The sequence below is a fragment of the Chiloscyllium punctatum genome, chromosome 3 (genome assembly GCF_047496795.1).
Source record: "Chiloscyllium punctatum isolate Juve2018m chromosome 3, sChiPun1.3, whole genome shotgun sequence".
In the NCBI taxonomy this organism is placed as follows: domain Eukaryota; kingdom Metazoa; phylum Chordata; class Chondrichthyes; order Orectolobiformes; family Hemiscylliidae; genus Chiloscyllium; species Chiloscyllium punctatum.
In genome coordinates, this window is record NC_092741.1 from 81,719,079 (window position 1) to 82,232,137 (window position 513,059).

General features: G+C 40.6%; 4 protein-coding genes, 1 long non-coding RNA gene and 1 other non-coding gene across 9 annotated transcripts; 3 read left to right on the forward strand and 3 right to left on the reverse strand.

Moving 5' to 3' along the window:
* Positions 1 to 11,180: 11,180 nt before the first annotated feature.
* gopc (golgi-associated PDZ and coiled-coil motif containing) lies at positions 11,181 to 38,800 on the reverse strand. Of its 2 annotated transcripts, XM_072555836.1 has the most exons (9): positions 38,298 to 38,800; positions 26,464 to 26,628; positions 23,820 to 23,843; positions 22,773 to 22,948; positions 21,571 to 21,736; positions 20,310 to 20,405; positions 17,925 to 18,089; positions 16,537 to 16,717; positions 11,181 to 15,420 (listed from the first exon to the last, which is right to left on the reverse strand). In XM_072555836.1, the coding sequence occupies exons 1-9, from the start codon at positions 38,787 to 38,789 to the stop codon at positions 15,302 to 15,304; spliced, it is 1,584 nt and encodes a 527-aa protein (XP_072411937.1). In that variant the 5' UTR covers positions 38,790 to 38,800; the 3' UTR covers positions 11,181 to 15,301. The 2 variants fall into 2 exon arrangements, with proteins under 2 accessions (XP_072411937.1, XP_072411944.1); XM_072555843.1 differs by lacking the exon at positions 23,820 to 23,843.
* Positions 38,801 to 44,297: 5,497 nt separating this feature from the next.
* Positions 44,298 to 44,369, reverse strand: trnac-gca (transfer RNA cysteine (anticodon GCA)). Its single transcript has one exon. It is a non-coding gene; the product is annotated as a tRNA-Cys (tRNA).
* A 10,982-nt stretch (positions 44,370 to 55,351) lies between these two features.
* On the forward strand, positions 55,352 to 65,830 carry LOC140461067 (nephrocan-like). Of its 2 annotated transcripts, XM_072555859.1 has the most exons (4): positions 55,352 to 55,394; positions 55,804 to 55,938; positions 60,656 to 61,557; positions 65,323 to 65,830. In XM_072555859.1, exons 3-4 carry the CDS (start codon positions 60,713 to 60,715, stop codon positions 65,783 to 65,785), a joined length of 1,308 nt encoding a protein of 435 aa, XP_072411960.1. In that variant the 5' UTR covers positions 55,352 to 55,394; positions 55,804 to 55,938; positions 60,656 to 60,712; the 3' UTR covers positions 65,786 to 65,830. The 2 variants fall into 2 exon arrangements, with proteins under 2 accessions (XP_072411960.1, XP_072411955.1); XM_072555854.1 differs by lacking the exon at positions 55,352 to 55,394 and having other exon boundaries at positions 55,648 to 55,938.
* Positions 65,831 to 66,439: 609 nt separating this feature from the next.
* LOC140461102 (uncharacterized) lies at positions 66,440 to 76,351 on the reverse strand. Its single transcript, XR_011954459.1, has 3 exons — positions 75,698 to 76,351; positions 75,030 to 75,087; positions 66,440 to 67,040 (listed from the first exon to the last, which is right to left on the reverse strand). It is a non-coding gene; the product is annotated as an uncharacterized lncRNA (long non-coding RNA).
* A 27-nt stretch (positions 76,352 to 76,378) lies between these two features.
* On the forward strand, positions 76,379 to 107,145 carry nus1 (NUS1 dehydrodolichyl diphosphate synthase subunit). Of its 2 annotated transcripts, none has more exons than XM_072555868.1 (5): positions 76,379 to 76,927; positions 93,306 to 93,431; positions 94,554 to 94,706; positions 96,023 to 96,125; positions 100,602 to 100,807. In XM_072555868.1, exons 1-5 carry the CDS (start codon positions 76,606 to 76,608, stop codon positions 100,606 to 100,608), a joined length of 711 nt encoding a protein of 236 aa, XP_072411969.1. In that variant the 5' UTR covers positions 76,379 to 76,605; the 3' UTR covers positions 100,609 to 100,807. The 2 variants fall into 2 exon arrangements, with proteins under 2 accessions (XP_072411969.1, XP_072411965.1); XM_072555864.1 differs by lacking the exon at positions 100,602 to 100,807 and adding an exon at positions 104,889 to 107,145 and having other exon boundaries at positions 76,383 to 76,927.
* A 63,041-nt stretch (positions 107,146 to 170,186) lies between these two features.
* Positions 170,187 to 459,207, forward strand: slc35f1 (solute carrier family 35 member F1). Its single transcript, XM_072555876.1, has 8 exons — positions 170,187 to 170,387; positions 278,860 to 279,035; positions 349,546 to 349,673; positions 393,890 to 394,049; positions 397,063 to 397,219; positions 414,492 to 414,544; positions 425,040 to 425,194; positions 458,157 to 459,207. Exons 1-8 carry the CDS (start codon positions 170,281 to 170,283, stop codon positions 458,379 to 458,381), a joined length of 1,161 nt encoding a protein of 386 aa, XP_072411977.1. The 5' UTR covers positions 170,187 to 170,280; the 3' UTR covers positions 458,382 to 459,207.
* The last annotated feature ends 53,852 nt before the right edge of the window (positions 459,208 to 513,059 follow it).

A 513,059-nucleotide genomic window follows, 5' to 3' on the forward strand; every position in this document is an offset into this window, starting at 1 on the left:
AAGTCACACCTTGCCACCATCCTGTTCACACCTCGCCACCATCCCACCCACACCTTGCCACCATCCTACTCACACCTCGCCACCATCCCGCCCACACCTGACGACCATCCTGCCCACACACCACCACCATCCTGATGGCTTCTAGTGACATAGAGTGTTCACTGAACCTTAATTGCCTCAAGGTCTCCACAATATGTATCTATGAGGAGATGCTCCCTGATAAGACTGTGTTCAGTGGGACGGTCCAGGAGTTACTAGGTCACAAACACATGCATCTTTGAGTTTGAAACAGCAACTCAACTTGAAAAACTTTAAATTAGTTCCAGAGATGGCTGAAGGCTGAGGCCCAGCAAAACAAATCCTCTGACGAAATGATGGATGGAGAGAGCACAGAAGATGCAGTGGTTAGCTGGTAGCCATGATGTGCCTGATACTTTTAGCATAATGAAGACTATATGATCCATACACCCAAGCCCAACTCCATGCTGGCCAAGTCTCTGAGGCATAGGTAGACAGCCTGTCAGCACTTGCTGGAAGGAGCATGTTGAAAATCTCTTTGAGAGAGACTGTCTTTAACACAGATATCCTTACTTCATCTTACCACCATTTCAACACAACCGCAACCTGGAGATAGAAAAGGCCATTTGACAGCTAAAGAACAACAAGGCATCAGGGGCAAGTAGGATCCCCAGTAAAGTGCTAAAATACGGTAGAGAAGCACTATTAATATTATTACATGAGCTCATTTCCTACATCAGAGGGAAGGCAATTATGCCAGGAGATGTCAGAAATGCCGTAATTGTGACTTCCTTCAAGAAAAGTGATAGGCCTAACAGCAGTAGCTACACCGTAATTGCCCTGTTATCAGCCACAGGGAAAGTTATTACAAGCATCCTCCTCAGTCACCTTCTCCCTGTGACTGAAGAGCTCCTTCCAGGGTCTGCATTAGAGTCTGCCCTGTGAGGGGCACAGTGAACGTGAGAATTATATTGATATTTTGATTTATACACTTGTTTTAATACCTGGCATTAAAAAATTACAATGTCTTTATAATTCCAGCTTAACTAAACTCTGTATAACTTAAAATGGTGGGTCATGCTCAGATAAAGGTCCACTATAAACTGTTTGATAGCAACAGTTAATTAAGGAAGCTGATTTTAAATGTTTGTTTTTTTTAACTGGGGACTCAGAAAATTCTTCAGTTCAAAACATAGTGTCCCAGTGCAATTTAACATGGAGGGTGACTTGAACAGAGTGCCAAGAGATGGGTGAGATGAGGGAGTTAAAAGAGAATTGGAAGGAGGTGCTGCTTTATTTTTAAAACCATTTTTGTCCCGTAGGAATTGGTTCTTGCCCTTACCCTTAAGTATCCGATTTATAGGTCCAAGGGGAGTTGTTTGGGGAGTAATTCTGCTTTCTACTCTTTAATCATTAGTCCAAGGGGAGTTGTTTGGGGAGTAATTCTGCTTTCTACTCTTTAATCATTAGTTTATAATAATAGTCTAAAAGTACAACTTAAAGCATAGCAGCTCAGGCATGGGGAATGTTGGTGAGGGATTCATGAACATTTCAGGTAACTCAAATTAGCATGTTCAGCCAGTATCACCATCTGCAGATATATGAGCTCCAGGTTGGAGTCTCTGTGCTGCATCTGCAAAGCAAAGAATTGCATTGGATAGAGCATAGGTGAGCAGAGAACCAGGGAAAAGGCACATGCTACTGTGGCTCCAGACATGACTTCAGAATGCTATGTTGTCTCCTAGTGCCAGGCTCAAGAATGTCACAGCAGCAACAGGACACATAATTTGGGGAGGGTGATCAACCAGAGGTCGTGGTCCATATTGTTACCAGTGTGGATAGGAAGGAAATGTACTGCTTCAGTCAGAAGTTAGGTAGCTAGCATGAAAATTAGTTGTTAAAATCTCACTAGTAAATAATATCCAGATTACTCCTCATGCCATATAAAAATGAGTACATAAATGGGAAGATAAGACAAATGAATGTGGCTGGAAAGCTGTTGCAGGAGGCAGGGCTTGAGATTTCAGCGACACTGGGAGAGGCTCTAGCGAAAATGTACCCGAACAGAACTGGGATTGAGTTCCTTGTGCAGCATTTTTCTAATGCTGTTGTGGAGGGATTAAACTAACTCAGCGGTATGGGAGCAAGGAGAAAGAATATCAGAGAGGAATACCAGGGCGCATAAAATACTGCGGGAGACAGATAACACTACAATAGAGAATAGTAAGTTAATAGGTAAAGTTGAAATAAGGATTGAAATATTCTGCATAGTGATAACTGTGAATACACCAAATATAGACAATTAGACTAGTGAGTTACAGGCACAGATGACATGGATTGCTGATGATGTGGCTGTAATAGAGACTAAGAAGAGCAGGACTGAGTGTTAAATATTCCTAGATACATGATGTTCATGAAAACTAGGAAAGAGAAGGAGGAGTGGCAGTTTTAGTTAAGCAGAGTATTACATTGCTGGAGAAAGAGAATGGTTTTGTTCTTGAACCCTGAGAGACAATCTGGCCAGAACTAATGAACAAAACAGGTACAACTGCATTGCTCAGATTAGACCACCAATTAATGGGCATATAGGAACAAATTTGGGGCTTTTGTGGTGCAGTGATAGTGTCCTTCCCTCTAAGCCAGGAGGCCCAGGATCAAGTCGTACCTGCTCCAGAGGTGTGAAATAACATCTCTGAACAGGTTGATTTAGAAAATATCTTCACACTTGCATTCTGACATTTCTCTGGCTCTGCATTCCCAGAAAGCTTAGGGTGGGCCTATGACCTTTCAGTCAGTTACACCCGTGCAGCCAAAATAAATAGGCCATCAATTAGTGGGAAAGACATAGAGGAACAAATTTGGCGTTCATGGTACAGTATCCCACCTCTGAACCAGAAGTTCAAGTTTCACCCACTCCAGAGGTGTGTCATACAATATTAATAGGTTGATCACACAATATTAAAAATCAAAGGAAAAAATCTGCAAGGAAGTCACAGTTAGCAAACATTATATGTCTAAAGGGAGACTTTACCACTATTCTAGACTATATTCAAATAATTAATGTAAAATGGAAGAGGATGCAACTGTTATAAATTGTGTTCAGGAAAATTTCCTACAGCAATGTTTGACCAGTCCAATGAGAAAGGACACATTGCTAGACCTGGTTCTTGGGAATGAGACAGGCCAAGTAAATGAAATGTCACTTGGGATCATTTAATAGACTGTGATCGTTGAATCATAAGGTTTTGCATGATGGTGCAAATGAACAATGAGCAATCCAGAGTAAGAATAATGAACTGGAAGAAAGGTAACCTCAATGGGTCATGAACAAATTGAGCGACATAGATAGAGCCAAAGGTTGGTGGGACAAACTGTAACTAAACAATGGGCTATCTACAAAGAAGAGGAGCAAAGTCAGATAATGAATGAAGACTGGCAGCTAATGAGAAAGGGAATCTCAATCTTCTATAAGCCGTAAATAGTAAAAGGAGAAATTAGGCTATTGAGGCATTAAATATCTTTACCGAGCAAACCAATGCTACCCAGGCCAAGGCAACAGAGAAAGAAATTCAGGCACTAGAAATATTGAATAAATTGTTAGTACCTAAAGTTGTCGAGGCAATAGGACCAGATGGGATGCATCCAAGGGTACTGAGAAAATGAAAGTGGAAAGTGCAGAGGGAGTGGCCATGGTTTTTCAGAGATTCTTAGTCTTGGAAGTGGCCTTGGGGGACCACAGAATTACAAGCATCAGACCCTTGTTCAAAAGAAGGTGTAAAGATAAGCCCAGCAATTACAGATCAGTCAGTTTAAATTCAGGGGTGCAGAAACTTCTGGAAACAATAATTTGGAATTGAATTTTTAGTCACATGGTTAATTAAGGAGAGCCTGCAAGGAATTCATAAGGAAAAATCATGTTTAAATATCTTTACACTCTTTGGAGATAACTAGAAGATTGATGAGGGTAGTATTGTTAATGTATTTCATACAATGTTGTACAACAGATTTATGAGAAAAGTTAGAGCTCATGGAATAAAAGGAACAGTAGATGTGGTACAAAATAGCTGAGTGATAGGAAACAGAGTACCGGTTAAATATTATTTTTCAGGCTGGAGGAAGATTTGTAGTGAGGTACATAGGTTTCAATATTGGGAACTTTGCTTTGCCCAATGCCTGTCACAGAGGATAATTTCAAAGTTTGCAGATTAAAGAAACCTTCAAAAGAACATTGAACTTTATCTGCCACCTATCTGCCCAAATTATCAACTTGCTAATGTGAAGAAGTGAGAAGTGATACCTTTTGGTAGAAATAATTTGCACAGTGTCAAGGAAAGGTGTTACTCTAAATACTGTGCAGGAGCAGAGTGACCTGCACAGACGTGTGCATAAATCATGAAAGGTAGATGGAGAGAGCATCCTAGGCTTTATTATGAGAATATAGAATGTAAGCGAAAGGAGCTGAAGATGAATTTATGTAAAACTTTCATTAGACCTCAGATGGAGTATTGTGCACATTTTGGGATGTCACACTTTGAAAATAATGTGAACACATCAGGGATGCAGAAGAGGTTTGAGAATAGTTATAAGAAGAATAATATTAAATGAAGAGGGTTCAGAAAAGACTTACCAGGATGTTGCTAGAATAGAGGTGTAGCATAGAGTTATAAAAATTGGCTGGATAGTCTGGGACTTTTTTTGCTGGAGTGTAGGTGGTTGAGGGGTGACCTGCTCCTGTAGCCATTGTGTTTATGTGATGAGTCCAGTTGATTTCTGGTCAACGGTAATCCCAAGGATGTTGATGGTGGGCGATTCAGTAATGGTAACAACATTGGATATCAAGGGCAGTAGTTAGATTATCTCTTATTGCAGACGGTCTTTGCCTGGCATCTGTGTGCTGCGAATGTCATATGCCACTTGTCAGCCCAAACCTGAATATTGGCCAGGTTTTGTTACATTTGAGCATGGACTGCTTCATCTGAGGGTTCGCAAATGGTGCTGAACATTGCACAATCATTGGAGAATATCCCCACTTCTGACCTTATGATGGAGGGAAGGTCATTGCTGAAGCATCTGAAGATTGTTGGGCCTAGGATACTACCTTGATGAACTTCTGCAGAGATGTTCTGCAGCTGATATGACTGACTAACAACCACAATAATGTACCTGGCATGACTCCAACCAGTGGAGAGTTTGCTCCCCGATACCAGTTTTGCGTATGTTCCTTGACACCAATAGATGCTGATATTTGAAAAATGTCCATATTACAGAGGAGGAACTGCTGGATGTTTTGAAACACATAAAAATGAATAAGTCCCCAGGACCTGATCAGGTGTACCCTAAAGCTCTGTGGGAAGCTAGGAAAATGATTGCATCATCGATAGTCACAGGTAAGGTGCAGGAAGACTGGAGATAGGCTAACTTGGTGTCACTGTTTAAGAAAGGTGGTAAGGACAAGCCAGGGAACTATAGATCAGTGACCCTGACGTCAGTGGTGGGCAAGTTGTTGGAGGGAATCCTGAGAGACAGGATGTACATGTATTTGGAAAAGCAAGGACTGATTAGGGATAGTCAACCTGGCTTTGTGCATGGGAAGTCATGTCTCACAAATTTGATTGAATTTTTTGAAGAAGTAACAAAGAGGATTGATGAGGGCAGAGTGGTGGACGTGATCCAAATGGACTTCAGTAAGGCATTTGACTAGGTTTCCCATAGGTTAGCAAGGTTAGATCTCATGGAATACAGGGAGAACTGGCCCTTTGGATACAGAACTGGCTCAAAGGTCAAAGACAGAGGGTGATGATAGATGGTTGTTTTTCCAGACTGGAGGCCTGTGACCAGTGGAGTGCCACAAGGATCGATGCTGGGTCCACTACTTTTCATCATTTATATAAATGATTTGGATGTAAGCATAAGATTGCAGATGACACCAAAATTGGAGGTGTAGAGGCCAGGGAAGAAGGTTACCTCAGATTACAACAGGATTTTGATCAGATGAACCAATGGGCTGAGAAGTGGCAGAAGAAGTTTAATTTAGATAAATGTGAGGTGCTGCATTTTGGGAAAGCAAATCTTAGCATGACTTGTACAATTAATGGTAAGGTCCTAGGGAATGTTGCTGAACAAAGAGACCTTGAGTGCAGGTTCATAGCTCCTTGAAAGTGGAGTCACAGGTAGATAGGATAGTGAAGGTGTTTGGTATGCTTTCCTTTATTGGTCAGAGGATTGAGTACAGGAGTTGGAAGGTTATGTTGCAGCTGTACAGAACATTGGTTAGGCCACCGTTGGAATATTGCATGCAATTCTGGTCTCCTTCCTATCAGAAAGATGTTGTGAAACTTGAAAGGGCTCAGAAAAGATTTACAAGGATGTTGCCAGGGTTGTAGGAGTTGAGCTATAAGGAGGTTGAATAAGCTAGGGCCTATTTCCCTGGACTGTCGGAGGCTGAGGGATGACCTTATAGAGGTTTATAAAATCATGAGGGGCTTAGATAGGATACATAGACAAAGTGTCTTCCCTGGAGTGGGAGAATCCAGAACTAGAGGGCATAGGTTTAGGGTGAGAGGGGAAAGATAATAAAGGAGACCTAAGAGACAACTTCTTCACTCAGAGGATGGTATGTGTACGGAATGAGCTGCCAGATGAAGTGGTGGAGGCTAGTACAATTGCAATATTTAAAAGGCATCTGGATGGGTAAATGAATAGGAGGGTTTGGAGGGATATGGGCTGGGTGCTGGCAGGTGGGACTAGATTGGTTGGGATATCTGGTCGGCATGGACGGGTTACCGAAGGGTCTGTTTCCGTGTTGTACATCTCTATGACCACACTCGGTCAAATGTGGCCTGAATGTCCAAGGCTGTCACTTTCTCCTCACCTCTGGAATTCTGCTCTTTTGTCCATGTTTCAAGCGGGTCAGGAGCTGAGTGACCCTGGCAGAATCTAAACTGGATGTTACTGATGCTATTGCTAAATGGGTGCTGCTTAAAGCACTGAATTATTGAATCCCAACAGTGTGGAAGCAGGCCATTCAGCCCATTGAGTCCACACTGACCCTCCAAAGACCACCCCACCAAGACCCATCCCCTCACCTATTCCCATAACCCTGCATTCCCCATGGCTCATCCACCTAACTTGCACATCTTTCGACATTGGGAGGAAACTAGAATGCTTAGAAGAAACCCACACAGACATGGGGTGAATGTACAAACTCCACTCATCAGTCCCTGGTGCTGTGAGGCTGACTACTGAGCCATTATATCATCCCATGGTTGATGATAGCTTCCACCACTTTATTGATGATCAAGAATAGATTAATAGGGCAGTAATTGGCCAGGTTGGATTTGTCTTTTTTGTTTATAGGACACACCTAGAAAATTGTCCAAATTGCCAAGGAAATTCCTGTCTTGTAACAGAGACTAGTTAGGGGGAGTGGACAGTAAGGAGCACAAGTCTTCATAACTATTGCCAGAATGTTGCCAGGGCCCATAGTCTTTTGGAGAATCGCTTGCCTCCAAACACTTCTTAATATCATGTGGAATGAATTGAAATGGCTTAGGACCACTGGAGGAGGCCAAGATGGATCATCCATATCTGGCTAAAAATTGCTGCAAATGCTTCAGCCTTATCTTTTACATTAATATTTAGTTTCTTCCATCATTGAGGATGGGGATATTCATGCAGCCTCCTCATTCTGTGAATTATTTAATTGTCCCCATTATTTATGAATGGCTGTGGCAGGACTGCAGATTTTAGATTTAATTCTTTGATTGTGGAATCACCTAGCTCTGTCTAGATTAGATTAGATTCCCTACAGTGTGGAAACAGGCCCTTCAAACAAGTCCACACCAACCTTCTGAAGAGTAACCCACCCCTCTGACTAATGCACCTAACACTATGGGCAATTTAGCTTGGCCAATTCTCCTGACCTACACATCTTTGGACTGTGGGAGGAAACCCACACAGACGTAGGGAGAATGTGCAAACTCCACACAGTCACCCGAGGCTGGAATCGAACCTGGGACCCTGGTACTCTGGTACTGACAGGCAGCAGTGCTAACCACTGAGTCACCATGTGTTGCTTATGCTGTTTGACATGCAAGATCATCTATTTGGGTGCTTCATCAGGTTGATACCTCATTTTTGCATATGCCTAGTACTGCTCTTAGCATGCCTTCCTGTAATCTCCATGAACCATAGTTGATCCCATGACGTAATGCTAATGGTTGAATGGGGGAATATACTAGGCCTTGAGGCTACAGGTTGTGTCAGAGTACAATTCTGCTGCTAATGATGATCCATAGGGTTTCATGGATGCCTAGTCCTGAGTTGCTAGATCTGTTTGAGGTCTGTTCCATTTATCATGGTGACTGCATGGGTTTCCTCCCACAATCCAAAGATGTGCAGTTTAGGTGAATTGGCCGTGCTAAATTGTCCATAGAGTTCAGGTATGTATAGATTAGGTGTATGAGTCAGAGGTAAGTGTCGGGAAATGGATCTAGGTGGGATATTCTTTGGAAGGTCAGTGTGGACTTGTTGTGGCAAAGAGCCTGTTTCCACACACTAGGGATCCTAAATATACCTAAATATATCCTCAGGATCCCCAAAAACTCCATAACCAATGTAGTACTTTCGCCAAACGATATAACACAAATCAAACTTATTTAATGGATTATTTTTCTTGCAGTGTTGTGATGCTGTTTTAAACCTCAAGAGAAATCTGCTACTGTTCAGAAAATGCCACAGCATTCTCTTTTCTCTATAGGAGATATAGATAGCCTCAGTTCAACGTTTGATATGTCAGATAGTACCTCAGTATTGCAGTGAAGTGAAGCTACACTGAAATCTTGCATAGGATGACTTTTTTTGATTCAGAGATAAAATTACTATCACTAAGTCAGGCACTATCTGGTAAACAGTAAGCAGCTGTCAGTGTTTTAGGTTGATTGAAAACATCAGTCAACCACCTCAGAAACAGGTGAGACATGAACCTAAGCTCTCAGGTACGGAGGTAGGGATACTATGAAAGTATCACGAGAGCCCTTCTGCTTGTGTTCTTTTCAATCTTTGTTACTTAACAGAAATTACAGGTAGTTAAGAAGTCTGAGGCTATATGAATGAGAAGTATTTGTTTTTCCTTCAAATTATTTTGTATCTAATATTTCCCACTTCTCTTGAACTTTAAATAGTTATACCATTTCCACTTGCCCAAACAGGAGAGCTGTTTTTTTCACTTGCTGTAGCTGAATAGGTAAAGAATCCAATGGCATGTGGGCCTTCTGAGCAAGGGAATTCAAATACAAGAGCAGAGATTCTTGCTGCAACTGCACAGAACCTTGATGGGCTCATACCTAGAGTATTGGGCACAGTTTTTGATCTAGGAGAAAGTGAGGACTGCAGATGCTGGAGATCAGAGTAGAGAGTGTGGTGTTGGAAAAGCACAAATTCTCCTGCTCCTCGGATGCTACCTGATTTGCTGTGCTTTTCCAGCACTACACTCTCGCAAGTTTTTGGTCTCCTTATCAGTGGAAGGATGTTCTGGCTGTTGAGGGAGTGCAATGAAGACTTGCAATCTGAGGAATCCGTCTGGTAAGACTGATATATAAAAATCCTGGATTGGTTTGACTACATTCAATGGAGTTTAGAAGAACAATGGGAAAGATCTCATAGAAACCTATAAAATTCTAACAAGACTAGACAAGGAAAACTCAGGAAAGATCTTTCTGATGACTAGGAAAGTCCAGAACCAGGGTCACAATCTAAGGATATGACTTAGTTATTTCTCCTTATCTCCATCGTAAATGGCCTTCAAACAAAGTGGTGAGTCTGAAGAATCATCTGCCACAGACAGCGATTGAGGTTAAAACATTGAACTGTTTTCAAGAAGTTAATAGTTACTGGGACTAAGGGGACTTAAAAAGGGATAAACGTATATGGGGAGAAAACAGGTACAGAGCACTGAGTTGGTGAATCATCCATGATCATACTGAATGGCTGTTCAGGTCTTGAAGGGCCAAATAGCCCACTCCTATCCCCATTTTCAATGATCACCTGTTATAATAGCTGTATAAATTAAAGTTGTTTTCAGTCATTGAAACAGGTTATTTGGACCTACTAACTCAATCAGGTTTGATTACTAAATGCAGTAAAGGTTTGACATGCTCTAAATCAGAATTCTGACAGTTTTGGTTTGAGGTTTGTCAATAAAAATGAAGGGATACAAATTGTTCTAAACTACTGCTTACCCACTTCATTCTCTAAGATTACCTAGTGTCTACTCTTTTGCCACTGACTGAATCCACGTCCACAAAAGCAGGTACACAGAAATTACATGAATGACAGCTATTGCATTCTTTTAGGTCTTTGGGCCATCTGAACATTGGTCACTAGGGTTAACAGTTAAATGTAAGATATTCAGAATTGAAGAATGATTGGAAAGAACAAAAAGTTAGCCATAGCTGTGAAAATGTCTTGAATGTTGCCTTGTATGCACCCCGAAGAAAAAAAAACTCAGTTTTGATGTATTTTACTAGCAATTCAACCTGCCAACATCTAAACTAGAACTTAGTATAAGAAAAACAAAACTCAAACCTTACTTCGGTAGAAGGCCCCAGGCCAAGTTCAGATAGAAGTCCTTGCCCATTCAGCCAAATTAAGAAAATCCATGCTCACGACACTAAAAAATTTTTATTCAGCCTATTTTTCTAATCAACCTGTTCAGGGAGATGTTATTACGCACCTTGAACCCACCGCCCGCTCACAACTCTAAAATAGCACCAAGAAAAAGCGAAATCTGCTGATAATAGCTCTGAACTGAAACTCCTAATTGTCATACTGTTTCTCAATAATTCAAGAAAGCAAAAGGTTATCATAATGCATTAAAAATTAAAATAGAAGGTAAACCCTACAAACAATACAGTGCTAATAGCAGACATCTTATTATATGTTGATTCTCTTTTTAGAAATACCTTTCAATGTCAAATGATTTGTAACCTTAATGCCTCCTCTGATGAATTTTAGATGTGGTTAACAGGACAGAAAGACAGAAAATGCCTCTAGTTTAGGATCAATTGGTTGATACATAAACTGGAAAACAAGTCCATAATCAATTAAGTAACAAGTATAAACTTCCCTCTTCTAGATGAGCAAAATTAAACTGTTAACACAAATAATTTCAATGCTCCTGCTTTTTATCTTCCAATGAACCTTTATGGACAAAACCTGCTTCACATTTAAAGAAAAAAAATCTTTCATAAAAAGGCATTTTTTAAAAAAATACATTTGCCATTACATAACTAATTTTACTAGCTGCTGTTTTTGAGTATAAGGAAACGTGTTATGTACCAATATTCATAAACAATATTTCATCTCATTATACAGATGCATATATTATGTATTATATTCATAAACATCAATAATTTAACCATCCCCTCGGGAACAAAAAAGGAATATTGAGGGAGAAAGCAATATTACAAGATGTCCCTGAAATTCATTCTGCCACTAAAGGTCAAATATAGTTGAGAACTGACCATAGTATTTGGCCAGCACATCAATTAGGCTGACCTTTTTTTGTATTGTAATTTTATGTACTCAATAATAAATGAGAGAAGATTCATTTTGAACTTTCAGGATGAAACACTTAAGGAATATTTTCATATATATGACACTGGAAATCAAGCCACTTGAAGTAGAATGATGTACAGTCATCTGTCCTTCATTCTCCAGTGACATTTGAACTGGAATACAAATGTCTACAAATTATTTTGTACAAGTCTCAAGTACATCCATAATATCATTAAATTAGAATCCACACTTCAGATACTTTTGCCATGGTTTTCACGGCGTGCAGTAGTTTATCTGCACCATCACTGTTATAAATGTAGATTTTGCTTTGATTCATTAACAAAATATCAGACATCAACTGCTGGGAATATGACAAGGAGAACACATTTCACCTCAGTTCTTTTATACGTTAGTTATGTTGCACCTTCGTATTGATACAAATCACTTTCAGCTTTGGTTCCACAGAAAATTTGTACAGCAACTCCAATGTGAAGCTGCTTAATTGAATGTAGACTTTCCAGCAGATAGCTTCACTTCAACCAGTGCAAGTTAAATAACCTGGGAGTTTTTCTTTAAATATAACTAGAGTAGTGGCAATTTTGCCAGCTTTGTGTCAACATTAAAATTCAACTTGCCTTTCAACACAACTGTACAGAGAGTGTTGCTAATGCTGATCACAGAATGAACAGAGAATGTTGATGTAATTCTAGTCCACCAGCTCTACACTACTGTATACAGGTACTGCACTTGAAATACAATAAACACTCCTAAAACAATATAACATTATTGGACACATTACTGATCAGAAATCTCCAGAAATGGAAGAATGGAATACTTAGCATGACCAGTGTTACATTTAAATTTGCTCCAAGTTCTATGGTTTTGTTTTCTTCTTCAAAACATTGAATGGACATCATAAAGAAAATTATTTAAGAAGTAAATGGTTTCCAGTTGATTAAATAAATGAATCAGAGGCTAAAAAAAAGTGTTTAAAAATAGAAACATTGGAAATGAAAATATTCCCATATGCCATAAATTTTGCACTTGTGTAATTGGATGCTTCCTGTACAAATTCACATTTGCAGTTAACTTTCAGCCTCTAATCCTCCCACATCCCTTGCTTCCCAGCATGGTATGAAAGATTTAATTCATTTTTAAAATCTTAAGAAAATCACTTTTCCCATTTAGTCTATTTTTGGTTTTCTGTAATTATATCTGGATGTAAAACTATAAAAATTATATTCTCATCCAAATTAAGACTTCCCAATTCAAAAGGAAATGAATATAAGCCATAAATATATTGGAGTGTTAAACTAATGTAAACAGTACATTAAACACTTTATAACAAGTGAATACGAAATAAATTACACAGAGCTTTTCCATTTTCTCCACTGTTTCGCTAAAAAAGCCAGAATTTTATGCTGAGGCAAGAAGCAAAGATCACTCAATGAACGAAATTCACTGCCAGTATTACTGGTGTTAAAGAATATTAAAATGAGTTGTTATGTAAAAGAATATTCCAGTACATTCTGTAACGAAACACTGAGATGAGACATTTTCCAGCTCAGTAAGGATGCCACTACCACGTGTGTTATCATGAACCTTGTGAAGTCAGAAGTATAAGATCTTGGTACATCAAAGGTTCCTATGCATTCCATTTGGCCACTTGTAACAGGAAATGAAATTGCAAGAAACAAAATCTACATTCCCACAGATGCACAACAAATTTATTATATCTCAAATTATGTGCACCTAGCTAATGGTGACTCATTGTCATCAATTGACAAAAGACAGCAAGCTTAGAAATGGTATTGCTATTTCGGTTGAGGCTTCAGAAGCAGTGGAGAATGAATTTGGTATTTAAAAGTCAAATCATCATGGGAAATAAGTGGATGATATAATATGGAAGAAATTTCAAGCTGCTTCAGCAAGCAACTAAACCCAAATGTCAGTGTGTAATAGCAGTCAACAGTCACTTACAGTACAGTTTTAAAGTAATGAAAGGGGTTGGGTAGGGACATAAAAATAAGCATAAACTGTAACTTTATAAATAGTTAAAAATCCAATAAAGATGTATGTACAATAGAGTTGCTTATACAAGAAAGGTGAGGAAATCGCTGCTGAGAATGAACTTACACTATAAAAGTTCACTATTTTCATTACAATATATAAATAGAAAGAGTGTGAACTCTAGTGTGTAAATATAGATAAAACAGGAGAAGCAAGGATTTTTTTGTGAGTTTTTTGTTCAGAAAGTAAGTTTTTTCATCTAACAAAAAAATAATATGACTGAAATGCAAAGCTTGTTGCACCCCCACCCCTGCACCACCACCACCTCCTCTCAAATGCTGCCTAACCAAAACATTTAATGCATTTTCTGATTTTATTTTATGTTTCCAACAGCTACTATATTGTGGTTTTAAAAACCATTTTTTCCACCTAAATAGCTACCGGTTATAGTACTGTGAGCTTTCCCCAGCCTAAATTCTTGTTATTAACTATCCTTAAGCATTTCTGCACACATGGGAAATTGTTTTGAATTTCAAAAAATGCAATATGGACTTCATCCTGCACCTGCACTACTTGAAAACCAAATTCATAAGTCATATTAACTAATTGCAAGAGATCAATGAACAGAGGCTAGTTCATACAACATGCGTCTCTTCCAAGGATGCAATGCACCTGAAGAAATGACCCTATATCAAATATGTCAAGGTCACCTTAACTTTACTCGATGTTCTATTTTATGTCCTTAAAAAGGATAACCTGATCATTATAAATAGTGCATTTCAATTCTGGATTGAAGATACATAAGAATTGAGTACTTACAACAAAGTAACTGTCAAGGTATCATTAAATAATTCTTCCTGCTGAATTAAGGAATGTACTTCAAGAAATTAGTCTTTCAATGAGATTCAGTTATACAACCTAATAATCTATATCTCACTGACTCATTATTTCTGTATCGTAAAGTTTAAACACAAGATATCACACTTTTACTATTTGTAGATATTAACTATTTGTTAACTGTGAATTTCTATCTACATTAATAGCAACATTTAGTACAATGTAACTACATTCTTTATGGAGAAGGCCAAGGGTGAGGACAGTTCTATTGTACCTTTAGGAAAACCAATTAACAGTTCTGCATATATTTCAAGAAAAAAAATAGATTTTCCAATTAATCACATATGAAAAACAAGGAGCAAATGCAATATCAAATTTTCCCCAAAGGCCTATGGTTTAATTTATAAGCAACATCACTGAATAGATTGATAGAACATAACTATAACAGGATGAAAGTGCTTTTTTTTGTGCAAATATTGTGCACAAAAAAACCCCCAAGGAGAAAGTGCAACTGGCAGTTTGAAAATACCCCAAAAGACACCAACTAGTAAGTTAGCATCTAGTACATGCTAAATCTCCCACTAATTTCAAAACTTAAGTTAGCTGTAACATCAGAACATACAGACCCAACAATTTACTTGTGTTGGTTAATTAACACAACATCAAAATATTTTCATACATGCAGAACCATTAATAATGCAACTCTATGGTGTAGAATATTTGGAACTCCTTAGGCACAGAAGATAATCATGGTGATCCCTTATAGACATTATTTTCAAATATAGGTATACACAGTTGATCACATTCACACAATGTTCCTTCGGTATTGCCAGTCAAGTGCAGAAATATCACTTTAATGTTCAAGTAACATAGGGACAATTTAAGATGAGCATTCTGCACACTCTTTTTGTTTCGGTGTTGCATCTTCTGAAGCAGTTTCACTGCTTGTTCCTGCATCCCCATTTAAGATGGCATCTAGAACTGGTTTCTGTTCTGTCACTATTACAAAAAGAAGTCAGTGTTAATATCTTATGCAAAAATGCATGAAACTGGTAAAGACATTTTAGAATTTATATTAGGTGACATTTTTCACTCTGCAAAAAAATGTAATTATGTTATATAAATTATAAAATAAATTTTCAGGAATACTGAAGTGGTTAAGTTGGCACACTGACTACCTGCGAGCATCTGGCAACAATCAAAAATACAGAGCTGCCCTGTCACATGGGAAATACGCAGTCATTTAGCTGGGAGAAACAGAAACTAATTTCCAAAACAGAACCTCTAGTGAGAAAGAAGAAATAATATTCACCCAACAATTTGGCTGTTAATGGCAGCATTAAATTCAGTTCACAGATCAAAAAAACTTGATCGTTGTTGAAGTGCATACCAACTGCATAATAAATGCCCATAATGGCCTCAATGCACCAGAATACAAAGGAAAAAAATCAACCAGATTTTTTTTTGTGCACATAGAAACAATATTTTAAAAAAGGGGGTAAAATATAGCTTGATTGTTGATAGATACAATAACTCTGCTGGTACTCAAGTCTGGCTTCACTTGAAGATTACCCAATTTGGCAAGGTACTGAAATGCAGCAAGTTCCACAACAACCATATTATAATTTCTATTCAATCCAAAAGCATAGTCATCAGCATTGACTCAGTGATAGAACTCATGTCCCTGAACCCAGAAAGTCATGGATTTGGGTTCAAGTTCCAATTCAGAGTCTGGAGCATACAATTCAGTTTAAAACTTGTGATGGTACACCAAGAATTCCGCCAGCTTTCAGGCAGAAATGGCCCTACTTGAAACAAAAGCAAGGCATTCTCTCAGTCTCTTGGCCAAAATACATTCCAACCAACATGACTCAAACAGATCAACTGGTTATTATCACAATGTTGTTTATGCGTCCTTGCTGAACACAAATTGGTGTTACATTTCCCTACATTACAACCAATGCTGTAATAAGTGTTGTAAAGTGTTTGAAAAGTCTTTAGGCTGTGAAAAATTCTGTGCAAATGTGCAAGCTCATTCTCTCTGTAGTATTTAAAATGGTTTTGAAACACCTTAAGATGTTTAGTCACTCATGGTGAACATTTTGAAATGTCTACCTGCTAGGGGTTTGGCGTCACCACTGCCATCATTTCTGCCAACAGCTGCATTTCTGCTTTCTTCCAGCTCATCAAGATATAAGCGATATCGGTGCCCAGTCTCATCTTCGTAATCCACATTTTCATCATCAGAGTCTATCTCTGGAGCAACATACACCACTTCAAACTCAATCTCTCCTCTCTTTAAAACAAAAAGTTGTTTTTGTTTTAGTCCTGAACGAAGTAATTCTACAAATTTAAAAAAAAATTACTGGCATTGCTGGAAATCTAAAATAAAAACACAAAACATTGAAAAAATTCAGCAAGTCAAATAGAAGTAATAGTCAGGAAGGTAGGAATTACATATCCGGTGTTGGACTGGGGTGTACAAAGTTGTGTGATTTTTAACTTAACTCATTGAAAGTAGCAATGTAATTCACTTTCAGGAAAAAAAAATCACAGGTTCACTTCTAATGGAACAGCAATGAAGGGCAGCTAGGTTATGCTGAACTTGAATTACGCTTTTTAAAACATTTATTCATGGGATGCAGGTGTTGCTGGTTGAGCCAACATATTTTTTACTGAATGACAATTCTGTATCGAACCTTGATTGGATCAAAAAAGGGGCCTGTGAATAGTTATAAAAAGGACAAAGAGGCATGGAAGGGAGATGTAAAACAACTCACTAGAGTTTTGGAATTGTAAGGAAACATTCCACAAGCTGAGACCATTTTTCATAAAAAATGTTATGGTTTGACCTAATACAGGTTTTTAATATTATGAAAGGGTTTGACAGCGTGGACATATAGATAAAGCATTTCCACTGCAGTTGAAAATCAGTGGTAGGGATCATAAAGTAGATATTACTAAATAAATTGGGAAATTCAGAAGAAACCACTTCAAACATTGGTTAGAATATGGAACTGCCAAGGAAAAATGAACAGCTGAGGTGAATAGCACAAAGACGCATTCAAGGGGGACCTTGATAAGCAGACAAGGGATGAAGGAATAGAAGGATATGTTGATCTTAAACAAGGTGGTCTGTATGGAGCAGCAACATTAACAGATATATTAGGTTGAATTGCATGTTTTTGTGCTGTTGGTAATTTGAAATGTTTCATTTATGCTTTCAGAAAACACTTAAATATTCCACAGTTGAACACTGAAGAAAGGTTATTGTAACCTTCTGTTGCTAATAAAGCAAAATTATTGAATTATATTAAAAAGCAGAGCATTCTTAGATTTGCAAGATGGTACAAATGGACTATAAAAGTTCCTTATTTGAGATCTTAAATATCTTTTTGGCAAGATAAGTGCAAGTCAAAATGCAGGAAATGCATGGTGGCAAATGTCCAGCAAGAAAACATTAAAATTACACATGTAACTTAACAGGTGGTCAGTTTAATTACCTGCTGAGAGAGAATTGTAACAGCTTCTTTGTGTTTGGCATCTCTCAGATCGATTCCATTAACAGCTAGTATGGCATCTCCAACATGCAGGCCATCACATCGCTCAGCAGGTTGACCTGGATGGATTTCTGATATTAGAATTGGAACTCCATGCTCCTTGCCACCCTGTTTTGTATTTAAAACACATTTAGTTAACATCTAAATAATGCATTTTTATTTTCTTTTTAATCCTGTAAAATTATCCCATTACATGTATGCTACGAAATGTTACAACAGCTCCCAGAGTAGTAGCATTCAAATAAGCTAAACTCTAAAATTTGCTGTAGAGTTTTTATTGATTTACAAGTTTAATGTAACTTCGCTTATTAAAATTTTTTTTTAAAAACTGACATCGTGACTCGATGTTGTTATAGGAATTTTCTTAACATGCATATAAAAATATCAATGCATGCCCAATATGAGGAAATAGAATATAGATCAGAAGGAATACTACACTTGTAAAAAATCTCATTCTCACATTTGAGCTACATTTTGCACTTTTGACTGAAGATGGGATTATAGACTGCATGTTAATATTCTCAGGCAGCATTAAAGCTCCTTTACGGAGGTGCAATTTCCTCCAGACAAGTATTTGTAAATTTGTCACTATGGTCTTTGGCTCCCAGTCACACCCCATTGCCATTGCCCAAGATTTAAATAATCTCCCAAATTGATACTTTGAAACTAGACTAGGAGCTGCAAACATCAGGCGTCCTATTTAAACCCAAGCTGAGATTCATTTATCATTGCCAACATTTATCAAGCTCAGAATTTTCCTTGCCTTTGTTCCTAAATTTATGCTGCTGCCAAGTCCCTGTTTTGTCACTCCAAGATTCAATTTCTTGAATACCTTGAGGTGACCTCCTTTTCCTTTCAAACTACTTATCTAGATTGCATGATTTGGAGGTGCCGGTGTTGGACTGGGGTGTACAAAGTTAAAAATCACAACATCAGGTTATAGTCCACCAGGTTTAATTGGAAGCACTAGCTTTCGGAGTGCTGCTCCTTCATCAGGTGGTTGTGCCTGATGAAGGAGCAGCACTCCAAAAGCTAGTGCTTCCAGTTAAACCTGTTGGACTATAACCTGGTGTTGTGTGATTTGTAACTATCTAGATTGCAAACCACAACTTGCTTGTTTTCTCCTTCACTGCCCAACAATTTCATCCTCTGCAAACTTCAACTTATCATACCCAAGTGGATCTACTCATCCTTGTTTAAGTCCCTCATGTGTTCACCTACTCTACCTCATCAGTATTTTCTGCTGCATATCTGCATGCACCACCCATTCTCCAAACATTGAGTCCAAGAAAATGAGAAATTAATCATTACCTGTTTATTCAGCTACAACGAAATTCTGGGTTCCATGTCAAAGCTCCTTCAATTCATCACCAGCCTACTTCCAAAAACTTAATTTCAACATTCTTCTTAAAACTTAACTTTGCCTTATCACTATAGTCTCTGATGTTGCTTTTTATTTAGTGTACACTTTACAAATTGCTGATATTTTGTTCTCTACTCTTGTATTTAATGGATGTAAATTCTTGTTATATTAGCTGGGAAATCATTACATCAGTTGTTTCAATGCAACCTTTTGCAACTTTACTTCATAACTAGACAATATCAGTTATTAGCTTGAATGAGATGAAAAGTCAGATTACATTCACAAATTCAATCATGATTCATTCATTTTAATATACATTACAACAGGAGGGTCTAATCTGTTTAACTTTGTACGCCTCATGGAACATTATAAAACTCAAATGTTTAAGTAAATATTGTCATTGATTTGCTTATACCTCAATCAATAGGCAACAGACATGGTATCCATCAATCAACAAAGCAACAAGTACAAAATAGTCATTTACAAACTTGCTGCCATAGCGATTTCAAAAAGTCAAATCAGAGAGCCCTCAGGAAACCAAGTAGCCTACTTTCTGTGACACAGAACCTAGAGTTTCTTGAGCTCATTTGTCCCATTGCAGTGAGACTTTGTATTAGAGGTGGTTAACTGACATCTCCTACATTACTTACCACACAATCAATACAGACCCACGATGGAAAACACTTGGCACAAAAAAAAGAGTAAATCTTGAGACACTAGGTGCTACTGCTCATAGAGCTACAGTATATTGCAAGATCGAAGATAAGTGGTATATCATTTTCAGATCATAGAAATCAATGAAAAATTTGTCCTTTACAAGATCTACCATTTAAGCCTCCTAAATAGAGACAAAAGTGAAGCTCCTGCATCTGGTCTTCAGCATCCCTTGGTTCTGTCCAAACTTAGGTTTTCCTGTTCTAGATAGTTGTGTAAATCTCAGTAAGTAGATATGAAAGCAGACTTACTGTAATTGATATGCCAAGACCTTCATGATCCTCTTTTACTAACAGGATTTTCCGAATTGGCCCAACACCTTGGGACTTCCTTATAACATTTGGATCCTATTTTAGGAAGAAAAAAATGGTGACTAATTCCAACAAATGAAAATAATGACAAACTTAACGAGCCCAAAAAAGTATAAATTGGAGAAAATAAAATTCCATGATTTGCTGAAGCATTGAAAACAAAGCCCTAGTGAAACCTAATCTTGGGAACCAATGATAAATTAAAACTCTAATCAATATTCTGCTCAATTATTAAGAGAATATGAAATTCAATTTAAAAGACAAAACATGTCATACTTTCAGGATTTTTATTATTCAAAAATTCCAGCATTGGGAGAACTGTGTACAGAGATGATGCATATAATGATAATGTCTGGTACCATTCCAAAAAATCCTTTCTGCTCTCTCTTGAAGGCCTTGATATCTATCTTAAAATGTGGTGCTCAGAATTGAAACAACGGTATTTTTGTGTAAATTATTTTTAAATATGCATGTCAATATTTGAGGAGAAGGGATTCCTCAGAGATGAGAATTTGTAGGCAACCATGGCCAACTTGCAAAACTGACCAATCACCAATGCTTTATCAAATGCCTACTGGAAATATATTTAGGCCACATTAACTACATCATCCATAAGAATTCTTTTGCTACTTCATTGAAAAACACAAAATGTTTAATGTACATAATTCATTTTCCTTAATTTTGTTAATTTTCTCCCCAGTTTATTGTTTCTGAAAGCTTTCCCACCACCGAGTTAAGCTAACTGATGTACAGTTGCTGGGCTTATCCTTACACACCTATTCAAAAAAAATGTGTAACATTTAGAATTCTCCTGTTCTCTGGTATCAATTCTGTATCCAAGAAGGATTTGAAGGTTACAGGCAGTGCCTTTTCTACTCTGACACTGACTTCCTTCTGTATCCGTGGGTGCAGCTGATCAAGTGCTGGTGACATGTCAACAAGTATATCCAGACAATCTAATACTTTCTTTCAACCAAAGTTTAGCCCATCGAATGGCTCTATGACTAAGACTTTCTCAGCATGTGCCTTGGTTAAAAAAGTAGTTGTAAAATAGTCATTTAGCATCACGTCCTCTGGGTCCATACACAAAATCTCAAACTGCAGAACTCCTGGGGATTTTCAGCCTTTGGAAGGTTTTTAAATTTACATCCAAGTAAATATCGTCTTTTATTGAAAAAGTGAAAACTTAAATTTTACATACGTGTCCAGGTGGCATGGGCAGAGGTCGTTTTGGGTCATTGCGCCCTCGACATGCCCTAATAACAGTTTTATGTCTGTGAAGATGTATTTCTGCTTCCAACTGGTTCCAGAGTTTGTCATGAGCAGGTCCTTTCATGTCTCGACCCAACAGCTGGATTTGTTGCACTCTGCACAAAGTATTAAATATTAGAAAGATTGATGTTTCTGCCCTGAAATGTGTCAACAAAAACAAAATAGAGGCTGCTTGCTTGCTAAACCAATGTGTGACCCAGCTGAAGTTCCTGTTCACCTAAATGGGTGACAGGAAATAAAAATAAAAGGTACAGAGTATGTACAGTGGACATCTAAGGGAGAGAAACTGGCAAGTACCTCGGGTGCAACCATTTCGCCTTTAGAAACTAAATATTGTCTTAGGCAACATTTTCAGCACAATGAGTGTATCTAAATTTCATGGATTGTTGTGGTTACAGAGGGTGAATAATTTCCTGGGAAAATTAGGGATATCAAATGAATGCTGGCCTTAGGGTGTTTCTCCTTGTAAGACAGGCTAGGGCTAGAGGGCATAATCTCAGAAGAAAAGGTTTTCTCTCAGTGGATAGTGAATTTGTGGAATTCTTTACTAGAGCTGTAGAATCTGGGTCATTAAGCATATTCAAAGCTGTGATAGATTTTTAATTGGTAAGGGAATCAAGGGTTAAGGGGAAAAAGGCAGGAAAGTGAAGCTGAGGACGAAGAGATCATCCATGATCCTATTGACTAACAGAGCAGACTAGATGGGCTGCAGTGCCTGCTTCTGCTCCTTTGTCTTATTGTGTAACATTTCTCATACCCAGAATTCATGGTGAAGTCTGCATAAAATCTAACACATGAATTAAAGGTGTTTTATATAGAATATGCTAATTGAGATAACCTGAAACTCTACATAAGATAAAGATTATGCTCATCAAATGCACCACTGTAAAGTGTATGAATTCCAATTTCCTTTGACTCAGGTTGTGACAACTTAATTTTGTTTTAACACCTTAAAATGCTACCTTACAGGTGCATCACTATTGCAAATGGTAAAGAAAGGTGATTTTATTTATTGGTGTCATAAGTTATCACAACTGAGATATTAAAGGAAGATAAATAATTTATGTTTGCAAAGTCCTGGCTTGCTTTCTGTTAGAGACAGAATAACATACATTATGAGCGACTCCTCACCTGCCTGCCAGCTCTTTATCAAGGTACTTAGCAGCCAGCCTTGCACCATATACCTCAGCTTGCAGAACAGCTATATGGCGACGCAAGGCTTCATTCTCTTTTCTCAGCAGTTTCACATCAGCTTCTAGCTTTGCTTCCTTCACTTTTTCTTTTTTATTGGATTCTAGTTCTTTCTCCTTTCCAGAAAAATAGACACATTGGTTACCAATATATGTAATTTCCCTCATTAGTATATATATTGCCCTTTGAAGTTGCAAGCATTGCCAAGATTGTGTTGTCTTCACACTTAATATCAAAGTCAAATCCTAAAGGATGAGAACAACTTTGGCTCAAATGCAATAAGACAGTCCAACATAGTGTTCTAATAAACTACTCAAATGACAAGAAAAATATTTCATGAGATTGCAATACTTTCGGTAAAGTAGGAAATAATAAACATTTAGCTATCTTAATTTTTAATCTTCAACTGTATAGAAACTGAAAAAATATTATATGAATTAATAGCAGAGATGCGGGAAGTGGTAAAATACATACGTTTAACATCACTAATTATCTTAAGCATCAAATCTACTGGTTGTTATGGCTCATAAGATGAAGAATATTCACTGCACTTAGAATAATTTATAAAGACTAGTTTTATTGTGATAAATGACAAACTAATAATTAGTTTCTAGCAGATCTATTACACCTAGGTTAAAAACCTTCTGAAAAATGTATGAAACTATGCTTTTATTAAAATACTCAAAATTAAAAATCTTCAACTAACTGAAGTTAGCACAAATGGTCAATTTACATAGCTTCAGTAAATCATTCTTAAAATATTTTTAAAATTATCATTGTTGCTCACAGCAGTAAAAATAGTCAAAGTTTTACATTTATGAAAGGACACATTAAGTATTGTACTCTGTGACAACCATTAATCCAGCACCTCTCGTTCAAAAATCTATTACCCTGCGTGACTTATAATGAAAGAGTAAGATCGATGGAAGGCAGTGACAGTTGCCAGTGAATCCACAGAAAAGTAGTCACAATAGTGCACTCACTTACCAGCTCATCCACTGAAAGGACAGACTTAGGGCAGGAAAGAAAATGGTATTAGGAAGATAGCAGACATTTTAATACATTTTAAATAGTTAAAACTTATTCACAGGAAAACAAAGGAATAATCAGTGAATTTTGTCCAATATCAAAGCAGAGATTACATTTCAATGTTAACACAAACTTACAAACTAGAAGGTGATCATTCGTACCTTCAGCCTGCTCCATCATCTAACAAGACCATGGCCTCCGCCTTCCCCTATAAATTTTCACTCCCGTCAGTCAATAATCTAACTAGGCTTTATCTAACTTTATAGGTTCCACTACGCTCTGGGCTAATTCCACAGGTTAACAATCCTCCCCTATCCTCAATGAAAGACCCCTTATTTTAAAAACTATGTAGCCTAGTTCTACTGTCTCCCAAAAGAGAACACATTTTCAATACCTGTCTTGTAAAGACCCTCAGCTCTTAAGATTGCCTTTCATTCTTTGAAAGTCCAATGTATGCACGCATAATCTGTAGAAACTTTGCTTATAAAGCAATTACTTCTTCCCTGGCAGTCAAGAGAACCTCATCTGCTCTGCTTCTAATACAATTATATTTTATTTTAAAATAGGTGATGCAAACCGTACACAATGTGTGAGATGTGATCTTATCCTTACTCTTACATTCCACATCCTTTGCAATAAATAACAATATCCCATTTGCTTTCCTAATCACTTGCTGTACCTCCATACATTGTGATTCCTGTACCAAGACAGTCAAATCTCTTTGTCCCTCAGAGTTCAGCAGCTCACCTTCTTGAAGGCAACTAGGGATGAACAATAAAGCGATGCCCACATCATGAATTAATTTTAGTAATCCTCTCTCCATTTAATTAATAAGGGTGCTTTTGTAGTCTGTGTACTAAGGGGAAAGGTTCCCAATTTCTTACATTATGCATAACCTCCCAAAGTTTTGCCAATTCTCTGAATCCATCTACTTTTGCTTTATGGTCTTTTCACAATTTACTCTCCTTTGTGTCATCAAGTTTAGCAACTGGTGATGTGGCAGTGCCCTACCTCCGGGCCAGAAGGCCTAAGTTGAAGTCCTTCCAGCTCCTACCTACCTATCATAACATGACTGAAAAGACTATTTAAATATATTTCCAGCATTTCATGCAAGTCATCAAAGGCTGTATGATTAAGCTGTGTGATTACATTAGTGAATAGAGCAACACTTCCAATAAAACATCAAAAATAAACCCTGCTTACGGCAACATAAAGTGAAGAAAGATAACCATTTCCATGGGCCACTGCTTAGAGAAAACCTGAAAGACTACAAAATCGCAGTCCACCTCCAGTTTGCACTATGAGGCAGGCCACCATACAAAAACTTAAATATTATTGACCTGTGTTTGAAGCCTCAGAAAACCCAGCTGATGAATTAGGACTGCTTCTTGGTACAACTGTGACGAGGAGAGGCAGGAGTGTTTCACTCCAGTCTACCAAGTTTACCTACCCCAGCTTACCATCAGAACAAGCTGAAGACCACCCATCCATTCCTATACCTCCGCCCAGGATTGGGAATCAGAACCTCCTCAACCGATTAGTGACCATCCACTAAGTCCAGATTTCAACCCATACTCTGATGAATGCAACTGCAATCTCATGGTCTATTCCTGAAGTTAAGGTCTCTTTATCTACATTCTCAGCTCAGAGAAACAAGCCTGCCAATCAGGCTAGTTTGCAGGAAAGAAACCTGCCTGAAATTAAAAGATGCACAATGTGGAGTTAAAACCCTGCATTATGTGAACAGCCTAGATTCCAGAAGAAAGCTACTACTCATCCCATTTACTCCCATCACAAAATTCTCCTCTATCAATAACAAGGTCACTGACAGTGTTTCCAGAGGCAGCCTGTACAATATCTAGTATATCCATTTGACTGCATTTTAAAATTCAGTAGGAATGGACTCCAATTTTATTACATTAATGTTAATGGATGGAAAATCACAGCAAATTTCAAGCGGTTGCATCTGATTTCAGAATCATCCTTCAGGACTCTCAGCTGAGAACGGTTTTAAGAAGAAGATTCAGCAGATTAGTGTTTCAGTCCACATTGGAGTTATTCATCCAACATAAAACAGCTTTGTGAAGTTGCAAGGCTTTACTGAGTAATATACAACATGACATAAGACTAAACTGTGCCAATGAAAAAGTGTCTCAGGTTTACTGATTGAGTTGTCCCAAATTAGCTGATCTCAGCAAGCAGCAGTAAAGAATAGTAACTGACCTCAATGTATCTAAGCTACCTGGAAATGCAGGCTAGAGTTGGAGGTACAGCAACAAAATTTTCATTTTTGACTATCATTCATCAGTCTCTCACTGAATATATGCATGCTCCAGTTTCCATGAGAGCTTCAAGATGTCATTACTGTCTATGGTTAAAAATTTGATGAGAATAAAATATCACAAAATGGAATAAACCATGAAAAACCCAGCCTACAGAAGTAGTAAATGTCTCTGGGGAAGCAGACTTTTTTGTTAGTCTTTTGAATATTGAACTGTGGCTTGATAGGCGAAAGGAAAATTGATCTGAAAAAATAAACCCTTGAAACAATTCATCCTAAATAAGGCTGAACAAAACAATTTTCATTGTTGCTAGGACATACTAGTTTAGCCTTGATTGAGCTGGAGTCAACATTCTGCCCAGTCTTAGCATGCAGCTGCAGTTGGACAGCATGAAGCTGGAGAAGTTGATCATGTACTTCTTTCTCTAACACAGCCTTCTCAGCCTGGGTGTCGATTAGCTCCGATTTCAAATCCAGTAACTGAGCCTACAGAGGAAAATGAAAAGCAGATGGTTAACAGCTGAAAACATTGTACAAAATGAAAATGTGATCATTACAAATCTCAAAGGTTTTATTTTATTTGTTTACAATGAATATCTACAGAATATATATCAGGTTCCCTCATCAATTATATAAAACTACATATATCTAAGTCTTGCCTTCAGAAGTAAACTTTCTATAGTCCATCAGGAATTCAACCAATTCAAACAAAGCAAACTTTTCAGAAAAAAAACACATTGTACTCAATTTGCTAATGTTGCAGTTCAGCAGCAAAAAGATACTCAATATACGAAGTTCACTTCATGGTTTAGTTTAATTGAATGTCTATATGTAGCTTACAGCATTATTTTATCATTGAATCAAAGATTTTAAAAAAGAAAATTAATGTTCTAAAACAGTGGTTCTCATTTGGTACGTCATAGCAATCAAAAGGTGAGAAGTATGCTATGAAAAGTTCTTGAGAAGCAGCATTGCTTTAACTGAAGGTCAAGGCTGTATGTGCGCTTCCAAACAACTCTGGAGTCTCAGTGCCGATTATTAAAGGCAGTACTTGCTGACACCAGCCACCACTATTTACAGTGTATGTGCAAGTGTCTAGAGCCCTGTATATGTAGACTTCCCCATAGCACACATGAAGTGTGAGAAAAGTGAGTGTGCTGGGGAATGGTTTGTCTTATTGGAATGTGTCTTGATACAGAAAAAGTTGCGAATCACTTCTAAGTTCTAGGCAATTTCATCACAATAGCAGCAAGCATACAAAACAATCATGAGAAGAAATTACATGCCCCAAAATATTTTCCTTATAGCTTAAAACAGTAACCGGAAAAAAGTAATTTCTCCAATGTGCAGTACCACACTATACGATACAAGTAGAACCTGTAACACACCCATGTTTGACATTCTGGGAGCTTGCCAAACAAGTCACCACCATACCTGATTCTCAGCATTAACTGTACTACCACGTCCTGCAGATGCTCACAAGTTGTGTTAGCAATTTAACCCTTGTGCCAATGTGTATATTTGAACATGTTTCTTAACATCACGTAATCATTAATTTTTAAACTCTTCTTCCACCTATTTCCAGCATGATGATTTGCTACACTACATGCATTGACTTTCAGCTTGGTATTAAATGTATAAAGGCTGCGACAAACCCTAATACTGCCATCAAAAGATTAAATACTTAACACAGAGACTGAAGAAACATCAATAAACATCTTAAATAATAACATTAACTGAAAAAGAGGAAGCATGAAATCTTCTTTTGTCTCAAAATACTTATCAATTTACTCACAAAGATGCAATGCTCTCTGCCTCAACCTTGTGGCGAAGTATTCCATGCTCCAGCAACTTCGTGAACAAAGATTTCTCAACCATTGCTCAATTAGATTTAAATCAATCACATCACTGGTGCACTAACCAAAGGAAACAGGTCTATAAATTTATCCATACAGCTAGATAAGAAACCACTTTGACTACAATCAGATAGCCAAGTGTGGAATCAAACTAGGGCAGGACCACGAAGATGTTCAAAATAGAAGAGGATTTTGAGGAGGATGGCCTGCTCAATTGTGTCAAAGGCTACAAGGGTAACATACTGTACACATCGAGGCTCTGTCTTTGATTGGGAAGCTTCCACTGCTCTGCAGAGGCAGAAACTGGACTCAAATTATTTGAGCATTTTATGGAAAAACCAGAGGAAACATCTAACATGGAGTCCTTAAAAATAAACAGATATTTTTTGATGGAAAAATCAATCTTGGATGGTGTGCAGATGTCTTACATATAACAAAAAAAAAGCATAGCTGATCATCTTATGTATTTCCCCAAGATATAGGTGGCCAACAAATTATTTTTAAAATTTATTTTCCAGGCATTGATAATATTGACAAAGCCTCCTTCTTGGAGTCTGATGTTTTTTACTTTAAAATCAGTTCTGTCGGGGTCAGTTTTTGAGATTTTTGAGAAGATTTGTAGCTCAGGTTGATGATATGTACATTAGTTCGCTGAGCTAGAAGGAAGGTTTGTTTTCAGACATTTCGTCACCATACTAGGTAACATCACCAGGGGGTGTCCCTGGTGAAGTACTGGTGGTATGTCCAGTCTCTCTATTTATAGGTCTTGGTTTCTTAAAGGTGGGTGATGTCATTTCCGGTTCTCTTTTTCAAGGGAAGGTAGGTGGGATATAAGTCAATCCTAAGGACTTCTGGTTAGAATGCCATGCCTCAAAGACACGCACGAGAATTCTTAGGAGGCATGGCATTCTGACCAGATCTCCATCAATAAACACATAGATTTAGATCCCATCTACCTTCCCTTTAAAAAGAGAACCGGAAATGACATCACACCTTTAAGAAACCAAGACCTATAAATAGAGAGGCAGGATATACCACCAGTGCTTCACCGGAGACTCTCACTGAAAATGTTCCCTAGTATAGCGACGAAACATCTGAAAACAAACCTTCTAGCTTAGTGAGCTAACTTACATACAGGCCACTATTTATTTCCAATTCCCAATTAACACAAGGAAAGTGATGGAGAAACACCTCTTTGGCCGGCACGGTGGCTCAATGGTTAGCACTGCTGCATCACAGCACCAAAGTCCCAGGTTCGATTCCAGCTTTAGGCGACTGTCTGTGTGGAGTTTGCACATTCTCCCAGCGTCTGTGTGGGTTTCCTCCGGGTGCTCTGGTTTCCTCCCACAGTCCAAAAAAAATGTGCAGGGCAGGTGAATTGGCCATGCTAAGTTGCCCATAGTGTTAGGTGCATTAGTCAGAGGGAAATGGGTCTGGATGGGTTACTCTTCAGAGGGTCAGTGTAGACTGGTTGGGTCGAAGGGCCTGTTTCAACACTATAGGGATTCTAATCTAATCTTTATACTGTGCTGCAGCCAGTGTTGTACATGTACACCATATGCTGTTAAGTAGGAATCCCAGAATTTTGATCCTACAATAATGAAAGAACAACAATACATTTCCAAGTCAGGACAATTACTTGGAGGACAGCTTGCAGACGGCGATGTTATGATCACCTTGCTCCCTTTTATTTTGCAAATGATAGAGGTCACAGGTTTGATGGTGCTATTTAAGAAGCCTTAGAAATATACTGCAATACATCTTGTAGCTGGTGCACACAGTAGCCATGATGCACAGTGGTGGAGGGAGTGAATATTTAAGCTTGAGGAAGGGACCACAAATTAAGCAATCTGCTTTGTGGTGCTTGGTGTACGTTGTTGGCGTTGTGTAGGAGAATAGTTCTGAAGGGTTAATGTTTTGTCACACTGTCTCAGTCCACTCTACTAATGTCACAGTCTGCTACTGAAGAAAAAGAGTCCTACTCACTTCAGAGGGAGCAGAGATCTCCCTGAAGATTAATAATTACGCTTCAAACATAGGGTGCACTTATTAATATCAACCAATTAACTTCCTTGCTACTTCAGAACAGTGTCTGCTGTCTAGAAGCTCTGTCTATCACTAAAGCACTCAATAGGCTCAAGACAAAATGAAGACAAAGGTAAGTTGGTGACAACCATTACCCTAGATCGATGATCATCTCAAAAGACAAAGAGAACAGATACATGGGATCACCACCAACAGCAAGTTTTACACAAAGCCACTCACCACCCAGGCTTTGAAACATATCACTAATTCTTCAGTGTCATGGAGTCAAAGGCCTGGAAGTACCTTCCTAAATGTATTTTAGGTCTACCGACACCAAACAGACTGCAGCAGTTCAAAAAGGCAACTCACCACTACCTTCCCAAGTATAACTTCAGTTGGGCAATAAATGCTGGCCCAGACAGTAATGCCCAAATCCCATGAGTGAAAAAATTAAAACATATGGCTGTGCCAGTTAGCTTCCTAGTTAATGGTGGCTCCAGAATCTATGAAGGATTAAGCAATAGTAATCCCACGGAATGTCAAAACGACATAGTCACACTCACTTTTTCTGGAGATGGTCATTATTTTGTATTTGTGTAAGAAAGGTATAGCTTGCCCCTTTACAGCCCAACCCTGCAGGTTGTTCCAAATCTGCTGCACGGAAGTCTGAGGATTTGTGAATGAAATTGAAAATTGCATTATTATTACCAACCATCTCTACTATTTATCTTAAGGCAGACAGAAGATTCTTGATTGAGTTCATGAAGATGGCTGGGCCTGGGACACTACCCTGAGAAATGCCTTCCATGATGTCTTGGTGATTAGACGGTTATCTTCCAATTAGCATTGCATCCTGAACTGACAATAAGTCAATGGACTCAAAGTGTTAACTCCACTTTTCTCTCCACAATACAGAAACAGGAGAAATTAAAGGTCCAAATGCGTGCTCAGAGATAGTTTAGACTGAGAGGCCAATGTACAGGTTTTGTGAGAAAATGTTTTTTAAAAAATGTAGGATGAGCATGTCACTGGCTAAGCAGCATTTATTGTCCATTCCTAAATGCCCAGTGGACAGTCAATAGTCACCTACATTGCTATGGGTCTGGAGTCACATGTAGGCCAGACTAGATAAGAAAGGCAGTTTCCTTCCCTAAAGGATATTAGTGAACCAGATGGGGTTTTCTGACAATCAACAATGGTTTCATGATCATCATTAGACTCTTAATTCCAGATTTTTTTTAAATTCAAAATTCCACCATCTGTCATGGTGGGTTTCAAACCCAGGACCCTAGAACCTTATCTGGCTCTCTGGATCAACAGTCCAGCAATAATACCATTAGGCCATTACCTCCCCTCTAAGACAGGGAGTGAAGGAGACACATCCACACAGAGAAACAGACACACACAGTGAGACACACACAATGTTGACAAAGAGAGAGATTGTGGGTTATGAAGAAGTATTAAATCTGAAACCGTACACTTGAGAATGTTGATTATCTAATGCTTAGAAAGTAGTATGCCAATTAGCTTACTAACATTTTTGGTTATCTGTCAAATACCACTGCAATGACTCTTTTAAGACACAACATAAACAAAATACCTTCTACTTAGGAATGCAGAATCAGATACTTTGTTTCTAATTATTAAGTGCAATGTGAGAAATAGACACTTGTTGATGTGATTGGCAATAGACATACATCATTTTACATTTTCCACATTTGTTAGTAAAATTGAAAGGCTGGAGACAGACTATATAACTACTGTTTCAAACTTTGTCCTTACTTTCTTGACTTTTGCATGGCAGTTGAGGTTTATTTAGTAGATATGTACACATGGTGCTTGTATTGTAAAAGATAACTTACACGGACAAAAACTACTGTATGTGGCTTAAACAGTGTCATAACACCTCACATCAGTAGGAGATCTCTCCAGTAATCTCATTGGTTTTGCAACTTAGCTCTGGGTAAGAGTATGGTGGAGTCATTTTCAATTTAAACCTTCCAAAGGGAACTATACAATTCTCTTAAGTGAAAAAAAATGGAGGCTATGGGTGAAGGACAGGGTAATGGAGCTAGGTGAATTGTTCTTCCAAAGAGCCACCACAAACATAATGGGCTGATTGGCCTTGTCTTTGTCGTAACCACTCTATGACTACTCATTTAGAAATAAAGCCACACTTAAAATATGGCAAACATGCCTGACTGAAGTAACTTTGCAAAGAAGAGGCAATTGTAGCTATGCTTTGAAGAAGACTGCATTGCACCACCCTTAAAAAGAGCCAAAACGAGGTGACAATCAGTTAGGCATGAATTTCAAGCAGAGAAAATACAATCTTAATCAGTTACTACACGGAATATGGCTGAGGATGTCAGTTTGGATTTTGAAGGAAAGGCATGTAGAAGATTTGCCTTAGATTAGGTTAGATTACTTACAGTGTGGAAACAGGCCCTTCGGCCCAACAATTCCACACCGACCCTCCAGACAGCAACCCACCCAGACCCATTCCCCTACATTTACCCCTTCACCTAACACTATGGGCAATTTAGCATGGCCAATTCACCTAACCTGCACATCTTTAGACTGTGGGAGGAAATGCCATTAGAAGATGAAATTTGTGTGGTTCGCATATGGCTTTGTGGCAGAAAGTAGAATTAGCTTAGAAAGCTGTGGTAAGGCTATTAGATATCCATTAGCAACCTTTACAAGGGGCAGAGGCATCCACACAGTTGTAAAAAAGGTGGAAAGTCACATAGCCAAAAGCCAATGGAAGGATCTCCACAGAATCATAGAAGAATCGCTTTACTAACAAGAATTAAAGCAAAACAGAGAGGATTATGGGATATTTTTGGAGTAATCCCAGAAGCCTCCAAAAGCTATAATGTTAATTTCATAGTGCTTATTTTGTTTAGCTCTTTTTGAGGCATGAAAACATGCTATTGTTTAAAAACATGAAATCTTGTGCTGCGGTTCTATTGATTAATTTCAGGGTATTCTGATTTCTGTCCTAAATGCTAGTGGTCCTGAACATGATTGCAACAATTGCAAATCAGCTCAGTTTGGATAGCATTACAGATTACACATACACATGCAAGCTATCATGGCATTATTTTCTTGGTGCAAGCACAGGTCTACAGAATGGTAGATTTAATCTTTTTTCAACTACTTATACCTCTCTGTGACAATCTACTTGCTGCAGTCATTACCAAATTATCATTTAAGCATTTCAGTCTGACAATAAATGTTAACAGAACGATAACAGGAAGTTAAACAAAATATATTATGATTGATCTCAAGTACAATGTCAGAGGAATGTAAATTTAACAAATATAAATTTGTGCAATAAAGCAGCACAGATCAAAGGATGGTCCTCCACATTCTTTAAACAGACAGGAGGGTTCCCTCCCATTTGGGGAACACTTCAGTGGTCCAGGACATTCAGCCTCAGACCTTCGGGTGACCATCCTCCAAGGTGGACTTTGGGACAGGCAGCAGAGAAAAGTGGCCAAGCAGAGGCTGATAGCTAAGTTCGGTACCCATAGGGAGGGCCTCAACCGGGACCTTGGGTTCATGTCACATTACAGGTGACCACCATTGCACTATACACACACACACACACACAGGCACTCCTATACACAAGGATACACATACACACAGATGCGCACGCAGACACCCACACACACCCTTACGGACACACACACTCCCACACTCACACCTGCACCCCCTCACAGACTTAAGACACTCTGCACTCACTACCCACACACACACACACACACTTTCTCACACTCACAACCCCCACACACAGACAGACAAAGACGCACATGCACACATATATTTTGTGGGGTGAATTTGTACTCGCAGGGTTACATTGTACTTTGCTCAAAAACTGCATGAATTTATGTAAACTCCATTATCTCACTTTTTAGATTAGAATCAATCGAAACATCATGGCATAGACAGAGAACACAGGGGGCCAACACCTTCAACATATTAGGTAAAAACAATGACTGCAGATGCTGGAAACCAGATTCTGGATTAGTGGTGCTGGAAGAGCACAGCAGTTCAGGCAGCATCCAAGTAGCTTCGAAATCGACGTTTCGGGCAAAAGCCCTTCATCAGGAATAAGAAGGGCTTTTGCCCGAAACGTCGATTTCAAAGCTACTTGGATGCTGCCTGAACTGCTGTGCTCTTCCAGCACCACTAATCCAGAACCTTCAACATATTGCCTAGCTATCACCATTGTTAACAGCTAACCCGAGAATGCAACTTTAAAAAAAAGGTTTTGTGATTTACACATGAAAGAAGTGAAACTATCACTGTATTCTGACAGATGAAAGGCTTAACAGACAATCAATTTCTCAATGTATAATTTCAGTTACATCACACTGTAAATTTTTGCTATAAATTCTGTGTTACGATCGAGCCCTCCATTATCACCTGATGAAGGAGCGTCACTCCGAAAGCTAGTGTGCTTCCAATTAAACCAGTTGAACTATAACCTGGTGTTGTGTGATTTTTAAAGTTATACACATTCTTTAAAGGTAGACTGGCCAGCTTTACAGGTTCCACTGGCTGTTAAAATAACATTTACCACATTTCCTGCTTATATCCATTTTGGTAAACTGACAGCAATTTTAGTGAACTCTCAGTATCCGCATCTTCAAAACAATTTTATTTATTTTCTTACCACATTTCTCTTCCTGACAACACAAAGTTTCCAGCAGCATGTTTACATCATCATGAGGCATCTAAAGTGGCCATGATTGATCATCAACCTCTCTGTTACTGAAGGTTATTTAATCCTGTCCTCATCCAACATTCATTTCCAATACAACTTGCAGGTAAAATTCACACATAGGCAATTTTCCCATGTGCAACGGAGGGCCAGGTAAGAATAGAAATTCAACTCAGGTCTGGAATCACATCTGCAACTTTCTTAGTTATTGCGCGACTCACTAGAAAAGCATGTTTCATTAGAAGTGAAGCATACCTCACCACAGGAAATTCCAAACCTATTTAATATGTTTGATCAAAACTCCCTGCTAGAATGGAGTTTTGTTTTCCTTTTTGTTTCACATGGAGGGGAAAGAAAAGTCTGTAGTTTTCAGGTCAGAGAGACATATAGCACCTGGCCCACATCCCTCCAAATCCTTCCTATTGATATACCCAGCCTGATGCCTTTTCAATGTTGCAATTATACTAGCCTCCACCACTTCCTCTGGCAGCTCATTCCATACACATACCACCCTCCGTGAAAAAGTTGCCCCTTAGGTCTCTTTTATATCTTTCCCCTCTCACACTAAACCTATGCCCTCCAGTTTTGGACTCCCACACACCAGGAAAGAGACTTTGTCTATTTATCCTATACGTGCCCCTCACGATTTTATAAAACTCTATAAGTTCACCCCTCAGCCTCTGATGCTCCAGGGAAAACAGTCCCAGCCTATTCAACCTCTCCCTATAGTTCAAATCCTCCAACCCTGGCAACATTCTTGTAAATCTTTTCTGAACTCTTTCAAGTTTCACAACATCCTTCCAAAAGGAAGAAGACAAGAACTGCATGCAATATTCTAAAAGTGGCTGAACCAATGTCCTGTACAGCCACAACATGACCTCCCAACTCCTGTACTGAAACGCCTTCTTCACTATCCTATCTACCTGCAACTCCACTTTCAAGGAGTTATGAACTGCACTCCAAGGTCTCTTTGTTTAGCAACATTCCCTAGGACCTTACCATTACGTGTATAAGTCTTGCTAAGATTTGCTTTCCCAAAATGCAGCACCTCGCATTTATCTAAATTAAACTTCATCTGCCACTTCTCAGCCCATTGGACCATCTGATCAAGATCCCGTTGTAAACCGAGATAATCTTCTCCGCTGCTGAAGCCCGAAACGTCGATTCTCCTGCTCCTTGGATGCTGCCTGACCTGCTGCGCTTTTCCAGCAACACATTTTCAGCTCTAATCTTCTCCGCTGTCCACTACACCTCCAATTTTGGTGTCATCTGCAAACTTATTAACTATACCTCTTATACTCACATCCAAATCAATTATATACCTATGATGAAAACTAGTGGACCCAGCATCAATCTTTGCAGCACTCCACTGGTCACAGGCTTCCTGTCCGAAAAAACAATTCTACCACCACCCTCTGTCTTCTACCTTTGATGAAGAACCATCAGGAATGAAGGGCTCCTGCCTGAAATGTCAGTTTTTTGCTCCTCGGATGCTGTCTGACATCCTGTGCTTTTCCAGCACCACTCTAATCGTGACTCTAACCTTCTTCACAGTCTCCTACACCGCCAATTTTGGTATCACCTGTAAACTTACTAACCATATCTCCAACGTTCACATTGAAATCACTTATATAAATGATGAAAAGCAGTGGACCCAGCACTGATTCTTGTGGCACAATGCTGGTCACAGGCCTCCAGTTTGAAAAGCAACCCTCCACCATCTCTCAATGCTTCCTACCTTTGAGCCAGTTCTGTATCCAAATGGCTAGCCCTCCCTGTATTGCATGTCATCGATCATTTCTAAGCACTCTGCCATGAGGCACCTTGTCAAATGCCTTACTGAAGTCAATTTTGATCAAGTCCACTTCTCTGCCCTCATCAATCCTCATTACTTCTTCAAATATAAACACCAATAGGTTCAGACATGTTATGAATTTCCTCTAGAGTAGGTGAGATATGAACCCAGGCCTCCTGGCTCAGAGATAGGGACACTACCATAACAGCTCTTATGTTACTCTTTCAAAGACCTCCAATAAATTGGTTAAACATGATTTTTGTTTTTAAACATCTATAAGAAACTTTTCCTATTTGGTTTTACATAATCACATTAACATATTGTCACCCTCAGAAAGGGGTTGATCTAACCAGGTATCTCTACTGAGATAGCAGCATTAATGTTTTTACCATCGGTAAAAGATTGATTCCCATGGCAGTGGGTATTGAGATACGATCATTAATATACTGATCATCAGTATATCAAATATGTACTATACACAGGCTGCTTCAATGATTTGGGCAGAATTTTTTTGTTGAGATACTGACATTAAGGCATTGATCCTCCATAAAATCCCTATAGTTGGGCCAAATGGCCTGTTTCCACACAAGTCCACACCAAACCTCCAAAGAACATCACACACGGATCCATCCCCCTCCCACTACCCTGTATTTCCCATAGCTAACACATCTAATCAACATTTCCCTGGACACAACAGTACAATTTAGCATGGCCAATCCACCAAGCTCACATATCTTCGGACTGTGGGAGGAAACTAGAGCACCCAGAGGAAAACCATGCAGACATGGGGAGAATGTGCAAATTCTGCATAGACAGTTGCCCGAGAATGGAATTGAAACTGGGGCCTGGCTGTGAGGCAGCAGTGCTAACCACTGAGCCACTGTGCCTATCCAGTGCCAACAACCATCAGTAAGAACAGAATTCAACATGTGGTCTCTCATGAGATATTAGCATATGGACCTTCAGTAAGTGGCATGATCCAGTTTGGAGAGAGTTTTTTTTTAAATTCGTTCACTAAATGCAGACGACATCTCTGGCTAGGCCAGTTTTTATAGCCCTCTGGACCATCAGGGATAGGCTAAGTGTCAACCACAATGCTGTGGGTCTGGAGTCACATGTAGGCAAGACCAGGTAAAAATAGCAGTTTCCTTCCATAAAAGATATTAGTGAACCAGATGAGTTTTTTTCAACAATTGACAATGATTTCATGCTCATCTTAAGACCTTTAATTCCAGGTATTTTGTTTCTCCCTGTTGCAATATTCACAGTAATATATTGACCTTGAGTAAAAAATTGACCTAATGTGAGAGGTTTTCTGAAATCTTCACACCAACTTATGGACCCTCAGTAACGGTCTGATCCAATGAAAAACCTCTCAGACATGTTATGAATTTCCTCTAGAGTAGGTGAGATATGAACCCAGGCCTCCTGGCTCAGAGATAGGGACATTACCACAACAGCGCTTGGTGTATATATAGACACCAAGGAAGATTCTGGACAATGGAAGGGGGCCTCTTATTGATATATCAACATAATTACATTGATCCTCAGACAGGGGCTGACCTAATGGAAAAGACTATATTGAGGTACAGAGTTAACATGAATGTATGACCCTCAGTAAGGGGCTGATCCAGTGTGGTGGATGGGATGTCTGCTGAGATACTCGCAGTAATCTGCAGATCCTCAGGAAGGGAGAAGGGGTGGAGGATTCTCTATTCCCACAGTCACATTAAACCACTGGTCTGACCTCCAGTTTATGGTTGATCTGGAAGACGGTCTGCGCCTTGTGACAAAGCTGCGCGAAGCAGGAGCTAAGCGCCGTCATTTTCTGGCGGCCCTCGTAGGTAATCTCGGACTGGTCGGGGTCGATCTCCCCCAGGAGCAGGTCCACATCCACGAAGGCCTTGTCAAACTCCTTCTCCAGCACCTCCAGCCAGCGGAACATGGAGGGGCCGGTTACCGCTGCCGGCGCAGCCCCGGCTGAGGAGGCCATAGCCGATGGAGTGGGACGGGAGAGAAAGAGGCAGGTGGCGGTTGGTGATTGCGACCCCACAGCCTGAGCCCTGCCCCGGAGTTTCCTCTCGCCTCCTCCCTGGGGCCGGCACCGCCTCCGGTTCTGGTTGTCAAGGAACCGACTATCGATTGCTCGCGCCTGCCACAACAGAAGCAGGCCGAATGAGTGGCGCGTGAAACCGTCGTTCGAGCCGTCACCATGGAGAAAGGGGCGGGGCAAGAACATGCGTTAGAAACATCGCCCACGCGCTGTGGCTCAACGGGCCACCACACTGCAACAACAACTACATTAACTTACATTTATATAGCGCCTCTCAGCAATAACTATTTACATGGCTCCTTGCTGCAACAACCATAACTTGCATTTATATAGCGCCTCCCTCATAACTAATGTCTTCTTGGAGGTACAACACAAAATATGACGCTGTACTCCGCCCAGAAGCTGCACAGCCCTTTGAACCAAAACTTTACAATGAACCAAAAACGCCATGGATGCTGAATATCTGAATTGAAAGGAGAGATTACTGAAGAAACTCAGAAGGGCTGGCAGCATCCACGGAGGGATAATCCTATTGTTGGGTTTCTCCAGGAATTTCCTGTTTTTGAACCAAAACATTGGAGGTCAGACATAGCCCCTAAGGAGTGTTGCGAAGAAGAAAAGTGAGGTGGTGGGGCAAAGAATTTTATGGAGTAATTTCAGAAATTAGGGACAAAACCGCGAACATGGCCACTGGTAGTAGAGTGTTTAATGTGCAGGAACCCGAATTAGAGCAACTCAGGTGATCAGAGGGTTGTGAAGAATATAGGGAGAAAAAGGGACATGAATAGAACTTGATGTAAATAAGTACACTTCAGTGAAGGGTTGGATAACTTCAGGTTCACAAAGGTTGGAAAACTCTTTGAGAGCAGAACAAGGAGAGCTTTGGAATAGAATGTGTGTTTGCTCACTGAACTGGAAGGTTCATGGTTTCTGGGGCCTCTGAGAAAAAGAACAGGAACCGACATCCCCACAGGAAGTGACATCACAAACCCAAGGAAACCTAAACACATACATAGAAAGTGGGTCACTAACACCAATGCTTCACCAGAGCCTCACAGATTATGTTACCTAGTATGGTAATTAAACATCTGAAAATGAACCTTCCAGCTCAGCGAGCAAACTCACATCCAGAACCTCAACCTAACCTTCTCAAAACTCGCTAGCTCTGAAATAGTCAAATCTGGAGGAGAGGTTGTATAGGATGTTGGTGAGGCATCTTCTGGAGTACTGTGTCCTGTTCTGGACACCCTGTTACAGGAAGGATATTATTAAGCTGGAGAGGGTTCAGAATGTTTTACCAAGATGTTGCTAGGAGTGGAGGATACTCTTTAAACTGGCAAATGTGAGGATCGCAGATGGTGGAGATCAGAGTCGAAAAGTGTGCTGCTGGAACCATTACCTATGACAATGACCTGCTGTGCTTTTCCAGTGGCACACTTTTGACTCTTCACTAGAGCAAAGGAGGTTGAGAGATGCTCTTACAGAGGTTTATAAAATCATGAGGGATATAGATAAGGTGTTTGTTTTTCACTAAAGTGGGGGATTTCAAGACTAAGGGGCATACTTCTTAGGTGAAAGGAGAAAGATTTTAAAAATGCATGAAGGACAATTTTTTTACACTGTGGTTCATGTGTGAAGTGAACTTTTAGAGAAAGTGGTGCATGCAGGTACAATTACAACATTTAAAAAACATATGGATAAGTACATGAATAAGAAATTTTTGGAGGGATTTGGGCCAAGTGCAGGCAGGTGGGACTAATTTAGTTTGAGATTATGGTCAGAACAGACTGGTTGGAAGGGTCTGTTTCTGTGCTGTATGACTCTATAACCTATAACGATAGCTCAAGTGAGAGTATCAAAAGCACAATGGCTGAAACAGTGTTAGAACTGTATGATGTTATCAAGGTTGATATTGGCTGTGTTAATGATGACATGAATATATGGTTGGAAGCTCATCGTGGGATCAAATATAACACTAAGTTTCAGTACAGTCTGATGTAGTCTCAAAACAGTTGCCAGGAGAGGGATGTCATTGGCAGTTAGGGATCAGATTGGAGTCTAGGTTGAAACTTACAATCTTCCCAATATTTATTTGGAGGAACTTTCTGCTCATTCAGTGGTGGATATTGGATAAGCAGTCTGCTAACATCAGAGAATATTCAGAAGCCCTTGTTTAATAATATCCAGTCACATAAAGAAGTGCAGTTTATAGGAACAGCCTCAAGTCTATACTGCCATTCAATGAGATCATGGCTGATTTGTGGCCAAATTCCATAAACCTGACTTTGGTATTGTATCCCTTAGTACCTTTGTTTAATGAAAAACGTATCTCAAATTTAAAAGGAACAATTGACCTAGCATCAACTGTCATTTGTGGAAGAGCATCTACCAGTCTTTGTGTAAGGAAGTGCTTCCTAACATCTTTCTCAATGGTCTAGCCTTAATTTTTATACTATATCCCCTAGTCCTGGAATCCCCAACCAATGGAAATAGCGTATCTTTATCTACACTGTTTTTTCCTGTTAGTATCTCAAAAACGCTGATCAGATCACCCCTTAGCCTTCTAATTCTAGAGAAAACAGGCCTAATCTGTATGGTAATTTAACCGCTGAAGTCCAAGTATCATTCTTGAAAATTTTTGTTGTACTCCCTTCAAGATTAATATTTCCTTCCCAAGGTGGATTGCACAGGTCTATCCACAGTACTCCAAGTGGTGTCTAATCAGAGTTTTATATACCTGCAACAAAATGTCTGTGTCCTTATACTCAAGTTCTCCAGATAATTAAAGACCAGTATTCTATTAATCTTCTTGGTTACTTTCTCCATCTGTTTGTGGCATTTAAAAGATCTGTACACCTGAATCCTGGGTCTCCTTAGTCATCTCTTCAAAAGTTCAATAAGGTTTGTCAGGCATGACCTACCTGTCACAAATTCATGCGGACTCTCCTTGATTAACAAAAAACCCTTGAGGTATTCAGTCATCCTATCCTTGACTATAGACTCCAACAATTTCCCCACACAGATGTTAGACTCACTGGTCTGCAATTCCTGAGTTTCCTCTTTCACCCTTCTGAAAAAGCAGAGTGATATGCAATTTTCCAATCCAGAGAGACAACACTTCTATCTAGGGAACTCTGAAAGTTTGACTATCTCTCTTGTGTCAGTGATGGGTCTTAATTTAAATGTCATATTTTATACCAAGGAGAGGATGAAAGGAAGATTTTGAACAGAAAGCCCATTTAGCTATGAGGTGCTTCACCAAATGGCTATTGATGGAGTGCTTTGAATGTCATTGAAAAGGATATTGAATCACTATTGAAAAGGTAGAATAGGACACAGTCTGGGAAGACTGGGTTTATAGAAAAGGGTACAAACATTGAGGGTCAAATTATTTTAATCATTCTCCAAAAGCTTTCCTCACTATAGAGTCCAGATTTACAGTGGTTAACAAATATTGGTTCTGTAAGAGGTTTCCCACACACTGAGTTCATGTCCTTTTTGTAGCCTATTGATTCAACCCAGATTAGTTGTTCCCAAATGGTTTTGATATGTCAAGTCCAAGTACATATAGGGTATGATTGATGCTCCCAGGTCAAATTTGTCACACTTACAGAGAGTATCAGTGCAACACATGTGCAAAGGATAGGGAGATAAGTCAATATACATTCCTGCAGAATTGACAGATATTTAACTTTTAACTATATTTAAACCATGAATCTGTTGTTGATTGTTGGAAAAATCCACCTGATTCACTTAAGGAGGAAAACGGCCATCCTTACCCGGTCTGGCCTTTATGTGACTCCAGACCCACAATGTGGTTGATTCAACTGCCTTCTTGGGGATTAGGGATGGGCAATAAATGCTGGCCCAGCCAGCAACAACCTAATCATGTGAATGAATAAACTGTATTAAAATATTTAGTTTTAAAATGTGAAACACATTTTTGATTGTATGACATTATTTTTGAGGAAAGTAATAATAACAATGTAAATCTTTCATTTTAATTGAAGTGTTTCTCTCAATGGCTTCACATATCTCGATGTTGCTTTCTCTGGTATGGAAACTTTTTTCAGCAAGCTCACCTTAGTGAGATGGTGTTACTAACAATCATTCTACTTTCATTATCCTGTTTACTGGATGGATTACATGTTCTTTTGCACAGAATTAGCAGGAACCTACTTTAGAATAAAGGGTATTAAGCTCAAACTAGCCTGACATAGTGAATAATTTTATGTACAAGTAAAACAAAAAACTTGAAGCACAATACTACAGCAGATCATAAAAGGTGAAAATATATAGGGACAAGAAAGCTTTTAATTAGGTACATAACTTTAACCATAAAAACAATCCATTGGGCCCAGATTTGGCCACCAACCCTGTTCGAATTTATATGGCATTAAGCCAAGATGTTCAGGACAGAGAATGAAAGATCTACATATGTCATTCTCTTCAGAAATAAACTTTCAAAGGTATTTGCAAATTGTAATTTATTTAGGATTCTTTGTGTTTTGAATTATTAATATAATCAGATCTTTTGATCTAGTGCGATATAAATTCAAACAAAGCTAACTCCATTTCAAAATCAATGGTTATTTTATTTCTTATTTTACAATGGACAGCAGCACCGCATCAAATTTCTATTTCATTGTAAATAAACATTAGCTACTTGAGGCAGGTTTGAGATTAATATCGGCATACCTTATAATTTACTCTTTCAACCTGTCCTGCCACCTCTAGTTACTCCTGCACATATCCACACAGGTCTCTTTGCTCCTGCATCCTATTTAGATTTGTACCTTTATCTTTAACTTTGTCCCCCATGCTGTTCCTACCAAAATGAATCATGATAATGTTCTTTTTGCATGTATATCCTGGATTACTGAAAGAAAGCACACTTATATCAGGAGTTCAGGAAGCCTCCTTGGTTTATTTGCGTGATAACGTGTTGCAAGGAACAGCTGCAATTATGAATTTATTTTATTAATCCTGGATCAGTCGCTGAATGAACTGACTTCCAGGTAGTGCTGCACTGCGGTGCTTCCACCATTCCAGTTCGGAGTAAAAGTCCACCTTTTGCCATCTTTGGGCAGTTTAATTCAAGGTATAGATTATTTATTTGATGATATTGATCGAGCAGCTTTTTAATCTTTAATCGCAGCTATATAGAAACATGAACCAACACCGTGAATAAGGAACAAGGGACATATTTTTCGAAACTCCTTTATTTTTTGCTTTGTTTTAATTTCCTTGCTCCCCTCCTGTCCTTTCCACGGCCATTCTCTGCAATAATTCAAAGCTAAAATTGCAAAATGTGAACCAGGTGAAGAAGCCCTTTTTCAGCAAGGTCGGAATTTAGTTTATTGTAGCGCCTCCTTGCAGCTTTGTGGAAAATTTCTCATTTCTCATTTGCCCATATAACGAAAATTGTTCGACATTTGGTAGCTGCCTGAGTGAGCATTTTAGGATTTTTGACAGATCGACTGGATTGGACTTCGTTTAGTTTTAATGGACGAGGGCTGGGGGGGGGGGGAACCAAAAAAGGTGAAAACCGGTATTTATTTTCCCAGCTTCGTCATATTCCATACCTTAACTCCACGAAAGCAAATGATTTAATGGTATTCCCCACGCGGGTAAAACAAAAGTATTTTAATTATTTGGGTTGCTTCCCCTCAAGTTTGAGGAAAAGTAGTCGGAAGGGGGCACCCGGATTTGAACCGGGGACCTCTTGATCTGCAGTCAAATGCTCTGCCACTGAGCTATACCCCCTCTCGGAAAGCACCGTCCGGAATGGCCCTGATGACTGTGTAAGGAAGGGGAGGGGAGCATTGTTGTTGGTTCTGAGGTTGAATGAGCGCATCCCACTCGCTGACGGTCACGCGCCGCTGGTGTGACCCAACTGGAGCGACCCCAGGTACAATTGGTTCTTACAGCCGGCAGCGTTTCCTACCTCTTCGAAAAGTTTCGTTTGGACTTTGTACTGAATTTCGGCTAATATTTCAAATAAAAACATTGCCCTTACTGACGCTGGGAAATGCTATCATTTTATTTTAGCCGTGATAAAAAAATGACCTTCTGTACTGATCTCGTTATTGATTGGAGACCAGCTTTCTGCAGAGTGCAACTATACCAATTTGGGGTCTTGCACAGCCTCTTCCAATTATAATTGTATCTAAAAATGCCGATGGCATGAATGTGCTACACTCACGGAACTGTAGCGGAGCTACAGCCTCATAAATCTTGTCTGGCTGTAGTTTCAGAAGGATTTGTTTGCATTGACGTGGCAAGCCCTGGTGTCTCTTCTACTTGATTTTCCATCAGGTTGACTTTCAATCAATCGAAAACTAATTAGCAAAAGGGTTCTCTTTTAAAGGGACTCAGACTATAAAATTTCAATGGTAACTATGTTTTTAAAATGAAGCGTAAAATGATAATACTATTTTGTGCTAAACTGAGCACCCTGATTCACCTGGTCAGGAAAGATCTCAAAAAGTCATGATTTGGAGACGCTGGTGTTGGACTGGGGTATACAAAGTTAAAAATCATCACAACACCAGGTTATCTTCCAACAGGTTTATTTGGAGGCACTAGCTTTCCGAGCGCTGCTCCTTCATTAGGTGATTCATCAGGCAACCACCTGATGAAGGAGCAGCGCCAGAAAGTTAGTGCCTCCAAATAAACCTATTGGACTATAACCTGGTGTTGTGTGATTTTTAACTCAAAACATCAAGTCCCCACTCCTACCAAAACTCAGAAATAACTGCAGAAAAGAGATAGTCAGTCAAAGTGAATAATTTCATGGACTGGGTACTGTCTGGACCTGTGAATGTAAATATTGGCCAGGAGCACAGAAGAGTCCTCAGGCTCAATACCTCTCTGTTCAGTAATCAAAAAGGAACAGTAGAGAGATCTCCACTGGGGATGGAGGGGTTCCAACACCATGAACATCAAAAATATAGTGTTGATACAAAGCGTTTTTTCTTCCAATTGATTCTGTAATTATAGTGTAAATCTGGAGTTATCACAGAGTTAAGGCCCAATGTGACTTGAAGGAAGAACTCTCACTCTGGTTTGCATGTAGCAATGTAAGAAAAGGTAAAAGTCCCTCCAGTCTGTTCTACCACTCAATGAGCATGTTCATCTATACCCTGATTCCAGGAGGAGGGGCCAGGTGGGAGTGGACTCAAACATACATTCAGCATATTGCAAATTGCTGCAAATGATGCCACATAGAAGGAGCTTGCAGTCCATGGACAATGGGCAAGGAACTCTTTTGCCAAGTGTAGAAATGCAGTTTCAAATTATCCTCCTGATAGGTGTTTCTGTAGCCATCATCATAGTCCCACATGCTATGTTCTCTCCCTGGGCTTCATGGATATCGTGCTGGAGAATATATGAATATTCTGCAGGAGAAAGTGATTGAGCCAGATGTCACAGCATATGTTAGTACCAATGATTTACAGAGGGTAGATATTGAGGTCAGGTTGTCAGATTTTCAGGAAGTAGGGCAAAAGTTAAAATGTAGGATCTGGAAGGTAGTAATCTCTGGATTATACTCACTTTTACATGATGTGAGATTAGAAATAGGAAACTGGGGGGAATCAATGTGTGGTTTTGAATTGTGGACGGTTTTAGGCTCTTGGAGCACTGGGATCAGTTCTGGAACAAAAGATACATGTTTGAAAGGGACAGATTGCACCTTAACAGAACTGGGACCAATATCCCTGTCAGGAGATCTGCTATGTATGGGAATGGGCACCAACATAAATAAGGAGAAGAGAGGAAATGGGTGAATAAAATGAGATTGCTGAGCAATTTGAGGAAAGGTTTTTCATACAGACAATGGTAATGACTTGGAACTCACTGTCAATGATGGAGTGAAAGTGAAATCAATCAATGATTTCAAAAGGAAGATTGTTCCTAAGACATGTGCAGTTTCCTCAATTTTTCTAGAATGCAAATTATCAGGTTCTGAGGATGTCCCAGTCTTTAGTATCATTATTTTTTGAATACATTATTTTGCTTACTAGTAATTTTCAATCTTTGAGTCATAATTCATTTTCCTAGACTGCTTTGTAAAATGATATCATGCCCTATATGCAATGATATCTGTGTCTGTTGAGACCCATGGCTGGCACAAATCTTTTTTTCAGTCATTCATGGGTGCTTTAGGAGGAACCTAGTGAATTGTTACAGTGCATCAAGGAGCTGGTGTACATTGCTGGTTAGTGGTTTACCATATACAGTGATACCACCAACATGAATTCAATTCCTGCAGTGGCTGAGGTTACTATGAAGGACACTCCTTCTCACACCTCTGCCCTCCCCTGACCTGATCGGCGGTAGCCCTTGGGTTAAACGACCAACAGTTGTCTGTATCTAATGAGAGAGTGGCCTGTAACTATGTTGACTTTATCTTACACACTCCTGTCAGTGAATGTGTCAAGCTGTTTACTGAGGTTTCAATCAAGCAGGCTGTTTTGTCATAGAGTAATAAGGCATAGAAACTGACCCTTCAGTCTAACCTGTCCACGCTGACCAGACATCCAAATCTGATTTAATCCCATTTGCCAGCATTTGGACCATATCCCCCTCAACCCTTCTTATTCATATATACATCCAATTGCCTTTTAAATGTTGTAATTGTACCCACTTCAACCACTTCCTCTAGCAGCTTCTTCCATACATGCACTACACTCTGCGTGAAAAAGTTACCTCTCCAGTCCTTTTTAAGTCTCTCTCCTCTCACTTGAACCTATACCCTCTAGTTCTGGACTCCCCTGCCCTGGGAAAAATACCTTGGCTATTCATCCTATCCATACCCCTCATGATTTTATAAACCTCTATAAGGTCACCCCTTGGTCTTCCACTCTCCAGGGAAAATAGTCCGAGCTTATTCAGCCTGTCCCTATAGCTTGAACCCTCCAGTCCCAGCAATATACTTGTAAATCCTTTCTGCACCCTCTCAAGTTTAAAAACATCCTTCCTATAGAAGGGCAACCAGAACTGTGTGCAGTATTCTATTAGTAGCCTCACCAATGTCCTGCTCAGCCACAACATAATGTCCCAACTCTTACACTCAATTTCTGACCAGTGAAAGTAAACACGTTCTCCACCACCCTGGTTATTTGTGACTCTACTTTCAAGGAAATATGAACCTGCATCTCCTTATTCGGCAACAGTCCCCTGGGGCCTACCATTAATTGTAAAAGCCCTGCCCTACCAAAATTTATCTAAATTGAACTCCATCTGGCATTCCTCAGCCCATTTGCCCATCTGATCTTCTTTATTGTCCACATATCACCTATTTTGGTATCATCTCCAAACTTACTAACCAAATCTCCTATATTCACATCCAAACCATTTATGAAAATGACAAAAAGCTGTGAACCCTGCACTGATCCTTGTGGCACACTACTGGTCACAGAACTCTAGTTCAAAAACCAACCACCCACCACCACCCTCTGTCTCCTAGCTTCAAGTTAATTTTGTATCTAATTGGCTAGCTCCCCTTGGATCCCATGTGATCTAACCTTACTAACCAGTCCAAAATGCAGAACCTTGTTGAATGCTTTGCTGAAGTCCATATAGACAATGGATTAGTGGTACTGGAAGAGCACAGCAGTTCAGGCAGCATCCAAGTAGCTTCGAAATCGACGTTTCGGGCAAAAGCCCTACCTCCATATAGACAATGCCTCCTGTTCTGCCTTCATTAATAACCTTTGTCACCTCTTCAAAAATCTCAATCAAGTTAGTGAGACATGATTTCTCACATACAAAGCCATGTTGTCGATCCCAAATCGTTCCTTGCCTTTCCAATGCATGTAAATCCTGTCCGTTGGAATCCCCTCCAGTAACTTACCAACCACTGACATAAGGCTTATCAGTCTTTAGTTCTCTGGCTTATACTCACAGCCTTTCTTAAATAATGGCACCACATTAGCCAACCTCCAGTCTTCTGGCACCTCACCCATTCTGCAGGGAATTCATCAACATTCCTTGAACAGCATCTCAGAATAAGAAATTGTCCCTTTCAGATTAGGATGAGGAGAAATTAAATACCTCAGAAGAGAGTGAATTTGTGAATTCTTTACCATTCAGGACAGTTGAGGCTGTGTCATTTAAGTATATTCAATGCTGAGATAAACAGATTTTTAATCAGTAATGGAATCACCAGCTGGAATGAAAGGTCTTGGTGAGGGTGCTGGGCTGAGTCCTGTGAATCACAGTTGTCAAGAGGCAATTTTGCATGGGGTTGGGGCTGAGGTTGTGTTGATAGTAGTTTCCCCGCACAGATTACCAAAGGTCAGGAGCATATCAGTCTTGTGCCAGAACTCCTGCTTCATGAAGATCATACCCATAATCTCCCAGAGTATTTAAGCACCCACTTGTACCCATCTCCAGTACTTTCATCCCAGGATCCCTTTTCTCAGCACCTAGCCACACCAAAGGAGCCACGCACCTCACAGGTCATAACTGTGGTTACTGCTGTCCAGTCATCTGCTACCACATGGAACCCTAGTCAAGAAAACACTGTGCAGGGCCTCCTGGGGTTCTGACACTGTCAGCTGTCATCTGTCAAACAGCGAGGATGGCCAAAGTTGGCACACATGCCATGTGAGCAATGGGAGCTGAGGTGGTAAACAAGAAGAAACAATGAGCACTTCCTCAGGGCAGTGTAAACAGAAATGCTATTGCTGACCACCACCATTGCTGGTGTGCCACTCACTCATACTATTCTCTTGCTTTGGGCTGTAGTTCTGCAGCATCTCCTAGTGGTCACTCTTCCTCAGTATGTGCAGCACCTGGCCCCTTTCTATTTTTATGATGTTTTGCTCCTGCTGCACTTAAGCAGTAGTGCTGAAAGGGAAGATGCCAAAGCCCATACTGTGGAAGATTGGTCAAATGCAACTTCCAGCAGGGTGGCCAAGTAAGATGCTTGGGTCAACTGACAGAAGGAGGAAGAAGTGAGAAGAAGGCATTGGTGCACCAAGGGTAAGGTTGATGTTAAAGGAGGGGCAAGGATGAGGCAAACATCAAGGGATGAGCAATGGTATGTTCACTGGGGAAAAGGAAGGATGCAGGCATTGAGAAAGTGCTCATGTAGTCTAGTAGTAGTGACCTTACCTCTCAGCTAATTGCTGGCAAATGGGACTAGATTAGGTTAGGATATCTGGTTGGCATGGACAATTTGGACCAAGGGGCCTGTTTCCATGCTGTACATCTCTATGACTCTATGACAATCTGACATACTGAGGATCAGGAAATTCTTTTGTGTCAGATTGTATGACATGCAGTCCACAGACAGCGTAGCCACCCAGCATCCTGTCCTCTATCATGGAGGTCTTAGATGGCAGTCCATGGGAGAGACTGGACCATCAATTGTCTCTGAATGAGCTGGCCAAAGCCATCAAATGCTTTGAAATGAAGATAGCTCCTGGAAGCAACACCTTACCAGCCAAGTTATGCTCTGTGGGACTTGATTGTCCAGGACCTGCTGGAAGTGTAAGATCATATGCTTCTGTCAGGTGGCATGTGTAAATCCATGAGAAAGGTATCAATGCACTCATCTGCAAGCTTAAAGGGGAGAAGGAGGAAATTAGAAATTACCAATTAGTCTTACTATTGCGTGCAGGTTACAAAACTCTGTCTAAGTTCAAGTGGGTCAGGTCTGCTGTGGGATTGGTGATTCATCTGACAGCCTTGTGTTCCTCAGGGACACAATGGCCTACATGCAGGAAAGGGGCTGGATGCATGCCTCATTAAACTGGACCAGGAGAAGGCCTTTGACAGGATATCACATGCATACATGTGGTACATGGTCTCCAAAATGGGCTTTGAGCAGGGACTCCTCAATTGAATCAGACTGCTCTACACTCACATCGTTAGTGCAGACTCAACCAAAAGAATCAGAAAACTTCCCAATCAGATCCGGGGTCAGGCAAGGCTGCCCAGTCTCAGTTGCCTTGTTTCTATGCCTTCCTGAGTCCGTCAGGAATGATACAAACCTGGGAGGGGCGACTATTCTGCAGATCAAAGTTTACCTGTGCATAGTTGACATCACCATTTTCTGCTTGGATCCACTGTCAGTGCGCAGACTCTGCATCTGTGAAAAGTTCAAACTGGCCTTGGGAGCCAAGGTAAATCAAGGCAAGAGTGATGCCATGTTCTTTGGGAACTGGGCTGACCAATCCATTATCCGTTTCACCATCAAGACAAATTATCTGAAGGTACTTTGGAGGTTAGAGGGCATTTGCAAAATCTTGGGAGGAGCCAAGGTGAGGCAGAAATTAGGATTATGGGAGCATCACTCCCTCTCCATTGCAGGTAAAAACATGGTCATTGGTGTTGTTGTATGTGGGGCAGGTCTGGCCTATTCCCCAAGTCTGCCCTATTGCAGTCCCCGAGCCATCTGGAGGGAAAAGACTGTCACACATCTCCTTCTGGAATGTCACTTTGCAAAGAAGATCAAGAAAGAGATGCAGTGGTACTTGTTGAGGTTTTTCCCAAGCAGCTCCATGACAGAGGACTCTGTGCTCTCGAGGCTGGTCCCCAGGACATTCACTGAAACAAACATTGACTGCACCTGGAGGACCATTAACTCAGTAAAAGATGCTCTTTGGTCTGCCTGAACATGTTGGTATTCCAGCGTAAAGAGATGGGCTCGACCGAGTTTTGCAAACTGGCACATTCCAAAGCCCCGAACTACATATTGAGGGATACGTAGTTAAAGCTTAAGGCAGCTGTCATGAAGGTGCAGTGGGGAAAGGCCACTGTCTAAGGTCTTTCTGCTGATATATAATGAGGGTTTGTTGAGCTATAAGACTCTCTCTTTGTCTCATGTATGTAAATAATGTTCTGCATGAGTGAGAAATGCCTTTGGTTTTTGCAACTGCAGGAATGTCAAATTTGAATATTTGTTTTTCTTGATATACAACTTTTGTACAGAATCACTTTAGCATCTGTGAATGTCAATAAACTTTTTTTATGAATAAAGTATATTTTTGCAATTTAAAAGTCAGATGAGAATTCCTGTATCTATCTACCCACAACACAAAAAATGTAAAACGTTCTTTATACCTATTGAAATCTATTTTTAAGTCTCTTTGTCCCCACTTATAAAAGTAGATTAGAATTTATTACAGTGTATATCAAATAATGGCCTTCATGGTTGTGGAGGTAAAAGCTTCTTTGATAAAGGGAACAGTTCAGTTGATGATTCATTGCAAAGGGAATAACCCAGATATTATAGTGGTGATAATAATGAAACTCAGCGTTCACTGACATTATAATTTGAAACTCCACTAAAGTCCACATCTGTTAACACTGTCAGTGATTCTACTCTTCTCCGTGTGGTGCACTGTTTAAGTTCCCACAGACTGTAATCAATTGGCAAACAGTGAACTGATAAAACCTGCTCTTTCACGCTGTCTTTCTATAAAAACCCTTGATAAACTTAATTTGTTTTCTCAGATGTGACTGTGCTTGAAACAGCACTGAGTTCATAATTATTGCTAAATAGCATTTTCTCAAATTCTGAAAAACAAATCTATAAGAATAGAATTTAAGATAAAATGTTGTTTCTAACCTAACCACCCAGTTACAACAATGTATTTGGCTCTGTGATATTAAGAAGTGAAGAAAATCAGTGCATTTTACTTCCTGATTTGCAATCTGTGAAATTACTTCAACATGGCTCCTTACCCAGCTTAATGGTGTCACTACTGCTGGATACCTCAAGATCCTCTTGATTTGACTTCAGATTCAAACTTTATCTTGGTTAAATGCAAATCCTGCAAAATGCTAGATTTTAAGAAGAAGTTGGCTTGATGTGAGTAATGAATGCTATCACATTGCAACTCAAAATCTGGACCATGAATATACTGAATGAAAATTGCAAAGGTCAGAAACAAAGTTATGAGCAACTTGAAGGAGATGTTTTCCACTGAAGAAAGTAGTGTTTGAAAGAAGTAGGGAAACAAAATGAAGGAAACGAAATAGTGAATATATAGGCCTTCTCCAAAGCCTGGGAGTAGACAGCCATGTGGGACAGGGAGAAAGTGATGGTGGAGATCAGAATCAAAGAGTATGGTGCTGAAAAAGGAAGATTGAAAGTCAAGAGGGTGGTGCCAAGTTGGAAGTTAGCATGTAGAGGTCAGTGTGCCAAACTACCACCAGTGCCTCCCCCCCGCCTACCCCCCCCCACCACCACCACCACCACTTGTCTGCTGATTTGATGGTGAGGTTGCAGTTGAAACGGATGGAGTGGAGGGTTGCATGTTGTGAAGGTGAGAGGTTACAGTGGTGAAGGGGGTGGACAGGTTGAGGCAGTCAATGTCAAACGGTGTAGAGTTCAGTGCACCAAACTACCACTATGGCCTCCATGTCTGCTGGTTTAGCAGTGGAGAGGTCAGCACTCAACACCGCCCTCTTGACTTGTCCTACCTGTCCATCTTTCTTCCCACCTATCCACTCCATCCTCCTCTCCAACCTATCACCCTCACCCCCACCTCCATCTACTTATCACATTCTCAGCTACATTTCCCCCAGCCCTACCTCCTTTCCATTTATTTCTCAGCCCCCTTGGGTCACCCCCTGATTCCTGATGAAGAGCTTATGCTCAAAACATCAACTCTCCTGCTCCTCAGATGCTGCCTGACCGGCTGTGCTTTTCCAGCGCCACACTCATCAAGCCACACGGGACAGCAAATTTAAGGGATATCTGTAAATATAGTTGACAGAATTTATATCCAGAAGTAGGTTTAGTGTATATTATGTCATAAAGATATGCTTTACATCAAAAATGATTGTGTATATTTACTGACTGCAATCTACTTAAGTTTTAATACAGAATTTTAATGAGTTAAAACAGAGAAACAGAGTTATGTTTTGAGTCCTAATTGACTCTATTTCAAAAAGGAGTAAATCTATTTCTGTCACCACAGATGTTACCAGACCTGTCAAGTTTCTCTCGCATTTTCTATTTGTACCTCAGACAATGTACTCTAGCTAAGAAAGGAATTCGTAATTTGTCCAGCATAATCTAACTATGTAAGCCATAAGCCTTGAATCCAGTAGCCATGATCCAAAATTTGGTGAACAAGTCAGTTGGAGAGAGAAGTTTATATGATAAGTCATGTAAATCTTTTTTGTGATTAAGAACTTGCTTTATTTCAGGCCACAGAACAGATGCGGAAGAGATGCTGAAGAGGTTGAATCCTGAGTGGGCCATTGGCTCTTTTATTCTCTTCACCCCAAGAATTCTCCCAAACTGTAGCTTGCTGGTATATGTGAATATTGGTGTGTGTGTGTGTGTGTGTGAGAGAGAGAGAGAGAGAGAGAGAGAGAGAAAATCAGAACCTTTTTAAAAAAATTATTTTGATGAAACTGGGTTAAGTACAATAAATCATATTAGTGCTAATGTAATTGGCCAAGTCTTCAAGTAGTGAAACTTTCTGCTCTGGGACATGGGTTCAATCTAACCACAGCACCTGGTGGAATTAATAAAATCTTAAATTAAAAGCTAGTTGCAGTAATGGTGACCATGAAACTAGCATTAATTACTGCAAAACCTGTCTTGTTCACTAATGTCATCCACGAAGGAAATTTGCTGACTTCCCCTGGTCTGGCCCCAGATCAACAGCAATGTGGTTGATTCTTAACTGGCCTCTGAAATTCTATGGACAAGAAAAGGCTGAGAACCCTATTAACTTCAAGGGTGTTTAAGGTTGGGCATTAAATACTGGCCTTGCTCATCATGCCCACATCAGATGCAAAAAAATTAAAATATTTGGATGAGATATGAGTGCAAGGCTAACTGCTGATCTTCAAAATGAAGGTAAGCATTATTCTCATCCTCCTCAATTCACATTTCTAGGACAGACTGCTAACAGATAATGAGGTAAAAACAATGACTGCAGATGCTGAAAATCAAATACTGGATTAGTGGTGCTGGAAGAGCGCAGCAGTTCAGGCAGCATCCAACGAGCAGCGAAATCAACGTTTCCTGATGAAGGGCTTTTGCCCGAAACGTTGATTTCGCTGCTCGTTGGATGCTGCCTGAACTGCTGTGCTCTTCCAGCACCACTAATCCAGTGCTAACAGATAATACTTGGACACTGTACACATAACAGAAAAGTAGTTTCAATTTGCATATGTGAATTTAGAGTCAGCACCATGCTTGATATTTCCACTAACTTGGTTTGATTTCAGTGAAATTAGGCTCAATATGTAGAATGAAAAATATATTTCATACAGATGTAACTGTAATTATTGTATAGATTCCGAATTATCCGTTGGGTTCACGGGTATGATTATGATAGAATTTAGAATCGATGAGAATGTAATGAGCCGGTAATTCACCGTGATATCTAACACATGAAATTGCAACGATCACAAATATTCAGTATCCAGATTCTTTCCTCTCATTCCCAGCTAGAGATGCTAAAACTGCGCCTTGCAGTTCAGATGGCTAGAATTCCGGATTCTTTTAAATGCAGCGAGGGTTAATGACGAGGTGTACTTTTCCCTTTAAATTGTAAGGGACTCAAATTCATTCCCTCTAATCTTAAAGCTCACCTGTAGACCCCAGCCACCTGTGGCAACAAATGTTATTGGGCTTTTGTTTACCTCTGCAGGTTAGAAAGCACAGCGAGGTGCTGGAATGTAATATGATTGTAACTATACAAAGTGGTGTTATCTCAACGTTACAGCAGAAACAGGTCAGAATCGAAAAAGAAAACCAAACGGAATGTTCCTGTTTGCAGATGGACATCCCACACAATAGACAATTGAGTAATATGGCCACAACGTTTCTGTTAGCACTACGCTTCTTTGCAAATATCAGGGCAATATACCATTCTCTGGTATTGGCTTTTCCGTTTGTAACAAAACGTTTGCTTACTTTTTAAGCCAGATAACATAGTTTTCAGGTATTCTTTTGATCGATGTTTTCTATCAAGCAGACACGCTCATTCTATGAGCGTCTGATGTTTAAAAAGGGGGGAGATACAAAGACACTTTTTTCCTCTCGAAGTTGAAACTGAGATTCTTTCCAGGGAAAGTAGAACTCCTTCCGCATTAATATCGGTTTCTCTGCTTGGTAGACTGGGCCACCAATAGATAATATTGGGAGCTCTTGAATGAAAAAAAAATGTTGTTAATTTATTTGCTTTCAATTTTGCCTTTTCTGATGTTCTGCCAGAGCGACTGCCCCACGAGATGTGTCTGCGACCCCTCCAAGTCGGTGCAATGCTACAGAGTTACAACAGTGCCCAAAGCCATCCCATCCGATACTAGGAAACTGCACCTCGGGCACAACAACATCAAGCAGCTGCGGGTGAGAGAAAGACCCTCACTGAGTTTGTCAGCATCATTTTACACAGGTTTTGAAAAGCAGGATTTTGGTTTTGCTCATAATCATGATATCGATGTGAGTTTAGTGTCATCCATTTGAATTGATTTATTTCGTTTTCCTACATTAAATTGTGAGCGGTTTTGTGCTTCGGTGCGTTGGAATGAATTACAATTTCCATTTCTGAGGTAAATGCTCTTTAATGCTTAGGACTTGCTAAATTCAATTTGCAGGATGAATTAAAAGTGTTAATGTTTTTGTGAGTACTGTAGAAAGTCTGAATGCAGCAAATGAGATGAAGTTTTGAAACAAATGTGTAAGATGTAAAAAAAAACTCATTAAATGACTTTCCCTGGAGCAATAAAGTCACAAAAAAGTGCTGCTTTTAGGTATCAGAATCTGTCTGTAAATGCAGAGCAGATGGGTTGGAGTTTAAACTTTATAAAATTGAGTTAGATTTTTTGCTCCTAGATTTTCGATTTTTATGCAAGGAGCAAATATTTTTTGAGCCAGGATTATGTTCTCACTTTATACAAAAACTTTTACAACAGTGGTATTTAGTGCAGACACATTGATAATTTCTCTCATTATCCTCATGAAAAAGCTCTTGATCAGTGACAGATTAAAGTGCTTATCTGAATATTCTTATTCACTTCTAGCGTGCTTTTTGAAGATGATTAAATATAGGGAAATCAAATTTATATTAAAATATATCCAAGGAAGATGACTATTAGGGTCTTGATGTATATTCTGGCTTTTGGAAGGATCTAGTAATTGCCATGCTGTTTGCTCTCTGTCTCTTTCCAATTAACTTCTACCCTTTACAAAGTTATCCACATTCTCTGAAAAAGAACTACCGATTTTGCCTCAACTATTCCCTTTAGCACTTTACACCTCAACAATTCATAACCTCCCTGCTCACTCTTTATTGCAATTTTAAATCTATTATTGTTGTCGATCTAATGAAAGAAAATAGACTTTTCCTAGTAACTCTTACAAAGCCTTTCCTTTTATTAAAAAGATCAATTAAGTCTCCTTAGTACATAAAACATTCAAATTAGGAGCAATATTCAGGCCCTCCTGTCTGCTCCACCATTCAATAAGTTCATGGCTGATCTGATTATAACCTCAAGTATACATTCCGTCTTACCTCTGATTAACTATTTATCTCCTTGGTTAACAAAAATCTGTCTACCTCTGCCAGATAGAGTAATAGAGTCATACAGCGCATAACCAAGTCCTTTGGTTCAACTCACCCGTACCAACCAGACATCCGAATCTGACCTCATCCATTTGTCAGCATTTGGCCCATATCCCTCCAAACCCTTTCTATTAATATATGCATCCAAATGCTTTTTAAATGTTGCAATTTTACCTGCTTCCACCACTTTCTCTGGCTGCTCAATCCATACACACACAATTCCCTTTCCGTTCAACCAATACATGCCAGCAGTGTTCCCAAACTAAACTAGTCCCTCCTGCCTGTGCTTGGCCCACATCCCTCCAAACTCTTCCTCTTTATGTACTTATTCAAATGCCTTTTAGATGTTGTAACTGTACTAGCTACCACCACTTCCTCTGGATGTTCATTCATACACCAACCACTCTCTGTGTAAAATGTTCCCTCATGTACTTTTCAAATCTTTCTCATCTCACCTTAAAAATATGCCCCTGATTTTGCACTCCCCCACCCCATGGGAAAGACCTTTGTTATTCACCTTATCTATGCCTCTCATTATAAACCTCAGTAAGGTCACCACTCAACCTTCTACACTCTAGTGAAAAATTCTCTGCCTTTCCAGACTATTTTTATATCTCAAACACTCCATTCCTGGCAACATCCTGGTAAATCTTTTCTGAACCTTCTCCAGTTTAATAATATCTTTCCTATAACACCATGTTCATTATTAAATTAAAATTTAAATCATCGATATACTCAGAGAGAAAAGCTGAAGCTATCACTTACAAGTCTCTTTAAACCAAGCAGGATCCATTTATTATAATCATTTTGTCATCATGTAATCTGTCTCATAATTTCTTATTTATGCAATTACATTTTCCTATACCATGCACTTGACTTATTGCAATGACAAATGCTTGAAGTACACCTATTGCCTTCCCAACATGTATACAGACTGATAAAATCATGGAACTTTCAGCACAGCAGGATATCTTGCCGCCTAATGTTTCTTTGCTGCCTTTCATTGAAAAGAGTTGTCAAATTGAACTCACTCACTTGGTCTTTTTGACAATTTTCTCCTCAAGTATATATTCAATTCTGTTTTGCAAGCTACTACTGAATATATTCTAGGTTTTTCTATGTTCAGGCATTATATAAAAAAGTAAGCTAATGGTGAGAATGAAGTTCAGTGGTTGCACATGAGCATAAACCTACACCAGAAGTAGGATGGGAGAAAGATGTGCTGAGATTTGTAAACAAAACTGCTGAATTATACACATCAAAAGACTGGTTGGTAAAGGGTATAGTGCTACCATAGTGGAAGTCAATGAGAATGGGTTAATAGTCAAATGACTGGTGACATTTTAAATGCATTGTGAAATAGCTATGGACAAGCAAAACACTGATTCATGAGGTTAAGGGTATGCCAAAAAAAAATTGTAAAATCTGCAACTTAGGACCCAGATTAAGTTTAGTGATTCCAGTGTCACCCCATTCATTTTGTTTTTTTGGAGTATTTTCTTGTTAACCAATAGAAATTGTCCTTTCTCAAGAACTGTACTTTCAGGTAATGCATTTCTGTCTTTTCCAGAGAACTCCCAAAATTCAGCGAATGCAGTTATTGATCTGCCAAAAATATCAAGTGACTATACAGTTAAATGAATTCAGGAAAAAAACTTGCATGATGAAATGCTTGGAGTAGGCATAATATATTATGCAGGTCAAATAAACTTAAAAGCACAGCATATTTAAGTGGAAAGTTATCTTTTGTTCCAAATTTCTTGTTTGTTCACTTTCTCTGGTTTTATTCCTATATCCCTTTACACCTTTCAGTCATTTTGTCCACAAGATCTACCTCTTGCTCACTCAACTCTGCTTCCATGAAACTGCTGTGATTTCTGGAGAAAGGGTTGGGGATGTTGGGTTTATTTTAGTTTTTCATCATTTGTACTTTTCTTTATCCTAATGTTATATTAATGTGATTAGAATTAACCAAGATTAACTCTTGGTACAAGGTAATCTCTGCTGACTAAAATTACATGTCAGTGTCTATCTTCACACAACACCAGGTTATAGTCCAACAGATTTAATTGGAAGCACACTAGCTTTCAGAGCGACGCTCCTTCATCAGGTGATAGTGGAGGGTTCAATCCTAACTCAGAATTTATAGCAAAAATTTACAGTGTGATGTAACTGAAATTATACATTGAAAAATTGGTTGTGTTAAGCCTTTCATCTGTTCGAATACAGTGATAGTTTCACTTCTTTCATGTGTAAATAACAAAATCTTTTTTTTAAAAGTTGCATTCTTGGGTTAGTTGTTAACAATGGTGATAGCTAGACAATATGTTGAAGGTGTTGGGCCCCTGTGTTCTCTGTCTATGCCATGATGTTTAGATTGATTCTAATTTAAAAAGTGAGATAATGGAGTTTTACATAACTTCATGCAGTTTTTAAGCTCAGAGTTCTACATGAATGCATGCAGTTTTTGAGCAAAGTACAATGTAACCCTGCAAGTACAAATTCACCCCACAAAATATATGTGTGCATGTGGGTCTTTGTCTGTCTGTGTGTGTGTGTGTCTGTCTGGGTTGGGGATTGTGAGTGTGAGAAAGTGTATGTGTGTGTGTGTAGTGAGTGCAGAGTGTCTTAAGTCTGTGAGGGGGTGCAGGTGTGAGTGTGGGAGTGTGTGTGTCCATAAGGGTGTGTGTGGGTGTCTGTGTGCGCATCTGTGTGTATGTGTGTTCGTGTGTATGTGTGTATAGGAGTGCCTGTGTGTGTGTGAGAGAGTGTGTGTGTGTATGGGAGTATCTGTGTGTGTGTATAGTGCAATGGTGGTCACCTATAATGTGACATGAACCCAAGGTCCTGGTTGAGGTCCTCCCTATGGGTACCGAACTTAGCTATCAGCCTCTGCCCTGTCCCGAAATCCACCTTGGAGGATGGTCACCCGAAGGTCCAAGGCTGAATGTCCTAGACCACTGAAGTGTTCCCCAACTGGGAGGGAACCCTCCTGTCTGTTGATTGTTGTGCAGTGCCCATTCATCCGTTGTCGTAGCCTTTGCTCGATTACCCCAATGTACCATATCTCCGGGCATTCTTGCCTGCAACATATAAGATAGACAATGTTGGCTGAGTCACATGAGTACCTGCCATGTACAAGGTGTGAGGTGTCCCCACGCGTAATGGTGGTATCTATGTCCACACTCTGACACGTCTTGCAGCGTATACCGTGACGGGGTTGTATGGAGTTTTCCTGAGAGCCGGGCAGCCTGCTACGAACAACGATCTGTTTGAAGTTTGGCAGTTGTTTAAAGGTAAGTAGTGGAGGTGTGGGGAAGGTCTGGGTGAGGTGCTCTTGGTGAGGAGCCCTCCACTATCACTGATGAAGGTGCTTCGCTCCGAAAGCTAGTGTGATTCCAATTAAACCTGTTGGACCTGGTGTGTAATTTTTAACTTTGTACACCCCAGTCCAACACCGGCATCGCCAAATAGTGTCTATCTTGTATTCATTTTTTGCAGGCATCAGATTTTGGTGGACTTTATGGCATTGAAGAGCTTGCATTATCTTCATGTGGAATGGAAGCAACGGAGGCACACACATTTTCAACCCTGACAAATCTGAGGACTTTAGAACTGTGGAAGAATAAGTTAAGGAGTGTTCCTAGTAAGCTTCCCTCCAATGTGGAAGTGTTGAAACTGGGTAATAATCGGATTCAGGCATTATGTGAGACTGACTTTGAAGGTTTGGCAAAACTGAAAATCCTTGACCTGCAAAATAATAAGATCTCCAAAATATATTCTCGTGTTTTGTCATCTGCTCTAAAACTTGAAAGTCTCATTTTGGATAGTAATAGTCTTGAGCTACTGTCAGGACCCTTAAAACTTCCTTATTTGAAACGTTTAAGCATGCAAAATAACAGGCTTTCTTCCCTACCTTCAAATTTTTTCAGTTTTTTACCATCCCTGCGCTTTCTCAGTTTGTCAGGAAATATGTTTTGTAAAATCCCACAAAAAATGCCACCTTTATTGCGGTCCTTAAAGATGGACAAAAATTTGATCGATGAATTGCAGCTACAAGACTTAGACTATCTCAGTTATCTCTTTGAACTCTCCCTGTCTGAAAATCAACTTTCAACAGTGAATGATGCACTGGCTTTGACCAACTTATCCATAGTGGATCTGTCTAAAAATCAACTAAAAGCAGTTCCTTCTAGACTGCCAGCACAACTACGAATGTTGGATTGCAGTCACAACTTCATACAAAAAATTTCACTGCAAGAATTCTCCGGATTGTGTGAACTGAAACATTTGTTTCTGGAGTATAACAACATTACAGTTATTGGCATAGATGCATGGCAGCACTGTTTGCAACTTTCGGATCTTGCACTGGAGCAAAACCAATTGTCATCCTTCCCAAAAGGGTATGTTTGTAGTATTAGGATAGGAGAAGGACAATATTAATGTTCTTAAAGGGTGGAGAGGAATGTTTCTCAATATTAAGTATTTTACCAATGCATTATCAAGCAGAAAATCACCTTGGAATTAAGTATTTTTCTCAGTTTTACGACCAATTATGATTTCAAACGAGGGTTTATAATTGCACCAAATTGTCTCAAGAAGTGGATGTCCCCACCCCTGTAAGAGGACAATCATATCTAGCAAATTTGATTCGATTATTCAAGAAGGAGGCTAATTGTGTAGATAAAAGTCATGTTGATGCAGTTTACAAGATCTTTCATTGCAGACTAGTTAAGAAACTAAGAACACCTGGGAACCAAGCAAATTTGGCAAATTGGATCCAAAATTGGCAAGAGACAGGAAGCAGAAGGTGATATTTGAAGAGTGTTTTTAATGACTGTAAACCTGTGTCCAATGACGTACCTTAGGTTTTGATGCTGGTTCCTTTGCTACTTGTTATGTAAATTTAATTATCTAGACATGAATGTGGGAGATATAATCAGTAAGTTTGCAGATGACACAAAAATTGGTGTTGGAAATAATGAGGAGCAATATCTTGGATCACAGCAGAGTTTGTCAAATGGGCTCATCAGATGAACTGAACAGTGGTAAATGGAATGTAATCCTGAGAAGTGTCAAGTAATGCATCTTGGGAGGTCTACCATCGAGTAATATATTTTGAATGGTAGAATATTATGAAGTACAAAAATCAGAGGGTCCTTGATATACCTGTCCATGAGTTCTTGAAAGCAGCAAGGCAGGTAGATCAGCTGGTTAAGAAGGTATGTAGGATACTTGCCTTTATTGGTCAAGGCATTGAATGTAAGAGCAAAGAGGCTATGATGGAGTTATGCATAATATTAGTTAAGCTACAGTAGGAGTATTTTGTACACCTTTGGGTGTCATAGTATAGGAAGAATGGTATTGACAGGGTTCAGAAGAGATTCATCAGGATGTTATCTGGGCTAGAGTGTATCAGCTATGAAAAGAGACTAAATAGGCTGGGGTTGTGCCAAGGAGTATCTGATGAAGGTGTACAAAATTCTGAGGGACATAGATAGGGTAGGTAGGGAAAATTTATTGCCCTTAGTAGTGGGGACAAAACCTGGGGGACAACGGTAAAGAGCAAGTGATTTAGAAGGACTTGAGGAAAAGAATTTCACCCAAAGAATTGTGGGTGTCTGGATCTCACTGCCTATAAGTGTGGTATGGACCGAAACAGTCAAGACATTTATGAAGTATTTAAATGACCATTTGATATGCCATTGGCATACAAGGCTATATATCAAGTGCTAGAAAATTGGTTTAGAATAGATAGATGTTAAATGACTAGTACAGATACAATAGGCTGAAGGGCGTAATTCCATGCTATTTAAAAAAAACTCTATGATTCTATTAGAAAATAAGGAGGTGTGGGTTTGATGGAGAACAATGAAAGAGAAACAGAAATATAAGTCAACTGAAGTTCTTCAATCTTGCTTCTTCCACACAATGTAAGACTCAGACAAAATAGTGCTCAAGAGGGCAGAGAACTCCTCTAATGCATCACATTCATAAGGAACTGAAAAGAAACAGGTTTTCTTTGGCTACAAATCAATTCTCAGTACAATTAGTTCAATTCATAATTTTGGGATAGAGGAGGGGAGGGGATAAAGGATGCTGAGAGTTAGGTAGTCACTGATGTTATTTCATAAATTGTGCAAAGAAATGTACTATCAGAAAATCACAGGTGTTTATCATCTCACAAAACATGTTATTTTAGAAAATTATAGCAATGTTGAAGGAGGAGAGCTGAAAACACTTTTTAAGGTATTGAATTGTGAGAAGTTATCTTGACACAGACATAAATTCACACAATGGGGGTTGTTTGGGATCTAGGAAAAGCTTACAACAAAAGATGAATCAGAGAGTTTTGATTTGTCACCAGGGAGGAGTGAGGAGGGCAGGCTGGTAAAATGAACAGGTCAGATTCGCACCAGTGGATGTGATCTGGAAAATGTGTGATGCAAAAAGGGCCACTGAACAGGGAAAAAAATGACACTACATGTTTTAATTACCAAAAACAAATTGTGTTCTTCTCTTTATTGTATTCATTTACAAATCTCCTAAAAGGTGGAAAATTTTGAATGGAATTAATGTTGCTACAGAACTGTCTAACAGTAAATGGGGCTTCCATGTATTTTTTAAATTATTTTAAACATGATTTGATAAGCATACATGAAGTTTCTCCATGGTGGATTTTGCTCATCAGAAAATATGGCACCACAGCACCACCTCCAGACATAATTCTAAAGCAATATTAATAATTTTATACAATTTCATGATACATTCAAAAATTTCAATATTGAAATGTTGCAGATAAGCTTGATGAACTTCCTTGAAATGTGTTTGCTGTTTGTGAACAGTGAAAAGAAATTTAAGCTTCTTAATCACGTTACCTTTCCTTTACCTTTTATCACGAGTTATGTCAACTTCTTTATACCGACTAGCTCAATTGTATGTGTGAAATCTGACTAGTTTCAACTGAGATCTGACTGGATTACTTACCCTCTGACAATGGTGAGTATAAACTTGCTGATGAAATGTGATATGTTTCTTTCCATTGCCTGATGACTTAGCAATCTCGTGGAATAAGTTACCCGTTCTATCTCCAGTTAATGTATTTTTTATTATTCGTTCATGGATATAGGGGTTGCAGGCAACCCTAATTGTCCTTGAGAAGCCGGTGCTGCTCCATGTTCCTGAATTGCTGTAGGCTATCTGGTGTGAGTACACACACACACACACACAGAGTAGTTTAGGTGGGTGTTAATTGATTCCAGCAAGGGTGATGATATGATTCCTGAAGCTGTCCTCTAGTCCCTCAATTTTCTTTAGAAGACGATAACACATATTGCATTAACTTTTAATGTGGAGAATTACTATATACCAAAATTAATACTTGCAATAGCATGTCTTCAATTTTCTTTTTCAAAGCACTCAAGATTTTTCAGTTTGCTTTATGGAATCTGTAGCATCTACAAATAAAGAAACATTCCTTAAATTCAGCTTATAAAATGATCAAAATAGTTTTCAGAGGTTACAATGCAAGCACCCTTTCAGTATTCCAGGGAACTGTTTTTGACAGAGGTTATAAGTTGTGGTGTTCATCAACCTCTTTTGTAAAGATAGTTCCATAAATTTTTTAATGAAAACTTTCTCAAGCTTCTTCATACAAAAATGAAAAGGAATCCAGGAATAGCTTGCATAAACAGAATCTCTATCAAAAGCTGATCATCAGGAGTCTCCCTGAAGAAACACCTTTCTTACAGATCTTTCAATGACCTTGCTAAATTTTGAAAAAATTATACTGTCCATATTCTGCCCCACACAAATATCCATTTGCCAATTATCCAAATTACCCTGACTCTGTATTCTATTGTTCATTTATCTCAAAATTCTTGTATCTGTTTACAAATGTCTCTGCCGCAACTTTGAAACCGTTAGGTAATGTTGCAGATGAGACGTATTTTTCTCCCTTTGGTTGATTGTGAAGCCTCCCTTGCCACCAATTTATTGTTGGCAATGTGCTTTTGGATCTGTAGCGTAATGGAGACAGCCTATTTATGCTAAAATTACATCCTTCCATTAGTGTTGGTGCAGTAATAATGTCTGTTTACAACTAATGATTGTATATGTTTATCTCATTCTGGGACAAAATTACTATAATTGTTATGCTTTGTCCTTAGGCTTCCTGATACTCTTGTGAGACTAGATCTGAAAGGAAATAACATTACAGACATTTTCAAAGAGTCAGTTGAAAACTTGAAGCAGCTGCGAGTTTTGAATCTGCGTAATAACAGGTTGTTATCTCTTACCCCTGATGTGTTTGGATATTTACCTCGACTGAGACAGCTTTACCTGGATGGTAACCCCTGGAACTGCACATGTGACCTCATGAAAATCAGAGTCTTATTGACTGCAAGGCAAGTGGAGATCAAAAGTGGCTTCTGTGCAACTCCAGACTATTACCAAGGTGAGACTTGGCTATCTTCCACCAAGATTTTAAACAGCTGTGGATATAATACTCTACATGGTACAAAAGGAAAGGCACTTCTCCAAATTGCTACAAAGACAGCACAGGAAGACGATAGCTCAAATGTTAATGGTCCAGCTGACAATGAAGATTATTATGACTATGATGTAGACTGAAAACCAATAACCATCCTGACTTAAAATCTGATTGTGTGATGTAATCAATGTTGCATTGGAACCAGAATAATATGTTTGCAGTTTCTTAGTGTTCTTGTTGCTTTTAAGTCTGCTATATACTTCTAGAATAGGTAAACATGGTTTGAAGTATCTTCCTTGAATTTGTTATTTGTTGATCTACAATTCAAAAATATTCTGGGTGATTTCCTTTTGTTACTGCATGAATTAGTTATGAGTTGCATCAACATTGATTCAATTCTGCTGAGCAGAAAATGAAGAAGAATCAAAATTATTAGTTTGATATAACTTTTATAATAGGATAATGTTTTGCCTATTTATTTTTTCAAATTTGATGCCAGGCAAATAGTTTTCTTTCATAATTTCAACTGAAATGCCTATTACAATTGCTAATATTGAAGTCAAACAATAGGTATTTTGAATTCAGACCAGAATTTAAATCAATGGCATTACGTCATGCAGAACTGGTTTATAACTAGTGGTACAGTTTAACATACATTACTGTTTTAGTTTGATTTTTTTTAAATTACATTAAATAATATTATTGTTTTTACCCATTATTGGTTTACTAATATAGAACAGAATTACAAAGAGCAAAAGGAAACTGAAATCAGCAATGTTGTATTTACTTTGCACTGACCTTGGAATCAAGATTTTCTTATTAAAACATTTCAAGAAATTATCCATGACTGTTGTATGTAAATTACCACAATCTACCTTTAATTTGGCTACTTTTTAAGCATTCCTACAGACATTCAAATATGGAACTAATTAATTAGAATTTTTATTGTATGTAGCAACCAAAATAAGACCCTTCAAGTAAACAAGTTAAGTCTCACAATCCAACTTAGCTATTACCCAATTAATGATGGGATTTAGCTATGACTCCAAATAACAGCATAGGTCTTTGGATGTCCAGGGTTCAATCCTTGTGCAGTGCTGTTCTCCGGATTCCTGCTGCTGAAGAATCTTCAAGTTGAATTCTGGTTGGATTTTCTATCTTGTTAAGCTTGTGATATGAAATTTGACACTTCTGAAGTCACCAAGTTCTTAGCTTTCTTTCTTATCAGGAGCAGCTTTTCTGTTCTTTGTGACATGTTGCTTTTTCTTTTCCTTGTCCCTTTATCTCAGGAAACAACTAATTCTAGAAAGAGTCATTGCTGATTATTTCAATCCATGAAAGTTACTGAAGTTCTGACTTGTACAGTATCACATGAAAACAAAAGGAGAGCAGAACCTAAAATACAGAAATGTTCAATGTTTAATATTTCACATTTTTTGTTTTAAAAATTCACATCAGTTTTCATATCGGCCAGTTCAGAAGAATGACACTCTATGTTTAGATCAATAGTACCCACTCAATTACTTTTAATAGGTTTATCAGTGTAAATTTCTTCTAACTTGGTCTCTTTTCCAGCTCAATGTCCTGTAGAGGGAACCTCTAGCATTCAGAAGCAACACTAAGGCTCTTCAATGAATCAGTATTAACAGGATCCAAATCAGAAAGTATAAAGTGGGGAATATGAATCAGATTTAATTGATTATGGAAAGCCAAATAATGACTGGGGAACATAGAAAGAGTTAAGGGAAAGAATTAAACATCCAAGTCAAAACAAACATTTAAAATCTAATACATATTTTCTTTTGAGGGAATGTGATTGTACACTTATGAAAGTACTTTTTATCGGCCAGCAAGACTATTCAACAGAAATTATTGCTAATTATTCTGAAATCTCATATTTCTGAATGAACTAGTCCTAACTTTTTCAACACCCTGTGGTGCCCACCTTTCCCTGAAAATCTCCAGAGTGTTGGTGGACACCGCAAGCTCCTTCTCCAGGGACACCTGGGCTCTGACATACCCACAGAAGAGGGGCAGCCAGGGTGTGGAGTGCATTATTTCCTGCTCCAACTCTATTTTGAGTTAATCCCTGCCTTCCCCTTCACTATTTGATCACACAGCATTGCCCTTTGATGAGAAGAGCACTGCTTGTCACTGGCTACTTGGGTGCTTTCTTTGTTCCTGGTTGTGGGAATTGAATAAAGATTTGTACACCTGCTGTCTTTCACTGTGTCTAACACCTGCAAACACACAACATGGGTGCTAGGGTAAATATAAGCTCTACCGCCTAACTGTGGTAGTGTGGGAGTTTCGAAGAAAAAAAATATAACCAGGAGATTTTTTTTTAAATACAAGACTGCCATTCGGCATATCATCAGCCTGTTCAATGTTTCAGCAGGTAATGGAGAACATTTTGAGAGATCTACCTCAGGGTCACCGTTTACCTCAATGACATCCTAATAACAGGGAAAACAAGTAAGGAACACTTAGGGGACTTAAATATAGTCATAAGGCATTTTTCTAACACAGACGTATGCCTAAGGGAAAACTGACTTACTTGGGCTACAGGGTTGATAAGATTGGGTTACATCCGTTAGAAGATAAAGTGAGGGCAATCAAAGGTGCCCTGGCCCCCACATCTGTCCAGGAGCTTAAGTCATTTCTGGATATAGTAAATTATTGTGGAAGGTTCATACACAACCTGACATCCACCATTACATCAACTCCTAGAAAAGGGTCAGCCTTTGGAATTGGTCTCATAGACAAACCCGAGCTTTCAAAGTAGTAAAGAAATGACTATCATCCTCTAATGTGTTGGCACACTATGATCCCAAGAAAGGTCTGTGATGCTTCTCCACGTGGCATTGAGGTGGTATTAGTTCAAACATGGCCCACCGGAGAGGAACACCCAGTAGTTCATGGATCCAGGAAATTGGCTAATGCAAAGTGTAAATGTGTACAAATAGAAAACAAGGATTGGTGATCATATTTGGTGTCAGAAAATTCTAACAATACCAGTATGGAGGAAAATTTGTGATAATCATGGAATACAAACACCTTCTTGGTCTACTTAGAGAGGATAAGGCAGTGCCATCCATCACTTCGGGCCACATTCAGCGGTGGGTTCTAATATTAAGTAAATGTAATTACAAATCAGAACACCATGCAGGCAGCCGAGTAGTGAATGTGGATGCACTAAGCTGCCTTTCACTGGCAGATGCACAGAGGAACCTCGATTCTCCGGCATTCATTTATCCAATGTGACATTATCTGACAAGATTGCAAGGTCCCGATGCTTGGCTAAACTATGTTATCTGGCATTCGATCATCCAGAATTTGATTAACAGAATGAAATATTTGTCTGCATGTCCTTCGGATAATTGAGGTTCCTCTATGTTACCATGGTACCCTCAATGGAAGATGCTATCATAACACTGAATTTTCTGGACACGCTACCAGTCACAGCAAACAATATCAGGCTTTGGACACAGACATATCCAGTCCTTTCCAAACAGAAACAATTGGCATTAATGGGGGAAAGCAAAGTGCTGTCTCAGCTAGAATTAAAACCTTTTTGAACCCAGAGAGTTCACAGTGGAGGACTACATATTCCTGTGGGGAGCAAGAGTGACTGTAGCGAGCAAAGATCACCATCAAATACTTGCTGAACTCTACCAGGGCCATCCAGGGGTATCTAAAATGAAGATGTTGATGATGAGTTATGCTTGGTGGCTGGGTTTGGATGCAGACATAGCTGCTTTGGTGGGACAGTGTCCAGACTGTCAACAAGGACAAAACCTACTGTCAGCAGCTTCCTGGAATGGCCAGGAAAACGATGGATCCAGTTGTATGTCAACTGTGCTGGTCCTTTCAATGTTTTCAGTCGTTGAAGATGCCTACTGGAACTAGTTGAATGTGCATAGAGTCCATTTGTCAAATACTGAAATGACAATAGAAAAGTTGTGCACATCTTTTGTGGCATATGAGTCCCAGAGGTATTGGTCATGGATAACAGGCCATCATTTACCATCAGGGATTTCAGTTGCTTCTTAATGTCAAATGGGATTCAACATATTAAGGCAGTTCCACGTCACCCATCATCTAATGGCCTGACAGGAAGAGTGGTGCAAACTTGGAAGACTGAAGAAACAGTCTATAGCCTCACTAGATACCAAGCTGTCACGGTTCTTATTTGACGAAAGGACCACCCCACAGGCAACTAAAGGGACAGTACTGGCAGAGAGGCTAATGGGTAGAAGATTTCGCACCCTGTTAAGTCTGATCTTCCCAGGCCTGGGAGTGGGTGTTTGTGTGTGTGAAATTGCATCAGAAACTTCAGTGGTGGATTCAAAACTCTGCCAAGTGAGAGACAGTTTGATACAAGGGACAAAATTTGGTGCAAGTATCACGGAAATGGCCTCACATGGATAAGAGCAAGGTCAACACTAGTACAGGACCAGTGACTTACAAAGTTAGGATAGGTATGACTATCCTGAATAAGCATGTTTGAAAGCTGCACATTCACAGATTGTGTGAAAGCAAAACTTACCCTGCTCCTCAATCATCAAAAATACTTCAGAGATCTATTGATTCACCCTCTCCATCAAACGGTGGCACAGTGGTTAGCACTGCTGCCTCACAGCCCCAGAGACCAGGGTTCAATTCCCGCCTTAGGCAACTGTCTGTGTGTTGTTTGCACATTCTCCACGTGTCTGCGGGTTTCCTCCGAGTGCTCCGGTTTCCACCCTCAGTCCAAAGATATGCAAGTTAGGTGAATTGGCCACGCTAAATTGCCCGTAGTGTTAGATGAAGGGGTAAATGTAAGGGAATGGGTCTGGGTGGGTTGCTCTTCAGAGGTTCGGTGTGGACTTGTTGGGCCGACGTGCCTGTTTCCACACTGTAAGTAATCTAAAAACACCATGGCTGAGTCCTCTGATCTAGAAGTATACCTGATGAAAGTGACTGCCTTGACATTACTGTAGTTCGAGTGAGGTCAGAACTAAGGTTTCAAGGTTGCAAGAAGGCACTGGCAAGCAAGAAGTTGGTTTGAAATGTGTCTACTTCAACACCAGGAGTGTCTGGAATACGGTGGGTGAACTTGCAGCATGGGTTGGTACCTGGGATTTTGAGGTTGTGGCTATTTCGAAAACATGGGTAGAGCAGGGCCAGGAATGGTTATTGCAGATTCCAGAATTCAGATGTTTCAGTACGAACAGTGAAAATGGTAAAGGTGGGGGGGTGGAGAGCGGCATTGTTAGTCAAGGACTGTATTATGGTTGCAGAAAGGACGTTTGAGGACTCGCCTACTGAGGTAGTTTAGAATAGATTACTTACAGTGTGGAAACAGGCCCTTCGGCCCAACAAGTCCACACCACCCCGCCAAAGCGCAACCCACCCATACCCCTACATCTATCCCTTACCTAACACTACGGGCAATTTAGCATGGCCAATTCACCTGACCTGCACATCTTTGGAGTGTGGGAGGAAACCGGAGCACCCGGAGGAAACCCACGCAGACACGGGGAGAATGTGCAAACTCCACACAGAGAGTCGCCTGAGGCGGGAATTGAACCCGGGTCTCTGGCGCTGTGAGGCAGCAGTGCTATCCACTGAGATTAGAAATAGGAAAGGAGAGGTCACCCTGTTGGGAGTTATCTATAGGCCTCTGAATATTTCCAGAAATGTAAAGGATAGAATAGCAAAGATGATACTCAACAGGAGCAAGCATGTCAGGGTAGTTGTTATGGGGGACTTTAACTTCCCAAATATTGACTGATTATTATATTTCAGGCACTTTAGATGGGTCAGTTTTTGTACAATGTGTGCAGGAGGGTTTCCTAACACAGTATGTAGACAGGCTAACTGGGGGCAAGGCCACATCAGATTTGATACTGGGTAATGAACCCGGCCAGGTGTTAGATTTGAGGTAGGTGAGCAATTTGGTGATAGTGACCGCAATTCAGTTATGTTTACATTAGTGATGGAAAGGGATAGGTATATACCTCAGGGCAAGAATTATAGCTGGGGGAGAGGTGATTATGATGCAATTAGGCAAGATTTAGGATGCATAGGTTGGGAGGGAACTGTAGGGGATGGGCACAATTGAAACAGCTACTGCAGATCCTTGATAAGTATGTACCGGTCAGGCAGAGAGGAGGTTGTTGAGCACAGGAGCTGTGGTTTACTAAGGAATTTGAATCTCTTGTCAAGATGAAGAAGAAGGCTTATTTTAGGATGAGGTGTGATGGTTTTGTTAGGATGCTTGAGAGTTACAAGTTAGCCAGGAATGACGTAAAGAGAGAGCTAAGAAGAGCCAGGAGGGGACATGAGAAGTCGTTGGCGGATAGGATCAAGGAAAAGCCTAAGGCTTTCTATAGGTGATCAGGAATAAAAGAATGACTAGAGTAGGATTAGGGCCAATCAAGGATAGTAGTGAGAAGTAGTGCATGGAGTCAGAGGAGATGGGGAAGCGCTAAATGAATACTTTTCATGAGTATTCAAACTTGAAAAAGACAATATTGTCGAGGAGAATACTGAGATACAGGCTACTAGACCAGATGGGATTGAGGTTCACTGGGAGGAGGTGTTAGCAATTCTGGAAAGTGTGAAAATAGATAAGTCCCCTTGGCCGGATGGGAATTATCCTAAGATTCTCTGGGAAGCTAGGGAGGAGATTGCAGAGCCTTTGGCTTTGATCTTTATGTTGTCATTGTCTACAGAAATAGTACCAGAAGACTGGAGGATAGCAAATGTTGACCCCTTGCTCAAGAAGGAGAGTAGAGACAATCCTGGTAATTACAGACCAGTAAGACTTACTTCGATTGTGGCTAAAATGTTGGAAAAGGTTATAAAAGATAGAATTTATGATCATCGAGAAAGGAATAATTTGATTAGGAATAGTCAACACGATTTTGTGAAGAGTAAGTCGTGCCTCACAAACCTTATTGAGTTCTTTGAGAAGGTGACCAAACAAGTGGATGAGGATAAAGCAGTTGATATGGTGTATATGGATTGCAGTAAGGCGTTTGATAAGGGTCCCCATGGTAGACTATGGTACAAAATACAGAAGCATGGGATTGAGGGTGATTTAGCGGTTTGGATTTGAAATTGGCTAGCTGAAAGAAGACAGAGGGTGGTGGTTGATGGGAAATATTCATCCTGGTGTTAACAGTGGTGTATTGCAAAGATCTGTTTTGGGTCCGCTGCTGTTTGTCATTTTTATAAATGACCTGAATGAGGACGTAAAGGATGGATTAGTAAATTTGTGGATGACACGAAGGTCGGTACAGTTGTGGATAATGACAGAGGATGTTGTAGTTACAGAGGGTCGTAAATAAGCTGCAGAGTTGGGCTGAGAGATGGCAAATGGAGTTTAAAGCAGAAAAGTGTGAGGTGATTCACTTTGGAAGGAGTAACAGGAATGCAGAATACTGAGTAATGATAAGATTCTTGGTAGTGTAGGTGAGCAAAGAGATCACAGTGTCCAGATATACAGATCCCTGAAAGTTACCACCCAGGTTGATAGGGTTGTTAAGAAGGCATACAGTGTTTTAGCTTTTATTGGCAGAGGGATTGAGTTTTGGAACCATGAGGTCATGCTGCAGCTGTAAAATCCTCTGGTGCAGCCGCACTTGGAGTATTACATACAGTTCTGGTCACCCCATTATAGGAAGGATGTGGAAGCTTTGGAAAGGGTTCAGAGGACATTTACTAGGATGTTGCCTGGTATGGAGGGAAGATCTTATGAGGAAAGACTGAGGGACTTGAGGTTGTTTTTGTTCGAGAGAAGGTTGAGACGTGACTTAATTGAGACATATAAGATAATCAAAGGTTCAGATAGATTGGACAGTGAGAGCCTCTTTCCTCAGATGGTGATGGCTAGCACAAGAGGACATAGCGTTAAATTGAGGGGTGATAGATATACGACAGATGTCAGAGGTAGTTTCTTTACTCAGAGGGTATTAGGGGCGTGGAACGAACTGCCTGCAACAGTAATAGACTCTCCCACTTTCAGGGCATTTAAATGGTTATTGGATCAGCATATAGACGGTAATGGATAGATAGGCTTCAAATTGGTTTCACAGGTCGGCGCAAAATCGAGGGCCAAAGGGCCTGTACTGTGCTGTAATGTTATATGTACTGCCTCTGAAGAAGGGAGTGAAAGTCTACGGAGGTGTTTCTGACAGCAGAGGTGAGCTCTCATTCATTACATGCCTCCTCTGTCGGATTCTGAATTGGAGGAACCTGACCTAGTGCTCAAACACCCCAGGAAGCTCTCAAGGAAATCAGACCACCCTACATCAGTGGACCCACAGTGACTCGGTGATTATAATGAGCTTAGCCAGCTAGATCTCAAAGAATATGAGTTACCTGATTGGGGCTGTTAATCTGGTTCAATGAGGGAGACCTGGCTGACACAAAAGGATAAATGCCAATGGATATTGGGCACTGTTAATGCCTGACTCAGTCAGAGACAGTGACATTGTCAAAGGCTGCATTTTGCAAATAGAAGGTGATTGATCTTGGGATGCCAGCCTCTGAAGAATTATTTTAGCTGGGTGCTCTGGTTTCCTCCCACAGTCCAAAGATGTGAGTACAATTACAATATTTAAAAGGCATTTAGATAAGTACATAAATAGGAAAGGTTTGGAGGAATATAAGTCAGGAGCAGGGCTGTGGGACTAGTTTAGTTTGGGATTATGTTCAGCATGGACTGGTTGGACCGAACAGTCTCTTTCCATGCTTATGACTTTGTGTGCAGGTGAGGTGGATTGGCCACAGTAAATTGCCCCATAGTGTCTAGGCTCATGCAGGCTATGTGGATTAGCCATGGTAAAACTAAGGTTACCAGGATTGGGTGGGATGCTCTATGGACTCAATGGGCCGAATGGCCTCTTTCCACACTGTAGGGTTTCTCAGCTAAAACTGAAGCCACACCTACCTGCTCTGGTGGATATTAAAAATCCCAAAGCACAGAAGAGAAGTAGGGTTTTTTTTTTCGGGTTGTTGCCTCATCAACATCACAATTGGGAAATAGTAACCATCACATTGCTGTGTGTGGGAGAATTCGCTAACGCCCTTTCAATGTTTCAAAAGTTGTTTTGCAAGCAGCTCCACAGATTTATCTATGGTGTGATTTGCTGTGTCCCTTTCAGCATTGCTGATGTTGAAGCTGTGATTTGGAGATGATGGTGTTGGACTGGGGTGTACAAAGTTAAAAATCACACAACACCAGGTTATAGTCCAACAGGTTTAATTGGAAGCACACTAGCTTTCGGAGCGCCGCTCCTTCATCAGGTGATTGTGAGGGCACAAATCTAAGGCACAGAATTTATAGCAAAAATTTACAGTGTGATATAACTGAAATTATACATTGAAAAGTACCTTGATTGTCTGTTGAGTCTTTCATCTGTTCGAATACCATGATAGTTTCGCTTCTTTCCTGTGGTAATCACAAAAGGTTTTTTAAAAGTTGCATTCTCAGCTTAGCTGTAACAATGGGTGTTAGCTAGACAATATGTTGAAGGTGTAAACCCTGTGTTTTATTCCTGAAGGGCTTTTGCCCGAAACGTCGATTTCAAAGCTCCTTGGATGCTACCTGAACTGCTGTGCTCTTCCAGCACCACTAATCCAGAATCCCCTGTGTTCTCTGTCTATGCCATGATGTTTAGATTGAATCTAATCTAAAAAGTGAGATAACAGAGTTTCACATGAATTCATGCAGTTTTTGAGAAAAGTACAATGTAACTCTACAAGTACAAATTCACCCCACAAAATATATGTGTGCATGTGGGTTTTTATCTGTCTGTGTGTGTGTGTAGTGAGAGTGTCTTAAGTCTGTGAGGGGGTGCATGTGTGAGTGTGGGAGTGTGTGCGTGTCTGGGGTGGGTGGGTTGTGAATGTCTATGAGAGAGAGTGTATGTGTGTGCGCATGAGTGTAGAGTGGTCCAAGTCTCTGAGAGGATGCCTGTGTGAGTGTGGGAGTGTGTGTGCCTATAAGGGTGCGTGTGAGTGTCCGTGTGTGTGTGTGTGTATAGTGCAATGGTGGTCACCTGTAATGTGACATGAACCCAAGATCCCGGTTGAGGCCCTCCCTATGGGTACCGAACTTAGCTATCAGCCTCTGCTCGGCCATTTTTTGCTGCTGCCTGTCCCGAAGTCTGCCTTGGAGGATGGCCACCCGAAAGTCCTGGACCACTGAGGTGTTCCCCAACTGGGAGGGAACACTGCTGTCTGTTGATTGTTGTGCAGTACCCATTCATCTGTTGTCGTAGCCTTTGCTGAGTTCCCCAATGTACCATGCCTCTGGGCATCCTTGTCTGCAGTGTATGAGATAGACAACGTTGGCTGAGTCACATGAGTACCTGCCACTTGCAAGGCGGGAGGTGCACCCACGTGTAATGGTGGTATCTATGTCCATACTCTGACAAGTCTTACAGCCCCTACCGTTACAGGGCTGTATGGAGTTATCCTGAGGGCCGGGCAGCTTGCTACGATTTGTTTGAAGTTTGGCGGGTTGTTTAAGCTGGAGATGAATTGAGCTCTGCCGAGTTAGGGGACGCTGCAGCACCAAGCGAGCAGTCTTCAGAGGAGTGCACTCCTCTTGCTGAATTTCAGCCAAGGCCGGCGTGCACCTCCGGGTTGGACTTTGTGAACCAATCCCAGCGCTCCATGTGTTGTTTCTGTCAAAGGTGAAAGTTAACAATTAGAGGGGAGAGGAAAAAAAACCGAGTGAAGATGGCGGCGGGCGTGTTGGGGAGTTGGCACTGACTCGCATTCATTCAAAGACAGATTTTGGCAAAGCTGGCTTTCCTCCTCCTCCTCCCCATGTGAATCTTTACAACGGGGGAGGGGGACCTTTGTTATTTAGCTTTGGTTTCACACGCTCCCGTTTTCCTTCCCACTCCCCCCCCTCCCCTTTCCCAACCCCACCCCCTCTCTGTAATCGCATGGTAAGGTGATGGCACTGTTTGAGTTGCTCTGGAGGGTACTGCACGCGATGCTGTGCCTGCACCGGACGCTGTCGGCCTGGCTGCGCCATGGAATGTGGGCCTGGAGGCGCTGGAACCCCGCGAGCCTGGCGTTCCGGTTCCAGAACGCCAAGAACAAAGGCAAGAGCCGGCGCGCGCGCTGGCGCTCGGACGGCCGCCGCCTGAAGAAGCTGCCGCTGCACTTGGGGCTGGTGGTGACCGAGGACGAGAGCAGCTACACGGACATCGCCAACCTGGTGGTGTGGTGCATGGCTGTTGGCATTTCCTATGTCAGCGTCTATGACAACCAAGGTGAGCCGGGGGGTGGGGTGGGGGAACCGCTGCCCAAATGTAAACGAGCCACCCTCCTTCCAGACACACTCTGCCTGCCCATAAACTCGCGAGGTGTGCTCTGAGCCTTTGTACAAAAAGGATGCTGTACACTCATTGCTACAGCTTTTTTTGTTTGCAAGGGGAGAGAGAGAGCAAACCGCACTCCGCCTTAGAAATCATACGTACATTGCACAGGTGGGCGGGAATTTTCTTCCTTGAATGTTAAAAAACCGGAATATCCGACCCAAGGTTTGTTCCTTTTAACCTTGTCTTTGGATGATTGAGCAACCGTTGCCTTTCCAAATCAGTCGTGGCTTGGTGATTGTTTCTTGGTTGTCCAGGCCAGGTGGGCGTCCGTTTAAAATAAAGGGAAATAAACTTTTTCGTGCGTTTTACAGTTGCAAGCGCTACCCGCGCTAAAGGACTGTAGCTCAGTTCAAATTCTTTCGGTTTAAAACTACTTTTTTTCATGTGCTAAGTGCTTTACTTAATGCCATCAAACTAAATGTGACTACTGTTGAAAAAGATACAGCTGATACAGCTATCGAACAACAATCTAGAATTGTTTAGGTTCACGTCACGTGCTGGTGTTCTCAGAAACCAAGTTGTGTTCAAGCCACAGATTTGAGGGCATAATTCAGACTGACTATAATTTGGTATGGTGTGTGCCTTGTTGCAATAAAATGATATTTTGGAGGAGGATCTTTTAAAATCGGCCTGTTTCATGGGAGGTGGGACAAAAACCCAGACTTTCTACTCTAGCGGTACTGCCCCCTTGGGAGAGGCATCACTTCGCACTCTTCAATGAAGAACTCATCTCCTTGACACTTTTTCTGAAGATTGGAAAAGCCTATCAGTGTCACAGGATATAATGATACATTGCCGTACAAGTAGTTATTAATTAAAGTTTGTGAGAAGATTTGTAGCTTGGGTGCTCGTTGTTGTTCGCCGAGATGGGAATTTGTGTTGCAGACGTTTCGTCCCCTGTCTAGGTGACATCTTAGTGCTTGGGAGCCTCCTGTGAAGCGCTTCTGTGATTTTCCTCCGGCATTTGTAGTGGTTTGAACCTGTCGCTTCCGGTTGTCATTTCCAGCTGTCTGTTGCAGTGGCCGGTATATTGGGTCCAGATCGATGTGCTTATTGATTGAATCTGTGGATGAGTGTCGTGCGTCTAGGAATTCCCTGGCTGTTCTCTGTTTGGCTTGTCCTATAATAGTAGTGTTGTCCCAGTCAAATTCATGTTGCTTGTCATCTGAGTGTGTGGCTACTAAGGATAGCTGGTCGTGTCGTTTTGTGGCTAGTTGGTGTTCATGGATGCGGATCGTTAGCTGTCTTCCTGTTTGTCCTATATAGTATTTTGTGCAGTCCTTGCATGGGATTTGGTACACTACATTGGTTTTGCTCATGCTGGGTATCGGGTCCTTCGTTCTGGTGAGTTGTCTGAGAGTTGGTTTGTGTGCTGTTATGAGTCCTAGTGGTCGCAGTAGTCTGGCTGTCAGTTCGGAAATGCTCCTGATGTATGGTAGTGTGACTAGTCCTTTGGGTTGCGGCATGTCCTCGTTCCATTGTCTTTCCCTTAGACATCTGTTGATGAAATTGCGCAGGTATCCGTTTTTGGCGAATACATTGTATCGGTGTTCTTCTTCCTCTTTTTGCAGTTCTGGTGTACTGCAGTGTGTTGTGGCCCTTTTGAATAGTGTCTTGATGCAACTTCTTTTATGTGTGTTGGGGTGGTTGCTTTCGTCGTTCAGGACTTGGTCTGTGTGTGTGGCTTTCCTGTATACCTTTGTGGTGAATTCTCCGTTCGGTGTTCTCTGTACCATCATGTCTAGGAATGGGAGTTGGTTGTCCTTTTCTTCCTCTCTAGTGAATCGGATTCCTGTGAGTGTGGCGTTGATAACCCGGTGGTGTTCTCTATTTCTGTGTTTTTAATGATTACAAAGGTGTCATCCACATATCAACCCAGAGTTTGGGTTGAATTTGCGGTAAGACTGTTTGTTCTAACCTTTACATTACTGCTTCTGCTATGAGTCCAGAGATGGGTGAGCCCATGGGTGTGCAGTTGATTTGTTCATATATTTGGTTGTTGAATATTAAGTGTGTTGTGAGGCACAGGTACAGTAGTTTGAGTATGCCGTCTTTGTTGATAGGTTCACTGTCCTGTTGTCTGTTCTGTATGTCCAGCAGGTTGGCTATTGTTTCTCTGGCTAGGGTTTTGTCGATAGAGGTGAACAGTGCCGTTACATCGAATGAGACCATGGTTTCTTCCTTGTCTATGTGTATATTTCTGATGATGTCCAAGAATTCCTGTGTTGATTGTATAGAGAGTCTGGATCCGCTGATCAGGCGTTTCAGTTTCTGCTGTAGTTCTTTAGCCAATTTGTGTGATTGTGTCTCTGGTAGTGATACTATGGGTCTGAGTGGGATGTTTGGTTTGTGCACTTTAGGTAGTCCATAGAATCTGGGGGTGTTGTTGCTTTCAGGTTTCATTCTTTGTAGGCCAAACCTGGTTCTCTGTCCATTTTTTTTGTAGGTTCCTCAGTGTTGTTTATCCTATTGGTGAGCTGTGGGGTGGGGTCAAACTCTCACTTTTGGTAGGTGTTGGTATCTGCAAGTAGTTGTTGCACCTTTTGGATGTAGTCTGCTTTGTCCAGGATGACCATCATTCTGCCTTTGTCTGCTGGTAGTATGATTATGTTCTTATCATTTCTTAGTGATTTTAGTGCTTCCCTCTCCTTGGTGTTGAGATTATGTGTTTGTCTTTTCTTTGTTATCAGGGGTACGATACTTTGTCTCACTGTTTGTTGTGTCTCTTCTGTCAGTCCATTGTTCCTGAGTGTGCATTCTAGTGCTGCTAGGAAGTCTGCTGTCTTGGCGTCCCTGTGGTTGTAGTTGAGTCCCTTGGCCAGTATTGTTCTTTCTGTGTCTGTGAGCTGTCTGTGGGGGAGGTTTCTAACCCAGGTGTGTGTTGTGGTGTCCTCTTTGTTGTGTGTTAGTTTGGCCATTTTTTCTTTTAGTGCCATTTTTTTGCGGTGTGTGGTCCTGTTCTGTCCTATGGTGATGGCCTGTTCTATGGTTCGGGTCCATTCCTGATTGGCGGTTTTTGAAATTAACGATTTTTGGTGCTCAATTTCTTGTCTGTCTTTGTGAAGTCTGTTGTGAGCGTCTGTAATCATTACCTGGATCATCCTGAATCCGTTCTGTCTGGCTGTGTCCCTGGCTTCTGGGTTGACTGTGGACTTTGAACAGCTATGGGTGAAAGATGCTAAGACAAGCCAGGAAATTGGAATCCTGTGCCAACCGCCTAAGCACCACGTACAAACAACTCCGGTTCCTGCATGAATGCCAAAAGAATCGAATCCTTCCACCATGTGTCAGATACAGACCACCAGTCAACAACCCACAACACTTCACATTCAACAACCAAATATATGAACAAATCAACGGCACACCCATGGGCTCACCCATCTCTGGACTCGTAGCAGAAGTGGTAATGCAAAGTTTAGAACAAACAGTCTTACCTCAAATTCAGCCCAAACTCTGGGTCAGATACGTGGATGACACCTTTGTAATAATTAAAAACACAGAAATAGAGAACACACACTGGATCATCAACACCACACTCACAGGAATCCGATTCACTTGAGAGGAAGAAAAGGACAACCAACTCCCATTCCTAGACATGATGGTACAGAGAACACCGAACGGAGAATTCACCACAAAGGTTTACAGGAAAGCCACACACACAGACCAAGTCCTGAACTACGAAAGCAACCACCCCAACACACACAAAAGAAGTTGCATCAAGACAGTATTCAAAAGGGCCAGAACACACTGCAGTACACCAGAACTGCAAAAAGAGGTAGAAGAACACCTATACAATGTATTCGCCAAAAATGGATACCCGTGCAATTTCATCATCAGATGCCGAAGGGAAAGACAACGGAACGAGGACATGCCGCAACCCAAAGGACTAGCCACACTACCATACATCAGAAGCATTTCCGAACTGACAGCCAGGCTACTGCAACCACTAGGACTCATAACAGCACACAAACCAACAGCCACTCTCAGACAACAACTCACCAGAATGAAGGACCTGATACCCAGCATGAGCAAAACCAATGTAGTGTACAAAATCCCATGCAAGGACTGCACAAAACACTACATAGGACAAACAGGAAGACGGCTAACGATCCGCATCTATGAATACCAACTAGCCACGAAACGACACGACCAGCTATCCTTAGTAGCCACACACGCAGATGAATTTGACTGGGACAACACTATTATAGGACAAGCCAAACAGAGAACAGCCAGGGAATTCCTAGAGGCATGGCACTCATCCACAGATTCAATCAATAAGTCATCGATCTAGACCCAATGTACCGGCCACTGCAACGGACATCTGGAACTGCCAACCGGAAGCGACAGATTCAAGCCACTACAAATGTTGGAGGAAAGATCACAGAAGCGCTTCACAGGAGGCTCCCAAGCACTGAGGATGTCACCTAGACAGGGGACGAAACGTCTGCAACACAAATTCCCAGCTCGGCGAACAGAACCACAATAGTTATTAATTAATCAGCCTTATTCCTATTTTAAAGTTAACACAACAGCAACCAAGTATAATTATTACTATACTAGTACAACAGTATTCCTGTCTTTGGAACAGTTTGCTTCAGAAAGTCTAGCAATGCAGAGGGTAGATGCATTCATTGCATTGTGAAGCTCAGTCAGTTTGTGCAGTGTTTTCTGTTCTTGTTTGTGACCATTTTATCATCTTCATGCTTTATTTTATCTTCATTTTGTAATCTCTTTTACTCAAACTCATCACAGAAAGGGATGGATTACATGCAAATAACAAACAAAGCTTAATTTAGGCCTGATAAATACATATTCTACTTTTGCATAAGATATTGATCAGTGTCTGCTGCAGGAAGATCCAAGTCTAATTAGAATTAGAGTACATTTAGCTTGTGTCCAAGCACGGGTGCTGTCAAGCTTATAGAATTTGGCATATATTTGGTTTGATGCTGCATGTTTTTATTGGAGGTTTAAAAATGCTCCTAGCTTATTTTTGCTATTTGGATATACTTTGGCTACAAATGTTATTTTCTTTGGGGTTCAAATGTGGTCTGAATATGGTAGTGAGTCTGATTTTTGGCAAACAGCAATCATTGAATCATAAGTAACTACTTCAAAATGTATGAACATGAGTTTTGTTTCTGAGCTGTCCCTGATAGGGAGCCTATCTAAAGATTTGAATGGGCAGTGAGTGCTTAGTTCCCCTGTGGCTGGGAAAAGCAATGCCGTCTGCAGCACAGCATCCTGTCAAGTGAAACATTTGCATTTGAGACTCAACATCTCTGGGATGAAGAAAGAGAAAAGGGGCACATTTCTTGAACTGAGCGTTCATGGAATATCAATGAACTGACCAATGCTGCCTCATTTTTATTGCAGTGCCGTTTTTAAAGCTGATGGTGTCATTAGTGATTATCAGTATAGTGAAAAGAAAACAATTTATTTCTCTCACTGTGTCTGACCTGTTTGTGGATGAGGTCTACAAGCTCCAGTAGGGCTATCTACCCAAGTTTTCTTGATGAAAGTGTTGTTAACAGTATGAAAAAGATAATGTAATAAAAAAAAACCTACATTTTATTTAAATAGAAATTACAGCGAGCTATCAGTTAGATGGCATTATTTTGTTCTTGTCATCAAAGCAAGAGAGGCACTGAAATGATAGCCTACTTTTTTTTAATAAGACCTTTTGGTAATGTTTTCCTGTACTGACGGTACTGGATGATTTTGTTTCAAAAAAATTATTCATTCATAGGATACGTGTCGGTTCGGCCAGCTCTTCTTGCTTGTACGTAATGGCCCTTGTGAAGGTGGTGAGCTACCTTGTTGAACCACTGCAGTCATTAGGATGTAGGGACACCCACAGTGCTATTAGGGTGGGAGATCTACGATTAGACTAAGTGACATTAAGAAATAGTGATCTGCTTTCAAATCAGTGGTTCATGGCTTGGAGGGCACCTTTCTGGTGATACTTTTCCTACGTATCTGCTGACCTTGCCCCTCTAGGTGTTTGAAAGATCCTGTGGAAGGAACCTTGTGAATTGCTGCGGTCTTTATTATCGATGGTGTATACAGCTGCTGGTTTGTATCCGGAGTGAAGGAAGTGAATGGATCAGGTGCCACTCAACTAGGATACGTGTGCATTCTCAATTCTGAACTTGTAGACCGTTAACAGACTTTGCGGAGTCAGGAACTGAAATATTCTCTATAGATTTCCCAGTACTTTTATGACCAGTCTAGTTCTGTAAATGGTAACCCCCCCAGGAGATTGATTGATTGTGTGGGATTCATTGGTAATGGTATTGAATGTCAAGCAAGAATGCTTTGACTGCCTTGGTGGAGATTGTCTGGCACTTTATGGTGCAAATATTACTTGCCACTTATTAGACCAAACAATTGTGTTGCCTAGATTTTTCTTTTTGTGGACATAAGTGACTTTTGTATCTGAAATGTTGCGAATAGCATTGAACACTGTGCCATCAGCAAACATCCCCACTGCTGATCTTGAGGGGAAGTTCATTGGTAAAGTAGCTGAAGATGCTTTATAGCATTATTGTCATCTCTGTTCCATCACATCGCTGAGAGCTGAGCACAGACTGGTAGGATGGTAGTTAACTGAGTTTGATGTATCCTGCTTTTTCTGGTTAGGACATAGCTGGACAATTTTTCACATTTCTGGGTAGCTACTGCTGTTGAAGCTGTGCTGAAACAGCTTGGCTTGGGGCATGACTGGTCTATATATTTCATAATATTGCAGAAATGTGGTGAGAGTCCATAGACTTTGCAGCACCCTGTGCCTTCAACTGTTTCCTGATACCACATGGAGTGAATTGCATTGGTTAGTCTGTCATCAGTGGTGTTGACAACCTTAGGAGGAGACCGAGATGGATATTGGCATTTCTGGCTGAGTGTAGTGATATTTGTGGAGCCTACAGCCCCAGTTGTTCAACTATCCATCACCATTCATGACTGAATGTGACAGGACTACAGAGCTTAAATCTGATCAGTTTCTAATGGGTTCACTTAGACAATAAGACATGGGAGTAGAAGTTTGGCCTTTAAGTCTGCTGTGCCATTCAGTGAAATCATTGCTGATCTGATAGTCCTCAACTGCCCTTTCCTGCCTTTTCCCCAGAACCTTGATTCCTTTATTAAATATCTGCCTATGGGATAGTGTAGGGGGTTGGCTTAGATTAGTTCACAGTTCGGCACAACATCATGGGCTGAAGGGCCTATTCTGCACTGTATTGTTCTATGTTCTATTTCAACCATTGTTTATACTTGCTGAACCAACCTTGATAGCCCTCTGTGGTGAAGAATTCCACTGGTTCATGAGAGAAGAACATAATCCTTTTCATCTGTGTCATAAATGGGTGATCTTTACTTTGAAGTTATGCCCTCTGGTCCTAGGCTCTACCCCTAAGGGAAACAGCCTCTCTATATCTATCCTGTCAAGTCCCTAAAGAATCTTATACATTTCAATAAGTTTCCCTTTTATTCTTTTAAACTCCAATGAGTAATAGTCAAGCATACTCAACTTTTCTTCATAAGATAATTCCTTCATAAATGGGATCAGCCCAATGAACCTTCTGGATTGCTTCCGATGCCAGTACGTTGTTTGTTGTATTACAGGTATGGTCTAGTGTCTTGTGTAGCTTCAAGACTTCCCTATTTTTATGTTCCATTCCCTTTGAAATAAAGACCAATATTCCATTTGCTTTCCCTATTACCTGCTGAATTTGGATGCTGGTTTTTTTGTGATTCATGCTCAAAGGATCCAAAATGCCTCTTTACTGTAACTTACTGCAAAGTTTCTCCTTTCAAATAATATTCAGCTTCTGTATTATTGTCAGTTTGGTGTTTCATTCGTTTGTTTCATACTGCTTTTGCTGTTCGGCATACAGCTTCATCGGGTGGACACCATTTTTTAGGCATACTTGGTGCTGCTCCTGCTGTGATCTCCCATTCAGTTTATACAAGCATGGTTGATCTCCGAGCTTGTTGGTCATGGTAGGATATCCTAGGCTTGTTACAGATTGTGATGTAACACAATTCTGTTACTGGCGATGGCCCATAGTGCATCATGGATGCCTAGTTTTGAATTTCCAAATCCGTTTGAAATCTATCTCATTTAACACGATGATAATGCCACACAGCATGATGTACATTTTTACCTGTTGGTTCCCTCACCAACTGCCTCAGCCCCATTCTATCAACCATGTGTCTTGAGGAACCGGTTAGTTTACTTGGCAGTGGTGCTACCAAACCACTTTCTGTGATGGATGTCCTCCACCCAGAGTACATTCTGTGCACTTGTCAACTTTAGTGGTTCTTTCCAGTGGTCAACATGACGGACTGTTGCTTCATCAGCTGTGAAGGGAAGTGGGAGGGAAGGAGTTGGTAGTTGGTAACCAGCGAGTGTTTCCTTGCTTATGTTTGATCTGATACTATGAAATTTGGTACTTTCAAGAATCTATGTTGAGGACTCCCAGGTGAGCCACCACCTCTGGTGGGTCTATCTTGCTAGTGGATCAAGACATACGCAAGGATGGTGATGATAGTTGCAGACACATAGTCATATCTTCTGGACAATGTCAGACTCTTGCTTTGTAGGGTTGCCAGGACTTGGTGTGCCATTGTTGCTTCTAGTGCCCTGGTCAGTTCTGGGTAATTTGTCCTGCTTTATTTCTTTTATTAGTTTATTTCCATGACTCTAAGACAACACTGTTTAATGGATATGCCTGGTTCATTTTAGAATAGGCCCATCTGGACAGCAGAGGGCCTTCCATGGATCAAGCAATTCAGGTTTGGTGGTATAATGGACAATGAAGAAGGTTATCGAAGAGTATGACAGGATCATGATCAGCTAGCCCAGAGAGTCCGCGAATGGCAGATGGAGTTTAGATTAAATAAATGTGAGCTGTTGCATTTTGGGAAGCCAGGGCAGGACTTGTACAGATTTTGGAATGGCCCTTGAGACTGTTGTTGAACAGAGACACATAGAGGTTCAGGTACATAGCTCCTTGAAAGTGGTGTCAGAGGTAGACAGGATGGTGAAGAAGGCATTTGCCATGATTGCCTTTATTGGTCAGGGTATTGAGTAGAGGATTTGGGATGTCAGGCTGTGGCTGTACAGGACATTGCTGGAGCCATGTTTGGAGTATTCTGTACAGTTCTGGTTACCCTGCTTATCAGAAGGATGTTATTACATTGGAAAGGGTGCAGAAAAGGTTTGCAAGGATGTTACTGGAACTGGAGATTGAGTTGTAGAGAGAAGCTGGATAGGTTGGGATTTCTTTCCCTGGTGCTTAGGAGGTGACCTTATTGAAGTTTATAAAATCATTAGAGGCATAGATAAGATGAATAGCAATGTTTTTTTTTCCCCTGGGGTAGGGGTGTTCAAAACTACAAAGCATAGGTTTCATATGAGAGGGAAAAGATTTAAAAGGGACCTGAGGAGTACCTTTTTCGCACAGAGGGTGGTGCATATGTGGAAGAATTGGCAGAAGAAGTAGTAAATGCAGGTGCAATTAGAACATTTATAAGAAATTTGGACAATATGTTAATAGGACAGGCTTGGGGGTATATGGGCCAAGAACAGACAAATGGGACTAGTTTAGTTTGGGTATATAGTCGGTGTGAACAAGTTGGACAGAAGGGTCTGTGTTTGTGCTGTATGACTCTAATGATTTGTTATAACTGAAAGGCTTGCTTGATTTTCACAGGACATTTAGGTGTCAATCCCATTACAATGAGTCTGGGTCCCATATATGCCAGACGGATGAGGATGGCAAATTGCTGTCTCTGCGGGATATTCGTGAGACATTTAATGACCATTGTCAGTTGTTTTTTTGATCACTATTACGGAGTCTAATTTTTCAAAATTCCACATTAGCTGTATTTAAATTTACCCAGCTTCCATCCCCAGAAAGTTAGTCTGGACCTCTGGATTATTAATGCAATGACATTCCACTGCATCTTGCATTTGTACAACAGATGCATAAAGTTTCATTTATGTTTGACCAGAATGCGCTGTTGATTAATGAAATAGGTATTTTTAAATGTAGCTAAAGCAGACATTCCTGATGAAGGGCTTCTGCTCGAAACATCAATTCTCCTGCTCCTTGATTGCCGCCTGACCTGATGTGCTTTTCTAGTACCACACTTTGACTCTGATCTCCAACATCTGCAGTTGTCACTTTCTCCTAAAGCAATTCTGCCAGCCTGTTTGAATTCAAATTAGTGAACATATTTCACAATGTTACATATGTAAACAAATAATTTGAACCAACAAGTTTGTGCTAGTGTCCATGTGTCCCACAATATTCTCCCAATCCTCTTCATCTAGCTCCATCCTTCTGTTTCTTTCCCCTTTCGTGTGCCTATCCAGCTTCTGCCTGGATGCATTTGATTATTCACCTGTATGATTCTATATGGTCACAATTACCACATTGTAACTATTCCGGGTAAATAAATTTTCCAAATAAAGCATTGTTTTTACAGCTCTTCTATCTTTCCCACTCATAATCTTAAGGACAATTGGTTTCCCTTCAAGATCTTTTTAGGAGAAAGATAGCCTTCTGAACCTTTCCTGAGGTAGAGAGCTTCTCCATTCTTCAGTGTACTGTCCAGTGGTAGAGAGAATCATTTGAGGCAAAATGTACACGTTACCTGACAGCATTAAATTGTGCTGACAAGTGGTTTCCATCAGAGTATAAAAGCTGTTATAAGTGTAGTCTTTTTGATGTCTGATTGACATCTCAAAGTAACCTTGAACAATTATTTCAGCATTTGTCTGACCATTTATAGAATCTCTCAATTGTTACAGCTCAGAAGGAGGCAACTTGGCACATTGTGCTAGCTCACTGAAGGATCCCTTTACCTCTTCCTGTTCCCAACCCTCTTCCATTGTCTCAGCATGTTTTTTGTTTTTGTAAAGTAATTCAATTCCCTCTTTAATGCCTCAGTTGAACCTACCCCCACCACACACTGTGCATTTTAGGTCCTAACTACTCACCTATTTGGGTTATATTTTTTGCCAATTCCCTAAAATCTGTGCCCTCTTGATCTTGGTCTTTCCACCAGTGAGAACAGGTTTCTTTCTATCACAGTGAAAAAAACTTACTACACGTTTTCTTTAAGATCAGCAAACAAATCCTGTGCAGTTCTTAAACCTCTCATTACTGACCTCCACACCCACGGAACATACCTACTTCCAATGAAACAGGCAGCAAAGACTGTAAATCAGACTGGCTGTTTGGTGCAGAACTGGTAAACCACACATCATCCTGATTTGGAACTATATTGCCATCCCTTTTACTGTCCCTGGGTCAAAATCCTGGAACTTCATCCTGACAGCATTGTGGCTGACCCTGTGTCTCTGCACATGTGGACTGCAGTTTTCCAAGCTGTGACTTACCACTGCTTTCCTGAGGATAGTTGGGGATGTGTAATACATTCTGGCCTAGTCATTGATGCCCACATCCCATGCAAGAGCAAAAGACACCATAGACTATGGGGTTAAGGGAAAACTGCGCTTCTGATTTTCCTGATTTATAATTCCTCCCACCAAATTCCAAAATCAGACCAGGGGAAATGTTGTCAGGGCTGGGGAGTTGGGAGCAAGTGTGCGCTGAATAGGAAAACAGTTGCAGAGAGTCGTCTTTGTGTAAATGCAGATGATTGGCTAATAACATGGAACGTCTTGATGGATACTTTACTGGAAATCAGGCTTTGTATGTTTGATTGTGGTGTGTGGTAGCTGTTCCATGTTGAGCTAAAATAGTTGTAACTGTTTCAACCCAGTTTTACAGCTTGGTTCAGGCTGGTGAGAACAATCTGCATTCGCGCTTTGATTTTGCTTAAGGGTTGAGACTGGCTGGTGTAGCATTCAAGTTTGTTAACAAACTTAGACTGTTTTTACCTATCATACTTGACCCATAGATGAGCCTTTGACCACACATCTGCATTATTGGTAAGCTTGCATGCTTGCACCTCCAAAGCCTGACCAAACCCAGGGCAGTCTGTCACATTCTATTCTTTGTAAATTGCTGCTGCATCAACAGTGTGGAGCCATCACTCTGTTTGTTGACTTGTGTTGGCTGCTGGTTAAGGAACATTGTCTTTACAAACTTCCTTGTCTTCCCTTTCGGACTCTTCTGTTGTCTCACTTTCCTTAACTCCCTAAACTTTACCAGCTCCACAAGTCTGATGATATCTGACCCTATCTAATCCTGTACTCTTGAGCATCTGTAAACCTTTCTGCTGCTCTTTCGTCCTTTTAATATGCATTTAACAACCTTAAAATTTGCCTCTTGGAACTAGCTTTTTTTGTCTGATTGAGCTGTATAAGATTGAAGGGCATTAGAGAGGCTGAAGGCACTTTTGCTGTTAGTGGAGGGGTGAAGAATTGGATTCGTGGATGTGAGGTAGAAGTTGAAAGGGAAGAGGAGAGTTGAGGAATTCTTTGTTTCACTCCTTTGGCGTGGGAGCCTTGAACTCTGTCTGAAAGAGTGGTTGAAGTCAGCAACTCGTGCAACGTTTAAACATTATTTATGCAATTGCTTGCTATAACCTCCAGAGCCGTGGACCAAAAGTTAGAAAAAGGCATTAGAGTACTCAATCTTTGTTGACCAGTGTAGACACACAAGTACCTTCTGTGCCACAACCATCTATGATGGAAAAATACAGGTGAACTCATTCTGTGAGGTATTGGTTACTTGCCTCTGACTTATATAGATGTATGTTGCGATTTATTCATTTTGGTGTATTTAAGAGTGAGTTGCAATAGAAGATATATTGTTGAAGTTTGATTATTTGTTTATTGGATTTTATTTTGGTAATTTCCTGTTACCTATAAAATAAAGATTTTGCTTTTGCAGATTGCTTAAAAGCTCTACTTTGTGGGCAACTTATTCATGATTGATCTTTTAGGTCTGGGATACTTAAACATTTTCAAACTATTCTTCTTTAAGTTAAATTTATTTCAAGCTGAGTTTTTTTTAGAAGATTGAGGCTCATCAGATAATGATTTTCTTGATCTCCACTCTATCTCAGATCTTAAAGACCTCAATATTTTAATTTCGTTTTAAAAATACCTTCAGGGCCAAAATTGTAGAGTTGAAATTTTGCTCCAATTGTGCATTGTAATAGAAGAGGCTAATTGAGTCAAGATCTCTTTGTTTAAAACTGTGGTGGAGTATATATTCTGTGGTGGTGACTTGTGACTGTCAGCTGACTGTGCTTTTTTTTGTTTTACACAGCTGTAGGGCATGGACAAAAAGATTTAATTCAGTTTTCTCACTTCTCATGTGAGATACAACACAGAACTGACCAATTAAGGGCTCTGTTAAAATGAGAATTCTGTTTTAGCAGAGTTGATGAAAGTATGAAATCTTCCATTCTGCCACTGAGGTGGTGAGCAAAAAACTTGATATAACGGGAGAAGTTTTAAAGATTATCTCTGGGGGTGGGGGGTGGGATTTGGAGGTGAATGGTGGAGCTTGGTGCCCAAGCTGCTAGTGGTGGAGTGATGGAAATCTGGAATGCAAGAAGTCAACATTGGAAGAATTCAGAGATCTCTCAAGTTGTAGAGCTGACGGCCGTTGGAGATAAAAGGCTGAGATCAGGAGGGATTTTGGAGACAAGGATGAGAACTATCAGATTACAATTTCTTTCTGATTGTACACATGAGATTTGTGTAGGAGTTATATCTCAAAACTGAGTTTATCCTGGATGTAGGTTTGTTCGCTGAGCTGGAAGGTTCATTTTCATGAAAACTAACCTTGCAGCTCAGTGAGCAAACCTACAACCAGAGCCTCAGCCTGAGCTACAAATCTTCTCAAATCTCAGAGTTCATCCTTTCAAGGTACAAAAAAACGTGTAAAGCTTTGCTCAACTGTTCCATTATTGATAAATCTGTCAAGGTGATTTCGGTTATGCTCTGAGGAACTAAACTGTGCAACTACTTCAGAAGCTTTTCTATCATCAGGAAATGTTGTTTTATATTTACCTTTTGGACTTCAAACGGCTGTTGGCCAGCTCATTTGAATCAGGAGTCTGGCTGTCAGTTCAGAAATGCTCCTGATGTATGGTAGTGTGGCTAGTCCTTTGGGTTGCGGCATGTCCTCGTTCCGTTGTCTCTCCCTTAGGCATCTGTTGATGAAATTGCGAGGGTATCCGTTTTTGGCGAATACTTTGTACAGGTGTTCCTCTTCCTCTTTTTGTAGTTCTGGTGTGCTGCGATAGACAGCCAGACTACTGCGACCACTAGAACTCATAACAGCACACAAACCAACAGCCACGCTCAGACAACAACTCACCAGAACTAATGTAGTGTACAAAATCCCATGCAAGGACTGCAGAAAACACTACATCGGACAAACAGGAAGACAGTTAACGATCCGTATACACGAACACCAACTAGCCACAAAACGACACGACCAGCTATCCTTAGTAGCCACACACACAGACGACAAGCAACATGAATTCGACTGGGATAACACTACCATTATAGGGCAAGCCAAACAGAGAACAGCCAGGGAATTCCTAGAGGCATGGCACTCCTCCACAGACTCTATCAACAAACACATCGACCTGGACCCAATATACCGGCCACTACAGTGGACAGCTCGAACTGACAACCGGAAGCGGCAGAGACAGGCCACTATAAATACCGGAGAAAACCGCTCCCAAGCACTGAGCATGTCACATGTCACCTAGACAGGGGACGAAACGTTTGCAAGACAAATTCCCAGCTCGGCGAACAGAACCACAACAACGAGGACCCGAGCTACAAATCTTCTACCAAACTATTATAGTTACTCACGAAGATGCACTCTATTGAAAGTAAAAGCTGGTATTGATGGCGGTAGGTATGGTTTGAATCACTTCATGTGTGGAATTCAGTTTTAAAGTTCTCTTCAGTTTGATGAAATATTTTTAAAGGAAATTTGATATTTCCTTTGCAGTATCGTTATATCTAGTACTTGTTTGTCAGTATCTACTTGGAGGCGAATAGGCGGGTTTAGTCCAAACTTTAGTCCACGTTGGAAGTTATTATGCAAGCACTGCATGTGAAAAGGTTGACTCATCAGGGACTACTGGTTAAAGGTTATGGTCGTGCTGTCTTTTGGTTCTCTGCCCCCACACATGCAAAAGGCTAATGTTGAAATGTAGAATTTTACTTAACCTAATGCTAATATTGGATACGTGACAAGATTGAAAAACATGTTGCTGGATTCTATATTTTTTTCCGACTGCTGGTATACTATGAAGAGTTTTAGTCTGAAGTATGGAATAATCTAAATAGTCGGATTCTGTAAAAGAAGTCAGGGAATTTATCAGGATGGACAATGAGAAGAATAGGCCTCTTCCTAATTCATATTGTGTGATCTTCAACATGGTTTTAAACCCCTGAACCCCAAATTTAGTTTCTAGTGTGTGTGTGTATTTCCAAAGCATTTCATTTCAGCATTGTAATGAGATTGAAGATTACTTGGAGATCTTTCAGGCTGCTATGATATATATTTAATGAAAATGAATGATTAGTAAAAATCTGAACTGGATTTTATGTCTTCTGTTCATCCATTTAACAATCTGATAATTACTCCTGGTACATACACGTAAAGTCCAAATGACATTTCAGGAAGTTTCTAAATGTTACTGCTGACAGAAGCAGCTAGTTCATGCTCAAACAGGAAAATTTGTTTTTAGTTTGTTTCACCCTCCTGTGATTTGTGTTTGATGCAATTTTGACTTTCTACAAATACCATCCAATTGTAACGAGAAAATGTGACTTGAGGTATTTTACAGTCAACTTTTTTTGACTGAGATTGCAATCATTTTTACACAAGGGCAGCAAATAAGTACATCTTGAATGCACTTGAATTTTGTTTACCTGTTTTAATGTACTGTACATTTTATCTGGAACAAAAATATACTTGTGTATGTATTCCTGACACTGAGTTTGTTGCCGCTGCTAAATAAAGGGCTAGAAATGATCGTCAAGAGCAAAGAACGTCAAATGCAAAAATGCAGATGGTTTGTGTTACTGCATCATTTTAATTGATCCTTTTATCCAACTTTGATCTTTGTAACTTTCAATTTGTACTTCACACCAGTTTTCTCAAAGTTAGATGTTGTTGTCACTCATTGATGCCCTTGGTGAGGACGCGAACCAGTCTTGGCTGCTTCAATCATCTTGTCTGACCAGTGTCTGTCTTATTGTAATCACTGTTTTTAGTCATCTCGCTCAAATGACTTTTGTGCCTTTCAGGTATTTTCAAGAGAAATAATTCCAGATTAATGGAGGAAATCTTAAAACAACAGCAAGAATTGTTAGGTCTAGACTCTTCAAAATATTCTACTGAATTTTTAAATAGTAACAAGAAAATTGAACAAGGTGAGTACCTTTACAGAAATTGCACTTCTGTAAGTTGAAAATATATTTTGCCAAAATTAAACTGTGCATAGATCTCTAAGTTCATTGCCAGCTTAACTCCTTGTATAATCCAATCATTGCAGTGTCATGTCATATAATCAAGATAATCAGAGGGTTAGATAGGGTGGACAGGGAGAGCCTTTTTCCAAGTATGGGAACGGCAAACACGAGGAGACACAACTTTAAAGTGAGGGGAGATAGGTATAAGACAGATGTCATAGGTTGTTTCTTTACTCAGAGAGTAGTAAGGGTATGGAATGCTTTGCCTGCAACGGTAGTAGAATCACCAAGTTTAAGTGCATTTAAGTCATCATTGGACAAGCATATGGACGTACGTGGAACAGTGTAGGTGGGATGGGCTTCAGATTAGTATGACAGGGCGGCACAACATCGAGAGCCAAAGGACCTGTACTGCACTGTAATGTTCTATGTTCTATATATCCATTGAAAATATTGTCACGTAAAGAAAAGTATCAACTTTGTCATGGTTTGCAGTGTGTCTTTTGTAACGTTTGCTGAGATGAACTTGCTGACGGAGTATTGATGTAGCTCAGTTTAAAAAGTAAATTCTTCAATGTACAAATTCATGCTTGAAAACATACTGCACTAGTCAAATCTTGAAACTGCCATTAGTAATCTACAGTGCACTTTGATCATTATATAACTGATTCCATTCTTGGATTACTGGCTTGCTTGTGTCACTTGCAATAATTGAAGGAATTTAATTTGCTCAATGGTCCTTTAACTTTCAAATTAAATAACCTATTTTTATCCATAACAACATATATCAATGTTACTTTTATGCCTTAAAAGTACTGTAGCTAAATGTCAGGGTTTTGAGCTGCCCTACTGCTCTATTTGACTATCTGTGTTTGGAGGGTAATATAGAATAAGGGATTTTGGGGTTCCGGGCTATCAACAATTGCAACATCAGATTGTGTGGAATACAGTGGTCAAGATCCTGTGATACTTGTAAAAGCTCTCAAACCCGGTTGAATGTTATTTTCTTTTACAAATTAAGTTTTTGTGCAAATATTATGCTATTGATATTTGGTACAGTATATTTTAACTTGTGTATTTTAGTTCTATCTTGTCCGACTACAGTGAAAGTGCTTTCACCCGATGATGGAAAAGCCGATATAGTGAAAGCTGCTAAAAAGTACTGTCAGTTAGTTGCTCAGCAGCAAAGGAGGTCCACTGATCTGAATGTGAATATTATGGACTGTTTTCTCAGAGGTAAGTGCCATTTGTTAGTCATTGGAAGGAACGCCATGTTTACATGTGCAAGTAAGGTTTGAGAATGGGCACAGAATCACCTCTTCATTTGCATCACAACAGATGCTAATGTGTGTTTCTAAAGCACCCTTTTCTGGTTCTGGCACAAAGATCAATGGCATACAAAAAGACAAATATACTGACCCTCTAAGTGTTGGCCACCTTTATTAACCAATTGTATATGATCACAATGATACTGGTTTCTTAGAAGCTCTGCAAGCTGTTGTGGTCAATCCATTAGCATATCTCCAAACATGTCTTCAGAGCGGCTGTCCAAGCCTGTCACTACCCAATCCTTTCACAGAGCTTTGTTTATATCATATTGCTGTAGAATGGGTTATATTAAGTAACCCTGTTTTTGGTCATCTTGATTCATTTTTAATTACAGCACTTTTATGTTTGAAGCTTGTGTCAAATTTACTTTTTCTGGGTCACATTCTCAGAGCGGTGTATTGGATTTTGCCTGTATCAATCTCTAATGCTAGTGTGAGGGCAACATTTTATGATCACATAGAGACATTTGTTCAGCTCTAGCACATTTTAGTATCAATTTACAGACTCGCTTGCTGATCTTAACAAGTCGCTATCTTTACTAAATTTCTCATTCTGCCTTCCTATTCTCAAACCCACAATGCAGTTCTTCAGCCATAGTCCAGAAAACAGAGTCCAGTGAATAGTCAGGTGCTTGTTTTTGACTAGCACAGACTTGATGGACCAAAGGACCTTTTTCTGTGCAGTAGACCTCCATGGCTGTGACTCCATTTCTCTTTCCATGGTCTATTCCACCAGTGAGGGACAAATTCAGCACGTGACTTGCCAAAACCTGTTGCATTCATTAATATGAAAGAAAACAACAGTTGCAGGTTCAGAGTGATTAATTCAATGCATTAGCTTACATTTCATTTAAAATGTGTTTTAATTTCTTTGAATGGAATTGTAATTTGTCACAATCTTTAGGTTTTAATCGGGCTGTTCTTAATCTAAAATGCACTGGCTAGGCCACTACTGTGTAATATTTAAGTTTGCAGTAGTCTTCAATTGTCTGTGCATGTTAGAAGGTTTTTACAAGTTGCAATATAATTTCATCCTTGTTTGTTTCTTGTAAAATATGAGGCATAACTGTGCTGTTAATAGTTTGATCCTGTGTTGGTGTTTGTTTTTTTTTCAAAGTTCTCTTATTACCAGACTTATTCTTGTGTATATTCAATAATATTTAAATGGTATGATACTTCCATATATTTAAGATGTGCATACTTCTTACTTTTTTCCCTCTTCAGAAAGTGCATTCGGTTTACCTGACCCAGATCTAGTTTTAAAATTTGGTCCTGTGGACAGCACACTTGGCTTTCTGCCGTGGCACATCAGACTTACTGAGATTATGTAAGTAACAAGATGCAGTCTAATTTTAAATGAATATGCAATTATTGCTGAGGACATTTTTGATGGAGGATGGTGCTTAATTGTATGTTTACAAAATGTCAGTGTACTTTGACTGCTTTAACCTTCATTGTGTAGCCTCCATAGAATGGCAACCTTCAGATGCCCAGAAAGTGCTCTTGTTCATCAACCAGATAGAGATAATGAGACACGGATGTGCTTTCAAAGGATTTGGTAACCTTCTTCACTGTTGAGCCTATTGCACAAGGGCAACAGTCAAATTGAAATAAGCTGGTTGGTGTTATGCTCCTTGTGTGATGCAGCTGAGTATCCATTCATATATCTGGTATGGGTATTGCAGACAGTGGAGCAACTTATTGCAAATTCCCCACCTTCTGCCTTGTTCTTGCAACCGTGGTGTTCTTATGACTGATTTGGTTCAACTTCTCATCAGTGTTGATCCTCAGAATGTTAACCTTGTGCACTTGAAAGTTAGTACATGGTTTTCATAGGTAGAGAAGAAGATGAGTTTTTTTCTTTATCTGAAGCCATTTGATCTATTCATGATTAAGTTGATGAAGGAGAGTGGCCAATGTCAGATTTAAGTGGTTTGTTTAGGGTTTTGTTAATTTGTCTACAATCACTAGGTGGCACTGTGTTGCTGTCATATTGGTTGCAGGTGTCCACTTGCTTGACTTAATTTAGGCTGAAAAATACAAGACAATGTAAATTAAAGGCGCACTAATTTCTGGTACTGTCTTGGTGGAAATGTTGCTCATTGGGAAGCATTGATCAATTCCTTGGAGAAATTGGCTAGTTGAAAATAGGGAGCAAACTAGTTATAAAAAGGATGACTTTTTAGAAGTAGAAAAGTCAACTGACCAGAATGAAATTCCTAGGCACTGGGGCTGATCATGGCTGTTCTGTGCCCTACTGTGATCTTTTTGACATATCTCTGAACACCTTTTAATTAACAATCATCTATCAATCTCAGATTGAAAATTATGAATGATCCAGCATCAATTGGCATTTGAGCAAAAGCATTTCCAGATTTCAGCCCCTTTGTGTGTGGAAATGTTTCCTAATTTCACCCTGAAAGGTCTGGTTCTCGTGTTTAGGCTATGCCCTCTAATTTTGCAGCCCTGACTACCTATCTGCCCAATCAGACCCTGATTAACAGCTTAAGCTTGACCAAATTAGAATTTAACCTTCCAGTGAATACAACACTTGTTTTTGCAATCTCTCCTTGTGAGTGTGTATATCACTCTGGTACATCTATACTGCACACCCATCAAGGTTGCTGAGGAAAGGTAGGATGATAGTTGTCCACAAACTGGCTACAATTTTCTAGTATTGCTTTAGTTATGGGAATAGTGCTACAATACTAGAGGATTGCAAACGTTACACCTTTTTTTTTAAAGAAAAGGAACAGGATAAACCCAATAAGCAATTTGGTGAAATGGGCACACTCCTATCAGATGAAGCTTACTGCACAGAAGTAGGTACTGATTTGTTTTTATTATTAGACTGAGAAGTGGCAAGTGGTACAATTTTAAACAATAAACAGGAATGAAGAGATCTGAGAACATATGTTTGAGTTTTTGAAATTGTAAGAACAAGTAAAAACTATGAAAATGATGCATATCCTTGCTTTATAAATGGTATGCAAAAACCTTCTAGACAATACTAGTAAGGTCTGATCTGGAGGATTGTGTTCAACTCTGGGCACCACATTTTAGGGAAGGTATCACAGACCTTGGACAGGTGCTGAGGAGATTTACTGGAATGGTACCAGGGATGAAACACCCATTGAATGGAGAAAGTAGGGAAACTCAGATTGTTCTCCTTAGAGCAGAGAAGGTTAATACGAGGTTGAATAGGAATGTGGTGAAGCTGTTGCTGGCAAAAGCCTCCAATACCAGAGGATACCTTCCCTGGTAAAGGAACTGGTGGTGGGAAGGTGGCATGAAGTGGCAAAGGTTATTCGGCAGAATATGTTGGCTAAAAGGCTGGTGGGAACGGATTCAGTCCTAACTCTTAGAAGTGGATTTGATCAGTTGCTGAAGTGGAATAAGCTTTCTTGGCTACAGAGAAAGAGTAAGGAAGTAGGGCCAATTGAATCGCTGTTTTAATGTACTGTAATGGGCATGATCAGTTGAATGGGACTCTGCATTTTCATTTCAGAATTCTATGATCCAAAATGATCAATGAAAAGCCAGTGAATAAAATCTCTTAAAACTGGATTTACGATAATTAATGTGCTTCGGTAATAGAACGTGCTTTTCCACTTTGTGCATTAATTCCAGCTTTTGGAACAGGAATTTGGTGAATGGACTGGAATTTCACAACAGTCGGATAAGTTTATACTCTGAAAATGGTATGTTTTGTATGACTGCTGCAATACCATAGGACATTGAATTTTTTTTGATGTTCTACAATCTGATCTTCCTGTGGATTGAGCAGGAAACCTGCCAATGTATTTCATCCTCTATAGAGGGCAGTCCGGCTAATTCTTTTATCTTAAAAAAAAATCGATGAACAGTGCAGCCTGAGAACTAAAGGAGTGTTATTTTAAAACAGATGACTGAGTTTGATAACTTTTGTGTTTACTCCAGGAATTGTTATTGATAGTTTCCAAATTGGAGTAGCAAGTTTGGTGATGCTTATTCTTTTCAGAACTTTTTGATAGCATAGAGCCAAAGTTTTGTGACAAAATGCTCCAGTCTTGGAGAATGGAATGTCTTCAATCTGCTAAATAACAGAGGACCAGATTAGCTCATTCCAGGCCACTGAGAAAATTTGGTAACAATCTAGAAAAAGGGATATCACATATGTACATCTGAACAAAGTTTTCAAGAGAAAAAGTATGCGGATAAAAGTGTTGTTTCAAGAGTTTCTTTAGAAGTTCCTTTACCATTGTTTCAGGAAATGCAAACAAATGTCCTTTATATTTGGTAAAATAAAATTCAGCTTTAGTACTTTGATTTCTCTTCAGTTTGTCACTTCTTGCAAATGTTAAAAACTTCTATACTAGTTCCAGTTACAGAATAATTTAACTGCTAATTAGTTAAAATTGTCAGATGATGCATAGCTGGGTGGGACTCTAGAATTGCAGTGGGACTCTAAATTCTAAAACTCAATGGTTGTGTTCTTGAGAAACCCTACATTATAGCAAAATCCTGCTTTACAAGCGGTGCTTGAAGTGTTGGTGATATAATCTCATTAGTCAACACACTTCCTATAAAAGTTCATGTTTTAGAAACAGTGTCCCCAAATCGTCAATCACATTACAGTGAATTCACATTAATGAAGTGCTAATTGTAGCAGAATGACTTGTATTTAGGGTGAATAACACAGAAGGTTGCCATTATGCTGAACCAGTTCATCTGGTTATTATGCTGCATTTCAGCATCCGCCCATGTTTTCTCCTCTACAATGGTTATTACCATGTTATATTTAAACATTTCTTCCTCATGGTGGTTTCGTTTTCCTTTAAGACCTTTCCATGAGGTGGAGAGTTACATGTTGTTATCATTTGGGTAAAGCAGTTATTATTAAATGTCCTATTGGATTACTAGTGATGATATTATTGATAGGTTTACATTGCTGTGGTTACATGCTTCACCACACTATCTCTAATTCCAGAGCTAAATGATCTCACGGTCAGATCAAAGCGCTGAAGTCCTGCTGTGTGCAGTTGTGAATGGTGATGACAATTAAACAACACACTAGAGTAACTCCAAACAATTCTCTATCATCAAAGGTGTGCAGCCCAATCTAGTAGTGCAAACGACATAACATTTGTAACTATTTTCAGATAGAAGTACCAGTTGGATGATTCATGTTTCTTCCAGAGGTCCCCAGACAATTTTCAGCCAATTCAATTCTCTCCATGTGATAGCTGCTGAAAACACTGGATACCACAAAAGCCTTTGTTTTTCGGCAATGGTACTGAAGACCTGTGCTTCTGAACTCTGTGTCCCTGGTTGAGCTTTCCAATATAGCTACAATGCTGATAGCTGCCTGACAATGTGAAAATTTGCTCAGTTATATCCTGTCCACTAAAGGCAGGACAAATCCAATTCAGCTAGTTACTGTCTCATCAGCCTCCTGTTGTTATCTGCATAATGTTAGATGAGGTTTTCAGCAGTGTTATCAAATGACAACTACACATCAGTAATCTGCTCATTGATGCTCAGTTTGAGTTACACCAGGCCTTCTACTTCCTGACTTCATTACAGCCTTGGTCCAAACTGGGACAAAAGTGCTTAATTCTAGAGGTGAGATGACAGTGACTGTCTTTAACTGCAAGGCAGCGTTTGGCTGAGTGTGAAATCAAGGAAGTCCAAAGCTCTTGATGTCATTGGGAATCAGTGTGAGGGAGGGACACGCTGATGGTATTGTTGGACTAATAGCACAAACTAAGATGATCGATGTTGGAAGTTAATCATCTCACTCCAAGACATTGCTACTCCTCAGATGCTGAAGCAGTCTGTGTCCATATGATCAAGACTTTGGCAATATTCAGGCTTGGACTGAGAAGTGGCAAATGATATTTGCATCACACAACTGCGAGGCAGCAATAATCTCCAGTGAGCAAGAGAATGATTGCATGGCAGAAATTAGACATTGCTTAAAGGAGCCAAGGAATTGGAAGTTTTTCATCTTCCCCTGAATAGAATTGAGGTAAGAAACAGATTTGAAAAAGGGACACAAATGTATCTCCACTCCCTCTCCCTCTGTGTGTGCACACACTAGCACCAATATTCCTACATCCATTTGCTACATAATCAGTCTTATTGGCAACTTCATTACTTGGGCCCTCACCATCTGCTCACCAACTAAGCTTGATGCTGAGACCTTATCAAAACTATGCTGTGCAATAACATGTTGTACAAACTCATGAAAGGGCTTACGCCCACCACTTTTGACCCTGATCAGTGCTGAGTCTGAGTCTCTCTATTACCCTGAAAGAGAAAGCAGTCTCCAAAATCTGAACAACAAGTGGAGGTAGATGTCTCATCCTGCTTTTATGAAGCTGAACCACTACTAACTGGGTGTTGCCTTCAAACTAAAGGGACATTTTTGCCTATCTTACAAAAGAGTAATGTGATATGAATTCTAGTATCACTGTGGTATCGGTTATGTAGGTCATTTGTCCAAATAGCTAGTATACTGTATCAAAACAACGCATTCTTTTGGCCATTCACAGCTAGTGTTATGCTCAAACAGCCTTTATTTGTAAGCCTCAGAAAAGTAGATCCATCATGATCTGATTCTGGTATTGGAAACCATTTATTAAATGATCCAGATTGTGCGAAGTGTTACATAGAAACCAGTAGTTTGACTTGAAATATGATGCACTTCTGCATGCTGGGAGCTATGTACAAGTATATATATATATAGGACCATGTTTTATGTAGGCAAAAGGAATTTGTATATTGCTTTTTTTATTGAATAAAAGGGGCCATGGATACTGGTCAAGGTGCTGCCATAGGAATGCAGAGATTGGTGATCAGAATTGACCTGCTTGGTCTGCGAATGAAGTTGACAGTTAACTCTCTTCTGCATCTCCCTGTCACTGGTGGCCAAACCATTCAGCACCCTCCTTTCATGCTGTACAAAAATGTATCCCTTTTTCCAATCTGTTTCTTGCATCATTGTCCTTTTGAACACAACACAATAATCTTTGATTTGTTTCTTTTTAGCAATGGTTGAGAGAGAATCTGAAAATCTCCCATGGCATTGAATAGCATTACCACAGCAATCAATATCCTGAAGTTTTTTTTTTGACCAGCACCTGAACTAGACCAGCTATGTAAATGTGATGAGATATTTAGCATGCTTGCCTTCATTGCTCAGTCCTTAGAGTATAGGAGGTGGGAAGTCATGCTGAGATTGTACAGGACATTGGTGAGGCCTCTTCTGGAATACTGTGTCCATTTCTGGTCACCCAGTTATAGGAAGAGTATTATAAAGCTGGAGAAGGTTCAGAAGAGATTTATCAAGATGTTGGCTGTGGAAGGTTTGAGTTACGCTGGATAGGCTGGGACTTTGTTTTCAGTGAAGCATTGGAGGAGGAGACCTTAGAAGTTTATAGAATAAAATAATGAAGGGGTATAGATAGCGGAACTGGTAGTTGCTTTTTCCCTCAGATGAATTTCAAGACTAAGGGGCACACTTTAAGGTAAGAGGAGAGCAACTATTTTTAAAAAAAGACATGAGGGGCAAATTTGTTTTACACAGGATGGTTTGCATGTATAATTACACCAGTTTAAAAGACATTTTGGTAAGTACATGAATAGGAAAGGTTTGGAGGGATATGGGCCAGAAGCAGGCAGATAGGACTAACTTAGTTTGCGATTATGTTTGGCTTGGAGTGGTTGAACCGAAGGATCTGTTTTGTGCTGTAAGACTCTACGTGCAGGTCAGAGGCTTGGAATCCTGTGGTGAGTAACTCAAATTCCCGAAACCTACCACCTACAAGAGTAATGTAAGGATTTTAATGGAATACGGTCTCTTGCCTGGATAGGTGCAGCTGCAGTAACACTGAAGAAGCTTGTTACCATCCAGGATGAAACTATCTATTTGATTGGCACCTCTTCCACCACTTTAAACCTTCCCTGCCTCCATACCAATGCTCATTGGCTGCAATGTGCACCATCTACAAAATGCACTGTGGCATCTTTCAAATCCACAATCTCTTCCGTCTCGAAGGAAGAGTTCTGCAGGAACAATAGCCTAGTTGTATTATTGCTAGACTGTTAATCCAGGTAGTGATCTGGATTCCAATCCTACCATAGTAGATATTGGAATTCAAATGCAATGTTTTAAAAAGTCTGGATTTGGAGTCTAATGATGACCATAAAACCATTGTTGATTGTCAGGAAAACCACATTGGGTTCACTGATGTCCTCCTCACCTGGTCTGGTTTATGTGTGACTCAGACCCACAGCAATGGGTTGACCCTTAACTGCTCCCTGGAGAATGGGATGAGCAATAAATACTGGCTTTGCCATATCTCATGACTAAATTAAAACATGTATACATCCACACCTGCAAGTTCACTTCTAAGTTTCTGATTGTCCTGACTTTTATATTACCGTTCCCTTTGACGTGGTATCAAAAGTCTGGAGCCTGTGGGGCTAGCTAGGCCACTTGGATTGTAGTGGTTGAAAAAGGCAGCTCAGCACTGCCATCTTGAGGGCTGTTAGGGATATTATAGGTACTCTGTCCATGATGCCCTTCTACAGAGAGCTTTTTAAAAAAACTTTCATAGTTTTAAAGACTAAAACTTCATAGTTTTATTGTCATTAGGTAACACCACAGCATTGATTTTCCTGATAGAACATATCAACCTGTCAATTCTTTCCTGATTTGTATCCCCAAGCATTTCTGGTATCATCCTTGTGACTCTCACCTGCACACCACCAATTCTTCTCCCTCCCCCTCCAATTGTGTCTCTCAGTTTTAATAACTCGTGGCCCAAACCTCTCACAGTACTTAAGTGCAATTTCAACAAAGTTCAATGCCTCGGTAGTATAACTTGTTTACTTTTCAGTTTGGTTCCTGTCTAGAATTAAAACCTCTTGCTATGTTTGTAATTGGAGGTAGCTGAGAACTAAAAGAGAGCTCAGTGTTGTTTCCACCTGAGGTAATGGTAAGAAATGGAACTCTCACTCCTCTTTTTGGAGCAGTCAGTTCTTGCATTTCTGATGAAGTCATATTTGACTTGAATGTTAACTTTTTTTTTCTCTCTCGCTCCATTGATGCTTCCAGACTTGCTGAGCACAGCAAACATTTTATTAACTGGCACCTTTGGGACCAGGACTGTGTGGTTGATCAAATATTCCAGTTGCTTGAATAATCAATGTAAAAACACATACTGATGTAATTCAGGGGGTCTACTTTATTTTCAGCATAAATCACTCAAACAATAATGAAACTTGGTCTTAAATAAAACTTACTGACAGACAGCCTTCTCACTCACCCTCAACTGACTACATGGACATGGACATCATGGATATAGCAATAATACTGTAATACTTTCAGGTATCTAATGTTTGCTGGCTTATCGAGATACTGGTTCATAAGATTCCGGTTAAAACAATGTTTGCTGTATTTCCTGTTTTTCTTTGGATCTCGAGTGCATCAGTATTTTTGAGTTTTGTTTTGTGAATTGTTACAACAGAAAGCAGTGGTGTCAATAGTCTCATCTTCCTGTTCTACCTGATAATACTGTCAGTACCATTGAAAGGTGGCTGCATGGAATACATGCTCCCATCATATCTGTGGGCAAGAAAGCTGAAGAGGCTGAGCTAAGGGGAGTGTGCAATGATGGTGGAAAACCTGAAGTGGCCCACACAGTCCTCTGGGTCATGACCCTGTCCTTGCACCTGTCCTAAAATATTGGTATGTCAATCTCGTGGGTTTCCATTTGATACATGATATTTCAGTAGTCCTATTTAGCTAAAGTTGGGACCTGAAATTGTGTGTGTGTGTGTGTGTGTGTGTGTGTGTGTGTGTGTGTGTGTGTGTGTGTGTGTGTGTGTGTGTGTGTGTGTGTGTGTGTGTGTGTGTGTGTGTGTGTGTGTGTGTGTGTGTGTAAGCAGCTGGCACACTACCAGAATGGCTTACTCAAAAGGCAAAATGGACTCCAATGTGGTTAGCTTAGGCCTGAGTTAACATCTAATAAGTGCCTTTGAATTTCGCTGATATGGTATGTTATATTTTATTAATGTGTTTTCCTCCTCCTTCTACCTCTAGATCATTGTCTTCACACATCAACTTAAGTTATGAAAGATTTATTTCTGCCCTCCAGCAATTTGCAGCCTGTGAACAACGAATGGGAAAATGACCACAAGTTAACATGGAATCACGTCCAGGCTTCAGTCAAAGGGACCCAGAATATCCAATGTTTACACTTACCTGTGAACCATTGAATCCCAATTCAGTGTCTTTCTTTATCAACTGAGGATAAGAATGTGTCTTCTTTGTTCAAATCTTAGTTGCGTAAGTGTCTGTGAGAGGTCAGTATGTTTTTTTAAAGAAACGGTTGAGCTTGACAATAATTCAGGCATTCTGAAATGGGACTTTTTTTTATATACAAATGAACTGTATATTCGAAGGATTACCATCATTGGACTCTTCTTTCTTGGATGATATGGACAAATAATTTATCTGCAATGCCTTGCACTAAATGAGTGTTCAATAAATGTGTAAAGATGATCCTATTCCATTTTAAAGTCCTATTTTAATGCAACACCTAGAATTTCAATGAGTTTTAATTAGCCTTAACCTAAAGAGTACAGCAGGGATGTTTGATCACATACAGCTGAAGGTTTAAAAAGAGCTTTCCCCCCCCCCAAAGCTTTAAAGATATGAATATGGAACTTAAGTAATGTAAAGTAAGAGACTACATTATTCCATTGTATTGATATGATGGACAACCTGGTTTATACTTGGCTGTCTGTGGTGCAGGTGCACAGTCATGGGCTGGCTAGCACTCTTGTGAATGAATTTGTGGGTCAGTATGTGATGCTGTATTAGTTTCCTGATGAAACCAAACTAAGGCATGAATTGCTTTTGTGTGTTGTTGCTGTTTAGTTACTTTTATTAGACCTTTTTCAGTTTCACCAAGGCAGATTTGTTAGCAGTTGACTGATAAAGGGAATCTGTTTAAATGCCATATATCATATAAAATTGGAAACTGAAGAGAAATACAAAGGAATAATATTTTGGGTTTTAATTGTACCATAAACTGCAACAAAGTTCAATAGGTATACAATCCAAGCAAGGAATGTTAATTGTACTTTTTCAATTTTATTTTATATATGATATGGCATATACAAAATATAACTTTTTTGATAAAATTTGAAAATCTGAAGATTTAAGTCCTCACCCTCTGTTTCCTTATGGTGGATGCACTGAAATTCAAATTTCTCCGTTGTAATTAAGTTGATGCATGACACATGACCGTAGATACAGAGTTATGGTTTTCCAGTGTGATTTTGCTCTTGTAAGAATATTGTATCAATGTTAATCTCTTTCAAGCACAAATATGGCATAGATCACAGTGCCAAAGTTGGGAAGCTATATCCTTACATGTCATAGCAGCAGGTATTCCCATTCAGTAACATCGTAACCTTTTATCCCAAGGGAGGAAGAGCATAGAACTCTAATGATGTGTGTCCTTTTGGCTGATGCATACCCGTCCTTTACATTAATAAATCTTGCACCATAATTGAGAGTTGTCCGTAATTATGTAATTTTTGGGAAGAAACGGAAGTGCTCTGTTCCTGTTAGTGCCACTAATTGGAATAGGGCCTGAATAAGAACTGTGATAGGTCTATGACATTTTTTGGCTTGGCTTCTCTAATTAAAATAGTCAAAGCAATTTGTCATTTTTAAATAAATAGCATTGGCAAATCACTTGAAGACAAAGGCCCACCAATGTCAGATGGATACCAGTAAGATGGCAAATGTAATTTCTACTTGATTGTAGATTGTTTTGGATATGTCAGGTTTTATCATAAGCTGCTCTGGTCAAGCAGTGTTGCTTGTACTGAAATATTAGCTGCTTGCAGTTGAAAGACGAGTCCTGAATGTTTCAGATATATGGATGGTTTTTAATTTGAGAACTTTGCAAAGATGATATGTTACAAAGAAAAAAAGTGTTAATCACCCTTGCTTCGCAAATCAACTTCAGTTCTTTTCTGATTATTTTCTGAAATATAATTGTCTACTCTGTATGATTGAGTTTATTTTGTTTTTGGAGATGAAAGATGGGTAAGGACTAACTTTTCTTTATCTAAACTAAGGAAACAGTGCCAACTACACTGAAATCAAATGAAAAATTGTGCTGAATGTATGAGTGACTGAACGCTTGTATACTGGACACAGCAATGTTACAGAGACAGCCAGTGTCACTTCATCAAGTTATAGTCATAGTTGTAATCTTTGGGAATATGTACACTATGTAAAACCAATTTTTACAAATAAAACTTGGATTTTATGAATGGAATATTGTATCATGACAGAGGTGTAGAAGTTCTATGTAAATATTTTTGGAGCACAGTACATAAACTGCAGCTTCACAAATAAGGATTTTTTTTTTCTTAAGTATATGAACAAGACTCAAATACTTCATAAATAATTTTAATCTGAGGTGCCTTAAAGCTGCAGTCCTACAGGGTTTAGCATGGTGGGCACTAGGAAAGGCCAGTAATCTCTAGGGTGGGCAACAAAGTTAACAAGCAACAACAGGACTTTGGCATTCATCTGCATGTGTCGTACTTGGCTGGTTCACCCAGTATGTGTTTTGTAAGTCTGAGGTCAGTGTTTTTTATTTTATTTTTATTTAATATATATTATATAACAATATTCTGTTACTGTTGTCCATAAATGTATATAGTAGTCATTCTTTTTGTACTGTTTTATCACTATTATGGAAACCCAGTGGTTCTCAAGTTATAGTGATTTAGTTATTGCATTGATAATTCAGTATTGAATTATTCCAGAGAATGCAAGTTCGGATCTACATTTTAAGTTTAGTTTGATTTCTAGTTCCAGCTGCTTTCAATCAGTTAAACCAGGCAGCTGCTTGTTCATTTTATCATAAAAATGAATTTATTGTATTGGCTAGCAATGTTTAAGGAGTCTTAGACATTTAAAACGTCTCCCACGTTTTCTTCTAGTGATTCCTAAAAGCATTCAGTTACACAAGATAAAATATGGTGCTGATGTCAACTTATGGAATCCTGTGCTTGCTTTTTGCCCTTTCTCTTTTGCACGGTTTCTCCTGTCAACGTCCTATTCGTTTCCCTGGTTTTTGTTCTCTGTCATTAGGGATACATATGGTTCTTATTAGAAGAATAATTGTCAAGAGCTACCTGCAGTGATGTCCACTTCTCTTTAAGCTATTTCATTTCAAACTGATTTTTGATGTTACATGTGCCACATCTATAATACAAGGACCAATCTACATTTTATAAGATTGGCTACTCAAATTAAATGTTGAACTCCAGTTGCAGTGGTACCAAGACCCATATAGAACAGAGGTGTAACTTCTCACTTAAGAAATATGGAAGTTTACAATCTAAATGGAGGCTGTTTTGTTCACTACAGTTCAGTCCTTTTGAAATAAAGATATTATTCCATTAAACTTTGATTTATTTTGTGCTTCTTCATTGACTTTAATTGATTTATGTACTTGAATTCTCAAATCTCTTTGACCATTATCTTGAGTTTCAATATTTTAGTAAGTGCTAAGAACTGCAGAGGATCAAAGTGAATTACCTCATGCTTTCCCTCATTAAACCTACGTCATAGAAGTCGACATTCACAGAAAAAGGTCATTCAGCCTATCAAATCTGTGTGTCAAAAACAGCTACCTAACTATCCCAATCCCATTCACCAGCTCTTTTTCCATAGTCTTCTATGCCTTTGCATTGCAAGTGTACATCTAAATACTTATTAAATGTTGTGAGGGATTCTGCCTCTACCACTGTTACAGACAGTAAGTTCCAGATTTCCATGATATTCTGGGTGAAAAACATTTTCCTTGCGTTCTCTCTAAACCTCCTGCCCCTTACTTTAAAGCTGGTCATTGATCCTTCCACCAAGGAGAAAGTTTCTTCCCCTCTCCTACCTACGCCTCAATTTTATACATCACACTCCTGTTCCCCCTCAGTCTATCCAATCTCTCTCTCGATAACAAAAACTTTCTGGACTAGGCCGCACCCTGTTAATCATCATTGCACCTTCTCCAATGTAATCGCACCTTCTGCTTTCCAAACATTTGAACCTATTAAAATGTGTTTCAGATGCTGAATAAATTTCCTTTTGAAAGCCAAGAATGAATCTCCTTTTCAAGCGATTCATGACACATTCTAAACTTCTATATACAAAGATGATCCTTTTGCCAATTGTCTTAAATCTCTTCTGATTTTTGACCTTTCAACAGAAACAGTTTCTCTCTATTGCCAGTCAATAATCCTTATGATTAAGCATTCTGTTTAAACTTCTTAAGCCTTCAAGAAGAACCAACCTCATCTTCTGTAATCAAGTTTGACATAAGACTCCAGCTGCGATTGAACTAGAGATTTATAAAAGTTCTTCATAACATCCTTGTTTTATCCCCAACCTGCTTTGCCACCTTAAAAAAAAGCATGCATTCCCTTGCTCTCTATTCTTGTACTCTCTTTAGAATTGTACCTTTTCAGTTTATGTTGACCTGTCATCTTCCTTGTCACTAATGTGTCACTTGTGATTTCCTAAAACATTTTTCATATATTTTTTCACATCGATGTACCTTGGCAGCATTTTGCAGCTGCAATGGTTCACTACTGCACACTATTGCACTGTCTGTATCATCACTCTATTCATTCAGTAAATTTGCAATTCACTCTCCTTAACAATTCAGTTTTTCTCTTGAAGCAACCAATCAATTCATATTCTCCACTCTTGACATTTTTGCAATTGCAATGTTTAAATACAAACAGGTCTATCACGCAATACATTGGGCAGATAATAGACACTCTGCTGAATGATTAAACGTTTGACAATATTTTGCAATTTGTTCAAAATGAGTGGTGAGGGAGAGACAACAGTGAATGCATAACGTAAGTAATGCTGACTTCCTAATTGTGCCAAATAATGGGTGTAGGTTTACAGTGAAATGCTTGAGGATTAGAGATGTTTTAAGGAAACACTTCTCCACCAGAAGGTGCTAAGGTTCTGGAGAGCACTACCTGCAAGGCAAGAAACTTCCCTAAACTTTTTAAAAGTACTTGGATGAGCTCTTGAAATTTTGTAACATTCAAGGCTATGGGCCTAGTGTGGGAAAGTGGAACTTGCATCAGTAGTAATATATTTTTGGTGCTACAGACTTGATGGGCTGAATGACCATTTCTGTGCAGTATGATTGTGATTGTGTTGGCAGTGACTTGCGTGTATGTATGGCAAAACAAAAATTGGCATTTGTATTAAAAACCATTTCATTTTGAACTTATTTTAATATTTCACACATTCCATCTGTGACTGTATTTAACATTATCATGCTTCTAATTAGTGTAGGTTAATTTTTTTCCCTGAACATTGACAAGTGTATCCAGTAGTTATCTCTCAAACTTTATAGTAAAACAAGCCAAAAAAAACCTACTTTGCTTATGGTAGCTCTATTATGGGAATAATTTCTCTTTTGTTACAAAATCACCCAATCTTATTTTTTCTGTTAGTTCCATCAGCTGATTTAATACCTAAAATGCCTTAAAACACCTGAAAATGAACCAGGGCACTTTCTGCTCAAGATCCTGGAACTCCCTCCCTACCAACAATGGGTGTATCAACACTGTATGAGCAGTTGAACAATCTCGCTCACCATCTTTTGAAGGACAACTAGGGTTGGGCAAGGAACCTACATGGTGTGGGGAGAAAAAAACTGTCAATGTCAACTGAATTGCTTTTGCTTCTCTTCAAGGAGCTAAATCAAATAAATATTCAAATTTAATTTTCCAGGATCTTTTAAAATTGTTCAAAAGTATTGTGTAATTGGAACATTACATCCTTTAATTTGTGCAACTGAAATAGGTTATTCATTTCTTTCAGCTTTTGTGTATTGTTATATTGAGTTTTAGATCTGTCATATATAGTTAATCATTTCTGATTCCGTGATACTTGAATGACTTTCTTTTGCTTTAAAACAATTTTTCCTTTTGGTCTATAAGGTTAGGAATAGTGGAGTATTGATCCAAAAAACCTCCACAATTTCAGCCAGTGAATGTGATTTAGTAGAATCATGTCTCCTTATTAGAAACAAGTGAGTCCCAGAGTTATGAAAAAGAAAAGCAAATGCTGAAAGGTCAAGGGATTTAACAACAACAAGAATTTACACAGTACCTTAAATGTCAAAAATATCCCAAGTTACTTGCAGAACAGAAAGGTATGCCCATCAGCACTAGTGTTAAGTTAGAAAGGTGTATCTTATGGAGATTTTTGGCTACTTAGAGAAGTTGTTTCACATAGTTGTTTTGGGAATGTTCCAAACAACAACAGTACTGCCAATAGTGATGGAGTGGATAAAAGCAGTAGACTGAAGATCAATTCTGTAGCGAGGTTGATGGAGACCCCAGAAGAAAGAGACCAGGCTGCAGAGAATTCAGTTTTAAATACGTAAAGGAATAAAAAGCAAGCACATTGGAATAGTGGGGTAAGATTCAGGCTGCAAAATTTAGAGAAAAATGCCTCTACAAACCAGAGTCCATTTGTCCAAGCAATCATCACTCTCGTATAAATGTTATTTTTCCAGTTAATTTTGTATTCTTGTGAATGCTGCATACAACCCCACCATGTGCCAAAAGGTATTAGACAAGGTGAAAATATTTGACAAAATATTTTTTTCTGCAAAGTTGTAGTCATCGACAAGTGAGTGGGCAAAATTGTGACATGGAATTCAGTATTGAGAAAAGTGAAGTTGTTTGAATTTTTATAATTCTTTCATGAGATGGGAGTATTGTTGACAAGGACAGAATTTTGATATCCTCAATGGAACTGAATTTGTAATGAGGTCAGCCAGATGGCCCACAGAGTAGGAATTCCCTGATTGGGGCTGGTAATCTGGTCCAATCAGGGAGCCCTGGCTGACAGTATAAATATTAGTGTCAGAAGTACTGGTCTCTCAGAGCTGGCTCCGAGGGAGTTGCATCAGTGTCGAGGACTCTCCATGTGTAAATAAAGGGTGACTTTGTAACAGGATACCAACCTCTGTGGAGTTATTTCAGTGGCAAGGAGAGAAAAGCATGCTCCTGAAGAAATTCGCTCACAACAGTTGTCTTTGAGTTGGGGTAAGCCTTTATGGCATCATGTCATTATTTAGGAAGCTTGACCCATTTGATCATGCCATTGAAGAATGGGCCCAGTATATGAAAAGAATGCATTATTTTCTCCAGGAAAATGCCTTTGGGGCAGATGAAAAGCAACAAGTAATTCTCCTGACAGCTTGTGGACTTACAGCCTTTTCTGTTATTAGGAGCCTCACCTTTTCCTGAGGCTTCAGATACTAAAACCTTTCAAGAGTTGGCAGAGTCAGTTAAGGAATATGACCCCAAAAACTTCTAATTCTGAGATGCTATTGCTTTTATTCAGCAATTCAAGAACCAGGATAATCTGTGTTGGTACTTTTGACCAGATTAAGACAACAGGCAGAGGCATGTGACTTTGGCCTAACCCTTGATGAACTGCTGAGAGACTATTTAGTATGTGGGATTAATGAGGTAACCATGCAAAAGTGCCTACTAGCTGAAGCCCAACTTGACTTCAAATCAGAACCAATCAAAATAAACATCTGGTTAAATGGTCATCCGGTTCTAATGGAGGTTAATACTGGTGCGGCTGTTTCAGTAGTCACTGAATCAGTCTTTAACAAATTCCGCTCTGGACTCCAATCCTTAAGTTTGCACAAGACCTTGACTAGACTGAGAACCTATACTGGGGAATCTTTACAGATCAGTTCAGGTCTCATGAGAAGCAGCTGCTTCAGTTACCACTGATTGTAATAAAAGATTTGTGCCCAAGCTTGATGGAGTGAAATTCATTGAGGAGAGATTCACGTAGATTGGTTCAACATTGAGTGGAAATGGCTGCCTGAGTGAAGTCCTAATTAAGAACCTGGAAGGTTTTCAGGAAAAACTTATGGGGAAAAGTAGAGGCAGAAATCAAAGCTGGAAAGCAAAGGAATAATCGGACCAGTCCAATTGACATGGGTTGTACTGATTGTGAAGTCTGACAGGTCGGTTTGGTTTTGTGGGATTTTAAGGAATCGATAAATTGCTTTTTATAACTCTATACAGTTCCAACCCCTCACACAGAGGGTTTATATGTGAAACTGGCTGTGGGATGGAGGGCTGTGGCGGGAGAGGAGGGCTGTCCTTCACAAAGTTGGGCATGAGCCATGCATACATGCAATTGCAGTTAAGTGCGGATTCCCAGAAGTACGCTACAATTAATACCCATCAGAGCTTGTACCAATATATGAGACAGCCATTTGGGGTTACATCAACCTGTGCAATTTCGGCAGACAGTGGAGAGCCTTGTACAAGTTCTACCTCAGGTCCCCAATTGTCTAGATGATGAGCTAATAACAGGGAAGATCAATAAGGTGCACTTAAAATAAAAACTTCGACATACTCCTTAGACATTTCTCCCAGGTGGGCATATATCTTAGAAGGGAAAAATGTGTGTTCTACGTAACCCCCGCCAGGAAAAACTTTGGAACATTGAGCAGCCAGTCCTGTCCCTCACTCATCCAAGTGTCAATGATGGCCACAACATCATAGTCCCTTGTACGATCCAGGCTCTAAGCTCATCTGCCTGACCCATAATTCTCCTTGCTTTAAAATAAACACACTTTAGCCCATCAGCCCCATCGTGATCATTTACCTGTCTCTCCTTTAAGACTTACTGGTCCTAACATCTACCCTCCCCTCAATCTCTCCACTTGCTGACCTGCTACTCTGGTTCCCACCCCATGCTACTGTTGTTTAAACCCTCCCAATGAGCATTTGTGAACCTTCCTGCAAAGATATTGGTTCACCTCCAGTTCAGGTGCAACCCATCCCTTTTGTACAGGTCACCCTTCCCCAAGAAGAGGTCCCAATGATTCATGAATCTGAAACCCTGTCCCTTGCTTCTTAACCACACATTCATCTGTCTTATTTTTCTATTCCTTATCTCACTAGCACGTGGCACTTACTACCCCCAAGGCCCTCTCTTTCAGCCTCTTTCCCAACTTTCTATACTCACTCCATACGATCTCATCCCTCTTTTTACCTATGTCATTGGTACCAATGTGCACAACAGCCTCTGGCTGCTCATCCTCCTTGAGAATTTTGTGCAACTGTTTAGAGGTGTCCTTGACCCGGGCACGAGGGAGGCAACACACCTTCCTGGAGTCTTGAATGTAGCCAAGAAATACCTGTCTGTGCTCCTAATTAGCATTTTTCCATACCGCTATTGCTTGCTTGAACTTTGCCTGATCCTGCTGTACAGCAGAGCCATTTGTGGTCCCAGAGGCCTGGTTGCTGCTGTTATAATCCCCTGAGAGGGTATTTCCACCCCCACCCCCACCCGCACCCCCCAAACACACACACACACACACCATCTTCAACAGTACCCAAAACAGTGTACCTGTTTGACAGTAGAGTAACCACAGGAGACTCCTGCACTACCTGCCTGCCTCTCCTCGCAGTTGCCTATCTAACTGACTGAACTTGTGGTGTGACCACCTCCCTGAAACTAGTGTCTTTCACACTGTCTGTCCCCTGTTTGTTCCTTAGTGTGTCCAACTGCTGTATGACTATGACTTTACAGAGGAAAATGGGTTTGAGTGAATACATTCTGCCAACAATTCCAAAATCAATGACTTATAAAAGAAATGGCACAGCCATATTGAACCAATTGCTTCCTTCTGTTTGGCATTATTACATGGTTTGCATTCGATGGTTAGAATGATCAAGGATGGACTTTTTCAGTTGCAGTAATAGCAGTTCAGAAACAGAATAAGTTTGGAGAGTGTGTGCCAGTGAATGTTAAAACATAGATTGATATTTATATGGCCAGAGGTTGAGTGTGAATGCAGTTGAGTGTAAGAGCTGAGTCTTTGTCAGATATTAGTATGCTGAAGAAATGGAATAATGGCAAGGGAATGCAATGGCATTAACATCACAGCAGGTGGCAGTAACTGATGTAAAATTGGAAGGTTGGAATAGCAGAAAACTGTTTAAGTTGATTGTCCTTGTGGTGTTGGAGAAGGTTATTCGTTCTTTCTAAGATAGATTACCTTTGGTTATCAGGATGAGTGAAAGCACAGTATTGCTTGAGATGATAGACTCAGGTCTAGTGATGGACAAAGAAACCATTCCATGTTCTGTGAATCACCACCTTGATGTAATCGAGAGGTTAATCTCTTGAATGAAGCTACGGATAGCTCCTTGTTCCTTGTTGCTGCCAGATAAAATGACTCCAAAAAAGTCCTCAGTGTCAAAAACAAGTAAAAGAATGCTGTGCATCTCATGGACTGCAAAGGCAGAAGAAAGTTGCAGTGTCAAGGTGGTTCCTGTCATTATAGATTGAAATATTACCAAGATCTGACCATTCCCTCATCAAGAATGTTTGGAGGGTGACTGGCTCCTGTGATCTCATATTGTGTTCAAATTTCTAGTAGAGTTATATAGCAGCCCTGCAAAATGTGCTCTTGTGTCAATGCCCTTCAGAGTACACTTGGACCTAAATTTGGGGAACAGCAGGGATGGGAGACTGAGTGAGTGGTGCGATGAAACACATACTTTCAAAAAGCACCTGACTAGGCGGTCTAGCAGTCAGAGAATCAAAAAAGATGGAAATAGAGTTGGAGGGTTTCCTGGTGGGGAAAAATGGGTTTAAAATGTCCAGGATTAAAAAGAGAGATTGGTGAGGTTGGTATTGGAAGGAGATAAACAAGTAAAGTAAGATGATCAATGTCAATTATCAAAGTTCGGGGCAAAATCTTACATAAGCTATGTTTAAAAATTAGTCATTAGTGTAGATGGCTAATGAATTATTGCAATGTATCCTTGCAAATTCAATGCATTATTTTTGGAATAAGTGATCAATAGATAACTAAAGGGGAAAGCAGCTGCATTGCTCTGCTGTGTGACATACGTTTTCTTCATAGTGTAATGGGCCTGGATGAGACCCATATTTTTTAAGATTTGGCTAGAGTCTAGTAACTTCATTTAAATCCTTGGGATCTCAGAATTTGTCTGCTTTATCAAACAAACATTCCCTGAATATTCTACAATTTAAAAAAAAGAGCTGTTACTGAATAGAAATCAGCCAAGCAAACAGCCAATGCCAGCTATTTTATATTCTAGCATCCAGATTTAACGTGGTAAACATGAATTAAGAACTAAGCTGTGATCAACCACAGAACATAAACTGTACACCAAAAGCAGATGTTACCAATTCCATGCATTCAGTCATCTAACCAGAAGTCAGTGATTTCTATGAGTCACAAAAAAAAATCTACAAACCTCTATCTTTCTCACAAGGAATTTCAACTGTCAAGAAGCCTCCCTCACAGCATCAGGGACCTGAGTCTGATTCCAGCCTCAGATGACTGTGCAGAATTTGTACATTTTCTCTTTGTCTGTGGGTTTCCTCCCACAGTCCAAAAATTGATTGGCCATACTAAATTGCCCATAATGTGTCCAGAGATGTGCAGGCTAGGTGGATTAGCAATGGAAAATGCAGGTTTACAGGGTAGTGTGGGTTTGGGGGTGGGGGTGGAGGGTTGGGATGCTTTTTGAGGATTAGTGTGTCTCTGATAGGCCAAATGACCTGCTTTCACACTGTAGGGATTCTATGATAATTCATTGGGTTCATCTGATCTATGGTCACCAGCACCTATGACCCTTACTAAAGATACACTATTTCAGATCTCAATTTGCTCAATTAGTCTGGGCCCCAGTGAGTTTACAAGGCTAGCTTTTAAACTGTGCTAAGTAGCCAGCTTCACTTTAGGGAACAGACAACCACATCAGCTTTTCTGAATGACACTGCTCCCCCCCATTTCTTTGCTCTTCAACTCCCAGCTAAGCTGATGCCAGCAACTGCTAACTTCACAGAGTAACCACTGCTTCAGGGCATCTCCTAGCCTCAACTCCTCAGCAACAAGGAGTTGTTAACTACCACCGGACTCCTGAGCCATGGGCCCCACAGATTTGTCTGAGCCCTCAGCATATAAGTGCAATTACCGTACTTCAGCTGCCAGCTCTTTAACTCCTCACAAATATTGTCATGTGAGCAAGCAATGTCTTGGTTTTGGTTGAATTCAGTTGTGATTGAATTTTAATACCATCTTTCATGATGTACAGTATGACGCTCTCATTTCCCCCACTATCCCTCTGAGCTCTTGCAGCAATGTTAGCCCTCCTCTGTGGACATACACAATGAAAGCAGTAACAACAAGAGCCGCTCTTGCCATCAGTCCTCATTGTACCCTATGCTTATGCACAACTTGCTGGGAAACCTAGTTCTTTTGTTTTGCCTTGAAAACTCACAATACCATCAGTACAGATTCCTTCACAATAGTTGGTCTGATACTAGCACTTTTCCAGAGCTAAGGAACTTAAGAGTATGTTGATTGTTTGATTGTCCACCAGCTTGACATACTATGGCTGTCTACAAGCAGCTGCATTCTGGTGTATAACGGCATAGATTCAGACTATTGTCTTGCCTGGAATCTATACCATAATAAACATCTGAGGCAGTGGAGATTGGAGAGATTACAGGTTTTAGCACACTTTACTAATGCCACATTAGTAACTGTGCTCCCTGGCCTTGCCTTGTCATGCCTTTTTGCATGTTGCCTCCTCAGCCATATATGTTATGCTCTGTCTGCTTCCCTCTTGCTTTGCCCCTTAGCACAGGCAGAAAGCTAGGAAGCTTGCCACTGTTATCAGTTATTAGTAACTCACCCCATTAATATTAAGCTTCCATCATACCAAATGCACCGAACAAGCTCGACATTGAGAAATCTCAATATGGAAGTCAGACTGTTCACTCCAAAGGACCTCCTTGCTCGACACCGAGCACTTACAGTATGCCTTTTCCATTCGATGCTGCACGTTGTGCTGCACCACAACTATTATTGTAATGCTGCTGCAAAGACATTGTGCACTCAGGGACACCCTCCGCTCATAGACTAGACCGGGCTTCATCTCCAGCCTGTTCACTTGCTCCTTCACTCTGAGCCCCCCCAGTACTCCCTTGCCTTGCCTTGTCCTGCCTCTTTGCATTTTGCCTCCTCAGCCATATATGTTATGCTCTGTCTGCTTCCACCTTGCTTTGCCCTTCAGTGCAGGCAGAAAGCCAGGAAGCTTGCCACAGTTATCAGCAGGCCACAGTCAAGTTAAAGGGGATAGCTTTTGTTCAGGGGTGCTGGCGCAATGTCAAATATAGCCTCTGATACCAGTCCAGTGGCATGGACACGGTCAGACAGGCATCCAGGATGGCTAAGAAGCCAAGTCTCAGATAGTCCACCACCTGTAGGTGCCATGGTTGTTGCTCTGCGTGTAGGAGGGAAGATTTCCGTTTGTGTGAGTAGGTAGTGCAGAGGGCATACAGGGTTAGTACTTCTGCTGGCAGGGGAATGAAAGTGAGTGAGAGAGTGGTAGAGCATGAGTCTTGGTGGGAGTGGGCAGAGTAGCAGATAGGCATTGGCACTGAACTTCCTCCTGTGTTGCTGTGCAAACCTCCAGAAAGCTGAGACTGCATTGATTCAGGTGGACCCTGGACCAGGCTGGCATGGTCTGGTGCAATGTCCCCCACATGATGGACTTGGGGGAAGAGAACATCCCACATCTGCACCACTGTGTTTGGCAGGGCCTCCAGTCTCTAAAGCAGGGCACCTGTTTGCTCTTATTTGCCATATATGGGGCAAATATCAGGAGCAGTGCAGGGCAGCTTCACTCTAACTGTGCTTGCCTTTTAAAGATGGCAAGAGCCCAAAGGCTGCCCGAGCTTTTTGTTGATATCTGGTGAGTGGCGAGTTGTTCGGGGGAGCTCCAGCAGTAAAATTGGAATAGAATCAGATTGTAGTTAATAATTTGCTTTTGGTAAGATATAGGAAAAGTGTGGCTGGGCCCCAAAGCAAGGGTCCTTCCAGAAAACATAAAACAACTTGTGCTTAGCTGAAAAAAAACATAAAATTCAGCTCATTTATAATCTGTTATATTCAGAGAATGCCTTGATGGATGTTCTAATATACACATTCTACACCAGTATTGATCTCACTGTTATTCTGCACAAAAACTGTTTTAACTTATTCTGATTCAGTCTAATGGCCTCAGACCACACCTCCCAGATTTGTATTATTAATATCTGTCTCATACTGTCCAGATTCTTAGAGAGTGACAGTCATTAATTCCAAAATCCTTTTCCATCTCAGTGTATCAGTGGAGTTATATACATACTTAACCTTATCTATTCCTCTGTGCAATATTCTACATCTACCTGCAGTAAAGCATTTTTAGATTAGATTACTCACAGTGTGGAAACAGGCCCTTCGGCCCAACAAGTCCACACCGACCTGCTGAAGCGCAACCCACCCAGACCCATTCGCCTACATTTACCCCTTCAACTAACACTATGGGCAATTTAGCATAGCCAATTCACCTGACCTGCACATTTTTGGATTGTGGGAGGAAACCGGAGCACCCGGAGGAATCCCACACAGACACGGGGAGAATGTGCAAACTCCATACAGAGTCGCCTGAGGCGGGAATTGAACCCAGGTCTCAGGCGCTGTGAGGCAGCAGTGCTAACCACTGCCGCAGATCAATCATATCTCAACACTAGCCCTGATATTTCTAATGCTGCTTCAGAGTTAGAACTTAGAACATAGAACATAGAACAGTACAGCACAGAACAGGTCGTACAGCACAGAACAGGTCCTTCAGCCCACGATGTTGTGCCAACCATTGATCCTCATGTATGCATCCTCAAATTTCTGTGACCATATGCATGTCCAGTAGTCTTATAAATGTCCCCAATGGCCTTCCTTCCACAACTGCTGCTGGCAATGCATTCCATGCTCTCTCAACTCTCTGTGTAAAGAACCCACCTCTGACATCCCCTCTATACTTTCCTCCAACCAGCTTAAAACTATGACCCCTCGTGTTAGTCATTTCTGCCCTGGGAAGTAGTCTCTGGCTATCGACTCTATCTATGCCCCTCTTTATCTTGTATACCTCAATTAGGTCCCCTCTCCTCCTTTTCTCCAATGAAAAAAGTCCGAGCTCAGTCAACGTCTCTTCATAAGATAAGCCCTCCAGTTCAGGCAGCATCCTGGTAAACCTCCTCTGAACCCTCTCCAAAGCATCCACATCTTTCCTATAATAGGGCGACCAGAACTGGACGCAGTATTCCAAGTGCAGTCTAACCAAAGTTTTATAGAGCTGCAACAAGATCTCACGACTCTTAAAGTCAATCCCCCTGCAACAAGATCTCACGACTCTTAAAGTCAAAACACCATATGCTTTCTTAACAATCCTGTCCACTTGGGTGGCCATTTTAGGGGATCTATGTACCTGCACACCAAGATTCCTCTGTTCCTCCACACTGCCAAGAATCCTATCCTTAATCCTGTACTCAGCTTTCAAATTCAACCTTCCAAAATGCATCACCTCGCATTTATCCAGGTTGAACTCCGTCTGCCACCCCTCAGCCCATCTCTGCATCCTGTCAATGTCCTGCTGCAGCTTACAACAACCCTCTATACTGTCAACGACACCTCCAACCTTTGCATCGTCTGCAAACTTGCTGACCTATCCTTCAATCCCCTCATCCAAGTCATTAATAAAAATTTCAAACAGTTAATGAATTAAAATAATTCCCACTTGTCTGGACCTGTACATTCATGCCAGTTCTGCTTTAGCATTACACTCTAGTTCAAATTAAGCTCTAACACATACTTGCAACAGTTTTGACTTCTTCCTGGGCCTCTCCTACTATTTCTAAGTATCTTTTATTCACTCATTCACTCAAGCAGCATTCTACAGAATGATGATTTTTGACCTACAAGAGGTGGCACATGTGAACAACTGATGTAGCATGAAATATTATTCTAAGAAATTATGAACAAAATCTATCCAGGCTTATGAGTGATGTGGGCTATGGCAGAATTGTGTGAGAAGGTCAGCTTACCCCATTTTGAGATCAAGATCACCTTGCCACGTCCTGTATACTTTCCACAGGCAGTGTGGTGAGATTCTCACTCAGCAGCACTGAGTTCTCACCTGAGGCTCATTATTGCTTGAAAACAGCCCAACTCACCACAAGTTGCGATTTTACCAAACTCCTCATACACATAGTCATAGGTGGGAACCTATCAGCTCCACACTCCACTCCACCCTATCATCATTACCCCCCCTTCACTTACCTATCGCACTCTCAGCTACCTTTCCCCCTTCCCCCACCCCCCATTTATCTTTCTACCCCCTCAGCTCACAAGCCTCATTCCTGATGAAGGGCTGATGCCCGAAACATTTACTTTCCTGCTCTATGGATGCTGCTTGATCTGCTGTGCTTTTCCAGCACCACACTCTCGAGAGTGAGTAAGCAGGCAACACAGAATTAGTGCTGTCAGGGGTTCAGATGGGTGAGAGGTGGCACAGAAGCAAGGGATGCTGGTGAATTCTGGGATATCTGGTGAATTGGTCTGGGAATGGCATGTGATAAAATGAGCTGTAATTGGATTGATATTTGCCACAAAGACTCAAATGGCAATTAATAAGACCGGTTCGGTAAGATATGGTGAGAAAAATTGCTTAACCTTTAGGCGAGAACCACTCCACCAAACTCAACTTGACTTGGAGTTAGTCAAAAAAACATAGATTCAGATTTGTGTACACGGGCTCACATGGATCCTTTGCATTGTAACAGACTCTGAAAATTGATGGATGGTCAGCCCAGAGCATAATTTCTCATTATTGATTAGTGTACTAGGCTTTTATACCTCTTCGTAGTAATGCATGTAAGCTATAAAATTCTCTGCATTCTCCTGGTCATGTATCATTCTTCAAACAAGCAAATGTGTCAGAGTCTTTGTGGATTTCTGTCAACTGCTCCTAGTCACTCGTTGAGGGAGTATATGATCCTGAAATCCATGTAAGAATGATTAGTTTGATCTAATGGGACTGGATGTAGTAATGCACCAGAAAGATGCCATACATATTTACTGCTACTTCAAATCAGTTTTGAACAGCTGATCAAACAACTAAGGACTTAGTCAGTTTCAACAGAGGCAGATACCAGTCTGGGATATTACAAGTGATCGCACATGTCTGTTCAGACAAAGGTTGAATGCAATGATGGTAGTATCTCAATTTTGCAAATGTTGAATGCCTTATTTCTCATCCAGCAGCGAAACAGTAGAATGAAGGTAATGTTTTAAGGCTTACAATTCATGTTTTTTTTAAAAAGATCATTGTAGTAAAAGTACCACTATAACAACATGAAGCAGTCTTAAATAAATAACAAATTAAAATGCTGACTTCAGACAATCCAAATACCAGTACTATGTAATGCTGAGCAGCTTTTTCAGTGAAAGACAGGTTCAGGCAACTCTGGGACAAATGAAAATAAGTATGTTTAAATTGAAACACCTCCGAATAAAGACCATTGAGTGTACTTAAGTGTACTTAATCTGATGTAATAAATATGTACTGATAAAAGAGAATCTTCTCATAACTCTACAAAAATGTACACAAGGTTAGATTTAGTGTACAATAGTCTGAATTATTAGATAATCTAGCAATGGTGCAGCCAGAGACAATTGTGAAAAGGTCAGATTTTTGTTTTCTAAATATAATACAGGATGTTGATGTTTGTGTATGTGGAGAAATTGTACTGTGGCTAAAATGTCTACTACCTTATTTTATCTCTCTTTTTTTCCTGTAAAACCCAGTATTCCATTAGTTAAATGCTGTTTGTAATAACATGTGAACTTGAACTTCCATTACTCTTTGTTTTTTGATATCAGTCAGTTTCCCCAACCAACATACAATTATTTCTTTTGATCCATATTTAGCAGCCCTTTTCACAAAATATGGTTAATGTTGAAGTAAAACTTCAGCATATCAAGGATAGCATTACAGGAAACAAAATTATTAAGAGCATCCTTATAGTATGTGCTGTACAAATACTATTGAGTGCAAGTGTGGTAATTAGTGTGTTCCAGCATGAACTCAAAGACCTATTTTAAGCATCAGTAACTCCTGTGATACTTCTGTAATTTTGACCTTATGTAGAACCTGCAGGAGTGCAATGCAAAAACAGGCCATTTGGACGCAGACAAGCTCTAGACCTAACCTCATGCCCATTGTGTACTCAATATACCTTTCTTCCTTTTTGTTTTATTGCCTATCTGATCAAATGTTGACATGGTTGTCTGGTAGTACTTCTTTTTTTGTTTTACCTGTTCTCTGTCATGAATATCTTAAATTTATTTTTATACCTATGACCCACTGATCTACACTGTCAATCACTGGGAAAAAAAAATCATTCTTTCTACTTTGACTCACAATTTTCATTATCTCTTTTCAATCATCCCATAATTTGTTGTGCACAAATGAAAATGTTGACATTTTAAGTATTTATTTGTATTTCTATTTCTATTTCCTCACACTAAACAACACCATTGAGACCACTTTTCTAGTCTATAGAGAAGCTCAAAATTGCATATATTAATCTTACTGCAGTCATAGAGATGTACAGCACGGAAACAGACACTTTGGTCCAATTCGTCTATGCCGACCAGATATCCTAACCTAATTTGTAGCTCGGGTGCTCTTTGTTGTGGTTCTGTTCGCCGAGCTGGGAATTTGTCTTGCAAACGTTTCGTCCCCTGTCTAGGTGACATCCTCAGTGCTTGGGAGCCTCCTGTGAAGCACTTCTGTGCTGTTTCCTCCGGCATTTGTAGTAGCCTGTCTGTGCCGCTTCTGGTTGTCAGTTCCAGCTGTCCGCTGTAGTGGCCGGTGTATTGGTCCAGGTTGATGTGTTTGTTGATAGAGTCTGTGGATGAGTGCCATGCCTCTAGGAATTCCCTGGCTGTTCTCTGTTTGGCTTGCCCTATAATGGTAGTGTTGTCCCAGTCGAATTCATGTTGCTTGTCGTCTGTGTGTGTGGCTACTAAGGATAGCTGGTCGTGTCGTTTCGTGGCTAGTTGGTGTTCGTGTATACGGATCGTTAACTGTCTTCCTGTTTGTCCAATGTACATGTCCGACAGTTAACGATCCGTATACACGAACACCAACTAGCCACGAAACGACATGACCAGCTATCCTTAGTAGCCACACACACAGATGACAAGCAACATGAATTTGACTGGGACAACACTACCATTATAGGGCAAGCCAAACAGAGAACAGCCAGGGAATTCCTAGAGGCATGGCACTCATCCACAGACTCTATCAACAAACACATCGACCTGGACCCAATATACCGGCCACTACAGCAGACAGCTCGAACTGACAACCGGAAGTGGCAGAGACAGGCCACTATAAATACCGGAGGAAACAGCACAGAAGCGCTTCACAGGAGGCTCCCAAGCACTGAGGATGTCACCTAGACAGGGGACGAAACGTTTGCAAGACAAATTTCCAGCTCGGCGAACAGAACCTCAACATCCTAACCTAATCTAGTCCCATTTGTCAGCACTTGGTCCATATCCCTCTAAACCTTTCCTATTCATATACCCATTCAGATACCTTTTAAAGAGGGGCAACATTATAGAGGTTTTTAAAATCATGAGGGGCATGGATAGGGTAAATAGACAAGGTCTTTTCCCTGAGATAGGGGAGTCCAGAACTAGAAGGCATAGGTTTAGGATGAGAGTGGAAAGATATAAAAGGGGCAAATTTTTCACGCAGAAGGTGGTGCTTGTGTGGAATGGGCTGCCAGAGGAAGTGATGGAGGCTAGTACAATTGCAACATTTAAAAAGCATGTGGATGGGTATGTGAATAGGCAGGGTTTGAAAGGATATGGGCTGGGTGCTGGCAAGTGGGTCTAGATTGGGTTGGGATATCTGGTCAGCATGGATGAGTTGAACCGAAGGGTCTGTTTCCATGCTGTACATCTCTATGACTTCAAATGCTGTAATTGTACCAGCCTCCACCACTTCCTCTGGCAGCTCATTCCATACATGCACCACCCTCTGTGTTAAAAAGTTATTGTCAGAGATCCAAGATGGCAGCGACCCAGCAAGTCTATAGTGCTCCTCCCAAGACTTGGGCAAAGTGGGCCACCCGCCTCCACCACACCTACTAAATCAGTTAAAATCGTTTTTATTTAATATAATTAGTTGCTCTGTACTAAATTTAAACAGTCTAGTTTCCTGCAAAAATGACTAAAGGGAAGGGAGCCCACAGTTCTCAGCAGGCAGGAGCCCCTCCCCCACCCTCCCCAGCTGCAGCAGAGGCATCCAAAGCCACCCTGGGGGACTTATCTACGGTGGCAAGCCTCGTAGAAGTAATTTCCAATCGATGCCTTCATCGAAGAGTCCCGGAGCAGATGGAATTCACTCTCCGTTGCGCTACAAAAGCATGACTGAGACATCGAGGAAATCGAGCACCAAATCGGAGGGGCGGAGCTAAAGGCCATGACCTCCAAGACTACCGCAGAATCGGCCGTAGGTCGGATCCGGACTCTCAAACCGCGAGTCCGGACCTTAGAAAATCACGAAAAAAAATTTGTTTCCTGGGCCTTCCTGAATGGGAAGAGGAAGGCCAGCTTACAGTGTTCCTCGAGCAGTGGCTTCCACAGCTTTTAAATCTGGAGGCTGGATCAGGCCCAGTAAGGGTGGAATGGGCCTGGCTCGAACCAGCACCCTTGCCCGGTCCTGTTCTGGCTGCAGAGCTACAAGGAGAGGCAGATGCTCTTAGAAGCTTTCAGAAATCTTGGGAAAGATCCCCAAGCCACGATTTACAAAGGATCAAAGATTATGCTATTTCAGGACTTCTCCCCTGCTTTGGTCCAAAAAAGGAAGGCATTTGATGAAGCGAAGAAGCGTTTAAGGGACTTAAACATCCAGTACTCCCTACGCTACCCAGCGACGCTACGTTTTAGCCACGAAGGGTCCGTGTACAATTTTGGATCTCTGGAGAAGGCCAAGGAATTTCTGGACTCTGTTAGATAAATTGTAAGTGTTAATTACTGTGGTGAATGATGTTGTTCTGCCCTCCCCCCCACCCCGGTTCACCCCCTTTTTTTTCCTTTTATTACTTTACTGTTTAATATTATCTCTGGGGGGTGGGGAGAGGGGTTTATTTATTTGTTCTTCACTTAGCGATTTCCCCCCCCCCCGCCTTTCTTTTCTATATATGTATATAGGCCGGGTGGTCTAGTTAATGTAGGTGGGGGGAGGTGGTTACCTTAGCCTATTTTATCTCTGTCTTTAAGAGCGGGGCTGTTTTCCCCTGTTATTTTGTATTACTATATTTAGTTATTATTTGTTGAGACTAATTTTATAGTTATATATGTTCATACATGGTATTAACATTACCAAATATATCTAGGTTTTGGTGTGGGTGGGCGGGGGGAGGTAGGGTACTCACTGTTAACTCTAGCTCTTTAAATTTTCTTTATTCTATTGTGAGGTGCCTGGGTCAAGGGTGGGGCACTGGTTCGGAGAGGATATGATGGGGTTTTGGAAAGGAAGTGATGCCCCCTGGGAACAAGGGGGAAAATCTCCGTTTTAAATATGTTTTATATCTTTTTCTATTTAGAAGTAGTTTTTATTATATTGATGTGAGTGTATTAAAGAACCTGTATTTTTGTGAATTTTATATGTTCTATGCTCAGGATATTCTGGACAGGATTTCTTCTCCCGAGGGGTCTTGGACTTGCCTGGACGATTATGGTTAGTCAGTCATTTTAAATAGTGCACCTGGAATGTCAAGGGGAGTAATTCACCAATCAAAAGGAAGAAAATATTATCAAACCTCAAGAAAGAAAGGGTTGATATAGCTCTCCTACAGGAGGCACATTTATTGGATAAAGAACACTTGAAATTACGCCAGGGTGGATTTGATCAGGCCTTCTTTTCTTCCTTCAGCTCAAAAAGTAGGGGAGTTGTTATCCTTATTCGGAAGAATTTCCCTTTCAAAATCCTAAATCAGATAAAAGACGAATCTGGACGATATATTCTAATTGAATCCCTTATAAATGGAGAGGAATATGGGATCTTAAATCTATATTGTCCCCCGGCACAACCTTTTAAATTTATAATGGAAGCCTTCTCCAAATTGATGGCTCTCGGTGTTCGTCATACAATTATAGGGGGAGACTTTAATTGTATTATGGATCCGGAAATAGATAGGATTCCCAAGAGTACTGCAGAAGTATCTCCCAGATCCAGACAATTGGTGGATTTGAACAAAGAATTAGGATTAGTAGATGTGTGGAGATGCCTTCACCCACAGAGCAGAGATTTTTCTTTTTACTCTAATCCACATAAATGTCACACCAGAATTGATACGTTTTTTGCCCCCTTGATTTTTTTTAAATTCCATATCACCCTGTAACATAGGTAGTATAACAATTTCTGATCATGCTGCTGTATATATGGAAATCAAGGCGAGGAACAATGGGACATCCCCTCGGCATTGGTGTATGGATTCCTTCCTGATGACAGATAGTAAATTTGTAAAGTACTTCTCTCAAGAATTTAAAACATTTTTAGAAATTAATTTAGGTACGACTAGCAAGCCATCAATGACGTGGGAGACCATCAAAGCTTACGCACGAGGTTTGATCATTTCATACTTGGCGACCCAGAAAAAACTAAAGGGAGAACAACAGCGTCTATTTGAAGCTCGCTTAAAAGCAGCTGAAACAGCATATGCTGACAGACGATAAACCTGGTAGATACTTAACATTTCTCGCAAAGATAAATAAAGCCCCTCAAACTATCACGTCTATCAAGGAAGGAGCAGGTATTCTGACTCATGATCACAAAAGGATTAACGCAATCTTTAGAAAATTTTATTCTGATTTATATAAATTACAGGATTGCGAAGACAGGACTAGGAGGATGCAGTCATTTTTTAAAAACTTGACCTTTCCGGACCTAACCCCGGAACAGGTATTGGTCCTGAATGTTCCCCTAACAATCCAAGAAATACTTGACGCAATCAAACAATTTCAGAGTGGTAAGGCACCTGTCCCAGATGGCTTTCAAGCTGAATTCTATAAAGAATTTACAGGAATACTGGCTGGTCCACTTATGGACATGTATAACTACTCACACAGTCAGGGCTGTCTCCCGCCTTCGCTGAAAGAGGCGAATATCTCCCTTATTCTCGAAAAAGGAAAGGACCCAGAAGATTGCGCGTCATACAGACCAATATCCTTGCTAAATGTAGATTTTAAAATCCTTTCTAAAACGTTAGCATTGAGGCTAGAAAGGGTATTGCCATATATCATAAAGGAGGATCAGACGGGGTTTATTAAGGGCTGTAGATCATCCAATAATGTTAGAAGGGTTTTGAATGTGATTCAAGCCTGTCATCAGGGAAAAATAGCGGGAGTGGTAGTCTCATGAGACGCGGAAAAGGCATTCAACAGGGTTGAATGGTCATATCTGTTTTACACATTGGAAAGGTTTGACGTTGGAAAGGCGTTTGCAAGATGGGTCTCAACACTGTATAGTGATCCCAAAGCAGTTGTGATTACCAATGGATTAGGCTCAGATAGCTTCAGTGTGGATAGGGGCTGCCGTCAGGGATGTCCTCTCTCACCATTACTATTTACGTTAATAATCAAGCCACTAGCAGAAGCTACACGGGCTGACCCTAATGTAAGGGCCCTGAGGATTGGCACAGGTAAACATAAAATTACCCTTTATGCAGGTGATGTTCTCCTTTTCCTCAGTAATCCTCTGCTGTCCGTGCCTCGCTTAATCCAAGTTATTAATACATTTAGTGTATTTTCAGGCTATAAAATTAATTTCTCAAAATCGGAGGCTATGCCAATGGGCGGCCTTTGCTAGTATATCCCACCTATTGGATGGATCCCATCTTCCCTTTCGGTGGTCCCTGGAGAGTTTCTTATATTTAGGCATTTTTATTACCCCAGTATTTGGTCAGTTGTATAAGGCTAACTTTGTGCATTTACTGGAAAGGATAAGGCAGGACCTCCAGCGATGGGGAGACCTTCCAATTTCCTGTATAGGCAGATTAGCACTAATTAAAATGAATGTCCTGCCCTGTCTCCTATATCCTATGAGAATGCTTCCGGTGATGCTGCCGAGGCTGGCACTATGTAAATTATATGGCTGGTTGGGTTCCTTCATCTGGAATCCTCATTCCAGATGACCCCTCATTAAGCTGAAGAAGCTACAGCTTCCACAGGCAAGGGGAGGACTGGATTTTCCAGATTTTAGGAAATATCAGTTAAGTTCCCTATTAAGCTACATAGCCGATTGGGTCTTGTCTGACCCACAATCAATCTGGCTGGACATCGAGGCTTCTCAAGTATAATGCCCATTTATTAACCTCTTATTTTCAGACAAGAGGAAAATCATTACGGATCACTGTAAAAACCCTATAATACTAAACACAATTAAAGTTTGGAATATAATGTGGCAAAATGAGGGCAATTCACATAAAACATCCCCCTATACTTCGATAGTGGGGGCAAGGGGATTTCAACCGGGGCTTACAGATGCCACATTCAAACTCTGGAGATCCAGGGTATCTCCTGTTTAGGGAATCTATTTAAGGAAGGGGTCCTGTTGTCTTTTGAACAGCTGCATCAGAAATTTGGATTACCTAATGGCGATCTCTTTCGATACTTCCAAATTTGAGATTACATACAGGAGAAGGCTATGCTTTTAGATAGCCTTTATAAATCAGACAGGGAACGTAGTGTGTTCTGGCCAATGGGGGTACCTTCGATCAGCACTGTTTATCATTTCTTACATGATGAAATATCGGAAGATATGGACAATCTGCTTAAAACATGGGATCAGAATCTGGGACTGGAAATCTCCATAGAAATGTGGAATGACATTTGGGGAAATGCCAGAAAAATCTTCATCTGCAACAGAACCCACGCCATTCAGTTGAAGATACTTCACAGGGCCCTTATAGCACTGGTCCGATTGGTAAAATTTAAGGGAGGACATTTCCAGTGTGTCTCAAATGTAAAACAGAGGTGGGCACTCTTGTACACTGCTTATGGACTTGTCATAAGATCCATAAACATTGGACTAAAGTAGAAAATGCCCTGACAGAAATCTTGGGAATGGATATTAGAGTGCACCCAGTATCTCTCCTTTTGGGCTTTTCGAGCTTACCCTCCCTGGATGTGCACAGGAAGAGATTATTTTCCATTGTTTCTTTCTGTGCAAGAAAAAATATTTTGGTAAACTGGGTGGCTGAGGGCCCTCCTGGACTTTCAAATTGGCACAGATTAATCATGGAATGTATTCCCCTTGACTTCCTTACAAACATGGTGCACCAAAAAACCGAATTATTTTATAAAATATGGCAGCCCTTCTTGAATTACACAGATACAGATATTTCGGCCATCCTAACAAAGGCTTTTATCTAATTGAGACAACGACCCTGGCTGGTCCAGGGCCCCTTGGGAGAGAAATCCCGCATGAATACAGGTTTTGTTACGATCTGATGTTAACACATTGCGAGCATGTACTTTACTACTCAATTTCTGTGTTATCTCTCGCTTTTTTCTTTTCTTGAGTAATGTAAGAGATTTAATCATACACCCTGGTTAGTTGTAGGTTCTCTTCTTTTGTTTGATAGATTTTGGCTATCATTTATTTAAGATTTAATTGTATATCAATGTTTATACTTGGGTTTTTTTATTTGTAAGCTTGTAAAAACATGTTAAATTTTCAATAAAAGATCTATTTTAAAAAAGTTATTGTCAAGTTTTACTGAGATTTGCTATTGTTTTTCTATTTTGCTGTGCCTTTTGCCATAATTGCTAGTAATATGTTATAGCCTTTGCATCACAATGTGCTGTTTTATCTAATTGTGAACTTAAACGCACAATTCCCTCTCCTCTTCTACATCATCCTGCTTGCCACAACCAAAACGTAATGATTACTTTTTGTAGCCAAATATTTTTTACACTTACATTGAATTCCAACTCAGTCTACTTCCTCCATTTACAGTCACATATACTTTTATTTTCATCTTGTTAATTTCAACTCACCTCTAACCTTTTAATAAAGAAAAAGCAAGCAATGTCCAAGTCAGGATGTTGTGTATTTTAACGGGAAACTTGGAGATGATGGTGTTGTCATGAATCTGCTGCTCTTGACAGTCTGGATGCTAAACATTGCAGATTTTAGAGATACCGGACATATTGCTTTGGTGAATTGCCAGTGTTATCCTGTACACAATACAACTCATGCCACTGGCAACTGATAATGTTAATGTCAATCAAAAAGACTACTTTATCCCAGAACTTCTCAGTTTTTTTGCAACTGCAATCATGCAAGTCAATCAAGAACATTGCATTGAATTCCTGACTTATACCTCATAGATGGTGAACTTGCTCTGAGGAATCAGGTGATGAGTAAGCTGGTACAGATTTTGACCTTTTCTCAGAGAAATGGCTGTTACCTGGCCGCTTCAGTTAAGTTTTAAATCTATGACATAGATGGAGGAGAGGGAGAAAAGGAGGCTCAGTGCTAGTTAGACATTTCCTGGTACATTTATCTTGTAACTGTTACATCCTACTCATCACTCAAGCCTGGGTTGTGAATGGGGATTAACACCATGCGATCAACAACAAACAGCTGATAGGAAGTTCTTTGATGAATTTACTAAAGATAATTGAGTTGTCCTCAGGAACTTCCTGGGACTAAATGATTTACCTCTATCAAACACAATTATTTTCCTTTGTTGGATTACAATAGTGCAGTGGTCTTAATAGTAAGGTCTGGATTACTAACTCTGAAAATATATGGGTTCAACTGCTACCATGGCAGTATGAGAAATTCAATTGTTTAAAAGATCTGGAAATAAATGGCTTCTATTTTGGAAACTACTGATCTTTTGGATTGTTGTGAAACCCCAACTGATTCAACATGACCTTCAGAGATGGAAATCTGACATTTATGACTCTAATCCCATAACAATATGAATGACCGTTGACTGCACTCTGAATTTCCTCAGAAGGCATGCACTTCAGTGCAACTAGAATCTGGGCAATAAAGCAAAAACCTGGTGAGTTTACCCCTAAATCCCCATCGAGATTAGTTTAAATGGTGCCATACTAAATAACAAAAATAGTAAAGCATGTTTATCATAAGAAAACATTCTGAGATCTTTCATAGAGGATTACAGAATGAAACTCAGTACTAAGCCACATAATAAGAGTTTGAAAACAAGGAAGAGAATTTTGGAAATCATGAATTGTTACCCTGGTGGTTTGAAATTCAAGCCCAATACTTAATTACTCTTCTTGAACAAGGCTTCACATAGCCCATTGAGTAACTGATCAAAATGTAAACTTTATTTTCCATATTTGCTAATAGTCCCAGTTCTCACAGTACATGTACGTTTTGGAACTTGAAAAAGGAGGGTTATGTCATAAATACACATGCCACAGAATTTTGAATACCAGATATTTGTGAAAGGTGAAATGATTCAGGGAAATAAATAATATGCTTCATCTCACATTCAGAGTGTTATATAAAATATCAACACTTAGTTCATTACACGTGAATGCACTTTTATCAGGGCAAATCATATAGTTTCTGACTCATTCATAAGCAAAACATTTTCATGTTGGTTATACAAGTATGTCACTATGTGCAGTCCACATATGTATGCTATTCATTGGCACATATTACGTATTATTTGTGCAGTGATATCTGTTTTGCATGGGCATAGAATAGCTGGCAAAATTCTATAAATTTTTTTATGGTATCGCTCTCATTTATTTTTATTGTGAACCTGGTGAAGTGTTTACTTTATCATTTCTGGTCTAAAGCTTTCAGAAGTAAAGATGGCATACAACTCAGATTTTTAGGTTTGAGACTAATAGTCCAGGATACTAATCTATGTCATAATCAAAACATTCCAGAGGCAAAGCTGCATTTAGATTTGAGTAAACAAACACCTCTCATACATCACTTCAATTAGCTTAGAACTGTCTGTGTACAAATTAATAGTGAACAGTGTTAATTTAAGTCTCCTAAATATTATAAATTAAACTGTTTAGCATCTGATTTTATTAACACCATTAAACACATTAAAATCACTACACAAGAAACTAATGAGTATATTATCATAGAACATTACAGCGCAGTACAGGTCTTTTGGCCCTCAATGCTGCGTTCACTTATTGTACCAATCTGAAGCCCATTCTAACCTACGCTATTCCATGTACGTCCACATGCTTGTCCAATGACGACTTAAATGTACTTAAAGTTGGCGAATCTACTACCGTTGCAGGAAAAACATTCCATACCCTTACTACTCTCTGAGTCAAGAAACTACCTCTGACATCTATCCTATATCTATCACCCCTCAATTTAAAGCTATGTCCCCTCGTGCTCGCCGTCACCATACTTGGAAAAAGACTTTCCCTGTCCACCCTATCTAACCATCTGATTATCTTATATGTCTCTACTAAGTCACCTCTCAATCTTCTCCTCTCCAACGAAAACAGCCTCAAGTCCCTCAGCCCTTCCTCGTAAGACCCTCCCCCAATACCAGGCAACACCCGAGCAAATCTCCTCTGCATCCTTTCCAAAGCCTCCACACCCTTCTTATAATGCGGTGACCAGAACTTTACACAGTACTCCAAGTGTGAACGCACAAGAGTTTTGTACAGCTGCAGCATAACCTCATTGCTCCAGAACTCGATCCCTTTATCAATAAAAGCCAAAACACCGCATGCCCTCCCAACAACCCCGTCAACCTGGGTGGCAACCTCCAAGGATCCGTGCACCTGGACACCGAGGTCCCCCTGCTCATCCACACTATCAAGAATCCTACCACTGGCCCAGTACTTTGCATTTAGGTTACTCTGACCTTACACCTGCCCGCATCAAACTCCATCTGCCACCCCCCAGCCCAGCTCCGCAGCCTATCCACGTCTCTCGTCACCAACCACAACCCCACCGATATTGTTTTGACATGGAGGTGAACCCCTCTGTTAATTAAGCCAAATTTTATGACATGGAGGTGAACCCCTCTGTTAATTAAACCAAACATTCAGAAAAGCTCACCTCGCCTAGTAACTTATTAAATTATGAGTGACAGAGAACTCCAAAATTCCACGATTTAAAGAAAGTAACATCAATTTACTTTTTTAACTCTAAAAGTGAACATTAAACAACAACTATTCACAACTCTAAGCCCCCCTTTATCTTAACTGCTTACTATCTACCTCCATTTCTATAAAAATATGCTGTTCCAATAAGACACTTAGTAAAATTATGTCCACTTAATTTCAAAACCAGACAGCTACTGTCTTCTTCTGTGTCTTCACTCTTTCAGATGAGGATCTCCTTGAGTCACCTTCTTTCTTTTTACTGCAAGTGTGTTTCAGATGAAAAGGTACCTTTGATAGAGAGTATTTTCTAATTTCTTTAAGAGCAAGCTCTCCATAAGTTTCGTTCTCTACGGCAGTTGATCTTTGACCAATTTTCAAATATCTGCAATTTTTACCACTCCGCCCCCAAACATTAGATTGTCTCATTGGTTTGATGTTAGCAAAATAATAAATTCAAATTCAGTTGGGTTATGATATCCTCAGGCATAATTTAAACTGACTAGTTAAATGTGAATAGTTGTCAAAACAGCAACCAAAACTCAGGTATCAGTTCACAGCCAAATGTTACATATTTTCAATTTTCCAGTACACTCTGGGACTGCCATTTCATCATATACAAAGGTGCTTATCATCTCTGAGTTAAGAACAGCATTCTCTCCCTCTTAAAGGTACAGTGGACACATTCAACTTCATAACGATATGTATTAGCATATTAATATAATGTGAAAGAGCATTTTGCTAAGTGTAATAATGCATTGAATGTACTAAATAAAAGCACATGAGAGTCCAGATCAAGCTGTTCTCATAGCTGGTTTTCTAAGCAATCCAACAATCCTCATAGAGAAAGTTAGATAAAATCTCAAAGCACTATGATAGCTAAAATCCTATAATGCATGTTAAAAAATTTCCATTAAACATACAAGATACTCATATCTATCTACTAACTACTTACAGATTCTAATGGCATGAAATGTTTATGTTATAACAGTAGGTTACCAGGATTCAGTTCTGTCATAACAGGAACAGCTCAGGGCAAGTATTTAGGAACAAGGTTGCTAACAATGTTATTTCTGACACTGGATGAGTGTATTATTGCTCAAGTCCCCTTACATTCAGAAGATAAAAATATTTTGCATTTGCCTAAATGCACAATTAAACATCTTACTCATATAAGATTTTAAATAAAAAGAGCAATTGACCAGAAATTTTTATTTTTAAAAATAAAATCACTCGTGATGTGGACATCACTGACTGGGCCAGTAAGCTAGTTGCTCTTGAGAAGGTGGTGGTGTGCTGCCTTCTTGAACCGCTGTAGTTAATGTGATTTTTAATAAAGACAATGAGTTATTATCAAAATAAAATTTTATTCAATGATGATGCAATAACTGGTTAACATACATGTTGGATCATATGAAAATATGATTGTCTATCCTGCTAACTAACCTAAAACACAAACAAACATGCATGATTCAGAAAAGAAGGAAAAATACTTCTCTCTTCAGGGGTTCACTTTTCTAAAAACAAAAAAACACTTTCTGGGTTATTCTTGAAGGTGAAAATGATAAGGTGTAGAATGTTCTGAAGTCTATTCTTCCGATGTTCTGGCATATATGACCAAGTCACTAATCAAACAAAATTGCACACACAGCTTACTCAAAATATATAACATTGAGACATTCTTTCAATCACACGTTCAAAAGAATGAATAGATTTCACCCTGAATTACATGAGAAGTTTTTTTTTTCCAAAAATAAGAGAGATCATTTGGGCCGACTGACTTTATAGACATCTTGTTGCCCATTAATTCTAGATACCAAAGTAATCTTCATCTTGTAGCTTCAGGATTCTTTTAAAGAAACCACTGCAGGTATTTCTACAAAACTTGGAATAAATTATTTTTTCCACAATTCTTCAAAACCTATGTCCTCCCAGAAACAGTAAGCATGAAGTGTTTTTGAAACAACTTACAATTATTAAATGAATATGTCAGACAAATTCTGCACAGCTCCAGCTCTTAAAGTAGCATCATATAAGGAATATGCCTCTTACATTTCTAACTGGCCCATGAGCTGTTGGACATTGTCACTGGTTGATATACTTTCAAGTGCACATGTTGACTTTCCTGACCTGTTAGTCCCTTTGACAATTAGAACATGGTTCAGCTAATACTTCTTATTAAGTCTTTTTTTTTCAGATTAGGTCCTAATTACTACGTTTGGATGAATAGTCACAGACCTGAAATGTTAACGCTGTCTCTCAGTCCAGGAATGTTGACAAACTTGTTAAATGTTTCCAACATTTTCTGTTTTTATTCCAGTTTTTCAGCATCCACAGTATTTTATTTTAGTCCTAATGTTGTTGGTTTTGACAAAGCTTAACAACTGGATCCTTCCCTCCATTTCCAAATACTTCTTGGCTGATTTGAGATAAACCGCAAGACAGCTTTTCTATAGGAGTCCTAAGACATTCTTCATATTAGCATTTCTTTTTATAAAATCGATCAGACATTTGGTTATTTGCATCTACCCTTTAACCAAGATTTCCTTTCAGTCCAGTATTGATTTAAGCCAGCAAGATCAATCCATAACTTTTACTTCTCATAGACTGGAGATTGTCCTGTATTAAATGATCATCTGTATAATATTCATTGTGCATACCATCTTCAGTATGGACCCTGTATAGAATATCACCAAAATGTTTAACAAACATCCATTGCCTCCATAAAAGCTATTTTCAGTAGCTAAATTATTTTTAACAACCCATTTCTTAGTGTCCTAAGGTAAAGGATATCTACCATTTTTGATAATAAGACACATTATTAATCCAACAGAGTACCTATCAAGGAGATTAATATAAAGCATTATTAAAATGATTAGTTTCAGGTGCTTTGGGTTACCTAAGGACAAGAACTTAGTACACATTTCTTTAGATTTAATGTCTTAATGTTTAATTTGTCCTTAAAGCTTTCTTGACTTGAGGATGGTCGTTTAAGTACTTAAATTAAGTATATCAAAACTAGCATGTGTCCAACTGATTTAATTGATCAACTAGTCTTTACAATGCTGCAGCTCTTCTTTAGATATAAAATCAGCTTTCTGTGAAAACCTGGCATGATTAACTGGAATAGGGCCAACAATCACTAACTCTTGATTTAAACTTATTCCAGGTCGACTGAACTTGAGTATCTATCTATAAACAAGGCTATATTTTCTGCAGCCATAGGGTTGTCAGATAAAGAGGCTCTGCAGTCTCTGCATCATGTAACTTGAAAAGCTAATTACCGGTTTGGGCTGTCACTTCTCCAAGCAAGAATGATGAATTGCACAAATGAGACTGTAACTTAGAGCTTTATTGCACCATGGTCGACTCATCAGCATGAGTGTCAATCACAGTATTTTGTGTCCAGGAACTACTTCATAAAGCAGAGGGCAGCAGGGACTTTATAGCTGCAAATGATCCTGTGTTATCTTCCGAATGCATTTCTCTTTTGCCAGAAAAGTTTCAAAGCTATCCATGGCAGCCCCTTGTGCTATTCATGTATACAAATAAGGGTAAATAGTAAGAGAATAAAAAATGAGAAATATGATATCCACCATTTTATCAATTAATTATGAAGACAAATACATCTAGATTATCATTAGAGGAATAAAGAAGGACATATAGAAAAACAAACATAAGGCACAATTTTGCCCTCCTTATTGAGAAAAATGGTGTGATAACTTAATCAACCAAGAGTCAAAAATCAGATTCTTGCTGTTTAGTTAAACTGCTGCAATGAAGTCCTCTCTCCTTAGATGGCGAGATCTGGTGGTAAGAAGCCTGTTTGCATGTATTTGCATCTGATTGATTGCACATATTAACTTCCCTACCCAATTAACTTCTCCCCTATTCAGAAACTTGATACTTCAAACAAACTCAGCAGTAAAACCAAATAGGTATATACCGAGTTCGACAATATGTATATATTCTTCCTCGAGTCTGGGTGACTTCACAGCTGAGCTTATTTTAAATTTCTGTAGGATTGTTATAACAGTAGCAGGAACTTCTATGGTCAATGGGCACCATGTCTCCTTGGATGCAAAGTTCACAGAACTGGGCGATGACCACACATCAACCTTAGAACATCAAATGGCTTATTGTTGCACAGGCTCAGACTACACTTGTTCTTTCACAGGTAGCTTTTGTGGGAAGGCTCTGGGAACAGCGTCCGACAGAGTGACTGGAAGGGTGGTGCACAGGGACAGTCTGCAGCTTCTGATTCAGAGAGGGAAATTTACTGCACAGAGAGAGACAGGCAGCTTATGGCACTCGGAAAGAATGAAGAAGACATATATCAGAGGACTAGGGATGGGATGGGTGGGAGAGACATGTCAGGGCACAGCACAGTGTCATGGTGCATGTGCCAGTAGCTTATACTGCTCACAGACTGCATGTACTTCAGTGTAATAATCATTTGTGAAAGTCAAAGTGGAAGAACTTTTGGGAAGGTGAGAGTGGAATCCAGTCATTCAGAGGGATATTTTCACAGTCAGGCTGTTAGGCCATTTGTAATCCAGGATGTTTCCACAGACAGTTTCAGCCATTTGGAATTTTTATAAGTGCAAGGATCTGCACTATTGCAGTCTGAGTTAGGGTGTGGTTAGGACTGGCGATCAAATTAAAGCAGCTCTGGCCTTGCAGGTTGTTCACTCTTGGTGCTATTGCAAATACAGCTCTGGGGTCATAAGGGTTACAGGGACTGCAACACAATAGACAATGTGAAGAACGAAAGGCAATTCCTGGGTCACAGCTACATTCTGCAAGTCATTGATGCAAACAAAACATTGTAACTTTACCATATTCGTCTGAAAGTCAACTGTGTAATAAGGTCCCAATGTGGAAAATTACCGCTTTCAAAGTGGGAGGAGTAAATGACAGATATTTCTAAAGTGAAGGAATATAGCACTGGAACGTAAGACCTTCTGAACACCTTCTGCAGTCACTGCAATTGCAGTGATGGAAAAAAAATGCTATTCATCAGCCTTCAATTCACAGGTAACCTAGAAATCAACTATCATCAGGGCATCCACATCAGAAAAGCATGGATGAAGTAATCACCATGACTACATTTTGCCCACCATTTGCTGACTTATGAACTCTGAGGTCAACAAAACTTTTTTGATCGCAACCTCAGTCTCCTAATTGGCCAAGGCACACAATCCAAGGACTGCACGCCAACCTATTACAGCTGCCATATCCTCAGATACAACAGGAAGCCTGCCAGGATGTAAACACTGAGGTAGATTTGAGGAAGCGGGCTGTGTTGCAGGGAGGGGTGATGGTAAAAACATGGCAGCAGCGTAATGCCAAGGGAACAGAAACACATTGTTGGGCAACCTGACATGAGGTAAGGATATGTCACTCTATGTTCTTTTGTGAAATTTGATTCCTTGTATGGGCTATTTGTTACTCTTTGTAAAGACATAATATTCAACTTCTGTGTGAAGGATGTCAGGGCTCAGGTACGTCTTTACCAACACGTGTAACTTTCTCATAGATCAGCTTTGAGCTAAGATAGAAATGCAGGCATTAATCCAACTGTTCTTCTGGTAGTGTTGCTAATGTAAGCAATGGGCATAGAGGAGAGCAGAATGAACATCTTGTGTAGGTCCAACATGAACAGCAGCTACAACTCTGCTACACTTTATCCAGAGGGAGAAGCAGGAGGGCAAGATCCACCAAGGAGGCAGAGACTCCAAAAGTTGAATGTATTGACAGACTGTGAAACAGCTTTCTGCAAACAAGACATTGGACATGGGAACAAACGTAGGCCACTCAGCTCATCAAGTCTGCTCCACCATTCAATGAGGTCTTGTCTGATCTACTAATCCTCAACTCCACTTTGCTGCCTCTTCCGCATAACCCTTGATTTCCTTACTGATTAAAAATCTGAATATACTGAATCACCCAACATAAACAGCCCTCTAAAGTAAAGAATGTACAGATTCAGAACACTCTGAGATAAGAAATTTCTCCTCATCCATGTCTTAAACATGCAACCCCTCATTCTAAGATTACACCCTCTGGTCGTAGACTCTCCCACAAGTTCTCTAAAAATCCTGTGTGTTTCAATAAAGTTGCCTCTCATTTTTCAAAATTTCACTGAACACAAGCCTGATCTGCCCAACCTCTCTTCATAAGACAGTTCCTCCTTACCTGGTATCAGCCAAGAGAACCTTCTTTGGGCTGCCTCCAACACCAGTATATATTTCTTTAGATTAGGGGCCTATAACTTCTTACAGTATTTGAGTTGTGGTCTGACTTGTACCTTGTACATGGTTGAGATCCAATGCTAAAGAAAATTCGGGATGTCCCAAGCCATTATGTCACAGCTATGCCAGCTGCTGACCAAGGGCTTGCACTGGCTAGGTCTAGGTTGCATCCCAACATGGTGACCCTCAAGGTTGCAGCTATCCTTAACTTACTTTTGTAAGAAGGTTGTTTCAGGGAGCTGCCGGGGACCTCTGTGGCTTTTCAGAGTCTTCTACTCAAGTGCATTGGGGCTGCCACTGCTAGAAAGTTCATCAAAGTCCTCCTTTTCATCCCCTTGACTTGGACAATCAAAAAGTGATGGCATCTGGATTCTTAACCAATACTGGCTTCTAGCTGCTGCAGGATGCAGTCGATACTGCCCACACAGCACCTTGTCACCATCCAGCAGTGTTTGTGAATAGAAAGGGATTCGATCCTTAATCTTCAAATCACTTGTGGTTACAGAAGAGAGATTTTGCAGGTCTGCTCCTGGTACCCAGGAGGAGGTGCGACGACTCTTACATCTAAAGGATTCACAAGTACCAGCCTCTGCCTAAGACCAAGGTCTGTGCCAGGAAGGTTGATGGAAACAAGCAGTACCCTCACCAAAAGTGGGTCATGACCACGCTAGAGATCCTCAGACTGTTGCAGTGCAAAGAGACAGTGCTACCTACACTCCGACAAGGGTCATTTTGGAATTGACAATAAATCTCCTGAGGATGAGGTTCCAATGTCTGGACCTGTCAGGCAGTGCCACACAGTGTCATCCAGACAGTGTGTCCTGCATCTTAGTGTTGTGCTGTGCCTCCACAAGCTGAGTTAGCAATTTGGGTTGGTGTTCTATAATGAGGAAATGCAGTAGTAAAAGGAATTTCCTGAGAAGGGTGATGAGGAAGAGGATGTTGTGGTACACCAGGAGCTGTGTCAAAGAGAGGAAGACAGGACAATGTCTGACAAGCCCACAAAACCAGAGAGAACCTTATGGCAACCCACTTCCAAGATGACTGAAATGGGTGGAGACATTTGATTTACTAGTTATAATTTAATTTGAGCAGTTTTTCACATATCTCTCTGCTTAATGTATGACACATTACTAACAGTTTGACTTGCTGATCTTGTTTGTGAATCTATTCAATGAAAAAAGTTCTGTTTTCAAACGTGAATCTGATATCATCACCTGAAGTGCCTGTACAAAACTTACCTTAGCTTGTGTTAGCAATAAAGAAGTTATGACATCCTGACCACTTCCACTACACAGTGCTCTTGAAAGTTTGTGCTAAAATGGTCCTTGAGCCAAAGACATGGGAGTGTCACACCAGTGAGTGAACTCCCGAATGAAGACTATCAAGTCGTTACACAGCCTGTGAAAGTTCATTCTGAGTGTTTCTCCATCATGACCCCTTCAAAGCTTCAGAGTGTTATGAGCTTCCCTCTACCTTGTCATTCCTCAGCAGCCTCTCTACTGGTGCTTACATGCACAGGACTGCCATCTGTGTTGCTTTCTCAAGAGTGTATGCAATGAGGAAAACTGAACATATGACTTCATTGTCCATTTCACAGCCTTTGAGAAGCCCAGATATAGGAAAGACCTTTCCCTTCTGAAAGTGTGTCAGATTCAGTCCCCCATACCCTGAGGTAACTATGAGGGCTGAATGAATCGACAATGTGGGCCCTGGTGGCTTTCAGCCCAGAGGGCTCCCTGCCTGCTGAAGAAGATACAGGCTCAACCTTCTTGGTGTGACCTGCTGCAGACATTGAAGACAATAGGGATGGTGGAGGGAGATGGCATCTTTGGTGAGTCCTGAGTGTCAGGGGGCCTGTCTATCTCTCCTCTGCTCTATGGGTGCCTGTTGGCACCACCCTGTCCCCTTTACAGGGAGGTGCACACAGTGTAATGTTGAATCTGCTAGTTGTCCTTTCATCTTGACATTGCTATTGAGCCCCCATTGCAAGAGCAATGGAGTGCAGGTCCAAACGTGTTTCAACAGACCACTGAGTGTGCTGAACTTGGGTCTGTAAGGGAACTCCCACATTTACATGGAGGCAGCCATATGTTCACATGCTGAAACCACCACAGTAGTGAGAATATGGAAGATCATCTCCACCTTTCATTCCAAGCTACCGGGGGTCTCAGGCCCAGCTTCCTGATGTTAACCTGCCTCTTCTGGTTAAGTACAGGGGCCTGCCTTCTGCTTAGGCCAGAACAGATACCTTGGTCTCCAACAAATTCTCTGGGCATCAGAGGCTTAGACTGTTTCTTTCTCCACTGGTTGCAGACATGTATCAGTGATATGCTCAGATTGTACACTCATGTCTAATTGAGATAGAGTACCCACTGAGATCACAGTGTCTGTGCTGTTGGAGGGCACAGGAGAATATCTTCCAAGTGTAATCTCTGAAGGTTTACAGGCTTCTGTCTCAGAGGGTGGAGCTGGTAAGGAGGGGTTCAGGCTGTAGCTTCTTCCTGGTGAATGGAGTTTGGATGCCACTAGTGTCTGCAGAAAAGAAGGAATTAGCTGCTGAGACTGAGAAAAGCTGATGTTGCACACGAATGTGTTCATGTCAGTGCTCATTCGAGATGACCAGTACACCATGTTTCTCACTGGGTTGGCAGCTCATTTGTGTCTTCCATCATCAGAAGAACAATCCTGGTCTTCTTAGGCCAGTTCCATGATCCTTTCCTCAAAAGGAAGATGTTTCCCCTTGTCAGGGGAGACTGGGATTCGAGGTAGGGGGAATGGTCACTGTTAAACAAATAGGGGTTTCCCATTCAAGATAGAATGAAGAGTTGTTTTTTTTCTCTCAAAAAGGTCTTGAATTGTTGGAACTGTCTTTGCAAAAAGAGTGGTGGAGATGAGCCATTGACTATTTTTAAAACAGGGCTAGATAGATTCTTGATAAACATCGGAGGCAAAGGTTGGCAGGGTAGACAGGAAATTGGAGTTGAAACCACAATCAGATCAGCCAAAACCTTACTAAATGGTGGAACTAGCTTGAGGGGAAAATAGCCTACTCCTGCCCCTAATTCATGTGCTTGTGGCAAATGGTATTGCTCATTCATGATGGAAATGTACTGGTTTCTGTACTGAGCAAAGCTGATCAAAGGCAGGGAATGGCTGTATCTGAAAGAGGAGCTCCAGTATTTTGTAATCATTATCAGAATTCTGATGCTTTTTTTCCTCAGGGTCCTTGAAGAAATTGTTCAGATGGGTTCTCTTAGTACTCAGCAGGCAAACAATACGAGGGGTTGCTGAAGTTATGTACAAAAAGATAAGCCAAATCTTTATTACTTGGTGGTGTTTATTGGCAGGGCTACCAGCAGATGGAGCATGTGACACAGTGTCATGGCTGGGTGCCCTTCACCAGTCCTGTCTGTACATTTGTGGCAGCCGCTTTATCAATCATTACTGTGTCTGAACACGGAGGAAGATCACCCCTTCTTCAACAGCTGCACGGTTTTGGATATTTGAGATCCCCCTTAAACCTATGTTAATTCAGCATTCCATATTTGGTATTTCCTATGTGGCATAAGACCTCATCTAACTTGGTTATATTAGTCACTAGCCTTCTGCCAATGTAAACATAAGATTTATTGGGCACCACACTGCTTCATTATGGGTGGAATATTTTCAAAAATAAGAAGGTTTGGTTCTTAGAAATAAAGAAAACTATCCCTCAAATGGCAATGGGCAAGGGGACAACCACCATCCTAACATTATGAATAACTGTACATGGTTATTGGTTGAGAGGGTTTAGGTAGGTTATTGACACAACATAAATGGCCAGCCCCCAATAGAATGTATATCAGGTCACTGGCCATTTGGGTGTTTTTCCTATCTTCCTGGTGGTGGAAATTGAATAAAGATTCATGCACTTTGTGTCTTTCACTGCGTCTCACAGCTGTACACACACACACCATGGGCGCTGGGGAAAAAATAAGTACTACCGCAGTTAGGCGGTAGTGTGGGGAAACAAAAAAAAGAAAAAAAAATAGAATGTATATCAGTTGGGATAGGTGGGGAGAGAAGGTTTCAAGAAGATCTCGAGAGACAAATCACACCGTATCCTCAGGGGAGAGAGAGAGACAATGAGTTCCCCGACATCAGCCCAAGGGAAGAACACAGACTGTTTGTACCAAATTTTACCAGAGACCACCACAAATGGTTTAGAACCACTGGGACATGGGAGTGTTCTGCCTCTACTCTTGCATTTGACAGCGCAACTCAAGGAATCATAAATATTCTCACCTGTCATGGGATCTCTATTTGTTTTCTTTGTCTAATTAACAAATGTACCAGATCTAAAGTTGTGATTCTCAATAAGCTATCAGAAAATGGCTACAGATCATCGCCTTTCTATAATAGGTAAAAAGAATGACTGCAGATGCTGGAAACCAGATTCTGGATTTGTGGTGCTGGAAGAATACAGCAGTTCAGGCAGCATCTGAGATCTGCCCGAAACATTGTTTTTACTGCTTTGCCCGAAACGTCGATTTTACTGCTTTGCCCGAAACGTTGATTTTACTGTTTGCCTGTATTCCTGATGAAGGGCTTTTGCCCGAAATGTCGATTTTACTGCTCCTCGGATGCTGCCTGAACTGCTGTGTTCTTCCAGCCTTTCTATATTAGGTAATTGTGATCGCGAAAATCCCTTAAAAATCAACAGCAGTGAGTTGACAGTAGTACAGTAAGACCTACACCACCAGGGAGGGAGAGCTCAGCTTCATTTGCTCCATCGCTGCCTCTCCCTCATCCGTCGCCTTCCCCAGTCTCCCTACATGCACATTCAGATACCTGCTGTGGACTGTCACAGCCAGATGATGACATGGACAGCATCTGTATGTATACAGACGCATTTGCGTGATCACCTCTGTTACTATTTTGCTTCTTGGGATTCAGGGGTTCCTGAATGTTGGTCAACAGGTATCCCTTCCCCAAGACCCTGGAAATTCCTGAGGCCTTCAGCCGGTGCTTAAGCAAAGTAGTCTTGCTGCTCACTCTGTGGCATGTGGGAAGCAAACTTGATGCTTTTTCAGATCTCTAGCATGGAGTGTTTCATTACAGAATGTTGCCATTCTAATTTTAATTGCTGGAGATTGATGATTTTGTTCACTGACATTTTCATAAATAATAGTCTTGTACCTAGCAGTGAATTTCTGTTCTTTATTGAATTAAGAAAAACAGCTAGTGTTTGTCCTCCAAGCTATTTATTAATATTCACTCACCCCCTTGCAATGTCCGTGTTCCAGTTTGCAGCCTCTTGGTGTTATTGACTGCTTCTGGTGATGAAGGTTCTCAGAAATATCATTTATTTGTAATCCATCATGTTTTCAAATGCAACTTCCTTGGTTAATTTACATTCATATTTCATAACCAGAACAAATGATCTTATGTTCTTTTTTCATTTGAACTTTGTGAAATCCTTTCTTGTGTGCTTTGCTGTCAACTTCACAGAGAAAGTAAAGATTGGTGTTTGATCTCATCTGATCCTACTGTGTCTTTTGAGCCATTTGGTAAGTCAGTAATATGTAATGCCTTCTATTTTCCCACTCAGCATAAATCTCCATGGATACCACTCAAAATAGTTGAAATATTTCAGCTAACTGAAAATTACTTTTCATCTTTAAATGTATTGAACATCAAACTGTGTTTTGTTTCATCATTAATTTTTAATCTATCTCTCTTGAATCCATCATAAAAAGTCTTTGCTGTGCTAAAAATCCAATCATAAACAATCTAATTTATGTTTACCTGGATATTAAGCAGGAAATAAATGCCCGGGGAATCATCAATCTTTTGTTCTTTGACTGTAATAATTTACTTGTAGTAAATTGCGCGAAAAAATCCTCAAGGGTGATGTTGGAAAGAATTGATTTTAAACATCACTCCATTATTGGTTGTTCTGAAAAAGCAGTAACACATTTATCATGAACTGAAAGTATTTATATTTAATATTTGTTTGAAACAGGAAGTAGATATATGAACTTGGAGAGATTGTTGCTAGAGATTCATATTCCATTGTTCATTTATTTGAAATATCATATACTTCTAAAATGTGAATGCCCTCAAACATGCCAGAAAAAGGCAGTGGCAGAAAGCCATAGATCACCCTTTTGGAACGCAGCTTATAAATCTCTTAGTGTGATCAGAATAAACCTCTGTGGTCTATCAGTGATTCTATCATATTTTATCATCAGAGGATGTTGTCTGTTATATTGTAACAGAAGACAAAAGATATTCTATAATAAATAAGTATGTGCATGAACTACAGCAGCACTGGTGTAAAGTGGTTTGACAGTTATGGAGTTGGTTCTGGCTCCTTGGATGCAGACAGCATGAATTGCACTTTTGTGTGCAACACCCGTGAGTTTTCAATAAACAATGATGGTATGCAGGAAAGATCTGCCCTGCATTGCTAGTTCACCTTAAGTCTGCAATCAATGACTGTGAGCGAATTCAAAATGAGTTGATTTTTAACACATTATTTACTGCGTAGATATGGCATTGGTTCAAATATGTTAGTGCACCCTAATTCTAAAGTTGTATGATGTTTTTCATGCGAAAACACATCTGAGCATTTCATAGCATGAATTATTTTCAGAAGAAGGAAGATTGCATCCCAAGCTCCAAGAATTTTATAGCTAATTTCTACAGCAGATCTGACTAAATTATGTTGACATGAGAGTATATGTTCTGTGGCAAGTAATATGCACATTTGTCTGTTTAAAGAAAGTTTTTAGAGGTTTCCTTTATGCTTTCCCATACTTTTAGTGGAAGCTTGATAGAGAAGTTGTATAAACACTGTTAAATGTTTATTGAAACACAATACTTGGAATACAATTTGACTGTATGTATTTTGGGATATCCTGATTACAACGCCTTTGGAAACCACAGTCCCAACAAGAAAGAAAAAGAGAAAGCCCAGCTGACGCAAAGACTTCAATTGCCAATAACAGATCAAAATGACAAGAGCTGAATATCATAACCACCCTGTGGTCCAATAACTGGGTAAACAATGAAAAAGAATATCAGCAGCTGCTCATATATAGCTAGCAACCCACCTTGCGTAAAGGAAGCATTTTAATTCTATTTTTAAAAAGGAATGAAAGTCTGGTATTTTTATTTGATGGCTTCCAACAGCATTGTACAAGAGACTCAAATAAGAAAATAAAACTGCAGTTCTACAATAGATCCCTCTGTATTTAAATTCTGGAATAATGTTGTAACACAATTCAGTTTCTTTGCTTGTTGGAAAATTAGTTTCTCTGTCATGTTCCATTGCAGACAGTTGCCTTTATGTTTTGGAATAATATCTAGAACAGAGGAGCTCAGCATAAATTTATGACTGATCCAGCAGTACCATTGCAGAAATTGCACAAATCAGCAATTGCTCCACAGGTACAATATAATCAAGTTGGTTCTGTTATCAGAGAACATGCTTGAAGATGAAATTTGCAAAGTAGTTCATGATGACAGCCTGTGAGACATGTTATCAAACTGACTCAATGGTAACACATATAGCGTTGCATGAATTGCCTTCCTTCCTTTTGCAGAAATGCCCCACAGTTTACCAATACCATACGCCATGCCAAAAGATTATTTTACAAAACAGATATTCAGAGACATAGATTTTCTGTTAATTCTTTTCATGCGATTCAAGCACAGCATTTGTTGCTAATCTTATTTGCATTTGAGGAGGCATTGATGAGATGCCTTCTTGAACTACATTGCTGACATACTGGTACACTCAAGTGACTTCAAGGATTTTGACCTGGCAATAAGAGAGAACTGTGATGGTGGAAGGCCTGAATAATGTATGGAATGTGCAGGTGGTGTTGTACCAATGTGCCTGCTCTCCTTGTCCTTCTGGTTAGTAGATGTTAGAGTTTGGAAGGTGCTGTTGAAGGAGGCTTAGAGAGTTGCTGGAATGCATCTGGTACATGGCTGTCACTGGGTGTTGGTGGTGGAAGGAGTGATGGTTTAAGAGATGGGGAGCCAGTCAAGCTGGCTGTTTTGTCCTGGATGGTGTTAAGCTTCTTAGGTGTTTTTTGGAGCCACTCCATCCATGCATTCTATCATATCCCTGACATGCAACATTTAGCTGCTGGAAAGGCTTTGGGGAGTTGGAAGGTGATGCACTTGCCACAAAGTTCCTACGCCCTGACCTGCTATTGTAGTCACTATTTATTTGGCTAGTCCATTTTAGTTTCTAGTCAATGGTAACCCTCGGATGTTGATGGAGAAATGAACAATGGTCATGATATTTAATGTCAAAGTGAAATGGTTACTTTCTCTCTTGTTGGAGAAAGTCATTTCCTGGTCATTGTTGGTGTGAATGTTGCTGGCCATTTAACAGTTCAAGCCTGAGTGTTGTTCCAGATTTAAGACCAAAGACCATAACATTTAACAGCAGAAATAGGACATTCAGCTCATTTAGTCTGCTCGGCCATTCAATGAGGCCTTGCCTGATTGAATAATCCTCAATTCTACTTTCCTCCTATCTCTACAACCGTTCATTTCGTTATTAAGCAAAAATCTGTATATCTCAGCCTTGAATATACTTAACAATCTAATCTTGACAGCCCTTTCTTGCAAATAATTCCACAGATTCACCACCCACTGAGAGGGAAAATAAAATCCTCCTCATTTCTGTCTTAAATGGCCAACCCCTTACTCTGATATTATGCCCTCTGAATGTAGACTCTCCCACAAGGAGATACAGCATCTCCCCTATCAAGCCCCTAAAAATCTTGTATAGTTCAAAAAGATCACCTCACATTTGAGAGTGCAACTAAATTCCCAGAGATGTTAGGGAACTAAGGGTCTAGTGAAAATGTGGAATTGAAGGAAAACAGCATTTGTAAGAAAATCTTTTTGAAGCAAATTAATGCGATTAAAGGCTGACAGATTATCATGGCCTGATGATCAGAGCATACTAAAGGAAGTGACCCAGAGAAAATTGGACACATTGATGGTCGTTTTCCAAAATTCTACAGATGCTGGTGTAGTTCCTACAAATTGGTTGGTTGAAAATGTTTCCCCACTTTTTAAAAAGACAGGGAGGGAATAACATAAAGATTTACAGATCAGTTGGCCGAGCATCAGTAATGGGAAAACTGCTCATAGAGTCTATTATAAAAAACGTGATAACAGATTATTTGGAAATCGTTCATAGAATTCGACAAAGCGGTCATGTCAAAGAGTCATAGAGATATAAACATGGAAATAGACCCTTCGGTCCAACTCATCCATGCTGACCAGATGTCCAAAATAAATCTAGTCCCATTTGCCAGCACTTGACCCATATCCCTCTAAAGCCTTCCTATTCATATACCCATCCAGGTGCCTTTTAAATGGTATAATTGTGCTAGTCTTCACCACTTCCTCTGGCAGCTCATGCCATACATGCACAAGCATGAAAACGTTACCCCTGAGGTTCCTTTTATATCTTTTCCATCTCATCTTAAACCAATGCCCTCTAGTTTTGGACTCCCCCACCCAGGAGAAAAGACCTTGTCAATTTACCCTATCCATGCCCCTCATGATTTTATAAATCTCTATAAGCTCACCCCTCAGCCTCCAGCGCTCCAGGGAAAATAACCCCAGCCTACTCAGTCTCTTGCTATAGCTCAAACCCTCCAACCCTGGCAATGTCCTTGTAAATCTTTTCTGAACCCTTCAGTAACAGGGAGACCAGATTTGCACACAATATTCCAAAAGTGGCCGAACCAATGTCCTGGACAGCCGCAACATGACCTGCCAACTCTTATACTCAATGCACTGACCAATAAAGGAAAGCATACCAAACACCTTCTTCAATATCCTATCTACCCATAACTTCACTTTTAAGGAACTATGAATTTGTACTCCAAGGTGTCTTTGTTCAGTAACACTCCCCAGACAAATCATACTTAACAAATCTACTGGAGTCTATTGAGAATGTAACAAATAAGGAGGAACCAGTGAATGTGATATATTTGGATTTTCAGAAGTCTTTTAATTAGTTCCATCATAAGAGATTCATGGGCAAAATGAAAGCACATGGGATAGGGGTTCATATATTGGCTTGGATGGATGGGCAAGAAACAGAGAGTTGAAATAAATGGGCCTTTTTCCAAGTGGCAGACTAATGGGGTACTGCAAGGAATAGTGCTTGAGCCTCAGATATTAATGATATCTATAAATTACCCTGGTAAGGGAACTGAATTCAACATTTCCAGTTTTGCTGATGACACAAAACTGAGTGGGCTTGTGAATTGTAAAAAGGCTGCAAGGTGTTTTAAGATGGTTTGAGTGAGTAGATGGCAGTTGCATTGCAACATGGATAACTATGAAGTTACACATTTAAGTGTGAAACAAAAGGAAGGAAGGGTATCATTTAAGTGGAAATACTGTGGGAAATGTGAATGTACAAGGGGACCTGGATGTCCTTGTACACCAATGAATGAAAGCTGACAAGGAGATGCAGCAACAACTAGGAAGGCCTTCATTGCAAGAAGACTTAAGTTTAGAAGTAAATATCTTACTCCAGTTATATATGTCCTCGATGATTCCAAACCTGGAGTATTGCATACGTTTTTCATCTCCCCCCTTAATAAAGGATGTTCTTGAGGGAGTGCTGCAGTGAAGGATCATTAGGCTGATACCAGGAATGGTAGGACTATTCTGTGAGGAAGTGGTTGGTTCAACTAGGCCAGTATTCACTAGAATTTAGATGAATGAAAGGAGATCTGATTGAAATGTATATAATTCTAACAGGGCTGCTCTAATTAAACGCAGGGAGGATGTTTTCCCTGGTTGAGCAGTATACAACCAGGAGTCACAGTCTCAGGATATGGGACAGGTAATTTAGGACTGAGATGAGGAAAGGTTTCTTCACTTAAAAGTTAGTGAACCTGTGAAATTGTCTACCAGAGAAAGCTGTGGCTGCCATATTGTTGATCACATTCAAGAAAGAGGTTGATATTTTTTAGATTTTGAAGGCACCAAGGAGTATGAGGAGAAAGCAAGGAAATGGCATTAAGACCATAAGAGGAGGTGAATTAGGTCATTCATCCCATCGAGTCTGCTCCATCATTCAATCATTGCTGATACATTACTCAACCTTATTCTCAATCCTTGTTCCTGTAACTTTTGATCCTGTCACTAATCAAGAGCCTTGTGTGTACAGGTAGCCCTAACTTATGAACATCTGACTTACAAACGTTTGTACTTACGAATGAGCTCCTGAAAGAGACAGGATCTGGCATGTGAATGTTTGTTCATACTGATGAACGGAAGTATGGAAAAGCACTGCAACTATAGTGAATTGTATGGTACTGTTCTGTATACATTTTTATCTTGCTATTATGTACAACAGTTACCATGACGCCCAAACACACATCTCATAGTGCATTAAAGAAAAACAAAGCCATCCCAATAAATGTGAAAGTTGACAAAAAGTCAAGCAAACTGCAAAAGGCAAAATACAGTCAAACATTGAAAAAGAATTAGATCATAGTTCTTCCACAGTTGGAACTATTTTAACCAAGAAGGTATGCATTCCAGAATATGTGAAGAATCTGGCAGTGATGAAAGCAGGAAGTAAAAGAATGGATTAATCATAGAAATGGAAAAAAACCTGTTAGTTGTTTAGCTTGAGGATTAGCATCAGCATTTTATGCCAGTTATCCTAAAGCTTATTCAAGAAGAAGGAAGAAGTTTGTACAAGACTCAAATTCTAAGTGTCGTAGTGAAAGTAATTGTGAAAAATTTTCTAATGACATATATTAAGCTGTTAAACAGGCCTATAGTTATCTGTTTTTTGTCTCCCACCCTTTTTGAATAATGATGTTACAGTAACAGTTTTCCTATCCTCTGGGACTTTTCCAGAAGAGAAGGATAATTGAAAGATTACTAATAGTGCATACATCATCTCCATGGCTACTTCCTTTAGAATGCAGCCTATCACCTCTAGGGGACTTAACAGCCTTTAGCCCCATTTGTTTCCGTGATACTTTTTCTCTTCTGGTAGTTATCGTATTTATTTCCTCCCCATTTCCCTCTACTCAACCCTCACCACCCCTTAGCTCCTTGATTAGTTAGTATTTTTGTAATGCTGTTAGTTTCCTTGACCATGAAGATCGATGAAAAGTGTTTATTCAACCCCTCTGCCATTTCCTAGCTCCCAATATTATTTTCTCGGATCCTAAGGGTTCTATGTTCACTTTGGTCTCTCTTTTCCAATTTATATATTTATGGCTGTCTTACTGTAAGTTTTTTTATATTAATTGAGAGCTTGCACTCATAGTTTGTTTTTTCATTTTCATTATTTTTAGCCATAATTTGTTGTCCTATAAAACTTTCCCAGTGTGTGATTATCACTAATGTTTAACACATTATTTTTCTTTCAATTTGATTCTGTCCTACCTGCCCTGGTTAATAATGATTGTCTCATCCGCTTCCTCAAATCCTCCTGTCTCACTGGGATATAGATCAGAGTGGTGCTGGAAAAGAATAGCCGGTCAGGCAGCATCCGAGGAGCAGGAAAATTGACGTTTCGGGCAAAAGCCCTTCATCAGGACGGAACGCAGGGAGCCTCCAGAGTGGAGAGATAAATGGGAGGGGGGGTGGGTAGGGCTGGGGAGAAGGTAGCAAAGAGTACAATAGGTGGATAGGGGGAGGGATGAAGGTGGTAGGTCAGAGAGGAGGGTGGGTAAGGTAGCAAAGAATACAATGGATGGATGGGGGGTGGGGTTTTCACAACGTGTATTAAATTCATTAATGCGTGGACAGAAGGGGGTAAAGGTAAGGCCTTTGCTGAGGACTGATCATTCATCCTCAGTGAGGGGGAGGTCTGGGAGAATGGTGAAAACTCGGCAGGGCTGGGAGCTAGGACCTGGGGTAGGTGTGGAGCTGGGAGTGGGGGCGGAGCTTGTAACTGGAGTGGGAGCGGTGGTGGGGGGAATGGGGGTGGAGTCATGAGTAAGGGTGATGTTCTCCTCAGGGTTCTGGGGGGTGGAGGTGATGACAGTGGGATCTGTGGGGGCAGTGTCGGCAGTATGCAGGCGATTTATATCTTTGTTGTGAGCCATAATTTATTTTCTTAAACACTTCTCACTGTTCCTTAACCATCACTTCTGCTAAACTTCTTTCTCAGTCCATTCCATCCAACTCTGCACTCAATTCTTTTTTAATTACCCTTATTTATGTTAGTACAGCTGTTTCTGACCCAATTTCTCCCCTTGAAATTGAACAGTAATGACCAACTTGCCTCATTAATGTTCAGCTTCCTATTTTACAAAGCGCATGCAACAAGCTAGAATTCAAGAATGTTTGATGCAGAAATCAGAGTGGATATCTGGGGACTCGCACTTGCCACTTTATCCGAAGGTATTCCATATTGCTTTGGACCAACCAGCTTCTCAGGACATTATCCATGAACACCAGCACTGCACCGGCTTAAAAATAAAACAAATAAATGGCAATTTGATTAGACTGCTTAAATTCTTGAGGGCTAAAATATTCTTAAACGTGAAATAGTGACAAAATTGTTACAATTGGTCCTTGTGCATGGGCCCCAACAGTTATGACTCTCAATGGGATAGCCCAAATGATTATGCTTCCAGGTAAGGAGGGATGAACTGACATCTCCCCCACTTCTTAATTCAACCTCCTCTCCATTGGTTGCAACAAGATTAATTTTTAAAAATGACCTCTTTACTCATGCATACCTTTTTCCATTCCAAATATATTAATGTTTTTAAAAGAGCTGAGTTAACTGAGCTTCCTTGAGTTAAAAAAGGGTGGATTTACTAGCTGGTAAACATGTGGATTAGAAATGTGAATTGAGAAAAAAGGTAATAATTAAAAAGCTATATAAATTAGTTCTCTGTGTTTTGTGCAGATAGATGGGGGAATATTGTGGCAGTTAATATTGTACATGTTACAGGTAACACTAACATTGGTAGTGAAGCAGTTGAATTTGAGAGTTTTGCAAATTTGCTGATAAGTTTTTGTCCTGTTTCCTTTTTGATGGTTACTTCACTGACTTTGTCTGACGTTCAGCACATAGAGTGAGAAAGATCGTTTCTTTACCTATAATGCAAGCGTGTCAAATGGCTGTCCTCAAACCGTGACCTTCACAGCACAGTAGCTTAGACTCAACATCATCCATTTACATACACAGAGAAGGGACTGAAATTGTTTTACCATCCATTTGTTTTTATATTCCATGTAGGGTGAAACACAAATGTGTCAGTAGTTTTGGGCTAAACCACAGGAGATGCAGTTCTGCTGAGAGCAGTAATCAGCGTTTCATTATCTGGAATTCACAGAAAATCACAGTCCAGTTTGGTTTGGGATGCATCCACACCAGCTTTGAATGGTTGTGCTTTGAATTTTCCTTGGTACATTTTCACGTATGCTATTCCAAGGGTCCTTTGCCAGAAAGTCACTGAATTTATGTCTGCAGTCATCCTTTGGCTGTATGTCATCTTTTAAACATATGTTATAATTAAATGTTCAATTTGCACATTAAGTAATCTATGGTTCTGGTCCATTGTCCTTACAATATCAATCTTGCCTCTCGCAAAATATTCACCTCCCTGCAAAATGACAAAACTACAATGGTTCAATTTAGTGATGGAGAATGTGAATGAGAAACAACACATTTTACAGCCAGCAAGGTACTTTTCAAGATTAAGCATTGTTGTGATGCAACTTTTCCATAACAATGTACCATAAACAACAATTTACAAATGAACCAATGATCTACTTTTAGTTGTTGTGGTTCTGTTCGCCGAGCTGGGAATTTGTGTTGCAGACATTTCATCCCCTGTCTAGGTGACATCCTCAGTGCTTGGGAGCCTCCTGTGAAGCGCTTTTGTGATGTTTCCTCCGGCATTTGTAGTGGTTTGTCTCTGCCACTTCCGGTTGTCAGTTCCAGCTGTCCGTTGCAGTGGCCGGTATATTGGGTGCAGGTCGATGTGCTTATTGATTGAATCTGTGGATGAGTGCCATGCCTCTAGGAATTCCCTGGCTGTTCTCTGTTTGGCTTGTCCTATAATAGTAGTGTTGTCCCAGTCGAACTCATGTTGCTTGTCATCTGCGTGTGTGGCTTCTAAAGGATAGCTGGTCGTGTCGTTTCGTGGCTAGTTGGTGTTCATGGATGCGGATCATGAACACCAACTAGCCACGAAATGACACGACCAGCTATCCTTAGTAGCCACACACTCAGATGACAAGCAACATGAGTTCGACTGGGACAACACTACTATTATAGGACAAGCCAAACAGAGAACAGCCAGGGAATTCCTAGAGGCATGGCACTCATCCACAGATTCAGTCAATAAGCACATCGACCTGGACCCAATATACCGGCCACTGCAACGGACAGCTGGAACTGACAACCGGAAGCGGCAGAGACAAACCACTATAAATGCCGGAGGAAACATCACAAAAGCGCTTCACAGGAGGCTCCCAAGCACTGAGGATGTCACCTAGACAGGGGACGAAATGTCTGCAACACAAATTCCCAGCTCGGCGAACAGAACCACAACAACGAACACCCGAGCTACAAATCTTCTCACAAACTTTGATCTACTTTTAGATTTGTTGCTTGGAATAAATAACAGCCAAGACTCATGGAGTATTTCCTTCTTTTACCAAAGTAAAGGAAATGATCTCTTATGTTCCCAGAAAGGGAAGACAGGGCTTCGGTTGAGCATTTCATTTGAAACACATCACCTCTGAGAGTCCCAAAGACCTTTAGGAATGTACTGAAATGACCGTTATGTGCTCAATTCTTTAGTTTGGGATTTGAACAAACAATCTTCAGAATCAGAGGCAACAGTGCTACTGCTGGGCTAACACTGACACTGTATAATTTTATCGTTTTAAGTTGATAAAACAATGGAGTACAAAAAAACTAATAAATAAATGCAAACTTTTTAATTCTGATAATTATCCTTGATTAGAATTTCTTCAGCAAATATATTCACATTTTACTCAGTTCTGTTTTCTCTTAAAATAACTAATGTAACAGTACCTTAACTTGTATTCTATCTTTCAAATAGTGAATTTTGTTTGAAGAGTTTAAAATTAATCTTTCACCTCTGTTTTATTTAAGTCAGGTCTTCAGATCAACGTAATATTATATTCATGCATACAATTTACAGCACAGTCTATGAATGTTTGCAAAAATATACATTAGGTGACTGTGGCGATTATATTATTCATACTATTTACAATAGAAAAATCAATCTTTAGAAAGATCAGGTCATTTCACATTACCAGACAAATACATTTGTCAGCCAAATGAAAAGTGCGAATTTACATAAGACAATCCATTCTTTCAGACTATGGCAAATCATTCTGTTGCATTGATATGTAAATAAGATCAGCAAACCAATCAGATCTAGGATCTACGACTTTACCTGCTCCTTAATTAAATGTAAAAAAAATCTGAAATTCACAACATCACATGTGAGACTACAGAAAACTGCGTGAAATATAGACAGTGAATTGACCTTGATCAAATTCTTACTACTGTACTGATACCTATTATTTGACTAACTTTGTTGTTTGTTCAAAAACATTCCTGAGCTAAATCAGAATAGTGCAGCAGCTATTAATACGTTATAAAATGTTTATGTTCGATTTAGATGCTAATGGTGTTGGAATTGATTTCTTCTCAAAATCAGCTACAGCCATAAGTAATAATGTACAAATGTTTATCTGACACAATATCAGGGCTGATATTTGTTGTTAACGAAACATTGATCCTGCACCAATGCCCATCAAACAGATGATACGTCATAATGTTAGAAAAATTTGAGAACTAATTATCGATTAGTCTTATGAAGAATAATGAAAACTGAATTGACTCACAAACCTGATTTTGGATTATTCCAGACTAATTTGGCATTTACCAAATTTGGCAAATTTTGGACATTTCCTGGTCAATGTTCCTCTCAAATCTGATTTCAAGTAAAGTTAAGGTGGAAAGGGTCAGAAATTCAGACAGATCTGTTCAATGGGCTCTATGTGGTCTGTTGCCACATGTGGGATTTTCTGTTAGAACTGAGGGAAGACATTCTGTGCATTTGCCCAAATAATCAAATGATGAAGCATGGCATATCAGACATTAGAGAAGTAAGGAGCATTGAAGTTTGTTTTTGGTTTTAGTTGAAAATGGGAAATAAGTAATAGATCATCAGAGGATCCTTACAGTGTGGAAACAGGCCTTTTGGTCCAACAAGTCCACACTGACCCTCTGAAAAGTAACCCATCCAGACCCATTCCCCCTACCCTATATTTACCCCTGACTAATGCACCTAACCAACACATCCCAGACCATAATAGGCAATTTAGCATGGCCAATTCACATAACCTGCACATCATTGGATTATGGGAGGAAGCCCACAGAGACATGGGGAGAATGTGCAAACTCCACACAGTCACCCGAGATTGGGATCAAATCCGGCTCTCTGGCACTGTGAGGCAGCAGTGCTAACCACTGAGCCACCATGCTGCCCTGATAAGTCATTCATTTTAAATTGCACCAGGTTACATTCCTAGTTTTCAGCCAATTTTATAAAAAAAGTATTGGACCTGTTCATAGGTAGGTTTTGAATGTGGTAAAATTGCACACAGTGTATCTTGGCTGCCTTGGCCCAGTTCTATCATTTGGTCCTTTTCTTTCACTTTGAACATTTGAAGGGCATCCCAAACAGCAATTCCTAACTTCCTCCAGAAGAGACTTCCTGAGCATGAGGAGAATTAATGTGTACTTCTAATGTGTACTTGTTTTAAATTGACCTTTTTTTAAATCAGAGTCTAGATTAGAGTGCTGCTGGAAAAGCACAGCAGGTCAGGCAGAATCCGAGGAGCAGGAAAATTGACATTTCGGGTAAAAGCCCTTCATCAGGAATGAAGGCGGGGAGCTTGCCTATTTTTCGAATCAACCTGTTCAGAAAAGTTATTACACACCCTTGGAGCAGGTGGGACTTGAATACAGGCTTCCAGGGGTAGGGAGTCAGCATTGTGGTGCTGGAAAAGCATAGCAGGTCAGGCAACATCCGAAGAGCAGGAGATTGGACGTTTCAGGCATAAGCCCTTCATCAGCACCACATTCCCAATTCTGATCTCCAGCATCTGCAGTCCTCACTTTCTCCAAGGGTAGGGAGAGTATCATTGTACCACAAGAGGACCCTTTATTCAAACCTCAGTCACATCACTAGCTAGACTAGTGTTTATTGCCTAACCCTAGTTACCCTTAAAAAGGTGATAGCAAGCTGCCATCTTGAACTGCTGCGTTTCATTTGGCATAGGTACACTCACAATACCGGGGAGTGTTAGAATATTAGAGAGGGGGTTCCAGGATGTTTACACAGCAATATGGAAAGAACGATGATATATTTTTCAGGTCAGGATCGTGAATGTAACAGAGCCTTCAGCAGCAGATAGCAAAAGTGAGGGAAGGCACTAAGCAATGGAGCTCAAGCAGTTGTGTGGATCCTCCCTGGAAGAAAGGGAATCTTGGTGGGGAGACCTTTTGAAAAGAGAAACTGACAAACGTTCTTCTCAAGCAGATGTGAGCCATAGATTTAATTCTGTATAAATACCAGTTTAACCTTGATTTCCATTCATATAGTTAAAGCATGGAAAGTTGCCAGTCGATTAAAGAATCCTTGCTTCTTGATCTTTGGGTCATTTGTGTGTTTAAACATAGTGTTCCATGGGCACTATTTTGTTGCCCTCAAGTGAATGTATATAAATATTTGTTGTCCTCAGGTGAAAGTATATGAACATGTGTGTGATCAGATCCAGGGACTTAGAGACATTGAGTCATAGAGCACAAAAACAGACCTTTAGTCCAACCAGTCCATGCTGACCATAATCCCAAACTAAACTAGTCCCACCTGCCTGCGCTTGGCCCATATCCCTCCAAATATTTCTTATTCATGTACTTATCTAAATGTCTTTTAAATGTTGGAACTGTACCCACATCCATTACTTCCTCTGTGTCTTTTTTAAAATGTTTCTCCTCTCATCTTAAAAATACACCCCCAAGTTTTGAAAACCCCCCACCATAGGGAAAAGACACCTACCATTCACCTTATCTATACTCCTCAAGAATTTATAAATCTCTATAAAGTTACTTCTCAATCTCCTATGCTCTAGTGAAAAAGTCCTAGCCTCTCCTTGTAACTTAAACCCTCTATTCCTGGCAACATCCTAGTAAATCTCTTCTGAACCTTCTCCAGCTTGATTATATCCTTCCTCTAACAGGGAGACCAGAACGGGACACAGTACTCCAGAAGAGGCTCACCAACATTCTGTAAACCTCAACATAATGTCACAATTCCTACACTTAAAGATCTGAGCAATGAAGGCAAACATGCTAAATGCCTTTTTAAGTGCCCTATTTATATATGCTGCAAACTTCAAAGAACAATGTACCTGAAACCCAAAGTCTCTCTGTTATACAACACTGCCCGAGGACCTACTTTTAATTGCATAACTCATGTCTTTATTTGCTTTATCAAAATGCGATACCTCGCATTTATCCAAATTAATGGTAACATCTAGCAGAAAGATTAGATTCCTTCTTTTTGGAGATATTCATTGCCTGACATTTGCGTGTCAAGAATGTTACTTGCTACTTAACCATCCACATCTGAATTTGTTCAGGTCTTGCTGCACTTGGATATGGACTGCTAAAGAACCTGAGCAGTAGTGAGTGATGCACCCATGTGCAATGATCAACAAAGTTTTGATGGAGAAGATGTTATTGATGAAGTTACTGGAGATGGTTAGGCCAAGGTGTCTATCCTTAGAAATTCCTGTAATGATAATTCTCTAGAGTTTACAAGGTTAAATGGTGTTCCGATTGAAGTCTTCAAGCTATTAACAGGAAAGGATAAAGATAAACTATTTCCACTGGTTGTAGATCCTAGATGTAGGGGGCACGGTCTGAGAATTAGAGTTAGACTATTCAGGAGTGATGTCAAATGCACTTCTACACACATGGGCATTAGACATTTGGAACTGTCTTCCACACAGGGCAGTTGATATTAGATCTGTTCTTAATTTTAAATCTGCGAAAGCTTTTTCTTAGAAAGTAAGCTATTAAAAGTAATAGGCCAAAGGCAAGTATGTGGAGTTAGGGCAAAGGTCAATCATGATCTCATTGAATGGTGAAGGATTGAATGACTACTCCTGTAGTTATATTCCTATAACCTGGGACTGAGGTGATTAATGTCTCCAATCACACCTGTCTTCCTTTGTGCTGAGTATGACTATCACTAGTTGAGAGGTTTCTCCTGATTCCCTTTGGCTCCAGTTTTGCTGTGTGCCTTTGATGTCACATTTGGTCAAATGTTGCCTTGATGTCACCTTACCTCTTGAGTTTAGTTTACTGTCCTGTCTGGATCAAGGCTGTAATGAAGTCTAGAGTTCTGTGGCCCTGGCAGACCAAAATTGAGCATCAGTGAACAAGTTATTGTTGAGTGAGCTCGACTGATAGCGTGGTCAATGACCATTCTTTGACCAGGAGTGGAGGACACGCCTCTATCTGTATCAATGGTGCTGAGGTGGAATTGGTTAAGTGCTTCAGGTTCCTAGAAGTGGAAGCTATATTTTCCCTCTTTTGGTTACAGGCAAAAGCTGGGGGTTCGCTTCCTGCTATTGAGATGCCTGTGAGCCAATTTGTTTTCTGAATTTGCCTTTTGCCAAGGGTGTGTTTATGGGATGTTACAGTATTAGAACAGTTAATTAATAAAGTTACTGTATCTATTAATTTGTTAGGTTTTTCAAAAGAGATTTTAGGTGGTACTATGAAATCACTGTGCCATTTTCCATTGCCTTTAAGGTGTTCCAAAAACTCATTCAAAAACAAACTTCAATTTTATGCTCATACAATCCTCTAGGTGTTTACAATGGTAATTCAGTGTAGCTTGGGCAGGCCAGGAGAAAAGAATAGAAAAGAAACCAAAATCACATCAGAACTACAATATACCTGCTCAAATTTATGCACATTTATTATAGGACATAGATGATAGAATGACCTATCACACACGGTATTTCTGTATTCCTGCCACCTAATGCAATCATACCAAAGATGAGGTCATGTTTACATTGTGATTGTTCAATTCAGCAAAACAAATGTGCAAACTGTAATGTTATAGAGTCATAGAGTCATAGAACCTTATAATACAGAGACAGGTCCTTTGGCCCAAGTGGGTCCATGCCGAACAAAATGTCCATCAACACTAACGCCATTTTCCTGTACTTGGCCCATATCCTTCTATACCTTTCACACCCATGTGTTTGTCCAGATGTCTTTTAAATGTTGTTAATGTACTTGCCTCAACCACTTCCACTGGCAGCTCATTCCATATGTGTACCACCCTCTGTGTAAAAAGGTTGCCCCTCAGGTTCCCTTTTATTCTTTCCTCTCTAACCTTGAACTGGGCGGCACGGTGGCACAGTGGTTAGCACTGCTGCCTCACAGCGCCAGAGACCCGGGTTCATTTCCCGCCTCAGGCGACTGACTGTGTGGAGTTTGCACATTCTCCCCGTGTCTGTGTGGGTTTCCTCCGGGTGCTCCGGTTTCCTCCCACACTCCAAAGATGTGCAGGTCAGGTGAATTGGCCATGCTAAGTTGCCCGTAGTGTTAGGTAAGGGGTAGATGTAGGGGTATGGGTGGGTTGTGCTTCGGCGGGGCGGTGTGGACTTGTTGGGCCGAAGGGCCTGTTTCCACACTGTAAGTAATCTAATCTAATCTAATGATATTCTCTACAATTCCCCAATCCTGGGAAAAAGTCTGAGTGCATTCATCCTATCCATTCCTCTCATGATCTTATACACCTCTATAAGACCCTTTCTCAGTCTTCTACGCCCTAAAGAAAAAAGCCCTAGCTGTCCAACCTCTCGCAATAACTCAGACCCTTGAGTCCTGGCAACATCCTTGTAAATTTCTTCTGCATTCTTTCCAGTTTAATAACATCCTTTCTATAACAAGGTGACCAAAACTGAACACGATACTCAAAGTGTGGCCTCACCAATGTCCTGTGCAACTGCAATATAACTTCCCAACTTCTAAACTCAATGCTCTAACTGATTAAGGCCAGTGTGCCAAAAGCCTTCTTCACTGCCCTGTCTACCTGTGACTCCACTTTCAGAGAATCATGCACCTGAACTCCAAAGTCCCTCTTTTACTCTACACTCCTTAAGGCCCTACCATTCACCGTGAAACTCTGACCTCGATTTGACTTTCCAAAATGCAAGACCTCACAGTTATTTATATTAAACTCCATTTGCCATTTCTCAGCACACTTCCCCAGCTGATCAGGGTCCCGCTAATCAGTTACTGCCTTTGCTGTTTGAATTCATGTATCGCTAGACATCAGAGTGCGTCTGGGAAAATTAACAAACAGTGAACTTCACAACTGATTTTGGAGGAACCTGTCTGGGAGCAGTCACAGCACAGAAGCAGATAAGTGGATTTTAAGCACAGCCTTAAAATAAGTGAGCAGTAATGAGTAGAGTGGGTTCTTTCCTGATTAGCTGTTTTATTGAGCTATGTCTCTTGATTAAACTTAAATATAAACAATAAGTATTAATTTAACCTGGAGCAGTGTTTTGTAGAGGAATAAGACAGTGCTATTTTCTGGGTCTGTCGGTTGAAAGATGCAAAGATGGGCCTTAGTAGAGTGATATGCTCTTCTTCTCGGATGTGGGAGTTTAGGGAGAGTTTATGGGTTACTGGGGATTACATCTGCAATAAATACTGTTGTGAATCTTATCAGATCGAATGGACCGGTGGAGAGGCAGTTAAAGGCAATGAGGAATTTCCAAGAACAAGGTGATGTGATGGATGGCAATTATAGGAAGGGGGGAAAGTCTCAGATGTAATCACATAGATGGTTTAACTCCAGAAAAGGTAAGAGAGGTAGGCAGGTAGTGCAGGAGTCTTCTGTGGCTATCCCCATTTCAAACAAGTATGCGGGTTTGAAAAATGGAGGGGGTGATGGAATCTCAGGGGAATGTAGCACGAACAGCCAAGTTTCTGGTATTGAGACTGGCTCTAATGTAATGAGGGGTACGTCTCAGAGAGGGTGCAGAATGTTCTCAAGAGGGAGAGGGGCCAGCAAGAAGTCATTGTACACATTGGAATCAACAACATAGAAAGGGAAAAGGTTGAGATTCTGAAGGGAGATTACAGAGAATTAGGCAGGAATTTAAAAAGGAAGTCCTCGAGAGTAGTAATATCTGGATTACTCCCGGTGCTACAAGCTAGTGAGGGCAGGAATAGGAGCATAGAGCAGATGAATGCATAGCTAAGGAGGTGGTGTATGGGAGAGGGATTCACATTGTTGGATCATCGGAGTCTCTTCTGGGGTAGAAGTAACCTGTACAAGAAGGACGGATTGCACCTAAATTGGAGGGGGACTAATATATTGCAGGGAGATTTGCTCGAGCTGCTCGGGAAGATTTAAATTAGTAAGGTGGGGGGTTGGGACCCTGAGAGCTAGTGAGGAAAGATTTCAATCTGAGACTGGTACAGTTGAGAATAAAGGTGAGTCAAACAGTCAAGGCAGGCAGGGACAAAGCAGAGAACAAGGTAGGACTGATAAATTAAATTGCATTTATTTCAATGCAAGAGGCCTAACAGGGAAGGCAGATGAACTCAGGGCATGGTTAGGAACATGGGACTGGGATATCATAGCAATTACAGAAACATGGCTCAGGGATGGATAGGACTGGCAGCTTAATGTTCCAGGATACAAATGCTACCGGAAGGACAGAAAAGGAGGCAAGAGAGGAGGGGGAGTGGTGTTTTTGATAAGGGATAGCATTACAGCTGTGCTGAGGGAGGATATTCCTGGAAATACATCCAGGGAAGTTATTTTGGTGGAAGTGAGAAATAAGAAAGGGATGATCACCTTATTGGGATTGTATTATTGACCCCTAATAGTCGGAGGGAAATTGAGAAACAGATTTGTAAGGAGATCTCAGTGGTTATGGTAGAGGATTTTAACTTTCCAAACATGGACTGGGACTGCCATAGTGTTAAGGGTTCAGATGGAGAGGAATTTGTTAAATGTGTACAAGAAAATTTTCTGATTCAGTATGTGGGTGTACCTATCAGAGAAGGTGCAAAACTTGACCTACTCTTGGGAATTAAGGTAGGGCAGGTGACTGAGGTGTCAGTGGGGGAGCACTTTGGGGCCAGCGACCATAATTCTATTAGATTTAAAATAGTGATGGAAAAGGATGGACCAGATCTAAAAGTTGAAATTCTAAATTGGAGAAAGGCCAATTTTGATGGTATTAAGCAAGAACTTTCAAAAGCTGATTGGGGGCAGATGTTCGCAGGTAAAGGGATGGCTGGAAAATGGGAAGCCTTCAGAAATGAGATAACAAGAATCCAGAGAAAGTATATTCCTGTCAGGGTGAAAGGAAAGGCTGGTAGGCATAGGAATGTTGGATGACTAAAGAAATTGAACGTTTGATTAAGAAAAAGAAGGAAGCATATGTCAGCTATAGACAGGATAGATCGAGTGAATCCTTAGAAGAGTATAAAGGCAGTAGGAGTATACTTAAGAGGGAAATCAGGGGGGCAAAAAGGGGACATGAGATAGCTTTGGCAAATAGGTTAAAGAGAATCCAAAGGGTTTTTACAAATATATTAAGGACAAAAGGGTAACGAGGGAGAGAATAGGGCCCCTCAAAGATCAGCAAGGCGGCCTTTGTGTGGAGCCGCAGAAAATGGGGGAGATACTAAATGAGTATTTTCCATTAGTATTTACTGTGGAAAAGGACATGGAAGATATAGAATATAGGGAAATAGAAGGTGACATCTTGAAAAATGTCCAGATTACAGAGGAGGAAATGCTGGATGTCTTGAAAACCAAAGAAGTGGATAAATCCCCAGGACCTGTTCAGGCATACCTTAGAACTGTGTGGGAAGGTAGGGAAGTGATTGCTGGGCCTCTTGCTGAGATATTTGTATCATCAATAGTCACACGTGAGGTGGGGAAGACTGGAGGTTGGCTAACGTGGTGCCACTGTTTAAGAAAGATGGTAAGGACAAGCCAGGGAACTATAGACCAGTGAGCCTGACGTTGGTGGTGAGCAAATTGTTGTAGGAAATCCTGAGGGACAGGATGTAGATGTATTTGGAAAGGCCAGGACTCATTAGGGATAGTCAACATGGCTTTGTGTGTGGGAAATCATGTCTCAAACTTGATTGAGTTTTTTGAGGAAGTAACAAAGTGGATTCATGAGGGCAGAGCTGTATTATTCACATCTACAGCTGAAGTCTACGTGGACTCAGTGAGGCGTTCGGCAAGGTTCTCCATGGGAGATTGGTGAGGAAGGTAGATCTAATGAAATACAGGGAGGACATTGGTTAGGCCACTATTGAAATATTGCATGCAATTCTGGTCTCCTTCCTATTGGAAAGATGTTGTGAAACTTGAAAGGGTTCAGAAAAGATTTACAAGGATGTTGCCAGGGTTGGAGGATCTGAGCTACAGGGAGAGGCTGAACAGGCTGGGGCTGTTTTCCCTGGAGCATCGGAGGCTGAGGAGTGACCTTATAGAGGTTTACAAAATTATGAGGGGCATGGATAGGATAAATAGACAAAGTTTTTTCCCTGGGGTCGGGGAGTCCAGAATGAGAGGGCATAGGTTTAGGGTGAGAGAGGAAAGATATAAAAGAGACCTGAGTGGCAACGTTTTCACACAGAGGGTGGTACGTGTAAGGAATGAGCTGCCAGAGGATGTGGTGGAGGCTGGTACAATTGCAACATTTAAGACGCATTTGGATGGGTATATAAATAGGAAGGGTTTAGAGAGATATGGGCCGGGTGCTGGCAGGTGGGACTAGATTGGGTTGGGATATCTGGTCAGCATGGACGGGTTGGACCGAAGGGTCTGTTTCCATGCTGTTCATCTCTATGACTCTATAACTAGTCATTTGGATACAGAACTGGCTCAAAGGTAGAAGACAGAGGGTGGTGGTGGAGGGTTGTTTTCCAGACTGGAGGCCTGTGACCTGTGGAGTGCCACAAGGATTGGTGCTGGGTCCTCTACTTTTTATTATTTATGTAAATGATTTGGATGCGAGTATAAGAGGTATAGTTAGTAAGTTTGCTGATGATACCAAACTTAGAGGTGTAGTCGACAGCGAAGAAGGTTCCCTCAGATTACAACGGGATCTTGATCAGATGGGCCAATGGGCTGAGAATTCCAGGTGGGGTTTAATTTAGAAAATTGGGGGGGGGTTCTATTTTGGGAAAGCAAATCTTTGTAGGACTTATACATTTAATGGTAAGGTCCTAGGGAGTGTTGCTGAACAAAGAGACCTTGGAGTGCAGGTTCATAGCTCCTTGAAAGTGGAATCGCAGGTAGATAGGATGGTAAAGAAGGTGTTTGGTATGCTTTCTTTTATTGGTCAGAGTATTGAGTACAGGAATTGGGAGGTCATGTTGCGGCTGTACGGACATTGGTTAGGCCACTGTTGGAATATTGCGTGCAATTCTGGTCTCCTTCCTATCGGAAAGATTTTATGAAACTTGAAAGTGTTCAGAAAAGATTTACAAGGATGTTGCCAAGGTTGGAGGATTTGAGCTATAGGGAGAGGTTGAATAGGCTAAGTTGTTTTCCTTGGAGGGTCGGAGGCTGAGGGGTGACCTATAGAGGTTTATAAAATGAGGGGCATGGGTAGGAAAAATAGACAAAGTCTTTTCCCGGGGGTGAGGGAGTCCAGAACTGGAGGACATAGGTTTAGGGTGAGGGGGGAAAGATATAAAAGAGACCTAAAGGGCAACTTTTTCACTGAGAGGGTGGTATGTGTATGGAATGAGCTGCCAGAGGAAGAGGTGCAGGCTGGTACAATTGCAACAGTTAAAAGGCATCTGGATGGGTATATGAATAGGAAGGGTTTGGAGGGATATGGGCCGGGTGCTGGCAGGTGGGACTAGATTGGGTTGGGATATCTGGTCGGCATGGACGAGTTGGACCGAAGGGTCTGTTTCCGTGCTGTACATCTCTATGACTCTATGACTCTGATAACCTTCCTCACTGTCCATGAAACTTCCTTTTTTAGTGTTTTTTGCAGAGGTACTAATCATGATTTGTACATTCTTATCCAAATCACAGGTCAAGATAGCAAACAGCAATGTGCCCAGCACTGACCCCTGAGGCACACCACTAGTCACATGCCTCCAGTCCAACAAGCGTCCTTCCATTATTACCCTCTGCTTCCTATCCTATCCATTCCCCTCATGATTTTATAAACCTCTATAGGGTCATCCCTCAACCTCCAACGCTCCAGGGAAAACAGCCCTAGCCTATTCAACCTCTCCCTACAGCACAAATCCTCCAACCCTGGCAACATCCTTGGAAATCTTTTATGAACTCTTTCAAGTTTCACAACATCTTTCCGATAGGAAGGAGACAAGAATTGCACGCAAGAATTGTACAGTGGCCTAACCAATATCCTGTACAGCTGTAACATGACCTCCCAACTCCTGTACTCAGTCCTCTGACCAATAAAGGAAAGCATACCAAACGCCTTCTTCACTATCCTATCTACCTGTGACTCCACTTTCAAGGGGCAATGAACCTGCACTCCAAGGTCTCTTTGTTCAGCAACACTCCCTAGGACCTTACCATTAAGTGTATAAGTGCTGCTAAGATTTACTTTCCCAAAATGCAGCACCTCACATTTATCTCAATTAAACTCCATCTGCCACTTCTCAGCTCATTGGCCCATCTGGTCCAGATCCTGTTGTAATCTGAGATAACCTTCTTCGCTGTCCACTACACCTCCAATTTTGTTGTCATCAGCAAACGCACTAACTGTACCTCTTATACTCACATCCAAATCATTTATATAATTAATGAAAATGAGTGGACCCAGCTCCAATCCTCATGGCACTCCACGTTGCTATTTTGATGTATATGTCCTGCATACATCCTCTATCTGTCACTTATAATTGTTTCCATATTTGATGAGAACCCTGCTGCTAAGCAGGACATTGTTGAGTCCACTTTTGCAATATTGCGTGCAATTCTGGTCTCCTTCCTATTGGAAGGATGTTGTGAAACTTGAAAGAGTTGAGAAAAGATTTGCAAGGATGTTGTCAGGTTTGGTGGATTTGAACTATAGGAAAAGGCTGAACAGGGTGGGGCTGTTTTCCCAGGCGTGTCAGAGGCTGAAGGGTGACCTAAAGAGGTTGATAAAATCATGAAGAGTATGGATAAGATAAATAGACAAAGTCTTTTCCCTGGGGTTGGGGAATCCAGAATGAGAAGGCATAGGTTTAGGGTGAGTGGAGAAAGATATAAAAGGGACCTAAGTGGCAACTTTTTCACACAGAGTATGGTGTGTGTTTGGAATGAGCTGCCAGAGGATGTGGTGGAGGCTGGTACAATTATAGCATTTAAATGACATCTAGATGGATATCTGAATAGGAAGGGTTAGAAGGATATGGGCCAAGTGCTGGAAAAATGGGACTAGATTAGGTTAGGATATCTGGTCAGCATGGACGAGTTGGACCAAATGGTCTGTTTCTGTGCTGTACATCTCTATGACTCTAAGAAAACCCTTCTTAACTTTAATAGCTAGTGCTCCGAAGTGGATGTAACACCCTAATGCAAGAAAGTGTACTTTAAAAGGTCATAACTTTATGAGAGATGTACATTTTTAAAGCTACACAACTCATTCAACAAACCAAAAGGGCCTGTCACAGGACAATATAGGGCAATTAGAGATGGACAATTGATACAATTTTTAAAATTATGTTGCCCCACTTTATTCTCTTCCCTTGAACCAGCAAGGGACGCCGAATTGCAGGAACTAAGTCTCATGAGGTGCACAAAATCTGCAGTATGTGTGGTCAAATTAAGAAGTTGGTCAATTTTCTAATAAATTGCATAACCTGCTCTGAAATAGTTTTGAAATCTGATTTATTGGAGGAAGTCAATGAAAAATAGGAAACATTTTCAGCTTTACACACACAGCAGAAAACTGAAGGTTTTTAAAAACGTCACTGAGGTCCAATTCTCTCATTCCGGAAAGGACTGGTAGCAGTTTAAACAGAGGTCACCACTGGAGAGGTTGAGAAAGAGAGTGCCTCATGATAACCTCAACTGGTGCCAGAATTGGTACTGGCGTCACTTTACACTAGAGAGTTGTCATCAGGCCAACTGAGCTAACCCATTCCTTAAAGAAAAATAACTCAGGGAAAGCAAGAGAGCAATGACGAATGAACAGGACAGTTTAGCAGTCAAAGACTGTTAATTATTAGATCTTGCGTTGCAGAGTTGACAAAGTCAGGACAGCTTTGAAGGAGGGTCGCCGGACCCGACACGTTAACTCTGTTATCGCTCCAAAGGGGCTGTCAGACCTGCTAAAGTCTCCCCCCCCCCCCCCCAGCAGTTTCTGTTTTTGTTTCTGATTTCCAGCATCAGGAATTCTTCAGGTTTTTGTTCTGTAATTAACAAAGTGTTGGATAGTGAATAATAATGAAGAGAAAAAAAGATGCGGGAGTTGGAAGGTTGAGGTGGAGAAAGGAATCTTGGCTTTCCATTTTGCTGGGAGGTGTGTTCTGGTGGGAGGTTGGGGGGGAGATGGGGGGGGGGGGAGAGAGTGGTTGAAAGTGACAGCTCAGCAGAAATTGACTACAAGTCCCAGGGCTCAGCGGAGCAGGCGGATGGAGAGGAGCGCCCTCCCCCTGCCGGAGGGATCTGGAAGTTCAGCTCGCCCAGAGCAGGTGTTCAGTCAGCAGCGCTGAGCCAGCCCCCCCGCTCAGCCCCAGACCGGCTCCGTCTCAGTCCGCTGCGCGAACCCAATCGGGGCAGCAGCTTCGCAAGGTGAGAGCCGGGGGTGGGTGGGGGGGGGTGGGAGGTGGTGGTGGTGGTGGGGCAGGATCCAGGACGCCAGCGGACTGCGTGCGAACCGGCCTGACCAACTCGGTGCCCGCGGTGCAGGATGCTCCCTGCATTTTAATCCAGCAATGATCCCCGAGCAGCGCAATCATGTCGCTACCATCGAGAACATCCCGGCCGAAGCCATCAGCGCATCGCCGACCGTGCTGCAGAGGATAAGGAAAGTCTTCACCAGGTAAGAGCCCGACCCACGCACCCTCCCCTTCCCCGTGAGATCTCAGCGTACAGCCGGAGCGGGGACCTCCCACACCCTGAGAGTGATAGAGACAGAGAGTGCAGGAAACAGTGGAGGTGGTCAGACTGGTTCTGAGCGCTGCTGGGAGGGCTTCTCACCGGCACTGCAAGGAGAAAAAGTTGTCTCCTACTCGTGATCGTCCTTGTTTTTACAGTCGCCCGCGCCTCTCTGTTTTATCTCACCAACTGTACACTTAAAGAGTGGTCGCTTTGTGAAGAGGGGCTGCCCATTTGCTCAGTGCTCCTTGCCCATGTTGCATTTAAACAGCCCCTGATGAGGGGCTTTTGCCCGAAACGTCGATTTCGAAGCTACTTGGATGCTGCCTGAACTGCTGTGCTCTTCCAGCACCACTAATCCAGAACCCGCTAGTTCAAAGCCTTGCAGCAGATTCTGGAACTGCAGCCCATTCCAAACCCGTGGCTGATAGCATTTGCTGAGACTGGGGCTCTGATCTCAGCTTCAGTGAAACGTTTGCGTGTGGCATTGAGTCACATTTAACCTTTCGTTGGGTTGAATGGCAAATTAGTCAGGACTTAATACAGTGGATTTATTTGGGGTTGGAATTCCCCCCCCCCCTCCCCAAACACTCCACCCCTCGACCCCCATCACTCCTCAAGTCTTACGAAGGAGTGAAGCCTAAAGCTGGCAATGATCACTGATGTTCTTTGTGAGCTGGATTCTTATTTCTCTTCTCCTCCGTCTCTTTCATCTCTCGCTCTGTCAGGGCGCACCGAGAGCCGGGATTGGGAAAGCAGGAATGAGGTACTTTCCCTGCCTGAAACAAAAATCTAATCACATTCGACCTGGAGTCCATCAGTTTGTTTCTTGCTATTTCTCACAATGCAACGCTCATAAAACAAAAGATAAATCATATAAAACCCGCTAAAGCAACGAAATAATAGTTGATATTCCTAATACTCCAGCCTATCACAATGCAAACAGGATTTCATTGTAACCGCGAAATCATGGAATAATGTCCAATTCAATTTCCTTAATAGTCTATATCAATGCGATTTTTTTTTGTTGAAAAAAATACATTTGCAAAATTCACTTAAGAAAGAAACCGTTGCGCTTGTCAAAAGGGTTAAATACGAATCACACAGTCCATGATAGATCTCCATTGTTCGTTGTAGTTATTTGTTATGCCCAGTCTTGTTACATTTTGTGGTAACATTTTTTAGAACATTAAAAATGATAGCAGTTATTCCCAATGCACAATTTTTTGATTGTATTCACACCGTTTCCTCAATGGTCTTTTTGCATGTTGGCATCGACCTTTATTTGATTTATTTTTTGATACATTTGAGAACTATCTGATTTCTTTTAATGTACAGTCTCATACTTGATGGTAGATAGCAGACATGGCAAGGCAATAAAATGAGAAATCTATCCAAGTTCTGAACAAATATAAGTATTGGAGAATTAGTTGACAATGAGCTGTGTTCTGAGCTCCCTCCTCATTAAGTTTGAGAAATATAATTCTCTACAAGCTCCTATCTAAATGTCCATTAATAGCAATAACTGGATCTGGTCTGGTATTAGATGGAGTTCAAATTGAAATGCATTTCCCAAAGCTAGCCTGTGAAAAACTGCAGTCTGCTTGTTCAATGACTAGGAAAGAAAACACCATTCCTCCATTTTGAAAATATTAATAAATTCAGGAAATTGGATCAATTCAAATGTTCTATGTTGTCTTTGGAATGGATTGCTGTCAGCAGTGATGTGCAAGATTCTAAGAATCTGAGGTTTTTTAACATCAGATAAAGTGTTTTAAAAGTGGAACTGTAACCTGTTGGCTAGAGTATTTATTATACTGAGGTGCAACAAATATTTGTGAGGCACTTACATTTGCACAGATGTGCTCCAATTCTGCAGATCTTAAAAGGCTGCATTCATAGGTGACAATGAGGTAAAGAGATAATGTGTGGGAGTAAATAGTTACCTATCTTTCCATTTTTCTTTAGATGGTATGCTAACTTGTAATTTATTTGCTAGGTTCCCTCTTCCTTCATCTCTGATAGGTCTCTATATTCACACCAGCTTCTGTGGTTAGAAGAATTTTGCCTGTAAACACATCTGTACAGCCGATACCATACTGTTCCTTGGTTGAGTCTTTAGGAGGCAGACTTGAGTAGTGTGGGTGGACCTCCCCAACAAGAATGGCAAACATGCCTTCCAGATGAACGTTATATATAAATGCCCATCATACCTGGTATGTAAACTTGAGGGTCTTGTTTGAATCATACTGAGGTGCAGTCACTGGTATCAAAATAAGTAAATTACTGATTTATCAACCTGTAATTGAGTAGCGATTATGGCCATGCTTGCTAGTCAAGAATTGTTCTTTCTTTCGGAAATGAATGCTTTGTGAGTTGACCTTATTTTCTCATGTACATTATCATGAAACTCAATGATATGGTTACATTATTTCATGAACATCATAAGTCCATAAAATCAATGGATGGAAAGAAAATATAATTCTTTTAAACATTGAGAACAGTCACATTTGTAGAATCAGTGACGTATGTGAAAAGTTCAATGCACAAATGTGTTTATTAAGTTACTAAATCAAGTCTAGTTTCTTAGCATTAGGTCAGTGAGGAAATGTGTGTGAAAACTGAGGTAATTTGAAAATGCAGAAGTAAACAACATTTGATTTTGATTTTTCTAAGCTTGAATCTTAATATAAAGGATGGATTTCAAAATGATTTATTTGTTTATTCCCATTGTTTCATATACTGTCAGTGCAATAAAATAAAATAAAACTTGCATTTTGTGACTAATAGTGTATTCCCCACAGTGTCAAACAGTTCAAAAAACATCTATATATTCATAATGGAATCCTGCTTTAAGATAACATACAAAATATCTAGGTTCTTAGCTTGCAAGTAGGCTGATCAGCTGAAGGTGTGTAATGAGCATTTTATACGTTGGAAGGAGACAGTTTTTTTGTGTCTTCACAGACTGCAGTTCAGTTCTCTCAAATGCACATGTTTGAAACATCCCTTGTGAATGCAGCCTATTAGAGTTTCCTATGCGGTTAATCTTATACAGTTATTCTGTAGTGGAATATTTCCAATTGTTTCTAAAAATGACAATGATCCTTGGCTGCAAGAGATCTCAGAATCACTGTAATGCCTTTGAGAAAAGTAACCTTTTACAGAGGAATTTGAATCTAATTTGTAGAAGTTTAACTGACAATTGCCACTTTAGATACCACATTCTTAGTATTTGCCTTGTTGAACTACTCTCCGTTAGGTTATTGTGCAATTAATGTATGTGTTGTACCTGGCCATTTTTAAAACTCACTGTAGTATCCCTACTCAATCAGAACACCGATTGTCGAATGTTAGTTACATTTTTTGTGCAAGCTAGTTCACAGTGATTCTGTCAGTGTCAATGTGATAAACTGTCATTTAAAATTGCAGCTCTGTTTAAAAATCCTTCAAGTAGCAGATTCCAAAATTTCAGACTTTTTATTCTAGCTGTTGGAATAGAGTACAGAGTGGAATGACAATAACGAACGAATGTATATGTTAAATAATGCATGCATAGTGGTTTGAGGTGCCACAGGAACTTCTCAAGCATTTGACTTTGCTGCTACTGTTTGTGTGATTATAAATACCAATTTATTTGGGATTTCCTATTTATTATCATCAAGTGTAGTGACATGATAATGGTTGATGTTCAAAATATGTGACATGTATTGCAAGATGCCTGTACCAACAAGGGCTTTATGGTAGAATTGGTCTGCTGACAGTTTCACAATCCTGTTATGCAAGCCATTTCTGACTGCTCCCCGCAATCTGTGGAAGATTCAGTTTATTGAAATGTACTTTATCCTTAAAATTTCTAACAACTTCACTATTGTCTTTCATTTTCTCTGTTAATTTCATCTTGCCTATTCTCTCGCTAACATTGTCTGCTCAGTGATAATGACCAGATAATTCAAAAGTGATCTACAATAGATGTTTGGGAGGTTTGCCGCAGTAGAATTTGGTTAAATCAATAATGTTGAAAGCCCTGAGTAATTCAGAAAGTTGAGTATTGGTTCCGATTCCAAAGAACGGATGTTAGATGAATTCCATTGCATTAAAAAGTAAAAATATTAAATGATGATGCATGGAGTCATAGAGATGTACGGCATGGAAATAAACCTCTCGGTGCAACTCGTCCATGCTGACCAGATACCCTAACCTATTCTAGTCCCATTTGGAGTATTTAGCCCCTATCTCTCTACAACCTTCCTATTCATATACCCATCCAGATGCCTCTTAAATGTTGTAATCGTACCAGCCTCCACCACTTCCTCTGGCAGCTCATTCCATATACACACCACCCTCCTTGTGAAAATGTTGCTCTCTTTCAAATTTTTCCCCTCTCACCCTCGATCTATGCCCTCTTCTGGACTCTCCCACCCCAGAGAAAATACCTTGTCTATTTACCCTATTCATGCCCCTCATGATTTTATAAACTTCTCTAAGATCATCCCTCAGTCTCCGACACTCCAGAGAAAAAAGCCCCAGCCTAAATTGAACTTATTGTTACTTATGATAAGTGAACTTAGCAGAGCATGAAATAAGTGGAAGAATGTTGTAAGTTGCTATAGAAACTGTAAAATGCTTCATATGACAGAAAATTACTTTTCTTTAACTGAAAGTTAAAGCTGTAAAATCCTTATTTATTTTTTACCAGGTAATTTGGAGAAACACAACTTTTTTTAAAAAAGCTTCCTACCTCTCTCTACCAAGCAATTCATTTTTATGATACTGAATTGCTCCCATTTGAAATTTATATCAATAAGGGGTGGATTTGCTGCTGATGTGGCTGTTTATCCTTGGTTCCTAGCTGTGTGCCAGTCAGGAGCACAGGGGGCCAAAAGAGAGACGTAAAATAGATTTAAAAATTGCATGGTTACCAAAATCCAACCTTCTCAAAGCATAAAAATATAACTGCAAGGAGTAAAGCTGATTTAGGGACGCCTGCTTATTTCATATTTAATGGGTGGCAAGATGTAATTATGGGTCACTGCAGCTTTAAAGTCTGGTTCTGATTACAATGTACTGCGTCTGTAATGTGAAAACATGCATCATACTTTATGCTCTTTCTAAGTGGTCATAACTGCGCAAGATTTACACAGTAAAGCAGCTTTAATGAGAGTTTATCATAGTTTCTTTCACAAAATGCTGCCCTGAACTGCACTAAACACATGTAGGATATAAATCTCTTGAAAGACAGGCATTGACATTTAAACGATTAAGGATGGGAACACCATCAAACTGCCACGGCTTCACAATGATAACATATTTAACATATACTATAATGTTTTAATGACTTGCCGAAGTACCATTCTATCGTTCAGTGGCAAAGAAGTGTTGTCCTTGTAAATTACTGAATAAATCCTTGCCTTGGTTTGAGGGAAGTGCTGTTTAATTTTTCTGTTTGATATGGGAGCACAAGACAAAGGCTGGGGGTGGGCCAGATCCTCGTTAGCAAAGCATGTGATGGAAAGCAACAGAGTCAGCCCCCTCGGTTATCAATGTATGCGGGGGATCCCTGCTATGTGATGGTGAGGAATGTGGGTGACTGAAAGGAGCAGTAAACCTGCAGCTGCGGTTGAATGATGCTAGTGCAGCCAGTGCCAGCTGGCGGCCCTGTTTCATGCTGCTTTCTATCGGTTGCAGAGCCATCTGCTGCAGTTTTAATGAATGAACCTTTCTTTGGTGCTGAACAATAGCTCCAAGGATGTGATCTACATTCTAATACGTGGGTGGGAATGGGGGGGGGGGGGGGGGGGGGAAGGTGTACTGTGGGGAGGCAGGGCGTTTCACCTTCCTTGTGAACGGGAAAAGGGAAGGGAGGGATGCTTCTTTCAGCGAAGTTGTTTCAAATTCCAGTCCCCATGTTCCGGATTGACGAGGTCTCTCGGGGTTGCCTGTGGCTTAAACTGCAGTGACATCTTAAGATTTAAGAATAAAATCGCAGATCAGTGATTTTTAATTGGACACTCCCGAACGAGTCACATATCCTGGTTGCAAACTAGTTTCATTCTGATGGAGTACAGCTCTGCTAGGCAACAGTGGAACAATGATTGGGATTTTCTCAATGCATTGACACAAAAAAAGGACACAAGCCTTGGAATTGTGTTACTCCTCCACACTGGTCTATCCAAGGTCATGCAAAAAGATAGCATGCACTGTAGTGATTGTAATGAGATCAGCTAGTAGTCCTCATAGAATATGAGTTCCCTTAATGGGCCTATTAATCTGGTCCAATCAGGGAGCCCTGGCCAGCAGAGAAGAACAGGAGTATCTGATCACACAGCATTGCCCTGTGGTTTGAAGGGCAGTGCTTGTCACTGGCCACTCGGGTGTTTTTCATATCTTCCTGGTGGTGGAAATTGAATAAAGATTTGTGCACTTTGTGTCCTTTCACTGTGTCTCAAAAAAAAATATAACAGGAGACTAAATATATAAATACATGGTTTTGATCACACAGCATTGCCTTTTAAAAAAAAAGAACAGGAGTATCAGACATTCTGTTCACTCTGAGAGCTAGCTCTGAGGGAGCTAGATCAGTGTCAAGGGCTTTCCGCATGTAAATAAAGGGTGACTTGGTGGCAGGATACCAGCCTCTGTGGAGTTATTTCAGTGTTGATGAGAGAAAAGCACACTTCTGAAGAAATTTGCTCGGAGCAGTTGTCTTTGAGTTGGGATCAGCATTTCTGGCATCATGACATTATTTGGGAAGCTTGACTCATTCGATCCTGTCATTGAAGATTGGGCCCAGTATTAGGAAAGAATGCGTTATCTTTTTCCGGAACACTGGGGCAAATGAAAAGCAGCGAGAATTCTCCTGACAGCTTGTGGACCCACAGCTTTTTCAGTTATGAGGAACCTATTTTTCCTTGAGGCACCAGATATTAAAACCTTTCAAGAGTTGTGGATTTAATTAAGATATATTATGACTCCAGGCTTCCTTGAATTCTGAGCAGTTATCTGTTTCACTGGGCAATTTGAGAACCAGGGGAATCCATATTGAGATTTTTGACTAGGTTATGATGACTGGCAGAGGCATATGACTTTGGTTTAACCCTTAATGAGATGCTGAAAGACTATTTGGCAAATGAGATTAATGATGTAACAGTACCTACTACAACTGGATTTACCATTGGAAAGTTTGGCAAGTGGAACATATGAGTTGCAGGCTATTCCGATGGAAGTGGACACCCTTGCCAGTCCGACTGAGCTTGGGGAACATCGCTTGAGTGAAGGCAATTGCACAGCCACATTCAGGACATAATCTAAACAGTGGGGCTCTAGGTCAGCCTATAGCAAACCCCAAAACAAAGTCAAGCTTTGGCCAAATGGTTAAAATTTATTTCAGGATCCATGCTGCCAAGCCATTGTAGTTGCTGCCAGTATGTCAACACAAGATAGCAAAAGAGTCCCACTGTACCTAAATGGAGTAAGAGAACTCATATGCTGGGTCCAGGAGAATGCACACCCAAAAAAATCCACCTGTACGATAGTTAAATTGCTGAGCAGTATCCAAATCAGAAGCAATCAAATGTCTGGTTAAATGGTCTCCATTTCTAATGTAGGTTGATACTGGTGTGGCCATCAGTGATCACAGAACCAAACTTTACCAAAATTCAGCCAGAACTCCAACCCTTAAGTTTGTGCAAGACCTTAGTTAGACTGAGAACCTATACTGGGGAACCTTTACAGGATACAACTTCAATTCTGTCTCTTATGAGAAGCATGTTGGAGGGAGAAATGGCTTCAGGAACATCAATGCTGGACACAAGATTCTGTTAAGAGAGTGAGACAGTTTACTTCAGGGGATGAATTTTGGTGTAGGAACCACAGTAAAATGTGGAACCACAGTAATGGCCTTTATTGGGTAAGAGGCATGGTCAATGCAACGTCAGATCTAGTGATGTATAAAGTTTGGGTAGCTGAGGTCCTGAACAAGCACGTGGACCACATGAAAGCTGAAAACTTGCAAACGGGGCAAAGCAATTCTGGAACCCATGGGTTCTTCCTCTCCATCAAGTGTTGACGAACCTCGGAATTTGAGATGGACAGAGCAGATGTTGCTGCCTCAACACCTTTGCCGCCTAAAGAAGAGAGGGAATTTCTTCAGAGATGCTCTGGGCCCAAGAGATGAGCTACTGTGTATTACACGCCTCCTGTTACATCGGCTGAGATAGAGGAACCTGACCCAGTGTTACAACGTCCCAGGAGGAGCTACACTAAAAAGAACCATCCTGTGTCCTTGGACTCAGCGGGGGAGGGATTGTAACAAAGTCAGCCAGGTGAACCTCTTAGAACAAGAGTTGCCTGATTGAGGCTGTTAATGTGGTCCAGTCAGGGAGTCCTGGCTGACAGATATAAACATGAGTATTGGAAGTTCTGTTTACTCTGAGACCAGGCTCTGAGGGAGCTGGATCAGTGTCAAGGACTCTTCATTTGTGTCGGGACTGACTCTGTGCTGGCTGGCCACACAGTCAGTATATTCTGTTGTTATTGGTTTCTGTGTTTTTTGGGGGAAACCTGATTCCTGAACTGGCTGATCTACACAGCCAGTTTGTTAAGTGGTATTCCTTTTTTTTTTACTGAGAACTGACTTCTAAACTGGCTGATCTACCCAGTTAATGTGTTTCAGGTGTATTTCAGTTCTCATGAGGGAACTGTTTGGCTGGTTACAGCCTATGTGTTACTTTTTTCTTTTCCTTTGAGAAAATGACAATACTGATTTTGAGCTAGGGCCTAGCCCTTTCACTTTTTTTTTGCATGTGTTTTCACTTTTTTTTGGTGTTTGGATGAGCCCCTTTTGAGAAAATGCACTTATCTGGATGAATGTTTCACTGTAGGTAGGTCTGGCTCTTTGTTAGTGACTAGGCCTCTGTAAAGACTGAACACGTGTGTGTGCTGGGAGGTGAACATTCGCTGGGTTCTGGAGATCGTAAGTAGACTCTGCCTTTGGGGGTGGACCAAACTCTGGGCAGGTACTGGGGCAGGCTGTCCTAGGGGTGGCTGGAAGGTGCAAAGGAGGGTTAGGGAAGCTGGAAGGTGGGTAGGCCATTCCTGGGATGCTGGCGAAACAGGACGGGCTGGCCTGGTGATGGCCAGAAGGTGTGTCAGGATAGACCGAGAGCTGGAAGGGACATGGGGTGGACCGAGAGCTGGAAGGGGCGTAGGGGTGGACTGCCATTGAGTAGCCGGAAGGTGGGAAGGGCAGGTGTTTTGCTGGGTTGCCAGGGGTGTTTGTGCTACATGCACTGTTTTATTGTTCGATTTGTCAGACTGTCTGTATGTGATTGTACTTACTGTTTCTTTTTTAATAACGTAGGGTGGGGTTTGAGGTTCGTCCTCATTTCCCTGTGAACTGATTGTTCGGTGGGGTCTGGGGTCTGGCTTTACTGCCTCTTTCCCCTATAAATTGCTGTTTCTTGTATATGGCTGTTAATGTTAACTTTTGTTTGTAACTTGTACTGCTTAGTAAAAAAAAACTGAAAAAAAGAGCATGAGGGTTAAGGGTTCTGTTCACTCTGAGAGCTGCTCTGAGGGAGCTGGATCAGTGTCCAGAACTCTCCACGAGTAAATAAAGGTGACTTGGTGACAGGATATCGGTCTCTCTGTGGGGTTATGTCATACACTTTATAAGACATTTTAACCTTATGTTTAACTTCCTTATGGTAACTGTGCAATAATATGTACAGTTCATAAAAAGCACTGGCTGTGTCGATTGTATTTCAAATGAAGTACTGTGGCTTTCACTGTGTTTTCCACGGTTACAAATTAACAAAATACTTGAAAGTGATAAGGTCCGGTCTTAAGTTTAATGCAAGGCAGAGCCATGGCATAATGGATAGTTATTACATTTTGTTTTATTGCATTGTCCTTTCGGAGAGAGTCATGGTATTTCAATGGACATGGCATTGTATTGTGTCATTCTTTTAATTCCGCAACTTTTGTGGAAGATTTATTTTTCTGTTCAGCTAAACTCATCACCAGTAGTCAGAATCCTCTTTACAGTTTTATTTACTGTGGGATGATTATTATGGTCCAAAAATGTATTTATAAAGAAGTCAGATTAACCAGATTACAGTTCACAATCCTCATGTGAAATTTGTTTCCAGAATTTTGAAGATAATTTCATGTCACATGGTGGTTGTCAAGGGAGTTGCAAAATGTGAACATTTATGTAAGGAAAGTTCCGCCATTAATGTTTCATCTAACAACAAATTTACCTAACCTGGTGACCATGACTACTTGAATTTATATAGTGCCTTTACTGGAAAGAATGTTATAAGTCACTTTCATAATGGAATGCAGTGTCTGGAAGTGTGAGACATGATCATTTTGCTTTATTTTTAAATAAAATTGATCAAGGGATATGGGCCCCTTACTGGTTGGTCATCTATTTATTAGGAGTCAACAACAAGAATCATGGAGACCAGACCAGGTAAGGATGGCAGATTTCCTTTCCTGAAAATATATTTCTGAATCACATGTGTCTTTTACATCAATTGACAGTGGTTATGTGATAGAATTTCTCTAATTTTCTTTCTTCTGCGCAGACATCTAAAGTCCATGTACGGTAGTGACTTCTGAAACTAAAGCTCAATAGGTTAACATGGTGTTTGGCATACACATATTTCTGGAGCAGCTACATGGCCATGCAGCTTTGAGGGAATGGTCACTGTTAGGCTAGCTTTTTATTCTAGCTTCTTACTGAATACAAATGTCACCGTCTGTTGTGGCAGGATTCAAACCCATGACCCCAGAGCATTGGCTTAGTGTTTTGATTGCTAGTTCAGTGACATTACTGCTCCATCAGCACCTTCACTGTCTTCCACTGTCTTTAAGACATTGGATAATTATGTAATTGGAACCAATGTACCGAGTTATGAGGAAAACACAGCAGATTGGTGCCACGTTAATATGTACAGAAAGCCAGTGTAGCAACAATGGATCAAATGGCCTCCTTCTACACTGTAACACTTCTGTGATTCTGTGGTGGTATATAGTTTGAAGTGGGAGTTAACACAGGGCATGCTGACACAGGGCCCACAGATGGCCGCTGAGCCTTAAATTGGTCACATAGCACACAAGATGGCCGCTGAGCCATTACATGGAAAAATACAGCAAAGCATACACAGATCCTGCCCGAGGCTAACACGATACCAGTACAATAGACACAGAGCATGGATGATTAGTTTAAGGTGGGTGGAGGCGAGAATACACATCAATAATGTCTACTGCCCGTTGAAGTGTCTGAGTCCAGCTACCATCTTCAATAGAAATGTTAACTACCTGAGACTGCTTGTATACAAGTGTTAATACTTCAGATCGGCAGTAATAGAAAGTGATCTTCCTTCTCAAGGAGAATGATCATGACCACTGAAACTGACAATGATTTTGTAATGTTTTCTATCAACAAACGATGCTGTACAAACAAAGACTCGATACTTGAACTATTGTACCACAGAATGTATAAAATATCTGACGAATATCTCTCTCTCTCCCCGGAGCTCCGATTTCTTTGTACAATAAACTCTGTTGTTGAATCCTGATTCTGACTCTGAGACTGGTGATTTTCCATACAACAAATTATACAAAGGTAGAGAGCTTGAAGGACTGAGGGGGCTGTGAGAGTTGACCAACAGATGGTCAATGAGTTGGATTTTAAATGACTGAAGGTGTACCCATGAGCAATGAAGTAACAGGAGGTTGCATGAAACCTAGAGCTGGACTAAATCATGAATGTGTTGAGGGGTTGGAGGAAGTTGTGAAAGTTGAAGAAATATGGAAAGGCAAATGGGCTTGAAAACATCAATGAGAACATTGGAAGGCTTGGCCTATTGGGAGCTAAAGGCGATGGAGGTGATGGCTAGGTAGCATTCAATATGGGAAGAGATATGGGAAACAGAGTTTTGAATGAGTTGAAGCTGACAGTGCATGAAGCATTGGAGGCAGGCAAGCTGAAGGCTTTGATGAAACTCCATCAGCACTTGAGCTGAGGCCACTGGTGTAAGTGGGGGAATGCAAATAAGTCTTTGTGGGAGAGTTAATCGTGTAGATGATTCTGTTTTACACTAAATTAGCTTGAATGTTAGTGGCCTATCAGCTGATCTGTATGGAAAAGGAATAAAAATGTTACAACTATAATACGGTTGCTTTCTTTCACTGTAGTGAAATCCAGTAACTTGCATTATACTGAATGTTTATCCACAGAACATTACAGCGCAGTACAGGCTCTTTGGCCCTCAATTTTGCGCCGACCTGTGGAACCAATCTGAAGCCCATCTAACCAACACTGTTCCATCCTCGTCCATATGCCTATCCAATGACCATTTAAATGCCCTTAAAGTCTACCATTGTTGCAGGCAGTGCTTTCCACACCCCTACTACTCTGAGTAAAGAAACTACCTTTGACATCTGTCCTACACCTATCACCCCTCAATTTAAAGCTATGTCCCCACATGCTAGCCATTGCCATCTGAGGAAACATAATTCCAAAAGGCTTTATAGTTTCTGAAAGCACATGAAATGATGAATTATCATTTTGAAGTGGAATGACTGTTACACGAACACATTTTGTCTTGGCAATGTTCGACAAAGTGCAGTCAGGAAACGGATCCGTCAACCTTTATTTAGAGTATTATTTAAGAGTTAACTTCTGGCAAGACATTGGGAAAATTCCTGGCCTTTCTCTGAATGATGAAGTGGAAGCTATTTTTAAAAAAATTCCATCTGATGCAGACAAACAGGTAATTGATTTCTTGTCTCATTTGAAGAATGGCCTCTTAAGGCAATGCAGCATTCCCTCCACACTACATGTACTTTCAATGTCATTTGTGAAGGACGTTAATCTACAGTTTTCTGGCACAAGGACTGTACAGATTGAGTCAAGTTGAAATGAGAGCCCAGATCAATCTCGAGTCTGTGATGAGTAATTGGAACAACTGACTTCAGTGGCGCGGGGTTAGCAAGGGGATATTCACTATCCAATCTGGAAATGTGTTTGTGCCAATATTAGGTAATGAAAAGGCCAAGACCAATTTTAATCCTCAATCCACTGATTTAATAACTACTACCAGTCTCCATGTAACCTGAATCCAGCAAAGAGTCAAAAGCTTTAGTACACAAAAGCATGCAAATTTTATAAAGTTTTTTTAACCAATAAAACACTCAAATTAAAATCCATTTAATATGAAACCATAAGATTTCAGAATAGAAAAAGGAACTGGTAAAGAAATAGGCTGAAAAGTATGAATCAAATTAGTTAGACTGACGGAGCTCGACAGCTTTGCAAGATGGGACTATAGTATTTCTAATTTGTATAAAATACTTGGATGCGTAAGAAAATGAAAGTTTGTTATGTCGGCTGACAATGACATCAACAGCTTGTAATTGCTTAATGCCTTTAATGTAGTGAAATGTTTAAGGCATTTGTCAAGTGTGTTACAAAGCAAAATGTGACTCTGAGCCACTTCAGGAGACGTTAAAGCATATGAACAAAAGCTTAATCAGAAAGTTAGGTTTTAAGGAGTGTCTTACAGGAAGAAAGCAGGTGTATGGAGAGGTTTAGGAAAAGAACTTTGGAGCTTAGGACTTACGCATCTGAAAGTACAGCCAACAGTAGTGGAGTAGTTAAAATCAGAGAAGTGCAACTGATCAAAATTAATGGAGAACAGATATCTCGGAGAGCTGTTATGGTGAAGGATACTATTAGAGAGGCCAGGCCGTGGAGGGATTTTAAAACAAGGATGAAAATTTTAAAATTTACTCTTGCTTTACTGGGATTGAGTGTATGACAGCTGGACAGTTTGTTAATTCAGAAATCACATTGGGATCAAGAGAGAGGCGATGTAAAGCTAGGATTCATCAGTGTACATTTGCAATCTGACATAGTTTTGGATGATGATACTGAAGGGAAACATATAGATGGAAAATAGGAAGGGATTGATACTTGGGGGACACCAGGGATAACTGTAGAACTGGGAAGAGCAGCCATTTATTCTCTGGCCACACTCAGGTAGGTAAGAATGGAATCATGTGAGAGCTGACAAAAGAGAGTCATTGGAGGAAGCTGCTCTGACCACTGCCTATAAGTCACATGATGAATAATTTCCCTTTGTCACAGTCAGATAGGATATTCTTTGTGACTTTCATAATAGCTGTTTTGATACCATGGAAAAGGTAGAAACATAGATTTTGTGTGTTCAAGCATAGATTTCTAGGTGAAGGAGACGTGGATTTGGGAGGCAGCAATACATTCAAAAACATTGGAGAGGAAAGGGAAGATGGGGATAGGGCACATGGTTGCAGAGATGCAGTTTGGAGATAGGCAATATTGGTTAACATAGGGGAAATTGAATGATTAGTATGTTGGTTGAAATAAGTTGAAAGCGCAGAAGGTAGAATTCTGATTGGGTGAACTCAAAGACAGCATTGGAGTCAGACTGGATATGTCAAAACATGAAGAGAATTAATCTGATATTGGTAGAAAAAATGCATTGCAAGTATATAATTAAAGAATATGATTAAATTAGCACTGGTAGATTTAGAGCTGGAAGAAGCAGATCCATTTTTATGGAAAATATGCAAAAACCAATTTAAAACAAAATAATGAAATTATGTCATTATGTATCTCGAACAATAAAACATACATTGATTAAGGTAAGGCTTAATAAATTACAGGTCAGATCACAGAACCAAAGGTGATATAATGAAAAACATTTTACACAGCAAGTGCAATGCACGATTGAGAGGGTGATGGATGTAAATTCAGTTATAGTTTTCTGAAGATAATTGGATAATTTGCCTGAAGTGAGAGATTTTGTAGAACTACAGGGAAGAATGCTGGTGAGTGGGATTTGTTGAGTTGCTTGTGCAGGGAGCTAATATGGTTATGATGGGCCACTAGCCTCTTTCAGTGCTGTAAGCATTTTAGGATTCAGTTGTCCACATTTTGGAATAGTTGTCATTACCATGCTAAACTAAGACCTGCAGGCTTTTGATAGGATGCTCAGAAGAGAAATAAGACTGAATTTGCCATCAAGAAAGTAAACCATCAGTGGAGACTAGAGAAAACCAACTTTGACAGTCTAAGAGATGCTGATGTGATACAGTTATGTTTGTAAGAAACTTATATTTATATAGTGCCTAGAGTCATAGAGTCATAGAGATGTTCAGCATGGAAACGGACCCTTCGGTCCAACCCGTCCATGCTGACCAGATATCCCAACCCAATCTAGTCCCACCTGCCAGCACCCGGCCCATATCCCTCCAAACCCTTCCTATTCATATACCCATCCAAATGCCTTTTAAATGTTTCAATTGGACCAGCCTCCACAACATCCTCTGGCAGCTCATTCCATACACGTACTACCCTCTGCGTGAAAAAGTTGCCCCTCAGGTCTCTTTTATATCTTTCCCCTCTCCCCCTAAACCTATGCCCTCTGGACTTTGTCTATTTATCCTATCCATGCCCCTCATAACTTTGTAAACCTCTATAAGGTCACCCCTCTGACGCTCCAGGGAAAACAGCCCCAGCCTCTTCAGCCTCTCTCTGTAGCTCAAATCCTCCAATCCTCCAACCTGGCAACATCCTTGTAAATCTTTTCTGAACCCTTTCAAGTTTCACAACATCTTTCTGAAAGGAAGGAGACCAGAATTGCACACAATATTTCAACAGTGGCCTAACCAATGTCCTGTACAGCTGCAACATGACCTCCCAACTCCTGTACTCAATACTCTGACCAAGGAAAGCATATCAAATGCCTTCTTCACTATCTTATCTACCTGCACTCCAAGATCTCTTTGTTCAGCAACACTCCCTAGACCTTTACCATTAAGTGTATAAGTCCTGCTAAGATTTGCTTTCCCAAAATGCAGCACCCCGCATTTATCTGAATTAAACTCCATCTGCCACTTCTCAGCCCATTGGCCCATCTGGTCCATATCCTGTTGTAATCTGAGGTAACCCTCTTCGCTGTCCACTACACCTCCAATTTTGGTGTCATCTGCAAACTTACTAACTGTACCTCTTATGCTTGCATCCAAATCATTTATGTAAATGACAAAAAGTGGAGGACCCAGCACTGATCCTTGTGGAACTCCACTGGTCACAGGCCTCCAGTCTGAAAAACAACCCTCCACCACCACCCTCTGTCTTCTACCTTTGAGCCAGTTCTGTATCCAAATGGCTAGTTCTCCCTGTATTCCATGAGATCTAACCTTGCTAATCAGTTTCCCATGGGGAACCTTGTCGAACGCCTTACTGAAGTCCATATAGATCACATCTACTGCTCTGCCCTCATCAATCATCTTTGTTACTTCTTCAAAAAACTCAATCAAGTTTGTGAGACATGATTTCCCACGCACAAGGCCATGTTGACTATCCCGAATCAGTCCTTGCCTTTCCAAATACATGTACATCCTGTCCCTTAGGATTCCCTCCAACAACTTGCCCACCACTGAGGTCAGGCTCACCAGTCTGTAGTTCCATGGCTTGTCTTTACCACCCTTCTTAAACAGTGGCACCACGTTTGCCAACCTCCAGTCTTTCGGCACTTCACCTGTGACTATCGATGATACAAATATCTTAGCAAGAGGCCCAGCAATCACTTCTCTAGCTTCCCACAGAGTTCTCGGGTACACCTAGGACATAGAACATAGAATAATACAGCACAGAACAGGCCCTTCGGCCCATGATGTTGTGCTGAACATTTGTCCTAGCTTAAGCACCCATCCGTGTACCTATCCAATTGCCGCTTAAAGGTCACCAATGATTCTGACTCTACCACTCCCACAGGCAGCGCATCCATGCCCCCATCACTCTCTGGGTAAAGAACCTACCCCTGACATCCCCTCTATACCTTCCACCCTTCACCTTAAATTTATGTCACCTTGTAACACTCAGTTGTGCCCGGGGAAAAAGTCTCTGACTGTCTACTCTATCTATTCCCCTGATCATCTTATAAACCTCTATCAAGTCACCCCTCATCCTTCGCCGTTCCAATGAGAAATGGCCTAGCACTCTCAACCTATCCTCGTATGACCTATTCTCCATAATCAGGCAACATCCTGGTAAATCTCCTCTGCACCCTCTCCAAAGCTTCCACATCTTTCCTAAAGTGAGGCGACCAGAACTGCACACAGTACTCCAAATGTGGCCTTACCAAGGTCCTGTATAGCTGCAACATCACCTCACGACTCTTGAATTCAATCCCTCTGCTAATGAACGCTAATATACCATAGGCCTTCTTACAAGCTCTGTCCACCTGAGTGGCAGCTTTCAAAGAGCTATGAACATCGACCCCAAGATCCCTCTGCTCCTCCACCTTACTAAGAACCCTACCGTTAACCCTGTATTCTGCATTCTTATTTGTCCTTCCAAAATGGACAACCTCACACTTGGCAGGGTTGAACTCCATCTGCCACTCCTCAGCCCAGCTCTGCGTCATATCTAAGTCCCTTTTCAGCCGACAACAGCTCTCCTCACTATCCACAACTCCATCAATCTTCGTATTGTCTGCAAATTTACTGACCCACCCTTCGACTCCCTCTTCCAAGTCATTAATAAAAATTACAAACAGCAGAGGACCCAGAACTGATCCCTGCGGAACTCCACTTGTAACTGGGCTCCAGGCTGAATATTTACCATCTACCACCACTCTCTGACTTCGACCGGTTAGCCAGTTCTCTATCCAACTGGCTAACCAAATTTCCCACTATCCCATGCCTCCTGACTTTCCTGATCAGGTCCTGGGGATTTATCCACTTTTAACTGTTTCAAGACATCCAGCACTTCCTCCTCTGTAATCTGGACATTTTGCAAGATGTCACCATCTATTTCCCTACAGATTATATCTTCCATATCCTTTTCCACAGTAAATACTGATGCAAAATATTCATTTAGTATCTCCTCCATTTTCTGTGGCTCCACACAAAGGCCACTTTGCTGATCTTTGAGGGGCCCTATTCTCTCCCTAGTTACCCTTTGTCCTTAATATATTTGTAAAAACCCTTTGGATTCTTCTTAATTCTATTTGCCAAAGCTATCTCATGTCCCCGTTTTGCCCTCCTGATTTCCCTTTTAAGTATTCTCCTACTTTCTTTATCCTCTTCTAATGGAACATTCCAAGGATATTTGCATGAATGTTATCAAACAAAATGCATAATCAAGTCTCATAAGGGAATCCTATGGCAAATTACCAAATGTTTGGTCAAGAGTTAAGCTTTAAGGAGTGTCTTGAATTAGAAAAGAGTGTTTTCATCAAGGAATTCCAGAGTACCAATACCTGTGCAATAAAAATTAAAGTAGATGCTTATGAAGCCAGAATTAACAGTATGTAGATATGGATGTAGGTTTGCTCACTGAGCTGGAAGGTTCATTTCCAGACATTTTGTCATTCTACTCGGTAACATCTTCAAGTGGGCCTCGCGGTGACGTTTTATTTTGTATGTAGACACATCAGAGAGTTGTGAACTGGGGTGATTATCAAGGTATGGAGGAGCAAGGCCATGGAGGGATGAGAAACAAGGATAAGAACTTCAGAATTGAGGAGCCAGAGTTGATCAACAAGAAGAGCAGATCTGAGGACATCAACTAGGTTAATGTAAAGGACACTTAGGTAGATAGCAGAAGAATATTGAAAAAAAAAATTGAATGGTATTTAAAAACAATGATATCAATATGTTTATATGAAATTCCTTTGCCCATGATTATAGATGATTAGAACTGCTTCAATTTGATTAAAACCGCTGTTAAACAGAGGGATTCTATGTAACATTTTTATTTGCATGTGCTGGATATTACACGGTACAGTTTTAATCTAAAAAAAGAGAGAGAAATGCTTAAACAAAATCTGCTGGAGAGGCAGAACATTTGGTAAAAGCAAAAATACACTGACTGCTTGTATTTCTGAAATAAAAACAGAAAACACTGAAAATATTCAGAAAGCCTGGCAAAAACTATGGAGATACAAAGTTCCACATGGTAAAATTTTACCAGCCTCCAAATGGTACAGAGCTGACTAATAGCTTGTAAGGTTTGTCATAATGCTTCCTACTGCATTCCCACACCCGAACCGACCAGCAAGGGCTATGGTGCCTGCTGACTGAGAGCAGACAGTTAAACTAATAAAAAGGCCTATTTCAGGCACATCTTCCGGGGGAATCCCAGCATTTTGCTGGCAGTGTCCTATCGTATGTCGTTAGATTGCCAGTTGCATAGAGGCCCCCATCCCAGCAGCGTCCTTAGTGGGGTTCATCATTTCCGGAGACACTGGACCAAGGTGAATGCAAAGACTTCCCACTTGGCATTGGCAGATATTGTCCCGTTTCTGTATCAGTCGAAGCAAACACTCAGAGATACAGTATGGCTCTACCTTCTTCATCTTTATTCCAAGCTCTGGAGAGAGAGCGATCGCCCATGTACACAAAGACCTAAGTTCTCGGTCTTAAGATTCTTAAGGAATTATAAATTCACTTACAGGAAGCAGCATCCAAGCAAGGCATTTTCTCTATTGATTGGGTGACCGTTACAATCAGCAAGCATCAACTGTAAAGATGAAGTCATCTAGCATTACACAATAGATGTTCTTCACCTCATTAACTGGCATTACACAATAGCTACTCTTCACCTTGTTAAACCACTACTGTTGCCTCCAGCACCTCATTGTTGACTGCAAGTTCTTATCTGGTCAAAGTCATGCTGGCTGAGCTTTTGTCAAGCAACCCTAAATTTAACTCTTTCCCCACCTGCTCATACCTTATACACTTTCTCACAGAGAAACATTTTTATTAAGTATACTTGTGAAAGTGGCTTGAAATAAAGGTGTCCTCTTGTTCTCCTTGCCATCTCAGCCACAAGCACCACTGTTAGTGGAGCTGATTGGGCCAACAGTATGGCGAGCCAGTCTACTGTCCATAGTTGATGGCAGGCTTGGCAGCAGCCCCTCCATTGACAGCAGTGGATAAACTTGCCACTGTTGTCCCACTGGCTGTCCATGTGAACTTGGGACCTGTGTATGATCGGAGAGTTGGGACTCTCCAAATGCTGGGAAAATTGCAGATGTTAACTATGTTTTCCTCTCCACAGAAGTTTAAACATAGTTGGATGCTGAGAAGGAATGCCTAGCATTCATAAAGAATGAGCTTTGATAGGCTATGTGCCCTTTTCTTGTTTTGACCTTACTTATGTAGGAAAATAGGACTGAGTGCTATGGTGTGTTTCTTGAGGTTCATGGTTTAGTAAGCTAGTTTATTAGTCCAGCCTTACAATGTACTTAACAACCCTAATGATAAAAATACAATGGACAAGTTTTCACATCTTTACATAAAAATTTACTTGAACTTATATCAACCATGAATAAACAGTCAAACTTAATATTCCATCTAATTTACACATGAAATACTACCAATTACAACAAAAATAGATATTACGGGTTCATTGGGCAATGTAGTCAGCATGGATGCTGCCTGACCTGCTGTGCTTTTCCAGCACCTCTCTGATCTAAACTCATGTATGATATCAATTTTAACAAAACATTCTTCAAAACTCTGAGCTTCCTCAGGAAGTACCTTTCTTTGAGGATTTAGCCATAGCTGATCTTCCAACTACAGCTCTCAACCAATCTGACTTCTACTAGCATAGTCTTCACCAAATGGTGCACTCGTGGATTGCAGCAGTTCAAGGAGGCAGTTCACCACCACCTTCTCAATAACAGTTAGAGGCGAGCAATAAATGCTGGCCTAGCCAGTCACGCCCACATTAGTGAATGGAAAGGAAAATTCTGCAGAATGTGCTGAGATCTTCTCATGAGAGTCTTGATGGGGTTGATCAACTAGAATCTTCTTTATCAGCACCCTCAGTATGGCCAGTTCTTGTTAATAATTTCCTTTAAATACAACTGAAAAGAAGCAGAAATCTTGCTTTGCCTCCTCTCTGTTCGCAGATCCAGCTTTCATCTTCACCTTTATCACCTTTTCTTGCAAGACTTGGTCACATGGACCAGTTTTCAAACAAGCTAGGGTCATGTGGGCCAGTGTCTTGTCGTTTTTTTAGGCTGGGCTAATGTTTTGTGTACAGTGTAGCCCAGAATGTTGTTACATGAGAATGATGTGAAAGGATTCCATGGATCTGGTAGTTTCAATCCTGAAGGTATCTGTTTGTGTCGGGCAGCTCTGCCGTCCTGTTAGTCCCTCATTCAATCCATTTCTTACCTGGCCACCATTGCTCTGCATGAACTCCATAACCAGTAGGTCCATCAAATTCTGTCAAAACTGCTAGTGAGCCAGTTGGCAAATGCACAGCAGATGAAGTATAATGTGGATCAATGTAAAGTTATCAGAGAGTGGTGAGTCTATGGTATTCTCTCCTATAGAAAAGCCAAATTATTGAATATTTTCAGGATGAAGATAGACATAATTCTTCAAGCTATAATGATCAAAGGTATGGAACGAAACCAGGAAAAGGATACTGAGCTGGTTGATCAGCCATAATCATATTAGATGGTGGAGCAGGCTCGAAGGGCTAAATGGCCTGCGCTTATTTTCTGTGTCTCTATGTTTCTATGTATGACAGATTCTCTTATTCACATGACTGGCTGTATTGGATTTGCTGTGCACAGTGCATGGAAGAAATCTAGTCAGGCAGTTTCACAAGCACGTAAGGGAGCCTAATTTTCTATTCACTTCATCCAAGCATGTCAGCAGGAAACCTGGCAGAAATTGGTACCAAATTGTAATCTCTTTTACAGTGATCCCATCTGCAAAAGCATATAAAAAGATATATCTTGTATTTAATATACTAGACCTGATCTAGAATTGCTTCTAGTGAAATGGGCAGCGAAGTGTTTATTTCAGCACTACCATCAAATTCCCTTTCCTATAATTTAACGTTGGCCTTGTAGCCAGAAACAAACTTCAGGTAAACAATCTTAGAGTGTATATTATTAGGGTTGAAATTTGATTCTCTGCTGTCATGAATGTAAAATCATGAATCAATCAGTAATTTTGCTCTGACAATAATGGTCTACTCCACAGTGGAAGTGGCTATTTTGTAGATAATTGAACCGCACCATGATTTATGCAATTTATTACATCACCACAATCTGGCAGAACATAATAAAAATAGTGGGACAGCTCCTACTGTTCATTAATCTGCTAAAAATGTTGTCAAACAGAATGCAAAATAGTCAGTTCTCACTATTCTACTAATTTTAGTTGGGGTTGCAGTTTGCCATGTCCAAATATTGCATAAAGCAAAGGATTTTTTTATTAATTTCAAAGACAAAATGCTTTAATAAAATCCACGAAAGTGTTCTTTTTGAGCAGTCCTAATGCACATATTTTTGTATATCACAGGCTAACAAAATAAACGTGTTTGAACAAAAGCTGATTCTTGAATCCATTGGAAATGGTGTATTTCCTCCCAAATTAATTCAGCAACATTTTCCTATTCATTTTCTTTGCTTTCTTCCCACCAATTTGGCCTTTCAGTACACCCTTTGTTTTGTGATGTACGAAACATATCGATATGGAATCACTAGCACCTGAATTGATCAAATAACAAAACAAATGACACCTTTGAAAAATGTATTTGCATTTGGTGATGCAGGAAGAGACTTGGATTGAGATGAGCTTCGAAATTGTTTAGTGGAAATTGGTTCAATGTGCATCTTATTACTAGCATGTGGAAATATGTATTTAGCTATTGTCACTGCAGGCATTGCACAGATAAATGGGGATATGGGTGGAAGCAGATGAAAGAGTGGCTCAGTTGCACTTCCCCCTCTGGCACCTGGACTTGAATTTGATTCAGACAGACATAATAATAGACAGTCTTATTGATCCCAAGTGAAATTGAATGTTGATAGTATTAACTATTTTCCTAAGATGTAGCTCAAAAGAGGTCTTAAGGTTCACATAAAAACAAATAATTTTAAAAAGTGAGCAAAAACATCAAGTATGTTAGGTAGCTCAAAGTACAGAAAAAAGGAAATTATTTCTTATGTTTTTAAGTTTGTAAATATTCGAAGTGGAAATTGTTTCCAGATACTTAATGCCTCACATTATTCCTGGTCACATAATGAACAAAGATTTGTTGGTCTGCATTTCAAGACTGCAGATGACTTCTGTATATCATTCATATGAGCGATATTTCTGCATTATTCATATGAAAAGAAACATTGGCTACTTATTGCACTGAAATCAGCAGAGGCATTTGTTGATGAGAAAGACAATGTCTTCATAATTGACCCAGTTTATTGTATATTGGAGGGTAAGGCTACTTCTTGTTGTGTCTGGTGACACCCTTAGTGCCTAACCATTGCAAAAATCTCATCAATACCAGATCTAGATATGAAATATTTCTCAAGAGTATCTAAACTCAGTCCTACAGATGGTCTTGTCCGAATGGTGCAATTTTCACTGTAAGACATACAGTTGTATTGTTGCTGAAGCCTAAGTAATGCACCATGGTAGGTCTGTGAAGCCTTAGCTCACACTGGAAACTGCTTCCCATAATGTGTTAGTGCTCTGTGTGGTTGTGACACCTTTCTATATTATCTCACTTGATATATATAAAATATCCAATAATACAGAGGGAAGAAAAATCTTCAAGGTACTGACATTATAGTCAAGCATATTCGTTTAATAATGGATTTTCCCAGCAGGCATTGATGAAGTTAATTTGTACAGACACCCTGAAAAATCAAGATTAGTGCTAAAAACAGACTATAAATTTAGTTAGTGAAATTAAACTTCTTCAACTATTCACCATGGGGAAATACGATGGGCTAGCTTAAAATAAGTAAAGGAATTCCTTGGGAAATGTGAACTTATTGGTTTCTATTATCCTGTTTAACTGTGTGTGCAAATCTTGCATCTTGGTTCTTAAAAAGCAATTTTAAAAAAGTCTAATACTACCGTTGTAACAACTACAAATGATCATCGTTCTTGTCATTTCTGTTAATTTTTTATTAGGACAAGACACATGGCATACTTTAATTTATGGGCAGAATGATGTGAACCACAAAGGCTAGCTATTGCATCAAAGAGAAACAGTTCTTGCCATCTATTCAATACATAGTCCATCGCTGTCCATTGTGAATCTGTGATTGAGTACTTAACGCACTACCTCTTCCTCTACAAAAGCCTTCCGTGGATTTAAATCTGCTGGCTGTAAGCTTGAGTGCACTTGATAAGCAAACAGCCTGGCTATTCATCTACAAATTGGGCTCCTCTCCTTCAGTGGAACTTTAGCCTTTCAACATCATTGGTAGGTTTTTTTCATGTGTTCTTCTAAAACACAGTGAACAATTAAGATACTTTACTGACATCAGCACAACTTGCCTTTTAATGTTAAGCAATAGCCCTTTAAGGGTTGTTACCCCGCCAAAACTCTGAGCAAACTTTTCACGTGTTGTAGCCTATTCAAATTAACAGGAAAAACTGGAAGGAAAAGACTTTCAATACAGTGTGAGGTGCATTGACTCCCCTGAACTCCTAAGAGACTAACCCATATTGTATTACAGCTTGATTCTTTTGGCATTTTTGCAAACTTGAGTTCAATGGCCTGACTTGCTTGTATCTAAAATTAGGAGCATTTCTTTTGTCTCCACCTTGCTCTCTTCCTGTCAATACATCACAACTATTATTCCATTGTTTACTCCAAAACTCCTTTCCTTATTATCATTAATGATATCTGATCCATGAAGCTTTCAATTAGTGACCTTGGAACTCACACCCGTGATTCCATGTTAGCTGGTATCATCAAGCTGTCCCTGTCTTCTTGCATAGCCCTAAGTTCTTCAAAATATAATCATCAAACCTGCTTAAAAAAAAAACAATGCTTTCACCATCTATATATTCCAACCATTGTCCCATCTTCAAACTTCCTTTTGAATTCTTGAACTATTTTCATGTCACACATCCCTATTCCCATTCAATCATTTTCCAAGGTCTGCAATCAGATTTTTGCCACTCTCTGGAATAGGAATCATTTTGTGTGACTGCAATTATCATGCATTTTCTCATCGCAGGCTTTCAACTCTCTTTGCAGCCGTTAACTTCTCTACCTTCCACAAAATTGTTTTCCTTACAGTCCCTCCTGTGACAAAGCTAGTTCATGTACTCACTAATAACTGTCAGGGTGCACATTTGCGTCAATCCTAATGGCTTATCCTATGCAGCCCACATTATCATTTGGGATTTATCCTGAGGTTCTGTCCTTGACGTTGCATTTGCCATCATTTACTTTCAGTCTCTTATCATCCAGGATGCATGTAAGCTTTCACAAAGTGACACTTATCTCTCGTCCTCCTTTGTCACTGACTGACATACAAGATTATCAAAGGCATCACCTTTTTTACCTCACTCTGCCTGTATACCCTATACATCCATGCACTTTTCTGCTCTAGCGCACTTGTTCTTGTTTTTCAGCTCCTTTGCTGCACTTTTCACAATATTCCTTCAGTTTTGATGTCTATACCCTAGCTAAATATGTGGGAGTTTTACAATCTGTTTAAACCAAATTATTTAGAGCTTCAAATTAAACTATTCTTCCAAATAGCAAACCTTGGCAGATAATTGTTTTTAATAAATGGACGACTGCTGTAACTCCATAAAACTGCAATTTACTCTTCAAAGGTGACATATTTTATAACTTCAGACATTATAAAGAATTTTAAATATTAAAATAATGCATTTCATGAGAACTAACTACAATATAATGTAATTATATTTAGTGGAGAGCTTCCAACTAAGTTTTAAGAAAATAATTGCTCATGGGATGTAGCGGGCCAACATTTATTGCCGATCCCTAATTGCCCTTGGAGTAGTGAGCTGCCTTCTTGAGCAACTGCTGTCCTTCTGGTTCAGGGACAGCCACAGTAAAGGATTAATGATGTAATTCCAAGTCAGGATAGTGTGTGACTTGGAGGGAAACTTGCAGAATCACAGAATTGTTGCGCACAGAAGGAGGCCACGTGGCCCACCATGCCTGCACCGGTTCTATTATGTAGGGCCAACTTCCTGCCTTTTCCCCATACTTCTGGCAGACATTTCTATCCAAATAATCATCCACTATCTTCTTGAATGCCTCATTTGAAGCTGTCTCCCTAACAATTCCAGGCAGTGCATTCCATACCCAAACTACTCACTGTGTGAATAAGTTTTCTTGCATCATCTTTGGTTCTTTTGCAAATCACTTTAAATCTATGCCTTCTCATTTTAAAATTTTCTTTAATGATTAGGAACAGTTTCTTTCTCCCTGCTTGTTCCATGCAGCCTCCTAATAGTTTTGAAAATCTCTATCATACCTCTCTCAGCCTTCCTCTCTCCAAGGAAAAGAGTCCCAGTTTCTTCAGTCTATTCTCATAACTGAGTTTCTCATTCTTGGAACCTGCTTGTAAATCACTTCTGTACTTTCTCCACCACATTCTCATCTTTCCAATAATGCAGGGCCCACAACATTACACAGTATTCCAGCTTAGGTCTAATCAGTATCTTATACAAGTTCAACATTACCTCCTTATTCCTGTACTCTTAAGACTCTATCAATAAAGCTGAGAACGTTGTATGCTTTGTTAACTCTCTCCCGACCTGTTCTGTCACCTTCAATGATCTGTGCACATATATACCCAGGTTGATCTCTTTTACACCCCTTTTAGAATTGTAATTCTATTTTATATTGTTGTTCAATGTTCTTCTGACCAAAGTGCATTAGTTCACACTTCTATGCATATGGTGGTGTACCCATGCAGCAGGTGCCTTTGTCCTGCCAGGTGGTTATAGGTTTGGAATATGCTTTCGAAAAAGATTTCGTGAGTTACTGCAATCCATCTTCTAGATGATATTTAATGTTGCCACTGTGTGTTGGTAGTGAGGGGAGTAGATGTTGATGGACAGGGTGCCATTCAAGTGGTCTGCATTGTCTTGGATGGTGTCAAGCTTTTGTGTTATTGGACCAGTTCTCATCCAGGCAAATAGGAAGTATTCCAAAGCACTCCTGACTTGTGCCATATAGATCTTGAATAGAAACTGGGGTGTTAAGTGAGTTACTCACTGCTTGACTTACTCTTGTAGCCAAAATATTGACATGGCTGGTCTAATCCAGTTTCTGGTCAATGGTAATCCCCAGGATGTTGATGGTGGGAGATTCATGAATGACCATTGAATATCAATATAACAACACTTTAACTTTAAGAAGTTAACCCATTGCAAATAACTCTTAAGCACATGATTCATTTGTTTGAATATCCCTGAAAAAAATACACACTTTATGGAAGGCTTTTGTCTTAAACTCACCAGGACAACTTGCAAGAATACTAATTCAAGAGGAAAATTAATCATTATACTGCATGGGAAGGAAGTGTTCATTGGCTGGCTGGTGGACTTTGGTTTGTTGAGATCTTGTCGAGGAATGCCCCCATTAATGCTGATAGACAGGTAACAGCAGACTTTGTTTAATTTCCAAACCAGACTGGTTGAGTTGAAAAAGGCACAGTGCATGTAGATGTTCTTTCTGTCTGCAAAGAGCATGGCCCTATGTGATATATATGTGACTTTGAGTATCTGTAAGTGTGCCGCAGTGCAAGCCTGACTAAAAATTCTAATTTTTTTAGCACGTTCCTTGCACATTCAATAAAGTAGATGACAGCCATTCTCATCCTCAGGCTGTGACTTCATGTTCTAGATTCTCCAGTCATGGGAAACTATCTCTGTTACATAGTTCAATAAGATTATCTTTCATTCTTGTAAATCCCTGAGTGTATAAAAGCCAATTGACCCAGTCTCTTGTTCTTGGAGCAAACATTTTCTGCACTTTTTTCTCTTCAGTTAGATTGAAGAGTAGATTGTCATATGATAGACTGGACTTGTTTGCACTGGAGCTCAGAAGAGTCTCGGGTGACTTGATCAAAGTATATAAGCTCCTGAACAAGTGGAAGTGGAAGGATATTTTGTCTTGTGAATCAGCCTAGGAGTAGAAGGAACAACATCTTCTGCCTTGGCACTCAGGACTCAACACTCAGTTTAACAATTTCAGAGCATGAACATTTCCCTCTATATTTGTTACCCACACCCACACCCTCAGGCTCTGTCCTCTATAGGATGCACTCAGCATACCCTACCCATTTTCAAGTACTTATTGTCCCCATTATCACCTATCAGCTTCTCTTCTTCCCTGGTTTACTAACAACAACATCTTTTATCTTCTTACTTTCTTTTTTCCCTCTCTGGGATTCATCTCCTGCTATCTGTCTCACTCCTTCCTCACCACCTGTCCAATCCCATCCGCATTCATCAGCATAAATAGCACCATTTCTGAGCTGCTTTCAGTTCTGATGAAGGGTCATTGGACTCTAAACACGAACTCTTTTTCTGTCCACAGACGCTGCCAGACCTGTTGAGTTCTTCAGCACTTTCTGTTTTTGTTTGTTTCAGAAGTGGGCTGCACTGTTTTAAATTTAGGGGTTGCCTTTTCAGGGCAGTTGAGAAGATTTTGTTTTTCTTGAGGCTTGTGGAACTCTCTGCCTCAAAGTAATGGAGCTGATGTCATTGAATATTTTTAAGATGGAGGTAGGTAGGTTCTTGTTTGGCAGGTTCCAGGCGTTATTGGAGGGGAAATGAGAATGTGAAATTAAAAATAAACAGATCACCCATGATATTATTGAACAGCAGAACAAGCTCAAAGGGTTGAATGGTCTACTCCTGCTGCTATTCCCTGTATTTGTATATGAATTATTCTATAAAATTATAAATTTAAATCAAATACGTTTTTTACCTATTTTAACTCATGTATTTTAAATAGATTACAGTCTCCTTTAAAAAATGTAGACACAGGAATTTCATTTAAAGGTCAGAAATCATACAATATCAGATTATAGTCCTACAGGTTTATTTGAAATCACAAGCTTTCAGAGTTCTGCTCCTTCATCAGATGAAGTGGAGGGAAGTGCACTGGCCAGACTATATAGGTGGTGAGATAATGGCAAGAAAATTGCAGGTAATTAAAAGTGTCAACAGATAATACAAATAATGTTGGGGGAGTGTTGACAGGCCAAATAACAAGTCTTTGCAGGTGATCAAAAGTATCAAATGGTGTGAAGAAACAGCTGAATAGCAAGTGAAGGGATGACCTATGAACTGATTAATTAAAGTAAAGAGATAATTACAATAAATCAAAAATAAGGTGGTGCTGGAGACAAACCAAATGGCTGGAATAACATGGTAGGTATAAGAGTCGCATGACAAGGGTCTAACCAAAATAACAGGTAATCCAAAACTATACAAACTAATTAAGGTAGAGAGATCATAACAAAAACTAATTAAGGTAGAAAGATCATAAGAAGTAATCAAGTTGGTGGTGTCAAAACAGGACAGTAAGGAAGGTTTTACAAGCACAGAACAATATGGTGGGGTTACATATAGATCATGAACCCAAGATCACAGTTGAGGCTCTATTCATGGGTACAGAATTTGTCTAACAGTTTCTGCTTGGTGATTCTGTGTTGGTATGTAACTCAAAGGCAGCCCTGGGGGTGCTTACCCAAAGACTGGAGGCTGAATGTAATTAGGCAGCAATAAATGGATGGATGGACAACGCACAACAATTACCAGATAGGAATATTTCCTCTCAGTCGGGGAACACTTCAGCGATCAAGGACATTCAGCCTTTGACCTTCAGGTGAGTTTCCTCCAAGGCAGTCTTCGAGATGCACAACAATGCAGAATCACTGAGCAGAAACTGAGAGCCAAGTTCTCTACCCATGAGCGCAGCCACAGCCATGATCTCGGATTCATGTTTCGCTACATGTAACCCCATCACACTGCTCAGTATTTGTAAAATCTTCCTTACTGTCCTGCTTTCACACTATCACCTTGATGACTTGTTATGATCTCTCTACCTTAATTAGTTTATATAGTTTAGTTTACATGTTAGTTTCGTTAGACCCTCATCATGCAACTCTCATACTTATCATGTTATTCCAGCCATTTGGTTTGTGTCTAGCACCATCTTATCATTTTTTTTGTAATTATCTCTCAACCTTAATTAATCGGTTCATAGGTCATCCCTTCTCTTGCTATTCAGCTGTATCTTCACACCATTTGCCACTTTTGATCACCTGCAAAGACTTGTTATTCAACCTGTCAACACTCTGCTCACATTATTTGTGCTACAGGTTGTTCTATTATAATGCTTGTTTTGTCAACATGAATTTGCTATAATGTGATTGACAAATTGGGGAAACTGTTCCTAAAGCGCAAACTTTTAATAGGTGTGTTCGCTGTAATGCAATTACATCGCTGACACTTTAAGCATTGTTTCTAAAGAATAATTTTTCTATAACGCAGGGTTGCACAAAAATGCAACTATCACATTATGGAAGAGTTAAAAATCACACAACACCAGGTTATAGTCCAACAGGTTTAATTTGAAGCACACTAGCTTTCAGAGTGCCGCTCCTTCATCACAACCACCTGATGAAGGAGCAGCACTCTGAAAGCTAGTGTGCTTCCAATTAAACTGGTTGGATTATAACCTGGTATTGTGTGATTTTTAACTTTGTACACTCCAGTCCGACACCGGCATCTCCAAATCATTATGGAAGAGCTGATTGTATCTGATGACACTCTTAACTATCTGGAAGTATCTTGCCATTATCCCTCCACCTATCTATTCGGTGTGCTTCCCACCACTTCACCTGACAAAGGTACAGCGCTCCAAAAGCTTGTGATTTGAAATAAACCTGGTCTATAATCTGGTGTCGTGTGACTTCTGACTTTGTCTATCCCAGTTCAACACTGGAACCTCCACATCATTTAAAGGCAGCAACATCTGCTAAGTGTAATTTGCAACTTTGAGTTTTTAATCTAACACTACTCCCATTGAATACATTCTGCAGTTCCCTACAGGCATGGATATTCTGGGGTTGTGTTCTTACCACTTTTGTGGCCACAGACAAGGTAATAGCAATAATCCCTTTGCACTGGCGTCAGGGTTTCATTTGCTGGGGCCATGAAATAAGGCACCAGAGATGAATGAAAGTCTTTGAGTCCATGCAATTTGGTATCTATGGTGCAATTTTGAAACAATATTGAGGTAGGTTTGTGTTGGGCCTTTTCTTCCCAATGGTACATTGCCTTCAGTGGACTGCTGTAGACTTTTGAAAAATATCTTCTAAAAAATGATTGTGAATGACCTTGGTTGGACAGGTGACGTGAATGCTTTTTCAGGTTCCAAAAAGTGACATATTTCCCTGATACCTCATCCTTTGTGGCATTTTGCCCACACAGCTTTCCCTCTTCTTTAACGTAACTGCTCCAGCCAGGCTCCAAGGTGGAACTATGCCTTTTTCTGCCCTGTCTGATTGGTGAGTTGCTGCAAAAACCCAAATGCAATTGTGAGATTATCTTCGAAACCATGACCTTAGATGTAAAACTGATGAGGCATGAAGATGAAAATGATGGCACTCTCAGAATGCCTCATTGTGGGCCAGATCCCTCTGTGCAGCTCCCTCTCCTTGCTCTTGCATGTTTACTGTTCCATTCATGACACCTTCTGTGTTTTGAATCCATTCAGTTTTATTCTCTTTTATCACCAGATTTTCATTGAGCTCCCTTTGGAAAGGACTAAGTGTGAGAACATTTTACTGCTGTAAATGTAATAGTTCCTTTAGATGAGTGACAGACCTGGTGTGCTTATGATGTTCTAATGCATTCTATACAGAATATCACATTAACGCTGGTATAATCCACCTGATTCAGCATGAACTGTGTACCATGATGTACAGGTGCCCTTCAGACTTTACATGTAAAAATTTATCTGAATAACAAACAAGAGCAGATATTGCTTTACATTATGTTGAATCCAGAATACTTTGCTACTTCACTTTGTGGTTCAATGTCGTAAAAACATCCAGCATTTTGCAACGTAATTTAAACTGTTTTATAGATTATCTAGTACAATGATGTTATTTATGCTGAAAATGAACAGAAATAATTTTGCAGTAACCACTACTTCTAATCACACACATTGAAATCTGCATTAATTTCTTCTCTGAATAAATAGAGATTGATGTGCCTGTCATTATGTAATGATTACTGTTTTGCTTAAAGTGGTTAAAGAATCTACAATAATAAGAATTATACTTTTCCTAAGGCATTTAACCTTATATAGCAAACTATAACTGGGAACACATTGTACAGTAGTATTCCACAGTTCTTTACATATAAAAGAGAAGTACTCTCTATTACACAGTGAATGAAAGACAGTAATTGTGCTAAAATGATCTCTGAAATACTACCCTAGTCTCTGACAAGAACAAAGACTGAATTTACTAATGATGTGGTGATCTCACAGCTTTTTGATGCACATTGCGCTCTCTCTTGTCTGCTGCCTGAATTCTTGTTATCACCAATCAACAAACTGCTGCACAAGGAGTTCTTTGCGGAATGCGGGATGTGGAATTAGGGTGATGGTGGAAGGGGTCTTTTGGGTTAAGCTATTGAGAAATTATCATGGTAGGGTACATTCCACTTTGAGATACCCCAGCTAATTTGTAATTTTATTTACTGGCTTCTTGTCGAAAACTAGAGTAGTGGATACAGTCAAGCCTATTGCCTCTTCACAGGCTAGAGAACAAGTAAACACTGGATTGAAAGAAAGTACTGGTGAAGTAAACTGGGTAATCCTTTCACTACTGGTTATCACGTGGGTATTGGATAGAGAATAGTGCCATTATTTTATGGAAAATAATGAGCTTTTGAACACAGTTATTTGTGATAGCAGTTGAAATACTGTCTCTTCCGCAAATGATGAAACTCATCAAGTATGTGATGTGTTGTTTGTTAAACATTTCCACGGTTCTCTGTAACACTATTTCCAAACATATATTGATGAGGGCTTTCTGAAAAAAAAGTTAAATGGCTACAAATGAAAAAAAACCTGTTCGTTCCTGGTTTTGGCTTGAAAAATTCATCGGATTAATTAGATGACAGGAAATGATCATTTCCTTTTTCACAGTTTAAAGAAATGTTGAGGGCTGAATCATCAGAGATTAATGTAAGTATATGTGATCAGAATTCTAATTATGGATTCAGTCAAAGATCTTAGAAGTTACCTGCAAACTGAGCTATCTCTGAGTTTGGGAGCTAAGATTTAACCCAAAGATCCGGAGCTGAAGAGAAAGGAACATTTAATTTACATTTTGAAAGAAGATCAATAGTCCATATTTGCATGTAGATATATATATAACTTGTAAATAAGTAGACTATAGTTAGCTATTCAGATCTTTCACACTTACTCATGAAGCTTCCAGTATGTCAACCAGTAACATTTCCTTTATCCCTGTTTCTAAAGCTCTGGAATTAATTCCCTTTAAATCTTTCCACTCCTGAGCTTTCTTCCCTTTAAGACGCTTTTAAAATCCCTTATATCACTTTAAATACCTCAGTGTCTAATTTTGCTTTATAATACCCAAGTGAATTCCTTTGGGTAAAGGTTATGTCTTTTATTCTTCAATCACTTTTTGTGATGATATTAAATAATTGAATTAGGTCAAATTACAACAAAGAAACTGTCAGGTTTCTGGTAATAAAATGGGACCCGAAACTAGCTTTAGCTAATACACCCAAAAACAAATGTATGATATTCAATCTTATGGCTGTCTGTGGGACATTACCAGTGCAGCCCTTGTCTGCTTAACTACTGGCACTACACTTCAAAATAGTTAATTCTATAAAGAATATTGTGATATTTCAAAGTGAAATGTGCTGCGTTAAGTGCAAGCACTACGTAAAATGACTTAAATAGCATATCGAGTTAAGCCAGTTTGAGGACATTTGCTGTTTCAAGTTCCTTTCTAGACTCCTGAGATGTGCTTAAATTTATCCTAATAAAGTTTCCTGTTCACATTTGTAATCTATTTTCAAATTCATATATAACATCTGTGTTCACAGATAGAGCAAGGGAGAGGAAGCTCCAGTTTATGTTATGTTCATACTGAGACAGAGTCAGTTGGATTTTGTGGAGCACTTACTTTGAGAAAGTTAATCTGTGGGTTTCAATATTATTAAATTAATGTATAAACGCATTGGAGATTCCTTTTGCCCGGTATTTCTTAAGAGGAATTTGGGTCAGATGCAACTTTATGGGAAAATGGACTGTGCCTTCAGGTGTCCACGTGCCATTTCCTTCTCAACTCCTAGCTCTCCACCTTTTGGAGTCCATTAGAATTGGGAGAAAGGTAAAATTGGCTGGAGCTTTGCTGTCTCCCATTTTACACTTTTGTACAAAGTCAAGAGCTATCCTGATATGTCTAGTTGAAGAACAAAATTCTGGTGAGCTTGGTCCAAAGAGGTCAGTGTCTGCTTGTGCTAGGACAGGGGGATTAGGAGAGTATGGTGTTGAGAACATTTTTGAAGAAGTGCTGGTTTAGCTGTGTGTTGAAAATGTAAGCACTATTTTGTGTTTTTAAAATTAAGAGCAGCCACAACATAAAAAGCCTTTAAAATAAACTGTTCACGTGGAAACCTAATATTCCCGAGGCTAATGCTCCTGTCTTCTTGAAACCTTTGGATTTATCTTTCAGCCTTTTATCCTTTTAGCTAGGATTAATTGTAACTTAAATAAAACTAAAGGACTGTGAATATTGGTGATCTGAAACAAAAGTCGAAACTCAACCAGTCTGGCAACATCTGTGCAGAAAAAACAGAGTTAACATTTTGAGTCCAGTGCACTTCTTCAGATTTTAACTTCACTGCATAGCATAAACCAAGATATATTGGTGGATTCACCCAATTCTTTCCCAAACTTTTTTAGATTAGATTCCCTACAGTGCAGAAACAGGCCCTCCAGCCCAACAAATCCACACCGACCCTCCGAAGAGTAACCCACCCACACCCATTCCCCTACTCATGCACCTATCACTATGGGCAATTTAGCATGGCCAATTCACCTGGATTGTACATCTTTGGACTGTGGGAGGAAACCCATGCAGACACAGGAAGAATGTGCAAACTCCACGCGGACAGTCATCCGAGTTTGGAATCGAACCCAGGTCCCTGGCGCTGCGAGGCAGCAGTGCTAACCACTGAGCCAAACTTGTTCACTATAATTTTAAATTACGGACACTATAGATACCTGTACCCAAGTTATTGGGACACTTTTTATACAGTTAAGACTCTGATAATGCCACGAGGACCAGATCTGTCATTTGAATCTATGGGTCTGAATTGGGTGAAATTAGTAAATTCCTCACAAGGCAAAAGCTGTTGGTCAGAACCAGAAGTCAATCTAAGTGATTCCCTGTCTGTGATGAGCTAAAGATAAGAATGAATGATAGTGCAAAAACAATGGGGGAAGATAGTATAGTGAACTGTGTCAAAGGCTGTAACCAGGTCAAGGAGGGAATGTCTATCTTTGCCATAGTCACAAGATGCAACTTGTGACTTTAATAAGAACTGTTTGTGTACAGAGAGGGGTGGAAATTTGCAAGGATTAAAACAGAATTCTGGGAAAAATAGCAAATGACTTTGGAGGCAACAAAAATATTTGCAGAGGAGAGGGAGGATAGAGATGCAACTGGATGGAGGTGTTAAGGGTTGGCTTTTTGAAGACAGGGGTTATGACAGCAATTTGAAATAATATCAGGATAATTCCTGAAGAAAAAGAACTATTTATAATATGAGAAAAAAAATAGGGCCAGGAGGGAAGTGAAGGTAATTAGCAGTTTTATAGGAAGAAGATTGAGGCAACAAAGGACGATTCTCATGGACAAGATGAGCTCAGAGAGGGCCTGGTGGAAGATGAGGAGAAACGATCATTTTATTTAACTCATCTGGATGAAACGTTGAAAGCCTTTAACTAGAGCAGGTCAATTGCCAGGCTTCTGTTCTAAGAGGAGACATGATGGATGTTTTCAAACTCATGAAGGGGCAAGGTAGATGGCACAAAGAGAAATTGTTTCAGCTTGTGAAAGAATCAAGAACTAGAAGGCACATATATAAAGTGATTTGCAAAGGAAGCAAATGGGAGGTGAGGGAAAAAATACTCTTTCACAAAACAAATAATTGGAGTGTGGAATGCCTGGCTGGAGATGTGGTGGAGGCAGGAACAATTGAGGCATTCAAGAGGGTACTGGGTGATTATTTGTGTGGAATTGATGTGCGAGGATATGGGAAAAAAGCAGGAAACTGGCACTATGTCATGATGCTCATTTAATGAGCTGGTGTGGGTACGATGGGCCAAATAACTCTTTCTGTGCCATAATACTTGTGTGATTCTGTGATTATTCAATCCAACATTAACAAAAGTGGGTGGAGCTGGTGCATGAAAATGGGAAAGTCATTGCATATAATTGAATTAAGTATTGAAAAAATAGACCCAGAATAAATATGATAAACAGTGACTGCAAAATATCTCTCTTAATCTGTCTGATTTCCGAGATGATGGTAATACAAAGCAACAAAGGAATTTAATCACAAATTTCACTGATTTAAAGCTAACACATCTTAAACGTTTTATCGAATCGCCCATAACAAACAAATAAAAATTTGCTAACAATGTTTTAATAACCCTTTTTGCCTGTAGATTCTTTAATGTCAGGTATTCTTTATTTAATGCTTCTCACTGAAATGTGAATAGTGATGTAACCAGGCAATAACAACTTAGTGTATTTGACAATTCCCTGAGTCCTTTCTAAAATAATATTTTGAGTATCTTATTGTATTTATTAGATCTTTGAAATTCCAATTTATTTATTCTATAGTGGTGTATGTGTTTTGACTGATGTTTTAGTTCTGTAAAGAATTAGATATCAGGGACAATATGCTCATTAATATGACCTTCAAACATATGATTGCAGCAACACTGTGTGAAGCTTTTGAATAGCTATACTTCATGGTAGGTCTGTTTGAGAATCTTTTGCTCTGGTGGTTTCTAATGATCTCAGTTACTGTAAAATTAACTTTGTAACCTTTTGGCTCTTCCTGGAATTATTTCCAGTAAATTATAAGAGTATTTTCTTTTAGTGCGTTGATGCTAATTCAAAAGACCTAGTCTGCTGTTTGTGATTAGGATGTGTGGTATGACTATGCAACAGTATAAGTTAACTTTCCGATTATATGGATGCTCAACAAAATGATCCCTGCATTTAAGTAGTAACCTGTATAATCTCTTCCCAAAAGTTTTTCAAATGCAGTTTCTTTTGGAACAACCTCATCAATGATCACACATTTTGGAATATTTACAATAGAATTTAGAATAGGGCAAACAGTCCAATTCTGTGTTGTAGATCATTTGATGCAAATACTGCATTTCTTTTGAGTTTGTGATAATTTCATTGACGAATTTGAATATTCTGGGTACATTTTAGGAAATACGATGAAGAGGTTTATGACAAAACTTTGATTAGTATGTTGTGAAAACATTCGCTAAATAAAGGATATATCAATTAATCCCTTTTCCACTTCCACTCCCAGAATCACTCACTCAGCAGCTCCACTTCCCAATCCCTCTTTGCTCCAACTCTCACTCAGCAGTCCCTCTCCAGTTGCCCTTCCCCCACTCACTCATTTATACAGTTTAAAATCAGACCTTCAGTGATTCTCTACTGATTTGGTGCGAGGGTCTCATGCAGTGGTAGAACAAACAGCAGTGGTTAGAAAGAGGAGTCAGCTATCTGAAGTGTATTACTAAAATCTGTGATATAACCTTTCAAATATGCGGACAATGGGACATACTCGAGATGTTAATCTAGTGAAATCTGAAATAATCTGGAATAAAAATGGCAGTAATGACTCAAAGATGTCACATCATTGGCATGGTATATTTACCCATGAAATTTAAGTGGCTACTATTTTGTCTGTCTTGGTATCATTCCTATAAAATAACATTTTAGCAGCGCAATCAATGCTTTTTGGAATAATTTTCTCAAAGGATTTGGTTTATACTGGATTATCCTAAACTGTGGTTTGCCTCACTGCTTCTAACTTGGAAAGAGGAAAATTTAGCAAGCTAATTTCTTCCTACAGAATATAAATATAGCCAAATATATTGAAAAATAAAGGGAAAAGATTGGTAAATGCAGTGAAACATGACTATAATTGTAGAGGCCATCACAGTAGTCCTCCTCATCCAGGTTAAGCTTGTTAAGGTTTTAGCTTCTCTGCCAACTCTAGTCAAGTTCCACTAGAGCCAAGAAAATACATTTGTTACAAAGCAATGTTCCCAATAACAAGGTTCACTGCACTGCAATTATTTTCCTGCTGGTGTTTGATTATTTTTTTAAAATTGAATTCTTTAAGCAGAGGACTTAATAACACAGCAACAGTTTAATGTGAGACTCTGGGGCTAGATGCTTACAAATATAGAACACACGATGAAGAAGGGAAGAACAAAATATTGAGGTAATGCAATTTTGGTTTAAAGCAAAACAGTACATGATTAGACAATAGATAGCATGATGATTAATATTTGAAATGACAGAAAATATAGTTATTTAGATATTTATGCTATAATAATGTATATATATGTAGGGATATTAGAAAAATATAGGATTTATAATGTGTTGGTTTGTTTTGTCAGTATCCTGTGTTCAATCAAACATGTTGATTGAAATTTTTGGCAAGCAATATTTTGGCTGACATTTTAACATTGCAACATTATTTTAATCCTTTTATTTCTCATGGTTAATGAATCTTGTGCTTCTTGGTTCATACATTACTTCAGAAAATGCATTTTTTTTAGTAATACTGTTATTATGCTGGTGAGACCTTGGATCTTTTGCTGCATTCCTTCTGACTAAGTGCGTTGTCATAAGAAGCAAGTTCACTTTCGAAGATCACTATAAAATTGTGCTTCATAGTCCTCGTTGTTTGGATTTTATAGAGTCATAGAATCGTACAGCACGGAGACAGACATGTTGGCCTAATCAGTCCATGCCGAAGATAGTTAAACTAAGCTAGTCCCACTTTCCTGCTCCTGGCCCATATCCAACTAAACCTTTCCTATTCATATATCTATCCAAATGTCTTTTAAATGTTGTAATTGTATCCGCGTCCATCACTTCCTCAGGAAGTTCATTCCACATTCGAACCATGCTCTGTAAAAAAAAAGCCTCTCATGTCAATTTTAAATCTCTCTCCTCCCACCTCTGTCGAAAAGACAGAGAGGTGGGCAGAGGGGGTGGGGTTGCCTTGTTGGTTAAGAACAAAATTAAATCTATGGTATTGAATGACATAGCGTCGGATGATGTGGAGTCTGTGTGGGTGGAATTGAGGAACCACAAAGGCAAAAAAACCATAATTGGAGTTGTGTACAGACCTCCTAACAGTGGTCAGGACCAGGGACGCAACATGTACCGGGAAATAGAGAAGGCATGTCAGAAAGGCAAGGTTACATTGATCATGGGTGACTTCAATATGCAGGTGGACTGGGTAAATAATGTTGCTAGTGGATCTAAAGAAAGGGAATTCATGGAATGCTTGCAGGATGGCTTTTTGGAACAGCTTGTCATGGAGCCCACAAGAGAGCAGGCTATTCTGGACCTAGTGCTTTGCAATGAACCAGACTCTATAAAAGATCTTAAAGTAAGGGAACCCTTAGGAAGTAGCGACCATAATATGGTAGAGTTCAGTCTGGAGTTTGAAAGGGAGAAGGCAAAATCTGATGTAATGGTGTTACAGTTGAATAAAGGTAATTATGAGGGCATGAGAGAGGAACTGACTAAAATAGACTGGAAGCAGAGGCTAACCGGGAAGACACTAGAGCAAAAATGGCAGGTGTTTGTAGGTATAATTGAGGACACTGTACAGAGGTTCATTCCCAAGAAAAGAAAGATTAACCGGGGAGGGATTAGACAACCTTGGCTGACAAAGGAAGTCAGGAAATCTATTAAAGAAAAAGAGAGATCCTATAAAGTGGCTAAGAACAGTGGGAAATCAGAAGATTGGGAAGGATACAAAAGCCAACAGAGGATAACAAAGAGTGTAATAAGAAATGAGAGGATCAAATATGAAGGTAGGCTAGCCAGTAATATTAGAAATAATAGTAAAAGTTTCTTTCAGTACATAAGAAACAAACGACAGGCAAAAGTAGACATTGGGCCACTTCAAACTGATGCAGGGAGCCTAGTGATGGGAGATAAGGAAATAGCAGGAGAACTTAACAAGTACTTTGCGTCAGTTTTCACAGTGGAAGACATGAGTAATATCCCAAAAATTAAAGGGTGTCACGGGGCTGAGTTGAGTATGGTTGCCATTACGAAAGAGATAGTGCTAGAAAAGTTAAAAAGTCTTAAAATTGATAAATCTCCTGGCCCCGATGGGATACACCCTAGAGTTTTGAGAGAGGTTGCTGAGGAAATAGCAGAGGCATTGGTTGAGATCTTTCAAGAGTCACTGGAGTCAGGAAAGGTTCCAGATGATTGGAAGATGGCTGTAGTAACCCCCTTGTTCAAGAAAGGATCAAGGCAAAAGATGGAAAATTATAGGCCAATCAGCTTAACCTCGGTTGTTGGTAAAATTCTAGAATCCATCATTAAGGATAAGGTTTCTAAATTCTTGGAAGAGCAGAGTCTGATTAGAACAAGTCAACATGGATTTAGTAAAGGGAGGTCATGCCTGACAAACCTGTTGGAATTTTTTGAAGAGGTAACAAGTAGGTTAGACCAGGGAAACCCAGTGGATGTGGTCTATCTGGACTTTCAAAAGGCCTTTGATAAGGTGCCACACGGGAGGCTGCTGAGCAAGGTGAGGGCCCATGGTGTCCGAGGTGAGCTGCTGGGATGGATTGAGGATTGGCTATCTAACAGAAGGCAGAAAGTTGGGATAAAAGGTTCTTTTTCAGAATGGCAGCCGGTGACGAGCGGTGTCCCGCAGGGTTCGGTGCTGGGGCCACAGCTGTTCGCATTATATATTAATGATTTGGATGAGGGAACCGGGGGCATTCTAGCGAAGTTTGCCGATGATACGAAGTTAGGTGGACAGGCAGGTAGTACTGAGGAAGTGGGGAGGCTACAGAAGGATCTAGACAGGTTGGGAGAGTGGTCCAGGAAATGGCTGATGGAATTTAACGTGAGCAAGTGCGAGGTCTTGCACTTTGGCAAAAAGAATAAAAGCATGGACTACTTTCTAAATGGTGAGAAAATTAATAAAGCCAAAGCACAAAGGGATCTGGGAGTGCTAGTCGAGGATTCTCTAAAGGTAAACATGCAGGTTGAGTCTGTGATTAAGAAAGCGAATGCAATGTTGTCTCTTATCTCAAGAGGGTTGGAATATAAAAGCAGAGATGTACTAATAAGACTTTATAAAGCTCTGGTTAGGCCCCATTTGGAGTACTGTGTCCAGTTTTGGTCCCCACACCTCAGGAAGGACATACTGGCACTGGAACGTGTCCAGCGGAGATTCACACGGATGATCCCTGGAATGACAGGTCTAGCATATGAGGAACGGCTGAGGATACTGGGATTGTATTCGTTGGAGTTTAGAAGATTAAGGGGAGATCTAATAGAGATGTACAAAATAATACATGGCTTTGAAAAGGTGGATGCTAGAAAATTGTTTCTGTTAGGCGAGGAGACTAGGACCCGTGGACACAGCCTTAGAATTAGAGGGGGTCATTTCAGAACAGAAATGCGGAGACATTTCTTCAGCCAGAGAGTGGTGGGCCTGTGGAATTCATTGCCATGGAGTGCAATGGAAGCCAGGACGCTAAATGTCTTCAAGGCCGAGATTGATAGGTTCTTGTTGTCTAGAGGAATTAAGGGCTACGGGGAGAGTGCTGGCAAGTGGAGCTGAAATGCGCATCAGCCATGATTGAATGGCGGAGTGGACTCGATGGGCCGAATGGCCTTACTTCGACTCCTATGTCTTATGGTCTTATGGTCTTATGGTCTTATGGTCTTAAAATGTGCCCCCATTCTTGAAATTCCCAATCTTCGGGAAAAGACAGCTACTATTAACTCTATCTATACCTACAATTATTTTATTAACTTCTATCAGGTAGCCTCTCAACCTCCTACACTCTAGTGAAAAAAGTGCCAGCCTATCCAGCCTTTCTTTATGACTCAAACCTTCCATACCCAGCAACATCCTGATAAATTTCTTCGGATTGTTCTCTAGCATGACAATATCCTTCTCTTAATTGGATGACCAGAACTGGACACAGTGTTCCAGAAGAGGCCTCACCAATAGAACATAGAACATTGCAGCGCAGTACAGGCCCTTTGGCCCTCGATGTTGCGATGACCTGTGGAACCAATCTGAAGCCCATCTAACCTACACTGTTCCATTCTTTTCCATATGCCTATCCAATGACCATCTAAATGCCCTTAAAGTTGGCACGTCTGCTACTGTTGCAGGTAGTGTGTTCCACTCTCCTACTATCTCTGACCTCTGTCGTATATCTATCACCCCTCAATTTAAAGCTGTGTCCCCTCATGCTAGTCATCGCCATCCGAGGATGACTGTCCAACCTATCTAACCCTCTAATTATCTTATATGTCTCAATTAAATCACCTCTCAACTTTCTTCTCTCTAATGAAAACACCTCAAGTGCCTCAGCCTTTCCTCATAAGACCTTCCCTCCAAACCAGGCAACCATCCTGTCATCCAATAAGTCTCCTCTGAGCCCTTTGCAAAGCTTCCACATCTTTCCTATAATGTGGTGACCAGAACTGTATGCAATCCTCCAAATGTGGCCGCACCAGAGTTTTGTACAGCTGCAGCATAATCTCATGGTTCCGAAACTCAATCTCTCTACCAATACAAGCTAAGACGCCATATGCCTTCTTAACAACCCTATCAACCTGGGTGGCATCTTTCAAGGATCTATGTGCCTGGACAAAGATCTCTCTGCTCATCTACACTACCAAGAATCTTACCATTAGCCCAGTACTCAGCATTCCTGTTACTCCTTCCAAAGTCGATCACCTCACACTTTTCTGCATTAAACTCCATTTGCCACCTCTCAGCCCAGCTCTGCAGCTTATTTATGTCTCTGTAACCTACAACATCCTTCATCACCACCTACAACTCTACCGACCTTAGTGTCATCAACAAATTTACTAACCCATCCTTGTGTGCCCTCATCCAGGTCATTTATAAAAATGACAAACAACAGTGGACCCAAAACAGATCCTTGCAGTACCCTACTAGTAACTGAACTCCAGGATGAATATTTCTGATCAACCACCTCCCTCCGTCATTAATGTCCTGAATAACCTCAACATGACTTCCCAACGTCTACACTCAAAGGACTGAGCAATGAAGGCAAGCGTGCCAAATGTCTGTGTAACCATTCTGTCTGTATGTGACGCAAACTTCAAAGAATTATGTACCTGTTCCCAAAGGTCTCTCTGTTCTCCAACACGTTCCAAGGCCCTACCATTAATTGTATATGCCCTACCCTTGTTTGTTGTACCAAAATGTAAGACCTCGCTTTTATCCAGATTGAACTCCCTCTGTCATTTTTCAGCCCATAGACCCATTTGATCAAGATCTCTCTTGCTAATCTTAGAATACCATCTTCACTGTTTACAATGTCACCAATTTTGGTGTTGTCAGCAAACTTACTAACCATGTCTAGCAACTCTTGTCACTCTCTGCTCTTTACATAACTACAATCCCAGTCCAAACCTAGATAGTTAAAGTCTCAACTATAAATAGTCTATACTGTAATTCTTCCATTCCTTTATAATTTCCTTGCAAATTTGTATCCATTAGTCAGTGGCTTATGGAGTACACTGACTAATTTGATTCCATCTTTTTTATTCATCAGCTGTAGCCAAATGGATTCTGTCCTTGATCTCTGGGAAAGCAATGCAATGTTCTCCTTAATCAATACTGATTGGTGTTGCCATGAGGTATTTAGCTTGGTATTCTATTCTGCATATTAGAGAGATAGCTATTCTTGTCTCTTCTTTCTAGTGTATGACTTGTCGTTTCCCATTACCTAACAGTGACTACTGTATGACCCTGGTATGTTCTTGCAATTTCTATTATTTATACTATATTTCATAGTGCTATTCTCGGTAAATACATCTCTCGTTAATACAGACTACTCCATCCTTTCTTCAAAATGCTTTGCACTTACCTTCTGATGTCACTGTTACACATGATATAAATCACCATCTTGTTACCATATTCACTTTCATGATGCTACAAATACTGCCATGTCTCCCGTTGTCTTTTTTGGCCTTGTATCCAGCAATAGTTAATATACAGCCCTATCCGCCTTTAAGCCAGATGTGTGTTATCACGACAGCAATGCCTCTCTGCATTTTCACTTTGCTAATCTTATTTATCACATTCCATATGTCCATAAACACGCACTGTCACTCTAATTTAGAATTTATTACTTTCCCTCTTTAGCTGAATCTACCTGATACCTTACTATTTTGTACTGCCTTTCTCAATATTCTTTTACATTGGTATACCTCTCTAGTAATATTCCTTGTTTCCACTTTCTGCCACTTTAATTTAAACCTTCCCCAATAGCACTAGAAAATCACAGCGCAATAAAACTGGTCTGATACTCTTTAGGTGCAACATTTGCGACAGGTCTCATTTACCCTAGAACTGATGCTAAAGTCACATGACTCTAAACCCCTTCATCCTGAACCATCTCTCCAGTCACACACTCACCTGCTTTATCCTCTTGCTTCTACATTCTCTTGACTGTGGTACTGGAAGAAATAAAGTGTTTACTACTTTTGAGGTCCTGTTGGTTAATTTCATATCTAGCTCACAAAACTCTGATTTCAGGACCACGTTCCACTTTCGACGTATGTTGATGGTCCCATCAAGGGCCACGATGGTTGTCTGTTAACTCCCCCACACACAAACACACACACACACACCAGAAACTCTTGTCTGTTCCCCTAAGTATCGAATCTCTTATCATTATTGCTCTTTTGGTCTTCAATGTGCCTCTCTGTAGAACTGCACCATCTGTGTTGCTGTGGACTTGGCTCTGACTGTTCTCCTAAGATGAACCATCACTTTCATTAGTATTCAGAACTGAATACTGACGGCAGAACCAAGTAGCACTCGGGTGTCTCTCACTTTACATTGTATTTCTTCTCAACTGTATCATGGTCAACGATATCCTCTCTCCCTGCATCATCTTAAATTGTGGGATGACTACATTTACAGAGGAGCTTGCCATAAAACTTGGAACCTCATGCATGCGCCAGAATACCACTTGCTGGTGCTCATGCTCTGAAACCTAGACCTCCCACTGCTGCAACTGATAGACTTCCTTCAAATGTGGTAATCTAGCATGTAGGAAACTCCTTGGGGTCCTACATGCCATCGGGCATGCTCTTCAGGGGATGGAGCAGCCATGACATTCCTCCATCTGTTAGATAATAAAACTTATGACAAAAGAAGATCCCAGCAGGTATTCCCTTCTATCATTATTATCATCAAAATATTGATTGTTTTTGTTTAAATTTCTCAAAATTTTAGAGTAATTTTCTAACTTTTGAGAAAGGGAAACAAAGTCACAAAACTCTCTTGCCAATCAACTCAAGTGATTCTCATCTGCTACACACTGCTTTCAGTGTGCTTCACATTCCTCATGGTCTGCTTCACAGTAATTCTGACCTGCTTCACTCTCCCTCCTTTCACCACACTAATGTCTGTCAATGACCATTTCCATTAAGAGAGAACCTAACCATCTCCTTTTGATGTCCATTGGAATTAACATGGCTAACTTTCCACTATCAAATTCTTAGGAGTTATCATTGACCTGGAGCTTAACTGGACTGGCCAAACAAAGATGCTTACAACAGCAGGGTGATACCTGGGAATTCTGTGGTGACTAACTTACCTCCTGACCCCCTAAAACTTGTCACTACCTGTAAGATAAAAATCAGAAGTGTAATGGAATACACTTCTTGATACTGTACACTTGCCCGGGTGAATGTAGATCTACAAACACTTAAGAAGTTTGGCAGCAGCATGCATCATTCATAAAATGCATGGTAACAACTTAATAAGTGAACTTCAACAGGAATTTCCAAACTTGCAACTGGTCCCAACTAGAAAAACAAGGACAGTTGTTGTATGGGAAAATTGATAATTTGAAGTTCCTGTCTAAGCTGATAATGTCTGACACTGGATACTATTCCAATGTTCCTTTACTGTAATAAGATCAAAAACCTGAAACTCCTTTCCAATAGTTATTTGGGGATACTGTAGTGATTGGAGTGAGGTTGGCCAGGTGGATCTCATTGAGTATGAGTTCCTAATTGGGCCTGGTAACCTGGCCAACCAGGGAGCCCTGTCTGATCGACATAAACAGAGAGTACACGTGTAACTAAAGGGTGACTTGGTGATGGGATACTGGCTTCTATTTCAGGCACTCACACCACATGGCTGCAGTGGCAAGGGAAATTATACAGGTCAACAAATGCAGTGAATAAATAGAAAGATGCATTTGCTGACTTTAACCACTAATGTGAGGACATTACATCTTTTGTGGCATTATATCCAGGTTACTGGAACTGGTTTGCTGTCTTGTACCTTCTTTATGTCTGTCTAGAGGGCCTTCTGCTTTGCTACTCGGAGACGACCTCTCTCATGTCCACCTGCTGCTTTAGAGAAAGTTGGGACATACTGCATGGCTTGCTGCACAATTTCTTTTCCTTTTTCTCTGCACAAATGTTGTTTAGAGTGTGATGTACAATCAAGTTAATGGTTTAAGGAGTTAAATGGAGGAAGAGAATGGGTGTCTGTTCCTTTGGCTTTTGTCTAAATTCTTTGACCTCAAGGAATTGATTTCTATTCTATTTCAGGAGAGTTAATTGGCAAGTACAGTATCTGATAAGTGATTCAGGTTGATTACATTCCTCAGGATCAATATATTATTACAACTGGTGGTAATGTTGAAAAAAAATCAAAATATCACTAAATATAATGTTGAATGCAATACTTAACTTGCTTCAAAAACACATAAAGGATAGCATGTTGGTGATGTGACATAATTCCAGTGTGTGGGAGTACCTGTAACTACCTTTTTTCTTGACTAAACATATCTGTGGCATACATTTGAACTTCAAGAAACTTTGTTTCAGATTCTGAGCTGATCTAAAGACACTGAAAGGGATGAGGAAGAGGGAAAGTTAGGTGCCAAATTAAGGAGCAGAAACTCAAAGAACATAATTTTGGCATTATTTCCGAAGTCATGTGAAAATTGGCATATGGCAAATAAGATTAAAGAGTTGAGTGCACAGCTGAAAACCTGGTCAGGGAGAAGTGGATACTTGTACCTGGGGCATCAGTTTAGAGGCAGTTAGGATCTGTACTGATGGGATGGTCTGTACCTGAGCGGTGCTGAGATTGGTGTTCTTGCAATTCGCATAATTAGGGAAGTAAAAGAGGACTTCAAAACTTAAGAAGATGTGGTAAATCAGTGGGTAGAGTCAAGGCCAAAGATAGAGGTATTAGTGTTGGAAATAATAAACAGACCGTGAAAGGAAAGCACAAAGCATATGAATCTAAAAGTCAACTAAAAGACAAGACTAGAATTTACAAAGCATGTAGGAAGATAAAACAAAAGGCTCCGTATTGACTGACATAGTATTTATGTACATGAATCACAAAAGTTTGGATGCAGGCACTGAAGTACAGCAAACTTTGTTTTAACTGGCATCTTATGAACCAAAACTCTTGATTAACCAGCAAAAATTATATATCTCAAATAATGGAAATTTACTGCATCATAGTGATCTCTGTGAGGTCTGAGTAGTTGTTGACAGTGCAAGTGATAAGGTTCTTTGTTGGTAAGTTTTATTGCAAGCCAAGTTGCATTATTATTAAAGTGATTTATGTTGAAAATAAAGTATAACAGTGATATGTATACTCCCTGCAAAATATTTCTATTTCTTAGTCTGTGTTTTTACATTGATTATATGGAGCTCTTAATTAACTGGCCCACTCCTAGTCCCATTAATGCCAGTTAATAAAATGTTTCATGACGGGAATTAAATATACCAGTGACTGATGAGACCACATTTGGAGTTTTGCGCATTATAGTTAAGGTCACCTTTTTCAAGGAAGGCTGTGAAGGCAGTTCGGTGAAGGTGAACTGGAATGAGTGGGTTGCCTTATAAGGAGAGGTTGGACACATTAGACAAGAATCACTGGAGGTTAGAACAATGAGGCATGGTTAGATTAAAATGCAAGATCCTTGAACAATGGAGAGTATGTTTCCTCTAATGGGAGAATATAGAACAAGAGGTTTCTATTTAAAAATCAGAGATCGATCATTTAAAACAGATTAGATGATTTTTTTTTTCTCCATAGGTTCACGTGCCTTTGAAACTCTCTTCCTGAAAAGGTGATGGAAACCTTGAATATTTTTAAAGAAGAGAGAGGTAGATTCTTGTTAAACAAGGCACAGTCAGGTTGGACCGAAGGGTTTCCATGCTGTACATCTCTATGACTCTATGACTAAGTGTTGAAAAAATATTGTGGTAGGTGAGAATGTGGATTTGATGTTACAGTCAGATCAGCCACAATTTTGTTGAATGGCAGAGTGAGTTTGAAGGGCTGAATGGCATATTCTACTCTTGAGTCACATAAATATTTGCATGTTCAATCAATTCCTGCACCTTCGCCAGCCAGAATGCACTTCACCTTTCAGGCTGGCTTTAAGTGGTGCGAGCCTTGCACATACGCAAATCCTACCCTAAGGCATGCAGCAGTGCGCTTCATACTCAGGAGCATTTCATCCATTTCTCAATGAGCTGACAGAATGAAGTTTGTGTGCTGTCTCCAATGTACCTGATGCCTGGTTTAATCCAATTTTGTATCACTAAATACTTTCTATATGTGGGGTTGTTTCACACTAGAAATAGAGCTCCTTATGGCTGTCACTCAGAGTAACTGTGGGAACGTATGATATACTACAAATTGATTCTTTCCAGTGATAAAGACTGATCATTTTAATTTAGTTCTTTGTACTTAATGATGCTATGAATAAACACTATATTCTATTTTGTGTACTGATTGCCTGTAACAAGTGAGCAGAATTGAAATTGGTGGGGTGTGTTTCCCAAAGGGTTCTCCTGATTGTTCACTGGAAACTACATTGAAAAACCCATTAAAACTCCAAGTGAATAATGTGGATACTGCTTTCTGTTTTTCCTCAGGCTTCCAGTGGAACATAAATGGCAGACATTTGGGAAAGCCTTGGTCCCTGACAGAAGCCAATGACTTATGAATCATTTCCTTAAGATCGTGACCGTCAGTCACAACAGGTTTTTTATTGTACAAGAAGTCAGAGATACAACGATGTTATCATTAAGTGATCAGCTTGGAGGGATTTCTGGTTTACCCACACTGTGTTTGCATTCTTCACATATTGAGATGTTGATCCTATATTATACTTGCATGTCATAAGCTTATTTACAAAAGCAGATGTCCATGCATAGTTGCCCCAGCATTGCTGTCATGACAGTACGCTGGAGCAGATGAAAAATAGGCTTGGAAAAGAACCATCACCAGAAGTTCATAGCTGTCCCCTTGAGGGAGTGAGTCTCTGATATTACAGCCATTCATTGGGGTGCATGGTTAAAACCAACATTTTAAAAGTTAGAGTTCCCAGACTATCTGTCCTTATAGAATCTACTGTCACTGAAATAAATCATTTGGGTTTATAAATCATTCTTGTGCCAGCACTTCAAAAGAATGATTCAATTAAACCCACTTTTGGCTCTTCCTCCAAAAGGAAAGCAGTCAAACCTGCCTTTCAAAAGAGCAGAGTGGGTATGGTGAGAGATATAGGGAAGATAGAGCTGTTCTCTTTGAAGAAGGGAAAGCTAAGAGGAAGCTGCAAGTCATGTATAGTTTTGTTGGAGTAAGTTACAGTATCTGGCTGAAGTTGTCAGTAAGCCCGGGACACAGATTTATGGAGAAAGACAAAAGCTGTAGGAATGATAGGAGGGCATTTTATGTTTTTGCAGTGATGGATTGTATTGCATGAAAGAGTAATTCAATCAGATTCAATAATAACTTTGAAAATATTATTGAATAATTTCTTCAAAGGGAAAACCTACAAAGCTATGAGGACAGAAGCTGAAATTGGATTGAAAGGGTGACCTGTTTTAATGTGGTGGCAAAGATGTGGTGGGCCACATGGCCTGTGTTCTTTGTCTTTCCATGATTCAACAAAATCATGCAGCAGAAAACTTTTTTGTGTACATTGCATTAAGACATTTGTAATCTTTTAATTTTGCTGATAAGACCATACCCAAAGAAGCAAACATTTGGCAGCATGGTCAGATTGGCTGCCCCATGCCTGCTTTAAACAAGTCCGCATCAAACAGTCAAAGAAAAGGTGTCTTTCAAGCACCGGCCAAACTCTCTGAAATCTCCTTCTTCTGAGTTTATAATTTGTACAGCTTTGGGATGTTAAACGGAGGAACTATGAAGCTGGCATATTCATGGATTCATGCTGACTTCAAACTTGCCTCCACCATCACAGTTTATAGTACTGGAACCATGACGTTCATACTCACTGCAATGTGTTACTTATAAAAGCAAACAAAAGCTGAATGGTGCACTTAGTTTGCTATTGCAATCAATCAACCAGTATAGCATATAGCTTCCTCTGCAGTACATTAAAGTATATTTCAACCCAAATTCAAAAGGACAATGTCTATAAGGTGCACTGATATTACCTATACTGTTAGAATTGCACATTCCTTATACAAGGCTGAATATGAGTAGAATGAGTCAAAACTAGACAGGCATTTTTCTAGCTATGTTTCTCATATGTGTAAAGCTTCTGGGATGCTTGTGGTTGCATTTCCAAGTTTTGCATCATCCACAGACTTTGAAATAGTGCCTTGTCACATCTAGGTCATTAAATATATCAAAAAGATCAATGATCCTAATTCAGACTCCTGAGGAACACTACTGTATACCTCACTGCAATCTGGAAAACGATTGTTCACCAGTTTGCTTTCTGTTCTTTAACTAATTCTGAATTCGAGTGACAGCTATTGCTTTAACGACTATCTTCAAATTTGCTTACAAGTTTTTCTGAGATAATATTTGGCACTTCTTTGTTATACTGATTCTCTAATTTTACCATGAAGGATGTCAAAGGTATGATATTTTTAATTGACTGCTATTGCTGTAGGGATATGCATCTTTCATAACAAGATTGAATATTCAATGCAAGAAACAAGACTCTGTTAGTGAAGTCGGGAGATTCCACACCATTCTACAAGAGGGAATTGCAAGGCATTTGCGTTCACCCTTCTCCTTGCAGAGTTAACATTGTTGAATTTTAAGCAGTTTAATGCAGAAGTGGCATGATCACTTAACCATACAGAATCCATTGAATTGTGACCTAAAGTAACCGCTGTGGAGTGCAGTGACCTCCACCACCCAGCTAGTGTGCTGGGAACTAACAGGGGTGCTCTTCAGAGTGAGATATTAACCTGCTGCTTTTCTCCGAACCTGCCACATTTAAGCTCAATTGCTGTGGCATTACTTTCTGAAAATCCTAAACAAAGCAAGGTTCCTCATGAAGCTATTGTCCACTTTCTAACAATCATTGTTTTGCTTTCAAGCTTGGATCATCAGTCAAATAATGCAGAACTTCACTCTATCCTCTCTGGAGGTTACGATATAAATAACAGCAGTTCTTTTACTTCTTTTGAACAAGCCATTGAATGACACCATGATCTGAATTTTTCTCAGCTACATTGCCCTGGCAAAGCCAGAAAAATATTTACGTTTCTGTCCTTTGAGGCATTCTGACCCATTCAAGGGATCTCTCCATTTCTGATGCTGCTGGTAACGTGAAGACTGTTTACAATGGAAACAGGCCGTTGGACCTCTGCATTTCAGGATAGCATTTACCCTTCACACGAGCAAATTGTTGGATCATATTTAATCAATAATAACTATGTCCCTTTATTCTTTTTTCTTATCCACTCAGAGTCATAGAGATGTGCCGCATGGAAACAGACCCTTTGGTCCAATTTGTACATGCTGACCAGATATCCCAACCCAGCTAGTCCCACCTGCCAGCACCTGGCCCATATCCCTCCAAACCCTCCTTATTCATATATCCATGCCTTTTAAATGTTGCAATTTTATTAGCCTCCACCACTTCCTCTGGCAGCTCATTCCATACACTTACCACCCTCTGAGTGGAAAAGTTGCCCCTTAGGTCTGTTTTATATCTTTCCCCTCTCACCCTTAACTTATGCCCTCTAGTTCTGGACTTCCCGGCTCCAGGGAAAAGACTTTGTCTATTTATCCTATCCGTGCCTCTCATAATTTTGTAAACCTCTATAAGGTCACCCCTCAGCCCCCGACGCTCCAGGGAAAACGGCCCTAGTCCACTCAACTTCTCCCTATAGCTCAAATCCTCCAACCCTGGCAACATCCTTGTAAATCTTTTCTGAACCCTTTCAAGTTTCGCAACATCTTTCCGGTAGGAAGGAGACCAGAATTGCACACAATATTCCAACAGTGGCCTAACCAATGTCCTGTACAGCCGCAACATGACCTCCCAACTCCTGTACTCAACATCCTGACCAATAAAGGAAAGCATACCAAATGGCTTCTTCACTATCCTATCTACCTGTGACTCCACTTTCAAGGAGCTATGAACCTGCACTCCAAGGTCTCTTTCTTCAGCAACACTCCCTAGGACCTTACCATTAAGTGTATAAGTTCTGCTAAGATTTACTTTCCCAAAATGCAGCACCTCACATTTATCTAAATGAAACTCTATCTGCCACTTCTCAGCCCATTGGCCCACCTAATCAAGATCCCATTGTAATCTGAGGTAACTTTCTTCACCGTCCACTACACCTCCAATTTTGGTGTCATCGGCAAACTTACTAACTGTACCACTTATGCTCACATTCAAATCATTTATGTAAATGATGAAAAGCAGTGGACCCAGTGCCAATCCTTGTGGCATTCCACTGGTCACAAGCCTCCAGTCTGAAAAACAACCCTCCACCGCCACTCTCTTGTCTTCTACCTTTGAGTTAATTCTGTATCCAAATGGCTAGTTCTCCCTGTATTCCATGAAATCTAACCTTGCTCACCAGTCTCCCATGGGGAACCTTGTTGAACGCCTTACTGAAGCCCCTATAGATCACATCTACTACTCTGCCCTCATCAATCTTCTTTGTTACTTCTTCAAAAAACTCAATCAAGTTTGTGAGACATGATTTCCCACACACAAAACCATGTTGACTATCCCGAATCAGTCCTTGCCTTTCCAAGTACATGTACATCCTGTCCCTCAGGATTCCCTCCAACAACTTGCCCACCACCGAGGTCAGGCTCACCAGTCTATAGTTCCCTGGCTTGTCCTTACCACCCTTCTTAAACAGTGGCATCACGTTTGCCAACCTCCAATCTTCCGGCATCTCACCTGTGACTACCTATGTTAAAAATATCTTAGCAAGAGGCCCAGCAATCCCTTCTCTAGCTTCCCACAGGGTTCTCGGGTACACCTGATCAGGTCCTGGGGCTTTATCCACTTTTAACCGTTTCAAGACACCCAGCACTTCCTCCTCTGTAATCTGGACATTTTGCAAGATGTCACCATCTATTTCCCTACAGTCTATAACTTCCATATCCTTTTCCACAGTAATTACTGATGAAAAATATTCACTTAGTATCTCCTCCATTTTCTGTGGCTCCACACAAAGGCCACCTTGCTGATCTTTGAGGGGCCCTATTCTCTCCTTAGTTACCCTTTTGTCCTTAATATATTTGTAAAAACCCTTTGAATTCTCCTTAATTCTATTTGCGAAAGCTATCTCATATCCCCGTTTGCCCTCCTGATTTTTCTCTTAAATATACTCCTACTTTCTTTATACTGTTCTAATAGAACATTCCAAATACATGTACATCCTGTCCCTCAGGATTCCCTCCAACAACTTGCCCACCACTGAGGTCAGGCTCACTGATCTAACGTTCTCTGGCTTGTCCTTGCCACCTTTCTTAAACACGTAATCCAACCTATTCATGAATGTTGATGTAAATTCTATCTTAACCACTAATTTGTAATCACAAATCAAATTCTACAATTTGCAAAAAAATAATTTATCCATCTCAACATTTGAAATCTCTTATGTTTAGACATGTAGTAATCTCAGTCCACTTCACCCCCGCCCCCTTATTGAACCCTCAAACTTTGGAAACAATTTTTTTCTATCTATCTTAACTTTAAATATCTTTCTCACATAGCTCTGTAATATACATTGGATGAATGTCTAATTTATTAAGAGCATCTTGTTTAAATATTTCCTTATACCAAGTAGTACCACTGTGAATCTGGTATTACACAGCCTCTAAAGATTTCATATCCTTTTTTGAAGAGATACACTCCCTCTCGATGGTGAAGGTCTTCCTGAGAGCTCATCTGTTGTATAAACAGTGAAATCAAATCCATACAATGCCTTATCATGTTGTATGATGGATCCTCACCATGGTCACTTTGGTGAAAGATACATCAGGTAGATTTGCCGCCACCATTATCCTCTTCAAATTGGATCTGAAGGGCCTGTCTGATTGAGGAAGACTGTCAGTTGTCTAATAGGAAAAGGCTTTTGGCCTACACAAGACAAAATTTTATTCAACCTGTTCAGAGATGGTATGATGCACCTCTGGAGAAGGTGGGGAGTTTATTCCAGGTCTCCACACAACCCTAATAAATGACTAGATGTTTTCCTCATCAGTTGGGATCAGAGTGGTGCTGGAAAAGCACAGCCGGTCAGGCAGCATCCGAGGAGCAGGAAAATCGACATTTCGGGCAAAAGCCCTTCATCAGGAAGGATCTTGGAATGAGAGGTTTTTTCAGTATCAGGTATATATGAGTGACAGGTTTCTTCAATTGTTAGAATTTTTTTCATCTCAATATCAAATTGGGGTATTCTCCTGAAAGTAATGTGAGGGATTAGAGATAGTATTGAATGAAATGTGAAGTGACAGGTGAGGATTAGAGTGTGTAACAGCCTTTTTTAAAACGGGGCCAAATTTAGACATTTGTACTGACCTTCTAATCAGCTTCCCTCGGAAATTGCCCTCTTCAACGGCCAACTCTGAACTGCCTCTGTAGATAGAAAGCTTGATTTGATCACATACCTGCCTTCACCACTTTGCTGAAACAAATATTGTATGTGCAGGAAACAACCAATGCTGGAGATCCCAGCGGGTTAGACAGCATCAGTGGAGAGAGAGCAAGCTAATGTTTTGAGTACAGATGACTCTTCATCATGGCTCCAGCATTGATTGTTTTCAGGGTAGATTCCAGCATCTGCAGTAATTTGCTTGTACATTGTACATGCAGAAGTCATTTCCATATGGAAGTCATTTGTAGGGAGATGGGTCTGCTGGGTCAGGAGATTTCCCCTCTCAAGATTTCTGTCTCCATGGAAGCATGCAATGGTGTTACCCTTCCATTTCAATGTAGCTTGCCTGTCAAGCAGTGGAAAGTAGCAGGTGTTTATATTAAATAGCAAGCAGATTTAGTTCTGCTGTTAGAAGTAGCATTTCAAGAGTCTTTACTAATACTTCTGCCAATATTTGTGGATAAAGTACTGTAACATATGCTAACACTTATATAATGTTAGTCAATGTAATGGTCAACTTCTTTTACACAACAGAAGCCTATGATGAATCATTACATTAAAACATATTTACATTCCAATATAGCATTGATCATCTTACTTATATTTAAAGGTAAAGGAAGCATTTTACTCTAATGTGTTATGATGTTGCCAAATCCTCAGCACACCTCCCATAGTTTTCACAAATGTTCTATAATGGGAATTTTTTTGGTTGGTTTTCAAGTGCTGCACCAGCACATTAAAATAGTTTGCTGGAAGAAACACAGATTTTGTGCGGTCCTTGCAATGGGGACCGTGATCTTCAAAGTTGTTCATTTTGCACCAAAGGCCTTTCTGAACTGTGGAGAAGCCAGAAGAAAATGTGGGTCTGGGAGGGAAAGCAAATTAATTTCCTGCGAAAGAAAATGCTCTGCATTTCCCAAGCTTATACCTGCTTGGAGTATAAGCAGGAGATCTAAAACCCTTGAAATTCATGGACTAAAATTCATTTAGATTTTCAGCACAGTGATTTGGCAGGATGCAAATTTTGTTCATGGAGACATACAGGTATCCTGGGTCATCACAAGGAAATGTTTGTTTGAATTAAATGTGTCTCGCTGCTCCTCTGCACAGCCTACCTTTGTTTTGTCTAGCTTTGTCAGGTTCAAATAGAAGCTTGTTAGAAATCTGCCTTTTACATCCCTTGCAAATGCAGAATAATGAGGCAACTGCTTAAGCCAGAACCTACTCCTCATTGTAAAGAGAGTAAGAGCTAGATCAGTTAAAGGTGCCAGCTGAGATTGCAGGTAAAGGTACCCTTTCACGAGCACAAGAATTTTTTCTACTTCAAAGGCAGTACTAGTCTTCAACAGGGATGACCACCATTTTTTATATTCATAACACTAGAATAATTTCATATTATGTCCATTTATCATCCATATTATGAAGCAAAATTATCTTTGATTGACAGATCTCAGAGAAGCTTTCCCGATGTTGAAATAAGCTCAGCCTGATGTATATGAAGCTTGGGAGGTAAAATCAAGAGAGTAGTGGAAATGTCTCAAGCAATACCATTTTGATTCTGTACTACACTTGTCTCCATCATGCTTCTTTCTGTCTCCAAATGCCATTATGGAAGTATTAGTATTCTAGTAGGGTTTTTAAACATAAGATGAACGTTATGAGCATAATAATGTAATAATTGAATTAATCGCATGACTATTCATGCATAGGTCAAATGCAAAGAGGTTTAACTGTATTAGCATGATAAGTAAGATCAGTTGACATTAATTCAAGTGCCTTAATCACGACTTATAATATAAACTCACTGGTATAAACTTTGATTGTTAAATGGAGCTGATAGAAAATGGTGATATGGTACCAACTTATTTCATTAGATTAATTATTATTGCAAACTTAATGCTGCTTTCGTACATGAATAAAGTCTGGGCTTAAAGCCTGAGAACTGATAGTTACTACTTTTTTCTATAATGGTGAATTAATATGTAGGCCAATTATAAGATCCAGACTATGTTCCATCCTGCCACAACAGATGAATTTCAGTAAGACATGAACATGTTATCAACATTCAAATAATCCTTGCAGTCTCAAATGCTCCTGATGCTGGTCACAAGCAGTCAGATGACTTCTTTAGTGACTTAATCTCTTTCAGGTGGAAGCCAAGATTTGTTTCCTGTAAAACCAAACACTGACTACCAGCTTAAGACATTTAGTCCCACTGTGGCCCCAAATCCAGTATGATGGCGCTGATGGTGAAATAATGGAGTGAACCTCTGTACAGCCGAATGAACAAATTAAAAGTGCAGCGCGTATATTTCTGTTGTTAGTGCTCAAAGTAAAACTCCTTTTCCAGTCTGGACGGAGTATGTCAGGCTTTTAATTGTTAATTCATTCCCTTTGGGTTCATAGAGCTGCGTTACAGGAAGTCTTTTATGAAACCTCAGCTGATGTATATTCTAGCAGGGATTTCAAAAAGAATAAAGGGTGGAATTCCCAGGATAACTGAGGAACTGTGGATAACATCGCTTCTTGACATAATTTTGGATTGAAAATTTGAGTTGTGTTTGAGCAAAAATTCTGCTTCTGTAAAGAATGATGTAGATATATTATTTAGGACCACTGTCTCATGATTTAACTTTGAATTGTATCAAACTAAATGATATTGATAGATACTCAGAACAGTGTGCACTGGAAATGTTTGGAGTGGGGCATCTGACTTGATTTGAAAATCTAATGGTTCACAGCAAATATCTTTGCTTTAATATCAAGCATCTGGAAGCTGTAGAAGAGTAATGGTGAATTACTTTTTGTTTCAGGATATTTCTAACATTTTGCCTTATTTAGTTCAAATTTTGCTTGAGATGAAATTTTGTTTATGACACCATTTCAATGAATGAATCACATTAGCAAATTTGCACATCAGATCAGCCAATCAAATGAATTGAAGTGAATTTGAGAAGTAACATGGAGACTTACACAGGAGAATGTGTTTTGAGTATAATATCAGGGATAGGAATTGTATGTTATCACCATTTATGTAATATTAAATATCCCGTGAAATTTCCTGCAAGTTTTATAAGAACAGTATTATACCAAGTATTGCTATAGGGAACATTTATTACCAAGAGTGATGTTGGCTCTGGGAATTTGAAAGTTTGAAAAAGGCCACAGATTGGCTTTAGTTGGAAAAGGGGTGGGTGATGGGGGTGTTGCCATTCTTCATGAGATTGATCTATTTAGGAAAGGATACCAGTGATCTGGGATCATTGTAAAGATAAATTACATGCTTAAAGGCAGCTGTGGAATAGGAAGTACTGGGACTGCAAAAACAGGGATTTGTGACCCCTGAGAGAACTTCTTATAATCTGGGAGATGGGGAGGAGGAAGTTTATAAAAGGGTGGACAGAGCTGTTCTGGAGTCCACCTGGTTTGGAATTTTAGAACATTTGTATTTATTTGGAGTTGGATCAAATATTCTAGTGAGGACAGGATGCTTGGAAGAAGATGCAGCAAACTGACATTTATCTCTCTTGAACCTTCAATGCCCCCATCCATTCTATTTGCTTTCTTCCTAATCACAGCTCATCTAGTACATATGTTCACATCATGTTCCCCACTGTCAGCTAATCCCTACATTTGCATTCCCCTCTTAAAGGATGGAAGAACTCCTTAAAGTGAATAGGTGAAGAAATGTGGGGAGGGGTAAACAGTCTTCTAGCATACTCTCCTGAAGTACGTGTTAATTTTACACCTTAAAACATGGCTGCCTAACTGTGTACAATGATCAAATGAAGTGACTAATGTCCAACAATTATTCAATCCCAATAAGAAATCTCTTTGCTTTCTAATTGAGCCGTCAGTAAAGAAATCACAAAACACAGGATACCATCAATCATGATTGCTGATCATAGTTTTGTATCTTAAAGCAAGTTATAATTGACAACAGTCCCCCTTATGTAACAAGTCTCTGGGAGGGGTCCTAAAAAGTTGAATTTGCTCTTTCTTCATGTTCAAGGCCTGTTTACAATGCACCTAAACATTTGAACAGCTTAACTAAAACTAAGAATGAACAGTGACCTTATACTCCATGCTATATGAACTAATTTAAATAAGATTTTATGATTTTGCATTCCATTAAAGGGAGTCTTGCCCATCAGCAGTATGGACTGGAAAAAATCTTGTGTGGTACTGTCTGATCTTTTTATGAATAGTCTGAAAATTGTACAAAACAAATACTCAATTGTCCAATATGAAGTTCTGGCTGGTAATGCTGCCTGCAGTGTAAAGCTGACTGCCAATTGGTTATCTCCTGTTTTGAGCCATGACTGAGATGCATGTCACTCCAGCAGTATCTCAGCATAACTACAGAATGGTGTCAGTATAGTACGCAGTCAGGATACAAAGACTTTCTTGTTTACTTGCTCAGGAAATGGCATTGAATTAAATGGATATTGATTGTTACTGCTCTGGAATATACACACATCAGGTCCAGATTATTTGTTCATGTTATAGAGACCATTTATGATTGCTAAATCAAGGAGTAGTCCAGAGTGACAGAGCAACCAAAACCAAAAAAAAACTATATTTTAAACTTTAGTTAAGGTGTTAGAAAAGCTAACCCAGTATCAGCCTAGGAAAGTTTATGACAAGTCTCCAACATTTCTGATTTTTGTTTCAGGAAACATTATATTGATTCTTATTGTATTTCTGTTACAACATCTTATGTTCTTGGGGAAGCACTGTGGCTCAGTGGTTAGCACTGTTGCCTCACAGCGCCAGGATTTGATTCCAGCCTTGGGCGACTGTCTGTGTGGAGTTTGCACATTCTCCCCATCCCTGTGTGGGTTTCCTCTAGGTGCTCCAGTTTCCTCCCACAATTCAAAGATGTGCAGGTTAAGTGAATTGGCTATGGTAAATTGCCCATCGTGTTCAGGGATGTGTTAATCAGGGATAAAACGTAGAGTTATGGGAATGGATACTCTTTGGAGGGTTGCTGTGGATTTGTTGGGCCGAAGGGCCTGTTTCCACACTGTAGGGATTCTGTGATTAGTGTAGCGTTACACCAATTTGAATGTCTTTCATGTATCTTTACCCATGGAACAGGAGTGAGGATTATTCTTACCTACTGCAACTATACTTTCAAGGATGAAAGACCACCCCAGTAATACCCGTACCAAACAGAATAGTGTGTGTGGTATTTTGGCTGGAGCTAATGTGACTGTACACCTAGTAGTGACCTAATGATTAGCCGAGAAATAATATTAAAAGATAATAGGGCAATTTTACTGGCTGGGTTTGAGTATTAGTTGGGCAGGATGATGGCCTAAGGTTATTATTGAAAGGGCTTTTAATCCAGACAGTGTTCAAATCCTGCCATGGCAGATAAAGCAATGATAGCCATCGTTCACGGAAGGAAACTGCCATCCTCACCTGGTCTGGCCTACGTATGAATCCAGACCCACTGCAATGTGGTTGACTCTTAACTGCCCTCTGGGCAATAAATGCTGGCGTAGTTAGCGATTATCCCATAAATGATTTTTAAAGAAAAGTGCAGAGAGAAAAATCAGACAGGGAGGGCTGACATCCTAACAAAACCTATTTATACACTTAACAACTTAATAAAGTGTCATTAACATCTTGGAAATTTTATCCTAACTTCTTCTTAATTGCATCTTTCAAAAACATGAAATAGATCTCAGGATCTTGACAGAATAACCCAAGAACACACATATCAGATTTGATGAGCATCCAGCATAATGTATGTACATCCGTTTTCTTAGATTAGATTACATTACAGTGTGGAAACAGGCCCTTCAGCCCAACAAGTCCACACCGACCCGCCGAAGCGCAACCCACCCATACCCCTACATTTACCCCTTACCTAACACTATGGGCAATTTAGAATGGCCCATTCACCTGACCTGCACATCTTTGGACTGTGGGAGGAAACCCGGAAGAAACCCACGCAGACACGGGGAGAACGTGCAAACTCCACACAGACAGTCGCCTGAGGTGGGAATTGAACCCAGGTCTCTGGCGCTGTGAGGCTGCAGTGCTAACCACTGTGCCACTGGCACAGATAATATATCTCAAATGCATTTACAGTAATGTAATGGCTGTTACTGGACTAGTAAGCTTGGACAAATAATTAACAGCACACATATTTCAATACAAATAGCGATTTGAGAATTTGAACTGAATTTAAAAGCTGGTGATTAGTAAAAATGACCACAAAGCTGTTGGTTGTCATAGAAACCCATCTGATTCACTAATATCATTTAGTGAGGGAAATATGCTGTATTCAGCTGCTCTGGTTGCAGTCTCACAACAGTGAGTCTTAAATGCCCTCTGAAAGGACCTAGCAAGCTACTCAGCTATGTCAAGCTGCTCACCCTCAATGCAGACTGAGGCATTGTCAGTGATACCCATTAACCAAGATCAAATCTTAGAAAGTATCTTTGTATACACTTAGAGGAAACACCTCTCAGAACATCTCAATGCAGTTCCTTTTAACAGGTTGCTTCAAATGACTCAACAATTCTGCTTAACAGACTTTATATTGTGCTAATTTTGGTTTACAATGCAGTTAATTTGATACAATTCTGAATATTGTGCTGTACTGTATAGAACTAAGCTACATAGATTTTTTGTTGTTTCACAACTTTGCAGACTATCAATATTACAGACTGAAATGAGGAATGTTCCTGAGCTGAAGTCTCAGTTCTGAGTGCCATGCTGCTAGCCTGGAATTGCTGTAAAGGAAGAGGTCTCAACCTTTTGCATCTGATTTTCATGAACCTAGTAACACTTGTTTTTTTTTTCTAAGCTCGTCAGTATCTGTAGCTTATTAGCCAGAGGTGAGAAATGTGTTGCAGTATTGCACATTTGCATGGATAGGTGTAGCTCCAGCTACAGTCAAGAAACCTGACACCATCAAAGAGAAAACAGCCTCTTGACAGTCATCCCATTTGACAATCACCTACTTAATCACTGATGCAAATTGGCAACAGTGTACACTGTCGACAAGATGTACTCTAACAATCCAGAAAAGCTTCTTTGACAATACCTGCCTAACCCATGAAGTCTATTATCTAGAAGGGCAAGGATAGCAGACGCATGGAAACGCCACAACCAAGATTTTCACCAAGTACACACCATCCTGACTTAGAACTACATTGCTGTTCCTTTACTGTTGCTGGGTCAAAATCTTGGAACTCCCTTCCAAGCAGCACTGTGGATGTTCCTACTCACCATGGACTTGGAGATAGTGAAGACTGCAGATGCTGGAGAGTCAGAGTGGATAAAGAGTGGAGCTGGAAAAAGCACAGATGTTTTGGTACAATTCTGGTTGCCTTTCTATAAGAAGAATGTTGTTAAATTTGCACGGGTGCAGAAAAGGTTTACAAGGATATTGCTGGGATTGGATGGTTGCAGTTATAGGGAGAGGCTGAATAGGCTGGAGCTTTTTTGTAGGCTGAAGGGTGACCTTATAGAGTTCATAAAATTATGTGGGGCATGGATAGGGTGAATTGCCAAGGTCTTTTTCCGACGATGGGAGAGTCCAAAACTAAAGGGGTCAGGTTTAAGGTGAGACAAGAAAGATTTAAAAAGGGCCTGAGGGGTAACTTCTTTCACACAGAGGGTGATGCATGTATGGAATTAACCACCAGAGAAACTGGTGGAAGTGGGTACAATTACAACATTTAAAAGGCATTCGGCTGGTTACATGAAGAGAAGGGTTTAGAGGGATATGGGCCAAGTGTTTGCAAATAGGACAAAGCCAGATTGGAATGGTTGGTTGGCACAGATGGGTTGGACCAAAGCATCTGTTTCTATGCAGTATGACTCTGTGATTCTAATGTAGCTTACCATCACATACTCAAGGGCTATTACATGTGATAAATAAATGCTTTCAAGTGAGTGATGCCCATATTCAGTGAATGAATAAAATAAAAAAAAATTAAATGACCATCAAAATTGTCAAAAACCTGGCTTCATCAGTGAAATAACGATTGCTATTAGAATATTTTTTGCTGCATTTCACTCAAGCAATATTTAATGAAAATCAAATATCCTTTTCAGCTGGGGAAAGTGACTGGTGTCTCGCACCGCCTCTTATGGTGATGTTATGACAGCTGAGAAAATAAATGGGGAAAATGGCAGGTAGATGATTCTAAATTTAAACATATCTGTTTTAAACTCTCAAAAAGCTACTAATCGATCATGTGTTGTGCATTTTGTACTTCTACGTGTGGACTTCAAGTGAATCCTGGTCAAATAGAGTTAGGGTAGTTGAGATGGGAAATCTCCCAACTTTTAAAAAGTACTTGCATGAGCACTTGAAATGTTGTAACCTTCAAGGCTATAGGCTTAGAGTGGGGAAGTAGGACTGGTGTAGGTAGTAGTATATTTTTGGTGGTACAGACTTAAAGGGCCATCTGTACAGCATGATTCTATGAAATATAGTAGGGAGGATATTCCTTCCAAATCAGGCATTAGAATGGTGGGATATCTGAGAAAGACACCTGGGGGGTGGCTTAATGAATTGCCGTGAACATGTGCCAACTTGCTTTCTGTTCCTCCTTTGCAACAGGAATGTTACCTATCCAGTCCCAGACCGCACTCTCAAACATCAAGTAGCAAATTTGCAGACTATTACCTTGGAGGAGCCTTTATTCAAATTAGAAACAAATTGTTGGCGCTCTTCTGTCCTTTTAACATAACTTCAATTCTGGAACTGTAATGCCTGAGCTGATTTAGCACAGGTGGCTTCTCCATTGCCGCCAAGGCCTATATTTGATAAGAAGCTCAATGGAACTCCATCTTGGGGAATCATGCAATTTCCTTTCCATATTTAGCCTTATGCTGTATCCACATATATAGGATTGACATTTCATTTTATCTCAGATTGTTAAAGCTTTTGGTTTTGTTTTACGTAGTTAGCTGACATGTTCCTGCTGTAGCTAGAAATACTGAAATGGTTAAATATTCTTAGTTTCCAGGGCAGTTTAGGATTTGATTTGTCAGGCTACAAATTGATCTGACAATGCTTTCATTGTTTGCTGGAATTACAGATGGTACGATCTGTCTATTTTTACAGAGACTTTGGGGATTGGTTAGCCACGGCAGTTTTGAGATAGGGAGATGGAGCAGGGAAGACAGGATGTAAACAAGTTGACAGCTGTTATTTTGTCAGAAATGTATCCCTTCTGATGGCCTTGTTCATTATTACACACAGTAAGAACACTTGACGCACCATAATCAGTCATTAATGATGAGGGTTATGAGAATAGATTATAAAGCTCTCAAGTTTTTCTTCGCAAGTTGAAGAGAGAGAGTCAGAGTTGGAGAGAACTACCAATAAGGTCATACCTCCAATATGTTTCTACACAAAACATGGCTGTGTTATTTTGAATGGAATAATTCTTTCTTCACCCAAAGATTAAATTTAACTTTAATATTATATGTACCACATTTCAACTTAATTGATTCTAGCATGAAATTGCATGTTTGTCTGTGTGCAAAGTATTAATAGAAGCCTACTTTAATGGAGAGCTGGGGTTGGGAGATGTAACAGTTGGTACTTCACTGAATGGTTGCAGGCAGTAGCTCATAACTAGATCAAAGAAATATTATTCCCAGTTGGAGAGTGAATTCTGTGGAGTATGACTTATTCTGAACTATTTTTATTTCAGTTTTGAAACATTAACTCTGTTTCTCTCTACATAGATGCTGTCAGACCTGCTGAGTCTTTCCACCACTTTCTGTCTTTGTTATGCCCATGATGAGCTTTTGGTTTATTCCCCTATCACTTCTCAGAGTAGAGCTGAGGTTCGCTATTAAGAAGAACGTGTGATTACACATTAGTAAACACATTCAAATCGACAAGAGAGTTTCTGGCCACTCTCAAAGGCCAAAAAAGTACCAACTGTCTGATACTCAAGCACAGCAAACTGCACATTGACTTTAAAAAAACACAAAGATCACTTTTGAACGGGAAATGAGCAAGTGCTGAGGCCATTGAATCTTATTTAGGTTCATATAGCTGAATTGCCTTACTAGAACATTTTCTGTGATCTTTCTGTTTGGCCCATTTACCACTTCTAATTCAATGTTTTAATTTTTCCTGGAACCATAATTTCTGTAAAATGGTGGTTTAGTATTATTTGTACTTACAGTAGAATGTTTTAATGTGGAACTAGTGTGGTCCATTGTGTATAGAGCATCTCTTTCAGACTAGTCATTGCACAAAACAAAAAAATAAATCCTGCATGTGTGCCCTAAGGGTAAAACTTGGTTTGAGTTAAGATTAGAATCTGTTATTCTTGCTGATGATTTTCTTGAAGCATATGTAGAAATTATTTCTCTGTCAGCAGTCTCTAGTCTTTGAATTCTATATTTGCAAAGCCAAAATAAAAACCTTCTGAGGTCTAGTGGGAAAAGGAAAAAAATGGCCACTTCTAGTCCCAAGCTAACCAATTAAAAAATAATCACAGTGTCATTCTACAAATAGTTAGCAATATGGGATAATGTTGGCGAATGTGTCTTGCTGTACAATGATATTAAATACAGCATTTTTATTACTGCATATTCAGGATTGACAGATTGCAGTTTATGAGCTGTTAACAGTTTATTTTGAATATCCATCTCTTAAACCACGATAACTTTAACCCATCTTATTTTATTTATGAAGCTAATTTAGATTATTGTTTGAGTTCGTTCATGGGATAGACCATAGAACAGTACAGTGCAGAAACAGGCCCTTCAGCTCACCATGTCTATGCTAACCATGTTGCTATTCTAAACTAATTCTATCTCTCTGTACATGGTCCATAACCCTCTTTGTGGTGGGGGGTTGGCCATCCACAGTTACTAGTTATTATCAAGATTCATCTTACTGTCTTTTAATGCCTTTGTTGGAGGGCTTCTCCCGGCTCAATGATGTGATGGCTCGTCACAGACTGGCAGTCTCCTACCGGCATGGTATTCCATTGTTCCTTAATTGGCTTTTCCTGAGCCGTAAACTGATCAGTAATGAACTTTGCTTTAATTTTACTTTTTTTATTATTATGTATTACTTCAACCATTAATGTAGGTGCCATGGTACGGTGACTTATAAAACTTTTCACTGTATTTTGTACATAAAGGTGCATGTAACAATAAATTTCCACTCTATTCTATTCTGTTCTGTTCTATTCCCTGCCTGTTTATGTGTGTGTCTAAATGCCTCTTAATCATTGTAACTGTCCTCTGATTCACACCACTGGCTAGGCCAGCATTTACTGTCCTATTTGCCCTTGAGAAGGTGGTGCTGAGCTTCTGTCATTGGGGTGTAGGGACACCCCCAGGGCAGTTAGGAAAGATGCTTTAGGATTTTGACCTCATGACAATGAAGAAATGGCATATAACCCCAAGAATTGTGTCTTGTCAAGAAGGGATCTTGCAGTTGATGGTGTACCCATTCATCTGCTGCCCTTGACCTTCTAGGAGTTAGATGTCACGAGTATGAGAAATGCAGTTGAAAGAACCTTGGTGAGTTACTGATGTAGTGCATCTTGTAGATGGCACACTTATTGCTCCTGTGCATTGCTGGTGAAAGGAGTTAGTACTGAAGGAGTAGAATGATGGGGCGCCGTTTGTCCTGGATGGTGTCACTCATTCAGGCAAGTGGAGAATATCATATTACATTCCTGACTTGTGTCTAGTGGATACTCTTTTCGGAGACAAAGGGTGAATTATTCACTGCAGAATTCTTAGCCTCTGGCCTAGACTAATTTGCAAATGAGTTTTGTCTGTAAAACAATAACTCAGCAATTCACACTGTCAAGGTTGTCTGCTGGAACTTGTAGCTCTAGATACTTGACAATATTTTTCTGTTTGCATTGCGCCAAGAACTAATTTATAAGCCTTCATACGTAACAGGGCATTAATTGTGTACAGTGAGAAAATGATGTAGAGCATAGGTGAGATTCAAACCATTAATATGCAACCACCATATTATTCCTTAAATTATTGTACAAAGCAGCTGATACAAACTGTTAGTGGCTTAGATTTTGAGTATATACCAATAGTAGATTGTGCATAAGGAGCAACTGAAGATGAATGTATCTTGGTTACCAGGTTAACATCATGTCCAACAGTAACTAAGATATGGATTGCATTGCCTGAGAGTGCAGTGGAAGCTGATTCACCATAGCTTTCAAAAGGAAATTGGATAATTTTCTGAAGGGGAAAATGTTTGTAGCTTTACAGGGAAAGTATTGGGAGTGGAACTAGTTGAAATAGTTAATATGTACAGGATGGGCTGAGTGGCTTCCTTCTGGGATTGAGCTGTTCTCTGATTCTATGAATAGGCATCATGCTCAACATTGTAGCATTCGTTTAGTGCTCATTGTGCCTGGGCATGTCATCACATGACCTCCACCCATGAAAAACCTCTCATCCTGTGACTCCAGACCCATAGTAATGTGGTGGATATTTAACTAATCTTTGCTTGCTTAGTAAGCCACTAGGCTACATTGAGCCATTACAAAGAAAAACAATAAGAATTGGTTTGCCTATTGGACAAGACCACACCCAGTCTAGATTGGCCTCCTTGGTACTCACGACTAACTTTTGGGGACTCGTTTCAAAATTGGAAGCACTATGGTCCAGGCTGGTCAGGTTATAATCTGAAACATTGAAATTCAGAGATTCTCATCTTTCAGCTGACATTTCAGACTCCTCCATCAGTATGTCCTGTCCATCAGATAGGAAGGGAGTGACAGCACAGGGGATACAATCCAGGAGATAATAAGTTAAAACAAAGATCTGTAGATGCTGGTGATCTGAAACAAAAATAGAAATTGCTGGCAAAACTCAGCAGGTCTGGCAGCATTATTGGAAATAAGGCAGATTTAACGTTTTGAGTCCGGTGACTCTTAATCAGAAGGGCAGCATTGTGACACAGTGGTTAGCACTGCTGCCTCACAGCGTCAGGGTCCCAGGTTCAATTCCAACCTCGGGTGACTGTCTGTGTGGAGTTTGCACATTCTCCTCCTGTCTGCGTGGGTTTCCTCTGGGTACTCCAGTTTCCTCCCACAGTCCATGGATGTGCAAGTCAGGTGAATTGGCCATGTTAAATTGCCCATAGTGTTAGGTGCATTAGTCAGAGGGAAATGGGTTTGGGTGGGTTACTCTTCGGAGGGTCGGTGTGGACTTGTTGGGCTGAAGACCCTGTTTCCACACTGTAGGAAATCTAATCTAATAAGAAGTTCTGTTCCTTTGTGTCTTGAACATGGAACCAAATTCCAAGAACTCTCATGCCATCAGGTATGGAAAACACCTATTAATTGTTGTGGTTCTCTTCGCCGAGCTGGGAATTTGTGTTGCAGACGTTTTGTCCCCTGTCTAGGTGACATCCTCAGTGCTTGGGAGCCTCCTGTGAAGCGCTTCTGTGATTTTTCCTCCAGCATTTGTAGTGGTTTGTCTCTGCAGCTTCCGGTTGTCAGTTCCAGCTGTCCGCTGCAGTGGCCGGCATATTGGGTCCAGGTCGATGTGTTTGTTGATAGAATCTGTGTATACAAAGGTATATAGGAAAGCCATACACACAGACCAAGTCCTGAACTACGAAAGCAACCACCCTAACACACACAAAAGAAGTTGCATCAAGACACTGTTCAAAAGGGCCACATCACACTGCAGTACACCAGAATTGCAAAAAGAGGAAGAAGAACACCTATACAATGCATTTGCCAAAAATGGATACCCCCGCAATTTCATCAACAGACACCTAAGGGAAAGACAACGGAATGAGGACATGCCACAACCCAAAGGACTAGCCACATTACCATATATCAAGAACATTTCTGAACTGACAGCCAGACTATTACGACCACTAGGATTCATAACAGCACACAAACCAACAGCCACTTTGTACACTACGTTGGTTTTGCTCATGCTGGGTATCGGGTCCTTTCTCCTGGTGAGTTGTTCTCAGACAACAACTCACCAGGACAAAGGACCCGATACCCAGCATGAGCAAAACCAACATAGTGTACAAAATCCCATGCAAGGACTGCACAAAACATGGGACAAACAGGAAGACAGCTAACGATCCGTATCCATGAACACCAACTAGCCACGAAACGACACGACCAGCTATCCTTAGTAGCCACACACGCGGATGACAAGCAACATGAGTTCGACTGGGACAATACTACTATTATAGGACAAGCCAAACTGAGATCAGCCAGGGAGTTCCTAGAGGCATGGCACTCATCCACAGATTCTATCAGCAAACACATCATCCTGGACCCAAGATACCGGCCACTGCAGTGGACAGCTGGAACTGACAACCGGAAGCTGCAGAGACAAACCACGATAAATGCCGGAGGAAACAACACAGAAGCGCTTCACAGGAGGCTTCCAAGCACTAAGGATGTCACCTAGACAGGGGACGAAATATCTGCAACACAAATTCCAAGTTTGGCGAAGAGAACCACAACAACGAGCACCCGAGCTACAAATCTTCTCACAAACTTTGAACACCTATTAATACCCACCCATTTCCGCCTCAACTGATGAGTCAGTACTGAGCATCACTTGAAGGAAGCATTGAAAGCAACAAGGGCACATAATGTACTTTAAGTAGGAGGCTTTATTAGCCATTATGAATACTAACTCAGCAGCACCATTTCTGATGGAGCTGGCCAAGTTCTGACTGACATAAATGTCAAACTGGATTGATGGCAGGGATTGAAGAAACCTCTATTAGGATAAAGGTTACATAACGTTGTTCTCACCACTACATGTCGTTGATGTATCTTTTATGACAGTATGGTTGGAAATGACCTTGTGAAGATATAGTCCCATCGTCACACTAAAGATACTCTTCATTGTGTTTTGAAGCAATACCACCATGTTAAAGGAATTGATTCAAAACAGATAAAGCAAGTCAAAACTGGGTATCCACAAGACATGGTGGGTCACTTGTATTCAACACAATCTGTGACCTTGTGGCATGGTATATCCCACATTTTCCTGTTATTGTGGAGTCACAGGACCAATGTTAGTTTTACTGAAGAATGTTGAGGAGCATTTTTGTGTTAGCCTGCTCCATTCAGTTGTAAGCTAACCAGTGGAGGAGACTACATAGGCAAGTAGCTTAAGCTAAGAAATCTTCTGGCTTGATACACTTGCTTCAGGATAGATTGCCCCCAATTGTTCTTCTGGTGGAGGAGGGAAACTTGTTGCCATGTAGCATCTCACCCCTACCCCAGTCGTAAATCAGAGGCAGTTGCAGGGGCTGCTCTGTATCCATCGTCATTAACATCTCACCCATCTACTCCCTGTGCCCCTTATGCTAACTCATGCCAATCCAAATGCTTCCTTCCTCCCCAAAATGACGTCCTTTATACCATCTTTGCCATCCTATGCCATCCACCCATCTCCCATGACCCCATTATACCCTTCATGTCCAGCAATGCTGCTTCACCTACCCTAAGTAACTCCTCCTATCTGCCATGCCAACCCACACTCTGCCACCCACCACCATTTGCTCCCACCACTTTTTGCTCCTACACCATCAGTGCCAATTCACTCGATATATCTCCCAACACCAGACCTCAGGAACCAAGTGGAAATCATCTCCACCATAAAGGTATAGGAAAGAAATTGCTGGTTGAGGCTACTTCTGGAGGAAACATCAGGTCTGCTTGGCTTATGCCCCGTGTTTAAGTAGCCCTTTCAATGTGAAATTCATTCTTTTTTACTTTGTGTTTTGCCCTCTTTCCTCTATTGTTGAAAATGGCATCTATCAGAAATGGGGGCATGGCTTCCTGATCTTGGTTCTGTCCACCGTTTCTAAAGTCCCACCACCCTTTATTACCAGATGGATGATTTTTGATGGCCTCTCTCATATATTTTATATAAATCAGAAAATGAGAAAAAGGGTTAATTTTTGACCACTCCTGCAATTTTGTTTTTCTCCTGGGCTGCATGCAGGAACACCGTAGGGATGGTTAGAGGCAGTAAGAGGGTGCAGGTTAATGGACAAGGCTTCCCAATGGTGGGGATTGCCTGCACTCCTGCCATTGATCCAGGGGATGAACATACTTTGCATATCCAGCTATGCTTCGTTATAACATCTAGGTTTCCAGAACTGGGCAACCTGGCTATTCATTGTTAAATTCAAAAATAACTCCCCACTTAGTTTAACCTGCTTTTTTGTATGGCAAAGATCCTGACTCATTTGGAGATTTGCAGTATTGGATTCTGACCTATTGTCCAGTCCCTGTGTAATTTCTGAACAACAATTAGAATTTAAGGCCTTCACACACTGATTTATCTAAAGTTCAAGGTTTTTTTAAACAGACAACTTCATGACCTTAAAATGGCACAGTACGTATTAAGATATAAACATTTGTCCTTATAATTTTAGAAATTTAGCAAATACAGAGATTACAAAGATTGCATCCGAAAAAATGCATGCCGCAGCCATTTGAGTTCAAAACTCTCTGCTGGTTCTGTTTTTTTCGCAGCATATGTTACTATTTCAGGAATTCTAAAACATTGTTTTGACATAATTTCACATCTTGGATGCATTTTGCACCAATTGCTACAAGTCTACTCAATAATATCTTGTCTCTAAATGTATTTTCGTTTTGGTCTGAAGTCATACTGAAATCATTGATGTTTAATGTTGTCAAGGCTAACTAAGTCTGACTGCAACTCCAGTTTGGAGTGATAAAGCTAATCCAAATGTAAACATTTCCAAGATGGCTCCAAAGCAGATTGTAGCTGAACTTTGCATTGACAATTTTGCAGACTTACAGTCTTTCAATCTTCAATTTTCAGCAATACAGTTTAATATATATATGAAATAATTTTGTAAAAAATGACTCATTTATTATTTCTTATTCCTTTTCTCTAAAAACAATGTTTTGTGAAATAACACTCCCTTTAGTTAGATCATAAAACCATAAGAAAAAGGTACAGAAGCAGGCCATTCAGCCCATCAAGCCTGCTCTGCCATTCAATGTTCCTAACATTGCTTTTCTGTCCTTTCCCTGTGACCCTTGGTTCCCCTGTTTAGATTAGTTTTCCTACAGTATGGAAACAGGTCCTTTGTCCCAACAAGTCCTCACTGACCCTCTGAAGAGTAACCCATCCTACATTTACCTCTGAATAATGCACCTAACACTATGGGCAATTTAGCATGGCGAATTCATCTAACCAACACACCTTTGGTTGTAGGAGGAAACCAGAACACCCAGAGGAAACTGGAGAATGTGCAAACTCCACACAGACAGTTGCCCAAGGTGGGAATTGAACCCAGGTTCCTGGCACTGTGAGGCAGCAGTGCTAACCACTGAGCCACCGTGCTGCCCATTGATCTAGAATTTATCCATCTCAACCTTAATTATACACAAGGACTCTACCCAACTGCTCTTTGTGGCAAGGAGTTCTAAAGACTCACAACCCTTTGAGAGAAGAAATCTCAGTCTTCAATTAGCAGCTTTTATTCTGAGACTATGCTGTTTGGTCCTAGCCTCTTGCATGAGGGGAAACATCCATTCAGCATTTACCCTGTCAAGCCCATTAAGAATCCTATATATTTCAATGCGATCATCTGTCATGTTTCTAAATTGCAGTGAGTAGATTTCCCAACCTATTTTATCTTTGCTCATAAGACACCTCTCCATGCCAGAGATCGTGCATATTCTCTGAAAGCCTCCAATGAAATAATTTTATTTTAGTGCTCCAGATGTAATCTCACCAGTGCATTGTAGAGTTGCAGTAAGACTCTTCTACTCTATACATCAGTTCTGCTATAACACGTTAGTTCCATTCTCGTGCAATCCCGTGTTATAAGAAGATCGAGTAAAAGCAGCACCCATTTAAGCCTAAGGGGGCTGGAATCGCATTATAAACAGTGCATGCTTTAAAACTTTGCACTTTAGAAACAGTGTCTCCAATTGATCAATCATGTTATAGTGAATTCATGTTAATGAAACATGTGTTATAGCAGAATGATCTGTACTTCAACTTCCTTAAAATAAGGGTCAACATTTCATTAGTCTTCCTGATTACTTGCTGCACCTATGTGCAAGCTTTCTGCGCACAAAAACCTCAGGTCCCTTTGTGTTCCAGCTTGGTGCAGTTTCTCTCCATTAGATAATATTCTGTTCCTTTCTTAACCCTTCTGAATTAAACAACCTCAAATTTTCTAACATTAGGACTCTATTTGCCAAGTTGAAAGATGATGTTTGAATCCTAGCATTTTTAAGAATTAAAGAGAATTGAAGCAAGTCATAAAAATTGTAATTTAAAAAGCTTTTTAAAAATTCTTCTGTTGAACAAATGGCCACCATGTAAATTGTAAATGCACTGGGATCAATTACTGTGTCCCATGCATTGTTGAAATATCCACCTTGACACAAGGGGTGTTGATCCAATTTCAGAAAACTCCTTAAACGCCTCCAGAGTATTTCAGTGATGTAATAGGTTTGGAATGCAGCAGGGAGGAAAGAAGTGTCATGGCCCCTTTAACTTCTCTTTTTAATGCTACATTTGCTGTTCCACTCACAAAGTTTTAAATTACAATTTTAAATACGGTCAAATATAGTTTTTGTATTTTACATGATACATCAGCTGCAGCTAAATTCAAACCAGATAAAATAAGTTGTGTCATGTCCTTAACACAAGTTCATTCACAAATGTTGCTGTCACGAGTCACAGAGTCATAGAGATGTACAGCACGGAAACAAAACCTTCGGTCCAACTACTCCATGCTGAGGACATTTGCCAGCACTTGGCCCGTATCATTCTAAACCCTTCGTATTCATATACCCATCCAGATGTATTTTAAATGTTGTAATTGTACCAGCCTCCACAACTTCCTCTGGCAGCTCATTCCATACATGTACCACCCTCTGCGTGTGAAGGTTGCCCCTTAGGTCCCTTTTATATCTTTCCCTTCTCACCCTAAACCTATGCTTCTAGTTCTGGACTCTCACACCCCAGGGAAAAGACCTTGTCTATTTATCCTCTCAAAATTTTATAAACCTCTATAAGGACACCCCCTCAGCCTCCGACCCTCCAAGGAAACCAGCTCCAGCCTATTCAACCTCTCCCTATAGCTCAAAGTTGAATATTTTTTCAGTTTGCATCAGAAGAGGCATGTAGTATCTTGAAAGCACAGGGAGACGAATCATCTTCAGGGCAGCTTAAGAGTAATGGTGAAACATAACCTTTGAAGCAAAATCACGTTTTAAAAAAAATTATAAGCAAGTAACCAGGAACTGGAAATATATTTATCCGCTTGGCAGGGCACTAATATTAATTTTCAACAAATATGGTGAGTGCAGGTAAAAGTATAAGTTCTTAAAGTAAGATGTTATTTGGACGTATGGTAGCAAGCAATTCCCCTTGTGTTTTGATGTTAGGTTGTAGAATGAAACTGTTCAGCAGTGATGGGAAATAGCATTGCATTCCTGTGGTTTTCTAACAAGTGCTCCCTGTAACCACAGAGTAAATTTTTCACAGGAATGTAGTGGTAGTATTGATGGAGGAACTCATAGCAGACACCACAAATTATCACTTGTCAATGTTTCATATATAATGAAGAATTTTTGTAAAAAATATATTTGAGACCAAAGCTTATAAGTTAACACAGGCTATATTAATGCTTGCAGACTCACACATTTCTATAACATTCTTTGGCCTGTTATTTTAGTGTCTCCCAATTAACATAACTGAGATCATTGTTAAAACTGCAGACACAGGATTAGAAGATTATTAGACATGCAAAATATATTTATAACTCAGTTGTAATGTAAACCTCCAACACAATAGTGCATATCCACTCATATGAAGTAGCATCTAGGGAGAATCATACAGTATCTCTTTAAACAAGAACATTTTTTTTATTTGCATTACAACCATTTAAAAAAAATAATTGTTGTGACTGAGTGCATCAGGGACCCTGCAGAGGGAACATTCTTTTCAGTCTGGTTCTTATAACACTATTCAGGCCAGTGAAAAAGCTGTACTATAGGACAATGATGACCAACTAGAGGTGGCTTCCAACAAAAAAAAAATGATCTGGGAAATTCCTTGAAACTGTTCCTGCTCTGCTAGCATTAGTTTCTTGGTGAAAACCCCATATATGCAGGCAGAAAATATTTCTTTGTTTATTAGATAATTGGCACTTAGAAAGATTTGATTCATTTAAGCCAGAAATCTAATGGGAAGGGAAGATTATTTAGAAGAATTAGATTGAACAGACTGATATATAAACCTCATCTTGTCACCTTGTATGTCTGTATTAAACTGCTTTCAGAAGATATAGAATGGTGATAATATTTACTGAAAGGTGCTTTTTTGCAAAGTTATGATTGGTAAAAAACATTTTTGCAAAATAACTTACCTCATTTGGTATAAATTTTACAGCAATCACTGTCTATTATCCTCCGTTGGGAAAAGTATTAGAAATCAATGCTGCTATGAATTTTAGAATTTATGCTTCAAATTGACAAATAAAATTATTAGAATAATTGAGATTTTAGATAATGAGATGCAAATGCTGTCTACATAACATCACATTTAAAGAAACTCAAACTGATCCCCTTGAATAAGTTTGTGAAATGCAGTTACTCAAAGAATTGGCACGGTATCCGAATGGAATTTATGAACTGTCTAAAACCGTGTTTTGTCACAGCTTTGAATGAAGCTTGAAGTTTTTGTGTGGTACATTCTTTCAGAGTGTGAAATTGCCTTGCATTGTGTTAACAGGCTTCTGAGCCTCCAAATACAGGGTGTAGTTAGCACAAAAGATACTTAAGCTGTTGCATCGAACATTATGTAGAATATTGCTAAAATGAAAAAAAACTAATGTCTATAAACTTGATTATAATACAAAAAGCCACTTAGATGGATTATATGTTGAGCTATCAATAATATTTCAGTGCTTAGATTTAAAAGAAAAATCTAGAGCTAATTAGCATCCAACTAATTAGCTTGATGATTTAAGTTCAAATTACAGTGAGTGCATGTCAAACCAGGCACCGGAAGAGAGAGAAAGGGTGGTAAAAAGAAAGTTGGCAAATATATTTTAATTTAAAATTTGACATTTTCAAACACTGCACCAATAATTCACACTTAAAGGAATGAAAGTTTTCAGGATTAGGAGTATTGAAGAGCAGTAACTTGTAATTATGACATTTCTATATTGTATTCTATCTGTACGAGCAAGATTTAACTTAGTGGAGCAATGTGTGGTTTGTATCTACAGCATAAATACAGCAACTTCACACATTCAGTGCATTTCAGTGGTGAGATAGGTAGTGAATTGCTAGTTGTGTGGAGTTAGCTTCAGAGTTCCACACCTTGGAAAGGAATTTTTGGTTATCTATATGCAATGAAAATTCTGTCCCTCACCTGAAGGTATTGGATTTTTATGTATTAATTAGTGTCCACCATTACCACCCCCATTACCAAGGCAATAAATAATGGCCCGTTACAATTTAACTTCACATTTCTTTCTGCACATTCCCTAAAAATAATAATACCTAACAGTACAGCATCAATGAAGCTCCTTTAATAGAACCTCAAATTTAGGTTGGAATTTTGGGTGATCTAGCTTACAGCATTTGCATGACTAAATATTATGTTGATTTTAATAATATAAATGATAGATGTTGTCTTTTAGACGTTGATTTCTCAGAATTCAATCCAAGTAAGCACCCACAAGTAAGTTATTTTACTTCTTGCTAGTGATTATGTGTAGCCACATTAAATGTACACTGTTAAGTGGGCTTTAATTGATTACAGTGATTATGTTCAACATTGCTAACTGCTCAGTCACTATTACATGCACACATTTATGAGAACGATTATGTGATCAGTTTAGCATGTGAGATGAGTTAATTACCATTTTATGAAAACAATATAAAATCTGGCTGTTTTTTATTCCAACAAAAGCAAATTCTGATACTGTGGTTCATGGAGTAACTGTCTAAAATGTGATTCTTGAGATTCAAAATGAATTAAATAACTCTTAAGACTCACTCACTTAGACTTGGTCCTTCTAGTCTCATGCAAGAGCATGATCAGCAAGAGCCTGCTGTGGCCCTGATCCATTTTCAATCTATTTCTCTTCAGCTCAGCGCCCCACTTTTGAAGATCTTCCTTAAGTGTATTTTGCCAGCTGGTCTTTGACCAAGCTCCATATTCTTTCCTCATTTAGCAATGTCCATGCTCCTTTGGAGGATAAATGCATTTCAGTTATGATTCAGGTACTGAAAGCTCTGTCATAATATCCTGATGGTGCCTCTGACCAGCACTACTTCTTTGGTGATGCTGTTTTCCCCCCCTGATGTCCAGGATCTTCTGTAGGTAACGCTTGTGCATGATGTCCAATTTATGTCATCCCTTCACCTCCATGTCTCACTGGTGTAGATTGTAGTTGGAGTCCAAAGGATTTGTAGAGTTGCTGCTTCATGATTGTGTTGATGTTGGATATCCACATTGTGGAGTCATTGGATGCAATTTGTCCATTGTTGGGTCTGATCTTTACATTGCCTTCCCTGGAATTATTGTTTCCCAGGTAGAGGAAGTGATCAACATACTCCACACATATGCAGCTGGCCTCCTGCTCAGCAGAGACTCGGTACATTGGGTTAATTGGGTGGAAGCCAGTAAGTCATCACATTATCACCTTCTGGTTTAATACACAGAACACCAATGTCATTGTCATGAAGGTTAGGCACCAATAATTCCATGCATGTGTACTCATGTCATTTTGATAAAGCCAGTCTGAATACATCCTGTATGGATAGTTTTCATGATCAGCGATTATGAAACACAAACATGCAATGCTGTAGTTTTGATTTTATCACTAGAACAGAACTTTACTTTGCAAAAAAAAGTAGAAGAATAGAATAAACCAAACTATTTGCACACAACACAATTTGAAAGATTTTGAACATACTTTAGAAGACAGTCCCACTATCGTAACATCATCATAAATTCCAGAGAGAATTTCAATCTCTCACATCTATAAGTTTGACCTAGCTGCCTCTTTCAATGCGCAGATTTAAGAGTTTGATAATCTCTTCTTTGACAATTTGCGCAACTAAGATTATACTTTAATAGCTTTGAAGAATCCCTTCAGCATTCTAACCATACACGTCGACATATATGCCATAACTTCAACCAAGATTTCTATAATGTGAAAAACAGAAGGTTCCAAGCTATGTTTTCTCACTAAGCAAAAGATCAATTTGTGATTCTTCCAACTCCTCAATGTTTATAGTGTCTATTCATAAAACTCTACCAATGCAAACAAATCCCCATTATCAGTCCAGGGATGCCTCTCTGACACTGATTTAAAAACAATCATGGCTCCAGAAATGCTGACAAGTTAATGATTAAGCCCTTTTTGACACACAAATCAAATTCCATTGCTATTAGTTCAAAGTACAAACTCTAAAACAATTATATTAATATATATATATCACATACCTTATATCAGAGTAAAAAGGATACAATAAAATTATGATGTGTAATACACCTTACCATGTTTAGCTGTGCGTGAATAGGGTTATGATGTTAACCAATGTAGCAAAACCAATGACTGGAAGAGGTTTATTAGGGTTTCTGTTTGTTACAGCATTATTTCATGGTAATACAGCATTCATTTTAAAGTCAGATGTAAACTGCCCAAGACATGATTTAAAATGTAGTGCATAATGATACTTTTTTAAAAGTTAGCAACTAAATTATTTATTATCAACATGTCACATGAACGTACATAATTAACTCATAATCCTTTCACACGATTGAACTGATACATACTGTAATGTTAATCTTTAGTTAGTAGCTCATATTAGTATCTAAATCATTAGGAACATTCTTGCTGTTGCGATTTGTCATGTGGGGATCAGAAAACCTCACCCAAACGTTTACCTGTTTGCTGCTTGAAGTTTCCTTCTGGGAATTTTAGAGTCCTTCAACATTGGCATTTAACTTTCTAACACTTTGGGAGTGAGCCCTTTTGTAAATGTATATCCACAAATCAATAAGAAACATGACATTAAAGCAAAGCATGGAGTTCTTATTATGATAGAGGCACGTTTTGGAAAGTCAATGTTTCTTAATAAGTACTAAATCAGAGCAATTCCTGATTGAAATTGTAATATAGAAGCTGGGACCCAATTAACCAAGTAATTCAAACCTCACTATGAATAGTTTACAATTGGAATTCGGTTTTTAAAAATCTGAATATTAAAACGTGAGCATCATTAAATGTAACTATGAATCTGTCAGATTATTGTGAAATAAAACCTGATTAATTAATCCTCTAAGGATCGAAATTTCCTCACCTGAGTTTGATGTTTTGATGTTTTGAAGTGATCAGTTTGATGAGTGACCCAGTTCCACACCAACATGATTGACTTCTAAGTGCCTCTGAAGCAGTTTCACTAGCTACACAGTTGTATCAAATGGTGATCAGTTCAAGAAGACCCACCACCATTTTATTGCAACCGAGGATGGACAACAGATGGGTCTTTGCAGGTATTCCCACCATGTTTCATTATTTGGATGATGATATAGTCACACGCTCCAGCAACAGCTCTGTGATTGTCCTGAATATTGATGCCCCTGTCTTCTCACAGCTCCTTCAGTCTTCGCCAAGTCCCTGATTGTTAGTAATATGGACAATACAGCCATAGCTTTAACAGATATTGATTACCACACAAAACTTTAAGTGACCCACTTGAAAATATTTTTCAGAAATAAACTGTCATATGTTTCAGCCAGACCGGCCTCAGAGACATCTTTGGACGCTAGGTCCTTTTAAAAATGACACTTTTTTTGTGCCAAAAATTAAAAATAAAAATATGCCTGCAGAGACAGTCATAAAGAGACAAGTGTCTGATTGGTTTTGTAATTTGTATTCTGGCATGCAGCAAATTTTAATTATTTGGTCACCTGAAGAGCCTTTGGTCTAATGTAGTTCTTTGATGACACTATGTATCTCCATTCACTGCATGAAATTTGGAAGAAGGCTATGAATAAGAATCGAATAAACTTGGCAGGGGTGTTACAAATAAAATAAGCGCATACTACATTTCTCTCAGAAGTTATTTTTATTTGAACTTAGCTGTGTCAAAAATAATCTAAATTCTATTAGTATTTTCATGTTTTCAGAGGACAAAAATACTCAGCTGGGTATTTGTCTTCTGCTTGTGCTTCCTCATCACTGAAATAGCTGTCAGGTTTTGGGAAACCATCCATTAGCTTTGATTATTAAAGTGGCAACTGTCAGAGTATTTAAGAAAACCACAAAACATGCTGGAAATTCAAAGCAAGTCAGTTAACATTTCCAGGAGGTAAATGTTTTTGGTGAGACACTTACTGTACCATTTGTTGTGGAATTCCAGGATTTTCTGTTTTATTGCAATTTGCCATATTTACATTTTATGAATCAAGTGCAGTTAACATATTCTTCCATAGCTGAGATTGCCACTGAGATGACCTCTGACATCAGTCATAAGAATGCAATGAATTAATCATTCAAACTTCAGGGTCAGTGAATGAACTTTGGACAGAACATGCAATAGTTTGAAGAATGAATACTGCATTGAAACCATTAAGTCCATACTGGGTCTCAGTGAAAAATAGTGTTTGATTAGTAGAAGCTTTCCATAAGTGGTAACCAGCTGCATATCCCCTGATGAAGTATTTTATGCGATGATGAAATTAGCAAAGTATGTATTTATGACAATTAGAAAGTGCACCCCACTTTAGTGAAGTGAGGGAGAGAAGGTATTAAGTAGAAAAAGAAGGATGAAAATGCATTAATATTAAGTGGAGGGTGATATGTTTAGTTGGTGATGTGACTTGAAGCCGATGTAGGAACAGGGAAGGATACCATAAATATATCAGGATGTCTACATTATCTTGAGTCGAAAAGGGTGGCACTGGAAAAGCACAGCAGATCAGGCAGCATCCAAGGTGCAGAAGAGTTGAATTCCTGATGAAGGGTTTATGCCCAAAATGTCAACTCTCCTGCTCCTCAGATCCCTTTTCAACTCTGATTCTCCACCATCTGCAGTCCTCACTTTCTCCTGCTTACATTATCTACCCCTACAAGTGGAAAGGGACTCACCAATCTTGTGAAAATCATCATGGAATCTCACTCCTCTTCATTGTTGGCAAAATCTTTACCAGAATCCTTCTGATTTGCCATGCGCAACATCTTGGCTCAGGGTTTTCTGTCAAAGAATCAGTATAGTTTCAGAAAAGGTCAGTGAACCACTGCGATAGTCAGGTAGACAGCTGTAAGAAACGTGCCAAAAATGAACACACTCCTTTGCTATTTCTGTTGACATGACCAAGATTTTGACATAACCAGCCCTGGGGGCTTTTGGAAGTCAATGGAAAAGTTCAGCCACTCTTGAGAAGTTCAACAGGTTCATGATGGAATGCTCATATGTGTCCTGAAGGTCAGTGAGTCCACTGACCCATTCAAAGAATTATTCCAATGATGGAATTAAACAGGGTTACATGCTGGCATCAACCCTCTTCAGCATGTCTTTCAGATTTTCCAATGTCTTCTGTGAGGGTGATTCTGGAATTGAAATCTGATATCGCGTGGATGAGAAGGTGCTCAATCTGAGATGACTCTAGCCTAAGATTAGGGTCTCCAAAGACACACTTTGCAATTTCTTCTTTGTCAAAGATTGTGCACTAGCTGCTGGATCAGAGTTGGTCATGCAATGTAACAGGGGATTGTTCTCCTATGCATGTGGCAACTTCTACTTGTAAGTTTGAGGAAAACTGAAGTGATGCACATACGTACTCCAAGAAATCCTTAGTTCAAGCCCAAACCTTTGCTTCTTGACCAGATCCTGTTAACAACAGATAAGTCCACTTATTTTGGCAGTACACTCTCTTTCACTGTCCCTATTGAGAACCTCAACCACTTTCACTTGAGCTGCCTTCAGAGCAGAGCCTTTAGCTGATCAAATTGCAGGACAGAATACCAGATACTGAAGTGCTCATCTGAGCTGGTATGTCACATATCCGCACCATATTAAGACAGTTGCAATTGAGTTGGAGTGGTCATTTCACCAGAATGCCTGACATTAACTTACCAAAGTGAATTTTCGAATGAGTACTTAAGTGTAGGGTAAGCTAATGTCAGTCAGAGGAGACATTATAAAGTCACCCTAAAAATCTCACTCAGGAGTTTTGGTGTGTATCCACAGGAACCCAACCTATCAAACACACCAGTTGATGAACATTGTCATCATTTGGCTTGAAGAATGCACAAGAAATTAAATGTCTTAAAGCACTTTATCCACAGAGAAACTGTTCAGTGCAATGAGTTTTTATTTCATAAATAAAAGTGGAAGCTCTTATATGCATAACAAAATTCCACCAAACGCAATCGGAAAAATGACAATTAATCTGTTTTCAGGTTGTACTAATTCAGGGGAGAGTATTGGTCTAGACATGAAAAGAACTCAAACATGTATTTGCATTTTATTCTGTTCATCCTGAGGACATGGGAATTGATGGCATGCAAAGAAATTATTGCCCCCAGTGTCGAGCCTTCCTTTGCTTTCATTTTGACGGTGAACATGACCACAAAATGCTGTTTGGTCAAGAGCTCCAGAATTTTAACATAGTGATGAGAAAGTTCCAAAAGTGTATTTCTAAGTCAGGGTATTATGTGATTTAAGAGATTGGTGGTGACAAGTGATTGTAAATGATAGCTGTTTGGAGCTAAATGGTGTTTGGAGGTGATTGGTGTTTGGAGATGCAGCTGAAGGAGCTTTAGTAAGTTGCTTCAGTGTAGACTAATAATGCACACTGCAGCCATAATATGCCAGTGATGAATATTTGTTTAGTGAATAAGGAAAAGCAGGTTGTTTTAGCCTGGATGATGTTGAATTTCTTCTGCATTATTGCAACTGAACCCATCCAAACAAGAGGAAATATTCAAATATCTTCTTGACTCACGCTTCATAGTGGTGGTCAGTTTTTGGGGGACAGGAAGTGAGTCACTCACTGTAGAGTAACCCATTTCTGAACTGCTCTCTTGATCAACTTGACATTGGAAATGATAGTGACTTTGAAGGTCAAGCAGAGGAGATCAGATTCTCTCTTGTTTGAGATGTTTATTCCATGATCTTTTGAAAGGTAGGACTGAGTCAGCAAGGGAGGAATGGTCCTTTGAGGCTTATTGTCAGACGTTGGCTTGATAGTTTGGGACTAGGCCATCTACCTGGAATCAGGCAGTTTAATGTATTTGCTGGGTTGGTAGTATGAATTTTCATGCCCTTCTGCCTCTGTACTCATGTTTAACAGAGTCATGGTATCGAATTTCCCTAATTTAACACATATCAAAATGCTGAAATTTCCTCACTAATATACTGTGCGTAGGCTGCAGCAGTTAAAGAAGGTAACTCACCTCTATCTCAAATAGAGTTAAGCAACAAACACTAGACCAGCCAGTGACATAAAACTCCTCTGAAAGCCAACAAAAAAATGTGAAATAAGAGAACTTGAGAGACTATTGCGGCATGGTGGCACCGTGGTTAGCACTGTTGCCTCACAGTGCCAGAGACCCAGGTTCAATTTCCACCCAGTCAACTGTCTTTGTGGAGTTTGCACGTTCTCCCTGTGTCTGCATGGGTTTCCTCCGGGTGCTCCGGTTTCCTCCCACAGTCCAAAGATGTGAATTGGCCATGCTAAATTGCTCTTAGTGTTAGGTGAAGGGGTAAATGTAGGGGAATGGGTCTGGGTGCGTTGCTCTTCAGAGGGTAGGTGTGGACTTATTGGGCGGAAGGGCCTGTTTCCACACTGTAAGTAATTTTAAAAATATTTGATTCATTTTGTTGTTGGAGAGGAAATTCAATCCATTATGCCTGCCCCCAGAATGCTTCAGTTCAACATCTGAAAGCATAAAATACAGAAACAATAGTTTCTCTTTACAAACGTTCTCCTCGATGGTGTTCATTGTACTGATATAATTGGAATAATAATGTAAGAATATTCCAGGAGCAGCATGCACTTTTGGAAACGATGCTAAACTGAGGCCTAAAGGGTTATCCATGCCAACACCTTTGACCTGAAGAAAGTGAGAGGGGTTAAAAGTTGCTCTGGGTGAGGATGAATTCGGTCAGGTGTAGGAAGGTGGTGGTGGTTGGGGACATTTCTGGCCTTTGTTCCAGGAAGAAGTGGAGAGCTCTGTGACCATCCTGATGGGGGAGTGAAGGTGTAAAGGCATTGCACTTTCATAGTAAAGAGGAGGTGGCTGGAGCCCGGTAATTGGAAATTTTGAAACTGATGTAAAGCGTAAGAGGAAGTGTAGATATAAGTGGGAAGAGGCTAGACAAGGGAGAAAAAAATTGAGTCGAGGTAGGAAGAGATGAGTTCTGTGGAACTGAAACAATGGGTCTGCTCGGGCAGTCCTGTTTGTGGATTTTGGGAAGGATGTAGAAGTGAGTTGAACAGGGTTAGGAGACTCTGAGCTTGGAGGCAGTTGCGGGGGGGCTGGAATCAGATGAAATGAGGTTGGTGACCATTGTGGACACAATAATAGCCTGATGTTCAATGGTGGTGTCATAGTCCAGGGGGAAGATAGGAGGAGGTATCTGAGGTGCTCAGCTTCTGCTTGGACGAGGAGACGTTCCACTCCTAAGAATCCCAGATGTCTACCCATTTTAAACAACTTGCTTTTTCCCACCTCTGTCATCCAGACAGCAGTCCACCTCACCTCCTCCATTCCCTAGTCCACTGCTCGAAACCACCCTCACCCACCCAAACATAATAAAGTCAGGGTCCCCCTTGTCCTCACTTTTGACCCCACAACTCTCCATATCCGAAGTATCATCCTCAAACACTTCTGCCAACTCCAAGAACATCTTCCTCTCCCCACCCTTGTCTGCCTTTTGCAGGGACCGTGCCCTTTGTCACTCCTTGGTCTGCACCAAACTTTCCACGCATCCCCCCCACCCCCCAACTCTCACAACAGAGATTCACCTGTCTCTCCTCCAACCTAGTTTACTGCATCCAGTGCTCTTGATGTGGTCTTCTCTACATAGGTGAGACCAAACGTGAACTCAGGGCAAATTTTGCTGAGCATCTCAGCCGGGCCTATAACGGCCAGCCTGACCTCCCAGTCACTGCCCATTTCAATTCTCCTTCCCATCCTCTTTCTGACATGTCCATCCTTGGACTCCTCCATTGCCACAGTGAATCAGACCGCAAATTGGAGGAACAACACCTCATCTTCCGCCTGGGCAGCCTACAGCCCAGTGGACTCAACATTGAGTTCTCCAATTTCAAATAACCTCCCTTCCCATCCCCCAACTCCCTTTCCAGTCCCGCCTCCTCCTATCTATCCCTCCGACTAATCCTTTCAGCTACCTACTGGATTCATTTCTCCCATCAACCAACCAGGTCGTATTCACCATCTGTATTCACCTATCCCACCCCTCTCCCCACCAAAAACCCTCCCTCCCCACACTCTCTTTATCTGCAGCTCCCCCTACTCCCACCTCCATTCCTGAAGAAGGGTTACACCCAAACTGTCAACTTCTCCAACCTCCTGATGCTTCCTTGTTTGCTGAGTTCTTCCAGCCTTCTGCTTACCTACTTTGGATTCCAGCATCTGCAGTTTTTTTTGCCTCTGAAATGTAGAGGTCAGTCCACCAGACAACAACAGTACTAACCTTGTCAGCAGACTTAATCACAAAGTCATGGATCAATGTGGACTTCACTAGTTTCCTCATTTCCTCTCCCCCGACCTTCCCCCCAGTTCCAACCTTCCAACTCGGCTCCGCCCTCATGACCTGCCCTACCTGTCCATCTTCCTTCCCACCTATCCGCTCCACCCTCCTCTCCAACCTATCACCTTCAACCCAACTTCATCTACCGATCACACTCTCAGCTACCTTCCCCCAAGGCGCACCCCCCTCCCATTTATCTCTCCACCCCCTCAGCTCACAAACCTCATTCCTGATGAAGGGCTCCTGCCCAAAATATCGATTCTTCTGCTCCTCGGATTCTGCCTGACCTGCTGTGCTTTTCCAACACCACACTCTCGACACAGATCATAGAATCCCTATAGTACAGAAAGAGGCCATGTTACCCATCGCATCTGTACTAATCCTCCAAGGAGCATCCCACCCCAACCCTCATCCTATCCATATAAGCCGTATCTCCCATGGCTATCCCACCAAGCCTGCGTCTTCCTGGACACTATGGGCAATTTAGCATGGCCAATCCACCAAACCTGCACATGATTAGACTGTAGCAAGAAACTGGAGCACCTGGAGAAATGCCACACAGACAAGGGGAGAACATGCAAACTCTACCCAGACACTCCCCAAAGGCTTTAATCGAACCTGGTGCTGTGAGGTAGCAGTGCTAACCACTGGGCCATCTGAAGCAACCAAGTCAGGGTTGGATCTGAGAGCATGAAGTGCAGTCATTCCAGAGGGAAATAGGTTGGAATGCATAAAAGGGGCAGAGAAATTGAGGCGACCAATGTCACGTTGACAGTTCTCACTGAACAGTTCGATTGCAGGGAAAAGGCCAGAGGGAAGGGTCCAGTTGGAGAGAAAGTGTTGGAGGTGGGCAAAGGAATCCATGGGAAGGGGAGGGGACTCATATCCAAAGAAATGGGCACAGAGGCCAAGGCAACGGAAAAAGAGTAATGCCATGTCAAGCCCAATGTTCATTAAGGTGAGGACGCAGAGGGATTAAACTGAGACCTTTGCTGGGTTCAGCATGAGAGAGTGAAAGATCACAAGGGTTAGTAAATAATACATAGTAAATACATAACAGAAGGTGGGGTTAGGAGAGGGGATGGAAACAGATAGAAGGGGAGGGGAGGGAGTACCAGAGGTATGTGGGTATCTCTACATTGTTGCATCTTGGTTTCCTTAATTCCTGAAATGAAAAAAAAGGTTGAATAAGCCGGAGGATGAAGTGGAACTAGAGGGCAAGGCAGCTCTGAGCCAGCGTGAAGTCGTGCTGATGGAGAGAGAGAGGTCAAGAGTACGCATGTGGCGATGTGTGGCACTGAGTGTGGATCTCAGGATGCACTAAGGACAGCTGTTTGAGGAAAGTTGAACAGCACAGAGATACCTTTGATCCTGGGTGGAGCACAATGCCCGTGTGCTCCATGCTAGAGGTGACATTCGTATGAAACACAGTCACAAAAAGATATCTTTCTTCTGCCATTGTTATTCCTCATGTCAATATAGAGTCATAGTCATAGAGATGTACAGCATGGAAACAGACCCTTCGGTCCAACACGTCCATGCCGACCAGATATCCCAACCCAATCTAGTCCCACCTGCCAGCATCCAGCCCATATCCCTCCAAACCCTTCCTATTCATACACCCATCCAAATGCTTCTTAAATGTTGCAATTGTACCAGCCTCCAACACTTCCTCTGGCAGCTCATTCCATACAAGTACCATGCTTTGCATGAAAAAGTTGCCCCTTAGGTCTCTTTTATATCTTTCCCCTCTCACCCTAAACCTATGCCCTCTAGTTCTGGACTCCCTGACCCCAGGGAAAAGACTTTGTCTATTTATCCTATCCATGTCCCTCATAATTTTGTAAATCTCTATAAGGTCACCCTTCAGCCTCCGACGCTCCAGGGCAAACTGCCCCAGCCTGTTCAACCTCTCCCTGTAGCTCAGATCCTCAACCATGGCAACATCCTTGTAAATCTTTTCTGAACCCTTTCAAGTTTCACAACATCTTTCTGATAGGAAGGAGACCAGAATTGCACGCAATATTCCAACAGTGGCCTAACCAATGTCCTGTACAGCTGCAACATGACCTCCCAACTCCTGTACTCAATACTCTGACCAAGGAAAGCATATCAAACGCCTTCTTCACTGTCCTATCTACCTGCGACTCCACTTTCAAGAAGCTATGAACCTGCACTCCAAGGTCTTTGTTCAGCAACACTCCCTAGGAGCTTATCATTAAATGTATAAGTCCTGCTAAGATTTGCTTTTCTAAAATGCAGCACCTCACATTTATCTGAATTAAACTCCATCTGCCACTTCTCAGCCCATTGGCCTATCTGGTCCATATCCTGTTGTAATTTGAGGTAACTCTCTTCGCTGTCCACTACACCTCCAATTTTAGTGTCATCTGCAAACTTACTAACTGTACCTCTTATGCTCGCATCCAAATCATTTATGTAAATGACAAAAAGTAGAGGTCCCAGCACCGATCCTTGTGGCACTCCACTGGTCACAGGCCTCCAGTCTGAAAAACAACCCTCCACCACCACCCTCTGTCTTCTACCTTTGAGCCAGTTCTGTATCCAAATGGCTAGTTCTCCCTGTATTCCATGAGATCTAACCTTGCTAATCAGTCTCCCATGGGGAACATTGTCGAACGCCTTATTGAAGTCCATATAGATCACATCTACTGCTTGGCTCTCATCAATCTTCTTTGTTACTTCTTCAACAAACTCAATCAAGTTTGTGAGACATGATTTTCCACGCACAAAGCCATGTTGACTATCCCGAATCAGTCCTTGCCTTTCCAAATACATGTACATCCTGTCCCTCAGGATTCCCTCCAATAACTTGCCCATCACCGAGGTCAGGCTCACCGGTCTATAGTTCCCTGGCTTGTTTTTACCGCCCTTCTTAAACAGTGGCACCATGTTTGCCAACCTCCAGTCTTCCGGCACCTCACCTGTGACTATTGATGTTACAAATATCTCAGCAAGAGGCCCAGCAATCACTTCTCTAGCTTCCCACAGAGTTCTTGGGTACACCTGATCACGTCCTGGGGATTTATCCACCTTTATACGTTCCAAGACATCCAGCACTTCCTCCTCTGTAATCTGGGCATTTTGCAAGATGTCACCATCTATTTCCCTACAGTCTATATCTTCCATATCCTTTTCCACAGTAAACACTGATGCAATATAATTTATGGTTGACTGTATGCAAACATTGAGTTAAAATACAAATGCTTTCCACCAGGGGTCATTCATCAACAATCACAATGGGCTGGTTTTCCAGCTTCTCTGGTCCAGTGTTACTGAGGCCATTTCAAATGATCCCAATCTGTGGCTGTCTGAGCTCAGTTAGCTTAGTTGGGTAAGAAATGCTTTCTTCTTCTATCAAAGAAACTGTTAGTAATGTCAAACCTCAAACATTCTTAAAATTCTCTGAACAATAGCTGCAAAAGTTAAACTTGAGTTTTCCTGAACAGGCCACCTTTTACTTAATATTCACCTCTGATTCTGTTACCGTCCATCCACTAGTCAAATCTTCCATGCTTTTGTTAGCTCCGGCCTTGACGATTCAGTGACCTCCTTAACAAGTCATAGGTCTAAAACTCTGCCTGCACTGTAACGCACACCAAGTCCCATCTGTCCATTACTCAAGTGTCTTTTGACCTACTTCGGCTTTTGGACTGAGAATGCTTTGATTTAGAATTCTTGTTTTTGTTTTTATAGATATTTGAGAGTCTTTGGAACTCTCTTCTTCAAAATGTGATGGAGGCAGAATCTTTGAATCCTTTTAAGGCAGAGGTAGATAGATTCTTGCTAAGTAAAGAGATTATTTTGGTTAGGCAGGAGTGTGAGGTCGTCAGGTTTCACTGAATGGCACTGCAGGTTTGAGGGATTGATTGCCCTGCTGCTCCTGTTTGTATGTATGGTCTCGTATTGAAATGAGCAAGCAGCACAAATCTGCTTCATTCCACTCATCAGCCATGGGTTAATCAGAAACGTTGCACCTATTCTAAGAGACTCTCAACTTTAGTCCTCAATGTTTTTGCCTTATTGAGAATGTCACATCAGCGATAAGTGCTAATTCATTGTCTGGCTGATTAGAAGGCTTGCAGCCTGTGTAATAAGCCAAATGCTGAAGGCATCAGAAGAGGCTAAAACTGCTGAGTTCAAGGACTGCCTTTGTATTCCATAAAGCATTGAAGTCTGAATGGTTTTATGTCTGATTATAGCATTATCTGAAATTCTGTGATGAGTTTTTCCCTTTGCACCCTAATCAGAGGTACACTGCAGATTGAGTTCTGTATCCTACCCCTCTGGTGTTATGAGTCAGCCAGTTTTAACACATTAACTCAGATTGGAGCCTGGCATTGGTTTTCTTGGTGGACAGAAAAACAGAAAGGGTGAAAGAAAGGTAAGCAAGTCACTCATTACAAGCAGCCTGCGACTGGTCTTGTTGCTTGTGCCACTATCAAAAGAGGCAGAGCACATTGGGGGACATGTCATTTGATTTGCTTAACTCAAAATATTATCCAGTAAAATGATAAAGTAACACTTGGTCATGAGAAGGTGAGAATAATTGCTCAGAAGTGATGCTGTCAGTCTTGAACTGGAGATGACTGAGGAAGGTTTGGAACTGCACTATTTGTTCACATAAGTACACCCAAGCTGCATGTCAGTGTTAAAACAATCAGATTTTCTCTTCAGATTCAAATTGGTTGGCCTCAGATTTCAAATATTTCATTTTTCTTCTGCCACTTCTTGCAAAAAGCAGTTACTATTGTGTTCCTTTTATTACTGTAGTCAGATTGCTAACTCAGTATAGAATTACATGGCTCCAATTCTGTGCATCCTTGTAAACTATTAGACTTGGAGATTCAAACAGGTCCATTCAGTTACTTGGTGCATGAACGTTGAGGCTGTAATATGGGAATAAATGAATATAAATCTTAGGTAGAACTGAGTGTTACCCTCCAATCTAGTGCTACTTGATGCAGAAAGATAGAGCTTTCATGGTCTTCTCAGGAAACTGCTGCTCGGAGCTTCATTCATTCTGCTTGCACTGCAGGAAGAAGGCATTTAATTGGCCTGCTTGATGAGGACAAAGAGCCTTTGATGGTAAGTGAGATGAAAGTCCCAGGTGAATTGAAATCAATCTCCTCTGGAGTGGCTGACTACTCATCCATAATATGCTGTGCAGGCCTTCAGAAATCGTAACCATGGGCATTTGGAATGTCAATTTGTAGGGTTGATCAATACTGTGAGCAATTTGCAGCCTGATGAGCTATAATCCAAGCTGCTAAGGATTTTATAGCACGTTCATCTATTTAATCTTCTTTCTATTTTAGGGCACTGATTGTCACTGTCTGTTGATTCCTGCCAGGATTTAGTCATTTTCCATCAACTCTCTGCTTCTTACTGGACTATATCTTCACTTTATGCCTTTGTAACAATTCTTTGTATGATGGGTTGTATTGAATTAACCCCTCGTGCACTGCAATGGGATCTCTGTATCTAATATTGATGAGATAATACTTGTAATTAAAAATATGCTGAGTGGAGCTGTCGGGTGCGTGTTGTATTGAACTTTCAAACTGTATTTCACACATGATGCATTGGTGCAAAATTAAAATATAGGGAAAAAGTTGATATTACTAAAAACAGGCGTAGAAATCAATTAATCTGTATTTATTCCTTCGGATATTGGAAGCCTATAAATTTGGGACTGCCTTCTTGTTAAAATGACAGCTGCATACAGTTCAACATAAAAATGTGCTGTCGAGTGGCTGGATATCTCAGCGCAGGATTCAGGTTTGTGTGAGGCTAACACTGCTTACCCAAAGCCAGCCTGACTTTATAAAGGGGAACTGCATTAGGGCTGCTCCAGGAATGGAAGTTGTTTGGGAAAAAAGAGTCTTACCAGCAAGAAGAGGGATGATAGCAAGGATGAGATAGGAGATGTTGCAGGAGATGGAGAAGAGGACATATATCTTTTTTTTGGAAGCCTTCCAAACTAGTTCTAAACTGACAATGGAAAGCACCTTTGCAAATGCAAGTGATGCAGCCCCAAGGATTTGGATATGGTACTTCATGAGGTTTAATCACAGGCCAAAGTTAGTAAATTTACCTTCAAATGTCACTTCCCAGCAGCTCTGCCATTCATCTGACATTGTTCAATTCATTACACGCCTCAACTCAAATCAATCTCTGTTAATCAGGTATATGTTCCACTTCACCCTCACACAATCAATGTTGCTGCAAGCTAAACATGCACAACTCACAGCTCGTGTATACTGCCAACTGCTCAGCTACATTTACTGATGCACCTTCCCTCCCATGAAGGGCAAGATGACACATGCCTGCGGTAGTTCAGTAAAGGGGAAACAGCTAGTGCTCACCTTTATTGAGTCAATCATTGCTAAAGCCGGCTGAGATAATACAAGATGGAGCTATGTTCCTACTTCATCATTGTCACATGCCACTGGCCCCTCATTCCAGAGTTTCTTCTGAGTTACAAGCCACAGGTGGTGTAAACACATAACTCTTACATTCCCTGTTTACCCTTATCACAAACCTTGGCTTGAGACTTTATCCTTTCATATACCAAAGAACTACCACATGGTAAAGCAAGGTGAAACAACGAGAAGCGGAGGAACAGAAAGATAGTGATGGTGAAGCAGAACCATCGTTCCCTTTTATACTCACAGCAATCAGTTCAATGACTGAGTGTGGCTTAGAGGTTATGAGTAGCTGGTGGCCAGCGCAGATGGACAGTGGAGATGCAAGCTTGCTGAAATGCCACACATGAGCTCTGTAGTTGATGACTCGAACAACCCCGTTGTATGGTGGCTTACTGATGGGTATGTATCGTGAAATATGTTTTGCACTAAGGAGCTTGTTGGAAAGACTATGGTCAATGGCAAGGAACATAGAGGAGTCCATTATTAATTTGGCAAGTGCTTTGTGTAGAAGCTAGGAATGCATCCTCTCTGGGTTGTGAATGGTTGTCAGGTTCATGAGTGCACTTCTTATCCAATTTCTGATTCTGCGTCTGATGCTGATCTCTCAATGTAAGCTTCCATTGCAGCATATGCAAAAGGAGTGGCATGGTATAGCTCAGTGGTTAGCACTGCTGCCGTACAGCACCAGGAACCTAGGTTCAATTCCACCCTTGGGTATGGAGTTTGCACATTCTCTGCATGTTTTTCTTGCAGGTGCTCCAGTTTCCTCCCACAGTCCAAAGATGTGCAGGTTAAGTGGATTGGCCATGCGACATTGCCAATAGTGTCCAGTGATGTGCAGATGAGGTGGCGTAGCCATGGGAATGCAGGGTTCCGGGAATTGGGTGGGTCTGGGTGGAATACTGTTTGGAGGGTCAGTGTGGACTCAAATGGCCTGGTTCCACACTGTGAGGATTCTATGAAAAGCCCCCTGAACATTCAGGGCTGCAATAGAAGCTCAGCTTGCTGTCATTCAAAAAGGAGTGATCATCGCTCTGGCTATTTGAGTTCAGAGCAGCTTGGCAGTCAGCCTACAGTTCAGCAGCATGTCCTTATTGTGATAAGACTGTTTAAATACAGAACCGTAGGAGTGACAGTAGCTCCTCGTTGGAGCGCAAACCTTCTGGCTTTTCTTGGATTGATTGCATTTCATCCTGCTATCATTGACATTCCATCTGTGATTTTGCTCTCACTTGGCAACATCCAACCCTGACTGCTGCTGCCACACTTTGGTTGGACAATATAAGATGGGGATTCCAGGCTGAAGATGCCGGAGATCATCTTGTAAGGTCATATACAGACTCTCCCACTGAAAGTCAGCAGACCTCCAATAGACATGCTGCATTAACGGAGGTAGCACTACGGAGGAGCACTAGGACAGGTGAGGACATGGTGAAGCCAGGAACAAATAGCGGTGCTTGATTTCCAGGAACAGTGGCCAGTGTCCTCTAGATTAGTCTTCAATTCTTGGAGAGTCCAGGCCAATTTTAGAGGTTTTAGATGAGCCAGTCTAGTACAATACTAGTTTGGGTCAGATGGCACCCCTAAATGATAGTGTACATAAACTGCATTCCAGATTTACTCTAAATAAAATCTGTCAGCCTGTTCAGAACCATTTACAAAGCTTGTTAAACACAGCTGTCATTTGCAGGAGCCTTGGCGGCAGTTGATGCTGTAAATCATTACATTCTTGAATAAAAGAAAACCATTTCAAGAAATTAGATCAAACAGGTTTGGGTTCTGTTCTCTGGAAAAGAGAGCACTGATAGTGATCTTTAAAAGTATTAAAGTGTTATAAGGGAAATATTTCTGGTTTGCAGTCAAGATTTGAACTAAATGGAATAATTATAAGATCAACCCGAATAAGTACAACAAGGTATTCAGGAGAATGGTCTTTTTCCAGTGAATGCTTACAGTGCAGAATATGCTGCCATGAGAAGTAGTTGAGGCAAGAAGAATTAACAATGAATCCAGATAAGCACAACAGAGAACAGAGTAGAAGAATATGCTGACAAACAAATAAAGAGTGAGAACATCCTCATGGTTATCATAAGCACCAGTATAGATCTATTGGGCTGAATGGCCTGTTTCTGTGCTGTAAATAGGGGATGAGAGAGTGTGCAAATGACATCTGTATAAATAATTGTCTATGAAAGCTGTTATAAAGATTTAATAGGCACCTGAGTGAAATAAAAGCAGTAATCACTCCTATTTTAAAATATTTATGGAAAACACTGAAACACCATACATACCTGTTGCTGTTACACTGTGCTGCATAAGGAGGTATTAGTGCAGGTAACCAAAAATTTGGCCCAAGCTCTAAATGGCATCATACAGAAGAAAAGAGAGACAGAAAGGATTAAGGAGGTAATTCCGGGGTTTAGGCCCTCAGTAGCTGAAGGTATTAATTTATCTAACATTCGCTTGCTCATTTGCTGACTCCCAGGTTTTTTTTGCAGCTCTTTTAGTTGAAGTTGGCGAGGATAGTATCCTGGTACTTTGGAGATGTAACTTTTGTCCACCTAGAACAAGACCGTGGACAACCTGCTAACTCCTGGGCTAGATTTTCGTGAAGTCTGGCCAGGTCGGGAGGCCTTTAAAAATGGCAAGCAGAATCTGATTTCAGGATTCCCGCCTGTAATCCCAATGCTGATGATGTTTTGCTGCTAAAGGGATGAGAGTATCGGTGGCAAAGCTGTAACCTGCACTCCCACCCCGGCAGATTTCATGTTGGGAGCAGGAATCTCAGAACCTTGCACTTTCTGTGAACTACAGTCCGCTCCTCAGCAGTCATGAGTTAGGCACCTCAGAGAAGTCATGAACTCTAGTGTGGATTCTGTTACTGAAAAGGTCTTATCCGTATCCCCTTCATGCCCAAATGCCCAATATGTACTATATACAAAACCAATAAAATGTTAATTCAAATAAAACACACATTCAAAAATCTACTTTGAGAAAAGCTACTGTTCTTACAACGCTATAGAAGTGCTAAATGGACACTGTCATTCATAGTTGCAATGACAGATCCCATTCACATCAATTAATGTCATAATAAAACATCAGAGCAAAGAAAGAATAACTTTCTATGTACTATAACTGAACGATATCATCTCAGAAAGATATAAATCAATCAAAGTTAACACCCCACTTTAACCTTTGTAATCAGACCTCTACTGAGCTAATTCGTTAGTTTAGTCTGGAGCTTGGCCAAGCATCCAAAATGAGGATGTTTGTGGAAATGTGAAAAGTGAACATTACCAGACTTTAACAAACATAAATGTTCACAAGGCATGGAAAGAGAAGACATGTTGGTAAAGTCTTACAAATTCAGGCCCTGTTCCATGTAATCTGGCATCACTATGGTATAATTACTTTTGCATTTGCTCTTTTGTTATTCTTAGAGTCATGGTATGATTACCTCTTTATTCAACACCATACAATACAGAATCCGAACAGTATCAGCTGATAGCCAGGCATCTGTTTCTCCAAACAGTAACTTATCTTCCACCCAAGAAGCAAATCTATCTCTCAGCCTGTTCGGATCCGTACTTGATCTGTATCTCAGCTTTCTCTCCTCCTCATTTCTCCTCCACATCTTACTTGACCTGTCCTGACCTTTCTGTCTCTGCTCTGTCTCTGCCTTTCTTATTTTCACTTCCCCGGCCCCTACGTCAGTGGCTCCAATTATAGAATTGCCTTTTTAACTGCTTGATGTGAAGGTTGAGCTTGGCCTTAATTCCTTGTGCCCAATGATGTGAATGATTGACTAGTTTACGTGTATATGTATGTAGAAATGCACTGATGTAGGGAACCCTATACCAGCAGATTGTATTATTTTAAAGTTGCAGTTTTCCTTTAAAGGGGGTTAAATGGTCAGAGTGGGGAAGTGATTATGCAGTGAACTCACAAGCAGAAGCTTTTCAATCCCTGAAAGCTGTCCTATTGTATAAAGTTGTAATCTCCTTCAGATCTTGGCCAGATAGAGCATTTCCTGGAGGCAGCATCGAAGCATTTATGCCACAGAATCCATTTGGCATCTGAACCTCATTGGCCAAATCCAACCTATGCAGAAACATGTAGTGTTTCACCCAATGCGAAAAATGCCAATTAGAGAAATATTCCAAAAAGCAAAGGAGAATTGTTAGTGGGGGTTGTTCCGATGATTATAGGAGTGTGGGATTGTGGATAGAGCAGATGTAGCAATACGTATCGTAAAAAGAAGCACGAAGCTGGGATGTACTGATCTACTGCATGGAATCCAGCCATTTCTGCTCACTCATCAACAAATTTGAATTTTGACAGTATTTACATTCTTTTCACCTGGGGAAACAGTCAGGCTGTAAAGGCGATCATGCTGTTGCTCGGAAAGCCGTGAAAGAAAGGAAGACTTATTCAGAAACCTGGGGACGCTGTAGGAGAAATGATGTAGAGCTATTTAAATTCTCTTTTTAAATCCTAAGTACTTGCACTTTTTGTTGAAGGAATCGTGAATGAAGCAATCAGGTTTTGCATCTCATTTTCCTAATTTATTAAGACTGATAACCAGTATTAATGACGTAATCAGCCTTGTCAAAAGTTATGAAGTGTGGCACTGATTTTATTTCCATAAGATCTCATGTGGCAAAGTCACTGAATCGGTTATGTTTCATTCGTGTGAAATATGTTTTGCTCATCGGGCTTGAATCAGGAAGTGTAGATATTGACTCAGATTGCTAATGTTAAATGGGTGATGATGGATCTGCTGTACATTTTTATTTCCTTTGGCTCTGTCCATGAGTGGTATTTATAAAATACCCTAATCCTCAGCTCATGTGACTAAAAGTAATGTTCACTTTGAGGAACTGTGGGATGACGAAATAAAGGCCAGAAACTTGTTTTCAAAAGTGGAGGGTTTGGAGGGAAGAAGAACGTTCAACTACGCTGGATGGTGGGTAGAAAGGCTCCCGGTTAACCTTGCTGTCTGCTGCTGTTGAGGTCCTTATGTAGCCTTGAGGGCCACTTGAAAGGCCTCAGCCTTTGGCTGCTGGAATTAATCCAGCTGTAAGGGCCTGCTATCCTGTGGGCAGGTTGTCATTTTGCTGGGGTTGGGTTGGAGGGTTGAAGGGGAGGTGTGTGTGTGTGCGCGTGCATGTGTGCAGTCAGTGCCTGTTTCAGGGACATCTGGGAGCCAACCTCTTTCCCTTGCTTCTGAAATGCCCGTACCACCTCTCTTTATGACCTGCAATCCAAGAAACCTCCTCCCCTCTCCAAATCACTCAACTTTATCCTGAGTCTCGCCAGCAGTCCTCTGTCATACTGCTAAGTGCAAGAGTTGTCAGCCTCTGGTTAGCTAGCTGCTCTTGGTCAGCAGGACCTCCATCCCTGGGGGCCTGATTCGAGGGGAAAGTCTGCTCGCCACCACGCAATTAGCTTGTCATTCATTGGACTTTCCTTAGAAAGGGAAGTCTTCTTCAGAGGTCTTGTCAGACTCCTGACACTTCAAGAAAATTCTTCCCTCAGTGTACTGTAGATAAAATCAGGAGAAAGTTGCACAAGGCAAGAAGGGATGGACCCAGGAATATCAAAATTTGACTTTGTTTAAATCTGCCGCAGTTCAGGCTGTAGTGAAAGTACTACCTAACTTACTGAGATGTATAAACTTGGATTGACAATTTTCTTTTTCTTAGCCCAAGCCATTTAGAAGGAGAGGAGCTAAGTATGGAGTTCTGAGATGCACCACATGCCATATTCCACCAATCAGATAGAAAACCCTTTATCTCTGTATCTATCTTTATTCTGTCAGTCAAGTACCAAACCATTTCACATGACTACCTCCAATTTTCTGTGCTTTCAGTTTTGCTAATAAGGGTAAGTTCTTATGCATACACATATTAAAATGTTTTGAAGATGTCCACACAAACAGTACACGCAAACACTCTCCATTAGCATAATAGGTTTCTCAAAAGAAAAATCAACTTGACTACTTTGTGGTTTATCATTTACAGATGCACACTTTAGTGATTATACTTTAGGTGAGGTTGTGACTTGTTAGGACAAGATCTCCAAAACACCTCTCTCACCAAGATAACACCTAATGTAAAGGTAACCCATGTACTGAACCTTGGCATGGATTTATTGCAGGGTGGAAGTGAGGACAGCAGATGCTGGTGATCAGAGTTGAAGAGTGTGGTGCTGGAAAAGCACAGCAGGTCAGGCAGCATCCAAGGAGCAGGAAAATCGATGTTTTGGGCAAAAGCCCTTCGTCAGGAATGATTTATTGTACCCTGCTGGAGTGGGTTAAGTGGCAGTTCCACGTATTCACTGAGGAGATTTGCACATTCCATTCACTCTGGGGGAAAGACGGCCTTATTACTTAGTGGTGTGAATAGGCTAATGTGTGGTATCACCCCCACTCCCACCCCCCCTTGACTAATGGGCATGTTTTTGAAAGCTCATTATCCCTGAGTCCAATGGGATTGAGTGTTGATTCAGGGATTCGCATGAACTCTCATGGGTTTCCAGTGATTCTTGAATGCTGCCAGCAGTGTAAGGTCTGTCAGCTGCCTCCGAGAGCCTCTCTATTTCAGAGGTAGTTAGAGGGAGCCAGCATCAAGGCAGGGACTTTGTGAACCAGATATGAACAATAGAGTTATGGATGATCTCAGGTTTGTGGAATACAGTCAGGAAAGAGCATATTGGAATAGTTGACCCCTCAGCAGGAGTCAGCAGTCAATCTTGAGATGTTTAGGGAGGTGCCCCCTTAACTGGTATTGACACAGGTTGCCTGTCCAATTAAGGATGGCAGGTAACTTCAAGACACAGTGGCTTTTCAGTTTAAATGGAGCAGCAGCCTGCAGTGGAGAAAAATGAAAACAAAAGACCTACGTCTTTGTTATGCTTTTAATGATCACTGGAACCTCTCAAGTGAAGTACTTTGAAAGTGTAATCACTGCTGGGAGAAGTTAGCTGGAAGGTAAACAATTGTTATTATCCCGGCTGATGTTATTTCTGGGTAAGTCAGATCCCAGATTGAAATCTGGCTTGATAGATCATATTTTGTTCATTTTGTTTGATTTTAATTAGATAGTCTTTCATAGGAGCACAAGCTCACAATGCTTTAGATTTGATTTTAACAATAAAACAGAAGTTTATTATGCTACAGACTACAGAGGGGAGGTGGAAGACCTGGAAAAATATTGCACTGAGAACAACCTAGCTCTCAATGCCGGCAAAACCAAGGAACTCATTATTGACTTTTGGCGGGATGTTACTCACGCCTCACCCCCCCACCACACACACACACACACACACACACACACACACACACACATTAACAGCACAGAGGCGGAACAAGTGGAGAGTGTCAAGCTCCTGGGAGTGGTCATCAGCAAGTGTTGTTGGACTCTTCATGTGGACGCACTGGTTACAAAGCCCCAACAACATCTCTTCTTCCTCAGGCATCTGAGGAAATTTGGCACGATGGCGAATACCCTTGCCAACTTTTATAGGTGCGTCATCGAGAGCATTCTGTCTGGATGTATCACTACCTGGTATGGCAACTGTACCATTCAAGATCGGAGATGGTTACAGAGAGCGATGAACTCAGCCTGGACAATCATAAAGGCGAACTTCCCAACTGTAGAATCCATCTACCAGGCCCACTGTCAAGGAAAGGCCGCCAGCATTCTCAAAGATCCATCGCACCCTGGCAATATTTTTCTACAACCTCTACCATCGGGGAGAAGGTACAGAAGCCTGAATACACCCACCAGCTGGTTTCAAAACAGTTTCTACCCTATTGTTGTTAGAATACTGAATGGTCTCACAAACTCTTAGCATTTGTCTGTACCTGTGTTTTTGTTTTTGCCACTGTTTACCTATTATTTACATATCTATGCTACTTAACTCTGTGATCTGCCTGCATTGATTCGATTAGATTAGATTAATAACAGTGTGGAAACAGGCCCTTCGGCCCAACAAGTTCACACCGATCCTCCGAAGAGCAACCCACCCAGGCTCATTCTCCTACATTTACCCCTTAACCTAACACTACGGGCAATTTAGCATGGCCATTGCTCGCAAGACAAAGCTTTTCACTGTGCCTCGGTACACGTGATAATAAATTCAGTTCAGTTCAATTCAATTGAAATGAAATGAAGATAAAATCGAATAAACCAAACTATTTGCATATAACACAATGTAAAAATTCTGGTGAATCTGATTGTCTTTTCTAAGAGTCGGGAATGCACTGCCTGGGAGGGTAGGTGAGGCAGGAAACCTCCCAACCTTTTGAAACCCGTTGGATGAGCACTTGAAATGTCATAACTTTCAAGGCTATGATCTAAGGCTGGAAAGTGGACTCAAATTTAGAGCAATTTTGTAGGTGCAGATTCAGTGAGCCAAAGGACATCTTCTACAGTGCATGATTCTATGACTCAATGATTCTATGTATCTTCATACAAATGAGCTTCGACATTTTCAGCTTAAGTTAACCCTTTATGCAACACTTCTGGTCCATAACATTGAGGAAACTTATATTTTAACAGTTAGAAAAGCTTACCTCTTTGGGAGCAATCAGTACACACATCCAACATCAGCTAAGACTTCTCCAAAACTGAAACCAAAACGGTTGTCTTCAATATGCAGTTATTTTCCCCAAGCAAATAATAATTGCATTGATTCTATGAATCTTAATGCAAATGAGCTTCGACTTTCTCTGCTTCGAACTGGCCTTTCAGAATTTTACCCAAACGTTTCTGATCTGGAACATCGAGGAAACTTATACCTGAACATATCTCCCTTCTTTGGGAGCAACTCGTATACACATCCAACATCAGCCAAGATTTCTGTGAAATTGAAACCAATATGGCTGTCTTCAAGCTACAGTTATTTTCCCCAAGCAAAAAGAAATCCATTCTAGAACCTTCTCCAGCAGTCTAATGCACAACTGTTTATGCTGGCTGTGTTTTACAACAAATAATGAAAACAAAAGCCCATTACTCTTGAGGTAGAGTCTGTCTCCTAGTCTGTTTTAAAATTAATCATTGTGGTTGCAGAAATGCACACAAGTTAACAATTAATTTTTTCGTACTTACAGAGAACCCACTTGGTTCAAAATCCAAAAATCCTCTCGATGAATCACATACCTTACATCATATAACTGAGGGGGCAGTTCAAAGTGGGGCATCCTCCAACATTGTTAAACTTCAAATGAAAAACAGGTACCACTGTGGCAGAAGGGAGACCGTCTACAATAAGACCTTAGGCTTCAGTCACCTCCCATTAAGGAGAAATCTACAGGATTTCTATAAGCATATTTCTCCCCCCACCACTAACATCACTTAGCCTGTGACTGGGTGCTCTCACCCGGGGGTTTAACCAACCCTGTCAGATAGGAAAACTGAAGCTGATCTAAAAATCCCAATTGATCTTCTTTTAACTGTGGTTAACGAAATTCTGAATGAAGCTGATTGGTTACCTACCTTGTGGGACCAGGTAACCCTGGCAGCCACAAATGTGCCTCAGCAAAAATACCTAGTGCTGGAAATGTGGTCACAAAACCAATCCACCAGCTGGTACCAGTATGTTCCAGTTCCATCCCCTTGGCGGGGCCCAAAGTTTCAGCCTCAGGTCTGTCTGCTAAATCAACTTGAAATGCCTTGAATTCACTTCCTTAGCAAGTTGTATTTTTAACTTTGGTCTTTTCATCATTATACTTTTTAATGAATGTGGTGTTGTGTATGGGATAGATAAATGTCATACTATCTACATATTGCAACATGTGAGCATGTTTCTGGATAGGATAAATATATGTTTCAAAGGTATTTGCATCAGAGCCAGTTTACTTAGGAATCTTGTTAGTACAAGATGTTGCTGCCCATGATGGTTCCTTGGTTAGGTGGAAAATCCAGAGAAAGATTACAGATTTCTAGGTCAAAGGTCTCACCATTTACAGAGCTGCAGAATTGACAGGGAGTGAATTGGACCAGGGAGCGATTTCTTTACATGTTGGTTTTTCTTGTGTGATCAGCGTTAGCGTGCAGTCTGAGGGATCGTTAATGTCTTGTTTCAGACAGCTAGGAACAGATGTCGTCAGGATCACAATCCAACTGACCACACTCTGGACTTTTACTGGAAGCAGTCCAGAAAATCTTGTATTTTTCAGCTGTTCACAGTAACCATGAAAGCAATTAAGAATTGTCCTACATTCAGCTTATGAGAATGTACCATTCTTTTAGATTTGGCAATTCTCCAGAACTTGTGCACCCAGATGATCACATCATTCGCGCTGGTTGGCACTACTTGAATGATACACACTGTTCCGTAATGTAGAACAGTAAATCGAGTAATCAACCCATACCAGGGTCAAGTGGGAATATCCAGCAGGAGTCCTAGAAACGAACAGAGTTTGTTTGAAATATTGTTATGGGTTTAGCTCTCTTTGTGATTGATGCTTAATTTGGTGAGACTCTCGGGTATGGCCAGAAGTTTGGAATTACCTATTTCCTTTCCAAACTTTCTAGTATATATCTAATATTACATCACTTACTTTACAGTGAACTTACATTGGGCTATGTGAAATGTATCCAGAATTTTAATTGGTTCATTCATGTATTGTTTTGGATGTAAACATAGGAGGTATAGTTAGTAAGTTTGCAGATGACATCAAAATTGGAGGTGTGGTGAACAGTGAAGAAGGTTACCTCAGGGTACAAGGGGATCTTGATCAGATGAACCAATGGGCTGAGAAGTGGCAGATGGAATTTACTTTAGATAAATGTGAAGTGCTACATTTTGGAAAAACAAATCAGAGCAGGACTTATATACTTAGTGGCAAGGTCCTGGGGAGTGTTGCTGAACAAAGAGATCCTGGAGTTTAGGTTCATTGTTTCTTGAAGGTGGAGTCTCAGGTAGATAGGATAGTGAAGAAGGTGTTTGGTATGCTTTCCTTTATTGGTCAGAGCATTGAGTATAGGAGTTGGGAGGTCATATTGCAGCTGTACAGGACATTGGTTAAGCCACTTTTGGAATATTGTGTGCAATTCTGGTCTCCCTCCTATCAGAAGGATGTTGTGAAACTTGAAAGGGTTTAGAAAAGGTTTACAAGGATGTTGCAAGGTTGGAGGGTTTGAGCGATAGGGAGAGGCTGAATAGGCTGGGGCTGTTTTCCCTGGAGTGTCAGAGGCTGAGATGTGACCTTATAGAAGTATATAAAATCATGAGGGGCATGGATAGGATAAATAGATCTTTTTCCTGGGTTAGGGGAATCCAGAACTGGAGGGCATAGGTTTAGGGTGAGGTGGGAAAGATATCAAAGAGGCCTAAGGGGCAACTTTTTCACACAGAGGGTGGACCGTGTATGGAACGAGCGGCTAGCGAACCCCCTCTGAGGAAGAGTAGCATTCCAAGTTCTCCCTTTCTTCCAACTTCTGCCGTCTTTGGATGTTCATATTGTGGAGTGCACAGCAGCTGACCACAATATGAGACACTTGGACTGGAACACGATACCTGACCAATCACAGCAGTGGGTGCACAAGAGCTTCTTTAATGCAGGTCCATGTTGTAGATTGTTCTGGCTATAGTGCATCTGAATCTGAGTGCTTAATGAACATCAGAAGTATGAGCATCATGTGGGTGGCACAGTGGCTCAGTGATTAGCACTGCTGCAACAATGCCAAGGATTGGGTTTGATTCCAGCCTTGGGTTACTCTCCATATTCTCCCCATGTCTACATGGGTTTCCACTGAGTGCTCTAGTTTCTACCCATAATCTAAAGATGCGCAGATTAGGTGGATTTGCCATGCTACATTGTCCTGTAGTGTCCAAGAATGAGTAGGCCTAAATGGGTTAACCATGGCAGATGTGGGATCATAGGGTTAGGATGAGGTGTGCTTAGGAAGATCAGTGTGGAATTGATGGGCCAATGGCCTCTTTTTATACTAATGGATGCACTAGTTAGTGTTTGTGAGAGTTGGAATTTTGTAGGGATTCTATGAAAAGCCAATTCCTCAGAAAATAACTCTCATTCTTTAGTAGCCACTCATGAAAGAATCTGGACATTGACCAGAAATTCTGAAGCATATGGACTCTCAAAGGACAAATGCATCATGCAGCTGTCTGGGAGCCAAATGTCCACAAGATGGTTTCTTGTCATCATAGATCAACTGGCATTCAGTGAATGAAAGTCTTTTTTATTCTTTCATGGGAAATGGGCATCACTGGAATTATTTTCCATTCTTTGTTGCCTTTGAGAAGGTCATTGGGAGCCTCTTTCTTGAACTATTTCAATCCATTTAGTATAGGTCCACCCATAGTACTCTTAGAGAGGGAGTTCCAGGTTATTGACTGAATGACTCCAAAAGAGCAGCAATATATTTCCTACTCAAGGCCATTAGTGGCACGGAGAGAAGCCTTTAGGTGGTGTGTTCCCATGTCCTTGTTGAACTTGTCTAAATCAATTGTAGTCACCATGAGTTTGGAAGGTGCTAATGTGGGACCTTGGTGAATTTTGCATTGAATCTTGTAGACAGTACACACTGCTGCATCTAAGCATTAATAGTGGAGATATTTTGATACCAACTAATGTTATTACTGGATAGATCAAATGCCATCCTGAAATCTGGCTTGATAGATAATTTATTTTTAGGTTTTAACAAGGTCTTCTTTTATTGAGACGCAGACAGTGCTACAGATTTGGTTTTCACAATAAAGCAGAAGTGTATTGCAGAAGAGTTTTGAAGATATAATGGAATAAATCAATGTACACATAACACAAATTTAAAGACTTTGAAATACACAGTAAAATATAATTCCATGAATCCCAACAACACTCCTTTTAAGTACTCATACTAAAGAGAATTCTGTCTCTCTGTCAGATCTTTATGATTTACGTTAACAATTATATCAATTCCTGTTCTTTAGAATCTGATTGCCTCTTCCTTTTTGACGTTACAGAGAGAGGATGAATAGGCTGGGGCTGTTGCCCTGGACCATCGAAGGCTGAGGGATGATCTTATAGAAGTTTATAAAATCATGAGGAGTATGGATAGGGTGAATTGTCAAGGTCTTTCCCCAGGGAAGGGGAATTCAAAACTAGAAGGCAAAGACTTAAAGTGAGAAGGGAAAGATTTAAAAGGAACCCAAGGGGCAACTTTTTCGTGCAGAGGGTGGTGCGTGTATGGAATGAGCTACCAGAGGAAGTGGTGGAGGTTGGTACAATCACAGTGTTTAAAAGGCATCTGAGTAGGAAACATCTGAGCAGCCCCAGCCTATTCATCCTCTCTCTGTAAAGTAAACTCTCCAAACCCAGCAACATCCTTGTAAATCTTTTCTGAACCCTTTCAAGTTTAAAGTATTTCTTATGTTCTAAACTATTGAAAGAGATATTGATTGCAACAGATTGTGTATGCTTGGTTTCTAAAGCCTGTGAGATTGAAGTTGGGTGTAACACAGTTTGAAAATTGCATAGTTAGGTATCATTGCTGTATCATGGGCCTCCAGAACTCAACACATCTTTAGAAGGATATGGGTCAAATGTTGGCTATTGGGACTAGGATATCTGGTCAGCATGGATGAGATGTGACCAAAGTTTCTGTACTGTACAACTCTACGACTCTAAATAGGAAAATTAGGCCATTTAGCCCCTCAAACTTATCCCACCTTTCATCACGATCATGCTTGATTTGCCCAAGTCCTGTTTCGTGTCATCAGCTCTGAAATTTCAAAGGTTTATCTATCTCCTTTTTAAATACTTTCAGTGATCAAGCCTCCATACTCTATGGTAGGGAATTCCAGACATTTACTACCACTTTGGGAGAAGAAATTCCTTTGCATCTCAGTTTTTAATGAGTGTTCCCCTTGTTCTGTAAACATACTCCCTAGTTCAAGATTCCCCCACTAGTGGAGAATCTTCTCAACATCTGTCCTGTCATGCCCTGTCAGAATCTTGTATGTTTTCTGAGCACACCTTTCATTCTTCTAAACTCTAATGAATAAAGGCCTAACCTGTTTAACCATTCTTGATAAGTTTGTCTCTATGTCCGATGAATCAGCCTAGTAATAGGTGGTTAAAAAGCAAAGGGGAGCAACAACAGAAGAGATGAAAAATATTTTAAAAGTGAAAAGGTAAATTTAATCACATAATGCTAAGCAGGACACACATGCACATAAAACAGTAAATCAAAAATATTTTAAATCAAAGCGCTTCATTGTTACTTGGAGCATCTGCAGAAACACACCTTCATGTATTTCAGTTCTGACAGTCAAATAACGATCGAAAGTTATGCCTGCATTATATTGATGTGATGGTCTTGTATTTTGTTTCTGCCTGTGATGAGAGAACTTGCGAAACATGAAAGAGCTAAGCTTTAAAAAAAATCTGTTAGTCTGTCTGTTCTCATTAAACACATGTAGCCACTTTCTCTAAATGGCACAGGGAGCATTTTATTTTCTCTCCAATCTGCAGCAGTAACATGTGGTGCACCTTTGTTCAATACTGAAGGCTGCACAGAACTTAACTGGGAAACTGGAAAACATGAGGGTGCAGCTACTGATCCAAAGCAATTCCATGTGCATTGGAAGACCTGTATATATACAGTGCCTAATCATATCTTTCAGAAACATTTCAAAGAGTTTATGTATTAAGAATTGCCTTGTACTGAAGTGATGTTATTTAGAGTCCTGTAGCTGCCATTTGGGAAAGCAATGATCCACAAAACACAATGAGAGTGACGACTGGGGAATTATTGCATGTTATTGTTGGTTGAGTGAAGAATGTTGACCACAGTACCAGGATACCCCCTGGTCTTCTTTGATTAAACACATAGAATCTTTAACATCCATATGAACTGTTAAAAAAAAGTTAAGTTAGGACCTTTTCACCTGAAGGATTGTTTCTGCTTCTGAAAAGAAATTTTACCATTTGTTGTTTACTTCAAAATCACTTTAAATTGAAATACTCCATATTATTTCTTCCTGAGGTTTTGCTGATTAAATCTAAAGTCTAATTGTTTCTTTTGAAACATTTGAAAAGAATCTGAATTTGCCTTGCCATTTTCTAAACCAAACTAAGGAAAAAAGATTTTAAAAAAATGCACAAGTAATACCAATGCACTTTGCACTGTTAAAATATGTGAAACTAATTAATTTATAAAAAATGAATATTCTGCACCTCACAGTTAACTTTCAATCTATTCTTGAAAGATAAGCATTGAACTACTCTTAGAAGATACATCATTTCCTAAACTCAGAATTAGCTAACTATGACGATTCCTTGTGTCCTGATGTTAAAGTGGGGTCAGGAGAAGAATACTGACGTGTTTTTGACCCCTAAATAGAGAAAGCTTTGCCATTTGGGAAAAAGATATATTTTAAACATTATTTTGATATTATAAGTTTTTCTTATGGATTACAATGCATATCCCCAAAACATATATTATGGTAACTCCAGTGATGTAGGAGTGTAAAGAATGTGCAGAAAGTTTTAAAATCTAAAGCTCAAAGCCACATCATAGGAAATGATACAGAGCACCATGCCATTAAAACAAGCTTTTTTTTGGAAGATTATAAACTTTGGTTTTCTTAAAAGTATTAATTTATGAGACCCCTCTCTTCGTATATTAAGTGTGAATGAAGTTGTCACCACAGGTCAAGAACTTTCCTTTCACTGGTTACATTGAGAATGATGATGTGACAAGTCATTTCCCAGAAAACACAGCTTCTTTGAATTTACACTGCAGTTCTACCCATCGGCTTTGAGCTGTGAAAGCAGTCATGCTGACAGTTGCCTGTCCTGAGTTTTGGACATGCTGGCTGAAAATTCTGAACTTGGTAAAAATAAAATAATTATTGAGCAGTTAGATGTTTCAATAAGGTTGTAAATCTTTATCTCCATCCTAATTGTGATATGGCTCCCTAGAGGCGCGAATTGTGTTGCCAGTCAGTCAGTGAAAGAATTTGTCTTCTGGTTGTTGATTTTGCCCTAATATGCAGATCACTTGTTCCTTTAGAGAACTGCTGCTGTCGCTGGCACTGGGCCAGGTGCTGTCATTGTTGATCTGTGGTATAGGCCTGACTAGCAAGTACTTGGTGGAGGACTTCCATGCCAACACTCCAGTATTTCAGAGCTTTCTTAACTACATCCTCCTGTTCCTGGTTTACACAACCACGTTGGCCGTACGGCAAGGTAAGTAACACTTAACTTTGCACGATCTTCTACTTGTAATTGTAATGGATAAAAAGAAAAATGAATCATACATGTCATTGCTATTTGTTTCATATTTCAGGAATAAATTAAAAGCTTAATGTGCATCATGTTTAATCCATTAATTTTGAGATTGGTGTGATCTGGTAATTAGCCAGTGCTGATCAAATAACCATTCTTAATGGTCTATCTTTATTGATAAAGCTCTGGTCAATGCTATTTAAGGCAGACATTGTGCAGGTTTGGGGTTAATTCAGTGGATACTTTGTTTAGTATATTCATGAATTTCTGTCTGTGAAGAAAACATGGACAATATCTGGGTGTCCATGCTCAATCTCAGCAGCAGTTTTAACACCCCATCCCTTTGTCAGACTACTCTTCAGAAAACAACTGCTGCTTCACATCATCAATCATTACTGACTCTGTCATTGTAATATGGAGGTCAAGCAGCTTGTAATTGTTGATATCTGACTTTGTTTTTAACTTATTGGTAAAGTGAGTGACGTAAATGGCTGTCATAGTGCAGTGGTAGTGACGCCAAGAGGCCCTGGTTCGAGTCCCACCCTGTTCTGAGGTGTGTCAGAAAATTCCTGAACAGGTTGGTTGGCAAATATCTGTTGTGAGTAAAAGTGACTTAGACAGGGGCTGTTCTACCATCCCCGGGTATAGCCGGCCCATCCCCAATCTCCCACTCTGGACAGAGGTGGCCCATCCCCATTTCCCACTCCTGGCACAGCAGCTCATCCCCCATGCAGGACACAACCCGCCTATCTCGCATCTCTAACCCTGGGTACAGCTGGCCCACCAGAACCCAGGCCATTGTTAATGGGCTCCTCACAAAAGATAATCGCTGCTCTTGTCAGTGCAAGGTTGGGATCTTGTTTCCAAAAGCCTTCTGTGTGGTGATCACTGTTGCCAATGCTTTCTCACAGGTATATATGACTGCACTGCCACCTGTGAACTGGGTCTGTCCTACTTATAGGATAGGACACAGTCAGGAAAGCTGATAGCAGTACTTGGATCATTGACTTTGATCATGATTTAACTAGATTGTTCTCCCAATTTTGGTACAAGACTCTAAATGTCATTGAGTCGGACTTTGTAGGATTGGTCTGCCTTGATTATTTTTCTGGAGCGTAGGTTGATGCTGGGTGGCCCATTTAATGTTATCTATCTCCAGAGCATTATCTTCACGGAGAGACAGTGGCATCAAGGCTGCCACTTACTTGTTAATTCTATTATTTTACATTTATCCAGTTAAAATAAAAATTGCTCATGAGAGTGCTAATGACGGAAACTTTTTTCCATGATTAGAATTAATTGTATTTTTCAACCCAAATTCTCCATTGATTTAGTTTGGGCCATTGTTCTACCATGTCCTATGGAAAAATAACAGGATTTATGCTCTGATTAGAAATAGTTCTTCCACACAGATGAACCTTGTGTTTCTTTCAAATGATTGCAATATTTAGATCAAAGAAATTGTAACAATTGCTTTGTTATTTTAGCCATATACACGTAAATTAATTTAGTCAATAAAATATGAAATAAAAAATGGTAGTGCACTAATCCAGACTAATTTGACAGAACAAGTAATTTGAAAATACAAATGTTTGCAATGATGGAAAAAGGGTTGTTCATTAGTAATCTCATGAATGACAGAATGTAAAACCAGAATTCTAATAAGTAAGGGTCAGTTTGCTGACTTTGCACTTTCAGCAGGGAGTCTCTCTAAGTGAGAGTACATATCAAAAATTCAGCATGCTTTTTGCACCATTTTCCAGTATAGTTTGAAAATAGTGTGCAGCATGTGTGAGAATATCCAATATGCACACTCAACAGGAGACTGTCCTGCCAACAACACAAAGTCAGTAAATTACCCCTGCAGAACAATCTATTGAAGAACAATTTCTCACAGCTTCATAGGAAATATAAAAAAAAATATGCTTTATGCTTAGGTGTTGGCAAGAAATACTCCAAGTAACATATTATTAATGCCCAATAATTCCTGAAAGCATTCATTAACTATAATTACAGCTAGACTTGCTTTAAAATAAATAATTTGTTTTGCTGATTCAATTAACTTCTATTGTTTATGACATAACCATTTATGTGTCAAATTCTTCTTCATGAGACCTATGAGACTGGAAGATCTGGGTGGAAGGTCATGCATGGTTACAGGTATAATGGGGAGTGAAGTTAAAATGTTTATAATAATAGCATTGTACAGCTAGATCATCTGTGGTTATGGTTTAGCGAGGGTGGAAAATATGCTAGTATTGGCCCAAGGTTGGGATGACGATGGCAGGCTGAGATATCAATATTGAGGTCGAAACCTGAAATACAGGTCCAGATATTCTGATGACCCTGAAGTCAGTCCTTGGAGCAGTGCAGAGTGGAGTTACGTATTGGGACTCTGTGAAATCCTAGATCCTGCAGGCAATATGACAGCACAGTGGCTCAGTGGTTAGCGCTGCTGCCTCACAATGTTAGGGACTCGGATTCGATTCTAGCCTCAAGTGACTGTGTGGAGTTTGCATGTTCTCCCTGTGCCTGCATGTGTGTCTACTGAGTGCTCCCATTTCCTCCTATAATCCAAAGGTGTGCAGGTTAAGTGGATTGGCCATGCTAAATTACCCCATATTGTAATTAATCCACCTAGACTGCATATCCATTGCAGTCTAGGTGGATTAGCCCTGGGAAATGTGGGGTTATGAGGATAGATGGAAGGCTAGATCTGGATGGGATGCTCTTCAGAGGGTGCATGCAGACTCAATGGGCCGCATGGACTTCTGCACTATAAGCATTCTATGATTCTGTGAATTGCTTGAGAAATTGATAATTCTGGAGGGTATTTCCATTGGGTCTGGAAATGCTTCTGTAATAGTTACTTAGGAGCAGTTAAACAATAAAAATCCAGTGTAACTTCTCATTGACTATTAAAATTGCCTCCCAAAACCTATATTTAAGTCTTAGAACATGATATGCTGACTCCTGCAAAGGGTGTGATTGTATGACTTCCTATAATGGTCCCACACTCTTGTTGATTTAAGGTGCAATGCATTTTTCTGATGGTGAGTTGGGAATTCGGATATCATTTAAACTGTTGTTGTGCTGGCAATTAACATTCTTACTCAGCATTAATACCATTTTCTCTACTTTTTGTAACAGTTGATGATTCTCAGTAGCCCTATATATGTGCAATGAACCACCCTCTTTTACAAATTTTTTTTTGGAAACTTATGTGAAAATGGAACGCAGTGGAACCAATGATGCAAACAGAAAAGTACCATTGGAGTTCCACTGTTTAAATTTTAAATTGCATTTCAATAATGTGATAGTAATGATGAATGCTTTAGTTATGAGAAGAGCCTCAAATTTTTGGACTTAATTTATGTTTTTCTTTAGTTCTGTCAAGGTTCTAATAATGATGTTCAAAACTACAGAAGATTTTGATAAGGTCAATCAGGAAGAAGCTATTTTCACTTCACAGTGAAATGGTAACTACGACTTAAGTTGGAACTCATCACCAAAGAGAGAGATTGGGAGATCATTTTTAAAACAAAACATTATTAGGATTTGAAATACCCTAGCAAATAAGATGTTGGCCACAGAATCCAGGTGAAGTGGCTAATTTTAGACAGTGGAAAATTGATAAAACCTGTAGAATAGGAGCAAGTAGATAACTATCACAGAAGGTTAGCATTTCTATAATAGACTGATTGGCTTTTAATCTGCCACCATGCAATGGACATTATTTTTCACTGTTGCTGCTTCTTTAATGTCTTTAAGTACTTTTACTTTAAGAGATAGAGTCTGCACCAGTATATGTCTGCCACTAGGTGGCATTTACACCAAATAAGGAGTGGTGATGTCATCAAGGTTTTCCTCTGATTTGGACAGACAAAGTGATAGAACCAATTACTAATTAGTTTAGAAAACTGCATTTGAGTGTTTCAAAAGCTCCATTTCATTCAGAAGAGCTCTGTATTTACTTTTAAACTAGAAAGCAGACTGATAATTCATTTATTTTTAAAGGAGAGATGGGGCTTCTGGCTTAACAGAACTTATATTTTAAGCAGAAAGTCACTGACTTAGCTTTCAGGCTGTTGAATTTGACAGATTTCTATTCTCAAAAATCGGTGCTGTTATTTTGCCAATCCTCTTGAAAAGCAAGGCTGGTGTTAAGCCAATGTTGATGAGATTGCCAAGTATCTGACTCTGACAGCTTTCACCCTTTTAAAAAAAACTGCACTATACCATGATCCGTCACCATTGCATAGGCTTTGCCTCCAGAACAGTATTTGTAATACATGATATGGCAATCTTATGTTAGATTTTACAACATAAGAACTAGGTGTGGATAAAGTGGTCTTGGAAATTTTAATAAGCATTTAATACAGCACCTGTTATACACATATATTAGAGTCACAGGCACTTGCATGTCTCATCTAATATTAAACAATTGATTACAGACAGTAGCCCACTTCCATCAGCTTGTCATGCTTCGAATGGCTCTCGTTAAGTTGGAGTCTGAGATTTTCATACCCTCAAGTCACTTGGTATGATAGTGATAATGTCATGAGCATATTCAAGTGGTATAGTGCATACCAACTGTGAGATTTAGTACAGATAAAATTCCATGAGATTTATCACCAAAAAATCAAATAACTTCAGCACCCTTACAGAGAAGTTTTGTTTTTTAAAAAATCAATTGTAGTATTGTCCTATGTATATGTCATGTACATTATATGTAAGAACATAAAATCCTAAACGTTGTTAAGAATATTGCTGTAGGCCTTATGATATAGTGGATATTTAAGTCAGACACTTGAATCCAAAGTTCCGAACTGGGACTTGATGATCAAGAAAAATGCATTCACAATGTAGACAGACTGGTTGAATATGAACTTGTAAATTCTTCCAATACACTCTAATGGCAGATTGTAAGGTTAGAGACATAGAGTTGTAGAGATGTAAAGCATGGAAACAGACCCTTCAGTCCAACTCATCCATGCCAACCAGGTATTAAATCATTTGGACCATATCCCTATAAACTCTTCCTATTCATGTACCCATCAAATGTTGTAATTGTACCAGCCTCCACCACTTTGCCTGGCAGCTTGTTCCATGCACATACCACCCTCTGATTGATTGATTTATTTGTTGTCAGTGAAAAGCTTTGTTTACGAGCAGTATAGGTAGATCATAGTAAGCAAGGGTGTACAGAACAAAAGATATAGGCAGAGGCATACAGGTAACATTGCGCAAGGTGTACAAGAGAAATCAACAGTAGCAAAATCAGCATTATTTGAGGCCAGAGAGTCTATTCAATAGTCTAATGATGGCTGGGAAGAAATTGTCCCAGAATGTGCTGGTGTGTGTGTGTTCAGGCTTCTGTATCTTCTCTCTGATGGAAGAGATTGGAGGAGATCATTACTGGGGAGGGAGGCATCTTTGATGGTGTTGGCAGCCTTTCCGTGGCAACGCCTTGCTTAAATGGAGTCCATGGATGGAAGGTTGGCTCCCATGATGGCCTGGGCTGTGCACATCACCCTCTGTAATTTCCTATGATCTTGGACAGAGCAGTTGCCACAGCATGCCGTTTTGCACCTGGACAGCGTACTTTCAATTGTGCATCTGTAGAAGTTGGTGACAGTCCTTACCGACATGCCAAATTTCCTGTGTGATCAAGTTAGCCTTCAGGTCACTTGTCAATCTTTTCCCTCTCAACTTAAACCTATGCCCTCTAGTTTTGGACTCTCCTATCTTAGCTATTCACCCTAACAAATGCTCCACAATCCAATCCAAAAATGTGCAGATTGGGTGATTAATAGAGGAGGGAAATGGGTCAGAGTGGGTTACACTTCAGAGGGTCAGCGTGGACTTGTTGGGCTGCAGAGCCTGTTTCCACACTGTGGGGATTCTTTGATGATTCTCTTCTATGAATACCATTTACCTTCTTTACTATCTGCTGCACCTACATGCTTACTTTCAGTGGCTGGCGCATGAAGACACCCAGGTTTCATTGCAAATTTCCCTCTCTCAATTTATAGCCATTCAGATAATAATCCACTTCCCTAATTTTGTTACTAAAGTGTATAACCTCACATTTATCCATTTACATGATACTGTATCTGCCATGCATTTGTCCACTCACTAAGTTTGTCCAAATTGCACTAAAGTATCTTTGCATCATCCTCACAGTTCACCTTTTCACCCAACTTTGTAACATCTGGAGATGTAATATTTAGTTCCCTCAGCTAAATCATTAATATATATTGTGAATAGCTAGGTCCCAGCACTGATCCGAGCAGTACCCCATTGGTCACTGCCTGCCATTTGGAAAAAGACCTGTTTATTCCTACTCATTTCCTGTTTGCCAACTAGTTTTCTATCCATCTCAATACACTATCCCTAATGACATGCACTTTAATTTTACACACTTCTCTTATGTTGGATCTTGTCAAAAGCCTTCCGAACTTTGAAATAAACTGGTTCTTGAGATCACTTCTACTTCTTGTATCCCTGAAGAATTCCTGTAGATTTTCAAGTATCATTTTCCTTTCATAAGTCCATGCTGACTCTATTCAATCTTGCCAAGGCTTTTCAAATGCTCAACTAATAATTCTTTCATAACGCTCTCCAACATTTTCCTTACTACCAACGTCATGCTGACTGATCTATAATTCCTGGTTTTCTCTTTGTCTCCCTTCTCCAATCTGTAAGAATTGATTCAAAACCTCTAGAATGTTGGAAGATGAGCACCAATGCATCCGCTGTTTCGAAGGCCAGTTTCTGATGTATTGTAGGAAGTAGATTATCAAGTCCTGGTTGTTTATCGGCCTTCAATCCCATTAAATTTCTCGAACACCATTTCCTTTCTAATACTGATTTTCTTCAGTTCCTCCCTGTCACTAAACCCATCATTTTTGATATGTTGTTTGTGGCCTTCCTTCGTGAATACAGAATTAAAATCTGTATTTAGTTCATCAGCCATTGTTCCCCATTATGAATTCCCCTGTTTCTGACTCTAAGATACCTACATGTGTTTTCACCTGTCTTTTTCTCTTCACATACCTATGGAAACTTTCGAGCTCAGATTATATGTTCCCCCCAAGCTGACCCTCAAACTTTCTTAATCAACTCCTTCGTCCTCCTCTGTCAAATTCCAAACTGCTGCCTTCCTCAGGTCTATTGTTTTTCTGCCCAATTCATATGCCTTTTCTTTGGATCTAATCCCAATTTCCCTTGTAAGGCATGGTTTAGTCACTTCTCCCATTTAACGTTTGCACCAGACAGGAGTGAACAATTGTTGTAGTTCACCCATGCACTCTTAAAGTTTCTATCATTGCCTTTGCACCGTCATCCCTATCACTAAAGGTCCCCAAACCATCATAGCCAACTTGTGCCTCATCATCTTAAAATCCTCTATGTAGATTCAGATCCCTTGTCTCAAGTCAACTATGTCACTCTCCACCTTGATGAGGAATTCTATCATGTAATGTTACTTATCCCCAAGGATTGTACAACTAGGTTGTCAATTAATCCTTTCACATTAGATTAGATTAGATTTGCTACAGTGTGGAAACAGGCCTTTTAGCCCAACAAATTCACTTCTGAAGAGTAACCCACCCAGACCCATTTCCCTTTGACTAATGCACCTAACACTATGGGCAGTTTAGCATGGCCAATTCACCTGACCTGCACATCTTTGGACTGTGGGAGGAAACCGGAGCACCCGGAGGAAACCCATGCAGACACAGGGGAATGTGCAAACTCCACAACACAATACCCAGTTTGGGATGGCCTATTCTCTACTTGGTTCCTCAACGTACACACTCCAGGATTTCCTCTTCTATGGTATTCTGACTAATTTGATTTGCCCAATCTAGATGCTGAGTAAAGTTTCCCATTAAGTGCAGATTCTCCTTTATTGCATGTGTCTCCAATTGCCTGTTTAATGCCATTCCCAACATCACCCCTACAATTTATATATGACACCTAGTGATTATTTTGTCACTTGGTGTTTCTCAGCTGTACCCATACGGATTGCACATAGTCAGCGCCAACATCCTTTCTCGCTTCTGCATTAATTTCCTCTTCAGCATGTCATGCAACTCTACTGCGTTTTCCTTTTTGTCTGTCCTTCCTAAATTATGATGTGGAGGTGCTGGTGTTGGACAAGGTTTGACAAGGTCAAAAATCACATGACACTGGGTTATAGTCCAATGGGTTTATTTGAAAACACTAGCTTTCAAAGCGCTGCTCCTCTATTAGGTGTTAGTGAGAGAGAAAGACCTTAGACACAGAATTTATAAGGAAAAGATCGAAAGGTCATAAAACTCATGTGAACAAATTAAACACACATAAGATTGCTCTAAAGTCTTTAATCAGTTAAAATGGAGGTGCAGGTTTCGATTGATTGATATGCAAATCCCAGAATTTCTTTCAAACAACGCACTTTCTCTGAGATGCATAAACTCCCTCACACACATTAACTCTCTCTCACTCAGTCTCAAATACACACACACACACACACAATCTGTGGGGTGAATTTGTAGATTTGTGTTTGCAGATACATTCTATTTTGTTCAAAAAGCACAATATTTGTAGACAGTCAGTCAATGTTGTATTTGATAAACTCTTACTTTGGAAATAAAAGACACAGACAAATTGCAAACAAGACCTCACGGCTAAAATACATTGTCTAACCGAAGGTGTTACCACCTTTACATTGATAGCACCTTAAGTTGTCTCGGGCAGTGACTTGAAAGAAATTCTGTGATTTACATATTAATCAATTGAAACCTGCACCTCTGTTCTAATTGATTAAAGGTTTAAGAGCTATCTTATGTGTGTTCAATTCATTCGCATGAGTTGTATGACCCTTTAATCTTTTCCTTATGAATTCTGTGACTAAGGTCTTCCTCTCTCACTAACACCTGAAAAAGGAGCAGTGCTCTGAAAGCTAGTGTTTTCAAATAAACCTGTTGGACTATAACCTGGTGTCATGTGATTTTTGACTTTCCTAAATTACTGAATGCCCCTGGATATTCAGTTCCCATCCCTGGTTACCCTGCTACCATGTCTCAGTACTCCTGACTAGATCACCCTGTTTACACCTATTAATTTATTTAGAAGACTTCTCCAGCTGGACAACCTGGTGACAAAATATGCCAGGACTCAATTGATATTTTGGAAGACCAATATGTACCAAAACCTGTACAATCAGAGAGAGTTTCAGATTTCACAAGAGGTATTAACTGGAAGGAGAATTAGTGATTGAATTCATCATGACTTTGAAGCACCTCATAGAATGTTGTGAGTTTAACAATGTTTTAGATGACATCTTAAGAAACAGGCTATTATGCAGCCTGTGAAATGAGGCCATTTAATGAAAGCTACTAACTGAGAGAAATCTAAATCTTAAAACTGAGTTGAACATTGTAGTGTCAGTCTGCAGGAGTCCTACCAAAGACAAAATCAACTAAGCCCAATGAAGAATGTCCATACTGTTGGCCACGAGGAAGATGTGGCTACTGCAAGTGAATCAAACATCTCCATGAAGAATTTAAATTGAACATCATGATGGAACAAGTAGATTTTGGATTGTGCCTAAACTAGAAGGGCAACTGATCAAAATGCAGATAGATGCCAGGCAACTGTTTCACTTATTCCTGAAACAATTTACAACCAAACTCTGAGCCATCTTCCACTCTCCAACATATCAACCATGATCGAATAGCAAGGCAGCCATTCTATTCCTCTATCTTATGGTCTTAAAGAATGTAGCATGTTCTGAGAAACTATCTGAAAAATGTTCTATGAACTCCTCACCCAGGCTAATACTGGAATCTGATTTCGTTTCCACTTTCCTACTGAAATCCACTTTGGAAATAGAACCAGTCTGACTCAGGATTGGGATACAGACAGATTCTGACCTCATACCTTTAATGCATTGTCTGAGCTGAGCTGTCACCTTTTGTTATTAAATTTTAAGTTACCTCGAGAAGGTGACTTAAAAGAAGTTCTGTGATTATCATATTAATAAACCAAAATTTGCGACCCTTTGTAATAGATGAAAGACTTAACAGTCCAAGTTTATTCAATATATCATTTCAGTTTCATGATACCGTAATCTTTTGCTGTAAATTCTGTGTCTTATGATCTTAACCTCCACAACCACCTGATGAAGGAGCAGTGCTCCAAAAGCTTGTGCTTCCAAATAAACCTGTTGGACTATAACCTGGTGTTGTGTTATTTTTAACTTTGTCCACCCCAGGCCAACACTGGCTCCACCTTATCATTTGAACACATATTCATTTCTTCAGTCTTATTTCCGTCATGCCAATTTGTATGTTGTTCATGGCATACTATCTTTGAGATTCTGCTTACTAATTTCGCAGCTAACTCTTCATCTTCCTCAGCAAAAAAAACTCTTTCCTAGAACATAGAACAGTACAGCACAGAATAGGCCCTTCAGCCCACGATGTTGTGCCGACCATTGATCCTCATGTATGCACCCTCAAATTTCTGTGACCATATGCATGTCCAGCAATCTCTTAAATGTCCCCAATGACCTTGCTTCCACAACTGCTGCTGGCAACGCATTCCATGCTCGCACAACTCTGTGTAAAGAACCTGCCTCTGACCTCCCCTCTATACTTTCCTCCAACCAGCTTAAAACCATGACCCCTTGTGTTAGCCATTTCTGCCCTGGGAAATAGTCTCTGGCTATCGACTCTATCTATGCCTCTCATTATCTTGTATACCTCAATTAGGTCCCCTCTCCTCCTCCTTTTCTCCAATTTAAAAAGTCCGAGCTCAGTCAACCTCTCTTCATAAGTTAAGCCCTCCAGTCCAGGTAGCATCCTGGTAAACCTCCTCTGAACCCTCTCCAAAGCATCCACATCTTTCCTATAATAGGGCGACCAGAACTGGACACAGTATTCCAAGTGCGGGGTCTAACCAAAGTTTTATAGAGCTGCAACAAGATCTCATAACTCTTAAACTCAATTCCCCTGTTAATGAAAGCCAAAACACCATATGCTTTCTTAACAACCCTGTCCACTTGGGTGGCCATTTTAAGGGATCTATGTACCTGCACACCAAGATCCCTCTGTTACTCCACACTGCCAAGAATCCTATCCTTAATCCTGTACTCAGCTGTCAAATTCGACCTTCCAAAATGCATCACCTCGCATTTATCCAGGTTGAACTCCATCTGCCACCCCTCAGCCCATCTCTGCATCCTGTCAATGTCCCGCTGCAGCCTACAACAGCCCTCTATACTGCCTATGGCACCTCCAAACTTTGTGTCGTCTGCAAACTTGCTGACCTATCCTTCAATCCCCTCATCCAAGTCATTAATAAAAATTACAAACAGTAGAGGCCCAAGGACAGAGCCCTGTGGAACACCACTCACCACAGACTTCCAGGCAGTGTATTTTCCTTGTACTACCACTCGCTGTCTTCTGTTGGCCAGCCAATTCTGTATCCAGACAGCTAAGTTCCCCTGTATCCCATTCCTCCTGACCTTCTGAATGAGCGTACCATGGGGAACCTTATCAAATGCCTTGCTGAGGTCCATATACACCACATCCACAGCTCGACCCTCATCAACGTTTCTAGTCACATCCTCAAAGAACTCGATAAGGTTTGTGAGGCATGACCTACCCCTCACAAAGCAGTGTTGACTGCATTTAATCAAGCCATGCTCTTCGAGATGGTCATCTATCCTATTCCTCAGAATCCTTTCTAAAACCTTGCAGACGACAGACGTGAGACTTACTGGTCTGTAATTGCCGGGGATTTCCCTATTTCCTTTCTTGAAGAGAGGAATTACATTTGCCTCTCTCCAGTCCTCAGGTATGACTCCAGTGGAGAGCAAAGATCTTCGCAAGTGGCGAAGCAATTGCATTTCTCGTTTCCCAAAGCAGCCGAGGACAAATCTGGTCCAGGCCTGGCGACTTGTCAATCTTAATGTTTGACAAAATTTTCAGCACATCAGCTTCCTCTATCTCTATCCATTCCAGCATACACACCTGCTCTTCAAAGGTTCCATTCACTACAAAGTTTGTTTCTTTCGTAAAGACAGAAGCAAAAAACTCATTTAGGGCTTCCCCTACCTCCTCAGACTCCACACACAAATTCCCTATGCTATCCCTGATCGGCCCTACTCTTTCTTTGACCATTCTCTTATTCTCACATAAGTGTAAAATGCCTTTGTGTTCTCCCTAATTCGTTCTGCCAAGCCTTTCTCGTGCCCCCTCCTGGTTCTCCTCAGACCATTTTTGAGCTCCTTCCTCGCCTGCCTGTAATCCTCTAGAGCTGAGCTTGACCCTAGCTTCCTTCACCTTATGTAAGCTACCTTCTTCCTTTTGACAAGAAGCTCCACTGCTCTCGTCATCCAAGGTTCCTTTATCTTACCCCTTCTTGCCTGTCTCAGAGGGACATATTTATTCATCACTCGCAACAACTATTCCTTAAACAGTCTCCACATGTCTATAGTGCCTTTACCATGGAACAATTGCTCCCAACCCATGCTTCCTAACTCATGTCTAATTGCATCATAGTTTCCTCTTCCCCAATTAAATATCCTCCCATTTTGCCTAATCCTCTCCTTATCAATAACTATGTAGAATGTGAGGCAGTTGTGGTCACTATCACCAAAATGCTCTCCCACCACAAGATCTGATACCTGCCCCGAGCACCAAGTCTAGAATGGCCTCTCCCTCGTCGGCTTGTCAACGTACTGAATTAGGAAACCCTCCTGAACACACCTTACAAAAACAGCTCCATTCAAATCTTCTGCTCGAAGGAGGTTCCAATCAATATTGGGAAAGGTAAAGTCACCCATTACAACAACCCTACTACGTCCACACTTTTCCAATATCCACTAACCTATGCTTTCTTCCATCTCCCTGCTGCTATTGGGGGGCCTGTAGTAAACCCCTAACGAGGTGACTGCTCCCTTGCTGTTCCTAATTTCCACCCATACTGACTCAGTAGGCAGATCTTCCTCGACAATGGAAGCTTCTGTAGCTGTGATACCCTCTCTGATTAGTAGTACTATACCCACTCCTCTTTTCCCCCCTCCCTATTCTTTTTAAATGCTCGAAACCCTGGAACATCCAGCAACCATTCCTGCCCCTGAGAAACCCATGTTTCTGTTCTGGCCACAACATCATAGCACCAGGTACTTATCCATGCTCTAAGTTAATCACTTTTATTCCTGATATTCCTTGCGTTAAAGCAAACACACTTTAATTGATCCCTTGGTTCCTTCCCAGGAAAACCCTTCCCTCTTGCTATTGCCTCATCTGCATCAACTCTCACCTCCGTTATACAGCTCAGGTTCCCACCCCCCCGCCATACTAGTTTAAACCCTCTCGAACTACTCGAGCAAACCTTCCACCCAGGACATTGGTCCCCTTCCAGTTCAGATGCAACCCGTCCTTCTTGTACAGGTCCCAACTTCCCCAGAAGGCATCCCAATTATCTACATATCTGAAGCCCTCCCTCCAACACCAGCTGCGCAGCCACATGTTAAGCTGTGCCCGCTCCCTGTTCCTCGCCTCGCTATCTCGTGGCACCGGTAGTAAACTCGAGAACACTAATCTGTTTGTCCTGCTTTGCAGCTTCCATCCTAACTCCCTGAAATCACTTTTTATATCCCCGATCCTTTTCCTGGCTATATCATTAGTGCCAATATGTAACTCGATATCTGACTGTTCGCCCTCCCCTTTAGAACCTTATACACCCGATCGGAGACGTCCCGGACCCTGGCACCAGGGAGGCAACATACCTTCCGGGAATCCCGATCCTGACCACAAAATCTCCTGTCGATTCCCCTAACTATCGAGTCCCCTATCAAGAGTAATTTTCTAGTCTGCCCCCTTCCCTTCTTTGCCACAGTGTCAGGCTCAGTGCCAGAGAACTGACTGCTATGGCTTTCCTCTGGTAGGTCATCCCCCCCAGCAGTATCCAAAATGGTATACTTATTACTGAGGGGAATGTCCACAGGGGATCTTGGCACTGTCTGTCTGTCCCCTTTCCTCCCCCTGACTGTAACCCATCTATCCTTGTCCTGAGCCTTAGGAGTGACCAACTCCCGGTAACTCCTCTCAATTACCCCCTCAGCCTCCCGAATGATCCGTAGTTTATCGAGCTCCACCTCCAATTCCCTAACACGGTTTTCAAGGAGCTGGAGTTAGTGCACTTCCCGCAGATGTAGCCAGCGGAGACGTGTGCCATGTCTCCCACCTGCCACATTCTGCAGGAGGAGCAAGCAACTGCCCTAGCATCCATACCCGACTTATCTGAACACCCACTCAGTACTAAAGTAGAAAGCTTAGTTCAAGTTGCTATAAAATTAATAACAAACTTATATTCAATAGAGGAATTTTAGAATGAACCTTACCTTATTAACTAGGTTAGAGGAGGAGGACGGGTGGGAGACTCTACAGTTGTAGAGTCTCGGATTTAGCCACCTTGCTGATATATATGGTCACTGCTTTCCTTCCCGGCTGCCCTTCTGGTCCTCGTCACTTCCTCCGCTGCTCCCGCTCCTTCTGTGAAAGGGAAAACACCGCTGTCCGCTACCGGTAAGTAATTTTAAAAAGCTCCCTTACCTTAGCTGCAGTCTTCCGGGTTCGTTTTACCTCCGCTGCTGCTCGCACTCAAAATCTACATATGTTGTTGCCATTGTTGTGGACTATGACCATTGGATGCTGTTAATGCAAGTTCTTCTCCAGCCCAGAGCTGATATCCAGAACCCTGGCAGATAAAGCAGTCGGCACACTTGCTCTTTGCTGCAGAGTACAGTGTAAACCCCGTGTTACTGTACTGTCCCCTACTACCACTGCATTCCTTTTTCCTTTCCACCAGTTGAATGGCTTTTTGTACCACGATGCCATGATCAATTAGCTCATCCACCCTGCGACCCTCACTGTTGTGCAGACGAGCTGAAAACGCTTCACGTCTTTTGGATAATTGCAAATGCTGAGAGTGCTGTTCTCCCTTCTCTGGATCCAACCTATTCAGCCTCTCCCTGTAGCTCAAATCCTCACTAAGTTTCTTAAATTCACGACCCAAAAAGAAAGACAAATCTGAGATTACCAACTTTGGCATAAAGTAAATGTTTCAACAAGTGAAAAATAATGGTGGCCAGTAAGCCAACGTAGCTCAATTAAATTTGTCAAGAACAAAACAGTGACTAAGAATGTATCACTATACAGCAGTATCATGTTGAAGAATGGCAAGATGAAATGTTCAATAAGTTATCTGTGAACATATTATAATGAGCACTGAAAGCATTCCACAATCATGGATTACTTACTAGTATATGACAAAAGCCAAGTTATCCTAGTTTTCCTTTGGAAAAATGTTCTAGAAAGGACTTAGGGTGTGGTAGGGGAACATCTCAGAAAAAGGTTGTCCGTCTCACAACTTATTGTGAAATCTACAATTATACTCAGCCATCTGGTCTGGAAGACATTCTTACCATCGATGAAGACTGATGGAAAGGTAAAACTCAGCAAAGTTTACCGGAAGTAGCAAATCCTGAAAAAATGAACCAGCAGTAAATCCCACCTAAGCTCATTCAGGATTCTTAGCTGAAGTTGTTCAGACAGCAAAACAATATGGTGAACAAATTGCTAAAGCAGGATAGAATTTTAAAATCAACCTGTTGGGATCATCTATGACATGTCTGAAGTAAATGGGACTTGAACCTAGAGCTTCTGGCTCAGTGGTAGGAATACTACCAGTGTGCCACAAAAAGCCCCTTTTAATGCCGAAATCACTTCATCAGCCACTCAGTCATTTGTAGTTAGTAGTTTACTCTCAGTACATAATTGGATTGATCAAGGTCGCACTTTCTAACAAGTTTGAGAGACTGGATTGTTTAAGTACTTTTAGAGTTTTCTCAATTGTCGTCCAGCCAACTGTGTTAAGAACAAGTTGCTGAAAGGTGATTTGGGAAATGGAAGAAGTTTATTTTTCTTGTCAGAATTAAGGTAACTGTAACACAGGCAGCTGTCAAGTAAAGTTACCATTACTAAACCCAAGTGACACGCTTTATTGACAGACTTGACAGGTCATCACTACTACATGTCCACCATTTTTTTTGTCATACTTTGTTAGGATTGTAGATTAGAGAGATATATTTCCAATGAATGGCCATGCCCACAATAACTAAACTGGCATGCATGGTGTGCATGCTTCCATGATAATCTTCAGCAAACCAACTGTGATGTTTGGTCATTAGCTGGAACTGTTGGGAGGATCGTGATGTGATGAAGTGAGGCTGGGATCAATGGATGTTGATCATCATAACCAATATGATGGTCTGAAGAAATACATTTTCATTCTATCATCAGTTTTCCCCTTTCCATTATCATATTCTATAGCCATGTTTGCAATTTTTGGTGATGTAGATGTTCATGGAAATATTCCATATCCAGTGCACACTAATGCTTGGCTCTGATCTTCCACACATTCAACTCACTCCTTGTCAAACACACCACAAGCTAGATGTCCATTAAGTTGTCCACCACTTTAATATTGATCATTACGTTTTCCTGGAGGTCATTCAAGCATGGCCAAGAGATTACCTCACATCTTCTGGCTGGCCTACAAAAGGGGCAGCTGTAAAATTAATGATTGGTGGTTGCCATTCTTTTACCTTAGATCAGAAATTCCAACCTTTACATATTCTAATACATATATAAATGGAGGTATATAACCTTTGTTGTATAACATTTCAGACACTTTGGCTTATTTCTGATGGTTAGCAGGTTCAATGCTTCTAACCTAACCAATGGGTAACTGTCTTTATGAGCCAGTGTTATCAATGAGACTGTTTTTAGTAGACTGAATAATGATTTCATTGACTGAAACAGGGTTCCATTCAGGAAAATATACTTCATCTGGTCAGTCCATTTGGAATGTTTCTTACTGCAAGAAAGACAGAACCAGAGGGTTTTACTCACAGCAGTTCTACTTGACAGAGCAACCAATCCTTTAAACCTGACACTGTATGTGTCGCAACAGGGCACACATGAAGATAACCAAGTTAAATGTTGTTTTTGTTTACTAGAGAGCACAAGAGGAAATGCTTCTCGTTCAAACTAATCTACATAATTATCTTTACTGAACTGTGTACAAATAATACATATATTCATAACAGTTAAAATTTATATTTTCACTCCGGTTGTCCATTGTGATGTTTTACACGTATGGGACCTCAAGTAATGGTTGTATTGAAATATCCTAAAGCAAAGTCAGGGTATAATCAAGATATTATTACCAGCTATGGTACAGCCATCATAGTGTAGAGGCTGTAGTTTTTACACTAAAAGCAAATTGTGACCACAACATACAAGAGTGTGCCTCTGTTTTAAAGTCAATATTATGGGAATAAACCACTTGCTAATTCTGATCGTATGCTTTCGGGTTCAATAGTACTCTAACTCTGGTTAAATGGGTTTTTAAAAAAATATTCTGCAATTTCTTTTGCAACATTTTGTGCTTTTAAAGATGCTAGAAATTAAAAAAAACATTTTGGGAAGGATAGTTTCGAAATGGTCCAGGCAGAATTGTGGATTTCAGACTAGGTCTCCACCTCAGAGAGGACAAAAGGTCCAGGAATTAATGAAGTTGTCATTGTAAAATGTGAAATTGGTCATTGACCAAAATAAAAAAGAATCTACAGCTGGAATTTTGGCAGTTTTTAAAGTGCTAGTGGCTTAAATGGAGCATGACTTAGCTTTTTGCGAAGGCGACTATGTAAATACAGCTTGCCAATTAAGAGAATGATAAAAAGAAATGCAAGTACACTGCCTGGACAGAGACAGAAATTCCCTTTTGAAGCATCGCAAAAAAAAATCTTCAGAGGCAGAGAAACTGGGAGTTAGGGATATCATAAAACAGCAAGTGGCCTGTTGTAGATGAATTGGGCAGTTCGTAGTACCACCCTAGCAGAACTAGAAACCAGGAAATTTTTCTCTTTCCCAGGATGTGGCATCTTGCTGAGTTCACTTGTGTAAACATTTTTTAACTATCGAACTGCAGAAGCCCTTACAACTGCTGAATTCTGATTTGAGGTTTCCAACCCTGGAAAAGTTAAGCTGAAGCAAGTAATGGGCCTGCAACAATAATGAACTGAACTGGCTTTCATCTGCATAAATATCTTTCATGAGTACCTTGTTTTTGGGATCGGTTAGCTCAGTTGGCTGGACAGCCAGTTTGCAATGTAGAGTGGTGCGAAGAGCATGAGTTCAACTCTCACATTGATTGAGGTTACCATGAAAGACTTTCACAACCCTCCCCTCCTCTGAGGCGTGGTAACCCTCAGGTTAATCCATAACCAGTTGCCTTTCTCTTACATTACATTACTCTTACTTTACATTCTCTTACTTTACATTACCTTCTTTTAAGCTTTTGTATCTGGAGTGTAACTAATAACTGAACCATATTCATATTTCGTAACTTGAAGTAATAATTTTACAATAAATTAAACTTTGCTCATGTTTTAAAATCATAGTTCGTGGCTGTTTAGTTTTAACTTGCAACACCAAAATAAAACCAAAAATAGGATTAAATAGCACTATTATTCAGTGTTTACTGACCATGTTTTGGATATGTTCGGTGGTTGTTAAACTAATGTAACAGTCCAAATATAGAATGAAGTTTCCTTTGCTTAGTTAAAACCTTCAGGAATGATCTCCACAATACTAATACAGCTTTGTTCAGTTTGATTTGACTTATTATTTCACACGTACCTCGGTACAGTGAAGATTTTGTTTTGTGTGCCATACAGGCAGATCATAATTTACAAAGTGTACAGTATTAGGGTAATAGAACAAAGTGAAGAATACAATGTTACTGCTGCAGAAAAGGTGCACAAATTATGTCATTAATTTTGTGACATCCTTTTGTAGAGTTGCTCATGCCAAATCTTGTGGTGTAATAATAATTTTGAAAATAGACATCTCCAGGATAAAAGAGAATAGTTCCCTTCATCTGCCAATCTCCTCCCTTCTTCAGTAAAACATATTCCTTTATATACAGATCACATAAAAGGACAACAATATGATCCTATAAAAGAAAATTATCATTACTGAGTGCCCCACGATTAGGAGAAACCCTGGATTGTGCAATTCAATTCTTAAGACAGAATTCAAAGTTATAGATCTTGAATTGCACCAGTTTTCAGTACAATGAGTGTAAAATGATCCCAAAACAGACTGCATTCAACTGTAAGAGCAAAAATGAAATGGATAGTTTTGCTGACATTTAAGTCAGATTTGAAATAGATCCAATGTCCCCGTGGCATAAATCCATCCATCTGCAATAAGACGCTTGGCACCTGTGGAGTGTTCCTTACTTTGATAGTTTCATTGAGCATAGCAGATAATATTCAGCTTTTCACCAATGTGTGTGAGAGCTGTGGAAATATCACAAAGACTTGTTCCACGAAGTCATTTCTTGTCCATTAAAAATAAAGCCAGTTTCACTTCATTCTATGTAAATAATGTGACTAGAGTTTTTTCAGTTCTGCATTGAATAAAGTCCCTTTTCAGCCAGTTAATGCCAAGAGATTTGCTGTTATTGTAAGTGTGGTATATAAAATGCAAATGTCAAAATATGAAGAATACCTTTGGAGACTCTGTCCTGCTTTCATGCTGAATATGCAGGTGAATTAAAAGTTGATGAGTTCTCCTTGTGACATCAAACAGCATGAACTTACTCTGAAATATTATTTGGCAACTAAAATTCAGCCAAAACTGGCAGACCAAGCTGAAATTTGAGATGAAACTGAAAAATCTAGCACAATACATTTTTTTTCTTTCATGGGATGTGGGTATTATTGGTAAGGCCAACATTTATTGTCCATCTGTTACTGTCTTGCAACTAAATAGCCCTTTTTGAGACAATTAAGAGTCACAATTATTTGTAAAACAAATTGTACAAGTTAATTGAGGAAGTAGTTATGGTTGGCCAGGTGATGTGCTGTAGCTGTATGACGTGGGAACTGGCTGATCCCATTGTGAACAGCAGTGACCACATCTGCAGCAAGTGTTGGTTGCTGGAAGAATTACGGATCAGAATTGATGATCTGGAATCTGAGCTTCAAACGCTGCGGCACATCCGGGAGGGGAGAGAGTTACCTGGACACTTTGTTTCAGGAGGCAGTCACACCTGGTAGATTAAGTAATTCAAATTCAGTTAGTGATGAGGGACAACAGAGTGTGACTGTAAGTTAGGCAGGTCGGGGGGATTCTGAGTTCAGGAGTGAGATTCCTGCTCCCTGTACTGATGAGGGAAAGGGTTGTGGACGGGATGAGCCAGCTGACCATGGTGCAAAAGGCCATTTAAGAGGGGGGCAGCAAAAAGACAAGTAGTTGTTATAGGGGATTCTATAATTAGTACCCATTGCGGATCATGAGTCCTGCATGGTGTGTTGCCTGCCAGGTGCCAGGGTGTAGGACATCCCCGACCGGCTTGAAAGGATATTAGAGCGGGACGGGGTGGATCCAGTTGTTGTGGTCAATGTTGGCACTAACAACAAAGGCAAGGGTGGGGTGGAGGACCTGTTTGAGGATTATCAAGCACTAGGAAGGAAATTGAAGAACAGGTCCTCAACGGTCATAATCTCTGGATTACTGCCTGAACCACGTGCTAATTGGCATAGGGATACGAAAATTAAGGAAGTAAAAACGTGGCTAAGAGAATGGTGAGGGAAAGAGGGATTCCATTTCATGGGACATTGGCATCAGTTTTGGAATCAGGGGGACCATCGGGACTGTCTCTACTTGAACTGATCTGGAACCAGTATTCTGGTGAAAAGGATAAATACGGTGGTCAGTAGGACTTTAAACTTCTCAGTTGGGGGGAAGGGAAAGCGAAAAAGACAGGGAGTATGGAGTTAAATGGAAAGATAAGCAGCAGGTTAGCATGTGTGCAGGTAGGTTTAAGCTCGAAGCAGACTAGGAATGCAGCAAAAAGGAAGGATTACTTAGGACATCTTATGATTTTCAATATCTCTAATAATGATAAAAAAGTTAGCATTAAGGTGCTTTACCTGAAAGCTTTTTGTATTCTTAACAAAGTAGATGAATTAATAGCACAAATCATCGTGAATGATTATGAAGTGGTAGGCATCACAGAGATGTGGTTGCAGGGGGTTCAGGACTAGCAGTTAAATATCCAAGGATTTACAACTTATCGAAAAGTCACGGAGGTGGGCAGAGGGGGTAGGATTGCCTTGTTAGTTAAGAATGAAATTAAATCTATGGCACTGAATGATGTAGGGTCAGAGGATATGGAATCTGTGTGGGTGGAGTTGAGGAACCACAAAGGCAAAAAAGCCATAATGGGAGTTATGTATAGACCTCCTAACAGTGGTCAGGACCAGGGGCGCAAGATGTGCCAGGAAATAGATAGGGCGTGTCTGAAGGGCAAGGTCACAGTGATCATGGGGGACTTCAATATGCAGATAGACTGGGTGAATAATATTGCCGGTGGATCCAAAGAAAGGGAATCCCTGGAATGCTTACATGATGACTTTTTTTGGAATAGCTTGTGATGGAGCCAACAAGGGAATAGGTTATTCTGGACTTAATGCTCCTTAATGAGCCAGACTTTATAAAAGATCTTAAAGTAAGGGAACACTTAGGAGGCAGTGATCATAGTATGGTAGAGTTCAGTCTGAAGTTTGAAACAGAGAAGTCAAAATCGGATGTAATGGTGTTACAGTTAAATATAGGTAATTACAGGGGCATGAGAGAGGAACTGATGAAATAAACTGGAAGCAGATCCTCGCAGGGAAGACAGTAGAGCAACAATGGCAGGAGCTTCTGGTTGTAATTGAGGACACAGTACCGAGGTTCATCCCAAAGAAAAGAAAGATTATTGGGGGGGTGGGGGGGGGAGCGGTGTGGGCGGAATTGGACAGCGATGGCAGACAAAGGAAATAGGAAAGGTGTCAAAGAAAAAGAGAAAGTCTAAAAAATGGCCAAGAGCACTGGGAAATCAGAGGATTGGGAAGGCTCCAAAAACAAACAGAGAATAACAAAGAGACAAATAAGGAAGGAGAGGATCAAATATGAAGGTAGGCTATCCAGTAATATTAGAAATGACAGTAAAAGTTTCTTTTAATACATAAGAAACAAACAAGAGGCAAAAGTAGACATTGGGCTTCTCCAAATTGATACTGCAAGGCTAGTGCTGGGAGATAAGGAAATAGCTGAAGAACTTAATAAGTACTTTGTGTCAGTCTTCATAGCAGAAGACATGAGTAATATCTCAACAATTAAAGAGAGTCAGGGAGTAGAGTTGAGTATGGTAGCCATTACAAAAGAGAAAGTGCTAGAAAAGCTAAAAGGTCTAAAAATTGATAAATCTCCTGGCCCAGATGGGCTACATCCTAGAACTCTGAGGGAGGTGGCTGAAGAAATAGCGGAGGCGTTGGTTGTGATTGTTCAAAATTCACCAAAGTCAGGGAAAGTCCCAGATGATTGGAAAATCGCTGTTGTTCAAGAAAGGATCAAGACAAAACGTGGAAAATTATAGGCTGATTAGCATAATCTCGGTTGTTGGTAAAATTCTAGAATCCATCGTTAAAGATGAGATTTCTAAATTCTTGGAAGTGCAGGGTCGGATTAGAACAAGTCAACGTGGATTTAATAAGGGGAGGAATTCTTTGAAGAGGTAACAAGTAGGTTAGACCAGGGAAACCCAGTGGATGTTATCGATCTAGACTTCCAAAAGGCCTTTGATAAGGTGCCTCACAGGAGACTATTGAGTAAGGTGAGGGCCCATGGTGTTCAAGGTGAGCTATTGACATGGATTGAGGATTGGCTGTCTGACAGAGGTCAGAGAGTTAGGATAAAAGATTCTTTTTCTGATTGGTAGCCAGTGACAAGTAGTGTCCTGCAGGTTCAGTGTTGCAGCCACAGCTGTTAACTTTTATGTATTAATGATCTGGATGAAGGGACTGGGGGCATTCTGGTGGAGTTTGCTGATGATATGAAGGTGGACAGGCAGGTAGTACTGAAGAGGTGGGAAGGTTGCAGAAAGATTTAGACAGTTTAGGAGAGTGGTCCAGGTAATGGCTGATTAAATTTAACGTGAGCAAATGTGAGGTCTTGCACTTTGGAAAAAAGAATACAGACATGGACTATTTTCTAAATGGTGAGAAAACCCCTAAAGCTGAAGTACCAAGGGATGTGGGAGTGCTAGTCCAGGATTCTCTAAAGAGTAACATGAAGGTTGAGTCCGCGATTAAAAAAGCAGATGTAATGTTGTCATTTATCTCAAGAGGGTTGGAATATAAAAGCAGCGATGTGCTTCTTGGACTTTATAAAGCTCTGATTAGGCTACATTTACAATACTGTGTCCAATTTTGGGCCCCACACCTCAGGAAGGATATACTGACACTGAAGTGTGTCCAGTGGAGATTCACACAGCTGATCCTTGGAATAGTAGGCCCAACATACGATGAATGGCTGATTGTATTCATTAGAGTTTAGAAGGTTGAGTGGAGATCTAATAGAAAATTACAAGATAATGCATCGCTTAGAAAGGGTGGATGCTGGGAAATTGTTTCCATTAGCACCCGTGGGCACAGCCTTAGAATTAGAGGGGGTCAATTTAGAATGGAAATGAGGAGACATTTCTTCAGCCAGAGAGAGTTGGGCCTGTGGAATTCATTGCCATGGAGTGCAGTGGAGTCTGGGATGTTAAATGTCTTCAAGGCAGAGATTGATAACTTCCTATCTCACAAGGAATTAAGGGCTACGGGGAGAGTGTAGGTAAGTGGAGTCAAAATGCCCATCAGCCATGATTAAATGGCAGAGTGGATTCGATGGGCCGAATGTCCTTACTTCCAATCCTATGTCTTTAGGTCTTATCCACATTGCTGTGGGTTTGAAGCCCCAGACTAGGTTAGATTGGCAGCTTATCCTTTTTTGAAGGCTATTAATGATGAGCTTTTGCAATTATCGACAATACCTTTATCGTTAGAAAGACTTACTTTCAGCTCCAGGTTTATTAATTGAATTTAAATTCTACCAGCTGCCATGTTGGAATGTGAAAACTTCTGGATCACGAGTCAATGAAGAGCATTCCCAGAAAGGTAGAGAGAAATGAAGTCAACAAAGTATGGTTACAACATGTAGTATGATTAATTTTATGTAGCTTGGAAGTACTTATTTTAGCTTACCATGCCTCGTAGTGTATGAGGTACTTCCCTATTTTGTCTCCATAAACTTGATTTCCCTGTAGCAGGTCATTAGCTTGTTGTTAGGCTGTAACTTAATGAGCATTACCCTATATCAAAAGTGGTCGAACTAAGAATCTCTCTCATTCTTACTACATTTCAAAGGTGTACCAAGAGTATTTGAATGTGTTAGAAATATGCCTTTCATGGCCATCAAATCCCAGAGTGGAACTCGAACCTGGATCTTCTGATTCAAATGTAAGGGCATCCCTACTGTGTCGAAGTCCGGTTAACTATGCTTTACATTGTCAGTGAACACAGGAGATAAATATTCAGAAATAAAGAAGGAGAGACTTGTGGTACTTTGGGAATCTGAGAGTCTCATGGGGCAAACTTCTCATCTCAGAAGCAATTACTTATCTTCTTGGCTTTTGGAACTTGGATGCATTATGAACCAACATTTCTGTGTTGAAGCATAGATTTTGGAGAGTTATGTGAAGGACTAGCTGGAATAAATAAATGGAGAGAAATACTGTAAGCTGATAATTCAACAAAGAATATTTCTAAAAGACAACAGTTGGCCATTCCATTTCTCTGCTATGAAGAGGTTCCAGAAAAAAAACCTCCTAGAATATGGTCAATTGAACTCAATTTTGAGAAAGAGCCAAACAATCTGTCATATCAGAACTTGATGAAGTGGTTTCATTGGAAATTGTGACTCCTAATGCAGCATCCAGTGAAGCTGTTCAAAATTCCTTATTCTTGCAGCACAAAGTAACAACAGATTAGAATTGAGACAGGTTGTAATTAATTGCGAATAAATTAATTCATATTTTATTTACACAACTACCACTGAATTCAGAGCAGGCTGTTCATTACATCAGTCGGCGTGCAATGCTATTTTGACAGCAGTACAGCCAGTCTGGAGCTCATGCATTATTTACAGACACCAATACCTGGTTGCTAGTTGATATCTTCTGGCTGTTGCTTTGATATTACTTGTGTTTGGTGCTTGGCATCATTATTTAGAATCGCAGTACAGGGTCTACAGGAAGTATCGTGACAAGTGATCAATGAGTTTTTGCTGACTTCAAGATTTTTACACATACCAGGTTTTCCTAGACGCACAAGTAGATGTTCCTCTCAAAATATTTTCCCACCTGAATGTCTCACACATTGTGCTTCAGTGCCTATGAAATCTGCAACCTGTGACAGCCAGAACTGCAACCTCAGAGAAATGCAATGACTGCATTGCCACTGAATATGAAGGGACTGTGGTGATGAACATTTGTGTATCTACCTCCTTCCAGTCAGAGTTGCATTTATTTACAAAATCAAACACTTTACTATTTACTATCATACTGCAGTGAAGTCATGGAGGCTCCCTCTTCAATGATAGCGAACACACTTTCTCTGTTTTTTTCTATTCATTCATGGGATATGAGCATCATTGGCTACTTGCATATTATTTGCCTGTTCTGAGGTGAGAAGGTGGTAGTGAGCTGTCCTTTTGAACCACTGAATTCCATGTGCTTTAGTTACAACCACAATGCCATTATGGAGGGTCTTGCATGATTTTGACCAAACCACAATAATCCACAATAGTCGGGATGGTGTGTGACTTGGAGAGGATCTTGCAGGTGGTGATGTTCCCATGTATTTGTTGCCTTTGACCTTCTAAATGGAAATGATCGTGCATTTGGACATATTCAGTTTTTGGGGAGCTGCAAATGCAATCATCACGCATATTCTCACTTCTAATCTTATGAGAGAGGAAAAGTAATTAAAGAAGCAGCTGAAGATGTTTGGGCCTAAGACACTACCCTGGGGATGTCCTAGGACCTAGATGACTGACATCCAACAAATATGACTCCAATCAGCAGAGAGTTTTCCTCTGATTCCCATTGATTTCAGTTTTGCATGAACTTCTTGATGCAAAACACTGTCAGATGCAGCCTTAATGTCAAGGGCAGTGATTCTGGAATTCAACTCTTTGGAATTAAGGTGAGGGTGCTAGCCATAAGTTTAAGAGTAAGCATACACTCCTATTACTGAAACATTCTTATACAATTTACAGCCAACAGAACAACAAGTTAGTTCATCTCAGAAACAGTCCTTTATATTGATGGCAGGCAGATCCTCTCTCTTCATGTCATTTAACCCTTTCAGGTACTAACTATTTTATACACAATCATGGATGCCAATAATCTGGCTGAAGAAGTCCATCCAAATGCAGCAACATTCAGCTTTGAAAACAACAAGGGCATCAGGAGAGTTTCAGCTGTTGGGGATGAATGCTGTCATCCTAAGAGTAAACAAGAGTGAACGTGGAGACAACTACTATTTCTTGCCAGAAGCTGCTGAGTGTATGTTTGAGGCAGCTCAGCAATTATTGTGATCTGTTGGACGACTGATTGTTGGGCTGTTGTGCCATCCTGTAAATATCTTTGTGCACTATGATCCACAGTCCAGATGGTGGCATCTGGGGTTTATGCTACTTCAGCCTGAGTTTCCTCTACAGCATTCAGGTTTCTGCAGGAAGCTTCCTGTGCTGCAATGGAAGCTGTGACATTGGCCACCAGCCAGCATGTGATGGCTCAGTCCACAAGTATGCTAATTCAGATCGCCCTTACTTCCAAAATTGATTGGATGGCTCCAAGTTCTGCATCCAAACACTGTGCCAACTCTTTACAGTTCTCCTACATGCTTTTGGGGATTAATCGCAGGCTTTCTGGCAGGCTTGACAATGCACAAACCATTTTATTATGCAAACCCATCAGTATTCTTCTGTATGTTGCCCCTTGGAAATACTTATTTGAGTCTTCTGCAGCAAAACTTGTGTACGTATCATTTACAGACATGTTGGTTCTTGTGCTATCTTTATCCCTGACATTGGCCCTGAGCCTCTCATGACCAGAGTCTCAACATGGACAGATCTCACTTTTTTGATATCCTGTAAGTTATTTATAGGTTTAATATCTTACCTGATTGTTGTCAGTGTGAAATCTAGTGATGGGACACCTTTTGACCACTGTCTTTTCAATATGCCTTGACTGACTAACCAGGTTACACTTCTTCGATGTCTGAAAGGAAAAAGGCACAACGTGGTGGTAAGGAGAGTGGAGGAAGGTAAGATATGCAGACTGAACACCATCTACAACTGTATTAGATCACATAGTGTACCTTGTCATAATAATGTTTCTTTTACTCAAAATGAATTCTAAATTCTGGCTTTTAGTGGAAATGGAAAATGTTTTAGTTAATCACCCAAGAGATAGAATTTGTGAAAGTCTTCATCTTAGTTAATAATTTATGCCAGGTCCTGAACTGTGCATATGGTGGATTTTCTTTTTGTGATTTGTTATATTCAACATGTGAACAGCCTGATTGAAAACATCCGTTATTAAAACTATGCTGTTTCTTCCATATCTTGAGATATGTCATTCTTACATGAGTTATCTTCTTGCTGTAATTTCTGAATCCTTTGAGAATTTTTAAAGGTGAGGATAATCAACATGCAGCATCTGTGAGGAGAGAAAAAGATTAAAATTTCTGGTCTGAAAGAGTGACCTAGTTGGTGTCAGCCACCTGACCCCAGGGTAGGATTTGTATCATCCATAGAGAGATGGCAGATTTGGGGAAATCATAGAAAGTTTACAGCATAGAAAGGGACCGCTTGGCCCCTCGTCATCTGTGCTAGAATCTCAATGGTGGTCAGAACAATTTGCCATGTCAAGTACATCAATGCATTATGGTGCTGTTCTGAACTCACCATGTGTCCACATACCCTATTGAATGGTAATTTCACAATTGACGTTGCTGAGCTCAACAGCAGTTCCTTGCCTGAGTATCAGCCTCCAGAAATCGTTCTTAGCAGCTGTCATACCACCTTCCAGAGTTTCTCCATTAGCTATGATGAAAGTTTACTCATTTCTAACTGCTTCATTTAGATCCTCATGAGAAGTCCTTCAGCCAAAACAGTATGTCTGCCATTAGCCTTGAGACTGCTCCATGATTCCCATCTGTGCTGACTTGAAGCTCTTCTGCAATGAAGTCACTTCCTCTTTAGCAAACTATCACCCAACTGCATTCTCTTGGATCTTAGACATGAGTTGATGGATTTTGTTTTCATGCGCACTTCAACTCCTAGGTTCGTATCAGAATAGCTGAGAGATTCATTATACTTTTCCCTCTTGAATATTGAGGCATGATTGTGCAATCTGATTTATCAGCAATGAGATTCCTTGATAGTTTGCAGCATCTTTCCGAGGGAGGATGTCATACTCACTGGCATCCTTTTATTTTGAATAGCAGTTATAACTGTGCTCTTGCCTCTAAATAAATTTCGGGGTGAGTTTAACCACCCACAAAGCGGGAGGGGGAGGGAGGACTAACAATTAAAACATTATTAAAAAGAACTAGATCAAGCAGATATTTGTTAATTTTTTTATGTAGCATTGATAACGGGAGAATGAATGCCTTCCTTGATCCTTCTTGCAAACCTTTCACGGCCTTTGGCTGCCTTCTACCCAATCTATAAACTTCCACCTTGTTGCCCAATATTTCATGGTCCCACCGTATAGACTTAGCTCATTGCTATTTGCCTGGGACCATCAATACGTACTTTCCTGCCCAGCAACCAAACAGCCTGTTCACTTGATAAGCTGCTGGGAGAGAAATGAAATGAAAAGATCCTAATTAGATTCTGCCATTAACTTCAGATGAACTTCTACATTTCTGGGATGTCTGCATTTCCACTCCCACAAATCTCCATCTCTGCCTCATGCCAAGTATTCACCAGCCTATTCACCAGCATCAAAAATGTAACTCCAAGGTGAGTGAGCAATCCTTGTTAGTGTTGGCCAAGGTTTATGTCATTCCCATTCTTGCATGGAGAAATATTTTTTAGCAATTTACTGGAATTACATCGTACTGAATGCCAAATTATTAGCTTGTTCCTTAAGATCATAGATTTGTGCAACGTTCCGTCACTGCTTTTTCTGATCTGAATGCCGTTAGGTATTGAATCAGGTGCTAGCTGGGTATAATCCTTTCTTTGGATGTCAGTAATTTCCTCAATAATCTGTTGGATTTGTCAACTAAAATAAAGCTGTTCAAGTATGACTGATTCCCAGATCTTGACGGATAGAAGAACAATTTATAGTCATTTTTATTTTACATTTGGCATTCACTAATTCTGTATCAATTCCCTAATGGAAGTCTGATCCTTCTGCAAAAGGCAGACATTTAATACTGGCATCGGAGTAACATCCACATCCCTTGAACAAATTAAATAAGAACCCCACAATATATTTAATCTTTGCAGAACCTCTTTACTGTTCCAGAGCAGATTCAAACACTGTTTTAAAAGCTTCCTGCTATTTCCCAATTGCTTTGTTTCTCTCCTTTTTCAGTTACCTTAACAGGCTACTGTTAGTAAATGAGCAGCAAGCAAGCCTGAGTTGCATATTGCTTATAATTAGCAGCAAAACAAAACAAGGTAACCATTGGGACCATCAACTGTTGCCAAGTCTGCACTTATCAATAGTCACACAGACATGATTCTAGGCTTTGAGCATTATTGACCAATCTTTCAATGCAGTGTACCTTTTGGAGTAGGCATAATTGTTCATTACTTAAGCCTGATTGTATACAATTTACCATAATCTTTGTCCAGTATCGTTGGCTGCAACTGGCTTGATGGATTGATTAACACCCCGCTTCTTAATATATTTTGGATTTTCTAGTGTCAAAAGTTTGATTTTTTGAACAAGTTTATAAAATACAGATTTTTTTTTGTTTAGTGCTGAATTGTTTTCATGTTGTTGGCATTAATCACATTCAGTTGGATTGTATTCATTGTGGATCATCTGTGTGTACATATGGGGGTGCAGATTGAAAAAGTGTGGTTTAGAGATGTGTGCTTTAAATGAAATGTTTATCTCTGCAAATATTATTATCTAATAAATGAGTAGAGATTGTAATCAATTTCTATTCATCACTGCCTGGTTATCAATGTTTGAAAAGTGTCACCATCGGGGAAACCTGAGCTATCCCTTGAATTGGAGATGCTGCTATCACATTTGATTGTCTGCATATCTATGTGTTACAGAGGAATCACAACATCTGAGATATGCAGAGATGTGTATGAGTCCTCTGCCTGAAGTCAGGTTTTTGCCCCGTTATTTGCAGACGTATCATCCTAAGCCAGTTTCTTGTCATTGAATGATTTGCTATTGCCTCCTGCTTTCAGGACAAGCTCTGAGCCTACCTCAGCTGTCGAACAGATAAGCAGTTGGTTATCTGTTTAATCAAGGTAAAAACAATGACTGCAGATGCTGAAAATCAAATACTGGATTAGTGGTGCTGGAAGAGCACAGCAGTTCAGGTAGCATCCAACGAGCAGCGAAATCAACGTTTCGGCCAATAGCCCTTCATCAGGAATGTATTAGGCAGAGCTGCATCCACCAGTAAAAATGCTGGGAATCAGGACCAGGTGGAAAGTAGAGTTCATAAAATTGGTGATTCAGATGCCAGCCTGTTCAGAGGCAAGTCATATGGTGGGCTAGAGATGACCAAATTGCTTTCGTGATGTAGGTCAGCCACTCTAGTCAGTTAAGGAGCATTTGTGAAAACTGAGCAAAAAAAAACCTGAAAGAACTGTGTATGCTGAAAATCAGAAAGTAAAACAGAAATTGCTGGAAAACCTCAACAGGCCTGGCAGCATCTGTGAAGAGAGAGCAAAGTTAAAGATTCAGGTCCATTGACTCATCTTCAAAACTGATGTTAGCATGGAAAAAGTACGTAATCATGCAAAAGGATGGGATGGAGAAGGAGGAATAAAAAATAGGTGGAGATAGAGCCCATAGAGAGAGAAAAACAGTTGGGCAGACAAAGGGTTTGGGTAAAGGTCTGCCTGGGAGAATGAATAGCTGCTAATGGAGATCATTAGTAGCTGACAATGGGTCGTGTGTGTTTGGAGCCCATGTGATGACAAGACCCGGATTGTGGGGTAGGGGTAAGGATAAGGGAGAAGGTGCTCAATCCTTCAAATTGTTGAACTCAATATCTCAAATTTTCTATTTTAAAAAAAAATCACCTCCAAACCTTCTAAATCAAATAAATACGAGGGGGAAACCCTCTATTCCAAGGATCAGTAAACCTGCTCTGAATTGCTTATAATACTTATGCCCTTTCTTAAGTAAGTCACCAAAGCTGTATTGTCTGTCAGCTGTGGGCTGACATTTAGTGATCTCGAAACTAAGTGTTGAGGGGTTGGCACCTTTGGTGACAAATGATCCCTAACCCCCACCAGCAAGAATGTGCAATGTATCTGTACTGTCCAGTAGGATTCTTAGCCTATCCAAAACCTTGCCACTGACATTCCTGGCCCACCAGAATCTGCTGATCAATTCATGCTGGCTAGCACTGGGAGCCAGAGAACATCATTTGAGACCAAGCTGCTTAGGTATTAGAGTGACATAAAGGCCAGCGGATTTGCAGGGTTTTGCAGAGTGTCCCAGGGAGAAGTCAAGAGTGTTTAGAGTTAAGGGAAAGGATGTGTATTTTAGTGGGGACACAGTGCCCCAATCCATCACTCCAAATGCCCTCAGACTGGGGCAAATGGAAGTCCTGCCTCAATCCACCAGGTAGTCCATATTGGTTTCTGTGTCTGGAAGCAGTAATTTTTCCTGCCTACTTGGAAACCATGAGGAATCAGTATGACTTAATCAAAGGGAAAACAATGTATGGAAGTTTCTAGAAGGGGTAACATGCTGTTTTGGTAAGGAGAGTCTATAGACATGGACCTCCAGAAAGCATTTGATAAGGTGCCACATTAAAGGTTATTGTGGAAAATGAAACCTCTTGGTAGAGGGAGAACATACTTGGATGGATAGAAGATTGGCTGGCTGGCTGGCAGAAAACAGAATACATGCATAAATGGGTCTTTGTCAGGATGTGACAAGTAGAATCCTACAGGGCTCTGAAATGAGGGCCTATACACTTTGCAATTTATATCAATAACCAAGACTGTTGGAGCAAGTGAATGGTATATAAATGCCAAGATGACACCAAGATGGATAAGGAAGTATGGTGTGAAGACGACATAAGGAAGTTGCAGATGGATATGCATAGATTCAACAAGTGGGCAAAAATTAACATATGGAGAGCAACATGAGAAAATGTGAAGTTGTTCACTTTGGCAGGAAGAACAAAAAAGCAGAGCATTACTTAAAAGTAAACAACTGTGGAATTCCAAGGTTCAGAGGGATTTAGGTGCTCCAGTTCATTAATCACAAAATTAAAGTGAGCAAGGTACATCACATGGTCAGGAAATCCAATGGGATCCTACTCTTTATTTCAAGAGAAACTGATTATTAAAGTAAGGATGCTTTGCTTCATTTATGCAGGATATTTATGAAATCTCCAATACTGTGAGCATTTTGGGTCTCCTTATTTAAGGAAGGATGCAGATGCATTTGGGGAAGATTAGAGACTGTTTACCAGGTCTGGCAGCATTTGCAGAAAGAAAACAGAGTTAATGTCTTCAGAACAGAAGAAGGGTTGCTGGAGGGAACTTCTTCTTGCACAAGGGTGAACATTTGATCATTGGAGCATAGAGACAAGGCAAGGTGATAAAATCATTTTACATTATATAAAGAAGAGGGAGGAGATTTGGGACTACTAGTGGAGAGAAGGTTTCCTTCTAGCTTATAGAAAGTGGATAAGCAAAGTCAGAAGTCACCCCTTGGTGCAGGGAGCCAATATTTATTTAAGATGACTTTTGACATTGATTTTATAACAAACATGGGAAGTGATGAATCAGTTGGTTCCCATGCAAAACTTGCAATATCGTTGGTTTTCATCATCATTGAAGTGCGGTAAACATTATGAAGGTAAACATACATAGTTAGATAAAACAAACAACAAATGGCTACTTTGTCTGTATGTGGCTTAGGGAGAAATGTTATCTATGGTGGGAAAACCAGTACAACAATAACAAAGTACATGCTTACAGCAATTTTAGTGAACAAAAATGCCTCAAACTATTTCACAGGAGCATTTTCTGACATAGTTTGAAGTAGGAGTGTTTAATTATTGCAAGTTAGGATACAGGCGGTGAAGCTTTGGATAAAGATTTATCCAGTTAATGGGGAGTGTTGCCAAACAAAAGGATGTAGAGTTGCAGGTTTATAGTTCCTTGAAAGTGGAGTCGCAGGTAGACAGTGTGGTGACGAAGGCAGTTGGGACATTTGCCTTCAATTACTCAGCACATTGAGTGTAGGAATTGGGACATCATGTTGAAGCTGTACAAGACATTGGTGAGGCCACGTTTGGCGTACTGTGTACAATTTTAGTTCTCCTTTCTATCGGACGGATGTTGTTAAACTTGAAGGGGTGCAGAAAAGAGTTATAAGGATGTTGCCAGCACTGGAGGGTTTGAGCTATAGTGGAGAGGCTGAATAGGCTGGGGTGTTTTTATCTGGAATGTTGGAAACTGAGGGGTCACTTATAGAGGTTTCGAAAATCATGAGGGGCATGGATATGGTGAATAGCTTAGGTCTTTTTCCCAGGGTGGGGGAATCCAAAACTAGAGTTCATAGCTTTAAGTGAGAGCGGAAGGATTTATACAGGACTTGAGGGGTAACGTTTTCACACAGAGGGTGGTGCATGTCTTGAAGTGGTGGAGGTGGGTACAATTACATTTAAAAGGCAACTGAATGGGTACATGAATGGGAGAGGTTTAGACGGATATGGACCAAATACTGGCAAACTTTTCCTAAGTCAGATTAGGAAGTTTGTTTGGTGCAGACAAGTTGGACCAAAGGGTTTATCTCTGTGCTGTTTGACTCTATAATTCTATAAGTTCACTTTGCAGTGGGTGGAAGCCAACTAGGGGTAGAGGTGAAATTTTCAAGTCTGGAGGTAACAAGATTGTCACATGGGTTGAGGCAGGAGCAGAGCTGGCAAATTATGGAGTAGGAGGCCGAGATGATGGAGAAAATGTGGAGTTGGGAGTTTGTCTCAGTTAGAATGCTGAACTCTCATTCATTCCAAAGCAGCAATCAGACAGCTGGGGTGATGGCTGTGGTGGAAACTGAATACAATAATAAATTTGGTCTTCCCACTGATTCACTGGAGGACCTTTTGCTCATTTACTACCGCATACCTGATGTGTGGCATCAGTGTGGTAAATCAGTCTGCTCTTGATCATGAATAGATTAATAGAAGGTGTTATCAGCAATATTATCAAGCAGCACTTGCTCAGTAATAAGATGCTCAGTGATGCTCAGCTCAGGCTCTGCTTCTGACTTCATGCCGGCCTTGGTCTAAGCATGGGTAAAAGAGCTGAACTCAAGAAGTGAACTGAGAGTGACTGCCCTTGACAGTATTGACTCACTTGACCAAGTGTGACATCAGGTGTCACAGCAAAACTGGAGTGAGTGGGAATGGAAGAGAAAATTTTCCAATAGGTTAGAATCATATCTAGCACAAAAGATGGTGGTTGTAGTTGTTGGAGGTCAATCACCTCGGTCCCAGAACATTGCTGCAGGAGTTCCTTAGGGTATAGACCTCGGCCCAAACATCGCCAACAATGACCTTCCCCCAAAAAGGTCAGGAACGGGGATATTCACTTATGACTGAACACTATTCAGCACTGTTCATGACTCCTCAGCAGCATTCTCTCTAATATTTTCTTCTTCTATGTGGACTTCTGAGATCTGTGCACAGCAATGACTTGGCACACTGGTCACCATACACAGTGTGTCAGAGCAACTGTGGCATAGTTCAGAGGAAATGCTGCTCTTCAAAAGGTTTTGCCTGATGTATGGCAAAAACAAAATCTGCACCATACAAATGCTGGGTAATAATGTACTAGGTAAAAACAAGGACTGCAGATGCAGGAAACCAGACTCTTGATTAGAATGGTGCTGGGAAAGCACAGCAGGTAAGGCAGCGTCCGAAGAGCAGGAAAATTGACATTTCGGGCAAAAGTCCTTCATCAGGAATAGAGCTGGGTAATGGTCATCTGCAGCAAGTAAAAAAATCTCCCTTTGACATTCTGTGGGATTAACATTGCTTAATTCCCCCCTATTAACATCTGGTGGATTACCTTTGAGCAGACATTTTGAGAAATCAAGAGGTGAGATTCTTACCTGCAGAATTCCCCACCTCTGACCTGCTGTATTTATAAGATAGCTCCTGTTCAGTGGTTTTTTTGCATCCAGTGCGCAGAACTGAACCTCTAGCTGACTAAACTAGTGTCTTATGTAAGTTTAATGTAACCTCATTACTCTTGTACTCAATGCCATTATAAATAAAGCTCAGTATACTAATGCTTTATTAACTATGCTCTTAACCTATCTTTCATCTTGAGTGACTTATGTACATATCCCAAGTCGCTCTACTCCTGCAGACCCTTTTATGAGTATGGTTCTTGGGATGAAGAACTTTCAGCACGAAGGTACATTGGAGGAAGACTGTTTTCTTGGAGAAAAGAAGGTTGAGAGAAGCTATGAGATATTCATTGATACTTGACTTGTTAACTTTCTGTGACTTATGAACAAAGACCCCCAATTCCCAGTCTGTCACCATTAAGCAATACCGTGCCTCTCTATTCCTACTAGCAAAGTGGATAACTTCAAGCTTGTCCAAATTACGTACGTTTTGCTATGTTCTCGCCTATTCACCCAGCCTCTCTAAATCCACTTGAAGCCCCTCACAACACACATTGAGAAGACATATTATGTGCAGTTTTGGGCCCCCCATATCTCAGGAAGGGTGTACTGGCCCTGCTGTAGCAGGTTGAGAGGAGGTTCATGCGAATGGTCCTAGGAATGAAAAGCTTAACATATGAGGAATGTTTGAAGACTCTTGGTCTTTACTCAATGAAGTTTAGAGGGATGAGGGGGGAATCTAATTGAAATTTACAGAATACTGAATGGCCCGGACAGAGTGGATGTTGGGAAGATGTTTCCATTGGTGGGGCAGTCTAGGGCCTGAGGGTATAGCCTTAGAGGAAAAGGAAGACATTTTAGAATGGTGATAAGGAGAAACTTCTTCAGCCAGAGAATGATGAATGTATGGAATTCATTGTCACAGAAGGCTGTGGAGGCCATGTAATTGAGATAGATAGGCTCTTGATTATCAAGGGGGTCAAGGGTTACAAGGAGAAAGCGGGAGAATGGGGTTGGGAGACCTATCAGCCATGATTGAACGACAGAGCAGACCCAGTGGGCTGAATGGCTTAATTTCTGCTCCTATGTCTTGTGGTCTTATGGTCTTATACTGACTTGAAATGGAAACTCTGTTTTTCTCTCTTGATATGCTTTCAGACCTGCGCTATTTCTCCAGCATTCTGTGTTTGTTACACCTTCCCTATCATCTTCAAACTTGAAAACATTCACAATTAATCCTCACATTCAAATAATGATGTCATAACTGGGGACCAAACACTGATCTGTGCAGTACTTCATTTATTCTAGACTCATTCCTACTTTCTTTTCTCCCTTTTAACAGATTCTCAATCCTGGCCAGTATATTAATCCCACCATCCTATGTGTTCTAATTTTCTTTTATCAATCACCTGTGTGGGACCACATCAAAAGCCTTCTGAGAATCACATCCACTGTTCCCCCAGCTCTCCTCTGCTGATGACTTCCTCTCAAAAACTGCAATATATATATATTATTCCCCTAGGAAATTTCATGTCACTGCTCATGGACTCTGTGGGTCCTTGTGTGGCTGATGAGCTTGACCCTAGACTGCATTTCCAACCACACATTTGGCAAATGCTTCTGGGAAGTGGCATTGGTCCTTGGACAGGAGACCATTTTCTGTACTGCCTCTTACTGATGGGTACGCTCACTCATGTATCCATTACCTCTATATCCATCTCCTTCAACACTCTGGGAAAGCAATCATTGGGTCCCAGGGATTTGTCAACTTTCAGACCTGTTAGTTTTACCAATATTAATATTCGCCATTTTCTTTAGTGCCTTGGATCTCTAATATTTCTCGGAGATTTCTTATATCTTCCTCTGTGAAGACAGACACAAAGTAATTATTCAGCTTCTTATTTAGTTGGAAATAGACCTGTATTTGACTTGGCTAATCTTTACCTTTTTACATATCTACAGAAGTTTTTACAATCTTTTTATGCTTACTCTCTATTCTCCATTTCTACATCAGTTTCTTTAGCCTCCTTTGCTGATTTTAAAATAAGTTCCTAATCTTCAGGATTATTAATTTTTGACAAGGTTATAAGCTTTCTCCTTTGATCTGATACAATGGTTAACTTTCTTTGATAACCATGGTCGACTCAATTTTCCTGTTGGGGTTTTATGCCGAAAGGAATGTTTGTTTGTTGTAAAGCACATATTAATTTTAAAATGTGAGCCATTACTGCCTATCATAATACATTTTGAATTATTTTCCAATTTACATTAACCATTAACCTTTATACCTTTCTCTACCAGTACTGCCAAATTCAGAACTGACCAGGGATGCAATTTTGTATTTCTGGTCAGTCTGGCTTAGGTAGTTAATATGTTAGCCAGCTGATCTATCAGGTATCTCATCCATTACTTTTCAAAATTGATTTAGCAGTAATTGCTTTTGCTCTAAGCCTGAACCAGATATCTGCTGTTCTCTGAGGAAAAGAAAAAAAGCATTCACTCATCACATTTGAGAACTGACAATTTAACAACTCCCTCCTAAGGTTTTGCAGTCCCCATAGTCCAACTTCAATGGCTTGTTTACATCAGCAGTGCTTTTCCTGGAATCTTTAAGGTTATGTTTTCTATGTACCTTTGATTCTGCAGCAAAAACAAAGATAATTTTGTGGAGTTGTCTTCACAATTTAAGTCACAATCCCCAGAGAAATACTTATCTTTTTTTTAAATAAAAGCGATTTGAATTCCCTGTGAATAGTTTAATTGAAAGCAAAATACTATGAATGTTGGAAATCCAAAGTAAAACAGAAACTGTTGGAGGAACTCAGCAAGTCGAGCAACAACATTTGTGAAGCCATAGTGTTAAAGCTTTAGATGGAGAGGAATTTGTTAAGTGTGTACAAGACAATTTTCTGATTCAGTATGTGGATGTACCTACTAGAGAAGGTGCAAAGCTTGACCTACTCTTGCAAAATAAGGCAGGACAGGTGACTGAGGTGTCAGTGGGGGAGCACTTTGGGGCCAGCGACCATAATTCTATTAGATTTAAAATAGTGATGGAAAAGGATAGACCAGATCTAAAAGTTGAAGTTCTAAATTGGAGAAAGGCCAATTTTGACAGTGTTAGGCAAGAACTTTCGAAAGCTGATCGGGGGCAGATATTCGCAGGTATAGGGATGGCTGGAAAATGGGAAGCCTTCAGAAATAAGATAACAAGAATCTAGAGAAAGTATATTCCTGTCAGGGTGAAAGGGAAGGCTGGTAGGTATAGGGAAAATCTGGATGACTGAAGAAATTGAGGGTTTGGTTAAGAAAATGAAGGAAGCATATGTGAGGTACAGACAGGATAGATCGAATGAATCCTTTTAAGAGTATAAGGGCAGTAGGAGTATACTTAAGAGGGAAATCAGAAGGCCAAAACGGGGACATGCGATAGCTTTGGCAAATAGAATTAAGGAGAATCCAAAGAGTTTTTACAAATACATTAAGGACAAAAGGGCAACTAGGGAGTGAATAGGGCCCCTCAAAGATCAACAAGGCAGCCTTTGTGTGGAGCTGCAGAAAATGGGGGAGATACTAAACTAGTATTTTGCTTCAGAATTTACTGTGGAAAAGGATATGGTGACATCTTGCAAAATGTCCAGATTACAGAGGAGGAAGTGCTGGATGTCTTGAAACGCCCCTGGACTTAATCAGATGTACCCGAGAACTCTGTGGGAAGCTAGAGAAGTGATTGCTGGGCCTCCTGCTGAGATATTTGTATCATTGATGGTCACAGGTGAGGTGCTGGAAGACTGGAGGTTGGCAAACGTGGTGCCACTGTTTAAGAAGGGTGGTAAGGACAAGCCAGGGAACTATAGACCAGTGAGCCTGACCTCGGTGGTGGGTAAAGTTGTTGAAGGGAATCCTGAGGGACAGGACGTACATGTATTTGGAAAGGCAGGGATTGATTGGGGATAGTCAACGTGGCTTTGTGCTTGGGAAATCATGTCTCACAAACTTGATTGAGTTTTTTAAAGAAGTAACAAAGAGAATTGATGAGGGCAGAGCAGTAGCTGTGATCTATATGGACTTCAGTAAGGCGTTCGACAAGGTTCCCCATGGGAGACTGATTAGCAAGGTTAGATCTCATGGAATACAGGGAGAACTAGCCATTTGGATATAGAACTGGCTCAAAGGTAGAAGATAAAGGGCGGTGGGGGAGGATTGGTGCTGGAGAAACTCAGTAGGTCTGGTAGCATCTGTTGGGAGAAAGCAGAGTTAAATGTTTTGAGTCCGGTGACTGTTGATCAGACTTTTTTATTTTTGACAGAAGGGGGAGGAGGATCACATGAAATAGATTGTGAATGTGCCAAGAGCAAAAGGCAAAGGACTGTTAATGGCAGAGGGATAGAGATATAAAGTCAGTGTCAATGAAGGTATGAAAAGGAGGAAAATGGCTCGTTCTACCAAGAGCACAGAGGACACAAACAAGACATGACCAAGATGAAAACCAAAGAACTGCGGATGCTGGAAATCAGAAACACAAACAGAAATTGCTGGGAAAACTCAGCAGGTTTGGCAGCATCTGTAGAGAGAAAGCAATGTTATTGTTTCCAGTGACCCTTCCTCAGAACAGACACAACCAAGGTTGGCTTGGCGATGTGAAAGAAATGGAGAACAATGGACATATTTTGAAGATATAGAACGTAGTATTGAGTGCTAGAGGTTGTAAATTGCACAAATGGAAAATGAGATATTTTTCAAGCTTGCATTGAGCTTCATGGGAACACTGGAGCAGTCTAAGGATGGAAGTGTTCATGCAGACGTAAGGAGATTTATTGAAATGGCAAATAACTGGAAGGTTAGGGTCAATCCTACGGACACAGCCTGGGTGCTTTGCAAAGTACTCACTCAGTCTACATTTGGTTTCTCCAATGTATAATAGAGTGCATTATAAGTAGCAAATACAGAAGACTAGATTGAAAGAAGTACATGTAAAATGCTGTTTCACCTGGAAGATGTTTGGGCTTTGTAGTGAAGAGGGAGGAGGTGAATAGGCAAATGTTAGACCTTCTGTAATTGTAAAGGTGCCCTGAGGCGTGAGGAAGTATTAGATGTGATGGAAGAGTGCACCAGGGCACCATGGATGAAATGGTCCCTGCAGTGGAAGGCCAGGGAAGATATGTTTGATAGTAATATCCAGCTGGAGGTGATGGGAGATGATCCATTGAATGCAGAGGCTAGTGAGGTCGAAAGTAAGGACAAGAGGAAGCCTATCATTGTTCTGGGACGGAAGGGAAGGGAGGGATTAAGTGCAAGAGATGTGTTGGAGAGAGGGAATGTATAGTTGACTACAAAGGAGGACATATCAGAGGTACCCTGGTGGAATGTGTTACCATCAGAACGAATATGATGGAAAAGTTGGGAAAGTGGAATGGAATCCTTGCAGGAAGCAGGCTGTGAGGAAATGTAAGTGAGTGTCTCCTCTGGCTCAAAATCCCAGAAGTTCTACCTAACAGCATTATGGGTGTACCGACACCAAATGAACTGCAGTAGCTCAAGATGTCAGCTCTTCACCATGTTCTCGAGGGAAACTAAGGATGGGTAATAAATGCCAGCCCAGCCAGTGATGCCAAAATCCCTTGAGTGAATTAAAATAAAAGCCCTAGCAATGGGCATTAATAGACGGCTGTAAGGGCACTTTGGATGTCGGGCATATTGCTCATCATTAGACCAGGTTGCCTCTGAGGGCTGCTCACTTGTTTTCTTTGTGCTTGCTGACCTGCCTCAGCTTGGAGATAGTGAGTACTGCAGATGCTGGAAACTCAGAGTTGATAAAATGTGGAGCTGGGAAAAGCACATCGGTCAAGCAGCATCAGAGGAGCAGAAGCGTTGATGTTCAGGCAGGATGAAGGATGCTTGACCTGCTGTGCTTTTTCCAGCTCCACATTTCATTGATCTGTTCAACCTGCCTTACCAGTTCATGCAGTCACATCACCAGGCAGCCATCCTTGGAGAGGTCCAGGAAGGGGAGGGAGGTGTCAGAGATGGTCCAGGTAAATTTAAGTCAGGCTGCCCCAGCTATGCCTGTCTCTTTGTTGGCTACGTAGAACTGTCCATCTTCCGTAATTACACCAGCACCACTCCCCACCTCTTCCTCTGCTACATTGATTACTGCATTGGCGCCACTTCGTGCTCCCACAAGGAGGTTGAGCAATTCATCAACTTCACCCAACATTCCACCCAGACCTTAAATTTACCTGGACCATCTCTGACACCTCCCTCCCCTTCCTGGACCTCTCCATCTCCATTAATGACGACCGACATTTTTTACAAACCCATCGACTCCCACAGCTACCTGGATTACACCTCTTCCCACCCTACCTCCTGCAAAAATGCCATCCCGTATTCTCAATTCCTCCGCCTTCGCCATATCTGCTCCCAGGAGGACCGGTCCCACCACAGAACACACCAGATGGCCTTCTTCTTTAGAGACCGCAATTTCCCTTCCCACATTGTTAAAGATGCCCTCCAACGCATCTTGTCCACATCCCGCACCTCCACCCTCAGACCCCACCCCTCCAACCGTAACAAGGACAGAACGCCCCTGGTGCTCACCTTCCACCCTACCAATCTTCGCATAAACCAAATCATCCGCCGACATTTCCGCCACCTCCAAACAGACCCCACCAACAGGGATATATTTCACTCCCCACCCCTTTCTGCCTTCCGCAAAGACCATTTCCTCCGTGACTACCTGGTCAGGTCCATGTCCCCCTACAACCCACCCTCCCGTCCTGGCGCCTTCCCCTGCCACCGCAGGAATTGCAAAACCTGCGCCCACACCTCCTCCCTCACCTCCATCCAAGGCCCTAAAGGAGCCTTCCACATACATCAACGTTTTACCTGCACATCCACCAATATCATTTATTGTATCTGTTGCTCCCAATGCAGTCTCCTCTACATTGGGGAGACTGGACGCCTCCTAGCAGAGCGCTTAAGGGAACATCTCTGGGACATCCGCATCAATCAACCACAACGCCCTGTGGCCCAACATTTCAACTCCCCCTCCCACTCTGCCGAGGACCTGGAGGTCTTGGACCTCCTTCACTGCCGCTCCCTCACCACCCGATGCCTGGAGGAAGAACGCCTCATCTTCCGCCTTGGAATACTTCAACCCCAGGGCATCAATGTGAACTTCAACAGTTTCCTCATTTCCCCTTCCCCCACCTCATCCCAGTTCCAACCTTCCAGCTCAGCACTGTCCCCATGACTTGTCCTACCTGCCTATCTTCTTTTCCACCTATCCACTCCATCCTTGTCTCTGACCTATCACCTTCATCCCACCCCCATCCATCCATTGTACTCTTTGCTACCTTCCCCCAACCTCCTCCCTGACCTATCACCTTCCTCCCCACCCCCACTCACCTATAGTACTCTATGCTACTTTCTCCCCACCCCCACCCTCCTCTCATTTATCTCTCCATCCTTCAGGCACTCTGCCTCTATTCCTAATGAAGGACTTTTGACCAAAACATCTATTTTACTGCTCCTTGGATGCTGCCTGAACTGCTGTGCTTTTCCAGCACCACTAATCCACAGTGAAGCACTCTGGCTTCAAGGAGCAGGGAGAGTGTATGACCATATCTCGCATAGTCAACTCATACACCAGGGGCTGAATGGTAAGGTGGGCATGTGAGGAGCTGGGTAGGTGTAAATCCTATGGATTCACAGTAAGGGATCTGGATGTTCTGGGCATCAGCAAAAGGTGGAGGTTGAGGCTGGAAACTACTGGCCAAAGAGTACTCACTATCTCCTTCCTGTCTACTAGAAATCAAAAGTCTGCAATTGGGAAGCAAATACCAGGTCACACCCAGAGTGGGCAGAGTAAGTACCTTGAACTAAGCAGCCCACTTGATGTGAGGGCCTCTAAAGGGAGACAATATTACACACAGACACAAGCACTACATTGGACACAGACTTGTGGGGTGCCTAATCCCTGGCCATTCTGAAGCATCACCCTCCTATTGCTGTGCACCTCACTGCCATCTCTCACTAACTACCTCCTTCACACCTGTATCTTTGGACACAAAGGCCAGAGGAAGAATGGCAGTGCTATAGAGTGAGAGTCAGTGGTGTTGGCAGGACCCATTGCTGTCTGTACTCCTTGTTTGTCTTGCTTTTACATGCTACATCAGGTTCTCAATGCTGACATTGATCCATGGTATATGCTGTATGGAGATAAAATTAGCCATCATGCTGCCACAGTTACATTCAGTGCTACAAAGCAGTTCAAACACACAGACATAGTACAAACACAGCCAAATCTCTAGATATAGGAGACTTCATTAAAAAGTGCACTAGAAGCTGTGCCCTTTATCGATTTATTTCTCCCTCTCACTCCCATTGTGTCTCCATGTAGTCTCTGTCCCCTCAGCTGGGTGGAGAGAGACTGACAGCGGTGGAGCCCATTGTCCCAGAGACAAGTGGACCATCCTTGGCTTCAGTTTCTAAAGGTGAGGGGGGTGCCAGGCAGGGTGGAGGTGGAGGGTCTGGCTTCTCTTGAGTGCCCTGAGAGGAGACAATGGCGGGGCCTGTGAGTGGTTCCTCTAACAGTGCTGTGTCCCCCTGGCTCTTTGTGAGTACTTTCCACGGCCCCTTTTGCATTGCCTTTGGTCCTGAGAACCAGTGGCTGAGGTGATGGAGTGTAGGTGTGAAGACCTCTCCAGAAGCCCCTCAAGCTCCTGGGCCCTCTCTATTCTTTGCAAGGAAGTAAATAAATGCCTCTACAGGGATGCACAGCCACAGTCCTATAGCATCTAGACAATGAGGCCCATTTCATCCCATATACATGTCTGCCCCTCCTGCCCCTCCCCGTGCATCTGAATGAAATCCCTGATAATCGAATTCACAGTGTCCCCTCTTGCTTGTGGCTGAACAGTCCTCCGATTGCCAGCTGCCTGGATAGCTCTCCACTCATCTGAACCCTTTCTGTGATATTATGGCCTGCCTTCTATAGGGAGGGATTGGGTGAGCTGAACATGACTGTTAGTGGTAGTGCAGGTCCCAAGGGAGTGAGTAGGCTGTGCAGAGGCCATGCAGGGTTAGTGTGTGTGTTTTGGGGGTGCAACTACCGCAAGTGAAAGACGATTGCAGGAATCGTAAGGGTCGCAGAGCATGAGTCTTGTCAGGGAGTGAGTACAGTTGAAGAAATGGAGTGAGTGTGAGGCAGCAGAGTGCTGCACTCTAATAGGCCCAACAGCAGTCAGGCCTCCCCTAAGGCCTGTATAATTTTAGCCAGGTTGGAGTTGGGGCAGGCAGGCAGGCTACCCAGTACATTTAAAATACCCTCTGACACCAAACCTGCTGGGACAGTGGGCGGATTGCAAAATGTAAAATCCAGCCCACAGAGTACCAATTTTAGCTGGGTACTTTCCTCTCTTTAGCGGCACAGTAGCTCAATGATTAGCACTGCTGCCTTACAGTGCGAGAGACCTGGGTTTGATTCCCACCTCGGCGACTGTCTGTGTGGAATTTGCATATTCTCTGCATGGGTTTCCTCCCACAATCCAATGATGTGCAGGTCAGGTGAATTGGCCATGCTAAATTGTCCATGGTGTTAGGTGCTTTAGTCAGGGGTTAATGTAGGGGAATGGGTCTGGGTGGGTTACTCCTTGGAGGGTCGGTGTGGACTTGTGGGCCGAAGGGCCTTTTTCCATACTTTAAGGAATCTAATCTAAATATGTTATTCAAGTTTAATTTTACAGTTATTGCTGTTTTCAATTGTGGCTTTGTTTTTGCATTTTTCTGCTGCTTTCCTTTACTTTAAAGTTACAGCAAAGAGGAAATTTTTAATTATTGTATTTTCTCTTGATCGTTCATAAAAATGTATGATTCTGTTTCCTCCTCTCTGATACAGTGCCAAATCTCAGTGATTACTGAATGGGTGAAAGACATATAACATCAGGGGTGGCACGGTGGCACAGTGGTTAGCGCTGCTGCCTCACAGTGCCAGAGACCCGGGTTCAATTCCTGCCTCAGGTGACTGACTGTGTGGAGTTTGCACGTTCTCCCCGTGTCAGCGTGGGTTTCCTCCGGGTGCTCCGGTTTCCTCCCACAGTCCAAAGGTGTGCAGGTCAGGTGAATTGGCCATGCTGAATTGCCCGTAGCGTTAGGTAAGGGGTAAATGTATGGGTGGGGTATGCTTTGGTGGGTCGGTGTGGACGTTTTGGGCTGAAGGGCCTGTTTCCACATTGTAAGTAATCTGATCACTGTTTTTCACTCTAAATGAAGTTGTCCAGTTCTTGTCCTGCAGTTGGTGGTTGCCTGTATCTGTGGGCTGTTTGTTTTTGTGAGGCATTTGACAAGGGAAGTTTGCCAGGTTAGATGTGATGTTATTCTGAGAAGTAGCTCCATAAAACATGTGAACCCATTTCACCACTTACAGATGGACATCCCTGTAAGTTGTTGAATGATCTGTGTTGTTACAGACAAATGAAGTGTAACAAAGTGTTGAAAAATTTGCGTTGATGGCTATTGGGTTCTTTCCAACATGGGTGAACAGGAGCGAGACAGAGACCTGGCAGATGTCTGAGAAGTTGTCTTTAATGAAGTTAAAAATCACACAACACCAGGTTATAGTCCAACAAGTTTATTTGGAAGCACTAGCTTTCAGAGCGCTGCTCCTTCATCAGGTGATTGTGGAGGTTAAGATCATGCTTTATTGAAAGCATTTCTTAGTACATCTTAGAGCTTAAGTTTTTTGCTGTGAGTAGACATGGCATTTTATACAGCATAGCAACCAAAGCTTGTTTAGACAGTATTCTTACGGTCATCTGTCCCTACTATGATAAACAGATGTTTTCTTTAGAGTATTTACTTATTCTATCTCTCTTACGTAGTTAGCATGACTGCATTCGCTGTCCTGCACCCCTTGTGTCATCCATGTTAACCCGATTATTCATGTTAACCTGATCATATTTGCTGTCATGTGCTACTTTGGTCATTCACCTTAATCATCCTAACAACCTTCAGTTGCTACCCTCCCCAATGGCTACATCAGTTGATCTTTCAGCAAATTGAACCTATGATAATGTTAGATGAACAATTGCATATCCCTTGTCAGTACATGATTTAGAAAAATTGTGCCTCATTTTATCTTAGTTTTTAGTGTATCCAGTGGTTCTACTGTATTCTCTATGGTGCTGTACAGTTAAACATCACTGCATGTATATGGTTAACACTTGTCATTGCTCTCAACATTAATGACTGCTGGGCATTCTCTCACAAATGCTTAAAATATTGATACTCCTTCCCCTTCTTGAGAAGGGCTTAGATGAATCTACACCAGATGGACTGCAACAGTTCACAAAGACAGTTGACTGCCACATTCTCAGTACAGGGATTCTTTTGTACATAGACTTTATGAGCTCCCTATTGTGAGGGCTGAAGGAAAGTTCAAGTTGCCCTTGACCAACTAGTTTCTGGCCTTTCATTGTCACCACTTATAAAGCCTTCACTAATTTTCTTGAAGTTCAGCCAGTGTTCTCTCCATCAGCTTGGCCCTGAGTGGGTGGGCAGGATTTTCTCAGTGGTTGGGAAGCAGATGGTTCAGCAGGAGAGCAGCTGAAATTCATGTGAGGTTGCAATGCAAGACAGATGACAGTGCAAAGGCAGACCCTTCTGCATGCTGTTCAGTTGGTTTCTGGTATGATCCAAACTGATGTTGTTATTTGATAAGTCAAATCCCAGACTGAAACCTGGCTTGATAGATCATAGTTTGTTCAGTTTTGGTTTTAATAAAGTGGTTCTCATTGAAACATAAGTATGCAAATCTATAGATGTTGCTTTAATAATAAAACAGAAACTTATTAACAAAAATAAAGATAAAAATAGAACAAGCCAAATTATTTGCTTATAATACTTGAAAGGGTTCAGAAAATATTTATAAAGCTGTTGCCTGGCTTGGAGGGTTTGAGCTATCGGGAGAGGCTGAATAGACTGGGGCTTTTTTTTCCCTGGAGTGTCGAAGACCAAGGAGTGACTTTATACAAGTTTATAAAATCATGAGGGGCATATAGGGTGAATAGCCAAGGTCTTTTTCCCAGGGTAGAGGAATCCAAAACTAGAAGGCATAGTTTAAGGTGAGAGGGGAAAGATTCAAAAGGGACAACTTTTTCACACTGTCTGGAATGAACTGCCAGAGGAGGTGGTGAAAGTGGGTACAATTACAACATTTATAAGGCATCAGGACAGGTACATGAATAGGAAGGCAGTAGAGGGATATGGGCCAAATGCTGGCAAATGGAACTAGACCCGTTTAGGATATCTGGTCAGCATGGACAAATTAGACCGAAGTGTCTGTTTCCATGCTGTGTAACTCTATGACTACTTCACAGATGTTTAAACATGTGGTAAAAGTATAATCCCATCAATCTCAAAACACACAACTATAAATTGTTAATCAAAACAATAGCTTTTGTATAGCAGTCAAAGCACACCTCTGGTACAGTCCCTAAAGCACACCTTGTATAGCACCCCCAGAGACCCTGGCCACAACATCTGATAGTTTTAGTCACTTGTGACCAAAGTCCCCTCTAACCCGGGTGCATTCATGTAGCTGCTCCATGGTTCTGCACAGAGTGATCATAGTTGGCACACTGGAAACCACTGCTACAGATTGGCTCCTAGAGGCCCATGTAGCCGAAAGAAAATTAGCAAGAACGCTGCTTATGATTTGAAGTTATAGAAAGTGCAGATAGATATATTACCTGAGCTGAAACATGCTCAGCTCTATGTAACCTCATTAGAATTTTATCCCAACACCTCAAGACGAGGACAATCACTCACTCTTTATTCTAAGGTAATCTACTTACACTTTGTTCTCCCCTTCTCAGGAGCACCGATCTAAGGAAATATGTTTATTGAAGGAATTCACAGGAAAATGCGAAGCAAAACCAAAGAAAGACTTTCTTCTAAGTTATGGGCATCTCCCTTAAGCTTAAAAAATATCCTCTCCTGACTTTTAAACTAGAGCTTAATCTTGTTCAGTCATAAAACCCTACCAATTTACATTTTAACTCCCCACCCCCCCCCTCATTAATTGTATGGACTTCAAAGAGTATTTTAAAAGAAATTACCATGGCTATAGAAATATTTGCCAGTTGGTTTTTAATTTCAGACACAGAAAATCAACATGGTATTAACTCAAAAATGAAAATCCAAACTTGCAATTATGGTCTACACCACAGTTCTCCATTGATATCTATGGAGAACAAATCAATCAGAGTGCAAAATTAACTGATTTACCATAACCTTTACTGATCAAGAACAATCTTCATCCAAACTTCATCCTTTGATATTGTTAGGAGAGTAAAAAGGAGAAAGCTGGGATAGAAACAAATCTTCTAAATAAACCCCACATAGGATTTTGTTGTATCGAACATCAAGATGATTGAAACAGTTACTGTTTTGGAGACAAATGGAAAATAATATATTAATGTGTTTTTGGTGGCTCTCTGCAGTCATTGGCCTTTACCATGAGGCACTGACCACATGCTGCTACGTTACAAATTGTTTAATAAAGACACAGCACAAGCCATGTTGTTGTCCTGTAAACTCTTAATGTGGTGTCAGACTGGAGCTGAGATTGTTAAAAATTAAATTGAAATGTAGCTACTACAGGAGGAACGCATGAATGTTTAGAACCATGAAAAGCTGTTGAAGGCCACAGGTGACACAGAGAAAGAGCAAATCAGGCCACATTTGAAAGCACTGGGTAAAGCTTCATGGCCACAAGATTACCTCTACCATTGCTGTCTGAAGTTAAAGGTGGTGTGAAAGAGAACTGGCAGTTTCTACACTTACATTGGCAAAAAGATTGCCAAACTTAATTAACAAGCCATATTATTACACAGAGCTACAATTTTCTGACTGTTAGGGAGAGACTATCACAAAGTGAATTCCATCCTAAATCTCTCAAAATAATTAAAAATAAGCGCAGCAGAAACTTTGAAAACCTTGAAGGTACAGTGTTATTGGGACATAGAATGTGAAGCAGCTTTCACTGAAATCAGCAACTGGCAATGACAACAGCAATGCCTAAATGCTATAGCGTAGAAGGTGAAGTCACCATGCAGTCTAATGCAAGCAAGTTGTGTCTTGAAGCGACCCTAATTCAGCCAGGGTTACCAGTTGCATTTATATCCTGAACGTTAATGCAAACAGAGCAACCCAACACTCAGATTGAGAATGAATGCTGGGTCATTGTCTTTATTTATGAGTATTCTCATCACTACCTGCTTGGAAAAGACAAAGTAATAATCATGCCTGTCCTCAAGCCACTTTGCTGCATCTTCCTTAAGATGCTACCATCTACTCCAAAGCATTACAATAAATTTTACTCTGTTTACAGAGATATCATTTGAACATGACACACAAGCACAGAAAACAGATGTACATCACTTCCATGCTGTCAAGAGCAGCTTTCCCAATGGGATGCTCTGACAGAGTCTGAAATCTTCCAGATCATGTTCTTGAGGTTAGCAACTCAGCAGAGACATTGAATTTGACAGACAAGCACCTTGCTCAAATCAAGCAAACTAGATGCAACTTTCCAGGTGTTACTAGAAGCCTTGAGGAAAGGAAAGTCTGAAAGCATCAAGAACACTCTTGTGAAACAAGAATGCTTTGGGCATACAGAAATGAAATGCCAGACTAATAATGGTGTAAGTTACAAAGGGAATATAGTCACTATCCCTCAGGGATTAAGAGGAGAGATGCTAAAGTTTATCCATGCAAGCTGAGGAATTGAGTCAGTTCTGAGGAAGACAAGGAAAGTGATCTACTGGCCAAATGTTTACACTGAAACCAAGGACCACATCAGAGAGTGCAGTGCTTGTAAAGAGTTCCAAGGTAAGCAGGTAATAATGACACATGACATCCGAGGTAGACCGTGGATAAAGCTTTGAGTAGACCAATCACATTCATAGGACCTGATTATCTTGTCACCATAAACTACTATTCTGACTACTGGAAGGAAGATCAGCTGACTTAAACAACTACCATGGAGTCATAGACTTGTCCAACATGGAAACAGACCCATTGGTCCAACTAGTCCAAACTGAACCAGTTAGGTTATACAATGCTTGAAAGCAGACTTTCTTACAGAGCTTCAGACATTATGATGAGTGACAATGATCCTCATTTCATGAGTAAAGCTTTTGGCTACTTCATAAATGATTAGGAAATTCAACACAGCACATCATCTCTACATTAACTCCAGTCAAATAGAAAAGCAATGAAAGTCACCAGAGCATTCATGAAGAAATCAAGCAAATCCCACACAAATACATAGAAGGCAATTCTTGAGTGGAGAAACACTCCAAGTGAAGATGTCAGAAATAGTCCAGTACACAAGCTAATGTCACAGAAACTACTCTTCTGGTAGCACAAAAAGCTACTGAAGCTAGAGTAGTATTGGCCCAAGTGACAATTAAGGTGAAATGGCAAAAATGCAACTTTGATTTTCACAAAACTGCCAAACCATTGTCAGGATTGAGCATTGGAGAGCCACTCCAGATATAAGCCATCAACCTTCTCAATAAACTGGGTCCAAGTGAGACCCAAAAATCACCAAGGCTCATGGGCTTCAACTCTTACTATTGCATCAGGTCCACTCAATACTCTCACCTGCCTATTCACCCTGTAACTCAATAGTACAGACCTTGTGGACTGAGAAATCAATGTGGAAAAGTGTGGCTCTGGAAAAGCACAGCAGGTCAGGCAGCATCCAATGAGCAGGAGATTTGATGTTTCAGGCATAAGCCCTTCATCAGGAATGTGGATCATGGGAAGGGGGATGAGAGTTAAATAGGAAGGTGCGGTTGGGGGTGAGGCTGGGGTGAAGGTAGCTGGGAACGCGATAGGTAGATGCAGGTGAGGGGTGATTGTGATGGGAGGGTGGAGCGGATAGGTGGGAAGGAAGATGGACAGGTAGGACAGTTCAAGAGAGCAGTGCCAAGTTGGAGGGTTGGATCTGGGATAAGGTAGGGGGGAGGGGAGATTTGGAAACTATGAAGTCGATATTGATGTCCTCCCTTTTGACCTGTCCTACTTGTCCGTCTTCCTTCCCACCTATTCGTTCCACCGAAATATCACAATCACCCCCTACCTTCATCTACCTATCACCTTCCCAGCTATCTTCATCCCATCCCCCTCCCTATTTATCTCTCAGCCCCTTCACCCACCCACATGCCAACTTTCCTACTCCTCCAATGCTGCCTGACATGCTGTGCTTTTCCAGTGCTGCACTTTTTGACTCTGACTCTCCAGCATCTGCAGTCCTCACTTTCTCCTGAGAAATCAATGTGACCCGCTCAGAAGTTGCCAGCCTCCAAGTGAACAGTACAGTGAGTGAACGCTAAGAGAACAAGCAGAGAAATATACGAAGTAAGTGATTACATGAGTACAAAAGGACCTTGCATAGAGAGATGAGATGTATGTCTGACCCTGAATGCAAAGTGACTTGGCAAAAGCATACAGGCCATGGATGTCCCTGAGCTACAATGAAGTTCCTGAGTATTATGTCCATGAACAGGTATGGTGATGATTTGAATGTGGTGGTTCGCCAATGACTGCTTGCGTGGATGAATACTTGAGGAAGATGGACATCATGGTGTATGAAGCGATGTTTTGAGGAAACATTTGCATAATGACTGGAACAAACATTCAATGAGATGCAGTCACCAGCTACTTGCTCTCACTTACATGTGGGGAATTTGCGCTGTCTAGTTTCTGAGGGAAGGAGAAGAAAATTAGAAGTGGCATATAAATTAGAATGTGCAGGGACCTTTAAAGAGACACAAGTGCCTGAAAATAAGATAGTCCCCGCTCAGAAGAGAGATTGGATTTAAGGGGAAAAATACAAACATTTTTCTCAATGTTGAAATTCTAGCTTTTTCTCTCTCCATAGTTTAACACCTTTCTCAACATTGCACACATCAGGGAAGGGAACAATCTGACTGATATGTGCCATGCGTGTACAAAGACTGATGAGATAACTCACTATTACTGCATGAAAACATTTGTGCATATTGGATAACTTGGGTAACTCTCAATGGAAATGATACTGCCTGTAAATTAGTTTTTGTGATTTTGTTTTGATGTAAGAGGGATGTTTAGGAAAGAGATGACATGGTGTATGCCTTCTCATTTGTCTAGTCATGTCACCTCCACCATGTAGCACTTACTGCATCCATCCATGTTACTGCCCGTTACAGCGTATAAAGACACTGTACAGGCCAAATTGCTGTCCTCTGAGCTTGTGTCAGTCACTTTTAATCTGACTTGTTTGTAACAGCAAGTGTAGCGATCATGAAAGTGAAACAGTAGGCTAGAATGATGAATCATATCATCAGCTACTCCATAATTCTTGCTTACAGATTTTAAAGTCACAGAATTCTACATGAAGTTAGCCCTTGCCCATGAGCTCTCACAGTTTTCCATGAACACAAGCACTTACTGTTGATTTACGTACAAGGACATTGACTCCCAAGTCCACCAATGTGAATTCAATTTCTGCACTGGATGTAAATCTGTATTTAAAAAGTGAATGGTGCACTAGAATTGTTACTGTGCAATTTATGTCAAATAGAGTGATAAGTCTGTTGCTAAGACATGCTTGATACCACCCGCTGTAACGCCTTCAGACTTAGTTCGTCTGGCAACCTGTTTATTAAGCTGCACAGTGATAAGACACTTCTACTAATGCAGAAATGGGTCTTCATTATATATCTTCGCACGTAATCAGTATGCACATCTTATTAGGTAGACATCTGGCATGGCTTCTGTTTTCTGGAAAATTATCAGTGTTTGGTTGTTTGAATCAGAATTTAATAATTCATTACTTACAATTGGGGAAAATATTTGTTGAATATTGCTGAGAAAGAGGGTACAAAACAGTTTGATCCATGGAACATGCCGAAGAGAGAATTTCCAGGCTCCAGAATTGTGCTTGTTAGGCAATATATTGTTAATACACCTTGTTCTAATGAAACAAAGAAAAATCAAAACAGAGAGCCATATGTAGTGCAACAGAAGTATGTTTAAAATATGGCTACTCAGTTTATCAAAGCCCACTGAATAAATGTAAATATTGTTGGTCTATTTTGAATTTATTCAGCATCAACAAGCCTTATCCATATCTGAGCAAGAACAAAATATTCAATATACAGATGTCATATTTCAGTATCAAGACCTGTCCATAGCTTTCTAAAAGGTACGGAGTCGTGAAATTCTTGTAAAAGAATGCATTTCCACCAGCTATTGGTAAATAAAGATGTTTTACAGAAATTAGATAATCATGAGATCATATCAATTCTGTTATTGCATGTTGCAGAATAACAAGCTCAGAAAGTTTGATTTTAGAATTCTAATTAGTTAGCTTACTCTGTGCAGAAAAGTTCTGTCTGCTTCTGATGTGACTGTCATTCTAAATATAAACTTTGTTTGAAAACTCCCTCAAATTAAATCATTCTGTTCCTTTGACATTGTAATTTAAAAATAGAAATAGATTTTTGTTCATAGAGCAGGAATGCAATAATTTAATGCAATAATGAATTAGAAGGGATCATGAGATTGAAGGTTTTGCATTGCCAGCATTCATTATAATGCTCAGCTTTACACTATGCCAATACTATAGAGATTTGGTAAAAGAAACTTTATATATATTTTATATACAGCCTGTTTGGCTCTTTCATTCATTGTAGCCTAGTTAATATGACGTGTATGAATTGTAATTGTTTGGCTTATGCGCATACCAGAAGGTTCTGCACTGCATGTCAGAAAGAGTAATGCCATGCCATTTATCTGGGGAATTTACATGATTCTGCTTCTATCAGATGCATGTTTCTGTCCCTTTGTCTGTTTTGTATCTATACACATGTGTTTTTTTCTCCTTTTTGGGATCAGTGGTGAACTGTTATAAGGACCAGAGGACTGAGGATCAACCTGCTTTGACCATATCGTGAATACTTACCCATGGCCAACAATTCCTGAAGTGGAACTTGAACCTGGAGCTTCTAGATCAGAGACAGAGAAGCTACATGCTGAGCCCTTGCACATATATTTGTGATTTGTCTTACTTAAAGTGGTTTCTGTACCATATGCAAAGAAGGGTGGCAAGCAGTCTCAGCGGTTAGCACTGCTGCCTCATAGTGCCAGGGACCCAGGTTCAGGTGACAGTTTGCACATTCTCCTCGTGTCTGCGTGGTTTTCCTCCGGATGCTCTGGTTTCCTCTCACAGTCCAAAGAAGTGCAGGTTAGGTGGATTGGCAAAGGGAAATGTGAGATTACCAGGGAGGAGTGGGATTGGCTGGGATGCTCTTCAAACGTTTGGTGTGGACTCACTTGGCCAAATGGCCTTTTCCTCACTGGAGGGACTCTGTGAGAACAGCAGCTGAGCTTGTACAAACTGTCTCGATCACTAATAGTGTGCCCCTTTGTCAGAGGTACATTTGTAATAAGGTGTCCAGGATGTTGACTATCAACTTCCCTTTCCTTGAAACAATTGTGGTTCTCCAAAATAAATGCCTTGTCAAAACATGAAGAAGTTTGCTTGTTGACTTGAATGTTAAACCTTAAGCTGCACCACCATTTGGGAGTTATAAAGCATAGTCACTTTATTTTGTATATTTTCTTTTATTTGTTCTTGGGGTGTGAACGTTGCTAGTAAGGCCAACGTTTAACAGCCATTTCAAAATACCTTTGATAAAGTGATGTGAAGTTGCTTTTCTGAACTCCTAACAGTCCACATGATGTAGGTTCATTCACAGGGCTGTAAAGGAGATAATGTGATATTGGTCCAAGTAGGGCAGTGAAAGACTTGAAGAGGTTCTTGCAAGTACTGCTTTTTCCCATGTATGTGTGGCCCTTGTCCTTCTAGGTATATGACATTGCTTTAGTCAGAAGTGTTGTCAAAGGAGGAGGGAGAGCAGCCAGAAGTCATGGTACACATCAGTATCAATGACATAGGTAGGGAAAGTGAGGAGGACCTAAAAAGAGAACATAGGGAGTTAGGTTGGAAGTTAGAAGGCAGGACGAGCAGAGCAGAAATCTCTGGATTGCTACCAGTGCCATGTGTTAATGAGGCTAGGACTAGAGAGCGAGTAAAGCTGAACACATGGCTGCAGGGCTGGTGTAGGAGGGAGGGGTTCAGATACGTGGAACATTGGGATACCTTCTGGGAAAGATGGGACCTGTACAAGAAGGATAGGTTGCATCTGAACTGGAGGGGGGCACCAATATCCTGGGCAGGAGGTTTGCTAGAGCTCTTTGGGAGGGTTTAAACTAGATTGGCAGGCGGGTGGAACCTGAGCTATGGATCAGATAATGGAATAGGTAGTGAGTAGCCAGATATAGTGTGCAGAGAGTCTCTGAGGAGGGATAGGCACTTGAAAGGGCAAAGGTGCAGCCAGTGTGATGAGTTGAAGTGTGTCTATTTTAATGCAAGTAGTATCAGGAATAAGGGTGACGACCTCAGAGCATGAATCAGTACTTGGAATTAAGTTGTTGTGGCCGTTACGGAAACTTGGACATCACTGGGATTGGGCCTATATAGCCTCTCCCTATCGCTATAAACCTCCCACCCTGGCTACATCCTTGTAAATCTTTTCTGAATCCTTTCAAGTTTCACAATATCTTTTCAGTAGGAGGGAGACTGGAATTGCACACAATATTCCAAAAGTGGCCAAACCAATGTCCTGTACAGCCGCAACATGACCTCTCAACTCGTATACTCAATGCTTTGACCAATAAAGGAAAGCATACTAAACGCCTTCCTCACTATCTTATCTACCTGCGACTCCACTTTCAAGGAACTATGAACCTGCATTCCAAGGTCTGTTTGTTTAGCAACACTCCCCAGGACTTTACCATGAAGTGTATAAGTCCTGCCCTGATTTGCCTTTCCAAAATATAACCCCTCGCATTTATCTAAATTAAACTCCATCTGCCACTCATTGGCCCATTGGCCCATCTGACAAGATCCCGTTGTACTCTGAGGTAACCTTGTTTGCTGTCCACGACAGCTCCAATTTTGGTGTCAGCTGCAAACTTACTAACCGTACCTCATATGTTCACATCCAAACCATTTATATAAATGATGAAAAGCAGTGGATCCAGCATCGATCCTTACGGCACACCATGATCACAGGCCTCCAGTCTCTATCAGCACCCTCTGTCTTCTACTTTAAAGCCAGTTCTGTTTCCAAGTGGCTAGTTCTCCCTAGTATTCCACGTGATCTAACCTTGTTAACCAATCTCCCATGGGGAATCTTGTCGAACGCCTTACTGAATCACATCCACCGTGCTCTCCCTGCATCAATTCTCTTCATTACTCTTCCAAAAACTCAATCAAGTTAGTGGGACATGTTTTCCCACGCACTAATCCATGTTAATTATCCAGAGTCCGTCCTTGCCTTTCCAAATACAAGTACATCCTGTCCTTCAGGATTTCCTCCAACATTTTGTCCACTATTGATATCAGGCTTCCTGGTTTATAGTTCCCTGACATTTCCTTACCATCTTTCTCAAATAATTTTTGCCATGTTAACCAAGCTCCACCTTCCACCACCTCACCTGTGGCTACCTCAGCAAATATTTCAGCAAGAGGCTAGCAATCTCTTCCCTAGTTTCCCACAGAGTTCTATGGTACATCTGATCAGGTCATGGAGATTTGTCCACCTTTATGCATTGTAAGATATCCAGAGCCGCCTCCTCTGTAATATGGACATTTTTCAAGATGTCTCCATCTACTTCCCCACATTCTATATCTTCCATGTCTTTCTCTACAGCAAGCACTGCACAGTGGCACAGTGGTTAGCACTGCTGCCTCACAGTACCAGAGACCCAGGTTCAATTCCCACCTCAGGCAAGTGTCTGTGTAGAGTTTGTGCATTCTCCCTATGTCTGTGTGGGTTTCTGCCAGGTGCTCTGGTTTCCTCCCACACTCCAAAAATGTGCAGGTTAGGTGAATTAGTCATGCTAGATTGCATGTAGGGAAATGGGTCTGGGTGGGTTGCTCTTTGGAGGGCCGGTGTGGACTTGTTGGGCCGAAGGGCCTGTTTCCACACTCTAAGTAATCTTAAAAAATAGTCATTTAGTGTTTCCATGCATAGGCTGCCTTGCTGATTTTTGAGGGTCCGTATCTCATGCCCCCTTTTTCCCTCCTGATTTCCCTCTTAACTATATGCCTACTGCCTTTATATTCTGCTAAGGATTCACTTGATCTCTCCTGTTTACTCCTGTCTTATGCTTCCTTCTTTTTCTGAACCAAAACCTCAATTTCTCTGTCATCCAGCATTCCCTATATCTATCAGCCTTGCCTTTCACCATGACAGGAATATATTGTCTCTACACTCTTGTTATCTCATTTCTGAAGGCTTCCCATTTTCCAGCCATCCCTTTACCTGCCAACGTCTGCCTTCAATCAACTTTTGAAAGTTCTTCCCTAATACATTCCAATTTAGAACTTCAACTTTTAGATCTGGCCTATCTTATTCCTAATTTAAAACTAATAGAATTATGGTCGCTGGCCCCAAAGTGCTCCCCCACTAACATCTGAGTCACCTGCCCTGCTTTATTTTCCAAGAGTAGGTCGAGTTTTGCACCTTCTCAAGTAGGTACATCCACATACTGAATCAGAAAATTTTCTTGTACACACTTAATGGTCCTCTCCATCTAAATCCTTAACACTATGGCAGTCCCAGTCTATGTTTGGAAAGTTAAAATCCCCTACCATAACTATTCTATTATTTTTACAGATAACTGAAATTCCTTACTAATTTGTTTCTTAATTTCCTGCTGACTACTGGGGGTCTATAATACAATCCCAAAAAGGTCATCATCCCTTTCGTATTTCTCAGTTCCACCCAAATAACTTCCCTGGATGTATTTCCAGGAAGAGCCTCCCTCAGTACAGCTGTAATGCTAACCCTTATCAAAAACGCCACTCCCCTTCTTCTGTTGCCCCTTTTCTACCCTTCCTGTAGCATTTTTATCCAGGAACATTAAGCTGCCAGTCCTGTCCATCCCTGAGCCACGTTTCTGTAATTATTATTATATCGCAGTCCCATGTTCCTAACCATGCCCTGGGTTATTTGCCTTCCCTGTTAGCCTCTTGCATTGAAATAAATGCAGTTTATTTCATCTGTCCTACCTCGCAAATCTCCCTGCTAGTATATTAGTCCCCTTCCAATTCAGGTGCAATCCGTCCTCCTTGTATAGGCCATTTCTACCCCAGAAGAGATTCCAGTGATACAAAAATATGAACCTTTCTCCCCTGCACCAGCTCCTCCACCACTCATCTGTTCTATCCTCCCTAACTTGTGGCACCAGAAGTAATCCAGATATTACTATCCTTGAAGATCTCTTTTAAAATCCTGCCTAACTTTCTGTATTCTCCCTTCAGAATCTCATCTTTTCCCTTCCTATGTCATTGGTTCCAAACTGGACAATGACCTCCTGTTGGTCCCTCCCCCCCTTGAGAACATTCTGCACCTTATCTGAGATATCCTTGATCCTGGCACCAGGGAGGCAACACACCATTCTGATTTCTCACAGCCAGTCACAGAAATGTCTATGTGCCTCTGACTAGAGAGTCCCCAATCACAATCGATTGCTTGGAACCTGATGTACCCCTCATTATATTCGAGCCATTCTCAGTACCAGAAACTTGGCTCATCATGCTACATTACCCTGAGAATCCATCACCCCCTACATTTTCCAAAACAGCATACTTGTTTGAGATGGGAATAGCTACAGGAGACTCCTTCACTGCCTGCCTCCCTGTGCTACCTTTCCTGGGGATAACACATCTACCTGACTGTATCTGCGGTTTTTCTCCCTTCCTATAAATGCCATGCATCACACCACTTAGCTCCTGTAAATTCCTCATTGTCTTTAACTGCCACTCTAACAGATCCATGCAATCAGATAGGATTCGGAACCAAAGATATTTCCTGCAGACGTAACCATCAGTAATATGGAAACTCTCCCTAAATTCCCACATCCGACAGGAAGAGCACATTACTCAAAAAAAGGCCGTCTTTGCTCAAAGTACAGACCCAGAAAATAGCACCACCTTCTTGCTCTAAAAGATGTTGCTCCAGGCTAATTTAGTACCTATGTTTGATATTTTTAAAGTTTAATCAAGAGACAGATCTCAATAAAACATATAATCAAAAGAGAACCCATTCTACTCACTATTATAGATTTACAGCAAGGTTACACTTAAAAACTACGTACCTATCTGTCCCTGTGCTGTGAGCTCTCCCACGCAGGCTCCTCCAAGGTTAGCTGTGAATTTCACTGTTTGTTCATTTTTTCTTAGATGCACTCCGATGACCAGAGATACTTTAACTCAAGTAGCAAAGGCAGTAGCTGCTATGTCAGACAGCAGCATAAGTTTCTTTCTCTGACCATGTGTTCTTTGCCTTTGTCTGTCTTCCTCCTTTATAAAGTGCCATTGTTTTGATCTCTTTTCCCTTAAAGTTCCAAAACAATACAACAGCTTATAAATCAGTAATTGCTGCTCCTGAAATTCAAGGAAATCACATCCAGCACCTAAAATGCCTCAGAAAAGGAGCAGCTCTTACAACCACAAATGTTTCCAGTGCTCCAACTTGGATTACCCAGAATTACAAACTGCTACTATTTGAATCACGAAACCACGACAGCTACTGAACTAAACTTTCAATCCCCTACTTTAAAAAGCATGTAAAGCCTGCAACTATAGTAGAGGCAGATCTCATAACTTTCAATCTTGCCCCTTTTTCTTCTTATATGCAGTTTAGTTAACAACTATCACTTTTTAATTTACTAACTTTCTGTCATAGTGGTATAATAAACCACTTACCTTGTTAAAAAACTGTGCACCCAATTATTATTTTTTAAATTGAAATGCTCAAATAGCTAATGGGAGATTATGAGCAAGCTGTTCAAATTCAGTTTATGGAGCACTTTGAGGTGCTGTGGTAATAGTGAGCAGTCGTGCTCCTGACCTTCATAAATGCAGGACTCTGTTTGCAACCAGTCTACACGCTCCCAAGAAACCAGTAATAAAACTGAAGAAAAAAATAAAAGCAGTGTTAGTTAATTAACTTGTGCCCCTGTCCCAAGCAGCGTATGGAATATGGACTTTTATCTTGAAAAATATTTCCAGCTGTGAAAAATAATGCATAAATCAATAATAGCAGGGACAGCTAATTCTTCACTATGTAAGACTGTGCATGAGGAGCACAAATGTGTAGATTTACCCCATTAGAGCTTTCAATTATCTTTGAAAGTGGCCAGTAATTGCTTACCAGTTGTAATTTGCTGAATAATTACCTTGGGAAATGATGATAGGCAGAATTGAGGAAGACTGGAAAATTAAATTCCTTCTGTTCATAGAAATTAACTTCATGACCTCAGTAAGACCAGAACTGTATCAAAAATCACAACAGGCTTTCAAAATACTGATATACTATATGCTGAGAGGTGATTTTTTTGAGACATTTTTGGTGATCCTCAGTGCGTCAAGTAGCACAGAATAAACAATAGAGGCTGAGGGCATTTATCAAAACTGATTACATAAACCAAGGTGACCTATTTAGGCTGTCCACAAAAAGATATAAAGGATTATTAATAATCTAAAAGTTATTTAATTTGAGGATATGGATTATGTTCATGCAAAGCTTAACATTGATTATTTTGTTTTATAACCAGCTATACATCAATGAAATATCTGGCAATTTTTTTGAAACTAAACTGATTCACGGGAGTCTCGCATCCAGCCCTGACTTTGTAATTAAGCCTGCTAACGACCTTGATGCTGTTGTGACTGACCTCTGCATTGCAGAGGCTGAGTGCCTGCTCTCAGATACCTCCTCCTCACTCCCCTGGACCATGACCCCACCATGGAACATCAGGCCATTGTGTCCACAACAGTCACTAACCTCATTTCATCCAGTGATCTCTCCCCCCCATTCCCCCAGCACTGTCTCTTTATGGAGTATGTGGAAAATTCCTTGTTGCCGTCCTCTTCCGGTCCCCTCCCTCAGAGCCACGATTCAAGCCTGCCTCTCCTTAAATCTCGAACAATCTAGGTGGGTATCCATGGGAAATGCAGGGTTAGAGGGATAGGGTCTGGGTGTTCGGAGGGTCGGTATAACTCAATGGACCGAATGGCCTGCTTCCACAGTGTAGCGTTTCTAGGATTCTATTCTATGATTCACCACAACCCTTTCTCTGGTATATCGATTGATATCATTGGTGCTGCTTCTCTTGCTCTCAACCACAATTGGAAAGTTTATCATTTCGCTTCAATTCCCATCCTGCTGTCACCTGCACCTGGTCCACCTCTGACTCTTCCTTTCCCTTCTTCAACATCTCAATGTCCATTTCTAGGGATAGACTGGCCGCAAATATCCATTACAAACCCACTGACCCCCATAGTTATCTTGACTACACATCCTGCTTCCTATAAAGGCTCTCTATTCCATTCTCCTGGTTCCTCCATCTCCATCACATCTGTTCTGACGACGCTAACTTCAATAAGGCAGCCTCTGATGTGTCCACATTCTTCCTCAACCAAGGATTCCCCCAAACGTAATTGAAAGAACACTCAAACGTAATTGAAAGATCTGACCAGTCTCCTGCACTTCAGCCCTCACCTGCTTCTTCCCTCCCACAGCAGTGATAGGGTTTTCCTTGTCACCTACCATCCCACCAGCATCCACATCCAGGGGATCAGTAGCTCCCATTTCTGCCATCTCTGGCGGGTTGCCACCACCATACACATATTCCCCTCCCCTCCCCTCCCTTGTCAGCCTTCCGCAGGGACCATTCCCTCTGGGACATCCTGGTCCACTCCTCTTTCTCCCAACACCGCATCCTCTCCAAAGCCCCATGGCACCTTCCCCTGAAGCCACAGAAGGTGTGACATATCCCCGTTTACTTCCTCCCTCCTCAGTATCCAAGGGCCCAATCACACCTTCCAGGAGAAGCAGAACCTTACCTGCACTTCACACAATCTAGTTTACTCTATTCGCTATTCATTATGTGGTCTCCGCTGCGTTTGGGGAAACAAAGCACAGACTGGCTGACCACCTCACAAAACACCCACACTAGGTCCGTAAAAATGACCATGGGCTTCCAGTTGCCTGCCACTTCAACAAACTGCCCTGTTCCCTGGAAAACATCTCAGTCTCAGTGCTCCAGCACAGCTCAGCATAAGCTGGAAGAGCAGCACCTCATTTTCTGCTTGAGAACTCTATAGCCTTCTGGACTCAATATTGAATTCAATAATTTTAGGCTTAAGGCACCTTCGCCCATGTCCTTACCATAATCCCCACACACCAAGTCTTGTTGTCACATGGCCTGCTGTTACGATGGTCTGCACACCCATTGTTAGCCATGAAGGGTGCCCATTAGCAGCTATCCATTCTTCCAGGCTGACCATCTTCCACTCCTTTGTTTGTCCAATTGTTTTTCTCTCTTTGGATTCTATCTCCACCTCTCATTTACTCTCTCCCCCCAGCCCTAGTCCGATCATAAGTATATTAAAAAAAAAACTTTCTTCTAGCTAACTCCAGTTCTGGAGAAGATCACTGGACCCAAAATGTTAACTCTGATTTCTTTGCACAGAAGCTGCCAGACCTGCTGAGCTTTTCTAGCAATTTCTGTTTTTGTTTCTGATTTCCGGCATCCGCAGTTCTTTCAGTTTTGCCTCACAGGAGTAACTTGTTAATTTATGAGCTGTCAGGAGTTTAAAATATATTTTGTTTTGTAGTGGCACTTGTGATGACATAACAGGTCTGTATGTTGGAAAGAGGAGATACGCCTTAAGAATGTGAGTTTTTATTTATAACTAAAAATTCAAAGATCACAGAAAAATATATAGTGGAAAAGGGTGAAGGAAAGGCACACTTTATTGAGAAAACTAGAACCTGAGATAGGAACCATGAATTGAATTGTGTAATGAATCACTCCATTCAAGGCATGGACAAAAACAAGAGATATTAAAAGGCAAAGAGTGTGCAAGTGATTAAAGAAGCAGGAAACCTAGACAAATGCAAGAAAATGGGTGATGGAATACTGGGAAAATATGGATTTGAGTGTGAAAACGCATTTAGAAATGTGGTAACAAAAATAAATTCTGACGATGGTGGGGAGGGTTGACGATAGGGTGGAAGGCAGAGGTGACTAAATGACACAAATAATACTCTAAGACAAAAGAAGACGATAAAGAAGAGCAGTACCAAAGATCAGAGTCCAAAAGTGTGGTGCATCCGAGGAGCTGCCTGACCTGCTGTGCTTTTCCAATGCCACACTTCTCAACGAGTACAAAAAATGGGTCAAGACAAGTTGTAATTCATTAAAGTCAGCATAGAAGAGGAGGAAGAAAGCATGAGACAGTTATGACTTGATTAATTGATGGAAGATAGTAGGGTAGGTACCAAGGTTGCAGACTATATTTGCTGCCTGTGTACCAATGGTGGGTCCTCATCCTTAGTACCAGCCGATATCACCTCCATTCTCATTGTGGCTCTTATACAGCCATCCTCCAGTGCCAAAACCAATTGGTGGATTTCTGTTTACTTATTACCTTTCGTGAAAAGGTGCTGAATTTGTTTTAAGATCAAAAGCACAATTATTTGTTCTGCATTTATGTTGTGCAATATGGTTGAGTTAACATTCATACATCTTCTAACTTGCAACTGAGAGTGCTATCACCGAGTAATTGATGAGATCTATCCCATGTAATGGATAGAGCTTGCTATTTCTAACAATATTTCTCTTTTACCGTGAGGTGACACCTCAGATGTCAGGCTGCAAATTTGCACCTGTCAATCCCACACTTGTCCAGTGTTAACAAATCTTCACTAACTGCCAAAAATGTACATCCTGCTTCACTTCTTTCTCGTCAGTTTTAAAATATCTTTGTATTTTCAGAGCCAATGAGTCATTCAGTAAACATAAGTTAGACACATGACAAATTATGAAAGGTGTTTTTGAGAACTTGCCAAAGGTGCTTCTGGGAATTGAATGTGTAACAAACTCACCCCTGAATAGGTTAAGGGAATTGAAAGAAACTTAAATGGTTGGCCCCACATTGATCACTTCCCATTGCGTAATTGAATATAACATTTATTGGTTAGAAAAGTTCTTTGTACAATCTGCAGAAGAGAGTAGTTCTGGAGCAGTTGATTAATATCTTCTGATGGCTGCAGGTGAGCTCTTGAAATGCTCTGAAGCATTTGCAAGCATCTCTGAAGAGTTAGTGATTGTTAAATGTAATTTTGCTTGCCATCGTGAGTCACTTATAGAATCACTTGACAAGAAACTTCAGAAATAAATGTCTAACTTCCTTGTAGCTACAGATATCTATCAAAACACAAGGACAAGAGGAAGAAAATGTGAATGCTCAACTCAGGTTATGTCTCAAGTCGCACCTTTAATGTGCATCAAAGTTCTGTGTAAACATATTTATTCATGTGGAAAATGCATATCTGACATTTTAAACAGTAAATGTCTTGTTTTTATCCTGACTCCAAGGCATACAGGATGATAAGCAAGTAAGTTGATGGAGGGTTTTTGGGAAAGAAATGTGGTCAATTTCATTCGATATTAAATAGACTTAGGCATGAGAAAAGTGTAATGTTTCATAGATTAATTGCTGACTCCTTGCAGTTTGCAAACCAATAGACATGACCAAGATGATGATACAATTATGGTCTAACTTTTAAGTAGTTTAGAATCAGAATAAGTCCTTTCATGCAAGCATCAAAAGAAGTTACTTTGTTCGCTTACAGACCTGAGTCTTACATCAATGGTAGGAAGGCAAGATTTGATCTGGGATAGTCAGCATGGTTTTGTCAGAAGAGTGTCATACCTAACAAATCTGACAGAATGTTTGGAGATATTGACTAGGTGTGTAGAAGTGGGTGATGCAGTTGATGTAGTTTATGAAGATTTCAGAAAAGGTCCCACATGAGACACCAGTAAAGCTGGATAAAAACACATGGGATCCAGGGCAACTTGATCATTTGGAGCCAAAATTGACTTAGTGGCAAGAAACAGAGGGTGGTGGTAGAAGGCTGTTTTTGTGATTGGAGGCCAGTATCCGGCAGTGTACCAAAGAGATCAATGCTGGGTGCCTTATTGTTTGTAATATATGTAAATGATATAGAAGAAAATGTGGGGATGATGATAAGTATGTTTGTGGATGACATGAAGATTGACTGGATGGCTGACAATGAAGAACAAAGTCTTAGGCTACAGACAGATATAGTCAGATTGGCAGATCAATGACCAGAGGAAGTTAACCCTGTTAGTGTGAGGTGATGCACTTTGGAAAAACTAACAAGATAAGGAAGTACTCAGTGAATGGCAGGACACTGGGAAGCTCAGAAGTACAGAGGGATCTTGGGATGCTTGTCAATGAAAGTGGCAGGACAGGTTAAAAGTGTGGTTAAGACACCATATAGAACACTTGCCTTTATGAGTTGAGGCAAAGATTATGAGAGTATGTAGGGTTAATGTGGAGCAGTACAAAATATTGGTAAGGCCACGGCTGAAGTACTGTGTGCAATTCTGTTCACCGCTCCAGAGGAAGGAGATATAATTACACTGGGGAGGGTGCAGAGATTAATCAGGATAGAGCAACTTAGCTCTGAAGAGAGGCTAGATAAACTGAGATTGTTTTCTTTAGAGCAAAGAAAAGGGACCTTTTCACTTTAAAATTATACCTTTCACATTAAAATTATGCCCCTTTGTTAGTGACCCTTTAATTAAGGGGACTAACTGCTTTCCATCCACCCTGTCCTCATAACCTTATGCACTTCAATCAGGTCCCTTTTCAATTTTCTCTGCTCTAAAGAAATCAGTCTCAGCTTCTCCAGCCTCTCTTCTTGGCTAAATTGCTCTATCCCAGGCAACATCCTGCTGAATCTCCTCAGTTCAGTAATTTTCACTTTTGACAGTGATGAAAAACTGAGTATTGTGCTCAATGTCTGAAATTGATAAAAGATTCATGCTGCATATGGGATTTCTGGAAGATCCATTTGCCCACGTTTCTGTTTATGTTCCCAAAATGCACAAAAGTCCAAAGTCTTTGTCTTCACACACCATAGTAACCAGATATATTAGAGCAACTTGGTGGCTCAGTGGTTAGCACTGCCATCGCACAGCACCAGGGACATGGATTGGATTCCAGCGTTGGGTGACTGTCTTTTCACATTCTGCCTGAGTCCATGTGGGTTTCCTCCCTTAGTCCAAAGATGTGCAGATTAGGTGAATTGGCCATGCTAAATTGTCCATAGTGGTCAGGGATGTGTAGGTTAGGTGCATTAGTCAGGGATAAATGTAGGGTAGGGGGAATGGGTCTGGGTGGGTCCCTCTTTGGAGGGTTGGTGTGGACTGTTGGGCTGAAGGGCCTGCTTCCATGCTGTAGGGATTCTATGAAGTCTGTCCACCTTTAATTTTGTTGCCAGCAAACATGAGCCAGTTATTAACTCTGCAAGACAGTCATAATTATTTATATTTCTGTAATTATAAGGATTATCACAAAAATGTAAACAAAAAGAAAATACAATTTAGAGCGAGTAGGTAGCAACCATGCTTTTTCAGGTCCAACTATAATTTTGTTTGGATTGAAATACGATCATGTACAAATGTCTATCCTAATGTGCCATAGTCATGTGACTTGTACCATGAGGCACATGCCCTGGAGGCAAACATCTTAAGCTTCACTTCAGTAAAGTCTTTGTGCTGAACTCACTGCAGTTACACTGGAAACATATTGTCAGAAGTGGTGAGTGTCCAGAGCTGAAATAAAAAGCACATCAGAGAGATGTGAACTGCCACTGAAAATGACAAAAGAAAACAACAAAAAAAGCTGCTTACGCAAAAATGGTTGCACCTTTTCCTGCACCAGCTCATGTTTACATTATTGGGGATATGAGGATATTGGGGATATGAACAATGATAGAATTAGGTAATACTAACAGATTTGTTGAGCAAACCAGAGCAAACCCACTATACTTTTAACACTGATTCCTGAAGAAGGGCTTATGCCCGAAACGTCGATTCTCCTGCTCCTTGGATGCTGCCTGACCTGCTGCGCTTTGCCAGCATCACATTTTCAGCTCTGATCTCCAGCATCTGCAGTCCTCACTTTCTCCTCGATACTTTTAACACTGTTGGGATGAGACTGTTCAAAAATATATTTCATCTTTAATATTGCTGAACAGCAGAATGAAGAAACACAATAATTTTAAAAGCTTTGAAGGCACATTTTGAGCTCAAACTGAATGCTGCATGTGAACTTTTAAGTATTCAGTAGTAGACAACAAAGAGTCGATTGCTCAATATGTAACATCATCAACTCAACTTTCAGAAACCTGTGAATTTGCACAATTAAAGTCTGAGCTAATTAGAGACAGAACTGACTGAGAGAAGTTAAACTTATATAAAAAACCCAAATAATTCCTGATCAGAAATCAGAAACAAAAATACAAACTGCTGGAGAAACTCAGCAGGTCTGGCAGGATCTGCAGAGAAAGCAGCGTTAATGTTTCAGGTTCTGTGACCCTTCTTCAGAACATGGCAAACTTACACCAGGGAGAGCAATTGACCAGTGTAGAAATGCCAAAGTTGTGAATCAATCAGCTAGTGACTCCAATGCCAGTGCTGAAAAACTACTGCAGTCTCTGTCAACGGTGAAGTCATCCTGTAGTGTGACACCAGTAAGACAGGACTGTGGAAACCTGAATGCAGCAAAGTCAAACAGTTACATTTACATCTAGCGCACTAACACAAGCAGAAAGATGTTATGCCTCGATTGAGAAAGTCATTGACATTGTATGTGTGCCAACTTAAAAGAAGCAAAGTGACAGTCGAGTCTGACCACAAGGTACCTCATAGCATTTCCCTCAAACTGCTATTCTCTGCTCTAAAGCATCTGTAATGGCTGTTACCCAGGTTACAGAGATGTCATCTGGAAGTGATGTATAAGCATTGGAAGCAGATACATTCTGCAAACATGCTGTTGAGAGTAACCCTCTTGGTGAAGACAGTGTGGAATCTTCTGGATTCAAGATGAAGCCATAGCTCTTCATGCTTTGGGAGTTGTCAACCAGCAGACACACTGAGTACAACAGACAAGTACTTTACTCCAAGGAAGCTAACTATCAAATAAGATGCATGTCTTCAATGCTGTGAGAAGTAGCGATTAAAGGATGACCAAAACCATCAGGAACATATCAGTTTGTGATAAGACCAAATTGGATATATGGAGATGACCTGACAACCTAAGATGTTGTACAAAGGAAATAATGTAATTATCCCAGAATATCAACATACCCTTCCCCAGATTCAGCATCCACCATGTCCTTCTCCTTTGTGAATATTGATGCAAAGTATTTGTTAAGGATCTTACCCACTTTCTCCGGATCTATTAATAAATTCCCTCCTTTGTCCCTTTCCCTAGCTACCTTCTTGGTTCCTATATATGTATAAAATGCTAAGGATTTTCCTTAATCCTGTTTGCCAAAGACATTTTGTGGCTCCTTTGTGCCTTACTAATTCCTTGTCAGGGTTCTTGCCTGCCATTTTTGTATTAGATTAGATTAGATTACTTACAGTGTGGAAACAGGCCCTTCGGCCCAACAAGTCCACACCGCCCCGCCGAAGCGCAACCCACCCATACCCCTACATCTACCCCTTACCAAACGCTACGGACAATTTAGCATGGCCAATTCACCTGCCCTGCACATCTTTGGACTGTGGGAGGAAACCGGAGCACCCGGAGGAAACCCACGCAGACACGGGGAGAATGTGCAAACTCCACACAGTCAGTCGCCTGAGGCGGGAATTGAACCCGGGTCTCTGGCGCTGTGAGGCAGCAGTGCTAACCACTGTGCCACCGTGCCGCCCACAAAGGCTCTGTCTGTCTTCCATTTCCCAAACCTAACATATGCCTCCTTTTTCTTTTTGACTAAGTTCTCAATTTCTCTCGTCATTCCAAGGTTCCCAACTCTTCCCATCCTTTTCCTTATTTTCACATGCTGGTCCTGAACTCTAATCAACTGGCCTTTAAAATATTCCCAAATGCCAGATGTGGATTTACCCTCAACTAACCACCCTCAGTCTACATTCCCCAGTTCCTTCCTAATATTGTGATAGTTAGTCTTTCACCAACTTAGTTCTTTCACCCAAGGATTGCTCTTATTCTTATCCATAAGTAATTTAAAACTTACAAAATTATGATCACTGTTCCCAAAATGCTCTCACTCTGAAACAGTGATCACCTACCGTCTCATTTCCCAATAACAGATCTAGTATAGCTCCTTCCCTAGTTGGACTTAAAAATCCCTTCTAGACACATGTAGCAAATTGTCCCCCATCCAAGCCTCTGACACTAAGCAAGTCCAAGTTCTTCAAGTTCTAAGTTGATGTGTCTTCCTTCATGAACTGAATTGTGCATCTTTAAGTTAAAAATTACATTTTGAGTTGCAAATATGTTTTATAACAATAAATAACCAATTATCTTTTAGTGTCTGTAATGACTATGTTTTTCTCTTTCTCCTTTGCCTGATCAAAATGACTTAATCTACACCCATAAAATTAAGAGTTTTGAGTTTCATAATAGCAGAGACAAGTGTCCCAAATCAGTGACACTTGAGTGCCTAAAATATTGAAATACTTTAATATTTTCATTTTGCGTCAATAAACACATTTAATCAGATTAAGATGTGATAAATGTGAAATAACAGAAAAATTGGCCACTTGGATGTATGAGTAATGTGAGGGTTAGGTTTTTCAAGCTTACCCCATAGCGATGTGCTTGGTACCTGGGCTGTTGTGAGCAAAGATGAAATCACAGACACTTTGGTTGTATTCCCCCCCCCATCTCATGGCTGTTACCACTTTCTTGAAAAGAGGAATGTATGCCCTCGTTTAACAAAATCACTGGGTTGTTTGTAATTGAGTAATTTTAACCACAGCAGTTTTTTACATAATGATTGGCTGCACTTGTAACCTGGTGGTCTTTTCTTTTGCACAGGGGAAGAGAATCTGTTGGCAATATTAAAACGAAGATGGTGGAAGTATATGATCTTGGGATTAATAGATATAGAAGCCAACTACCTTGTAATAAAGGCTTACCAGTATACAACCCTGACTAGTGTGCAGGTAGGTGTGCAAAGGTTTGCTATTAACTATACCGAAGCTGAAATGGAGACACTGTAAATTTTTGTGTGATAAATTAATGCCTATGTTCTTGTCCTGTTTGTTTTCATTGCATGTTAATGTCAATGTTTGCTGCCTAGATAGTGACCTGGTGTGCCAGATTTCTCACACTTTGTAGAACCTGATGGATCTTCATTTAGTTGAATGAAAATGCAGTGAAGATGCAACCCGCCCTATTGTTAACAATTCTAAAATGCAAGGATAATAAATAAACCATTGTTGTGAATGAGTACCTGATTGCACGGCTTGCAACTCATTTGTTGTTAAAATCTCTATGAACTAGTTTAAGGGATAAAACAGAAAGGGTATATTTGGAAATAGTTGGGAACTTCATATCCAAAAGTCATTCAGTTGTACCTTTCATGATTTTCTAGCCAAGTGCCAGCACATCATTAGTTGCAAGTTTCATATTTCTAATTATTGTTAAAGTTTTCTAATAGAGTTAGAGAGTCAATCAGCATGGAAGCAGACCCTTTGGTCCAACTAGTGCATGCTGACCATGTTCCCAAACTAAACCATTCCCGCCTGCCTGTACTTGACCATATCCCTCCAAACCTTTCCTATTCATGAACTTATCCAATGTCTTTTAAATGTTGTAACTGTACCTGCATCCACCCCTTTCTCTGGCAGTTCATTCCAAGCACAAACCCCTCTCTAGATAACGTTTTCAAGAAAAACGGGTACCTAATAAACACGATCCGCTGATTCCTCAGAAACAAACCCAAACCAGCAGACACAATGCAACCAAAACCTAAAGCCACATTATCTTATATCAAAGACATTTCTGAAATGACTTCCAGACTACCTTGGTATCATGGTCACCCACAAACCTACCAACACACTTCAACAGTGACTAATGAACCTAAAGGATCCATTAGATGCTACCAGCAAAATTGACGTCATTTACAAAATACCATGCAACAACTGTAAAAAAACACTACTTAGGACAAACAAGGAGGAAACTTGGATACATGAACACCAACTAACCACCAAAAGATACGACCCACTATCACTAGTTTCCATACATACAAAGAAGGACACCACTTTGACACCCACATTCTAGGACAGGCAAAACAAAGTCATATAAGTGAATTCTTAGAGGCATGGCATTATAACCAGAACACCATCAATAAACACATTAATTTAGACCCCATCAACTTCCCTTGTAAAAAAGAACTGAAAATGAAATCACTCACCTTAAAAAACCAAGACCTTTAAATAGAGAGACAGGACATACCACCAGCGCTTCACCAGGGATTCTCACTGATGCTATTACCGAGTATGGTGACGAAACATCTGAAAACAAACCTTCCAGTTTATACTTATCATCAACCTGAGCTACAAACCTTCTCAAAAATTGCTACCGTTCTCTGTGTTAAAAAGGTTGCCTCTGATGTCCTTTTTAAATCTTTCTCCTCTCACCTTAAATAATGCCCCTTAGTTTTGAACTCCACCACTTCAAGGGAAAGACTTTTGTCATTCACCTTATCTATCTCCCTCATGATTTTATAAATCTCATTTAAGGTCACCCCTCATTCTCGTACACTTCAGTGAAGAAAATCCCAGTCTTTCCAGTCTATTTTTGTGTCTCAAACTCTCCATTCCTGGCAAATACTGGTATTTTTTCTGAACCCCCTCCAGTTTAGTAACGTCCTTCCTATAGCACGGTGACCAGAACTGCACGCAGTACTCCGTAGGAATTGTTCAATGTTATTTCTGCTTGATCTTTTCTCAAGTTATACATGTGTTTTCATTCTGATTGGTGCAGTTCTTACTCCCCTCAGCACCATTGAAGGCACCGAATGGGTGTCTAAATAGAAACCCCTCTGGGTGACAATCTTAGAAGAAAAGGAAAATGAGTACAGGGGGTCCTGAAGTCCAAGACGCACAAAATGTGTTCTGTAGCTGTTTGTCAGTACTTGCTCAGCCTTGTCTGCAGGGCTGAGCAGACTTCACTTTTAAAACTGATTAATGCATGTTCCCAAAGGAAACTGGAACTGTAGACATGAAGGCAATGCTGTGCTTGAGCGGTAACACAGTTGGTTTGTGCTTCAGAAACAGCCTAGTCATAATGTGACCTGAATTATATAGTACTCAGCAAAGTCTGATTAACCACTCTTGCAAAACTGGCCTCAATCATGTTTATAGGCAGAATGTAAAGAATTTTTAAAATGTAATAATTAATGGGATGCTGACCAATATTTGTTAATCATTCCTAATTGTCATTGATATGAATATCCAGTTCGGCTATTTCAGAGCTACCTACATTGCTTTGAGTTTGGAGTGACACTTAATCCACATTAGGTAAGAACAGCAGATTTTCATTTCAAAAGAATGTCAGTGACCAGTTGGATTTTTATAGCAATCCGTGATTAGACTTTTAATTGCAGATTTATCAATTGAATTTAACTTCCACCAACTGCTGCTTTCGGGATAGGATTTGAATTCATGTCACCAGAGCATTAGTTCGGACCGCTGGATTGTTTTTTCTGGTAGCATAATCACTATGCCATTACCTCCCATCAAACTTTGTGGGATCCATGTCAGTGAAGAGTCAGATGTAGATCTGTGTCCTCTCCTAAGGTACTTACATTTACTCAACACCAAACAATGGTGCATGTGATGTGCCCAGAAGAGGTTTGCGGGTTTCAAATTCAAACAAAATAGTCCTAGTAGTTGAAATTATTGTTTCCTACAGTTGTGCTTTTGCCTGCGCCATTCAAAGGCCAACATATTTCAGTTTTGCCATTTATTTGGATTGGCATATAATAAGCCAGAATTCTACAAGTTTGCAGGGTTGATTGGCAGACTGGCCTATAAAATTCCCTTTGTCTTACCCACTGCCTATCTGCCTCTCCCTTTGAACTGACAAAAAGTCTATGGGTAGGAGGTTGAAGATGTAAGCCAGCTCATTTGCTCTTAAGGCCCTTAAGTGGGCAATTATTGGCCACTGAAGAGCTTTCCTTCAACCTTATCATTTTGAGGTCAACAGGAGGAGGTCAAGAACATTAGCTTGCTCGGGCTGTGGGCAGGAAGTTAGGAGTAGGCATTGTCCCTCATTATTCCCCTTTCCCAATTGGTCTCCTCCACAAGCCTTTGGCATTCCTTCCCTTCCAGCCTTATTGACATGACACTCACATCCCTCACTCCTCCCCAAATCCTGGGCTTCCCCATCTGTCTCTTCTATGATGCTCCCAGAATTATGCTTGTGTAGCACTCCCACCATTTAGAACCTGAGCAATGCCTGTAGATTGATCAGTACATACTTCTCCCAGTGGTATTGCTGCAAGTTATAGGTTGATTGGCATCTCTATGAGATGATACCTCCTGATTGAGGAGTTGGTCATTTAATGCTCAGTGGAGGTCTCACTGCTGACAAATTCAGATTCAGAACCTCCATTTGATCCGGACATCATGACTTGAAAGTCTGTCAGACAATCTAGTCCAGTCCTTTTGATTTGACCGCACCAATTCTCCCAAGGTTAAAAGAACAAGGAAGGAACACAGGAAGTAGAGCTGTACTTCCTGGAATTTAGATGATTAAGAGGGTTATCTGAACAAATGTTTCAGATATTAAAGTATTTAGGGGGAAAATATTTCTGATGGGGGAGGTGTCTCGGGGGCGTAATCTATAAAATTAGAACCAAACTTTTCAAAACTGAGTTGTAATTCACTTCTTCATGCAAAGGCATGGTAGACATTTGGAACTTTTTCGAAAAAACATTAACGTTAAAACTATGATTGATGGATTTTCATTAATCAAAGGGATTAAGTGATAAGGGACAAAAGTGCAATGTGGACTATGTCACTGATAAGGCATGATTTTATTGAATATCTGAACAGGATCCAGAGCTAAGTGGTCAATTCCTGTGGCCCACATGTTATAAACTTTAGAGTGAACTTCAGCTATTGCTATCAAAACTGTGATTCAGCCATAATACTTAAGCAAGAGAATGTAAGAGAAATGTTGGGAATTAATATAATGAACAGCTGTCTCATTCTAGTATTATATATTAGCAATATGAGTCACAGCAAAAAAAGATTATGCCTATCACGCAGATGAAATTGAGTAAGGTGCTCTGTGAATTTCAGTGCTGGTGTGATTCTAGGTTTATAGACCCTATGTCTCAAAAACTGGCACTTTGTGTCAGCAGCATATTCCTTTGGCTATTCGCAATAAGTAGAGTACTGATAGTAATCAACCAGCCCATGCTTGCAAAACTCACAATATAGTGTCCAGAGTTAAATGTGGATCCACAATAGGACATTTGCTAAATAATCCAGAATATGTCAAGAATAATATTGACAACCAGCTTAAGATTGTCAATTGGCTCGCAACATGAAACGGTTGTGTTTATTAGAACCTACACATTTTAATATATAGGACCCTCACCTCTGCAGATAGAGAGAACACGTATACGTACTGTATTGATTTCAAATCAACAAAATAGGTGACAACCATTCACTGGTTCCTTTCCCAGGACAATGCCTTGACCAATCAGAGTCCATTTTCAACTCATCAGCACTGTCCTCACATACTGTCTAACTGTTGCTTTCCTTTTACTTTGGTGTCCTTGTGACTTGTCCTGAGGAGTGCAAGATGAAATGCTTCAACATAATGTGTCTTTTTTCCGGAAATACACAAGTCAACAGATTCAGAAGTTTGATATCCACAGGTGTTGAGACCAGTTATGATCATGAGAATCTAATCCATCATGTGAGTCAAATGTTGAAAAATTAGTTGGCCTGTTGAGGTAAATTTAATATTCACATGTTTTCAAAAGCTAATTGTAAGAAATGTAGCTAATTTGTAAGTGTGAACAAATGAATGACAGGAGAGAAAAGATAAAGTTTGAAAAGATGGAAATTAAATGCAAGTGGCTTAAAACAGGATCTAACAAGTGGGCCTAGCCCTCAGAGTTTTACTAATCCAATGTGTTGTTGGAAAAGACTGGTATTCTTCATGTAATTCCTTGTGTTCGATGAAGCTTACAGTGTTGGCTTGACATCACCTACATCCTCTATATATGTCACTGATTACAGTTTGAAATCGTTGAAGAAGTCATGTTTGTAGCAAGACCTGGTTAACAGCCAAGCCTGGGTTGATAAATGGTAAGGAAAATTTGTGCCATTAAAGTGCCAGGCAGTCACCATTGCTGACAAGAGACCACCTCCCAACATTCCTGACCCAGCAATGATGATGAAACAGTGAGACAGTTTAAGGTAGTGCGAGGAGCTGATCAATCAGCTGACCTAGATAGCATCAAACCCCCTGAGCATTGGAACTTCACTCATCCACACACGTGGGAGCATTTCATCAGTTTACTTACAATGCCTTGTAAATGATAGAGGGGAGACGTTTATGATAAAGTATCCAGCTTCTGACTTGCTCTTCTAGCCATAGTATTTATATGGCTGTCTAAGTTTCTGCTTAACGGTAACCAAAGTATATCAGTGATGGTGTAAGCTTTAAATGATTATATAGCTATGGATTGTATCACTTCCTTAAATGGACATTTGACTGAGCTTTCCTGCAAAATAAGTTTGGAGGTGAGGATGCCCACTTGTGATGGAGCACTGTTCTGTGCATATCACAGATACCAAACAGTCAGTTTTCCTCTCAACACCCAGGCTTCAGCTGCAAATGATAATTAATCTTCATCCCCCATACATGCCAGTAAATGAATATCTCTTATTAGAGATAATCAAAGCACCATCCCTTGATAGTCAATGGAACTGCCAATCATTGAATCCCCCACCAGTAACATCCCGAGTGCTACCATGGATCAGAAATGGACTGGATTAGCCATGTAAATAGAATGGATTAAAGGGCAGGTCCTAACCCTAACCCTAACCATCCAAAACACACAAACCAGCTTGTTTGGTTCAACATCATTTGGTGTAACTACATCACAAGGACTGCAATGGTTCAAGCAGGTGTTCAGTACTGACTTCTCAAGGACAGTTAGGTTTGGGCAATAATGCTGACTTTGCCAGCAGTACTTACATCCAAGAACAAATACAGCCATTGTAGTAGATGAGATCTTCACTGTTGTGTGAGAACATGAAAAAGCTTTATTAAATATAGCCAGTTATAAGACATTGGGAAGAGAGGACAGCTCTTTGGAAGTGTCCAAATTCAGGCTCTAATCCCAGAAGTGACACACGCCTCAGCTCTGTTCACACATGTTCAGTAGCTGAAGTTATTTTACTTTTTTAATGATTAACTTTTAGCCATGAGCATTTAACTCTTCTCTCATTTCCTCCCTTCCCATGCCCGCCATCTTTGGCTTGAGGTATTAAAGTTCAGCAGTATTTACAGCTCTCATCGATGACATATAGCATGCATAGACTGTCTTATCATACCTAGGAAGCTGAGAGCTGGAGTGGGATGTAAACTTCTGTGGAGAGAACGTTTCTGAAACTCCATCAGAAGATAGAAGGGCATCATCGCTAGTGAGCAAATAGTCTTCTCTGTGGAGACTGTAAAATGTTCTTGCACTGCACAGCAGTGTGCAGAATGGCAAATTTATTTTCCTTGCATGTACTTCTAAGCCATTTTTCAAAAGTTCATCAACATTTTGCAAGTGTATCCATCCGTAATAAAATTGTGCTTCTTCCTGATAGTCTTCTGCAAACTTAAATGTAAATGTTCATTCTTTCCCCTTGTGTCTATTTTGACACAAATTCATCACTCATTAATTGTAGCAAGAATAGTTAGTACACAGTGATCTTGGAACTCTAAATATTTCCAAGAAATCTTTTCCTTTCTTGAGTGTTCTTCTTTGCTCTACCAACTGCATGAAAACATTGGATGTCTCTGCGCTGAATGTTTGGAAGCTTCCTGTCAGCTTTCCTTTGAGACTCAAAGGCCTTCTTGTACAAAACCTTGGGTACAAAGCAGAAAAATAAATAAATTAAAGGTTAAACATTACAATTCTTCTTAGTATCAAGTAGAAAAGTAAAGAAATAAAGTTCAAAGTTCAGCATTGCAGTCCTCCTTCAGCCATGAGCCTGCAGATGGTCCACATTGGGTTTTCCCCAAGGGAACTCACATTGTCCACGAGTGCTTGATCTCTCCCCCATGCTGGGTATGCTCTCCCCGTGCTCGGTTCACTCTCTCTCCTCCAAGGTGGGTATGCTCTCCCCATGCTCGGTTCACTCTCTCCCCCATGCTGGGTATGCTCTTCCCGTGCTCGGTTCACACTCTCCCCCATGCTGGGTATGCTCTTCCCGTGCTCAGTTCACTCTCTTCCCCACGTTGGGCACATGCTCCCCCATGCTCTGTTCACTCTCCCCCCGCGTTGGGCACGTGCTCCCTCATACTGAGTTCACTATCTCTCTCACGCTGGGCATGCTCTCCCATGCTCAATTCAATCTGTCCTCTGTGCTGGGTATGCTCTCGCTGGGTATGCTCTCCCCACTGCTTAGTTCACACTCTCCCCCACACTGGGTACACGCTTCCTGTGCTCAGTTCACTCTCATCTCTGCATCGGGCACACGCTTCCCCATGTTCAGTTCACTCTGTCCCCCACACTGGGCACGTTCTCCCCTATGCTCAGTTCTCTCTTTCCTCTGTGTTGGACTCAACCTTCTCCAAGCTACTATCTTGCTGCTGACCACCAGAATCCTTCCTGGGTTTACCAGTCACCTCATTGTCAACCGCCATCCAGGCTCACCATCTGCCAACCACTCTGGACCTCAATGATGTCAGAATGCTGCCGATTGCTAGAATTCCACCCGGCTCACCAGTGCTACATCACCGAGTGCCAAAGTCCCTCTCCAGACACTGGTGGTTACCACACTCCAGACCCCAATGTAGTAGTGTGGTAGTTTGTTGGTGTTGCAGTGACCTGACCATGCAGGGAGGCAGCTAGTTCTTTTCGAACTTTGATCCGTTTGATCTTCTATTAATGCTTCACTTTAAGCTTCACTGAGATATTCTGCATCTCTGGAAGTTTTATAAACCTTAGAAGAGTATAAAGGAAGTAGGAGTATACTTAAGAGGGAAATCAGGAGGGCAAAAAGGGGACATGAGATAGCTTTGGCAAATAGAATTAAGGAGAATCCAAAGAGTTTTTACAAATATGTTAAGGACAAAAGAGTAACAAGGGAGAGAATAGGGTCCCTCAAAGCCTGCCTTGAAGAAGTTTTCCTCCTCTCTCTACAAGAATCTCAGGGAGTCCCTCTCCCGCTGCAACTCCCAGGTCATTTCCTCTGCCCTGAAGCTCTTCAACCATGTCCTGAAACAGACTCGCTACTACAGCCACATTTGCTTCCTCAGTGCCTGCCTCCGTAACCAACTCATCCCACACGGACTCCGGACCACCTTTAAACCAGCAGAGTTCGGACCCGAACAGGACAAACAGTACAGACTACAGATTCAAAAACACCAGCAATGGTTCTCCTTCAAGATCCTCTGCTCCACACTCGCAGCAATGCGCCGGCACCTAACCTCTTCACAGTCAGCCCTGCCTCAGCTGAGGGCCACATTCTCTCAGAACTGCAAAGGACCCCTTCTGTACTACGTCCTCAGGAGAATTCATAGTGTCAACAAACAGTATTCCAACTCCATCCCAAACATCAAAAACTGTAAGTACAACAAACTTTTATCTACCCGCCTCCATAACCAGCACTCCTCAAACATTCCAGTAGATTGCTCCGGCCTCTGGAACTGCTCAGACGCCATTAGCCATGTGGCTGGTGCAGCCACCATCCCCATGCTGATTGATGACGTCACTTCCGCTCCCATCATGGCCGCGTCCACAGCCAGTTCCACCCCTTACAATTCCTCTTGCACCACATGTGATATCACTTCCGCCCCGCACATCATCGCTGATGTCACATGCTCAGTGACTTCCACGCCCCCCCCCCCCACTGCCGTGTTTGCCACCACTTCCGCCCCCACCAATGCCAGTCACCTGCATTCCGCTGACACGCCCCCCCCCCCCACAGATCCCACTGTCACCATCCCCGCCCCCAGAACCCTGAGAGGAACACCACCCCTGCTCATGACTCCACCCCCATTTCCCCCCACATCACACCCACTTCAGTTACAGGCTCAGCCCCCACTCCCAGCTCCACACCCACACCAGATCCCAGCTCCCAGTCCTGCCGAGTTTTCACCATCCCTCCAGACCTCCCCCTCACTGAGGACAAATGATCAGTCTTCAGCAAAGGACTCACCTTCATCCCCCTCCGCCCATGCATCAATGAATTAAATACACACCGTGACGTCGAACACTTCTTCCGCCTCCTCCGCCTCCGAGCTTACTTTTACAATCAGGACTCCCGCCCACCTTCCGAGGACCCCTTCGCCCACCTCGAACACACTCCATCCACCTGGACACCCCGCACTGGCCTTTTACCCGCCCTCGACCTCTTCATTTCCAACTGCCGCTGGGACATTAACCGCCTCAACCTGTCTACCCCACTCCAACCTCTCACCCTCACAACGCGCAGCCCTCCAATCCCTCTGCTCTAATCCCGACGTCACCATCAAGCCAGCAGATAAAGCGGGCATAGTGGTAGTCTGGCGCACTGACCTCTATACTGCTGAAACCAGACGCCAACTCGAGGGCACCTCTTCCTACCGCCCCCTCGACCATGACCTCACTCCCCCATCACCAAACCATCATCTCCCAGACCACACAGAACCTCATCACCTCAGGAGATCTCCCACCCACAGCTTCCAACCTCATAGTCCGGGAACCCCGCACTGCCCGGTTCTACCTCCTTCCCAAGATCCACAAGCCTGACCACACTGGCTGACCCATTGTCTCAGCATGCTCCTGCCCCACTGAACTCATTTCTACCTACCTCGACACTGTCCTATCCCCCTATTCCAGGAACTCCCACAAAAGTTCGAGACAGCACCCATGCCCTCCACCTCCTTCGAGACTTCCGTTTCCCCAGCCCCCAACGCCTCATCTTCACCATAGATATCCAATCCCTCTACACCTCCATCCGTCATGACCAAGGCCTCCAAGCCCTCTGTTTCTTCCTCTCCCGACATCCCCAACAGTGCCCTTCCACTGACACTCTCATTCGTTTGGCTGAACTGGTCCTCACCCTTAACAATTTCTCCTTTGAATCCTCCCACTTCCTCCAGACCAAAGGTGTAGCCATGGGCACACGTATGGGCCCCAGCTATGCCTGTCTCTTTGTTGGCTATGTAGAACAGTTGATCTTCTGTAATTACACCGGCACCACTCCCCACCTCTTCCTCCGCTACATTGATGACTGCATTGGCGCCACCTCGTGCTCCCGCGAGGAAGTTGAGCAATTCATCAACTTCACCAACACATTCAACCCTGATCTTAAATTTACCTGAACCATCTCTGACACCTCGCTCCCCTTCCTGGACCTCTCCATCTCCATTAATGATGACCGACTTGACACCGACATTTTTTACAAACCCACCGACTCCCACAGCTACCTGGATTACACTTCTTCCCACCCAACCTCCTGTAAAAATGCCATCCCGTATTCTCAATTCCTTTGCCTCTGCCGTATTTGCTCCCAGGAGGACAGGTTCCACCACAGAACACACCAGATGGCCTCCTTCTTTAGAGACTGCAATTTCCCTTCTCACATGGTTAAAGATGCCCTCCAACACATCTCGTCCACATCCTGCACCTCCGCCCTCAGACCCCACCCCTCCAATCATAACAAGGACAGAACCCTCCTGGTGCTCACCTTCCACCCTCTCAACCTTTGCATAAACTAAATCATCCGCCGACATTTCTGCCACCTCCAAACGGACCCCACCACCGGGGATATATTTCCCTTCCCATCCCTGTCCGCCTTCCGCAAAGACCGTTCCCTCCGTGACTACCTGGTCAGGTCCACGTCCCCCAACAACCCACCCTCCCGTCCTGGCACCTTCCCCTGCCACTGCAGGAATTGCAAAACCAGTGCCCACACCTCCTCCCTCACATCCATCCAAGGCCCTAAAGGAGCCTTCCACATCCATCAAATTTTTACCTACACATCCACCAATATAATTTATTTTATCTGTTGCTCCTGATGTGGTCTCCTCTCCATTGGGGAGACTGGACGCCTCCTAGCAGAGCACTTTAGGGAACATCTCTGGGACATCCACACCAATCAACCACACCACCCTGTGGCCCAACATTTCAACTCCCCCCCCACCCCAGGACTAGGAGGTCTTGGGCCTCCATCACCGCCGCTCCCTCACCACCCAACGCCTAGAGGGAGAACGCCTCATCTTCCACCTCAGAACACTTCAACCCCAGGGCATCAATGTGGACTTCAACAGTTTCCTCATTTCCCCTTCATCCACCTCACCCCAGTTCCAAACTTCCAGCTCAGCACTGTCCCCTTGACTTGTCCTACCTGCCTATCTTCTTTTCCACCTATCCACTCCACCCTCCTCCCTGACCTATCACCTTCATCCCCTCCCCCACTCACATATTGTACTCTATGCTACTTTCTCCCCACCCCCACCCTCCTCTCATTTATCTCTCCCCCCTTCAAGCACTCTGCCTATATTTCTGATGAATGGCTTTTGCCCGAAACGTCGATATTACTGCTCCTCGTATGCTGCCTAAACTGCTGTGCTCTTCCAGCACCACTATTCCAGAATCCCTCAAAGATCAACAAGGCGGTCTTTGTGTGGAGCCACAGAAAATGGGGGAGATACTAAATGAGTATTTTGCATCAGTATTTACTGTGGAAAAGGATATGGATGATATAGACTGTAGGGAAATAGATGGTGACATCTTGCAAAATGTCCATATTACAGAGAAGGAAGTGCTGGATGTCTTGAAACAGGTAAAGCTGGATAAATCCCCAGGACCTGATCAGGTGTACCCGGGAACTCTGTCGGAAGCTAGAGAAGTGATTGCTGGGCCTCTTGCTGAGATATTTGTATCATCAATAGTCACAGGTGAGGTGCGGAAGACTGGAGGTTGCCAAACGTGGTGCCACTGTTTAAGAAGGGTGGTAAGGACAAGCCAGGGAACTATAGACCAATGAGCCTGACATGGTTGGTGGGCAAGTTGTTGGAGGGAATCCTGAGGGACAGGACATACATGTATTTGGAAAGGCAAGGACTGATTAGGGATAGGAGAAAGTGAGGACTGCAGATGCTGGAGATCAGAGCTGAAAATGTGTTGCTGGAAAAGCGCAACAGGTCAGGCAGCATCCAAGGAGCAGGAGAATCGACTATTCGGGCATGAACCCTTCTTCAGGATTGGGGATAGTCAACATGGCATTGTGCGTGGGATTAGGGATTCACTGATTAGGGATAGTCAACATGGCATTGTGCGTGGGAAATCATGTCTCACAAGCTTGATTGAGTTTTTTGAAGAAGTAACAAAGAGGATTGATGAGGGCAGAGAGATAGATGTGATCTGTATGGACTTGTGTAAGGCGTTCGACAAGGTTCTCCATGGGAGACTGATTAGCAAGGTTAGATCTCATGGAATACAGGAAGAACTAGCCATTTGGATATAGAACTGGCTCAAAGGTAGAAGACAGAAGGAGGTGATGGTGGAGGGTAGTTTTTCAGACTGGAGGCCTGTGACCAGTGGAGTGCCACAAGGATCAGTGCTGGGACCTCTACTTTTTGTCATTTACATAAATGATTTGGATGCGAGCATAATAGGTACCGTTTGCAGATAGTAAGTTTGCAGATGACACCAAAATTAGAGGTGTAGTGGGCAGCGAAGAGGGTTACCTCAGATTACCTCAGATTACAACAGGATCTTGACCAGATGGGCCAATGGGCTGAGAAGTGGCAGATGGAGTTTAATTCAGATTTTAAAAATTTTTTAATAATAGTGCATGGTGTAAGGTGACAGCTCACTGATACCAATGAAGTATGTCATAAATTAATAGGCAAGACCCAACTTGACACTGAATTGAGATACTCAGAGGATTTTTCTCGGCTCGAAGACACCTTGATAGGCATATGGGACGTTTTAGTGGACACCTGTTGCATACAGAATTAATTGTGTACAAACCCAATTGATATTCTAACCTTCAAAAAGTAGCACACAGCTCATTGTACTGCTTCCTAAACTTTTTCCCATTATGATACAATTGAAGATATGTTGCAACTCCTTTATGGGAACTGAGAAGTGGGAGCCTTTTAGAGGGAGAGAGGGAGAGGGAGAGAGAGAAAGAGAGTGAGAGAGTACAGCCGTTTTGACTAGGTCACAGCTCCACAGCAGCCAGTACTGCCTCAGAATGGGTAACCCAAAGTTTAGTTCATGAACCCACTTGGGATTTCAACTTTCACTTTGGAAAGCCCTGGTTTATTGTCTTTGTTGAAAATTTAAAAGTCCTAACATACGCTAGGTACAGCTTAAACAGAATGCTCCAAGGCATTTTTAATTGACCAAAGTATTCAATTCATTGCTATTTTAGTTTAGTAACTTTGGGCTTATAATCAATAGATATATAATTCAAATGATTTTAAGAGAAAAGATCCTGGAGAAGAGATTCATTTCCATAACCAATTTTAGATTAGATTAGATTCCCTAAAGTGCAGAAACAGGCCCTTCGGCCCGACCAGTCCACAGTGACCCTCTGAAGAGTAACCCACCCAGACCCATTTCCCTCTGACTAATGCTCCTAACACTATGGGCAACTTAGCATGGCCAATTCACATGACCTGCACATCTTTGGACTGTGGGAGGAAACCGAAGCAGACATGGAAAGAATGTGCAAACTCCACACATATGCGGGTTCTTTGGAATAGGCACTGCAGAAATAAGTAGAACTTATCACAAAAGGTTTCTCACCCATAATCTGTCCTACATAAATCTTAAATGCCAAGGGTATCACAACTCAGCAATAATTAAAAATAAGTATTGCAGGCTAAGACTAAATGTTGAGGACTTCTGAAACAAGTCAATCTTTTTTTCTAACAAACAAGAAAAGCCATGATGCATTAGTTCTGAAAATATGCAACAAACTGAAAAAAAAAGTTTTCAACAGCACAGAAAGAGCTGCATTTTAGGAAAGCAAACCTTAGCAGGACTTATACACTTAATGGTAAGGTCCTAGGGAGTGTTGCTGAACAAAGAAACCTTGGAGTGCAGTTTCATAGCTCCCTGAACATGGAGTTGCAGATAGATACGACAGTGAAGAAGGTGTTTAGTCTGCTTTCTTTTATTGATCAGAGTATTGAGTACAGGAGTTGGGAGGTCATGTTGCGGCTGTACAGGACATTGGTTAGGCCATTGTTGGAATATTGCGTGCAATTCTGGTCTTCCTCCTATCAGAAAGATGTTGTGAAACTTGAAAGGGTTCAGAAAAGATTTACGAGGATGTTGTCAGGGTTGGAGGATTTGACCTAAAGGGAGAGGTTGAGTAGGCTGGGGCTGTTTTCCTTGCAGCAGCGGAGGCTGAGGGGTGACCTTATAGAGGTTTATAAAATTATGAGGGGAATGGATAGGATAAATAGACAAAGCCTTTTCCCTGGGGTGGGGGAGTCCAGAACTAGAGGGCATAGGTTTAAGGTGAGAGGGGAAAGATAGAAGAGACCTACAGGGCAACTTTTTCACACAGAGAGTGGTATGTGTATGGAATGAGTTGCCAGAGGAAGTGGTGGAGGCTGGTACAATTGCAACATTTAAGATGCATTTGGATGAGTATATGAATAGGAAGGGTTTGGAGGGATATGGGCCAGATGCTGGCAGGTGGGGATAGATTGGGTTGAGATATCTGGTCGGCGTGAACGGGTTGGACCAAATAGTCTGTTTCCGTGCTGTACATCTCTATGACTCTATGGCTCTATAAAGTGATAGTCATTCTCGATCACATGCAAAATAATCTTGACCTTGCCGGGGAAACTCAGCAAGTCTGGCAGCATCTGTAGAGAGAGAAAACCAGTTTATGTTTCAAGTCCAGAGTGAGTCTTCTTCAGAACTGAAAGTTTTGTTTTAGTTAACTTTTAGCAAAGGCAGAGATCAAGTGCAAAGGACAAAGGTTTTGTCTAATGGTGGAGAAAAAGATGTAAAGTATGTCTAAATTAAGCCGTGAAAGAGATGACTGGTCAAAGGTTTTCGGTGAAGTCTGGGGGTTGGGAGGGGGGGGTTGATGGAGAATGTGAAAAAATGGAGACCAGGCATAAAATGCTCAGTGTTTTGAAGTTATGAAATTCAGTATTGAAACGTTGTGTCTGTAAAGTGGAAGATTAGATATTGTTCCTTGAATTGTGTTGTGCTTTGTTGGAATATTGTGACAGACCCAGGACAGAAATAAATTCTTTCTCCACAGATGCTGTCAGACCTGCTGAGTTTATTGAGTGTTGTCAGTGTTGTTTCAGACTTCCAGCTTCTGCAGTATTTTGGTCTCAATATTTAATTCAATAATTTCAGAAAGTGACCACATGATGTCTGTTCTCTATTTTTCTTACATCTTCCTCCCCAGCTAGGCCTGTCCATCCCGACAGCCTTGACTTGTTTACTTTGTTCTCACCTTAATTTAGACTCATTTTACATCTCTTTCCCTCTTCCTCCACCAATAAAAATCCCATTGTCTTTTGCACTCGGTCTCTATCTCTGTCTAATGTATTAAACCAAAACCTTTTTCTCACATCTTTCCATTCTGAAGATAGTCATATTGGACTCTTAACGTTAATTCTGTTTCTATATCCAGAGATACTGTCAGACCAGCATTCTTGGCTTGTTTCAGATTTCCAGCAGCCACAGCATTTTGTCTTCATACAATGGCCTTGTCTTTGGTTTTCTGTTGCGGTCTGGAGTGACCTGATATCTAAAAAAACCTTTGTTGCCTTTGGAGTCAAAATCTAGCCTGGTTAGGGTCCTCTGCATTCTGTAGAGAACCTAGTAAAGGCAAGACATCTCCCGTCATTGGTCTACCTGCTATGTGGGCTACGGTAATGAAATACTTCTTTTCTTTCCTTTGTACTTCCTTTTACCTTTCCTATGGGCTTTCTCTTTCTGCAGTCTATTGTGTGAGTTGCCCTCTTTTGTACAGTTGCCTTGGAGCTTTCCCATCTATAAGAATTTGTGACACACAGTGGTTCATTGATTTTATTTTGGATGTTGCTTGCTGCATTATATGCTGTGGGATTTCTCTTGTGCTTTTTCAATTTTTTTCACTGCTTACAATATGGTGCCTTAAAGTCTGTTGCTCTGGCTTCCTGCCACTGCTGAGCCTCTCTCTGGGTTGGCCGTATGTGTCACCTCTAACAGTGGACTGTTACGTTCCTCACTTCAAGTGCTCCATGCACTTGCCTCCAGTTCTGGCTCTGGTCACCGGGTCGACAATGTAATAAGATGAAATGTACTCTCTTGCGATTAGGCATTTGATTAATTTTATTAAACATAACAATTTACAGTGCATGGTAGGAAGGACTAATTCTTGGAACCTTGCAAACTTGGGTCCTAATTCCTAACAATGTGACGTCAATATGATATTACTTCTTTTACAGAAAACTATCCTTAGAGAAAACTATTCTTAGAGAAAACATATCATTAATCCTTTCACATACAGCTATAAGCACCCAAATCCTCTGCTGTTGTTCTAATTTTGTAAAATACATATCATATTTTTTATTTGCAGAACAATTTATATCCGAATCTAATAACATGGACGACAGTTATTGCCTCATACAGCCAAATGCACATTTTCTTTTTATTTGGCAGAGCTTTTAATTAGAAATTTTGCACATTGCTTCAAGATCTGTTGTTACTTAATCACCATTATTCACAATCAGAAACAACTCTGGATAAGATTGTATTTTTACTCAATTATTCAGGAACTAATACAGAAATGTGTTAGTGCCATGTCAAAGGAAGTTATTGGCACTGCTATTTGAGCAAGTAGAATTCATTTTTCATGTGTTTCTCAACACATAATTTATTTCATTCCTTTCCATCCATCACTTCAGAGCATTTATATTGTATTTAGACATTATTTAAATTGATTGACATTCATGGCAAGTGCAGAAGAATATATCACAGGCCCCTTTCTATGATTATACAAATCATTTAAAATGAGTAGTTGGAAAATTACAACCAATGAACTTCGAATTCCTAACTTTGCTCCATTTCGTGTGGAGCTACTAATGAAGGAATTGACTCTTTTGCTATTTCAGATACCAACACATTGTTTTTACTATTTACTATATCTTCGTTTCTGTGATTTCATTTTAGCTTTGCTTCTTTTCCTGTTTATAGGCACACACACGTTATGGGAGCAAGCAAGTTACTTAAGTGTCTTTTGAAAATGGTGTTGGGCTACCCTCCTTTCTTCTTCTTGAATACTAATTAGAATACTTATTATTTAATGAACTCAACATTGAGCCTGTAAAGTTCTTTGAAAGGAAGCTGGACAGCTATATATTGCTGAGAATGGTTTAAGTGATCCATGACATATTTGATCTATCAGATTAATAATCAATTATTTTCCTTTTGGTGCAACACACAAAAAGGCTATTCCATCGAGGGGATTTCTGTTCCACATCGGTCTCTAAAAATATCTATCAGGTCATCGATTTTCAAGAGAAAAGCTTCTAACTTTGTCCAGACTTTTCTAAGAGTTAGGTTCAGGTATCATTCTTGCAGTCTTTTTAACAGGTGCTGCTATGTTTCTGTACATTTTTGAAAAGTTTTCAACTCATTATTGTGATGTGAGTGTTGCTGGTAAAGTCCGAATTTATGCTGTCACCCTAATTGCCCTTGAGTCAACAAGGAGGAGTTAAAAGTAAAATGCATTGCATCGAGTTTGGATTAACATGTTGGCCAGATCAGATAGGGATGGCAGATTTCTTACCCTGAAAGCTTTTCCAATAATTTAGTTGGTTCACGACAGTTATTCTTGAGGCTGACATTTTATTGCAAATTTATTTAATTAATTACATTTCGATTCTCTCATTTGCTATGTTGGAATTTGAACTCGTTTCCCTTGTGCAGTCAACAAGCCTCCAAATTACAAGTCCAGTAACAATATCAATACGTGACGTATATCGGGAATCCTGAGTCTTGGCTTCCACTTGTATAGCTTTGTTAACCCATTGTGTTACTTCTAATGATTTGTAACTTTGCACCATCAGATCCTTTTGTGCAATTATGATATGTAGACTCTTATTTTCCAACAAAGTTTGTACAAACAAGGAAGAAGGCTTTTCCAGCCTGCTTCACCATTCAGTAAGATCCTGGCTGATCTGAGTTTAGGGGAGGCAATGACCCAGTGGTAATATTGCTGGACCTGTTAATCTGGAGACTCAGGGAACCCCGTGTTTGAATCCTAGCGCCGCAGATGGTGGAATTTGAATTCAGTAAATATCTGGAATTAAGAATCTAATGATGACCATGAATCCATTTGGGCTTTTGCCCGAAACGTCGATTTCGAAGTTACTTGGATGCTGCCTGAACTGCTGTGCTCTTCCAGCACCACTAATCCATGAATCCATTGTCAATTGTTGGGAAAAACCCATTTGGTTCACTAAAATCCTTTAGGGAAGGAAACTGTCATCCTTACCTGTGACTCCAGACCCCCAGCAATGTGGTTGACTTTCAACTGCCGTCTGGGTAACTAGGGTTGGTCAGTAAATGTTGGCCAAGCCAGCAATGCCCTCATCCTATGAATGAATAAAAATCAAATTGCAACTTTACATTCCTGCATATCCCTAATAGTTTCTCATTCCTTTGATAATCATGAGCAATGCCAGGATGAGGAGGACACGACTCCACCCCATCCCGAGGTCTCCCAGCATCTGAGGAGCTAGTCCCAGGCTTGATGCCTAGGTTCCAGGACCACAGCTAGGCTCAGGTGCCTGACGGCAGAGGTGGCAACAGCAGCTGGTTCAGTCCCAGCGCAGGACCTAGCTGCTTCATTGAGGTTAGACCAGTGTGATCTGATGAAGGTGCCAGCGATGGTGGAGGTGAGATAGTGCCAGAGATCGGCGAAGCATGGTTTCATCACTGTTGTTGGTTTAGCAGCAGGGACTCAAGGGGTGGAGTGGAGGAGCCCAGATCTGGGCCCATGGTTGAGTTAGAAGCAGTCGCTGTTCCACAGGCCAACTAGCTTTATTGGGACAAGACTATAAGTTGAACGTTATTATTTTATTATTGTGTCTTTATATTTTTGTGTTTTGGTTTATTTTCTTTGTTTGAAGATGGCACCAGTGAGTGGCAACTCTAATCAACACTTTTCACTGTATTTGTTGTAAATACATGTGACAATAAATAAATGAAATCAAATCAAATCAGAAGATACAGACCTGGTCTTTGGAAGAGCGACTGCTTCTAGCTCAGCTATGGGCCCAGATCTGGGCTCCTGCACTCCACACCTTGAGTCCCTGCTGCTCAACCAACAACACTGTTGCAACCACGCTTCGCCGATCTCTGGCACTATCACACCTCCACCATCGATGGCACCACCATCAGATCACACTGGTCTAACATCCACTAGTTCAGTAACCTTACTCTTATGGTGTCCAGTCATCAAAAGCAATCATGCAGCACGCAGTTAAGGAGGCAAATGATATGTTGGCCTTCATTGCAAGAGTGTTTAGCTGTCAGAGCAAGAAAGTCTTACTGTAGCTGAAAAAGGCCTTGGTGAGACCACATCTGGCATTTTGTATGCAGTTTTGGTCTCCTTACCTAAGAGATTATATGCTTAATTAGAAGGAGTGCAGTGAAGGTTCACTGTAATGATTCCTGGTTGAGGTTTGTCATTTGAGGAGAGATTAATTGGGCCTCCTGTCATTGGAGTTTAAAAGAGTGAGAGAGGATTTCATTGAAACATATAAAATTCTGGCAGGGCTGGATAGTCTGGACATAGAGATGATGTTTCCCCTGGTCAGGGACTGAGAACAAGCAACAACAGACTAAGGATAAACGGTAGGCCATTTCAGTCTAACATGAGGAGAAATGTTTTCGTTGAAGGTGGTAAACCTGTGGAATTCTCTCCACAGAAAGCTGTGAAGGCCAAGTCAGTGTATGTAATTGAGAGGGAAATAGATTTTGAGAAAAATAGGAGAAGTAAAGTAGATTCCTTGGAGTTAGAGCTGTCCAGGACTAAGGGAGGAGACTGGGTGTATGCTATTGAGATGGTGTTCAGCCATGATCATGTTTAGTGGTGGAATGTGCTCAGTGGGCTGAAAGGCCAACCCATACACCTTTACTTGATGGGCAAAAGCTTATGGGGGCCTGAACAATGTGGGCTATGGTGACAAATGTAGCACAGTCACTTGAAGAATCTAGTGAGGCCTATTTTGATGTCGGGATCAACTTGCTGCATCATTTAACTAAGTTCCAGCATTGAGGCAGGATTCGCACTAGAGAGGAATGAATTGTCTATTCAGAGGGATTAATGCTTCTTCACAATGTCATTAACTGCATATTTCACCTTATATGCAGCCTCTTATCCAACTGCCTATCACATTCAAAATAAATATCAAGAATTCTCCACATGGAAGCCAGAGTGGCGACCTGGCAATCTCGGCTCCCAGCCTGCTTTAACAGACCTCCATGTTGGACAGCAGGCACCAGTCTCTCTGGGGATTCTTCATGCTTACAGGCCACATATGTCACATGCAACAAGGCAAATGAGCTTGTAGTGCAGTTTGAAATTGGTGGGTACGATGTTGTGGGAATCACAGAGACATGGCTGCAAGGGGATCAGGACTGGGAACTAAATATCCAAGTGTACATATCCTATCAAAAGGACAACCAGATGGGCAGGGGGGTGGATTACCTTGTTAATAAGAAATTCAGCTAAATCGATAGTGATATAGAGTCAGAAGGCGTAGACTTTATGTGGGTAGAGTTGAAGAACTGCAAAGGAGAAAAGGGCCTGATGGGAGTTATGTGCAGGCCTCCTAGCAGTAATTAGAATGTGGGCAGAAAATAAAGCGGGAGATGGACAAGGCATGTAAGAAAGGTGTTATTGCAGTCATCATGCGGACTTCAATAAGCAGGTGGACTGGAAAAATCAGGCTGGTAACGGATCCCAAGAAAAGGAATTTGTGGAATATCCACAAGATGGCTTCTTTTGGAGGAGCTTGTAGATCTCTCGAAGGAACAGGCAGTTCTGGACTTGGTGACGTGTAATGAGCCAGCCTTAATTAGGGAGCTAAAGGTAAAGGAATCCCTAAGAGGCAGTATTCACCATATGATAAAATTCACCCTACAGTTTGAAAGGGAGAAGGAAATCAGATGTAATGGTATTACAAATGAGTAAGGGTAATGACAAAGACACAAAGGAGAAACTGATGAAAGTTGATTGGAAGGGGAGCCTAGCAGGGAAGATGGTAAAGCAGAAATGGCAGGAGTTTTTGGGGGTAGTTCAGAAGGCAGAGCAGAAATTCATCACAGGGAAGAAGATACGTAGTAAGGGGAGGACGAGGCAACCATGGCTGACAAGGGGAGTCAGGGACAGCATAAAAGCGAAAGACAAAATGTACTATATGGTGAAAATTAGTGGGAAATCAGAGGATTGGTAAGCATTTAAAAACTAGGAGAGGATCATTAAGAAACGTAAGGGTGGAGAATACGAAATATGCGAGCAAGCAAGCTAGTAACATAAAAGAAGATTGTACGAGCTTTTAAGGTATATAAAAGGTAAGAGAGAGGTTAGAGTGGACATTGGACTGCTAAAAAATGGGGCTGGTGAAGTAGTAATGGAGAGAACAAAGAAATGGCAGAGGAACTGAAATAGGAACATTTTCACAGTGGAAGACACCAGAAGCATACCGGAACTTCAAGAGAGTCAGGAGCAGAGCTGAGTGGAGTGGCTATCACTAAGGACAAGGTGCTGGGGAAGCTGAAAGGCCTGAAGTTGGATTAATCACCCAGACCACATGGACTGTGCCCCAGAGTTCTGAAGGAGATAGCTGAGGAGATTGTAGAGGGATTGGTATTGCCTTTTAAGAAATCACTGAAGGCAGGGAGAGTCTCAGAGGACTGGAAAATGGTTAATTTAACACCTCTGTTTAAGAAGGGAGAGAGATGGAAGATAGGATAGTACAGTCTGGTAAGATTTTATTAATAAGGGTGAGATTGCAGAGTATTTGGAAGTTCATGGTAAAATAGGGCTGAGTCCCCACAGCTTGGCAAAGAGGATGCCATGCCTGACAAATCTGTTAGAATTCTTTAAGGAGGTAACGAACAAGTTAGACAAAGGAGATTCAGTGGGCATTATCTATTTGGATTTCCAAAAGGCTTTTGATAAAGTGTCACACAGGAGGCTAATAAATAAGACAAGAGCCTATGGTCTTAGGGCAAGTTACTGGCATGGATAGAAGATTGTCTGACTGGCAGACAGCAGAATGTGGGGATAAAGGGGTCTTTTTCAGGATGGCAGCTGATGACTAGTGGAGTTCCTCAGAGTTTTTGTTGGGACTACAGCTATTCATGTTACACATCAATGATCTAGACAAAGGGACTAAGGGCATTGTGGCTAAGTTTGCAGATGACACAAAGATATGTGGAGGAACAGGTAGTTTTGAGGAAGCAGGAAGGCCTTGGACAGGCTGGGAGAGTAAGCAGAGAAGTAGCAGATGGAATACAATGTTGAAAAGTGTGAGGTTATATGCTTTGGTAGGGAGAATAGAGGTTCAGACTATTTTCAAAATGGGGAAAGTCTTCAAAAATCTGAATCACAAAGGAAATTAGGAATCCTAGTTTAGGATTCTCTTCAGGTGAAGATGCAAGTTCACTTGGCAATTAGGAAGGCAAATGCAATGTCAATATTCGTTTAGAGAGAGCTAGAATACAAGAGCAAAGATATACTGCTGAGGCTGTATAAGGCTTTGGTCAGACTGTATTCAGAATATCAGAAGTAGGCTCCATATCTAAGGAAGGGTTTTCGGGCATTCTAGGGTGTCCAGACGAGATTTGCAAGAATGATCCGGGGATGAAGGGCTTGTTATGTGAAGAGCTGTTGAGGACTTTGGCTCTGTACTCGATGCAGTTTAGAAGGATGAGGGAAGATCTAATTGAAACTTACAGAACTCTGAGAGGGCAGGATAGAGTGGACATGGAGAAATTGTTTCCACCAGTAGAAGCGACTAGGACCTGAGGGCACAGCAAGACCATTTAGAACTGAGATTTTCTTCAGCCTGAAGGTGATGGATCCATAGAGCTCATTCTGATAGAAGGCTGTGAGGACGACATCATTGAATGTCTTTAAGAGATAAATAGATTATTGATGAGTAAGGGTTATGGGGAGAAGGCAGCAGGAGAATGGGAATGGTCTATACTGCGAGTGTCTGCGCTCACTGAGGAAGCCTGCTGGGCTACACACATATAGTTTGCTGTCGGCCCCAGCTGCGCACCATATCCAGGCTTGGGTGATAACACCCAGCACTGTCTGGGTGATCTCACTCCCTACCCATTACTTACATCTTGCCACTCGATGTGATCTATCGGTCCAGCTTGTTGGCCAACTTGAGAGCCTCAGTCTGTGCATTGGTTTGTGCCTTTAATTCTGCTACTCCTTCTCCGCCAGTCTTGATCCACTTCCCAAGCTGAAAACAAAATATTGTGAATGCTGGAGATGTGAAATGCAAAGTGCTGAAGAGACTTGGGAGATCTAGCAATGTCTGTGGAGTCAGAGAAAATCTGTGGAAAGAAGAAAAGAGCATCTCAGTTTCTCTCTTCACAGTTCCCCATTTCTCGCTCCACAGATACTGCCAGACCTGCTGAGTTTTTTCAGTGCTTTCTGTTTGCTCCTCTCCCTATTGTTGTGGGTCTTCTTTTTTTGTGAACATGAAGGGAGGTCAAGCCTCCACCCATTCTTTCCCAAACCAGACCAAATCAAATCAAATCAAGCCTCCCCTTGCCTGGAGCCAGTAATGGCTGCTCCCACAGATCAGACAGAGATGCCCACACTTGGTAAAGTTGAGGGAAACAGCTTACACAAGATTTATCCCTCTGACCGGAAAAGATTTCTGGCTGTAAGAGCTGCTCCATTTTTTGAGGTATTTTGGGTGTTGGAGGTGATTTCCTCGAGTTCCAGGAGCAGCGATTGCTGTTTTGTGTGCTGTTGCATTGTTTTGGAACTTTGGAAAGGGGAAAGTCAAAACAACAGCAGTTTGGGGGGGAGAGGAGCAGACAGAGGAGGCACATGGTGGGGACAGTGTGGGAGGGTGAGAGAGAGAGAGAGAGAAAGAGAAAGAGAAAACCTGCATAGTTGCCGCCTTTGCTGTTTGGATTCGTGTCGCTGGACATCGGAATGCATCTGGGAAAATTAACAAACAGTGAAATTCACAATAATCTTGGAGGGACTGTTGGGCAAAGTTCACAGCACTGAATCAGATAGGTTAATTGTTGTTTTAAGTCTGTCCAAGTGAAAGGCTGCAGTCGTGAGTATAGTGAGTTCTTTCTTGATTATATGTTTTTGGAGATAAGTCTCTTGATTAAAATTAAAATATGAGCCATTAATTTAACCTGGGGCGGTGTTTGTAGAGGAATAAGACGGTGTTATTTTCTGGGTCTGTAGATAGTGAAGGAGCAAAAATGGCCTTTAGTACAGTGATGTGTACTTCTTGTCGGATGTGGGAGTTTAAAGAGAGTTTAAGGGTTACTGCGGATTATATCTGCCATAAATGCTGTTGGATGCGAATCTTATCAGATCGAATGGATCGGTTGGAGAGACAGATAGAAGCAATGAGGAATTTGCAACAGCAACAGTATGTGATGGATGGCAGTTATAGGAAGGGGGGAAAGTCTCAGATACAGTCACATAGATGGGTTAACTCCAGGAAGCGTAAGAGAGGTAGGCAGTTAGTGCAGGAGTCTTTTGTGGAGGGGGAGTGGCATGTTTGATAAGGGATAGCATTACAACTGTGCTAAGGGAGGATATTCCCGGAAATACATCCAGGGAAGTTATTTGGGTGGAACTGAGAAATAAGAAAGGGATGATCACCTTATTTGGAACAGGTACGCTGTTTTGGAAAATGTAGGGGTGAATGATTCTCAGGGGAATGTAGCACGAACAGCCAGGTTTCTGGTATTGAAACTGGCTCTAATGCAATGAGGGGTACGTCGGCTTCCAAAAGATCAATTGTGTTAGGGGATTCTGTAGTCAGAGGTACAGACAGACGTTTCTGTGGCCAGCAGAGAAAAAGCAGAATGGTGTGTTGTTTCCCTGGTGCCAGGTTCAAAGATGTCTCAGAGAGGGTGCAGAATATTCTCACGGGGGAGAGGGGCCAGCAGGAGGTCATTGTCCACATTGGAACCAACGACATTGGAAGGGAAAATGTTGAGACTCTGAAGGGAGATTACAGAGAGTTAGGTAGAAATTTAAAAAGGAGGTCCTCAAGGGCAGTAATAGCTGAATTACTCCCAGTGCTATGGGCTAGTGAGGGCAGGGACAGGAGGATAGAGCAGATGAATGCCTGGCTGAGGAGCTGGTGTATGTGAGAAGGATTCACATTTTTGGATCATTGGAATCACTCTTGAGGTAGAAGTGACCTGTACAAGAAGGACGGATTGCACCTAAATTGGAAGGGGACTAATATATTGGCAGGGAAATTTGCTAGAACTGCTTCAGAGGATTTAAACTAGTAAGGTGGGGGTGTGGGACCCAGGGAGATAGTGAGGTAAGAGAGCGATCTGAGATGGGTACAGCTGAGAACAGAAGTGAGTCAAACAGTCAGGGCAGGCAGGGACAAGGTAGGACTAATAAATTAAACTGCATTTATTTCAATGCAAGGGGCCTAACAGGGAAAGCAGATGAACTCAGGGCATGGTTAAGAACATGGGACTGGGATATCATAGCAGTTACGGAAACATGGCTCAGGGATGGGCAGGACTGGCAGCTGAATGTTCCAAGATACAAATGCTATAGGAAGGATAGAAAGGGAGTCAAAAGAGGAGGGGGAGTGGCATGTTTGATAAGGGATAGCATTACAGCTGTGCTGAGGGAGGATATTCCCAGAAATACATCCAGGGACGTTATTTGGGTGGAACTGAGAAATAAGAAAGGGATGATCACCTTATTGGGATTGTATTATAGACCCCTCAATAGTCAGAGGGAAATTGAGAAACAAACTTGTAAGGAGATCTCAGCCATCTGTAAGAATAATAGGGTAGTTATGGTAGGGGATTTTAACTTTCCATAACACTACGGCAGTCTATTGCAGTTCTAAAGGTTTAGATGGAGAGGAATTTCTTAAGTGTGTACAAGACAATTTTCTGATTCAGTATGTGGATGTATCGACTAGAGAAGGTGCAAAACTTGACCTACTCTTGGGAAATAAGTCAGGGCAGGTGACTGAGGTGTCAGTGGGGGAGCACTTTGGGGCCAGCGACCATAATTCTATTAGTTTTAAAATAGTGATGGAAAAGGATAGACCAGATCTAAAAGTTGAAGTTCTTAATTGGAGAAAGGCCAATTTTGACGGAATTAGGCAAGAACTTTTGAAAGCAGATTGGAGGCAGATGTTGGCAGGTAAAGGGACGGTTGGAAAATGGGAAGCCTTCAGAAATGAGATAACAAGAATCCAGAGAAAGTATATTCCTGTCAGTGTGAAAGGGAAGTCTGGTAGGTATAGGGAATGCTGGATGACTAAAGAAATTGAGAGTTTGGTTCAGAAAAAGAAGGAAGCATATGTCAGGTACAGACAGGATAGATTGAGTGAATCCTGAGAAGAGTATAAAGAAAGAAGGAGTATACTTAAGAGGGAAACAGGAGGGCAAAACGGGGACATGAGATAACTTTGGCAAATAGAATTAAGGAGAATCCAAAAGGGTTTTACAAATATATTAATGCAAAAGGGTAACTAGGGAGAGAATAGGGCCCCTCAAAGATCAGCAAGGTGGCCTTTGTGTGGAACCACAGAAAATTGGAGAGATACTAAATGAATATTTGCATCAGTATTTACTGTGGAAAAGGATATGGAAGATATAGACTGTAGGGAAATAGATGGTAATATCTTGCAAAATGTCCAGGTTACAGAGGAGGAAGTGCTGGATGTCTTGAAACGGTTAAAGGTGGATAAATCCCCAGGACTTGATCAGGTGTATCCGAGAACTTTGTGGGAAGCTAGAGAAGTGATTGCTGGGCCTCTTGCACAGATATTTGTATCATCGATAGTCACAGATGAGGTGCCAGAAGACTAGAGGTTGCCACTGTTTAAGAAGGGCAGTAAAGACAAGCCAGGGAACTATAGACCGGTGAGCCTGACCGCGGTGGTGGGCAAGTTGTTGGAGGGAATCCTAAAGGACAGGCTGTACATGTATTTGGAAAGGCAAGGACTGATTCGGGATAGTCAACATGGCTTTGTGCGTGGGAAATCATGTCTCACAAACTTGATTAAGTTTTTTGAAGAAGTAACAAAAAAGATTGATGAGGGCAGAGCAGTAGTTGTGATCTATATGAACTTGAGTAAGGCGTTCGACAAGATTCCCCATGGGAGACTGATTAGCAAGGTTAGAACTCATGGAATACAGGGAGAACTAGCCATTTTGATACAGAACCGGCTCAAAGTGGAAGACAGAGTGTGGTGGCCGAGGGTTATTTTTCAGACTGGACGCCTGTGACCAGCGGAGTGCCACAAGGATCGGTGCTGGAACCTCTACATTTTGTCATTTACATAAATGATTTGGATGCGAGCATAAGAGGGACAGTTAGTAAGTTTGCAGATGACACTAAAATTGGAGGTGTAGTGGACAGTGAAGAGGGTTACCTCAGATTGCAACAGGATCTGGACCAGATGGGCCAATGGGCTGAGAAGTGGCAGTTGGAGTTTAATTCAGATAAATGCGAGGTGCTGCATTTTGTGAAAGCAAATCTTAGCAGGACTTATACACTTAATGGTAAGGTAAAAACAATGACTGCAGATGCTGAAAACCAAATACTGGATTAGTGGTGCTGGAAGAGCACAGCAGTTCAGGCAGCATCCAACGAGCAGCGAAATCGACGTTTCGGACAAAAGCCCTTCATGATGAAAGGGCTTTTGTCCGAAACGTCGATTTCGCTGCTCGTTGGATGCTGCCTGAACTGCTGTGCTCTTCCAGCACCACTAATCCAGTACTTAATGGTATGGACCTAGGGAGTGTTGCTGAACAAAGAGACCTTGGAGTGCAGGTTCATAGCTCCTTGAAAGTGGAGTCGCAGGTAGATAGGATAGTGAAGAAAGCCTTTGGTATGCTTTCCTTTATCGGTCAGAGTATTGAGTACAGGAGTTGGGAGGTCATGTTGCGGCTATACAGGACATTGGTCAGGCCACTGTTGGAATATTGGGTGCAATTCTAGTCTCCTTCCTATCGGAAAGATGTTGTGAAACTTGAAAGGGTTCAGAAAAAATTTACAAGGATGTTGCCAGGGTTGGAGGATCTGAGCTACCGGGAGAAGCTGAACAGGCTGGGGCTGTTTTCCCTGGAGCGTCGGAGGCTGCGGGGTGACTTTATAGAGGTTTACAAAATTATGAGGGGCATGGATTGGATAAATAGACAAAGTATTTTCCCTGGGGTGGGGGAGTCCAGAACTAGAGTCCAGAACTAAACATAGGTTTAGGGTGAGAGGGGAAAGATATAAAAGAGACCTAAGAGGCAACTTTTCCACGCAGAGGGTGGTATGTGTATGGAATGAGCTGCCAGAGGATGTGGTGGAGGCTGGTATAATTGCAACATTTATGTGGCATTTGGATGGGTATATGAATAGGAAGGATTTGGACGGATATGGGCCGGGTGCTGGCAGGTAGGACTAAATTGGTTTGGGATATCTGGTCAGTGTGGACGGGTTGGACCATAGGGTCTGTTTCCATGCTGTACATCTCTATGACTGTATGACCAACATGCAGCTGTTCCTTCAGTCTCGACCACTGCAATGTTTTTGCCCTGTTCTCAACCTTCCATTTGATCCATCCCACCAGTAATATCCTTTCTGTCACTCCCACTTGTCATTCCTTCCTCATCATCAAATCATGCATGTAGGCTGGTGACACACAGAAGGCCACTTTGCATTGCATCCAGCCTCGTTTCTGAACCCCTCAGCCTCTGACCTGTACAGCAATCTCCTTTCTTAGTCCAGAGGGTGCCTTTCACCATCTAATAGAAACAAGACTCATGCCTTTCACAAGCTGCTTGCAGAGAATCTGCAGATGGCATCATTAAAACATGTTGGCTGTCTTTTGTCACCTGCTCAAATCATACATCAGCTCTGATTTTCATGCTCATTTCCTGCTTTTCTTCCTGGCTGAGACTGTAGGTCTTTCTTTATCTCTGTGACACTTCCAAAGTGTCACTTTATTGATTCTGCTTGTTGCCACTGAATCTGTCATGAGACGCTGCACAGAACAAAGTAAGATTTGATAGAATCATAGCGTTTTACAGCACAGAAAGATGCCCTTTAGCCCCTTGTGGTTGCGCAATTCATCAAACATCCATCTATTTTAATCCTGGTGTTCAGCACTTGGGCAGTAAACTTGCATGTTATGGCATTTCCGCCAGGTAAAAATGAAACCAGTTGCAAAAGTGACATCCTATTAAACCTTGAAATGGCATGTTGGATGTCATAACTCTTTACCTCTGTTACATCCCTTTATTGTTACTTTTGTTCCTTGCTCAGCTTATCTCTTGTTGAAACCTAAACCATTTTCAGGTCCACCTCTTTCAAAATTGATTTCTGAAATCCTTCATCCTCCATAATCTTCTTCTTATCCAAAACTACTCTAACTGTGTACTAAACTCTGTCAAGTATGACCCTTCTTGGTCTATTTGGCTAATAGACTCCATTATACAATAAAGTTCCAGTCATCTGGAATCTAAGCATCTGGAGTTCTCAAGCAATTGCTGTCTGAGAATCAAAAGATGAATTCTGGCTGCATGAGATCTGGATAATGGGGACTTTACTGTGTTAGTAATTGGAAGGGAAAAGTGGATCAGCTCCTTTATTGCTATTAGTTCAAGACTGACCTTGAACTTCCCCTGCATGCTCACAGAGCGAAATCCCAGCTTCCAATCAGAACTGTTGGTTTGCATTGCTCGCTTCTGAACATCTTGCGGCAGCAATGAGTCGAGTTCTCCCAGCTACCACTAGGATTTTTCATGCACGTGGCAGATTCAGGTAACCTCATACTCCCCATGCATGCCAGATACTGGAGAGATTACTGTATGTTTTAAATTCTTATCCTCATGTATGATTCGCTTTCCACCCTCCACTCTCCAGCCCCACAACTCCAGCCTGTCCCCCACCATTAATTAATTTCAATGATCCTGCCCTTTATTGCATCTGCCCTCCTTGGTCTACCATTCGTAGCTGGACTTTCAAATACAATGTATGGCCCAATATTCCTAAACCTGACCTTTACAGCCTCTCACCTCCATTTTTTCCTTTAAGATCCTCTTTAATCTGCACTGACCGTGTTTATACAAATACTTGCTTTTGCTGAAGCAAAGCTATTGTGAGCTCTGAGTGCTATAAATAAGGAGGAAAATGAAAACTGTTGAACAAGCATCGAGAGAGAGGACCCAGCAGTGGTGGTTTGGAGCACTAACAGCGACATGAGTAAAGAAGAAAGTACAAGGATTAACACACCTAGACTTGAAAAATAATTTACAGTAATTTTCAGAACATCACAAAACATATATTACTTTTACTAACCACTAACCAGTATTAAATGTTCAACTTTTTGGATTTAATTTAAATTTTTGCATCACTACATTTCCTTTGACTTTCAGGGTTGTTTCCAAGAAGATATAATGTGTCACTGGGGTTAAGTTGATGAAGTGAGGTGGCACATTTTCATATTATTTTCCCATTCAGCATGGGCCCTGAAATCTTGATAGTTCACAATTCGAAGGCAGCACTCACAATTAGCATTGGCCTTTGACAGGTGAAAGTTTGTTCTCCTTGTGTTTGATTGAAATTCAGTGTTTAGTGGTTGTGTTTGGCATGTCATATGTTTAAGCTCGTTTTTCAGTAAACACAGATTCCCAATAAAATCCAATCTTGCACAGAATTAGGAAAACATCTTGTTACGTACATATGGTTTTCAGTTTTACCTTTAACTTCTTGTATCTTCCCCAGTGGCTGAGGAAGACTCATGCAGGGAAGCAAGCAGGAAATTAACATTGTTGCTCAGCTTGCCATTTGTATAGGAACAAAACCTGGCATCTTGCATCACTGGAAGCAACATTTATAATATTCATATCATTACCACAGTGCTGCTGCTACCTGAGCTGGTGGTTAAAATATCAACTTCCATCTTGAGTCAATTTATGTGGGTCAGAAGACAGCAGTGTTACCTCATCTTCCTTATAATGTTGTTTATGTCAGCACTACTGTTGTTTGTCGAGCTAGGAATAAATTGCAACGCCAGGGAATAAAGTCAGTTTTGTGAATGCAATCAACCAGGTAAATAACCACTTCTGACAATTTCCTAGCCTAAGATCAATTTGACTATCTAATGCTGATCAAACTGGTTATTCAGCATTTACAGTCCCAAAATGAACGGTACAGTTAATTGGATCTATTTTAGGAAATATATTGTACAAATTTGAAATCTTGGTGAGAACTTGGGTATAGACCTCTTAGGATTTTCTGTCCATTAAAGTCTGTAAAATTACCCTTATGTGCAAATTATGCTCTAATTACAGCAATTAGTCAGCAGCTCTGTTATCTTTCTCATTAGGAAAATGTCCCTTGTCATATCTGCAAACCTCTCACAATGAGGATTACGAACCTCTTGAAATGGATTTACCAGTTGTTTAATTAGAATTGAAGGCAGACTGAAAGGCAAATAAGTGGTCTTTAACAGTTGATTTAAGCATGTCAAACTGGCCTATTCTCACAACGTTGGTGTGGAACTAGAATATCAATTTAACCCCTTCTCTTCTTACACATCATAACATATCATAAGATACAGTAATTTACATTTTCTAAACATGACGAGGAAGCAGATGGGAACCAAAGCGATCGTGCAAAAAGAGAAATGTCTGAGGCTGGTACAATAGATAAGGGAAGCAAATCAAATAGTCAAGGCAGACAGGAACTTTCCAGAGAATGAGGTAAGACTGATAAATTAAATTGCATTTACTTCAATGCAAGAGGCCTAACGGGTAAGGCAGATGAACTTAGGGCACGGTTGAGAATATGGGACTGGGATATCATAGCTATTACAGAAACGTAGCTCAGGGATGAATAGGACTAACAGCTTAATGTTCCAGAGTACAGATTCTACAGGAAGAATAGAAAGAGTGGCAAGAGAGGAGGAGGATTGGCATTTTAGGTGAGGGATAACATTACAGCAGCACTTAGGGAGTTTATTTCTGGGACATAATTCAGTGAAGATATGTGGGTGGAACTGAGAAATAAGAAAGAATGATCACATTGCTGGGATTATATTATAGCAACCCTCTCCCCCTCCAATTGTCAGCAGGAAATTGAGAAGCAAATATTTAAGGAGATCTCGGATATCTGCAAGAACAGTAGGTTTGTAATGGTTATAAGGAAAGGTCACCAGACCTGAAACATTAACTCTGATTTCTCTTCACAGATGCTGCCAGACCTGCTGAGCTTTTCCAGCAACTTCTGTTTTTGTTTGTGAGTCATAATCATTGGGGATTTTAACTTTCCAAACATAGACTGGCACTATCATGGCGGTAAGGACTTGGCTGGGGAGGAAGTGTTAAGTGTATACAAGAAAACTTTCTTATTTAAGATGTGGAAGTATCTTCTAGAGAAAGAGCAACACTTGATCTTCATTTGAGAAATAATGTAAGGCATGTAACTGAAGTGTCAGTGGAGAGCGCTTTGGGACAAATGATCATAATTCTATTGGTTTTAAAATAATGATGGAAAAGGATTGACCTGATCTAAAAGTTAAAGGTCAAAATTGGCCTTACTCCAATTTAGAAAGTATCAGAAAGGTACTTTCAAAACTTGATCGGAAGCAGCAATTAACATGTTTGGAAAGTGGGAGGCCTTCAAAAATGAGATAACAAGAGTCCAAAGGCAGTAAGTTCCTGTTAGTGTGAAGGTCAAGGCTGGTAGGTACAGGGAATGCTGGATGACTAGAGAAGTTGAGGCTTTGGTCAAGAAAAAAAAAAGGCATATATCAATTGTAGACAGCTGGGATTGAGTGAATCCCTAGAGGAGTGTAAAGGCAGTAGAAGTATTCTTAAGAGGGAAATCAGGAGGGCAAAAAGGGGACTTGAGGTAGCTTCAGCAAATAGAGTTAAGGCAAATCCAAAGAAGTTCTATAAATACATTGAGGGCTAACTATGGAGAGAATGGGGCATCTTAAAGATCAATGTGGCCATCAATGTGTGGAAACACAAGAGATGGTGAGATACTAAATAAACATTTCATATCGTATTTACTGTGGGGAAGAAGGACATGGAAGCTAGGGAACTTGGGGAAATAAATAGGGAAGACTTGAAAGAGTTCATATTACAGAAGAAGAGGTGCTGGAGTTCTTAAAACACATCCTGGGACCTGATCAGGTATTTCCCAAAGTTCTGTGGGAAGCTGAGGAAGAGATTGCTGGATCCCTTGCAAAGGTATTTGTATCTTCAACAGCCACAGGCAGGTGCTGGAAAACTGGAAGTTGGCTAGTTTGGTGTCATTATTTAAGAAAGGGTGTAAGGAAAAGCCAGGGAACTATAGACCGTTGAGCCTTATGTCAGTGGTAGATAAGTTGTTGGAGGGGATTTTGAGCGACAGGATTTATTTGGAAAAGCAAGAACTGATTCAGGATAGTCAACCTGGCTTTGTGCATGGGAAATTGTGTCTCACTAACTTGACTGAGTTTTTTGAAGAGGTGACAAAGAAAATTGATGAAGGTAAAGTGGTGGACGTCTATATGTGCTTCAGCAAAGTGTTTGACAAGATTCCACACGGTAGACTTGTTAGAAAAGTTAGATCACATGGGATCTGGGGAAGCTAGCCAATTGGATACAAAATTGGCTGGAAAGTGGAAGATAGCGGGTGGTGGTAGAGGGTTGCTTTTCAGACGGGAAGCCTGTGACCAGCAGTGTGCTAAAGAATCAGTGCTGGGTCTGCTGCTTTCCATCATTTATGTAAATGGATTAGATGTCAATATAGGAGGCGTGGTTAGTAAGTTTGTAGGTGACATCAAAGTGGGTGGTGTAGTGGACAGTGAAGAAGGTTATCTCAGAGTACAACGGAACCTTGATCAGATGGGCCAATAGACTGAGGAGTAGCAGATGGAGTTTAATTTAGATGAATGTAAGGTTTTGCATTGTGTAAGGCAAACCAAGGCAGAACATATACAATTGATGGTAGGCCCTGGGGAAGTGTTGCCGATCAAAGAGACCTAGGGTACGTAGTTCCATGAAAGCAGAGTTGCAAGTAGACAGGGTGGTAAAGAAGGCATTTTGCACACTTGACTTCAGCGGTCAGAACATTGAGTAAAGGAGTTGGGATGTCATGTTGCAGCTGTACAGTACATTGATGAGGCCACTCTTACAATTCTGGTTGCCCTTCTATACAAAGGATATTGTTAAACTTGAGAGGGTGCAGAAAATGTACACAAGGATGTTGCTGGGCTGGAAGGTTTAAGTTATAAGGAGAGGCTGAATAGGTTGGGACTTTTCCCCTAGATCTTTGAAGACTAAGAGGTGACCTTATAGAGGTTTTTCAAATCTTGGCCATGGATTGGGTGAACAGTTAAGGTTTTTTTCTTAGACTGAGAGAGTCCAAAACTAGACAACATTGATTTAACATGAGAGGCAAGGTTAAACTTTTTTTATGCAGAGGGTGGAACGAGCTGCCAGCGGAAGTGATGGAGGTGAGTAAAATTACAACATTTAAAAGGCTTCTGGACACATACATGAATAGGAAGTGTTTAGAGGGATATGGGCCAAAGGCTCGCAAATGAAACTAGGTCAGATTGGAATGTCTGGTCAGCGTGGATGAGTTGGACCAAAGGGTCTGTTTCCATGCTGTATGACTCTATGACTCTAAGAATTGCTGGCATTTTAATGATCAGTCTCAAAGGTTCTCAGCCTTTTGAGTGAAAAGATATCTCCTCATCTTACTGTTAATTGATCTGCCTCTTATCCTACACTATACTTGAGTTTTCTAACCAGAGGAACTATCTCTGTGGAGCTTTACAGTATCTTACACATTTCAATGAGATGGCCCCTCACTCCCCTAAACATTAGAAAATATAGACTGCATTTACTCAGTCTTTGGATACACAAAAAGTCATCCCAGGGACCATTCTAGTGAACCTTTGCTGTATAGGCTCCAATGCAAGTTCTGAAATATGGAGATCAAAACTGGACACAGTATTCCAACTGTGCTCTCAACAAAGCCTGGTACAATAGAACAAGAGCTCCTTACCCTTGTACTCCAATCTCTTTACAATAAAGGCTAATATGCCATGTACCTTCCTGCACTTGCTTGCTGCACTTCCTTGCTAAGATTCTGAATTCCTTGTGCATGCAGAGTCTCTTGGAATGTCAACATTTTCAAGTTCTACACCTTTTAAAAATATTATTGGAAAGACAGGGTTGTTCTTGAAGCTCTTCGTTTCATACTTATCCGAACAAAGTGAAGAACACTGAACTTTAAACCATCATAATTATGCACACTATAAAGAGAAAAAGATGCTGATCAATTGGCATGCTGACTCTGCTTGGGAGAGCAATGAGGGAATATAAAATGCCTGTGGTAATTTAAAAAAGGTGCAAACCTTAAACATATCCATGTTTAATCCGTCCATATGTATGTATGTATCAAGAGTAAATAAGCCATTGTATCAGCTGATTATCTTAATTATTTAAATCCAATATAAACAGATAACTGTGTTAATTTATATCTGTATGTTTTTAAATGTCCTGTCAATTAAAAACATGCCTGCATATTCGTGGGAGGGAATGGGCAGATGGGGGGACAATGGCCAAGTGATATTATCGCTGGGCTGTTGATCCAGAGACTCAGGTAGTGTTCTGGGGACTCAGGTTCAAATCCTGCTGTGACAGATGGTAGAATTTGAATTCAATAACATCTGGAATTGAGAGTCTCATGACTATGAAAACATTGTCAATTGTTAGAAACACCCATCTGGTTCACTAATGTCCTTTAGGGAAGGAAACTGCCTTCTTTACCTGGTTTGGTGTATCTGTGACTGCAGACCTACCACAATGCAGTTTACTCTTAATTGCCCTCTGGGTAATTAGGGATGGGTAATAAATGCTGCCTATCCTGCAATGACCTCGTCCCATGAATGAGTAAAAAAATTGCATTAAATGGGTTCCTATACAGTACAGGTTAAAGACATCTGTATTGGTAGAGTCTTGCACATGAAATGCATTCAGTGACCAAATGTGTTGAAGGCAATTCCTGGCCACAAGCAATTTTGACCATTTCATTAGTTGTTACAAATTGATCCCAGTCATCTCTATGAAGCATAGTAATCGCAGATGTCCTTAAAAGTGCAGGCCACAATTCACAAAGACAGTCCGAGGTCTCAGAAGCTGCAACAAGGACATGGAGATGATTTCTTCACTCTTTGAACTGTCAATATTTGCCGTTATGCAATGTTGCCTTTGTGATGCCTCTGCATTTACAATCTCCTACTATATAAGGCACAGCATGGCTTGTGCTGCATACATCAGAATATTGTCCACAATGTCAAAGGTTCCAAGTACAGGGATTCCATAGACCTCATGTTGGAGTTCTTCCTGGGTCACCATATAGAGGCTTATGAACTTGCCATTTGTATGTGATTGAAATGCTGATGACTCAGATTACTAAGGAACTATTCTGTTTCACTGTGGCCATGATGCAATGAAAGCACAGAGTAATTGAGGATGAATAATGTGCCGGCGAGCCCAAGGCCAACAGCAACCTGCAGCAGATTTCAAACAGCCTGCACATGAAGAAGTCACAGCTAAAGGTACCCACAGGGTGCAGAAGAGGTACAGAAGGCCCAGAGTCTCTGTGCCATTTTCTCCAGATGAGCAAAGTCCTTTGCTGCCGTAGACTGAGGATGTTCCAGACCACTGTCACAAAAACACTGTCATCCGCTGGATGCTCCGGTGTCCTCCCACAGTGCAAGGATGTGCACGTTGGATGAATTGGCCATGCTAAATTGCCCAGTGATGTCTAATAATGTGCAGGTTAGATGGATTATTCATGTTAAGTGCAAGGTTACGGGGATAGCGTGGGAGGGCTGGGCCTGGGTAGGATGGTCTTTGGAGGGTTGATGTGACTCTATGGGCCAAATGGCCTCTTTCCACAATGTAAGGATCATGTGATTTGTGAACTATAGGGGTGAGTGATGATGCAGTGCCAGGGCATGTCAAGGTGACAGCGGCTCCTAACTTTATGCAACTAGCTGCTTTCACAGATCCACTGGGGATCACTGTGGGATCTCAATCATCATCCACATATGTATCAAGCCTGTCACTGATGTAATTTGTGACAGATTACACCATTTCATCTCACTAACCCATGGTGCAGTCAATGTTGTAGCCCAGACAGTGAGCTTCACCTATAACAGTGGTCTTCTCTAAGGAGCAGAGTGCAATTGACAGGACACACATGGCTTTCGGAGCACTGTATCAGATTACAGCTGACATCATTCTATCAATGTGCAATTGACCTGTGATCACAGGTACCACATTTAAAAATCAGCGCCTCGTACCATGGAAGCTGCCATGATGTCTATATCCTTGAGAACTAACATGTTCATTTCAAGGGCCTGATTTCTTAGAAAGATGCTTGTTAGGAGAGGAGAGGTACCCTCTCCAGCCATAGCTGAAGACTCAATGATATAACCCCTGAGTGAGGCTGTATGTTGGTACAATTCTTCCATCAGGCTGCCATGGAGCAGGAGGTGGGTCTCCTGAAGATGCAGTTCTATGCTAGGACTGGTCTTAATGAGGAGTTACAGTTCACTCATGGCATAGTGTGTCAAATAATCTTAAAGTGCTGTGCTCTGCATAACTGTAGCAGGCAAAGAGGGCAAGAGATGGATGCTAGAGATCTGGAAGAGCAGCAACAGATAAGGATATCGAGCAGGATGAGCCTCTCCTTCAGCATCATAGAGCAGAGCAGCACTGGGCACAACAAGCCATACTAGACATAACTGACACCAGCTCCCAATTGATGTGAGTTGGGTGCAGCGATCATTCATTGATTGCAAATTTGTGTTGCCCCAAAGGCTGAAAGACTTTTAATGGTGGTCTTGCCCCACTTCATTTCTGGTGCTGCTGGTGAGCGTGAGCTCAAGGATAGAAATTCTCTAAAATTGATGCTTAGCCATCTTTTTGGTAAAATGCAGCAGTAGACTCCAAACGATAAGAGCGCCAATAGAACTGTTCCTGGTGGTTCACTGAGCCATAAAGTGGCAATGATGGTTTTGGGAGGAAAGGGATGCAAGATTGGACCCGTCTTTCTACCTGGAGTCTGTGGGGCACTTCCGATCATCCTGCTTCACAAGAAAAACAATCTAAAATGTTTTCAAATCTTTCTTGCGAGGTCTGTTCTGCCCTACTGTGCACCTACCTTCCCGTGGGTGTTTTTCACACCTGCTGAAGAAACAGGTCAATATCAGGGGGCCAGGCTGTCACATCACAAATAAGATCATTGTACATTCAAGCTCAGGGCAACTGCTGCCAAGACGCAGTGGGGAAAGGCCACTGTCTAAGGTCTTTCTGCCAAAGTATAGTGGGGGTCCATTCAGTTATCAGGCTCTCCCAGTGCCTCAAATCTATGGGTAAAAAGTATCTTGCATAAGTTGGTTTTGTTTGTTGGAACTGTCAGTAAAGTCAAACTCCTATGTTTGTTTGTTTCTCCATATGCAAAGACTGTATAGAACTGAACTGCTTTAGTGACTGTACATATGTAATTGTGTAATTATGTACATTCTTATGAATCAACTATATTTTTGAAATTAAAAAAGTCACAAATGAAATATTATAAATATGCCAGAAAACTGGCTTCGTCAAAATTTAACCTTTATTTGGCAGTAAGTCGAAAAAGAGGATTTGGGAGATTGGGAAATTCCAGTTGCTCTCCAACAGCAGATTGAAGGCGCTGCCCTTCACCACGCTGAGAGACTGGCTTTCAGCAGATTCTGTGTGAAGTATTCGGACCGGATTGCAAATTTAATCACCTTTTCATCAATAAACTCCCTGTCGTGAGGCTCTTAATTGTAAAAGGCCTCCACTGGACCATGCCACACAGAGCAATTGTTCTACACAGACATTTCTTCGACCAGTATTGCTAAGGAATTAATAATCATTAGAGGCAATTATATTTTTAACCCGTCAGAGGGAAACCCTTCCTTAAGTGGCTCAGAGCACATAGATGATTTACTGTAATTCTTAGTAAATCAACGTCCTTGGCTTTTTTTTAATGTACTTCCCTCATTTGTTCCCTAGTTCAAGAATAATATATTGATTTTGTTGGGTTATGTGAGGCAATTTCTTTGTGAGTTCCACCAAATCCCAGTATGCCAATGCAGAGAAAAAAGAATTAGAATGATTTAAAGGCAATTGACTTCCAAGCAGAGTCCGAAACAATGGTACATTTCCAAGCCCATGGCAAGATGTAATTGGTTTTAATCTGAAGTATACTGCTTTGCAAGGAGCATCTCCATTACAAAATCTCTGCATGTTATGATATCAGGGATGTGACATCGAAATTGGGCAAATGCTGTAAACCTTTTGTCTCGCTTAATAGTCACAATCAAAAGAGGATCAAATTTAGAAGGGATTTAGTGCCATCAGCTCAGATGTTAACTGGAAACAATTTAGTTATTCTGATTATGCAAGGCTTAACTAACCTCTTTATTTTTACTCACAGGATATAAACAGCACTGGCAAGGCCAAACTTGCCACACTGCTTGATGACAGATGAGGAAATCACATGTTATGGAGGTTTTATTGAGGTGGAGCGGGGAGAAGGACAGGCTGGCATACAGGAGGGCTGAATTGAGACCACAACCAAATTAGCTTTGATCTTAATAAATGATGGAGTAGGCTCAAGAGGTCGAATAGCATGCTCCTATTCCTAAATCCTATGTACCTTTCTACCTAATTTTCCTTGGGGAGATAGAAAAAAAGCTAGAACTTTCCTCAAAGCTGCTCGTGCTCCACCATTGGAATCGCAGCAACAATTCCAATTTTGCATAAATGGAAATGGAATGGGCAGGCTATTCGGTCCCTCAAGATTATTCTGCCACTCAACTGGTCATGCTTGGTCTGTACTCGAGCTCCATTTACTCACTAGGGTAATGCTGTACTTCCAATGTGAAAGTACAACATCAGAGGCAGAACAATTCCAAGAAAATTCCCAGTCAAAGACCCAAATCAAACAGAAAATGCTGAAACCAGACGTAAATGTTCAACTTTGTGGGCTGGCCAGCCAAAAAAAAGTCAAAGTCAGCACCTAAATGTAGACAACGAAATGGATATCTTAGGAAAGTTATAAATTGATCCAAGTGTGAGGGTTTGCCATCAACCCACTAACTATACAACAGAACTGGAAAGGAAGAGAAAAGAATCAGCATTCCAAACTGATTCAGCACCGAATCCATTCTCATCAGGTTAGAAATGGTCACAAATGATGAGGTATATTTTTATTTCCATAGACTTGTTTGACATAAAAGATAAATACCCTGGTTCTGGAATTCTATTTCTCTGCTGATGTATATGAAGTACTTTTGGGATAATTGGGCACATTTCCAGTTACTTCCCAGTTATACCAAGTTATTCCTCCCCTTTTTCTGCTAGTCAGCTATTCTAGTCAGAATGGGCACCCTGAGGCAGGATTTACTCCAAGTGAAGGCCAATAAGAGTGTCTCTGCCTTTGGGGAGGACCCGATAAAATATGTGCAACTCAGGCGGTTAACTAGTCAGCAGTGAGCCTTCTTTAGGTCAAAGACCTTAGGGCCAAAGATCCTGCACTGTGAAAGCTACCAGCCAAACAGAGGTAGCAGTGGAGAAGCAGTGGCAGTGGTCAGCAATGCACCCACCAGGCCAGAGATCAGGGAAGAACTCCAACCATGAGATGGGGATGGGGTTGCAGACAGGAGCGGGATTGCAAGAAAGCTTGGGGGTCACTGTCAGCAGTGCCAGAAAGTGGTCCTCAGATTTTAAGGACCCCAATCGCTGTTGGAAAAGGTGGGCCATGCACAAGTCTTCCTGACAGGAGCTGAGTTAGAGCAGAGGTGGGAAATGGTGCAGTGTCAGCATGGCACCCTCTACCCAATATCTATCCTCCATGCCTCCAAATTCTCCTCTACTGAGGGCATCACCCCCAGGATGTTGCTGTTGACTGGAGGAGTTTAACAATTAAAAGGTGATTCAGAAATACCACCAATGGGCACTATTTTGGGCTAAATTTTGTAAGCAATTAACACTGCTAGAGGTTTATTACACTCAGACTTACCATAAACCTTCTGTGATGTTTGGCACTAGAGATTGAAAAGCCTAATAGTGCAACATCCTCCACAGGGGCTGGTGCCTGTGTGAATAAGGCAAAAGCAGTTATCTCCTAAACCAGGCAGTTTTGGAGAATCCTTACTGCCTCTCTACTTCTACACTTGACTATTCTACCACACTCACAACCAGCCTTCCCTATTCTGCCCTCTGTAACCTCCATCATTTCTATGGTCATTGCCCCCTTAAACAGTTCCTTCATTTTATATTTCTCGCCTTTGCTTTTAAATCCCACCAGGTCTCATCCCTCTCTTTCTCTATAATCTCCACCAGACCTACAGGCCACTCTGATATCTACGCTTTTCTAATTCTGGCGTCTTCAGACTCTGACATGCAATCCAGTTATAGTGGTCCTGTTGAAACTGCCTGAAGCATTTGCTCCTTATTTGTATTCAGAGGCTCACCTCAGGGTCTCTTTGGATTAAGTACTGCTGTTCATCTTTAAAAATCTCAGAAACATATTTAATAAGAACTAATTAGGCATGAACTTTCTGCAATTTACCTCAAATTAATCAGATAAAACCTTGATTTCACATTTAGGATATAGCGGTATAATTTAGTACGAATTCAATTCTTCCAATTTTTCTAATTGGTGGGAAATTGTACTATGCAATATTAGTAATAAAAGCATTAAAGTGGTAATTTGTTTGAAATTCATTGACCTATTAAATTTAAAGTTTTGTATCATGACATATACTGAACCAACCCTGAATGAACTCTTAGCTTTGCCTTTAAAGAAAACTGGAACAAGTTGGGGGAATAGTTTTGACTTCCATGGAAATGAAAACTGGGAAAGGTGGCTATACTGATGCCACATTTTAATGTGTCAAATCAGCTCCAAACACCACAATTGACTTTCTGAAATAACTGAATCACACTAGACTTACAAAAATAATTAGACCTTAATATATCGTCTTTATCTAAAACTAAAACTGAATTCTAGGTATGTTATTAAACAGATATTTGGTTCATCAGTGAATTTCCAGTTCATGAGGTGTTTGTCTCAAGTCCTGTTGGGATGAGTTATTTATATATTCTTGGCCTTTAGTCCAAGGAAAGTCCTTGATAGTTTTCAAGCAGTGATTATTTGATCTTCTCAATTTGACTGGTGTTCTAGTTTGACTCCTGTACAAAATCAATGCTACCGAATTCAGTATATGTAAATTTTATTTACTTAAAGATCATTCAAAGCTTTCAACATCTTTACATGAAAGGTCAGGAATTGTTTTAAATCGCTAGAAGTTTTGCAGGAAAGTTATTGTAAAAATCAATAATCTCAACTGTCATTCAATCCATACAAATCCCAAATGTAATTATTTTTGTAAGTCTAGTGTGATTCAGTTATTTCAGAAAGTCAATTGTGGTGTTTGGAGCTGATTTGGCTAGCTTACTCGGGTTCCATGTGATCTAACCTTACTAACCAGTCTACCATGTGAAACCTTGTCGAATGCCTTCCTGAGGTCCATATGGACAACATCTATTGCTCTGCCTTCACCAATCTTCTTTGTCACTTCTTCAAAAAAAACAGATGGTGGTGGGAATCTGGAATGCACTGCCTGGGAGGGTAATTGAGGTGAGAAACCTCACAACCTTTAAAAAGTACTTGAATGAACACTTGAAATGTCGTAATGTTCAAGGCTATGGACCGAGTGCTAGAAAGTGGGACTAGTATAGAGTCAGTTTTCCATCAATGCACATTCCATGGACCGAATATTCTGTGGTGTTTGGAAAGAAAGTATTATTTAGGACAATAACAGCAAACATTGGTTACAATTCTGTAGTCACACCAAATTCAGAAAATACTTCATATTGCTGAAAAATAAAACATTTATTGAAGTTTTTGCACAAGTTCAGGACAATTTGTAGGAAATAACAATGTAAAGTGAAAACAACATTTACATCTTATGAGAGGAGTGCTATTTGCTTGGCAAATGGTCACTGATTGGTCAAGATGTTGCCATGAGGAATGAGGCAGTTAACATTTACTGCCAAGCTTTGTTTAAATTTTAACCAGATAGAGTGACTCTATTTGATCGAGGCATTGCCCTGAAAAATGATCTCACAGAGAATGGCTGTCACAATTTTTATTACGTTGAACTAGACAAAGTGTGTGTACAAATGCTCTTGTCTGCAAAAGAACGGACCCTGTTTATTAGTGAATGTTAATTCCAGCACATGCAACTAACTAGCACAGTGTGAGCCTGATCGACAATCCAAAATTTGTCGTGAGCATAAGCGATCGCCTACTCAGGGTTATTTAACAGATATTGTCCAATCACAGAATCACATCTAATGTTGGATACTGTCGCATGGTTGTAAAATTAAATTTTCCTGCCACGAATACAGAGAGTAAATCTTGAACTCAATTCAGAACATGTTGTGTATATTGAGCTATGCATTTGCAATGTGATTCACATCATGATGCAGGCACATAGATGTAGAAAACCACTGATTGTTGACATATTGATTGTCAAGCCCACTGTATTTCCTTTGATGTAATTATTGTCAGGCACATTCTGAACCGCTGCAGAACTAACTTCTAATAAGTCTCAGATTGACAGCAGTAGATAATAAAATAAATGGAATTTAAGAAATTATAGTTACCCATCTGGGTAACTCGGGATAAGAAAAATGAGGCCATTGTGTGTCTACAGTCAAGTGAAATTGTTTTTGGAAAATATCTTACGTCCAAATCAAAAGGTTGTGCATCACATGTTGATTTGTCGTCCCCTGAACTATGATTTATCGGTAATGATTTATCTTCCCTTTCTTTTTGTTTTCCAGTTGCTCGATTGTTTTGTTATCCCAGTGGTACTGTTGCTGTCCTGGTTCTTCCTGCTGGTGAGATACAAGGCTCTTCACTTCATTGGAGTCGGGGTGTGTCTACTGGGGATGGGATGTATGGTGGGGGCTGATGTTCTTGTTGGGAGACATCAAGGAACTGGTGAGTTACTCAGTACTTCTACCATCAGAAAATCCATGAACCATTTTTGATGTGTTTAAATCAATAGAGAAGTGAAAGTCAGATTGTTAACAGACTTGGCACTTGCATACAGTTTTCAAATTTGGGAGATTAAGATGCGCTAGATAACTATGCATCATGAAAAATAACATTGTTAAGGTCAGCTTCATATCATTTAGAGGTATTAATGCGATTTCTTGCTTTCCTATATTTACATCATGCTAATTATATCTACCACCCAATTGGGTTGTTTAGTCCACCAGTGCTAAACACTAGAAACATGCAGCACAGAGGGAGGCAGTAAAAATAAGTTGTCCTTCTCTGAACTTTCCACATAGCTTGTAAAAGCCTTCCTTATGAATTACATGTTTAAGTATATATATCCACCCACACACACTAAGTCAGCATGTTTAGAGAACAGGAGGAGAGACAATGGACTAAATGGCCTCCCCCTGCCCTGTAACAATTTTGTGAATTAGTGATTCTGTGTTGCACCTGAATACTCATGGCATTAGATCGTTGTAAGTGGCTGTAACCATTGTCTCAAAATTGATCACCACCACCTTAGACATGGAGAATTAACATGATTTGTGGTAGGTCCTGATCTGAATCTAAATTTAATATTTACTCAAAATTAAAATAGATTGTAATAAATGGATAAAACATGGATTAAAATAGATTGTAATAAATGGATAAAACATGCCAGTATATTAAAAGTGCGTTGTGCTTTCGTATATCAATACTACCTCATGATGTTGACATTGTCAAATCAAATCCAACATAGAATTGATACATTGCATTCTATTTCGCTTACTCTTGTACTATTCACAAAAAACTCTTTCCTCCTCACCATAACAGTTTATTAATTGGTATTCCTGAATATCTGATGCTGCAGATTATACTCTGAACTGAATAATCAAATAAACAGTGTACACATTGAACCACTTTTGGCGGTAGAGACTCGATAATGCAAAGGGCCTCTTTACTCTATGATTCTATGTCTAATTGCTGGTATACACAACCATTTCATAATTCAAGTCACTATCCAATAATAAAGACTTTAAGGTACTTTGAGTATAATATGTTGATGCAGTTCACGGTGAGCTTAAACATTCTAATGCATTGGTCTCTTATCGAAACTGCTATGTACTAATTAACATGAGTTTGATGCTGTAATAATATCCTTCTTTGGATTGGCAGACATAGCACTGCATAACATGTAGAATTGTACAGAGTCAGAGTCTCAGTTTTAGAAGTGTATCTGAAATCTCTGAATAAAGATGGCGCCTGTCACTACCATTGTAATTTCAAATTCTGTTAGATGCTCATTTAACTCAATGTCATTTGTTTTGTTTAATCATGTTTGAAAGCACCCCGTCTTCGTTCAGGATTGAATCTCAGGGTGATAATGAATTCAATGAGTGTTCAGTGTAATCAGGTTTTTAACACCCTTTTAGTTCTCAGCTGTGCTTTGTGCCAAAACTGCATAGAGCATGGTTAATCGGTGAATACATTAGTGCCTTCTCATAGCTATTGTCTAATGCATGTCCCGACTTCTAGAAAATTAATTTTGTCTCCATTATTTTTACTGGAATCAGGTTTGTTAGAATATTTGGGAAATATCACCTCCCCCCAAGTGCACTATGATTTTTTGCCTGTTAATTTTAATGGTTAAGTGTAATGGAGAGGATATATCTTCATTTCCTCTCTACGATCATGGTATCCAAAGTGCCCTCACTAGGCGTACCATGTTATAGTTCACTGCTTTGTGTAAAAAGTAATCTCAGTACCAGCATAATGTTAAATAAAGAAAGTGTGTTTTTTCCCTTTATTCTCCTGAACATTAGGGATGTTAATTTTGCAGAATAGAACACGTCCTCACCAATTCTGGCACCCATTTGCTGCTTCCTCAGTGAAGGTGGAACTGAAATAGAATAATGTGAGAGACTGTGGAAATCCTATGTGCAGTCATGTCTAGCTGGCAAAAGCTAATTATCCTTCTTGCTAATAAATTTGAAGAACCTAATCTGATTCAATGGCTATCAGAAGCTTTTCAGACTCTCACGTCCCTCTAAATTCCTTGCTAAATCTCTTGCTTTTCAATTCCTATGCAAAGCACACGGGTCCCATTTGTCTTCAGCTGATTTTCATTCTCTTAGGTCCTCTGCTTCTTCACGGGTACAGGTGGTGGACTGAATGGTTTCAGCTTATCTAGGCTAAATGGTGATTGGGATGCTTGGCCTATTGTACACAGGTGGAGTGTAACATGGCATGCAGTCGAGTAAAGTTCTATAAACTTTTGTCAATCTTTTTAGATTTGATGTAGAACCTTTCTGGCAAATTCCCCAGCTGCTACTTGAATTTACAGGTTAACAGAAAACATTTGGCCTATCTTGTCTTTGAAAGAGCTTTCTGTTTAGTACGTTGTCAAACTACATGTACACAGATTTGAACAAAATATCTTTTAATGGTTTAATCTGAGGTTTATGTTTAACTGCAATTCGAATAACATACGATTTTCTGTACCTATTATATAGAAGTGTTAGGCCAGTGAATGTGTTAACATTGCTAATCTTCCAGCTCAGCACTGTCTCCTTGACTTGTCCGGACTTGTCCGACCTGCCTATCTTCTTTTCCACCTATCCACTCCACCCTCTCCTCCTTGACCTATCACCTTCATCTCCTCCCCCACTCACCCATTGTACTCTATGCTACTCTCTCCCCACCCCCACCCTCCTCTAGCTTATCTCTCCATGCTTCAGGCTCACTGCCTTTATTCCTGATGAAGGGCTTTTGCCCGAAAGGTCAATTTCGCTGCTCGTTGGATGCTGCCTGAACTGCTGTGCTCTTCCAGCACCACTAATCCAGTAGTTGCTAATCTTCAATCCAACGTCATATTTCTGAAAGCAAAAGTGATTGCAATTTGCATTCAGAGAGGTTTCTAACAAATCACCATAATTGCTATAATTGATTCTTTTTGTTTACTTTTAACTAGGTGATAATAAACTGCTTGGAGACTTGCTAGTATTGGCAGGAGCGACATTATATGGAATTTCCAATGTCTGTGAGGAATTCATTGTGAAGAACTTGAGTCGGGTGGAATTTCTAGGAATGATTGGATTGTTTGGCTCTTTCTTCAGTGGCATACAGTTGTGAGTTCTTTTCCCAACTTTAATATGTCGTCACCAAATTAACTAACAGACAGATTTGATTGATTGCTGGAGAAATATTACTGCAATGCGTTTTTTCTACATCACAGCCAGTGCATTTCAAAACAATTCACTGTGCACACTGCTGTGTAAAGATGTGATCATGTGTCAGATAAATGTAAGTTATTCTTTGTCTAGAAAACCCTCTAGTTTGTGATAAATACTCCTAGCAGACAACCGCAACTGAGATGAACCAAAAAGACAGAAAGTTATGACTTTGATTTTTAAGTTTTGCATTATTTTTGTGTCCATCAAGTTGATGGATTTTATGCTGGAATAATTGTTTTTCAATTTTTTCTCATCAAATCCAACACTCGCATGTCTGGTGCCATAATTATTCCCATATTAATGTGCAGTTTCATGCACGACACTTTATTCTGCATGATTTTATTTTGCAAACAGTATGCTGTAAGATATGTACGAATCTAAGGTTCCATTGGCAATTTAAAATGCGAGGCATGTAATCGATTAAAGATCATGAGTTCAAACTCTACACCATGTGACTTTAGCAACATTGATGGTCCACTGAAATACTAACAAAATGCTTTAGCTGTCAAAGGTGCTTAGAGAGGAATAGTCAGGAGCAGTTGGGAAATATAGCCTTCCCATTTTAACTGGTTGACCACTCCAATTCTGTAAACAAAATAAAATTCCCAGTGCACCCCAAAAACGATTTGCTTGTTAGAATTGCAAATAGCATTTTTAGGTTTAGATATTACAAGTGAAGTTTAATATAAATATCATTCCACAATGCATTGCAATGGATGACCACTTCGAATAATTCCAAACAGACACAGATGGTTAAATGACTTGTCACATATGGAAGTTTTATTTATTTCCAATAATTATGCAAGTTATACATGTAAATTTCTAGATCAACTGGATGCATTATTAATTTGGAATGGTTGGTACCAGGTCAAATCTCTGTAGAAGAGTAAAATGCTATAAAGGTGATAATGTGCTGAAACAAACTTCATTCCTATGTAAACTTGAATTTAACTTTGTATGTGATTGTTGTAAAGTCTTGAAATTTGAGTGGATATTAGTATGCAAACAAGAAGAGATTAAATTTGGAGGCAAGATTAATTTTATTTCCTACAGTTTTTAAGTTCTACCATAAATCCTGCCTGAAGTAAGCAAATGTAAAATGTGCTGACTTGATTAGAATGTCTTTTGATGGTGAGAGAGATGCTGGGAGCTGTCTGAGCAAAGTGGTGAAAATCCTTGGTGAACTTTCAGAATTTGAAAAACATCTTGCTATTCTGATTGTTTCGTTTTGCTTAATGTACAATGCAGCATTAAGAGACACAGATGTTAACAAAACTCTGAGCCTTGCTAACAGTATCATTCTTAAGGATTCATCCAAAGTTGCAGACTTTAGATAAGTATAGATTGAAATACACTGAATAATTAGACCTCTTTAATTTCCAGTTGAGGTTTATTTGAGTAGAGAGACAATATGTTGACATACCTTTAATTTTAATATGCACTTCACGGTGGCTCAGTGGTTAGCACTGCAGCCTCACAGCACCAGGGACCCAGGTTCAATTCCAACCTTGAGTGACTGTCTGTGTGGAGTTTGCACATTCTCCCCGTGCCTGCATGGGTTTCCTCCCACAGTCCAAAGACGTGCAGGTTAGGTGAATTGGCCATGCTAAATTGCCCATAGTGTTAGGTGCATTATTTAGAGGGAAATGGGTCAGGGTGGGTTACTCTTCGGAGGGTCGGGTTGGGCTGAAGGGCCTGTTTCCACAGTGGAGGTAATCTAATCTAATCATGAAAAACAAAAATTTCCCAACAAGTGAGATGGGTCTAAAATAGTTGTATGTTTCAAAAATGGTGATTTTGAAGAAGGATATTTGAGTGAGTTGCTATCTTGAATTTTGTGGACAACATCTTGGTGGCTGTCATCTTAAGAACATGATTTCAGATGTTTCATTCTTATGTTTTGCTGTAAAACTATTTTGGAACATTTATAAGCAGTAATTCATGACTTTGGAGTCAATGTTTGATCTAAGTTATGTGGCTCAGGAAGGAAGACATCATGGCTGAGAAACCTGAAAACATATGATTCCTGGAAGTCCTGCAGTTTTCCTACAGTGACCACTGGCTTTGGTGCTATGGGAAGGAGGAATTGATAAAGAATGGCATAGGGCCTGCACCAGTCACCATATTGGAAAGGATGTTAGCTCAAACATCCGATGTGTGCATATACCAAAGACATGCGGGGTGGACAGATTGTGTTCTCAGTCTGCATCTATTATTAGCTCACATCCAACTTGCCATTTTGAATCTTATCTTGAATTCTCAAAGGAGAGGCTGCAGTGTAGAAAGAGAACATTTGACCCCTTGTATCTATGCTAGCACTCTATGACAGCATCGCAGCTAGCCCTGCTCTCCTGAATTTTTCCCATGACTTTGCAAATCTTCCTTCTTCAGTAAGTATCCAGTTCTGTTTTGACAACCATGACTATACGTGCCTCCACCAAACCCTCAAGCCTTCCATTCTAAGCCTCAGCCACATGCTGTTTATCATCATGCCGCTTTGATTCATTTGCCCTTCATTTTACATGATTGTCCTTGACCCTTTCACAAACTTGAACTGTTCCTTCTTATTTAATCCAGGCATATCATGTGTTTGAATACTTTACCAAGGTTCCACAACCTCTCTGAAGGAGAAAAACCCCAGCTTTTCCAATCTTTCTTTGGAACAGAAATCCCTCATCCCTGGAATCATTCACATAAATCTTTTTTGCACCCTCTCTAATTCCTCACGTAATAGTTTAATTGAGATTTGCCTGTGTTTTTGTAAAAATTCATCATAATCTCCTTGTCCTGCGTGTATCTATTTACCGAGGATGATGCATGCTTATTATTCACTTTTCCAACCCACCATTCCACCTTTAGTGATTTATGTATATATGTTCCAAGGTAGATCCTTCTGAAGAAGTGTCACTGAACCCAAAACGTTAACTCTGCTTTCTTTCCACTGATGTTCCCAGATCTGCTGAGTTTGTCCATTAGTTTGTGTTTTCATTTCAGATTTTGACATCCACAGTTCTTTGTCTTATTTTATTGCTGTGTTCCAACACTGCCTTCAGATTGCATCCATTATTCCATATTGCCTTTCCTCTTTGTCATTACCGAAATCTATCACTTCATATTTGTCTCAGTGAAGTTCCATCTGCCACATGCCTGCTCAGCCCACCATCATGAGGTCCAACACTGTACTCCTCCCATTTCATAACATTCACAAGTTTTGTGGCATGCGCAGAGTTTGAAATTGAGCACATCTAAGTGTCATGGACAAAATTTTGTTCCCTTTACTCTCTCTTATCAGAAGCTTTATAAGAGGTGAATGTTTTCTTACCTGACATGTGGATTCCAAGTTAAATATTTTCTGCAAGAAGCTTTTATGAGTTTAAAGAAAAGGTTATTTATTCACATACCCTCACCCCAAAAATAACATATTTCATGCATTCATCTCACTCACCCATCTCACTCACATCCAGTGCAGTGTTGGTCTGAGGCAATGGACGGGCTTGTATGGTACTGGTATGAGTCGGTGGACTGGTCCATATTCGAGAACTCAGTGGCCAACCCATCCATTCTGTCCATTGCTCTTGATGTGGTCTCCAGTACATCGGGGGACAGGACGCTGACTTGCAGAGCAATTCAGGGAACATCCCTGGGACACACAAACCAAACAGCCCCACCACCCTGTGGCCAACCACTTCAACTCCCCCTCCCACTCCCCCAAGGACATGCAAGTCCTGGGCCTCCTCCACCGCCAAATCAAAGCCACCCGAGAACTGGAGGAAGAACGCCTCATCTTCTGCCTTGGGATCCTTTAACCACACAGCATCAACGTCGACTTCACTGGTTTCCAAATCTCTGTTCCTCCCACCTAATCCCAGATTCAAACCTCTTGAGCTGTCTTACCTGTCCGTCTTCCTCCTCACCTATCTGCTCCACTCTCTCCACTGACCTATCACAGTTATCCCGCACTGCATCCACCTATCACCATCCCACCTACCTTTCTCCCAGCCTCACCACCACCCCCATTTATCGCTCAGCCTCCTTCCCCCTCCACATTCCTGATGAAGTGCTGATGCCCAAACCGTTGACTCTCCTGCTCCTCAGTTGCTGCCCACCCTGCTGGGCTTTTCCAGTGCCACACTTTTTGACCACTATATGACATTGCAGGCTAAAAAGCAAAATTGAACAGAATTGCGGGCAACAGTGCATCCATATCTGACAAACTGAATGAATTCTATGCTCGCTTTGAACAGAAGGTCAATGAAATGATGTCACCTATCCCAACAGCCTTAGGGGCACGTGTTCCCACAGTTACCGCCACAAACATTAGGTTGACCTTTGTGAGAGTGAACCCATGGAAAGTCCCCAGCCGTGCACGCAGATCCTGTGCGGATCAGCTGGCGGGAGTATTCACTTTAATTTGTCCTTACTACGACCTGAAGTCCCCACCTGCTTCAAGAAGACCATTATCATCCCAGTTCCAAAGAAAAATCATGCAGTGCGCCTCAATGAATACTACCCAGTGGCTCTGACCTCCACAGTCATGAAATGCTTCGAGAGGTTAGTCATGGCTGACATCAACTCCAGCCTCACAGATTGCCTTGATGCTTTGCAGTTTGCCTACTGGCGCAACAGGTCCACCACTGACTCAATCTGCCTGTCCCTACTCTCATTCCTGGAACATCTGGATAACAAGGCTACCTACAACTGGCTCCTTCTTATTGAACACAGTTCCGCCTTCAACGTCACAACTCCAAACAAACTCATCTCTACATTCTGAAGCCTAGGACTCTGCTTTCCCCATAACTCGATCCTTGACTTCCTGACCCATAAAACACAATCAGTAAGAATAGACAACAACACATCCTTCACCATAATCCTCGACACTGGTGCCCAGCAAGACTGTGTACTCAGTCGTCTACTACATTCCTCACATGCGTACAACTGTGGCCAAATTCCACCCCAACTTTATTTACAAGTTTGCCAGCGACACCACTGTTGTAGGTTGGATCTCAAATGACAGTGAAACAGAATACAGGAAAGGTGTTGAGTGCTCAGCAGCATGGTGTAAACGCAACAATCTCTGCATCAAATCAGCAAAATGAAGGAGCTGGTCATTGACTTCAGGAAGTGGAGTAAAGGGCACATCCCTGCCTGCATCAATGGTGCTGAGGTGCAGATGGTCAAAAGCATCAATTCCTGCGAGTGATGATCACCAACAATATGTCCTGGTCCACTCACTTTGATGTGAGAATTAGGAAGGTACAAGCACATCTCTACTTCCTCAGGAGACTAAGGAAATTGGACATGTCCACAAGCACTCTTACCAATTTTTATGAATGCACCATAAAATGCATCCAATCTGAATGCATCACAGAGCGGTCTGACAGCTGCTCTTCCCAAGACTGCGAGCAACTGCAGAGAGTTGTGAACACAGCTCAGTCTGTCACACAAACCAGCCTTCCATCTACTGACTCCATCGATACTTCTTCCTCCTAGGGAAAGCAACCAACATAATCAAAGACCCCTTACACCCGTGTTATAGTCTCTTCTGCCCTCTTCCATTGGGCAGAAGATCTAAAAGTTTGAAAATACGTACAAACAGATTCAAGAACCACTTCTTACCCATTGTTATCAGGCTTTTGAACAGACCTCTCAAATGTTAATGTTGCTTCTCTATCTCTTTCTGTGCACCTTCTCTGCAGCTGTAACAGTATGTTCTGCACTCTGTTCTGCTAGGAGAAAGTGAGGACTGCAGATGCTGGAGATCAGAGCTGAAAATGTGTTGCTGGAAAAGCACAGCAGGTCAGGCAGCATCCAAGGAGCAGGAGAATCGACGTTTCAGGCATGAGCTCTTCTTCAGGAAGGGCTCATGTTCTGCTACCCCGATATGCTTTGTTTGGTATGATCAGCCTGTATAGCAAGCAAAGCAACATTTTTCACTGTATCTTGTTACATGTGACAACAATAAATCAGTCAAGCAATCACTAGTGGCACACAGGGCCAACCATGTGTACCATTTACAATATGCAGTCCAGCAATGCATCAAGGATTCTAAGACAGCACCCCTAACAAGGAGACTAAAATTGCACATAGCCAAAATGCAATCTCATCAATACCCTGTATAACTGAAGTTTGGTATAGATACTTTTGTGTTCAATTCCTCTCATAATAAATCCCTCTCATTCCATTAGGCTTCTTAATTACTTACTGTATTTGCATACAAACATTTTGTGACAAGAACATCTAAATTCCTTTGCAACAATCTACATCCTGTTTTGAAAGTTAAACATCTTTAGAGTTTGAGACAGTTATTGCCTTGGTGTTTGAAAGATCCATTAAATGAATAATGCCATTTTGGATTAGGTTCAGAAAAGGATGTTCATTGAACATCAGCCTGCAATCTCCCTTTGGTTAATTCCTAAGATGGGAATGGTTTCAATTCACAGAAGAAGTCAGGTGTCTCTCAGGTTGTCACAATTTTCAATTATTTGTGTTCACTGTTAACGTATAAATTATTGACTGACAGTCCAAAATATATTGGAATATGACAATGGATATGAATATAGACCAAAAGAACAGCGATCTTAGATGAAGCCCTGGAAACTGTCAAAGTCTATCATCCTTCAATCCAAAAAATAATTATTCAACACCACTCTGTTTACTTTCACTCAGCCAAATTCATACCTAGACCATCACTGTTCATAGAGTCATAGAGATGTACAGCATGGAAACAGATCCTTTGATCCAACCTGTCCATGCCAACCAGATATCCCAACCCAATCAAGTCCCACCTGCCAGCATCCGACCCATATCCCTCCAAGCCCTTCCTATTCATATACCCATTCAAATTCCTCTTAAATGTTGCAATTGTACCAGCCTCCGGCACTTCCTTTGGGCAGTTCATTCCATACCGGACCGCCCTCTGTGTGAAAAAGTTGCTCCTTAGTTCTCTTTTATATCTTTCCCCTCTCACCATAAACCTATGCCCTCTAGTTCTGGACTCCCTGACCCCAGGGAAAAGACTTTGCCTATTTACCCTATCCATGCCCCTCATGATTTGGAGATGCCAGTGTTGGACTGGGGTGTACAAAATTAAAAATAACACAACACCAGGTTATAGTCCAACAAGTTTAATTGAAAGCACACTAGCTTTCGGAGCAACGCTCCTTCATCAGGTGAGTGTCGCTCTGAAAGCTTGTGTGCTTTCAATTAAACCTGTTGGACTATAACCTGGTGTTGTGTGCTTTTTAACTTTGTATGCCCCTCATAATTTTGTAAACCTCTATAAGGTCACCCCTCAGCCTCCGACGCTCCAGGGAAAACAGCCTCAGCCTGTTCAGCCTTTCCCAATAGCTCAAATCCTCCAACCCTGGCAACATCCTTGTAAATCTTTTCTGAACCCTTTCAAGTTTCACAACATCTTTCTGATAGGAGGGAGACCAGAATTGCACGCAATATTCCAACAGTAGCCTAACCAATGACCTGTACAACCGCAACATAAACTCCCAACTCCTGTACTCAATACTCTGACCAATAAAGGAAAGCACACCAAACACCTTCTTCACTCTCCTATCTACCTGCGACTCCACTTTTAAGGAGCTATGAACCTGCACTCCAAGGTCTCTTTGTTCAGCAACACTCCCTAGGACCTACCATTAAGTGTATAAATCCTGCTAAGATTTACTTTCCCAAAATGCATATTCCCTGGACTTCACCTGTGTTCAGAAATCTGTGATGAAGTCTGTGTGTGCCATATCAACCACATTACCCTCAACAACCCTGTTATCTCCGTTACCTCCTCAAAAAACTCAATGATCAAATTGAGTCATTATGGCACAGAAGGAGATCATTCAGCCTATTGATACTAAAATCAAATTAGATAAACTTAATTTAACAAATCCAGTCTGGCTTTTCTTAATATATTCACGTGTCCAAGTGATTGTTGACTTTTTCCAGGATCCTTGCTTTTAAAACATTTCCGATCATCAAAGTTAAACTAAAATAAAAACAAAGTGCTGAAGAAACTGAGCAAGTCTGGCTGCATCGGTGGAGAGAGAAACAGAGTTAATATTTCAGGTCCAATATGACTGTCTTCAAAACTGAACAATGTTAGAAAATATATTTTTTAAATACTTTAGACAGAGGCAGAGGTCCAACATGACTCTTTTTTCAGTCATCCTGCTCACTTGACTCACTTACTTTCTAAGAACCAGATCCAGTAATGCTTCCTTCCTCATAAGATGAGAAACAAACTTATCAAGAATGTATTCCTGAACATGCTTCAGAAACCCTTTCTCTTCTTTGTACATGATTATTATTCTAATCGTTATTTGGATAATTAAAGTCTCCCATTATAGCTACTCTGTGGCTCTTGCAACTCTACAATTTTTGTACAAATGTATTCCGCTTTATGTTTTCCAAAATTTGGTGGCCTCTGGAATACGTCCAGTGATGCAATATTGAATCTGTTGTTTCTTCACTCTCACTAAATAGATTCTATCCCTGAGCTGTCAAGAACATTGTCATTCCAGCACTGTTGGGTTCTCCTAATTGATACATATACATCTCCTTTCTTCTCTGTCTTTCTTGAACAAATTGTATCCAGGAATATTTAGTATGCTGACCTGTCGTTTTTGAGCCAAGTCTCTAATGCCACATATCTAAGTGGCTTTGCAGCTCATCAACCTCATAAATGCCTTTACCATCCTGTCTTAAACATGCACAGTTGAAAATTTATTCAGTTGCAAGAAGGACACCTCAGTGATGCAATTCAAGAGATCACCATCCAATTGAGGATCTTTGACTGTCTTTTCCTGGTGAATAATTAGTGATAGTACCATGTACTAGACCCTTAGATCAGCATTTCACTTTGTTCCCCAAGTTACCATCTCTCTGCATTGGACCATGACCGCATCCACTTGCCAATATCCTGAAAGAGAAGTCCTCCGAAACTAAATATTTCACTGTGCCCTTTTACAAAAACAATTGTAAATCCAGAAAGTAATTAAGGAAGCTGAGAGAATGCTATTCTTAATTACAAGAGGAATACAACACAGAAATAAGGATGTTATACTTAAACGGCCGAAGTCAATTGGTAAGATCATATTTCAAATACTTTATGCAGCTTTGGTCTGCTTATTTAAGGAAAGATGTAAATGTATTGGACTGTGCTTCAGAGCCAGAATGTACATCTGAAATTCTTGGATTGTCTGAAAGGTTAGTCTAGATTTCTTTTCACTGAAGTTTATAAGAATGAAAGATGACTTGATTGAAGTAAATATGATCCTGAACAGGATAAGTTGGATGTGGATTATACAAGAACCAGGGGCACTTTGTAAAATTAGGAGTCAGCCTTTAAGCACAGAACTTCAGGAAGTAGGATCACTGAATAATTTTAAGGTGCAAGTAGACAGATTTTTGTTAGACAAGGGAATCACAGGTTGTCAGGGTTAGATAGCACTATGGAGTTCGAAACACAAATAGACCAACTTTGATTTCGCTAATGGTGGGCAAATGTGAGGGGCTGAATGACCTTCTTTTGCTCCAAATTTTTGTATTTATATGTCCTGGCAATAGTACAAACAATATTCAAGTAATCACCATTGTGTTTTCTAATAGCACCTGTATTGTGGGTGCTTTTTGCCTGACCCACTGCTTTTAATCAGTATTAACCCAATGACTAAGAAAATGTTGCTGCCTTCCAGTGAGGGTGACTGCACGCTGACCTCAATAAGATCCAGATCTTGTGAGCACCACCTTCTTCTGTGTTGCAGCATTCTAGAATAGCTGGCTAACAAGCTACAGCAAGCATATTGAAGGAGGATGGTAGACTTATCCATCATGGACTTATTGCCACTTCAATGGGATAGAATTCCACCATCCTCGTGATATGTTGAAGTACAAGTTGTTGGACTGTATGATTCTTTAAACACAACTATGGTGGGACTGTGGCAAGAGAATCAAAGGTTGTCAGGCATAGATGAGAATGTGAAGTTTTGATGGCATCAAATTGGTCTTGCATAGCAACTGACAGAGACTTTATGATCTCAGTCTGAGCTTCCACAGCCACATTCAGACATTGGATGGCTTCTGTTTGTGCCGCAATGGAAACTGAAGTGTTGGTTGTCAAATGCTGAATCACAACAAGGGTCTTCAAGTGCAGCAACGAGGTTGGGCACCACTTCCAAATTCTGTGTGAAGGTCTGTGCTGTCCTGAAACTGGAACTTTTTTTGTTCCTATACATGGTAAGAAACTCTCTGGCCTGTCTGCCAATTCAGTTCCATTTCTGTGTGCCATAGTGAAGTGGAGTACAGAAAGACTGAAGAATTACTTAAGTCAAAGTTATGTACTTCAAGATAATTTTGCATTATTTATATACCATTACTGATAAAAACACAGTCCTACCCCACTGACAGTATAATATAACATCAAGTGAACTACTTGCCTTGGTTTATGGAACTTAGCTTTTGGTGCGGCCTGAAAACAGAAGTTCTGGACAGTTTTGTTAAAATCAGGTCTTGAACAGCTCATGGTCAGTTAACAAGGAGACTAGGATTTTAAAGTCATAGGCCTCCTTTTGAGAATGGTTTTCTTGCCCTAGTGAAAATATAAAAGTACCTTGCAAAATCAGACAGATTTACCTTTTCCAGAACCTATAAGCATATGATACTTTTATCCTGTTGTAAATTCAATTGTAGGTGACAATTTTGAGTCTGTTCTGACGGAAATATGAAGTGATTTATAACAAGTTAATCCCCTCACACTGTGTCTCTGGGAAAACGATTAGAGACAAGTAAAATAAATGTTCCATCCAGACTAAATTACTTCTGGGACTCCATATAAATTTAGATGGCTGAGCAAATCTTTTCATAAGATAGATAGAACAATTAAAACCTTTCTTCAGAGATATCTGGAATTAATGTTGAAAGGTTGATGGTCCACAGGTTTCTGGAGGAGGTTGGCCTTTTTGATTCTAGGTTATGTTAGTTAGTGACACTGCTGATCCTTGTTAGCTTAGCACTCCTCAGAAATGTTGTACTGATCGCGGTGCTTTTTTCACACTTTCAGTCACAGGAAGTGGGTGTCATTGGCTGGGCCAGCATTTATTTCCCATCCCTATTTGTCATTGAGAAGGGGTGGTGAGCTTCATTCCCTTGCTGTTCTATCAGCTCACTTACCTTCAGCGACTGGTGGACGAGGAAGCCCAGGTTTCATTGCACATTTCCCTCTCTCAATTTATAGCCTTAAGATAATCATCTGCCTCCCTGATTTTGCTACCAAAATGGATAACCTCGCATTTGTCCACATTATTGTGCATCTGTCATGCATTTGCACACTCAGTCAGCCAGTCCAAATCACACTGAAGCATCTCTGCATCCTCCTCATAGCTCGTTCATCTGCAGATTCTGAAAGATTTGCTGTCACATGTGCCTCTGGCCTTCAAATCAGATCTGTGTCTGGCTCTGTGATATTGGTTGAGCTTGGATTTAACAGCTCCCTCCTATCTTGATCTCTTGTAAAATAATCCACATAAATAATTTTATTGGGAGGCAGCATTATTCCTGTTGTCATAAATGAAGTGAAACATTTCAAGTACACTAAAGCTATGTAACACAGTATATTAGTCTTGGAGGTTCCTGTAATAAAGCTGTTAGGCTTCTATTGGCAGTTGTCTACAGTGGCATGATTGATAGATGAATCCCACCAAAGGGGTTATTATTAGTGTTCCATTCATCCATCATTCATCTAACTTGTCCTTGAGCTAAATAATAGTTGAGATGATGGCCTTTAATAAGAAGTTATTGTATGCAGTTCACCAATTATTGTTTACAACCTTTTTATCTTCTTTCCTACTCTCCTGGAAGACATTGATAGAAAAGATTCAGAGATTGAATCATCTTGACTTTGAATTGAACTTGTGTTGTAAAATATATTTGTATTGTATTTTGTTCCATATGTGTGGCAGGAAATTGTATAGATTGTAAATAGTATAACCCAATTAATGCATATGCTATAAATGCAGAATTAAACATTTTAAAAGCTGGTCTTCGAAAATCCAATTAGTTTCTGTTCTTTGTGTTGTTTTTCAGCGCAAGCAGTGTTGTGTGTGTGGGTGGGGAAGTCACATTGAAAGCTGATTATGGTACATTATATCCTAGTACTGATTATACGGTGCTTTGTGCTCAAAGTTAGCTGTTAAGCAAAAAGGATTACTTTTACTTTAGATTAAAATGCTAAGTTTGTAAGAAAAAGAAACAACTACAAGTTATGACTTAGGCCATATTAAAGTAATCATTATTTTATAAGTTTATATTAAAGTGGTCGTATATACTGGTCACATTAATGTAAAGGTTCTGGATTTTATGTGCCACCATGTTTCCAGCAAGAATCCAAGTAGCGTTAATTTTTTACCTGCCTAGAGGAGAATGAGGCCTTATTAATATCATTGATCGGGCCTTATTTAAAACCCAACGCCCAATGTCCAACCTGTAGAGGGCAGGAGGGCATAAAAAAAATCAGGCTTCTGGAGGATACCCAATGGTGCAAAGTAGAGAAAGGTTTTTGTGCTGGAAAAAATGTGTGTGTGTGTGTGTTTATATTGAAGGGGGAGGTGAAGGTGGCAAGCACATCTGGAGTAAGGAAGCTTGAGCTTTCCTTGTGTGGCATAGAGAAGCAGAAGAATCAAAATAAATTTTAAAATCCTGAGAAAACATTTCAAACATTTCCAAAATTTTATGCACTGACTTTCAAATATAGATAAAGAAAACAGGCAGAAGTATGCTATTCTCTGCCTTGAATTTGCTCCATCATCCAATAAGATCATGGCCTATCTAACTGTGGTCTCAACTTCACATCCCAACTTAATCCTAACTTTTGACTCCCTTGTTAGTCAAGAATCTGTTTACATCTGTCTTTAAAAAATTCAAAGGCTGTGCCTCCACTGCTGTCTGAATCTGAGAATTCCATAGACTCACAACTCTCTAAGAGAAAAGAAAATCTCCTCACCTGCATTTTAACTGGGTAACACCTTATTTTTAAACTGTAATCCCTAGTTCTGGTCTCTCCCATAAGGGAAAACATCTTTTAAAAATCCATCCTGTAAAATCCCCTCAGGGCATATATCTGAATAGGATCACCTCTGATTATTCTAAGGTCCAAAGGATACAGGTCGAGCCTGCCCAATCTTTCCCACAATGGACCTCACTGCCCCACTCCAGGTGTCATTTACATAAACCATCTCTGAACTGCTTCTAATGTATAGATCTCAACCCCCTGGGAGAGGGGTCCATCGGTTCCACAATCAGTCAACTAATCAACAGGAATGCAGTCTGCTTCAGCAAGTTTTAACAATTTATTATGAATCTGGGTATGGGTTATCCAACAACACCGAAGTTAAACTCCCTATGTATTCTGGAAAAGCTATGCAAATACACTTAGAACAAGACAATTTTTTAAATGTTTCTTAAGAAATAGTACTGCCTTAATTACAGAATAAATCCAATAAAATGTAATAAGTGACATTATGGATAGCAGGTTAACCCAATGATATTTCCTGAAAATCAAAGTCGTTTACTACACATTTATCTCTTTCCACCTGCATTTCAAGGTTAACTAAAATAGTTAGTAATGTCCTATCTAGCTTAGTTAATTTCATGCTGTGAAGAGTGCATTGTTCTGATTTATCTTTAATTCAATTAGCTCAGCAATGCAGGAATGCAGCCTGAAGCCATTTTGAACACAGTGTTAATTTGCAATTTAAAGCCATTTTGTTATGTTACTTTGTATTAAGAAGCCATTTTGTGGTTAATAAAAGCATGCATAAAAATGATTATTCCTGACAACATTTTTATTCCAGATTTTAGATCCTCAATGCAGTGATGTCCTTTCTTAAATAGGATGTCTAAACCTGTACACAATATTCTAAGATACAGTGTCACAATGGTCTCTACAGCTATTGAAAAATATCTCATCCATTTGCCTTCCTAATCTCTAAACTGTACCTGTATGCTAACTTTATACGATTCATGTGCCAGGCCTCTCAGATCACTGTGAGTCTCAGAATTCTCTAATCTCTTTCCAGCTAAATAATATGCTGTTTTTCTGTTCTTCCTGTCAAAGTGGATATTTTGATGTTTTCCCACAACATACTGTATCTGCAAATTTTTGCCACTAAAAACCTATGTATATCCCTTTGCAGAATTCTATATACTCTTCACAATTTATTTTCCTAGCTATCTTGGTGATCGTCAGAAAATTCAGTAGCTGTATGATTAGTTCCTTCATCCAATTTATAAATATAACGTGGTACGCCAGCACTGATCCCTGTACTAGTCCACTTGTTACAGCTTGCCAATTTAAAAAGTACCCATTTATTTCTACTCTGTGTTTCATGTTAGCTACTCTCTATCTGTCCTGTTGTGTTACTACCCACATCACAAGTACTTATTTTGTATTGTAACCTTTCATGTCTCAAATAACTTCTGGAAATCTAAAATATGCTGCAGCGAGAAGTTTCCTTTTATGCACCTTGTTTGTTACTTCCTTAAAAAAAATCCAGGAAGTGAGTCAAACATGATTTCCCTTTCACAAAACCATGTTGACCTTGCTTTGTTGCCATTGGATTTTCTACATGCCTCATTAATCCTCCTTAATAAAAGATTCCAGTATTTACCCTATGACACATGTTGCTCCACCTGGCCTTTAGTTTCTGTCTGTCTAGAGGAGTCACGTTTATTATTTTCTAAACTGATGAGACTTTTCAAAATCTAAGATATTTTGGAGAGGTAAAACCAATACATCAACTAGCTCCGCAGCCATTTCTAAACCCTAGATGATGTCCATTAGGACCTAGGGACTTTTATACTTTTATTCTAAACGCTTTTTTCAGTACCCTGTGCTTGTTGAATGCAATTATTTTAAGTTTCTCCCCTGAATTTGTCTGCTATTCATCTCCATTACTCCCAGCATTTAGTATGTCCAAATATATTATAATCAGATGTAAATTGCAAAAATATATACATCACATAGAGTTTTTTTCCATTATTTGCATCTGAAACTCAGGTACTGAGAAGTTATTGGTTAGTCCTGGCATCCAGCCTTATGAGCAAAGTTAGATTATGAATGATTCATTTTGTTAAAGATCCTATTTTCTTTCCAGCTTCCTCCGATGATGACAGCTGGATTTTGTGCTGCTGGCCACTGCTCTGTTGGCCACTGCTCTGTTGACCACTGCTCAGGCAGCTTCTCAGCACAGGGCAATGGGTTTTGTCTTAATTATACAAATTGACTTTAAGTAAAATATTTTTGCTAGAAAGCGCATGACCATGACAAGGCACAGCTGACATTACCTGTAAGTGTGCAGAAATTCACAATGGCATTTTTCAACCTGCCTGGCATAAAACTGACAGAACCAGTTGACGTCCCTATTTTATAATCTGCTTGATCTCCTGAGAGAAAGACATGTGATTGTAGTTTTAGAGCTTTTGGTTGGATTTTTAGACAGACTAGACAGCAAGAAACTGATCCCAATGGCAGAACCACAGGACACCCTTTTAAGGTGATTGACAAGATAACCAAAAGCAACCTGAGGAAACAAAATTCTTAGGAGGTGAATGCTTGAGGGTGTTGTGGAACCAGATTCGATAATAACATTCCTTCAAAAGGGAATTGGATAAGCACTCAAGGAGAGAAAATTTGTAGGTTTACAGGCAAGAAAGAGTAGGGGAGGGGATGGTTGGTGGGACTAAGTGGTATGACACATTCACAATGGAAACTATTCCATGATTCTCATTTAAATTCCCTCTTGGTTAGTTCCTCCTTTTCAGCCTCCCTGCCTCATTGAGCATTCTTCAGTTTGATTGGTGGAAGAGCCTTACTGCTATTTGAAGTGTGCAAAATGCCATACATCCCTGCAGTAGAATTCACATTAACACCAGACGACTTGGGGTCTCTACACAAGCCCATTGAAACTCTTTGGGAGACTGTGTGTGAGATGAATAGCCATTCCTTTGTTCCACTTAGTAAAATCCACACGATTATTTTCTAAAGCAGCATAGGGAAACTTCACCTGGAATTTCTGTGTGGAATCTCCAGCAGCAAATTAGCAGAACTCCTAGTGAAATGAACTTTCCTGTGTAAAATGAATGTGATCTCCCGTTCAAACTAAGTCTAGGAGAAAACTATAGAAGTTCAGATCCTTTATTACTTTAATCATTTGTGCATTGAAATATTGTTAGTGATTTGGAATTTGTGGGAAAATGGCTCTTCCTTTCTCATTTGAGATGTGTTAATGCCTATTGCTTCCATCTTTTCATTCCTGCATTCAGGGTGACCAGCAGCAGACCATATCATGATGTATATTGCATTTTATGTAATATAGAGAATATTAATGATTCTTTCATGATCATTGAGGACATCAGGGAATACAATATTAGTCAATAGCTGAATTCAACATTGTGTAAAACAACAATGGAATTAAGAAGGAAAGATATGTTTTCAGTACATGAAAGGTAGTTTAACTGTACTGTAAGTATAGGTTAACAACTTCAATTGCACTTACCAGGCCCAAAAGTTGCAGCCATATTGAATAAGAAAATAAATGCCGCAACTTCACGCTTTGTCAATGCCAAGTCTATCAATGTGGCTATAGCAGTCTTTTAAAGAACAGGACAAGTCAAATTACAGCTTTTGGATTTCCATCTTTGATGGTGTTTCTACATATTCTGGAAATTACTGAATTATTTACACACAGTAACTAAGTAAGTTAGGCATTATTCTCAATGCAAAATCTGCATGATATATTCAAACAATTGTGAGTAACAACAAACAGTTACTAGAAGTTTATGACTAGTCATTTGTTTCAGATCTAATATTTATTGCACAGTTTCTTGGAGCTCAACTATAGATTTTTGGAAGAGCTTCAAATTCCATGGTTGAACTTATAGAAAATTAAACTTTTCAAAGTGATCAACTGTTTAATGATATTAGAATGAAATTGAAATAACCACATGCATCCTTGGATTTGATGTTGATTTTCAGTTTCACTTGATGAAGTATTGAAGTATTGTTGCATTTTATACTTCTGATTTACTTTTCCAAGGGCAAGTTTGCATTAATTTTCTTTTTGAGTGAAGTAGAAAATTATGAATCATTTTAACTTTATTTTTATTACAGGGCTATAATGGAACATAAGGAACTGCTAAAGGTACCGTGGGATTGGCAGATAGGTGAGAATTTATCTTTCATATCTGTTATCCAGGAGTAGTAATTCATTTAGTTTTGTTGGTTAAGGTTGAAAGTATGATGAGTGAATAAAACAAAAGGGTTTGATGGTTGTCGGATGTGATGAGGTTATATAATTGTAGTCCTTCTGCTGCCCTCTTATATTCCTCTCAAATCTGTGCATATTCATTAAGCTGGCACCTGCACTATCTGTTCCACTTGGGTTTCTTGTAGTCAATGACTCACCACTCACTGATCCTGACTTTACAGTAACCTCTAAAGTTTGCACCGTGCCAGGATCTGAGCTAGTGGTTCTGGAAGTGTCAGATCAAGTGACTGTGCTATTTCATCAGTAATGCCATGCTGTCTTCCTCCTGCATGGTTTGCATACCTGAAAGCAATAAATCAGAAGTGTATATTGGGCTAAGGAAAAGAGAGCCATGATCACATCACCAAACAGCAGAATCAGAGTGAGGTGGGAGTTGAGAAGGGCCACACTGCAGTACCATGTCATCATTCCAAATGTTCTCTGTGACAGACTCTCTCATAGCTGGATTTATTTTACAGAGTCATTTCCTCCATAGCGTTCCAGAGATACAGGCATTCTCATCCCCACCCCTTCTGCTGTGCCAAGTGAAAGGGGAGGAGCAGCAGCAATTGTGTTGTTTGGTATTTGAGTGATTATGGCTCCCATAGCTGAGTCTGTAAAGCCAGTGAGAGGTAGATGTGGAGCGATTATCATTGGAGGGGGATATCCTTCGGAGAAGTCAGGTATCCTTTGGAATTGACAAAACTGGCTTAAATGAATACACAAAGTGGATGCACTTAATCTCATTAACTTTATTGGAACCCTCAACAAACTTGTAAAAATCAACTGTCTAAATGAGCTGTCAATCTGCCAAGCATCTAATAGACTTGCTCTGAAACCAGGCATTTTCAAAAAACTGTTTCTACTTCACTGAATTGACATACACTTGAGGGTGTGTATTACATAGTTACTGCAACATTACTGATTTCATAACCATTCGTTATTTCATAGGGTGCCTGCAACTTTGCTGTCTGATTGACAGCAACAAGTGGTTAAGGATGTGTTGATGTAGGACCATGAAATCTAAACGCCTCTAGTTATAGGGTATTATGCAGTTGAAATAAATGTGTATTGTCATAAGTCATTATTTAGTTGAAGGAATGCAAATATATGAAATGGTTTTATTTTATGAGTTACATTGTCTTTCTAATAGTAGTTCAGTCTGCAATAGACTCTTAGTTTATATAAGTTTGCTTACCTCATCTCTGCATAGTCACGTGTCCTGCCCATGGCGGGTACTGGGTGAACTGAAATGGTAACTGTGAGGACAGAAGGTGATATGCAGTGGGTATAGATTGGCCTTATTTGAAACTAAATTAGCAAAGGATCTGCAAAGTGAGTAGATAGGTATACGGTGCCATGGTGAAAATGGGGAACTTGAGGGTAGGTGGGAGAATGAGATGACACAGGTTGGCATGGATGATGTGAGAGGAATGTGTGAGGATGGGAAATAGGGGGATGCTCAGGCTAATTTTTCTTTTGTTTTTAAACTATAGACCAAGTTCTGGATCATCATGGTAGCTGCTCCTGTCAGTTTGCCTGTGCACCCAGTAGTCTCCTCAGTTCTTCTGGAATCATCTCCGTTCCCCAACTCCTAATATGGATTGCATCCCTAGGTCAAAAAAAAAATCAGGGCAATTATTTTTAAAGGCAAGGTTCACAGGGTCAGGAATTCTTACAATGCTGTGCATTTGACCAGAGATCAAAAATCTGGGCCTTCGTCTCTTTCTCTATATTCACATCCACATGACTTATATAATTGAACTTAGAAGCGCTGTATTTGATCTGGTGCTCCATTTATTTTGTTTCTAACTGCAGGCAATTGAACACTAGCAGTCACCAGCAGTGGCTTTTCATTCACTGCAACTTTCCTTTAAAAAGGATGGTTTGCCTTTAAGATCTAGAAGCATGACGAAACATGTGCTAGCCCTGTAAACATGATCATGGGTCACTTGTGGCTGAAGACACAATCAATTCAATAAAAAGGCAGGATACCTGCTTTAATGGGACCAAGTGTGGGTAGGTCATGATCCCCATGGCTAAAAATACAGGTAGTTCTCATATAAAGCATGTTTCAGCAGCGTAATTTGGCTAACGTTGCTGAAGAATTAGGGAATGGTATTTTCGAGATTGCTTATTCTCTGTTCACAATAGCGCAATGCCAGCTGTGATCGTTTTGCACGCTTCGTTCTGCTCATGCACCAATGTCAGCTGCCATCAGAACATGTGGGAGGTACAGCACTACACATTCAGCAGTTTCTCCTCAAAATTAAACTAATGAATGTTCATTGCTGTCTGTCTGAGACCAGAATATTCTTGCATAATTCCTGCAGGACTGCATTACTCTTACACATACCATTTGCCTTTCTAATTTGATCTTGTACCTACATATCACACAACCTAAACCAATCCTCAAGAAACAATCAGAAGACAACCAACCATAGCCATCCACTTCTGCAACCATAACTGTACCGGAAGGTGATGATGTAGATGGCTTTCTGTCCCTACATTAACAGTATTTTTTCAGTGTTAAATTTACTTTTGTTAATAAATATGATTTAAACCTTCATTTAGGCTGTACTTTGTGTTAAGCTTTTAGGTGATTTTTTGAATAATGGTGAGTGTTATTTTTTGGTGGGCTGCCCCATACCCCACTTTTCCCATAAGCCCCGTAATTTCTATGAAGTGATTTTCCATTAAGTAAGGTTTTGCTAGAACACAACTCCGACATTCCAGGAGAACTGTCTGTAGGGGAATGAGAAAAGACTTTGTTGTATTTTTTTTTATCTTGAGGGCAAATGCTTTGTTCTGCATTTGTCCATCATTTGACAACTCTGTAGGGTGTGATTATCTCAAATTTCAAAATAACTAAAAAAAATGAAATCATAATCATAAATCTAAATAATGATTGCATACTCCTCGTTTTGAAAAAAATGTCCCATTCAATGAAAAAAGAAAGCTTTTTTATGGCCATACTAATTCTTCCACCTAATGACTTTTATACAGGTTTGCACTGATTTTTTAAATAGATATTTTTATTAAAAATTTAAAATTTTTACAAGTTTACAAAAATAAACAAAACTCTCAAGTACAAACATTGATATACAATTAAATCTTAAATATATAATAACCAAAATTTAACAAAAGAAAAATACCGAGAAAGAAAAAAAAACAAAACTCAACTAACTACTAATCTAACCTATAACTAACCAGAGTGTCTATTTAAGTTTCTTACATTATTCAAATAAGAGAAAGAAAAAAAAAGCAACGGATAACACAGAAATTGGGTAGTGAGATACATGCTCGGAATGTGTTAACATCAAACGTAACAAAACCCGTATTCGTGCGGGATTCCTCTCCCAAGGGGCCCCGGACCAGCCAGGTTCACCATCTCAATTAAATAAAAGCCCTTGTTAGGATAGCCGAAATATCTGTATTCATATAATTCAAGAAGGGCTGCCATATTTTAGGAAATAATTTGGTCTTTCAGTGCACCATATTTGTAAGAAAGTCAAGGGGAATACATTCCATAATTGATCTGTGCCAATTTGAAAGTCCGGGGGCCTTCAGCCACCCAGTTTACCAAAATATTTTTCCTTGCACAGAAAGAGAGAATAGAAAATAGTCTCTTCCCCACTTTAATTTCCGTTCCTAAAATTTCTGTCAGGGTACTTGCTACTTTAGTCCAGTATCTACGGATCTTATGACAGGTCCATAGGCAAGAGTGCCCACCTCTACTTTACATTTGGGACACATTGGAGATGGTCCTGCCTTAAATTATGCCAATCGATCCGGTGCTATATGGGCCCTATGAAGTATCTTCAGCTAGATAGCCTGAGTTCTGTTACAGATAGTGATTCTTCTGGCGTTTTCCCAAATGTCATTCCACGTTTCTATAGAGATTTCTAGTCCCAATTCCTGATCTCATGTTTTAAGCAGATTGTCCATATCTCCCGATACTTCATCATGTAGTAAATGATAAATAGTACTGATGGAAAATACCCCCATTAGTCGTAGTACTCTACATTCTGTATATGATTTATAAAGACTATCTAATAACATAGTCTTCTTCTGTATATAATCTCAAATTTGGAAGTATCGAAAGAGGTCTCCATTAGGTAATCCGAATTTCTGACGCAGCTGTTCAAAAGACATCAGGACCCCATCTTTAAATAGGTCCCCTAGACATGAGATACCCCTGGATCTCCAGAGTTTAAAAGTGGCATCTGTAAACCCTGGTTGGAAAATCCATGCTCCCACTATCGGCGCATAGGGGGATGTTTTATGTGAGTTGCCCTCATTTTGCCGCATTATATTCCAAACTTTAATTGTGTTTAGTATTATAGGGTTTTTACAGTGATCGGTAATGATTTTCCTCTTGTCTGAAAATACGAGGTTAATAAGTGGGCATTTTACTTGAGGAGCCTCGATGTCCAGCCTTGCAGTGATTTTGAACTGAATCTTATGCTGGGGATAGGGTCATGGATGGAATTTCTTCTCTTACAAAGGGTGGTGAATCTGCTTTACTGCAGAGTGCTGCTGACACTTGGTCTACTATGGCAGACAGATTTTTAATCAATAAGGAATCAAGAGTTACAGGGAAAAGGCAGGAAAATGGAGCTGAGGACTATCAGGTCAACAGTGATTTCATTGAATGGCAGAGCAGGCTTGAAGGGGCAAATAGCCTATTTCTGCACCTGTGTCCTATTGTTTTATGTTCAGTCATTTTGGGACAGGCTTCATTTGTTGAATGCTAGTCTACCATGAACTACTGACCTCCAATGCCAGTATCCCTTTCCTAAGATATTCCAGGCATGGTCTGACCGGTGCTTTATATATCCTTAGCAAGATTTCCTTATTTATATACATCATTCCCTTTGAAATTAAGGCCCACATTCCATTTGCCTTTCTAACTTGTATGTTAGCTCTTTGTGATTTATACATGAGAGCTTTCAAATCCCTCCTGCTGCAGTTTTCTACAGTTTTTCTCCATTCAAATGATGTTTCAATCCTCTATTCTTCCTGTCAAAATGCATCACCTCACATTATATTCTATCTATCAAGTTTTTGTCCACTCAATTTGTCTATATCCCACTTTAAACTTATTTTGTCATCCTCATCACTTGCACCCCCTCCCCCCCACCTATTTGTGTCATCTGCAAACCTGGGGACAGTACATTCACTGAACTCCTCCAAGTCATTAACATATGTTATAATTAATTGTCCTCCCAGCAATGGATCTCTGTGGCACTCCACTAATTACAAGTTGCTATCTTGAAAATGCCTCCCTTATACCAATTCTTTGCCTTCTGTTAGTTAGCCCATCGTCTACCCATGCTACTGTACTTTCACCACACCTTGGGCTCTTATCTTACTAAGTAGCTTAACATGTGGGACCTTATCAAGCATCTTCTAGAAATCCAAATATATTGGTTGGTTTGTTTTGCCTTTATTATGCTTGTTACCTCTTTAAAGACACCTCATTTGCTTGTCAAGCATGATTTACTCTTCATGAACCCTTGCTGACTCTGTTTCTAAACGCTCTGTTATCACATCTTTTATAATAGATGCTAGTATCCTGCCAATAACAGTTTAAATAAACTGGCCTTTAGCTAGCTGTTTTATTTTTTTCTCCTCCCCTTTTTGAATAAAGATGTTACATCAGCAGTTTTCCAATCCTCTGTTACTTTTCTAGAATCTAATGATTCTTGGAAGATTACGACCAGTGCACCCTCTATTGCTTCTTGCTTAACATGCTAGAATGCATCTCATCAGGTCCAAGGGACTTATTAGTCTTGAGCCCCATTAGTTTCACTTGCGTTTTTTCTCCAGTGATAGTTACTATATTAATTTTCTTTCCCACTTTTACCCCTTGATTATTGATTATTTTCTGTAATGCTATTAGTATCCTCCACCATGAACGCAGATGCAAATATATGTTCAACTCCTCTGCCATTTCCAGGATCCCCATTGTTATTTCCCATGCCTAATTCTGTACGGGGGCCTATACTCACTTGGTATCACTTCTTATGTATTTAATCAAGCTCTTGCTGTCTGTCTTGATATTGCTTAACATTTCACTCTCAAAGTTTATTTTCTCCCTTTTTTGGCCGCCTTTTGTTTTTAAAACTTTCCAAATCCTCTGGCTTACCACCAATCTTTGTTACATTGCATTTTTTCTTTTCAATTGATGCTACCCTTAATTTCCTAGATTAATCATGGTTGCTTATCCCCTTACTAGAATCTTTTCTTCTCAGTTGTGTATATTAATTATAATAGATGAGAAAATAGTCCTGGTATTCCAAATTTACTTCAGCGTAACTTGAGTTTTGGAGAAAATGTGTTTTTCAAACTATTAACAACATGAAAATAGGATTTTTTTGGCACCTCATAATCCTCTGAGCCTTGAAATTGATGATTTGGCTTTAATAATTTAAGAGTTATTTTTAAGAAATTGCATATTATTTTAGCACATATCCAAATCAAATGAGTTGATGCTATTAGTGTGATAACTTTGGTGGTGCTAATGCATGCTAGTGATTGAATATGTAGAGTAATTTTATGAAATGTTACTGAAGCTTGGAAAAACTGATTTCATTTTCCCTATTCTGATTTTTCATGCCAAAATAACATATTAATGGTGTGCTATGAAGACACTTGAGTAATAGAGACAAGATAAGACCATGATTTAGGTTTTAGTAATGAAGTGGATTGGGTTAGATTGCCACATCATCAAGGTGACATGATAACTAATGGAAACTAATTCTTGGTGATTGTCATTCTCAATCAGTGTTCTGATAAATCCTCGCAGTCAAACTGATGTTATGCTTCCGTGTAACACCACGATTATCATGTTGTGTAATAACACACGAGCTGCTTGTCCTTTCCTGAACACTGACAGAAGTCTGCTGTGTCCAGATATTTATGAGATGATGGATGAAACTGAGGCAATCACAATGTGTTGATTCAGTGGATAGAGCATTATACCTGATGCCATAAAGTGGCAGTATTTGGGATTTTATCTGCAGTTGCTCAAATGCCACATTTTTACTTTCACCAATCTTGTCAGGAGCAGACACTGAAACTCAGTGCTTCTTTATAAGGAAGGGTGAAAAACGCAGATAGTAAGTCACTGCAGACAGGTTGCAACACTTCCAGATTATCAAACCAAGAGCTGAACTGGCAAATATTTGTGACCAGATTATCTGTCTGTCTGCCAATCCTTCATGGAAGCAGCAGGTAAAGGTCTAAGTCAAGAGTGTCGTGCTGGAAAAGCCCAGCAGGTCAGGGAGCATCTAAGATGCAGGAAAATCGTGTTTCGGGCAAAAGGCTTCAGGGAAAGATCTAAGAATATGCAAAAATCACAAAAGCAGGAGAACAAAATCTATTCATAAAATTCCTGCACATATTGTGGGAAGCTTTCTTATTCTTCCCAATGCAAAGAAATTAGGAGTCTTAATTTTTTACTCACTTAGAGTAAGCATACCAGTTTCCCAGGGCTGTGTCCAGAACTCCAACAACAGCTGATATTTCTGTCATGTCATTTTGGCTCATGCAATCTGAGAATGTATGTGGCAGCTACTTTGAAGAGGTGTTAGGTCTTTGAATGTGTTATGCTTTAATGACCTCTCTACAAAATTAGCCAGCGACTGAGCAGAAAAAGTGCAAAGCATGCACATGTCTCAGCAGACCTCAGACAACTCATAGCTTGCTACAGGGAAACTGAGGCCAGATTTCAGTAAAATCTCAAGTCTTCAGTTTCTACAACAGAGTGTAATAGTTTCAGATCCAGAATCAGGCCCTGAGGTTATTTCTTCCTCTATCTGCCAAATGGAAGGACATCCATGAATATAGTCCCCAGATTTTCTTTTGTCAGTTCTGAAGATGAAAATTGACCCTCACATGAGCTAATTAGAATGTATCACGTGGGGCAACCATTCTGTACACCCACAACTGAGTAGATAATAAACACAAAAAGAAATCACTGGAGCTAAAATTGAAAGTGTTGTTGGAAGAGAAGTTAGGGTAACACATCAGGTAAGTTTTCTTAAGCCTGCACTCATAAATGCTGGCCTGCCTGCCCACTTCCAGAGCTGATCAATTTATTGTGTATTTTCAGTACTTTCTGCTTTTTGGTGCTAATTCCTGCTATCACTTCTTTCACACAGTAAGCCCAAGAGAAAGCAATAACTACAAAATTGTTATTAATTAGGACAGGATAACAAAAACGCATCAAAATCTAAAGACTCTTAATACAGGAAATTACACGCATTCAGTGCCAAGCACTACCACTCAGTTTAAGTCTTTTTTTTCTTCTTTGTTTTTTGTGGGATGATATTGTTGCTGGCAAAGTGAGCATTTGTTGGCCATTCCTAATTACCTCTGAATCTATTAGCTAATTCAGTCATTTCAGAGGACATTTAAAATGGAACTACATTACTGTGGGTCTGGAGTCACATGTAGGCCAGCTTAGTTGAAGATGGCAGATCTTCTCCCTAAAGAATGTGTGTTCTTATAGCAATACGTTTATGGTCACTGTTTCTAACTTCCAAATCTAGATTTAATTTTAATTGAACTGTAAATCACCCGTTACTGTGGTGGGATCTAAATCCTTGCTGCTAGAGCATTAACCTAGTCTTGTGGGTTGCTGGTCAAATGACATTACCACTACACTATTGTCTAGTGGAGAGACGTGTTCTTGGTTCTACAATGAACATTAACATCAACTCAGATCAGTCAGGCTGTCCCTTCTTGAACATGGTGTAGATTCTTATTTTCCTACATATTCCATCGCAAATAAGATTGCCAATTGCCAAATTAGAAATTGAGCTTTTTTATTCTTACTAACTAGGAATCATCCTGAAACAGCCAAACTCATTTTGTATGGAATCCTACAAAAAGTAGAAAGCTGAGATTTTTCATCTTGTCAATTCGGCCTGAATACAAGGTCATATACCAGAAGTGAAAGACGCAGAGCCTCCCACGTCTATAGTTATCTAGAAGTGACAGTGTTGCAGTGATAATGGCACTAGCCTGGTAATTCAGAAGCCATGCTACTGTGGTGACAGGGAGTTCAAATCCCACCATGGCAACTGATGGAATTTAAATTAAATTAGATTATTAATATCTGGAAAATAAAGCTAATCTCAGTAATGGTGGCCATAAAACTACCATCTCTTGTTAAAGAAAAGCCCATTGCGTTCACTAACATTGAGAAGGAAATATTCGATCCTTACCCAGTCAGGCTGTTATTCAGAAACAAAAACAGAAGTTGCTGGAAAAGCTCAGCAGGCTTGACAGCATCTGTGAAGAGAAATCAGAGTTAACCGGTGATCGTTGCTCAGAACTGACCTATGTGCAACTCAAGATTAGAGTGGTGCTGGAAAAGCACAGCAGGTCAGGCAGCATCCGAGGAGCAGGAAAATCGATGTTTCGCGCAGGAGCCATGCAACTCTACATACATTGCAATGTAGGCAACTCTTAGTTGTCAACTGAAATGGCCTTGAATGCTATTCAATTGAAGGGTAATTCAGCCTTTCCATCGACATCCACATTTCACAAGAGGAAAAAAAAGATGAAAATTTGCTTTAAGGTAGTGTTCACATATTTTGTTTAAAACTTGTCTGTTCTTAAAGAAACTTAGTTGTTAAATATCTGCTCTTTAATATTCATCAGCATATACATATGATTCTGAGAAAATCGATTTTACAAAATTAAAAATTAGAAATTGGAAAAATATTTAATCAGATTTTTCTTCCTTTGAAGTTTTTTAAATCCCATAATAGTAGTGTTTTAATCTCATCCATTATAAGTAATCATACCTAACTGTCAATTTTAAAAGAAGAGTATAAATTTTAATGTTAGTGAGTTTGTCCTCTATTTTAATATTATAAATTAGTAATTTCAATGAGCAATGCCTTATTACTTCTGATGTGTGCTTTCGCCTTCCTAATCAATAACTATTTGCAAAATACTTTGCTTTTTTTAACAAGGGAAAGCTAATAAGTAAAATTAAGCTGGAAACATTTGGGAAGCATTATGTTGTAAAAGTGATTCTGAGTGATGAGTCAGGTGGTTACCTGGGCATGCAGAAGTCCAAACTTTGAATAGCAAAATGAAACATTTGTCTTTTACTTACTTTTCCCTCATTAAATCTGAAACAGTCCCATTGGATTCCACAATATGTCCTCAAATTGTGATTTTTTTTTCTCTGTTTTGTATCACTGGTTATGCCCTTTGGATTATAATCATTCAAACTGGAAGTGTTCATTAAATAATCTTATAGCACCTATTGAATAGGTCATTGAAAGTAGCAGCTTTAGCTGCATTCTAAGAGCTTTGAAACTGCACCGATTATGTTTCTTTTTCTCTTTGGAAAATGTCCTAATGACTTTTTCTGCTCTCTTCTCCAGGACTTCTCTATATTGGTTTCAGTGCCTGTATGTTTGGTCTATACAGCTTCATGCCTGTAGTCATTAAACGAAGCAGTGCCACCGCTGTCAACCTCTCCCTATTAACAGCAGATATTTACAGTCTATTTTGTGGGTTATTCCTTTTCCAATACAAGGTATGTTAATCAAATTTATTATGTCACTGGGCTTTGTTATTTTGAATGGCATGGCAGAAAATAACCTGCTCTTCCACTGAAAATGATCTGTGAACTGTGTGCTTTGTAGTTGTTGTAAATGCAAAAGTGAGATTAGTTTTTTCTGCACAACATTAAACAGTGGCATTCTGTCAATTTAGTTTTATGGAGAATGCAGCAGATTTGTCTATGTGAAACATGGCTTACTGTCCTTGTCAACATCATGTAATAATGCAAATCTATCTCTCATCATTTCTGTCAGAATGAGTGCTCTCATGCTGAGTAATTGACTCATTATGTGTTTGAGAATTCTGAGGCCTGAGGTATGATTTCTGTTTAGAATTAGCTGCTCATATTAGATGAGACAATGGTTAGGACAGTGCCGTTAACTTTCAACATTCATTGAACGAGGGAGAGCTGAAATCACTTAATAGCTGCTACATCAAACTGTGATCTCCACTGAAAAGTATCTAGCTGCTGTGTTAGATGAGGAAGGTTAATAACTTAATGTGGTGTCAAATAATCTGCTGGCACTTGCCACCTAGGCTCATACGTTGGACAATGCATTGTACAGCATGTGGAACCATACTCCCTGTGACTCAGTCTTCAGAAAGGAGATAAAGAAATTTAGTAGAAGTGGGAAACAGCAATGCAATACATCCTACACATCATCTGTGCATTGTGATTCTCCACTGAAATGAGAAGTTTCTCAGAGGGAGAAAACAAAATGCACCGAATAAGTCACTCTCACTTCGCAGAGAAATATTCTTTCATGTAAGCTGGAGTATGCTTGATTATTCTCTATCTATTGAATCAAAGTTTATTTTAGAAATTGCCCATTTCAAAACTATGTGCTCTGATACCATTCCTCCACATGAATAGATCATTACTTCCAAAATAAACTGGCATGATCCCTTTTTTGTGTGTAAAAAGAGAAACATAATCACAAGTGACTTGTTTAAGAGTAGCACTGAGATCTGATCACACTCCACTCCCATTGTATAAAAAGACTGTAAAAGAATGAAAAAATGATGCATTATGAAATTCACATAGTTAAGATAACTGGGCTGCATTCATTTTAATTATATGGAGCATATCTTGGAGTAATGTACGGGATCGATCTTGGTAGAAGCTCTATAATACTTTAAGATAATGACTAGTCTGAAGAGACATTGGAGTTCTAAGAATTGTGCCGTTAGTGTTTCGTTCCACAAATTGGCCTCAATGATAGCAATGTAGACTTGCGATTTCTGAACTGAATTTTGTGCTGAATCAGTAAACCATACAAGTCATGAAAGTCCTACGTTGGTTACTAATAGAGTTGCTGCAGGGTCCTTTGATCAGGATTGGAAACTAATTAGGCAAAAGTGAGGACTGCAGATGCTGGAGATCAGAGTCTAGATTAGAGTGGTGCTGGAAATGCACAGCAGGTCAGGCAGCATCCGAGGAGCAGGAAAATCAACGTTTTGGGCAAAAGCCCTTCATCAAGAATAAAGCGGGGAGCCTCCAGGGTGGAGACATAAATGGGAGGTGAGTGTGGCTGGGGAGAAGGTATCCAAGAGTACAATAGGTGGATGGAGGTGGGGATGAAGGTGATAGGTTGGAGAGGAGGGTGGAGCGGATAGGTGGGAAGGAAGATTGGCAGGTGGGACAGGTCATAAGGATGGTGCTGACTTGGAAACTAATTAGCCAGAGGGCTTGTTTCTAATCGCTAATCTTTGACTCGTGATGGAAACACATATCTGTAAATATCAGGTAAGTGTATGATTAGGCTCAACTCTGATGTGTTCCACATTTGAGTAGCCTGCAGACTTTTGTTGAGACCAACAGTGATGACTGTTGTTCACCACAAAATCTAGTCCATCTTTTATCACCACAATTGAGGTATAATGAAAAAGTAGAGTGTTTAGCTCGTATGTACAAATTTTATTTCTACGACTTGAAAATGTTTAGACAATTTGAACAGTTTTCATATTATTGAGAAGTTTGATGTTCAAGTCTCTGAATGTCAAGAAGACCTCAGGTATTGTGCCGTCATATTAAATTTAGACATTGAAATGCGCATACTGTATTCAGCAGAGCAGCATAATGAAAAAGAAAGATGTGTGGTGATAGTGACACAAGACTTGATGGTCTAAGACATAAAATACTGCACACGTTGAGTGATTTCTCAGTAGGACATTAGCAATTATTGTTTCAGGGAGATACTGTTTTACATTTTATTTCTGCATTGTTTATAAGTGGAAGTAAAGACATTGATGTGTGTATTTCAGAGTCTAGTGTAAGAACAACCTGACAATATCTTGCACAAGCTTCAGTCTGCCTTATCTGATTGGAGTTGGCCATTCGAAACACTGCTGCTAAGCTGAGACAAACATTTCAGTTGTATAAGACACCAGACCCTGAACCCTTGAGGCACACAGGGCTGGTGCATCATTATATAATGCCAATGCATTTCCTGACAGTAATCAGATCTTATGTTTTAATTTCTTTGTGGCGTCAGCCACGCCTCAGTTAATAAGACTCTTCCCTCTGAGTCAGAAAGAGCCAAATTCCAGTTCAGAGACATGAGTACTGATGATACTGTGTGGGAGGTCAGCTCAGATGGGGTGGTGTTGTTTCAAATAGATGTTAGAATTGTAGGATGGTTACAGTGTGGAAGAAAGCCCTGAGTCTCATTGGCCCAGTGTTAGCTTTTCACTGTGCCTCGGTACATGTGACAATAAATTCAATTAAATTCAGCTTCTGCAGGAACAGTTCAGTTAGTCTGAACCCCCATCCTTTTCCCATATCCCTATTTTTCTCTTTCCAGTAATTCACAATTAACTCTACCTCCAGCACATTCTCAGTTGTTTAAAGAAAGATTTTTCCCTATGTTGTCTTTGTTTCTTTTCTCCACTCATTTTAAAACTCGTATTTAGTTCTCAATGCCTTCTGCCCATGAGAAAGATTTCTTCCATGATACTCAGGGCAAATACTTCATGAAGTTGAAAATATCTATCAAATATGCTTTCAATCTTCTCATTCATAAGTAAACTAATTCTACCTACTCCAATCTATCCACATAACTGAAGTCCTAACTGCATTAATTGTCATAAGTCTTTTCTACAACCTCTTTAGCTTTCCTAAAGGAGTTTGCCTAGAACTGGCACAACTCTGGACTTGAAACTGAACCATTGTTTTAAATGATTCATCATAATGTCCTTGCTTTTGTATTCACTATTTTTTATATATATAACTGAGGATTCCCTTTAAAATTGCTTTCTCAACAGCTATGCTATTTCCAACCTTTTATGCACAATTATTGTAGTGATTGTAATGAGGTCAGCCGAGTAGAATATGAGTTTTCTAATTGGGGCTGTTAACTTGATCCAGTCAGGGAGCCCTGGCTGACAGATATAAACAGGGATGTCAGATGGTCTGTCTCTCGAGAGCTGGCTCTGAGGAAGCCAGACCAATGGAAAGTACGATGCATGTTTAAATAAGGGGTGACTTGGGATACTGGCTTCTGTGGAGCTATTTCATTTATCTCTAAGTTTCTCTGCTTAGAAATGTGGTTTGTATTTTATTTTGCCTCTCCTCATATAAAGTATGCAAAAGTATGATATTGTCCATTTCTGTTTTAAGTTTTGTCTGCTATGTGTGATCCCATTCCCAGTGTATTTAAAAAAAAATTGTTAGGATGTAGCTGTCCCTGGCTAGGCCACCATATGTTGTTCAGAACACTTTTAGAGTCAACTACATTTCTGTTGTATGGAGTCACATATAGACTAGACCAGTTAATAATGGCAGATTTCCTTCCTTAAAGGACATTAGTGAACCAGATAGGTTTTTATGACAAGCGACAGTGGTCACGTGGTCAACATTATTCCAAATTTTTATTGAATTTAAGTTTTACCATCTACTATGGTGGGATTCAAACCCATGTGTTAGGGACTAGGCCGGACCACCCAAAACATTCTTAAGAAGACAGCCCAGACCATAACTCCGCAATTTGTTTCGGTAAGTGTACAGTGAAAATTACCCGGAGTGAGGTAGCTAGGTTGACTACCAGCCAGAAGTCTAAACTCACATAAACACAATACTAACTATACACATGCAATCATGCACAACTATATGCAAATTCAGGCCGTGGCATACCCTCCACTAAACACCTCTGTATCTCATTTGAGCCTTGATAGCGCTTCGACAATCACATTTTCGCGACCTGTCGCATGCACAATTGTCAATTTATTGTTAAAAGTTAATTCACAAAATTTCACAATGAAACACAAAGAACAGAATAAAGAACTCCTACAGAACTCAGTCTATCCAAATGACACTAAATTATGCTGTTCTGATTATACACAACAGTCCCACTAAGCAACCCCCCCCCCCCAAAAATACAGTAAAAAAAAGTAACAGATGCTTACTAGTTGAAGTCAGAAGGGCAGAAAGAGAGAGAGAGAGAGCCTGTTTCCACACAGCTCACTGTTGAACTCCCCCTCTAGTTCTGGACTGAGCTGCCTAGCTAGAGAGCTGACCACTCCCCTTTCATTATACATGTCACTTCTAAAACATGACTACTTTGGCCTGAACTCTCATCTGTTTACATATAAACAAAAAGGCCTCTCAGTACCCTTTAATCTCTGTACCAAACCAGTCTAATCGGAGCCGGGAGATGTTTACGACCCGCCAGATGAAACCAAGGACATAGTATCCTTGAGAAAAGGATCAGCTTTTAGAAAAAAGGGACCAGCTTTGTGATACCTCCCCCCTTAAAAAACACCCATCAATATCAAAAGATGGCTTCATTTTTAAAACCCTTCAAACAAACTGGCCAGAAGTCTAAACTCACATAAACACAATACTAACTATACACATGCAATCATGCACAACTATATGCAAATTCAGGCCGTGGCATACCCTCCACTAAACACCTCTGTATCTCATTTGAGCCTTGATAGCGCTTCGACAATCACGTTTTCGCGACCTGTCGCATGCACAATTGTCAAATTGAATGGCTGCAACAACAAGCTCCATCTAAACAGTCGGGCGTTTTTGTCCTTAAATGTTCCCACAAATGTCAATGGGTTACCATGAGTGTATACGATTGTTTCAGAAGAATTGCTGGTAGTATAAACATTGAAATATTGTAATGCCAACACCAAGCTTAAAGTTTCTTTCTCCACCGTTGAATATTTCTTTTGATGAACGTTCAGCTTCCTGGAAAAATACCTGTTGGGTTTTTCCGTTCCCTCATCGCTGACCTGCAGGAGCACTGCACTGACACCCACATCTCTAGGATCGTTAGCCACCTTGAAAGGCTTTGTGTAATCTATTGTGGCTAATACTGGGGCAGTGTTTAACACAGGTTTTAGGCTGTCAAATGCCTTTTGATAGTCCGCTGTCCACTGAAACGTCTTGCCCTTTTTTAACAACTCGGTGAGTGGAGCAGCCACACTGCTAAAATTTGGCGCAAATGTTCGGTAAAATCCACACAATCCCAGGAGCCTTCTTGGAGCATGAGTTCTATCTCCTCCTGAACCTATGCCAGCTTTAGAGTGTTATGCTTATAAGGATGTTGCTTAATCAGAACAGCATCTCTTATCTCTACATCATGTACAATTACGTCAGTACATCCCAGTTTATTTCTGCATATCTCCCCATGTCATAGTAATAAGTCATTGAGGTCTTTTTAATTTTCTTGTGGAAGTTAACTCAATAATTTATCCCAATTTTTGACAACTTGTGTCCAGCTAACTCTCTAGCTCTACTTAATCGTCCTCTAAAATTTGACGCATAGTCCAAATGCGTGGTCACTGAATTCTGACTTAAAATTGATTAAGGGGAAACTATTAACAGTCCTCTTAATTCATGCCCAAAAATTAATTCAAATGGACTGAATTTGATCAATTCATTTGGTGCATCTTTGATCGAAAGAAGTACAAATGAAATACCTTCATCCCAATCATCTGGATAATGCTGACAATAAGCCCTCAATGTGGTCTTCAGTGTTTCATGCCATCTCTCTGACATTCCCCGCGATTCTGGATGGGACGCAGTAGATTTGAATTGCTTTATTCCCATGTTATCCATAACCTCCTTGAATAATTTGGATGTGAAATTTGATCCTTGATCTGACTGGATCTCTATTGGTAGTCCATATCTCGTAAAAAAATTAAGTAATTCTTCTACAAGACTTTTACCTGGGATGTTGCATAATGGGATTGCCTCTGGAAATCTTGTCGGCCCATCCATTATTGTTAATAAACTTATGCCCACTTTTTGTTTGAGGTAGGGGACCAACGCAATCAATCAAGACTCCTGTGAAAGATTTGTCAAATGCTGGAATAGGTATTAAAGATAGAAGTTTTATTACTGCCTGTGGTTTTCCGATTAGCTGACATGTATGGCACGTCTGGCAAAATTCAACTACATCCTTGTGTAATCCAGGCCAGTAAAAATGTCTTTGTATTTTAACTTGTGTTTTCCTCACCCCTAAATGACGTCCACATAGTAGCTCATGTGCGACTCGCAGCACCTTCTTTCTATACCCTGCTGGCAAAACAATTTGATGAATCCCTGCCCATTTCTCATCTGCTTGCATGTGTTTCCTCATTAGGGCATCATTTGTTAAGTAATAACACACAGGGATGTATTCACTCTCCTTGTCTATAAATGCCTTTTTATGTAACTGTTTTAAGTTCTCATCTTTCTGCTGTAATTCAATCAACTTAGCAGAGCTAAGTAAACATGCATGTTTACCTATTTGCTCCTGCTCTGTCCCACTTATCTGATCAAAAAAAGTCTTGGATGAAGCTGTCAGCATCCTTTTCTGAGCCGTCTGATATCTCCTGCTTCAACTTGTGCGTATGTAATCTTGCGACCACACAATCAGAAAAGAATTCCTGAATAAAGATCCTTAATTTCTTCAGTTGCCTGCATCCACTGGCTTTTCAATTAGAGAAGGTAGCCTACCGGTGAATCAGTGAAATCGTTTGCAAGGACAAATTGTATCCCTGGAGCTGAGAATTTACCCAGTACTCCTACCACAAATTCTCCACTCTTCTCTGGACTCTCTAGCCTCACTTGACATAATTGAACGCTTTTTGTCTCACCATAGATCCCTGTTACCAGTACCTTTTTTAGCAATAGTCCTTCAGGAGTACCTATCTCCTCATCTTTCAGCATCACAGACTGAGAGGATCCTGTGTCCCTTAATATTGTAACCTCTTTATCTGCTACTCCTGGCCTATATGAATAAATTTTACCCTTGCTTGTATATTTTTTAAGCAAATCTGGCATTTCCTCCTTAATCAACCTCTGATCATCTTGTACATTCTGAGGCAGTTGTCGAAATTGCCTTGTGCTTTTTGTTACAAGTCCAACAAAACTCACAGGTGTGTCTGGTTTTTCTACATCTGGATTTCTCCTAGCCCACCAATACTGTGATTTTTTTGTGGCCCATTTTATTACAATGAAAACATTGGAGTTTTTTAACACCTTTGTCCCCCTCAAGGGTTTCTTTTTTTACACCGTGCTAAGTTATCCTTATGATCTTCACTGAGATCTACCTTTCCCTTTCCATGTGAGGATTTCTCTTTTCCCCAATTTTTATCCCTCATGCACTGAAATTTATTTTGGAAGCCAAACCGAGTTTTATGGACCAGCTCATTATCATCAGCCACTTGAGCTGCTAACCTTGCCATTTAAACTCTCTGCTCTTCCACATGAGTTCACACTACTTCAGGCAGTGAATTTTTGAATTCCTCCAAAATAATTACCTCTCTAAGGGCATCATAGGTTTGCTCAATTTTTAAAGCTCTTATCCATCTATCAAAATTACTCTGTTTGATCCTTTACAATTCAATATAGGTTTGAACCTGGGTCCCTCCTTAGATTCCTGAAACATTGTCTGTAGGCTTCTGACACAAGCTCTTATGCACTTAAAATGGCTTTTTTCACCCCCTCATACTCTCCAGATGCCTCCTGTGATAGGGATGCAAATTCCTCACTAGTCCTACCTACAGGTTTCATTTGGATCAACAAAACCCGCATTGCCACTGGCCACTGCATTTGTTTAGCAACCTTTTCAAGTGAGATGAAAAAGACTTCCACATCCTTCTCATCAAATTTAGGCAATGCTTGAACATTCTTAAACAGTTTCTCACTAGGCTTCTGACTACCAGGAGCTTGCTCCTTCTCACTCTCTTCCTCACTAAGCCTACCTTCAGCCTTTATCTCCTGCATTTTGAGCTGACTTTCCTTTTTAAGCGTCAGTTTTTGAAGTTCTTGTTCTTTCTCTTCTGTTGCTCCCCTTTTTTAATCTCTGTTCTGCTGCACTCTGTTTTTCCCTGTCTTCTGCTCTCTCTTTTTCCCTCTCTTTTGATCGTATCTCAAACTGTTTAATTTCTGCTGCCCTTTCCTTATCTCTCGCCTCTAACTCAAGCTGCTTCATTTGCAATTGAATTCTTGCCAACTCTATAGATTCTGATGGTTTCTCCAGCAAGTTTAAATGCTGAGCTACTGCTGTAATTATCTCTCATTTCCTCATAGAAGCAGGCAATTCCAATTCCAGCTTGTCAGCTAATTCCTGCAGTTTGTTCTTATTCACCTTTTGCAAAACTTCCAAAGTCACCGCATCCACTTCCAGAAAACTTTTGGCGACTGAAGGAGGCATTACTATCCCAAGTTTTGTCTATCCAACAAAACCAACACCCGAAATAAAGACACTAGCACCTACCACTCGCTGTTTAAAACCCTGCAAAGAGCCCCCAATCTGTTGTGGACTAGGCCACTTAAAACATTCTTGAGTAGGCAACCCAGACCATAACTTTCCAATTTGTTTCTGTAAATGTACAGTGAAAATTACCTGGAGTAAATTAGCAAGGTTGACTACAGGTCTTAAAATAGACAAATATTTAGTCACAAAATTGCACAATGAAACACAAAGAACAAAATAGAGAACCCATACAGAACTCAGTCTATCCAAATGAGACTTAATTAGGCTGTTCTGAATATACACAGCAGTCCCAATAAGCAATCCTCTTAAAACACAGTTAAAAAATGAAACAGTTGCTTACAGGTTGAAGTTAGAAGGGCAGAGAGAGAGAGAGTCTGTTTCCACATAGCTCACTGTTGAACTCCCCAAGTAGTTCTGGACTGAACTGCCCAGCTAGAGAGCTGACCACTCCCCTTTTGTTATACAGGTCACTTCTAAAACATGACCACTTTGGCCTGAAGTCTCATCAGTTTACATATAAACAAAAAGGCCTCTCAATACCCTTTAATCTCTGTACCAAACTAGTCTATTCAGAACCAGGAGATGTTTACGACCTGTCTGAAAAAAAACAATGGCACTGTATCCTTGAGAAAAGGATCAGCTTTTAGAAAAAAGGGACCAGCTCTGTGACACATGTCCCCCAAACATTAGCCAGAGCTTCTATGTTGCTAGCTCGTTAAGAATCATATATGTCTCAATGAACCACGAACCTTTTGGTTCTGAGGAAAGAATGCTACCACTAACCTAATTGATATTACCATCTCGGAATCTAGAGAATTTTCACTTCAGTGCAATGGAGTCATGCACCGGTGGGTTTCCTTATTCACCTTTTGGTCTCCTGCTTTTCTGTCGGTGGAAGGCCATGAAACAGTGTAAACAATTATTCCACTGTTACTCCAGGTTTTCTGTTTTCCTTCCACCAAAACTGGAGATCAGGGAAACCTCTTGGAGACTGATCTCCCGTGTTTTTTGAAACCAAGAAAAATAGTATTACTTTCCCTATCTTTTGGAAGCAGAGATAATTATGATTTTTGAGAGCAGCATTTCTGATAAATCTGATCCTCATGTTGCTCCGCAGTACCTCTGTGTGGTTCCCTATAATAAATGAGTGCACGAAAGAATTCTAACTCCAGCAATAAATTGATAAATAGCCACTGTAATAAAGAAGGAGTGGCCGTGTATTAAAAGCTGAAAGAACTGCAGATGCTGTAACTCAGAAACATAAATAGAACATTGCTGGAAAATCAGAGGCTGTGTATTGTTGGATTCAAAACAAATACATTTCTCATGAAGCAGAAATTGCAGCGAAAATTAATTGACAGTGAAATCGATACTATGAAACATCCACCGACAATCTTCCTCCAGTCCTTTCAAACAAAACAGAAATCAAACAGCGAAATGCTATCTTTAAAATGAACCACCAAACTGTCTGTAGGAAATATGTATTTCAGCAAGATTTGGCCCCAGGTCTGTGATCATGCCAAAGTATAAAACATTGCACAAGTGAGACATTATGCTTCCAATACCATCAGTTGGAACCTTCCTGCCTCCTTCAGCTCAAAGATTTTCTGAAGGTAACTTGCTGGAAGTGTGAATTTGTAAACAGGCGTCTGGAGTCTTTGAAATCAACAGTCTATCTCCTTAACAAATGAGATGTAAGGATTCAGAAAAACAGGAATGACATAACAAGAATGAATTGAAGTCTCATCAGCTATAAAAAGGGAGCTAAAGATTAATAAGGTTTGAACTAAGTCAGATAGACAAAGGGAAAATAAAATTATTTTAAATTTAAAGTATGCATTTTAAATTCTCTAATCATGGTTTACTACATGGAAACCAACAGTTTAACTTATTCATGTACTGGGTCAAAAATGTTGATTGAAATTGAATTAATAATTAGTACATTTCTAAAAGGTACTATACTCTGCTAATCATAATTTCTCATGGTGCTGTGATAGTGTCCATGTTGCTTGACTAGGAGGCCCACGTTCAAATTCCACATGTTCTAGAGATGTGTAAAAACAACTCTCAATTGGTTGATTAGAAAGTATCCTACTCCACCAATTATATCCCAACTGTGGTGAATTAAATGGTCATTTAATGTGCCAATCTGTTCTGCAATTAATGATGCAGATAAAGATAATGCTTTTATTAGGCCATTGGCAGATCAGGATATATCAAACACCAAGTTCTGAAGGGTTGCAACCTCATGTACTCTCTATCCCAGGGGGTTGTGAAATTTTTCAATCCACTTGTTCAGACACCTTGTCATATATCTGTGAAATTGAAATTAGGTCTCTTGGCCCAGAAATAGGGATACTACCACTCTACTGCAAGAAGGATATGGATACTTCTTTGTTGCAATACATTGAAGGAGAAGATAGAAAGATTTTTAACCTCTCAGGGAATCAAGGGATAAGAGGAACAGGTGGAAAAGTAGAGCTAAGGCTATTGATGATCCACTATGATCATGTTGAGGAGGTTCTTGTGGCATGGTAGTAGTATACCTACCTCCAAACCAGAAGCCCAGGTGCAATTCCCACCTGCTTCAGAGGTATTTCCTATCATCCCTGAACAGATTAATTGATTAAATGAATAGTCTTTTAAAATGATTGAATATGTTTGTAGACTCATATAGTTTACTGCTCCTAATTCTTACGGAGTTAGGCTTTGATTTTAGAATGAAATGGCTATTATAACAGAGCTCACTGTATGTTATACCTTGATTAGAAAAAACACAGTTGTGATAGAGTTAAGGAAGGACAGGTAGATAGCAAAGCTCTTTCAGTCATTACCTGGGAGATTTAACAACTTCTGTAGGTTTTTTTGCTACATGCTCAGAATATAGGTTTAGAATTTCAGTTTCAAGTCATCAAGGGTTATTTTTATTTGTGCAAGAGAGACTGCAGGGTTTTTTTGGCAATTAGAGTAGAGCATAAATTAAATCAGATGAAGCATAATCACTCGCCTTTCTATATTTCACAGTAATATTTTCCTCTTTGATTAAAGAAAGTACTTAAATGTCATAATAATGGTTTTCTAATATTTCACAAATACAAATTAGACCAGTTTGAAACATGCTGATCTTTTTAATTGTATCTTTGTTGGTGGCGAAGTATAAAGTGACATTTTAAATACTGTTTCTCTATGTCCTGTTTTCTTGATGTTGTATAGGTGGCTATTATTGTTTGCTTTAAACCAACAATTAAAATGTCATACATATTACTAATTACAATGCATAGTTGAAAACTGGCAAATCTTCCCACAAATGACAGTTGCATGATAACAAAGAAAATCTCGCCTTAGTTACTTTAATAACATAAAGTTAGTTCATCTGAACATAAGCATGAATTTCGATCCCTGGTGGAGAGAACAGATTTGAGCCAATTCCCAGTTCTTAAAGCCTGATATAGGAAAGGTTGCCCTGGATCTTTGGATTTTCCTTCCCAGGGTGTTAGCTAGAGTCAGGCCTGCAGCGTTAGAGAGAATTTGACAGCTGTGTGGACATGGGCTATGGGAAAGAACAACCTCTCAGTTAACACTTTGCTGTAGTTGACTAAAAAACAAGAGCGTCCCCTTTCAAATCTCCCACGATCTCACCTTCCCACCCATTTCCATTTCCCTTCCAATATATTCCAACCTATGCCCCTCCACACACTCCATGATCCTTGATACCCTCCGTGTCAAACTTTGCCCCCTATTCTCATGCATGGTCTTCTCTAGCCTCAATGCCAATATGTACTGCTCTATCCACCCCATAACCATCCACAGCCCTATGCCAATCAATGTTCCTCAATCATCCCACATGGCTCTTTATCAACATAATAAAGATTTGATTTTAGTTCATGCTAATGCATGCAACTCACCTACCACCCTCTTCCCTTAAAAGAAATCCTGAAGAAGGGTCACTGAACCTGAAATGTTAACTCTGCTTTCTCTCCACAGATGCTGCCAGACCTGCTGAGTTTTCCCAGCAATTTCTATTTTTGTTTATGATCCTTTTTCTTTATATCTTTGATGTAAATTTGTTTCATATCCATCATGGACAGACCTCAGAACTCATGCTGAGATGAAATAACATTCTTATTAATGTATTTGTTATTTTCAATATTCACTGTTAAAGAAGCACACACTACATTGAGCTTCTTCTAATCCCTTTGTAAAAAACAAGTGTTTTTAATGTGTATCCCTTCTTCAAAAGGCTTCATAAGCTGTTAATCAAAGTTTGGAGCTGTTAATCAAATTGTGAACCAACAGCCACCCCACTTTGATAATAATAGGTTGCAAAATCAGTCATGCAGCTTTTGTCCTGTAATAATATCCCTCAGGTTGAAGTCAACTGACAGAATGAAATATCAAGCACTGTTTATTCTTAAACAAACTGAAAGTTGTTTTCACATCTTTTGAAAGTTTGCAAAAGTTGATTCTCAAATGTTCACCTCCTTCACATGTACCATCTTTATGTTTTCTTATTACCCTTCCTTTTATTATTTTCATCCATTCTGTCTTCTGCTCCACTCCTAATTGTAAGTCACAGACCTGAAAGGTTCACTTTGTTTTTTCCTCAAAATGTTCTGATGCACCCACTGGATGTATCTGAAATGTTTTGTCTTTGTCTTAGATTTTATTATTGAGTTTTACATTCACATTCATATTTTTGTTAAAATCAGTGATTGGAAAAGTTTATGCTTGTATGTAATCTATGCTACACTTAATATGTCAGACAGGCTGTCCTGGAGGCAGCAATACTACTTGTGGCATGGGGTGTAGTTTTCTTCTGGAGAGTTATCCTTTAATTATGACCCCTAACATCATGAATTTAGATAGTGCCTTTAATATGTGAATTGTCCAAAGAGGAGTACGAGGGAATGTAGTCCAGAATTGTGGTTGAGTCAAGGAAGTTTTTGGATTGACCAAAACACGAATGAGAGAAGACTAAGGGATGGAGTGCTAAGGGCTGAATTACCTAATGTTGTGGCAACCAATGAGGATGGAACAAGAGTGAATGAATATGTAAGATGCAGTTTTCAGTTTATAGCTTAACAGGTAGCAGAGTTTGAGAGGGGTAAACCCAAGGAAGGATTTGAATATGTATATGAGACTTTAAATTTGAGGCATTGGCAGGCCAGGAGGAATGCGTGTACAAAGATAACGATGGAATGTGAGGTTAGGATGTAGGTACCAGCATTTTGACTGTGTTCTAGTTAATTTATGAAGAAAGATGGAGGGCTGAATAGGACAACAGTGGAATAGTTATATTAAAGATAACTAGAACATACTAGCAGTTTCAGCAGAAGATTAACCAGTCAGGAGCAGAAATGCCTGATTGGATAACAGGAGAAGTAACTGGCCTTCAGGGTGGAGAAAAGATCCAAGGTTAGATGTTCAAATCAGGGTCTAATAGGGCATTGTGATTGTGACCAGTTTGAAATAGTGATATTGAGGGAGTGTTAACGTTTGGTGAGGATACAAAGCTTATGATTAGGGACTGAAAGCAATGACAGTCTTCCTAATGTTTAAATGAAATTATAATAACTCCCATACCAAAATGTCGGGTAAGAGATCGACAACACAGACACAGTGTGTATAAAAAAGGAATGTATGTGTTAATACAGTGATGATGTAGAAGATGATGACCAGCAGCAGTCCATGCCATCAAGACTCTGAGTGGAGAAATAAGTAGGAGAGAGCTGAATCACTGAGCTCAATAGCATGTAAAATAGGGTGTAAATAAAACTCCTGAGAACCAAACAACAGTTATTGGCAAGACAGAAACCTGAATGCCAATTTGGAGCTACAGGGAAGGAAAAATATACAAAGAGGAAAGAATCAGCAACAGAGTTCAAGGAAAGAAAATGAGAAGACATACCTGGGCTGGAGCTGTACTGAAGCCTGTGACAGCACCAGTTACATCTATGACATTGCAGTAACAGCTCAAAAACACAGAATGCTCTCAGAGGGCAACACTAGAAATTGTGGGAGAATGGTTCAGTGGTTAGCACTGCTGCCTCACAATGTCAGGGAACCGGGTTTGATTCCAGCCTCGGGCAATTGTCTGTGTGGAGTTTACATATTCTCCCCGTGTCTGTGTGGGTTTCCTCTAGGTGCTCTGGTTTCGTTCCACAGTCCAAAGCTGTGCAGGCTAGGTGGGTTAGCCAGGCTAAATTGCCCATAGTGTTCAGGGATGCGCAGGCTGGATTGATTAGCCATGGAATATTCAGGGTTACGGGGATAGGGTAGTGTAGTGGGTATTGGTGGGATGATCTTCGGAAGGTCGGTGTGGACTCGATGGGCCAAATGGCCTGATTTCATGCAGTAGGGATTCTATGAATATCAAAGAACATCAGGTTTTCATACCAACGCAGGTAAGCACCAGCTAATACTTTCCAGTTGGCAATTAAGCATATAGCTGACATTGCCCTCATAAGACTGAGGGTAAAAGAGACTTCTGCTTATTTTGAATGTTAAAAGGTGTTATGTTTCCACTAGTGGTAATACTGAACAAGTTAGATCCCAGGGTTGAACCAAATAGACCCATTTTTGCAGTAACTTCCCATGGTGGTCATTCGCTGATCATGAGGCTATTAATGTTCTTCAACTCAAGAACACAAATTTATTGCACAGAAGAAATTCAGAGCTGGATATGTGATTATGTTGAAAGATCTTCACATAAGCAGCAAAACAAAATTGCAACCTGTTCCCAGTAATAGGTAAAAACAATGACTGCAGATGCTGAAAACCAGAGTCTAGATTAGAGAGGTGCTGGAAAAGCACAGCAGTTCAGGCAGCATCCGAGGAGCAGGAAAATCGACGTTTCAGGCAAAAGCCTGAAACGTCAATTTTGCTGCTCCTTGGATGCTGCCTGAACTGCTGTTCCCAGTAATAAGCTTTTCAGATGCTCAATCCCAGAAAAATATCTAAACTCTTGAATTCCTTTGTTAACTGCCTCTTTCTAGTTCTCATCTTGGAGTACTGAGACAATTTTACAACTTATTTCCAGTTCTATTTGCCTTAATGACCTTTTAGTTATGATGACTTGAAATCTTCTGTACAAATGGAGAGCTTGGAGATTTCACAAACTAAAACCCTTCTGCCAGGTGACTGTTATTCTGAACTGAAAACTTGATTCCATTTACCTGAAACCAAACTTAACAAGTGATCCTCGTCTGTTTTCTATGATTGTCATATACTCAACAGTATAAACATTTTATCAGTTAACTTCACAGGTGTCATCTAAGGCCCATAACTAAATCAAATACTTTCTTACAAATGATATATTTCATTCACTGTTCCAAATGATTTCCTAATCTCATCAAAAAAAGTCATGAAACTGTTACTAAAATCCATACACCTCATTTTTAAAACTCCAGTATTCCCAATTGATACTTACACCTTTATCACAAATTCAGTTGTTCAGGTCTAGACTGATTGGTGCTGAAAGCATACTGTGAGAGGTTATGAATTAGAATTAGATTTCATTGTCACGTATACTCAAGTACAGAATTACATGAGTGCAGTGAAAAGTAAACAATGTTACCATTCCCAGCACCATCTTATATAAAAGGTACCAAGGTACAAAATCTTAGGTACAAAATAGAAAAATAACAAAACAAAGTTAAAAGTTAAACATTACAGTCCCTCTTAGTATAAAGTAGAAAAATTAAGAAGTAAATTAAAAGTTCAACAGTCTTTCTGAAGTGTTTAGCCGTGCTGAGCTCACACTCCCAACAAGGATTCAGTCTGCTCCACCTTGGCCCACTCTCTGGGAGACCTCTTCCAGTGTCAATAACATATCCTCAACTCTTTAAAAGGAAAGAAAGCTCTTGAGGTGTCTACTCGGGATGACAAGTAATTACCCTGAGATATGACCCATATATTTTCATTGTCATGCTGGGAATATTTGAGGTTTAAAGAGTTCTCAGAAGGGAACACTCAATCTGTCTGAGGATGCTGTAACACAGAGGATGAGTAATTTATATCCCCAGCCAGCAGTTCAGTTTTAGACTGTGAAATTTGGCAGCATAGCAAAGCCTGAAACTCTTAAAGTGTCAGTCAGAAGGCTCTGGCTATTTTGTCCATGAGACAAACTGCACCCTGGTTCTAAGGATGTCAGTGCAGGCATGATATGCATGTGCCAGAATCATGCAAAAAGCACAGATTGTGAAATTAAATCAGTCTTAATGTTGGCATGGCTAATCTGCTCTTTGGGGGCTCACAAATCCTGCTAATTCCCTTTCTTAATCACTCTCCATTACATTGATTCAGCTGTACATAGGATTGGACCAGCTGTGCAAACTGATCAACACTTAATGGGTTCAGGTGAGATGCTTATGAATGCATATACTAATCACAGAATTGTTATAGGACAGAAGGAAACCATTTGGTCCATTGTGGTTGAATGAGCTGAACTCCAAAGATGAGGCAAGTGTGACTTCCCTTGACGGTAGCATTTGACTGAGCTTAGCATCAAGGAGCCCAAGTGAAATTGGAGTCATTGGCAATCAGGGTGAAAAATCTCCTCTGTGTGGGGTCATACCTTGCACAAAGGAAGACGTTGTGGTTGTTGGAAGTCAGTCATCTCAGCTCCAGTACATCACTGCAACAGCCCCTCAGGGATGTAGGGTCCTAGGTTTGACCATCTTCAGCTGCTCCATCAATGATCTTCCCTCCATTACACTGTCAGAACTGGAGATGTTTGCTGATGTTCAACATCATTTGTGGCACCTCAGGTAGTGAGGAAATCCATATCCAAATACAGTAACAGACCATGTCCATATGCAACAGAACCTGGAGAGGTTTGGACTGATAAGTGGAAAGTAGTATTCATGACTCATAAGTGCCAGGCAATGCAATGACCATCTCCAGCAATAGAGAATCTATTTGTGATCTCTCAATGCTCAAAGACATTATCGACCCTGATACATATTACCATTAAGCAGAAATGGACTACATATAAACACTGTGAAGAGAAAGTCAGAGGCTAGGAATTCTGCAGCTACTAACTCATCTTCTTTCTCCCCAAAGTCTATCTGACATTTGCAAAGCACAGGTCAAGAGTGTGATACAACACTCTATTTGCCTGGAGGAATGCAGCTCCAACAACACTCCAGAAATTTAACACCTTCCATGATAAATTGACCCAACTGATTAGCACCACCTTCACCATGCACTTCCCTCCACTGAAACACAGTGGCAGCAGTGTGACCTATCTACAAGAAGGCACTGCAATAACTTATCAAGGGTCTTTCAATAGCACCTTCCAAACCTTTGATCTCTACTACTGACAAGGACAATGGCAGCAAATGCAGAGCATGATCACCTGCAGGTTTCCCTCCAAGTCACACACCATCGTGACTTGGGAGTATTAACTCCATCACTTTACTATTGTGGGTCAAAATCCTGAAATTCCCTTCCTAATAGCCCTGAGTATCACTACATCCCAAATACTGTAGCATTGAAAATGAAATGACTGTGCTGGCACTTCAAAGAAGAAACTTACTTTGTGCCAAACCCCAACTTGTTTTCATTCCCCTGCATATACTTCATTTGTCAGAAATGTTAGAATCCCAGATCAGATCAGCAAACAGTATGTTCCAATTTGGCTAGAAACCTTTGTTTTTCAAGTAAATCAGGGTGTGAGTCCAAGTGAGCGTGCTAAGTGAATAAAGCCACAAGATTCCGTGATTTTGAACAAACAACAAAAATCTTTACTGTACAACTTCAGAACAAGAATACGATCTAGAATACATGCACAATCTATTTCTAACACCCAGAGTTAACAAATAGTAAATATTGGAATAACACCACCCCAGATACTGACAGAGTAGATCATAAAAACTTATCAAACTTCACAAGGATTACAATTCTTCACTTTTGCAGATAGAGTCATAGAGATGTACAGTACAGAAACAGGCCCTTCGGTCCAACTCATCTATGCTGACTACATTTGCCAGCACTTGGCCCATATCCCTGTAAACCCTTCCTATTCATATACCCATGCCTTTTAAATGTTCTAATTGGGAAAATTGAGGACTGCAGATGCTGGAGATCAGAGTCAGAAAGTGTGGCACTGGAAAAGCACAGCAGGTCAGGCAGCATCCGAAAAGCAGGAGAGTCAGCGTTTTGAGCATAAGTAATTGTACCAGCCTCCACCACTTCTTCTGGCAGCTCATTCCCTTAACACACCACCCTCTGTCTGAAAAAGTTGCTCCTTAGGTCCCTTTTATATCTTTCCCCTCTCACCCTAAACCTATGCCCTCTAGTTCTGGACTCCCCCACCTCTATTTATCCTATCCATGACCCTCATAATTTTATAAACCTCTACAAGGTCATCCCTCAGCCTCTGATGCTCCACAAAAAACAGATCTGGCCTAATCATAGAATAGAATTGTAGAATCCTTACAGTGTGGAAGCAGGCCATTTGGCCTATACACCACCTCTCCAAAGACCATCCCATCCAAGCCCCTACCCTGTCCCTGCAACTTTGCATTTTCCTATGGCTAATCCACCTAAGCCTACATGTCCTTGGATACTATGAGTAATTTACCATGGCCAACCCCACCTAACCTGCACATCCTTGGGCTGTTAGAAGAAACCGGTGCACCGCAGGAAACCCATGCAGACAGGGGTAAATGTGCAAATGCCACACTGACAATTGCCTGAGGCTAGAATCAAACCCAGGTCCCTGACACTGTGAGGCAGCAGTGCTAACCACTGAGCCACTGTGCCACCTCCCCCACCACTGAGCTACCATGCCACCCCTTAAAACTCCTTCTCAAGTGCCATTCCATCAAAACTATCTCAACAATTGTTCCCTTCCTGAGTCCAAGCTCCCCAGGACTTATAATCTACATTACAGTACTCATCCATAAGCATAAGTCCAGCTCTTCACCAACATCTAGCCTCACAGATCCAGTCCTGCACCCAAGATTCTTTCCCCCAAGCTCCAATCTTGCTCAGCAGCACCTGGCAAATATTGCTTGTATGCTTTTCAGTGCCTCTTTCAGTTACACTAAGGTGTTAATACTCCCAGGTTTCTTCCAACCACCTTACAGCTTCCCCAATACAAAGCCAGTAATCTTCCCACTTGCTCAGTTCCCTAAGACTTCTTATCAGTCCTGACTCCAACACTTAGCTGCCGACTAATTTCTAGAGTTTGGTCACAAGTTAGGCAGCAAAGAGTCATCCAACTGCCCTTGATTCCTCACTGAGTCCTTTGCATAGAATATGTGTAATTCAATTGCCTTCCGAAAAACAGTTAACTGCAGCATTCCTAACCTGAAGCCTGCTGCTATCTCTGTTTCCTGTTCAATTCCATATTGTTTCCAATAACCTATAAGCTCTGAAATTCTCTACAGTGAACCCTGAATTGTCCTGACTAATCAATTGGAAACTTGCAATAAATACCTTTTTTATTTCTGGCTAAAATTGAATGGTGCCAACATTTGAAGCAGCCAAATGCAGCATCCTTGAAACTGTGGACATTCGAACATTTACATCTTCACAGATTGCTGCTTGTCATTCCTTCCACCAATTGGATTAGTTTCTCTTTATAAACTCTGTCCAGATCCCTGATGATTTTGAATATCTCTACTGAATCTCCTTTTAATCTTCTCTTCAAGAAGTACAATGCGAAGTCCTCCAATTTATCTACATAACTGAAGTTTCCCATCCCTAGAAACATTCCCTTGAATCTTTGCTGCCTTCACATTCATCCTAAAGCATGTAGCCGGAACTAGACAGAATATTGCACTTAAGGCCAAACAGATATTTTAATATTTCTTTCTTTCTTTGGTAATCTATGTACTTATTAATAAAACTAGGATACCATATGCTTTATTATCTGTTCTCTCAATCCATCTTGTCACATTATTAATTTATGCACATGTCCTTCTGCTCTTTTAAGATTATACCATGTGTTTATATTGCTTTTTTGTGTTCTTCCTATCAAAATTAATTAGTTCACACTTTTTTGCATCAAATCCTGTCTGCCAATTCCGCTGATTCTTGATTCTGGTACCAGGTAGGCAGCACATTATTCTGCTGCCACAGGAACACTTGTTTTTTCCTCATACCACCAAATCTCCCAATATTGTTGCTGTTCCAAACTTCCTTATGTACAGCTGAATCAGCCGTGATGGCATGGATGTGGCACTAGCTACACTTCCCAGACAAATCATCACCATCATCAGTGTTCAGAACTGAATGCTGCCTTTTTATTCACTAATTGGACATGGGTGTTGCTGGCTGGCCAGCATTTTCTTGCCCATCCCTAGTTGCATTTGAGAAGGTGGTGGTGTGCTGCCTCCTTGAACCGCTGCAGGCCATGTCCTATAGGATGGCCCGCAATTCTATTAAGGAGGGAGTTCCAGCATTCTGGTATAGCTGTATACATTCTGTTCCTCGGATGCTGCCTGAACTGCCGTGCTTTTCCAGCACCACTCTATTCCAGAATCTGGTTTCCAGCATCTACAGTCATTGTTTTTACCTTGTATATTTCCATGTCAGGATGGTGAGTGATTTGGAAGGGAACTTGCAGCTTGTGGTGTTCCCATGTATCTGCTTCCCCTGTCCTTCTAGACGAAAGTGGTTGTGGATTTGGAAGGTGCTGTCTGAGGATTTTTGGTGCATTTCTGCATCTTGTAGATAGTACACACTGCCGCTACTGAATGTGGTGGTGCTCATAGATATGGTGCCAGTCAAGCAGGCTCCTTTGCCCTATGTGGTGTCAAGCTTCATGAGTTTCATTGGAACTGCACCCGTCTGGGCAAGTGGGGAGTATTTCATCACAATCCTGTCCTATGCCTTGAAGATAGTGAACAGGCTTTGGGAAGTCAGGAGTTGAGTTACTTGCCACAGCATTCCTTTCCTCTGATCTGCTTTATCTGGTGAGTCCAGTTGAGTTTGTGGTCAGTTGTCATCCACAGGATGTTGACAGTGGGGGATGCTATTGAATGTCAAGGGGTGGTAATTAGATTGTCTATTATTGTTGTTGGTCATTGCCTGGCATTTGTGTGATGCAAATGTTGCTTGCCATTTTTTGGCCTCTTTGACATTCATTGGCACTACCATGACTGACTCTCCCATTCTCAACATCCTCAATGTTACTACTGACTGGAAACTGAACTGGAATCACCATATTAATGCTGTGTCTACACAGTGAATAATAAAAAAAAAGTTCCATTGAATCTCGGTGAATAGATGGTGTAAATTAATATTTTGATTTGATTTGATTTTATTATTGTCACATGTACTGAGATACAGTGAAAAGTACTGTTTTGCGGGCTATCCAGATAAATCATACCTTATATAAGTACATAAGGGTAAAAGAACAGGATGCAAAATATAGTGTTACAGCTACAAAGAAGATGCTGAGAAAGATCAACTTTAATATGTGAGAGGTCCATTAAAAGTTTGATAACAACAGGGAAGAAGCTGTTCTTGAATCTGTTGGTACATGTTTTCAACATTTTGTATCTTCTGCCTGACAGAAGAAGGTGGAAAAGAGTATAACTGGTTATATTGTTAGGTTTTGAACTAATGAATCATGTCACTGATGATCACCTCAACTGGTGGTCAAAGGCAAGCGCTTTTAGCATGGATTTTTAAATAACAGTCAGATGAACTTTGGCCATTTATTTTTCCTCCCTCACTTAGAATTGCTGAAACATACACACACTGTAATATTCCTATGTCATTCTGACTTAGGCATACTACTCCACACAGAGTGTGGAGCTGACCAGTCACTTCAGAAAATGACTTTGAGGGGTTCCTGATCCCGGCTCCATTGATTTTAGCATCTCTTCTCTCAACTGCTTCCATTGCAAAGACTTACGGTGTGCATTTATGAACCTAGGACTGTTGTTGCTTCATTTTGCATCTCCTGCATCTCATTAATCTCAATACAGGTGTTCAGGAACAGATCTCCTTCATTTAGTGCAACTTATTTGAGACTGATAGGTTGACTGCACCAAGTGCTATCACACACACAACTTGACATCCTGCTAAATGCTCTGCCAGCCAGTAGTTCAGACCTGGTCAGGTTAACATTACAACCAAGGCTCACAAATGTGCGTGCTGCTAGCCTCAACGGGATTAGGCATAAAAGAGCACAAACTGTGTCCTCCATGGCTGAAAATGAGCAAAACCAATTGTCGCCCCTGAAACCTATGATTCAATTGTATCAGTTGATAACACTTACATTTTCTGCATGTACAATGTGTGAATTATAGAAATTCTTCAGCCATCAAATCTAGCAATAGCTTATTTAGAGACAATATTTCAGTATCTATAATAATCTGTATTCTTGAACACTTACATTATGAAAGTCACATCCTGTAAGGAGCTACATTAGTGAGTCAATTGGCTTTACTTAAGACATCAGGCTACTTCAAATGTGTCAGTTGTTATCATTGGTGCTTACTAAAAAAGCAAAACAAAATTATTTGTGCAGCATGTTATATTGGATCTTCATACTGCATGCAACATACAGAATGTAATCCAATAGCAGGGTACAGACAAAAATCAGTTGAAAGATATGGACTGAGAAAGTCAGTTGGGCTCCATGTACTTTTCGTTTCTGTATTAGGTATGCTTTCAAGTGAGAAAATTGTGCCCACTATGTTTCCAGCTGCTTCTGACATTGCCCAGTTGACACCCCACATTACATGAATAGCAGCATGGAGATACCAAACGTATGCCAGAAGCTTTTCTAGTGAGCCGATTGAGCTGTTAACATTGAATTAACACTAGTTCTAGAAATGTGAACCATGCTAATCACTCTCATCTCCAAGAGGAGCCCCCACTTGCGAGGTTCAAAGGGCCAATTGCTCAACTTGTAAGAGAGAGAATTTTAAATCACTTCTGTGGTTGATGGAAGTCTTCTGGATCTTTCTTTTTAAGTGATGTGGCAATTTACTGGGCTTGCAGGTCATGTGGCTGCATCATCACACGAAAGGCGGAGGGATTTTGTGACCTATCCACAGAAAGGCTGGGTCAGGGATGGGGCTTGTAGTTTCGATATCTCTGGGTTTGCAGGGAAATTGTTCTGAGGCTACAGGGAGCAGAAACTCTGCACAGAGGCAGGAAGAGCAAGAGTTTTCAGGGAGTATTTCTCCCACCTCCACCTCAGCCAGGAGCAAAGGACATTCAACAAGGGAGGCTTCACTGAAATGAAGACTTGCCTGCTTACCTCAACAGGACAGAGTGAGGGATCCTGGTGAATCATGACCCCTCTGCCTTAAGTTAGGAACTATCAAATTATAGCAACTAATTGATTGTCAGCTAGGAAGTGACAGTCTCTCATTAATTAAGTCCCGCATCCCAGGCAAGGCAATAGATTGAGTTTACTACTTTGCTCATAAGGACAGATGTTTTCCAAATCGGCCTGGTCAGATATATAGCCATACACTTATGGAACGTGAACCTAGGCCTCCTGGCTCAGAGGCAGGAACACTATCACTGCACCACTGCTCATAAGGATGAGTTTCAGATCTTTTCAAACCTCTAAAACCTAGATGTTATTTTATCCAGTAGACTAGTTCTGCCAGACTGTTAACTTGTCAGCTATCTGTTGAGCTTTTTTTTTAAAGTAATATCATTAATTTGCAAGAGTATCAGACACTGATCTTAACCGTCACTTAATAGTCAGCAATTCTACTATTGCTGAATTAGTGTCACAATTGAATTGTCTTTTACACATTCCGCTGTCATTTTGTTGAGTAGTTCCATCCTGTAATTGTCATTATTCCAACTGATAGGTAGATACTCATATCTACTAATTGCTTGTACAGTCAAGTTATTGTTTTGTAGTCAATAAATAAATAATTTATGAAATTGTCTGTCTACTTGGATAATTTGGCAAGAAAAGTTTCAGCCATTCTCTCATTAACTGTGACTATCCTAATTGTATGTCGGTAAGGTGAACCCAGAGTAACAGATCAATGATCGAACACAGCATCGTTTACCCCTTGATCCACAGCTATGTAATAACAGTCCAAATGGTTTCTTGAAGGCAAGGAAGAATGTATGTGAGTTTGTGTGTGTTAGAATATATGTATTAGCCAAGTCATCAAAACTCAAGTTCCAGCATCTGCAGTCATTGTTTTTACCCCATCAAAACTCAGTAGTCTTACAATAGGACAACTGAAGGACAAGCTTGGTCCAGAATGATAATCAAAGATGAGGTAGTGTATTGATAATGATAATGGACTCGTCATCCACCAGCCTGGATTCATGATCCAAAAACAGAAGTTCATTTGCAACAAAGGAACTTAAGTTTTAATTTCATCTGAAACACAGATCACAGAAACATTAAATTTTACCTGGCTCACTAATGTCCTTTAGGGAACAAAATTTGTCAACATGGTGTGGCCCATATTTGACTCCAGGACCACAGCAATGTATTTCACTCTTAACTGCCCTCCAAGTGGTTTAGCAAGCATGCAGTTGTAGTAAAGTTGTTGCAAGGGCAATAAGTATTGGTCCTGCCAGTATTGCACACCTTCTGTAATTGAAGAAAAGGATGATAAATTCACAGTAAATGATATTGAAAAGTGGAAGTAATAATGAGTGCTGCTTCAGTTTTCATTGAAGACACTATCAGACAGAGAATAAGTATAAAGGTTGAGAGGAATATTATGATGATTAGAAAGAGAAAAAACAACAAATAAAACCTGAGGACAAGGCGCTTGTGCCAGTGGACATTCGAGAAAACTAGGGAGAAAATACAGAGGCTCCAGTCACCAAATATATATGTTTTAAAAATCAATTTTAAAAAAAGGAATAGTATTATGGAATCCAATTCCAATCTTCAGGAAGGGATTTCGAGTAATTTTACTTAATATCTGCAATGAGAAAAATCCTAGAATCTTCAAGATCAAATGGCACAGGGAATATATTGACAAAAAATAGTCCTGATTAATTTCTAATATTTTAAACAATTTTATTGAATACTTAAAGAATCAATAAGAAGAGTAGACGCAGGCAATGCAATGAAAGCGCTATACGTAGATTTTCTCAATATATTTTACAAGGCAGCACATCAATTTGTGATAAAGGTAAATAACTGTGAATTAAATGACCCAGATGTAAGATTTATTGCACGATAACATCCAAATGCTAGACAGAGGGATTAAAGGGCCTTTTTCTGACTGGCAAAGTCATTTACTAAAATGTTACAGAATTGAGACAATGCAGCTATCAAGTAACATAGCAAAGGCTATTCAGTCCGCAGCCTGCTCTGCCATTTATTACCTTTATGGCATTGGTAATCAGAAATCTATGAATCTCTACCTTAAACACATTAAAAGACTGATCTTACATAGTCTTCCAAGGTAGAGAAAACCAAAGATTCACAATACTCTGAGGGAAAAAAAATCTTGTTATCTCAGCTCTAAGTGGCATCTATCTTATTTTAAAATTACTCCCCCAGTTCTGGACTTACATATCAGGATAAACATTTTGTCTGCATCTGTTCTGTTTTTACCCCTCTATGTATTGTGTAGATTAAAATGAATACACCTCTCAGTCTTAGAAGGTCTAGAGAATGCAGGCCATCTTTGCCAGTGTGTCTTCATAGGACGTTTCCCCCCATCCCGGGAACACATCTGGTGAACCTTCATTGCACACCCTCTAAGGCAATAATGTTTTTTTTCCTGAAGTAAGGAAACCAATACTGCACACATTACTCTAGGTAAGGACTAACCAAGACTAATACAGTTGAAGCAGGACTTCACTACTCATGTACTCATATCTTCTTTCGATAAAGGCTAACATTTCAGTAGACTTCTTAATAACTGCTGTCCCTGCATATCATGATTCAGTGATTTATTGACAAAAGCATCTAGGCCCCTTTGTATATCTACAATTTCTAACCTCTCTTTCTCACTCTGTTCTTAAGTAGTGGAGTGATGTTTGCGAACTTCAAATTTGCAGGAACCATTCCAAAATATATTGAATATATGTCAGCTATCTCTATAGCCACCTCTTTCAACAATATCTGCTGTAGAATAGCAGGCCCTGGGACTTATCGACTTATCAGCCATATTAACTTCTCCAGTTCAACCTTCTTACTAATACAAAATTTCTTCAACTTCAGCGCCAGAGACCCGGGTTCAATTCCCGACTCAGGCGACTGACGGTGTGGAGTTTGCACATTCTTCCCGTGTCTGCGTGGGTTTCCTGCAGGTGCTCCGGTTTCCTGCCACAGTCCAAAGATGTGCACGCCAGGTGAATTGGCCATGCTAAATTGCCCGTAGTGTTAGGTAAAGGGGTAAATGAACGGGAATGGGTGGGTTACGCTTCGGCGGGTCAGTGTGGACTTGTTGGGCCGAAGGGCCTGTTTCCACACTGTAAGTAATCTAATCTAATCTAATCTTTTCGTTTTTCCTAGTTAACTTGGATTTCTAATTTTGGGAGATTTATTGTCTCTTCTGTAGTGAAAACAGACAGAAAGTGTTCATTCAGCTTTGCTGCCATTTCTCTATTCCCCCATTATAAAATTCTCCTGACTCTGCTAGTAATGGACACAGAATTATCAACTGTTCCTTTTTATATGCATGTAGAAACTTTTACAGTCTTTCTTGTGATTTTTTTTTGACTGGATTGCATTCCTATTCGATTCTCCCTTTCCTTATCAGTAAAATTGACCAGTTTTCACTGGAAAAGAGAATCCTTGATAGGCTTATAGAATGCTTACAGTACAGAAAAGACCTTTCAGCCCATTGACTCCTGATTGGTTGTCTGCAAGAGCAATTCAGCTCGCTCCATTTGCCCATCATTTTCCTGTGACTCTGCATTTTTTTTTACATTTAAGTGCTCACTCAATCTTCTTTTGAAAGCCACAATTGAATGTGCCTCTACTCCACTACATTCTCAGGCAATGTCTTCCAGAACAAAAACATTCACGATATGAAAATGTTTTTTTCATGTTACCTTTGGTCTGGAATCGATTTCTCTTCAATCTTTGTCCCATGTGTCTCAACCTCTCTGCCAAACAGTACAGTTTCTTTCTAACTGCTGTATGTAAATTCCATGTTATCTTGAACACATCTATTTAACATCTAAATTGCATCTCTTTGCTCTTCATACAAAATGTGCCTGCCTTTATCTCTGCATTAAGTTTCATCGGTCATATGCCCATCCACTTCCACCAGCCAGCCTGTGTTCTCTTGACACTTGTGACAATCTTCTTCGCTGTTCAGAATACTCCAGAGTCATTAGCAAATTTTTCAATTACGTTCTTAACAACCAATATATAAATATATGTTAACAATACATATTAAGTCATTAATGTATCTAGAAGAGTAGTGGCTGTGGTATTGATCCCTCCAGGCAGAAGTGGGTACTGCAGATGCTGGAGATTAGAGTCAAGATTAGAGTGGTGCTGGAAAGGCACAGCAGGTCAGGCAGCATCCGAGGAGCAGGAAAATTGATGTTTCGGGCAAAAATGAAGGACTTTTGCCTGAAACATTGATTTTCCTGCTCCTCGGATGCTGCCTGACCTGCTGTGCTTTTCCAGCACCACTCTAATCTTGACTATTGATCCCTCCAATCCATAAAAACAAGTGTATTGCCATAACTCTCTGTTTCCTTTCATTTAACCACTTCTGTATTCATGTTGCCATTGGATCTTCTATTGCATAAACCTGAGCTTCACTGACAAATCTTGGATGTGTCCATTAATTGGAAGTCCTTTATTGATTCACACTTGATTGATTAAAGAAAGTTTAGTTCAAAATGGCATAGTGTAGTATTTTTAATTTAGTACATTCTTTCTTCAGCATATTCCAATTCAGAACAAAGCAAAGTTCAAGGTTGAATGAAGCATGTGATTTATGGGGAGGCAGGTGTCACTTGCTGGGCTAGCCATTTATTGCCCAATCCTAATCATCCAGCCAGCAGTTAAGAGTCATCCACATTGCTGTGGGTCTGGAGTCACATATAGGCCAGACCAGGATGGCAGTTTTCTTGCCTAAAGGGCATTAGTAAATCAGATGGATTTTCCCCCAACAATTGGCAATGGATTTATGGTCATATCAGACTCCAGATGTTTATTGAATTCACATTCTACCGTCTGTTGGGGTGGGGTTTGAACCTGGCTCCTCAGAACATTAACTAGGTCTCTGGATTAACAGTCTGGCAATAATACCACTAGGTCATGAGAGCCCACTCCAGTTTAGTTATCTACATGAGTTGTTAGTGAAAAGCACTCGGTGGAAGTTGAGTACTGATATCCTCACAGAGCATAAAACAAAAAGTATTAACCAAACCTTTTTTATTATTGAAATATGAAACATTATGCAGTATTCGCAATTTGTTCTTGAAAGTAAACCAAAAATTTCTAGTTTTTGAAGGAATTTCAGCAACAGTTGGAAAATGTATTGCTGTTCACAGTGTGTGGGAAAAAGCTACAATCTGCTACCAAGCTCAAATTATTTAGTTAATCATTTTGCCATTTCCCTTTACCATGTGTTTCTGGTTTATGTTTTTTAAATGTTGATTGACCTCAGTAGTTTATTGGGTAAGTGTATTGCCCAGTAAGTGAGTGGGTGAACAGAATCTCACACACTAAATCTAGCAGGGATTTGACCTCTCGTCTGTGCTTATTTAATTAGTTAATACCAACAAGTTACTGTTTTGGAACAGATGAAGAAGAGTCATTGGACTCGATATGTTAGCTCTGTTTCTGTCTCCAGAGATGCTGTCAGACCTGTTGAATTTGTCGAGCATTTCTGCTTTTTGTTCCAGACTTTCAGCATCTACAGTATTTTGCTTTTATTTGAGTGTTAATACAACATTGCTAAATGACATGGAACAGAACAGTGGTGCACAGTAGTTTCTCAGAATGGAGAAAGAGATTCAGTGTGATTTTCCAGTGAGGCACTAGAACCAGTGCTTTTTCTGATACATACTAATAACGTATGTGCATCAGTGTGCAGGGCACAATTTCAAAATTTGCAGCTCACATAAGACTTTGAATTATTGCAAATCTGAGGAGTATAGAGTTAGTCTTGTAGAGAACTTGGGCGTGCTGATAAAATGAGTGGACACATGGCAGATGTTTGTATCCCACAATATTTAACATCTATTTCCATTTTTTCTTGGCCTAAAATTTCTAGCCAGCTGAAGTTAATAATAATAGTACAGCTGCATGAAATTCAGCAATTATCCACAAACCACCATAACAATCTGAAACTAATTCAATAATCTGGAAATGTAAAGGGCCAGAAATTGACCATAAAAATGATCAGGTTGTTGTAAAACTCCAACACTTTGCCAAGAACTCTCAGGAACTGTTCTGGTCTACATGTCATTCTACCACCATGTCATTCTAAACCATTCTACGGTTTACTGTAACCTAGGTTGGGTAATATATGCTGACATTACAGTGCCAGGAAAGACATTGAGCTGACTTTTATTAAAAATTGGCTAAGTGTCAATTTCAGAAATTTTCATGAAGGGTTTCACTCTCTGCATCCTAGTGAGTTTGCTCGTTGCAGCTCGCCTCATTAGATAAGCACCATGCCTCAATGCTCTGCTCAACCCATCTTCTCTTCAGCAACAGGGGAAATACATGCCACTGCTTGGCTCTCCCCAGATTCCTGAGGCCTGTGCTATTTTTAAAGTTCAAATGGATACCACCTCAAGCAGAGCTAGCCAGGATCTGTCTTTCACAATGCATGTTTGCTTTTATTCATTCACAGAATTTGGGCATCAGTCCGAGCTTCACTTTTACAGCTTAGACATTGACCCCCATCGAAGCCAACGGTTATGACAGTCAATGATTCTCTGCTCCCCCATAGTAATCCATGTTGTCCAAACCACTCTTGTCTTCCACCTTATCTGTTGTGTTGCCCCCCCGCCCCCATCCATCTCAATTGTTGTCACCAAAGTATCCCAGCATGCTGCTTCAAATGCATGCAATTGACTTACCCAACTTCTCTCCCTTAGCAGTGGCTCAGATAATCCCTAGATTTTTATTGACTCCTAATTCATCTCTGTGTAGCTCCCTAGCTGCCTTATTCTAAATCCCCAGAATGATTGCATTGGATCAGCAGGACTGTGTGTGGCCCATTCCCTAGATTAATGATACAGACCTACTGAACCTAACAGCGTAAGTTGTATTTAATCCCCTGCAAAAACATCGTCTTTGCCTTTCGGTCCTGGGTACCCCTAACTAAAGGTTGTCTTTCTTGACTTGAACAAAGATTTGACACATGACCGTATGGTTGAAGCCCATGCAGTGTGTTAACCCCATATGCTAATGGTACATGGTGCAGGTGTAACATAGCATGGTGCCAGAAAGCAACATGCCTATGCCTTTGACCGATCACAGCTGGAAATCATTAAAAGCTGCCTGACTTTGTGTCTGCACCAAACACCAAGTCAACATTGGCAAAAGTGGGTACTGCAGACTGGAAATTAGAGTCTAGATTAGAGTAGTGCTGGAAAAAGCACAGCAAGCCAGATAGCATCCAAGGAGCAGGAAAATCGATGTTTCGGGCAAAAGCACTTCATCAGGAGGGCTTTTCAAGTCAACATAGATGTACTGTGAGTCTTTAAGTTCTGAATGAGAAAGACAAGTCTCAAATGGACAAGGCAAGGCAGAGATTCTGTGATCATCAAAGTTGGTGCAAAGTGATTGAGCAGTAAGAGAGCTAGCAAAGGGGCTGTGACATAAATCCTCTCCCACTACATGAGCTGGGTGTTGGTCCCTGTGCTGAAAGTGTGCTGTTAGCAGCAGTACAAGGAAAGGTGCCTGTGTGCTCCAAGTGCAGCACTGAGGGGAGACTTAGTGGGGTCAGAGGTGTGCAGTGAGGATGTGACTGATCCCAACCTTCATAGATGGGTGGTCACTGCCCATGGAACGTGCCCTGTAATGTTGATGATTGTCAATGTTCCTGCTCAACCTTTTCAGGTTCCGTGCATGGCACTGAGTGTTGGCATGCCAATTGCAGCAATGACTTCTGCTACGCATGGACCTTCTTGGAGGCCTGTGCAGATTTATCAAAAAATGAAAGGGAACAATGGTGACTGATGTCCATTAGACGGGAATATAAGCAAATGAGCCTCTTACTGCTCTCCAGTGGCATTCTTGTCTCGCTGTTCAAAACGGTTCATATATTCCCTACAGCATAGAAGCAGACCATTCATCCCATCGAGTCCACACTGACTCTCCGAAGGGTATCCCATCCAGTCCCATCCTCCTAGCCTATCGCTGTAATCTTGCATTTCCCTCGGCTAATCCACCTAGCCTGCACACTATGGGCAAGTTAGCACAGTCAATCGTCAATCCATCTAACTGCTCATCTTTAGACTGTGGGACAAAACCAAAGCACCCAGAAAAAACCCAGTCACTGTGCAAACCCCACACAGATAGTCACCTGAGGGTGGAATCTAACCCAGGTACCTGGTGTTGTGAGGCAGCAGTGCTAACCACCAGTGGCAGAATCAAGGACTATTTCTTCATGACATTGAGAATCTAATTTCTGCTGATCTCCCAAGATGTTAGTTTCAGAAGCAGGTTTTGTTGTAAATGGGGGTGCTCATGGGGATAGATGGGTTGAGGTGACAGTAGTTATATAAGAAAGTCAATTTTTTAATTAGACTGGAGTTAAAGCTGGTTTTATCCCTTCAACCCTTTCCTGACTGACTATTCAGGTAAGTGATTCGAAGGGTCTTGATTCTTACTCATAGTAAGGGACTCTTTTGAAGGATTGCAGACTCGAGGTAATTGCTCATCAGTGTTTTCAACCTTAAACGGTTATTGGATATTAATGGCATATTTTGGCTGCACAGAGAAGATGTGAATAAAATTTTAGGTCAGTTTAAACAACTTTGGTAAGAACAGTAAAGGCAAGTTTCACATTCAGTTGATTCAAAATGATGAAGAATTGAAATTTCAACTGGCAATTTGACTGATGCAAATACTCAAATATTGTATGAACGTGGCTATTAAGGTGGTGAAATCTCTGACTACTTGTTTGACAGAACATAATTTAAAACCTTTACAAAAGCTATTAAAATACTAAGCTCGTTCTGTACGGTAACACATAGTTACAATATAACATAGCTGTTACTTGTTTGTGCATAGAATGTCAGTGAATTGCTTGCTATTTCCTCAATGCTATATCGTTCATATATCCTGACATTAATGTTACCTCATCCTTTTATGTTTAGTTTTCAGGTCTCTACCTTCTGTCTTTTTTCACAATCATTCTTGGGTTAATATTCTACTCTTCCACTTCCACATATGTGGCTCAAGATCCACGTGTATACAAGCAGTTTCGTAACCCTGCTGGCCCTGTAGTAGAGATGCCAACCACTGGACAAGTGGAGCCATCAGTCACATACTCCAGCCTAGGACAGGAGACTGAGGAAGAAGCCCATGTTCGAGTTTCATGAGGAGGCACCGACGATGCTCCCTGCACTTCAATGTCTTTGCATTCCTGGATTTTCTTTTTGTTTACATCACCGCATTGCCCCTAATTTCAGTTTATTGCATTTTAATATTTATTTTACAAACCAAATTTCTAGACTTCTTTTTACTAATTGTAGAGTTTAGTAAATTGTAATTTGAAACAATTCGGTTTAATGTGTCAGTTCACTGACTAAGAGTTTTTAAGTGGGTTGCAATCAATTGATGGTTTTAAAAAGTGCCATCTAAAACATTTTTATAATATATGTCACTACCACTGTCTGGGAATAAGGGGATTTTAACAGAGTTTAAATATGCACTGTATTTTTTTTCTCAATTCCAATCATTCCCATTGTTTTGCACATAAATGTTTCCATGTTAAGACCATCTAAGAAATCATTTAAAGGGTGATGTTATCTTTCTATATGAAATGCCATTATATGACCTCTGAACCTGTGTCAATCTAGGGTGGGCTATTGTATAGTTTAGAATTTGCTAACTTGTGCTGTTAACATTTTGACAAGTTGTGTAGTACCTTTATGTTGCTTTAACAATTAGTATTCCTCACAGTTAGATTACAATAAGTATGAACTGTACCCCATGGGTAGAAGTCTGCTGTAAAATAAAAAGATAATAACACAATACAGTTAAAACTCAACACCATTATAAGAAAACAAACCAAAAAATGAACAGTTCAATTGAAAGAAGCCCTTTATCTTTTTGATATCTGCATGCTCTTTATGGACTGGCTTTGGCAATGTAATGCCTGTATGATGTTTTCAAATAAATGCTTTATGAAAGATAATATCACAACACAGACTCCAGCCCAGTACTTGCAATGGTCACTGAACAAATCTGATTTGGGAACAAAAGGCATTTTTGTCTGTACTTACTGTAATAAAACTTCAACTGACAGTTATTCACATCAACTAAACAATAGGAGTTGTTGTTTCTCTGATTGGATTTTATGGACAATTTGAGAAAATGTCAGAATGCATATATGTGGGGTTTTTTGGCAAATGTGATTGCTGTGTAAAATGTAGGCACTTAATTATATTTTTGATTAATTTAATGATTTGTTTCCCATTGTTAATGGCCTCGAATGTAGTATCACTTCCAAGGGTGAGGTTCTTAATAGACATCATTGCCTTTACAGAGTCAGTCATCAATAACACCTCGCACTTGACTCTATCAACCACATTTAAATTGAGTGCTTTGTTGCAAGATTTAAAAAAAAGTATAGTAAATGTTGCTGCAGTCTGAGCCACAGAACAATAATGGAATCTCAATGGGGAACCATTTCCTACTTACCTCACGTTGAATAAGAATATATCTATTTATATACCTTTGAGTATAGGAGTTGGGACGTCATGTTGAGATTGTACAGAATGTTGGTGAGGCTTGTTCTGAAGTACTGTGTGCAGTTCTGGTTGCCCTGTTATTAAGAAAGATGTCATTAAACTCAGGACGGTTCTGAAAAAATTTACCAGGATGTTTCTGGGAATGGAGAGTTTGAGTTGTAAAAGTAGGCTGGGACATTTTCTGCTGGAGTGTAAGAGGTCGAGGGGTGACTTTATAGAGGTTTATAAAATCATGTGTGGCATAGAGAAGGTGAATTGCAAAGGTCTTTTCCCTAAGGTGGGGCAGTTCAAAGCTAGGGAGAATGTTTTTAAGGTGAGAGGAGAAAGATTTAAAAAGAAAATGAGGGGCAAATTTTTTTCACAGAGTGGCTAATGAGCTGCCAGAAGAAGTGGTGGATGCAAGTACACTTACATCATTTAAAAGATATTTGGATAAGTTCATGAATAGGAAAGGTTTGGAGGGATATGGGCCAAGTGCAGGCAAGTGAGACTAGTTTAGATTGGGAACATGATTGGCATAGACTAGTTGGACCAAAGGGCCTGTGTCCATGCTGTATGTCTCTATGCCTTTAAATGCAGGGATGGGTATTAAGGGTGCTGGCTTTATCACTACCTGAAGTTTTCCAATTACCAGACACTGATGACATGTCCCGCAAAAGTCAACTGCATCCTTATTCAGCCTAGGCCAATAAAATGTTTTTGTATTTTGGTTTGACTTTTAATTACTCCCAAATAACGTCCTACTGATAATTCATCCCACAACACCTCCTTTCAATAACTCGGGAATACAACATGATGAACTTCTGCCCATTTCCTATCCGCCTGAATATGTGATGGTTTCAATTTCCTCATCAAGACTTCATTTTTAAGATAGTAACATTCTGGGATACACTCAGATTCATCTTCTGTGTATTTTTTCTCACACAATTGCTTTAGTTTTTTATCTTGCTTTTGTAATTCAGCTAATTTCTCTGAACTAAAAATATCCACTTTATCCTCCACCTATTCTTGTTATTTGTTTTCACAACTATTTGATAAAACATAGTTTCTGATCATTGAATGTCAGCTTTCTTATCTCAACTCCTTTATTTCTCCTCCTGTTTTAACCTGTGCTTTGTGACCTTGTTCTCACACCTTCACGAAAAATCCCAGGATATGCTTCCTGTAATACCTCAGTTTCCTGATGTTCCATTGGTGTTTCAGCCATAGTAGGTATCACTCCCACCTGTGATCCAGCTATATCATTACCAAGGATAAACTGTATTTCTGGAACTGAGAATTTCTCTATTACTCTTGCCACTACTTCTCCACTTTTCCCAAGACTATCCAACCTCACTTTATATAATGGAACACTGCTGTTCACACCATGAATTTCACATATTACAATTTTTTTTTCTGGCAACACACCTTCTGAATTACATATTTCCTCATCTCTCACGATCAAAAATTGACTTGCTGTCTGAAAATTTTAATTTCTTTACCTGCTCCTCCTGGCACCCATGAGTAAACCTTATAACCACAAGGAAATCCTTTAAAGAGATCTGGCACTTACTTCTCAACTAACTCCTGATCAGGTGGTACCTTCTTCAGTAGCTTTGTAGCTTTCCACTGTGCCTTCCTTTGCCATTTCAACAAAGCTTATCCATAAACACCTGAACATTTTTACTTAAAAACAAACATGGAAGAACTGTGGATGCTGGAAGCCAGAAACAAAAACAAAAATTGCTGGAAAGATTCAGCAGGTCAACAGCATCTGTGCAGAGAAACCAGAGTTAACATTTTGGGTTCAGTAACCGTTCTGAGGAAGGGTCGCTGAACCTGAAATGTTAATTCTGATTTCTCTCCCCCCGATGCTGTCTGACCTGTTGAGCCTTCTCAGCAATTTCTGTTTTTGTTTGAGCTTTTTTAGTTCTCTTTCCCCCGCCCCCCCATGGGTTTCCTTGTTAGCGTGTGGTAAGCTATGCTTACTATCTTCAGTGAGATTTCCTTTTCCCGTATCAACTGAGGATTTCTCTTTTCCCCAATTTCTATCTCTCACAGACTGATGTCAGAAGCCAAACTTTGATTTATGAACCAGCTCATAATCATCTGCCATTTCTGCTGCTAATTAGATTAGATTACTCACAGTGTGGAAACAGGCCCTTCGGCCCAACAAGTCCACACCGACCCTCCGAAGAGCAACCCACCCAGACCCACTCCCCTACATTTACCCCTTCACCTAACACTATGGGGAATTTACAATGGCCAATTCACCTAACCTGCACATTTTTGGACTGTGGGAGGAAACCCACGCAGACACGGGGAGAATGTGCAAACTCCACACAGACAGTTGCCCGATGTGGGAATTGAACCTGGGTCTCTAACACTGTGAGGCAGCCGCGCTAACCACTGTGCCACCGTGCCCCAATGGCTAATCTTGCTGTCTTAACTCTCTGAACTTCCATATGCATTCTCTACTTCAGGAAGTAAATTTTTGAATTCCTCCAGCATAATTGTGTGTGTGAGAGCATCATATGTTTGATCAATTTTTAATACCCTTATCCATTTCGCAAAATTATTTTGAGCCTTTCAAATTATGTTCATTTGACCAGGTTTCCTCCTTATATTTCTAAAATGTTGTCTTTGTAGGCTTGTAGTACTTGTTCATATACACTAAGGTGGTTTTTACTTCATGGTTATCTCCAGATACTTCCTCTGATAGTGATACAAAGACCTCACTGTCTCTATCAACCAACTTTGCTTGGACCAATGATGTGGGAGCTTGCTGATCCCATTGTGAATGGCAGTGACCACATCTGCATCAAGTGTTGGTCGCTGGAAGAACTCTGGACCAGAATTGTCGATCTGGAATCTGAGCTTCAAACACTGCGGCACATCTGGGAGGGGGAGAGTTACCTGGGCGCTTTGCTTCAGGAGGCAGTCACACCCGGTATATTAAGTAATTCAAATTCAGTTAGTGATCAGGAACAATAGGGTGTGACTGTAAGTTAGGCAGGTAGGGGGATTCTGAGTTCAGGAATGGAGGACCCTCAGCCCTTGACCTTGACCAACAGGTATGAGATTTTTGCTCCCTGTATGGATGATGGAAAGGGCTGTGGACAGGATGAGCCAGCTGACCAGCGCATCGTGGTGCAGAAAGCCATTCAGGAAGGGGGAGCAAAAAGACAAGTAGCTATTATAGGGGATTCTATAATTAGGGGGACAGATAGCTGGATCAGGAGTCCCGCATTGTGTGTTGCCTGCCGAGTACCAGGGTGCAGGACATCTCCAACTGGCTTGAAAGGATATTGGAGTGGGAGGGAGAAGAACCGGTTGTTGTGGTCCACATTGGCACAAACAACAGCAAGGCTAGGAAGGAGGACCTGTTTGGGGATTTTCAGCACTAGGAAAGAAATTGAAGAACAGGTCCTCGAGGGTCATAATCTCTGGATTACTGCCTGAACCACGTGCTAATTGGCATAAGGATAAAAAAATTAGGGAAGTAAACATGTGGCTAAGAGATTGGTGTGAGAAAGAGGGATACAATTTCATGGGACATTGGCATCAGTTTTGGAACCGGGGCGATCTGTACCGATGGGATGGTCTCCACCTGAACCAATCTGGAACCAGTGTTCTGGTGAAAAGTATAAATAAGGTGGTCACTAAAACTTTAAACTTGTAAGTTGGGGAAAGGGAAAGCAACAGGGAGTATGGAGTCAATAGAAAGATGAGCAGCAGGTTAGCATGTGTGCAGGGTTTAAGTTCAAGACAGACTAGGAATGAAGCAAAAAGGAAGGATTACTTAGGACATATTACTGGAGATGATGGAAATCATAAGGGTAAGAAAGTTAGCATTAAGGTGCTAATAGTATTCGTAACAAAGTAGATGAATTAATAGCACAAATCATCGTGAATGATTATGAAGTGGTAGGCATCACAGAGATATGGTTGCAGGGGGTTCATGACTGGCAGTTAAACATCCAAGGATTTACAACTTATCGAAAAGCCATGGAGGTGGGCAGAGGGGGTGGGGTTGCTTTGTTAGTTAAGAATGAAATTAAATCTATGGCACTGAATGATGTAGGGTCAGATGATGTGGAATCTGTGTGGGTGGAGTTGAGGAACCACAAAGGCAAAAAACTATAATGGGAGTTATGTGCAGACCCCCCAGCAGTGGTCAGGACCAGGGGCACAAGATGTACCAGGAAATAGATAGGGCATGTCAGAAAGGCAAAGTCACAGTTATCATGGGGGACTTCAATATGCAAATAGACTGGGTGAATAATGTTGCCGGTGGATCCAAAGAAAGGGATAAAGCTTAGAGGATGGCTTTTTGGAACAGCTTGTGATGGGGTCAACAAGAGAGCTGGCTATTCTGGACTTAGTTTTATGTAATGAGCCAGACTTTATAAAAGATCTTACAGTAAGGGAACACCTACTTTAACACTTGCTCTAAGTATGTAGAGTTCAGTCTGCAGTTTGAAAGAGAGAAGGCAAAATCGGATGTAATGGTATGACACTTAAATAAAGGTAATTACAGGGGCATGAAAGAGGAACTGATGAAAATCAACTGGAAGTGGATCCTAGCAGGGAAGACCGTCGAGCAACAATGGCAGGAGTTTCTGGGTGTAATTGAGAACACAGTACAGAGGTTCATCCCAAAGAAGGAAAAAGGATTTTCCCCCGAGGGGGGGGAGTTACACAGCCATGGCTGACAAAGGAAGTCAGAAATGTATCAGAGACAAAGAGAGAGCCTATAAAGTGGCCAAGAGCACTGAGAAATCTGAAGATTGGGAAGACTACAAAAACAAACAGAGAATAACAAAGAGAGAAATAAGGAAGGAGATGATCAAATATGAAGGTAAGCTAGCCAGTAATATTAGAAATGATACTAAAAGTCTCTTTCAATACATGAGAAATAAACAAGAGGCTAAAGTAGAAATTGGGTTGCTCCAAATTGATGCAGGAAGGCTCATGATGTAGAGATAATGAAATAGCTGAAGAATTTAATAAATACTTTGTGTCAAGCTTCACAGTGGAAGACATGAGTAATATCCCAAAAAATTAAGGAGAGTCAAGGGGCAGAGTTGAGTATGGTAGCCATTACAAAAGAGAAAATGCTAGAAAAGCTAAAAGGTCTAAAAATCTCCTGGTCCAGAATGGCTACATTCTAGAGTTCTGAGGGAAGTGGCTGAAGAAATAGCGGAGATGTTGGTTGTAATCTTTCAAAAATCACTGGAGTCGGGGAAAGTCCTAGATGATTGAAAAATCGCTGTTGTAACTCTCTTGTTCAAGAAAGGATCAAAATAAAAGATGGAAAATCATAGGCCAATTAGCCTAACCTCGGTTGTTGGTAAAATTCTAGAATCCATTGTTAAGGATGAGATTTCTAAATTCTTGCAAGTGCAGGGTCAGATTAGAACAAGTCAGCATGGATTTAGTAAGGGGAGGTCGTGTCTGACAAACCTGTTGGAATTCTATGAAGAGGTAATAAGTAGATTAGACCAGGGAAACCCAGTGGACATTACCTACCTAAATTTCCAAAAGGCCTTTGATAAGGCAGGCTGCTGAATAAGGTGAGAGCCCATGGTGTTCAAGGTGAGCTACTGGCATGGATTGAGGATTGGCTGTCTGACAAGGTAGAGAGTTGAGATAAAAGATTCTTTTTTTCAGAATAGTAGCCGGTGACAAGTGGTGTCCTGCAGGGTTCAGTGTTGGGGTGCAGCTGTTCACTTTATATATTAATGATCTGGATGAGGGGACTGGGGACATTCTGGTGAAGTTCGCTGATGGTACGAAGTTAGGCCGGACAGGCAGGTAGTACTGAGGAAGTGGGGAGGTTGCAGAAAGATTTAGACAGTTTAGGAGAGTGGTCCAAGAAATGGCTCATGAAATTCAAAGTGAGCAACTGTGAGGTCTTGCACTTTGGAAAAAGGAATACAGGCATGGACTATTTTCTAAACGGTGAGAAAATTCATAAAGCCAAAGTACAAAGGGATCTGGAAGTGCTAGTCCAGGATTCTCTAAAGGTTGACTTGCAGGTTGAGTCCGTGATTAAGAAAGAAAATGTAATGTAATTTATCTCAAAAGGGTTGGAATATAAAAGCAGCGATGTGCTACTGAGACTTTATAAGCTCTAGTTAGGCCCCATTTAGAATAGCATCCAATTCTGGGCCCACACCTCAGGAAGGACATACTGGCACTGGAGCGTGTCCAGCGGAGATTGACATGGATGATCCCTAGAATGACAGGCCTAACATACGATGAACAACTGAGGATCCTGGGATTGTATTCATTAGAGTTTGGACGGTTGAGGGGAGATCTAATAAAAACTTAAAAGATAATGCATTGCTTAAAAAGGGTGGATGCTGGGAATTTGTTTCTGTTAGGCGGGCATACTAGAACCCGTGGGCACAGCTTTAGAATTAGAGGGGGTTGATTTAGAATGGAAATGAAGAGACATTTCTGCAGCAAGAGAGTGGTGGGCCTGTGGAATTCTTTGCCACAGAGCGCAGTGGAGGCTGGGACGTTAAATGTCTTCATGGTAGAGATTGTGAAATTCTTGATCTTGCAAGGAATTAAGGGCTATGGAGAGAGTGTGGGTAAGTGACGTTGAAATGCCCATCAGCCGTGATTGAATGGCAGAGTTGGCTCGATGGGCCAAATGGCCTTACTTCCACTCCAATATCTTATGGCCTTAATAATACCCATATGGTCATTGGCCATTTCATTCGTTTAGAGACTTTCTCAAATAAAATGAGAAAAGGCTTCTGCACCTTTCTCATTGAACATTTAAATAGATCCCTACCAAGCCTTTGGCTACAATGGAATTGCTGTCCATCACTGCCTTCATCATTACTCCTACCTTTCAACTCTTCCTGTGCCATTTTAAGTCATTTTGAGTTTTCAGTTCCAACTCTCTTTCTCATGTTTTTCTGCTCGGGCCTTCCTCTCCTTTCCTTTTTCCTTTGCTTACAATGAATGGTAAGTCAAATTGTTTCATTCCATATTCATGTTCAAGCTGCTCCATTTGCAAATGAATTTTAGCTATTTCCAATGATTCCGATGGCATTGCCAGCAATCATAAATGTCATGCTGCAATTATACCTCCTTTTTGCACTGGCACAGGCAACCCCTACTCCTGGTTGTTTGCCAATTCCAAAACCTTTGCCATGCTCACTTTCTGTAAAACTCTCAGTGACTTCTTCCGCCCCTAGAATACTCTTGGTAGCTAAAAGAGCTATCATAACACAAGGCACCACTCAATTTAAACCAACTAAACTCAACACTAACATTCACCATTCACTGCCTTCAAATCCAATAATCCTAAATCCAACTTGGTATTAGAAATTTTGATCCTGACAAGAACCCCAGTTTACTATGGACCAGACCAAACCCCCTCAAAATATATTAAGAAGGTAGCCTAGATACTAACTTTTTCTTCCTTTATTTAAAGGCATTATTTTAAAGGCAAGTGCTCAGCTTTGCATCCCAGTTGCAATTTGGTTGGTCAAACTACCAGTCTTGAAACAAAATACACATTATTAATACGCAACAACGAAAATATAACAAAAGAGAGCCTTGGAATAATGTAAATCTATTGGAAAACTTAACAGAATATTTGATTATTTAACTACTAGACAACAACTGTTCCAATTTAGTAACATCCCATAAACTTGGTAAAGACAAATTCAGAAAATTGATTGTCTCACATGCAATTCTAGCAGCGCAAAGAGAACCCCAACTTTTAGCTGTTACAGAGAGAGGAAGAACAGTTTCTACATCCAGCTTCAAGAACCCAGCAACAACTGTTACTAAAGGCTTAGAGTAAAGAAAGAATTCTGGTTCTGTGGGAGCTTGACCCCACCCATTCAAGCTGCTTCTATTATTCCAACTTGAAAGAATCCTAAAGCCTCATAAGCTGTTTTCTTTATTGGCTTTGTAGCTCAGTGCCTCTGTTTCAATCTTGCTTCATAAAAAAAACCAGGACAAAATAAAAATCTTAAAATTATTATATTGTCACACATGCATAATAGATAATCTTGAACTAGTACTCCCAAGTCCCTTTGCATTTCAGATTTATGAAGCCTTTTCCCTGCTTTGAAAATAGTTTGCGCCTCTATTCTTTCTACCAAAATACATAACCTCATACTTTCTTATATTGTGTTCCAGCTGTGACTTCTTTCTCCCCACTCTCCTAGCCTGCCCAAGTCCTTCTAAAAACTCCACACTTCCTAAACACCACCTTCCCTTCCACCTATCTTTGTGTCATCTGCAAACTTAGCAAAAATGGCCTCAGTGCCTTCGCCCAGGTAGTTAATGTATAAGGTGAGTAATTATGGCTGCAACACTGATCCCTGCGGAACTCCAGTAATCACTGACTGTCATCCTGAAAGGACCCTTTTATCCCTATTCTCTGTCTTCTGTTAGTCAGCCAATTCTCTCTCTCTGTGCCATGAACTTGCCTCTTATCTTTTTAGCAGCGGCACCTTGTTGAAGGCCTTCCGGAAATCCAAATAGATCATGTTAAATTTGAGGCTATAAATGTGCAGAATAATCATAAGCTTATTAGAAAAGGAGGTTACTTCGAGTCTCAGGATTTTGCAAATAAAATAAGAGCTTACAAGCAAACTATAATTAAAGGAATGGAGCATTTAAATACGATTAAAAATATTCAATAAGAGCGAATGCGAAAAAAAATGAAAATCAGAAAGGGTTAAGGAAGGGAAGAAGCCTTCAGCTTCAGCAGAGAACTCAAGGAATGGAATAGAATGTCAAGGGCAATCAAAACTCAGAATGGTACTCCTGTCTTGAAATCAATTTTAAAAATACCTGCACAATACCATGACATTCTCTAGATTTCTTTGCATTTTGCTTGACATTTTTCATTATTTTAAGAACTTGAAATTACCCAAATGTGAAATTAAAATATTAAAAACTTTCCTCAAAATAGCAAATATGAATTTGATATGAATGTTTTCAGCACTGAAATACCAATATTACCATAATTTCAAGGCCTAATTTGTGCCTTATTTTGTTCTCTTATTCCATCTACTAATGACCCTAGAATCTGCTTCTTATCAACAGTCTCTCCATGCATGAATAAATTGCACATAAAAGCATTCTTAACCATGCTGAATAGCACTGATAGAAGGCAATGTCATTTTGACTTATGCATTGTTGTGAAACTGATCCTTTCTACACGTCTGAGGGAGGGTAATTTAATTTTACATGCCAAGAATGTTTATTTCCCATCAAGTTTGGGAAGTGTAAACATTTCAATCCTTATGGGGTGATATCTAAGATTGAGGTATCACTTTGATCATATAATCCTGTCAATGTCATTTACTCATGGAGCACTGTATACTCATGGAACACTTTCGAACCATTATAAAATGACTCTTGTCAGTGACCAACTATCTTCGAATAATCATCTTTTTGAGAGAAGGACCACTGAATTAAACACTGGGAACATGATCTTCATCTCCCCAAGGTAATGAGAATAATAGCGTTAAGACTTAAGTGGGCAAGATTTCAAAATCAGATTCTCACCATTGAGAAAAACTCTTGCAAAATATGTTCCCCTCCTTAGATGACAAGATTAAATTCTTACCATCAGGCTGTGGGAAGCATGTTAGCATGCATTTGTATCTCATTAATTAGACAACTTATCCTATTAACTTTTCTTCCCGATTGACACCTCAAAAACTCAGCAGTACAAACTGAGTAGGAAGCTGTTCCATTCCATCCTCCGATTTGATCCTGAGTAAGTGGACAGCTTTGCTAACCAGCTTCCTTTTCTGAATATTATTTGAAACTGCTTCTCCTGCAGCAGGTTCCTCCATTGTCACTGGAGTGGCCTCCATCCAACCACACAACTGAACATTGGCAACAGAACTGAACGCCAGCCACAGAACATCAGGTTGCTTGTCATCAAACAGGCTCATGAATCACACCTTCATTTTAAAGGAGCACTTGTAGACATAGGCAGCCAGGCATCTTCTATTATTTGTCAATTGTTTTTGCGCAGACAGGAAACCTAAGTCTTATGGATAGAAGTTCAGCATAGATGGAGGGTCAGGATGCTTGTGGCTCCACAAAACAGTGAAGGAAAACCTAAAGGAAGATGAAAACATAGAAAATAGCTGCAAGAGTAGGCCATTCGGCCCTTCGAGCCGACACCACCATTCAATATGATTATGGCTGATCATGCAATTTCAGTATCCCATCCTGTTTTCTCTCCTCACCTTTGATCCCTTTAGCTGTAAGGGTCACATCCAGTTCCCTCTTGAATATATCTAACAAACTGACCCCAACAACTTTCTGTAGGAGAGAATTCCACATGTTCACAACCCTCTGAATGGAGAAATTCTTCCTCATCCCAGTTCTGAATAGCTTACCCCTTATTCTTCGACTGTGACCCCTAGTTCTGGACTTTCCCAACATCGGGAACATTCTTCCCACGTCTAGCCTGTCCAGTCCCATCAGGATTTATGTTTCTATGAGGGTCCCCCCCTCATTCTTCTAAATTCCTGGGAGTACAAGCCCAGTCGATCCTGTCTTTCTTCGTGTGTCAGTCCTGCCATCCTGGGAATCAGTCGGTGAATCTTCGCTGGACTCCCTCAATAGCAAGAATGCCCTTCCTCAGACTAGGAGACCAAAACTGCACACAATACTCAAGGTGTGGCCTCACCAAGGCCCTATATAACCGCAGCAAGGCATCCTTATTCTGATATTCGAATCCTGTCTCTATGAAGGCCAGCATGCCATTAGCTTTCCTCACTGCCTGCTGCACCTGCATGCCAACCTTCAGTGACTGTCCAACCATGACTTCCGAGTCTCATTGTCCCATTCCTTTTCCTAAACTGCCACCATTCAGATCACAACCTACCTTTCTGTTTTTGCCACAAAGTGGATAACCTCACATTTATCCACATTGAATTGCACTTGCCAAGTATTTGCCTACTTAACCAGTCTGTCCAAGTCACCCTGTAGCCTCTTAACGTCCTCTTCACAGCAAACACTGCCATCCAGCTTAGTATCATGTGCAAATTTGGAGATATTCCATTCAATTCCTTCGTCCAAATTGTTAATGTGTATTGTGAGCAGCTGGGGAGACATCTCACTGTTCAGCCTGATGATTCCTAAATGTCTGCAGCTCAGCATAATCCAGCAGTTTACACAGCAAGCACATTGCATGTACTTGAAGGAAAATTATGTGTGAAAATCAAAAGGGAGGGGTGTTTAGTGGATTGAAGGTGGATTCCAGTCAGTCAGGTTGTGCCAGTTCAGTCAGTCCAGGCGCTGAGTGATATCCTCAAGGGTGACCAGTTTAATGCATTTGGTCCAACAGGTTTCCAAGGATCGATGATATTGCAATCCAGGGATTGGGCCATGGTGAGTCCTGGATGTCAAGGCAAAGTAGTCTGGGCACTACGTGTTATTCCATCGGAATTTTGTTAGTCCTAGATGAAGACCAGTGTAGTGGGCATGGTCAGTTAGGGTTGGCCTGCAAGTCAGACCAGGGGATAGGTGACTATCAGTAATGGGGCTTCGTAGTCTCACACATAATCCAAGGGCTTTTAAGGGGTCAGACCACCATTTGCTGCAGGCAAATCAGATCAGAGGTTTGGCCTCACTGTACTGGGAACCCAGAAGGAGGGGCCACAGTGATAGTGGCGAATTGGAGGACATACCTAGCTGTATCAAATGGGACTTCTCGCTGACGAAGGGGAGTTGATTCAAGGTAATCCATGCTGACTCAGGACTCAGTATGTGGAAGGTGCAGGATCAAAGGCTGTAGGTACCCAAAAGCCATGGACCCTAGAGAGAATGAAGGTAGGAGAAAGTGAGGACTGCAGATACTGGAGATCAGAGTTGAGAGTGGGGTGCTGGAAAAAAACAACAGGTAGCATGCAACGAGCAGGAGAATCATAGTTCTGGCAAAGGAACTTCTCGCGTCAACACAGGGAATATGTGAAGGATTTTTTTTAGATTAGATTACTTACAGTGTGGAAACAGGCCCTTCGGCCCAAGAAGTCCACACTGACCCGCCGAAGCGCAACCCACCCAGACCCATTCCCCTACATTTACCCCATCACCTAGCACAATGGGTAATTTAGCATGGCCAATTCACCTAACCCGCACATTTTTGGACTGTGGGAGGAAACTATAGCACCCGGAGGAAACCCACGCAGACACGGGGAGGATGTGCAAACTCCACACAGTCAGTCGCCTGAGGTGGGAATTGAAGCCAGGTCTCTAGCGCTGTGAGGCAGCAGTGCTAACCGCTGTGCCACCGTGCCGCCCATCATTAGTACAGCAGGATCAGCAACAGGAAAGGGACCATAAAGATTGGGGTGGCGGCAAATCAGGTGCAAAGTATGAGTCACAGGCAGAGCCTTCAAGTCACTCCCAAAACTCAAAGCCAGGAATATTACCACAATTATTCAAAAGTTAATTTCACAACAAGGTCTGAAACTGAACTGGATCAAGCCGTTTGTAAAGTGCTAAGAGTTTTTTTTATGTAGCAGGAGGAATTTAGTGCTGCATTGAAGAGGCCACTGCACTCATCATTATTCAAATGAATAAACAATGCTAGCTATCTGCTTTCAGTTCACAGTTAAACATGGAACTCAACTTTGCTCAAATTATGTGCTATGATGTTGTGGCCATAACAGAGACATGGGTTTCTCAGGGGCAGGAATGGTTGCTGGATGTTCCAGGGTTTAGAGCGTTTAAAAAGAATAGGGAGGGGGGAAAAAGAGGAGGGGGTATAGCACTACTAATCAGAGAGGGTATCACAGCTACAGAAGCTTCCATTGTCGAGGAAGATCTGCCTACTGAGTCAGTATGGGTGGAAATTAGGAACAGCAAGGGAGAGTCACCTCATTAGGGGTTTACTACAGGCCCCCCAGTAGCAACAGGGAGATGGAAGAAAGCATAGGTCAGCAGATTTTGGAAAAGTGTGGACGTAGTAGGGTTGTTGAAATGAGTGACTTTAACTTTCCCAACATTGATTGGAACCTCCTTCGAGCAGAAGATTTGAATGGAGCTGTTTTTGTAAGATGTGTTCAGGAGGGTTTCCTAACTCAGTACGTTGACAGGCTGACGAGGGGAGAGGCCATTCTAGACTTGGTGCTCGGAAACGAGCCGGGGCAGGTATCAGATCTTGTGGTGGGAGAGCATTTTGGTGATAGTGACCACAACTGCCTCATAGCTATGGAGAAGGAGAGGATTAGGCAAAATGGGAGGATATTCAATTGGGGAAGAGGAAACTATGATGCGAATGGACATGAGTTAGGAAGCATGGGTTGGGAGCAATTGTTCCATGGTAAAGGCACTATAGACATGTGGAGACTGTTTAAGGACCAATTGTTGCGAGTGATGAATAAATATGTCCCTCTGAGACAGACAAGAAGGGGTAAGATAAAGGAACCTTGGATGACAAGAGCGGTGGAGTTTCTCGTCAAAAGGAAGAAGGTAGCTTACATAAGGTACATCAAGCTCAGCTCTAGAGGATTACAGGCAGGCGAGGAAGGAGCTCAAAAATGGTCTGAGGAGAGCCAGGAGGGGGCACGAGAAAGGCTTGGCAGAACGGATTAGGGAGAACACAAAGGCATTTTACACTTATGTGAGGAATAAGAGAATGGTCAAAGAAAGAGTAGGGCCGATCAGGGATAGCATAGAGAACTTGTATGTAGAGTCTGAGGAGGTAGGGGAAGCCCTAAATGAGTTATTTGCTTCTGTCTTTACGAAAGAAATGAACTTTGTAGTGAATGAAACCTTTGAAGAGCAGGTGTGCATGCTGGAATGGATAGAGATAGAGGAAGCTGATGTGCTGAAAATTTTGTCAAACATTAAGATTGACAAGTCGCAAGGCCCAGACCAGATTTGTCCTCGGCTGCTTTGGGAAACGAGAAATGCGATTGCTTCGCCACTTGCGAAGATCTTTGCTCTCCACTGGAGTCATACCTGAGGACTGGAGAGAGGAAAATGTAATTCCTCTCTTCAAGAAAGGAAATAGGGAAATCCCTGACAATTACAGACCAGTAAGTCTCACGTCTATCGTCTGCAAGGTGTTAGAAAGGATTCTGAGGGATAGGATAGATGACCATCTGGAAGAGCATGGCTTGATTAAATGCAGTCAACACGGCTTTGTGAGGGGCAGGTCATGCCTCACAAACCTTATCGAGTTCTTTGAGGATGTGACTAGAAAAGTTGATGAGGGTCGAGCTGTGGATGTGGTGTATATGGACTTCAGCAAGGCATTTGATAAGGTTCCCCCATGGTAGGCTCATTCAAAAGGTCGGGAGGAATGGGATACAGGGGAACTTAGCTGTCTGGATACTGAATTGGCTGGCCAACAGAAGACAGTGAGTGGTAGTAGAAGGAAAATATTCTGCCTGGAAGTCTGTTGTGAGTGGTGTTCCACAGGGCTCTGTCCTTGGGCCTCTACTGGTTGTAATTTTTATCAATGACTTTGATGAGGGGATTGAAGGATGGGTCAGCAAGTTTGCAGATGATACAAAGGTTGGAGGTGTCGTTGACAGTTTAGAGGGCTGTTGTAGGCTGTAGCGGGACATTGACAGGATGCAGAGATGGGCTGAGAGGTGGCAGATGGAGTTCAACCTGGATAAATGCGAGGCGATGAAGTTTGGAAGGTCGAATTTGACAGCTGAGGACAGGATTAAGGATAGGATTCTTGGCAGTGTGGAGTAACAGAGGGATCTTGGTGTGCATGTACATAGATCCCTTAAAATGGCCACCCAAGTGGACAAGGTTGTTAAGAAAGCATATAGTGTTTTGGCTTTCATTAACAGGGGGATTGAGTTTAAGAGTCGTGAGATCTTTTTGCAGCTCTATAAAATTTTGGTTAGACCGCAATTGGAATACTGCGTCCAGTTCTGGTCGCCCTAGTATAGGAAAGATGTGGATACTTTGGAGAGGGTTCAGAGGAGGTTTACCAGGATGCTGTCTGGACTGGAGGACTTATGAAGAGAGGTTGACTGAGCTCGGACTATTTTCATTGGAGAAAAGGAGGAGGAAAGGGGACCTAATTGAGGTATACAAGATAATGAGAGGCATAGATAGAGTCGATAGCCAGAGACTATTTCCCAGGGCAGAAATGGCTAACACGAGGGGTCATAGTTTTAAGCTGATTGGAGGAAAGTATAGAGGGGAGGTCAGAGGCGGGTTCTTTACACAGGGTTGTGAGAGCATGAAATGCGTTGCCAGCAGCAGTTGTGGAAGCAAGGTCATTGGGGACATTTAAGAGACTGCTGGACATGCAATGGTCACAGAAATTTGAGGGTGCATACATGAGGATCAATGGTTGGCACAACATCGTGGACTGAAAGGCCTGTTCTATGCTGTACTGTTCTATGTTCTATGGTCTAATCCAACTCAAACAATAATAAGGGCTTATTGTACCCACGGATTGCCACCTAGTGGTTATCAGCTCAACAATGCTAAATATAACAAGGTACATGTTATCACAGCCCCATCTTCTCACATGGCCAAGACATATGGCCCTAAGGATTTGAAGTTGTACAGCTCAGCTGTCATCTGCTGACAAACAACAGTGAATCTGCTATGACTTTACTGCTCACGTAAAATGGGGGAGGTGGGACATTTGCAGGGGACATGCCTACAGAGCTGCCTCATACATGGGTAAATGCAGAAGTTGTTAGACAACCTTACACAATTAAAGGATTTGGCACTCTGAATTTTGTATTAATGCAGTACACTGGTTCTGGAGCACAAGTTCAATGCCATGATCCATGAGAGTAAGACATTCAACTTACTTTTGAAGAATGTTAGGACTCAAATGTACCTTTAACAATACTCTTTAATCTGTCCGACCTTTCTTATAGAATTGCATTTACCTAACACAGAATGGCCAATGTAAATACAATCTTCTGACTGTGCTTAGACAGGTACGGAAGGAAGCAGGTACAAGAAATTGTTCAAGCTGAAGAACCACAGCAACTACCAGCAGCTGACACTCAGCTGATGGAGTGAGAAGGAGAGGATGGTGATTGACCAGAAGAGGAGCCAGTGTTGAGGAAGCCCATATTGGAATGGCTCTTGAGAGCACGTTTCAAGGCCAGATTGACAACAGTGCAGAATTATGATCGCTTGTGAACTTTAATGAGAGTTGATGAACAAATTCAGGGGATCTACCTTGATTGCATTTGCTATCATGTGCTATGGGATGCTCAATCACTGTATGTTACCCTCATTTATTATGTAAATTCTGAATGTCAGAAATATGTTGTACATGTATTTTAAATTATATTGCTGTTCTAACTTGTATGGTAAAGGATTGATGTATGTTCAAAACCAAGACCTCGTATCGATTTATTGTCTTGGCAAGACTCTTGGATCTCACATTTTCTTTCCTTTAAAAAATAAAGGTTATTGGTCACTAAGGTTAGACTGAATAACATTTTTACAATAAACTTACTCTACTTATTGAATGCCAAAATGGTTTTTGTCATTTGTTACAACTTTTCTGGAGAGGGCAATTCTATTCCTGACTGATTTATAAGCATTGACTAACGCTAGTTTATTAGTATAAGCTGAAATGTTGGAGTTAGAATGAAAGCAATGGCAAAGCAAGCAGATATAGTTGAGGGGTGAGGTCATATATTTTCATAGAAAGTACATGGAAAGACAGTATTAAATAAGGCATACCAGTCTAAAATATGCAGAAGAGAGTATGGAGTTATACACATATAACGCATGAATCACAAAAGGTGACTGGATAGTCAGAGAGAGTGGTTTTTGAGTATGCAGTGTTCAGGGTTTTATTACTAGTTACAGAAAGCATATGAGGAAATGGTTACGTTGAATCTATATAAGACATGGGTTAGCCCTCCATCGAGCTATTGTGTTCACTAAATTAGAAAGGAAGTGTAAAGCATGACATAGATTGTTGCAGATATGGTTCCAGGTATGACCGACTTCAATTATGAAGTCAGCTGGAGATGTTGGGACTCTTTCCCTTGGAGACAATAAAGCTGTCCAAAGCTTTGATTGCAGCTTTCAAAATCATAAAAGCTTTGTACAGAGTTAACAAGAGACAAACTATTCCTGCTTGCAAATGGATCCAAAAAGTGGTCGCACAGATTTAAAATGATTTACAAAAGAAGTAAATGCGATTTGAGAAAGTCTGGAATGCATTACCTGGAAACGTGGTGAAGGCAGTTTTAATCCATGCATTCAAGAGGGCATTAGATGCTGACTTAAATAGAAATAACATAGTGGGTTTTGAAGGAAGGACAGGGGAAATGCATTAAGTCATGATGCTCATTTGGAAAGCCAGCATAGATGTGATGGCCAAATGGCCTCCTACTACACTGTAACAATTCTGTTGTTCTGTGATGATGTCTGGCTATCAAAATAGAGCATTGCTCCTGATTGTAGAATCCGGAGGCTAACCAATGCATTCAGTTTGGATGAGCAAATCTTGCCCAGGAAGCAAACCCTACAACCTCATTCTTAGTCACAATATATGCATGGATATCCAGAGAAAGATTCCTATAATCTGCTAGGATGAAGGGTGATTGGCTCCCAACATTTTCAACTCCTTTCAGTTGATTGCAACAAATATTTTTGTTATTCAGCATGTTGCTGTCACTTTTCAATTCAACTTACCAAACCAGCTCAAAAAGGAGAGCCAATTCCTAGATTTTTTCAAGTGTAAGATAAGGAAGTTTTATTATCTATGAGATTAAGGGAGTGACAGGCAGGGAGAATGCCTTCCAGTTGTTGCTTCTAAATCTACCTTTCATTGTCTGTGTTCTGCTGCCCAGAATACTGTTGATAAAGATCCAATTGTATATCCTAGAGTCAACTCATTGTTTTTTCCAAACTGAAGGTTCCACAAATTATCTTTCAGTTTCCTGAAAGGTGTCAATCAATCAAGAGACACAGTTTTGAGTTTCAGTGCCCTTTTATAATGAGACTTATTACTGATGGTCTCATGAGTTTCCTCAACCTAGTCAAGTGATGACAGCCGTGAGTTTAGATTAGCATTGTCCATTTAAAACTATTATTAGTCCATGAAGGTCTCACTTTTTAAAATCAGAAGATGGGATTTGGATATCAATGGCTTGTTATTACTATCATCAGAACAAATCTGAAAAAAGATACGGATATCTTTTAAATCTAAATTAAAACCATTTTAATTTAGTATTTATAGCAGATACTCTCTTAAAACCACACTCATTACCTCAATATATCTGTGACAAAGGAAATAAGTGAATGATTGAATCTCAGAGCTTTTCAGTGCCTCAAACATTCGGGTACACTATCAAGTAAATCACTGAATAAAATGAGAACAGTTGAGAGTGCAGCAAAATGATATTACAAACTTCACAGAGGGGTCTTATTCCTTGCCAATGGACTGTGCTTGTGGTGTCTGAGCAACCCCGTGTTGATACATATGAATGGGAAAAACTGAACATACAAAATACCAAGTCACCGTGGCAACTCTACAAATGTTCAAGGATACATACTACTTCAACAAATTTATTAGCTTAACACTAATTTATAAATGCCTCTGCTAATCTTGTATGGGATTACGTGCTGATGTACTTTGGGAATACCCATCCTCATCTGGGATTTAAGATCTACCACAGCGCTTTAATCTGACATCAACTGCCATCTTATTCAGACCTTTATTTCAGCTAGATCCTACCTCAAATTTTTCATGATTCAGACAGATTTTTCATTTCACAGAACAATGTTGTTCATGGTAATGATTGTTCTTCATCTAAACGGTAACTTACATGCTAATCTTTTTAGAGTTTGCTGTCAACATGATATAGAGAGCGTGGTGCTGGGAAAAGCATAGCAGGTCAGGCAGCATGCGAGGAGCAGGAGAATCAACATTTTGGGCATAAGCCCTTCATCCAGAATGTAATTTTGGGCTTATATCTGAAGCATCGATTCTCCTGCTCGTCAGATGCTGCCTGACTTGCTGTGTTTTTCCAGCAACACACTCTCGACTCTGATCTCCAGCATCTGCAGTCCTCACTTTCTCCCTGTCAACATGACATATTCAGCAATTTTATGTATTTAATGCACAGGTAAAATTTTGATTCATTAATACAAGTAATTAAGACACTGCCTCATTGTGTCTTGTTCAGAATCTTGTTCAGACTCCTGAGCTGGAATCTATCACATTCTGTTGGTGCTAATAGATTTTTTGAAATGAAATTTGGCAGTCAAAATTACCTTCCATTTTGCAAAGATACTATCAATTCTGATACAAAATCTGATGTAGGAAATATGGAAATTTCAAGTACTTTGCACAGACTAAATTCAGTGTCTTTTTAATAATGGATTTGTGAAATGGAAGAACTGCAAAAACAGGAAAAAGCCTCTCTTCATTTGAAATATCATGTCAGAGGTTAGAAATCCTGCAGCAAGCAAACCATCTCCTGACTTTCCAAGACTGTCCAACATCTACTCGGCACAAGACAGGAGGGTAATAGAATACTCTCCACATGCCTGGATGGGTGCAGCTCCAGCAGCACTCAAGAAGTCTGGCAGAATCCAAGAGAAAGCAGCCCATTTGATTAGTATAAGATCAACAAACATTCACTACCTCCACTATCGATGGTCAATAGCAGCAGTGTGTATTAACTAAAGCTGCACTGCAGAATTCACCAAGGTTCATTTGAGAGCATCTTCCAGACACATGACTACTTAAATCTAGAAGGACAAAGGTAGATAATACATGGGAACAGCACCCCCTGCAGATTCTCCTGCAAGCCATTCACCTTCTGGATTTAGAAATATATCGTTGTTCCTTCAGTGTTGCTGGGTAAAATCCTGGAACTCCCTCCCTCATGGCATTGTGTCTAACTACCGCAAATGGATTGCAGCAGTTAAATAAAAGGCAGCTCACCACCAACTTCTCAAGGGCAATCATGGATGGGCAATAAATGTGGACCCAGCCAATGATGCCCAGATTGTATGAATAACTTTTTTTAAAATTAGCACTCAAGATTTAAGTCAAATACTAGGGCTTCAGTAAGTAATATTTCTACAATAATAGAACTGTCAATAACATAACAAGACTGATCAGAAAGGCTAGGGATTATCAAATAATCAATGATAAGACTGCAGACTCTCTGTTGGGAAGACTTTGAGACAATTTATATTATTTGTACAGTGTTGTTCACGGCCAGCAAAATAAGCATACTCCTTAGTATTTGTGCACCCAGCTCTTTTTAGGATGGAGTGAATGGTTTCAGCAATGTCAGCTTGTTTGCTGTTGAGAGACATATCCAGGGTGTCACAGATACATTGCTACACAGAGACAACAATCTCATCAATTTGGCCTCTAACCTCAAGGAGAAAAAAATAAATTTCTAGAAGCTAAAAATTTCAAGGGATAGGGGGACAGACTGGGTTATAATATTGACAAAGAGAATTAGCCCTGATCATTTTGAATGGCAGAGCCAATTAATGGGCTAAATGACCTACTCCAGATCCTATTTGATATGTTTCTGGGCTCATGTGTTCAAATCCAACTGTGGTAGATGATGAAATTTGACTAAACATCTGGAATTAAAAAGCTAGCCTAAAGCTGACCATTGTCGATTGTTATAATGACCCTTCACTAATGACCTTCAGGAAAGGAAATCTGCCATCCTTACTTGGTCTGACCTACATCTGATTCCAGAGCCACAGCAATGTGGTTGACCCCCTAGCTGCCCTTTGAAATGGCCCAACCAGGCATTTAATTGCCACAAAAATCTAAACATGAGAATACACTGAATAAATCACCCAGCAGAGACCAGGCACCAGAAATGACAATTACATATTCAGCCTTGGTGATCCTGCCAAGCTGTTCCAGTACAGCTGCAACACTGACATTTACACAACTATGTGGAAAAGTGCTCAGGCATGTCCTGCCCACAAAATGTGGAGCAAATAAAACCCGACCAATAATTGCCCTATGGGTCTAATCTTGACCATCAGCAAAGTGATTATTAATAGTGGGACCAAGTGACACTGAAAAGGAATAACCTGGTCACTGATGCTCAGTTTGGGTTCTACCAGGGTCACCCAGTTCCAACTTCACTACAATTTTGGTTCAAACATGAACAACAGAACTGAGGAGATGTGCCTGCCCTTGACATGAAGGCAGCATTTTACTTAATATGGCTTCAAGGAGCTCAAGCAAAACTGGAGTCAATAAGATTTAGGAGAAAGCTCTCCACTGTTTTGAGTGAAACCTAGCACAAAGGAAAATTATTCTGGTTATAGAGGTCAATCATCTCAGCCCCAGGATATCTCTGCAGGGAGTTCCATAGTGTAGCATCCTGGTCCCAAGTTCCAAACATCTTGAGCTGTTTCATTAATGACTTCCCTCCATCATGATGTTAGAATTGGGGGTGATCACTGATGATTGCACAATGTTCATCACCATTCATGATTCCTCAGACACCAGTCCATGTCCACAGGCAGCCAGACCAGACAATAGCCAGGGTTGAGTTGATATGTTAGAAGCAACTATTGTGTCACACAGATGCTAGACAATGACCATCTCCAATCAAAGAGAACCTAGACATTTCCCCTTGATGTTCAATTGTATTATCATTCCTAAAACCCCCTTCAAGAAACCATCCTTGGGTCACCACTAACTGGAAACTGAAGTGGACTTGCAGTACAAATACTATAATTTCAATAACAGATCAGAGGTTAGAAATTCGGTAGAGAGTAACTCATCTCCCATCTCCCTAAAGATTATCCATCATATATAAGAGACAAGACAGAAATGTGATGGAATACTCTCTACCTGTCTAGGTGGGTACAATATTCCAGAAGCTTAACATCACCTAGTTCAAAGTGGCATGCTTAATTGTTCTCCCAGCCACCACCATCAATGTTCATTTCCCTCTCTGCCATCAAATAGTGGCAGTTGTATGGGTCATCTACAAGATGCTCTGCAGTCATTCACAAAGTCTCCTTGGATAGCCTACTGACTGAAAAGGAATACTCAAACCCTTTATCCAGGCATTCTTAACCAACTCAATTAAATAAACCTTTCTTTATTTGACCCTTTCAGTACAATATCAATGTAAAACATACATTCGTTTGTTTCTTACTTACTTTCTTACTTCATATATCTTTAACTCACTTCATTTAACTTCACTTTACCTTTAACCTAATTCATGTTTAACCCTAACTTTAGCTTTAACTTTATAAGTTAAATACGAGCTCAATTCGAGTGAAATGCCCACTTTTGTCCTCAGTGTAGATTTCAACATGATTCTTTGTTTTCTCTGATGATTACTTCAGGGCACAAATGCTGTTTTTGAAGGTTTATCTACCTTTGTTCGGCTAACAATTCAAAAGTGCTCAGTTTCCAGAAAGTTCTCTGGCACTCAGCACAGTGAATTGACCAACACCTGAAGACACTGTTTGATCCCAGCCAATGGTGAACAACTGGTAAGCAACTCTCAATTATTTACACTTGCATGACACATACATATGACACTGCCTCATTTGGTTAACATAGAAAACTGTCGGTCACAACATGTCCTGGCTGCAGTTTTAATGGAGGCCAAAGTTTAAACTAGCTTGACCAAAGTTCCCATCATGGCAGCATCCAAGGAGCAGGAGAATCGATGTTTCGGGCATGAGCTCATGAAGGGCTCATGCCCGAAACATTGATTCTCCAGCTCCTTGGATGCTGCCTGACCTACTGCGCTTTTCCAGCAACACATTTTCAGCTCTGATCTCCAGCATCTGCAGTCCTCACTTTCTCCCAAAGTTCCCATCATGCCTGGGTGGATCAGTGGCTTATTGCTGCCTCGCAGTGCCAGGGACCTGGGTTGATTACAGCCTTGGGTGACCATCTGTGTGAAGCTTGCACCTTCCCTCCGAGTCTGGGTGGGTTCCCTCCAGGTGCTCCAGTCTCCTCCCCCTGTCCAAAGATGTGTAGGTTAGGTCAATTAGCCATTCTAAATTTTCCTGCAGTGTGCAGACTAGGTGGGTTGCCATGGTACATGTGAGGTTATGGGGATTGTGTAAGGGGTTTGAGTTTGGGTGGGGGACGGGTGACGGTCGGTGTAGGCTCGATGAGTCAAATGGCCTCTTTCCACTCTCTAGGGATTCAATGATTCTTCATTGTAGCTCTTATCTAGTCTAGTCTAGTAGCCATTTCTGCTGCTGGCCATCTGGCCGTAACACCTCCCAACTTGTGAGCTCTACCACCAAGGATTCCAACTCACAAACCATTCTGACTTGGAACTTATAATGCTGTTGCTTCACTGTAGCAGGATCAAACTTCCGGAATTCACTGTGAGTGTCCCTACATAACAAGGACTTGTGCAATTCATGAAGACAGCTTACCATTTCTCTTATTGTTCAATTTATATTTGAACCTAGAGAGGCACCACAGAATGTCTGACAGTCACAATCAGATAATCCTCCACTGAGCATTTCCTGTCATTCTCCTCTGGTCCCCCACTCTCTGATAGGTTGCTGCCTGAAAAATATGAGTCCACCTTACTCTCGTGTCCTTCTGGTACATTCCTACCATAGTTAGGATGGGAACATGCCAAATGGGCTGAGGATTCTTAACCACATTCTTATCATGCAATTTGTGTTGAGTTTGTTGTTTTCATTTTCCTACATATCACCCATTAGCTAGGGTGCTTTACTGAAATGTGCAATAGTTCCTTCTGGTACTCGGATTTATTTTTGGAATTCCTCTTGCTACCTCAAAACTGAAGTACAAAGCAAGTTTCTAGAGGAATATCTGCCTCCCACTGATGGGAGTGCCATAACCTGTTAGAATTCAGGTTGGCTGATCTGCAGACCACAGTGGTGCTCCTTGTTTATTTCAGACAAAACTTGCTAATGCAAGCTATATTAAAGTCAAGATTGAAACTTCAAAATATCTGGTTGAGCCAGTAGAAAAACCCATTTTGAGCGTCGGCAGGTTAAAGTAGCATGTACAGTATATGTGACAGTTGCGCACAGTCTGTATGTAACAATGAGAGCCAGTGAATCATGACACTAATTTAAAATAACTTGAGATGCTTGGCTTTGAAAGATTTGACTGCCCAAGCCATACAAATTCACCTTCCATTCTGAAGTTCCTAAGGTCTACATGTAAGACTGAGGTTTGTTGAAAGCAAGGTCTAGTGATGGGTTTATGTGAATCAGAAAACACTTTGGAGGAAGCTACTGTTGACCATTCATGATTTACATATTACACTTTGGCAGTGGTTATTTAATAATTTTTCGAAAAGTGTATGGCTTTCTTCATGAGTTCTCAGATCCCAGCCATAGTTTGCAAATTCAGGCAGCATCCAAGGAGCAGGAGAACTTGGATGCTGCCTGACCTGCTGCGCTTTTCCAGCAACACATTTTCAGCTCTGATCTCCAGCATCTGCAATCCTTACTTTCTCCATAGTTTACAGATTGCCAGGGATACTTACTCCTTGCTGTCTAGAATGGTACCCTGGTATCTTCTAGGAAAGAAAAAGTGTCCAATTGCTCTTAGAGAGCTGTATGTACCTTAGCCAACTCTAACATGGGGGTTTGGATGTTGTACCCTTTCTTATTAGAGTCTGCTTTCTGTTTCTACTTTGGGGAAATATTTTACATTCTCCCATTGGCAGATAGGCGAGTAATGAGTTGGGGGAAGGGATGTAAAATTCCTCAGATGGCTTTCCCACTAATCGCTTGGCCACCTTAACCCCTGTACAATTTTACAGTGGGACAGGGGAGCTGTTGGTCTGCTCAAAACCTGCCCCTTACCCCTCCCCTCTTCCCCAACCCTTAATGAGACCTTTAAGTAATTGATTAAGGATTATTTGCAGGTCATTTCCCCCTGGGCTCCATTTTCAGGGTAAGATCAGGGTAAAAGGAGAAGTCAAGGAAGTCACCCTATTCTGGCCTCAGGGAGAAGAGTGTGGGAGGACGTGGACTTTCTTCAACATTGGATGCTCAAACATGTTCAGCCCTGCATAGGTTCGCCCTCCCCATCAGTGTTTCCACCAAGATCCCCAAGCATGCTCTGCCCACGCTCCTGGGCCTCACCCGTGTAATCCCCACTGACTCGTTGGGTGACTGGGCAGGAAAGTGTTTGGCCTAGCTTTTCTTTCCATTTTTTTAGCTGATACTATTCCCCCATCACTCCATCCCACCATCAACCGCTGCCCTATCTGCCCCAGAGTTTCCATCCATGGTCTGGTCTGACAAATTGAGAGAGCAATTGTACTGAGAATGGAAAGGGCGGGGGGGTGGGGGGGAGGGTTAGAGAGAGAAAGAGTGGATGATGTAGTTAACCTCTGGAGGTCTTCTTGCTTCTCTTTGTTTCATTCCTTTCATTGAGTTTGTGTTAAACTGCAATCTGACCAATCAGAAGATTGTTGCTACGCTGAGCTGTCTTCAATCCATATGTCTGGACTTGATGTCTGCAAAAAATAACATTGTTCATGTGCAGGAGCTAGCTTCACATTTTATTTCCAAACTGAAAATATTCTCCCCTTTAAAAATAGTATCTTTTTCACATTTTCAGCCCATCAAATTAAAAAAAGTGGGTTGTTACATTGTCACTTCCACCCTTAAAAGAAATGAAACACCATTTTAAATGCATTTCATTATCAGCATTATATAGCGCATATAGATATCAAAGCAGGAAACTTACATAAATTCATCTCCAATAATGTATTTAATCATTTTGTTTTGTCATCTTTCTCTTGAATTCTTAACTTCTTCTTTCATTTTCATATTCTGGATGCGGTATGTGCGACCACATTACCTTTTCCAGTGAGGTGCACAATTTGTACATTGATATTCTGAATCCATAAGCCCCTTCTGAATATTCTTGCATTTTAAGTTATAAATTATCAACAAAAAATAATTCTCAGAAACAAGAAATTCCGTTAACTCTGTACACCAATTTCTAACTCCAAATTTCAAAAACCGAGAATTAAAAACACTCAATATCTGTATCTAAATCTTTAATTGAAACAGAAAAATCCATTTCATTTGTTTCAACTGTGAATTTCTTTGTGACAATGTGTAAAATTATATTCAGCTAATCTAGCTCCTAGGTCAATGCCTTTGATTGGAATTGTGGGATTTTTCCTGTAATTCTGATTAAAATAAATACTCTAGCATTCTTCCTTCAATAAAGTCACCCCCATGGCATGAAGGAGGAACATTTTCCCACACATTTGCCTTCAGGTCTATTTCCCTACTTTCAACTGCAGTTGCTAGTTTTGTCACAGTTGCTCTACTGATGTCCACGTTCATAAAAAGTTAAGAGAATGGTCTCTCTGATAGCTCTGCATGTGTATATACACCTGATGCCTCTGTGGCAAGGAGTTCCAAAGACTCACAATTCTCAGAGACAAGGGTCAACTCAGTCTTAAATTAACACCCTTTTAATCTGAGACATGGCCTCTCTGACATTTGTACCAAGCTCAAAGAGTATGTTAGTCCTTCAATTACCACTGCCTTCTTAGCTCTAGCAGATGATTCCACTTTTAATTTACTTCCTTGCCTTCTGTAATCTCTCATTCATAGAAAAGAATTCCTACAGTGCTAAAATAGGCCATTTGGCTCATCAAATCCTCACCAATCCTCCAAAGAGCATCCCACCAAGACCAATCCCCTGACCTTATCCCTGTAACCCTGCATTTGCCATGCATAACCCACCTAGCCTGCACAACTCTGGATACTAATGTACAATTTAGCATGGCCAATCCTCCTAATCTGCATATCTTGTAGGAGGAAACCAGAGCACCAGGAGGAAATCCATGCAGACATGGGATGACACAGACAGTCCCCCAAGGTTGGAATCAAAGCTGGATCCCAGTGCTATGAGGGAGCAGTACTAACCACTGAGCCACCATACCACCCAATCATGTGTTAGAGATATCTTTTCTACCTGCTTTAGTAATTTTTAATGTCATCTTATTCCTTAATGTAAAACATGATGTTCATCTTATTACCTTTTACAAATTACTTTAACTCCACACTCAATCTTATTGTTGTCATTATTCCAAAATATCCCCAAGGAGCTCCAAACTTTGAAAATCAAGCCCTACTTTCCTAGAGTTACGACAAAAGTTGTTATTGAAACTACTGAAAATCCAAGTTCGCTCCTGATGGATAGCTAAAGGCAAACTGCACCAGCCTCTCCACAAACAATTAAAAGTAACTCTATGTATTCTTATACTTTCATCGTTAACAAAAGCAGTTAAAAAGTATTTTTAATTTATGTACCTTAAACTTTAGCTGTCTTAAATTCCTCACGCATGCACACAGATATATAGGAAAAAAAAGTCCAATTATTATAATAGAGGGAAAAATAAATCAGGAAAAGAGTTCTGCAAAACTTGACCAAATCAGAAAACTGGATTGGTTTTGTAATTCTTTTGATTTTTCAACAATGCCTTCCACAGCGATGATCAGTCTGTAGTTCACTGGTTGCTTAGTTGGATCCTGAGGTCATTCCTGTAGTCTTCAGGTTTTAGAAATATTTCCTTTAATGTTTCTGAATGTAGTTTTTCTGTTGTTTCAATGGAAACTGCAGAGAAGTTTACTCAGAAAGGAAAGAGAGTGAATTAACTACTCCAGAGTGAGGTGGCTGCTGGGACACTTAAAGAGGAGATAGACAGATTTGTTTTGTTAGTAACGGGTTAGAGGATTATGGGGAGGAATCAGAAAAGTGGAGTTGAGGCCAAAATGAGATCACCCGTGATTGTATTAAATGAGGAGCATGCTTGAGGGCCTGAATTGCCTCCTGCTCTGAGTTCTTATGTTTTTATTAGAAGTCTCCTTGTTTCTCTCTGTTTCACTTTTCTCACAGCACCTGAGTTGAATTTCAATCTGACCAATATAAGAGTTGCTGCTGTGCTGAGACCGATAACAAATGATGCCAATGTGTCTGAGCTCAATGTCCCTAAACTGTAGCACCTCTTTATATGCATCTGTTAGCTTCATTTGGCTTTCCAAGCTGCAAAACAAATTTCTTATACAGTTTCTACTTTAAAAGCAGTGCCCTTTGTTTTGCACATAGATTTTTAAAAAGTTTGCTTACTGTGGGCATTTATCTTTGAATGTGCAATCTCTTTAAAATAGATCTGCTGGTCAGAAACTCTGGGATAAAACATGTGTGCAGCATAAATACCAATTGGGTATTTATGACTGGATTGACCTATATTCCCTCTATAATTTCCTGTGCAGATCTCCAAGGACCCTGTGCAGCAGCGACTTTTAAAACTGGAAGTAATGTGCTAGCACAGTGATTGCTATATGCAGATCCATGTAATGGCAACAAGGGAGCAATACAGCTGACAAGTCTGCTTCCTTTTTTTATTCATTCATTGGATAGGAACGTTGCTGGTTATAGCCCAAGATTTATAGTCCATTCTTAGTTGTAGCGGTGAGCTGTCTTCTTGAACTACTACATCGAATTTGCATTTCGATGGTGTGCAATCTATGTAGTTTGATCATTACTCAAATTAGCTGAAGTGGAATCTTAAGGGCAGTCACTGAATTAATTAATAGATTTTTTTTTGTTAACGCAGGAAAAAGCTTCTCACTGAACTGCTAACAACATATCCCTGATATGTAAAGCAGCAGGGTACATTCTTCTGTATGAGTGACATGTAGCAGATTCTAGATTTAGATTTTATTATCACATGTACTCACGTACAGGAGTACAATGAAAAGTGTATAATGTCACCACACACAACGCCACCTTAGGTACAAAAAACTTAGGTAGAAAGTAGCAAGAGAAACAGAGTTAAAAAGTTAAGCATTACCTTCATAGAATAAGTAAAAACAAAAGAAAATAATAAATAAAGTAACGATCAATGGTGTCTTGAATAGTAGTTTATAAATACAAATTTATTTACAGGTTTATAAAAATATAAATTGTAGGAATAACAATGCTGTCTGGCTTTATGAGGTCATTGGTAAGCTTGTAGGATTCTGGTGACTCTCGATCACCAGAGCCCTTAGTGGGCTGTAGCAGACCTCCAGGAATTATGGATGAATCCCATGCATGCTGCCATGAGCGACACAATGGAACAATCATAAGTAATTTTTATTGTCATTTTTCTTGAACATTGCTTATCTATTGTAAAAATGCTGAAGATGGAACCAAAGCATGTTGACTGAGTTGTGTTGTTGAAGGTGGAATATTAGCTGATGAAATCTCCAGCAGTATATGAATCAGAAGTGACAATATTAAAAATTTATCTCGTAAAATGTCTGCCTTAATTTGTTTTGTTGATTAAGTGACTTAACAACAAGGTGAAGCCAAAGAGTACTAACATTGGCCAGATGTTTTACTCAAATTCCTATTATGCTATGTAGAATTGATTTTATTTTAATAATTCAATCCCTTTGTGTTTATAAATGCCTCTGCCGATTTGCTTTACTGTTCCATTTATTGAAAGGATATAATTTGATAGGATCTAATTGTCACCCTAGTGGTATGTCTAGGACATTACAAAATTGGTTGCAAGCAAAACTGCATAAGCAGCAAACACAGTCACTATATCACAGGTAAAGATCCTAAAGATTGCTGATACCCTTTTCATATTTTAAAAGTTTAATCCTCATTGAAGCAGTTGCAATCACGCTCAAAATATCTTTGGTGCCATTCCATCAATATGAAAGCAGCACTGGATTTACAACTGTAAATAACAGCATTTGCTGTTTGATGTCTCCTGGATTTATTGATTTTTTTTTGTCTGGAAGCAAGATTTACTGTAGACAAGGTACTAGTTAAAGAGTAAGGCAAGTTTCTGTATTTGTATTTTGAATGCATTCAACCACACCAGAGTGTGGTCTGTGCAGTTATTTATTAGAAACATTTGCTCAATGTACTTGTTTTTAAGGACCTCAGAAGGCCCCTTTCACTAGTTTCTGCAGTCAATGAAAAAATACTGCTCCCAGTGAACCAATAAGTGGACTAACTAAACCAACAGAGCAGTGGCTGTTCTCCAGAGTAGTGACTTACTATATTGTGAAGATAATGTCTCCTGGGCTAAGGAACATCATATGCGCATTAGTAATAAATAATTGCATGGAGCTGATTCAAGATTAAGTGCTTGATAAAAGAAAAAACTGATTTAATTAAGATGGTGGGCATGTTATTAGCTTATCTGGTAGTAATGCAAGGAGGTGAACAAAGTGGTTTGGTAACTTGTTTATCTTTCTCTTGAGTGGATGTATCCAACTTGTACTTGTGTCCTCCTTGCTTTGTGAAGTTGGGTAACCCTTATGTGAAGCTTATGGTCGTGTTTGTGGTTGCCTCATGAAATGCTTTCAGTGTACTCTTGCTTAAATACAGTCTGTTCATATAAAATGAAAACAGGCCTTCACAAATGTCCTTTAGAAACTCAGCATTAAATATTAACAATTTACTAAGTTGCAATACTCTTTCAAAAGGCTTTTGGTTTGGTTTGAATGGTTGGACCAATCAGAAAACACTTTGGAAAACTAACATGCACAATTTTCCTTAAAGTAACTCTAACAAGTTTAAAGCTTGTATTTTGGGAAGCAAATATTTATCTTCAGCACACAAAAGTGTTTCTCAGCAACATGTTCTTAAATAGACAGTTCCAGCAGCATAGTCATAGTGTCGCACAGCACAGAGAAGGCAGTTCAGCCCATCAAGACTGTACCAACCTATCCACATCAATCCCATTTCAATGCTCACCCACATATGTTTTAAAGATTGTGAGGTTTTCTAACTCTACTGACCTCCCAGGCAGTGTATTCCAAATTCCCACCATCTACCGGGTGAAAAAGCATTTCCTCAAATCCTCTCTAAACCTCCCATCTTTCACTTTAAAATTATGTCCCATTGTTACTGACTCTCCAACTAAGGGAACAGTTGCTTCCTAGCCACCCTCCCCATGGACCTCATAATCTTTTCCACCTCATTCAAAACCCCCTTTAGCCTTATCTGATCTAAAGAAAACAACTTGAGCCTAATCAATTTCTCTTCATAGCTAACATGCTGCATCTCAGGCAACATTCTGGAGAACCTACTCTGTATCACTTCTACGTGGCTAAAGAAGTTCAGCATGTCCACAAGGACTCTTACCAATTTTTATTGATGCACCGTAGAAAGCATCCTAACTGAATGCATCACAGTTTGGTATGGCAACATTTGTTCCCAAGACCACAAAAAACTGCAGAGAGTCGTGAACATAGTGCAGTCCATCACACAAACCAGCCTTCCATCCATTGAATCCATCCATACTTTCTGCTGCGTCAAGAATACAACCAACATAATCAAAGACCCCTCCTCCCTTAGTTATACTCATTTACATCCTCTTCCATCAGACCGAAGATATATAAGTTTGAATGCACATATGAACAGATTCAAGAACAACTTCTTCCTTGCTGATATTAGACTTGGAACTGACCTCTCAAATGTTAATTCTGATCTCTCTGCACCTTCTCTGTGATTGTAACACTGTATTCCACACTCTCTCTGCTACTCTGATGCACTTTGTATGGTATGATCTACCTGTATAGCATACAAAACACTTTTCACTGTATCTTGGTACACGTGACACCAACAAATCAACCTCAAGCTCAGTGCAATTACATCCTTCCCATAGTGTGGCGACCAGAACTATACACAGTATTCCAGGTATGGCCTAATCAAAGTCCGGTACAGCTCTAAAATAGCCCCCCGCTCTTATAATCTATGCCATGACTGATAAAGGCAAATGTCGCGTATGCCTCCTTAATCACACTATTAACCAGTTCTGACACCTTCAGGGATCTGTGGTCAAGCACCTCAAGATTGCTCTGTTCCTCTGAGCTTCCTAGTGTCCTGCCATTCATTGAGTACTCCCTTGTCTTGTGACTTCTTCCAAAGTGCATCACCTCACACTTATCAAGATTAAATTTGATTTGATTTGATTGATTATTGTCACATGTACTGAGGCACAGTGAAAAGTATTTTTATGCATGCTAACCAGACAAGTCATACCTTCCATAAGTACATCGGGGTAATAGAATGCAGAATACAGTCTTACAGCTAGAGAGGAGGTGCAGAAAAAATCAACTCGAACATATGAGAGGTCAAGTTAGATGTCTGATAACAGCCATTAAGAATCTGTTTTTAAATCTGTTGCCTTCAAACTTTTTCTATCTTCTGCCCAATGGAAGGGGGTGGAAGAGAATCTATTTGAGGTGGGAGGGGGCTTTGATTACGTTGGCTGCTTTCCTGAGGCAGTGGGAAGTGTAGACTGAGTCAATGGAAGGAAGACTGGTCCTCATGATGGACTGGGCTATGTTCACAACTCACTGTAGTTTCTTGTGGTCTTGGACAGAGCAGTTGCCATACCAAGATGTGATGCATCCTGGTAGGATGCTTTCTATGTGCATCTATTAAAATTGGAAAGAGTCATTTCAAACATGCTGAATTTCCTTAGCCTCCTAAGAAAGTCGAGGCATTGGTGTGCTTTCTTGACTGTAATGTTGATGTGGATGGACCAGGATAGATCTTTGGTGGTATTTACTCTTAGGAACTTGAAGCTCTCGATCACCTCCACCTCAGCACCATTGATACAGACAGGGGCGTGCAGTCCACTCTGCATTCTGAAGTCTATGACCAGCTCCTTCATTTTTCTGACATCGAGAGAGAGATTATTGTCTTAACACCATGACATTATGTTGTATATCTCCTTCATGTATTCTGTCTCGTCATTGTTTGATGTCCGACCCACTACAGTGGTATTCTCAGCAAATTTGTGAATGCAGTTAGAGCCGGATTTGGCTACAGAGACATGAGTATATAAGGAGGACAGTATGGGGCTGGGTACACGGCCTTGTGGGGCACTGGTGTGGAGGAGGTGTTGTTGCCTATTCTTACCAATTGCGGTCTGCAGGTTGGGAAGTCGAGGATCCAGCTTCAGAGGGGAAGCAGTGCCTTGGGTCTTGGAGTTTGGAGATGAGTTTTGTTGGAATTATCGTGTTGCAGGCAGAGCTAAAGTCAATGAATAGGAGCCTAATGTAGGTGTCCTTGTTATCCAGGTGTTCCAGTGATAAGTGTAGGGACAGGGAGATGGCATCTGTGTAGACTTATTGTGACAGTAGGCAAGTTGTAGCAGAGCAAAGCATTCTGGGGGGCTGGAGTTTATGTGTCTCATTACTAACCTCTCAAAGCACTTCATAATAATGGATGTCAGAGTCACTGGGCGTTAGTCATGAAAGCACGTTGCCTGATTTTTCTTTGACACAAGGATGACAGTGGTCCTCTTGAAGCAGATAAGCACTTCACATCGTAGAAAAGAACAACTAAAGGTGACTGCAAATACTCCCAGCAGCTGGTCTGCACAAGATCTGAGTGCATGGCTGGGGAGTCCATCTGGGCCAGTCACTTTCTGTGGGTTCACCCTCAAGAAGGCCGATCTGATATCTGTGGCAGTGACCGTGGGCACAGGTGTACCCAAGGCTATCGGGGCAGATGACTTCATTGCACTGACTTTATGTTCAAAACAAGCACAGAATTCATTGACCTCACTGGGGAGGGGTGTGCTGTTGTCAGCGATTCTGCCTGACTTTGCTTTGTAGTCTATTATATTGTGGAAGCCTTGCCACAGTCGATATGTGTTTGTGTGTTTAGTCTGGGACTCTAGTTTAGTCTGATATTGTTTCTTGGCATCCCTGATGGATTTGCGAAGATTGTTCCTGGATTTCCTACCCAGGTCAGGATCATCCGACTTGAATGCCTCAGAACTGAACTTCAGTAGGGAGTGGATCTCCCGTTTCATCCATAGTTGCTGTTTGGGGAACATCCGGACTAACTTGTTTGGCATGCAGTCCTATTAATGAAGTCTGTAATGGTAGTGGCATACTCATTTAGGTTGCCCACTGAGTTCTTGAATATAGACTAGTCCACCAAGCTTAATCAGTCACGCAGGAGCTCATGTTATCTCAGACCAGTGCTGAACAACTTTCTGTACTGGATCCTCACATTTCAGTTTCTGTTTGTAACCTGGGAGAAGACTTATGGTGTGATTTATCAAAATGCGGGTGGGGGTGGTGCGGTAGATGTCTTTTATCGTCGTATAGCCGATGTCCAGTGTGTTTGGGCCTCTGATGTAGGTAGCACCTTCTTGAGCTTTGCCTGGTTGAAGTCACTGGCTACAATGAAAAGACCGCAGGGCAAATTCCATCTTCCATCTATCTGCCCATCTGATCAATCTATCTATATCTGCCTGTAACCTAAGACCATTTTCCTCACTATTAACCACATAGTTAGTAATGGCTAATACGAACTACTACTGTTAGTAGTAGGCCAATCTTTGTGTCATCTGTAATCATTACTAGGAAAGTATGCTGGGGATGGGTCATTTATTTAAGGTCATTAAAAATACAAACCTGAAGAAGCACATTAAATAATATTAATTGATATTTAACATCTTTAAATGTTTTAATCCCATGTAAGTAGGAACCTATATTTAACTTTAGCTTCATAAAGATACGCTATAACATGAATACTTATTTATCATGGAAGGAACAATTTTTCTAAATGTTCAGACTTGGGAAATTACAAAAATATTAAATCTTGGCTCCATTGCTGTGCATGCTAATCCTGTTGGAACACTTCTGTTGCTTACAGCAACTTTAAATTTAAATTAAATGCTGATGCGATTGACTAGGCAGTGTTATTTGGCCACCAACAACATTTTCATAGGTTCTGGTGGGATAGCAACAAAACAAAGTCTGATGCAACCCTGCACTTCCTTATTTCATTGCATGAAATAATTTTGGTCACAATTTTGTTTGGAACCAAAGAAACTAGTATGTTACAGAGGCAAGAAATGGTGGAATGGTTCCCTGCTTTTCCTCAACTCTTGCCTGACCACATCAAGTTGTGTTGGAAGAAATATTTTAACATTTTGAGGACTGTGACATGCCAGAAAGAGGCATAAGACAGATTTTCGAAGATGAAGAAAGAACTTTATAGCTCAATATCTGAATGTAACTGACACACACACGCACACACAAAAAAGATGATTATAAAGAAGAGGAACTGCACTGAATCTTTTCAGGAAAAGGTCCAAAAAGTCACTATCATGCTTACTTCAAGATGGAGGCTGTAAATGCTGCAGGTTTGATGATTTCCTTTCGGTTCACTGAAGAAAATAGTGGTTGGATGTTTCTGGTGATAAGTTCACAACAGGCTATATCTGAGAACAGAGACTTCCTGGCTTTTGTTCTGTTTAAATGTGTAATCAAGTGTCTGCACCATAAATCCAGCTTAGATCTCCAAAACCATCATTACCTAGTTGGGGCATTCTTGGCAGGGTTTTGTTTTCCTGGGTGGGATCCCTTCAGACTGAGTGAATTGAGGCTGCTGCTCAAATGAGCAACATTAGCAATGTTCAACATTCATAAAGGTTTCTCTCAAGAGACCAAAGCATCTTTGTTACCATTGACCACACAAATGGTCTCTGAGCATTCAGTCACAATGGGTTTGAATCATTTGCACCTCTATATGACAGAATATTTCCCCCCCTCATGCCCATGAAATTTAATTTGGCAATACTCAAGTCTTGAGAAGTATACATTGGTTTCTGCTTCCCAAACCTTTCCCAGTCTGACCCTATTTTAATACCTCAGATTTCATGTGTACCTCCCTCTCCACGTGAACATTTAGGGGTTATGCGAATTGTTGATCAGGGATGATGGGGAGGCTTGAGTTATTAAATGGTGGTGGGTGAAGGAAGGGAAGGAATGTACCCTATTTCCCCCTCCTCCACCTCTAATCAATCCCATTATTGACCTATTTCCATCTCCCTTCCTTCACTCCATCCTTCATCATCCTCTCTTTTCTCTGTCCTCCATATCTCTGTCCTTCACTCCCCCATATCCCTTTCCTTTATTTTCCATCTCCCTCACCTTCAATCTCGTATGATCCTCCAGCTACTCCCTTATATCCCTGCCCTTCCTGTCAATAGAAATTCTCCAAGGGTCTTTACACAGCACCTTCCAAACCCATGAACACTTCTATCAAGACAGACAAGGGCAGCAGATACATGACAACACCATTATCTGCAAGTGCACTTCCAAGTGACTCATCATCCTGTCTTGGAAAAATTTCACCATTCTTTCAACGTAACTAGGTTAAAATCCTGCAAGGCCCTCCCAATTGGCATTATGGATGTACCTATATAATATGGGCTACAACAGTTTAAAAAAATCAGTTCACTACCATCTTGTCAAAAATAACTAGAGATGAACAATTAATGCAAGCTAAACCAGTGATGCCCACATCCAATGATGGGTTAAAAAAAATTTCTCCTTGACCCTCCATTGCTCCTCATATCTCTTTCCTTACATCTGTGACAGGAACATGCACTGGTAATCAAGACCCACTACCCTACCAGTCACACCATGTTTTAATTCAATCACCAAAATGGCAGTTGTGTCCCTTTTGAGCTACTATCTATGATAACAGAGACATTAACCAGACTTCTTTAGAGAACTCAAAATAATCTCTTCATTATAACTCCGATCTTATCCTTAAAACAAGTGGCGAGCATTGGTTAACATCAAATCTATAATCTGAATCGTGACTCCCAAGCACAGGCATACTCATATGTCAGAAACAAAGTCTCTGCAGAAAGGACTTTTTAAAACAACAACGTCAATAGGGAAAATTACCTTCCCATTTCTCCTTTCTTCACCATCCCCATGACCCCATCACCCATGTCACCTTTCTTTAAGCCTCACCTCCCCTTCCTTCATACCTTCATCTCTTTCTCCTTCACCCCTCGTTTCTCTTTCTTTGCTTCCCCCATCCTCCATCATTCATCCCCCAACCCCGTCTTCGCCCCTCCCCATTCCTATTCTCCTTCGTGAGGGAATTGATGAGAAGCCAGGTTTTCTTGAAAGAAAACAATTCCCTCCACAGGCTTTGTTTGCTGCAGCAGCAATCATTTTTCAGTCAACAGCCAATTTCTTTTTCCTGTCATCTATAGGATGTGGCCATCACTGGTTAGTCAGCACTTATTGCCCATTCTGAGAATATGGTAGTGAACTGCTTTCCTGAACTGCTGCGGACCTTGGAATATAGGAACACCAACAGTGCTGTCAGGAAGGGATTTCAAAGTGTTGAACCAGTCGCCTTGAGGGAATGAAGATATATTTCCACGTCAAGATGGTGTGTGTTGGAAGATATCTTGCAGGTGGTGGTGTCCCATGCATCTGCTACTCTTATCCTTCTAAGTTAGTCGAGATAGTGAATTTGGAAGATGCTGTTGAAGGAGCCAGGGTGAGTCGCTGCAGTGTATCTTTTAGATAGTATTTATTCTTTTCATTTCAAGGATTTGAAACCTGAAAAACTAAGAACAGAACATTTCTCCACCCTCAATGAATCCTTCTGAAAGAGTTTGAGTGGAAATGAGATATAGAATCTGTGTACAGGTACAACCAAGCCTAAGCAACACAGACTTGAAAGTTAAAAGCATGTTGTTTCTATCCTAAATACAATTGGAATTTTTAAGTGAGAATAAGCACTTTTGCCGATGTTCCATGTCAAAAGCAGCAAGCACAGAAGATCTGAAAAACTAAGAAGAATACGATTGCCCACCTCAAACCCTTTTTGAAATAATAGGAGTGAGCACCTGTGTATGGTTTCTGTCCCATGTGTCTAAAACCAACATGAGATCTGAAAAAAAATTAAGAACAATTTGTGCCCACCTACTCTAAACCTCTTTGACATTTTGCACCTGCGTTGAGTCACAGATAATTGATCTCTGTGAAGTAGCAAGGATCAGAGACATGAAAAAAACTAAGAACATTGACATTTCTCACCCCAAACCCTTTTAAAATGTTTTAAGTATTAAATAAATTTCTGCATGTGCCCAGTTAGGACCAGCGAACTGGTTATATTCTACTTGGCTAAGATAGTCCACATTGCTATCACAGTGCACTAGTGGTAAAGGATGTGATTATTGAATATTGTCCAAGAAGTGCGAATCAATTTCCTTAACACTAACAAGACATGAATTATAATTGTTAAGATAAAAAACAATGAAGTGATCACTATGCTCATGATCATTTTAGGCAAAAGTGAGGACTGCAGATGCTGGAAATCAGAGTCTAGATTAGAGTGGTGCTGGAAAAGCACAGCAGGTCAGGCAGCATCCGAGGAGCAGGAAAATTGACGTTTCAGGCAAACGCCCTTCATCAGGAAGGAAGGCAGGGAGCCTCCAAGGTGGAGAGATAAATGAAGGCTCCCTGCCTTCCTTCCTGATGAAGGGTCTTTGCCCGAAACGTCGATTTTCCTGCTCCTCGGATGCTGCCTGACCTCATGATCATATTAAGTCATTTCAGAAATCAAATCTATAGAATTCATACCATCCTCTATCTGCTCTTTACTTCTATCACCAGGTGGCTCCAATGGTTAGACCTGTCAGGATTCCACAGAAGTCCAATAGCTCCTCTTCTGTCGCTGCTAATTGTGTGGTAACTGCAGGCAGTTCTCTGTCTCTCTCTTATGTTTTGTGCATTCTTGCAAGAAAGGAAAAAAGAATATAGATTTGAGAGTCATCGTAAGTGTTGGGTGGATGAGCATATTTGTTTATAGTGATGATGCAAGTGAGGTACAGCATTGCGTGAATGTAAACATTAATGTCAGTGGTGTATATACAGGTGGGATGGGAAGAATTGCCTGGATGGAGGTACATTTGCCAGAAAAGCTGGTGTGAGGAGTGCAGCGCTGGAGTGGACTTGAGGAGTAATATTGAGGGGGTTGCAGTGATATGCATGCCAAGATATGGTTTAATGTGTCACTATCATTACCTTTTGTACCCTAGTTAGAGTTTTAAGAGAATATTGTTGGCAATGCACTTTGACAGTATCCAGAAGTGTTCTATTCATGACTCTCTAGGTGTTGGGTATTTACATCTGCGCTCTTTGAGATGCTGTTATTCTTAGTCCCTACAATCCCTTGTTGACATCCAGTAAGGCTCACCCACTGTCTTCAGTACCATTATACTTTATATTTACAGTCATATTTGTTATTAAATACCACTCTTTACAGAATCAAGAATATAAGAAGTGTTACCATGCAGAAGGAGACTATTCAACTCATTACATCTGCAGTGGCTCCTCAAATAACTATCATGATTTAGTGCCATTCTCCTGCCTTTTCTTTAATGTCTATGTGTTGTTTTGATTTGAATAATGTGCTCTTGAATGCCTCAGTTGAACCTGCCTTCTCCACACTTCCAGGCTGAGCAGTCTAGACCCTAACTACTCACTGTGTAAAAAAAGTTTTTTCTCATATCACCCTTGCTTCTGTTCTGAATCATTTTAAATGTATGCCCTCTTATTTTATTTTTCTTTTATGCATGAGAACAGCTTCTCCCTCTCTACCTGATCCAGACCCCTCATACTTTAAAAACTTCTATCAAATTTCCCCTTAGCCTTCTAATCTGCAAAGAGACCAGTCCAAACCTCTCCACTCTATCCTTGTAACTTATGATTCTCATACCTCAAACCATTCTTGTCAATTTCTTTCTTTCCAATGAGTTACGTCCTTCCCATAATATGATGTCCAGAAGTGTACACAATCCTGAAGCTGTGCTCCAACTAACGTTTTATACAAGTTCATTATCACTTCCTTACACTTGTACTCGAACTATATACCGTCTAACCCCATTCCCCACTCCAACCTCTCACCCTCACAACGTGCAGCCCTCCACTCCCTCTGCTCCAATCCCAACCTCACCATCAAACCAGTGGATACAGAGGGTTCAGTGGTAGTTTGGTGCACTGACCACTCCACCGCTGAAGCCAGATGCCAACTCAAAGACACCTCCTCCTACCGCCCCTTCGACCATGACATCACTCCCCCATCACCAAACCATCACCTCCCAGACCATACAGAACCTCATCACCTCTGGAGATCTCCCACCCACAGCTTCCAACCTAGTAGTCCGGGAACCCCGCACCGCCCGATTCTACCTCCTTCCCAAGATCTATGAGCCTCACCACCCTGACCGATCCATTGTCTCAGCCTGTTCCTGCCCCACTGAACTCATCCCCACCTACCTCAATGCTGTCCTATTCCCCCCTAATCCAGGAACCCCCCACATATGTTCGAGATACCACCCACACCCTCCACCTCCTCCAAGACTTCCGTTTCCCCAGTCCCCAGTGCCTCATCTTCACCATGGACATCTAATCCCTCTACACCTCCACCCGCCATGACTGGGGCCTCTAAGCCCTCCATTTCTTCCTTTCCCAACGTCTCCACCAGTACCCTTCCACTGACTCTTTCATTCATTTGGCTGAACTGGTCCTCACCCTTAACAATTTCTCCTTTGAATCCTCCCAATTCCTCCAGATGAATGAGGTAGCCATGGGCACCCATATGGGCCCCAGCTATGCCTGTCTTTTTGTTGGCTTCATGGAACAGTCCATCTTCCGTAGTTACATCGGCACCACTCCCCACCTCTCGATGACTGCATTGGCACCACCTTGTGCTCCCGCGAGGAAGTTGAGCAGTTCATCAACTTCACCAATGCATTCCACCCCGACCTTAAATTAACCTGGACGATCTCTGACACCTCCCTCACCCTTCCTGGACCTGTCCATCTCCATCAATGACAACCAACTTGACACTGACATTTTTTACAAATCCACTGACTCCCATAGCTACCTGGATTACACCTCTTCCCAGCCTACCTCCTGCAAAAATACCATCCCGTATTCCCAATTCCTCTGCCTCCACTGTATCTGCTCCCAGGAGGACCAGTTCCAGCATAGAACACACCAGATGACCTCCTTCTTTAAAGACCACAATTTCCCTTCTCACGTGGTTGAAGATGCCCTCCAATGCTTCTCATCCACATCCCGCACCTCTGCTCTCAAACCCCACCCCTCCAACTGTAACAAGGACTGAACACCCCTGGTGCTCACCTTCCACCCCACCAACCTCTGCATAAACCGTATCATCTGCTGACATCTTCGCCAACTCCAAATAGACCCCACCACCAGAGATATATTTCCCTCCCCACCCCTTTCCACTTTCTGCAAAGACCGTTCTACCTGGTCAGTGACTACCTGGTCAGGTCCACGCCCCCCAACAACCCACCCTCCCCTCCTGGCACCTTCCCCTGCCACTGCAGGAATTGCAAAACCTGCGCCCATGCCTCCCCCCTCACCTCCATCCAAGGCCCCAAAGGAGCCTTCCACATCCATCAATGTTTTACCTGCACATCCACCAATATCATTTATTGTATCCGTTGCTCCCGATGAGCTCTCCTCTACGTTGGGGAGACTGGACGCCTCCTAGCAGAGCGCTTTAGGGAACATCTCTTGGACATCCGCACCAATCAACCCCACTGCCCTGTGGCCCAACATTTCAACTCCCCACCCACATCCACCTATTGTACTCTTTGCGACCTTCTCCCCAGCCCCACCTCCCCCTCTCCCTTCCCATTTATCTCTCCACCCTGGAGGCTCCCTGCCTTCATTCCTGTTGAAGAGCTTTTGCCTGAAACGTCAATTTTCCTACTCCTTGGATGCTGCCTGACCTGCTGTGCTTTTCCAGCACCACTTTAATCTAGACTTGAACTATATGTATACTCTTCAGTGTAGTGACTGTTGATGCCACTTGTGCGACATGAGAATATTAAAGTTTCTATTTCCTTCAAAAAGCCTGCTCATGATCTAGACTGTTCAGGTCAATGTCTGCATTATGGGATTCCCAAGTGTCCATTAGTAGGTCACTATAGGATTTCTTGCCTCATAGATTTTGGTATAAGTAATCTGTTGTCTTACATCAATAGGTCTCTATGACTGTGAAACATTGTTTCTGTTCATGCTTTGTTCTCTTTATAATTTAATCTGTTGAACAATATCTGGACCATCCTTTCAAATAGAGATGTCTGATCTTTGTGTGTTCCTTGCCTGCTTTCAGAGCTACTCAAATCTCTCTGAGCTTCAAGACAAAGGCCGCTGTTGTATTGATAACTGCAGTGGAATATAATTCCATATTTTCAGTAAGGATTAAGTCTTCTTTGTTGTATTGGATAGTCAACTATAATCTGCATCTTGCCCAAGACATAGACTGTCAGGTATTTGTATTTGATTACTCTGAACCTGAATCTCTGGATTTACAGAAGTAAATTTGTTATTTCCTTTGATCCTAGTAATGTCACTGGTGTCTAATTGTCTGTTTTGATCTAGAATTTCAATTCCATCAATAATCTATAAACTATCCACACCATTATATAACAACCAATCCTTCTTTTTCAATTGTAGCACATCTGTTCAGATCTTGTCCATAGTTTTTATATAAAGTGTACAGACTCCCTTATTCTATCATTGTGAACCTGAATGAGAATTGCACCTAGTTGTCTGGAAAATGCATGCATGGTTACAATGTTAAACAATCCTGAGTTGTAGCAACCCTTTCTATTGTCACTATTATTCGTCCCCAACATTCTGAGGTCACCATTAACCTCTAGTAAGACTTTCTCACTCTCTTTGGCACTCTTTATTTACACTTTGATGGGTATGTTACTCAATGAGTGGAATCTCATGGAGGTCTGAGCAATGTGGACTGTGGTAAGATTTGTGATGCCAGCAGACAGGGCCTAGCTCGACATCAGGAGTGTTTTATTGCATCCTCAGCTTTCCTCAGTGTAAGTACCTAGTGACTTCAGCTGACCACTGGCTGTGAACAGCCTTCATGTTGCTCAGCAGCAAATATCACCTCAGGGCACAATCCACAGATTCCAGCCACATGCAGCCTTTATCCACAGACATTGCTTTCCAACATTTGTCAAACCCTCGTGGCCATCAAGGCATCTCTCTCATCCACTTATCTTGTTTTATACTTTTGATAATAGGCTGCATGGAAAAAGAGCTATATTAAAAATAAATATAGTTGAAGGATTTCTGCACTTTTTTAAAGGATGCAACTTGGCACTCATTGCAGGCAATGTTTACACTGCTGCTTTTCAAGAATTAGTGGGAGCTTAATTTGCAGACAATCAGCAATGAAAGTATGAATGGAACTTTAGCTGGCAGCAAGTCACTGATTGGTCTGTGGATTAGTGATCAGTTTTTGATGACAAAGACCATCTGTCTGCCAACAGCGATGTGATTGGCTCACAGGCAGCTGAACAGTTTGGGGGTATGAATATTTGGAAGAAGCAATCAGATCTCTGCAAATGTAGGAGATGTCTCTTTTCCCTGCAGTAAAAAACGTGTCTCAAGCCTGAAGACAGCCAGTTTATTTCCTCTTTCCAGATGCTGTAAGCTGTGATTTTTAACTTAAGGGTCAAAGACTGTTATGACTGTTCGATAATCAGGCAGCCCCTGTACCTCTTGCAAACAGGTGAACATATCTGGATAAGGCAGATTGAGAAGCAATGTTCTGATCATCTGTATGCATGGCTCGAGGGGGTGTGTGAAGTTGAATAGTGGACTCCACACATACAGGAATTTTCTCTCCTATTGTGGACTGTCTTCTCCAGCAATGAGAGAAAGGGAGAATTGAGTGAGGTGATTGATTAGTAAGGGATCAAGGATTACAAGGAGAAGGTGGGAGAAATAGAGTTGAGAGACATATCAGCCATCATCAAATGGCAGAGTAGACTCAGTGGGCCAAAACAGCCTAATTTTGCTCCTATATCTTACTTGTCTTATGGACCTTATTGAAACATATGAAATTATAGAGGGTTTAATAGGGAAGATATGGGAAAATTGTTTCCTGTTGTGGGAAAGTCTAGGATCAGATGGCATAATGTCTGTATATGGGGTTGCACCTTTAAGATGAGGAGAAATTTCTGTTCTCAGAGAGTAGTAAATCTGTGGAAATGTTTATGCAGAGGGCTTCTGAGGCTGTGTCATTAAATATATTCAAGTAGAGAGTGACAGAACTGTAATCAGTTAGGGAATCAAGAGTTATGGGAAAATGCAGGAAAGTGGAGTTGAGGATTGATATCTGTTTAGCCATGATCTCACTGAATGGCAGTGTAGACTCAATGAGGTGAATGGCTTCCTTCTGCTCCTAAGTCTTATGATCTTATAGAAGATTCCCAACCAGCAAACTTAAACTGTCTGATCTATAACCAGAAGATTGACCATTAAAGCCTTTTTATAAAACAAAATGAGGGCTTTACCTGTTCTATGATTCTGTGGAGCAAACATTTGGTATAATTCATTTGGATGATTCATATATTAAGTGATGATCAAACCAAAATGCAGTTAATGTCTGAACTGGAAGGGCACAATTCAGTTAAGGTGAGAGAAATGGCTGATATGGTGTTTTGATAGGACTGGCTTAGCAATCAGTGTGATTCACCATAGAGACTTTATAAAGGGCATTTCTTGAGATACAATTGATTGGTCTTCCCATGAAAAGCAAGAATGAATGTGTAAATATGAACAAATTGATAAATATTTTGGCAACAATATCTGACCACTTGGAGTACTTACTGACAGTAGTCAATAGAGTGATTATCGAAATTATAGATTAACATTTTATACTATGGAAATGTCTAAACCTAAAGTTGTAGTTGTGGATTTAATTTGGCTTTGAGCTAGATCAGTAAAAACATATGGTACTGTGTTCTGTGTAAAATTTTGTGGATTTGATTTTCAAGGTGGAATTAAAATAATAATTATTAAATAATTTTGGTTTAATAAGTCAATAAAATACAATGTAACATATACAAGTGGTTATCAAAATAGAGTCATAGAGATGTACAGCACAGAAACATACCATTTTGTCCAATTTGTCCATGCCGACCAGATATCCTGCATTAATCTAGTGCCATTTGCTAGTACTTGGTCCACATTCCTCTAAGCCCTTCATAGTCATGTACCCATCCAGGTGCCTTTTAAATGTTGTAATTGTACCAGCCTCCACCACTTCCTCTGGCAGCTCATTCCATGCACACACCACCATTTGCGTAAAAAAGTTGCCCCAAGAACACTTAAAAATCTTTCCCCTCTCACCCTAAACCTATACCCTCTTGTTCTGGACTCCCCCATCCCAGGGAAAAAAACCTTGTCTATTTACCCTATCTATGCTCCTCATGATTTTATAAACCTCTATAAAGTCACCTATCAGCCTCCAACACTCCAGGGTAAACAGCCAACTTTTCCATCCTCTCCCCATAGCTCAAATCCTCCAACCCAATAGCAAAACTAAAGTGAGTAAATCTTGCAAAACCACGACACTGTCAAAATTTCAGATTATGGGTTTCACAATGAATGAGGACATTACATGCTGGTCATAATACTTCTTTTTATTCATTCAAGTGATGTAGGCGTCACCAGCTAACCCAGTATTTATTGCCAATCCTTAACTGCCCAGGGGGTTGTTGAGAGTCATCCATCGCTGTGGGCCTGCAGTCACATGTAGGTCAGACCAGGTGAGGATGACAGATTTCCTTTGTTAAGGGCAATAATGAATCAGATGGGTTTTTAATGCCAATGGCATGGTTCCAAGGTCACAATTAGGCTAGCTTTTAATTCCAGATTTTATTGAATTAAACATGCTACAATTCAAATTTTACCACATGGTTATATTTAAAGCTTCAAAGGTGGGTGGCACAGTGGCACAGTGGTTAGCACTGTTGCCTCACAGCACCAGAGACCTGGTTTCAATTCCCACCTAAGGTGACTGACTGTGTGGAGTTTGCACATTCTCCCCATGTCTGCGTGGGTTTTCTCTGGGTGCTCTGGTTTCCTCCCACAGTCCAAAAACGTGCAGGTTAGGTGAATTGGCCATGCTAAATTACGTGTAGGGTGGTGGGTCAGTGTGGACTTGTTGGGCCAAAGGGCCTGTTTCCACAGTGGAAGTAATCTAATCTTATTTGTGAGAACACATCTTGAGTACTATATGCAGTTTTAGTCTCGTGTTAAGAATATGAAAGTATTGGTAGTTCAGAAGAGATTACCTGGAGGTAGGCTCCTGGGATGACCAAATGCCTCCAAACCAGACTGTTTTCCAAAATGTAGCCCATGGACTCTAAATTTAACATTGTTGTACTTGTTGTAAGGCCTAACTGGTTCCAACAATAACTAACCTGAAAGGACAATAACCTACATCAAAAGTTCATGGAGATTTGTGCCACTGTTAACAGTGGGACAGTCACCTAGGGCTGCAATCGAACCTGTGTCCCTCGTGCTATGAGGCACCAGTATTTACCACTATGCCACCAGACTGCCCCTCTGATTGCTGTGCTGTATGCAGTGTCATTCGGCGCAATATAGGAAAGACATGTTTACCCATACACTGGACAGTTTGCAGAGGAGATTTAGCAGAATGTTGCCCGGGATGGAGCACTTTAACTATGAAGAGAGATTGAATAAGCTCAGGTTGTTTTCTTTGGAGCAAATAAGGCTGATGGGGACCTGCTAAACATCTTTATGATTACGAGGGACATGGACAGGGTGGATAGGAAGTATCTGTTCACCTTATTTGAAGGGTCAATAGTGAGGAAACATAATCTTAAGATGAAAGGCAGATGCTTAGAGGGGAGTTGAGGAAATAATTTTTCGCCCAAATGGTGTGGCATTCTGGAATGCACTACTTGAGAGATTAGTTGGAGTGGGATATCACAATAGTTAAGGCTGTGTGCCTAACACTGGAAAGTGGGATTGACATAGGTTCAGTGGTCCACTTGATGGACCAAAGGGCCTCTTCAGTACGGTGTGATTCTGTAATGTTATATCTCTCACCTAGACTGTTATCTTTTCAGCAATCATCTTCACAGCCTGAGACAGTTCCCAAGAGATTACATTTTAGGGTTTCAGTGCAGTTTCTCCCTGTTAAGCCATTTAGTTTGAAGCTTCCTTGACACCTCATCAGATGTGGCATTCTAGGGTCTGTGTCTCAGTGTCTCTTTCCAAACAGTCAATTCGCAGCCTCAAATATCTTTTGGCGATATGTCTTTTTTTCAGAAAGAGTATCTGTTAATATTAAATTTCAGTATGTCTGTACGTACCTTTTACTATACATTCTGTTTCCTATGATCTGGCCCCATGAGTTACCCAAAGAAGGAGAAGTGCTCTGAAAGCTTATTCCTCCAAATAAACCTGTTGGAATATAACCTGGTGCTGTGTGATTTTTAACTTTGTACATACTTCAACTTTCCTCCATTGCCACAACAGTAAGTCTGGGAGAGACTCACGGTCAGCCATGTAATGGAAAATAACTCGGAGCTTCTACCAATTTGGACAACTTGGAGGGAGCTGATAGCTACAGTTAGCTGGACAGATGATGTGGACTATGTTGGTCCCAGTAACACTGAGTTCACTCCTGGTACAGACTCAGGTAAATATGGGATTTGCCTGCATTGCCTGTGGATGAAGTTGTGGTGCTGTGGCTTAAGCCCACATTCGGGCTGAGAACTGAGAAGGTATGATATATCTGCACACTACTGTTCACACTTTAGATTTTTTTTAACCACCTTGTTCAGTGATGTTATTCCACACCTCTGGAACAAGTGGGCCTTGAACCTGGATCTTCTCGTCCAGAGGTAGAACCTTCTGGTCCACTGCAGCACAAGTACCTCTCTGCTTGACCTTTATTTTTTTCCCATCCCAGAAACGCTATCACACAACTGAGCAACTTTCCCACCATCAAAAGCACCAAGAGATTTTTTTTTCCTTTTTTTTAAAAATGTGATACACTGCCAGTAAAAATACCTATGTAGCCAACTCAATATTTGCCTTGAAAACTCAATAAGAGCATTGCAAGTCATCAAAACTGAGGAGGAAGTATGGAGAGAAGGAAGGGGCTAAATCAAAGCAAGAGTTGGAGGGGGATATAAAGCATTCTATGCTCCGTGATGCCCACTTCTCACTAAAGACATCAAGATCATTGATGGACACCTCATGCTCCCTTTCCAAGGATACCCAGACATAAACATAACTGTGGAAGAGGAGAGAAGGTCAGTAGATATGACCCCCACTTGCACTTTATATGGGATTAGTTAATGCTGGGCAAATATCATGCTCATTCCGTATGCAGATTGTTTTGACGAACTTTACATAAAAGGCTTCTTTCAAACATTACCATTATTTTGTTACAAATTCCATCCACCTTCATCAGCCTCCTCATGGCCATAGAAGAAGCTGATATAGAATGATGGATGAATCAACATATCTTCATCCCATCAATGTTATTCAATGTTGTAGTGGTTCATTCAATTCTCTGAAGAGATGAGGGAAATTTTACGAATTTATGCAGTGGAATAATGTTCCACAGAGAATGAATTTCTTCATCTTTTTAACGAGATTAACTAGAATCAACTATTACGTATATCAAGGGAAGGAAAATCATTTGGGTGTAATGATTGTTTTGTGAAATCTGTTTGAAGTTTGTGCGATCTGTCCCCATTACCCAATTATTAAAGTAGCTAAGATAGTGTCTAAACCTGATGCAAATTCAAAAAATAGCTTTTCGTAATGAGAAGGCCTGAGGACGGAAGTAATAATTGTCAATGGTTCACAAAAAAAACAGTTAGTTACCCTGATGTCGTTTGGCTGGCTTGTTCTTAAGAATTTCAACCTGTGCTAAGACCAAAAGGTAAGTTTGATGTAGGATAGTGTTAACAATTTGAAGTGGCTTTTTGAAGCTTAGGGGATTAAATCTATTGATTTTTATTTGACAATTATTTTAGTTGGGCGGCACGGTGGCACAGTGGTTAGCACTGCTGCCTTACAGCACCAGAGACCTGGGTTCAATTCTCCACCTCAGGCAACTGTCTGTGTGGAGTTTGCACATTCTCCCTGTGTCTGCGTGGGTTTCCTCTGGGTGCTCTGGTTTCCTCCCACAGTCCAAAAATGTGCAGGTTAGGTGAATTGGCCGTGTTAAATTGCCTGTAGTGTTAGTTGAAGGGGTAAATGTAGGGGAATGGGTCTGGGTGGGTTGCTCTTCAGAGGGTCAATGTGGGCTTGTTGGGCTGAAGGGCCTGTTTCCATATTGTAAGTAATCGAATCATTTCAAACAACATTTTGGGAGCTTTTGATTCTTTTTTAATGCTACAACATGGGGTAAATCCTCCTGCTTAATTTAAATCAACTGGCAGTTCAATCCCATTCTCATCTTTCTGTAGGAGTACAGCTCCAACTCCAATGTCGCTAGCATCAATAGTGACTTTAAAAGATTTTGAAAAGTTTGGTGTAGCTAAAACTGGTGCGGTGGTTAATGCAGCTTTCAAATGGTCGAATGCCTTTTGGTATGGTTCTGTCCACCGAATCTTAGTGTTCTTCTTCAGCAGATGGATTAATGGTGCCACTACGTTTCTGAAGTTTAGAACAAACTTCCAATAGAATCTGCTGAGTCCTGAGAATCAAAGCACCTCTTTCTTCGAGGTTGTTCATGGAAATTCCTCGATGGCCTTCATCTTTGTGTTCTGTGAGGTCAACCTTCCATGACTGATGTTATGTCCCAAGAACATCACCTCTGCTTTCACAAATTCAGTTTTATTAAAGTTTATCACCAGTTTTGCTTCTCATAGTCATTCAAAGAGCTCTGCCAACAGAACCATGTGATCTTTCCAGGACTTACTAAAGATCACTACATTGTCCAAATTACAGCTTGTTAACCCAGCCATAACTCTGTTCATGAGTCTTTAGAATGTGGCGAGTGTGTTCTTCTTTCCAAAGGGCATCACTTCAAATTGATATAGCCCATTTGGGGTTACAAACGCAGAAATTTCTTTTGCCGTCTCTGATAAAGACACCTGCCAGTAACCATGCATTAATCCAACTTGGTGATGCAACTGGTTCGTCCAACTTTCTCATTACAGTCCTCCAATCTAGGAATTGGATATGAGTCCAATTTTGCAATGGCATTGACCTTCTGATATTCCATGCAGAATCATTTACTCCCATCCAGTTTGAGAACTAAGATGATTGGCGAACTCCACGCGCTCTGGCTCAATTTGATGATGTCCTCTTCGAGCATGGCCTCCACCTCCACCTGCACCTGCCTGGCTTTGAAAGTTAATTCATTAGGGGTGTTGTTTTATCACAGCAGTATTCCCTACATCTACTTCATGTACAATAGCATTATTCCTCCCCATCTCATTCTTACATATGTCCTTATACTGCAATAACAATTCTTTCAACTGCATTCTATGCTCCTGAGACAGATAGCTTCCTAACCGATCCCATTCCTCAAGGACTTCTTCATTTTTAAATCTATTTTGAGGCATATCAAAATCCACCTCATCTGGATTTGATTCCTCATTCTGCGGGGCAGTAACTAACACCTGTTTCTCCAGTTCTTTCTCTCTAGTATAATATAGTTTCAACATATTCACATGACATACCCAATATCTTATTTTTTCCAACTGGCATCTTTACGAAATAGCTCACCTGACTCAACTTTTTCTCAATTTGATAGGGACCACTAAACCTGGTTTTGAAGGGATCTCCTATCACTGGTAACAGCACTAACACGTCATCCCCTTGGGAAAACATCCAAGTCTCAGAATTTTTATCTGCCACCTGTTTCATTCTATGCTGTGCTCTCTTTATGTGCCGTTTCACTAACTCACCTACTCGACTTAGTCTCTCCCTCACCTCCATACATAATCTAAGTGTGAGATCTCCAACTTTGGTCATGTCAATTTTTCTTTAATTAACTTCAAAGGGCCTCTCACTTCATGACTGAATATTAACTCAAAGGGAGTGAACTGAGTAGATTCATTTGGAGCATCTCGAATGGCAAACAATATGAATGGGATATCTATAACCCAATCATTCGGGTAATCCTGACAGTACGCTCTCAACATGGTCTTCAAGGTCTGATGTCACCTTTCTACAGCTCCCTGGGATTCAGGATGATATGCACTGGATTTAAAGTGCTGTATACCTAAACTATACATAACCTCCTTAAACTGCCTAGCAGTAAAATTTGATCCTGGGTCTGACTGAATCTCTCTGGGTAGTCCATACCATGTGAAGAAAAATACTAACTCCTCTACTACCCTTTTTGCCTGATACTCTGGAATGGAATTGCCTCCAGAAATCTTGTAAACACATTTATTATGGTTAACAACTACTGGCTCCCACTTTTAGTTCTCAGGAGGGGACCTACACAATCAATTATAACCCGTGTGAAAAGTTCTTCAAATGCGGGAATTGGCAACAAAGGCGCTGGTTTTATTTCCGCCTGTGATTTACTTACCATTTGGTATGTATGACACAAATGGCAAAAGTTAACCACATCCTTGTGCATTCCAGGCCAATAAAAATGTTTTTCTTACCTTAGCCTGAGTCTTTCTTACCCTTAGGTGACCTCCTACAGGTCCTCCTCTACTATCTGTATGCTAGCGGCAACACAATCTGGTGCACTTCAACCCATTTCTCCTCTGTACTAACCTGCCATAGTCTCCAATTCCGTTTTAGGATTCTATCTTTCATATAATAACCCTTTGGAATACTCCCGGCCACCTTTTCGGGTACGTATATGCATATATATCTTTTATTGGCTTGTCTTGCTGTTGCAAGTCTCTTAGTCTTTCAGGACTAAACACTTCTGTCTGACCCTCTGCCTGTTCAGGTTTTTCCTGCACCAATACGTCAAACAGGGTATCTGCTATCTGAACCTCAACTTCTTCATCTTTCTCGTTACTTTTCGCTTAGTGCAGTGACTTAAGATAGTGGGATCTGGTTAGCACACAGTCTGGGAAAATACCAGGATATTTCTGTTTTTCTTCAGTTTCTTGGTCTTCTTTGGGCTTCTCCACAACAAGGGGCATCACTCTTACCTTGGAGACTGCCAAATCATTCCTAAGAACAAACTGAATTCCTGGAACTGACACTCTGTCAATCATTCCCACTGTAACTTCCCTAGTCTTAAATTGGCACTCCAACCTGATCTTACATAGGGGAACGCTAAATTTCTATCCCACAAATCTATGGTACTCAAACACACCTTAATCGAACATTGCTGGAATTGCGAATGGGGTCAGGAATTTTGGAACTGGATCCTACCTGTCATTTGAAAATCGCTCCAAGCTGATCAGAATCAGTGAAAATTTTGGCCTTCATCCCCTTCTCTCCAGCCCTGGTGCATTCGCCTTTAGCCAAACAACAACACAATCCTCATGTCATATGGACTGTCCTGGCTATTCAGAAACTGAATAGCAACACTACTGCTCAGTAGAATGTTTCTTCACTGTCAAACTACCCTCTTCCCATCTTCAATATTGTTTCAACCATTAAGGAGAAATACTGAAATCAAATGAAAGAAAAACATTACCACTGTGATGACTATTCCCTCAACTTCTACTCAGGCTGTCCCAGAGGTGAATCTTCAATTCTGTCAGAATCTGGAATTATCCTGGAAGATTGACACTTCTATTGTTGTAGGAAATGGAATTTAAAATGAATCGTTCTCCACTGTCACCACCAGGGAAAACACAAAGTGGCATATGTGATCCAGTGAGTACAGATGGGCTGGTTTTCACATCTCATTGTGCCCAGGAGCGGTTGTCATCAATTGTGGGTTAATGAATGCATGCTGCTGGAAATACAACTGCTGGGAGGGTGAGAACGTGTGTTTCTTTCACTGCCTATAACTCAAATTAAATCCACAGAGCAATGCTGCCATTGCCATTTCACAGATACATACAGCTTAAAACAGCAATGTTATTTGTATGAAATACATAGTCAAATGAATAAATCAGTAAGGCCGAATCTTACAGTTTTGGCTGAGTGAGTAGCATTGAGTACTTTGAAGGGATCCCCATTGTGAGGCCGAGCAAGATTTTTTGCCACATCTTACCAAATGCAATTCATTCATTTCCTACCCTGTCCTTATGGCATCCATCATCATCAATTTCAGGCTATCCTAAAGCGGTGTTCCGAAAGCAATTAAACCTGTTGGTCTATAACCTGGTGCTGTGTGATTTTTAACTTTGTACACTCCAGTCCAAATCAATGCTGAAAGATTGGCATCCCTGGATTCCGAGTCATCATTAAAAGGCTACGGTGCACTTGACTGAGCACTGGTATTCTGAAGTTGCCCTTCTCAGTGAAAGATGTTTTGAGCATATATTGGAGATGGGGAAGATGACTTTTCAAAGTAATTAAACATGGCTGCATTAGCAGTTCATAATTAGTGACTTCAAAGGCAGGTTGGCAATAGGACTGTCACAATGGCAGCCCTGATTTTCCAATCTGTGATTGTCAGTACCTGACAATAAAGCTTTGTGAAATCACCCATTGTATGTTTTCATTTTGTATGCTGTCAGATAGCTACTATTTTATTTACTGCACAGCCGAAGAAGAGGAGAA

Excerpts from the sequence above, each read along its gene's own strand:
- gopc (XM_072555836.1), bottom strand. The coding sequence starts at position 38,789 with ATGTTCTTGCCCCGCCCCTTTCTCCATGGTGACGGCTCGAACGACGGT. Across the intron at positions 23,844-26,463 it reads GCTCAATCAAGGCTAAACTA|TCTGTCCTTTCAGTGGATGA; the intron begins GTATGTCCTAGC and ends TCCTGCCCTAAG. Across the intron at positions 20,406-21,570 it reads TGCCCATGCCACCTGGACAC|GATCCAAATGTTATAAGGAA; the intron begins GTATGTAAAATT and ends TTCCTAAAATAG.
- LOC140461067 (XM_072555854.1), top strand. The coding sequence starts at position 55,753 with ATGTTGTTAATTTATTTGCTTTCAATTTTGCCTTTTCTGATGTTCTGC. Across the intron at positions 55,939-60,655 it reads ACAACATCAAGCAGCTGCGG|GCATCAGATTTTGGTGGACT; the intron begins GTGAGAGAAAGA and ends CATTTTTTGCAG. Across the intron at positions 61,558-65,322 it reads TTGTCATCCTTCCCAAAAGG|GCTTCCTGATACTCTTGTGA; the intron begins GTATGTTTGTAG and ends CTTTGTCCTTAG.
- nus1 (XM_072555864.1), top strand. The coding sequence starts at position 76,606 with ATGGCACTGTTTGAGTTGCTCTGGAGGGTACTGCACGCGATGCTGTGC. Across the intron at positions 93,432-94,553 it reads TAACAAGAAAATTGAACAAG|TTCTATCTTGTCCGACTACA; the intron begins GTGAGTACCTTT and ends TGTGTATTTTAG. Across the intron at positions 96,126-104,888 it reads ATCAGACTTACTGAGATTAT|ATCATTGTCTTCACACATCA; the intron begins GTAAGTAACAAG and ends TTCTACCTCTAG.
- slc35f1 (XM_072555876.1), top strand. The coding sequence starts at position 170,281 with ATGATCCCCGAGCAGCGCAATCATGTCGCTACCATCGAGAACATCCCG. Across the intron at positions 170,388-278,859 it reads ATAAGGAAAGTCTTCACCAG|AGAACTGCTGCTGTCGCTGG; the intron begins GTAAGAGCCCGA and ends TTGTTCCTTTAG. Across the intron at positions 349,674-393,889 it reads CAACCCTGACTAGTGTGCAG|TTGCTCGATTGTTTTGTTAT; the intron begins GTAGGTGTGCAA and ends TTTGTTTTCCAG.